The sequence below is a fragment of the Cygnus atratus genome, chromosome 8 (assembly GCF_013377495.2).
Source record: "Cygnus atratus isolate AKBS03 ecotype Queensland, Australia chromosome 8, CAtr_DNAZoo_HiC_assembly, whole genome shotgun sequence".
In the NCBI taxonomy this organism is placed as follows: Eukaryota; Metazoa; Chordata; class Aves; order Anseriformes; family Anatidae; genus Cygnus; species Cygnus atratus.
In genome coordinates, this window is record NC_066369.1 from 21,359,154 (window position 1) to 21,802,274 (window position 443,121).

A 443,121-nucleotide genomic window follows, 5' to 3' on the forward strand; every position below is an offset into this window, starting at 1 on the left:
GCAAGATTTCGCAGGAAATTAACGAGGAGGCCAAATTCTCCTCCAGCTCTTGGAGGAGGCCGGTGCAGGTGGTGCCTGGGCCTGCTGAGCTGGCAGATGTTGTTTAACATTCCCGGCAGTAATTAATAGACGGCTTCATCACTCTTGTATGATTCAAACATGTCGTCCCGCTTCTTTCCAAATACAGAGCAGAAATATTTGTTAAACGTGTCTGGCGTTTTTGCATGATCATTAGCGCTTGAACAATTCCAGTGGGCGCAGGATTTATAGCCTTGCCAGGATTTCTTTTGGCCTTATTATGCTTTAGACATTCCTCCCTCTTCTGCCGGTCCCTTCCTGGCGAGAGGCTCCCTTTATCAATTTCCCCCTGATTTATGCGCTGCCGCTTGTAACTTCTCCTTTACCACGATTATGAATTTCCCCATTTCCCACCCGTTTTACGCCAGTCACCCTCTGTCACCCACCACAGACACCAATTTTGGGCTCTGCCCCGGGCTTTGCCCCTCTTCAGGGCCGCCTGTGCTGGCGCCGCAGCTGCGCCCGCCTCCCTCGCCCCCGACACGCATGTTTGTCACAACTATTTTGTCAGCTTCGAGCGATTCCCCTGCACCCCTGTAATCTTGGTGCCAATCAGCCCCTTAACAGCCACCTCGGCGGGGAGTGATTTCCCTGCCAGCCCAGGGCTTTGTCGCTCCGCACAAATATTTAAGCAGACGCTTGCTATCACGCTGTTGGCGGCTGCCTGCACCCGGGGAGCGTGCCCAGCGTTGTCACCAGCCCCAAATCTGCTGCAGGGCACCTGCGGGCTTGTGCCATCACCCATCGGCTGGGGAGCAGCTGCGGGGTGCACAGCACCGATGGTCCTGGTGGTGGGACATGGGGAGGGATCCAGTACCACTATGGGCACCGCCAGGGCACGTCCCCAGCTCCCTGTCCCCTCCTGCAGCCCTGTGGGGATTTGGGGACGGGACCGGCTCTGCTGGCCCCCGGCACACTGCAGCCCCGTGGTCCTGCCTGAAGTGTCCCTCTGCAGCCCGGTCACCGTGTTAAGCCATCTCTTAATTAATCAGGCTGATTGTAATGTGTTTTTAGGGCATTAAAATTCAATTGTGGAATTCTCCGCTGGCTGGGCTCGCGATGAATACAGAAGTTTGCCTAATTAGAGCTGACACGCAGCCGGCGGGAGAGGCAGGCAAACAGCCCCAGCAGTGCCGCCCGCCTCGTGCCCAGCGCCCCAACCCCAGCTCCTGGCCCCCTGCTGATCCCCACCCCACAACCGGTGCCCATGCAGCCGCAGGTTCTGGGGGCATGGTGGGCTGCAGGATCAGGCCCCAGGGCAGAGGAGCAGACCCAGGCACCGAGAGCTCCCGGCTGGTGCCCGGTCCCGCACCCCAGGGTGCCAGGCACAGCCCAGCACCGCATGGGGCAGCAGCATCCCTGCCTCCGCTGGGACACGCTGCGGGTGCTGGGGAGCCGCACAGATGGACTCTGGGTGCCCAAGTGCTGTGTGGGGCTCCTGGGGCAAAGGTGGTGCTGGGGCAGCCCCGTGCCCCCGCAGCAGCAGCCTGGGAGGGGAGCGGTGCCCGGTCACAGCGCCCTGGGGACAGTCCCCACAGTGCCACCCGCACCAGCCCCGGGCCAGGCACCAGCCGAGAGCAGTGGAGATATTTCCTTATCCGCAGCATCAGGTCTTCTTCGCTGTCATTACCACGGCAATTATCATCTCATTTGGAGTCTTTAGCTGCCATAATCTGTCTCCTGCACTGATTTATTCTGCAGGCCTCTTCCGAGAGGGGAGCAGGAGGAACGGAGCCATCCATTAGGAGGCAACGAGGGCTGGGAGGCGGCCCCGGCCAGAGCAGAGCGGAGCAGAACAGAGCAGAGGTGCCCCTGCACCCCGATGCAGCTGCAGCATCCTCCCTGCAAGGCAGAGGCCCTGAACACGGGCAGCTCAGCCAGACCCTCCTGGCTCCATACAGGATGCGAGCTCCCCACTGCCCCCAGCTCCGGGGCATGCAGACTAGCGCAGGATGGTGCCCTTCCCTTTCACACCAAGGTGAACACATCGTCCTGCACTTCAGCACAACCTGGAGCAGAATTTCTGCCGAGCCATGGCTTTGTCACCTTTCCCTCACCTCCAGACCAGGCTGCTGCTGCCTGCAGTTGATTTTCTCTCTGTTTGCTTCCACAATTATCTCCTGCTCCCCGCGACTCCGCCAGCCGATGGCTTTCATTGATATTTTCAGCATCTGCATTTGCCGACTGCCAGCTTTCACTCGCTGCTCCCAGCTCTCCAGCTTCCACGTGCTACGTTCAGCTGCCATCTCTTCTCTCACATCTCATCTGGGGACAAAGTGGGAGCGCTGGGCTGCTCACAGGCCCCAGCTGTGCCAGCACCGTTTGTCCCCATGTCCCCCATCTCTGGGGTCCCGCAGGTCCCCTGGTGCTGCCCCTGGACATCCCCTCTTTGGTGGGGCTGCCCAAGAGGGGCTCCCTGGGTTTGTCACACAGGAGTGATCCCACACCCCAGAGGTGCTGGTGTCCCCTTTTGGTGGCAGCCCTGAGGACGACAGGAGGGAAGAGATGGTGACAGCCACCGGGCAGCACGGCTGTCCCAGAGGAGAGGCAGAGCCATGGCACAGGGACACCAGGACGGCGCCAGGTGACTGCCAGCCCCGAGCAGCATCACCCCTGCCCGGCACTAACCGTGTGCCGCCAGGTCTGTCCCACAAACAGCTGTGGCCGCAGCAGCCCTGGTGCCCGTCCTCGCTCCCACTGGGCTGCCAGGGGCTGGGGACAGGCAGGAGCCAGCAGCCGGGGACGGCCACCGAACTGGGGGCAGCTCCGTCCCAAAACAGCAGTGCTGCTGCCTTCCCACCCACTGAACCTGCCTAATGGAAGCCATTTATATGCAAAATCCCCAGAAAAAAAAGCGGTAATTAATGAAGTCCCTTTCATTACCATTATGCAAATGCGATTAATTTCAGCTGTTATGAATATGCAAATATTACAATTATGATCTAATTGCCAATGTGTGTAGGGGAGCGGGCAGAATATCAACTCTCAGACCGGGCTCCGGGAGCTTTGGGGTGCGGTGGGAGGGCAGGGGCAGGGGCAGGGGCAGGGAGCCTGGGCAGGGGGTGCCCCCCTGAGGGGTGCCCCCCTGAGGGGTGCCCACCTGAGGGGTGCCCACCTGGGGGGCTCTGCCCGCCCCTGCAGCACGGAGCCAGCAGCGGGGGCTCCCTTCCTCCCTGGCAGTCAGGGCCAACCCTGAGTGCCCGGGCTGCTGAGAGCAGCTCAGTTGTGCCTGGTGAGAGGGTCATGCCTGGGCTGCAAGGAGGAGGAGGAGGAGAGGAAGAGGAAGAGGAGGAAGAGGGTTACCAGGCAACTTGGTGCTGCAGCGCTGGAGGCACACAGCAGCGGCAGGCAGCACCCTGCCCTGACCCCTCCTGTGCCTGCAGACCCCCAGCCGGGTGTCACCGTCCCCCTGTGACCCACAAGTGGGTGCTATCCTCTGAGCCAGCTGGGCCCCCCCAGCCCCTCACACACCGCCCCATGGGGGCTTGGTGTCCACCAGGCCTCATACTTCTCTCACCTGGGCAGGAGGAAGCAGGGAGGGCGGCAGCAGAACGGGGTGCGCAGCCCCCACGTCCCCAAGCCCCCCGGCCCCTTCCTGCAGGCCCAGCTCGGAGGAGGAGGAGGAGGAGGAGGAGGAGGGGGAAGGCTTTGCAGTGCTGCTGCTCGGTTTCCAAGGCAATGAGACACGATGGCTGTTCATCCCGGCAGGGTCATCGCGCCGCGTTGAAGCCCCAGAGCTGGGGAAGAGCAGCAGCCCCCAGCCCCAGCCCTCCCAGCTCCCCACGCCGTCGGGACCCGCTGCGCTCTCCATCCCCTGGGGCTGGGGTACTCTGGGGCCAGCCCTGCTGCTTATGGGGTCAGAGCAGGCCGGGCGCCTTCCTGAAGTGCAGCCACACTTGGGGACATGCAGGCTGCTCCCGGTCACTCGCCATCCGCCCAGGGGATGTAGAGGGCACGTTTAATTCACTCACACAGCTGCTGCTGCTACCGGCGGGTGCCAGACCCGGGGCGACCTCCCCGGTACAGGAGAAACACCGGTGCTTGGTGAGGGCAATGCCTCCACCCCTCCAGGGCGCTGTGGGCACCCGTGGGTGCCATCACCCCGTGCCCGGTGGGTGCTCACAGAGGGCAGCCACCTCCCCGCGCCGCCCAACATGTTTTCCAAGCTAATTGAATTCAGAGAGATTTCTTCCTGGCAGTGACAATCGATGAGCTCTGTGTTATCAGCTCCCCCCCACACCCTCGGCACTGGAAATGGATATGGACGAGGGGAAAAATTGAATTTGCAGCCATTTTTATTGGGATTTAATTGGGCAGTCTCACCTCGTTGCCTTAATCCCAGGCTCTGATGCGTGCAGTTGAGCCGGCAGCTCCCCTTATTTATCACTTTTCAAATATTTGCCTCTTCGCAGCAGTGGGAAATCGATGCTCCTGCCTGGGGCATGCCGGGAGCACCCCGAGTGGGTGGCTGGGGATCCATCAGCCTCTGCCACCACTATCGACAGGGCGATTGGGGTTTAAGAGGCACTTTGATAGCAGAACTGGCACACATTAAGTGTTCGTCATCAGGGGATGATCATGACTTATTACCGCTAATTCTCCCTGCGCAGCGGCGGGGCCGCAGGGCTCGTCCTCGGCATCACTGCCCCGGCGCCATGCCCTCATCCCTGGGGACGGTGCTGCCTGTGTGCCCTTGTCCCCAGGGCCGGGGCACTGTTTCCAGCAGGGTGATGCTGGGGAACCTGGGGGCTCCCTCACTGCTCCTTTCATCCTCAGGCAGACAGGTTTGGGGGTTGATTATGGAAGGGATGAGTCCGTGCTCATCATCTCGGTCCTGTGCCCAGCCCTGGATCCCGTCCCCGGGGTGCTCCGGGGTCCCCGCGCTAGGAAGCCAGCTGGATTTGTGTCACCGAGCCGCCTCGCTTGGAAAGCGTCCAGCAGCGAGCAGCCAGGGAGCGGTGCCGGGTGGCAGCAAACAGACTCTGCTGCCGCGGCGCCCGCGGGCTGCCAGCTCGGCACGGGGAGCAGGACCCCCGGGCAGCGGGTGGCCCCCTCCTGTCCCCACTGCCTGGGGATGGGGGGGTCCTGGGCTCCCCGCCGCAGCACTGGGGCAGGTTTTGGGATGCTCCTGTGTTGCATGGGGTCCCCCAGATGTGGTGCAAAGGACAAAGGTCCCATCCCACCACCCTGGGCTGTGTGGGTCCCCTATGTGGGCAATGTGTCCCGTGCTCGTGCACACCAGAGCCCATTTCTGGAGATTAAAGATTCAGGGGAGGCTGAGCGGGGCCTGGGGTTTGCAGGATGGTAATTTGTTTCCTTGTTAAGCGCTACGTGTTGTTTTTTTTTTGGATTTTTTTTTTTTTTTAGCAACCTGTTTATGGGAACGGAACCGCCCCGGCGTGAATTATTCATGGCCCCTCGCAAGCTCATTCTCAAAATATCAATTTTTCCCAGTCACGTCAAGCAGCACTTAAGCTTGAAAGCCTTGTTAAAATGAAAGGCTGGCCCAGTGAGCTGGGGAGGGGACAGGGGACACCGAGGGGCTAAAAAGGGTGTGGAGGTCCTGCCCCATGCCCCTGCACCCCCCTTTCATCCAGCCCCACTGCTCCATGCAGCTGGTGGGTCCCAGAGCCATGGGGTGGGACACGGTGCGGGATGGAGGGTGGGTGTGGGGCTGAGGGGATGGGGGCATCACCCAGAGGAGAGCAAGGGGAGCAAGAGGGAGCAGGGACTCCCCATTTTGTCTGAGAGCTTGGGGACATGTTGTGGGGACATGGCATGGCCTGGTGGGGGGACAGCATGTGAGAGCTGGGGGCACAGGAATGCAACCCCAGCCACTCACACCTGCAGGGACAGACAGGGACAAGGGCGCCAGCCTCCCCATCCCGGGGGTGTCACAGCTGCGGTGGGAGGACAGTGACCTGTGGTGACAGGACAGCACTCCTTCCACGGGGGGCGGCCAGCATGGGCACAAGGGCAGGCAGGGCCAGGGCATCTCCTGAGCACCAGGGGCTCAGGGGGCACCGAGCAGCACCCAGGCCAGGGCACCACAGTGCCACCAGCCCTGGTGTCCTGCCCAGCACCTGCTGGGGACACCCCAAAGGGCACGGGCACAGCCCCACGGCCCTGACCCGGCCCCAGTGAGGGCAGCCCCAAGCAGCAGCGGGGACCCTGCAAGCGACAGCTGGGCCAGAGCAGCACTGCTGGTAATTGCTCATTAAAATGCAGATGCTCCCCAAACTGCAACTTTTAGTTTCTCTAGCAACTGCTAAATCAAAAGCGACGAGGCAGGGAAACGGAGCTGTGCAGCGGGTGCCACCGCGCCGCTGCCATGGGCGCAGCAGAGCCCGGCCTGGCCCCGCAGGCCCGCTCCGCTCCCAGCGGGCTGCTGTCACCTTTTGGGGGTGTGCACCGAGGTCTGGGCTTCAGGAGGGTGCCAAAATGCCTGCCGGTGCTCCAGCAGCTGCACTGATGCTGCAGAGGGCTGCACGGGGGTCCCAGCTGGCTGGGTGCCCCACGCTGGGCACGGACACCTTGCCCTCTCCCCTGCTGCGCCCCGGGGAGCAGCCACGCAGCCAGCTCCCTGCAGCCGGTGTGCCCGGCCAGGCCGGGCCTTCTGCTGCCCCCGGGCCCTCTGAGCCCACTGCCCGCTGCAGGAGTCCTCACCCTGCTGCCTTAACCCCGGCTGAGGCTGCTCCCTGCCCTCAGGGCCAGACCAGGCATCCAACACGACTAATGGGGGTGTTTTCCCCCCAGGGACATCCTCTCCATCCCCTCTGAGAGCAGCGTGTGTTAGGAAGGAGGACACCCCACTTCTTCCCATAAAGCCCCCTGCGGTGCCACCCCTTGCAGGTCACACCCCTTGCAGGTGTCACTCCCAACAGCAGCTCGCTCTGCTCTGCTCCCAGCTCAGGCAGTGATGCTGCAGCAGACGATCTCTGTGGTTATCATCTCACAAGCCTCTGTATCACCCGCACAAAGCCAAGCCAGCAAAGCTTTTGCATCCTTATCTTGCCTTTTGATGGAAACTACAAATAGTTTCGGTCCAGCCCCGGCTCCTGCCCAGGAGGCAGTGGGGCTGTGTGGCCGCACTGGGCTGGGATGCACCCCGCTGTCCCTCTGAGCCCTTTGCTGACACAATCCCAATGGATGCTCCACTGCTTGCCAGAGCTTAGCATCTCCCCAGTTGCCCTTTGCTGTTTGCACTGTCACTTTTCCATCACCATCCTTGTCCACATCGATGGGGATCTCATCTCCGTGCATTTTGCGCACAGAGGCGTGGGGACGGGGCCGCAGCAGGGAGCAGCAGCCACAGATGCTCATGGGTTGCCAGACCTGGACAGCCAGCGTGGGAGAGGCCCTGACCGTGTCCCAGACACGGCGAAACCTCCCTGGTGCCTCCAACTGCTCCCACGGGGAGCTCACCTGCTCCAAAACCTGGGGCCAGTCTGCAGGCTTTGGGCCCACCTCCATTTTTCCAGCATTTGTCCAAATCAGTGGTTCGTGCCTGGGGGGCTCACCAGCAGGCGATGGGGTGGGCCATCCGTACCCATGCACCTGCCCGTGCTGTGCCCACGCAGCCGCTGCTCCATCCCCTCCCGTTGGGGCAGGACGTCCCGCCGGCATCCCCAGGAGCCCCTGCCCCAGCTCCACATGCCAGCGGGGCCGCCAGACGCGTGGTACCCGGGTGCCCGGGGCTGGAGGATGGCTGCTTGTGACAGTGTCACCATTTCCATGGCAACCGCGTGTGACAGCGTGAGCACCGGCTGCCTTGTGGTGTTGGTGCCGGTGGCTGGCTCCCCGCTGCAGGCCGGGGTGATCCCCGAAGGCGTGCTTCGTCCTGACAGGGGATGTGAGGGGCCATCCACGTGCCCTTCAGCAGCCAGAGGGCACGGCAGCATCCCCACGTGCCCTGCACCCGTTCCCCAAATGGATGCACCACCACCAAGGCGGTACCGAGCTCAGCGTCCCCCCTCGGAGCAGAGCCACGGCGCACAGGAGCCCCACATCCCTTTTCCCCCATCCAGGCAACGCCTGCACCCATGGGTGCCCGCACAGTTTGGGGTCTCCTGGCGGGCCGGGGGGGGGGCGGCAGGGAGGGCTGGTGAGCAGCACGTGAGCGCTCGGCCGTGCTCCGGTCCCCTGCTCGCCTGTTGCTCGGAGAGAGCTGCCAGGGAGGATGGAGTGGGCACTTAATCTCCCCCTATAAGTTTAATTAATGGGCTGCAGCGCTCATTCTGTGCTGCCGCCTTAATTGGTACAAGCTGCAAACGCTGTGGAGCCTGGAAAAAAACATTTGGAAATGAAAAATATATTAAGCAGGAAACAGATCAATGGCTCTTAATGAAGCTGATTCGGGGCTGCCTGTCGTCCAGGGGCCGGGGCCGGGAGGCTCAGCCGCCGCGCAGTCTCCACTGCCGGGCACGGGCTGTGGCGGGCCAGGTGCCCCCGCTGCCTGGCTCCCCGCCTCGTTAGGGTTAAGGAGCAGCCCTGGGATGGGAGCAGCAGCCCCGCTCTGCTCTGCAGGAGAGCGGTCTGGGATTGTACCCATCTGTGCCGGGCCGTGGGGCTCCTTGGGGGCAGCTTGAGCCATCCCAGCACAGCTGGAGCGCCCCTCGCAAGCACAGCTGGGGGGCCAGCCCTGCACGGCTGGAGCCCCATCCCGTCCCCAACCAGCTGGAGGCTCCCCACGCGTAACGGGAAGCTCACCCCTCAACATCTGCGGCCCCCAGCACAGCTGGAAGGGAACCCAGCACCCAGCTGGCGGGGGCAGCCCGTGCATGGCTGCCAGCACCTCTGGCCGACGTGGGGGCCGGAGCAGGGCCAGGGAGGCAGAGGGGTGCGGGCAGCTCGGGGCTGGCTTTGTAGGGCTGATTCCATGGGAATTTCTCCCTGCACGCAGGGCGTGGGGGAAGCCGGGGCTGATTTGCATTGAGGGGGCCAGGGGGGCCGGGGGGGTGGCAGCGCTCTGATAAGGGCTGTAATTGCCTCGGCTGTGCACAGAACATTAGCTGCGCTTCCCAGATATTTACACAGGGGAAAACAAAGTCATAACTCACCGAATAAATAATCGCCTCGGTGCGGTGCTCGGGGAGCGGTGCCCCCCACACCTGCACGGCCGCCTCCGCTGTGCCGTGAGGCCGAGGGTGCAGCCGTGCGGGGGGCAAAGGGGGCACCCAGCGGGCTGGGGGTGCGGGGACAGAGCCCTGCCGTGGGGCAGAGAGGGGAGAGATCAGGGAGCGTGTGAAGGTGGGGAGTGGGGCAGCCCCTGCTCTCCCAAACCTGTGGGGCCGGGGGGGTCCTGTGGGTGCCCCCCTGCTGCTGACGCACATCCCAAGAGCAGCAGCAGCCAGGGCCATGGGACGTGGCCAGGGTGTGCGGGAGAGACCCGCAAATGGTCCCTGGCTCCAGGGGAAGCAGGGTCTCAGCGCTGGCCCCTTTCACACCACACCAACTTCATTTAATATTTGGCATTTAGTTTCAGCTACTTGACAGCCTGCTAACAAATTAGCGCGGCATGGTATCAATAGCTCCAGACTGCGTAGATTAAAATCTGTTTAACTGATAGATCCCAAGGAAAAAAAAAAAAAAGTGAATGAGGCCAGGCGGCAAGGGGGAGCTCCCTGCGACCTGGAGCTTTTGGGGCTTCAGAGCAGAGCATGGCTGGGTCCTGGCCACCATCCCTGGGGGGCCCAGAGCCGACGGGGCGACGGCAGCGGGTGGGCACAGCACATCCCGGCCCCCCTGCAGCCACGGGTGGACGAGCGGCTCCCCGGGTCCCTCAGCTGCCCAGCTATCGACTGGGGTCTGCAGGGAGCACTTTGATTTCCTGCTGCTAAATCCCAGGCCCACTAATGTGATTGCGAACAGCACGCGGCCCCTAATGGGGAAAGCACGCTGCAGCCTGCCTGCCTGGGACAAATTGCAAATCTCATTACGGCATCGTGTCCAGATTTTTAACATGGTAATAGCTCCCCGGCTCAATTACGTGGCTGGCGCGCTCCCGATGGTCCCCAGGAAGGGGCCAAGCAGCTGCACCCTGGTGTCCTGCCGGGGCGAGGGGATGTGGCTGGGTTGGGGACATCCCGGGGTGCAGCGGCCCTGCGGTGCCACCTGCTGTGCATGGTCCCAATGGTATTTCTGGAGGCTCCACTGAGCGCCAGCGCAGCCAGGCGACTCGTGGCTGGACACGCACGGCTGCTCCTCGTGGCATTGACTTAGAAAAAGAGGGGAAAAAAATAGATAACTAATTTAAAACACGAATTCCTTTGCACCTGTTCAGCGCTTTGCACTTTCAAAGCCCCGGCGCGCCCAGTAACTAATGAACCACATCAAACCTGCTCGCGCCTCGCATCTCGCCAGCCTCTCCGTTCGCCTCCCAGCCCCTCCTGTGCCACCATCCCCGCTGTCCCCAGCCCTCGGCGGTGGGGCAGGGGGCTCTGCGTGGCCGTGGCCCTGCCCGGGGCGGGGGCTCCCCGTGACTCACCCCGCCGTGGGCTCCTCTCCGCGCCGCTCGCGTTGTGAATCACCGGTGAGTGCTGTAGCGGTGGGACTGCGCCTGTCACCGCAGCTGTCATCACGCATTCATTTTCTCAGCATCTTTTGCAAGGTTTAGCGCGCATTGTGGAGTTAGGACCACGTAAGTACAGGGATTATTTTCCTTCTCCCACCTCCGAAAAGCAGCCGCCCCGGAGCGGGCTGCGGTGGTGTTTAGCAACACACGGCGATGTGATGTTACTCAGCAGGGACGGGCTGGGGTGAGGGATCCCACCGCCGCCCGAAGGTGAGGGATGCGTATATTGAAATTCCTCAGAGCAGGTGCTCAACCGCTCCTGGCACAAGCAGAAACTGTGGGATGGGGCCTGCGATCAGGGCTCTGGGCCCCACCTGGCCATCCCAAAAGCAAGGGGTCAGTGTCACAGCCCTGCACAGGGACACGGGGGGACCCCAGCCTCCGCGGGCAGCACCGGTGGGACAGGCAGCAGGAGACAGGGGGGGGGTCACTCCAAACAAAGGGGTGTTTTCCGAGGTCTGAAATTAATAACACAAACCCTAATTTAAAATTATATTAGGCTATCAATTACTCCCTGAGCGTCCAAGAGCTTTGCTGGCAGCATCAAATTGCCAGCTGTGATAAATTGTTTTATTGGAATTTCATAAGGTCTGAGTTATTTGCAGATAGGACATTTCCGTGGATTAATTAAACTTTTGTAACGAGACGGAGCAGTTAGCTGCAGCCCCCTCTCTCTGCTGGCCCACAATGGGGCTGGTGCTGTCCTGAACCAGGGGGCTCAGGAGCAAGGGGCTGTGCAGGGGTGGCCGTGCCGAATTTGTGGGTTGGTTGGGGCAAGCAGAGCGGCTGGAAGACTGCAACGTGCTCGGCGTCAGCCAGCACAGCTTCCGCACAGGAGCATCCAGCCTCATTTGTTGTATTAGAGTTCTTCTAATACTCCAGTAAAGAGTGGGTAGAAGAAAAGCTACTCGACATAGTTTATTCAGATTTTCAAAAGGCCTTTCGACAAGCTCCAGCACAGGAGGTTACTATAGAAATTAAGTTGTCGTGGAGCGAGAGGCAAAGTATTGCCACGGATCAAAGGCTCACGGAGAGCCAGAAAGCAGAGGAGGAATCAACGGGCAGTTGTCATCCCAGCACAGGGCGGCAGCGGGGCCGGCAGGCTCTCCGCAGGCCCCGTGTCTCTCAGTGTACCCATGGGGAGCCCGGGGAGCAGGAGGCAGCAGCACCTGGGCCGTGGTCCCCGGGGGGCGATGCTGCAGGGGTGTCCCCGGGGCTCCCCATGGGGTGAATGCAGACCTTCAGGGCATTCCTGGGGTAACAAGGGGCAGGGGTGGGGAGCAGGGATGGGGCTGCTGGGTGGCTGGGGGTCCTTGTCCCTGGCCCCATCCCTGGCCCCGTACCTGGCCCCACAGGTGTCTGTGGCCACCGACGTGGGTGCGGGGCCGCACCACAGCGCTGGCGCCTGGATCCCCGCTCCCCCACCCCCAGAACCTGCCCTGTGGCTGAAGGGGCCCCACGGGGCAGCAGATAAGGGAGGGAATGCAAACACCCTCCTCGGCCCAGGCATCCCAACTATCTGAAGCCTCAAGTGCCTCACGAGCAAATTCCTCCCCTCCGACGCAGCCTGAGTCAACTGCAGGGCCCCTGCCCTCGGCTGGGGACGTGGCCTCCCCTCACCATCCTGCAGCTCTCCCAGGTCTCTGTTAACCCCACATACACATTCTCCTCCTTTCCCTCTCTTCCCCCAGCATCCTGGGTGGCTCCTGGGGCACCCCATGCCCTGGGCGGATTGGGGTGACCACCCCTTGCTCCCCCAGCCTCCTGCTCAGACAAGACCCCGCAGTGCAACCGTGTGAGTGTTCAAGGGGCAGCTGGATACAAACGCCTCTCCCCACCCCGAAATCAGAACAGGCAGCACCCTGCTGCCCTCCTGATGTGGATGCTAAGGGCACCAGCCATGGGCTCAGCATCCCACAGCCCACCCAGGTGGCAATGGCACCCGAGGGGGATGTGGGGCTGGGGGGGAGCCCGCAGCAGCCTGGGGGCTTGGTGCCAGCCAGGCAGGCTCACATCAGGGCTCCCACGCCTTCCAAAAATGCTGCATCTGCAGCGAGGGTCTCCGCTGGGGAACCTGTTGATATGGCAACCCCGTGCGGGGGGAGCGCCCGCCCCCGCGTCCCCCCGGCGTCCCCCCGGTGCCTGGAGTCCCCTGGAGCCCCCACGGAGTGGCTCTGGGACACAGCCAGGTCACAACATGGGTGGTGGCAGGGCAGGGGAGATGCAGCAAAACGCCACACGCGGTGAAAAAATAACCCTGGCGTTTCCATGCGCTGCAAGGCTTTACATTTCCATTCAGATACGAGACCTCCGAGTCCCTGCGGGTTCCTCGCTGAAGCGCTAGCGATGCTCGAAAAGGCAAACAGGAGAGGGATTTAAGGATGCTGAAAGGAAAAAAAAAATAAACACGCTTCGGCAGTGTATGCACAGCAAAGCCACAGCAGGAGCCGTGCCCCCAGCCTGGGGGGGCTGAGCATCGCTGGCACTGCTATGGCAAGGTCTGTGGTGAATGCAAAGTGGCACCGTCCCCACCACAGAGCTTCAGCCCAATGCTGGGAGAGCTCGGGGAGAGACAGGAGCCCCCAACACTGGGGAGCAGCCACTGCATTTGTAATACATCGGAGAAATGGCTGGCAGACGTCACTGCAGGGCTGGAGGGGCTGGGGGTGCAGGGCAGCGCAGGGGCACCGCCAGCTTTGGGAAGGGTGCGTTTGTACCCCCTCGGGAGTGGCTGGTGGAGGCAGACTCCAGCTCTTTAAAATCAAACAGAGCTTAAAATGGATTCTCGTTGCTGATGGGCGAAGTCTGATGGACAAATTGCATTCCTCTGTGTTTCCAAGTGAACTTTTGCTCACTTTGACCTTGGTGCACAGGGACAGCAGGGTGGCCTCTTCAGAGGGACCCCCCGAGGCATGGTGCCTCCTGCACCAGTTGGCATTGGCCGTGTACTGGGTGTTGGTGGGTGCCAACGCCCCGTGTCACAGCCCAGACACTGGGGACAGGACACAGAAGTGACCTTCATGAGCAGCTCCTCCGGGCAGCATCAGCCAGCAGCCCTGTGCCGGAGGGGACTGCTGGGGGTGTCAGATGTCCGCGCTGCTCTGGCAGTGCGCTGCCTGGCTCCACAGCCATCCATTATTGATGGGGTCGGTGCTGCTGAGGGGGGCGCAGCCAGGCCAACCCCCACCCTTTGCAGCAAGCACTGCGAGAAGCAGATTGTGCACTGGCACTAAGCCCATGCCCCGCTCTGCAAAGCAGCACCACAGACATCGGAGCAGGGAATACCGCGTCTCACGTCCGACGATGGCACACCTTCATAGGAACGCCTCCCTTCTCCCCTGCAGGCTTTGTGCCTTTTTTTTCCTTTTTTTTTTTTCCCCCTTTTTTTTTTTTCTTCACTCTTCACCCTCTCTCCTCCTGGCTTCGCCATATGTAATAAAAAGTAAATAAAGAGCACTGAAAGAAAAGAAGGAAAAGGCTGGGTTCCCTCTGCTGGGCTCTCACTCGCAGCAGCCCGGGGCTGTGGCCACCTGCACTGTGTGCCCTTTCTGCAGGTGGGCAGCCCAGCTGGTGCCTGCGTGTGTGATGGCACTGGGTGCCACTTGGCGCCCTGGTGGTGGGGAATCCAGCAAGGCAGCCCCTTGGAGAGATATAAGAGGTGACTCGCACTGCAAACATATTTAAGTCACTGTTTGGGTGTTTCTCGCAGTATTTTCCCCCAGCAGGTTTCATGCGAGACTATTTGGCTTTAATCTGTTCTTTGAGTAGCCAGAGAAAGAAGAAAAGAAGATTTCTGAATTTCAATCAGAACACCCTTATCTCAGCCTCCCCCATCAGGCAGCTCCCCTCTCCCTGCCCTCCGGTCCCCCTCACGCAGTTATTTACATGGTAATGGGGCCTTTGGCTAGGGGTTGAATCAGGAATCGGTGCTATTGCCAGGCTGCAAGCTTGCCCTTGGGGCAGGGGGCTGGGGCCGGGGGTCTGCCCCTGCTTACTGCAGAGGGCAGAGGAGCGGGGAGAGCCCCGGGCAAGGCGCTACGCCGTGCCCCACGCGTGTGCGGGTGGTGGGGACAGCACGAGCATCCCCGCGGGAGCACTCGAGCTTGGCGCTCAGCACGGCTCCTTGCCTGCTCTTGCCAGATGGTGACTGGTGCAGAAAGGCAGAAATGTTTAGTAGATATTTCTGTTCTGTATTTGGAATGAAGCAGGAGGATATATTCATCTCCAGATGATACTGTGGATGGAATATAAATCCTGCCATCTGTAACAATGGGGGATGTGAGGCATGATCTCCTCGAATTCAGCATTTGCAGATCATCCGGACAGCTGATGCTCAAGAGTCTAGAAGGAACTAGCTCAAGCCAATGCTTTGGTTTAACAGATCTTAGAAAAGTGGGCAAATTCCAAAAGATTGGTGAAATGTCAGTGTAGTTCCAGTATTTAGAAAAATTTAAAGGCGCAGCCCAGGGACTTGCGTTTCAACCCTGCTACTTATGCGTTTTTGTGGGGTCTCTTTTTGGACAGAATTATAGGTCTGGCTGATAAAGAGAAGTGTACCAGTAGAGCAAACTTGGATTTCCTCAGAACATTTTGCTTATTATCACGTGCCAATTGAATTAAAAAACCCACACTAGTAAGGAACTACCAGGGCACACACTAGAAGGACTCACATCTGTCTCACCCAGACCTCATGGTGCGGAGGTTACTGAGGGATTTCAGGGTTTTGGTGCTGGGGTCCCTGGGGGAACCTACTCCTGCAGTAACACTGCGTGTGCTTCTGTCGGGTGGTCACCGTGAGCAGGAGGGGCTGTGGTGGTTGTGAAGGGGCTGTAAGGTCTGCAGGTGACGCAGAGACTGGCAGGGATGTTAATAACGAGCAGGCCAGGCTGCAGCTCTAGTATCTTCTAAATTGCCTGGTAAAATGGCTGTAATCCAACTAAATGCATTTTAATACAGCTGCGTGCAAGGCAAGGCACCTGGGAGGGAGGCATGCTGCCCTCATCTCCAGGATGGGGCTTGGAAAGCCACGATGCAGAAGTCTCAGGAATGATTGCAGGTACCTGCCTCTACATGAGCTCGTTTCAACAGCACGCTGAAAAGCAGCCGACACCTTCCTGGAATATATAATGGGAGAATATCAAAGAAAAGTAGGGGAGCAATCTTGCCTCTATTCACTTTACTGCTGAAAGCATTGCTATGGATGTTATTTCCAGCTCGGGTGTCCAGAATTAAGAAGGACACAGAAATTCTGCAAAGGAAGGCCATGCATGCAGTCCAGGTATCAGAAAACAAGCTCCAGTACAAGACTGGGGGTGCACAAACAGCTCAGCTTGCAGGAGAGAAGACTGAGGGATGCCCTGATCTCAGCGAGAACAGTTCTTGACAGTTCAGCAGCCTCAGTCTTGCAGAGAAGTGCACAACAAGATCTGAAAGCTGAAGCAGAAGTTGGAAAAACTCAGCTTGGAAACAATACGGAAGATCCTAGCAGGAGATGCTGGAAGAACTGACTACAGGAGGCAGCATGTTTATTGATTTCACAGCAAATTCATGTATGGGAAACATGTAATGCAGTTTCTGGGAGAGGCCCCATAGTTATGGTGTGCACAAGAGGCGCAGGTGACCCCTTTGCACCCAGGGGTGCTTCTCCCACCCCTGGGGACACCAGGACTGCCCGTGCTGGCCTCGAGATGTTCATGGCATTTCCACCTCTGCACTGCAGGGAAGTTAAGTGACTCCTGCCCCTACCAGGCTGGGGGCTGTGACGGTGTGACACCCAAGTCCCCTGCCAGCGTGCTGGGCAGCAGGGCACCCAGCCCACATGGCATCCTCTGGACACATCTCACCAAGCATTTGTGTGAAAAAATGCCCTGGATCAAAAGCAATGTTTTCTCCTTGTGCATTTTCTTTTAATTTATTAATAAGAAAATATATCTGTTTTGTTGAAATGAAAAAGTTTGGAAGTTTGGTGTGTTATTTCCCTGCCTCGTCTCCCATCTCTTCCCGTGACTTGTTCCTGCTCCGAAGCGGAGCAGACGGCTGGTGGGTGGGGGCAGCCTTCTGACTTTTCCCTTTCAATCTGGAATGGGGCCAAACTTCCTCAACTTTGGAAAAGTGACAAGAGGGAAAAAAAGAAGTACTAATTTTGGTGATCTGGAATGTCAGAATAAGAAAAACAGTGGTTTTTTTTCTTGGTTTATTTTTTTCAAAGAAGCAAATGAGGGGAGCAAAAGGAAAATCCGTGAACGATTAGACGGACAAAAGGTGGATGGGCAAAAGAGAGAGAGGGTGGGTGGAAAGACCTCAGGCTCAGGTTTTGAAAACTGAAACAAGTTGAGGAAAAGCTTTCATTGGAACCAAGCAAAATGGGGACAAGACTGGGATTTTTGATTTTTTTTTTTTATTTGTCTCCTGTTTGGGCGCCAGCTAGAGCCTCAGTGGGGGCACGTCACTGGGGTGGTGCTGCTGCTTCTTTTTGGGAAATTCTTCACTAGGGAGGTCCAGGACCTGCTCAAGGTAGCTGTGGGTGAGAGGAAGGCCCGGGCAGCCTGAAGGAGGTGGCTCACCACAACTGGGCTCTGCACAAGGGTTTCTGGGTCTGCGCAGGCAGGGAAATGAGTCTGTGATGAGAAGAGGAAACTTTGAAAAAGAATTAGAGAGGGAATAAGCAGAGTATGTCAGAGCTGACTCTGAAAGCGAGGGAATAAGCAGGAGGAAGGAGAGGTTCTCGTGCGTGACGGCAGTTGTGATGTGGCTGGCAGAGCAGGGGCCTGGTGGGATGCTGTGCCACGGAAATACCGTCGGGGAACCGCGCGGAAGCACCGCGGCAGGGGCACCGCGGGGAGGAGCGGCGTGCCAGCCACCCCTATGCAGGAGTGCCGAGGTGAGAAGCGAGAAGTGTTCTGGAGATGATAGCAAAGGAACGAGGTCGTCTGAGGGGAAGGGTGCCCTGGAGCAAAGCCAGGGCTGATCCAAATGCCCGCTTGTGGCTGGGAATCATGAGAATATCACCAAAAGAGATGGGGAGTGAGGAGCAGTTGCAGATATTTACCATTGCTCCTGGTTCTGCAGGTCCTGGGTCTATGTCCCCCGGTGCAAGAGCCACCGTGGCTGCCATGAAGAGCTTTCACGTGGGGACGAGGACCTGGTGCCCATCTCAGGGTGTGTGAGGTTCCACAGCAGCAGGAAAAAAAAAAAACACTGAACAAGTTTAGAAGCAGAGCTCATTTCTATTCATCATTAATTGCAATGCAGATCAGTGGATGCACACGTGATGGGCTTAAACCTTAAAGCTCAAACACAGGGTTTTTGAAAACTTAGTGACTCATTAATAACAGACAGGCTTGTATGTGGAATATCATTAGGTAAATGAGTTACGGAGTGCCAGGAGGAGCTGCCACGACCTGTGCCTTGGCCAGAGGCCCCCGGGCTGCAGCTCGCCCTGGGCAGAGGGGCGGCCGAGCAGCTGCAGGTGCGCGCAGGCTCCAAATCCCCCGCCGCAGGACAAGCAGCTACTTACACTGCGTTGTTCCGAGCACAAAATGCTGAAAGATGGGGAAAAGCAAGTAGAAATAAGACATTTTCTGACAGGTGGAAATCCCTATTTGCTAAGTTTTTTTGAAGACACAAGGCGAGAATCATTATGTATTTAGTCAAACATACCACAAATGAAGCAGAAAATAATTGTCTCTGTGGGCACACACCCATGCCACGGTGCCTTCTGCAGAGAGGGCAGAGAGGGCTGCCCATGCCCTGTATATCAGTGGGGTGAACCCTTCTAGGGGGGCAAACATGCTCAAATGAGCAGTGAAGCTTCCAAGGGCAAAAACTGAGAAATGTGTGTACATCCATTAGAAGTCAGCAATATTGCCTAAAACCCACTCCTTAACCCACCCGGAACTACACGTGTGTGGGGTTACTTGCCTTCAGGCACTGAAGAAGGCAGTTGCAATGTGTTTTAATGCCTTTCTCCAAAACCTAGTGGGATGTGAGCAGCGGGCGATGGGTGTTTGGGCAAGGGGCTGCCTTCTGCACTGGAGGGGAAGCATCAAGCAGTCGCCTGGGGCTGGGAAAAGGCAAAAAACATCTCCAAAATCACCATTCCAAGGCAACGCATGGTGCTACAGCTGAAGGAATTAATCAGGAGCCTATAGCAAACACTGCTTCACATTTAGGATATAAAAAAGAATAATAACACACAACACCGTTTGTCTTTAAACAAACACCAGGTAATACATTCCCAACAATTATATCCAGATGCACCACTTGAGAACCTCTCCTAATTGTGAAATTAGAAATATTTTTACTGCAAATGCCAAGGGATGACATGTAGGGAGATATTCGCCCGGTGCCATTCCACGCTCTTTGCCACAGTTGAGTTCCACTTTCCTTTAAAGGTTGTCATTTACATTAAAAAAAAATAAATAAATCAGCTGGCAAGTAGGCAAAGCATTCCCTGTAACAGACCCAGCCTGGGGGGGTTCTCAGGTATCTGGTTGGGCTGGGGCTGGCTGGAAAGGGAACACGGCACTGAACTCAAACAATGGGTTACTTTGATGAACTCTCCACAGGAAAAAAATCCCACTTCTACAGGGTACAGTAAAAATGTAGCATAACACAGAAAATCTGGGAGTTACTGAAAGGATAAGGAATTTCAGATGGAGCTAATTCTGTGTCTGTCATTGAAAAGCCAGCTTAAGGAGGGAGATGCTTTGGTTTACATTATTTAAATGCAGCTGCAACACGTGAGCACTGCTCTGTGAAAGCCCCGCATGACAGGCGCGTTCTCAGGAAAAGGAAGAAAAATCACTGTGAAATGAAGGGCATTTTCTTCAGCGAATAAACTGTGAAGAGACGAGCTTAAATCTAACTTCAACAAGATCTTTAATATGCTGTTTGGGTGTTTTAAGGGGATGAGAATGCCCTTTGATATTAGTCCTGCTCCTGAGATATTTCACACAGTAATTGCCTACGTCTTTAAGGTACGATGTATTGAAACTATGGTGACTGCTGTTTTAAATTGGGCAATGGCTCCAGGAAAGCAGAACAGGAGACCCAGGCAAGAGCTGCAGCGAGTGCAGCAGGCACTTCAGAATGAACTTTAAAAGGTCAAAATTTGGTCTAGCAGAATTACCTGTACCGGCTCCGAGCTGAGCTAAGACGGCTTTGTTGCCAATTTAGATAAAATAGAAGCAATAATTAGAATGTCTAGCCTCCAGGATATAAAGCAGATCTACAGAGATTTATGAAAACAATATACTGTTTGGCAATATCCATTCCAAAATCTATGGCCGGCGTTTCCTCAGGAGAGCAGCGCTGCAGTCCAAAATTGCCTGGCATCGTGCAGGCAGATGAGCGAGCGCCGAGGGCAGAGCCACGGTGACAGGGATGCTGCCAGCACGCTGGGGGACGCTGCCAGCGGGGCTGGGATGTCGGCCGGCGCTGGGAGAGCTCGGCACAGCCAAATGCAAAATACCAAGGGTCTGGCACATCCACAGTTGGCTTTGCAGAGCCTGCCTAGCACAAGCCCTGTCCTGTCGCCTGCACCGCAGCAAAAGGGATTAAAGCAGGCGGTGGAGTATTCCTTCCTTAGGAAATCTGCAGTTGCTTAAGCCAAGAGAGAAAGCACTGCGGGGTGTCCTTGGGGAGCAGCCCTGCTCCAGGCTGGGTGGGAGCACGGGGTGCTTGGGCTGGTCCTTCTGTAACCACAGTCACCTGCAGCTGCTTCTGTCAGCACCTGAACCTGGTCTCCCACACTCCACAGGTGAGCAGGCTGCACAGAGGGGTTCACTTAAAAGACTCGACTTCGGGAGGTGCTAGGCACTGTTTCCCACAGCAAAATGTGTGCAAGTGTCTGAAACGCTACTGGGGTCCTGACACTCCTGTGCTGGAGTTGTAGGCCAAGTGCTCTGCTGTGGTTCTGTCCTGCTGCTCAGCACCTCGCAGAACCAAGTCCACAGCAACCAGCAGAAAAGAACGAAGGCAGGAAGACAGCCCAAGCACCTAGCGATGGCATGGAGGTGGCCAGACCTTCACCCACACACTTCCACCGTGTGATCCAGGGCCCGCAGGTCAGTGCCAGCTCCTCAGTCTGTTCCTGCTCGGCTGCAAGCGGCTGTCAGGCCCTGCTGGCACTTGTGGGCTGTGACTATGGGACACCCTGTGGGAGTGCTGTGCTGAGAGCGGCTAGGCCCCGAGCGTGGCATCGCCTGAGCAACTCGCAGGTAGCCCACTGGTATACATGGCAGACAAGGAATGCATGGCTAGAAATCAAAGAAAAACCTGCATCAGAATTACAGGAGAGAGCTAAGATATGAGAAATAAGAAAACAGCCCATAAACGTGGGCAGAACCGTGACCTATTCATTTAATCTGTCAAAAATACAAACACGCCAGATCCACGTGAAGGTGAGCAGGTGACAAAGCGATGCATACCTGTAATATACAGTATATGCTTGAATTGTGCATTTTAAACATCTTCCATGGGGACAGCTTTGCTCTAGTCATGCCGCAGTGTTTGTGCATTAATATTTTTATTTAAAAACCGGAACAGAAGGGCAGAGAAATTGGGGAATAAATTCGAGTCCTGCAGCAATTGAAGGCTGAGCTGGGCCGACTCCAGGGTGGCTTGGGCTGGAGATATCTATTCTAGCTTAGTTTCAGTAATGATAATGAAGAAATTGGGGATTCTTGTGCAGGAAGCAGAGGATTTATGAGAGAGCAGCTGGAGAGGCCAAGAGCAAAGGATAAACACGGAGATGGTAAAAGAGTATCTGACAAAACTCAACCCACATACTGTAAATCTGCAGGTCCAGACACAGCACGCTGGAGAATTTAAAAAGAAATCTCTGAAGACCATCTTGAAAAATAATCTTCCCTTCATCATGAGAGTTATCTGGGGCCTGGGAAAGGCCAAATGTGCATCCCATTACAGGAAAGATTGAGAAGATGGAGCAGGAGTCTGCCGCCCACCTCCCCGCAGCTCTGGCAGGCAAGTTTCAAACTGATTTTTTTTTCTCATCCCTGGTCACCTCCTTCCCTGCTTCTCCTTGTTACTGTCTCACTGAGCTGGCAGCCTCTGCCCAGGGCTCCACACAGCTGCGGGGAGCTCAGGGATCAGGAAGCCTGCTTGCAGCAGGCACTTTTTTCCTGCATACACAAATATGCTTCAGATCTTCCAGTGTGTCAGGAGCAGGTATATCTGCACTCCACCTTTGCTTTTGCACATGGACCCTTTATTTTCCAAAATAAGAAGGCAGCTTGGTGCAAGTGGGGAATGGGGAAATAACCCAAATCCTTTTTAAGTGCACTCCCCTGGAAATAAGAATTTCAATAACCTCCATTCTCAGGTACCCCGCTGAGCTGCTGTGACTCTCGTTCCCTCTCTGGGAAGCAGATGCATAGCGCTCCCCAGCCCTTCCTTGTTTTGGGAAGGGAACAAGAGATGAGAGAGCTGCTGTGATCTGAGGAGCAAAAGCTGAGAGAGGTTTATATAGCACTGTAAAGCAGCATAAAGTTTAGTGAGGATGGGAAAGCTTCCCTTTGCCCAGCTCCTTCCTGCACACAGCTCACACGAGGGATGCATCCCAAAGAGCTTGTAAGTGGAGCGCACGAAAATTTGGTAATTAGGAAGACAATGCAGGATGCACCTTGAACCTTGCAAGCAGCTTGCATTTTTGGGATTTCTGTAGTAATGAGGGCTGCTTTGTAATCAGTGACTGCAAGGCACCCAACTGCACGCTCTAGGCAACCCAAAGGGTTACTCTGCGTCCTGTACAGGTGTGGATGAACTTTCTCTGAGCCACCCCACCTTCAGCTGTTAAAACAAAACCTCTTCCCTTCCTGAGAAGGCTGTCCCCTGTGTGCAGCCAGCTTATCAGCTGCCTGCGTGGCTGGTCTCCTTGGAGGAGTTCTTGTTGTTGTGTTATAACAAAGTTTTCTTAACAACTGGATGAAAACTCTATAGTTACACAGAATTTGGTGTGGGCTAGGAATTGGTTGATGAGTCACAGACTCAGATAGTAGCCAGAAAAATGGAACTTCAAAATTGGGAACAATTTTAGTGACACTACCACAGGAGACAGGACCAGCACCTGCATTTAAGGTTTCATTAAACGGAGAAAGATTTAACACCATTCATACCAGTGTCACCAGCGGGAACCCGGCACAGACTGGGATGCATCCAAAGCAGCCTGGAAATATTTCAGCCATGGGCTGAATGCAGCAAGACACAGCAGCCTGTGACCTCGGAGAGAGAAAAGAAATAGCTCAGATATCTGGAAAGCAGTGAGATGGAGGCTAACAGGTGAGAGTCAAGCTAATACCACATAATCTTGCAGTTTAACAGCTCTGAGCAGAGCTGACGCCATTCAGCAGCAAGAGCTTGGAAGAGTGCTGGTTGTGTGGCTGCTGGCGGTGCTGCTGGTGTGTTCCCCCTCCCCGTCCCTTACCCCCCTCTGTCCCCACCTGCCTGGGGTGCCAGCCGTGCCCCAGATGTGGGGACGGAGGCCTCTGGCTCGGGGCTCTTCCCTCCTGCCTCCTCGTGGGAGAAGGGCCCAGGCGGCAGAGGGGTGGGCAGCACGGTGCTGTGCGTGTCTGTGGGTAAAATACGAAAAATATCCCTCAAGGCTTTAGAGGAACAGAGGTATGCCATAGGAATGAGACCAGGATTAAAGCACATGCTGATGAAAGACTGAAGGAACCAACGTTTTATAAATTAGCAATGTTGAGAGTCAGAGGAGATGCGGTCTCAGTCTATAAATACCTTCAAGGTAACAATATAAATGAAGCAAGGGAATTCATCTGGAGCCTCGGAAGATGGCCTCAGCAAAAGGACCTGCATGCAGCCTGCAGCCGCGGCAGAGAGGAGGAGGCTGGGTGCAAGAAGCCCCCAGCAGCCAGCGCTGGCAGCAGGGTGCTCGGCTCCAGGCCAGAAGGCCGCGAGGAGCTGCCTGCATCATGCTGCTGCTGGCCCGCTCCTCACACGCTGCTGACTGCTAGCGGATGGAAGTCAGAGCGAAGTTTGGAGCTCCGGCTCACCAACTTTTGAGCCAAAAGTTGAACAACACCCAGTGCTGCGACCTGGCCACGTTGCCTGCTGTTCCCACGGCCAGGCCACAGCAGCTCCCTGGAGGTTTGAGTCCCACCATCCCGTCCATAAAACCAGAGCGTGTTCTGGCTAGTGTGTCCTCAAGGACAAATGCAGTATCTGGTGCTGCCACACAGTGGTGGAGAGGCAGTTCAGAAGGCAACATCTGCAACCGTGGAGGATCTTCGGAGCCTGAGACAACCCTAGGCTGACCCCAGGGGACACCCGGGGAAGGAGCTGTGGGGAGCTTGCAGGCACAGCCACAATTTAAAGGTCTCTGGTGACCAACCTGACTCTTCCCTTCTGGACACGATTCCCTGCGTGGTGCTCCCAAACGTATGCTCTCCTTTCCACTATTGGTGTTGGGGATGTGTCCCTCATTGTAGCAGTATCACCATGAGGAACACATCAGTATTATTCATTAAAGTATCTTCCCTTTGATTTCAGACCAGAATTTCTGTTTATATCCTCTCACGTCACCCAAACCAAGTAGCCTCCCATGCTGGGCTTCACAGGTTTCACAGACTCACAGGCTCTTCTCAAGGCTTTGGGGTTAATGCAGCTGCCTTGCTCTGGGCTACTTCACCCAACGAGACCCTTGGGACAGGAGCATGGATGCTTTACTATGAGTTACTGTGCAGATGGGGTGTGATCATGGCACTGATGGCAGCCTGGGTCCCCATAGCTGCCTTTGCCTCTCATCAGTGCCACCCTCTCCTTGCAAGGCTCAGAGGCCTCCAGCAGGGACCCTGATGAGATGCAGCCTTGACACGCGAGCTCCTGACCAGGCTGAACGCACTCATTTTGAGATCCCAGACAGGGACGAATGAAACACAGGACTCCATTTGCCCATGGTCTGAATGACTCCTCCTGAAATAATACTTGTCCTTCCAGGGTGTACTTACTGCGGTATTTCCTGCCCATTTTGCTGAGGTTCGCAGCCCTTTTGTATTATTTCTCTCTCCTCACTGGCGCTTACAACTCCCTGAGCTTTGGGATGAGCTGCATTCACAGTGTGCTATTAATACTCCATTGCAGATCATTACTATAGATGTTAATTAATACTCTGCCTAAGTATTAGCCCTGTGGCAACCTGCTGGAAACTCCATACAACTCAGCAGGCTGTAGCTCACTGGTGCTTGTTGCTCAGCCCGCCGGCATCCCACTTCCCCCCATCCACACCAATCTCAAGTAACTTCTGAGCTGAGGCAACAGCTGAGCTGTAGATGAGCCCACCATCCAGTGGCTAGGAGATGTGATCAAGAGAAATAATCCCATCAAAGGAAATAATAAAGCTTTACATAATATGGGCTTGAAAATAATAAATAAAACTTTATATCACATATCTAAACACACATTATTATGTATAATAATAAAAAAGCTGCACTAGAGCCAAGCACAGAGGCCAGCATTTGGGTTCTCCATTTCTACACCCTGAGTTTCTCCAGCTCTTGTGGCCCCGATCCAGGCTGGCAGATTCTGTGCAGGTGAACCTCCGCCAAGACCCGCGAGTTCTTCTCAGAGAGGCTGCTTCCAAAGTCCTCGTTCCCCGTTTGCAGCCATCCTTCTTTGCTTTCAGATAAATGAGTTTACTATTGCTCATACTAAAACAGATATTGTTTGCCTGCTCTTGTGTTATACACAGCAGTCTGGATTGCTGAGTAAATGACTCCTTGCTGTTTATCACCTGTGACGCCAGGAAGGGTGGCTGTGGGGTAACAGCCGCGGCTCCTGGCAGGCGGAGTGCTGGTGTGTGCCAGTTGGAGGGACCTTCTTCCACAGAGCAGGAAACTGGCAGCACAAGCACTCGCTTTCCTCCCTCACCACCCACTTACCCTCAGCAGGCTGGCAAATACCATTTGCTGGGTTCCCTAGCTCCATCACGGGTGCACAGGTTTCTCAAGACATCTTTACAAAAATCTGGAAGCACAGGGTGAGTAGTGAGATGACACAGTCTGAAGATGATATGAAATCATTCAAGTGACGGAAATGAAGCTAAACACAACTAAAGTTGATTGCAAAGAGAGGATGGTGATCGCATAATACCAAGCGAGTGAATCTTAAAATGGCAAATGAAATTCAGTGTTTGTAGCTGCAAGATAATACACGGGGAAAAATAACCTGAACTCTACACATAAAATCATGGACTCTGAGTGAGCTGCTACCACCAGGAAAGGGTTTGTGGACTCACTGCAGAAGGTTCCCTGGAAAAAGTACCTCACCACTCAGCATTGGTCTATGAAGTGAATCTAGTACTGCGAATTATTGAGAAACTTTGCCCTCTTAATCCACCCTCAGCCATGTCTTGAATACTGCAGCCTGTACTAGTTCCTTCCCTTTTCTTCATTTGCCTTCCCTCCTTACTTAAAAATCATGTCAATGTATTAGAAGAGGTATGAAAGCTGGCACTATCAGTGTAGTCACCAGAAATCTGGAAAAGAAAGAGGGTGAACAGTGAAGTGACAAAATTTGTTGATAGTATTATTCAAGGCTAAAGGACAAGAACTCACCGTGAAGAGATTAGAAGGACTTTACAATTCAGAATGACTGGACAATAAAATGTCATTAAAATCAAGGTAGATATCTGCAAAGGGATGTAATGGGAATACACAAATCTAATTTCAAACACATGTTGGTCTCTGAGTTGACTGTTACCACATAGAGAAAAGATCTCAAGGTTATCACAGAGAAACGTCTGGAAATGTCATGCCCGTGTTCAGCAGAGATCAGAAAAGCAAGGAGAATGGTTGTGGGAGTAATACAGACCAAAACAGAAAACAGCATGAGGTCACCATAAAACCCATGTGCCATGTGTGCTGGGTGCAACTCTGGTCTCCTGTCTGGAAAAGCAGAAAGAACTGGAATAGAGCGGAGCAGAGCACCACGGAGCACAAGTGCTCAGGCATACAGCAACAACTGAAAAGCTTAGGATGCCTAACCTGGACTGACACAGCTGTGCTGGAGGTTTATAAAATCCTGAGCAGTCTTGAAAAGACAAATTGGGATTTACTGCCAGTTGCCTCTTTCAATACAAGAAGCTGGGGCCATGAGCAAAGTAACCAGATGGAAGTTCAACACCAAGTGGAGGAGATACTCCTTTAGATGAGAAGCAAACGAGCCGAGGAACTTGCTGCCAGAGGATGCTGAGCACCCTGAAAGATGACAGGGTTCAAGAAGTGACTGAGCAGGTTAATCAAACAAAATTCTATCACAAACTGAAAACAAATTTACCTTTTCTGGCTTAGAAAAACCCTGGGTTGTGACTCATGGCAGCAGGGAGAAGAGGCCAGGAAGGCACCTACTGTTGTTCTCTGATTTTAGCACAATCCTCCATAACATTCTTGGGGTCTGCGAGGGCAGTAACTCATGGAACAGCCGTGCAAGGAAAGATTAGGATTATGTACTCTGTTAAAGACAGCGCTGAGGAGATACAGTAGAAGTCTGTAAAATCAGAAATGATATAAGGAAAGTAATCAAAGATAAACTATACACTATTTCCCACTATAGGAACTGGCAAGCTCCCAGCTGAAATGGGTTACAGGTGTAAAACCAACAATAGGAAATACTTTTCTGCACAACATATATAATATACATAAATATATATACTTTAAAAATTGTGCCACAAAATACTGCAGAGCATAAACGGGCTTAGAATGGGATTAGACAAATTCATGAAGGATAGGCACATTTGTGGCTATGAAGCACAATCTTGTGGTTGCAAATTTTCTTTTAGAAGCTGAGAAGTGCCATTGTGTTGCAGCTCCAGCTAATGCCTCCCTGGCCCGAGTGACTGAACACACATTCTTAGATTTCTATAAGCTGTATAATATTCTATATACATATTATAAAAAGTATTAAGTGTAAGCTTATGGTTTCTAGTATATTCTTAGCCTTTGATAGAGAATGCAAATGCTATTTTAGGGCATACTGTGAAGAAGGCACTTTGCCAACACAGCCTTTGGTGCAGGCTGTCTTCTTTCCTCTAGTATCAGGGCTTTCTGCATTCCAGTATTTCCACAATTTTTGTGTCATCTAGAGACGTAACGATTAACAATTTATACTTTCTTCTTCGTCACTGTTAAAACTTTTGACCTGTGCCTGGCCAGGAACTGATCCCTTAGGGCTCTCTAGTCACATCTCTTGTGAGCAATCCTCGTTTACCATTACGCTGCCAAACCTCTGTCAAAACTGTCAAGGAACCACCATCCAATTCACTTAATCTTTAGCATGTTTATATGTATGTTTCTAATTTGCTAAGGAGAATGTTTGGCATTAGTCAATTAGAAGCCATACTGTAGATGGTATTAATAGACTATTGCTTTTTTTAATTGAACTTGTTGGCTATTCAAAAAATATATCAAATTAGTTGGAATTTTCCATAAACTCAGTGGGGATGAGTTGTATTTTCCAGTTTTAATTCTTTACCAAAGTGCTGCTTTACTCACTTCATTCTTTTGCTGTGGCGAGTTGTCAGGGTGTGGACAACTACCATTGTGTATCTTCTTAAATACTCAAACAGTGTCAGTTTTGAAACAGATCCACGAACTTTTCTTAGTTCCCAAACTTCTTGAAAACCAACAGCAATCATCTGGATAATTTCCTGGCTGGCTCCTATGAAATTCTCGGATGCAAACTATCTAAGCTACAGATTTAAAAATGGTGCTATGCAATGCCTTCCATGATCAACGAGAGTTAATTATGTCTCACCATCATTTAACACGACAATGTCATCTATCTTTTCCTCTGAAGACGGAGGATGACGATTTATAAAAAATTATGCTTTCACAATTTCCTCATTTCTAGTAATAGAGCAATATTACCGCTAGGATTGTTTTCATTCCAAATACACTTACAAAAAAAAAGGTTTTAAAAATTAATTATGTTAGGCATGGCTTTCTAGTCTCATCCTGACTGATTCTCCTTTTAAAAAATGATGAAGATTAGTCAGGATTTTGGGTTCTTCTGTACTGATTCTTAAATTTGTTTGGCTTGCGGTTATCTTCCAGCATTGAAAAATACTGCTCAACCCAAGCTGAAATGATAATTTGAAATAAATATGAAATTGAGAAAAAGATGCAAATGAGTCAGTGCTGGCGAGAGCTTTCTCCCACTTCAGACCGTGGGTCTGATTTCCAATTCCTCTCTAAAATTCTCCCTATCATATTAAAAAATTGTGTATCTAGTTTAGTAAATTCATCAGTCAGTTCTGGAAATGGATTCAGGGAAGGGTGAATTTAGACATAGATAGGCATCCAAGTGTTGTCCCTACGGGAGATAAACAGCAGGGTCGAGGCAGATGGGCATGGCTGTGAAAGGGATCAGAAATGGAGCCAAGCAGGAGGCTGGACACCTCAAAGGCTGTGCTCTAAACTAGAAACACGAGGGTCTGTAGCAGTCAGAATGGCAAATGCAGAGCTGGGAGATGCTGGAGGATGTGGAGATGGGCCACGGCTCCCTGTGGAGGTGGGATCCGGGCAGCCAGGCAGCAGCTATCGTTCCCATCATCCCCAACATGCGGAGCCATCCATCACGCCACGACTGGAATGCATCTTACGTCTCATTCACCCTCTTTCGGTTGCTTGCAATTTCCTTACACAAATTCTTCTGGATCTCAAATCTTAGCCCAGATGACATTTTTAAGCCTCTCAGCAGATCTATCCTGCCATTTTGCATTTTGCCTTGGCATAAAAACCCCACAGACATGTCATACAGCTTTCCGTCATAAAATTTTGCAGAGGCATAACAAATTGTGTTAGAAGGAAATAGCTCAGTCAGTTTAAATTAAGGTGTTCTGTATTTTTAATACTGATGACCTAAAGATTTAAAATTTTCAGGTAACTTGAGTATTCAAGAAATGGAGTTTATTAGCCTCTATATAATATTGATGATAGATTTGGTTTTCCTCTCAGTCAAGTTAGTACATTAAATAATATTGATGCTTATCATTCTGAAGATAGTCTTAGAAATTCTCTCTATGAAATTAGTAGAAATTTTGCTATTGACTTCGATGGGCTGAAGGTTTTACCCATAGCAATTAGCAGTCATTCTACTGTATAACATGGCTCCCTGAAGGTCTGCAGAGCTCGCTGTAATTGTAACAGATTGTGTAATCAGGCTGGCAGGACATGCAACCAGAAAGGAGAGCCGTGGCTCCCCCACTTTTTTTTGAATTTTAAAATAAGATATTTCACTACAGGAAGAGTAAATGTAAATGATTGCATTTTAGTTACAAATGTCTAAAATGTAAGCTAATGATTAGGATGAGTTACAGAAAAGGAGTCAACAAAACATCATGTTTGAAAATATTTACAAGTAATATTTCCTCTCTAACGAGGGAGAAGTGATGTTCAGCTGAGGCTGCCAGGCCATTCTTTAGTATAAGTGAAGTATTCTCCTTAAAGACAGAAAAAAGAGGGAGAGAGGGTGGGGAGAGACAGAGCGAGCCCTGTGAGTATAAGATGAAGCCAGCCTGAAATCAGAATTTACTTTAGCTTTGCGAGCACTAGTCAGAAAGCCATTGCCAAGGTCGCCAAGCCCCAGATCCACTTCGCTTCCCCTTACGATTGTTTGCAAAGTTGCTAGAATTCTTAACACTTGTTTTTCTTTCTCTCAAATGCTTCAGTGCCCCAGGTTTAAAGTGAACGTGCACCCAGCCCTGGCCTGCCTCCGGCTCCCGCAGCCGCCAGCTGCCCTTGGGCAGACCACTGGAATTGGGCAGCATCCCCAAAAACCAGCAAACCCAGTGCATGCGCACCAGTGGGCGGTGAGAAGAGGCCTGGGGAAGGAGGGGAAGCAGATGGGACATTTAATTCAGGGAACTAACTAATTTAAATCTTTCAGGGAGTTTGTTATTATTGCCAGAGTGTTAAGAATGTGTTTTCTTTCCCCACGCGCATAAAACTCAACGTCCCTGCTCTGAAAATCTCTGAGAATAAAACATTTTGCAACGATCTAGAATGAAGAGAAAAAGAAGTCCAGAGTGCTTTGATGATATATTTTAAGAATAGTATTATTTATATATTTTGCAGATTTATATAAATAATCATAAATGTGCAGTTGGTGTAGGTCTCTTGGGTAAAGGCAAAAGCAGGCAGATTTATAAAATGGGTTTATGTGCCAGGGTGATTGTAATGGCTCCTTCTGTCAGGTAAACACATAATTAGGATGTTTTCAAATAAATGTATTATGCACATGATTGAAGCCAATCCTGGCTGCAGTATAAATATTATGCTTTTTTTTAAGTTGTATAATTACATATCTACCCATGGAGCTCCTCGCCTGATAGGCATCTATTTATGCAACACCACACTGTGGCGTTTCCACAGGTGCTGTAGCAGATACTTGCTGAACACGCAGACTGGCTGATTTTTAAACTGCAATATCTCAGCTTTCTCTCAAAATACCAGTTCTGCCTCAACCCCTTTTTGCCTAATTGCTTCTTAGATTTATTGTTTAATTAAAACCGTTCCTGGGTTATACAAACAACAAATCCCACTAATGCGTGTTTTTCCTACATACAAATTATTTTCAGAGGGGTGATGTATCTTCACGTTCTGAAAGGATTACTTCCTTCTTGGCTGGGCTGTCACAGCCCAGTGCAGCCTCGTGGTGGAGGCTGTAAGGTGAAGGTTTTGACGGCAGCATGACAGAGCTTCATCTATAGAGTCAGAATGACAACACTAAATGCCATTGGAAAGACTGATGCACTCTTCCAGCCGACGCCGAGCAAACTCTCAGAGCGTTTTCGTACAGTCTCACAGTATGTCTGGTCATGCACTAGGGGAAGCGTTAACAAGATGTGAGGGACATGCTGAACGAGGAGGCTCCCCGAGGGGACGCTGAGGGACCTCTAGCCCCTCTTGGTGGCATGCCTTTCCTCAAGGGGACATGCAGGGAGGACGGCAAGAGCCTGGGACAAGCCGTGACTCTGCTCGTGCTCCCTGCGGCCTGGTCTGAGCTCCTGCAGACAGCCTGAGCACTGCTCCTAGACGTCTCCCCCCCAGCCTGCACATCTGCAGCCTGGCTTCGGAGCTGAGTTTTTGGCTCCAATGCCTGCGTGCCTCGCTTGGACAATACGCAAAAGTCTGCTGAAGCCCCTGCACCTGCAGAGAGTCCCAGGCAGATGCTCGAGTTTCAGCAGCACAACTCTGCCCCTCTGAGAAAAATGGCATTTGGATACAAACTTGTGTTTGGATGCTTTTATAAAAGGCACACTGAAAGAAATAGAAAGCTTTCCTGCAAAGAGCATATGCTGCAGCTTCCTGAAACAAGAACCCAGCTCTTGGGAGGATTCTGGCAGTCTCTAGCCTTTCAATATTAAAGGGCTCTCTAGCAGATTAGAGCAGCATAATAAAAGCTAATAAAGATGAAACTGGACAAATGCAGACTAGAAATTAAGATGCACATTTTTAACAACAATAGAATTAAATCACTGAAACGGGCTCCAAAGGGATGGGGTAAATGTACCTGAAGCTGCAACCCGCTGAGCAGGCTGGCAGGTGGGACTGGGACGGCTGGGAGGGGACAGCTGGGTTTGGGGATGTGCCATGCTGGAGCTGGTGAGTGGGGAGGACAGTGGGACGTGGAGATGCTACAAGCAGCAGGCTGGAGGTGCCATGCAGTCACCTGCAGTAAGGTTTCTGCTTCCCATGAGCTCCTGCTGTTCCCTTGTCCATGTTCAGCTCACGTCCCTTGGTGTGGGACCTTACTCCAGCCTGGCTGCTCCCAGGCACTGTAGGAGTCCCTTTCCCTGCTCAGGGACAGGGAAAATGGAGGAGGGAGAGGAATCGCTCTCTGGCACAGAGATTCTCTCTGCTTATGTCTCTCTGATGCAATGGATAGAAAGATCAAGTATATCCCCAGCTAACCCTGGTACTGGCTGCATTGTGTCCCACTGGTAATGCAAGCAGCTACTTGAATTTACAGCTGTGTTACATGGCCAGTGCAGAACACAGCAACCAAGGCGAGCTTCGCATTTGGTCATACAGCTGGAAGTACTGACACACATTTTAACCTGTGGAAGCCTTTTAAATTTGAACTAGGCACAAAGCGACTCCGTTTAAGTTAGGCTCCTTGCTGCTGCAAGCATGTTCAAGGTGTGCACAAGGGAAAGCTCTTTGTGGTTAAACCTTGCCCCCCCCCTTTTTTTTTTTTTTTTTTTTTTTTTTCAGATTAGTTTTAATCCAGAAGTGTCACCTGGTTTGGTTTACGGTGCAGCCCCTTCTGTCAGTGCAATGGACAATAAATATCAGGTAAGAATAAGATGATGTGTCTGTTTCTTTTGGTGGATTTGGTGGAGTTACCCACTTTTTCTGGATTCAGCTGTATGCAAAGCTCAGGCCTTAAAATATCACATGTGCCTCTCTTTGGATGGAGACCCCCTTCGTCAGGCTTCTCTCAGTGGAAGCTGCAGGCCCCAGGTCCTGGGGAAGGTTGCGAGGGTGGGAGGAAACTGAGGAAGAGAAGGGTCTTCTTGCCCCACATTCACAGCAAACCAGAGCAGCTGAAGCTTGCTGGTCTGCCCTTCTTCACAGCACTGTTTTTATCTGTTCACATTGCTCTAAGCCAGCCCCTAAGCCAGCATGGGATGTATGGAGAGCCACAGGAATGCCCGAGGGAACTTACTTGTACAACTGTATTAAAGATCGCTTTGTATTTTATGAGATTTTGAGCAGAGGTTTTGTTTTCTGGATGCTAAGATGAACTGTTTAAGAATTTAGGGTTCTTTACTTGCTTTTTGAAAATCACCTGTTTTATTATGCCTCTCTTCCTGGAAAGCTTTTGCGTTCAGCTCAGAACTGGCTGGAGGATGGGGAGAGTCACCAGTGAAATCAAATGTGAATCTGATGACTGCACTGTTTTCCTTCAGTGTCTTCTCTAAAGAGGAGTTCTCACTGTAATTAAAATTACAAGGTAGAAATGAGAGAGAGAGAAAAAAAACAAACAGACAAAGCCAACTCTCCAAGTAGCTAGCTTCCTGCTAATATTCCGTGGAAGAAAAGTAGAAAAAGATACACAGACCTATAGTTTTTCTGGTTTTGTGAATCTTGGGGAGTACCTTGAATAGCATCGATTAAGATTTTGGGGAAGGAGGAGCACAGAACTGTTTAAAGCAGGCCAGACCAGGCATCCATGCAGCCCCACATCCTGCCGCCAGCCCTGGCCAGCAGTGTGTGATGCAGAGGAAGGTGTGCAAACTGGCAAGAGCCGTGCGGGCTGTGCTGCTCTCAGCCTGACCACTAAGAGTTAAGGACTGACTTGCACCCAAAAGCAGAAGAGGGAATACTGCTGGATGGCTTTAGTCCTTATACATGACAACACCAAATATCCTTGGTATCAGAGGAATGCGGTGCACTGATAACATAAAAATTGTGAAAGTCTTCAACGTGTCAACAGAGCACACTTAGGGGATAAAAGAATGAAGATTGTGGGTGACACCCCCAGCCTCTCAGCCACTGCCAAGTCTCACAAACTGAAACATCACCAAAACACAACAAAGCCGCGGCACAGCAGGGCCAACTCTCCTTCTTGAGGGAGAATGGAAAGGGAGAACAAATCACCAAGCCAGGCATCCGTCACATCACTTCATGCATGACTGAGAGGTGCTCAGATACGATAGTGGGGAGCCCAGGCCAGGAACCTGCACAGGGCAGATCTGCCAAGCGCTGGGCTTACGTTGTTAAAAAGACTTTCAGATGGGAAAATGCAGGGTAGAGAAATAGAGGCATGGGTGAGCTCAGTGCCTGTGTTTGGAAGTTTGGCTCTGAGGCGGCCTGAGCAAGGAGCGTGTGGGGCTGCTGAGGGTGGCGGGTCCCCAGGGGTGGCCCAGCTCCGAGCCCTTTTGGGGCACGGCCAGGAAGGCGCAGCACCTGATCACGTTTGCTGAGCACACCCAGCCCTTCAGCGTCGGAGAAGTGCCAGCTGAAGGTGCTTTTAAAAACAAAACCACTCTGTAATATTCGCAGAGTGGCTGCCGGAGCCAACTCTCCCCACTTTGAACAGCTCTGCAGGAACTCTTTATCCCCAAATTTGAACAAAGTCTGTACTGCGTTTATTGCCTGCTCCTCACCCACTTTATTACTCTGACTTAAACTTGTAGACGGTTGTCTTCAAAGTTGGGACGCACTTTCCAGGAACAGGTTTCCACATCCATTGCTCAGAACATAATAATTGGGAACAGTGTTTAGATAAAAACATTGGCATTATCACCACAAAAGTAATTGTTGGCTAATGGGCTGCATCTTTCTGTTGGAACCGTGCTGGAAAGGTTAGTTAAATTTAAGCAAAATTTATTCCTTGAAATTCTGACTACTTCTGATAGGAAAAGCTATAACCGCCCTGATACACAAAACAGCCCTTGCAGCTGATGTCTGAAGTGCTCAGAAGACTGCACCTGTTATTCTAACAGAGGTGACCTCTGAAACAAGAAAGCCATTCTATATAAACACCGAGCTAAGTGACTTTCCCCATGTCTCCTCAAATAACACCCAAATATCTTTTCTTGTCAAAATCTTGCACTTGTCCCATAGTATATACAGTAAATCATGACAACCAGTGACTTATTTGAAGGCTGGAGCCCAAAGCAAGAGGTGCTGGTGCTGAAAGAAGTTTAACCAGTCACCAGCCTCTAAAATATTAAGCCATAAAATACAACTCTATTTTTACAAAAGTGGTTTTAAATGACCTGTCAAAACAGCTGGTTCCTGCTGGCTGCTTTTTTTTTTTTTTTTTTTTTTTAAGGGGTGGCAGAAGGAGTGAATTAAAGGAAAACAAAATCATTAGGGGAGAGCTTCAGTTTACTTTTGTAATATATGCATGTTTTGTGTTAGAGTAGCAAAATTCTGGGAAGCATTTACCTCCTGTTGAAGCTTATGAGATTAAGTGTGGTATATCCCTTGTCCTGGCCTGTTCCTGGGCCGAGCCCTGCCCTGTGAGCACTGCGACGATTTGTCACGCAGAGCGGAGGAGGAAGGCTGCCCTGCGTGCATCCGCACCATCGCGGGTGTTCGTCGCAGCCCCGCCACGCTGTGCACTGCCGCAGCAGCTGTGGCATCCCCATGCTGGTTGTGTGTGCTGGGCACTAAAGCTGGGGCTTTGCACAGAGCTGGGGTGCTGAGCTTCACACGGAGAAAATGCGCTGCTGTCTGTAAGAGGCACTGGTACAGTGCAGCTGTGAAATTCGACTTCTGCCAAGTTCATGGCTGCCTGTAGCACTGGCCAACTCTGGCGCCTAAAATACTTAACCCAGGAAATCCCGGCTTTCACGTACATTGTTGGGCAGCCCCCAAAATCCCTCCTCTGTACCTTTGCTGTGGAGGACTGCAGTGCCCAAATACTTCTGCTCAATTTCTTTGTAGACCCCAGAGGTAGAGCAGACCCACAGCAACTGTGCTGTGCCTGGGGGGTTCCTACCACCTCTCAAATCCAGTCTGCCCATCCCAAAGTCCGAGGTTATCTGGCTGGAACAACGCTTGATTTCCATCGCCATTTCAGGGTTCCAGCCCTCACAGTCTGAGGTAGGAATACAGGACCTCCCATATGCTGTACCTCAAAAATTCCACACCTGGGCTTCTAAATTAAAAAGAAAAGTTGGTAAACAGCAATCACGTCAGCTCCTTTTGGGATATAGAAGTCAATCCAACGTATTTTTCCTGTTTACCTCTGTTCCCTATTGCAACAGAGCTGCGGTCAGGGTGATCCTTCCCTCAGTTACACTCACAGGCTCCTGTCTTCCAGTTGCCTCTCTATCTTATGTGGCTGCTGTCACAGGGTGCTCCTGCACACACGACCCAGGGCAGAATCCATCTTGCAATCAGACCTTAAGTTGATGATACATCCGAAGGAAAGCCCTAGCTTCGCAATCCGATAAAATATTAAAAGCTGGTAAGAGGCGGAGTGCTCTGCCTGAGGAAGCAGACATTTGGGCAGAATCGTTTTTTTTGGTGCAGAAGAGTATTTTGGGATACTTCCCTTGCTTTAATATGAAGCATTCTGTATTACTTATCTGCTCCTTGGTTGTGAGCTGAAAATTTGAGGTGGATTTTTATTGCAGCAAGAGGGTGTGGAAAAGCTTAGTCAGCACAAAAGTTTAACTTCGCTAACAAGGTCTATAAATTTGCTGCAAGGATAAGGCAATGCCACTCCCTTTCCTGTCTAAATGCTTATAAGGACAAACATTTAATCAAAACCCACTCTTGTACACGAGCTGTGTTATTGGTATTCTGCATCTCATGTTTAAAATCTGAAATTTTAAAACAGAATTGTTTTTAAGGTCTGAACATAGTTTCTACTATTTTCTTAATTGCCTCATGGCTCCTTTTAAAATGCTTTCAGCATGTTCTGAAAACTAAATATAAAAGAGTAGAATGGACTAAAAATTAATATTAAAAAAAAAAAAGACTTGGGCTGAAATTTAGTTCATTTGCATTTAGTGCTTTTACTAGTGTGAAAATGAGGATTTCCTGACAAGGCTGAAATTAAGCAAGAGTTTTGATCAAATGTCATGAATCACCTCCTGACATTGCTCAGGGAAAATACACTTCCTCCTCACAGCAGTCCCAAAAGCCCAGTCACTTTGCAGGTCTGCACCAGGCTGGTATTGCTGCCACTGAACAACTTGGAGCTGAATGAGAACCAGTCCCTTCCCTCCCAGGTTGCCATGCTCTGAAAGCTTCTGCTTTGAATTTGCATGGACCTGTAATTTTCCCTGGGCACTGACCGGGATCTTTAAAAAATGCTGGAGACGAACTGTCCTCTGGCACATGGCACTGGGGCAGGATGCTGATCTCATTTCTGTGCTCTGCCACAGACTCCGGTGTGACATTAGCTAAGTCAATTAGCTTCTGCCTTCATCTGGTTTTCATCTTTAAAAGGGGGGCAGTGGCAATTTCCTACCTCACAGCAATCCTGTGAGGATAAATATATCAGCTCAGGAAGTGCTCAGATACTCATGCGATCAGTGCTTGGACACCTCTTGTTCAGGCTGCGTTCTGCAGCGCCCGTGGCCTGCAGGCTGGTGAGGGGTCAGTGCTGAGGGCCACCGGAGCAGCCCTTGGACAGGCTGAGCACAGAGGCCATTGCAGCCGTGGCCAGAAAAACATGTTCTCTCACACACCTGACAAGAATGGAAAGAAACACACGAGAGACAAACTCTGTCAGGAAACAGAGGGGAGCAGAGACCATTCCAGTGGTGAGCTTACCGAATGTCCTGCACCGTTCTCTTTAACTCACATGCACATGATGTGTTTTAGTGATTTAAGCTGCTCTTTCCACTACCATTTATTTAGGGTTAGAGGAAGACTCAACTGTTATCTCTGGAGCATGGACACATGAAGACCATGCTGCAAAGAATTACTCATCTGTAAGTCTGCTTTTCTGAACAAGTGAGTGTACCTCTACTTTTGGGAAGTGTCTCCCGTAAGCTGGTTGCCATTTGCACTCCCAGGCTTTGGCCCTCAGCAGAAGCAGGAGGTCATCTCAATTCCTCCCTCAGTGGCAGGCATTCCCAGGGCCTTCCTCTACCATGTTTTATTTGGTCAGGGGCAGAATTTTTTGCCAGGAACCAGCTGTCAGGCTGCGTGCTTTTTTTCCTTCTTTTTCAATAAACTTACCTTTCTAGTTTATTATGATAAGGAGGAGGCAAATGAACTACAAGAGTTATTACTTATGCTATGTCTTGGCAGGATCTCTAAGGCATCCATCAAGAAGGGAGCTTCACTGGGCTAAGCACTATGCAACGCCATGGTAAGAGAGCGCACACATCCTATCCAGATCTCTGCAGACAGCTGGGACAAACGCTGAAGGAAGGGAAAGGCAATTGCACCGACTTTACAGCGAGGTAAATGAGGAACAGAAAACTCGCAGGGCTCGACCAGTCCCGCTGGCTGGTGGCTGAGCCAGGAAGCAGGAGTAACCACCACTTTGGCGTTGTGGCTGCACTTTTATTACTGTCTTTTATTTCTTCAACCAAGTGCAATCTGTAGTAAAGCAAAATTAAGGGTAAGTCGTTATCCCCAGCTGAAAGGCTTCACAGACCAGACACCTAGTGCTGCAGAAGAGAACGCATCAGCGTGCCCCTCCTAGGCTGCAGTTCCTTCAATCAGAGAAAAACGGAAATGGGCAAGACAGATTTTTTTTATTTGGAGCAAAACAGAGAATTCTAATAACCCTGTCTTACAAAGGAAATGAAGGAGTCTTGGGGGTAATATTGAAAAAATGGTGGGCAGTCAGAGTCAAGGCCATATGGTCCTCAAGCTGTGCTGTCAAGCCGATCTGCAGATGGAGATGTATTATCTTACACTAGCACAAAGTTGAGCATTGCAGTAGGCACTTGTGAAACAGACCAGAAGACCTGACAATACAATTGACAATTACTATAAAATCAGGTGAGAAAAAGTCATCAGCCAGAATTGTCCCCCTAAGAAAAAATAGTTGGAGAAAAGATGAGCTTCCACCAGGCTCTGCAACTTGTAGGTTCCATCCAAAATATTTAGCGAGTTTAGCAACACCTGAAATGAGAAGGGAAGTTGTTCTGACAAGCCTTAAAAAATTTAGAATCCTGGTCTTTTGATTTTATACTAATTTATTATGTTAAAGGTGAGCAAAACCCATCCCACAGTATCTACACACTAGCCTATTATCAAGTGGCACACATGACAAGAATATGGGTGTGTGCATTTGCTCTGTAGATCTGATCAAAGGGAAGGAAGAGCTGCTGAGAGCTTAGCCAAGAGCAGTGACCTCCAAGCCAGGTACTGTGAATGCACACCGGGACTTTGCCTTCCGAACAGCTTACCACTGGAACGGCTGGGTTGGCTGCAGTCACGGGAGATGAAATAACGGGGTGCTACCCATAAACTGGTGGACACCGTACACTGTACACCCCCATCAGCTCCGGTGGCAACATGCCAACATATCCTGTAGCAAGCAAACTGCTTAGGTAGGTGCCTTTGCTTTCAGCTACGGCACCTTGCCACCGCAAAATCCTTGAACAGGTAAAGGGATGACTGACTGGCAGCCCTGTGTTCGGCGGATCACCAGGCACCAGTGCCTCCTGGGCTTACATTATTAATTGTCTTTCAAGTTTTTACGTCATAGAGGCGTGAAGTGTGCAAAGGAATAATAAAGATTTTTGGGTGGTAGCCGTATGTGAAAACTCCGTTTCATGATGCTGATGATTAATGGCTTACACCCATGGGACAATCATTTATCTGCAAGTCTTGGCTAGAAGCTCCAGGGCACCAAAAGTTTATGAGGCAGCTCTGTGTCAGTCACATGAATCTAGATTTGTAAAGGTGCTTAGGAACCTGCATTTTAGGTGTCTAAAAGTATCTATATGTGTCCCATAAATTGGATCAACTTTTCAGTGTCTCCTCTCATAAGCTGCTAAACATCTGACAAGATTAGCAAAGGAGCATTAAATCCCAAATCTTCCATTTCTTAAGCAAACTTCAAAAACCTGTTGCTTCCACCTCAAACAGAGAGGGGCTGGGCTGACACGACCCCCTGTAAACTCGCCGATAGGGCTGCGGTGGGAGCCGAGGGACCAGACTCCCACTCGCAGCTCTGTGAACCGCTCGGCAGCGAGGATCTCCCAGCTTCCCCGTGGTCTTGTGCTCTGAAGCATCCTGAAGCACATCCAAATTTTAATACAGAGTCGAACCCATGGGCACTTTGGCAATGCTGCGTGGCGCCGTGCCAGCAACACTTACTCTAAGCTCCGCGGCCTCACGGTGGAATGCACAGAAGGGCCGTTCTGCAGCAACGTTTGGATACCGAGCAGGGAGGGAAGTGTCTCAGAACCAAAGGCTTTCTGTGTCAGGGCTGCTCGCCGTGCGGCAGAGGTGCAAGGCTGGCTCTGGGTGCTTAGGTTAGGGCAGAGCGGAGTGACGCACACCCCACTGAGCTCATGGTGTCGCGGTCAGGAACCTGAAGCCCTGTGCTGCTCCGAGCACTCGAGGGGACAACGCCAGGGCGCAGGAAGAGCCGCGTTAACTCCGCGAGCTGCTCCTCTGCTCCTGGCACCACCCTGGATGAGAGGACAAGGGCAAAACATCCCGGAGAAACACAGTTGCCGGGCATGGGAAGAAATCCTGGAGACCACAGAGGGAAAAAAATTAACATGCCGTGGGAAACGCCTGAGCGGTCCAAGTACGGCGTGCGGAGGAGAACGGCAGCGGCGGGGTGAAAACGCCGAGCCGGGCGGTGGTAGTGCCTGCTCTGATGCAACACCAGCACCTGGGAAGGGTTGGGCAAGGAGCCAAAGAGCACCAAAACACCCGGCGGCCGGCTGGTTAACCCTGCAGCCCTCGGACCAGGCCGCACAACGCCCACCTCGGCTCCACCAGGCCGGGGAGCGAGGTAGGGATCGAAAAAAAAAAAAAAAAAAAAAAGAGAAAAGGCCACGAGCAACGAGGGCGGCCGAGGGAAGCACGCTGCGAGCGTGCGGGCTGAAACAATTCTCAAGTCCCGGCTGCTGAACGAAACGCGGCCGAAATGAACCCAAATCGCAACAGGTCTCGGGCCGGCGTTCACCCGCTGCCGCTACGGAGGGGGGAGGTTTGTGGGGGGGTGGGTGCGAGGCTGGAAGGGCCCCGGGGGGAAAGAGGGGCCCCGAGGGGCCGCTGCTCCCCTCCGCCCACAGAGGGCAGCGGTGGCCGCCCGGGGCCGCGCAGAGCCCCCTCAGAGCCGACCCCGCTCGGGCCCCGAGCGATCGCCTCCCGCCCCCGGGGACCCCCCCCTCGGTCCCCCCGCCCGGCCCCGTCCCCGGCCCCGTCCCCCCCCCCGCTCCCAGGCGGCTCCTTCCTGAGGCGCCAGCCCCGGGCCGCGGCCGCTCCCTCCCCGTGCCCGTCCCCGCCCCGCCGCCCCCGCCCACACCTGGCCGGGGCGGGCCGTGCCGTGCCGTGCCGTGCCCGCCGGCTGCGGGGCCGACTCGGCGGGCGGGTGGGGACGAAGAGGAGGAGGAGGAGGAGGAGGAGGCGGCGGCAGCGCAGTGCAGGCCGTGAGGGGAGCGAGGCCGGCCGGGAGCAGCGCCTCTCGCCTCGCCGCGGGGCCGAGCGCGGTAGCGGGGCCCCGGCCCAGGTGAGCCGGCGGGCGGCAGGTGGCGGTGGTGGCGGCGGCGGTAGCGGGGCGGGCGCGGCGGCGGCGGCGGCGGCGGGGCGGGCGCGGTGCGCGGCCCCGGCGGGGGCGGGCTGGCGGCGGCGGCGCGCACGGAGCGCGGTCCCGCTGCTTGGCGGCGGAGGAGGGAGCGGAGCGGAGCGGGGCCGGCGGGGAGCGGGCGGCTTCTCGGAGGCAGCATGCGGGCGGCGGAGCCCCGGAGCCCCGGTAAGTGGTTCGGCCGCGGCGCCTTCCCCTACAGCCCCCCCCTCCCTAATCCTCCCTAAACTCCGCCGCCTGTTGAGCCCCGCGCCCCGGCACCCCCGAGCGGCGGGGCTGTCCCCGGGGGGGGCACCGGGCGGTACCGGACCCCCCCCCCCCCCCCCCATAACCCCCTCTCCCCACCCGCCGGGTACGGAGGGGGAAGCCCGGTTCCGCGGGGCGCAGCCGGGGGCACCTGCCGGGGGTGGGTGGGGGGGGGACACGTGGGGCTCGGTGTCCCGGTGGGTGCCCCCCGGGGGTGTCCCGGGGCCCTGAGCGGAAGGGGGGTGCCGGGGAGGGCTCGGCGGCGTTTCCCCGGTTGCCGTTTTGCGCTCGGAGGAGGGGGGGCGCTGCAGCGGGGGGCCGGTGGGGTTCGCCTCGTGTCCCCGGGGGGGGGCGAGCGGCCGCCGGGGAGAGCGCCCGGGCTGCGGCGTCCCGGGTGGCGAGAACAAAGGGCCCTCGGCGGGGAGCGGGCAGCGGGGGCTCCGCCGTGCGAGCCCCCAAAATGAGGCTGGGGGGGGCCCAGCCCTAGTGCTGACCCCCCCCTCCCCGCGTCCCCTCCGCTCCCCCGGGGGCTGCAGCCGGGCCCCGCAACCTGTTGGGCCGGGCGGCGGCAGCGCAGCGGGTGTGTGTGTGTGCGTGTGTGTGTGTGTGTGCGTGTGCTGGGGAAACTCGGCTCCAGACCCACCTGGAGGAGCTTTGGGAGCCCGGCACGAGTAAACCCAGTGGAAGGAAGGGTTTCCGCGCCCGCAGACAAAGATCTGTTGCTGCGGACCTCCGCGCTCGCAGAGATGTGCTCCTGTTTCCAGGAGACTGACTGGGGCAGCTGTCGGAGCGGTTCGGAGTTGGGTGGTTGTCGGGTGGTTGTTTCGGATGTCGCCGGACGAAGTTGCGTTGTCAGGGTCGAGTGAAAACGTTCTCGCGTCGAGCGCGGGATTGAGCTGTAAAAAGTGCTTTAGGCTGAGGGCGACCGGATAATCAGAGCTCCAGCTGTAAGTTACGCCGAGCGATTGCTGGTTTAGAGGTCTCTGAAGACGGCTAACTTGAGCAGGGGTGGTGAGCAAATACAGTTTCCTCATTCTGTGTGTATAACCACCTTTGTTCATTTTTCAAAGTAAATGTTAAGAGAAACGACAAATTTAATTTGAGATTACAAAGGTCCTCTGATGCAAATGACTTTATCTCTGTGTCTGGTTACTGCATGATTGTTCCTAGGCTGCCTCTGTGGCTTTAGAAAGAGCTTTGCTTTTTTATTTTTTTAAGCGTGCTGCTCTCCTTACAGTGATGCAGGAAATGCTCGGCTCACAACAATAGTTTTATGGAGGGAGCATGTGTACTTTAGTCCTGGCTTTATTATTTCTGCTGTGGTGGTTAGCCGTGGGGCTGAGGATGTAGGAGGACGGCCGCACGTCGAAGTGCGTGACCAGCAGCCTGCCCTTTGTGAGCAAGAAGTAAAATCTGCACGGTGAAACGGCCCGTTTGGGGTCTGGGAGGGGGAACACAGACACGTGGTGTGCAAATATCAAACTTCTCAGGTTGTGCCTTGAACCCAACATCTTAACGTGCACGTTTCCTCGCATACGTCACTGGCACGCGTCCTGCTCATTGCAATAGGATGCAGCGTGACCACACGCGTGAAGGGGTTAAAGCAGTTTGTGGCCAAAGAGTTAATGCGTCGCTTCAGCTCAAGAGATTTTTATAATTCAGCTTAGTTACAAATATTGCCATCTGCCCTTTTCTTTGCGTGTGCGTGTCCGTAAATATATCTTGGAGAAATACTGGTTGGGGCTGTTAGCAAAATAGTAGAAGCCATAGATAACGTTTTATTCTCACACATGTTGGCAATGGAAACGTTGGTGTCCAGAAAATCAAAGTAGAAACCTTCCACCCTGTGTCTGTATTTGGCTGTGGGCTGAGAGCTATGCAGGTATTTTTAATTTTTTCAGACTAAGCCCTGCTTTTGGGAGCATTAGCTAACTGTCATTGGCAAAACCAGAGAAGACAGTCAAAGCTTGTGATTATAAGGAGAAAGATCTAAGCTTGTGGGTAACAGAGAAGAAATGTTTTCCTCTTTGTGTCCACATAATGCAGGGCTGTGGGAAGATATGCTTAATGAGGATGATTATTGCTGTGGCTTTCCATAAATCCACTTGTAATGGAGGCTTTGTACAGTTACTTCTGAATCTGTACATTTAAAAACTGCAAATAGCGATAATGGAGTTGGCTAATAGCAGACTGTCAAGTAAGTGCAATCCTTGTGATAACGTTCAGCCATAGATCTCCATTTAAGTATTACTTTTAAGCAGAAAATGTTGCTTGTAGGTCATAGTATATGCAGTTTGGAAGGGGGGGGGAAAACAGTTGTTGCTGCAGGTACTTGAATCTTAACCAGCTACCTTTCATTGTCCAGAGGTATTTTTTCCTCTCCTTTTTTTTCATCAGATCAGAGGAGATCTACAATTCAGTGGGTCCATTTGATTTGAATTGAGATAGCAGAAAGGTTTAATAATAACCAGCTTTAAAGAAGAAAACCAAACCAAAACAGAAAAAACAAACTGACTGAAGAGGTCTACCAAAGTAGTAAACGTGTAGCTGTGTGCACATGAAAGTTGGGACCGATGCCTTCTGAAGTCGTAAACTTCCCTGTAAAGCATTAGAGTGAGCTGAGTGCTGCTAGGCAGGAGTCGGAGCTGATTTTGTTAGTAGTATTAAATGGGACAAGCCTTTCCATTTCAGTTCTAAGTACCTTTTTTTTCTTTTTTCAGTGCCTCTTAGAAGTCAGGGTTGAGTTAAATTACTCGTCTGTTATGCAACCTAAAAACAAAAGGTGAAACTAACACAGCGGGGAAGATCTTTCATGGATTATCTCACTGCACTACAGGAAGGTGTAAAGTAACATGTTCTCAAGTAAAACACTTGTAATAGATATCGGTTAATTTATATAGAGCCTTGAATGAATGCAGTTTTAACTTGTGTAGTGAAGAAACAGCTTTTGAAGAAGCCTGGCACGTGAGTTGCTTGTGTGTACCGTTTGGAGGAGCTTGTTGAAAAATATTTGCGATGCACACCATCATTGCTTACTCTTCTTTAAAAGAAGTGCCTTAACTTTAACCTTTAATACAGTTTGTGAGGGCTTCTCGCATGTAGTTACTTTTGCTCAAAATCTGGTCTTAAAAGCGAGCTGCATTTCTACAGACGATAGCGCTGTGTTCAAATCCAAAATGTATGCTTCCTTTCCAGTAAAAACTTATAATTACATGGGGTGGTAGCGAACTGGAAAGTATTGCAAAACATATGTAAGAATACTGTCGTACAAACTCTAAAACTGAAGAATGACTCACTGCGCCAGTGCTGTATCAAATTCTATCTATACGCAAGGTTTAAATGACAAGTTTACTTTAGGCAGGGAATATGCAATTTTCTTGTACTCTTTCTTCATCTAATGTCAAGTGAGCTTAATGAAATGGTACATGTGGGCATACAGGAGGCACCAGTTGTAGAGCTTTAACGAGCAAAGGGAACAAGCACTACTTGGCTGTATTTGTGAAGATGGTGGAGGCATGCTATATACATACACTGTGTATATTAAAAACCAAGTTCATGGTACCAACGCATGTCTTGAGACATCTTTTAATATACCTTATGGTTTGCTTGTGTGTGTTTACTAACGTTTGTTTTATTTTTGTTTTCTGTAGGAGAGGGTATTTGGGTTTTACTGGTGTAGGTGTTCATCTTTACGTGTTTCTCGTAGTTGAGCTTGTAACTGGCATTTCAGGGTTTTGGCAAACCTTCAGGTCACTACCAAAATAAAATAGGTTGATGTTCAGCATGGGAAGGGGGCCAAGGATTGTAGAGTGAGGAGGAAAAGACTGCTTTCCGCTGGAGCAACGTGTGCCGGTGACTTTGTTTCTGTGGTTGTGATTTATTACTAGAGCTTTGGGGAGCCCTACAAAGTGCAGGGTGTGTAATCAGGCAGTAACGTCCTGCAGCTGGGAGGCTTGTGAGGGCCTGGAGGAGGACAGGGTAGACTGTAGGGTGGCATCTGTCAGAGGTGCTCTCCTGGAAGCCCAGTGCATGGATGCCGGTACTGCGGTGCCTCACTGGTGGTTCTGCACATCCCAGGGTGCCGGACAAAACAGCCCTGCAAAGCTGGAGAACCCCATGTCTGCTCCAGCCTTGGTGGAAGATGTTAAACTCTTCACAACCTCTTTTAATTTCTGATGGGGCCATAAGCCGTTCTGCCCCAGAGCATGTCCATTCTGCTCTCTCTGCAGCTTGCCTTTATTAGCCGTGGGGGAGATGGAAGATGATGTGTCCTTGGTCTTCACTGTGCGTTATTCAAAAGGGCTGTGGTCACCAGCGCCTGCGAGTGCTTTCCCTTCCTGTAGGAGGGTTGAAGTCCCCTTGGTCTCTGAAAGGAGGCTAAGGAAGGGAAGCTGAAGTACTCGCTGTTTAATATTAGTGTGCACCCAGTGGATGTACATATCCGTGCCTTACTGAAAAAAATGGTGAAATAGGTCATGCTCCTTCAAGGAGTCCATTATCTGAGAACTTTTCTAGAGATCAAACATGCAAGAGAAGTTCTGGAGCAGAGGGTGGAATGTACATAAAAAGTCTGGTTGAGAGCAAAACTGATAAAGCATCTCCCAATACCTCAGCTGAGCACTAGGAGGGAGTAGCTTTGTCTAGATGCTTTTATTGAATGCAATCTGCTCTGAGGCTGAAATATGGAAATGCCATTAATCTGGGAAAGGATGGGGTCGTCCTGCTCTCACTCTTGCCCTTCAGCAGGAATAGAAGCTTCCAGTTTACAACCTGCCCCAAAGACGTTTATTTCTTGGCACAAAATTTCAGCTGCAGCTGGCAAGTGGGTAAGTACTTTCATGCAGCCTTACTGAGAGAGAGAGGAATTATTTAGGTTGGCACACGAAGTTTATAGTTAGGAGTTGTCAGATGAAATTGAACAGAGAAAAAATGTGAAGACTGGTCATGTGGTATCGCTTTCTCAAAAGCAGCGTTAGAAATCCCGTCATTGCTTATAATTAAACAAAGCATGCATGCATTTGACTGTGGAGAGGAATTATCTCTTGGGTTAATCAGCCTCTCTTCCTTATTTTTTCCCCCTGCAAATGGAGCGTTAGATACTGAGTTGCGTGTGTGTATGCAAAGGATAACATCTGTTCTATTTTATGGGACCCACATAGCGTAGTTGCTTTTTTATCCCTCCAGTGTATGGATTCTTTTTTCGTGTGTCATCCTAGCTGCTGAAGTCAGCCGGGCACTTAAGCTTTGTAATAACTCCTCTCTCTGCAGGAGCGGGAAGTTATTCATGAGATGGTACTCAATTCTTCAGTTAAATTTCCTCACAAACTTAGGTCTTGCAGTGTTTTGGAAAAGCCATTACTTTCCTAGAGGGTTTTATGAGTAGGGCTGGAATTGGGGTTATTGTATGGCAATTCCTCTGGGGGAGGTTTGGTAATTGTTCTAGCAACAGGTTAGATCGTCTGCATCAGCCTAGATCTATCGTCATGGGCTCATTAATTGGGAAGGTAAATTAGATATGCGAAGTATGAAAGGCTAGACTAGTGTTTGGATTTTATGGTGTGTATATAAAAAAATATAATTGTCTTATCTGGCAGGTGTTGTGCTTCTGATCTTTTATCTTGAAGGAGAACCACGGAAGTGGTTCCAAAGGACCCTTGGTCCTTTTGGACACTGACGGAGGCCTTGAGGTGTCATGTGCCTTGAAGACAAGACGGAGAGGAAGGAAAAAAAAAGAAGGGCCTCTTTTAGATGAAGTTGTAGTCTTTATGACATGGTATTTTTTCCACATATGAAGCAGTTACGTTTGTTTATATCTTGGTAGCATTTGTTTCATCGAATTTGATCAAAGGTTTAGTTGTTGCAGAATCGATAGTAATTCCCTTTTCTTAACAAAATCCCTGTAATTTATGAATGCACTCTCCATTGTGTTTTAACTACTTGTAATATAGAATTTGCAAAATGATACAAATTGACTAGAAGATAGGTGCGAAATCCAATAATACATTTTTCTATGTCAAAGTTAAATGAAATACAAAACAATTGAAATAAACAATGAAAATTAGCCTCTTAAGCCTATGAACTAGTAGGTGTGGAAATAATTTCATGATATATATTCTAATTGGTTTTGTTGACTGTTCTTGAGCACAGGCAAAATTCCTTTACAGTCTTATGCATTCTAATCTATGCATTATTATGTGGTGAAAAACATCCTCATAAAATCTTATTTAACCCGAGGTTGAAGTATGCATTTTTGAAGGCATGTTCTAGATGCTGACTCCGTCTCCTTGCTGCAGCCTTGCTCAAGGGTAGCTTCCATTAATAAAACACAGACCTGAAGAGTTACACCCAGGGAGACAAATATTTCAGCAGATTGCAGGGTTGCTGCTTTAATTCTGCCTCTCGATGTTAAGATAAAATTCTAAACTTCGGCACGAAGGTATTGTCTCCTTCAAAAACACTTGCAAGATTGAAATCTGTTGTAAAAAGTCTTGCTGCTCCCGTTGGTTTGAATTTTCCTTGGGTCCGGCTATATCTTCAGAGCTGGTAAAACTGTGCTTTGTGCTTTGGGTGTTGTGTTTTGATAGAGCACCTGTTGAGGTCTTTTATTTGGATTGTTGGAATAGTGCTTCATTAACCTCATTTCTGAAGTCTGTAGGTACCGGATCCTACTTCTTTGCCCAGCAGGTCAGTGCAAGGAGAGCTTGTGGAAGCCTGTGCTACAGACGTGATCTCAGCTCCTCTCCTCTTCTTGGTTGGTGCACGGCGAGCTTTTTGCTGTCCCTGCTTGGATTTCGGAGGAGATCCTTGTGGGTTCTTGCAGTCCCCGCATAGAGCAGGCAGGTCCCATCCCTTGCAGAGATGCACACCTCCCGGCGGCTAAATGCACGCTTTGCCCTGGTTTCCCTCGCTTGCTGCTCACTTCCCTGGTTCTTTGGGTCTGCGGAGGCCGTGTGGCTGCAAGGAGTGCTTCTCACCTGTGCGGGAGGAATGCACCGAAGTGTAACACGTGTGCCTTGGCGATAAAACTCGAGCAGCTTTATGGGAGCAAGCTGTTACTGCTGATAATTGCGCTCGGCTCTTACTCTGCTTCTTACCTGGAGCTTTTACTTTGTGAGCAACATAATAAAGTGTGCTGCTGTAATAACTCGGTGACAATCTTCTGCTTATGTCTGTGTAAGAAATAAGGAGCGTAATTAATGATGATAAGAAGGAGATCTGAAGGATTGTGGCAACAGGCTGTCACACTCCTCCAATGGTCCCCCCACTGTGGTGTCACACAATCTTAAAAGATGCTCAACTTTAAGTCTCTTCTTCTGAAGAGTGATCAAAAGTTTCTTCATTGGCCAAAACCATCTAGATAGATGGACAAATGTTTATTGTAAAAGGACTTGTACAGAATTATTGGGCTCAACAGCTTGGCTGCAGCGCGGAAAATGCCTTTTGTACACTGGAAGCCATGAGCTGTGTTTTGTTTGCTCGTATCATTGGGTGTGCAAGGTAGGCACCGTGGGTTGTGCAGTGTTAAAGAACACGTTGCATAGCAGTCATGTTGCTGGGAATTATTTGTAAATATGAGTTTGAATTAAAGATATGTATTTTTTTCTTATTAAACTTTGAAGAGCAGTGCTTGGAAGACTAGTGAATTTTTGATGCTCTTAAATGATGTCTGCAAGGAACAGGTGAGGAATCTGCTGACCTCCTGTTTTTTTCTTTTTTTTTTCTTGGAGCTATACCTCTCCTGTGCGTTAGTTTTGGATGTTAGGAGAAATGCAGACGTTATGTTTAGGAGTTTAGGTGGTGGGGTGGGCCGACACAACTGTGTAGGTTATAAAGGGAGGATGAGCGCTCAGATATTGGCTTTCTTTGTATCTGAAGTGAGTTAACAGCCTCTTGGATTCTTGTTGCACAGTGTAATTAAAATAAACACTATAATGCTAATCATTTATGTATTTTTGCCTGTGGGTGAAGTTTTAAATTAGAAGTAGCTATACTTCGGTGGAAGTGGATTTTTTTTATTATTATAATGTTCCCTGTTTCCAGTCTGGTAATATTTCTGTGAGAGTGCATAAAAAATATTGCTAGGCAGATTTGTTTTTGTTTTTTATTACCTAATTGTATATTCTGGTAACAATGTAATTATTGCTTTTAACAAAAACTGCCTGACTTGAGTATTTAATTCCATCAGACTCAAGCAGTCGCTGATGAGGTGATAAATGATAGGTTATACGTAGAAGTGGATTTGCAATTATTTGCTGCTTTGGGGAAAAAAAAAAAAAAGATGTTTTGTTTCTGTCCAATGACTAATGTTGAAAATCAAAGCAGTGCGCCAGATGTTTTTTCTAATGACTATGGTTCAAGGTCTCTTTTGTATGGAGGAGGGTTTCAACTGAGTTTGTCTCTTGGCTTTGAAGTTTCTCCTGCTCGTTAATGCAGCAGTCCTCCAAATCTTCTGTTCTGGCCTCCTCGGTCACCGGGCTGCATGGAGGAGCTGCTTTCCCAACCGGCTCCCCATTCATCGGGAGGCAGAGGGGCGAAGGAATTCGTGCAGCGCGGCCTGAGCGCTCCCATTCACTCGTGTTTATTTCATAGAATTAAAATAAGAATAAGTGTTTCGCTTTATTTGTTGATGTCTGATTAGGAATTAGGAGAGGAAACTGAATCGCTGGTGTGATTAACGTTAGGTTTTGTTTCTGATGCATGAAAGGACTCATTGTCTGAGCCTTTTCCCCCATAGCTCCCTGCCTAATCCTGCTGAAGTCATTCTAACGGCAGCAGCAGTTGAGGCTCTTCGTCTCGTTTTCCTGCGTACTTCGTGGCACAGTTGGAAACATTTCCCCTTCGAAGGAGCTCTTGCATCTCGTGCTGACGCTGCTGTCACAGCAGAGGGGACCGTGGTGGCTTGTAAGATGGGCATCGGTTTGTGCAGGGGCGGGAAGGAAGTTAATCTGAAATCCCCAAACTGACCTAATTTGTGCTACGTTTGGGTTTCAAGTCTGGGCCTGGTGGTTTTGGGAACCCGGTCTGTCTCCTGCCTTTCTGCAACCGCAGTTGAAGGAGGTGAGCTGCCTGGTTCTGATTAATTTCTTACAAGTTCTTGTTAGACCAACTTTCTCTAATTGCTGATGCAGTACTTCTGCAAGGAGGAAGTTTAAAATTGCTCGGTGTGTATTTTCAGAAGAAATGGTGCAAGTTTAAGGTTTGTAGAGATTATGGTATTTCTAAAATCCTTAGCAAGAAATTATAGTAGGCACAACTATTCCTCTTTCGAAAAAAAAACCCTGAAAGAACCGACCCCCCCACCCCACCCCCATGAGCACTGGCCTTTCTTTTCTTCTGAATCAGACTGTCATTGCAAGGTCTCAGTGATTTAAAAATATAAAATAAACTCCCTCGAGGAATCTATTTAAAGTTATTTGGTTCACTGAACATTCAGTGCACGTTCAGTCTTGGAATCCATTACATGCCTTTAGAAAGTCTTTAAAAATCCTCTCCGACAAAGTTGGTCTGAGTTTTGTCCCTTTGGCAGGTGGGCATGGGGGAATTTCATAGCTTTATTTTCATAACAGAAGCGTGCAGAATTAGTATTGATTTTAGTATAGCTGTCTGCTAGTGCCACTGTATTCAGGGGTCGTATGTCAGCTCTGCTTTTGTGGTGGCAGCTTTCCGTGTTTCCTTAGTTGAAGCCTCTAGTTGTGGGGCTCTGGAAATAATTGGGAAATGCTGTTTTTTTTTTCCCCTTTGAATTCAATTTGTAAAGCTTTATTACCTAGAATTAAATTCTTATCAGGCTGAAATGGTGCATAAATTCTTGTTGAATGGAGACAAATGCTATTAGAAACCTGTGAAAGTAAGCTATGTTTTAGTCCTAAATTTATTTTCATTGCCATTGTCATATTTTGAAAACACTTTGCATCTACTTCATCCGTGCACATTGGTGTTCTCTTGTTCTGGTAATTTTTAATGGTTAAGCCTGGGAGAAACATTGCGTGTCAGATTCCTGCGTACGGTCTGGTTACATCCTCTGGCATCACTTGGGTTTCCAGATACCTGGCGTGGGTGTTGCCAGCACCCATCAGGGCGTGCTGCCTGCACACGTGCTGAGGGTTGTCATGTGATTTGTATGCAGCAAAAATATTTCTTTTGGAAGAACTTTCCAATGTTTTCAGCTGATAATGTGGAAAAGTGACATCTGCTTCATCGTTTTTTGTACGCACGTATTAATAGTTGCTGAGGGCTCAGTAGTTCAACAGAGCCTGAAGTCAGGTAAGAACTTGAAGAAAACCTAAATAACGGACATTCCCTCAGGATGTGCAAGTGTGTTTGATTAACCCACCTGACCTGGAGAGCAGTTAAATATTTGGATGGTCGGCAGTCCCGCTAGCCATCCTTCATTAGTGGTGGCCTCCATTTGGAGCCCGCGCTCTGCCTCTTCCTCTGGAGGTTTGGGTGATGCTGAAATGGAGCTGGGATCCTTGGGTGCACGGGGACGTCTGGCTCTGCCACCAGCCAGGGGAGAGGACGGAGGCAGGGAGGAAATTGTTAATTGCGGGTTGTCAACGCCGTGCAGGTTAGCTGGTAGCTGAAGCTACTAGCCTGAGCAGAAATAGCGATGCTGTCCTGAGAGGTGTAAAAGACTTGTCAAAATCTAATCTAATCTCCTGCATTAAGTGTACATTGCAATAACGAATTAAATGGAATTCCGGCAAGTGGAGATGTTCCCTTTTTAATAACTTCTCAAAAAATCAAAATGAAGTATTGCGCTGGAAGAGGCATATCACTGTTAGCCAAATTTCTTTCTCTAGGATCATTTTTAATTTTATGTGAGCGTGTATTAATGGTTTAAAAACTCATTTGTCTCCTTGTCAGCAGCTTGACCAGTATTTTAGTACAAAAGACATGATTTCATCTTGAACCAGTTTTGTTTATCAGCGGGTGTTGCAGCCAGCTGGAAAATTGTTTGACTTTTTCACTGCTGTGGTTTTGACGTAAGATGCCTGCTGTAAGAAAGTAAAATTGATGTAAAAACAATGATTCTTTCAATTTTTGTATTTCTATTTTGATTCAAGGAAAGGGGGGAACAGGTGTTTATGCTAAAGAATTTGATCTTACCCTTTTTCTGAATATCTGCAGTAACTATTGTATTACAACTCGGGGAAAAAAATCCTACCCTTGCCCAAATCTGAGCAAAATGAGGAGAATAGTGGCTACAATTCTGACTTAGTTCAGTGCATTACTGGGTACATTGCTGCGGCTGTTGTGGTAGAAATACAGCTGGTAAGTTTAGTGGGAGAAAAAGCCTGTACAAAAAAAAAAACCCTCTTGGAATAAAAATGTGGTTTTAAAAATGCTCTTAGTAAGTTTTTTCCTATTCTGGCAATAAAACAGCATGATTATAATATGTTTTCATCATACAGGTTTTGTGAGTGACTAGACAGGATCCAGCTCTGAATTCCTGACTTTGGAGTGTCCAGATTTGTGCAAAATTAACTTAAAAGTCAGTTTTTGGAAACTCAAATGCTTCACCAGATAATGAGAAGTTTAATGTAATGTGCTACTCGGTATGCTTTTTTTCCCCTGAAATTACTGAGTTATAAATATTTTAAGTCGAAAACAATTCTTAAACTGAGATTCTGAAGTGAGCTATGAACAAGTGTTCTCCTGTATTTGTGGCCTGAAAGTGAAAAATGTTTTGATGAATAAAGCTACTACATTAGTTTTCATAATAGTTTGCTGTGACACAAATATATTTTGTAGGTGTGCTTAAAAGGTGTAAGTTTTTCAGCCGTTCTGCTGTATCTTTTCACCTAATTGCTTTATGGATTTGCATATAATGTTGTTAATTCAACTCTTTTTTTTTTTTTTGTGTGATCGCTGAGGCATCTCCAAACAGGTAAAAAGCCTTTTGTCTGGGTGTGAGATAAGTTGAAGTGTTCAGTTTTGCAGAGCTTCTTGCACGTGTGGGATGCCCGATGGCATGGTGAGGGGATGCTTGTTCTGCCCGCGGGTTGTCCCCGCTCGCTCTGGGCGAGGTGTGCAGGGGCCACTGGGAAAACAAACACCACGCTGGGTGTTTGTCGGGTTGTCTTGCTTCTTGCTGATGCTGCTAGATCTCCTCGAAAGGGCTGCCTTGCTGTAACTGTGTGGCTAACTGGAAACAAGCAACTTCAGAGGAGGTCCAGCATCAAGGCAAGTGTCACTGTGCAGGTAGCTCCAGGAGACAAACCCCACCTGGCAGCTGTGGGCTTGGTTTTCCAAGCACTCGCTGTGACCTTGGCTGTGTGCAGACAAGCTAAGAGACCTACTGTCAAGCTAAAGAAACCCTGTGTGAATGCACTGCTTGGTTTAATAGTGGATTTTTTTCCTTTTTTAAGGGGGGATGGGGAAGACACTGAGTGTTCCCAGCCACGATGTTTTTCAGATCCTTATTTGAAAATGTTTTAAACGAGGGACATCACATCAGAAGCTGAGATACAAAGCAACCTTTTGAAGTTAAAAGTGGGTCTGCATGAAAATGAACTGCTTGTCTGTGAAAAGAGTCAAGTGTGAAAGGATAGGATAGTTTCACTAAATGAATTTGATAGTCTGAATAAGTGTGGTGAGGCAGAGAGGAGAATCTGGAAAGGTCAGGGCTGAGCATGTGACTCCAGATGAGGCGGTGGAAAAACATGAAAGGGATTGAGTGGAAATGCCTCGGTTTACATTTTTTTGCTTAGAAGTGACTTATTTATTTTGGTGGAAGGTGATCATAAAAAGAGAACTTTAGAAGTTTGCCACAAAGAAGTGGGAATCTGAATCCTTTGGGATATTGTACCTCTTGCATTCAACTTCTGTGTGGTTTTGAATAGCTAAAAGATCAAAGCCCCAAAGAACTCCTTATTGCATGCTGCCCCGTTAGTAGGACTGCCCTGTCCTACGTGCTGTGCTCACTTGAGCACTTCAGCAGCTTTTTGTCCCAAATGTAGGTTTTCTTACTATTACTGGTTTGTTTTCAGTGATCCACATAACTTTAAGATTTTAACTGAAATAATTCATTAAATGCTTTCTGTGTCCCTGATCCTGCATTAAAAGGATAGTGTAGAGAGCGTGATATCTTTCACTTATCTACACTAGATGCAGCAGATTTGCACTGGAAGCAGGAAACAGCCTGAACTTTTCATAAAAAGTGATGCACTCCAGGTTGACTGTCACCACTCTGGGTGGGATCTTGAGACTGATGGATGAAGCCATAAAACCATCAGCTCTGTGCTTAGTAGTGATCAAAGAAAGCATACCAAATCTTAGGATCTTAGGAAATGCTATGAGAAGAGTGAAGAATAAGGTAAAGAACACTATTATGCCATGTCTAAATCTGTGGTTTGTCCATACATTAAACAGTGTTTCATCTCCCCTTCCTTTCATCTCAGAAGAATATAGTACAGCTAGAAGTGTGGAGAAATGCAGCACGGGTCATCAGAGATCTGTAATGGCCTCCACGTGACGAATGACTTGGAGCGGGCTGGCTGAAGAAAGATGTGACAGGTCTGTGAAATCACAGGTGGTTTGAAGAGGGCTTGACTGTTTTCATCTCCCAGCATAAGAGCGAGGAAAAGTCAAGTAAACTTGGTAGGAGCTGGGTTCAGGCCCCTGCAGGAGGAGGTGGTTCTTCACACTGGGGGTGGTTAACTTGCGGAACTCCTGGGAAAGGTCTTCTCGGGGCTACTCAATAGACAAATCACACCAGACCAAGAAAGTCCCTACCACTGGGAGTATTGCAGGCTACAGAGGTGCTTGGAGAAGTGCAGAGATGCTTGTCCTGTTCTTGCTCTTCTCTCGCTGTTTGCTAGCAGGCTACGCTGGAGACAATAGGGCTAGCAGGAGCTATGATGCGACCCAGTGCGTCTGTTTTTATGTTCGTGTCCAGTGCTTTGCCATGAACCCTATGAACTTTTTGTCCCCGGTTTGCTTGACGTCGGGCATGCCCTCTGCAGTTGAGCCTTATCCATGCAACTTACTTTCTTGAACAAGAGCAATGAATGGATAAACTGCAGTTGGCTAAAGCTGAAAGCAAAAGTAGGGGAGTTGCTGCTTTCCCACTCCTGTTCCCAGTTGCTGCGGCTCACCTGATGCTATTTCGGTGTTGGGCCACTTCACTGAAGCAGCAGAAAAAGAGCTTAAGGGGGAGGGGATGAGCTGAACAGCTTTCTGCTGGTGAATGGATTAAAGCAGTTCATAGGTGCAGCGAATGCCCAAGGGGACGGGACTGCGCAGCGGGGCGTTGTTGTTTTCACCAGCAGCGAGCCATTAGACAGCTTCCATGTCTCCCAGTTGCGTGGTCTTCGCTTGCTTACGCTGGCTTCAGTGATTGCTAAAGCAGCTCATGGAAGGTTCAGAAAACCGAGAGAACAGTCCAATTCTGCTGTTCTTTTAGCGATCTTTTTTAGCGAGCTCCAACAGGTCATAAATGGTGCTCAGACAGGGCTCGATGCCAGCATCAGGTAAATGGCAGCAGCGCCCAAACAGGCACAGGCAGTCCCTTGTGCAGTGGTGGCATCTCCCTTGCAAAACCAGCCTGCTGCTAATGGAAGTACAGAGATCCCTCCCAGCGTGGTAGAAACACCATGGAGTTACCTGTCAGAAGTGGATGGGCAGCATCGTTACCAGACGTAATTTGGAGTGAAGAGGGCACCAAGTGTGCAGGAAGGTAGACATTGACTTAATTTTGCATTGAGAGGAGGCTTAGAAGATGTGTTCTGACAGAAACTGGGGAGAGGGAAGGTGGAGTGAATTAGTGCTGGAGCAGAGTTTGTTTGTGAGGTTCTGTGGGTGAAGGCGTTGAGATGTTACTTGCCTCGGAAGCAGCAAAAGCTGAGTCTTCTGCTTTTGTGGAAGTTTTGTTTTCTGTTCTATTGGAGTGTTTTTGTATATGAAATGCTGATCAAGATTATAAAATATTATTACTGTGTGAGAAAGTGCAGTGTTTGCGAATGTGCCAGTTTGTTCACAAAACAGATTGTGTCTTGTGGCTCCTTTTGACATCCAACCCTCCAAAAGGCTATAAGAAGCAATGATCTTTGATGCTCTTTATTTTATTGGATCAGAAACAAAAAATGCCACTTCATAAAATGAAAAGATCTGCTTTTAGTTGAAAGGAGTTACCTTGTGAATGTTACAGACATCTATGAGAAATAACGGTAGAAGATTAAGATTTGTTTGAATTCATCTAAGAGAACTAATACTCAAGATTGATGGGGGGGAAAGATGTGTTTTCTTTTAAAAACCTAGTACAATATTAATGATTTCCAACTATTCTGTAAATATCTTCATCTGTCTGGGTAGATCTTTTTACCTTTCATATTTCAAAAGAGATTTGCTCTGCTGCTTCTGTCTAACACTTCATGTCAAAATAATTTTTCTTTCATGGACAGACCAGTAAAATGTCATGCAGATTTTTTTTCCCCATTTTTGTGCAGGCAGGTCAGTAGCACTTTATTCAGGATTAGAAAATTTTCCTGGTTTTGGAAGGCTGTGTAAATAGGCATATCTGTGGCCTACTTTTCAGTACTCCTTTGGTGTTTTGGATTCACACAAACTAATTTTTTTCCCCAAAAAATCTTTACAATTCATTTTTAAAACAGCGCTAATTCGGTGTGTCTAACTAGCTGAGGACCATTAATAGCTTCTCTATTCAGTAAGCTTATGCAGTAAAGCTCCTTCTGGAGTGCTGCTATTAAATAATTCACTTATTTTCCTCAACTTCTTTTTATAGTGGCCTAGCTTTTTAAATCTTTATAAAATGGTGTTTGAAATTCTAATCTTACTTCTTTAAGGATTAATTCAATTAATGTGTAGTTTATGGAGAAAAATGTTCTATTATGGGAGAAACATATGTAACTTTTATGATGAATGTTGAAAATGTCAGTATGAATATAGGCGTGACTGGTGATAGAAGGTGACTATAGAAAAAGAGCACATTTTGTTTAGCTCTTGGATGTGTGCTTTAGGATTGTGGATATTCAGGTAGGTAAAACAGGCTACACAAATGAAAGTGTGTTTATATCCTTGCTCACTTTTTAATTATTTTGGTTATAGTCACGAAAGCTATGCAAAATTTAAACTGTTCAATGAAAGGAATGGGTCGTACTGTGACAACTATTAAGGGCTTATTTTGAGGAGAAATTGCTCCCTAAACTTCTCCTACAGCCAACGTATCATGTTTGCAAAGGTGTTGGAAAATAACAATAATTTTATGGCAAAGCTATGATTTGCTTAGAAAAAATAGCATATGACAGAATGGTTGTTCTGAGAGTCCGTGCATCCTCTTGAGAAACTGCGTAACTGACTTGAGCTCACCATTGTGAGGTGTTGGACTCTTGTTTTGCGTAGAAATATCTTTTAGGGTGTACCATGTCCCCATACCTTTAGAGAAAGGATATTTAATCCAACTGTTGAAGGGTCTTTGTCAGGAGTGTGTAACCATGTACTTCTCAGTAGAGGAGACTAGCCCATTACCAAGCACAGGTTGACAAAATGTGAATGTAGATTTGTCTCCACAGCAGAGACACTGCTGTCCTCTGGAGGTATAGCTCGCAGTAGACTCAGACTTTCAAGTACTACGTTTTGTCGTGGATATGGCCTGGAGTTGTGGCATGCTTAGGCATCAGTCCTGGGTCTTCAACTTGATTTTTACCTGGGATTTGTGTTGACTTATTTCTTTGTCTGGGTAACTGGCTCATGATGAATGATTTGCAATACAGTCATTTCTTCCACGTTGCCTGATAGCTGTTATTATTTTATTCCTTGGTAGAATGCCAGAAATAACAATTAAATCCAAACCTTTACCTGTGCTTTGTTGAGGGCAAAATTGAACTGATTTCTGATGAAATCTTTGTTCTTTCAGGATCACTGTGGCGTTCTGGATGTTCTCCAAATCCGTTTAACAGCCTTCAGTCCCTTTTGTCCTGGGGTGCATGGAAGAAACTGGCTTTGTCTTCAGCTCGTTGACGGTTTGCCCCATGGTAGTTGTCAGACTGTCATGCAAGGAGACATTGTGTGTGTCTGTGCTTGCCCCGTTGTCCTTAGTTCCCACATGATATGGTTAAAGGTGTTCTTCCCTTTGCGCTGGTGGGGCATGACTTCGGGCACGCTGCACCTCCATGAGGTGTAGTGCCCAAGGTTACCCCATGCAGATCGTGGCCTCTGGTAGTGATCTCCTCAGCTGGGAGCTGGGGAGAGGTCCACACCCTCCTGGCTGGGAGTCAGTCTTTTCTCCAGAGTAGGAGTTGGCCTTGAGGAGAGCCCTGGGACAAGGCTGTGTCTTGCTGGAACAGACTGATGAACCCGTTTTCCTTTGTGCGCCTTGTGCTTCGGAGCAGAAGTCTCCTGGTGTACCTGAGACATTAGGAGGGCTTTGTCTGGACAACCAGACCCTGTGGGTGTCCCTCGAGGCTGTTTGTCCTCATGGTGTAGAGCCTTGGTGCAAAGATACCTGGTAGCTCTCACAGTGGACAACTGCGTGTGCTTGGGGCTGCGTTGGGAAGCAGTAACCCAAGTGGGCTAGCTGGGAGGATGTTCTCCGCCTGTGATGGAAAGAGACTTTACTTGCCTGTGAGGGGGGTCCTTGGAGATGTGCAGATCATGCGTGTTCACTTGTCCTCCTGTGACTGCCAGGGGAACCAGGGGAGTGAGGTGTGCTCCGGTCCCAGCCCCTCAACCGTGCCTCTGTGTGTGTGTGTGAGGGTAGGGCCGCCTCTGGTCAGTCCAGCGAGCTCCCCCCTCACCCCCAGCGCTTTGAGGTCACCAGCTTGTGATTATTGTGACCTGCACGTCTCATAGCTGGGGTGATGTCCTCACTCACCCTTTCTCCATCAGATGTGCTCCTTTCCCAAATCCGTGGAGCTGCGGTGGTCACACACAGGTTTTATGGCTGCCTGTTTTCACCTCTATTGCTAATGCCAGCTTGTAGCTGGTAATAATTTGCCACAAAGAATACTGCGGGAAGTGAAACGCTGCCTGATTGTATATTTCTTCATTTTTGCCTGGAAAACAGCATTTGACTCATTCACAGCATGATGCAAAATATTTATAGTGCTTCAAATGCCTGCAAATACATGTTGCAAACAATAATGTAAGCAATGTCTTAAGCCACGTGGAGCAATTTAATCTATCTGAAACTGCTCCCTAGGTAACTTCTTGATATTATCAACACAGAAGACTGACTTGGGGTAATTCAATCAATATCACAAATTTTTAAAGTAACAAAAATATCATTTGATTTACCTTCGAACTGGTCAAAATACTTCTGTTGAAAGAGAAGTTCTTCAGGTCTTAAACTCCAGTGATACTTTGTAAGTAAATAATAAAATTCTATTTGAATTTTATTTGGGGGCTTTACATAAGGAATTAAGAGATGCCAGGAAGGGTGGATGATGATAACCTGTGGCTGGGAATACTTTATATGAAGAGAAGCTGAACTGTTTTGCATCAGAAAAAGGCAAATCAGAAGGGGCATAATTCTAGAACCTAATAAATAATTTAGGAAATCTAGGTCAGGAGTCTGTCGTTGCATTGTGAGACAGAAAAGAAAGGTGAAAATTCAAAATTGGTCAATTCAAGATGAGTGAAAGGAAACTCCTTTTTACAGTGCATGCAGGAACACCTGGGCAGGCGTTTGCATGGGAGGTCAGTTGAGGGCAGCAGCTTTTAAAATTCATGAGAGGGCTAGGCATTTATGGATAGTGGGAGCTGTAAAAACATTTGAAGAAGAAACAGAATGCTGTTTCAGCTTTTTTTTTTTGTTAGCAATTCTTAGCTCTTAAAAGACAAGGAACGATGCTTGAACTGAACTAGGTGGTCTCCTCTGTTGGAAGTTCTCATCTTCTTCTAAGCCTCTCAATGTCTCTGTAACACACTGGTGGTGCTGGGTGAGCTTCTGGGCTGATTCTGCCTTGCTCGTAGCTTCCTCTGCGGCTGGGCATCTTGTGCACCTCTGAGATCAGCAAAGTACACTTAGAATATTATGCAAGTGAAATCTAGAGGACATAGGCTTTCTGTGGGAAACTGGCAGATTGTGCAGACTATTCAATAGACTTTTTATCTGGAGATATAAATGTAATGGATTTTAATATTTAGATTAATATTGGTATCTGTGATTCCTGCTGAGTCAGTGCGAAGATTCCTGTTGACTTCTGTGGACTTTAGGTCAGTTCTCTTAAAACCAATCCTATATCCTGTGTTAACTACTGTATCAAAAGGTCCATCTACCCTTGCTTGATGGTTTTTACTATTTAAAGAAAATATTTTAGATGGTAAGCGAGCAAGAATCTTGTATACTTTTACTCTGGGAGGAATTACCCAATTAACATGTTCCCAAAAGTCTGCCCAAAAGTCTCGCCCAGCAAGCTGTATTTTTAGCAGTCTTCGTCTCTAAAGCAGGTCACGTAGGTTCTTCTTAGCTACAATTTACTACTAAAATTTGCTTTGTTTTGGGAACGCTTCATTCATTTCTCAGAACTGGGGCAATTGGTGAAGGTCATCTCAGAGAGGAAAAAAATGTTTTTAAACCTTGAGGCTTAACCTTGGGAAATGTGATGGTGAAAATGTGATGTGCCAGGCAGAACTGAGGTTGCAGTCACCCTTACAAAAACTATCAGAGCAAGTGATGATTGAACAGAATGGACAGGAGAAAACAGAGGACTTGAAATGTGTGTGGTTCGTACATCCTTACATTAATCTTCAAAAACTGTGAATCAGATAATTAGTGTCCTTGGTCTACAAATGATAAAATGGAGTCATACAGATTTACTGTTCTTTGGAGCTGTCACTACGAAGTTCGGATTAATATATATGTATATATACATTTGTGTATATATATATAAAAATAAATAAATCCTGCCATTTTTTTGACGATTGCAGAACAGCAAATTTTGGACTTTGAATGGGCGTGTAGGTAGGGGAATATACGTTTTACTTCAAAAACTTTGGTCTAATCCTTGGTTCAAAATAATATACTTAGAATGAGTTTCTCAGTGGAAATTGGAATATTTCTGGCAGAGTTGTCGTGCTTATTTTCATTCATCTTCTCTTGTGCAGAAGTAACCTGAAAACCATCTTGTATTAGAGAAAATCACTGGGCACAAGATCAGTAGGTTGTGGCACCATTAGTGTCAAACCGATGGCAACAAAGCGTTGTAGATCCTCTACTGTATTGCATTAGGAGTGTTCAGTAATATCATTTAGCAAAGTTATGTAAAAGTTCTGGTATTAGTATTTATCTCTAGAGTTCTAAAAATCTCAGTTTCTAAATATGCTTGAATGTTGTTCTCTGAATAATGTATGCGAATGAAATGTTCATTAATGTGGAGAGACAAGCTGGTTCTGCACAGGCTGGCTTGTCAAACGCTGTAGATAGGAATGGGAAAACAAAGTGAACACAGCAGATGAAATGGTCTGGATTTCATTTACAGTCTAAAGTTTTGTTCTAAAAACTTGACTGAACTTGTTATGTTACAGCAACAAAAGAAAAAACAGAGTTCTTGCCCTGTAAAGTTTATAGCTAGGTAGGTAACATGCTGTGAGAAGCCTGTAACTAAATGGCAGGGCAGTATTCCTCGTTCTTGAGCAGTTTTTTTGGCAGTCGTGTCTATTGGTATGTATTAGTGCTTGAGCTCTGCAGAAAATAATAAGGATTTTGAACGGAGAGGATGGATCCTTGATGTTGCAGGAGGAGTTTTTGTGGCTGATTTTTTTTTTCAGCCTCTTCGTCCCAGTGATGGGTGAACTTCAAAGCCAGCCACCCACTGGGAAGCGCACTGCTACTGCACTTGTATTGCTTCGCTTTTGCTAAAGCTAGAGGTGCGTGCCACATTAAGATAAAACAATTAATTTAAAAATCAGAACAAAATCATTAATTTCATTTCAATGTGGATGTATGGTATTTATTTTTTGTTTGCTGCTCGCGGGGTCCACGAACCAGACAGATCAGGCTTACTTTCCTGAGAGTTGATGTGTTGCTGTTACGGAATTTGTTGTGCTTGGAAGAAAATAAATATTTACTTAATCTTTCACTGAGAAATTCATGACCTTCAGCCAATTTGAAGGCTACCCGGATTTGTTTGGCCCTGGTGTAGAATTGCTTTGGCCTATTTATATTCACGTCGCGCCCGGTCCAGGCAGAGGTGTTGTGCACCGCACGCCCGCAGTAGCTCCTGTGGGAGAGCAGTCAACACATTTTCAGCTTTCTGGTACTAATCTCATTTGTGTGAGCGAACTCTTCTTAAATGGTCATTTAAGTCTCTCTCCTGGGTCTGGTTGTAATATTGGGGCTTTAGAAAGGTTGTTACAAGGAAGCTTTAAGACACTTACACCTATTTTTTTTCTTTTTAAATGTGTCCACCTACTACCATGTCCTATTCTGAATAAGACCTGTCTCCTCCCAGTACTATTTGCATCCATTTTTAATACTAGCGACTTCTGTGATTTTTCTGTATTGTTTGCTGCCCAAAGTGGGCATGTTTTGCTGTTGCTTCTCTCCTTCTTGATGTGGCATTTTTTTTGCATGTATAGCTGAGGTTTCATTAATCCTTCTTGGTTCCAGATCACACTGCAAACTTTGTAAGAATTGCTTCACTTCTCAGTTTGTCACTCCCACTGAATATTTCTTTCAGATTATTTTCCCGTTGGATGTCTTCGGTGCACTTTTCCAAGGAGAGCCTTATTTTTAATTGCCTGTTTCTTGACTTTCTCTGTCCTCACTGGGGCTTGCATCTCCTAAATTTAGTATCTTCCACGGGTTTCAAGAACACACATTTTACTTCCTGTTGTGCATCATTAACTAAGATTTTAAAGTAAGAAAATATGTAAGAAGGCTTCCTGCATTCTTGATAGATACTTTCAAAGACTTGGTGTATGATTTTTCAGTTTGCTTTGTTTGTTTTCGTGGGTAGCATTTAAATCCCATTGAAACTTGTTTAAATAATTTTGATATAGTGTCATTTGATGCACTCAAATGGTTTACTAACACGCAAGTGTTTTATTTACTGTATGCTTGTTATCAACAAACTGCAATTCTCAAAAAAAGTGATCAGCTTCATTGGACTTTGTGTATGTTTTATAAACCCCTTCTCTCCTCATTGCTTTTGGTGGAAAGAAGATAATCATCTTCCAGAAGTCTTAAGGTTTAGTTTCTGCTATCTTGATGAAACTATTCTTTTAGGAGAAGTAAAATTTGTTGATACAACAACAGTTTCTGTATGTTTTCTTCCGTGAACTTGAGGTCTAAATGTCTTTAGTCTATAGATATATCCCCAGTATTCCATGTCTCAACATAATTATCGTCTGTATTTATTAAGCTTGTTTGCTAATTTGTCTTCACCGACTCAACTCCTTGGAATAAGTGATGTTATGGAGTGGTTCTGATATGTGTGTCTAAGGCTTTTACCTGCAATTATTAATGCCCATTTGTAATGGCTATCAATTTGTACTTTAATACAGATAAAAGCGTGGAGCTGCAGTAGTGTGTATTAGCAGGAGTGCTTGCTGGCAGTAGCTGTCTGTCGTCGCTCTGATTTCTGTACACTTGAGTGTTTGTTTCTCACTGTAGATCTCTGGCACCACAAAGAAAAAAACAAACTTTCATTCATACTTGTCAGCTGAGTATGTCTGTGTGTATATATATATATATAATGTTTTATAAGTTTGTAATTAAATTCTAATTGTTCTGCCTTTCCTTTATTTTCCCTTGTAGATTTTAAAAGGTGGTCAGTGTAGCAGGCTACTTGAGTTCTTAATTCTTCCTCCTCCATCATTTATTAATGGTCCGGCCTATCCTCGTAATGGCCACGAAGCATTAGCTCACTTGACTCTTACGCTGTGCTTCTCTCTCCCTGCAGGCTGTGACTGAGGGTATAGTTCAGGTGAGGGTGTCCTCCTGCCCTTGTCCCGTGCAGAGGCCCAGTGAGACACGAATCTTGTCCTGGCCTGGAGGCCACATCGATCTCTTCAGGCCTCTTGCATCCTTGCCTTTAAGAAGGCCTGGAATTGCTCAACTTTTGGGTTATTTTGTAGGTTTTGTGAGGTTGTTCCACACGCATAATCCTTTCTTCCACTCGACCTTATTTTGCTTTTAACACCACGCAGCTTCTGTTCCTGAAAAGAGACCTCAGGGCTCTCGTGGGCACTTGGAACAGTAGTTCCCTGTGTGCCAAATCCATACAGTTGCTATGCACAAACTTCTCTGCTCGTATCACCAGTAACTTGTGCTGGTAGGAAGCCACTTGACGATAGTTTCCCTTCTTGGGAGCTCTGTCAAAGGCCTATTAAGTGATGTGCTCCATGGCCCGATGCTGCCTGATTTCATTATTTTTGTTAATGAACAGGAAGCCAATCTAACCGAACCCCTGCTGAGTGTGGTGTCTGTGCTTCTGAGCATGCTGGTGTTTGATCTGAGAGTGTTTTGTCACCTCCATCACCTAGTCCTGGAGGCCTGTAATGAACGTCCGTACTCTTGTTTCCTTTTCTTTCCCTACCATTAATGCCCCCCCTAATTCTAGTCTTAAATTCTTTCCTTAAACATCCCAAACTTCTTCTGAGTATTCAATTTTTATTCCTCTGTACTTGGGCAAAACTGCTTTAGCCTTCTTCTTTTGTAGCACAGATTTCCTTTGATAGTTAAAAAGTGCTGTGGTCTCTCTTATTCATAATATATTTCATTGCAATTCTAATTTGTGTCATCTCTCTTGGTTCTGCTTCTTTCTGAGCTATTACTGCTCATTGAATGCATGTGTGGAATTCTGCCTTTTTTTTTCCAGGTGGAAACTGATATATATATTTTTTTTTTCCATGCCATAATATATTTGCTCATAGTCTCTGATGGTAGCTTCCCATTTCGTAGACTCTCTGAAAATGTAATTGCAAGGCTTATTCCCATCTTTATATTTAATAAGATACTTAATACAGCCAGACAAAATTCTAATCCCTGTGGCAATGTACTGAACGTATTTGTTGGTATGTAGCATAGCTAACTATTTTAGTCCTTCAGCCATTCTTCAAACCACATCATGGGGTTCGTAGTTACAGTCATGCTTGTTCGGAGCTGTTTTTTCAGTTTTTCTCCCTGTCTGTGTCAGTTGTTTCAGGACTAGGAGCACTTTAGAGGGTGATCTCTGCTTTTGCATTAAAACAAACCTATATATTCAAAATTTTCTTGCTGTGTGATTTTTTTGTATGAAGGTTTAGGTGCATAGCTTTGTAGCCAAAAATTAAAAACAAAACAAAAAAAGAAAACGCTTCTGGTCTGTTGCAGCTCAAAGGACAGCCCTGTGGGCTTTCTGGCTGACCTCACATGCTGAAAACGAACGTGAGCACTGTACAGTTCAGAGTTATCCTCTTTTGGCAGTGGTTTGGGTTTTTGCCTTTAAGACGAACAACCACCCAGTTATGAAAATATAAAAGCAACATAAGAAAAGCTTGTGACAAATAGGACAAGGCTGTATTGCCCCTCCCATGTGAGGGTGCATAAGTTGTAATGCCACCGACCTGCTGTGTTCCAGGGAAGCTTGGAAGCTGAACATTTTTCAAAAGTAAGTGAAAATCAGTGCATTTTTGTTAAAGTGGTGGTGGTGGGGTGATTTTTTTATTTTTTACACAAATATGCTTTGTGTTAAGGCCTGAAAATTATTTTTTTCAAGTACTTTATTTTTGCTTCCAGTACTTAAAAATAATCAAACTGCTGAACGTGGGAAAGTGTGTGTGTACCACCTGGATTTAGAATTAGTAGAAAAGTTAAATCAGCTGTAACTCATTCTACATTTGCAGACAAAATAGTATTGCCATAATTTATTCAGTGAATTCCATTCATGGTCTCATTCATACATGGTTAGACAACAGATTTATTTTTTTATGTAGTTTGGAATGTTCATTGTCTACTGTATAGGAATAAAAATTTCTTGAAAGATGAGAATGTTTTGATATATGGTAGGTGGATCTTTAGTTTAAACCTAATGGATTTAAATACAGAAATATATTCAGATAAACCTTTTACATTTCATGCGTACATTTTAAAAGACAAATCTGCTAAAGAGCTGCTGTTGTATACTGTTGAGCTCAGTTTCCATCCAAATTCAACCGGAACAAGTCAAAAGAAAAAAAAAATCCAGTAAAGAGGGGAAATTATGGGTCGTGGTTTGATGTAAAACTTAATGAAAATGAAAGGTGTTTGTGTGTGTATATAGGTATGCATATATATATATACACACAGCACAATTTATGTGTATACTTAAATCATATAACTTTTTTTAAAGTGCAAAGTCTAGATTTAGAAGCAAATTAATACTTGCTGGTATTAAGCAATCAATAAGAAACAGTATTTTTTAAGGAAAATGGCTTGAAAACACAAAAGCAGGCACAAATTAGAACTGGTTATTTGAATCATGGGAGGGAAATGCATTCTGCTTGACTCCTGCCTTTTTCTTTTTAAGAACCCCGTCACGTATGCAGTGTTGAAGTACATGGTGTAAATTTTTGCTTGGCTGTTTTTTGGGGGTTGTTGTTTGGTAGGGAGAGTCTGGTTGAAAGATGAATGGATTTGGTGTTGCACCTTAAATTCAGGTGAAGTTTTGTGGTTTGTCGCCAATGAAAATGTGTTCTCCATTACTTGCTTCCTAGTTAATCATTGCATTTCGGCTGTCATATGGTAGGGATCTATTTGTACAATGATTTTGACAGTTTACAGTAGGCAGCCTATACAGTGATATGAAGCCCAGGTGCTAAGGGCAACTTAGATAAGGCAGAAAAGTTTGTGTTACGAAGCCTAGTTGGTAGGGGTGATTTTGGTATGGAAGAGAGCTTTACATTACCTGCAAATGTTTAGCTCTCTGCTGGAACACAGTAAGTGTACTGCACGAAGGACTGTGCCCTGTAGGTATTCGAGGGGGAAGCTCTCAGTGTCGATTCCCTTAACGCTTACTGGGAGGTTCTGTGGAGGATGTGATCAGGAAAGCTCACAAAAGGAAACAATTTGGAAATTTTGTCTTTTTTTTAATGAACCAGAGCTCTTCCCCGAACTACAGCTGTTATTGAGGTGCACGTCCCAGGTCCAAGGCCTGGGAAGCAGCGTGGGTGCCAGCCCCATAGGAGCGAGGGGACACACGGCACAGACGTGCTGCCTGGTCTGGGGAGGTGGTCGCTCTCGTGATGCTTCCCGCGTCGAGTTTTGTGTGAATTTATGTAGTGTAGCCAGTTAGAACGTGAATTTACATAGTGTAGCCAGTTAGAGTGCGTGCCCACTTGGTGCTGTGAATGAAGGCCCTATCCCTGTTAAGTTACTTAGTGATGTTTAAAGTTTATGATTTATATTACCTAGGAAGGTGGCATAATTTCTAAAGTTTGAAATGTTGTGGGTTTGTTATACTCGTTAATGCACAGCTTGTGTTTTCAGATGTCCGCCTTTCACCTGTAAGCCCCAATGAAATACTTCAACCCTCCTCCCTTTCCAAGCCCCAGCGTTCTTTCTGTGACAGAAAGAAAATGCCTGACAAGGGAAGGCAGGGTTCAATTGTACCTTGGTTTTCTTGTTTATGCCCTTCATCTGCTTTATGGCTGCGGAGATCTGGTGACAAGACATTCTCAGGGAGAGTAAATGAGTAAATCTTGTTTTCTTTCTCAAAGCTGGAAAAAAATTATATTTTTGAGTATTTTTCCAGTCCAGTAAATCGGAAGGATTAACTTTGCACTATAATAAATAAAACAGCCAAGCAGATTTTGTCCAAATGTTTCTTCACCAGACTTAAATCCTAATCCTGGACTAAAATCTCATAGGCTTGTGGTAAAATCGTTCCAGACTAAAACTTGGCAAAGTGAAAAATCTGTGAAAGCAGGGTTCACAATGGAAATGCTGATGCAAGCATAACTAGAGCATTGCAAACGCGACGCCATAAGAACAGCTTTGCATATTGCTCATGAATAGCTCAGAGGTAAAAGGATTAACACTTCTTAATACTGCTTTGAATCTGCTAGACTTTTTGCTTGCTGGACTCAACACAGATATTCTGTAGTGTACATAGGCTCAGTATATTTGCCTTTTACTCTGATCCTTCCCCCCCCCCCCCCCCTCCCAGCTGAGAGTTCTGTATTGCTGCGAACAGAAGCCTTTGTTGCCTCGAATTTCCTGCATCACCTATCTGGGTTTGTCAGTAGACAGAAATTAATACCAGAAATAACAATTTGAGCTCAGCATGGAGCTATTTAATTTGCAGACCGAAGGAACTTATGCACGTGGTGCGAGGAGAGGAGGCTGTCTGTGAGGGGAGGAGGGTTGGTTGGATCTCCTCTCCAGGAGCCTGCAGTCTGGTGAGGCTGTGGGACCGTGGCTAAAAAGCCCCACTAAAAACACCCTGAAAATGAAGAGCCTCTTATTTTGGCAGCGGCGCTGAATCTGTATAGACATTTGGTTTTCTTTTGGTTGCAGGAAAAGCGTTCTGGAGTGAGCACGTGCTCGTGCACACGCTGCAAACGTTGATGGGTTTCTGGGCTTCTCTCTTGAAGGCTTTCACCATATAAAACTTGCTGCTGTCATCTCAGCCTCTTCGGTTGGAAACGCTTACCTGTTCCTGTGAAGATGAGAGCAAAGAACATCTTTTGGATCTTATAAACCAGTTCAGGGTCGTGTGTGTATGGACACCAGGCACACGCATATGTAGATATATAAATATCCCATTGCTGTTGCCATAGTCACTCTCTCGCTGGGCTTTATACCAGCAACTGCGCAGGGAGGTGTCAGCAAAACATGATGTATTTTAAATATAATTTGAAACACCATCCAGCAGCAAATCAGAGGTTTATTAAAGGAAACCTTTCCTCCACCAGGGTTTCACTTAATTTGCTTTTGCACAAAAGGGAACAAACATGAATTACTTCGATGTTTAAGCAAATAATATTTTATAAAAAGGGTAATATGTATTATTAAAGATAAAATACAAGGGCTCTAGCTGGTGATTATTTACAACAGGCATGGCCCTCAGACAGTAATGGTAGAAAAGTGAGTATATAGTAACTGTTAATCCACTTGACAACTGATATCAGTAGAAATTGTTGGCAAGAAAATACAGAGAGGTCTTGTACAAACATGACTATTATTTTCTTTGATTTCTTTTTTCTTTGATTTTTTTTATAAACTAAGATAAGTATATATAGATCAAAGTAATTTGAATTATATACAAAAAAACCCCATAGTCATTATTGCTGTAATTCACACTGTTGGTACACCTTGCTCCTTCAGAACTTATGGTCTTGGTCATTTATTACTTGTGGGTGTCAGATTTTGATGTTAATAATACATCTGTGTGTGCTACAGTATGTGCTGTGTGTGGTGCTGTAAATGTAAGAACTAAGGACATTGTGGTAGTCTCTAATTTCTTTAGCTTTGAAAATTACCAAATAAAAGAATAAGCAAGAAATGTACATAGTTAAAATTCACAATGGAAGGGAAGATCCTTCAGGAAGATTTGAGTTGGTCTGGATGGTTATTAAAGTTTCTGGTTAATATTTTTAATATAACTTCTGAAGCAGCTTTTATCGAAAGATCTAGGCGCATATTAGAGACTAGTTGAGACTTATAACATCCCTGTGGCGAGTTGGGCAAGTATTTTCAAGAAACTGATGTCCAGAGATGTTTGCCTGTGCTAATTTGGAAAGCTGGGTCTTGTTTATGCTTGAAACTAATGCAGATTAAGGTAGGGTGTAAGCACAGTAGTCGTTTCTGATTAATTAAATGTGCAGACACTTTTTTTTCTGGAACAAGAGCATCTTGTTTCTGCTTAGCATATCCTCTTTGAGATGGCACTCATTACAGAAAACTGCCCACTCGTGGCTTTAATAAAGAGCTGTTGTGTGAGCAGGAAGGCCCTTGTTGCTGCAGCTCGGGAACCAGCGTGGGTTTTCTTGCTCCTGGTCCCCTGTCCTGTCTGCCGGACCAGCCGGTTCACCGAGCGGCTGGGCAGCCTCAGGGCATGCGGGGCAGCTCTGGACGTGCCTGCTCGGAAGCGCTCATCCAGCAGCGTGTCCACCTGTGGTGGTACTCTCAGGTGGCTTTGAAGGCAGACGAACCGAAATACTGACCCACCGGCATTGTTTCTTATTCCCTTATTTTTGCAGTTGTCCTGTGGTGGTTGCACTGTCTGGAGGTGTTGCTTTCTGGGGAAGGGGAGCAATGGCAAGGAGCCATGCCAGCACTTACCAGCTGAGAGGCTTTGTTTCTGCTGCTAATAGCTGCAGCTGAGAAGCTCTTGCTTTTCCCTTGTCCAAAACCTGCAGCCATGAGTGGCTCTGGAAACTTTTGCTGATTGCTAACAGCTGTAAGTTGCTATGTGAGCAAACTCTTAACGAAAGCTAAAAGACTCCGTCTTGCTTTGGATGACGTCAGATATCACAAGGGAAAAAATCTGTATTTTGTAGTTGCTCTACGCCTCAGCCTTCTGAGAATTCTGAAAATTGAGCAGACTTTGTAGCTCTATGGCCACATACTCCTGCATACATACGTGGGTTAGTGAGGTCTCCTAAACCGAAAGCTAATGTTGTAGTTTGCTAGGAAATTATTTTCCTTTTTTTCCTGACTGGTTAATGCAGCCAAATGGATTATCTTGTTTTCTGAGTGGAGTTTCCCTGCCTTTAAAGATGTGCCGTGGTTGCTTTCACGTGAAGGCTTCTCCTCATCTGCTCAGGTGAAGCACAAACCTGGCTGTGTCCATCCAGGGACAAGGACAGCCCGTATTGCTGCAGTATCTATGAGGCTTGCAACTACTGATAGATTTGCATCCTTAGGAAATATCTGGAAACAGGAAGTAAAAGCCCCACTTCTTATACAAGGAGATGGAGGATCTGGTAGATCAGTACGTTTTCAGCTGAGGTGAGAATTAAACCAAGGTCTCCTAAATCTCTGCCTGGTACTAGATCTGTTAGCTTTCTTCTTGCTACAGGGTGAGGTGGCACACCGATGAATGCATTCCTTTTGTATTTATTTTGCCTTATTTGGAAAAGGTTTGACTTAGAATTTGGGGCATGGCTGATTTGCACAGAATTGGGTTATTTTAAAGGACTGTATGTAAGTCCTCTCCAAAATGTGTCTGCAGCTGCTGTATGGAGCAGAAACTTCTGTCTGCACAGTTGGTTGATCTGGTTTATTAAATGTCCGTTAGAAATAAAATCAAACACCAAGACTTACCATTTCTGTCTTGCCTTCACTTTTGCTGGCAGATCTGCTAATTTGAGTGTCGTGTCAGTCTGAACTGATGTGGGAGGATACCTGTGTAGGAACCTCTGGCATGTCACTTAAAGGAGCACCTCTCAGTGGTCTGTAATGCCTGGGATGGGATGAAGAGGAGGTAATGTCACCTCCTGGCACACCTGTTGGTGTGACATGGCCTCAAGCCATTGTTGTGGCAGCTGGAAGAAACTGGAAATGTAGAGCAGTGAAATATTTGGATGTCCAAAGATGATAAAACTCTTGAAAGTAAATTGAATGTACCGTATAGATTAGCATTTCCCAAGTTTCCTGAACCCTTTCAGTGACAGCTCAATCCTCTCTCTGGTGAAAGAGCTGTAAGACTTGCAGACCTGCAGGCAAGAAATGGAACATGAGTGATATCACGGGGTCCCACTGCACATCTGGTGAACTGTCTGGTGTTTCCCTGAGCAAAGCCGGGGTGTCAGCAGCTGCCACCCGCTGTTGTGGGTTTGGGTTCGTCAGCACGTTGGGTGCTCAGGATGATGGTGTGCCAGCACCGTGTTTCTGCCAGGCAAAAGCAGGCCCTGTGCCCATCGTGAGAGCAATGCTGTGTGATGCTAACCGTGGGCCGGACACGGTGGTTGTAGATCTGGGTCGTATAAGCTGCTAGGGTAATTGATCTAAGATGTTTTATTTGTGTCCAGCTATCTTTATAATGGGGATAATAAAACTGATGCGATGTATTTTAATATTTAAAAATTTACGAAGGTATTCTGCAAGTGTAAAGTAATTCATAATTCTTCATGGATAAGCGAATATCTTGCTTCTCTTTTCTGAAGTGGGTATTGCTTGCTCACGCTGCGGTCTGTTTGCTTGCAGTCTTTAGTACTTATTTGATCACTTCAGCAGTTCATAAGTTCATAAGAGTACCCTTATAATACAGGAAAAAAGGCCAGTTTGAGGAATCCTTGTATAATGTAAAATATTATGACTAAAAAACACTACATAGCTCTTTGTCCTCACAAAATCCTGCAAAAATACTTCCAAGGGTGTCCACACACCAGGAGCCGTGACAGCTTGTGTGTGAGTGGAAATGGCTTTTGGGCTTTTTGCTTTGCTTGAGTTCTGCTCAGAGCGCGTCGCGTCTGTCGGGCAGCGCTTGGTGCAGTGCTGGTGCCTCTGATAAATCTGGGTGGCTTACAGCCTCAAGTGTGGAACGGGGATTACATTTTGAAGGCTTTTCACAATATGTTTCGTGTGATTCCCAAGCACGGCTGAGGATTTCTACTTGGGTTGCTGGAAGCTTAGAGGGGGAAAAAAAAAAAAAGCGTGGCTGTTTTTATTTAAGGAACAAGCTACCTCTTTGCTCCTCAGGCAGATTAGTGTTCCTGGGTTTCCATTTAGGTTTTGAGGCTGGCGTGGGGCTGAGGCTTGTCTGTGCTGAGCAGGGAGCGTTGTGGCACAGCTCCTCGCGAGGAGCCGGCGGTGTCCTCATGGTGGGGTACTGCCCCAGCTCTCACTGTGCACCAGTGTGAGTGGGGGAGGAGCAGTCCCAGCTGGTTTTCACTGCGTTTCTTGTGTGAAAGCCTGTCCAGTGGCCTTATACGTTGTTGAGGTGGAGGTACAGTTTTGTTTTTTTTCCCCTGCAGTCTTCATCGCTGTGGGCTACTCTCTTTAATTGAATTCTCACTGCCACACATTGCTTAACAATATCTATAGGATATGTTGCTAATTGCGTGTTTTCGCTGTGGTAGTTAGCATAATTGAAAGTAAAAGTTTTCACCGTAATAGAGTACAGCTTCTCCTGTGTAACATTTTTCTTGCTGACATGACATTTTTAAGGAGTACAGTGAAGCCAACTTGGTACTTGGGAGAAGCTGGCAGTCCAAGTGGTGAGGCATTTCTAATGCTGTAACTTTACTTTCACAGAAGGCCTTAGGTATACAGGAGATATACATAAACAAATTCTGGAGAGGTGAGATGCTAAAGGTGTGTTGGTAATGTTCCTTTTGCAGAGCAGGTACCCCAGTTTTATTTGGTCACCAGGAGATAAGAGGGGATGGCACATCCATTGAAGAGTGAAGTCTGCTGGGCTTGGGGTCCTTCCAATACAGCAGTGACGGAGCCCGTCCAGACTGATGGGGAAGGGCAGCTTGGACTGGAAAGGTTAAATCGTGATCTCCCGTTTTTATTTCATTTTAAATGAGTGTCTGTTTCAACAGGTACTTTGGCATTGGTTTAGAAATCGGTAAGGTCAGAGCTGTAGTGAACTTCAGAGGATGGTTTTTGCTATCTTCCTCTGCCAAGCTGTAGTGAAAGAGCACAGTCTCTCCTTGTCTTTCATCCTGTGTTCGACTCTTTGAGAGCAAAGACCTCACCCAACGGGGTTCATCACATGGGCTATGGTTGCTGGGAGATGAGATCTGAGTAGATACCTTGAGTGTTGCAAGAAACGTAGGTATAGTCTCATGGTGTTGTGACCGATAACAGAGAATCAGATAGCAGCTGCTAAACTGAATCACAAGCAGGCTTAGCTGACTTTCACTTATGCATTCAAAAAAAAATAAAAATGAAGTGGAAGGGAAAGATTGATCCTATTCCTCTCCATTGCTCTCTGCATCCCACTTTCTTCTGTAGAACCTCTATAGACTTCTTGGGGCTGCGAGCCAGGCTGTGTCAACCTGATAAGTAACTCCAGGGTAGGGATTATTCCAGATTAGACTGAAGTTCAGGGGAAGTTCTTCAGTATTTCGGTCTCCAGCTACCTGGTTAATTTCTGCTGATCTTGTCCTTGCAGACTCAGACATGCTCTGTTCTGTTTGCCCTAGCATATATCTTCCCTTTCTCAGAAGATAGATACCCCCTTCCTGCCCCCCAAGCCTTTAAGACACGTGTTTGTGTGTATATGAATGATGCAGGTACGCACTAAGTGCTTCTGATAAGCCTAGGCAGAGCCATTGGTGCTGTACTTGGCTGATGGTGACTTTCCTTGTCTGTAAAAGGACCTCACTGTGTTAATCTTCTTGCATTGTAGCACCTGTCACCTACCAGGTAGGTGTTAAATACAGCATTCACAAGGGATTATCACCAGCTCCTCTGCTATGGCTGTAGAAAAAGGATGAAGATGAGAATTTTCTGCTGTTTTATAAGGGAGGAGTAAAGTGGAATCCACTAACGTAATTGTAAAGGTCAGGAAGAGCACTTCGGGAATCCTCTGGGATATATCATTAATCCCTACATTTGAGATTTCATATTTGAGATAGATTTTGATGTAGAACTCGCATGCTGGTGATGTGCAGTTCAATGTTGTATCACTTAAATCAATGCAGGCTGTTCGTCGCTGCTATCTAAAAAGCCAGTATGTTGACACATGACAGTGTTGTTATATCAACATGAATTGTTCTGACAGGCTGTGGGAGTTGTGTACTTTTTTAAGGTATGTAGCTGGACCGCTGGATGACACAGCTGAAATTCTGCTCTTGAGTGACTCTTACCTGATTGCTGTTGTTTCTATTGTGAACAGTAATTTCTTAAATTCCTTGAGATGCTCATTTTGTGGAGCACATGAAAGCAAAAAGTTGAGTGTTAGCAGAAGTCTGGAGTGCTGTTTGTGTGAATATGTGGAAATTGCTGCTACTGTAATATATTTCAAAGCTATGCTTTAAAAAAAAGAGAACACAAGCAGCAGAAAACATGTATTGCTACTATGGTTTATCCAACCTGAGACAACTCTCCAGCAAGCTTTGCCTGATCTAAGGCTGTTTATACAAAGCGAATATTTTTGTAGCTCTGTCAGCTCTTGAGTTATAGGCAGTACGAATTAAAAGTTACTTTCGGTGTTGTTCCAACATTAAACTGAGCTGGTGACTTACTGGAGAGCAGTGAGAAGTAAAAGGGCTAACTTGCCCAGAGCATCTCCTCTCCAACAGCATGGCCTGTGTTTATCCCCGAGAGCAGTCCTGGCCTCTGAAGTACTGTACTAGTAGACATGTGTTGCCTATGCAATGATGAGGAAAACAAGGGTAATGCGTGCTGCAGGGTGTTTCCTATGCATCTGCCCAGTTTTATTTTTATACGATATATTTATACACATGTGCTATCTTCCCAGTTTAGCTCTAATACCTTCTAATTCTGGGTATGCAGTTAAAAAGAAAACAAAATCAACGTAGAGGGAAGGTAAGAACAAGGACCCTTAGGGCTTTATAGAATATAAGAAATCCCCAAATCTTCAAATGTTTTGCGTGGTTAAATGAATTAGCGCTCCTTATAAAAGTGTTCCTGCTGATAAGTTGAAAATAAAACTCTGGCTTGAGAACTGTAGCAAAATACAAGGAGACTCAAGCTGTCTGATTGTAGGCTTTAAATATCCAGAATGATTCATCCTGCTTTTTTGTTGTCCAAACCTGTAGTTAAAAATTACTGTATACTTTAAGTAAATTGAAGAAGGGTTACCACAGAAATGTGAGAATAAACTTGAATGACAAAACATCAAATTATTTTCAATTCCTCCTTTTTAAAACTGCTCTTACAGTCAAAGAATAATTATTAGTGACCTGCAGTGCTATCCAGAAGGAGTTTGTAATTTTCAGTTGAGTCGACACTGAGGATTTAGCAGCTGTGTATGTAAGAAGAGTGGGCGACATAAGCAAATTGTGAGAGTTGGCAGAATGTGGCTTGGATGGCTACTTATTAGACGAAGACTGGAGTGCACAAGACAGTCTAAACAGAATGCTGATAAATTAGGATGTAGCTATTAAGTAGACTGCAAAGAGAAATGACAGTATAACAAGTCTAGGCACTTGTATCTCAGTTCTTCGTAACCAGTGATTAGTGATGAGCTTAGCCTTTTTATATCGTCTTCCCTGGCATAAGGCTTCTGCTGTCCTTCAGCCTTTGCTTGCTGAAAGTGGAGAACAGATGGGGGAAACAATAGCCCTTTGTATCTGTCTGGGGAAAGATAAGAGAATTGGGTCTGTCAGACCTAAATGTAATCTGGCCGTAGGGTTACGTTGTCTGTGGCATTCACACTGGTAGCAAAGCCCAAGCACCTTTAGTCAGTGTTTGGCGTGGTCGAATCCCTGGGGTGTATGGTCCAGATCCTAAAACGTGCCGCTTCTGGTGCAGCTGAGAATAGCACTTTCCTCTATGTGAACAGTCTGGAACGGGTGAAATTCGGAAGATCCCCTCCTGCTTTACATGCAGGATGGGAACTAACGGGTACTATGGGAGATGCTCTCTTAGGTGGAGTTACTTGAGCAATGTGACCTGTCCTGACCTCCCAAAAGCTTGGGAAGAGGGAAGGATGAGAAGTGCATGGCTAGTCGTGTTTTGGCCTCTGAAAGAAGGCATAGGTGCTGAGGAAGGAGAGGGTCGTGCAGGTGTATCTGCACGGTGTAAGAGGATGAGAGAAGCTGTGTGCTGCGGCCTGGCACCGGTCCCAGTGGAGAGCCTATGGTGGGCCTTAACACGCCTCGCATGAAAGTAGCTCTACCCTTGGCTGCTTTCGTAACTGGAGCAAGAGCTGAGCTGGGGCATCAGCTGTGCCTCTTAAAACTAGTTAGTTCTCCTTCCTGATTCAGCACCCTGTATGCCTTGGTAATGATCTCTCAGCCACAGGTCTAAGCGGTTTGGTAGGTCTGGGCACTGCGTGGGGCTACAGCCGCTTTCCTCTGCTTCCCCAGGTGAGCACGGGATGCCACAGAGCTGCCTGTCTCGTCTTTAGTTGGTCATCTCCCTCCCAAAGGAGGGAGTTCTGCTGTAAATCATATGAAATCCATGTTCATGAGTGTTGCTGTGTTAGTAAGCAAAAACTAATTTGAGACTTGTTCTGTCTTTCTGGGGATGGGGTGACTGGAATGAGGAAGCTTTGGAAGGCCGGTGCTGTGGTGTCTCGGGCAATGTTGCTGTGCTTGCGCTGCATTCAGCGTGAGCAGATGTCTGGGGAGCTGTGTGACCTTGCTTCTGGGTGGCTTATGAATAGGGAATGAGAATAAATCGTTTCTTCATTTGTCATTGTAAGGGAGAAATTAAACAGGGAGGCTGCAGTTTCTGAGAAAATCCAGTGATGGGAGGACAACAAAAGGAAAACCAGTGAGGGGAGAAGAGATTAGAAACTGAGAATGTTCCTCAGATAAGGGTTTTGGATCAAAGCAGCAAAATGTCAGAACCTGGCATACTTCTTAATGCAAAGAACCCTGTTTATGAAGACAGGATGACTAGGGAAGAAAATCCTCACAGTTCTGTGATCTGTGAGTCAGAAATGCCGGGCGTTGTTTGGCAAAGCACTGTCAGCTCAGCTCTTCCCCTCTTCTGCGGTGGCCTGGGGATGCAGGTTCCTGGTCAGGAGGGACCTCTGACCTCAAGGTGTGGGTTTTCCTGCTCTTTCTTAATGACCATGCTGCAGATTGTGAAATGAATTTGAGGAGACTTTGGTCCAGTTCTTAAACAGGGCACCTATCTGCGTTTCAGCTCTCCCGGTGAACATTCTCGTCTCCTGCTTTCAGAGCTTGCAGATGTAGTCATGACACAAAGAATTGAATAACCCTTGAAGAATGAACTCCTTTGTTGCCCACCGAGGCATAGCTGTGGCATTGTTTTCACCACTGGCAGGACAGTGAGTAATAGTGTTGCAGCTGCTTCGCTGAGCGCTGTGCTGGAGGATGCCTTAGTCTCCTTGGACTTTCATTCCAGAATCATTCACGTGAAGAAAAAGATGAAATATATTTGTAAGCAAGACTTCATTACTTTTTTTTTTTAAGTGAAGAAAATAGAGTTGTACTATGAAAAAAAAATGCTGTTAGACTTCACTTTGTAGAAATTTGAAGGTGTGTAGCAAGGTGTCAGCAGGAACTTTTTTCAGAATTTTCAAAATGCGTACACAGCTTTCTTTTCATCCTGTCTTCTGCATCAGGTATCACTAGTCTGGGCAAAACTTTATCTCCGTTGATCAAGGAGACTGCCCTTGCCTAAGCAGCATTAAGCACTGCTCCATCCTCACAGCCCAGCAAGGAGGAGGCAGCTCTTTGCATTGGCTCAAAGCATTTACCTTGCAGCATTCCACTTTTGTTTGATTTAGTAGCATGGACTACCTTTAAAAGTGTTTTTTTATATTGCTGTCAACTCAGTCTGCCAAGAACTTCTGTCCAGTAGAGTTTAAGCTACTTTTTAGTGCAATTTAGACGTAATTATCTCACCAAGATTGTATCTATTGAGAGCAAGACTGTATTCATCAAGTACTCCTTTTAAAGTATTTTCTGAAGTGGGTTCTTCGCTGCTTTGCCAGACCCAGTTTTAGATGATGAAAGCAGTAAGTCTTCAGTGTCTTTGCACAATAGTCCACTGATAATCTGTGTGGTCAGCAGTGATCAAACAAGAAAACAATTTTAGGAATTACTATGAGATGAATAGAAAATAGAGAAGGCTTAATTACATTGTCTAAGTCTGTGGCAGGTCTTATGCCTTGAACAGTAGTCACTTGTAGTCCTGTGTCTAGAAAATAATTTAGCAGAACATAAAAACTCAGAGAAAAGCAGCAAGGATGACCAGCTGTCTTCCAGGTCTTCAGCAGAGTACAACCTGTGGGTGAGGGAGATCAGTGTTAAGCTTTCTGAAGTCCTGACCAGAGTGGAGAAGGCTGAAGAGTGGAGATAGTTGTATACTCTTCCTCATGCAGGGACTGAAGGTCACCAGCAGGTTTAAGATGAAATGCTTCATCTTCTGTGTAGTTCAAGCTGTGAAATACATTGCTGCAGGATGCCTTTGCCCAAAGTTTATACAAGTTCGAAATGTAATTGGACAGACTTATGAGGAAAAGAAATTTGCAGTCACACAAAACCAAGTTCTAACTAGGAATTAATGTGGGTCTGCCAGTTGCTCAATGATGTAGTAAAAGGGTTAATTACTGTAGGTGTTCCATGATTCTCTGTCCAGCCAGGTCTGTGACCTCCTGTTTGATGACAGCTTTCAGGTGTGCACATCTTAGTAAAGCCACCTCATCTATTTAACTGAACATCTATGTTTTTTGATGAAATATGTTGACTTACTAGGTACTTGCAAGCAGCTGTTTTGTGTGTGTGACATAAGTGATGCCATGGATTCTCACCTGGAGTTCATGGATTTTGACTGCTCTGGCAGCTCAATGCAGAGAAAGAGATTTATAATGTAATGAGATGCATTGTTTTAGACACACTGGGCTCGTGAAACAGTCTGTCCAGACATTTTAGATACAAAAGTGGAGCCTAATATTAGAGAATGTATACTACTTTTATTTAATGGATGAGACTATTTTAAATTGTTCTACAAATCTAATAAGTAAAACACTATACTTTTGGAAAGCATCCTGTCAGGTATAAATTCTTACTGTTTGTGTTGTGTGGGTGGTGGTGTTTGTGTTTGTTTTGGTGTTATTCTAGTGGCGTCGCTTCTACCTGTCTTTGTTTTACCCTTCAAAAAAAGCCTAATATGAAAGGAGGTCATCAGAAGCGTATCTTTTTTGCTGTTAGTTAAAACTGAGCTGTTTTAACAAGACTTGAAGGCTACAGTGTGAATACCAGTTTTTTAACGTAAAACATTTAGCATCCACCAGTGTTATCACATCATGCCATTATCATTGCACCGAATTTGGAAGAGGAATTCTACTAGTAATTTGCAGAGCATCATTTAATCATCTTTGTCAAACAATGGATTTACTATTGATTTCAGGCTCCTAGTTAGAGAATTGTATCTTAACTTGTTTTGTCTTTCTTCTTCTCCAGAGGATATTGTACCATGCTGCAAATTTTGTAAAAAGTTTAAAAAAAAAAAAAAAAAAAAAAAAAAACGAACAAAAAAACAACAAACAGCACATCAAATTCAAGCATTTGATTCAAGTGTTAAGAATTTAGGCATGAGTGTCATCTGTTTTACTCACTGACTGGCATGATTTTGTGAAAGATGTGCTACCTAGAAGTGTATTCAGACTGTCTCAGGAAATCCAGAAAGAAGCTGGACCGTTCTATTTTGGAATGTACTCAATTTTTTTAATGCTTCCCTTTGAAATTTGGCTGCGGTTTTTATAGCTTTTCCATGTAATACAAGTAATAATGCTCTGAAGTCCTTGATTTACAGAGAAAGCAGGTTTCGGGGAAAAGTAATAACTCTACAGTAAGACGGTATACAAAACCCTATGCAGATTGTTATGAGGCTTGCATCAACAGCAGTGGTTTACCTGGTGAATGAAAAGTAACTAATAGCAGTGGTAGACTCCTATCCTTTATCCACATGCTTTAAGACATGAAGGGGTTGTTAGAAGCCTTTTCTGATTTTTCTGTGTATTGCAGACCAGTATCTTTCATCTAGTCCAAGGTGGTGAGACTCATTCTGCTAATGCACTGTTTCCTGAAAGACATCTACTCAAGGTGGAGGCGTTGAGAGGAAGAAAATCTTGTTCTATTAGCTATTCTACATCCAAGAACATTAGAAAGGCAAACCTTGTTTTCCCATTTTCGGTCTGCCTGGCTTCAGCTTCCAGAAGTAATTTCTGCTTAGTTTTCTAACTAAGCATTTCTGCTTAGCTTTCTAAGCAGAAAAATTCCGTGCAGCCCACTCATGCCTCTGTCTCCTCCCTGGTACGCTGTAGCTGAGTTGCCTTTGTTGACTCTTTGATGAACAGAAGTATTAGACTTCTTGCGCTTTCCCAATTTACATCTGCATTTTAGGGTCTCTTAATGAATTTGTAGACCAAATAGCAGGTGTTCTCCCAGTATTTTGTGGTGTTAATTTTTTAATCAGAATATCAAGTGATAGTAAGTCATGTCTCACTTCCACCAGTGGGATTCTCAGCTGTTTGCTAAGCAGTTGGGGAATATCGAGATTCATCAATCATAGATCTGTTTTTAGGGTTTTTAGTTACTTGGCCCTCACTACATTTTTCAGTTCTTCGGTTTGCTGTTCTCTTTCCCTCCTCCTGTTCCTGCTGTGATCTGTAGGCATCGCATACCTTTCCTTGGCTCTAGCATCTCCAATGAGCTCAGGTTGCCTTCTCTGCCCAGCTCCCCAGGAATGACCAAAGCTGCAGGTGTAGGGGACAGAAGTGACAGGGAGGGAGTATCTTTGCTCCTGGTGTCCACTGGACTTTCTGAGAGGTGGGAGAAGAAATGATCTAGAAGATCCTTTCCCCATAAGGCACTTCAGCGTGTTACGTGTTATCTGGATAACGTCTGCAGTCAGGCTGATGATGCATCGGTGGGAGAGATGGAGTAGTGGACGTGTGGGATGTGACTAGTGTCCTCTACAGGCTTGTTGCTGCCTCCAGCAAGGACGGAGCTTGTACATGCCCTGTGTTTTGTGGAGCCGTGCTGCTTGAGTACGTGCAGGTATTCTGGGTCCCTGTCCTCGGGAGTTTTAGAGAAGCAATTTGGGAGGCAAAAACAGAATAAAGCAGCTTCAACCGAACCTTAGTAGTGTGTCAATGTGCATGTTAAAAGGAAGTATATTTATTAAAGCAAGGGAATCAACTATTAGGTATTTACATGAATTTACAGGAAGTTTTATTTTACAGTGTGTCTGTTCCTTAAGTGCAAGTTATTCCTTAATGCTAAGCTGTGTAAAAATGCAGCTCAGTCTGGTCACAGTACTGACCTAGGAAGTAAAAATGCTGAAGAATTCAACTGAACTTTAAAGTATGAGTTGGTTTAAAGTTAAGAGAGGCCGCTTGTATTCTTTTATCTCTAAAAGCATTTTACTTTGTGTAGTTTAGGTAGGCTGCATCGAATCCAAGTAGCAGTCTATTTTTCTTCCAGATGAAAAGAATATTTCTGTAGATTTAGATTGTCCTTATTACTGAATTGCAAAATCACTAATAAAGAATTTCACCCAAATTATATGTTCAGTTTCCAAAGGAAGGACTTTTTTATTTTTTTTCATTTCTGGAAATGTTTAAGTTATACAGCTTGTTTCATGGTATCCTTTTAAGCATTCACACCTGAAAGCTTTTTATTACAATGAGAAGACAGTTGTTTACTCAGAAGTGTAGTGAAGTCTTCCATTGGTGTAAATCCTGCTCTAAATCCTGGTTTGGCAATAACTCTGTTTTCTCGGTGGAACAGCAGAAGTGATTGGAGAATCAACAGGTGTTTGTGCTTAGTTTTCTCCTTAGAACCACAGAGAAACTCTAGTTTCTGTAATGAATTGACATCCATTTTGTTAGAGAAAAAGGCAAGCTTTTAACATGGCGTTTTATTTTTTTTATATAAACTTAGTTTAAATGAAAATTGCATACAAGGCTGCCAAGCTTACGCACATTTGCCTTTGCAACTTCCAGAATATGCTTCCTTCAGAGACTACAGAAAATTACAAGTATGTATTGCTGTCTCAGTGTCTGCCTAAGGGGAGTTTTGCTCTCCAATAAATAAGAGTCTGCAGATCGTAAATCAGCATTTTATCGTCAGCCACCAGGTGACTCTCAAATGTCAAGAAGAGGTGCGTGAGAACTCCCAGATTTCTGTTAATGGTGGTAGCTGCCATTGTGCTGTGTTACACACAAATTTGCAAGACGTAAATGTGACCTTTCTTAAATCTTTTGACTGTATACTTTGTGCCTTTTCAATCGCTTGAATCTCTTTAAGTCCAAATCTAAAAAATCTAAACCATCCAAAATCAGGGTCAAAATCTTCACTCAAAACAAGTAGAAGTGTATGGTAGAAAGGATAAACTACAGAAATCTTGGTAATGTTGGAGGAGGTGCTCGGCTTGGATGGATGTCCAGTGGCAACGAATGTATGCGGTTAAGAGAAAGAAGAGATTTTTCCCTAGCCTAACAGCGATCAAATGGGTTGCTGAATCCTTTCCTCATGCTAATTTGTATCATCCTTTGGAAGTGCAATAAACAAGTCTGCGTAGCACCTTCTCAGTGATTTCCATTGTAGAAAGAATTGTGAAAAGCTATTTTAGAAACTGGAACTTGTGGGGCTCTATTTATTGCTGAGGTGAGAATCTTTTGTCTTTATTTAAAAACAAAGCAACTCTGTCCCCCACTCCCGCCAAGCTTCTTCCTTTTTCTTTTCCACTTCTGCCACTCACAGCATGTCACAGCAGTCACTAAATCATGAACTGAAACAGAGGAAAAGTAAGTTAATTGTGCATTGCTGGCTGATTAAATTCTCTCTTCTGTGTTTAGACTCTGGTGGATTTATGAAGATGAAGTAAAGGGAAAGAAATGACATGGCTACTGAGGGGAGAATGAGTATTAACGTCTTCTCAGCAACAGTCTGATGAAATGTTATATGTTTAAGCTACCTGGCTGTTTCAATTACTCATGAAACAGCATGGGTTGGATGTAATTCTGCTTGCTAAACGCTTCATAAGTGCTTCTAGATGACCCTGTTTTGGGATTGATATAAGGAACCTGTAATTGTTGAATTCATAAGAAACGCTCTGAAAGGGCCCAGGAAAACTCCTGAATTAGGCTATACTCACTAGGAAAGGGGTTGGCTGTTGTTTGAAATGCCAGGTGCCTTTTTACTTGTAAGGTGAAGAAGTTGATAGTATGTCGTTAATGAAGTGAGTAAATGGAGCAGATCAATAGATGAATATTTAAGAGGCTCTTAAAATGATTATGCTACAAAAAGTATGCAGGAGGAAGAAACACCAGGCTTCTGACAGCTAAATCAAGCATCAGTAATGCAGATAAGCTTGTCATTGAGATTCCTACCCACATATGAGGAAAGAACGAGGACAAAATTGTTAAAGATTAAAAAAAAATCTTCATCCTGAGTTTTTTCTAAATAATCAAATCTAATTTTGCTTTAACTTAACGAAGTAAAGATTGCTTCTAATTGTAGAGCAAATTAAAGAAATAGAAGTAATACTGGAAAGCTTCAGCCTGAATAAAGTGTGCTTTGGAAAGCATGAGCCTTTGACATCAGGGTTAGATCAGATACTGCCTTGCAAATGCAGTTGCTAGTTGTGACTGGCTTTATTGCTGTTTCTGCGTCCTCAGACTTTAATATACGCAGTTTCTGTGGAAGCATTTAGAAGGAATTTTCAGAAGTGCAAAAGTTCGCTTGGAACCTTATTTTCAGTGTGCCAAATCTCAATTATCATACCCATTACACATTTGGAGTGCATGAACAGTCTCATCCACTGCATCTTGCTTTATGAATTCTTAATAACACTTAAGTGGTTGATTGTTTTACAGATCCACACCTTTTCTGAGGGTATTTTGTTTTGTAATGCAAGTTCTGTCAGTTAAAGTGGATAATAGTTCACTAGTGGAGATCATGAGTGCTAGCTGGCACACTGAGACAATTTACTCCTTGGTCAGAGATGCAATAAAATAATCAGCGCTTTCTCTGTAGTCTAAATTTAGCTTACATCACCCACCTCTACAGAACAGTTTTTACTTAGGTATGAAGTTCAAGGAAACATATTTCATACCTATTTTGTCCAGCACAGTGCACAATGAGGTCAACCTCCTGATGTGTGATAGTTTCATTTTCTGGTTACACTCGAGCAGGCACAAATAGTCAGTGAACTTTGCTTCCTCTAGGTTTTTGTTAGCGTCCTTGGTCCCAGCAGCGTTGCACCCCACAGCTGGAGCAGTGAGCGCTGTCGTGTTTCGGCATTCACCCTAAATTTAGGGGCAGGCTTCTAGTTCCTGGTTCTTCTTTGTGCTGAGATAGTGCCTGAGTTAGTGTAGAAGGCAAAGAGGCAGAATAGAAAATACTTCTGCCTGGGTGACATTCACGTAGTGTGCTGTGATCCAGGACTCTGGCTTTCGTGCTGAACTTCCCAGCAGCTGTTGTGCAGTGGGGAAACTGCACCAGTGCTGTGTGTCCTGACTGAAGCTGGTAGGAGCTGTAAAAGTAAAGGCAAAAGTAAACTATTTGGTGGCTGGAGACACAAGTTTGCTACCTTTCCTATCCCTTAGCTATCCCTTAGCTAGCTTCTCAGAGAGTTCACTCCTGCGAAGCTCAGAACACACTCTGGCATCTATTTTATGACTTATGGTAGGATCCCCTCACGATAGAGAATAACTGGTCCTTTCCAGTTAAATACAACAGCTTTCCTCACCTTTCCCCATGTCTCTGCAGCGTAGAAGCTGAATTTTTTTTCAAAACTTCAACTTCTACTACTCCTCTGATACTCTGGTGCCACTCATGCTGCTGACATGTTTCCCTGTTCTCCTTCTCTGAAATGCATCCCCACTGGAGATACGGCAGGCAGTCTTTACTTAGGGGATTGAAGATTTTCTCTCCCTGTTGGTTTGAAGATCTGTTTTTACGGAAGTCATTCCAAATATTTAATTTCTCAATTTGTGGATGGACCCATTTATTGCAACTGTTGGGATTCTCATTAGCAGAAATTAACACAAGCTGTGACATTGCTTGGCTTGACTTTTCCACCACAGACCACAGTTGCATGAGCTGAAATAACTCATTACTGAAATCATCTGTAGTTAAGAGAAGCTTTCAGTCAAGTGGATTTGTAGAGAACAGCACGATTACAGCCTGGGGAGTGGTGTAATACGGAACAGCTACCCTACTGGGGCAGGGCGTATGGCGAACCCTCGGCTGAGCCTCTGTCTCCAGCTTGACGGCTGTGATTGACGTACCCATCTCCAGCGTGCTTTGTGAGATACGGTGGTGCTGCAGGCAGAAAGAAGAGATGGTGTTGCCTTGAAGGGAACTGATGTAAGAGCGCATTCTTTTAATGCTATGCATTTCTGGTACTTTTAGCAAACGTGTTAAAAATTTGAAAGGGTTTAAAAAAAGGTACGTTATGACATGAGGTCTAGAGAGCCTGCCTTGCCGGAGCTTCTGTACTCTGTCTCTGCGTGTGGCTTTTTTCCAAGAAGGTTTGTAGATGACAGCTACCGCCAGCTCACAAGTGCCAGCATGGGTGGAGAATTTCTGGTGGAGAGCTCTTTAATTTAGTGGCAGAAAGGAAGATGAAGTCAACTGGGGCAAAAGGAAAAATAAGTTGTGGTAGATAACGTCCTTTCCCAAGGCAGGGATACTGGCGGTGTGGTTGTCTCAACAAAGGAGGTTGAATGTAATATTACTCCATCTGGAGATAACTGAAGATGGGTTTGCCCCAGCTGTTGGGTCAGAGGTAGAGGTCTCATGACTGGGATCTATGCATAATGGTAAAAAGGACTCCCTGGCTGTAGGGAGGCAAGTGTCTGTTTGCTGAACATAAAGGAGGTTTACTATAGCCTTATTGACCGTGATGTTTCGTGTTTCAACCCTCCTTTTCCCGCTGGGCAAGACTCAAGAGAAAACACACGATGTCTGCTGGAGATCCTGTCTGTATTGTGATTCTTGTTTATTCCAGTTGCTTCTTTCCATCTCAGCACTGGCTGTTCACGTGCTTTTACTGGGAGCTGTGGGTCTGCCACTTGTTCAGCTCCTGGCAGTGAACTAACTGGTGAGTCTGGAAGGAAACGTGCCTCTGTGCGGTGTTCAGGAGGAATAAACTTGTGAAAACCGCTTGTTTCCTCTAAGTTTCTTACGATTTATATTTATGATGTAATGGTGGAAAGGCAGATATCATACTGTGACTTGACTTTTCTTACTTTATTCTATTTTTTAAATTTATGCTGAAGGTAATTTTTCTGGAGTAATGAGTGTTGTTTGTGGGTAAATCTACAGCTTTTTGTTGGGTAATGTAATATGGTTACAGGAAGTTAACTGTCAACCCTGAAATCTAGTGACGCAGTGTATCCATGAGTTCAGCTATTTGGATTTTGTTGTAAACCTCTTAGATATGATACAGTGGAATCCTCTTAAACACAAATTCCGTGTAGCAAGTGACAGAACATAATGAAAGCATAAACTGTTACACAAATAAAACTGTCAGATGCATAATGCTACAGCTATAAACAGCTGTGGATTTCAGTGTGTTCGACGGAGTTGAGCAAGATGGGTTAGGATGCACATTTTTTGGGTCAGTTTTGACTATGACAGAAGAGCTTTAAACAGCATTGAAACTTGTTAAAATGAAGCTTCCTTGCGTGTTTGCAAAGGAATCCTTTGCTGTCAGTATCTTAAAATATTTGTGCTGCTGACAAATTATTACTTACCTTCATATAATGAAGTGCATTTGAAAAACGCTGCATGGACATTAGGTGATGCTCATGGTGGGAGATACGACGTCTTTGATACAGCACAAGAGGGTTTCTCAGTCTGTTTGGAACAGTGCTGCTAAAGAATGCATGGATTAAGGCTGGCTTGCTGTTGTTTATGCTGTAGGTATTTTAAAGTGTGTAATGAGGTAAGTTGGCATTCATTCAAAGCAGCTTCCTCATCTGACCCCCGGAGGGGCCTGCGTTGTAGCTGTTGAACTGGGTGGCCAGCGGAGCCACTGGAGGAACACAAGTTTACCCAGGGCTTTGAGGCAGGGAGGAGCAAAGAAGGCCTCGAACGCCTTGCTGGTGCCTGGGGTCAGCCCTCAGCCCTGCATCTGTCCTGGCAGGAGGGCTGTGGGTGCCTTTCAGGAGCACGTGGGGTGTCCCCAGAGCTCAGGGCTGCCCCGGGAGCTGGGCCGCAGGCACCGTGGTGCGCAGGCTGAGGTGTGCCTGCAGGCCCCTCACCGGGTGCGCTGCTGTCCTTGGTTTGTCTTGAGACCGAAGGATCTGCCTCGTCATCATGAACTGTGGTCTATGTGGGGGTGAACCAGGAAGGCTTTAGCAAAAAAAAAAAAAAAAAAAAAAAATACACACAGACACCACCCAAGCCGCCTTCTCCTTGCGTCGCCCGTCTGGGCTCCGTAAGCTTTTCCATGATGCAGCAGTAAAAACATCCGAGTCCTGCCTATGCTGCCAGTCACTGCAGATGCTCCTTGTGTCTGCAGCCAGAGACAAACCGTGTGCCTGCCAGTGTTGCCGTGGCTTTGCAGTGCCTTCTTGCTCGGCCCCTCCTGCAGAGCAGACCTGAAGCAGACCTGTGTTTCGGGGACACTTGAAGCTTCCCAGTGGGGTGCTCAGTGTGTTACAGCTGGATGTTTGTTGTTTGGATGCTGTCAATAAAACATCCTCCTGTACTGTGTGGCCCACAGATATTTTGTACTAAGTCCAAGGCTTCCACTTAATTTAGTGAGACCTGAAATGGATTAAACAGTTTCTGAGTAGCCTGCATTATTTCAACTAGGTGATTGTTTTCCCCAGGGGAATTGTTCTGTGTAAAAGTTAAGTAATTTGGATGACTTTTGAAAGCATGCTGCTCATGTTTTGCATAACGCTGAGTTTTCAGGTGACCTGCTTTGTGACCCAATATCCAGATTCTCAGGCACATTTGTAAACGTTCATCATACAAATTTGCTATTCAAGACACACTTCTTTGTGGCTGCAGTTTCTGCTGGAAGGATGTTTGCTGCCGTCAGAACAGGATAGGCTTCAGTCACCCTTGTAACGTTACTGACAGCACTCTTACTTGGGCTTGTGCAGCCTGACAAACAGCGTGCTGAGAGCTCGGCGGTGGGAATCTGAGTGTTCCCGTGGTAGAAAACCCTGGTTGTTGGCTTGGTTCTGCTTAGTCGTTGATTCATGGACTTGGACCCAAAATCCTAAAGAGAAGCTCGCCACAAATCTCTCAGAACACCATAAAGGGAGAAATAAGGGTTGGTGCTGCACTGGCAGTCCTCTTGGTGGAAGAGCTGTGTTTTTAGGAAGCAGAGATATTCCCTTGTTGTGTAACTTATAGAGAAGGCTTGCTCAACAAAATGGCAAGGGTCTCCGCTGCACCCTTCCCGGTGGAGTGGACCTGGAGCCATGCTGGTTTCAGTGATGAAAATCAATCACTGGGACTTTGTTCAGCCAAACATTGGGTTTTGAAGTTTATAAAAGTCTCTATTAGCAGTCATAAAGAAAGATCTGTTTGTTTTTGTAGAGTATATTAAATGTAACATTGATTTTGACTTGAAAGTGTCCAAAAAGAGAATTTAAGGCAAATAAAATGGGCATGAAGGGACATTTTTTGCTTGCATTCATAAAGATGGTACTTCAGGGATTTATATGAAATAGAAAATCTTCTGCAAGTTGCATGAAATGTAATAAATTGTGCCTGAAAACACCCCCAGTTTGACTATAAAGGTCTTATCTCACCCATGTAAAATATTTATGCGTAAATGCATATTTTATATTTTGCCTTTACCATCCTTGGGTTGCTTTATACTTTCATAAATGGCATCTCTGGTGTTTGCTTGTAGTGGAGGCAGCAAAAAAAAAAAAAAGCTCATACATTTTATTTGATGTTATTACTTTGACTTTTCTTTTGGTTTATTTTGGGTATAAGGCGGAGCAAAAAGTCTGTTTAGAGTAGAGAGTACCAGGGAGATAAAAGCAGAAGTGGAGAGCTGGAAATTCTTCTTGAAGGTCTTTAATTGGAACTTATCCTTCAGACACATGAATCCAAAGTTGTTTTATGTTGTTTTACATATCACTGTTCTTTATCTGCCACTTCTACTCCACTTTGAATTGTATGTAGTGTTAGTCTAAGAGGATTTGACTTACTATACCTGATTTTTTTAAGGCATTTGTCACTGAGTCTGTGGTTAAAAGACCTAAAATGTTTTTGAGTTTTATAGCTGGGGAAAACCCTAATATGATGATGTCTTGGCATTTGGTAATGATGTGATCGCTGTGGGAATATTTGCGTCCTGTTCTGCTGTTCATGTTTCTAAAAACATTCAGTATTTTGAGTGTTTTCAATAAAATCTTCAAGAATGATTCAAGTTTGGGAGATGCTCCTGTGAGTGATTTAAGGCTCAAACTGTTCATTGAAGAGAAGGTGAAGAGGTGACATTGCTGTTGCTTAGAAATACTTAAATAAAAGAAAGATATCAATTTAGAAAGAACGGAAAGAAGAAAGCTACAGGAAAAGCCAAAATTGATAGCTGAAGCTAGACAATTTGCAGTGAGAACATAGAAGACACGTTTACAGGAGGTAATTAGCAGTTGATGCAATTCTTTAAGGGACTTAGTAGATCAAAGATGCAATGGTTTTAGCAGCTTTTCACCTTAAAATTTGTATTACCACTTTTATTATGGCACGCGTTGGACTTCCTGGAGCTGAAAGGCTTACAGGAAGGTGGTTCCCCCCTTTTCCTTGTGACCTCCCAGTGGTACTTCTGATTCAACACTTCACAGCCCCTCGGTGCTTTGATACGCTTGTTTTCTGTGGTACAGCCAAGCCAATGCTCAGCCTAGATGCCGATGCTAGGGAAGGTCTTGCTCTTGCCACCAGCCCTGCTTCTCTCATGCCACTGCTCACGCTAAATTAGTAGCCCCGCTAGTTTGGGGCTGGCAGCAAACACTGGCAGAGCCTTTAGCTCCTGCACCAACTAAGCAGGAGCATGGGATAAAAGAGGGGCCAAGTCAATGTCAAGTGAGCGCAGTGGGTCAGTGCACTTGTGGGGTGAGCTGGGGCTTGCATAGACCCCGCACAGCCCGCCAGATCCCCGGCGGGGAGGTTGCCTGCTGAGGTGGTGGTGCCCCCCACCAGTGCATGAATCCCGTGTTTTCAGCAGTTCCTGTGAAACAGATCAATTTAAGACTTTTGTAATGCGTTTTGCTTTCCAAATATCCCACTGAAGCGTTTGCTTAGTCATCTAAGGGGAGGGAGGGGGTGGGCAACTCCTACATGGTACGCTGAGTGGGAGATGCAGGATTGCATTTTTGTGATATCTTATTCTTAACCATTTTTCCAGGCAAGGCATTGCTGAAGAGGTGGAGTTTATTTTTTTTTTCCCCACATTATTCCACATCTGGTCTGTGTTTAGCTCTTTTTTGAAGAAACTGAATTTCATATCCCCAAATCATCAAACTTTTCAGACTATGCTGTTCATTTCTTGGTCGATTCTCCTTTCGGTGTTAAAAAGACTAATTTTTCAAGGTGTCGCAAGAAGAAAATTTAAGCACAGAGAAAATGAAATGTCAAGGTGTTGTGGTGTTCTGGTTAAGCTGCTATTTCACTGTGTGTTGGGACTGATCAATGCTACAGAATAAGGAGTTAAGCATAGGGGAAAGCTGCTGTGGCTGTAAGGCTCCTGGCTGCCTTCATCTGCATGCTTTCTGTGCTCCCTGGGCTGGCTGGGCCAGTGAAATTTTTCACTCTGTGCTGTAACTTGGTGCTCACACTTTTTTTTGGAAGTGGGCTTTGTATATGTCAAGTGAAATATTAAATTTCATCCCATTAGTATTAGTCACTCCAAATAAATAATAGCAGCTTGGGACTGGCTGTTGAGCTCTGATAGTGGCCAGTGGAGAAGGGTAATTACTTAGTTGAAATAATGATTTCCTGCAAAATTCAGATTTAAACTAGTTCATTCCCATCTCAAAGTAAAACCTTTTTTAAATTTACAGTAACTGAGAATTATCTAGTACTTCAAATTCTAAACCATTTCTTTTTGACTTTTTGCTTCTTCCAGGAAAGGGAAAAAAAAAAAACCAACCCACAACCTTATTTATATTAGCAGAAGAAGAAAAACTTGTGCTCAAGCCGGTCTGGATGGTCTCTTGGCTCTGAGTGAATCCAAATTCTTTATTGACATTCAGACTGCAAAACGCAGCAGATACCTAGAAAGTAGCTCATTTTAATATGTGAACGTAGCTGTTTGAATGCCGATTTACTTACCGGATGAGAAGGGAATACAGATTTATGCTATAGGATTTGTGCCCTGTGTTTGAGAGAGTTTCTGTGTCGATGTAAACAGCGTTTAGGAGAATGAACTTCGGATTGTGAAAGCACCTTGAGCTTAGAAAAGTTTTCACAAGAGTGTGACTTTAATTTTTGTAACCATTTAGGGTTGTGAAGCCCCACACGTATTGTTGTGATACCCGTGGCACTATGGTGATTGAATTATTGTAAATTAATTTTAGCTGTTTGTAAAGCAATTTTGCATGTACCTGCACTGCCATAGCCAGATCTGTCTCTCTGCTGGTGTGATTCATGTGAGCTGTGGGCTGGACGACGCGTGTGCTCAGAGTTGCCTGTTTCTGATCTTGGTTGGGAGATGCAAGCCCTTGGACCACGAGAGGACAGTGGGGGAGTGCTCAAGTCCGTGGGTGGTGGTGGTCGCTAGAGCGCTGCTGCCCCGTTGATGCTGCCGCGCATCACCACGTCCAAGCATGAGGGGCTTTCAGTTGTGAAGCAGTAACATCGTTCTGTGAAAGGCTGGTAGAATGGAAGACGTTAATGAAACTTCCCTGCTCTCTTCTCAGCACTGGGTTTAGGTTTTAATTAGTTTGGATTACAGTTTGATTTAAAGCTGGTGAAGGGCTGATGAGTTCCATGTGATCTGGAGGTTTGACCCTTACGCTGCTGTTGGTATATTTTTGGTTAATGATGTATCTTTTGCTAGAAGGAGGACTGGTAGGTTAATACTATTCCTTCCCATAAAACTTTCCTAAAGAAAAATAGACTTCTTGGGAAACTTTGTACCAGATTAGAGTTGCCATACAGCACTGCAGAATGAAGAAAAGAGTGGTTTATTGTAAAATCCACTTCGGCTTAAGAAAAAATAAATTCCATGCAACACCTTAGTGAGTGTTGCTATATCATTTTCCTTCTTCCTCTAAGCTGTAGAGGTACCATAATTTTATATACTTCATATTGAAAATTCATTTCAATGCAGTCTGGATTTATTTATTTTTACTATCTCATCAGCAGAATATACATTTTTACATGAATTTATTTTATAGATGTATAAAAAAGGCAGGTTAAGAAGAGTGTTCCCGAGAAATTGTTTTATCTGTTAGCACACTATATATGCTTTTAATGCAATTTAAATGGTATCTAGCGAAAATTTAGCTTGAAATTTTGAAGCTGGTGCTTGCTCTTGTAAATAATGCACGCTTTAAGTCAACACTTTGCATCATTATCTTGAGCAATGGTTTAACCTTGATATATTTCAAAACAAATGCATTAGATAATGTGTTGTATACTTATATGGTTATTTATGGCTATAAACTTTCTGATTAGATATTAATGTTGAAATAACATCATAATATTTGTTGAAGATGTCTTCCTTGTTCTGCCCTTTAATCAAGGCACGGTGTTAATACTGTATATAAGAAATTATATGCAGGTACTAGAAATTGTCAGCTTTTAGTGAATCGGAAAAATGCTCTGTTTATGGCAAAGCTGCTTTGCTTCAGAATGGTATATTAAATAATATGTAAGATAAATTTAAGAGGATATGTTTTCTAGCAAACAATTTAATGGGTTTGGATTATTGAGAAGACCAATCTTTTGTTGTTATTTTTAAAGGAAGCTGGTTCTGATAATGTCTTAGTTGAGGAAATTATCTGATGGAAGAAAATGTATTCGATGCTACTTATTTCAGAAGTGGAGCTGTTTGTGCAGTCATTTAGAAAGACTGAGCTAGCTGCGGTATCTGGAGAATATGTTCTTTGTCTAAATGAAAATCCCACCCCGAGAAAGGATTTTTATTGGGATATTTTGGGAGAGGGCTTAGACATCTGTTCTGCTATCTTTATTGTTATACATCCAGCTGAGTGTTTCCTTCTCTGTCCTTCATTGCTACGCATAGATAATGTTCTGTGACTTATATTGCCAAAGGACTTCCTGCTGATGTAAGATAGAGATAGGAAAAAACCCTCTTGCCAGCTTCTTTTGCTAGCCATCATCTGTTTCAGTTGTATGGAGCTTATGTGTAAATGCAAATATAGTAGTTACTGTTTCTTGGATTGTACTTGATTGTTAGTCGTTGCTGAGGTTCATAGCCGTGCCGTTTTGATAGTCATAGCATATAGATATCTTCATCTAGTTTGGTTCTTTATTAACTTAAGAACTCGTATTCTTTTGGAGTGTTTCGAGGACCTTTCTTAATTTAAAGTATTGTGTAAAAGGTTGCTGTGAAGCTAGTAATTTTGATTTCTTAATTTAAATCCATTCACAGCCTTAATTTCATTTCTTCTTAGAGTTTTAACAACTGGGTTACTGACTGATTACAGCTGTCGTGTTCTGGTACTGTATTTCTCCTGTGCTGGAGTTAAGATGTGTCTTCGTAGCATTTATCGAGAGGATCTTCAGTTGTCCTGGTAGGGCTCTGCACTTCTGCTGAAACTTCTCAGGATCTGGGATTTACTCTGTTGGCGGCTATGCAAGAAGTTGCCCCTTTGCAGTGTTGTTTTAGATATTGTCTGTCAGCAGTTTCTGGGTAGCTGCTCGGGAAAACAGGTATGTGAACGCCGAACTTGCGATCACCCACGAGTACTTGAGCTTGCTGATCCAGAGGTAAAAGTCTTTGCGAGGAGGTGCAATGTAATTGGAACCTTGCCTTGTAATTTCATATATTGATTGCTTGCATATGTTGACTAAGCCTGCAATATACCTTGACTCATCTTATCTGACTTTCATAACCCTTCATCCATGGTGAAGCTGTGCAGATACGCCATCCCTTGAGGGATGGTGAGCTGTAGGAGGACAGGGCTTGACATACAAGCTAATTGCCCCATGCTTTCCTGTTCTCCAGCTGCACTGGCATATCCAGGGTAGAGCAAAAACATTTTTAACTTTCCAAACCAGCACCTGCCTTAGTGATGTCGCACGTGCTTTTAAAACTTTTTAGCCAGTGTGCGTGCAGAGGTTTCAAGAACCACTGATGTTGCTGTGCATGCCCAGACTATTTTGGGTAGCTAAAGAAACGCAGCTCGTGCCGTTGGTCGGCTGTGATTCTCCAAGCAGTGCACTGTCTGTCGAGGTAACGTTGCAGGTGGTGGTGTCTGCAAAGAATATGAAGTGAAAGGAAGCTAAATTTAGTTACAAATTTGCTAAAATAAAAGTGATGATCTGAAGGAAGCATTTTGTTAATCTGTTATTTGGGCATTAATTATTCTTTTGAGCTCTGTGTGTCCTTGGTGTTTGCTGGGTGTACTGTGGGCTGAGCAAAGTGGGGCCAATCTGTTCACATCAAATATTTGTCTGCGCTCTTCCTGTACCTTTACTTTGCACGTATGTAGGTGTTGACCGATAGTAAAGAGAACAGCTGGTAAACAGTTCAGTCAAGAAAGCTTATTTATGATTTTAGTGTGCATCTAAGAAGGAACCCTTGGCGTGGAACAGAATAACGAAGTTTACACAGGCGTGGTTTCAATTACAATTTTGGATGAATGCTTATTGATGGTGAAAAGAGCTGAAGTGCTAGTGCTGCCTCTGCTAAGAGATGTGAAGTTTGCTGTTTTTTTTCCTCAGTGCAAAATAATCTACCTTAATAGAGATCTGTTTTCAGATTTTCCTTTTCTTTTTTTTTTTCCTCCTTTCCTGGAGCTTTGTAGGTGAGGAAACTGGGAGAATTATTATCAGTTCAGTGTTTCCAGCTTATCTCTACTTTTCCCAGCAAATCCCAGTATCCTGTTGTCACCTGGATGGTTATGAAGATGTATGAGACCCCAGCCTCAAAGTAACACAGCTCTGGGCAGTGGTGGATTTTCACTTGAGTGGCTCTGCGCACCAACACTGACATGTCAGATGCGGTTTACATTGTTTGAATGAACATCAGCCCTCTAGCAGGGACTTTTTAAAAACATTACTCAATGAAATTCAGTGCAGAGTTGAGATAGCAAGGATAATCCTCCATTTGCTTGTTGAGCGGGTATGTGTTATACAGACAGGATGGTGCTGGAAATGTTTTTTGTGACTTACGGTTCGGAGGGAAAGAAAGCTGCATGGTAGACGATCTGCCAGGTTTCATTGTCTTGGACTGGAATTTGAGCTGAAATTCCTGTGTGCTTTGTAGGGCTGGATCTCCTCAGCTCTGCGACTGAGCTGCCCGTTTTGCATTTCAAATACCAATTTTGGGTTCTTGCACGCCTTTTAACTTTATAAGCTTTGAAGCAACACAGTTTGTAAAAGTGCAACTTCTCCTCAAGCTGACCTGGTCCCCTGGTTAATTCACGGCGTGCTGCAGCGTTAAGCCTTGTAAAACTCGATACACCGAGCCTCAAACCTGGATTTACCACCAGCCCGGAAAGTCGAATCAATAATCGCAAGACCTGTAACTTATCCGGAAGGAGCTCCTGTGCCGGTGGAACAGCATGGCTGGGCGGCTTTGGCTCGTCCTCGCCTTCTGGTCTGCTTGTGGTGTGGCCGGGGGGCGGAAGAGGAGGATGAGCTCTGTCATGGGGAGGTGCCAAACCCGAAGCTCAGTGACATGTCCTCCTGAGCTGTGCGAGGTTCATGCAGGAAACTCAGAGGTTGAATTACACGGTCAGGACGTGCAGAAGTTGTGGAGCCCATTCTGAGGTGCTGCCAGTGCAGCAGAGGCTGAGCTGCCCTCATGCTGGGCTTGGGCACAGCCAAACCCTTCCGAGTGAAGCTGTCGGGCATCTTGCATCAGTCCCGGTGTGCTCAGATGTGCACAGCAGAGCCTGCCTGTGAGCAGTGGCGTGCAGAGAGCTCAAAGTTTAATGGATGGCGTGTGCGTGTGGATAATAGGGTTACGCTGGATGGTCTCTGAGTTCAGATCTCCTGCTCTTAGTCTTTTTTTATTTAGCTTGAAGCAGGTGTGCTGTGGCCAGGCAGCAGGACAGCGGGTGGTAACACGCCACCAGCTCGTGGGCCATCATTCAAAAAGGATGTCACTTACATCATTAGAGTGAGGTCATTACAGAACAAAATTGATAGAGCAAATTAATTATGCATTTTTTATATCCACCAAATATTTCTGACTGTGATGACTATACTAGCACACTTATAATTTTTTCAACATACAATCTCTTGCCTTGCTGATGAAAAAATGTCTTTTAGAATGTTTTAAAATTCTGTTGCCTCGAGCACTGAGGTCTGATAGCATGTCGGGCTGCCCATGAAGCTGCGTTTTGGGAGGCTTGTGGGTTTTGTCACTAAGACATTTGTTAACACTGCTATATCCCTGCCTCTTTCTGAGTTGTGTGATTCCTGGAGGCTTTTCATTAATCTTAATGCAGGGAAGTGAAGAAATGCTGAGGTATTTACCAGAAAAAATATTGATATATTTTTGATATTAAGTTATTTCTGTTTGAACTTCCTACAAAATCACAATGATGGTTAGAAGCACTGGAGCATGTAGACCAGCTTTTTATGGTGTCTTGGGAGAGCGTGAGCTTCAGCATCTTCAGGTTACACAGCGTTTGGCTGGCTGGTGAATGCAGTGAAGGTAATGTAGTGAGGTGGAAGGCTTGAGCAGCACAGATGGAATAGTCTGTGCTTTGGTGTCTTTAGTTTCCATATGTCTAACCACTTTATATATTTTTTTTTCATGTAACCAAGCACTGTAGAGATGTGGAAACCTCTGAGGTGCCCTGTTGCAGAAGCTGTGTTTAAGTCTCCTGTAGTATGAATGGGACTTGAGTACAGTTCAGAATTTGTCACAGCAAAATAGATCACAGGAGCTGTTAAGTGCATGAAGGAATGACACCTTGAGCAAGTGTCTGTAGTGCGTGCACAGTGTGCATGGAGGCAAAGGGGAAAAAATCCCCAGTTTTACGATGGTTTGGTTTCTGCTGTATCTAAAGAGGATACAGACTTAGCATTGTGTGAATAATAATGTATGTTTGTGTTCATTTTGAAATTTTATTTCTTCTCTCAACAGGCACATCCAGTCTTAGCATGTTTGCAGAAATTGGAAATGCAAGGGCACATTTTCATTAGGTGTGGAACATCACGGATTTATTGCGCTGTTTATACCTGTGTTGATAGACGCTGCAGAAACTTCAGCTGTGGGGGTGAAGTACTCCTTGTCCTGGGTCTCGGGGGTGTCCAGAATTAGACCTAATTTGATTAGAGACGTGGTTCTTTTTAAAGCAATGACATCTGAAATCTGTGATTTGCATACACACACAGCTTCTGTGCTGTTTGGAGACCCTAGACGAGGCTGTCCACTATTTCCCTGTATTTTAAAGCCTCTGGCAATAGCCATTAGGAAAAATGCATCACTAACAGGCATGACTGTGGGGAATGGATTATACAAAATGTCTTTCCATGCCGGTACTCTGGAGAACTGTTGATGGTACAGAAAACCCAGGCAGTTAACTGGTGCTAGCAGATACGTCTGAACTCCGTGCCAACAGAAGGAGCTATTTAAGGAGAAAAGTTGCTGCTCTTTGTTGTTTCAGGTGAATGCAAAAAGGAAAGCGCCTTAGGATAGCTGTGATGGAGTGATGGTTTGGACTGTGCTGAGGTTGATGTGGTTGCTCTGTTTGGAAGGGGAGCGTTTCCAGCATCCTGCTGCGGGAGGAGGCTGTTGCGGCTGGAGGAGGGTCCTGGTGTGTGGGAGCCCTGCAGCTCCTGCTGCTGTGTCTGTCCTGGGGAGCCAGCAGTGTCCTGCTGGCCACGCTTTGCTGCACATAGACGTGCAGAAGAAGGGCAGCATTCGGGCTGTGCTCCCCTCTGGGCGCATCCAAAGGAGTGCTGGGCATGCCTGGGAGACCTCCTTGTTCTCTGCAGGTAGGGCAGCCAGCAGAGCAAGGACACTTCCCCTGAAAAATTGTGATTTTTCCAGTCTTCAGCCAGCAAAGAGAGAGAAGCCCTTAGATCAGTGCCTGTGCAAGGAGGTGAAAGCAAGGAAATGCATTCTCTCCATCCTCTTGGGCTGGAACAAGAGGAAACCCCTGCATCGGATACTCGCACGTCTATTCAGAGGGTATGTGTGAAATGTATCTTAAAAAGAAATCCCAAACTCTAGTTCAGCCCTAGTGTCTTCTGCAAAAGGTTCCTGGCTTTTTCTTTAGTCTCCGGAACAGCTTCACATAAACTCAAAACCACATCTTATTTATTGCACGGCGCATGCTGTGCTATCACCATTTAGCGCACCTACCCTTCTCAGGCAGCACTTTTTCATTTAATTCAAAGGTTGAAAAAGGAAGAATAAAAGGCCTGTCGGTGCTGGGAGCATCGTGGGGCTGGTGCTGGGGGCGGCCGTGCAGCTGCAGGACCCGGGCAGCACACGCTGGGAGCTGCGGGAAGCCGACGTGCTGAGCGCGGGTCAGTCTGCCCTTCGCTCCAGCACTTTGAGGTCACAGGAATGAACGCAAGGGAAGAGGCGCTCCGAGTGAAAGTGACCTTGTGAACCTTAATTGCTGACTCATTTGCATCCGCTCTGATACTCCCTTCAGGGCTCTGGAGCCCAGTGGCTGTTAGCAGAGCATCCCATGGGAGCGTTTCGTAACCTTTGGTTCTGCAATTTGGGTGATAGGCACTTACATAACACAGTATTCCCGGCCATCTTGCAGGGCCGAACCTTTTCTTCTTTTTCTTTTGGACCGGCCTCGCTGCCGGTGCATAGTTCACTAGCAAAAGTTATGTCTGGGTGCTCTCATTAGGAAAATGATGATGGTTCAGTTGATAGAAAAATAAAATATCCCAGTGATCTGCATGAAATCAAGTAAATTTAGGCTTCGTTTTCTGTAGCAACCTGCAGCTTAACGCTACATCTCTGAGTTTGTTAATTTGAATATTCTGTATTTTGCTCATTATGTTCATTTTTGTGGGAAGAAGTCCTGTTATTGAAAGACAAAGTAAGTGAAGTAAGCGAGGTGGTAAAATGGTCATCACAAAATGTATCAGTTACATGTGCTAATGAGTATCAAAGCCTTGAATGGTGCAGAAATGTATTGCCCACTTTTTTATTGGTTGAAGAAGTGAAAATGGATCCTTCCTTCCCTCTTACACCCCGCTTTCCTTAAATAAAATTCAACGTGTGATGTGATTTCTTTTCCTATTGTGGCAGAGGGCTGGGTGGTAGCCTCTTTTTTTAGACAGCTTTGCCAGGCTCTATTTCCAGGGCGGATGTCCGCTGGGCTCTGGGCAGAAGCCGAGACCTTGACAGAGAGCAGAACCTCTTGGAAGAGGAGGTGCTAGCAGGCGGCGGCTGTTCCTCTGCCAGTGTTCGCAGCTGATCAATTCATTACTCTGCTGAGTGCTTAAAGAGAATACCCTTGTGGCCGTTCAACGTGGCTCCAAAACAAAAACATATTTTGCTCATTTAATAATTGAAATTATGTAAGGTTTCGTCGGTACTTCATGGTGCTAAAAGAGCTGTTGCCATCGGGCTTTAACCCCATGTGTAACTTTCTGCGCTTCTGCAATCTGATGGAAGAGGTTGCTTAAAATCCAGGCGATTTCAATGAGGATGACCAACTTCATTTCTTTTTAAAGAGTCAATTATGAATCTTGGTCAAAATATGTTCTGTGCTCCCTCTGCTGGCTCAGCGGCAAGGATTAACACTTTGTCTGCCCTTCCCGTGGGGAGCGGCGATGGACGCGTGCCCACGAAGTGTGAGCATGGGAGAGGAGCTTCACTGAGGTTGCAGCAGGAGTGTCCTTGGCACGGCAGAGAGGGGAAGGTGGTTTGGGCCAGAGAACCCATTTTGTTTGCAGTGCTCGCCTAAGGCTTTAGTAACAGTGACAGAGCTGCTGTCACTTGAAAATTATGTGTCAGTAGAAAGGTGGCATCTTTTAAAGGTACTTAGTTGGTGTGGTTTTCTTTTTGTGTGTTTTCTTTAAGTGGCAGATGATATTGACAGGAAAATAGCATTTTAGTAGTAAGCCCAGGGAAGCTGAAGTTTGTACCAGGGAAGAGTCATGCTCTTTACATACAATTAAAAGAGCAGAGAGAATTAAATGCATTTTAGATATAATTTGATGCCTACAGTTTCTTCTTCCTTAGAAACCAATGAATGTGTGTTAAATTTATCTTGGCATATGAAAAAGATGTAATGACTTGTGCTAACAAGATAAAGGAGAAGGCAGCACTTAATTTCCTAGGTAATACACAAAATAAAAATGATTTGCATGCCTTCAAATGATTATGCACAACCTCGGTAAATGCTGTACGACACAAGTGAAGAACAAATGAGCTATCTGGCCAGGATGTGTTTTTGTAGCTTCAGGCTGGTGTCCGCAGAGCTGCAGGGGGGGCACCGCGTGGTCCCCGCTCCCCGGTGGTCTCCATTTGTTGGTGATCATTGTTGGCAAGCGAACGCATTGAGCAACACGATAAAAGCAAGAATACAAATCAGGGATGAAGCGTCTGCATGATATTTCATGGTTACACCGTGGTGCCTTGGCTAAGGATGTGCCTGTACAGGGAATTAAATCCCCAGGGGCGGATGGAGTTGCTCTCTTGTATGCATCTGCCCCCCCATCGCTGCGTGACGTACAGCCCGTCGATGGTGCTTACAGCTCTGTTCCTGGGATTCTCCTAGAAACTTGACATTTTCTGCTGGTGTTTTATAGGCAAACTGCACTTTTTGAGGTTCCAGAGGGCATCTGGTCCCTCTGCAGGCTCCTGCAATGAGCAATGGGGCTGGTGACAACGGGCAGGCAGCACTGCGGGTATCACTGGCACAGCCCCATAGCGAGGCGTGGAGAGGAGCTTGGTGCCGAGCTCGCACTGCTGGACTTGTCAGTCACCGCTACATCACGGCCGGAGCAGTTTATTGGGTATGACTGCCAAATTTTACACAGGTGCCAGATTAATTTTGATATATTGTACTCGTAGCAGCGACTCCGGACAGTTTGCGATGTCCCTGCTGGAAGGCTGTCAATGGAAGTGTGTGAGCAGTTGGCCGACATCAGCGGTGCTGTAAATAACTTTCTCTCCTATTTTCAAAACATCTCAAACAGGAAATATATTAAACAGGAATGGTTCCTACTGTAAGCTAGACTTCCCTGCAGTTTCATGTTGCCTCTCAGATGGATAAGGGCTAGTGAAAGTGTTGCTTTTTCCTTGTTCCTTGGCCTTTTGTGCGAACGGTCCCCTCTCTGATCCTGTGTGAGAAGGGCATTCCTGCTGCTGCTTTGCTACAGTCTTTGTCTCTAGAAAGCTGTCTTTACAGTCCAGCGTTGAGATGCAGGTGCTTTTTTTTTGGGAGCTTTGAAATTTGCTATCGCTGCATTCTTCAGCTGTCTTCCATGTTCCCTTGATGCACAAAACACCTCCTGCCAAGGTCCCACCTGGCAAATATTCTTTCTGTGTCCAGTCTACTCACAAAGACCAGTGCGTGTGTGGCTCACAGGAGACTGGTACACAGTGGTGATGGATGGGGCAGTGCACATACGGGGCGGCTGTGTGACCTGCCCTGCGCTTGTGCTGAGCCGAGATGTGTGGCCGTGGCATTGCGATCGCCTCACGGAAAAGATGAAAGAATTGAAAGAATCCCACAAGCTGAATCGGAATTAAAGTGGAGTCATGCTAGCTAGCGAAACACAGGCAGGTTAATTTGAGGCAGAAGAGGTCTCATTGGAATTCAAAGGTGTTAGCGTTGGCAGTGTCAGTTACCTGTAATTCCTGGAAAAGCATGCACAGAGCAGCATGGGGCTCCAGTCCCGGTACCCATCTGAAGTACAGACAGCTTTCTTGCTTATGAAGCAATGCAGCAGATAATTCCAGTGCCCAATGTCACTTTTTTTTTTAATTGCTCAGACTTACATTCTCTCATCTGTTGCAATGAAGACAAACCTCTGCACCCACCTTCTCTAGACTTCCTTAGTGAGAGATGCTCTTTTCTCGTAAGAGCCTTATCTTGCTGTCTTCAACTGGTGCTTCACAATCAAACTTAATAACTAATTCAGAACTCTTTGGATTTCGAGTTACTCACGTGGTTTCTTTACTGTTGCTGTTGTCTAGCTTGGCATTCATGCACAATTGTGTTCCTTAATTATTAAGCTTTTGGTGTCCTTCTGCTGTAGAGATGTTTTTTCTTTGCATGAGTAATTTGACGGGGGGAGGAACAACCCTCGTTTGCCAGTGAGTTTTAGCTGTGCTCAGAAGCTGTTTTTTAAATGCAGATTTAAAAAATAGTTTCTGCTAACACAGTGAAGTATTTAAAAGCAATCTTCACTGACCATACAAATCAGTTTAATTGTCCTACCGGCTTACTTCTTGCCTGTTTTACCATGATTTTATAGCAAGGCATATCAATGAATCTTGCTTTCCAAGAATAAAAGTATTACTGAAAACTGATGCGGTTTTACGTTATTTTGTAGTTATATTCTGGTCCATAGCAGAAGATTTTTTTAATCTCATACCTTCCTGTTCTCCTTGATGAGATAGTCTCATGATAAATTCATGAATATCCTCATGATATTTCATTGAAATTACTTTTTTTCTTCCCTGTTTTGTTAACGCTTGCAAAGACTTCTAATAAACTTAAGAAGTATTTTACAGAAACTGTGCTTATTTTATTGGTAGTTAACTTCTGCACAGGTCTTTGTAACTCGGCAATAAGTAGCAGCGTTGGACATGTTATTAGGAAGTACAGGGTGGGAATGATCTGGGGCAGGGTAACCTTACAGGTTTCTTCTGCCTCTAGTTTCTGTGATTTCTTGGCAGTGCAAGCAGATTTCAAAGAAAATAAGAAAAAAATTATTTTCTGAAAGTAATGACTTTTTTATTACGAATGCTTTATGGTTTGCTTTTAGGCAAAAATAAGTGGAAGAATAGAGTACCTATCAAGTAATTCTCATGCAGCCCATCTTTGGGACGATGCAAGTAACACATCAGTATTACTCGTAGGCTTTTTTCACGGAAATATATGGATTGGGTATTGTTCTTCACTGCCTGCTTCTGAACTGTCTTTTTTTTTTTTTTTTTTTACTGCGGGCCCTGATGTCAGCTGGAGGTTTTGGTGGTGTTGCAGTACTGGACAGATTGTTCAGTCTGTGAAAGTGTTCTGTGGGAAACTAAGGATGGGACTGAGGGCTAGTCAACACAAGTGATTTGCATAGTATTCGTAGGGTCATCCAATCTCTCCAGGTGCAGTAGATGTAAAATGAAGGCTTTTTTCTTAATTTTGTGGGATTTGAGTATAGCCAATAGTGATCATTTTCAATACAGTGATTATAATTATTTTGCTGCATCAGTAGTGGCTACTACGCAGGTAAAAGGTTACAAAGGTGGTAAGAACAAAAAACCTCAGCATTTCTTACCCTTATGGGGGTGCCTTCATGCCATGACAAGTTTTATGCAGGGGTTGTGCCTGAAATGTCATAAACAACTTTTTTGAGGAGCAGCTCGCTGGAGAGTCCCCGAGATAAGAATCAAATCTTGGAGTAGGAGATTGGAGATGGAAGTAAAGTAAAGCCACTGCAATAGTTAGTGACTGTCTTGTCCTTGGTTTAAAAAAGAAAACTCACCATCCCTGTCATACTCACCTGAAAATTACGAAGATGAGAATTCCCTCTCTGTTCCTAAGCTCAAAGTATAACGTGGCTGGAGGATGCACAGTGACTGTAAAGACAGCATGTGAAGAGGCTCAGAGCACACTTACAACACACAAAAAAGTTTTTCTGAGAGGGGAAAAGTGAATATTGTCAAACGAAAGAAGATTGCTAGAAGTAAAAAGACATTTCTTGGAAGGAGGAAGTCATCCTAAAACAAGGAAACTAGAAAACGGAATAAATTCAATAAAGTTAAATGTAAGAGTGAAACAGGAGAGTCTACCTCAGGGACTGAAGATCAGCTTATTAACTCCTATAAGTAAAGCTACTAATAAAACCTTTTCCAAATAGATTGGCTTCCAGGTGTAAAAGGAGCGTTCAAGAAAGATAGGAATGTAAAAATGGAAGCTCAAGTATTTCTTTGCGTGTGAGAGGATGGTGGGGTAGGTTGTGTGTGTTGGAACCTTTTTCCTCCAGAAGACTTTTCTGAGGAACTGTCTCAAATTGAAGTGTCAGTAGAATAGGATTTATAATTAATTGGTGAAAGGAGCTGTAACAAATCATCAGGACCAGATGGTATTAAATCAAGATTTCTAAAAGCATTTGAATGTGAACTTGATGAGCCGCTGACTCTGGTGTGTAACCTATTACTTAAGTCGGCCTTGATGCTGAAGAATAGAGGATTACAAATGTGATGCCAGGATTTTTTTCCTTTCTTTTCTTCAGAGCTTGGTGAGTTGCAAGGAGCGGCAAACTGTAAATGTACAGGGCATATTGATAGAAACTGTAATAAAGAATAGACTTAATAAAAACGTGGGGAAGAGTCAATATTAGCTCTTGCCGAGGAAAGTTGTTTGAAGGAGCCAGTGAATACACGGATGGAGGCAAGCTGGCTGGCACGGTACGCATGGCTTTCTCTTTTTCTACAACACAGCCCAGTGCTGAAAGCCCTCGGCATTTCAGAAACCTTGGGTAAAACCTCTGCTTGCGCAGCCCCGGGTGGGATTTTGCAAAGGAGAGAGGTGGTAGCGAAATTGTGGTCTGACACACAGCCGCCGGGTGGGTAGTGTGACCCTGTGGGACCTGGGACAGGGGAGGAGGTGTAAAGACGAGGTTTGCTGAGGAATATGGGGTTGTTCAAGGTAAAACTAAACCCGCCTGAGGTGAGTGGCAGAAGGCTCCAACAATGCTGGGGTGATGAAATGGCAGGCGAGGTTCCGTGTTGGTATATGTACACAAGGAGGAAGAGCTCTATGGGTTATTACGTAGATCAATTATCACAACTAAATAATCTTTTACAGTACCTTTTTTTATCTGAATATACCAGCACAGTCTTTGGCAGCAGCCGAAATATAAATAATATGAAAAGGCAAACAGAAATACCGCCCAAAACAAAAAAGAACCAAACAACCAAAACCAACCTGTGTTGTGCCTTGCTATAAAGGTATAGTGTTTCTGTACCTTGAATAAGTTGGTGTAAAACTATTTATTTTTATCACAGAAAGGAGACGGTAGAGAGTAAAAAGAATAGTGTCAACAGCAGCCACTAGAGCTGTGTGGGTGGCCTCCATGCAAATGGAAATTGAGCAGAATGGGATTGTCCATCCAGGGAAAGAAGTGCTTAGGGATTTGGTAGCTGCTGTACAGTTGAGACTAATATGGAGTGTGGGTAAGAAAACCATTATTTGTGACTTCTTGTAATTTTATGAGGTCTTTACTGCTGCTAAGGTTCTCAGTGGGTTTGAATCTGACAGCAGGAATACTTTGAAACTCTGTAAGTGATCAAATCTTTGAACAGTAAACTGAAGAAGGATGGTTAGCATCTGCAAGATCCCAAGTTTTACATTATCACCTCCAACATGGAAAATCTGTAATTGCTACTTGATAAAATCTGATACAGTAAAGAGGGATTTTTGTTTTTCTCCCCACAATTCTCTTTACAGTTCTCAAAATATTTACACTAGGCCACTGCTAGAGCAGTGGGCTTAGCTGGATTTTTGGATCTGGTGTGGCCATCAGATACTTCCAGTTGGTTTACACTGACAGTAGCTGAGTTAATATAGCAGGGTTTTGGAAAACCATGGTGGGCTGTACTTCTGTGGCATGCATAGGTATAAACATATATTTTCTTCTTCAGGATGGAAAAGAGAACATATAGGTTCCCCTCTGGGTATTGTAGTCTAACTTCAGGTTCTACATCGTTTGAGGTTATTTGAATAAAAATATTTAAAGAAAAGAATAGAAGCCTTTCAGAACTGGTGAGTCTTGTGCATTATGACAAGATAATGAACATTCAGCTTGTTCAAATTATTCTTTGTTTCTGCCACCTTCATCATGTTGAAACTAAAAATGTTCAGAGCCTGCAGAGAGGAGAAGAAACAAAGATACTATATTCAAGATCAAGAATCCAGATTCTCAAGGTTACCTGCTCTCTTGATGTGAGGAAGGGGAGCTGAGTTTGAACCGCTTGTCCGAAACTTGTTCTGATGTTCAGGCAATAGCTGTCTGTTTAATGCTGCATTTTAGACACCTGATGTCCTGACTTCTCTCCCTTGCTTCCCATTATGGCTGAAATTTTGCTTTTGATAATCACTGCTTTGGCTGTGTAGCAGTTCCTTTGGAAGTGTGCTGCTGTTCATGCTGCATAGCAGGGATGTTACGCACGATGTTACTTCCTCTGTTGGTGTGTGGAAGAGGGACCATAAATGCAGGGATGTTTATTACCATTCAGCAGCACTTTCATTTGAGGTTTGTGATGGAATTTGCCAGTTCCTACAGGACCATTCCTACTTAGTATTTCTGGCAGCGTATATTTGCTTTTGTTACAAGAGAAATGCCAGGAAAGCAGTAGCGTGTTTACAAAATGAAAAGTGTTTCATCATGGTGTCTGCAGTTTATAGAAGGCTTCAGGGACTGAATGCGTGCAAGTCTGCGTATGAAGCAACCTTACCTTGAACAGCCTATATCAACAGAGGTTGTGTTTTTCTCCATTTTCTGCCTTCTGGCTCTACCTCAACTGTTCTTCATAGGGCTGGCTCAGGCTGGGATGGCTGCTGAATTAAAAAATGTTCAGAGGAATGTGTTGTTCAACAAATAGCAATTAATACAGATTATTCATTCTTTGTTTACATACAGTGTTTATATATAGGGACTTCACTAACTGTACTAGAAAGGCATCGTTTTGGGGCAGAGGAGATAATTATATGCATCTTTTGCTATCTCAGATTGAGATACAAAAGACTTAATAGCTCAATTTAAAGGGCTTGCTTTTCCTTTTCATCAGTGGATTCAAGTAGGGTTATTTCTGAAACGGAGGAGAGCTTGTGCTACTTACAATTAGAAATAGAGAAATGGGAGTCATCATTTTATATATATATATATATAGTATCTGTATTGTCTGTGGGTATACTGACACATTTTAGAATTAATACAGTGTTGTTTACATAGTAATCAATTTCTGGAATTTGGTGCTGGAAATACTCATTTTTTCCCTCCTGCCTTAAAAACAAAGCAAAACAAAAACCAGAACAAAATGATAATGATATGATTACCAACAGTAACAGATGCGGAGCGTAGAATAATTTTAACTAGCTCTCGTTTCTTTAGAGTATAGGGTTGCTTGTTTTCAGGGTCAGCAGCCTGTTTTTTCCCCACTGTACCAGACTCTAATATTTTGCTGCTCGCTGCTGTGCCTTGTCTTTGGTTGGAAGCGCGAGGTGTGCTGGTGGCTTGCCCCAGGCATCTTACCCGGTATGGCTGGGGCCGCTGCAGCAGGGTAGGTACACCTGCAGGAAGCCATCTTCCTGCTTCCCTTTAAGTGTGGCCGTACAGACTAGATTTTAGTCCTCTCTAAATCTTTGTAATCCATTTTAATTCCTGTTACGAGTTGTAGAGGCATGTAGGGGCTAAATAACTTGTGTTTTACTAGATGGTTGCCGTTAGGTTTATTATCTTTATGAACAGAAATAAACAAAAAAATCAACCTGCAAAGCAATGAGTTGTTTGGGATCCACAAATGCAAAATGCACCATCCCAGCTGCCCTGGCGATTTACATTTGTTGGTGTGTGAGCTTTCTTGTTTGAGGGAGATATCTGGCTGCATTATCTAGGAGTCATTAAAGGAACCTGGGTGAGGAGATGTGACCACTGTGGTTAGCTCTTGAGTCAGTTATCTGCTGGAGCGCTTGCCCTCTGGTGTTAGGTTAATCTGAGGGAAGTGTCTCCATTGGACCTAAAAATTTGTTTCTAAATTAAAACCAAAATAATTTAGCCATGAAGTAAAATGCGTCATTTCTTTTTCCCTCATCTTCGTGTTACTGGAGCGCTTGCAGTAAAGACAAGATTGGAAAATTGTGGCGAGATCTACATCAGGAGCTGGGTTAATAGCTGGAGAAAAGTGTTTTGGCAAAGCTTACTGGTGAATTAAGAAGTATTTCTGACCTTTTAGGTTTTTAGAAGGTATTAGGTGACACCAGTGGTCCATTTTTTCCTTTAAAGCAAAAAAAAAAAAAAAAAAAAAACCTATCACCCTCTTGCCCTTTGTATCACCCTGCTGTTTATTCTTTTTTTTTTTTTTTTTTGTCGTTAAAATGAAACCGGTGTCTGAACAGCAGCTTCAGGGATGTTTTATGAAGAGGAGAATGCAGTGAATAGTCTCCTTGCCTGCCTGCTCTCTGGCTCCTTCGCTAGTTGTGTACTGGTTCCAATTTTCTTTCACTCAGGTATGTGCTGAAGAATCTGCTTTTAAAGAGAAAAGTAATGCCAATACCAGTTCAAATTTTTGTCTGTTTTTTTCCGTGATATGAACGCACATGTTGCATCTAGTCCACAGCTATCACAGGGGATTGCATCAGAGTCCTTCTTGCAATCTGATCAACTACTGCTTCAGCAATAATTTTTGTGGTATTGCTTGTCGAATGGGCAAACCATTGTCCTACAGTGGTAAGAAATTTTCCAGTTTCTGGCTTAACCTTACTTGAGGTTTGTACCTGACTTACACTTGTGCTGACCTTGTCCTTTAGTTTAAAAACTTATCTTCGCTACTGAACGTGTTCTTGCTCTGTGACAGATGCCATCATCTACACTGACATGCAGTAAACTTCATTGGTATTTTCCTTTTGTCTTCAAGATGCTTTCATTTTTGTGTGCAACCCCCTCGTGTATATGCACACACACAGTTAAAAAAAAAAAAAAAAAAGTACATATCTCAGGAGAAACCCTTTAGAAATGCATTAGTAACACTACAGCCTCATTTTTCCCCTTTGTGTTTGACTTTTTGACTTTAGCCCCTTTCCTTATTTATCTGAGTTATCTTATATGAAGTTTTATTTTCTCCGACTGAATTTGTCATTTCCTACATAACATCAGTTGCGTTTTCTGATAGCCAGATAAATTAGATGTACCGCATTTTGTTTAGAGAAATCTTGTGTTTTATTTGCAAAACATACTGGGAAAATGTGGCACCAATTATTGGTGGTTAACCCAAGTTGTGTTTCATCCTGTTTTTTTCACTTTCTTTCAGGTCTCTAATTACCTGTCTTTTGAAATGTTTTAAAACATTTCATTACTCCTGAGATCAAATCAGCCAACATTTAGATAACAAAATTAGTTTTTCCTTTTCCTTAAACAGCCATTTGCATTTGCTATTCTGTAATCCTCTGGTACCAGTCTAACTTGATATATTTGCAATCAGACCCACAGTAATCACACCCCAAAAGAATTTTTGAAAGTTTTCTGGGTCCCTGGGCTGTAGTGCACTGAGTATTTTGGAGCTGCGCTTCCTCTTTGGTTGTAGCGTGTCCAATGTCCATCTTCACTTCCTGGGGCATGCTTCCATCATCCCACCCCTCTCAGTACTGTTGCCCTCGCTGAAGACTGAAGCAAACTATCTGCTTAGTTTTGGGTGATTTATTCATGCATTTAGCAGCCCCATTTCCCTCCTGTTTGCTCATAAGCTTGAGAACCATTTTTACCCAATTCCCATAGTGCAAAAGGAAATGAAACTTTGGCAATTGTCATCTTATTCTTACGCTGCTTATTCTCTACACATCAGCCTTTTTTTGCCATTTCTTTTGAGCTTATTTCTTTTGAGCTTGTTGCTTATACCCCCCCATCTGTGTGGAACAGCTCTATATGCAGCTAGGTGTGGACTCCTTCTTTCAACAGGTTTTGCTCTTGTGATTAGGATCTGCATTCCGGTTAGCTTTTACAGCTTTGTGTTAGGGAAATGCCAAGTTTTTCCTTAACAGAAAAACAAACGAGTAAATTTGCCTTTTGTGCGTGTGCATACATGTGTATCTGTACAAAACCATGCATACTGCAGAGGTCTAAAATAAAAACAGTTTAGTCCAAATGTGCTACAAATAAATAGAAATGATTTGGGAACAGAGGGCATTTGTGGTCCATGTAGTGTTGCATAGCTTGTCTGTTTAAAGTTACCTTTCTCGTGCTTGTGAAAATGCTAAACTGGCAGAAGGTCATCAACTTATTCTTAAGAATATGAACTGCAGGTTTAATTAGTTGGAAGCAATGAGCTTACATGGCAGAGGAGCAGTTCTCAGGATGTTCCTTGGTAAGTTAATACACTGCAGATTGCACCTTTGAAGCATGGATGTGCAGAAAGCCTCCAGTGAAAATGCGTTCCTAATTGCCACCAGCGCTAGTTAACAGGTTGTCTAAGCAATTTAATGGCCCAACTTCAGAATAGCTTTAATGTATTCTTGTCACCCCATGTGAATAAATTGATATACTGATTAAGATAAAGCTGCCTTGTTATTCAAATATTGATAGTAGCATTTTTGTATGTTATCTTTCTTCCTATTTTTATATCCTTTTGTACTGCTATGCATATTCATATCCATGTCCACTCAGTGGGAATAAAGGACCTCAAGAAGGTCTGCTTTTCCCTCACCAGGGAAGTAAATATTTGGTAACTTCAGATGAGTGAAAGATAACAGGTTACTTTATTTTCATAAAGAATGAAGACTCCATGATTTAGGATTATTTTGAAGCAATGCATACCTTGCCAGCAGGCTTTTGAGACAGTGGTGTAATCAGTAGTATTTGGCTGTGTTCCATAATGCATATATTTTGCTTAGAAACTTGGGTTCAGCGTATTACAAATGATCTGTTTTGGTGGTTTGAGCATTCAGTTAAAAACATGAGGACAGAATTTGTAATCAGCGCATAGTCTTCACAGCCACAGGCCTCGGTGGTTATTTACTAAATTGTGGGTTTTGTCTCTCCACCCATGATGTTGTAGTGTCAAGGCTGGTTGTCACTGGTGGTTGTTTTCATTTGGTGGTGACCTTCCTCGTCCTAGAGACAGAGGTTCTACACTGCAGAGTCAGCCTTGAACAGGCTTTCAGCTTGGATTTATAGGTTTTGGTTCCCTCCATCCCCCGTCATGACATGTGGCAAATGCCATTACTAGCCCTTAAACAGAATCTGTTTTACACAGGAAGGACAAATCAGTCACAGTGAAGCGTGGCTTTCAAGAAGATGAATGTGGTCGTAGAAAACTACTTGAACTCGTGGTTCAGTTTGTTTATTTTGGGGGGCGGGGAACAAGTTGTATGCTTTGTGTGTTGTACGTTATATATTGCTGAGTGCCTTATTTGCACCGAACATATGAAATTCAATATTTGTTACCTAAGTCTTATTGAGGTACTATCTGAAATGGAAGATGTTTTGTCCCCAGTGTTTTTCGAGTGCAGAAGAATCTCTAACTCAGCTTATAAAATGGTTGATGATGATAAAACAAAAAACAAGTGAGTATCGCAAATTAAATCTGCAAATTTAAGGAGCAATAATATGAGAGAGGGTAGTGTGTTCATAGAAACATGCAGTTCCTCAGATTGCCTTGGTAAAGATGCAAACAGCCTTTTGTTAAGTTAACTAGAAATCTTGGTGAATGTAGTTCTGGTTGACCATGCAGTGAAAATGAGTGGTCAAAATTTGTCCTTCCTAGGCTGGATGGACCTTACCTGTATGTAGCTGTGTGTTTTGGCCATGTGGCAATAGCTGAAAAAAACAAGAGGATTTCCAAGGGGTATGTGAGTTCTTCCTTCATGATTATTACAATAATTTCTTTTCTTGAAAAAAATGGCAATAATGTAGATGACTTCTTAATTCCTCTGCCACAACTTGATAATTTTTAAGATTATACATTACATTACATAGTACTAGTTAAGGCTCAGGTTTGGAAGCACTGTACTTACTTTTCCAAAGTACTGAAGTATTTGCTCCTTTAAAAGGACTCCTGCAGTAACTACCACCATTTATCTTTATTTGCTTTCTGCCTAAAGGGATTTTTCAGTAGTTAGAGAACTAACTAGCTGTACTTTTAAGTTGATGATTTCCCACTCTCCTCTTCCCTTGATTGCTTGTTGTATTTCTTTGTTGCATCTTGTCTGTATTAGATCATAATTTCTTCAAGACAGGAACTATATGGTGGAGAATCCACGATCATGGGGTGTGATCTTGGTTTAGGGCCTTCAGGCAGTATTAAAATACAAATAACTATGCTTGAAAGATTGTTAACATATGATCTAAGCTGTTACAGGGCAGCAGTTTACATTCTGTTCGAGCTTAGCAATATACAGTCAAGTTTAAACAAGTTGGAAGCTGACAGTCGTTAGTTTTAGTGCTTGCTCTGTGGCTTATCTGCTTCTTGAGTCTTAACCAAGCTCTGTTATCAGAAAATGGAGCATAAACAGGTATGCTAATACATTTATTTGGGGATTTTAGTTGCAGGAAAGCCAGATCATTGCAATGTTTCCAGTAGCAGTTTTGCACTGTAATACAGTTCTTCACAGCGTGATTTCATATGCAGAATATACAGTAGTGCACATTCACATGCTATAAAAGCACTAGCTCTTTATTTGGGGGAAGAAAATAAACCCAGAACACATTAATTTCTTCATAGGGGTAAGTATTTAAAAATTGGGCCACAACATTCCATTTTATGCACACGTTAAAATGTAGTATTCAGTTGCACTATTGCATTCTGTTTTTCAGATGATCAGATAATGTAATTTTAAATAACTTGTCAACTACCAGTAAGATATAGCTGTGTGCAATTTGAATAGGCTCCATGAAAGTCTGCAAAGTGGAAAAATGTACAATAAAATATCTGTGCAACATATGACGCATTATTTAACATCATAAAGTGTTGCAATGCTGAAAATTTACAGCTGTCTATAAGCCATGTTAATAGGATGCTAAGTTATCGTTGTAGTGAATGTACCTTACATGAGAGCCCCTTCATTGAGCTGCAGCAGTTTGAGCTTCCTCGCTTTGGTCTGTGGTGGATGCCAGGCTGAGCACACTGCTGAGCACCTGAGGAATCATGGCACACCAAGCTTCTTGCGCTTTAATTCATTTCTGTGTCCTCTGATGTCGCAGTGATTACAAGTACAATGAAAAAAACCTGAACAGAATTGAACAACCTCTGCTGGTGCAGCCAGTTGCCCTTAGTCAAAAGTCCATTTTCTGTTGGTTGAAAGGTTGTCTTATCAGGAATTAAATTTTCCAGCTGCAGAAACCATCTGACTAGAAATTGAAGAGAAATGGAGGGTTAGGGTTAATCGAACTGTTTAAAAATAATAAAAAACAGGCATAAAAGCACACTGTGGGCTTTCCTATGGAAGGAGGTGGGTCATCACCTGGTTTGCACTGGAAGTGTTTGGTACGCTGAACATTACCTAAGAAATTACTGTTTGACAAATTTTTATGCTGCGTAGGATTGTGTGAAATCATAAACAGGAGACCGATTAAGGGATATCTAAAGCTGGGTTTTTATGTGAAATTTAATTTAAAGTTCTGTAAAATGGACAACGCTACTAAAACGCGATTTTTTCGTGCAACACTAAATGTGTCTTTATGGTGAGCCTAATTGGTTTGGAGATAAGTGGCTGACTTTTAGTGTTGGTGAGAAGGTAGGATTGTTACCCAGCAAAGTTGCCGGAGCAGCAGTGAGCATAAAAACCGTGGGGCATAACCCTGGGGAGGGACAGGGTGTTTTGGGGTGAGAGTTTCAGGACAGAGGCCCCCTTGGCCTGCTGAGCAGCACCCCACCGTGGTAGGGCACCTGAGCCCTGTGATGCCAGCAAGCGTTAGCCCTGCTTTTTGTCCCTCTTTTGGTGGATTACTGGCCAGCAGAGTGTAAATGTGGTGGGAGAAATGAGTGCAAAATGAAAGAAACGGGACTGGCCAGGGAGAAAGTGACGGGTTGGACCAGATCCTAGGAGGATAAAGAGGGTTGGTGAAATGTGCAGGGGTCTTCTGAGGGACAAAGGCATCTGCCTCAGTTGGCTTTGTTGCATGGTGCCTCCCACATTGGTGGTTCACTTTTGGGTAAAAATAAGGTGCTTTGGGGGTATGGCTTTGTTTGGATCTATGGGAGCTGCTGCCATTGAACCCATGACCAGTGTCTTGGTCTCACTGGATTTTCTTGCTGTGGTCGGAAAGCTGACCTCTGGTGGTGGTGTTTGATTGTTGTTGTTGGTTGTTTTCTAGCATGATTGGAAACTTTTAAAATCGAGGGGCTTTTAGGGATGTGGTTTGGTTGTTTTTAAGATAAGCTTCCTACCCAGGGTTAATTTAGGGAGCCTGTGCTACAGAAGAGCACCAGTTACTTTCTGGCCTTCATGTGCACTTCACTCTGGGGGGTGAGGTGCACCTGGGACTGACTGACATCATTGACAGTCTGTGTTTTCTGTCTGTGCTAGTGGGATTTTAAAATTTATTTATTTTTTAATATGCCCTTTCATCTCCTGAAAGACTGGGAAGAGGTGAACGCAAGTTAGGTGATAATCAGCAGCCATGAAACAAGTCAGTAAATGGGTGACCTCTGAGCAAGGGCTGTACTTGAGGACAGACTGCTCCAAAATGAAGAATGGAGGAGGAGGGGTGGTTAGGCACAGATTGCTGATGTTTTGGGAGAGATCATCTTCTTCCCAGTGTCGTGGCAGGAGCCTGTCCTGCCCCAGTCCCAAAATACTAAGGAGGGGGGAATTACCTCCCCCTTGGAAACTCCTCCAGTGATTAGGGATGTTTCTCTGACACCTTTTAGACTTCTATCCCAGATGTAAATTTCCAAGTGCCTGTAGAAACTATTCGCTTTTATTTAAGGATGGAATTACATATTAAAAGATAACTTGATGGAATGTCACACCATATTTATATATAATATATATAATTTTCTAAATGTGATTCACATGGGGTCTGAATACAGCTGTAAAATTAACCAGGTAGATAGCTGAATAGGTTAGCATGAATTTATGTATTGTCACAATTAAAATGAATCAAATGTTGGGAAACTAGGTTGTTAAAGCTTGATTTTTGTTTCAAAACCCCGAGCAATCCTGGCTATTATTGGAAAAGCAAGAAGTAATAGGGCCCTGAGAGATCTTCAGTGTGAACATCAGCAGCATGTGTCTGGGTGAAATCCTCCCAGAATGTGAGCTGTGTCTTGGTGCTACTCTGTTATTGCCCCTTTGGCTATCAGAAAAAATTACAGGCAGTGTTCATGAGTAGTTTGAAGTGATCTGACAAAATCTATGGAGAGAGATCGTAGGGTTGAGAGTATTACTTTGGCCTTGCATTGTGCCTAGGTTGGGCTCTTCCATTGATGAATTCCCTTTTTAATAAGTAGTTCACTTCTGGAAATTATTTTTCCCAATTTGTGCAATTGGTAGTCCAAAAATTAGGTGAAACTAATATAAAATAGCACTGAAACTTAATATCCAGAAAGTCTCTTTGTTAGCAGAGAAGAAATAGAGTTAAAGTAAGTGTGACTTTAAGTGTCTAAAGGGGGAAAAATTACATGAGTTTCAGCAGCAATGCTATGATAGACTGTATTTGGTACGAGGGACCTGGTGTGTTATCTTCTTGCTCAATATTGATTACTGGTGGTGGATGTTTGGAGCCTCTTACCGTAATGTGAAATTTTTGAAAATTGGTATTGTCACTTATTGTCATTCTGTTGCACCTGTTGAGCAAGGAGTCCTGTCCGCCTGTGCTGGACTTTCGGGGTAATCCAGGAGTTTTGCTTGTGGAGTGTATGCACCATGTAGTTCTCTGCTTTATGTAAAGTAACGCGAGGTCACTGAGGATGATGAAAGCTGAGCAGGAGGCAAAAAGTATTCTACAACTTCCCGTAGTGCAGTGGTTAGTAACTTATATGTTACTCAATTCAGGCTTCCCTTGGATGAGAGTTTGAGTTTCAAGCTTGTTTAAAGTTTGAAAAAGAAGTGATTTTTAGTTTCCTACAGTCTCTGCTGAAGTAGACTACTTTCAGGTTATTTCCCAAAAGTACAGGGCAGTTTGTATGTTGTGAAATTGTTTATTTGCTACCATTGTTATTAGACATTGCCTATATTCAGTAACTAGATCTATGTACATGAACAGAAATAGGTTCCCTAAAATACCGCATTGCAATTTATTTTGAACTTGTATTGGTCTTTTAGATAAAATAGTGAGTTTGGTGAAAAACTTCTTGTCAGTGAGGTTATTAAAAAAAAATCTATTAAACACTGCTGTGCTGTAGTCTTTTTTGTATCTAGTGTATTATTATTATTATGAAATAACATTCTGAAGCAAATAGCACATATTTGGGGTGTTTTCTGCATTTGTCTATATTGAGTCCGTACGTTGTTAGAATGGTAGGCTGAAAGACCAGAAGTCTTGTTTTCTTCCCTCCATGTACAATTCCTGTGTGTTTATGCAGGATTTTAGAAAACACGCTCCAAGACGCATGCAAAGTGCTGTTAAGTCTGCTGCCCTAATGCAGTCTAAGGAGTTTTGTAACAAAAGGCTGCTTTTGAAGTAAAGAAATTGGTTGCAGTGAAAAGGCATAAATATTGAGGAGATATTTTTCTGGATAGGTACCGGGAGGAAGCCTTTCTGCCTTCTGCTGTTTTGAACTACACTGTTCTGATTGTAGGAGTAAATAACAGTAAGCAAATGTGAATGCAGAATGTAGAATTACCCTCTTGCAGACAAAAACAGAGATTAGCCCCATATGAGTAAGGTAGTGTGACCACAGCATTGAATGTAGTCTTAACAAAAAGTGGAAGAAGAAAAAAGCTGGTGAATAAAATGTAGGATTAATATGTGTATGCAGGCCAATTAGCAGAAGTTATTAATGAAAGGGAGTCGTGCTTTGCAAATGTGTTGGTGCCCATGAAGGTGGCTACCTGGTGGATGGTCTGGTTGGGTTTCCATGGGGTTGTGGTGTGGGAAGGGTCTTCGGCCACAATATGTTAATGTTCATCTTCCATTGAATAAAAGCAGATGCCCTCTTTTGTTTTCTTTACGTGCCTGAAGAGAAACAAAGGTAGGAACATGCAGCTGGAGCTTTGGTCTTCCCTGGGGTGGGTGTTCTTATGTGCCCATCACGGCTGGGGGGCAGAGCGTGTGCCTGATGGGCCCAAGGTGGGAGGTGCTGCCCTGGGCTTTGAATATTCACTCTGATCGGCGTGCTCTGTACAGTCACAACCTAAATATTAAATTACTTGTTTTTTTGCTGCTGTTGTTGAATGCTTCCCTTCACAATGCAGACAAATTGCTGTTGGCAGAGCTATTGTCTTTGGCTCGGTTACTCTGGGGATGTATCCTACAGATCTCTATTGTAGAGCATTGAGCAAAATTCTGAGTGGTCTTCTCTTTCAAACAATGCAAAAGCATTTTGTTTTGTTGTATTTAATTAATATAAATACACCCAGAGGCTTGAGCAATTCCTGTATATTTAAAATTTTAATTTATATAAAGATTAAACAATTGGAGGAAAAAAAAAACATTGTGGTGCACAAACTTATAATACAAAATGTATAAAGTTAAGTTAATAGGATGCTAAAAAATCAGGGGAAAAATTGCCTCAAATGTTTAAAAGTGTATCTTTAGATCCATTGTCCGTTAAATTCTGTGCCCTCAGGACAAAAATTGGCTTAAATATTTAAAAACTTGTCTTTAGATCCATTGCCCTTTAGATCCTATGCCCTCCATCTTCATTACTTTATCTTCATATTTGTATTTTGAAATATTTAGCTAATTATATTTTAATGTTGTCTCACTGAAAATTGAGTTGTATTGTGCACACAGGTCCTATTTTTTCTGTATATGTGGCTGTATAACTTGCATATGAGTTCTGCATGCCTTTTTGATGGAATATTACTATTTTTGTTTAACAGCTTTATTAGATTAGAGGGTGACGGTTATTTTGTTAACGTTTTTTTAAGCTGTTCATAAAAGACATGGTTGCTGTTCTGCACGGCTTTTAATATTACAGGTTACACAAATTATCAAACAAAGGCAAAACGAAAGGAAAAAGCCAAATCCATAAACTGTTTTCTGGGTGATTTGATTGCTTAATCTGTTTGCAAGCAAAAGCTTCCTACCCCCTGCTGCCGAGTCACATTTTCCACGCGTTTTGGCGAGCAGTGAGGATGATGTTGGCCTCTTACCATGCTAGCAATCTCAGGGCACAGTGGTTCTTCTTGTCAATGGGTTTTATTTAGTTTTGTCATAGAAAACAGTGAATTCAGTTCCCGTAGTCATCAGCTGCTCTGTGGAAGCAAGTGATGCTGGGGAGACGACGGTCGGCAGGCTCTGGGGCCTGGTCCCAGTTCTCCTGCCATGGCCTCGCAGAGGCCTCTCAGCCAAACCTCTGCTGGGGTGAGGAGGACGGGCGTTCTGGAAACTCTGAGTGAAATACTGGAGGTCTTCTCAGCATAAATATTGTCAGCAGAGATCAGAACATTTCACCCTTTGGTGTCAGGTAGCGGCACACGTTGAGATCTAAGTGGTGTATCTACATATTTCAACAAAATATGTTGCCTCTCCCGCCTTCACATTCACTTCCTACTTTCATTGGCAGACAGATTGCTTTTTATGTCCTTTCCGTGCACATTATGCCAGAAGGTTCCTTTGCAGAAAATAAATTTATAGTCGCTAGCTGATAAAGGTCTTCCTGCAGCGGTCTTGCAGAAACATTTTCAGAGCCATCCTTCCCACTGCCGTGTCATTGCTCGAACGTCTCTGAGCACGGGAGGTGACAGACAGCCTACCTGCCGGATTTTCCCTCTGTTTCCGTGGTAATTTTCCAGACCAAGTCAAGGAGAAACCGAAATTTGTAAACGGAGAATTCTTGATTAACTTGTTCCAAACTGTGCTGCTGACTTGAGCTATGTGGTCTCATAAAAATGCTTTTTCAGGTAGGAGCTCTCAGGTTTATTTGATTATGGGAGGCCTTTGTGTGTGTGTGCTTGAATGTGTATGCGTGTGTGTGCTCGTACATATTTGCTTTTCAAAACTGACGTTCAACCAAAGAACAAATTACTTGTGTTCACAATGGGTTTGGTGTGGTTGGATGCCAACGAGAGCTTTACCTGTTCTGCAGTTAGCAGTACTGAAGCGATCGCATGTTTTGATAACATTTCTTTTAGGTTTTGCAGAACCATAATCGGTTTTATGTATGTAAGCTGTTCAAGTTATTTAACAGTCTCTCAAATCTGCCATTTTACATGCTTCATTCTTTATGAATAGAGGTAGGCAAATGAAAAGTAGCCTAGCAATCAGAAATTGTTCTTCACAAAAGGTTAGTAGGGAAAGTAGAGATGTGAAAGTGCTTTTAAATAGCAGGTGTAGTCTTTGTCATGATTTAAAAAAAAAAAGGCAACATTTTAGTCTCATGTTCTATTAAATTAAAAAAAATCTTTGGAAATAATGAAAATTAAAACTGCTGTTGTCTCCTCTGTTGCAGCATTCTGAACAATACGAGCTGAGTTGTTGTATTTTTTTTTTGAATTCCACCTCTGTTTTGCAGGAACTGAACTTTATCTAATACTAAAGCAAGAGTTGCCTATGCAGTTATTGTGTTAATGTGGTTAGAAAAAAGGGCTTTAAGATTTTCTTGAAGCTTATCCAGTAGCAAGATGTATTGAGATGACTTGCATATCTTAATAGCAAATTTTTCATCTCGTTAATAAGGAGGAAATGTAAAGAATATTATCAAAATAGTCTGTCTGACATGCAGAAAATGTTAAACTTTATCACATTGCACCAAAAATAAACTAATTTATGGCCGCACAAAAAAGATTATGCCTTGTGTTTGCCTGCTATAAATTTGATATATTCCTGTAGTAATTACAGCCGTTGATTCGGTAAAAGTTGAAAACATTTTTTTCCCCAAGCAGAACAAGACTTTGTGTTCCCATTGCTACTGCATTGCAACACTTTGAACTTGCTTAGCAGACATGACAAAAGGTTTTAATTAAAATACTAGCAAGATAAAAAAAATAAAATCATTTGTCTGCATTAGCTTTGTGCATTTCTCGTAATTCTTTAATTCTTCTAATAAAGGAAGAATACCATGACTGAGATAAGAGGTTGTCCTCCCTCCTCACTCCCCTCATCTGCAAAAGGTTGTGCCAGAGTTCCAGGATGTTTTGCTAGTTCAGCAATGGGCTCTGGAGGACTGTGAGATGTTGCTTGTTGGTGCAGGGATGAGTAGGAGGTACTTGGGTGGCTTTGTTCACCAGCAGGAGCATGATCCGTGGGATGTTCTGGGGTACACTGAAATGCATCCAAGTACCCAAGCCTTTCCAGCTCCCAGGTGTAATTGTAAAATAACTCATTCTACCTCAGTGCTTGAGTGTTTGTCTTAAACTGTACAAAATCACAAAAATGTGGTGGCATAAATGCAAGAATTTCTCCTGGTTACTAAAAATGTGGTTACTTGTTAAAAAGTCAGCTCTGCGTGGAAGATGTCACCAGTTGTGGGTTGAATCCAACATCTGATAGAAGCTGAACAGTTATTTACTGACAAATAAGCGAGCGTCTTCTCACCCCTTTGTTCTTCTTGGTAATGGAGCACTGGCAGGTTGTTTTAACAGTGAAATATTTTGACTCTGGCATGACAGTGTCTTCCTACAGTACCATGGTGGCAGTAATGTGAGTGAAGGTTTTAATATGCTCACATGAAAATTTTCAGCTTTACCCCATCTGAACAGTCTGAAATTGAAGAACGCCAGTTACAAAATAGAGTAGCTAAAGGACTTTCAGGAATTTTTCTGTCAAATCCACGGTGAATTGTGGATTAAGAGCTCCCTAAACTCTTGGCTAAAAATAGAGATCATTGTCAGAGTTCAGTAAGTCTTTCAACTACTTTTTCTTTTCTGTTTTTTGTACTTTCTAATAAATATCTAATTCTCTGAAACATGATTTAAATAATGATGTAAATCAAGCAGAAACTTTGATGTAAATCAGTCACTTTGATCTTGCTTTGTTACATTTCTCAAAGGAGAGGTTAATTATTAGTAGTTTGGTAATTATTAGATTGCCTTGATTTCCTGCTAAGTACAGCTTTTACAGCAAGGTAACACCTTTTGTCAACAAATCTCCATTATAAGCATATGTTATAATTGTCTAAATATGCCAAATAAGCATTCAAATACTTCATGCTCATATTTTTGGTAGTCAAATGTTCACTTAATGTGCATTGAGTGCTGAATACATAGTTGCATTGATGTCAAATTCTTACCATTCAAAATTTGAATTCAGTTTAAATGTATGAAATGATATTAAATTGTTAACTTCGTTTTTCTTAAGTGTACTGGATACCTACATAAAAGCAAACTTGCTGCATTTTGCTTTTAGAATTGGTAACATAGTGCTTTCAAGGTTTAAAATTAACTCTGTTAATACTGAAAAATGTTGTTGGCCCTTGAAGTTTTTGTAAATAGTAGATCTCTTCCTCTTGTTCTTTGTTTACTCCTAGACTGGAAAATGAAAGCAAATCTTCATGCTATGTTGTTTCTTAATTGATTTCTTATTTTGAGCAAATCAAATCATTGAATTGAAGTAACTGAATAAGCTGAAATTATGAAAAAAGCTATTTCTACATTAGCCAAAAGGTCAATCAGTATTTAGAGTTGGTTTAGTGCATTACTTTTGGATGGCTAGGTGGGTGATTTGACTTTCTTGAAGGCACTGGAAACAAACATAGTTGGTTTTTTCATAGCATTTATTAAGTTTAAATGCTTTTAATATGCATAACACTAAAATGAATCTACGTTTATAAATAAATGTTTTAGTACTTTAGAAACAAACTTAATTTTATTAGGAAAGTACTTTATGATATGATATTTAAATATAAGTTAAAAGTAAACATTTATTCCACTTCTCAAGGAAAAACCCTCAACAATGTGGAAAGACACATTCATGCATATGAGTTTTTCATTCAGCGTCCCTTGTGCGAAAGCACATTCAAAGACTACAAGAAATTTCAATTTCTTATAATTGTGATTACAAGAAAAATTCTGAGTATCCAAAGTTGGTCATTGTGGTTACTGTACTATTTGGTACTGCTGATATACTTCTAAATACGTAATGGTATTAGAGCCTTTATAATTAAAGTGGAAATCTGTGTTGTAGTGTGTTGGTTATATTTTGTCAAGTTCTATTTTCTGCGAGTTTGAGAAGGCAAATATTTCAGTGCCTGATGTTACAAAGGTGGATTTGCAGAGCAAAATGGATATGTGATGTGTTTATTTTACTATTATCAATATATTCATTTTTTGGGTGCTTTATTCACATATATAAAATTGAAATAGAGGCAGTTCTGAGGCAGGATACATTTTGGCTTATTTTCCTGAGCAAAACATGGAGTATTTGTATTGTAAATAACTTTGGAGAGTGCTCTTTATTGTAATGGTTTCTGTTATAGCAAATCACTCATTGTGGGTTATAACTCATGATAATTCTGATACGGGAGTGGGGAAGGCTGTTTTTGCCTAAAAATATGCTTGTCTAGATTTTGTAAGTATATCCATCTCTGTTTAATATGCATCTACAATAGATGCTCCGTATTAATGGATGTGTGATATAATACGTTCATTTGTTTTCACTTTAAACACTTGAATGTTTTATTTTTAAACAGCAGCTTACCTTTAGTCAGTTGGCAGAGTTTGGATATTCCTCTGAAAGATTCTTGTTATTCCAGCTCTCGTCTGTGATGGTAGCATTGCTGCTACTGAAAGGAAGCCTTGTAGGTTCATACAGTTTATTTTACTTTTTTTTTCCCCTGCTTTTTTAAAAGAAAAAATTAGGTTTGTAGAGATGTTAACAAAGCTTGATCATATTTAGAATGAGGGTTTGCTGATGGTAATTGTTTATCAGTTTGGATGTTGCTGCTAATTCTCCAATGTTAATGCATTCTTACGGTTCTTTGGGCTTTGTGTCAAAAACCTTGTAGAGAGACAGATAAACATCAGCTCCTCAGTGTAATGGAGGACACGTTTCAGGCAACACTAATGTGAACCTAATCTAATAGTTCCTCTGAAATTTTCTTTCATGCTGTTTATTGCTTTTCTTGGATTTATGCTGTAGCAAGATTATAACACTAGCTACTTGAGGATTATCCTGTTGTGGTAGAGTGTGATATGAAAATTGCAATGGGTTGAAAAGGGAAAAAAAACAAACACCCACAAACAAAAAACAAAACCTGTCCATTCCATATTGTAGCGTTATTTTTTTAAATATTTGTTTCTCATAACGTAAAAGCCTTTTTTCCATTAGTCAGAATTTGTTGTCCTATGGAGTGAGCCATTGGGCAACCAAAGAAGGCTGGGAGCCAGTAACCTTCAAAGAGCAATCCTAGTCCAGACTTCCCCAGTTATTCAGTGGCACTCTTGCAGGTTCCAGTGTAGTTGTTCGGATGTTTTGTTACCTCATAGTCACACCAGAACACCTCTAGGAGAACTCCCATAGTCCTAGAGGTGTTCTGGTTTTCTGGTGTTGGCTATGTACTGGTGTGGCCTTCCGTTGTTCTAGAGGACATTAGTTCTCTAGACTCCCTTAGTGTCAGCTTTGTGCAGGAGTCTACTTGATGTTCAGTTAAAATCCTGCAAAAGAGGAGTTTGGGAACCTTAGAGCAGGGCTCGGAGAGTGCTTCTTTCTGATTCATCCTGAGTAAGCATGCTCTGTTCCTTTAAGTTTTTCCAAGCTAGCTGAGTATCAGCACAGATTTTTCTCAGACAACACTGTTACTATGTGCTTATAAAATGTGGAGAGCTCAGATTTTGAGATTGTGCGTAGAATGAAATATTCCTTTTGGTTTGTGCTTGGCAGACTCAAAGGTTGAGGTAGCTGTTTGAGGTATGGATGCTTTGGATGAGACTTGAGGCACATTGCTCAAGCACCCTATCCCCAACACTAGATATTGTAAGTACAAGTACAGGCACAGTAGGCTGATGTGTAATAATTTGCTTATTCTTACAAAGAATAACTCTAATTCGTAATAATTAGATACTCTTAGTTTCTAAGACATATATGTCTTTATCCCTTTGATTACTCATGAGCTAGTGGTATTTTGTATGTCTGTCATCGTTGTCTCCCAGTTCTTCAAACCTCAGTTAAGCTCCTGGAGGCTCCATTTGCATGATGTGTTTGTTTAAAAGCTCAGTACTCACGGAGGGGGGAGCAGAGGTGCTACATGGCAACGTGTATTAGAAGGATGGGTCCTAATTTGTCTCCTGATTATTTTAGCACTCTGAAGGTGGTAAGAGGGTGAGCCTGTGTATCGAAAATACTATAGTGTGTGTATGTATAGTGTATAGAAAACACTATAGGAATTACCTTGTTATAGTAAAAATGTAGCAAGTAAAACGCAGGCAGGGACCACATGGGCATCAGGACTAAAAGTCATGGTCAAACCTTCAATTTCCCAACGCAAAATAAAATGCTGAATATCCCAACTGGGTGGAAGAACCAAATTCAGCAGGCATCTTCAGTTGGTGAACTGGTAGAAGTTTTTATATCCTTTTGACCTTCTAGACATTTAGGGCACGATTTTTTTCCATTGCCAAGGGATCCTCAAAGATGGTAAAAACATATAAGCAATGTTCCTACATTTCATACAGTTAGGAGTCATAAAGATGTTATTTCTCCTTTGAAGCTTCATAACTTATTCATCAAAATTAGTCATGTTTAGCTTTACAGATAAGAGAGATTGTTCAGGATTGGGGCATCATAGGAAATGTTTTATGGTGAGTGGTATCTGTGCTTTGTGACCCAAACTTGTTTGACTTGCTGCTGAGAACCTATAGTAATATTTTTCTATAAAAGACTACCAAGAAACCTAATATCAGCTCCTTTCTTTTATATATATATATATATATATATATGCATATATTTTTTTTTCAGAATTTTTTTTCAGCTACAAAACATTAGGCAAATACATGTGTTCATTCCAGTAGTCCTGTTTTGGCCAAGGAAATCTTGCGTGTTGGTGATCTTTTAGTTGGTGCTGAGTGCTCATCTGCCTTCAATCTCAAAGGCATCTGCAACTAGAAGGGTCACCAGCACATCAAGATGCAGATACTTAGTGTACCTCCCTCGTTATACTGGGCCTTACTTACCTTAAGCCAAGCAGGAAATACTTAACTCCTCCAGCTCTGAAAATGCTCATATGACTCAGCGTGGTAAAGGGCCTTGTCCAGTGATGCCAAAAGAAAGGATATGTTGTTTCTGCCCTGGTGGCGTACATTTTCTAACTTCCCTTAACATGTGCTGATGCTGCATTATGGAGCTTGGAAACTCCAAAGTCCACGTAGTCTGTTAGTTGGCATTCTTGCTGCAGTAGGCAGGAGCAGTTTCTTCTCAGCCGCATGCCTGGGATTTTTTGAGTGCAGACCTTTTAAGCACTTTTGAAGCACATAGGATTCCTCTCTACAATCATGCCTTAGTTCTCCACGGCCTAACTAGCCCTTCATTTGTATCATGCATTTTGTTGTCTTTTGTGTTTTGTAGACATTGAAGACTGAAGTGATTGCTGAGCTGAGAGGTCCCTTGTGACCCAGAATTGCATTTTCCATAGAGATAAACTGGCACTTGAGATCATAAAAGATGGAGTTTTTTTGAATTGTTCTGTCCTTCTGCCCAGCTCCTTTTTTTTTTTTTTAACACTTTGGAGAAGCTAGGATATTCTTTAGATACCCACAAAGTTATTGAATAAATTAGTATACAGTGTGGAAAAGAAACTCACTTTGTACTTCAGTATCAAAGCAAAAAAAAAAAGCCTTAAAATTAACACTGTCTGCATAGCTAAGACTAGGATAGCTTGGTGCAAATCAAATGTTTCTTCATCTTCTTAAATAAATTTTCTCACTGATTTGCAGAATATCAACTTGGTTCTCCATTTTATTATACAATATAAAATTTTTGCAAGCCAGATACTCACCAAAGGTAACATTAGACACTGAGCAAATAATTATTTTCTGTCACACTGCATTAGTAACTGGGAAGAAAGTGTTTCCTGATTTGTATTTGTGCAAAACTAAATATAGCTCTGGCACAGCTTAACTTCAGCTTTAGCCATTCATGTCCCTGAGAAATTCAGCACCATGTTTGTCATTTACTGAGGAAATGATTTTAGACATTCTTATGTGCTTCTTGCACTCCCATTTGTGAATTTTATAGTCTTGGGAACTTGACTATGAGGCTAACCACATTCACAGAACATCCTGATAATCCTGGGTTATTGCTGTCTGCAGGGACTATTGCAGAGCATTTTTTTTCCTCGCAGGAGTCATACGATAGCAAGCCTTGGTCTCAACTCCCTCATTCAGCATTTAACAAGGAGCAGGTAGTATATAGATTTAATTTTCCAGCAAAAACTGCTCTCATTCTTCCACCTTAAATATGTTATTTATCACCTGTGCTACTCTGTAGCTGTTCTCGTGTCATGCCATCAGCTCTACTGATCATAAATAACCTGTTAAGAAGTATTCAGATTGGACGGTACTGGAGAAAATCACGCTGTTATCCTGTAAGGAAAATCTGATGATGTAGATGGGTGTGTTGAATAGATTGTGTCTTCCGCAGGGAAGTGTACTAGCTGATTTCTGTGCCTTGGGTTTGTAGAGAGACCAAGATGGTACTTAGTCATTTACCTGTGTCACTTCTTCAGCCATAAGTGTGCTGCCAGCTCATGCATGTCATGATCGCTCTGCCCAGCTTCTCATGTTATGGGTGATGCATGTAATTAGGAGGAGGAGGGAACAGGCCTGCTGTTGCTGGTGGGAAGGAGGAATCCTGTGTACCTGGCACTAGCTGTCTGCCTACACCTGTATCTCTTACCTTCAAAGAGATCACTTCCTCAAAGGATGCAGAAATCTAAAGAAAATTGCCTAGGTTTATAACAGTTTTCCTCTTGGCAGACTGAGATTTATTTATACTGCTGTTTGCTACGCCGTAGGATGTGACAGGCAATTCCTTGTGTCTGCGCTCTGTCTAAAACGTGAGTGATCGCTGGGAATACGAGCGATTGCATTAGAAACTTTCCTCCCTCCAGTGGGGAGAGTTTGAGCTTGAACTCTCCCCTTGTTGAGGTCTTTGAAGTTTGGGTCTTCAAAACTGTTCTCCACTCCCACCAGTGCAGTCATCATCCTTGCCTTCTGAGACGGGCTGGACCAGGCTCCCTTCAGAGGCCATTAAAGCTGTTTGTTTCATCCTCCGGAGAGGTCAGTGGAGAACGACACAAGTAAGTAATTATTCCCTGACTCTCCTCCAGCAGCTGAGCGAGCTGTGGAAGTTGTGTGACTTGAAACATCATTAAAGCTCTGGGCAGCGTGGAGTGGCTGCGAGCCTCAGCAGCGAGGAATCCTTGTGCACGCAGCGGAGGGGAGGGCTGAGGAGCAGGTGGTATTTAGGAGCTAATTAATATTTGTGAGTAACAATGTGCTATTGGTAAGAAAACAAATCACTCTGCGTCTGAATATTTATGGTGATGACTTTCAAAGCTGCTTGGATCGCGCAGTCTTCTTCCAGCTGTTGCATCTCCTCTTGTGCCACAACACTTCATGCCGGGGTGAAAGCCTTCTGTGCTGCACGTGGCTGGGCTGAGCAGAGCGTGCAAGTTGAGAAGAATATTCTCAACAGTTCAATATTAGTGGACCATGAGGTCCCACATGTTTTTAAGCATTCTTTGCTGGTAGAGCAAGGCATGCAATTTGTTTAGCCTGAGATTTCATCCCATTAAGAGCCAAGCCATGCACAGAGATAATGCTATGTTTGAAGAGAAAGCAGGTGTTAAAGGTTGTTCTCCCTCTTAATGTTGTGTGCGAGTGTTTTACAGTAGATCAAACTTGCCTAATGTAATCTTCATAGTGCTTTCATTTAAAATGCTCCCTGTGGTTTGTATTTGTGGAACCGAAAGAGCAGACTCGACTTTGTAGCTTGGTGGGGCGGGGTGTTCGATTGAACATATGTTCGCACTGCCATTTGGGAAAGATAATAGGTTTTTAACCTCTGTCAGTGTTAGACTGAGGTATTTATGGAGCTCTATTAAAGCTGTGCCTAGGCAGCTAACCTTGCCATACAGGCTTTTCGCAATTTGCCGTTTTCTTTTGATAAGTTGCGGATTTTCTTGGCCTCTGACTGCGCCTCTTGCTGTGTCAACCAGCACAGGAGCTTACGAAGGAGCAAGGAATTCCTTGCTGTTGTCAGCGCTGCGTAAAATGCTTGTGGCTACCGCTATTGTGTGTTCAGTAAACGTTGTCGTGTAGATTAAAAAAGCAGCTTTTCAGAGTTTCAGAAAATGTTGCGTGTTCCCTTCTGGGCTTGATGCACAGAAGAAGGGAAGCTGGCAGACTGGCAGCAGTGCTCATGCTTTCAGCTGCTGTGGTTCCTGGGTCCGGCTGCAGGTGTGGGGCATGTGCATCGGCTGCAGGGCACAGCCAATGGATGCTGGATGCACATGGGGAGGCTGCAGCCTGGCGGCTGCTGCTGCTGCAGGCCCCCAGTTTAACATGGGAGGGGGAAGCGCTGTGTGTTTTGGGAGATGAGTTTGTTTTAATGGGGGAAGGTGTAATTTAGCGTGCTAAAATTCTACTGGTACGCCATCTTTCCATCACTTCAGGCTTCTAACAATGTAAATTAGTATGGTGGAGACTGCAGTGTGTTCACAGAGGAGTTTATCTCCAGTGAACTGCCATTGCCACTTTCGTCACTGCTGATTAAATTTTTCTGTTAATGTTTAATCCTAAATAGCAAACGCCTAATGTTTATATGCCCTCTCCGGATAAGCAGAACATCCATTTTATAAAGTTGCCTATGACATCCAAAACTGAATCCATGTATGATTTTAAATATACGTGAGTCAGACAAACAGATGCAGAGAAATTTAGAACTTAAGTAATTACTTGAACATGAGCACACCCTGTTGTGGGAGGGTTTTCCGGGGATCTTAAAGTGCACATTCAGTGGTGTGTGACAGAGTATTTTCTGACCTTATCTTTGCTCTCTGTCTCTATCTTAATACTTCCAGTGTAGAGGAGGCTTTTGGTGGCATGTTTTCTCTGCCTTTTTTAGCAGTAGTGCCACTGGGGTGTAGCTGAGAATAGCTGACTTGAACTGCCCCATAGACATAAATGCAGAATCTACTTCAGCGTTTGGAAAAAGGAGTCTTGAGTGAAGTAAGTTCATGTATACCCTATGGACGATTGCAATTACATTTGTTAGAACTATAGAAAACTCCACAAGGTTTCCAAAGAGTAAGTACAATAGAAATACATAAAAAATGGTATTATAGTTAGCAGCAGAGACTGATGCTTGTAAGGGAGGAAATTAATATAAATTGTTGGCTTACAGAAATTTCAAGCATTTTTATGCATTTAACAAAGGGTTGCCATTTAAGTAGCTTAAGCATCCTTCTGTGTAGACAACGTGTCCTGGGATTTAACAAACCACTTACTGCTGGATGGATTCCACTCAGATGTGATTGCCATTCTTGCAACAAAGACTAGCTGATGAAGAGAGTGAAAAGAGCCAGTACTGAAATGGTCATCACGTTAGTATGAGGAAAGGGGGAGAACAGGTTTGTATCATCTTTCTTCTGTAAATGTAGTATGTTAGAGTCTTGGTCATGGGCAAGATGTGTTACATAAAACAGAATCAAAATATTTTTTCTACCCACAAAACTGCCTAGCCCAAGTTGTCTCAACTTGGAGGAGGTGTTAGCTGGATATAGACCATCTGGGCAGAGACAGGAGCTGGCAGGACAAACCCTGATGTGTTGGAGGGACCACACAGCAACAGTCCAGCTACAGCCAGGTTTTTGGTGAGCATGACTGGAAAGAAGAGCATCCAGGTAGATGTGTGAGTGCTTGAAAGAGAGGGCTTCCCTCAAATCCCAGGGAGCCTGGCAGAAGGTACCAGGATGCTTTTCTAAAACTCAGACCTGAGGGGTGGAGACTGAGCTGTCCCATGTTGCCAAGGTAGGAGTGGGTGACCTGATGCTGAATGAGAGTTGCTCAGGTATGAAAATGGGGACCATGTATGAGTGAGAGGTGGTGTGGGACGCCTTAAGACATTGTGTAGATGAGAGAGCTTGCTGGGACAGAAGAAAGAAGGGACACGGTCAAAGTTATGAAAAACATATTGAGGAGCATTGTGAATAGATACTGGCAGGGTAAGACCTCAGGGTTTAAAACAGGAACACGTTCTGAATGACTGCAGCGAATGCTGCGAATGTGTGCCAGAAGTAAATATAGTAGAGTAAGCACTGCTACAGAGTCATTGAAGTCAATGCTGCATAACATAAAATTGCATAATATATTTATTTGTGAAGGTTGTTTTAAATGGATCTGAGTCCTTGGAAAGGTGACTGCGTTCTGGCTCCCTAGTCTGAGGTTTCCGATGTGTCCATGTCCGACCAGGCGGCAGGCTGCCAGCAGAGGCCTGAGCTCGCCCTTCCCTTGTGCTGGCTCCCCACTTGCCTGACCTGCTCACAGGCTGCATGCGCCCCCAGAGAGCAAAAAAGGAAGAGTTTTTTGTTGTCCTTATCTGCTCAGGTTGTGAGGGGGATCAGAAAGGGTTTCTGTGCAGTGTGTGAGTGGGAGGATAGATGTGGGTGTACAAAAACGCGTGGGGCAGCGAGCTGGCAGGTCATCTCGGCCCCGCGTCAGGCCTTGGTGCCGGTGTTCCTCCTGGCTGGCACCAGCCATGTGGTGACACCACAGCTGCCAGAGGCCTGGACTTCAGGGTACTGTCATGCTCTGAAATCAGAGTGCTGAAAATGCTTACAAAATCAGTACTTTGTAATTGATAAAGATTAAATAACACATTTTACACACTTGCATAGTTTTGAATCGTTTATCCTTCTGAGGACTGTAGTCATTTGGCTCATTTTAAAGAACGCTTAACAACCAAGCCAAGCTGGAGCTGTCGCTTACAGAGCCAAGCTGGCACTGAAGAGAAAGGTGTGCTTTTGGGGAGACCACGTGTGTTCCTTGTAGCCTCCCTCGCACAGTGAGCCGGGCTCAGAGCATGGCGCTGAGGCAGGCGGGAGCCATGGTTGGTGCTGAGGGGAGTCGGGAGATCTTTGGCAAAGAGCTTAGGAGCCAGAGCAGTGGAAGTAAGCCATGTCTCCGTGCTGATAGCATGCAGGGTCATGACCGCAGGAGGACTGCTGGAGAGAAACTTTTCTTTAAGCTGGGTAGTGGAGGGGGTTACCAACTGGAAATGCTGGAGAAACACGCTTTTACTTGGCACAGTCACAAGGTGACAGTCAGCCAAAATCATGATGCCATATGTAAGACAGTGAGGTGGGCTAAACAAAGAAAGTGGATAACCTTAAGGTCGGAAGGGCCATCTGAGAGAAAACTGAAAGAACTTGCTTGGTCTGGGCAGTAAAACGAGTCCTGACAGGGAAGTGGCATAATTCAGTTTTATCGGCAGGGAAATAAAATTCAGGGATAGAGAAAAGCTGTTTAAGCTACAGGATCAATGTTGGCCTGAAAACAAATGGGTAAAAACTATTCAAGAATAAACGTTAAGCTCAAAATTAGCAGTTTTTCTGCCTGCGGGAGGAATTACGTCCCAGAGTGTGTATCAGACAGGGGAGGCGGGAGGAACTCCGTTTGTATGCTGGGGCTCAGTCGTGTTGATCGTGGTTCTTCAAGGTGGCCCTGGTCACAGAGCACTGAGCTAGTGATTTGTGACGGAAACCCCTGTCCCTGTGTCCCTCCGAATCCACATGTGGTGATGGGTCACCGTGATGGCGCCGTGTCAGGGTAGGAACAGGGCAATTGTCCCATGCTGTCACGGGTTTAAAACTCTCTGGGTGGGAATACGTGCTGAAACTAACTGCTTTTTCCCCAGGATGGAGAACTGTGTCATTAAGTGAAGTTTTAACCTTTACTGTTTAGTCTGTGAATTTCTCTGCTCTTACAATCATTTATGACACTTATTTTTGTTTGTTTTTTTCCTAGGTATTTTTATGGCCTCTGTCACAGTAGCGTCTCAGCGTCTCACAGGCATTTATGGATTTATTCTGAGAACGTTCCTGTGAGGTAGGGAAACGTTATTACCTGCGTTTTACAGACTGGGAGCTGAGGCACAGCGAGATAAAGGTTGCAGGAGGAGTTTCTAGCACAGCCAGCAGTCAAACTCTGATTGCTAGCAACTTGTTTATTGTCCTAATCACAAACCCAGCTACCTGTCTTTGGCTTTTTTCCTTTTCCTTTTTTTTTTTTTTCCTGTAGAAACAATCTGCAAGGGGCTTGGAGGACCTGTGGAAAATATGGTTAGGGCTCCTGGTGTCCTTTTTTAACTTTGTTACTTATGAGTTGACATGCCTTTCTAAAAATATCAGCAGATCTGTTTATGTTAAATGATTAACATGTTTAGACTTTCAACAGATAAGCTGTCATGCTTGTTTTTTTGAGTCAGTAACTCCTTTATCCTACCTGTCCAGGCTTGTTGAATTCTTACCCTGCCTAAGCTAATGCCATCCCAATCACCTAAAGCAATGCCAAGAATTTCATCATCCATACAAAGATCGGATTCATGTCAAGACAGGTGTAAAGTTTCTCAAGCACATTTATGTATAATTACTGTTCAACTTTATTTTTCAAAGGTCTTTCCAAGCCAGTTAAAATGTTCACCTTTGAGCTCCCAGATTCTCCCAGAAATTGGATTTCAGTGCCTGATTAGTGATGCTGATCCCTTTCAAAAGTATTGCAAAGTTCCTGACATGTGCGCGCACTGAATTGTAATGTACATCATAAAATCAAATATCATGAATAACAGCTTGAAAAATACCCTTTTTTTTGCTTCAAATAAGTAACTTTTAAGATAGGTCTTCCTCGAGCCCTTCTTTCACCTCAAGTTGGTATTTAAAGTGTGACTTTTACTGCCTAAGGAATTTTCTTAGTGCTACAGGAACACTACAAATTATGAAGACACCAGCAGGGGCTCTCACAATTAAATATTTTTATTGTCTATTAAAATAAGCAACATTATTAAAATGATAACATTTCAAAGAAATATTTAATGCCATCTTATAATTTTGCACTCTTTATTATACACACACTGAATTGTATTTATGCTCTGTATTAATGTATATTACATGTCTTTGTGTCCCCAAGAATGAAACCCTAATGACTCATGAACTGTCTCAAAGTGTACTAAATAAGATTAAAGAGCTGGCCAGTGACCTTAACAGTCAATTAGGCTATGCATTACTCAGCCCAGTATTTGTGGAGTGCAGAAGGGAAGCAAAAACTCATTAGCTGAGATGCTGATACTTGAAACAAACAAGATTTCTCTAAAACCAGGAAAAAGTCTTGTTGTTTACATGAAGATTGGAGCACTTTACAGTAGATGCATGTTTGTGTATGTGTTTCTGGAAGTACTACAGTGTGGTCCTGCGAGGGTGAAGAAAGCCCACTGGAAGAGTGCAAGGGAAGAGCTTCTGGGTTGGAAGAGATTTTGCTAGGCACAGGTGGCATTGGTCAGGCACTGGTGGGTGCTGTAGGAGATGGTGCTTAGGTGGTGGGATGTGCCACCTGAGTTGTTTCAGAAATCTGTTTCATGGAAACAACAGAGCAGAACTTGGCATGGCACACTGAATGTGTTTCCTCAGAGCTGAGCCCAGTTTTTTGGATGGGAGGGCGAGAAGAAAGGCTCGTGTATGCCCACTGCAGAGTAGTGTGTGAAGACTATGTCCCCATCTCATGCAGGTCAGGAGAAGGGGAAGTGGACAAAGAGCAGCAATGATGTTACATGGGAGCTGAGCTAGCAGCTGTGGTCATGCCAGCCAAACAGTGGTCCTCAAAGGCTGCTCAGTTTCCTAGCCTTTCTTTTCCAGTATGTTCAATTTTCAGCTGACCCTGAGAAGGTCTTCCATCATTCTTAATGTAAACTCAAGTTTTAGGAAATAAAAGATGACAGACTTGGCCCATACAAAGTGTGGCTGAAAGCACATTTTGAGTGGCATGCAATAACATCTTTTAAAGTAAATCATTTTTTTCAACATAAATTGGGCAGAATCTCACCGATCTAGGTCACAGTTTATCTGTAGGGGTTCTTTTCGAATAATTTCCTTAATAAAGTCCATCTCATTTGGGGGGAACGGGGGAACCTGGAAAAAAAACAGTGTATTTTTGCTGTTCAGATGAATGGTAGAAGAAAGAAAAGGAAGCCTTTTCAATCATGTCAGGCTGAATCTGAAGCATCAAGGAATGATTTTGTAGGAGAACCCCTGAAGATGAACTGTAACCTAGATTAGCAGAATTCAGATTAGGTTTTCGGGAGTTTGGAGACTGCGGTACATCCTGAAGCAGTCTTGACATTCACTTAAACTAAAATTGTAGTATGGTTGCTCTTTCAAGAACATACAGAAATATGTTAAGTTTCCATTTAAGTGTTATAGTTACAAAATTTATTAATTTCAATCTGCCTGAAAAGATGAAAAACAACAACAAAAAAACAACCACCCACAACTTAGTATTTTCCACTTGAACTAGCTATTGCTAGGAAAATATTATCTTTGTGATTATGGTTTGGGGAATTTTTTTTACATGCAACGTTACCATTGAAAGTTGGACATTGGGATTGCAGTTAAAACTGGGGCTTCTGCATGATTAGTGTTCTTCATTCTGACTTAAAAGTGTAAAGCACTTGTCATCAGGTAACCTTGTCCTCTTAGAATTGTTCAAATCTTTCTATTTTTGAACTTATTTGCAATTTGGAATATGTGATGCTATGTTCTAATTTAAAGGCTTTTCTGTAATATGGGTTATGTATTTCTGCAAAATGCTGGCACAAAATTCATATGATTCAAAGTGATTTGGTTGTGTGTTAGGCCACATCGGCAGGAGCTCAGTAGTGCTTAATGCAAAACAAGGAGGTGCCGTTACTTCTTGCTGCAGTGTATTTGCTGGCTGTACGTTAAATGACAGCCTCCAAAGGGCACTGGCTGAATCCATTGGCACGGGTCAGCATCCTTTATATTGGACTGTGTGTGTATAGTTTTTTGGACTTAGAGTCTTTACAAGGTCTTCTTATCTTACAAATGAGTGGAGTGCTTTAATAGATTGGTGCCCAAAGGGCATGCCAGTTGGCGATTTACCTGCCTTCACGCTGTGTCTTGGAGAATGCATATGGAGAGGGAAGGGTGTGGCTTAAAGCTACAAATTTGGATGAGTAAAACTCGTTTCTGCTTTGAAGTTGTATGCTTTAGGTGTTCTACATGGGTATATGTTTTCAGAAATGTATTTATGAAAAACAGTGTCAACAGATGCTGGAGATGTTACAAGATTTAGCCATATTTGCAAAATTGAACATGAGCATTAGCCCTCTGGTCTTTTTCATTTCCTTTTCTATTATATAATCAGCATATTGGTAGGTGGCTTTTGTTGTGTCACTTCACCTACTTAATTAATTTAGCTATCTGAGGGTTATGTAATAAAGGTAGAATCATCATAACTGCCAGCGTTAACTTTGTCATCCCCTGTAGTCAGCACTTGCTAGCGCTCTGGCGCAATGGGTTTGAATAGCTGCCACACCGTGTGTGTGTGTTTTTTAAACCCCAGACAAGTGCTGAACTCATTAAAAATACATGCTACCGAAGTTAATGTGCATAAGAAGTTTTGGTGTGGAGATCTCCTTTGAGGATATATTCAACTCTAATTAACTTGGTTTCGTTCCATCTGGTATCAGCATCGGCTTGGCTGAAACCACCTCGCATGGGTTAGACTTCTGTTTTGAAGTCGAGCTGGATGGGATGGCAGATGCAAAAGCGTGTGGAGGTGCCTGCCCAGCATTCCCGGTGCCTGTCCTGCCTTCCTCCGGCAGCAGCGGGGCCTGGCAGGGGCAGGAGCACCGGCTGCGCCTCCTGGGTGCGGGCATCGCTCACAATGGATGCGTGTCCGTTTGTTGTAGGTATTGTACTCTCAGGCAGAACTGTGGATTCCTAAAGATGCCCGAAATAATTAGGTTTGCTGTACTGTAATTGAACGATTGCATGATACCAAGCTGTCCTCTGACTGAAACAGATTCTGAATTTTTCCTCTTACGAAATAGGGAACAGCAGCCTAGAAGACTATCAGTATTTTATTGGCTTGGCTTTCTCTCTCCATTTATGCTTTCTATTCATCATTAGTTCAAGGCTAATTTCCTAAGATTCTGCTAATTATGATTTGTTTTTCAGTGGAGCCAGGCAGCAAGAAAGGGATTACTAATGGTTACATGCGTATTAAGAGCAAATACAAGTATGCAAGGGTATGAAGTACCAGTTCTTGGCTTTTTTGGCAGTGTTGGAAATCGGGCTCTGCTGTTATGTCCAATAAAACAGACTTCACTGAAAGAAGATTATAATATTTTATGAGGGAAGGTTTTTGCTGTATCACTCACTGTACATTGAAGACAGTACTCCGATTCATATTCAAGAGTAGGCCGCTGTGCTTTGTATAACTGGAAGAATGAATGGATTTGTTGCATTTTCATCGCAGCTAGTGATGGAAAACGTTTTGGTCTTTTTAACTAGTACTTGGGTTTTAGTCTTACACAAGGATTTTCTAGATAGAAACCTCAGATAAGATGGATACTAGATGTAAAAAACTAGGGGGGGGAACCGCTACTGGGCAATTTTTGAGTGTTCATTTCCTGAAAATTGGACCTTTTAAAGCATTTCAGGTTGAGTACACTAGAAATTGAGGCATTCAAATCACTAACTGCTTTTGAGAATGACAGCCAGAATCTCCATTAACGTTGCATCTTCTGCTTAGGAGATCACAGAGCAGAGACTGATGTGTCTTTGAGGGTGGAAATGGAGCAGTTTAAGAAGTTACAGTGCTTCACCTGAGATACGGTAACAGCATGCAACTGCGTCTAGTTCATTTCAGAGAAAAACACGGAAATCGGAGGATGATCTAAGGCTGTCTGGTTTACTTTGCATAGAAGTAGACTACATATGCTCCTGTAATAGGTTGGCATGTCTCAGCTGTGAGGATGATAATTTCCAGTTGATGAAAGGTAAATTATAGCTATAACAGGTGGGTGCATTAAAATGCTGATATGCTCCAAGATACCTGTCGGTGTTCAGACAGAAGCGGGACTTGCTGTGCTGGTTTGGACCAGTGGTCAGTCTAATTCGGTACCTTACCCCTGGCAATGATCAGTGCTAGATAACTAAGGGAATGGCACAGGAAATCGTGCATTTGGTTATCAAGTGTTTTATCTGCTGGGGAAGCGTCGTGTTTTTTTTCTTTAATGTATCAAGCCAAAGCAGGCTGGTTTAGTCACTGAAAAGTGTTCCTTCTAAAATGCGGTTAGCTTCTTCTTTCATCCTCTCTTTGCAGAAAAGGAGTTTACTGACAGTTCTTAATGTTTTCCCTTTAGACACCTCAGCTGAGGGTTGGTGTAAGCCGTATGCAAGTCTTTAATCTGGCTTGTTTTTTGTTTTTGAAAATGTTCTTCTGCATCTCCAAAAAAACAGTCATGATAGATGAATAGTCTGGGTTTTTTTGCTAACATTATAGCCGAAAGATAAAATACTAAGTGGGTTTCATGTAGTTATTGTATTGCTTGAGAGTGTCTTCATATTAATTAAAATTAATTTAAACAAGGTGATAGGAGTAAAGTGCAGAGTAGGAAAAGGATAGATCAGAAAAAGCAGATAAGATAGGTGTATTCAAATAGTCAGAGCCTGATGAAATTTGCCCTAGGGTACAGCAGCAACTAGCCAAGCAACCTTTGAACCATTTACAATTATCTTTTAGAAATTGTGAAGAGCAAGAGAGGTCTTGGAGGACTGAAAAGGGCAAATGCAGTACCTGCCTTTGAAAAAGGGAGGTCCGGGGAATTGCAGACTGGTTAGTCTAGCTGTGGTGCTTAGAGAACTGGAACAAAATTTTTAATCAGTTTCTGGGAATCTGGAGGATAAAAAAGAAGATAAGGGGTTGGGGGGAGTGGTAGCTGTGATGTATCTTGACTTCAGTAGCTTTTGACGTAACCTCTTGTAGCATTTCTGTGGAATAGGGACACACACATTTAATCATACGATAAACAAGTAACAGTTTAAAAACTGTGTTTGAAGAACAGTTACCTACAACTTGCTGTGAAAATCAGGGGACCAAGGGGGTGGCATGAACACACCCCTGTTTGTCTTGGGCTGAGCTTTGTTTGCTGTTCTCTTCACTGATGTGGGCAGGGGAGTACTTACAAGATCTGCAAGCCTGAGAGGGGCTGCGAAGTGTTGGGAAGCATAGTTCAGAGGTGGATGGTTGTGGTAGACTGAAAAAGCGTTTGGAAGCCTGCAACATGCAACTTACCGAGCTGAAATGAGGAAATACAAAGCAGTGAGGACGTGGTTAGGCTGCACAGCCCCAGAAGAGTGCTTTGGTACATGCACTGGATCACCACCTACACAGGAGCTAACAGTTGCAGAGAGGACAAACTCCATCTGGAGTGTATTAGCAGGGCTATAATTCGATTTGAGGTAATGATTCTGCTGTGCTCAGTGCTGCTCAGCCCCAGACATGGAGCCATGTTGGTACCTCGGTGAGCGTGGGCTGGCTGAGGGCAGCTCCTAGAGGTGGCTGGGGTTTGGAAGATGGGCGAGACGTGGAGGCTGGAGCCAGTGGGTGAGGGGACCGAGCGGCCGGTTGCCGTCTGTCTTGGCTGAGGGATGGACAAAAGCTTTAACTCAGCTTCTGCCAACCACCACAAAGTACGAGAAAGATATCGGCGAGTCAAGAAAGGTGCTGAAAGAGGGAGCAAGTTGGGCAGAGGAGTGTGTGGCTGGCCCGGGGCTGGAGCAGGAGCTCCCTGACCGTGGTCTCCCACCCCAGGCGGCTGGCTGAGGTGAAGCAGTGCCTGACTTCTGGGGAGCATGGACAGGACACAATACAATGTGCACAGAGTGCAGCAAGGGAAGCCCCAGACAGATAAAAGGTGAAAAGAGAAGCTCAAAGTGGGCATAGAAGAGTGCTGGAGAAAGGGCCCCAAGGGGTTGTGGCACTTCCATCCTTTGAGGTGCTTGAAAATGAACTGGAGAAGGATGTGGGCTACCTGGTCTGACTTCAGCAGTTGGCCCTGCTTTGTTTGGACTAGGGACCTTTCCAATCTGCCTAATTTTTGTGGTTCAGTAAACTACTTTCATCCTCCTTTTCTTGAGAGGATGAAGTTTTCCAATGATAGATCTGAGGTCGGTGGCGGTGCTCCTGCTGATAACGCTAATCAGTGGCTGAAAAGGGCCAGGTATTACCGAGGATGCTTCCCTTCGAGTTGTGTCTCTTAACATAGAGATGTTTGTTTTCTCAATCAAGCTTCAAGAGGAAATACTGTAATCAGCTGTTTAAATTTCTTCACTACTTCAGCATTTTCTTTTGTTAGAAGCACCAGAATGTTTTCTAGGATGCTGGTGTTTAACTTCATAGCCTGTAAGGAACCTTTGTATCAAGCGCATGGATAGGGAGCTCGAAGGAGATTGTAGCCATGTGATACAATAAACATCTACCTAATCAGAGAAACGTATTGTTTCCCATTATAATAAACAGAAAACATGTGATGAGTGACTTAAGCATCTATTTGTTCTCAATGTTTTGCAAAAGTAATAACTATGAGCTTGTAATAGTGATACACAGTCTGTAACATGCAATGGTTAAATATTAATACACGCTGGCTGTGTTTAAAGATCAGGAATGGCTCTTATGTAATGAAATGTTAACTCTGTTTTAAACTCCATCAGATTTTGTAAGGTATCTTCCAGAGGCGTAGTGTATTGCCGTTTAGAGGGATAGTCTGTTTGATGAACCTCATCAACAATTTAATGCAGTTGTTTCTCTTGAAAGGCTTTTCTGGGTTAGGATGCTGAGAAATTGACACTCAGGTTTTTGCTAAGGTCTGATTTAATCACTTAAAAACATAGCCAGGCTGCTTGACAGGTGACCACACAAAGCATTCACAAATGGTCTGTCTTGCTCATCTGTCTCCTTTTTCTTAATCACACTGATGGTGCTCTTCTCTTTTGGTGGCTGTTTCGAAACTAATTCCATTAAGCTGGCAGACGAGCATTGTTCGGAGGAGCAGCGGTGGAGGGGTTGTGTCCCATGATAGCTGTGACAGTCTGTAGGGTCTGCTTAGCGGAAGGGCTGCCCCATCCCGCAGCTGGGACAGGCTTTCCTGGCTCCTACAAAGTGACACCGGAGACTTTAGACCATACGTGTAATCCCGGTTAATTGTGTTAGGTATTTGTTCTCCCAGTTTAATGTTTGTCCAAGTCTTGTAAATGAAGTTGCTACAGTGAGAAATTTTATGGTGTCCAAGTTCGAGATGATCCAGCTTATCTTGTTGACTTTCTCTCGAGCTGTTTCTTGTGGCTCTGCTTCGCTGGCCAGCGTGCGGAGGTGACGAGTGGGGCTTTTTCCCGAGTTTTGCTTTATGGTTATTATTTGCAGGTGACAAGTAACATTTTATGCTGCTGCAAAAGTTATGCTGTTCAAATGAAGTTCCGTTTTACATGCAACACAGTTGGGTTTGGGGAAGTTTCAATCTATCTGTTTATCTTGGGAGTACAAATTATTGGCGTTGCAGGAATCGGAGACCCTAACTGATGTGGTACACAAGGAAGAAGGGCTGATAAAACGTATGCTACAGATGTTATGACAAGTACGTCATATTTTTTTTGCTGGATAGCAGAGTGACTGATTGGCTGTAGACATTCCTGACACTGCCTGACAGAAAGGGTTATTTTATCTGAAAACAGTGCAGTTACAGATGAGAGAGCTCCTGAAAAACATCACTCACTTTTACTAGCGACATCCATCACTTCCTAATTATGGCTGCTCTCAGGTGGAGAAACAAGTTCTTTCCATTGTTCCTCCAGAGCTCCTCTTGTCACTGCCGCAGCAGCGCGGGTTTAAAGTTGGTCCTTTATCCGGGGTCCAGGCACCTGTGGACTAAATTAATGCACAGAGGTGTCTGTCTGTGTTAGCTGGGATCCCACCGGCACAGGAATGGCCATGGCTGGCCGCTGTGGAAAACGAGCGGCTTTGTAGTCCAGCCACCCGCTTTGCAGCACAGAAGATCTGTGAAGCTCCGGTTTGCAAGTCGCAGTTTTCATTGTCCTTTGAAAAGCTGAATCAAGTCAGAGCAAGCCAGGAGTGAAGTGAAAAGAGAAACCCTTGGTACCGTTCCGAAACAGGAGAGGAGCTTTGGATCTCACTTTTCCATTGCGTGCACTTAAGTGTGATGGCAGGAGCGTGGCTGTCCAGGCGCCCCGTGAGCTCCCCTCCGTGTGTCCCTGCACCCCAAGGCACGTGTCCCGCTGCCTCCCGGCCAGGCGGAGCTGCTGGAAGGGGTTTTCCACAATGCTAGCTCAGCTTAGCTTTTTCCTCCTGAATTTGTTGGTTCTGGTGCCATGCTAATGCACTCTGGAAAAGCCATAGACTTCTGCCTGTGTTTTAAATGCCCAAGTGGTCGGAAAGCTTCGTGTCTGGGAGCCCCTTGCCTTGCTGGGTATCTCCTCCTGCGATTTGCTCGAGCCCACCTGCTGCGTGTAGCTCAGATTTTCTGCTAGGCTCTTAAGAAATTTATTTTCTCTTGCCATGTTAAATAATTCTTTTCTAGTAGTCTGATAGCAAGAGCAGTGCAGGAGATTTACTTTTTCTGTGTGCTACTGTTTACATACGGATAAAAATAACAGTTGGTTGAAGTATTGTTTGCTTTTATGTATATGTGCGCCATGTGTTCCGCCCTCTCTGCCTGGAATTCTTTTTATTTACTTTGTGTGGCTCATCGATCAGAGCGCAGGCATGGAGACGCCGAGGATGCCATGGTGATGGGGTCAGCGTTAGGTGCCTGCGTATGTGGTGTGGTCAGGGAGGAATAAATGAGCATTTTCAAAATTGTAGTTTAATTCCAGTGACTTTGCAGATGGTGAAGTATTTACAGTTGCTGAAATGGTCTGTGCTGCCCTGTGCTGCCTTTTCCCTTTGAAGAGTAGGTGCCTTGCAGCCCTTTCCCGGCTGCTGGTAATTGCAGTAATTAAACGCACCTGGTAATGACAACAGCCCTGATGCACCCTCTGCTCCTGAGGACACCGATGTCCTGAGGACAGGAGCACCCGCTGCTGTCTCGCACAGCCCTCTATTTGAATGCAGGCTCAAGGTTAGAGCTGCACTCCATAGGGCAGGCGGGAGGGGATAGCTCTGCTCCCCGCGTGCTCCCGGCTTCCTCCTGCAAAGTGGAAGTAAGGACGGCCAAGGTCCTGCTGAACCGAGCTGGTGTTTTATTGTTTCACATTTACGCTTCATTTTGTACCGCTAAAGGAGGGCTTGTTCTTTGGAAGATGACCCCAAGGTATTGTCTCTTCTGGTAGAAAGAGGGGAGTGCAGAAGAGATTAAAGTAACTTAAAAAGAATAATAGGCTTAGTGATGCTGTGGTCCCAGACTTGCCAAAGCTTTGGTGGCCAAACGCCCTGAACGCTGGTTATGGATGAGCATTGCCCGTGGATTTCAGCGGCAGCCGTGGAACTTCAGAGTCCTGAGAACTGCTGTGTAGTTTAACAAATTGAGTAAAAACTCCCAATGCTGTTGAAGTTCTAGAGGAAGAAATGATTTGCACTAACGGCTGTGTTTTCATTTTTTCCCCCAAAAAAAGTCTGATAATGGGTGGAAAAAATCGACCAACCAACCATACAACGACAAAACAACCACCACCAAAAATGTGGAATCCCCCCTACCCAATTTCTGAGGACTGAAATGCTTCATTATCCATCAACTCCCCAAAGGCTAATTTGTGGGGATGGTGGTGCCAGAGCAGAGGCTTTTGCAGGGAAAGTGTGGGAGAGGCCATCTGTCAATATTGTTCTTGCTGCTTTTCCAATGCTTTTACAAATTGATAGTCTGGGAGTTGTCTCTGCTGCAGGTAAAGCCTGTTTCGAGCCCTTGTGTGTTGATATTTTATTGAAGTGAGACATGAACGCTCTGGGGAAAATGGCATTGTGAGATAAAGCACTCTGATAACGTGCATATAGCTTAAATGTCATCTTACCCAAAAAAAAGATGAAGCAGATGTTAATTGTAAAACTGTACTTCATGTACATTTAAAGTATTTCATCTAATTCAGCATATCTGAGCACATGACTGCTGTGTTTATCCATCCTAAAAATGTTTCTTTGAAACAGTTCTGTGATTATGCAAATACATAGTTTTAATAGAAGGGAGAGTAGATTTAGGAGTCTCTGATTAGAGAGAATATTTCCTTCCAAGATTAAGAGTCTGAAGTAACAGTCGATGTTATCATTTGTTTTGAAGGAGAGAATTGCAGGTCCACGTTTTCTTCTACCATTAGATAAGCAGTTTGACTGGAATAGCAGTTTTAATCTGTTTTAATGATGTTTTTCCAATATGAAAGGGGCCAAGAGATGCATAAGTCTAAAGGTCTGCTGGTAATTGTCGAAGTGATGGGAGTTGTTTACCGAACATACAGTGACTGGATTGTTGCCTCTCGCTGCGAGTGCGCGCGTGACCTTTGTTCGTGGCTTAAAGTATAATTAAGGAATACGTGCCTCTGTGTATTTAGAAACAATAAAACCATCCCACTTGCAGATGTCGAGGTATTTAGGGATGGCAGATACAAATGAAGCGTTTTGGTGAGTGCTGGCGTTAACTGTTAAGTTATTTACTGATGTTCCCATGCCTTTCTCCAATGCAGCTGAAATGGCGTCAAATGAAATCTTTCTGTAAGCGTTGCCTCACACTGGTGAGGTCATGGCTGCTTATCTTGCCTACGGAGGTACAGCTCCGTCATCTTTTCCAGGTGATCCTGAAGAAAAGGAACTAAGAAATCCCGACCTGTCACGCCTTTTGCCGACAGCGCGTGCCAAGCCTTTTGCAAGCTATTTGCAGAGATATTAAATAGGCTTTGCTTTTAGTCTTTCTCTGCTGGCATGGTCCTGCACCTGCGACGTGTATCCAGTTGTAGGAACCTCAGTGAGAGGGAGAGAGAGGCAATTGTAGGCAATTCTTTGCTGAAATCCTTCAAGGCCGACTTTTTAAACTCGTGTTGTTCCCTGATGCCCAATATTTCTGGGGCTGTCAAGGTTAACAGTGGTCGCTTTGCAGCGGGTGGTCTTTCTTAATATGTTGGTTTGACATGCTGCAGTGCAAGCTTCTGGTTGCTCCAGCATGTGATGCCTTGTGCCTGGGCAAAGGAGAAAATGTGTGCGTGGCTCACGACAGCAGCAGATTTTAAAAGGAGTGGTTTGAAGCTGCTTTGAAGCTTTTCTGAATGTGAAAAACTCCCGTGCTAGATGTCCCCTCACAAAGCTGGAGAAGTGCTTCCACAGACCTGGAAGCTGCCGGCAGGATGCTGGGGCCAGCACATCCCTGGTGCTCCCCATCCTGCCCAGCTGCCCCCATCCCTCAGCACCATCCCCCTTTGTCCCTCTTCATCCCGGGCAGAGTTGTGTGGCTTTGAGGGAGAAGCGCGTCACCACTGCTCCAGCACCATGGTGCTCAGGTGGGGTGGGCACAGGCAGGGGCATTGCGGCTGAGACGTCCCTGGCCACAGCCCAGGGCTCTGCAGCACGTGGCCACCGCCATCTAGTTGAGGCAGGATTTCTTTGGGGCAAATGAAGTGTCTGTCACAACTGAATTAATGTAAATATTTCTAATAACGCGCGCGTGTGTGGAGAAATACATATTTAGCAGCTGCAGTATTTGCACCACAAACTGCGAAGAGGATAATGTAACACCTTTTAAATAAAGGAGGCAAGTAAGGGAAATCCCCAAATTTAGCCTCTTTGCTGGATTGTGAAACTTGATAATCAGCTGTCTTGCAGTATGGGAGGAAAAGGGCATCACTAAATAGAGGGGGGGGAAAGACCTGAAAACAAACACCCTCTCTCAATCCTCTTACAGCAGAATATTAGACTGGTTGGAAAGAAACCTAAGATCTCTGTAAGAAGTTAAGCAATAAAATTATGGAGAGTGGGTGTTGTTTCTTACCCCATCCATACAACCACGGTTAGCTGACTACATGAGAAAAGGCCCCTGGTATGTAAATGTTTTTCTGTTTTTTTTTTTTTCCCTTCCGAGGAAGGAATTCAAGATCTGCTGTCAGTGCTGTGCATTGTCTGTGTTGCAAGCTTTCCTTTCTAAGGGTTGTTAATAAATAGAAAATTGACAACTTCAAGAGAATTGATTGAAGAGAGAGAATTTTTTTCGTCAAATTTTTTTCTCCACCCACTTGGAGCGATGAAAATCTAGCCAGGAATCTTTCTCATCCCTCTTGTTACTGCCTGAGCCTAATGCCTGGACCACTTTAAAGGCCATTAGTACAAGGAACAAAAGTTAAAAGAAAACAAAGTCTCATTTTCAGTCGCTTTCCCTGTTATTCATTTTGGATTCAGCGCATGAACGACTTGTAGTTCACTGTGTGGCTGAGTCGCGGGATCAAGGCTACAATGGAGGCATTGCCATCACCTTTCTCTCCCTGCTCCTCTGTGCAATGAAGTTGAAATCCTGCTTTTGGCATCCAAGCTGTTGCTTTGGTGACCAATTATGACTCCAGAAGTATACATTGTGGTCTTGTTGAATAGTTGAAAGAGCGTAAGGAAAAAGATAAATGTGTTCAAACACAAGTCTGTTTTGCAAGCCTTCAAGGTGATGCAGAATAGAGTTGTTTGCGTATTTTATTTAACCTGATATGTAAGCATAGTGTTGGGAATTCAAATGTCAGTGTTACAAATCCAGAAAATATAATTAAAGGTGATTTAACACTCAGAATGCTGTGCCCTTTCCGTACACATTATAATTACCTTTAATTTTTGATAGTATAGAGTTCTCAGTTTCACTGAGCAGCAGTTTGTCTGCAGTTATTTAATTTTAGAAATAATTATGCTAGTCACTTAAAACTTTTTTTTTCTAGAATTCAAAAACAGAATCTGTAATTCAGAGTTTAGTAGATGCATCTTGGTCTTACTGATGTTCCTGAAAGTCTTTCTGTGAATCTAACAAGTCTATGTGAGGTATTTTTAGATTGAAGAGGGAGCTTTATGCTAGTGACATTGCAGAGGTGAAAGAACGAGAAAAATTCCACAAACACTTGATATAGCAGCTCCTTCACAGGGAAAGCCCAAAATTCAGCCAAATTGGAGTGTGCAAATAGGAGAAAAATGGGTGTTCTCAGGGAGAAGAATCACATGTGATGCTCCAGCAGAATTTTCTTATTTTCTTTGAACACTTTCAGCAGTGGTATTTTCAGGATCGTTCATTGCTTCCAATTGCATTTAATCTCCTCTGCTGTGCTTCGTGTGGTTCATGAGGTCCTTGGGTCAGCGACGTCTCCATGCGCAGACACCCCGGCCGTGCCACTCACACGCAGTAAGTGACAACCCCGATGATTTAATGACAGTCTCTCCCGTAACGTGCTGATGCCGCAAGTTACTAATGCTCTCCGTGGGCTAACGAGTACGTCCATTCGCCATGCTGGGTAGACTGCTTTGTTTGTCCTCCCCAAAGATTAGTGTTTATACTCCCTTGATAAAAGAAAAAGTACTCCAAGCATGTGTTCAAAGGGAAAACTCTCCTAGATCTGGCAGGCAATACAATTTCACTAATAGCTGCAGATACTTAAGTAGCCTATTTTCATAATCCCATAGGTAGTTGTTAAGAGCATTTTCTCCTACTGGGAGAATATCTATCCTTCTCTTCAACTTCTTGTCAGCTCTCACTGTATTTATGACCTTAATGGAGTTTCCAGCAATCATACTAAGATATAGTGGGCCCTAAGTATATCCATATATCTGTACTTGATTTTACGCCTAGTAGCACCTCACATTGGTGTAGATGGACAGTTTGGGTCACGTCTGTACTAGTAACACAGACCTGTCCCATGACCTCATAAATGTTCCTTCCTTGGTGGTTGAACTGTACTAAATTTAGACCAGCTTTGTAGTTGCATTTTGCTCATTTAAATGAGACTATTCTCTTGGGCTAGATTGCATCTGCTACTGAAATAGTACCTAGGGCAGAATTAGTAAATCAGCCACTTTAGTGCATTTTTTCCCAAAATCTGGTGTGTGGAAGAGAATAGATTGACAACCCAATAACTTCTCACTGGGGTTTATGGAAATTATGAAGTCAATTGTATCGTGCAGGAAAGCTGCACAGTGCAGCTTGTTTTCTTTTCCTTGTGTAGTTTTTAAGTACACTGCGACGGTTTCGGGCTGGGAATAGTGTTTTAGGAGGAGACGCTTTGGTGCCGCTCTGAGCTTTGGAGCTGAAGTCACGCGGAGCTGAAGAACCAGATTGTATAAAGAGGATTTCAGAAGCTGATAATAAAGGCCTTACTCATTGGTGATATAAGAATAACAAGTATGTTGCAAGGAAAGATTATGATCTCTGTTTCAAAACAGAAGAAGTTACCTGGGATACATATTCTTATTTTGATCGATAAGCCAATATGTAGAAATGTCAAAGTTTTGGCCAGGAAGGACTTAAGCCTTCAGAATTAAAAAACATCTGTTCCTGAAATCTGAGGCTCTGATCCCTCTAATCACTAAATAAAGGAAGAAAGAGAGAAAGTAGTCTCCATTTTTACTTTTTTTTTTTTTTTACCAAATATCCTTTCCTACAATAACATCATTAGTTTTTGCATGTTGATCTGTAATTTGTAGGCATTTGGGGGTTTGTGGGGGGGAACCTAATTTTGGTGACTTTGTAAGATTATATTAGAGCTAAATAAAAATAAGTATTTTGGTAAATGAGTACAGCCTTACTGTCTTGAGCATCTGGAGGCTTTCCAGTTGTCCAGGAAGAATTATCTAAGGGTTGGTTGCAAAGGATGTGCAGCCTGGTCTTGTTCTTGTCAGGCTGCTGGTGACCACCTCACTCTGAACCTTTACCCAAAATAAATGGGCAAGTGCTTAAAGAAGTTTCACGAATATAATGCACTGTCCAGGGGCTGTTCTCCGTTGTTTTCATCAATTTATAAGGAATTACAGGTCCTATCTTGTCTCTGCACTGCAATCAGCTGTGATTCCCAGATCAAATTGCAAGGCAGAGACACGATCCTTGGTCTGGCTGAGGAAGGAGACAAATCCTTGAAGGCATCTTTTCAAAGAGGGGCCATCCTCATTAACAGGTCATTATCAGGTGTAGCTGTGCTGCTGAAAGGAACTTAGTCTAGATGAGTTGTAAATCTTGAAATCTTCGGGCTTCTTGTTCAGTAAATCTCATAAAAGGTGAGGAAGCCTGTGGCAGTTGCTCTCATCGAAAATAGGAGTGGAAATGTGTGAATGCAGTGCTGAAACACAGCATTTACCAGAAGATTCTCCTTCTGAAGGGTTTGCAAAGGGTTTAACATCCTGAAAATTTTGAAAATAAAGGAGGAGTGCTGTTCTGGCTCTGGAAGCATGCTGGTCCTTTCCTTTAGAGATTGTTTACTGCAGAAGACATAGGCTTTAGCAAATTTTTCTGATGTTGTTGAAATGTAACCATAGTCCCTGGGTAGGAGATTATTTTGCAAAAGAAAATCAATCTAAAACTGCCTTGAAATCTCTTTTAGAGGCTGGTAAGTACTTCGCGTTATCCAGTAATTGGGTCACCGTGTGTAGTTAGACTGCTGCTTCTAGAGGCAGTCCGGGCATCTCCAGTCTCTACCCACTTACTTCTGCTTGCTCCAAATCTACTTTATCATTAGCAGCCACACAATGCATCAGATCAGGAATCTGCTTCAGGTTGAAAAAAATTGTATTTCTCCCCCCACCCAGTTTACTTTTAACTTGTGCTTGGGGTTCCCTGATCCAACTCACTGCACAAAACTGAATCCATGTATCTGAGGGGGTGACTAGACTTGGACTCTGTGACTACTTAACCCATCGCAGTTGCTCAAAGAGGTGATTTTCAAATTACAGCCTCGGTTACAAGAGATGGATGTATTACAATACACTGAACACTGCTGTGAAAACTCAGGCTGTGAACCCGGGGTAGTGGTGATTCCTGTTGATACGCCAGATTCTTCCTCTTTTAAAAGAACCTGCTATGGTTTTCAAAGGATTAAAGTCAAAGTTAAAAGTTCTCTACTGTCTTAGAGCATATGATTTCGCTATTAGATGTGAATCCTAGTTGTGTCCTATTTTACTTAGAAGTTTTGAGACTATGAAAATCAGGTATTAAAAAAAGTTGATCCTCATTTTCTTCTGGTTTGTACTTACTGGGCGGTTGGCTTTCAGTTGGATTCATAATGACTTGCCAGTGCTGTTATCACTTAAACCTTTAGGAATAAACACTAGATTTATGTGGATACAAAACAGATTAACTGGTCCTGCAAAGGAGACTTGTGATGGGTAACATTTTCAACTTAAAGTCTTAGTTCCTTTTTCCAGAAAATGCATTCACCAATGTCCATTTCTGGATTTTATCAACAGCGTTATCCTAGGATACAACTGGTCATTCCAAGAACAATGGTACATCGTTTTAAGGCAGCCTGTGAAGAGTCTGTTCTCCTCCATTAAATCTTTTGGAGGACATCAACTTAATTTCTTCTAGTGGGCTGGCAGATGAAGGGAGGTAAATTTTCAAACCTTTTAGTCTGAGGAATACTCTTTGTTTCATTATTGAAGTTGGAGTGATGGGTAGTGCTGAAATCATGTATTTGTCCATGTTAAATGAAAGCTGGCTGATCACTCCCTACTCCTGAAGAGGAAGCAGGGGCCATGCTTTCTTAACTTCAAGAGCGGATGTATGCTGAATCTCAAATGGCTAGACGCATAAACACAAAAAGCCCTTGGATATAGAAATAGCAAGCATTTTATTCTGAAGTTTTCCTAGCAGAAAGAAATTTAGTCTCGTAACTACATTTTTATTAAAAATTTCAAGAGAGAAAAACACCTTATCTTCACCAAGTCTGCATTCCTGGTGCTTGATGCTCCAATGGTGACATTTATCATTAAAAGGTGATTTTAAAGTTGTTTATACCAGCAATATCCTGCTGTATTCTGTAATATTACTTTGCTTTTTACTTACCATCTCCTATCCACAGATCTCAGCGTGCGTTGGAAAGTACTCAACATTGGCCTTGTATGCTGATGCATTGTCCACAGAGGTCAGTCCTGACTCCTGCTTACAGACAGTGCAGGTGGAGGAGGCTGTTCAGTGCTAAGGCATGTCTTAAAAGAATGCAAAAAAGAATCCTGTCTTGTTGGAGGCTGAAGGATCAAGAGGGTGCCTGGTACAAAGGTGTGAAGCCCCTCACACTTGGAGGGGACTGTGGAGCAAGGGTGTCACCACCATTACTCATCCATTATCTTCACGGTATCGCTCCATCGTCCCGGAGAAGTGCTTGGGCAGTAGTGTTTGCAAGGTATTAGTTAAAATATTATTGTTTTTCTTTTTCATTAGATATTGGGTATTGTGATATTGCTGTTGTGAGATGTTAGGAACCTATGTTCATACCACCACAATCGCATCAGCCAAAAGTTAGGGTCACAAATCAGGTACGTGGCATGGGAATGCCAGTGAATTGCTCAGGGGAACATAAGGGGGCTGCAGCCATCGCATCGCTGCCTGCCCTGGGAGCCGGGGCTCTGCTGCACTCCCAGCACTAGCACGGGGCGTGGAGGCGCCTTGCCTTCGAGAGGGACAGCAGGAGGCTGTTTCTTTGGCTTGGTCCACGTGGCAGCAGCTGGACGCTGAGCTCCAGTGTCCAGGCAGTGCCGGTGTTGTTCAAACTGGAGAGCGTGCAGGATGATGATAAAGGTATGCGATTTTCTCCTTACACCGAAGAGGCTGTAGCGATTCCACGTGAGATGCGTGGGAGGGTGAGGGGGGGAATCAACATTTGCCAAATAACAAGGGATAAAATCTGGTGGAATAACAAAGTTTCTGTCAAAATTTGAGAACGACGACAAATAAAAAATGAGTACCTGTACTCCAAAGAAATTGCTGGAGCGGGGAGAGGGAGGAGAGGAAAGAGGATACCACAGTGTCATGTTGCACATCGAGTCAGTTCACCTGGATCAAGAAGTGCGCTCCCGGAGGCCCCATAGGTGTCCGTGAATAATGTCTCTAAATATTCTGCTTATTAGATTGCTCTTTTGTGCATGTGCATGTATGATGGGAATTTTCCAAAAGCACCTGGCCACAGAGGCGTGCAGGTTGTGCAGCCGCTCAGTGGGACGTGCGTCAGTAAAGCAGTGGGCGAGTGCTGTGCTGGCAGGCAAGTTTTTCTTCTCCCTAAGCCCTGAATAAAAAAGTGAACTTGTTTGTGGTGCACAAGCTGTAAGAAGGTGTCTGCAAAGCGTTACGTAAACTGTCTTCACTTATGGCGTAGTTGGTCTCTGTTCATTTTGGTGCATGTCAGAATACGTTCATTCCTGTAGGACGATGTGACTTCACCCACTTTGAGGTGTAAGACGGCGAAATAGCAAACGGGGCTGGCTCCAGCTGTCTGAGGGATGCATTTTGCTGAGCGAAAATGGAACAAAACCAGCTTTAAGGGTGGTGGTTCTCTTATGTTTCACTGGAGGAGTTCTTAATGTAAATTTCAGTTTTCCTGGTGGCCGTTTGAGCCAGGGCGGCAGTGGCAGGGCTGCACGCGTGTGTCAGTGGCTGCGAGCAGGGGTGCGCCTGCAGGAGCTCACGGGGCTTTTTCATTCTGCTCTTCTGCCATTAGCCAACAAAGCAAAACGAGTGGGAGGTCTGTGAAGCCAGATCGGTGTTGATGAGGGAAAGCACAGTTCCCGTTGCAAAGATATAAAAATACACTTTAATAAGGCAGGGAAAGGCAGAGCAGGAAGGTGTGACTAGATGCTGAAGCCATAAATACTCAAGCTGGAGACAAGGCACGCATCTCTCGGGGTGCTGAGAGGAGAAGCAGCACGTCCCCTCCCTGTCTCCATGCCTGCCCCTGGCATCAGCCCCGACTCCTCCCATCCTGAATCAAGGAGAGGTGCATCAGTCAAGCAGAATTCGGGCTCAGGATAGCAGCAGCTCGATGAAATGTATTGTCTCTGGGGTTGCGAGAGACCAGGCTGATAATGTAAACTCATCCTCTGACCTGGGGTGTTGTAAATCTGAATCTGAGGGCTTGGCACTAAGTGCAGCTGCATGTGGCTGTGTGGATCGCAGCATCGCTTCCCCAGGCATCCCCATTACGAAACGGGCAGCTCCTGTGAGCACAGGTTTTCGTCTCAGTATGTCTGGCTGAGATTGGGAGCAGTTACTTATGGGATGTGGATGTCCTTGGCCTTGGAGGGTTGCTAGAAGAATTGCCTGATGTTTCTGAAGAGGCAGGAGCCGTGCGGTGACGATCTTGCTGGCGCGTGGCTCGGCGTGCCGTTTGTCTCCTCTCCGAGGTATCCTCGGTGCTGCTTAGCATTCAGTGCGCCGTGTGGAGACCTGGGTCTTGTTTAATCAGTTTGGTTCTGATTGCTTCCATGTATCCGTGGGTCGCATCTTGAATTCAGCGTTTTGCATTACAAATCTGCTCTCTAGAGAAGGGCAGGATATATAGCTCCATCTGCCACGCTTAGTTTTAGCCCTTTTTCACGGGGCCCTCTTACCAGGTGAAAAGCACAGCCCACCAAGATTCCTGCTAATTGTTGGTGCGTAACTAAGAAGATGAGTGCTGAGTGGATCCTATCTGCAAAGTAGTGTGAGGGCTGTGGATAGAAGGGAGGCATTTGCCCGGCCTGCCAGTGCAGGCCCCCTGCTCGCTCAGTCTTTGCAGTGAGCTGGGTGACAAGAGCCGGGTTATTCTCCTTGTGTGCTGGCTCCTAAATGCCGGAGGAGATGCGGGGAGGTAGATCTCTCACAGGAGTATCATTTGTTCTCTTTTGTTTCGTGACATTTGGATGACAGCATTTGTGAAATGGCCATTTCTGCTATTACTATTATGAGAAAGAGGTTAGTCTGAAATCAGTATTTGAAAGTGCTGGTAAATACAGTGTTTCTGCACCATCAGCAGATAGATGACCATTTTGATTTCTTATCTCATTGTTCTTCTGCTAGAGCTTGAACCTCTGTTGTCACAGGGTTAAGAGAGATAACCCGTGTATTTGTAGGCTTTTCTTAAGGTGGGAAAACTAGAATTCAAATGTTCTGCAGCCTTTTTCCAGCATGGCATTATAAATGGTCATACCTAAAACTAAAGGTTTAGTAGAATTTAAAGAAACCGAGGAATAAATTTGTCCAGAAAACTTTTGCAAAGTAAATTTTTGTGTGTTTTTGTAGAAGTCTAGTAAGTGGAGTAAGCTGATGATGTTTATGAGATAGCGGTATTTACTCTTTCCCATTTCATAGCTTTTAAAAATCTGTTCTCACAAAATAGTGTCAAGGAGGCGGATGAGTGCGATTGCTGATTTTAGAATTGGGGAGTAAAAGGTGCCAAAGTGGAGTCACTCTGCAAGGCCACCGGAGTCCTTGTGTTGGGAGGCAGGAGTGGAGTTGTGGACCTGTCCTGCTGCTGAAAACACAGCCATCTTCTGCTCTGCTGCTTCCAGTGTAAAAGCAAAGCACAGTGGTGTGGTGGTGGAGCCGTTCAAAAGAAAATTACAACGGATTGATGGTGAAATACGTCCACGGTATCACTTTTACATAAATATATGGACATAAATATAAAATGCACAAATAATGCATAAATATGATGTATATACAGCATGCATAAAAGTCTTTTGGAAAGAAAACTCTTAGCAGGTCTACCCCAAAGTCAAGTAAAACCAGTGAGATCTGCTTGCTAAGTGAAAAAATCTGGAGAGGCAGAGCAGCTGAGGCTGGCGGTGGTTGCACGGTGCAGGGAGGAAGATGTCCAACAAGGCCTCCAACTTTGGCCCGTCCCTACCTTCAGGGAACCTTTTCTTGGAGTTTTTCACCTGCGATGCTGTCTGTTCGATGCATGCACAAAATCTGGTCTTGCGGGCTGGGAAGGCGCCAGAGAAGCCTGAACTGTGTATTGTGCATGCAGCGGGTAGGCTTGTATCATCCCCCATCAAGTATGCGTTTTCTTTTGTGTATGTGATGACTTGGACAGCTGAGTCTAAAAGCTGCTCTTGAAAACAATACATTGAGAGATTAAAGTTTTGAACAAGGGCTCTGGCAGGTAGCTCTGAAATATGACTGTAGTTTAAAACTGTTCTGAAACAGCTGTAATGACAGTAACATCATCTATTGCTGTCAGAGAGAAACACAATTTCTTCCTCTGTGGGGAGAAGGAAGTAGCTGGTTAATGGCTAGAGACTTACCTCTTGAGATCTACCTTTTAGATGATGTGCTAAGAAAAGAGGTATGGCTTTCTTACCATATAGATATATTTATATATTTTGTGAGCTTTATTTATGTTAGTTGCTTTCCTGGTGGGGTTAATGAGGTGGTGACTGGCAGCACAAGTAAATTTAACGTATTCATAGGTAATGGTATTAGAAATGAAGTCTGAAAAGGCTGGCTGGCTGGCAGCCAGTCTGGGGTCCTCATTTCTCACTGTTCAGCTGGGAGATAAGCTGCAAAGAGGAGCATCTGTGAAAGATGGAAGATGAGAGAAAAATGTTTAAAGTTGTAGCTCGGTATTTACCTCCCAAACGCCACCAGAAGTGCTGACACCCACTTGGATGTTCATCAGAGAAGGTGCTGCCTGCGGAGGTTGTCGCAGCACGGGCAGCTGCAGGTATCGGCGCTGCGCTTCCCTGGCTCGATGGAAGCTGGTCTCTGTCCTGACCCTGTATTTCTGCTAATCCTAAAAATTGTTCATAACACTTTTCAGAAAAAAAAATAAAAAATCTATCATAAAATTGGATATGGATTGCTATATGAAGGCCTGATTGGGGGGAAAAAATAGTCAAGATGAATTTTGTTAGTGTTTGTACTCATAAAAGTTCATTTTGGAGACTGTAAAGGATGAGAAGCACACTTGCAGGTTTATGGTGTTTCATGAAAAAGGTGCCTGCCTCTCTATTTCTGGAAAGACTGATGTTAAAGTGTGTGGTTTTTAAATTATTACTGAGCCTACATTGCCACCCCCCTCCTTTCTGAGGTGATGTTTTGTGTTTCTAATGTATGTTTTCATTTTGATTCATTCTAGTTTCACAGCTATGGCCTTAAGTAATCATTGCAAATAAAGCAAATCTGTTTTGGTTACATCAGCAGGGCATTTAATGTCCACACAACTGCTAATCATTCTTCAATTTGTGCAATTAGAATAAAGCTCAGGTCATAAGCGGGAGAAATATGAGAGAGTCTGAAGCTGCTGTGTTGTCGTCTGCTCTTGGCTTGTGCGCTACAGAGGTGATTTTTGTCTGCTCCTGAGCTGGGGCGTATTTACCTCGGCTTAATTAAGCTCCAGCCCTCTCGGTGCTTCTCCTTGCAGCGCAGTCGGCGGTCTCGATTCGTTGCTTGGTCTGGAAGAAGATACAGCCGTGGCATAAAGGACCGGCGTTTGTTTCTTGCCGGTACGTACTCATCGCTGCTAAGTGCTCCCATTGATTACAGCCGTGCGCACACAGCTGAAAACAACACGGTTGGTGGTTTCGAGGAATGCTCACTCTACTGCTTAGGAAGCCCTCGCTGTGCTGCTTGAGGACTTTATTTTGAAACAGAAGTGGAAATGTCAGGCAAACATGTGCAGGCGTTGCAGCGCGGGCTGGCTGGAGGGGCTACCTGCTGGCTCCCACCTGCTGGCCGTGGCCCGAAGTGGGGCGAGGGGGGCACCGGCTGCTGTGCCTGCGTTTTATCCCCGACTTTTAAATGGCAGGTGAAAAGCTTCAGCTAATGCTCCCTTAATAATTAATTGGTGTGTACAGGCACATCTTGGAGCCATTTTCATTTTATATGGTATGATAGACTTTTGATTAATTACCCTGGCTTGTAGAGTTGTAATAGATTAGTGTCTTACCTAAGGGGAGGAAAGGCTGTACTTTTCTTGTCATTGACCAATACTAATGGATCCGTTAGGTGATGCAGTCGGCTGTGGTGCGTGCTTCCTTGCTAACACAGCTCCTCCACCACGCAGCACGAAAAGCGCGTGCCTGTTTTGAATGCATGTTTCTCCCACCTTATTTTGGGCTGGGGCTGGACACTGCTGTAGGCACTGCTGGAACAGGAACGAATTAGCCTTGCAGAGGTACAATAAACCTCAAAGTTAGGCACCTTCTTGCTGAACCATCTTGGCTACTTAGCGTTGTGCTGAATTGAGATTGCAGGTGACGTCCTTTCAGCTGTCTTGAAACACACTTGAGCACTGGGAAGTGTGTGAGGAAAGATAGCAAAGGGGGGAGAAATGCAGCCATAGGCAGTGATGGATGGCGCCCCCGGGGCTAGACTTCCTGCCAGTCAAATTGCCCGTGTCAGCTTTATGAGTGTGCTCGTTGCCTGGATTACGGCAAGGGCAGGGCATGCTGTAACAAGGTCTGGTGCTGTAACAAGGCCTGGGACCGTCCCAAACGCTGCAGCAAGGCCTTTAATGCTGCAGCTGTTTAATCTGAATAACAGGTATATGTTTTTATTGAATTTGGTAGGAAAATGAACAGTGATAGGGTGGCCTGTAAGGCACTCTTTTGATACAATTTTATGTATAACAAGAGCTTTTCTCCTTTTTTGTGTGAATGGGCCAGAGTATAGATGGCCCTTTTCGAAGTAATGTTGAGCAGGGACTGTTTGTATCTTCCTTTTGTTATGCCATCCATCTCCTCTCGGTATTATTTATCTGAGACAACTTCGGCGCTGCTTGGCATCCATTAATCTATAGCGTGTGTAGAGCCTGTCCTGACATACTTGCATCCTCTGAAAATACAGCAGAGCTGGAAGAAGGCCTAAAACTTCGCTTTAAATTGGTTCTTTGATTGTTTTGTGAACGGTGCCTTGCACAAGCAGCCAGAGAGAGCCTGATCCATGTGCTGTGTCAGTGATGGTTGGGGTGCACCACCACGAAAGCGCTCTGCAGTGGTGTGAAGAGTTTGGGGGCAGGAGGAGGAGGAGGGGAGCTGAAAAGTAATGCTGAAAAAAAAAAGTCCCAGTTGTCCCTGCTATAAAATGCTTGGGGGCATTTTGGCTGAAGACAGCGAGCAAAGAACAGGCCTGCCCGGTGGTCAGCGGCTGTTTAGCAGTGAAATACTGCATAACGGTTGGTCGTGCACTCCCTGCTTCCTCTCGGCTGTTGAATGGGTGAAGGAAGGGACCCCACCGCATCTGTGAGCAAGTCTGCTGGCCTCCGGGAGACCTCCCTGGCTGTGACACCACTTCAGAGAGGGAATTCTTTGAAATAAAGCAGCTAATGGGCACGGAGACATCAATAACTTCACCGGCAGCATGTGAGCTTGTCCACACCCTGATGTCAACCACATAAAGCCTTGGTATTCCCAGTTCTGCAGGAGGTGGTATTTATAGAAGCAAATGCATTAGAAGAGCCTTGTGTCCAGGAACACTTTTCACAAGGGCTGTATCATGCACCCGAAGTGTCTGATAGCAGTCGCACCGTGCTGGCGTGGGCCTGCTTCTGGTCACCGTCGCTCTCGCTGTTCTTAGCCTGCGCGAGTTGAGATGAAAGGGTTCGCTTTCTGATGCTTTCTCTGCAAGTTAATAAAGTTAAGGGACGTTTTTGATTCTCTCTGCCCCCCATTATCGATTGCTGAGTGTGGAGTGGCTCAGAAGACTTTGTATAGCTCAGGATTCATAGCCGCTTGAATAAACTTGGGGTTTAATAAACAAAAGAGTGATGAGATGGTTTGCTGTTGTTCTCTGCATATCTGCCTAAGGCTTTCAGCTGTCCAGGAAAATGACATACTGCATCAAACAAAAGCAGTTATTGGTGGCAGGGTTTTTTTAATATTTCATTTCAAGAAAGCTGCTACGAAGGTTTTTTTTCTAGCTTCTGATATACTCAAGTGGCACAAAAACAGCTTAAAAGGTCTGTGATGGTAATCAGGAATTTACAAACTCCTCCTCTCCATAATACTAACTGGAAATGTTTTAAAGGTAACATTTAATATTATTTCGGCACTCCCTCCCGTAGAAGGATTTTGACCTTTTCATTGTCCCCACGAGCCTGGGATGCTAATGGAGGAAATTGCACATGAGACATGTGGAATGTCTGAGGTAATTTACCATATTCTGCAGGCCCTTTCTTGTGGACAAAAATACCTAAAACTTGGACTTCTTCAATGTGTAGAGGAGCTCAGATTACACTAGTTATACATGTTGTGTGACTTAACTCTCAGCTTGCTAACATTTCAGAGATTTCCTGTTCTGAAAACTTTGGAGGATATGGGTATGTGCATTTACAAACTCGGAGGGGTTAAGAAGGCTTGTAGTTAATCCAAAATACAAAAATGCTGCAGCAGCAGAATTGCTTCAAGCTCTTTTAAAAGTCCTTTCAAGTTAAGATGACATTGCTTTTGGTTTAATATAATGAATTCAGTAAAGCAAGAAGGCACTAGCTGTTCTACTTGTTCCCACTCTGCTGTGAGGAAAGAGGGGCTTATAGGATTCTCGTTCGGCTGAAGTAAGTTTGGCTTGCGTGTAGGGGGATAAATCCAAGTAGAATGATTTCAAAAATAAAGGGCCAAGCATCCGTAGTTTTCTGTCGCCAGTAAGTTGCTAGAAACTCTCTTGTACAGTTGATGGAAAAGGGTTTGGTGATGGTGGGATTTCTCAGGGCAGTTGGCTTGTTCAAAAAGAAAGAATTGACTTTTGCAGGTTCACACAGCTGTCTGTTAGTGGCTGGTTTGGTCTTCACGGCAGTCACTACCTGTGAGTCTGCTGTGCCAGTACCTTTGGATGTCCTTCCCTATGTATCCTTGCTGCAGGCGGGATTGATCGTTTTTCTGTGCACAGACAAGAAAGGAAGAAAGCGAGCCCTGCCGGCTCCTCTGGTAGCCCCGGCACTGCTCAGTGGCTAATGCTCTCCAGGGGGTTGCCTGCTTGGCACTCGTAGGGGCAGACAGCCATGCTTGCTGGCCTGCTGAGATGCTGCCTCCTCCGGGTGTTTTGTGGAGGAAGGGTTCGAGCTTGCAGCTGCTCTGCACCTAAGGCCAAGGCAAGGCTTAGCACAGCGGGGCTGCCTGTGGCACTGCTGGGGAAGGGCGCAAGAGCTGCGTGCGGTGAGCCTTGGTCACCTTCTGGTGAGTAAAAGGAATTGCAGCACGTCCCGCAGCCTTGCCCTGTGACCAGGCGGTATGGATTTCAGTGTTTGCTGGCAGAGAGGGGTGCAGAGGGATGTTGTCTGTTGTGTGAAGTGCTGACTCTCCGTTTCAGCCCTTGCAGCGTTCTCCTGTTCCTTTTGCTCAGGAAGGATCTCACTGTTCCAGAGGTGACCAGTTAGGTTCAGCTGGCTGAGTCGTGCTGGTTTTTGACAAACACCATCAAGGAGGATGCATGCTATTGTTAAACTTATTTTGCATTTGTAGAAAATGTATCAGACAGTGCTGACTTCCTTAGGAGGCCCAGGTCGCAGGCACAGGATGCTCTAGTCTGAGCAAAGCCGGGCTGGCTGGACCGCCAAGTCTTCTAAAGCTGTTCTCAACTGAAATCGGGTGTTTATTGCAGTGCCCCTCTGTGCCATGAAGGATGGGTGAGGAGAGGGGAGGGACAGGTGCCTGTAACTCAGCCTCAGCTGTGAAGCAAGCCCGGGATGTTTCTGCACCGCTGGGGCCCATCTGGTGTGAGGCTTCTGCAGGCGGGCAGGAGTGCGACGGGAGCTGCGGTGCCTTGAGCAGCCCTTCGCTGTGCCCTCGGCGTGGCACAGAGGTTAGTCCATCGGGAACCCTGTCTTCAAGCTCGGAGGGCAAGAGTAAGCGTTGTTATGAACAGCAGTGCTTCCTGAGGAACTGCTAGTCAAATTCCTTCATGTGCTCTTTTTAAAAGGGCTGTAAACAAATTGTCTCTCATAAACCACCTGCATGCATAAAGCACATTTTCTATTGCCAGCATCTCCCAGAGTTGGATTGCTGATTTAGCCCTGACAGTGCCCTGGGTACTTCGTTCTTCCATTTAAAAAGCTGATCATTGATACTTTTCCAAATGTTTCTGTGTATTTAATGTCAGCGTAAGATATCACTGCGCTGCTCCTGCAGGCAGAGAGGATACCAGCTGCATCAGGCAAGTTCCTAAGCTGCTGCTGCTGCCGCCTCCTGCAGTAGGGAATGGCCTGTGTTCTTCCAGTTGTGTTTCCTGGTATTTTGGAGAGTCATGTACACTGAAAGAAGGAAAAAACAGAAGACAGATGCACGAGTCTGTCACAAAGCCCTTTTCAGAAGACTTCTGAGAAAATTGCTTTGTACGCTGCATATTATCTATATTTATTTTTTCCTCACTTTTCAACTCAAAGAACTTTACTTTTTAAATAATAAAATGTAAAAATAAAATTTAAGCCTGACCTGTCACCAGTAGGTAATGAATTCTAAAGCAAAGTCTCTGGGCATTGGACTTCTGCCAGCTGACCCCTACAATGCTGTTGGCGTGGTAGGTTTCTGCTATAGCTACTTTTAAAACTGTCAGTGGATGCTCACCAGGCAGAACAACTTAATTTGGTAGCCAAGGAGTGAGAGGAAGCAGGATTCTTCCAAGAAATTTCTGGGACAGCATCCAAGTCAGTGGGAAATGTCCTGGGATTTCTGACCTGAGATCTGTGGTGCTCTCTGCAGCCCAGCCTTCCTCCTGCTTCTAAGTGTTGGGGGAATTTGAAATACTCCCCATGCCAAGACGAACTAATCTTTTCAGACAATAGGTGCGCTGGCTTCTGCATGGAGGAGAGACTCCTTCATTGCTCTGTCCTCAACCCATCCCGTTTTGGGGTCTCTGCTTCCTGCTGGGTATTTGCTCCCACCAGGTCTGCCCCTACCTTCCCCTGCAGCAATGTAGTGTTGGCACATGTCACTTCCAATGATGCTGTGACAGGAGCAGAGCTGTCTGTTTCTGGACAAGGGGCTTGCGGTACTGCAGGATCTGTACTTGATATTCTCTGTGCTTTCTGAAGTGTGATGCTCTGGTGCAGAAAGAGGGGAGAGAGTGAGTCCCAAAGGTACGCTGGCCTCCCAGCAGGGTGCACAGGAGCAGCTCCTTTTGCAGGGCTGTCCTGACCTTGTTTATTTTGGACTTAGGCACCATAAAATAGCTTGTTAATTGCTGCTCATTTAGAATTATAATTAGGTGTTACCAGATGAGTTCTGTAATATTACAATTAAAATGTTATAAAAAAAAATTGTGGTTTTTAATATTTCATAAATCGGTTAAAATTTAATTCAAAGTACACTGATTGCAAGCTCTTTGCGTATGCGCGTAATTATTAAAAGCCACAAGGATAAAAGCAAAGATCTCTCGTACAGCGTCCCTTGCATCGTATTGCTGGGGAAGGTTTTTGTGACGCAGAATCCATGCTCCGGCCAAAGGTCAACAAGGAGGGCGGCGAGCTCCAGCGCCAGGTCCCCTCTGTAAGGAGGGGATGCCAGGGCTCTGCTGACTGGGCTGGGACAGAAAGAAGGGGGTCTTCGGGAGCAAGATGCACCTGAAACCATTTGGGTCCGATTATTGGCTCTTGTAAGTGTAGGGTGCCTTGCATTGAGGAAAGCTCTTAAGCTAGTGGGCAGCTGATGTCTTGGGCCTCAGAAAATCTATTCTGTTTTGGATGATGTTGTTATTGGATCATAACTACCTTAGTTAATGCAGTGCAAAGTGCTGTGCGAGTGCGAGCGCAGGCTGGCAATTCAAGTTGATTCAAAACATTTCGAGGATGTCTTTGTCCTGCCTTCCAGTAGCCAGACTAAAACACAGACCTGGCGCAGGAACTGTATTACGTGCTCCAGCTAATTCGGTAAAACCGCCCCTATGGTCATGCCTGGCTCAGGTCCAGCGTAACTAATGGACTGGGCAGTGTACATAGAGCCGTGGTCTCCGAGCAGATGAACCTTCAGAGGGAACATCATCAGAACCACTTTGATGCATTAGTCTGCAGGTAAGAAAAGGCCTGGACATCCGGCGACATCGCGAATCCCAAAGTAAATGCCGAAAACTTGGAGCACGTTCCTCGAACGTCGCTAAGGGCCTCAGAGCCCTCGCATGCTGGCAGCTGAGGAGCTGCTCTGTGCCGCTGTTAATTCGGTGTGTTTGGATGTGATGAGCAAGGTGCTGCCTCTCGTGCCGTCAGCCCCCTCAGCCGTGTGCAGGAGCTGCTTCCTTTCCTTGGAGTCCTGCTTAACCAGGTCCTGCTTAACCTTTCCTTTGTTTTTCATCAAGCTAGGTAACATCGTTCCCCTTTAAGATCTGTTCTGTTTTTGCCTTCGGGATTTTATGTTCTGGCAACTAACAAAATTAAAATAGCTTTCCTCGTAAGTACTGTAAAACGTACATTGAATCAGATTTCAGGGGCTCCAAGCATGCACTTCAGTATGAATGGATTGAGAAAACAAGTAGCAGTAATTTTCTTTCCTTAGGTTTTACTGAATGGTTTTCCAAGAAGCTGCACGTTATGTATATCTTCTTTCTGAAGGTCGTGTACAGACGAGGGCCTGGAAGGAAAGAGTGGATAATTTCAAAAGTAAAGCCGAGAAGTTCCTGCAGGCGGCATATGGGTTGTCTTACCTTTGCAAAGGTCTTTCCATCTGCTGTTGGCAGAAGTCTCCATTACAAAAGGGCAGGCTTTTGGAGGTACATTTTTTTTTTTCCAGGTTGTTTTTTTTTTTATTAGAATTCAGGTTTATCTCAACTCAGACTGTTTGCATGGGACCACTCCCCTGGTGAAGAGTATGAAGGGGAACTGGAAGATCTAATTGGGATACAGAGGAGGTGCTCTCAAAATTTGGGGAAGATGAAACTTTCAAAATGAAATTACTTAAAAACAACAGCAACAAAAAAAAAATGACCAAAAAAACAAAACAAAAAAACAAACTCAAAAAAAAAAAAACCCACAACCTTCTCCTGGAAGCAGAGGTGTTTCTTTTTGTTGTTTGTTTGCTTTTTTGTTTGTTTCTTTTGGATACCCAAGTTAAGGTTGAAATGTGAAAGTGTGGATTTGCTGCAGTGTTGATGCAGCTGTTGCTCAGGTCCCTGTAGCCATTAAGGAACTTGAAAGCCTGTTGCCATGATCTGCCAAACAAAGATGACTTGTAAAATGTATTAATTGATTTGCTTCCATCACACTCTTTACAACACACAGTGGCAAATCTGAGTGATGCAAAATCTGATGTGGAGATATTTTGTGTGCATTACTGTGCAGAATGGGATTCAAGAAATCTGAATTTTAATTTCCAGCTCAAACTGGTGCTGAAGGAGAGAAATTGTACTTTTGGACTGAGTCAGAGTTAAGACCCGCTTCTCACCATTAATTCAGGATTTCTTAATTTACAGACCTTCGGTTTCTTCATCTTAAACATTATATTACACCTAGGACTTGATTTTTATTTACATCCATTAAGCATGGCTTGAGCATATATGCTACCTCAGAGGGTGTTTTCTTTTGCCAGAGCAAAGCAAGGGGGCCTGGGTGGTGGGGGAAGAATAATCATAAATTTAGCATCTTACTGTAATAAGCTTGATTGCATCTCTGTTTCTTTATAGGTTACAAAAACAGCTTTCATTTTTCATACTGAACACAATTGCATGAAACTTGTGCTTTCATAGTTGCTGCTTATTAGTTGCAAAGGGAATTTCTGGGTGCTGTCTTCCATGGTAACACACAGATGCCTCCAGAGCCAGAGGACTGCAGGATGCTGGGGGCGTTCTGCACAGAGAGAATTCAGTTTAATAAATCTAATAAGCCCATTTACCCTACTGGGCTATGTTAACTACCTGCATATAAACTGAGCACATATAACGTTTGGGCAAAGGTTAGAGAAGCAGTTTCTTGGAAAGACTAGCTCTAGAGCACACCAAAGCAGCAGCTATTCTTATTTTAGCCTTCAGTAATACACACAATAATGGGGTTCAAGCAGTATCTGTGGTGGAGACAGTAATAGCAACTAAGATATAATTAACTTCAAAACCCTTTAGGAGAGAATAACTCCAAAATCTAGCGTTGGAAATGTTCGTAGTTTCACAAGATGAGAATTACAGAAAGTTTAATTGGGTATATAAAGCCTCCAGTAGGGCATAGGTTGGCTACTGAGTGATGGCGTTAGGAAGACACACGCCTGCCCTGTGGCAGCCCGCTGCTCTCTCCTGCACTGTCCTAGGAGCTGCTGGACGAGGCTGCAGCAGCAGGTGGAATTTGGGGCTGGCTGGATGTGGGTCTGGTCTGATGCAGCAGTGCTGGTGGTAGCCGCGGCTAGCGAGGCTGCTTTGTGGGAGCTTGGTGGACCTGGGGAGGAGGATTGTCCTCTCTGTTAGCAGGATCAGAGCAGTAAGGCCTTTCTGCATTGCCACAATATGGCAGTGGCTGAGGGGTGGAGGTTTCAGTGCCAGCGCACGCACGCTTCCCGCAGCCTGGCTTGAAATAGCCCTGGACACAGGTAGTCACTTGACATTATCTAACCACCCATGCGTTTGTCAAGCTGCTGTTAATCCGAGTCAGCGAGGTTAGATGTGGGGGGGATCCTTGTGTACATCTTCATGAGTGACCATGACCAGTGCACGTAGTGTATGAGTACTCAGTGGGCTTGGAGGGGCTGAGCAGAGGATCAAAACGTGAGAGTGACGCTGAACTTCAGAAGAAGAACTTTAAAGAAGGTGAACGAATTACTCAAAGCATCCCTGAAATTAAAATGGGAGAAGGTAAGAGCAGAGAAGAAGTGGAGAAAATAGTGCAATGGTTCCTTGATGTGGTTTGAAAGCAATAATGGAGTATTAGAAAGCAAGCTGGAAAAAGCAGTTAAATTAGCAAGGCTGGGAATAATTCACACTAGCTCGATGGCAGGTTTGAGGAGCTGTTTGAGCTGGAACACTTCAAAATTTGGAAATCCAACCCCCCACGTATTGGTAGTAGAGAGTATAAAGCATAACGAGCATAAAAGGAAAACTGAAAGATCCAAGGTACGCTTTGAAGAACTACAACATCTATACATAGAAGATAAATTATTTAGGCAAATCAGTGTCCATTGTCTTGTGTGAAAATTGGGCTTACCGGATGATGGGAGGTTAAAGACAGCAATTAAGGAAGAAAAGGTACTGCTAAAAAGGGAGTTCTGTGCATCAATTTTTAACTGCTAAAAATGTAATGGAGGACTTAATACAAGTACCATGCCCAGTCTTTCTAAATATAAAAGATAAGCAAATTTCAGAAATTGAGGTCTTGGCAAAAGCAGTTTTGGAATAAGCTATTAATCTGAAAGTATTAACTGAGCATACCCAGGTAGTATGCTACATTATATAAAAACGTAACTGAATTTACAGCAAATGTAAGGGATTTTTCATTAAAAAGAGCCACTCTTTCAGATAAAAGTTCTTTGTATACCTTCTTCTGTGGCTGAAGCAAAAATTGAGGAAATAAAATACATGAAGGCTCATGTGCTCCTAAGGTCTGACTTTCATGGATTCTGCAAATGACAACTGTTCTTGTAGCTGCTTGAAATGTAAATTCCTGAGAAGCAAAGAGAGAATGGGCTACAGTTTGTTCACAATCCAGAAGGGCCCTGAAAAATTTCTACACTGAGGCCTCAAAAGAGGCTGAGTAGATGTGTGGATAGAGTAAAAGCGTTGTTACAAATAAGAAAACGATTTTGTCTGAATTAGGATTGATTTAGAGGTTAGTTTGGTCTGAAGACAGCAGGCACCATGCAAATGCTCGAAGGACAGCTTATCCCTCATCTGAGCCATCGCTTGCATTCTTGCTGTTTTGGGTAGAGCAGTGTTGGTGCTCCCAGGACCTTCTGTCCGATCAGCGTTGCCTGTTCCTGGCAGTCTGAGAGACGCGGAGCTGGTGGGCTCAGCATTGCAGGAATGTAACAGAGCCACAGCTGTACAGTAAACAGCGATCAACTGCAGTGTCTTACAAGCAGCAAGCCCAGAAGGGCAGTGGTTCTCAGCTCTCTTCTCTTTAGTTTAAAACCTTGTTTGTACGTCCTGGGTGTGCGAAACTGGATGCCAAGGAGCTGGGGTTTAGAGGAGAGGACTTGGTACCTTGTGATTTTAATCATTGCGCTGTTTTCCATTGTGCTGAACATAAGCCTGTAATTATGTGGTCATTTGTATTAAGCGTATGTTGTTGTCGTGTGTGTAGTCTTTTGTAGAGCAAATGCAGGAATTCTCGCTTTGGGGGAGTGGCTGATACAGGAGTACATTCCTCCACCTTAGTGGATTTGGCAATAGCTAAGGAGTAGCTGATTTTTTGTTTATAATTTCTGCAGGATTTCCACTGCTCTGGATCTTTGGTCCGTGCCTCTGGTTGTGCAGTTGGGTCTGTTCCATAACACAGTAAGGGCCCTGCTGAAAGGGTGATATGCGTGCAGCAGTTACCTGCTTTTAAGGAGACTTTACAGCAGGCATTAGGAACCTCTACACTTGGGTAGGGTGATCTACAGCGATCTGTATTTAGTGCTCAGCGTGAGTGATGGCTGGGCTCCTGAGACTCAAGGCTGATCTATCTTTTAAGCGGACGTTTTGACTTATCGCTCTAGTTCTTTAACAGGGCCCTTCATAATCCTTGTTTCAGTGGAAAAAACAACACAACCTTTTAATCTGGGATTGTCTGCAGGCAGTGACACCTTCAGAAATTAATAACTTCAGAAGCAAATGTAGCTAATGAGGTGGCCAGGAGTGTCCAAGCTTTGTGTGAATCCTGGCGTTGTCGTTCCCTCTGCTCCTCTCGGGGGGGTCAGGTTTGTGTTTGTGCGTTCAGCATCGCAGAGGTCTGTAGCTGGGCCAGCTCGTTGCTGAAGTCTTCACACTTTCTTTAATACTTTGCCAAGATAAGGAAGGAGAACCTTTTCAAAGTATTACTGAGTTGTTTATTGCTGTTGGGTGTATTCCCCCCCCACTGATCTGTCAGTGCTCAGGATATTTTTTCCTGCGTTGTGGGGTATTTTGTGTGTGTGGTTTTTTGTTTGTTTTGGTTTGTGTTTTTTCCACCCCATTTTTAATTTCCATTGAAACAAATGATGAAAGATTTTCCTCCTGGGGTTTATTCTCTTCTATTTTTTTTTCTTTGGAGAGTTTACTGAGAATATTCAACATACACTTTCTTTTGCTCTGTCTCATTCCATTACTCACAGTTGTATGCCCGTGGCTAATTATACTCCTCCACTCCTTTCTTGGTGTTTGTATCCTTCATGTACTTACAGATGGTTATCAAATCCCCATCTTGCTTAGCCAGTCTGTCTAGCGCTTGTGACTTGACAGAGATTTTTATCCTTCCCAGTTCTTGAATTGCTTTGCTCATCCATTCTCTCCAGGTGGTTTGAGAGCCTGCAACCTGATGCTCCAGGCCTGCCCTCACCTGGGTCCTGGAGGTGCGATACCTTTGCTCGTGTGGTGGTTGCTTTAACTTTTGGCCATTTTGCTGTATTGCAAGTTCATACGAAGTTCTTCCCCAAACCTATGTTAGTGTTGCCATCTTCCATATATCTCCCCTCTGTATTTCTCTAATACTTTCCCTGCATGTGGGAGTTTGGAGTGAAATGAGACTCATTTTGTCTTTTTCGGCCATATTGCTGTACTCCCCAAGTCTCTTTATATTATATTTCTTGCAGAAAAGCACAAAGAAATCTATGCTAAAGGAATACTAATGTAGTGAAGTGAAACATTCAGAAGTCATTAACTCATGTGTAACTGCGCTTCTACAACTTCTAATGTGTGCAATATGATCTTGAATTATATGGTGTCTCATGGCTTTCCTCCTCCTCATTCAGAGCACAGCTGAGACGTTGGATACAGAATGAAGCAGCTGAGCTGTAGCCAATTATTGTGCTCGTTTTTAATGGAATAAATAGCTGCCTCATTGCTCTGTGTGGCACGTGGCCCCTCCTTGCTCGGTCAGGTCCTGATTAGCCTCCTTTGGGTGACACCTCGGAGTAGTGCGGTGATCGGGTCCCCCTGAAGCACGGATTGCCCTTCAGGGTATTTGTGTAAAACAGAGTTGCAGCTAGGTGTCCAGAAAGACAACTAGGTTTGGCTTTTATTTTGTACCTGTGGTATAGTTGGGAGAAGCTGATACAGTTTTAGCCCTTCCTTCACTAGCACCTGGCTGGCATCCAGTTGGTATCTTCTGATGTTTCATCCTTGGGCTCAAGCTGAGAACACTTAAGAAGTTCCCAACTTGAAAAGCAAATGCAATTGATTCATGCTCCTTTATGAGAAGATGTTTCTCTGTCTCCAGGTCAGACAAGGTCGTTGCTTGTGCACTGGGCTTACCTTCCTGTCCTGTGAGTTTCTGGAGACTCTTACATGTTTCCAGCAAATGCAGCGTCAGTAGTCAGACACGAAATGGAACCTGGCAGTCCCCTGGATGTGCAGGGATTCCTGCAGGGAACGTTTTTTGGGCTGACTCATTAGATACTTAGGGTTGCAAAGTAGCTTAAAATAAAAAGCCATTTTAATACAATGTTTTCGTCCCTCTTTTGGAGCAGGCTTGCTTGCTTTGGGGATGCTTTTCTTCACCATGCCATTCACAGCCAGTGACCCACGTGACACTTGCTTCAGTTCAGTTTATTTTCCAGAAGAGTTCATAGAGGACACGAGCTATTCAGTGCTGGTTTGAAACTCCTCTTGACTCTTTAAAGTTGACTGCTTTTTCTAATCTCTTTGCAGTCTCCTATGGGACGTGCTCATTGCCAGAATTTCCTAGTACCATATGAGCTGTTGGTATTCTTGGCTCTGTTTTAAATGAGTCCAGCTTTTTCTGCTTGTCTGAAAGAATCAAACCATATAGGTTTCAAAAATGTTCTCAGGACCTCCTCTTTTCCATCCACCTGCCCCACAGCAAAATCAGCTATATTTAAATCAGATTTGCTTTTTTTGTTGTTGTTGTTTTGCTTTCCAGCTTTCTAGTTTTCTGCCAGACTAGCGCTTGGTAGTGCTAACTTTGAGTTGGGAGCAGAGGACAGAGTTTAGCTTGCTAAACTCAGATGTTTTTACAAAACCATCTGGAATGCTTAACTGCAGCCTCCTTTTGGGTTGCGTGGTCTAGGGCTTATAATATTGCCAGGACCAGATGCAGAAGTAGCAGTGAGAATGTACGTGTATTTTTTGAAAGATCTTTTTCTACAGTGTCTGGGCTCGGATGCAATATTAGTTGCGGGATGCTAGTCAAAGCAGTGAGATTAAAGGAGGCCTTCAAAGGAAGAGACTTGAGGTCACCTGGTGCACAGGAGATAATTCCAGATGCAGAGGAGAGCAGCTTGAAGGGCATGAGGTTGTCAGGGCAAAAGAAATAGAGTCTTAAGAACATTGGCTGATTGATTGCTATTGGACCTCATTCTGCTGAAGCAATACTGATTCTGTATCATCTGGTTAGCTGATTACCAAAACCTACCAACATTACTTGGTTTACAGCTATTTTCCTTCTCACACTGCCTTTCTGCCCCAGGGGAGGGAAACCTACAGCTTTGTTCGAGGTGACTGTTCAGAGCTGTCAGAGCACCGCCGGCCTTCTCAGGGTTAATTGGACTTCAGCTAGCGCCCTGTCACCTTGCTTTGAGTGTGGGGTCGTCCTGCTGGGGGAGAGCACCTCGCTGCTGACCCACTTGGAGAGACGTTTTTTCATATTTTCAATTTCAAAAGAGAATGACAGCTACTCAGATTTATAAAATTTTAAAACATTCCAATTTAAAGGGCTTTAAATATTGTATGTGGACAACTTTTCCATAGACAGAGCAGCCGTGGAAAGAGGAAATGGAGAAGATTGTTCCCGTTAAGGGCCAAAGGTGCTGTATTCACTTTGGAGGGACAGACAGCAGCCTTGCATAGGGAAATCTGGCTTTTCCACCAGATGGTAAATTATTGTAGCAACTAAACAGTTGCAAAAAGATGAAGTCTATAAAGCATCTGGTAGAGTAACTGCCAATTGATCAGCTTTGCATGATGCACGTTGTATGCATCTCATGGGCTTGAGAGGAAAGTTATGAATCTGTCAAGCTGGAGATGGGAGTGAACTTGATGTTGTTTGCTGAAAGACGACAGAAATCAAGAGACCTATTCTTCAGCTGAGGTTTTTGTGTTCCCGAGAGTTGCTCCTGAATGAGGGCTGTGGAGGTGCCATTCACATGACTTCTGAGCAATCTGCACTCGAGATACACCATTAGATCAGGCACTTTTGTTGTTAATGGAAGTGAATGAAAGAGGAAAAGCTCTCTGAAAGCTATTCATCCCCAATGTGGTCCGATACATACCTAAGATGTTTCCAGCACCACCTGTAAAACTCGTTCTCTGTCCTAACCTGAGAGTGTGACACACAACGTTAGTTTTGACACAATAATTTCAACCCTCAGTGTTTTTTTCCCCAAGAACAGTAACCTCTTAAGATTCTGGCTGCTGTTGGGTGTTCCCAGATGTAATGCTGCTCAAAGTGTGCTTCAGCGGGTTTCCTTCTCCAAACCGTACAAATTAGCACCGCACATAGAGAATGTAGAGAGAGAATCTTCACTCTTAGTCCGGGCACTTCTTCCCATTCCCCTGTGTGCCGTATCTGGAGAGCTGGCTGACACTGGGCAAACTGCTTGGGGACTGAACCGAATTTCCTGTTGGAAATTGAGCTGATGTAGTTACAGAGACACAGCTCTCTCTCTCTGCAGCCTAAGACATATTAATGGTGCTTTTAGTAATTCTTTGGCAAGGGACAAAGGAGAATATGGAGGCTGGAGACGAACAGAGAACCCAGTGTGGCTGATCCGAAGAGCCTCTTCTTCAGTATTCAAAGTCTTGCTGCTGAGCTCACTTGGATTTATTTTGTTCATTGAGATAATAAAAGCAGGATAAGATGATCAGTATTCTCCCTGCATCTAGGTTAGAACTAGGTTATTTTGTAAAGTATTTTCAGATGTCTTGGCTGTAGAAGACATTGCATAAATAAAGATTTCTTTGTATTGTGTGATATTATAATGTGTGAAAAGATTTACTGTGCAAATACAGTAACAGAATGGAGAAGAATCATGATCTGCTGTTTGTTAGTATGGTGCAATGTAAATATTTGCCTAGGTAGATTCTCTTGAGATTTCGTGTGGATTTCCCTGAACACTGGCATTGCTGGCTTTCTTTGAACGCTATGCTTCTGTCAGAAGTAAACATGTTCATAACATGTGATACTTGCCTCCATCAAAAGTTCTGTGGTTCTCAGGGAAAATAAAAAAAAAAATTCATCCTCTTCCAAAAAAAAAATGAGGAAAATATGCAAATATCTTTGTTAGAGCAATCTTAAATATACTTCTGAAATCTCAGCCAATGCTAAGAGAGTGGTGGGTCATGCTATGTACGGTTTGTGCACGCATGGACATACACTTGAAATACATTTCAAGGTGAAATATATTTCAGGGTGAGATTTCTCACTATTAGTGCTCTATTAGTAACTTTTGATAATTCTTGCAGCTTAGCAAAGGAGAAACTCACTGACTTTTGAATGACTCTTGAGCTTGCGTTGAGATGCCAACACTGAGTGAGCCACAGTCCCTGTTGTCACTTTGAGTGAATGGGGCTTGCTGGCTCCTTTAAAATCTGTCTTAACTGGCAAGCCTTGGATTCTTATCCTCGAGGTAAATAGAGTATATTCCCATGAAAAGATAAAGGACACAGATACCCAGAAATTGCATTCTTCTTAAATACCTGTCTTTCTGGTTGGGTTTCACGGAATGTCCTGTGTTTCTATATCCAGGCAGATGTACAAGTTGAGCCAATTGCAAAGATTATTAGCATGGTTTTGGAGAAGGGGCGTTTGGTCCTTTTAAGTCAGTCCTCTCCCTTCTAGGGAGGACAAAGTTTAGCTCTTTGCTTTGGGTAAACCTTCTCTTCAAAGGCATTTTTCTCAATTACTTTCTCCTGGCATTCCCAGTAGCCCTGTGAACTGAGAAACGACTCAGTTCAGCTCCTGTTTGGACCCATCTGAGATGCAGATACAGCTGCTGCTACAAAAGGATGCTCTGGTACACCAGCCTAGCTGAATGGGCCCAGCTAAGTTTAACGTAGTTGACTGCTGTTGTGGTTTAGCCCGGCTGGCAGCCAAACACCACACAGCCGTTCGCTCACCCTCCCCCCTCCCTCTCCGGGATGGGGGAGAGAAACGGGAAAGTGAAGCCTGTGAGTTGAGATAAGGACAGTTTATTAAGACAGGGAAAATAATAACAATAATAATAATAATAATAATAATAATAGTAATAATGTGTACAAAGTGATGCACAATGCAATTGCTCACCACCCGCTGACCGATGCCCAGCCTATCCCCGAGCAGCCGGCCCCCCCACCCCGGCTAGCCACCCCTATATATTGTTCAGCATGACGTCAGATGGTATGGAATACCCCTTTGGCCAGTTTGGGTCAGCTGTCCTGGGTCTGTCCCCTCCCAGCTCCTGCTGCACCCCCAGCCTGCTCGCTAGCAGGACAGAGCGGGAAGCTGAAAAGTCCTTGGCTTGGTGTAAGCATTGCTCTACAACAATTAAAACATCAGCATGTTATCAGCGCTCTTCTCATCCTAATCCAAAACATAGCACCCTGCCAGCTACTAGGAGGAAAATTAACTCTGTCCTACCTGAAACCAGGACAACTGCAAACCACCCTACATATGCAATCAAGCACTTTTCTCTTGGGCAGATGAATGAAGAAGAGTTACATGAGCTTAAGACGCTGTTTCTTGTAACGTGCACCTTCAGAACTATTTGTACAAACATGGATAACAACAACTAAAGGATTTTTTTTAATAGGCCGTAATAGAGCCTGGACTTGAAGACAGACTTGAAGATGGTGATGCTTTTATGGCTCATGACCCTTAAACAAACAACTTCCTGGACTGTGGGGTACCATTGTCCTGCTATGCTGCTCAAGCAGGAAAGATAGTTAAATTTCACTTAACAGCTCTATTAGTATATTTATTGTGACCTTACAATTTAGTCTGGAATATCAGTGGTTAATCTGTGCATCATATTTGATCACTTTCCTTTTTTTCCTCTCTTGTTTTGCAGGAGTAAGTCTGTGTCTGTAACACTGGGTGTGCTGACCACTTGCCTCAGACTGAAGAGGACTTGCTCTACTTTGGAATATGGTGCCTAACTTCTGCGTCTCAGTACTCACAGTGCCAGCAGTCATCCTGTGCTGCTTGATGCTGCCTTTAGCAGGAGCTGACAGTAAGTAACGCTCATTATCGAAAGGCCTGAATGCATTGCAAATTTTCTTTCAACAAATACTGATTCTTCTGGGTGTGTACTGGAAACACTGAGGAATAAGGAACAACCCTCCTAATTTCTTATTTTCCAATATGTGCAATGCAGGTAGATTGTGTGCGAAAGGGCACAAGTAGAACTAAAAAGGCTGACAGCATTTATTCAAGTGCTGGATGAGCTTTTGTAGTAGCTGCAAGATAAAAACCTGACAATTTGATTTCTAATATGTACAGAAGAGTAAAGAAAGTTGGGGGGTGAAGGAAGAGAGAAGTATTGGGGTTGCAGTAATTCCCGTTACTTTTTGTTCTTTTACCAGCTCTTAATTTGTATGGTACTGAGACATCTCTCCTAAGTCAGTGGGTGACTGAGAGGTGCTGGGAAAGGATGCGGATTTTTACCTTCTGGTGTAGCTCTCCTACACCTGTATTTTGGTAGAATTGGAGTCAAATGTTTCTTCTGGTGATGCTTTAAGTTGCTGTGCCTATGCCTGGTACTCTGAGAGTCTTAATAGAGCTGCTCTCGCAGGCTTGGGTTTGCTCTGTCCAGAGCAAGGAGAAAGCTGTGCATAAAAGGCTGCTGTGGACAGACAAGAGGAGAAAGCTGGCTAATAGTGGACTACTGAAAATAACTCAGTAGGATTTGCCCATCCTGATGGACAGCCCATCATGAGCTGCTGTGGTGCTTTGGTTAATTCTGCCCATGCCTGCGCGTTGTTGAGTGCTTCTGTGCATTAGCATACAATGGTTTTGGAGGATTCATTTTTTTCAGAGTGCCAAATGTTCACACATTCATTGCAGGCTCTGTGGCAGCTGTGAATACTCAGTGCCTTTGAAAGCATCCAGGGCCCATGGGATGCTTCAGTTGGAGCCGGGAGGTGACCATGATGCACCTCCTGAGCTGCCACCAACCATCTGCTTCTCCCTCTGGCTTTTCTTTGTCACCAGGCTTATAATTAAGATGTGATTTCATGAAAGTTGAAGAAGGTCTCCATGCCAGTAGGAGCATGGCCGAACGTAAAAACAGCAATGGACTGGGGTTCTTCAACGTCCTTGACTAAAAGGGGAGGAGTAAATTTAGAGAAATTGGAGAAGAAATGGAAGATTGATGTGAAGAAAGATACAAATTCACTATTTTTGCCACCACCAGGGGTGTTTTGTACAGGCAGCAGATTACTGTGTAATCTGTGTAAGTCTGAGATGCCTAATTAAACTGGGGGCAGCAGCTGTCTCCTCCTTCAGCTTTCTCCCCTGGCTGCTGATGCTGCTGGAAGACATTTATTCAGATTATTTTATGTCTACACATTGTAGCCCATTTTGGAGTCTGGCACAGAAAATTATGTGTTTAATGTTCTGGAGTGCGAAAAAAATTCTCCAAGGTTCATAATCTTTATCCTGGCCCCTGCAAAGAATAAAAACATCATTCCGTCAGCTATGCACAAGCTGGTGGAGTTTGAGGTGTCCTAGGATGGTTCTTGGCCTAAGGATAATCTGCAGTAGAATGGTTTGCCAGTTTTGTGGAATACTTTCAATGTGCTTAAATTGAAGAAAATTGGCTCTGTTTCACAGGCCCAGATCCAAATATTGGTGTCTCAGATGTGCAACACTTCTGTCTCGAGAAGCAAACATATCAGTATGTATGCTTTTTTCCCTAGCGCAGACCAGCTCTGAATTACTTCTACCTAATCTGCAAGGCAAATCTGGAGGACAGTGACCTTTTAACCATTGCAGTCACTGCAGGTTAACTGAGGGTTTCCTGGATGGCAAGTCTTGCTCTGTGTATTTTGGCAATTAATAGCTTCTCTTGCCCCACTGACTCTTGCCACCGACTCTCTCAGTGTCTGGGAGTGTGTGAAGCACCTGCTCTGCATCTCTGTAAGGGGAGGAAAGAAAAATCATCCCCAAACCCTGCGTGTTTCATGTCCTGCCATCAATGATGGAGGTGGGCAAAATATGGTAGCGAATATGGCACTGTGGAGAAATGAAGGGCGAGGGGGAGCTGTGGTAAAATCCTGCACGCTGGAGCTTACTGCAAAAGCTAGAAAGAGAGGTTGAGAAAGAAGCACGCCCATATGCACCTTCTTCATTTTTGTTGTCCCCATAGCATCTTGTTGGCCCCAGTCAAAGACAGTTTACTTGTCTGGATAGATCCCTGATGTAATATGGTTGTTCTTGGGATTTCGCTGTGATTCTGCCTCATCCCCGTTGCGGCGCTGCTAGGAAGCAGCAGAAGGATGGCTGGGCTCCCGATCTGCAAAGCACTCCTACATTTCTCCTATTAAAAGTAATGTGATAATGGGAGCAGGGTTATCTCTGCGTCTGCATTCCTGGGGTCAGTCTGCAACATCCCTTTTGTAGGGATGGCGAGGGCTGAGGGCAGGGAGCCGCCTCTGAGAGCAGTCTGCCGCGCTGCTCGGGTGCTTCCAGGCAGAACCTGGGCTTCCCTACCTTCCCGGCCTGTGCTTTGTCGCTGTTGTTGTCACAACACATTTCAGCCTTGCTGCCGGAGCTTCCTGACAATTAGGCAGCTGGCAGATAGCAAGACGTTAACGCCTGAGATAAAACAGATTGAATATGTATTGCGTAGCGGAATTAGGGCCGGGCGTGCGCTGCAACGCCTCTCCTGGAATTGAGTTCACGGGAGCTGTGAGTAATGTCGGCACTGAGGAATCGAAGGGGCACCCGAAGGTTAGACGCACGGCACCGTGTCAGGAAAGAGGTGCTCTCTGGGTTCCTCCCCGTGAGCAGGACGGGACCGGTGGTCTCAGGGCCTCTCCGGTGAGGTGCCCGGAGGAGAAGGTGAGCAGGAAGGGGCACGTGTGCGTGAGCGGTCGATACAGAAGTGCTAATTTGGTAGAAAGCACTTTCAAATCCTCTCCTGCTTTTACAGACTGCAGTAAGAAATTATTAAATTTTCTCTGTGATCTGACTGTGGTTCTGTCAGGGTGACCCTAATTCCATTAGAGCAGCTCAGAGCTGATTCAGGATGACTGTTTTACACTTTCTCCCTCAGCTTGCTTGTGTGTTTTTTTTGTGCACTCTGTGCTTCCCTGTCTGTCAGCTTTTGATTGTGCATGGGAAAAATGGCTTTGCAGATTTCATTTAATGTTCAGTTCAATTGTCAGCTAAAAGATGCTCTTTTCAAGCCTTTGGAAATATGTCATTTACTCTAATAAAATAAATAAAGCAGCAACAACAACAAAAAAATCCCCTCTCAAAATGCAGAGAAACTAGAAAAAAATCAATACTGTCATCAGAAATCACCAGCGATGTGTTTTGTTGTTGGTTTGTTTTCTTAAAATTAGGCTTTGTATTTGATGTACTGGGCAAGGCTTCCATTAGCCCAAGGAAGAGACCAAGTGTCCCATCCAAAGTCTTTCTAACTAAAATCTATCTCGGTGTGTCTTGCACGGAATTTCAAAGGGCTTAAGGAAGAAAACCACTTCAAAAGTGACCTTGTAGAAGGAAAGAACTAAGGCAGCACTTAGGCCAACTAGGTGTGAAGTGAGACGTGGTAAACAAAGAATTTGTACCTTCTGATTTCTAAAGATGGAGCAAGCCTGGCTTTTCTTTGGGAGGATGGCAGGAGCTTGCAGCAGTGAGCTGATGTCTGTAAAGACAGGTCCCTGGCCTCTCACCACCTCCTGTGAGCAAGGACTCTAAAGCATCTCAAAGCTGCCCTGCCCTTGGAAGGGATAGTCCCATTCTATCAGATAGGTATGTGTGTCATACAGGTTCTTTCCATTAACCATGTTTCTTGGAAGCTAATTGGGTTAAGGAGACACATTAAAAAAAAAAAAAAAAGGAAGATGAGGTAGTGATATTTGTGAAGGCTGAGAAGTGGAAGAGTACTGAATGCCCTTCCTAGACACGTGATTCCAGGTGAGCTCTGTTTTGCCAGGGATTTTGCACTGCACTGTGAAGTGCTGTTGGGAGGTTTTGGGTGGAAGAGCACTGGAGCTCTTGCTGTTGCTCTCAGCTCCCCTTGTGCCCTGTCTCTGTGTCTGCTGTTGCTCTTCTGTGCTCCTGGGACCCAGGCCCAGCGTAGCAGGGCGTTGATGCCCCAATTCAGCTCTGCCCCCTTTGCTTCATAGCCTGGGTGATGGCGCAGTGACAGACCAGCTCCAAGGACAGCTGGCCTGGGTCATCCCCTGGGACAGGCTTGCCGTGGTGCTCTGCAGAACAGCCCCTTTGCAGAGCTGGCCATCCAGAAAGTTGGGCCTGACGTTTCTCCATTGCTGCCTTGGATCTGTTTCTGCTTCCTAGTTTTTGTTTGCGTGCCCATCCCCAAACACTGCATGTGGTGATTATGTGTAATTGATATGATCACATCCAGGTATTGCAACACAGGTAAATACTAATTTTCTGCAATTCTGCTTTGACTAGCTTTGACAAATTCCATCAGTGAAAAAAACAGGTGAAAAATTGTTTAGGAAAGCCCCTGTACCTGGGGCATTGGGGTTGCATCATTAAGGGGCAGGCTGAAATATTAACCACAGTTATTGTGCAGCTTTATTGTTGGTGTCCTTGCTCATCATATGTATTTTTAGGTATAAATGGATTCTGTGCCTTTCCTTAAAATATCTGAATGCTGCCTGCTTGCAACTGAATGTTGCAGACATAAAGATAGGAAGGATGCTGTAAAAGCAAACACCATGTTGGGAGCAGACAAACGGATCTTTCTGCATTTACGGCCTTGCCCCTTTTTCCTCTGGCACTTGCAGGACTCCTGTGAATTTGTTTGGATAGCTACCTACACCAGGTCACAGCATTGCAATTTGTCTTTTTTCTTTATTCTTTAAGTCAACATCACTCATCAATCAACATCAGCTGCTGGGTCAAAGGTCTGCCTAGCTCCAAATTTCTTATCCAGCAATGGCCAGTGCAAAGACCTATGGAGGGTGTAAGAAGAGCATAAATATTTAGCAATCCCTTCCTGGTGTCACCTTCCAGCCTTCAGAGACCGGTGGCTCCTGAGCCCAGAGAGGTGGTACAGTAGCTCTGGGGCAGGATCACTGGGTTGTGCTCTCAGGCAGCTCTGAGCATGTTGTCAGTCACCAGGGGTGTCCTGGGGCTGCTGGTTTGCATGAAGACCACGTGTGGGCTCTGACTTCTGCCTCTGCATCGCGGCTCCTCGTGTTACCCTCTTCCTGCTGCTCTGCTCTGCCAGTCTCGCTTGCCATCCGCAGCACTCAGACGGAACCGAGTGGCCAGAGCTACTCTCCTGCCCTCGCAAGGGAGTTCCTGTGTTTAAACGTCTCTGCGAGTTATCCGGCACACTGACAGGTGCTGAGGGGCAGATATACTGAATACTTCTTTTTTTTTTGAGTGTGTGCAGTAGAAATGTGCTTATTTGCTATGTGATAAAGAAAAACAGTAAAACTACCTTCTTAAAATTTTATCTCCAATGTGGATTCATAGATTTTTAAGGCTAAAAATCAGATTAGTGTAGTATACTCTGACCTGCACAGCAGAGGCTGTATAATTTCAGCCAGTAATTTTTGCATCTACTTTTAACAGCTGGGGATGAGCTAGCACGTAGCTTTTAAGAGGCTATCAAATCACAGTTTGAAGACTGAATGGTAGGGAATTTACCTATCTCCTATGTGATCCATAAAAATGGCAAGTACTTATTACTTCTACAAATTTGTACTTATTTCAAGCTTGGTTTGTGCATTTTTGGGTTCAGACACTGGATGTTGTAACCTGTGTCAGCCAGGCTAGAAACTCCTGCTCTTCTATGCTGTTAGAGTGCAGAAGTTAGCCAAGCTGAAAGTTTGTCCTTTCCATTGTAGAAAAATGAGTTGGTCTTGATTTTTTTTTTTTTTTGTTCAGAGATTATTCTTAAAGTGTTTCATTAATCTTCCAGATTTTAAAATGTGTTTTTTAAAGTCAAAGGAGCAGCACTGAGAAAAGAAGCAAACCCCTCTTACCGCACAACAGCAGCAGTTTTGCCCCTTGGCCCATAGCATTGAGCTGGGACCATGGTCCTCTATGATGGCCTTTGAATCCTTTCCTAAGTCTCTGATTCCCAGGACACAAAATCCCATTTTATTAGTGTGACTTGGGTTCCTTTTCCTGAGTATCTGCCCTGAACTACGTAGAAGTTCATTCTGCTGGATCCCAGCACATCAACTTATCCAAGTAATTCTGTACTAGTAATCTACCCTTGTTTTTATTTACGGACTACCAATCTTGGTGAAGTTCATTCTTTAGTTTCCAAACCTAGTTGCAAGTTGGTTGCCTTTATTCACAGATGTTAGTCAGTTGTGACTGTCTGCACAAGCTTCTGTGAATATTTTAGGGAGATATTTTAAATATCCGATAGTAGGGATGGTGGCATTCTTTGCAGGTGAGCAGGAGCATTGGGAAATGATGATGAAATAATACAATTGGTCATGCTGCTGCTTGCTACTAGTAGTACTGACCTCAGGTGGGCAAAAAGCATGAGGTCTGCTGGAGCTTTCAGTGTTTTAGCTGAGCATTTGTAAAAAGTAATAAAGTAGTAATACGGATGCTTTTTTTGATTCTTTGATTATCTGTTCGTTATGGTGGTACTTCAGAATGATGCTGTAATACAAGATGATCAAGCTCGTTTTAGTGAACAACTGCGAGTGTGAAATTTGCTCAAAATATTATTCAGTCTTTTTTTGATGGTGAATGCATTTGTGTTGTTTTGTTTTTAAAGCATCTGTTCATGGATGTTTTTTTCTCTGATAAGATGTCTGTCTTTATGTATCAGTAGCAGAAAAAGCAGTGGTGTACTTTTAATTGAATGCTATATTTAGCCCCTTGTGTGAATCAGTGCTTTGTCTGGGCTGAAGAGAAATCTCATTTATTTTGTTGGTGTGAAAACACCGTAGGGTGCTTGCTGGAAGTCTTAAGTCATAGAAATGCCTCTTGCCTCACGTGCTTCATTGACATATCATTACTGGATTAAGCCAAAGTGCATCTTATGGATGATTGCTTTACATTTGTATATGAATTGTAGGTTGCAATGCTAGACTTTGCCCTGAATGTCAGTTAAGCCATATATATGGCTTAACTTTACTCAAATACATATATATATATATATATATATATATATATATATATATTCATTTATTTCCCTCTAAATAATGTCTACATGTGAGGATTTTGCTGGTTCAACTCAAAGGTGAATGGTAAAAGCCCTTCCGAGTTAATTGCAACGCAGGGAGGAGGAGACAATGACTCTTGAGCCTCTGTACTTAGATATCAGAGTGCAGAACACCTATGTGTTTTCCTTTGGTTTATTTTTAGACAAATTCACTTCAGCTGTTAGTGTAACCGTGGTGTTACTTCTGTTAAAAGTTCCTTTGAAAAAAGGGCTCCAGAAAAGGCCAGGAAATATGGGGCAGCTTTATTCACCTAGGTTTCCTGCCCCGAAACACTCCATCTGAAATAACCATTCTGAGTCTTGGCACCAGCACAAATGTGCCTGGCAGATAGGATGGTACATTTCCACCAGCTTGTCAAATCCAGCTCGTGGCTCGTGAGGGTGTTAGACGTGCACGCGTTGCCAAGTTGTTGCTTTCAGCGTGGAGCTGCGCATAAGGTACAGAGAGCACTTTACTGGGTTTTGAACAAGAAACTGAGGTTACCTGCTTTGAGGTGAATGTGAGAGTTGCCATGAGCCAGTTTCAGAAGGGATTTCGATCCTTGTATTTGACAAAAACTAGCTTGGAAGCAAGAAGACTATAAGTACGTTTTACTTGTGTTTAATTTACGTGAGGGAAGATTCACTGGAAGAAATGAGCGATGAAAAGTGAAAATCTTTTGACATGCTGAAGATAATTAAAATACTGATAAAGTGAAGCTGGCTATGTATTTTAATCTTATTTAGCATCCAATAAATAAACTTTCTATAGTTTCAAAATGCAAGAAAATCCTTACACAAGTGAACTTCTCTCACTCATTCACCACATTTGATTTACAGAGGATTTAATAAATGGTGGGGTTATGGTATCAGGGATAGGGAAGTGAGCATCAGTGAAATTCAGAGAGGATAAAAGAGAAACTACTTTCCTGTTTCCATGTAGAGCTCTGGAATGCCTTGTCCTGGCATGGCATGATCACTCTTGGCATGCTGACTACAAAGAATTTAGCGGGGCTCTTGGGAGGGTGATGAGGGTAGTCCAAGACATGGAAGGGCTCCCTTTGCTTCTGTTGACTGTGAGAGGAGGTAGTGGTCTTGGCTGTTGACTTGTCATTTATGCGTGCTGTGTACAGACTTCCAACATCTGTATGCTCTATTGAACACATTTTTTCAGGGGTTATGCAAAGTTCTTTAGTTATAACCTGTTGTTTTCAGCTTTCTGAGAGTTTCTTTCATGGCTGAAATGTGCCATGCTTGGTCTTCAGCCAGAGTTGGGGGGCCGTATTTTATGAGTTGGGCACTTGCTTTATGGATCTTCCTGCAGAAATTGTATTTGGACGCTTTTAAAAACAAGCAGAGTGGAAAAATACTTCTGTACCCTGTAAAAACAAGCTGTGGTGTTATTCATAGGTCTCAGGTCTAAAATGTCTGTGAAAATGTTTGACGTTACTACAGATGCGCTTCGGCTGTTGAGGGGAAATGTAACTTGGCTTGTGGAAGGGAGTGACCCTTAGAAAAATATGCTGTTGAATTATATAAAGGGGACTTTGTGCAAATCATTAAGTGCATGCAACTAAATAATGCTGTCTGAGCTTGTATGCAACTGAATCACCTGTATATTCGTTCTGTGAATGAAGCCAGAGCTACTCTCATCTCAGTGTTTTGAAGACCCAGAAGAGCACAGCAGAGGTGGTCCTCCAGATCCTGCAGCACATAGGGTGACGTGGACAGAGAGGGTTCACAGAGACACCATGAACTTTGTTTCCTAGTGCGTTCCTCTACTTCTTGAGGCAATTCAATAAATACAGTTTTCTTTGTTGCAGTTGTGCTGTGGTTGTACTGTAGGCCACAAGGGTTTGGACTTTCCTTAATTGAGGATGCCTGTAGAACCTCAATTCTGCTGTAGTTTAGAAAAGTATTTAACATAGTTATCTGCATACCTTCAGTTTTTTCTCAGATGTTAAGATATGTCTCTCTTACTGTGGCTGCAGAGTTGCATGCCTAGGAGCGGACTATGATTTTGTGTTTTTTTTACATGTTAAGATAGAGTCCCTTGGAATATGTAGTGTTCAGTCAGCGTGAGTACAGCTCATCTTTTCCGTTAGGCACTCAGCCTTCTGTTGCATATGAAGCTTTTTTCTTCCCTGAGTCAAATTTAGCTAAAATTTCTGGCGTTAATGTAGTATGTTGTGTGAGAACAGTTTCTTTTGTGATTTTGAGGAATTTAAGAAAATCCAACATGTAAGAGTAATATGGCAGTATTTCACATAGTGTTTTCCAGGTTTATGTCAAATGGCAGAAGAATGTATTATTTTGTGATAGAATCATTGGTGGACCACATCAAACAAGGTCCATTTAGCCCAGCGTTGCCCCGAGATAGCCTCCCACAATGGCCAACAAATGGGACATCTTTAAGGGAGGTGTGAAAAGAAAGATCCCATACTCTTGGCTCTTCTCATCCCACCCAAACTAGCTCCCGTTTTATATCTAAAATTAGATATTGTTGTAAGAAGCTGGACTCTTACTGTTGCTTCTCTAAAGCATTATTAATTGCAATAACTTTAAATATTGTTATATCCCCATGGGTAAAGGAATAATATCCAATGTAAATTTGTCAAGGTCAGATCAATCTAATTTCCTTTAATGACAGGATAACAGGCCTTGTGAATGGAGAAGCTGTAGATGTCATTTATCTTTAGTAAAGCTTTCAGTAGTCCCTCATGAGACTTTTTCTCATGAAACATCTGCTCATAGGGTGGGTATTTGGCAGTTCGGTAGCATTCAGCATTTGCAGTAATGATCTCTCTGATAGAATAGAGAACATGCTTATTAAATTTGCAGGCAGCAACAAGCTGGGAAGAGCAGCAAGCATGTTGGAGGACACCATTAGAATTCAAAATGATCTTTACAAATTAGAGAAACTGTCTGAAAGGATGCACGTCAATAAGGAGAAATGCGGATAGATGTTTGAAAATAGGGGTAATCAGCTATATAAATACAGAATGAGACACAACTGCCTAAACAGCTGGTAGACGACAAAGGTCTCGCAGCTCTAGTGGATCAGAAACCGTACAGGAGTCAACGGAGTCAAGAATGCCATGCTGCTTTGAGAGGCAACATCCGTGTTACGAAGAAGTGAGGAGTGCCATCCCAAAGACACATTAGATAGTCTTTCTACTCTGCTCCCGTTGGTAAGGTCTCCAATGAAACGATGTCTAATCTTGAGCACCACATTTCTAGAATGAGTGGGCTAATTGAGGAGAATCCAGCCCAGTGCTAGGAGGAGAAATGGTCTTCTTAAACTGGGAAGTTCAGGTCAGGTACTGAGCAAAGCTTGCTAACATAAGGGATTGCTGAGCACTGAATTGAATTTCTAGAAGAATTTGTGGAATCTCATAAATAAACATGCAGAAAGTGTTCCCTCGTATAGGCTTCGAATTGCTAATGTTATTTCTTGAATGCTTCTTTGTCTTCATTTACTAACCGGGAAGGTACAGGTTACCAGTCTGTCTTCTCTGGGTCACCTGATACTCTGGTATTTTTGTCCTGTCCTTTTTCATCCTTCATTCAAGTGACAATCGCTCTTTTCCATTTGACTTTGTAACTTCATGTGAAAGTGTCTTCAAGGCCCACAGTCCTCCTCAATGCCCTTCTCTGTCCCTCTGGCTCTCCTTGAAAGGAGCTGATGAGAAGAATCCAGGGGAGACCATGATGCTAACAAAATAAGACTCAAAGACAACCTCTGCATGTCATTTCCTCATGAACTGTCATAGGTTTGCTATCTTTTTGCACGCATCTGGGTTGACGAAAGGCTTTTCAGCTATCCGTTAGTGAACAAAATTTCAGGGGACAATTGCAGCGGGTGCTGTACATCTTGGAAGTCCTGGTGACCAAAATTTCTTTCTGCCTATTTGTGTGTATGAAAGGGAAGAACGGGTCAACAGCAGTGGAAAGGAAGATATGTATGTTTTTATTCCTTTTAATAACTGCACATCAACCCCATGGACTTTCGCCTGGTGAGGGGAGTCCCAAGATTCTGTGGGAGGGGAGCGCCTTGTGTTAGAAGATGATAGTTAATTTGTCGCATAGTTGTTTTGGGAAAGAAGACATTTGCCCACTGGAGCTTCTTCTTTGCCATGTTTCACATTAAGAGCCATGTACTTCTTGGAAAGCTTTCTCCAAAAAACAGATCAGAGGAAACTTTTCTTTTTCTTTTTTTTCATTTTTTCAAATAACTGATTTAAATCAAGATGCAGGCTTTTATAGAACTCCTGAATTCTGGAAACTCTGACCATTATGTTGGGATGTTTTTTTTTGCAGTCAGACTTTGGCTTCAAACAGCAATTATTTTTCACAAGATGAAAATGAAGTCTGTTGCCTGTTATGAATAATAGAGTATGGTAATATTACAGCTATATATGCAAACTCTGCAGACTGGCAGCACAGCTGCTAAGCGTTACGTTTTTAAAATGTGTACAATCTTTTGTCAACAGAATTAAAAACAGGAACATTACATGGTTTGTTTCTGCATGAGGGTGTTTTGTAAGGAAATCTAATGATGAACTGTTCTACATTTTGACCTTTAAAAATATTTCTGAGCCTTTGCACCTTCTAGTGAATGGAGGAGATTCTCAAATTAAGACGTGGAATCCTAATAGTGCCTCTGACATTTCCTAGGCCTGGCTGCATACCTGTGCTTGATTAGTTTTGTAATGTGCCTGCTCTGCCAAGCTGGAGCCCCTCACATGCTCTGCAGCTGAGCTTTCTTTAATGCAGTTGCACTGTAAACCTGGTTCCAATTAAAAGGTGATGCAGTTCTGGTAATGGAAAGTTGTTTTATTGTTCCTCTCCCCAATATGCATGCAAGTGGAAGTGTTGTAGGAGAGCGTTATCGCTGTTGTTTTTGTAGTTCTTCCTTATCTTCTATCAGTCTTCGTATACCAAAAAAAAAAAAAAAAGTGAGAAATGCAGCATGCCCAGCTGTCTGAGGGCGAATGTGAATCAGCGAGATAAACCTTCAGAGGCTGAAATGGGCCTGACTACAGATGATCCTTCAGTTCTTTGCTACCATTCTGTAGCCTTTATACCGTGTGTTGAACTACAGGCAGCAGGAGAAAATGTTTGGAAATACAGCAAGGAGCACAAAGCCCATCACGTTGGTGCTGAGAAGGAAATGATGCTCACTCAGGCAATCTCCTTCTTCTGCTCTCCTCCTCCTACCCACGGAGCAGGGAAATCAGGGGAAACGACCATGAAAGTGAGAACACAAGAAATAATGAATAAATGCGAAGCACAGAGTACGTTTAAGTTTTCTGTCCCTCACAAGGAAAGAGCTAGAATGGGCTTTGGCATCCTGCTGCTCAAGAGAAGCTGCAGACAAACACTCTCCAGGCGCTGCCGAGCGGCTCCTCGGGTGCCTCTGCGCTCTTCTCACCTGCGGAAAGGAACACCAACGTTAGCAGATCGCCGATTGTGTCTGAGCTGGCAGAGGGTCCCAGAACTGATTTATAGCACTTGTTCAGCTTTCAGCGAGCAGCAAATGCGTTGCTTAATTATTCATGGCAGATGTATTATTGCAGGAAATTAAGACATCAAGGAAACAAGTAAAAACTATTACTGAATGGAGCTATAAACAAGGTAAGGTGGAAGGAGAGGCAGGGGGACAGTGCTGAGCCGTTAGAAGATTGTGCTCAGGAGCGTTTCATGCTTTCTGAAAATAATCAGTTAAATTCCCACATCTTCAAGTGATAATTCATTGCCCGTAATTAAATATTCTGTTAGCTAACAAGCTGGATTTAATTTGTTACATTTGTCATTTAAATTATCACATTTGTGAATGTGTGAAACCTTCCTATTGCTCCTTTCAGCATGTCCACGTGCGCACAGTTCTCTTTACATCTGCAGCCTTCCTCGGGAGATTTGCCGTTTACCTTGTGCGGCAGTGAGGTGAGGGCAGCCTTTGGCTTTCTGTACCAAGCACACCGGCTGCAGGTCCCCGGGCAGCTGTCTGCCTGCAGCAGTGGGGACGGATGGTGCTGCTGCAGAGCACGGGACCCCAGCATCAGAGCTGCTGGTGCTGGATTTCCTCTGCCTGAAACAACATGCTAACGGTTACGCATGCGCCCAGCCCTCTTGCAGGTGGTGCTGGGGATTTATTCAAAGGTTTATGTGTTAGTTTTGGGGGTTACTGCCTTGAACCAGTCCCTAATCTCTGCCTAATAGCCCATGTTCCTATGGAGGCTGGAGCTGTTGACTTTGGAAAGCACCAGCACCTTTTGGCTCATCAGGTGGCACTAGAAGGGGTCTGGTGGCTCTTTCATGTGTGGAGGGAGTTTTCTGTTCATATTTGAACCAGGTTCCTGTCAGCTCTAACCCTTGGACATTTCATGACGGTTTTCCAAATATGTATTCGATACTGCTGGTCCCCCTGCCACCTCCCAGAAAAAAGTTATTGAGAAGAAAGTGGCTTAAAGTATAACCTTTCAACTTCTCTTGCTATAGTAGAATTTTTAACTTTATTGAAAAAAATATGTACAGGGAGCACCTCTGAATTTGTGTGTGACGTCAGGCTTCCAAGACTTTCCATTTCATTACTATTCATGAGTTGGTCATTTTGGTACACCAGTTTTACTTTTTGAGCCCTTTATCTTGTAACTTCAATTATGTGGCTGAAAATAGGACTTTTAATATTAAAACTTACAGAGGACTGGGAGCAATTTTAAGGCAAGCAAAGGGTGGTTCAGGGCCGTATCACAGAGAGCATCTCTATAGGCTGGGTTGCTCTTTGAAATGTCTTTTCTGTGGTGCAAGTGTACAAACTGGCAAAAGTTCAAAAGTTGTCATTATTCATAGTCTTTCAAAGCAGTGACAAAGTAGCCTTGTGTGGTTGCATTCCTGTGATGGGAGTTGTTGGAGTCTACTTGCAAACTGAGACTGTTTGGAGACTGAGAAAATGGGAGATGAAAGGGAAGCATTCTCTTGCTTGTCCTATAGGGTTAATTTTCTTGATTCTTGCAAGCCGCGGTGCACGCACAGCCTACGTACAAGTGATATGTGTATATGCAGAGTACGTATACAAACGATACGATAACACGATAGGAGTTGAGCAAAAAAGAGATCTTACAGGAATCCGATACTAAGTCATAAACATTCAGGAGCGTGTTGCTAACTGGATTTTTGTGAGAGTTGGCTGTTCTGTACACGTGCATCTCAGTATCGCCCAAACAGAGCTTGCAGACCTAATCAATTGGTTCCCGAGCCGTTTAGCTTTTTTAATTACTCTTGTCAAAGTGAAAATTATGTGAAAGGACTCGACTGTGCAATTAGCTGCTAAACGTTTTCTGCAGCATAGTGGAAAAACAATATGAAGTCCCAGAATAGCAGTAGATACAACCAAAGAAAAAAATCTGTTTTAATGAAGAAAGAGATATCCTAGTAAGTGATCTGAATGAAGGTGATTTCCCTGATTGTTTATTTTTTAAACATGCCTATGTTGACAGATGTGAGCAGAGAAGTCCGAGTTAGAAGTTTGGGCCAGGTGCAAGGTTCGTTATGCCCTGATGACTTCCCCTGGGCTGAAGGCCCTGCCCTTTGGTGAAAGGGGCTGTGGTACATCCCGTAGCCGTATTCTCAGTGCGGTGCTGCTGGGGGCTTCAGGGGGAAAGGTTTGCTCGTCCCTGCACCACGGCACGGGGAGCGTGCAGGGGGTTTCTTCTGTGGGCTGCGAGAGCCTGATTAGCGCTCGTTCAATGATCTATAGATCATCTCCTCAGACAAATTATATCTCTCAACAGCTTCACACTAAACTAATCTAGGCATTTAAAAAATAAATAAATGAGGCAGTGTCTATAAAGAGTTCCCGTCTAGTGAAGTGAAGCAGTTGGAGTCTGATTAATGAATCCCATTTAGCAGCCCGCATGTGTGCTCACCGCTCCCCTCCGCGCAGCTTTGTCATCCAGGATGGCCCCTGTCACACCACGCCGGTGTGTCACACCGCGGTGGGGTCTGTCCTGGGGCTGAGCCCGTCCCGGGGCTGAGCGAGCCCTGGGCAGGTGGTGGCCTGTGCTGGGGAGGCGTGTGGTCCCGTCGTCGGTTGGGTGCGTGTGCCCCTAGTTGTAGGTAAAGGGCTTGGTCTTCACCAGGCTAATACACGCAGTGTTTTTATGAGCACTGAAAACAATGAAGTGTGAATTTCCTGAGTGTTTTATAAATGGCTGAGCTGGTGGAAGGGACTGGTGGGGGCTGGCCAAGCAGGCTCACTTCTCCCCAGACCAGCACGGCGAGGGCAGCTCGGCAAACCCTGACGCTCCATCTTCTGTGTTTGGAAACGCTTAATAGATTCGACGGCTCAGAATTTTAATGCGGCTTTTTTCTGTATTGATAGAGGTCTTTGAAGTCACTTGAACATTTTACTAAGCGTACATGCCAGGTTTTAAGTTATTTGTAGCAGGGGCTTGATGATTTCTGATCTTCATTAGGCTGTGTACTGGAAGGTCAGTCGACACGCACACGCCTCCAGTCATTTATTCTGCTGCCTCTTAGCGCCTGCTGAACCAGGACGTGCTGCTGGAAAAGGAAATTGCTTCTTTAGGATAGTGAGTAATTTTTCCCAAGATACAACATTTTTACTAGGACTCAAGTTCCAGCATCGCACATGGGTGGGATTTTTTTTCCCTAGGAGATGAGGCCAGACCCAGCAGCACTGAGACATCCCTTCACTGGGGAGGGGTTGGAAGCAGGTGTGATAGGGCTCGGAAACCAGAAAATTCTTCTGTTGGGGCTGAAACAGCAGATTGACTTCTGATTTGGGGTTATACCTAGAGGCAGTGAGATACCGTGAGCATAGAAAGTATGTGATAGCTCCGCTTTGTCTGTAATACCTGTTGGGTTCAGCACATGAGCCGCAAGGGCTCTGGGAGCCAGTGGTCTGCGTGCAGTGCAGGAAAGCGATAGGGCGAGCTGCCCCTTTTGCTGAAGCAAGGGAGTGCAATGAAAGGGACACCAGACTGCAGGACGGACAAGTCTCATGGTTACAGCACTTCTTGGTGTCCCAGAGGTTTGAGTTCCAGAAGCCCTGGAGATGCTCCTCATTTTGAACATCTATAGAGGGAGTAGCTTTCTAAAGGAAAGCGATAAAATGCACCCTGAACACAGAAGATGGTGCCACTCCAGTTATGCTCTGAGAGCATTTCCTGTTGGGACAAAGCCAGGTAACTTTTCAGGCAGTGAAAAGTTTCAGATCGTTTCTGGTGTGTGCCATGTTTGAATGTTCATGGTGAGGCAGGTGTGACACGTCCCTAGGAAGAGCAGTGAAGAACTGCTTTCTGTTCTGAGGCTCACTTGATAAAAAAAAAATTGAGACCGGGCTGTGAGCACAAAGTTTTTAAGCTGCAGAAACAGAGAATAGGAAGGAAAAGGTGCTTCTGCCTGGGGGAATTTAAATACCTTTTCTCAAAATGTTTGCAGGTGGATCGCCTTACAGGTATGTGAGAAATGTTTGCATTTTTAAGATGCAAGAGGTGCTGCAGATGTGCTGGTCTCTCATCTCCACCTCCCTCCTCCCCCTTTGCTGCTTGTGATTTAACATTTTGGAAGTTCTTCGGGGAGTTAAATTTTGTCCCTGCAATCCTTTTTAAATTATAAATGATTTTATAAGCAAGTCCTCTTGACTGTGGATTGGCAATCTCAGTAAATTATTTGGTGGGATACTTAATTTGAAGTTTCTTCATTGCTTATGACAAGATGTTTCTGCTGCTGTCACTGTTGATGATTCATAGCTCAAGTGAAGTGCTTAGCACTTCACAAAACATGTAACAGAGGCAGTCCTGCTCATAAAGCGCTTCCACCCTAAAAATAATAATAATAAAAAGCCCCGGGAGAGCTGTGGTGGACTCTGCTGAAACTGCAGGTGGGGTGGACTCCAGGAACGGTGTTAAAAACAGTCAGGGGGAGGCCGGGGGCCCTTCCTAAAACCAAATCAGAGGAGAATCTGAGATAACACCTGGTACTAATTCCCATATTTTGTCCAGAGCTACATGTATGAGCAGTCAGGGGAGTTTGGGATTTGTTACTATCAGTGCTCACACACGGGGACGGGGTGCTCGTCACAGTCCCTCATGATTCGGGGTGTTCTGCTTTAGTGGCTGGGTTCCCCGTGCTGCACTGCACGCCCTTGCCTGGGCTGTGGGGTATCTGGTGGATGATTAGAAGGAAGTGGGAAAATTAAGAGGCCTTGCACTGGTTAGAGAAAAAACATAAAATGAAGTATTGAAGTACTGGCACCATCTGGATGCGACTGATACTGTGCTCAGTGTCTGTGTGTTAGACCAAAAAGTGATCCCTATTAAAATTATGCAGACGAGCCTTTTAAGGGCAGAAGGAAGGAGTGGCTGTCTGCCTAAATTCCTGCTGTTTTGCCATTACTGATGTTTTCTCTGTAAGAAGCTTCAATGAGGAAGCCTGACAGATGGCAACAAAAGGAGCAGTGCAAACAAGGGCACTCCTATAAAATAAACACTGAGCTTTAACCGTTTCTGCGAAGTGTTCAAAATACGTTTAAGAATTTGGGCAGAACTACACAGACATTGTACGGCGGTTACGTGAAATTTCAGAAAAAGCAGCGGAGGCTGTTTTTTCCCCCGCCAAGCCAAATTCCAGGGATACCACCGAGAGCTGCTTTCCTTTCCCCGCGAGCAGCTGCGCGCCCTGAATGCTGATGGGCAGCTGGTGCTGGCCGTGCTCTGCCAGCAGCCTCCTCCATTTTTCTTCCTTTTTTTTTTTTTTTAAAAAAAAAAAAAAAAAAAGAAAATTCTCATGTTCTTGGTTCAGGCTTCGCATTATAGGAGTGCATTTACAGCTCTACAAATTCAGTGAAAAGGAACAAAATCATGAATGGGCCGGAAGGATTTAAGGGGGGGAAGTCCGCCCAGTTTGGGCAAGTGGTGTTTGAGGATTCTGTGCTGGCAGCCAGTTGGGGGTAGAGGAAATTCACTTGCCTCAGAGAGTTATTCCAGGTTTTGGTTGGGGTTTAGCCCTTTGAGTGCTCTTGGTCTGATGGGAGGGTGGAGGAGACTGGGGAATTGAAGGGCTCCTTGCTGGAGCTGAATGAGGTGTAAATATAGGAGGAGGAAATTTTAGCTAACTTGGGAAGGTCGTGATGTGGGCTGTTTATAAATAGGCTTGCATCTTTTAAATCTAAAGCAGTGTCAGAGCTACTGTGTGTTTAAAAGCACTTAAGGTTTGAGTGGACCATAAAAATACGTGCAGATGTTCTTCCTTCTTGACTCTCAGCTTTCAGAATATTCAAACCACTGCGGTGGTTTTCTTCACAAAGTGTTTTATGGGATCTCCGCAGCGTTTTAAAATCAAACCAGGACTTTCTCTCCAATATTTAACCTTGACTAGAGAAACACGTAAAAGAACATTCCAGTGTGTGTTTCTGCAGGTATAATTTACATCATTTACATTTTAAAGGGAGAGCCTTTTAAAGTTGAAAGCAAAAGGAGGTGGAGTTGAAAGGTGAGCTTCTGAACCTGCGCCTCATTACCTGATCTCTGAATGCTGGGCTTCTTACCCCAGCTTTGTGCTGGTGCTGTGACAGGCCTGAGTTCAAGCTGAATATATGCTGGGTCTGACTGATTTTTTCTGTTAGGAATTCACCGATGTACTAATGAATGCGAACTCAATTTAGTCCCTCATAGGACTTTGTTTTGCCCGTTGCATGTCCATCGGAAATGCTGACAGAGAAACCAATCTTTCCTTTTTTAATATTAAAGCACAATAACAGCTTATTTAACACTGTATAAGAAAGAGAGGTTTCAGCAGCAGTGCACTTCAGTGGAATAGCGAAGATATTTCTGTGCGCTGCTCTACATCAAAGCTCTGGAGCAAGATTTCCCTGCCACGAGGTGACCTCCGCAGGGCTTCAAAGTGCTGGTGCGTTGCCCATCAGCCAGCTCCATGCGTTTCCTTTGACTAGTGGTGCTCTTGCTTAAACCACAGAAAAGGACTTCTATGTAAGCACTTTCTTGGGAAAACTTTAAGTATATGGACTTTTGAAATCAAATGCCAGGATTTTTTTTTCAGTTGCCATTAAAAAAAAAACAAACACACATACTTGGCAGAAATAGGAGAAACTTAAGTATAGGGGAGCTTCCTGGGAAAGATCTGGTGGTTTCTGAGAAGCCAACTGCGTGGTCTGTCAGTGATACTCATTTTGGCCCCTTGGTAGTTGTGTTGCATGTGAGCTTGCATATTTTTTGATATATTGCAAATGCTTTAGCACTCCTGCTTATTAAGGAGAACTGTCTCAGATGTTCCTCTGAGTTGTATTTCTGTGTGTTGTGTCGTGGAAAGTAAGAGTAATTTATTGTCTCTGTTAATTGGACGTGTGATCTGGATCAAAGTTCTCTTGAAACCTCCAAGAATAGCCAGCCTGTTATCAGTTAATGTTAGCCAATATCAGTCATTTGCCTTGCAGGAAATAAAAATCTCCAAGCATCAGGCCGGGGCCTAATCCCATTGCCTTGCCGTTCCTTCCCTATCTCCCTAGTTGGGTCATGTGTCGCTTTATAGCGGGGACAGTTTGCATGTGGTGTACATTGGGTCTCAACCTGAACTTCAAACCTGTTTGTTTCCTGTGAATTTTTTACGCTTTGGTGAATTTCCTGGCAGAAGAGCTTTGTTCAGCTCATCAGCCTTGGGAGCTGCTCCAGCTTTAGTGGGATTCCCTTTGCGGGGGCTGCGCTGGTGCAGTGCCCTTGGCCATGTCCCATTGGGGACGTCTTCCCTCTTTGCCCTTTCCCTGGGCAGGGCTCCAGGCATGTGTCCACGGCACGTTATCCATGTCTCAAAGACAAGTGAAACCATTGCTAGCCCGTCTGTTTTCTTCCTTGAAGCCAGTCAGATCCATTGTACAGATCCATTTTGTTGCTGGAAGCCAAGATGAGCCTGTGGTGGAGCTCTGGTGACACTGCTCCAGCTGGGTGAGCGGGGAGGTTTGGGTTCTGCTTACCACTCCTTTGGTTCACAGGGAGGAGGAAGGACCTGGCAAGCACGCTCAGCATGGCACAGACCTTATGTATCCTTCCGGGCGTGGGAGTTAAGATGCCTAAACGTTTGGAGACAAAGGTAGTGACCATGGCTAGTAATAGTTGGTCTCCTTATGCTCATTTACTATTTTTTTCATACATTTTCAGCTATTGCTAATGAAATTAAGAAACAGTTGAGTAATTTTTGATTTAATTAAGACTAATCTTGCAATTTGAAGTAATACGTTACTTTCTACTCTGCTTTTTCTCTTTTAAAGGCTCATAAGGAGAAAAACCCGCTCAATAGACCATTTAATGAAGGATAAAAATGATCAGGTCGTGCATTTTCTCCTTGTATTGTTCGACCATAGCATAATATATATCCTGTCATTATTCCCACCCCATCCATTAGCCATCACAGTTCAGAAATAAACAAAATCCCTGCTCCCGTCTCCATTAAATGTAATTTTACAAACTGCATTATAACAAAGCTAACTGAGCTATAAGTAGGGAAAAAAGACCTTAGTTTTCAATGTAAATGGCATAAATCTGATTGTACAGAGAGGATGTGTGGGAAGGTATTGTTGCTGTAAGGATATTAGATGAATAAATTTAAAAAAAATTAAATCAAAGAACTGTTTTAGAATTCAGTGGTTGCAATCAAGAAGTAAAAGTCTTTTGGGGGAAACTGCTAGGCTTCTCCTCCTGGAAGTGCACACTGAAAAACAAGAGTCAAAAGTCACGGGTTGCAACCACAGGATTTATGATTGGTTTATGGGGAAATTTTTTGTGAGTGTGGTGCCGAGCTGGAACAGGGGACAGGAGAGGTCTGGGGATCTTCTTTGTGGAGGTTTTCAAAGCTCAGCAGGACAGGGTCGTGAGCTTACTGCTCTAACTTCAGTGTTTCACTGAGCTGGAGGTTGGAGTAGATGACCTGCACATGTCCCTTGCAGCTTAAATTATTCAATCCTTTGTGGAGTGGACTAAGACGTTTGATGTAAGAAATTTGGGAAACAATTTTCTTGATGCCGCAAGACTGTATGGCATCTACTCAGAGCACTTTGCAGCTTGTATTGGAGTGGGGTGAGGGGTGGTGTGTTTCCCTAACACCTTGTTTGCAGGTTCTGGAAGTTGAGAATAGCAGGTGAATTGGAAATGCAGAAATAAAGCTTTCGATCCATAAAAGAAGTACAAAGTAGAACTACCTTAAATTTGACCATGGTTTAGATGACTTTTTTTTCCCTTTAGGGAATGGAGGTTGGGGAGGATTGTTCTCTTTCTCAGCTTTTGGATTATATTTCCTTTTTATGGGGATGGCAAAAGCTGGTGCATAACATTATTCAGTACATGCAGTATGCTGTAAATGAGTATTGATCTCCCCTTTCTGGGCTTTGCATTATTTATAGATCAGCCTCTACATAATTGCATTTGAATACTAGTAACTAGTCATGTTTCCCATAAAAATAGAAAATGCATATTTTAAACAGTTTCTTTGGAACTGCTTTATCTTCTCCCTTTGGTGTCTCTGTCGTTCAGAGCTCCACTAGACCCCAGAGATCCTCCTTGGACTTTATTCACATGATGACCACTTAGCAGAGCTAGTCTCCAACCAACACAGTTGTGATATCCTGAGACAGCCTCGAACACAGTTGTTTCCTGTCCCCCACTCAAAAAAAAAAAAAAAAAAAAGAAGGCTAGAAATGGGCTGAATGTTGAATTCCTGGTACCTGCTTGGGCATCTTTGTGTTTGGTCATCCTGCACCCGTGGGGCTGTTGGAGATGTTTGGTGGCAGTGCCACTGGGGTCACCTCCTCTATGAGAGTGGGGAGAGTCACCTGGCCCTGGTTCGTTTTTGCTCTCGTTTGGGTGAGCCTGAAATTAGGGTTTCTCTCCTCCCTGGTGAGCAGAGGGAGTTGAGCTGATTCTCTCAGCACAGTTGAAGGCTAACCTTGGAGAGTCTTGGTGGGAACTGAGGGAGGGGAATATTTGACGTGATAGTCAAAAGCTCAAACATGAGAGCAGTGGAAAAGGTTGAGGTTGCTGTTTTTATACTGCAGAGTGTTTGCTAATTAGGAAGGGAGGGCAGTGCGTCACCACAGAGTAGCTGGAGAGCTCTAGACCTGCTTCTCTGTATTCATAAAGTCTGTTGGTCTGCAGGGACTCCTGAAGGGGTTCCACTTGTGTCCTCCTGACTGATCAGTTTGGTTTCTGTCACTGACAGGCAGTGATGTATGCAGTCCTGAGCAAGTTTCTCTTGTTTTTCCTGTGTGTGTGGAAGTGGACGCATGAAATAATGCCCTTGCCTTCCGTACCACGCTTGCAGAAGTAGCAGCCAGTGCTTGGCGAGTGGCACGGGTGGCTTTTGTCTCTCTCATTTCATCAGCCTGCTCCCTGTGAGCAGAGCACAGTGGTTTTTCTGCAAATTCTGGTATTATCTTTAATTATTTCTGTTTAAATCCCTCTTCCCCATGTCCACCCCCCAGCCCAAACCCTCAGCCCTGCGTGTGTCCCCTGTGCTGACAAGGGGCTGGGTGCGGAGGCTGCGGGGACGTCAGCACCGAGCTCCGGCAGCTGCCGCCATTCGATGTGGGAGCTGACTATCATTTCAGGGGCAGAAGGCGATCAACATTACGCCCAATTATAAATGTGTTTATTTAATCTCTTAACGTTTCTTGTTTGCCCTGTGTCATGCCCGATCCTTCGAGCCCATGTAAATGGCGTGGAGGATTGGCGTCTCCTGTTTGCTGCCAGGGTGTCTTGGCTGTATATTGCTGTCGATCCTCTCTCGCTCAGATCGAGGTTAAATCCATTTAAGGTAAACAGATTAACACATTTTCCCATGTCTAACGTGAGAGCAGCGAGTCTGTCATTTCCCTAAAAGCATTGCATGCGACAGGTCCCAGATGCTGAGCTTTTCTGGGCAGCTGTGTTATTTACTTGACTGGATGGGTTTTACAGCTGGTGTCCGGCTGTTCTTTGTTATGTTTATCTCCAGTCTCTGGGGCTAACCAGATTAGCAGATAGCATAATCTTGCTAAATATCTGATTCCATTCTGAGCCCCAGGGTGTCAGCTTTGCCGGTCTTTGTGGTTTGGGGGGGGCTGTGCTCGGGGACGTGGCAGAGGTCACTCCGAAGCTGCAGCTGCGTCTCCCTGGGATCCCCGGTCCTGTGCAGGACTCCAGCACCAGCTTCTTCTGGCAGCTCTGCTGCAGCTTTGTGCAGCAAGTGCGTACGTGAGGGTAAGTCAGCTGAAAGGAATCAAGTTTGGATAGTAGGCCTTACATTCTGTCATTTCCAGAGGAATTGTCTCTGGTCCGTGTTCTTTAAATTTTCTACCAGTGCTTCTTCAACCCCGTCACTGTGACTTCTCTGACCTTGAGAGCTCTGATGTGGGCTGCAGGCTTTGTGGGGCACGGCCATGAAGATGCTGCAGAGCGCAGGAGTGGGACGAGTCAGGTGGTGGCGTGTGATGGAGCTCAGCTGTACGGCGTGCTTGTGTGTGGGGAGCAGCGGAGATGGGAAAGGGAAGCTCTACCCTTGCAGCCCTATGCAAATCGCGGGGTTCAGCATGTCGGTGACCTGTCTGTAAACTGCGCACCTTGTGTCTCAGCCTGAAACAAATTTAGTGGTTGCAAAAATAATCGGTATGGCAGAATTATACTTTTAAAGCACATCCAGCACGTATGATCAGGTGCAGCCTAGGGTTTTGTACAGTTTGAAACTTCTGTTGTTTCAAAAAAAAAAACCAACAAAACAACAACAAAAAAACAACAAACAAAAAAAAATAATAAAAAAAACACCACCACAGTTGGGCTACCAGGGTCCAAAGTTGCGAAATCAGTGTTTGTACTGCTGGAGATGAAGGGTTTTTATTGGAAAGTCTCATTGAATATGCTGCCTGCTAACTACTTCTGCCCTCTCTGTAAACCAAGACACATCTGTTGCCCCTTCGAACCAGCAAACAGTCTCCTGGCAGGGCAGAGTGCTGCTGCCTGCCCCTTCCCCTGGCATACACGAGGGGTGAAGTGTCTGCTCTGTATATTCGGCCCCTCTGAACAGAGCCCTCGGTTACTGCGGACTTATCCAAGGTGGCAGAGGGCTCGCCGAGCTCAGTAATACCCTGGTAGTCCGTGCAGAGGTGAAATGCTCTGTGGATGTTGGTGTTAGGAGTGGTATTGAACAGGCTCTGCCTGCTGGGTTTTCCCTTTAAAGCGCTGTCAGCTTTCCTGCTGGCTGACGTAACCGCGCAGGAAGCTGAGGTGACTCGCTGCTCTCCTACAGCCCTGGTGCTTTCTCAGGAGGGAGGAAGGAGCAGTGCCAGGCTCCAGCCGAGGTGTCCCAGGCTCGTGCTGGCTCTGTCGGAGCAGCGATGTCCTTCCTGTCCATGCTCACTCCTGCCAGCGCTGAAGAAACCACTCGGGGTCTGTCAAGGAGCCTGTTGTTATTTCCTGTAGCCTTGCGAGGGGCTGCATGGAGCTGAAACAGAGAAGTGAAGATCCAGAGATTAAACATCAATTCTTATTTTTATTTTTTTTAAACTATGATAAATGTAACAAAGTGAAAGGAGAAGGTATCAGAAGACCCTGGCTCACAAAAGTGTAAGATTTTTAGACTTCCTAATGCTGTCAAAGGGTTCTGCCCTCGCTGCCTCCAGTACCGAAGCTTTTCCTTCTCATACTGATAAACTCCTTCACTGCACAACAGCAGCAGGAGGAAAGCCAGCAAGCCCAGCTGAGATCTCCTGAACGGGGACACAGATTTCATACTCTACGTCTCTCCATGTAGGGCACAAGTCCCCCTTCCTGATGCACGTAGCCTACACGTATTTATTTAAATCCTCCAGTTAGTCCAGCCTGCAGCTCCTACAAAACCTTACTGTTTGGTGTTGCTGCTGTTTGCTCCTTTTTCCCTCCACGCCAGTGTCACGACAGGTCACCTCCGCATCAGCAACTTCTGACCTAAGCGGCTGCCCTTTAACTTGAGCTGCACTTCTGGGCATCTGTAATTCTGGGGCAGGTGGTTGTTGCTTGTTATGATAGACTCCAGAACTGATAACGTATTCCTGAGCTGGCAGCATGTGCTGCAGCCCTTTTCCTTACAACGTTGTTTAATAGGCTGGAAAGTTCAGCACTGGAGCAGCAGCAGGGTGAAGAGGAGGGGGCTTTCCCTGTGCCCTGGATCCTGATGAGCAGAGCTCCGTGCGCTGGTGAGATGGGGTGTGATCCGCTCCAGGCTGCTCTGAACCAAATTGTGCCTGTGCTTTTTGAAACTCAGTCTTGTCATTGGCAAGGCTGTTGTTTAGGGAAGCAAGTGCAGTGGTGCAGTAACTTGGTCGTACGTCATGGTCACTGAGAGTTTCTACGGGGCTTGTGTCCCATCTGAGCCCAGCAGGACTCCCTCACTGGTGTACCTCAGGATGCAGTTTCTGCTGCCCTGGCCCTAACTGGATGTGTGGCTGCTTTTGTTCCTGGCTGGAGGTGTGGAAGTGCTGGGCTGCCAAGTGTGGGATTCCCACTGCCACTGGGCTCTCCGCAGCTCTGGGGTGGGATGCAGGAAGGCCTGCCGCTGTCCTCCTGGCCTCCCCGGCCCTGCTGGAGCTTCTTGAGCTGCCACTTAGCTCTTAAACAGGGAAACGGACTTTGGGTTTTGAACAGCTTCTGCTGAAGGGGTATCAGTCTGAAGGAAAGCACATCAGATAGGAATTGTTGCTTTTCACTTCTGTAAAACCCCATAATGAGTGAAATGGTTGGAAACTAGATACTTCTTAAAAATAAAATGCTAAGTTTTAGGTTCTTGTTTTAAGAAAGAATCCTTCTTGGTTGGATGGCGATGCTTGCCTTGAGCTTTACTCAAGCTATGCAATGAGTGAGAATTAACCATTTCCAGGAAGGGGTCTCCCAAAAGATGATCGGCGTTAAAATTAGGAATAGAAATCCTCCTTTTCCTCTTTGTCAGAGGTGAGAACATCTATTTTATTTTTTAAAAGGTCTTTGCTTCAACTTTTTTGTCCAGAATTGATTAAAAATAAATAAATAAAAGCAACCACCACAACAAACCGTATCACAGCTTGAATGCTCTGCCGGTCCAGAAGCAGTAGCTGTGGGAGAGTGGTGTTAGGGAAGGCAGTGGTGTTGCACATGGGGAACAGACCTGGGAAACGTGTAATTATAATTAGGGCATGCTGCGTGGGGCCCGACGTGTGGGGCGGAGGTGGTTACACCGCAGGAGCGGCCCCGGTTCTCCCCGCAGCCTCTCTTTGACCTCAGAAACGCCAGTTTCTGCTTTGTAGTGTGATTCCATCATCTGTACCATAAAAATGTTGCTGACTTGCATTATGGAAGGCCCCACTCTTCATTTGTGGGTGGCCTCATAAAAGTACAATGACAGCCTGAAAGAAGGGGTCTGGAGAGGGACCGGGAATTTGATTTCCTGACCCGCTGCTGGTTCTCTGAAAGCTTTTTCCATTTCCTGCCTTGTGGATTATTTAACGCAACTGAAGAGTTTATTTCATTCCTGACACTCAGATCTCAGCCCAGTACTTTATCACCAGATCTCGCTGAGCCAAAATTTGAATTGCACCCTCCTTACAGTCTGTGTTGCAGTGGAGAGCTGGTTCACATAAAGGAGCCTTTTTAACGCAGCAGAGAAAAACCTAGCAAGGACCAGAGGCTGGAGGAGCTGGCTAAAACACCCCCTGTGTTAGAAAGGAGGTCGTGCTGGATGATAGAGTGGACCATTCAGTCCTAAAAACCTATGAATATTAATATGCATCTATTATGGTATAGAGTACAGTGAGGTCATTGATTAATGCCACTTCTGCCCTAAGCTGTTGTCCTGCGAGGGGATTCTCCAAGCACAGCGCTGCCACTGCTGCTTTGGGGCACTTCACTGACGAGAGGTTAATTATCTGTTGTATGGCTATTAAAACAAAAGACTTGCTGGTGTGCATTTATCACCTTTACATTCAGATGAACTTCTGCTTCTCTTGCAAGTGCGGAATAGGAGCACCCAGCTCAACCTCTTCTTGTAGACGGTTCTCCGGAGTTTTGAGAACCCCTTGGTACAAGGGCCAAGTCATGGTTGTTGCAGGCATTACATTACTTTGCCTTATGAATTCTCTTGCCTTATTTTAACAGTGTATTCTTCTATTGTTCCATATCCTCTTCTCTGCACTTCCTAATGTTTAGGTTCCTTTTATGACTGTGCCTGCACCGAGCAGCTCACTGAAAACATCTACTTAGGTAGTTATGTCCAGTGCCTTCCCGAGTGGTTACAGTCAATTTGGAATCCAGAAAAGTGTATGATTGGCTCAAATTATTCCCTCCAAAATGCATTACCTTAAATTAGACACCGCTGACTTTTCATCTGCCTTCGCTTACCATTTTATGCAGGTTTGTTACCATGGATTCTTAAACAGAAAAAAAAACCACCCTTATTTTGTTATAATTCTGATTTAGTTCCATCTTACAGAGCTGACTATCCTAATGTTCACCCTCTTTTCCTGATTGAATAATAAGCACTAGTCTCAAGTCGGAACTCCGGGGCACTACAGTGTTGGTCCTTTTGCTGTGCTAAAATTTAAATAGATCCAGCTCATATTGGGAGCTTCACTGAGGAGGGAATAGGACCTGAGTTAGCCTCATCAAAATACTGCTTGGACAAAATGGCTATTCTCACAAAAGCACAGAGAGCAGATGCTGCTGCACCTTTTGTGGCAGACTCAGAGTGGTGAGGGCTGTGGGAAGGGGTCCTGGGCACCTGCAGGGTCTGTCATCTCTGGCAGGTGAGCAAGCCTTTGCTGCTCACTGCCCTTGATTCATCCAGGTCAATGTGCCTGAGTTTGGGGCAAACGCAAATTGATGCAGACGCTGACATTATGCCTCAAAACAAGCAGCGTAGCGTGTGGGCAGCATTCGTTCCTATAGACAGTGTTCTTCACGTGCTGATGACCACTGTTATGGTCAAGAAGACTTACTCAAAGTGCTTTTTTTTTTTTTTTTTCTACAGCAGTTTTCCATGGTGTCACAAGTGCCATGTCAGGCAGCGGTGTTGGAGGCCAGTAGGGTTTTGTGTAGCATGTCACCTTGACTGGGTAGGAAATAATACTGCTGAAGCTCAAACAGAAGGAATTGCTCGGAGAGTCAAGCTTTTCTGTTTTTATGTTCTTTTTTTTTTTTTAAACTGCCATCTAATTTAAAGCAGAGATTAGTTAAACAAGCTGCCTTTCAGAAATGCATTTGTTTCAAGCAGTTTTCCATGATTGTTTTGAAGAATAGTCCACGTACTATTTAACCAACAAACCAACCAGCCAAACAAAAAAAATCTTCAGAGACCTGCAGTGCTCTGAATCTCTTTCAAATGTGTAACGTGTACTTAAAGTCTGTCTGTGCCAAAATTTGATTCTAAATGTCTTGAAAGCAGGAGCTTTTTTTCCTTTTCAGTAGCTCCTCTGTCGAACACATGAGTATTGAAAAACAGCAGTGGTGGTAAGTTTGTGGAAAATCCAGTCACTAGACCTAAAAAGGTTAAGCAATGGCTGGTTTTGAGCTAAAAATGATAAATACTCTAAGATCCTTAGTAAATGAGTAGTCCAAAGCATTAGAGTTTTAAATGCTTATGTTTAAAATGCAGGGAAGCCTTAATGATTCCCTGCATTAGAAATTTCTTCCCTCTAGCCCCATAATCTCTTATGCTGCTCAGGAGTTTTACCTGCACAGTTCATAGATTTAGTAGTCTGATACAGTGTTATGAATTCATAAGATGCTCCTATAATCTAGTATAAATCTGAGGCTGTTTTGGCTGCAGACTGCTTTAAATACACAGCAGGGCACCTGTGGCAGCGGCAGGCTGCATGCGGACGTGCGGCACTGCCCTCTGCAAGTGGCACCGCCGAGCGTGGTCACCTTGCGGGGCCCCTGGGACCAGGGTGGTGTGCTGTGTGGCTGTCTGGGGCAGGCAGAGCATGGGCCCATTCAGAGAACGCTTCACGACACGAGGACACCATCAGCTGCAAATATTTTCATCCCTTTAGAGCAAGGGGGCATGGAGTACCTGGCAGCGTCATACCTGCAAGAGCCTGGCTTTGCTCGTGTTTAGCCATCCTCCTGCACAGGTGCGTCACAGCCCAGCTGTGGCTGTCATTAAACTTCTCTGCAAAATTTTAAATAAGAGTAGACTTCTTGCACTTTAATGAAAGAGAAGAGATGGAAGACATCCAGTCTGTATTTATACATAAGTTCTTAAGTGGTTTTGCCTTCTCGTGTGGTTGATTGCTAATGCTGAGCAGCAAATCAGTAATTAATCTATCACAGAACTGTAGAAAACAATGGCCGAAGGGAATTTTGTCCCTCCTGTCTCAATCCAGACAGGATTGCTCTAAGCTGTTCACAACATATGTTTGCCTAGCAGGTTCTTAAAAGCTTCTGGAGAGAGAAGAGCCCACCCTATCCTTAGCAAGCTATTTCAGTCTTTAACTGTCAGTGCATTTATACCATGGCAGTTTGGCATAGAAGTTTACTCCAAATATCTGAACCTTAAACTCCCTTTCAGGTGTTTCAGGGCTATAAATTCTTGTGCATTTACATGGCATGAAGAAAATCATGTTCTTTTTTGTCTTGTCATTTCTTTCCAGATCCTGGAAGGCTGTTCTCATGTTCTCCCCCTCCCTCCTGCCACTGCTCCTCCTTTCCTTCCTAAGCGACATAAGCTTTGTTTGATGATCACTGTCACCTCGTTTCCTCCGCTCTCACCCAGCCTTCCCTGGCTGCTTAGGCTCCTGGTGAAAGTCTTCCCTCCTGTAGTTTCACCCACGGTTCACATGAGCTGCCTCCCACGTAGCTGGAGAAGTTGTTGGGTGTTTTTTATTCTGTTCGTTTGCTTTCTCAGGGTAGGTGAGGTTTCCAACACTAAGCAATGCTCATGACGGTTCCTAGCAGTGTTCCTGAAAGCAGTGTGTGCTCTTGTGGTCCAATATGATATAATTCACTGTTTGGGACACCGAATCCCATTAGAAACGGTGAGGAAATAGGGAGAGATAATCACCGTCTTGCTGGGAAATAATTCAGAGCATTATATAAGCAGTGCACTTTGGCTGTTGCACCTTGAGCTCTCCACCTTGGTGTATATGCAGGTAACGTACTGGTCGGTGCTACCTGCCTGGGGCTGCTGCCGCACCACGCACGCCGCCTGCTCCTGCCCTGGCAGCGATGCAGCAGGGAGCACGGGGCCGAGCTGCCCTCTGCTCCCTGCAGAGCCTGCTGCTGCGCTTCTGCGTGCTGCCCGGCTCGTGGGTGTTAGCTGCTGCGCTCAGCGGCGTGCTCGGGGTACGTTTTCTGTCTCTAGTGGCTGCTCTTAGGAACTAGATGGTGACTTGTCAGGATAGGAGCTTCCCCTGTGCAGGGAGTGAATTGCCGTGGCTAGAAGTGTTGCTGGGTGCAGGGTTCATCATTTCCCTGCCTCCCAGCTTTAGTGAAGCTATTATGCTTGTTCTGTGGTTAGGTGTTTTTTTTTCTTTTGAGAGGCTGTATTTCTTGACAGTTGCTTGTTCTTCCTCCAGGAGGATGCAGGTGATAGAGGCCCTCTTTATGTCATGTCCTAGGTGTTTAAGTACCAGAGTAAAAGGATTTGCCCAGCCTGGACACATTGCTCAGTTCCCTGTAGCCAGCAGGTTCTTAGCTCTGAGCTCCTAGGTTTGACTTCAAAGAGACGGAAACCTTTGCTGCTCTGCTACTCTCAGTAACATTTCTCTCCTCCTGAAAGATTTAATAACCCCTTTACTTGCACCACAAAAACAGGTTGTCTTAGGGACCTGGACAAGCAAGATACATATGTCGTTGTGCAGCAGGTAGGCTATTACCTACAGATTGCAGATGGGCACTTCTGCTGTCTCTGCAAAGCCTCTTCCATCTTTCAAGGAGTGAGTAGTTAGCCATTGTGAGAGGGCAGCAGATACCGACGTCTGTGCACCCTGATGGATGGCTAATCAAGGAGGAGCCTTCCAGCAAATGATTGATTTCATTAATTCTGCCTCTCGTTGCCATTTGGGGATCTCAGAACTATCGGGAGAAAATCAGTGTGGTGAGAGTGGTGAGGGTTACACATTGACAATTTCTCTTGTCAGTACTCAGACTCCAGACTCAGCCTAATCATTATCTGCTGACTTGTACACAAACCTCCTTAAAGGTTTCATTGTTCCTGGTGCTCCATGCTACGTGAAGTGCTAAGCTTTTCCTTTATGCCTTGCAAAGTACAATCAAAGTGGGTTTATCAAGCTGATAAGTGGTAATAGCCAGCCTCTCCAGGGAGAGGCTTACAGCCCCGACAATTAAACGCAGATTCTCTGTAGGCAGGGAGAAAAAACAGATGTTTTGTTCATGTGTCATATGTTTTTATTCAGGTAAGTTCCGTTTTGTTGGTGTTATGTTAACACTTCTGTCAGTGTATCCTCCTCCAGATGTTCCTCTAAAAACTCCCCCACACTGACACTGCTAGCAACACTGTTGGCCAGCAACACTGATACTCCGCGACACGGCAAGAACAAGGATGTCGCATACCTTGTACAGAACGAGTGAGAAGGCAATAACTGCTTCTCATTTCTCACCTGCTTTGTTGACACCAAGAGATCTGATGGTAACAAATATGTTTTTGAAAGTTCACTCCTCAGTGTCCATGAATTGGTTCTTGAACGCGTGCGTGAGTGGGAATTACAAATGTCTGTAAGAGCTGGATACAACGGAAAGTGAAAGGGCACTGGGGGAATCAAGAAGAAAGATCTGTTTATATAAAATACATAGAATATATATTTCCCATGGCACTAAATTCTTGTGATGGTGCCAGAGTCTAAATAGTTTAGTTTCTATTGGACAAAGTCAAAGTAATTCAGGGATTATAGAAAAAGACTGTCTTACTGCTCCGATTGCCGCTGCCAGCAGAACTGACTCTTCCTGCCTCCCTGGTTGTGCTCAGTGGACTGGGGAATGGATCAAGGTGATTTCCCTAAAACGGAGGTTTGATAACAGCAGGCTCTATGTGCTTCTGCTGCTCTTGTTATTTACCTCAGGACTATTGCTAGTGTGTGAACAGTCAAGAATAAATAGAAATATAGTAATGCAAGGAGTTAATGGAATCACCAGTCCAGGATAGTGGTCTCCTGCTCTCATTTTGCCATGTCAGGATTGATAAAGTTTGTTGCAGTCATCATTCTCCTTTGATTAACTGCTACAGCCTTCTTTTGAGCACTTTATATCTCAGATGTCAAGCTCTCTTTTTGCAGTGCCAAAAGGACTGCTTTAGAAATCCAAAAATGGCATTTTTTTCTGTTTGTTTGCGGCTCTAAAATGCTCAATTGCTTCATTATTTAGTGGAAGGTGCAACTGGGATTCATTTGGTACACAGACTAGCATAATAACTGAACTTAAATGGAGGTGATGTGTTGAAACAGAAGTGGGAAGTGTCTTTGGAAGTGTTTTAATGTTAGTAGTGTGCGTATCAATCCAGTGTAGCAGGAGCTGCATTGAACTGCTTTTGTTTTAGAGTGCCTGCATATGATGATTCAGAAATGATAATGAGACCCCATATTTCATGGTGCCCTTCATTAGGGCCAGTAAGCACAGCAGAAGAGCTATTTGACTCACAACCGATAGGGTGGGGGAAGTGAATAGTGGAAATCTGAAAGTTTAACTGGAGACAGGCTCTCTAGCAGGTCTGCGAGGAAGATGACAACCACCAGGTTTACGGGAATAACAGCGCTCAGGAGCTTGCCATTCTCTGTGCTGGTGTTGCAAGATGTGAAAACATTTGAAATAATTGTAAGTGAAGTTAATTTGGAAGGGCAATGGCTGCTAGTCAAGTAATATTTCTGTGTAAGGGAGATAAATTTGCAGGGTGATTTCCTGCACAGTTCATATGGTCTTGGAGGTATTGTAAGAAGTCATCTTTCATTAGTGATAGTCATACTTTATGCTTACAGCAGATAGCTTGTAGAAGCTTGTGAACACAGAGCCTCAAACTGAAAGATGGGAGAGGGAGACTGACTCCTAAGCATAGCCACTCCTGTTTAAGGCAGGTATCAAAACACACCAACTTGTGATGAAGTAATGGGGAAAGGATTGCAGCATCAGGGACTGGTGTGTGGGCACGCAGTGCATGAGTATGGAGCTGGTGAGGGGGCTCCAGAGCACAAGATGTGCCAGAAGAAGCTGGGGGAGCTGCGTTCCTTCAGCCTTAGGAAGAGGTGGCTAATGGGAACTTTACTGCTGTCTTCACCTGCCTGAAAGGAGCAAGTAGGACAGGAGGAATCAGGGTCTTCGGACAGGTTTTTGGAGCTGAGAGCTGACACGTGTAAGGTGCACCATGGGGAATACGGATAGCATATAATTTTTTAATTTATTTTTTTCTTCACCATGAAGATGGTTAAACATTGGACCAGGACCACAGGGAGGCTGTGGGACGTCCATCCTTGGAAACATTCAAAGCTTGACTTGTCAAGGCCCTGGGCAACCTGATCCAGCTTCAGAGTTGGATCCAACCTTGAAGCTGGTGCTGCTTTAAATGGGTATTCATAACAGATGACCTCCAGAAGTCCCTTCCAATCTTGATTATTCTATGATTCATAAACTCTTGACATGCCCAGAACTGTGGCAGGGTGTGTGTGTGTATGCACAGTGCATATGATGAAACAAAGTCATTGTCCATTTGTTTTATTTCTTTTGTTATTTAATCCATTGCATTCGATTACACTCCAATTTTTCTTTTATCTTTGAGACATGCGGTTGGAATGGAGCTCTGTGTTTATTGAAGCCAGTCCCTGCTGCTGCAACATGCATTCAGCCCTGTCCTGGAATCCCATCAATAAATCTTTTTATGTGGTGATTAGCCATGTTTGAAAATAATGTTTTTGTTTATTTAAACACGGGCTCTGATGCATACATACAGTCATAGTATCTGCCATCTTTAGTCATCCAGTTGCTCAATAGCTGTCATAATAGATAAAGAAGTTTAGCGGAGATGAGATGCAGAGATGGAGGAGACTGTGTTGAAGTTCACTTAATAATTGTGATAGAGGATCAGATGGTGCTAGGAACACCTCCACTTGGAGGGCAGAGCAGCACTGGAGCAGGCTGCTCAGCGAGGCTGTCAGTTCTCTGTTCCCAGACCTTCCCGAGCCTCAGGAGACAGTACCAGTGCTGATAAGGTGTTGGTGAGGGTCCTGCTTCAAGTGGAGGTTGGACTGGAGACTTTTAGAGGTCCCTTTCCAACCATACTTTTGTGATCTGTGGACTCTTTTCCATAAACAGTTAAAAGCAGAAAATCGGTTCCTTTCTGTCTCTTCCTTACCTATATTGCCGAAGTGGTCTGAGGCTCCATAAAGACAGTTACGCCTGCCCCAGCTTTTTGTTTGTATCATGTTTTTCCATCCTTTGCAGGTGTACTAGTAGAAGATAGCAGAAAACATTTGCTTTCCTCAAGTAACTAGGACAAGAATATTTTAGCAAGCTGTCACTGTGTAGATTGGAGGAGATAGAAGCAAGCTTGTTGCAGTGTTTGCTCTGGTTTTCAGCCTGGCCTGTTGCACTTGAAATCAGGCTTCGATATGTCATGTTTGGCAAGCAGAGCATTTTCTGGACACTCAGTGGCGGGTGGGAAGAGCTGAGTTGCCTTTGGAGCAGTGGGCATATTGCCCTTTCAGAGAGCAATTATCTAGGATGTGTGGTTGTGACTGTTCGTCACCAATAATTAATGAAAGACCATAAAAGCAAAAACAATTGTTTCCTTCTCTTAAATTCCTAAATGACATCCAGAGTTAAAGAACTTGAAAATCCAGTTGCAAGCACATAGTTACTTAGAATATACTTGCTGAGAAGTTAATAATGTATTTTTCTCTGATTTTATATTGAAGATTAATAGAAGGATGTGAGCTCTAGGAAGTGAGTGACACTATTACTGCTTTGCTAAAGCTTCCTGTAGATAATGGCCCTTTTAAAACTCCTAATGTAGTGTTTTCCTCGTTTCTTTCATAAATGGAATGGTCTTCTCAATGTTTAAGAAAAAAAAAATAGAGGTTTTGCATAAGTAGATGTTTGCGGTACTTCTGAGTCATTTAGATCCAGTCACTCTTTAAATCATGCCAAAATGGCAACAAACCTGGATTTTAAGGAAACTTCAGAATTCTGAAAAAAGAATTATGGAGCAGATGTACCAAGCAGCCAACGTCTGTTTCTTCAATAAAATGATGAGCGAAGAATCGAAGGAGAGAAGGGTTGTAAAATAATATACGTTCTTCCCTGAACCTGCCTGTCAGCTCCTAAATTCAGACTTCTATTTCCCATGCAACCACCAACTTGCATTTGGACAGCAGCAATGAAGTTGTTTCTGTACTCCTTGCTTTCTGTAGCACATTTGACAACGTGTGACAGAGTCCTGCGTTCGAGTTAAGCTGCTTTAATTTTAGCAATGAGCGTTTTGACTGATTTGTTCAAGAATTCCAAGAAAGAAAAATGACCCCAAATCAACTCATCCATGAAGGAGATAAGAACTGAAAAGGCACCTCTGGAATTCCTCAGTCCGTGTCAGAGGACAGGTGTCCTCCTGCGCTGCTTTTCCTCCCAAGTTCACTTGTGCTGCCATCCAGAAGGGAGTCCATAAAGTGTGAGCTTGGTTGCGAGCCAGCCCATCGATGCCTAATGGCATTACGTGCAGCGTGGATGCGCTCAGAAACCGCAGTGGACGAATTACATACATGGGTGCCTGTTAATACAGTAAGAACAACACTAATATTGTTCTATATAATTTATTTCGTGAAGTTCACTTATTCATAGGTGAAGCACCAAATTAGCAAAACAAAAGTGGCTGGTAATATTATTAATAACGATCGCAGTAGTCTGAAAGATAAATCCCTGTCTGCTGCACTGCCACTGCTGAATTTATAATACTTTGAATGGGGCTTTCTAATACTTGGAATTTTAAACACTAGCCTCTGAAATGCAATTTGATGCAACTCAGTGAAAACATTTAATAGCTTTCAAGGCTCAGTCACCTGGAATAGGAGGCAGTATTTCCTTGTGGTGCTGGACCAGCGTGTCGCTTCCCTCCGGGATGTGGCAGTGCGATGACTTCAGAGTGCAAAGAGTTGGAAGTTTTAAATTAATGCGTGATTAATTTCTGTACTGTCATCATCTTTTCTCAAACCTTTAATTCATATGCCAGCTTTATCACCAGTAATAGTGGGAAAAAGCTTGGCTGAAGGAAATGTGAATCTAAGATTATGACTGGTGCTGCTGGGTGATTTCAGCACTTTGCAAATCGTGTTGTCAGCCGTCTCCGTACGATCTCAGCACTGAGAATGCAGACAGCTGCTCTTGTGCTGGTGGGCTCGTTTTCCTAGTTTAAGGTTCATCCTCTGCTTTTTTTTTTTTAACCTTTATCTCACTTTTAATTATCTGTTGTTATATTAACAACAGCTGAATTGCATGTTTTGCATGACTTTACAGCATAGCTCCTAATTTACACAATAAATGTACCTTTCAGGCTTCTGGCTAGTTAAAAGTAAACATTTTCTTCATTCCATGACCATAGTTAAAATGGAGGGAGATCTGGACATACACTTGTTTGTGAAGGTGCAAGTGGAGGTATCCAAGCAGCTGTGTTAATAGACACTTTCTGCATGTGAAATGCAAGTTTTTTCAAATGTGGAAGTGGTAAGTCGGGAAGACGTTGTAGATGTGATCATACAAATTAAGCTACGACTTAAAATTTTCTTGTTTCAGTTTATTAAGAACAACGAAAAGTCATATCCAAATATTACTACAGTCCTTGACTTTTCTTAAGGGCAAATTAAGGGGAACTAGCTAGTAAAACCTACTCAGAAATGGGTGAAGCCGGTAGTTTCTGCACTCAATATTAACAACAAGAAAAAAAAAAGCCAGAGGAGGAGCTCAAAACCTAAGCAGATGAGCAGCCTCAGAAAGGTTTTGACGAGTAAGCAAAGAGACCACAAGCAATGTGAGGAAAAGACTGGGAAGTCTGATCAGTAAAGACAGCTATGTTTGGAGAGGAACAAATAGGGACGATGGAGAATTGCCAAACGTTGAGCTGTTTGGAGACCTTGTGAAGTATAACAGTTTTTTCAGCTGCCTAACTTAAAAAAAAAAAAAAAAAGTGTGTGGGGAGAAAAGATGTTGATGAGATTATGACAAGTACTCTCAAGATGCCCAAACCCAAATGTATGCTTTTTCCTGGTTTTCTATAAAATGGTGCTGATACCGGGATTTTAAGCGTTGTGGGATCTACTAGGAGATCATGAAGCAGAATTAAAGAAACCTCATAAGAATCAACATGCAGTATCTTTTTCCAATAGAGGAGATAATTATTCTGACGGGTCTCATAGGGGAATATATTAGCAAACATTTTACTACTAGAAAGAAGGGGGGGGGGGTAAAAGTAATCCAAAGTATAAACTGGGGCAAAGAGAGGAAAGGGACAGAGAAGGAATGGAAACCTTTTCCACTAAAGGGTCATATAAGCATAGGGTCATACAAACAAGTGGGTATAACCTGCAACAAATAACTTTAGAAACCACAGTCCACTTCCCAGCTGATGTTTCTGTGACCAGCAGTTTGGAACAGCTTTCCAGGAAGAGATGTGGCTGAAGCTCAAACCTCACTTAAGAGGAGGTGTGATCCATTTATGAAGGATGCGGTGCACTGCAGCCCTGTGCGGCCGAGGGACAGGACAGCCCCGCGCAGCCCTCTGCTCCTCTGTGTTTTGGCTGTCCCAAATTACACTTGCTCTGTTGGGCTCAGTGCTTGGGTGTTGCTGCTTACTGTTCCTATTTCAAATTCCTCTTTGATGATGATGACAGGCACATCCCGTTTGACGTGCTGTTGGTGTAACTCATTGCAGCTCAGCAAACGGGGAACCCCCTTTGATAAACATTTATTCCTGGAGAACATGAGCGGAGTTGGCAGGCACCCACCTTCAAAACATAAAATGAAAACCAAAGATTGGTGATAGGCAGGGCATTATTCCTGCATGGGTAATTCTTAAGTGAGAGCTACTTGGCTATGTGCAGGGATACCATCCCCACTGCTAATACAGCTGAGCGACTAATAAAATTCACTTGAGGCAGGCATAATTGGACAGGCTCTTTGTCTCATCTCCCTGTTCTTTCCAGACTGTTATGATTTAGCAATGTGCTGACTTGCGGTAGGTGAGGAAGGCTGCCGTTCTTTCAAGCTTCAGATTTTATCTTGTATAGATTTGTTTCACCCTGGTGTATGTCCTTCACAAAATATTCTGGGGTGCTACATCCCTGAGGTAGGAACAGCTCCTTCTCTCTCGTGCATGTAAAACCTGAGACACGTACTTAGCTCGAACTGCGGTGGCTTGTCATTCTCTGTGCTGGTATGGATTTTAGTTGAGCAAATCAAATGTGAAGCCAGGAACCTTGGGACTTGGTCAACAGAGCGGGGATGGGTGAAGGAGACTTAGATACAGCAATTCTGAAAAGCAAATTTGTTTTCTATTATAAATAGCTCTTGTGTAGTCTCCACAAAGAGCTTAAAAGCAAACCTTACAGGTTCGTCATCTGTGTGCACGGTGCATGTCCCTTAAGCTTGTAGCGAATGATAGCTTTTTCTAGCACTGAGAATAAAAGTAAGTGATGCAGGCAAACAACAAGTACAGCACATCTCTGCGAGCAGCGTTCTTGTTTAAAGCTCTCCTGTGGCACATGCAGCCTTCTGTGAGTTTGGGCATCTCAGCACTGGTGATAAACATATTTCTGGGCCCAAAAGTCCGCGTGAATGCTGGTATGGCTGGTTCTGGGTTCTCCCAACAGGCTTATCCAGGTGCCCACATGGCGAGGATTCAGCGGTGAAGCAGCCACTTGCAATTCCCAGCTGCCCTCTGAGAGCCTGTGGATCTTGCTCACCGCTGGGACTTCTGCTGACGGGAGGAGAAATGTAGCTGATGATGCTGGAGGCTGGGTTCGGGGGCAACCCAGAGCTGTTTCTGAGGAGGTCCTGGCTAATACATGAAAAACATACTTGAGTACACAAGAAGAAGAAGAGCTTTGGAGCTACTGAGGATTGTTCACAGACATTCCTGGTCTTTGTACTGAGCTCCTGCTTGCTGCTGGCTCAGTAACCCTAGCTCCTCAGGCACTGCTGCAGCCCGTGGGGATCATGGCTCCAAGTGTGACCTGAGCAGTAAGGTCTTCACAGGGAGGCACAGGCTGAGAGCCCACGTCAAGGATTCCTGCTGCTATGGTTTTGGTTGTGCACTGTAACTCCCTGCCACCTATTCCCGTTGCAGTTTGGTCTGTTTGTGTCCCACCAGGAGCTGCAGGAGTTGATGTTGCAGCAAGATCAGTGACCGGCAGCTGAGGTCAGCATGTGGTGGGCTGGGATTCAACTCCCAGCACATCCTTCTAAACCACTATGGATCCCTCCATGGTCCCACGGCATTCTTTTGGGCTCCTTGGGGCTGCAGCAGCTTTGCATGGCATGGCAAGCAGCGACTTCAGTGTAGACCGCAGCTTTCTGCATTTCTTGGAGCTCTGTGCATAAATAGGTGAAATAGATAAAAGCAGAAAAGTAAAAGGCCACAAAAAATTCAAATCTGGAAACGTGCCTGGTAGCCAGAGATTTAAAGAGCTTAGTCTGGAAAGAGAGGCTGACCTGATCATCTATACAGAGAAAAGTTATTAAAATGAAAAGAGCTTTTCGTTTCTATCAGGTAAATTCATAACACAGCGAGGAGTAGATGCTAGAAAAATTAGATGAAGAATGCAGCAACCATGAAGGTGATTAGTTTTGAAGCCTTTTTCTAAAAGTCAGCCCTCTGAACCAGAAAGTGCTGTGTGGAGGATGGGACCGGCTGCCTCCTGGACAGAGCCCCTGCCCTGCGCCGAAGAGGGGCCGGATTGCGGCCGCTGTAAAGCCATGACTCCCTGGCACGAGTCACTCGTGTGCTTCACCATGGGGCTCACGTTGGATGGAGTCAGGAGGTGTTTTCCACGTGTGCAGAACCATCTGGGGAAGGCTCAGGGGCAGTGCACGGACAGGAGGCAGCAGCTCCTGGAGCCTTCCCAGCTCCACCACTGCTTGCGCCAAGGTCAGCGTGCAGCAGGCGCTGAGCAGTGTGGCCTCAGCAGTCCCTTCTGGTTCATACCTTTGTCCTGCGGAGTGTCCAAGCTGTTCAGCAGCCCTGCTGCCAGTCGCGTGGGGAAGCCCTGGCATCAAAACTCTGCTTGAGTGGCTTTCGAGCTGCATGTCACGCTGTGCCTTCAGTCAGCCACCACTGACATAGAGCGTTGTGGGGAGATCTCAGCGAAGCGTCTCCCAGAAGCATCGAGCCTCAGCATCGAGGCTTCACAAGGAGTCAGACGTGGAGGAAGTCTTTTAATGGGGAAATAGTCCTGGTTTGGGGGGTATTTCATGTAAGCTTGAGCAAAAATCAATAATTTTTTTAAACACTTGAGAGTGTTTTGCCTGGGTGCCCAGCCACCTGCTGAAACTCCTTTCACTCTGGTAAACATTTAAATGTGGAAATGATTTTTCTTGTTTTTTTTTTTTTTTTTTTACAGACTGTACTATGCTTGCTGAATAATAAAAAATGTTTGTACAAACAAGAAAAAATCACTGGTGTAATGGAAATACCGGAATGCCCTCGTTATCATTAAGCAGGACATTTTCCTCCTCACCAGGTAGATGAAGCAGAAATTCAGTTCATTACTAGGAGGAGGACAGAACAATGTACAGGAGCATTAAAATGAAATGCAGTTCTCTTGCCAAAGGCCTTGCTGAGAGCCCAGGAATGCCTTTGCTTTAGTAAAGGATGTTGTGAAGAAGTTGCTTACTCTGGCTCCTGGTTCTATTAAAGCCCTTGTACTACACTCTCTGTTTACAAAATAAGGTTTATATTCGCTTTTAATTTGTAAAACCAGAGGAAAAACGTGAGCTTGGCAAAGCCTTTTGAACTGCTGAATCAAGGACTAGCTGCTTGCAAAGAGGGATTAAAACCTTTTAATCCCTTTGTGTAAAAGAATATGGTGTTTAATGTGGTAGGCATGCTGGCAAAATTAATTTTCATGTTTTCTCAAGCACAAGATTTTAGTTCTTTGTTTTCTGCTTCTGCATATCTTACGGGTCCTTTACGTTATGCAATGCACTTTACGTTAACTTTGAAGTTTTGGAGAAATTTGCAAAAACCAAAATGCAGATGTGGAAGGACGAGTCAGAAGGAGCAGGCACGGCTGTTAGGGACGGCCTCGGGCGCGTAGGGGGGCTGCTTGGGGAGCCCATGGGCTGGCGGTACAGGCTGGAGCACGGCATGCGTTTGTGCAGGAGAGAGAAGGCCTAAATAAATTCCTGGATAAAGGGAAACTCGGGTGCTGTGCCTTGTGTATGATTAAACAGATGCTCTCTAGGTGTGCATTTGAAAGCCCTTAAGTGGATGTTGTGTAAATGGTGATAATTGGAGGCAGTCTCTTTGCAATCCTTTGTCAAGCTAAGTAAGGTCTAAGGCCAAAGGCCCAAATGTTTAATTGTATTAAACACAGAGGGTGAAAAATTTATTAACTCAGAAAGTGTGTATTACCAAGTTAATTGGAAGTGCCTTTAAGCTATTACCAGGTGGAAATTTGACTTCAGGTTTCAATTTTAAATTCAAGCAAAGTAGAAAGCCGTTCTGTCAGGCTGCTGGAAGCACTACAGCGAGAGCAGCGTCCCCGCTCGCCCTTGTTGTTCTGCTCCATGTAATGCTTGGGGTAAAAGCTGGGGAGCTGCAATTCAAAGCGAAACCCACGTACGGGGGTCTGGCTTTTCCCCAGGATACGTGGCAATCTGGATGCACAGATTGCAGCAGTTCTGGGAAAGCTCTAAACAGAGGAGGGGAAATGAAGAAGGCCTCAGGATCTGGAAGGGTGCTTTTCTGGGCTGTTTTTCTGTTTTATTTTTAATCAGCATTCTTCAGTCAGATGCAGGGTTGCTCGGTGCTTCTTGGCATATTTTGCTTTTTCTAGCAATGTGTTGTTTCAGGTATTGGAAGCAATTGTAATAACGGTGTCAGAGTAAACCTACCTCCACCCCTTCCCTAGCGTGTGCACACAAAAATAAAAAAACATGGAAAAAAGTCAGTCATAGCACAGGGATTAGCCAGAGTTGAGGATTTTCTTACTGAGATGTAAAGCAGCTCACACTGATAGCCAGCCAGGCACTTTGAGAAAGACATTGCAATTACAACAGCCGTGAAAAATAATGGAGAAAATTTGCCACCCTGTGCGCAAAATCTGGAGGCACCCTGCAGACATGCTACGGAGAGAAACCACCTCCCCGTTGCGATAAGGGCTAAGTCGTCTGCCTGAAACTCCCTCCACAAATAAATCAGCACCCAGAATGTGCAGCACTGCTGAGTGACTTGCACGGCATCCGTGTGTGATGGATGACTGAGACAATTCTGTTTCAGTATCATGTCAGCTAATTTTAGGTGTTTAAACTCTTTCAACAATTTCCATGATTCATAAAGAGACAGAATTAGAAATTTGCTGAAGTGCAGCGCTATAATGGCAGGCTGTTGCTGCAGTTTATTAATACCCAGTAATCGCGGCCTTAACATTTGAGTGAACTAACTGCTGTTAGTCAGGATTTCTGTGGAATAAGCAGGTTTCTCCAAACATCAACGTTTAAGAGTGGGCACAGTTTCTAGTGGTGTGGGGCTGGTTTATGTATAACCAGGTCAGACGCCTGGCCAGAAGTGGATTTTTGTTGACAGGACACACAAGTTATTAACACGTCGTTTTAAGAAGGAATTTTAAAATGGTCACTTTTCCCTTAAATATTACTTAATGATTTATGTTGGATTTACTAAGTATAAATCCTGTATTAGGAAAAGAGCAAAGAGTGCTTGCAAATGGCAGTTTGCACATGAAGATGCACACAGGCACATCATCCCCTTTGGAAAAGGTTCTGCATTTAGGCTGGGCTTACGGTGGGGAAAGAGGCTGCAGCAATTGTAAGCAGCACCCTGTTAGCTGAGAAGGGAGGAGCCAGAGAGATGGCAAGAGTTTGTGAATTTAGGTCATTGTAGATACTGATAAAATTACACATTTGGTCTGGCGTGTGCCCTTGCATTCTCCTCAATTAAACTTATTTACAGATAAACAAAGCGCAGCGGGTCTCGCCCTGAAACGAGTACCTGGCGTCTTGGTTCACTGCGTTTAGGGGAAATCACAGCCTCTGCTGGATGACTGCTTTTATTATTTTTAATTTAATTTTTCTGCTGAAAGTTATGGAGGTCGCTGAGCACGTTAAACGATCTACTACTTAGAGAGTTATGTATTAATCATTCACTTTATTTGGTTTCATTCTGTATGAACTCAGGAGGTATCTGTGAGAAGCTTTATGGAAGCCAGGTAATGAAGGTGAGGAGTAATGCAACTGGCTTTGAGATAATCTTTGTAGATTTGATTGTTATGGACAAACACACTTAAAGCTGGAAAATTCAACCACCAAAATGGGATTGAAATAGCAGAATCATTTGTCCTAGCTGTTGGACATCTCTTAAGCATTAAAACCTAACAAGATGATAAAACTAGAGAGTAGGGTGTGCAAGTAACATTAGGTAGCCTTCTGTATTTCAGAGCAGTCTGAGGAATGTGTGGATTTGGAATGCCATCTTCTGTGGCTGGGATGTGTTTTGTAAGTGTTCTTTAAAGTGGATGGGGAAAAGTTAATGATCCATTGGATAAAGGGAAATTTATGTACCTGTGCATGCAACACCCAAGCATATATATTTGTATTTTTTTTTATTAAGTACCTTACACCAGGCAAAAAGAAGGATAAATTTTTCAGTTACAGAGTGCTGTAGCAGAGTAAACTTACAACAAAAAATAGGAGGAATTAAAGAATGAATTAGCATTGTGGTCAGCAAGACCCATTGATGCTGGTAAGCTGTTGTTAAAGAGATGTTATTACAAGGCTCAAACAGGTTCTTCACACTTGTAAATTATCCAAAAATGCAAAGTGCAAGCTTGAAAAATTACATCTTGCCAACCAGTATTCGTAACGACCACAAAGGGACAGGAATCACAGTGAAATAATGGTGGGTATATTGCAAGGAAAATACAAGGATATTACACATTAGGATAGGGAGAGAGCCTGGTGGCTTGCCTCCTGCTCTGCAGCAGGTGCTTAGGAGAAAAATCATAGAGTGATTTTCACCGGCATATCTTTCTAGCAGGCATCCATCCGTGCACAGCTATCAATCGCCCAAGGTCATAAAGGAAACAGATTAAGAGGGAAGTTCTTGCTGTATGTATAAGAACGGGCCACCTCTGTCTTCTAAACCACTTTATTTCCCGTTCAAAGTCAGCCGTGAGCATGAGGAAGCCTGTGTCGTTCTTGGTTTCTTCCTGGTGGTGTAACAGCGGAGCCACATCATCATTTTCATTGTACTCATCCTGACAGCAGCTGTGTGGAGCAGCAGGCACATTTCACAGTGGAAGCCAAAGCACAGTTGTACATCAGCATAGGTGATGGGGAAGGTTAAAGACAGGGATTTAAACCTGAATTTCACAATTTCCAGATGAAAGAACTATTCCCACTATGATCTTTTCCTGCTTGTGTCAGTAACTTCTTTTAATTCATGTAGCCTGCGCACCTAAATAAGGTTACCCACGTATTCCTATTGCATGTGCTCATCTAGTTCATCTCATATCACAACTGTAACTATTTTTTCTTTCACAAAATAGACTACTTTCAGACTTAATTTAGCCCAAGACATAAAAGCTTTCTGATAAAAATGGAAGCTCCCCTCTCCTACAAAGCCAGTCTTATTTTTGGCTGCCCTTCTGTTCTGCTGAGAACAGTGGGCACTTGTAGCGGGAGGACAGAGTTATTTTTCTTTAAAATCTCTCGCAGCAGGTGAGTGTTCACAGAACACTTAATTGCAGAGATGTGTTTAATAATTCATTTTTCTCAAACCTGTGTGTGACTCTGTGGAAAAACAGCATCCACGAGAACAGGAGGAGCACTATGATTGCTGGTTTCTGAATTAGAATTTTTGGATGAGGTACATTTGATGTGGGTGCTAAATACTTGAAAAAGCATCAGAATTCAATTTCATTTTCTCACTTATTTTAAGAAACCATCTGATGATGTGTTTTTGAAATAAACAAGTTAATATTTGTGTATAAGTGCCATATTTATGTTGGCATATATTACATTTTAGCCACTTTAAATTCTTTGGCTATTACAAAATTACAACAAAACATCTTTCATGTGACTGCTGCATGCTTAACGTGTAGCAAAAGATGAGAATCAGTGCTAAATATACATGACCCAACATCATTTTCAAGGCTCTGCCAGTCGGGCAATGCGGATCATATGTAATATGGCTCACGTAAAGGACACGTTGCGATGTTAGAGGGAGAAAGGCTCCATCCCTCTGTGCTTTGGCCTTGAAGGTTATCTGGCAAGAGGGATTTTTCTCCTTGGGAAAGTCCTCTGTTTTGAGGAGAGGCTGTATAGTGTGTGGAAACAGCCTGGGCGATGTTGAAGTCACTCTGGACTGGTTTGTTTGTTTTTGTTGTTAGTTATTTTTTAAGGGAAAAAAATGAAAAAAGGAGAATTGAAATGTTACTACTCTTGGTAGGGCAAATTTTAAGATAGCAGCTGAGATGGTTTTCTGATTTATAAGTGTTGTTTCAAAACAAGCAAATTGTCTAGAATAGCGGAGAACAACAGTGATTTTTTATATATAATAGGAGTGAGAGAGATGCATCTTCATGGTTGGCTGTCTCTTGCTCTCGGTTGCCCTGCAGGAAGGCTGTGTCACCAGTTCTGCCGCAGACCACAGATTGTGCTTTTGAGGCTTCAGGGTCCCCTCCGAGGCCACCCCATGTCCTTTTGCTGGGTAGGGCAGCCAGCAGCCTTACTGGCTAGTGCATGCCTGACTTGGCCGCCGGTATTTCTCTCTCTGGCTGTCTGTACCCATGTTCTTGTGGACCTGTTCAAACATAACTCAGGGGAGCATTGCCTTTGAAAGCTTCACGCACCCTAGCTCAGCCCAGGTCTCTGCATGAGCCTGCTGCTGTCCTCTGGTGTACTGAAGCAGACTTGAGTGTGCGTAAATCTTGGCTAGCATGGTTTCCCCACCGTGAGACCCTACTTGTGATTCAGCTGATAGGATTATCCAGAAATCTCTGTTTGCTCAGCAAGTGACTTTTTCAGCAGTATTAGCTGTGAAAGGAAAGTCCCTTTCTTTGAAACGTTTTAAAAAAAAAAGTTTCTTAATGGAGGGATGTGTCTGAGCTAGTTATCTTTCAGCTCCCTGTCAAATAAGACAGAGCCCATTTCTTAAAACACAAAACACTCCATTTTTTGCTGTCTTTCACTTCAGAACTGTTGCTCCAATAAATTCTATAGAATAATGCAGTTCTGAGCAAAGACCAAGCAGGAAAAAATGTAAACCAAGAAGGTGAAATTTTTTCCTTTGCTCCTGCTTGAGGCTTACGAGTAAATAGAAACGATGATACCAGTAATTTCCACTCCTAGTGTCATGGGAACTTGGTTATGAAGTGAGGAGCAAGAATTCATTTTGAGGGCAAGGACCGAGCGTGCTCTGGGGATCTGGCCCTGAGCAGAGAGGCCAGGGGGAGAGAGGCTGCAGTCGTTTGGACTTGGAGTTATCAAATGACAAATATACAAGTCTGGAGTTGTTACTCTGTGTGATGTAGTAAGCAGAGGTGGGTGTGATGGGCACCCAGCCCCCTGACACCTCTCCCTGCTGTCACCCAGGACTTGCTCAGTAGGTTCTCTCTTGCTTTGTCTTCAGGATATGAACAGTCTTCTTGTTGAAAGTTTGAAAAAGAATATATATATATATATATATACACACATATATACACATATATACACATATATATATATATACACACACACATATATATATATATATATTCAGCTCTGCCTGGTCCTAACTTCATTATGGAAATGACAGGATTTCACTACAAAAGACACTTCAGATCCATGTATTTATTTGTAGTTTGTTTGAACAACTAATGTTAAACTTCAGACTTGGCACGAAGGTAATCATCTGTGGAGACTTGGGTCATGTTTTTTTTAAGAAGAGAGGAACAGGCGAATGACTTCGTAACTGATTAAATATTGTATTTTCAGTACACCATTATTTTTTCTGATTGTGTTTCCAAGGCTACCCCAAGAGTGCAAACTTTCAAAACAGGTTAAAAAAAGACTGTTCACACCATTACGTGGCTCTGTCCCTGGTGGTTACTGCTGTCCTTCGAGGTGACCGTACTGTTGTGTCCCACAGCAGTTAGAGATGGTGACGGGAGGGCAGCTGGGGAGGTCATCTAGTCCACCAAACGTGTTTTCCTTGGAATCCAAGAATCTCCTGGATGAAATCTCATATTTTTGTTAGCTCTCACTGAGAGAAAGTTTGGGAGTTTCTGTAAAAGTTACCAATAGGTTTAAAAATATGTATGCCCATGCCCAACTATTGTCCTGGGGCCAGAACTCAGGATTTTAGGTTTGCTTAATTAGTACTTCCATTTAAAACTTTAGGGCATACAAACATTTCAAATTGCTTTGTAGAAATTTTTCTCAGACTGTGTGAGAATTTGCTTTATATACAGGCATACTTTCGTGACCAGTCTCGGTGGATTTAGATGGTTTCCAGAAATCAGTGTTGCTCAATTAAATGTGTAGGGGGAAAAAGATTCATTACAACAATGTAAATTCAAGTTTGAACAAGGCAGCAGGTTTTTTTAGATTTTACTGCCTGTGAACATTCAGTTTCCTTTTGTTCTGGTTTTTAATAGTATTGATTTTTTTAAATGTACGAAAGTAAAGTAAGTCCTTAGTGTACAAGGTGGGGAGTTGGTGTACAGTGAGAGATATAATTGCATTGTATCCTTCAAGGACAAAAGTTTTGGATTCTGCTGCATTTGTCATTTGAAAAATTTAGACTATTTTACTAAGATCACAGAGTAAATAACAAAAACATAAAAAGAACAAATCAACTGCAGAAATGCAATACAAGACATCAGCTCAGCACACTGCATAGCAAAACAGTCAATCACGCTGCAATCACCAGCTGCCTGAACAGTAAATTAACATTTCACTGGGATAGATGAGGGGTGAATAAACACAGATATATGTAAATATAAACTAAGTAGAAATAGACATGATTATAGATGAGTAAATACGTGAAATCAGCATCAGTTAAGCAAGCACACTTAATAATTGCTTGCTGTTAATGTCAGGACAATGTGCCAAAGACTGCAGATGGTGGCTATTATGTTTTAAAAAGGCTTTTTCTGGGTTTTGAGCTATTTTCTTTGCCCAGTGCTCGAGGCTTCCTTCACCAAGCATGGGCCCATTTCAGTACACCTCTGTAAATGTCTGTGGTCAGATCAGCTCTGTGATTTTCCTCCAGCAGCTTGCCAAGGACAGACAGTGTGTCCCCACATCTGTGTGAATGGTGCTAACCCCATTGCATTCCCAGTCTGTAAAGGCCTTTTGGAAATAAAGCTGAGCAAGCTGCAGAAATAGAGGCCCAGACTTGCAGCTTAGAGTCTCAGCTGTCACCTCCGGCTGGGGCTGGCATGTTCCCTGGTATCTGTGGCCTGTGTCAGTGGTTCGTGGGCTCCCTAGCACACAGCTGCAGTCTGTGTCGAGCCTCTCGGCCTTGTAAAACGTAGTGGTTGGAGCAGGTCACTTGGTTGAGCTGCCCCAAGTGTTGAGTTGCCCCGTGTTACCCTGTGGGGATGTATGGGTCCTGCATAAGCAGCTGGTGTGTGCTCAACGAGAAGGTGAAGATAGGCTTAAGGAAGTCCCGCAGTTTTAGCAAAGCCTTAAAATATTGCTGTGTAAGGGCAAAGTTGCACTTCCGAGCTTTGGGCAATGGGTGGCTGCTGCTGAAGGAGGGGCCCCATCTTCTGGTGCCCCCCTTATGCTTGTCTGATCCTGCCCCAAGCCCCTGCGTTCCCCAGCCTGCTTTAAAAAATGGCAAAAAAAAGCAGCTTGCTGCCAGGTTAGGGGCTCCATCTGCTCCAGAGAAGCTCTGGTGCAGAGGCTCTGGACCCTGGAGCTGCATGTAGGGTTTGGTTGCTGGTGGTTGGAGGCCGGGAAGGGCAGCGAGTAGGATGAGGAGCGGGCAGAGCAAGCACCCTTTTCACTAACTGCAAGGTCAGCGCAGCTGTAACGAGCAATGATCATTTTAATCTCTTACACATTAGGAAAATACATTTAAATGTTGCTTCCTCTTGGGGTTGCAGAATCCATATCCCTTCTGGACCATGGAAACTCAGCTCTCAGTTCATCAAAAGCTTAATGTTAAAACCACCTTGGTTTACAGATGTTCCCAAGCTTCCCTGAAAAAGACACCTTCGTGGACGTGTCAAGAACATGAAGGTGAGGAACTGCAGCCAGCTCCGATGGGGACAGCAGTTGAGGGGGTCTCTCCTCCTCTCGCTGGCTGCAGGCATTTCCTCCTTTTTGTCTCTGTGCCGTTTCTAGGCCAGGCTCATCTCTGATGTGATTAATCAGAACTGTATGCTACGTTCAAAATGTGGCCTCATGGTGACCTGTGTGCAGAGTGACATCATGGGTGGACTCCATTAACTCCCTGCATGGGGTTAAATGTTTTAGTGCTGCATGGGGATAAGAGATCATCATATGCTTCTTACTTGGGCAAAGCAGTGTTTCAAAACTGCCCTGGGGTCAAATGTTGCCAACATTTCTTGTACAGTGGATGCACAAGAAAGATGAAGAACTTTCAACCTAGATACCTAATTTTATTGATCCAAAAGACACAACTGTATTTTCATGAAACTTTTTATTGATTATTAAAATATTACATGTTTTTTTTGTCATTTCTGCTGAGTCTTTCAGGCCTGAAAGTCACTTTGATTTCCTTGCTTTCCTTGCTGACTTTCAGTTTTAGTGATTAGTTTCTTACGAAGCATAGGCCAGCCTGTGCAGGTTTCCAGATACTTAGCCAGTAGAATTTTTATGTCAACCCACATCTAAAATGAACTTAAAGCTTCTTAGCTGTGCACATAAAACTGTATCTGTTAATTTTGACAAATGTCTTAACAGCTTTCGGGAAAACTAATGTCAACGTATGGTACATTTTGTAGATTTGGTGTGTCAGCTGTTCTGTAATTTCCAGTGCTGTGACCATGTTATAAACCTGCAAAAATCCATTTATTAAAAAAATAAGCTGTAAAAATGGTTTCAAATTGTCATATACCTGAATGAATGCCCAGGGGGCTGGGGGGGAGCCCTCTGTTGCCCTCATTTACAGGCAAACCAGATGGACTTTATTCATTTCAGGAAAAAGGGTACTCAAGCAGAAACTGTGCTTGTCATGTTGCAGTCTGTACTGAATTTGTGTGGCCGAGGCCATTCAACCTGGATTTGTAGTGGGAGCACCAATTATCTTTTAATTTAGATTTACATGACGCATTCCTTGCTTATCTGATGTTGTGTCCTCATGGGAGTGATCTGGTTGTTTTTCCAGGCAAGCCAACGTTTATGAAAGCTCCTGAAGATCAGATTGGGATTTCTGGAGGAGTGGCCTCTTTTGTGTGTCAGGCAACAGGAGAACCCAAACCTCGTATCACATGGATGAAGAAGGGGAAGAAAGTCAGTTCTCAGCGGTTTGAGGTAATAAAAATAAATAAAATTGGAAAACAGTCTAATTCCTGCAGGTCTTAGGTACACAGTACTCATTACTGCAGCCCAGGTATTTCTGCATCACAGCAATACAGAGTCTAGGGCTTTAAAGTTAAGTTTCTTCCCTGCAGCAATGCAATCTGTAGAGCTGGTGTTATTTGTGAGCATGATGCTGGTTGCACACACGGGAGATCCTTCTTCAGATGAGAGGCAGGCTAGCACTGAATGGGATGGCAGATAAAAGTTGCATCTAGCAGTAGTTTTCTGTTTTCATTGTGAAAGTTGATATGGCACCTCCTTGGCCTGCTATCCCTAGTGAAATTAAAAAGTGGGATGTCAAAATCCTACTGGAAGGCTTTCTAAGCGAAGGCTGCTGTCACCCCTCCCACAAATGCACTTGAAAAGAGAATGGTGAAGCCATCTGACAGGGTAATTTGAATTCCCTAGAATTGTAGAATATCCCGAGTTGGAAGGGACCCAACAAGGATCATCAAGCCCAATTCCTGGCTCCACACAGGACCACCCAAGAAAACCAAACTGTATGTCTGAGAGAGTTGTCCAAATGCTTCTTGAATTCCAGCAGGCCCAGTGCCATGATCACTGCCCTGGGGAGCCTGTTCCAGTGCCCAACCACCCTCTGGGTGCAGAATCTTTTCCTAACACCCAGCCTGACCCTCCCCTGTTCCAGCTCCAAGCCGTTCCCTCGGGTCCTGTCACTGTCCCCAGAGAGCAGAGCTCAGCACCTGCCCTTCCGCTCCCCTCGTGAGGGAGCTGCAGGCCGCCATGAGGCCTCCCCTCAGCCTCCTCTGCTCTGGGCTGAACAAACCAAGAGACCTCAACCAGTCCTCATACGTCTTCCTCTCTAGACCCTTCACCACCTTTGCAGCCCTCCTTTGGACTCTAAAAGTTTTATGTCCTTATACTGTGGTGCCCCAGGCTGCATACAGCACTTGAGGCGAGGCCTCACCAGCACAGAGTAGAGCAGGACAATCACTTCCCTCAGCCGGCTAGCAGACTGAGAGAAGGGAAGAAGGAAGAACAGGTATCAGAAATATTTATAAAAGATGTCTAATTGGGTTTATATTTTAAATATCAAATATACTATCACTGACTTTCTCCACCTTTTTCTCCGCTTTCTTTTTTTTTGGAGTTGGGTTCTTCTGTCTAAAACTGCCCTTGAAAATGTGGCCCTGCCCACCATTCTGCTGTCTTTCCTCTAATCCTTGTCTTTGTTGCTTTTTGCTTTTCTGACAAAACCACAGATGACTTCATTGCCCAGAGTAGATTGATTCAAGTCACCAGTTTTTTAATCATGATTTTGTATGTGATCAGGAAACCTTTATTAAAGTAATCAATTGCAAACTTTTTTGTATAAAGGTTTGTTTTGTTGTATAGTACTGTACTGTTTAAACATTCTTATTTGTAAGTGAATATAAACTTTGTAGTGAATTTGGTGACTGTTGTGGCTTACCAGAAGGATACACATTATTATATGCATTTACATGAGCAGTTTCATACCTTCATTCACTTCAGTTTTGATACATAGTTAAAGCATTTTTAATGTGTAAGGAGATAATGAATAATGTCTGTATTTTTTGCCAGGTAACTGTTAATTCTACCTCATTCCTAAGCTAGTCTTTATTTAGAAGAAAACCGGAATTCAGTTAAAATTATTAAAAAAAAAAAAAAAAAAAAAACTCAAATCTGATGTACACATGCTGAGTAGAGGTATCCATAGTTAGCAAATTGAACAGTGTTTCTGGTCTTGGTGTCTGTCAGGTCTCTAGTGGTTGTAGCTCCCTTCCTCTCACACACAGCATTTATTCAAGGGATATTAAGGGAAAAAAGGACTTTTCTGCTCTTTCACCTCATAGCTTTTCAGTCCTTATCACTGAACTGAATTAGTCTCTGCATCTGACTGTTGCTTTGAAATTTGGCAGTAGCTCTACACTGTGGAAGGATTATAGTAAGTTTAGCATTTTGTTACAGTTCTGTATTTAATTTAAAATCCAATTTAAAAAAAAGTAATTTAAAAAAATATATTGCTGCAGTGTTCACCTTCCAATGTCCTGTCTGCTGCTACTTGACCCCAAATTAGGGTTTATTTGCAAGCTGTTTCTATTATTTCAAGCAAAATGTTTATTCCTTCCAGTGTGAGGAATAACAGATTTTCAGTGGTCTTGGTTACCTTTTCATTTCTTCCTATTTTTCCTGTTGCTGCAGAGTCTTGGGGTGCACGTTATTTTCTCATTCCTGTTTTCACTCCTTTGGTCTTGGTGCTGTGAGAAGCACACTTAAGTAGGGCTCTTGAAATCAGGTACAAGTTTTACACAGAGGTGATACAGGTCCCAGGCTGACGCATGTGTCTGGAGCAGTGTACAGCTTAGTCTCTCCATCTGCCCCTGCATTCCCCAGTGACAGGAGGGGTCTTGTGCCTTTCCCTCATGTTGTCACCATCTGCGGTTCAGTTAATATTTCCAAGTTTTACAGTGCTCAGTAATAGGAGAAGGACGAGTTTGGCATTAACAGTGGCCCAAGGCTGTGCCTTCACTGACTTGCCATTAAGGAATAACTTATAGTGATCCAGCAGTAAACTAACAAATACCTTTCTTCCCTGTAGAAGTTCGAGTAATGTATGTTACAGCTTAGCAGGATGGAATGGCAATGATTTATTAAGGACTTTATTTATTATGCTGGGGAAGGAGCTATAATTATAGCATTGATGATCATGCCAGAATTGCAAAGTACCTGATGCTGAAGGACGTTGAAAACAATCACTTTCTGCTGAAGTTAGCATGCGCTGTAGGTGCTCAAGGTGTTGCTCTGGTTTTGTTACTATTTCCTGGTGATCCCACAGGAGTATATCATTCTGCTCTTCCATCAAGGTGAAAGTTGGCACTAAATTGCGATCAGTATGATTAGTAAAACCATTAGTGCAAATATGACTCAGATGTTTTAAATCATCAGATCCACTTCTTTATTACCAGGTTGATAATTTTTCAACTTTAATTGATCCATAAAGAACCTCATTGGATCTTCATTTGTTTTAGCCTTCTCAGAGGGCAGATACGTTCTTGACTCTGAGATTTTTTGATTTCTAGACATGGAACACTTGCTTAGTTGCATGATATTTTCTAGTTTACAGATCTTTCTGATTTGTTTTTAACCCCTGGATTGTTTTGACCTTGTTTTCGTTGCACTAGATAGCACTTAAGAGCTGCTTTCTTTTCATTGTTAAAGGTTATTGAGTTTGATGATGGGTCAGGATCAGTTCTGCGGATACAGCCCCTGCGTGTTCATCGAGACGAAGCCATCTACGAGTGCACAGCCACCAATAGTGTTGGGGAGATAAACACGAGTGCCAAATTAACAGTGTTAGAAGGTAAGTGGAAGGTGTTTTTTCATGTCCTTAGGTGGCTGGAAACATGGCCTTGGCTTTGGTAGCTACATGTTGTAGTGCTCTTAAGTGACATGGTGATACTCTAGCTCAGTTTGGAAAAGCTGTGTTGTTCCTGTACCATTTGCTGTAATTTCTCTTAGTGATAGAAGCCGTTATTTTTCAGACAATCATGAGCAGAAAGGATGGCAGATTCTGAACTTTCTTTAAAGTGTATTAGTTGAATTGTCTGATTGAGGTATGTTATTTCTAGCTTGGAGGCCTAGCTAAAGAGACATTTGTATACTTTTCTGATCTGCCTGCCTTGATGTAATACCCATCTTCAGGGTATCTGAGAATTGTATCTGACAATCAGAAACTTAATCTATGTTGCTGTACCTTCTGGATTAAATCAGCACAGTTCTTTTTGAATGGATTTTCAGGTTCCTCTTCAGATTTTGAGCTTGATGTGGAATTTAGCTGGGTTTTCTTTTCACTGTAGTCACAACTTGTTAGTCTTTTTCTCTTCTCTTCTGCTTGCTATGTTGTTTCTTCTAAACTGAATGTTTTGTGGAAGAGCTGTGTGTTAGATGTAAAAGGCTTGTGATCAGTTGATTTTTTTTATATTAGATTCTCAGAATTATTGTCTGCTTTTAAGGCAATGGGGATTTCTTCAGCCCATCAATGTGTTAAAGTATTTGTTTATATATAGGATTTTGTAAGTGCATTGGATTGTTGCAAATTTAGGACATTTGGCTGAATGGACTTTTAAATTTGCATTTACTAAGACAAGCAAGAAAAAGGCTTAAGCAAATTGCTTGCTGTGTATGGATTCATGAAGAAACTATTGAGTAATGAAAAAACCAGTCTGGAAAGTGTCTGGATGATTTGGAATCATCAAATTCAGATGAACTTTTTCTGTTCAGTCTGGCCATGAAGGCAGAGGAGACTGGTTATCCCAGTCGCGAGTGTGCCAGCCATGCACAAGTGAAGCGTTTTTCCCTTGCTCTGCCACAGATATGGTACCGTTGTCCCTTGTTCTCCCTTCCCATTTATAGCATAGAGGTAATCATATTTTCCTCTCTGCTCTGTGACAAAGAATACATCAAACAACTGTAATGTGCTCAGACACTCTGGTGATGGGAGTCATAGAAATCATTCAATACTTGATGTGATTGTGTATCTTGTTTCTGGAGGTGGGGCACCTTAAAGGATCGGCTTGCTCTTCAGTAGTAGTATTAAGAGATGGATAACAGGTGCTATAGACTTGAAAATTGTTGAGTGAAAAAAGCAGGTCCCTTTTGTTACTTCTTGCCTTTGCAGCCATGTACGTGAGTACATAAAGCTCGATGGAGCTCTTTCAGCATTTTTCTTGCAGATCTGCATTTAAATGATTCTTACAACTGGATTTTTGTGATGCTCAATACTTGACTAAACGAATGTTCCACACACATTCCTGTTTCCTTTGGTTGCAGTTGCCTTTATGTATCTTAGATATGTATGCACATGCACACACGCTAATAATTTATTTGCTCTGTGTTAAATGTTCAAAGGCCCACAGAGACATGCGTTGCATAAAGGAGCACAACTGTATTTCTCAGCTCCGTAGAGCTCCTGCTGGGTTCCTGATGAGGTAAAACTTTCAGACCACCACATAAATAGGGAATGGTAGGAAACACCAGGGACAGGAAAAGACATGCTTGCACTGTTTAAGAGCCACAGAAGCAAAAGTCACTACCAGTCAGGCACAGAGCCTGCTTTTCTGTTTGAAAACTGCCTTTAATCAGGGGTAATGCTGGTTTAACACGATCCCATAAGGTCAAAAACCATCTGCAGGCTGGGGGCTGCGTTTTCCTCTCCAGCTGAAGAGTATCGACCCCTTGCCAAGTACTCTCATAATGGGTGAAATTAAGAAGTATTTGCTGTATAGCGGTTTGTATGTGCTCATGCACAGAGAGTTGTGAGCTTGCTTACAGAGGAGGAAGAGGTACCTCTCACGTTGGCTTAACCTGATGAAGCAGATAAGCGCTGTTATGATGTATCTGCATTAAGAAAACACATTTTATATCTTTCCTTTCTGATTTTCTGGGGACAAAAATGTATTTTTTTTCCAGCCATGCTGTCTCATTGTTCTGTGTTGTCTGCCTTAAATTACACTGCTGCATTTTGGGAGTGTGAAATTTTTTTGATTATTCTTTTACGTATGGGTTTGCAGGGTGGGTGTCGCAAGTCAGTGCCCTGGTCATGGTTATGTTCAAACAGCCTCAGCGGTCCCCGAAAAAACTAACGTGAAGTGCCCCACCTCTCTGTTCTGCCACTGCTTTCCTGACACAAATTTCATAGAGCTATTTGGAAATGACACATTTCACATGGAGCAATTGATACCCTCAAGGCTGTCAACTAGGATTGGATTTTCCCTCTGCTTCTGGGGTTAAAATAATTTCTGTAATTGCTCTCAGGTGGCATTTTGAATGATGCAGACATTCTGCACTTCCTTTCAAGAATTTGACTAATGCAGTGGTCCCTGATGCATGACAAAGCTCTATCACAGACGTCCTCATGGTTACATGCTGCTAAATACACAGTACATATTGATTTTTACATTAAAAATCCTTTATAACAATAAGTTTAATGCTTCTTCACAATTTGCTTTTTAGAACACAGACCTTACCATTAAATCCTGAAGTCACAGTCAGGGTTTAGCAGGCTCTTATTAGATGTCTTTGTAGCTAACTAATCTGGAGCTTTATTTTATTTAGATTTCCACGATGTTTTACAGATCAGAGGCAGATAATCCTTTCTAATTGCCAACTTATTCCATTCTGAATATCAAGAGAGAAGCCTGAGTCCAGTCTCCTGGAGGAACTGGGAATCCTCACAGATGTGAATCTTTGAACAGTTTGGTTCCCTACTGCCCTTTCATTCTCAGCTCCCGTGTCTCTTATTTTTTCCTCTAAGCGCAAATCCTGTTGTGACCAAACTACGTATATATATACTTGGTGTAACTGGAAATTATTTCTCCTGTTGATAGCGGGAGAAATAGACGTGCATATACCTTCTCTTCTCATTTCTCCTGGGTAGCTGATAAGCTGAATTATGTATGAGTCATATTGAACATTTCTATCTTTTTTCCAATTATGACCTGAAGCAGCACAGAAGTACATTCCTGCCTGCCTGGCAGAAGAGGAAACCAGTGCAAGGAGGGGAGAGCTAGAATCAATAAGCTGACACACGTTCCCACGAAGAGCCTCAGGGACAGTTAGTGGCTCTAACAAATTAATAAATATATCTTTCAGTTGTAACGTTGAGAATTACCAAGCGTTTTAAATAGGGAGATTATATGAAATGTGAGTAGGAAGGATGCCAGTACGGAGGAACGTGGCAGCAGGATGCCAGCAGGACTGTCGACAGAGTGTCCTTCCACGGAACTCCTGCGTTCGGCATTGCGGCAGTGCTTGGAGAGGTGACGCTATTGTTTGTCTCCGGTCACCTGTAGACCAGAGCATGCCTTCTCCGTGGTTTCCAGCAGTCTCCACCCAGCAGGAAGACAAGGAAAAGCAGTGCAAAAAGAGTCTTCAGGGGGCAGGGAGGAGAATATTGATTCTTTGGGAAAGAAAAGAGGCTCAAATACAAACCATTGTGCCAGTCCCTTCTCTCGCAGAGCTTTCCAACTTGGACATTTGGTTACAAACTGATTTCCAGAACTGGAACGCTATTTCACTATAACTGGATCTTCGGAGCACCGTGAGCAGTCTTGTTTTTTTTCTTTTTTTTCCCAACTCTGCTGTAACCCAGAGCATACCTTCACATCCAGGTGACACTGAATATATTCAGTGTGTCGTTTCCCTTTGTTTTTAAGTAGGTTAAATGAAAATGAAACTATGATCTCCACTTGCCATTTCCAGCACAGATCTATGCAGATCCCTGATGCCTCTTTCCCAGAGTACTTAATCATATGACATGGAGCTGTCTGCCTGGAGAGCGCGGCCAGGCTCCGGAGGAGAGCAGCTCCTGGTAGAGGACAGGCAGAAGAGCTGGGGAACGGTTGCTCACACACCAGGTTTCAGTCTCAAGGTAACCTGGCAAGTTAAGTTTCACTGGCCAGCCTCACGCTGTCGGAAGTCGGAGAAGTTTTGGTGCGTGTCTGTGGAGCCCTGGAAAGTGTAGCAGGTGTCCCAGGGTGGGAAACACCTCCACCTCGCCGTGATTTGCCGATTACTGAACCATGTCATGAGTTTAATTCCTTTCACCAGCTGCCAGCTGCATTCCAGTTCCTGGAGTTACTCTGTTTAAAATGCTGTAAATGATAAACATTTGACTGTTACAAATGATTTCTGCAGAGCTAGATCTTGCAAGGCCTGAAACAATATGCCCTTCTTGTAAACACGCTTCTAAAACTGATTTTGTCATTTCGATGGTAAACAGAAGTTAGCTATGTTTAATCCTTGTTTACGTTTGGTTAGTTACAAAAGGATCAGTAGGATCACTGGGCTTTGACTCATGTTTGTGTTCATTGCTTTTGCATCTTTTTGCCAAGAAGAATTTTTAGCAATGTGTTATAGAATTGGAGCAATTATGAAAGGGAAATTGAATCCACTGGGTGTACTCATTCTGATTGTGTAAATGAATTAAGATTCCCTGTACCCTCCTGCTCCTGAGATTGGCAGTACTCTCCCCACGTGTCCAGTCAGGAGATGACATCTCTTTCCTCTACATGCCTTGTGGTCATTGACTGTTCTGGCTGATTTGGTCCCTCTGTGGGAGGGCTGCTCTGATAGCAGAGATCTTACCCCTGTTCTTTGATCTCCACCCAGGTAATCCAAAGTAGCCTCCACGTGCTTCACCACTTAGGGAAATGTCCTGAAATACGGTGATGCGCAAACAAAGAAACCTGGCAGCGTTTGCTTTGTGCTGCATGGTGACATGTCTCATGCTTGTTAAAAAGGGAAACATTAAGCCAATTACTACTCGCGGTGGCACAATTGAGAAGTTTAGGTTGTCACCTCAAGGAGTATAAATCCCAGCTCACGTGGACTTAAGCTATTAAGGTATAAGCAGTGTTCACAAGGAAAGAGAGTATTAGGCTGCTCAACAGCAGGTTGCCTAGTAGTTCTCTGGTAAGTCAATTTGGGAGCCCTGTCATTCTGCTAAGAAGCCTAGCCATTTCTCAGGTGCTGCACAGTGGCTGAAAGAATCCTGCAAGCTGCAGGGGAAATAGGTGGTCTCTTGGTCCCCCAGAGCACACGGAAGGTTGAGCAGAATTAGCAATCTGTTAAAATTAGACCAAGAAAATGTATGGACTGTTATGTCTCATGCCACTAGAATGTCTGAAGATGGTTTAGCTATTTAATCTTTGATATCTAAAGAGCACCTATCATCTCAATCCAATTTTATCTATTCATTTTAAAGATTGGATTCAACGAGAACGGTACTGTCACTATCATAGCTTACTTTTCGTAACGTTTAACAAGAGAGGCTTTCTTGGCTGTGAATGAGAGACAAGGAATTCTCAGCTGCAGAAAAGTTTTAAGTGTTGTTGGTCTCTCCTACAAACAGGAGTCAGCAAATCTTTAGAACTTATCAGACCCAAATGCCCTAATTTCCATTTCTTATTTCTCTTTAAATGATTAACTAATAGCACATAACCATATAATGTGTCCATGATAGCAAGTTCCATCAGAACACTGCCATGCTCTAAGGTTAACATCCAGGTTCATTCCACAAGTTTATGAAGCAAGTAATACAACCTTTGAAAAGTTTTATATGAAATATCACATAGTTAATGCCAAGCTGAACCCTTTGGAATTGTGCACTCTCATAAAATGCTGTGTCTGAAAAGGTACTGACCTCTTAATCTTGAGAACATTTGTCTTTTACAGCAAGTGGCTGTTTCTGCATATTGCCTCTCAAATGAGATCCTGTGAGATTACATCTGTAGCAGGAGGGGATGCTGTCACGTTCTTATAAGCAAGCTCATGGCGTCAGTGATATTGCAACACCCAAAACAACACTTGTGATTCAGGAAGAACTTCCCAGACAGAAACAAGTGAAGTTGAGTGGCAAACAAACCAGAAGGAAGTGTACTCTACAGAATTCAACAACAGTTCAAACGCAGGGTGTGCTTTGCAACTGCTAGGTGTCTTGAAATAGTAAGTGTGCAGTTGTGTCCTGTAAAAAAAAGACTTCATGTTGGCTTTTTTAATCATTTTTTATTTGTTTTGTTTTGAAGAGAATCTCTGGTTACCTCTGTGAAACAAGTTTAATTAAGAGCACATAAAGTTATTGCACTGTGCCTTGGGCAAAGGTGCTGCTTAAATTCTGTACCAAGGAGCATCAGGATTTTTGTTAGGTTAGGATGTGGAGTCCTTTTAGTTTCAACTGCCTCCATTCTGTTATGAACGTTGTCTTCTAGAACTCTTTACTCTTCGTAAACTGCTGATGTTGATATCGTCTTCAGGAAATGAAGACTGAAGGCCAAGATACATAATTTGGAAGAATAAAAAAATAAATCCTTTAATTAGTTTTAAATATTTTGCTTTCCAGTTTCATTGGTTGTGATCCCATTCATGTTTTATGGGAAAGATGAGGTATACTTAATGAAAGCAAGATCTCAATCATTAATAATTCCATATTCCTTCACATCATTTCTAAAGGCAGCAGTCAAGGCCTTTTCAGTCCCTATCACTGTGGGATGTTTCTTCTAGGCCGGTTTGCATGTTCCTTTTCTTCCAAGCACATTAATCTGTTTTATGCAAAATCCTTTTGGATATTGTAATCCAGTGGAATTATTATCCCATGCTGATGATATTCTGTTGATTATAACATGTAGTAGTACAATATTTTCAGTATATTGGCATGTTTAGTGGCTCAAGTTAAATTCAGCGACTGCCTTCTTGAGCCAGCCAGTGAGACATTTCACCTGCCATCATGTTCACCACTCATCAGCTTGTGTTGGCCAAACCCTTTGATGCTTCTGATATGCCCAGCTCTTGAAGGGAAAAAAAAAGCACCTAAGAACTTGTCACCAGTAACAGTTGTCTCCTTCCTGCTTGCTCCGTTTCTCAAAACCCTCACGAAGATGCTCAGAAACGCAGATGCTCATTCAGAGTATTGTGGCAACCTCCTGCTAACTTCTGTCTGGTAGGAAAATTGATAATTGAGCCCTGGGGATTCTTTTCTCTCTTCTTCTGGGCTCAGGGTCCGGAGCCAGGTTGCTTCTCGCTCTGTGCTATCCTACAGCTTCCTTAGAGATTGCTATGGAAAGTGTGTCAGGCTGTTCTACTTCTGCTCTGCTGTCAAATCGTTCGGCCTATTCCAATAGGTAAATGAGGCACAAACAGACCAGTTTAACTCTGGCAGAGATGCACGCATGGAGGCAGATTCCTTTCCTGTTGGGGAGGAGGTGCTGTGGGTTGCCATGTCCCAGCTGACACCGGGGATGGCCAGATGACTGCTTCTGCGTCTCTGTTCCGGTCTGAAACCAGACAGGTTAGATTAAATTGTCTGTGGTTTAAACTAATCTGGTTTGACTTGCCATTGGAACAGATCATCAGTCCCAGCTGGGAGGCTGCAACCACCAGTGCTGCCTTCGATCTCGCTGCTGAAAGGCTGGCGCTCCATCTGCCCCGACCCCATGGCCACAGCAGTGTCTGAATGGTTACACGGGGCTGGGATTTTAAGGGATTCGGAGGCAGTAAACCAGGACAGAAACCTTGGCTAAAAGGAGTGGTAGTCTAAAAAGGCCAAGAGAGCAGAGCAGCAAAGAGAAGGCTACTAAGGAGGTGATATGTGTCCCATAAGCTTTTTGGCATAGATGCTATAGAGGCAGAAAAGGTGTAACACAATGTGGATGTAACAAATCGTAAATCTTGAAGTAAATACATTTGTTAGAAAATTGAGGATGTTTAGGTTAAGATAGATGCTAGCTGATGTGCTAACCTGTACCAGAAAGTAGCCAGGCAAGCCCTCTTGCTGCACTAAAATCCCCATTGCACTTTCATAGACCATCCACCAATCTTAATTTCTGGTCCTATTCTGTACCTGTTCCTGTTTGATTTGGGGGATTTTTTTAACATACCCAACTAAAGATGGGCACACAAAGAACCTTGCGGGTGTCTTTCTGAAAGCACAGGTGGCTCCATGGATTTTTGGGGATAAACTATCAGATGTATGCTAGGACTATAGCTGCTTTTTTCATTTAGTTGATCATTGGCTAGCCTTCTGTGTTTCTCTAATCCACCTGCATTTGTCATGTCTATTCTTGTTTCCTAGCAATGTGCACCCAGCATATAGCAAAAATTCACAATATTTCTTAAGTTTGTTCCTATTATCCCTGTCACTTAAGGTGATTTGGCTCTTCTTGCTTGATTTTTTGCCTGTCCTCTTTGTTTACAACATCTCCCCAGCACTGTCAATATAATACCTGCCTTCCTTGCAGAGATCGTTGATGCATCTAGTCATTTCAGAACTGATATTTAAGGAACTTGTTGGTAGAGACCGTTGTTGTACTACCAATAAAAAATAATAGTGAACAAGAGAGCGGAGTTGATTAGGTGTCAGTGAGCTCTGATTTGGCTCTCAAAATGTCTGCCTGGTAATAACTAGGCTGACGCTGGACCCAGTGACTCTCGGTTAACGAACTGAGTTTGGAGGACTGGCAGCCAGGAGAAAATACTTGTTAATGAGTTGTCTATACATGGATCTAGAAGTCTTTCAGAGAAGAAGAAAAAATAAAAGCACACAATTATAAATAAATCATTTTATTTTAAAAGTCGCTTTAATTGATGTGTATTTAATTCAACCGGAAAAGACAGAAAGTTAGTTCCTGTAGATAATTTGAGTAACTGTAGCTTTAAAACTTGTCAGAGTAAAAATAAACACATTTCTCATCAGATTTTACATCTACCAGTGCCCATCAGAAGCTAAAATAATAGATCTTTATCATCAGATGTTTCAAAAGACCTTTCTTATTGCTGGATCTCTTTCAAGATGCCTCGTTCTGAGACCGTCTGTGGAGAACTATGGCAACCTGTTATTGACAGATGTGCTCTCTGTAGTTTGTATGTCAGCCCTGCTGCTATCTCCTGCTGACTAATAAAGTTAGTTGCTGGTATATATTTGTAGAGTCTTTGAAATCTGTTAGGTTGTGGAATAGCCTTCTGAGAGAGTTAGTACTTCATTGTTTGAACTATTGGAAATTAATGGGAAACACTGCTTGATAATGCCATGCGGATCGTCTGATTTGGTTCCAAGGAAGAAGGGAAGGACAAGCGCAAGGTGTCCTTAAAAGCCTTTCTGAGTCCTACTTTGGCAAAATTGCCTTCTGTACATGCTTGTAACAGAGAGACTCCAAGCTTGGTGACCTGTTGTCATTACTGGCATTCCCTGACTTACACAGGCACTTGAGAAGACGTAGCACCAGAGTGATCTTCTGGAACTTCTTCTGCAGAAGTGGGAGAATATATCCACTTAATAGAACCGGAGAGTAAGTTCTTAAATGGAAAATGGAGCATGGAGAGAACAGAATGTGATAACCATGACTGTAGGGAATGCAGTGCTCACCGTTCCAAAAGCATAAATCTCTGTATGTACGGGCATTTCTATACAGTCACCCTGGACTTACGTTCTGTGCCTTATCTTCTTCCTCTCTCTAAAAATCACAGCAACAATTAAATCATTCTTGGATAAATCGCTATTTTATAAGGTGAATGCCAGGAAAACTTGGGACTGGAATCTCAACTCATGCTAATAAATCTATAGCCACAGCTCTGGAGACGTGAGGATCTCCATGGAGGGAGTAGTATACTTCAGGTGTCACTTACTGTATCTGTGGAGGAGAACATTTCACAAGTACTTTAACATCTTTTCCTGCAGAAAAAGGAAAATCTCAGAATTGCTATTGATGGGACACATTTTGGTCTTGGTCTGAGAAGCTGACTGTACAAAACAAAGCTGGCTTTGTATTAAAGACCTTTATTATTGATTATCCTGACAGCTGGTTTCTGTGTGTCGTGCTTAGTCACAGTCTCACATTTACTTGTCCTTAGTATCTCTTGTTGATCATGTGTTTTTTTAATACAGTTTAGTCAGGAAGGCTCTACATTTGTGATGCCTATTAAAATGCAGTGCCTGGATAATGAGCAAAAGGAGTAATTGGTCCTAATTTGGGATGCAAGGAAGTAATTATGATGACCCTTCATTGTTAATTTGTCATTTGAACTATTAGTGACTAAAATATTTTTGGTATAAAGATGATCTAAAGTATATGCATTCCACTTGCTGTCTTAGAAGCCCAGAGAATCTTTACAAAAGTATTAATCTTGTAGTGCTAAAACAACACCTTCCCCATAGAGTTTCCTGACTGCTGTTTATGCTTGTGGGTATTTCAGTTGGATAATAAAGTAGTGACTCCTCCTGGCCTTCTCACCTGCTCAAATTCTTTCTGCTCAGAGCTCCAGAATTGCTCTTTAAAATCCTTTATCCTAAGGAAAACCAGTGGGTGTGAGGTATAATAAGATCTGTCTTTCCAAGATCATCGAGCTCCTTGATGAGGCAGGTTGGATGATGCCATGGGAAAACACTGCAGTGAAGTCATTCATCTGCCTTGCTAATCCTGTGCTTTGTTGTTTCAATCCTTTTATCACAAGGGTCCTGCCTGGATGAAACCTTTCCAAATTCCTGGTGTATGAGTTGAGTGGGGAAGTCCAAATACCAATCAGAGCTATAATTGTATCCAGCTATAGTGTTCACCGTTGTGCTGTTATGCAAGATAGGACTGGGGGAAATTTCCCTATGGTAGGAGTGCTTTCAGCACATGATGCAGAGTGCTTAAAATAAAGCTAGATGCACAAAGAACTAAGGCGCACAACAGAATTAAGATTGTGACCTTTTAGCCTCTTTGAGACCACTGGAAATGCACTGCAAACACTAACCTGTTGAAGACCTTAAAAGCCCACAATCTTGCTTTTGGTACTACAGCTCCAAAATGGCATTTTGTTTACAAGCAAGGCAATATGAATTTATTTTTCTGTGTCTCTTTGATTTAGACAGTCCCCGTGAGGAAAAAGTCCTTAGAGAGAAAACAGAAAACATAAAAATACTGATGAAAAATGCATGAACCAAACACAGGGTGGTATTAGCAAAAGCTTTTGCAGAGGAAGGTAATGAATTGGGGAACGCATAGTCCACCATTACAGGATATACAGTATGAAGAAGGGCAGACACAGGAGGTCAGGAGGAGGAACAGGACGGGGTCTGTAAGAGTGAAGGAGGAACTTTTAAGTCCTGCCTGCATCTACTTCGCTTTGAGTCCCAGCAGGGAAGAGCAGCGTGTGCCAGCAGTGCTGCGGCTACAGGCAGCACCTTCCAGACGGAGCACCATGCCTCGCGTGTGGAAAGCAGGCCAGGCAGAGCAGGGAGCTTGTGGTCCCGTGGAGCCTGTCTGGAAGGAAGACGAGACCCCTGGCAAGTACCAATAAGCTGAAAGCCTGCATATGGTGGAGGTCAAAATGGGTCACCTGGGAGAGGGAACAGATCAAAAGGGAGTGCTCGTGCTTGCATGGGCCATGCTCTGTAAGAAGATTGGGTGTTGCTTCTGCTTTCTGAAGGGAGGCTTTTTTTTTGGTAAGAATATCACTGATTGACATGAGACCTAGCTCGGGGGGAAACTCTGTGTGTGTTTTTACAAATAAATGGTTCGGGTGCTTCATTTTGGTATGAGGTTGTTCCTTCAAAAAAAGTCATATTACAGAGAACCTTAGCTAAAGCTTTGCCTGCAGGAATAATGTGGCCTCATGGAAAAAAAATAGGGGTTGTTTTGCCTAGAGGTGGGAGGCTTAATGAGAGTCCACCTGATTGGCATGTAGCACATGTCCTAATATAACTTCTGCCTGACATGTGCTTGTGGTCCTGAGGAAGACGTTGCTGATCAGATGAATAGTATCTAGACTTTAAACTAGCAAAAATAAATAAAATCTTTATCTTTTTCAGTAGGATTTCAAAGCGTGTGTGTTGGGGGGGGGGTTGTTTGAATTCTGAACGTTTCATGTTTTTACTAATTAGACACTAAAAATGGTAGAAGTGTTTAAAAAATAGTACTAATAAAGCCTTAGCTCTTGCCCTGGGCATGAATTTACTAGCTTTAGTTTGTTGTTCTGTTCGGTTCATTGATCTTGTCACAATTGATGATTTATTAAGTTGTGACTACTGTAGAAATTACAATGCACAGATGTGGCTGTGCTGCACATCTGTGTGTTCCCAATGTGCTAATGATCTAAAAACGCACTTTCTGTCTGGCCATCCACTGTGCTTCGAGTGCCAGCTGACATTTTGTATTATTGAGCCATTTGTTGTGGTTGGCAGAGAGAAAGAGTTTTTGGTTCTCCTTGTGCTTTTTTGTTGCTTTTATCCATATTTCAAATAGCTGGATTTGACTGTCCCAGCAACCTTGGCCTTGCAGAACGGCAGTCGTGACCATAAGTTTTTCTGCAGGCTGCCACCTTTTTCAATGTCGTGTGCCTTCTCCTGGTCTTTGGTTATAGTAGATGGGCTTATTTTCTGCACTAAGTCACAAGGAACAAACGTGTCAGATTCAAAAGCAGGGTTTGCAGGTTTCCCGACTTTCTCAGGGTTCTAAATTTTTAATTTTTCAAGTTAGACTGAGATGTCATTGACTTAGTTTCTAGCTTCCTGCTAACAACTCAGTTTGTCCAAAGCTGCTTATCCTGGCAGATCCAGGAGACCTCAGAACTTTCCAGCATATTGACCTACAGGCTGATGGGCACCAGCAATTCAGTAGTGTGTGGGAACACTGTAAAACAACCGAATTGTTAAACTAACTTCTGGCTTCTTCACCTAACTCAGACCGCTGTTCAGAGTGGTCCTCATTAGAGACTTGTGTTTGATCAAAGCATGAATCTGAGGGGCTGACTGTCTGATGCAGAATGACTTTGCATTAATGTGGTGAGCTGTGCCCGCTGTTATATCATGGTAAGGTCATGCCCGTGTTGGGTAGTTAGCACATTGCCTTGTGACTGTGTTCTAACCCCACTTCCTAGTGCAGACAAAACCCGTAAGACTCCTCCTCTTGCTACAGGCCTTCCAGGGAGTGCACAGGGTGAGCAGACTGCACCCGTTCAAGCACGTAGCTCTCCTCTCTTACCCAAATTGTCTTTGTTTAGGCCATGTAAGTCTTTCTGAAAGCCAGATTACAGGATGTCCCTAAGAAAAATACACCGTCTTGTTTAAAAAAAAAAAAAAGTGCAAAGCAACAGTGAGTCCAGAACTAACTTTGATCAATTTGTTCAAAAAATTAATGTTTAATTCCACAGATGAAAGTGCCTAATCCAAGTTTTAATCCAAGCCATTTGGTCTTGAATCTCAGAAAGAGCCCTTTTTTCTGCCCTGTCTCTGAGATCCCTTTTCCACCTGAGTGTCTGTCAATTCTCTTCAAAGAAGCTCAACAGTTTGAGCTCTGTAAGCCCCTGTTATACGTGCGGCCGGTTTTCTAGCTCTTGGCTTGCTTTTTTGTAGCTCATCTTGGAATTCTCCATGCTATTTCTATGCTCCTCTGGAAGTGTATGCATTGCAATTCACACTGTATGTTACCAACTTCAGAAACAGCCACAGCGATTTAAACCAAAGGTCAGTCCGTCTGTGTCCTGTGTCTTTTCCAGGAGCCAGTGCAGGATGCCAGGGAAGTGTGTGAGGACAGAGCATGCCTATAACGACGCCTCCCCGAACACTTGCTTCTCTGGTCCCTACTGATGTGCACCAGGGGGATTTTTGAGCCAGAGGTGGTGGTTTTACTCAAACTATTGAAAGAAGAATCTTGTTATTTTTTGAACTTAACCTTTTTTAGCATGCATAACATCCCAAAGCAAGGCACTTCCCAGCTTAGCCGTGGGTTCTGTGAGAAAAGACCTGTTAATTGCTAGTACCATTTAATGCCCCATAGGCTTTGTATTAGAAGGGACAGTGAAGAGTTCTTCCATCTTCCAGGTTCAAGATTCACTCTGGATTTAATAGCTCCTTGTTGCACCCATCATTGTATCTTCCACACTAAATAGTTAAGGTCTATTTAACATGTTTGACATGCATCCCGATCCAGTAGAAGCAGGGATGTGGAACAACAGAGAGTTGCTTTACCATTTCTGTCACGGTACTGCATGAGTGTTGTGAGCCTGTAGAGTCGTCATTTTCCAGGACTGTCTCCCATCTTGCAGGCTGAGCATGTGTTTTTACTGACTCCTTTCACAACCAAGAATGCACCTGGAAAGCTCTAGAACATCTGTTTGTCCAGGTGAGTGGGGGCACAGGGTCAGATTACGTAAGAGGAAGCCTCAGGAGGGGTTTTGTGATGTGCTCTCGGTAGGAACTGGCCTCAGTGACGCAAAAGGGTTTTGTTTTTTTTTTTCTAATTCCTTGGAATTGGAAAAAATATACAGTCTGTTAGATGTTGCCTTTTTAATTCCGCACAGTTTGTAGCAGTAGCCAGTCTTCCTTATTTGTCACCCCTCTAAGATCTTTAGTGCTCATGAAGCAGGTCTGTCGTGGGGTGTGCTCTGCAGCTTGACTCAGTAGCTCTGATGGGGGGAAAAGCTCTCAGATAGATCTGTGGAAGGATGCACCCAGCTCTTCCTCATGTAGGTTTTGGCAGAAGAGGCGTGCAAGTCCTTCATCTCCAGACTTTACACGGGACTTTTGCCCAGCAAAGGGAAATCTCAAAAGCTGCTGAGCTCCAAGGCAGTTTTTTACTGCCTGTAATGGCTCCTTGCTAAAATTAAGCCCTAAATCAGCAGACTTGCCCTAATATTCATCTTCTTCATCTCAAAATTTCGAGGTACTTGATGCAACTGAAAGATGGTGAAAGTAAAAAGATGGACAGTAACGCATCAAGACTTGGTTGAATCCAACTTGCCATTTTTTCATAGAACATTTAGTCTTAATACAAGTGAGATGTTACTTGTCAGTTATACAAGTCATAAGCAATGCTGGAGTAAATTGAGAAGTGAGTGGAGCTGAGCCAGACAGAGCTGGCACTTTTGATCTTTCATTGCTCTTTTATATACAGAAAGGCAAGACACCTCAGGGGTGTGCCATCTAGTCCTGTACTGCCATATGGTTCCTTCGTTGGACCGACAGTAAATACATAAAAGGTGACCATAAAAAAAAATAAATCGGTGTGTTTAACAAAACTATCTGAAACATAAGTTAAGGCACAAAACTTGACAGCTCATCTTCTCCACCGTCCTAACAACTGTGTCACTAACATTCATTGAGGCATAGAATTGAAATGCCTTCCCTTATCACTTAACCCGTGCTTTTTATGGTATACATTTTTTTAAAAAATTGCAGTGCTGCTGTCCTTTAGATCAGTGCTGCTATTCTAAGCCTAGCAAGTGTTGTTCTTCCGTGGCTGAAAAATGAATCTGCAGAATCTGAATTTAACCTAGTGATTCATTACCTTATGCACTTTTCAGTTTATTGAGACATGAAGTGCTGGATTTCATGGAAACTGGACCTCACTGCCAAATAACAAAGTTTGAACCTGTGCTCCTTGTCACATTAATTGCTAATTTACAGCTGCTGTGGAAGAGCAGGTAGAGTGGTGCAGGCAAAAGATTCACCAGCAGGAATTACCCAAACTCCATAGTTACGCTGCTAGCAATGCCTCCCTACTACTACGGTTAGCGTGACCCTTTCAGCATCTTTTAAGCTATCGTGGCATTTATTGTAGTAGGCCATTCTATCTTCAAGACACTCCTGACAGATACTTATTGAATACACTGATCTTTAGAGAAGTGGCTGCGTAGTTGCATACATTTCAGCAGAGTTATGGCCAAACCACATGAAACTTGGTTGGTGTTTGTCCCCATCACCAGCACGTCTCCCTGGCTGTTTTTCAGTCCCAGGCAGGAAGGGGAAGTGGATGCTGCGTCTAGTTGAAATGCTCCTGCCCTTCCAGTGGGCACCATTTAAGAGAGTAAATATGCAGAAGTCCAGGTTTTGTTTAAAACAGAAGTAAAAAAAAAAAAAAAAAAAAAAAAACAGAAGTAAAACAGTTTAAAACAGAAGTCTTAGGTTGACAGTGCTTCTCTTCAGTCCAGTTGCCAGGTGTCTTAAATAATTCCCTTCTACTTCAACAAAATAATAGCAGCTTTTTGATTATTAAAATACCACAACATTTTTATAAAAAGAAGTCTTCCCGTGATCTGCTGATGTTTTGTAGGGAAGGGGGTGTAGTGCCATTTCTCAGGACGTGTTTGTATGCTGTCACGTCAGCCGCTCTGTGCAGCGGTGCAGGGTAGGCGTACCGTTTGCTGCTTTCCCAACAGAGCTGTTGATTTTCATAAAGATATTTTGCAAGTGCCTTACCCATTTGGCTTTATTAAGTAATGTTTAGCAGGTTCCCTCTATGAGCTCTGAGGATTTTCCAAACTGACTAGTTTGGAAATTGCATTTGGCAAACCCTAAATTCTGAGCAAAACAGGTGCAACAAACAATTTTAACGTGTTGCCTTTAACTAGATCTTAATTTCTTAGTGCTGAGTATCTCTGCCAGTCAGACCAGTGCTCCTGTTTTACACCAGAAATATAATCTGCTATTCTGGTCCTATGCTAAGTGGGAAAGTCCTGGGAGAAAAAGTGAGTCTTGTGTTGTCTTACAGGTGGTGAAACCGAGGTTGGTTTCCTGAATGGCTGTGGAGGAGGAAGGCTCAGCTTGCAGGGAGGGCAGGGCAACCTCATGGGCTGCTGTTGATTGCCTCATTAGATTAATGAAGGCTGTGAGCCCAGATTCTCGTGGAAGACCCCAGAAAACAACGTGCCGTGCAGGCACACCACGCTGCGGTGGGCACTGCCTCAGCGGTCTGAAAGGCCGGGTAGGAAACAGGGCAGTAGGTGGATACAGACAAACCTCTATGCACAGCACAAGATAACGAAGAGCAAAAATGATCGCCAGGAACATCACCGATTACAGCATAATCATTGCTTGACTGCTGAAGAGATCGGCCTGGAAAAGAAGGATTTGGAGGCTGGTGTCTTGGGGAAGAGCCTCTACCTTAGCCTGGGGGACTGCCAGGGAAAAATGTGAAGTTGCTTGTGTGAAAATACAATGTGTGGGTGATGAAACATTGGCGGTGCCTGGAAAGAGTCAGCACCTCACTAGAACATCGTATATCAGGGAGAAGCGTGAGTCTTTCAAACAGAAAAATAGCACTGTCTGTTGTCTGGGAGAGCGCGGGGTAATAACTGGGCAGCCCTGGCTGCGTGGTCTGGCTCCGGCAATTTAATATTGCGTGGCTTTGCAGCCCTGCCTGACAAGGGTATGCTCCTCTTCTGTCGTGCGTTAGTATAAAACAAAGAGTATTTCCAAGGGGCTTCTCAAATCTTGGTATGATACCTGCTGGTGGTGCTCCACAGCCTTCAGAGTGTTAAATGCTGGAAGAAGCTCAAAGGAGCAAGGAGCTTTATCATGTCCATGTCGCTGTTTAGTAAAATAAAATAGCTGCTACTGGAAGGAAAGGAAAAAAGGGCAGCAAATTCTTGGGCAATTACTGGTACACGTTCACTAGTTAAAAGTAGGGAAGGTCCTGAAGCATAATGGAGTGAATCACTTATGACCAGCTTTATGATGGTGTAATCTGACATTTCCTTTCAATGGTAAATACAGAAAATGATAGTGAAATGTTGAAAATGTGATGTGTCATAAAAGTTACAGCCTCCTCGTCAAGTTTATTATGCTTTGGGAGACACGGGGAGTTGGTTGCTTCCTGGCATTTGAAATTTAGACGCTGACATGCAAACCAGTCTTTTGCTATCCGTGGGTTTGAGCTGGTCAAATATCAGCATAATTACGCAGCCGACCAGTTCTGCTCGAGTGCCCATTGCCCGCAGTTGGCTGCGCATCAGTTGGTCGGGAGCTGCAGGTTTCCACGGAAACTGCATGTACCACTACCTGTGAATAATTGAGAATGGCAGCTGTAATGAGAGAATTTGGGGCAAATCGTGTAAATATTCGTAACTAGATTACAGTGGTAAAATATTTTCACTCTAGATAAAGATAACTTCCAGGCTTAAGGAGATTAAACTGAAGAGGTCCAGGAAAGAATCCACCCTTGTGAAATCCAGGGATGAGTGCTGTAAAACCTGTTACAGATTCCCAGCGTTTCAGAAACCAGATTTGGGAAAGTTTATTCCCTGCACTGCCTTGAGGGTCTGATATCCTTTGTATTCTTGATCTAGGGGGCGGGTAATTGAAAGGCAAAAGCTCTCAGTTTGTAGCAGCTGTGTTGGCTGGGAAGCGGCTGCTCAGACCCCTCTGCTTCGGGGCAGGTACCTTGCTCTTGTCCTGCTTGTAGAGGCAGGTGAGGATACACCAGAAGTTTGGAATAAAATAGCTGGGTAACGTCTGCCAAGTCTCCCCTGTTTTTCATCTTCAGCTTATTTATTTATTTCAGAAAAAGTTAGATGCAGTAGCTTAATATTCAGAGCACTCTTGTGCTCTGCAGTGTGATCTGCATAAACCGAAGGAGAGATGTTACCAGCGAGCGCTTTCTGTAAAGACAGCTTTGTGTGTGATAGAGAGGAAAAGCCAGCTGGATGTAACAGGATTCGCTGTGATTGCTGCTCAGATACTGTAGGCATGTCTTTCTGTTGGGTTGAAGTGACCTGAAGAATTTTCACTGCCCATCTCTGGCCATACTGTCTCTCGCACTGAGCTTGCAGAAGAAATGAGTGCAATAGTGCCAGCAGGAGATCTGTGTGGTTTCTGTTAGCCTAAGGTTAAAAAGAAGTGGTGACTGTTTTGTGTGCTGCAGCTAATGAAAAGGTTTGGGCTAAGACATCATAGTTAATTTTATACGAAATTAACTTTTCTTTGAAACCTGTTTTGTTTTATTTTTTGCCAGCAACAGTTTCTCACCGCTGGTAAAGCAGGAATGCGTGCCTATTTTCGTGTGAGCCCAGAGCAAGCCAGGGAGTTGGCATTACCTGCAAGAGTGTCATCTTCATCTGGGAAGCTTAAAAACCTTGTGCCGGACTCCTGGTTGTGCTCCCTGCGTCTCTAACCTCAGAAAGATCTGGGAAGTAGCTGCTTGTGCGGTTTAGAGAGAGAATGTTAATTGGTGTAACTGAGCTTTCCTCCTTGAAAGTAGCAAAGTCTGAAAACCCTCGAATCATGAATGTTGCTAGGTTAATTGGGTGGTTAAATTTAGCAAAGCTTCGACTGTGCCTCACTGAATACAATAAAGCTACCATTTATTATTTACATGTCTGTTGTGACATGAGGTGGTAGCTCAGGTGGGCTACCTTGCAAACCAGGCAATCTAGTGAGCAGTTACTGACTTGAGAGATGGAGCTTGTCATGAATTGCATCTTCACTGATGCCGTCAGTTAATTTTGAGCCAGATAGCTGTAACCGGCTTTCATTCCACCTAACAAATACCTGGGGATATATGGAGCTGTGTACTGGCAGTGCTTGGCTGAAGAGGAATTAGTTTTGGCTTCCTGCAGTCAGTGATACACAGCATCCGGCAGCCCTATTTGTTAATTAAAAGCAGAGCGTGTCACAAGGCTCTGATCTGAGTATGTAAAATAAGGTCTTATAAACGATGTATTTTGCTTTAAAAAGACTCTCGCAGAAGGAGTGTGCTGCTGATGACTGAAGGATTTAATAATAAGGAAGGTTTAAATGGGAGGAAGTGCTCCTGCTCAAGTTTGCCTCTGCTCCTGATGCCAGAGCCTTGTCAGAGTGAAATATGTAGCCCGGGCTGAATGGCTGAGCAGCTTCCATCTGCTTCAGGATCTCTCAAAGATAATCAAGAATGATGAAAATTGTTTCTTCATTTTTGACCTCTAACCAACCTGTTAGCCTTATGTCTATAAAACAAGGGATGTCTCCAGACTGGACATAAATTGTAATGCCGCTGTAGATCACAACTCTTTTATCAATATTTGAACTGGAAAGAGCTTATATCAGTACAGCAGCAGTTTGTTGTATTCATGAGAAGAACTCCGTACCCTTAAGACTCATTAATTTGACAGAACCCTAATAGCAGCTTGCAAATCTTACTGCCACTTCTCGCAGGAAGCGAGGTCCTTCCAGGTATGCTGCCCCAAGACTAGAGGAGCCATCAGCACGTTCACTCCCCGTACCTGCCACCTCGTGCAGAGCAGGTTTATTCTTCACTACCCACAGCCTGGTGCCACGCAGGCAGCAGTAACGTGGTGTCGGCGCATCCTCCCTCATCTCCGTGCCTCTCAAGTGCCCTCTCCCAGCGTTCTCCGCCTCCTCTGTGTAATACCAGGCATTGTGCTGCTACTGTCAGTTTCCATACGACTTCTGTATTCTTATAGCCTGGTTTTTCCTGCGTGCTGTCTCCTTGCTTGCACCTTCGCTGCCTTGGCAATGGGCTCCCCGCGCTCCACGGTTGCTCCTCGCTCCCCAGTGCCTCGTTCTTCCTTTCCCCTCTCGCGCTGCACTGATAGCAGAACGCTGATGCTTAACTGGCCATATAAAATGATGCATTATCTCGCAACCCTCCTTTCCCCAAGCTCGAGTTTTAATTTCTTTGCAGGATCCGTGTGCTGGCTTCAGGCTGCAAGCACCTGGAGGAGAGGGAGGGCTTCGTGCTGAGCCCCGTGAAGCCCTGGCAAGGGGTCTAACAGCACGGGCTGTCACTCTGCAGCAGCACATCTGTGCAGAAACGCTTGCTCACAGCCAAACAACGCTTGTACTAACTTCCCATTTCTCCAAGGAGGAGTGTCATAGCCTTCTGGAGATTTATATCCTCTCGCAGAAGTTTTGTTGCCCTGTTGAGCAAGCTCTGCCCTCCCACCGCTGGTTGGCACAGGCAAGGCAGCCGGACTGCCTGGTGCTGCCGAGCCCCTTGCACAGGCATCTGGGCAGAGCTGCCAGCTCTGCCCAAATGCCATTCACCTGTCATTCTGGTTGCCATCCTCTGTCAGCCTCATTTGCTTACACGCCTTAAGCTCTCACTGCAGCCACTCTCAAGGGGCACTAAAAAGAAGGTGGTTGGGTCTAAATATCGTTGGGAAAATGTTAAAGATTGGCAACCTACTGAGAGAGGCTGTTGGCTTAAGAAAGATTTAGAGGGCCTTAAATAGCAGAGGTCAGGCTGGTTATGGGAAAAAAAAAAAAAAGGAAGAAAAAGAAAAACATTAAGTATATTTGCACTAGATGGAGAAGTCCCTGGAAAACTGAATGTTTCTGCACAGCAGAGTCATTGAACTGCAGATGAACCTGAAAAAGCAGAACTGGAATACACAAGCATCGTCCTGTCGGTGTTTCTTCACAGCTAACACATTCGTCTGGGCCTCGTTTTTAGTGAGACATGAGCGAGTGTGTTGCTTTAGCTTCAGACTCTGTCTTTGACAGGGACCCGGGTAGGCAGGGCACAGGTCCCCCACCCCAAACATCCAATTTGTTACAGAATTTTACAGGCGAGATTTGAGACAACTGGCTGTGTCTTTGGAGATCTTCTACCATCCCATAAACCTTCAGGAGACTCCAGAACGAGGTTGTAAAGTCTTGATTTAAACCAGTGTGTCTATACACAGGCAGATTGCTCTGTCGCACATTGCCCCATCAGTAATATCCAGAAGAAGGCTCGAATCTTGGAGGAGCTGCAGAGCCTCACTGATCGGGAGAGGAAAGGATGGATGAGGCGCAGGCTGGTGTTAGGATTCACCTTTAATGTTGTGTTTTATTTCCTGTGTAGCATGGGACAGATGAATTACCCTCAGCTCTCTGCGTTTGTGGCTGGGTTTCAGAAGGGGCCCCTGTCCAGAAGGTCTGTGATTTGGAGATCTCACTGTTGGAACGTTTTTTTTCAGGGAAACGTCAAGTGAGCGGATCATCTGAACAGCCTGTTTGTTTGGTGGTCCATCTGGGGTAATTATTTGTGCTGATAACACAGCTGCTGGCTGGAGCAGCCCGCATGCTGCAGGCTGGGCTGTCGACTGTAGTGCCGCTGGACCCCTCTCAAAGCCGTGTTTTCATGGCTTTGTTCAACGAAGTGCAATTGTGTTTATAATCCTCGCCATGTCCCCGCAGAGCTGTCTTGCCCGTGCACCTTCAGGGCTCCTGTTAAGACAGGCTGCTGCTCCCGTCCCAGCACCAGGCACCATGGTTTCCGGACCGTGTTCCTCTCCCTCCTTGCACTGCAGCCCCCAGGAGCATCCCTCGTCACACCCGGGGCAGCCTCTGCTCCTCCAAACAGAGCAGTCTGGTGGGCTGTGTGCCCCGGCACGAGGAATGTGCCCGTAACAAGGCGATTAGCGAGGATTTGCTGACCGGTGGGGATAGAGGCTGAGCGTGCCTGTTCCCGTGCTCGTCCTAATGGGGTTGTTCCTGTAGGGGAAGAAGCGACGAGCGCTTCCCTGCCACGTCCCCAGGATGTGTGCTAGTCCAGCCCCTAGGAGCTCGTGTTCTTTGATCTGCTGCAACACATCTGCTCAAAAGGATTAGCAGAAAACTCCCTTCTCAGCAGCTTACGGCTGTCGTATACTGACACCTGTATTTTGGTATTTGCAAGCTAAGCCTGTGCACTTAAATAAGCAAGCTCAGTTCTACATGGGTAAAATTGTAGGATGAGCCTGCTTTAATTAGAGCTGGTGAGACTCCTCAACACTCCTGCTGTTTGCTATCATAAACATCTTGCATATGTTTGCAGCACAGTGAAAAAGAAAGGCTTTTGGGGCAGGTGCCTCTTTTAAAGCAACAAATCAACTTCCAGATAATGGAAAAAGCCACAGTTGCTTTCAGAACAGGTAACGAATACAGAAGGAAATGCAGCTGCCAAGTGTCTGGAACATGGTCCGTAAACATCCCAAGAGGAGAGTGGGGAACACCTACAGCAGCAGGTCCTACAGCAGCACGTCTCCCGGGCTGATCGTCTCCCGAGTCCAGGCTGTTCCCTAGGGGATGCGTGGAAGCAGCTTTCCTGGCAGGCTTCGAAGCAGGCAGGGCTCACTCAGTGCCTGGAAGTTTCTTTCAGGATCAGCTTCAACTTTTCCTGTGGATAAATCTGGGTACTTAATGTTTTTCAGATCCGTTGGTTCATAAATCAGACTGGGCAACTCTCGCACAATGATATAAAGAATATTTAAAATAAGGAATGAGCAGCACAGTAGTGGTGGCCAAAGCCACAGTCCTGTGCTTGTCCCACCTCGCCCCCTGGATTCAGTCTCTCCTGGCAGGATCCACTGGTACCTGCTAGTCAGAACAGCAAAGTTGTGCTGTGGGTTGTGTGTTTTTGTTTTTGTTTTTTTGCTTTTCAGGGTGTTTGTTTATTTGCTTTTTTGTTTGTTTGTTTTTAACCTCTGTGCAAAACCCGTGCTCTAATAACCGCTTTGTTTTCCCTCCTGTTTTGCTTGGTCCACGTGGAAGCTCTGTTGGCTTCTTGCTCCAGACGTCATCTTTTTCTGCAAATGAATCAACCTACTGTATCTTAATTTTGTTAGGGAGTAGCTTTCTTCAGTCTTCCTTTCTGTGCCTGTTGCCTTTACTAAGCCCCTCTGGTGCATGTTGCTCGATGTGAGCAGTCCTGCTCACACAATTATTCCTGCTGATATTGGTGAGCTATTCCCGTGCTCCTTCCCAAACTGACTTAGGAATGCTCTCCTGAAATCCAGAACTGCTGCATTCAGAGATTATAGAAATCAGAAAGCTGTGATCTCTCATACAGGCTTTCTCTGGATTAATTCCTGTTTAAACTCAAAAAGATGTTTCAGAAAAGCAACCCATCTTCACCTGAAAATTGTCAGCTCTGTGCAGTCCCCCCCAGTTCATGGTATATTGTTTCAGTTGTTAATTAACCTCTGTTAAAAGCTCTGCCTTCCAGCCTTCGCTTTTTATCTATTAGGATTCTCTAGACTCTTATCAAATTTCAGTTTCTGTGATGGCTTTTAGTTACTTTGATGCAGTTACCTCTCAGTCTTCTGTTTGGTAAGGTGGACAGACTGAGACCCCAGCGCCTTCCTTTAAAGCAGTATCGTTCTCTGTGCTTAAACCACTCCTGCAGCCCTGGACAGAGCCGGTGTCACCGGCGTCCCCCCAGTAGCAGTACCGGACCCAGAGGCGGCGCCGGCTGCCTGCTCCTCTCCCGTGTCTCCATGCAGCCCAGGGCTGGCCTTTCCCCTTCTGGCTGTGGTCCTTCTTGGCCCTTTTGTGCATCTGCTGTCCATGAGACCCCGTGCCCTCTCCAGTCTCTGCCTTGCATTCGTCGTTTACTTGTGCGATGGGAAGTTGGGGTGTTTTAGGGCAGCGCTGGCTGTTTGTGCCTACGTGCTTGGCGCCTGAGCAGCTACAATCCTCGGGGCCGAGTTGGGGCGGCTGCCTTGTTACTTGTGGGCTGTGGTCGCCCTGCTGTCTCCGATGGTTTTCTGTCTTGCAGACCTGCCCACGAGAACTGGTTACAGCATCAGGCGCCGGGGTAAGGACGCAGCTCCCTTGCACGCGGAGGCTGTTCAGACACAAGGTCTGTAGGAAGAGATAACATTTGTATTAGGCTAGATAACACAGATGGAAAAAATGAATGAGAAGCCCTTCATCAAACAAGATCCTCCTCCACCCCTGCAAACTTGGCTTTCCTTGCATCTTGTGAGCTGCCTGGCTGTATCAAGGCTGTTGCCAAATACTTTGACCTTCATTTGCAGTCTTTATCCTTTCCTTCCTCTGGCTGTGGGATCCTCCTGGCCTTGCCTTTAGCCTGAGAGGGAGTCTCATCGTGTCCGGTTTCCACTTTATTGAACGGATCACAATATTCCTTCTGCAGGGTGTCGGTGCTCCCCGCCTGGAGAATTTTATAGTTGACATTTACGCCAGGCACTGCAAAAGTAGATTCAAGGTCTCCTTTTAAAACGGGAGCTAAGCATGCATAGCACAGCCACACAAAAGACCCTTATCTCTTAGTTGGTTTTTCATTACCTCCTGTGGCTGTAATCTGATTGCTTTGCATATATTAATGAAGAGGGAAATAAAATATTTGTAATAATAGGTGCATGGCAGTCTGGGATTTATTTATTTCTTTACTTTCCAGAAAGGCATGCTGCAGTATTTATTCCTTTAGGCTGCCTTGGGATGCTGGCAGAGGCTGTTCGGTTGTTCTTGGGGCCACGGCGACGATGCCATGAGATGATGTAGTGAACTCCATTCCTTGCTGGCCGTTCTTTTTCCAGGAGTACCCGAGTTTGCGCTCTGACTTTGTTTTGGGGTTTTGTTCAGGGCTTTGTGGTTTGCACAGGTACTTCAGACACATTCATTGCAGAAACTGCTTGTGGAACAGGCTGAAATGAAGGGTTGCAACCCAAGCACCCCTCCACGGCACCCTGCCAACTCTCCTCTGACTTTATTATGATACCAGAACGTAAATACTTGAAAAATCTTTATGTTGCTTGCTTATTTATATAGAAGGGAAGAAAAAAAAGCATGTGGTGTTCTAGCAGACGCGATGAGAGAAGGAACCAGGCCTGCCGTTTCTGCTCTCCTTCAGGAACACCAGGATCTGTTTTTCACACGGTTGAAGGGAAAGTCTAGATAATGTAAAAAAAGCAGATTTACTTTAGGGAAGAACAGATGCTTGCGCTGAAAATGTGACTGGTTTTCACGTTATCCAGGGCTGTCAGTGGGTGTTGAATATTTATATACTATAGGGAAAAGGTGATGAACTAGATTGCTTCATACTAGCTTTTTCCTGCAGGAGTGAAAAAGCCAAGAATTCTCAGATGAAGCTTCCTGTTAGTTGTTTTCAGTGTGTGAATAGCAGGGATTGCGTGGAAGAGTTTGTGGGTGATGAGAGAAAGCTCCCCCGGGTTATCTAGCGAGAGGTTGGGGCGATTCTTACCTCTCAGCGTGTTCTTGGTTTGACAGTGAAAATAAATAAGAGGGACTTAGGAATAAGAGTCCTTCTGTTTCCGAAAGGAAGCCTATGGAAATGCTTTACATCGTATTTTCTTTACCGTCTGTAGAAGCTGACAGCTTCTGATTTTTAACCTCTCCCCAACTGCAGATGCCACAACGTATTCGGAAGACGTGCTGATCATTAGGTCACTGATTGCCTATGGAGATGTGCCTATTTCAGCCACCTTGCTGCTGTCCTGAAAAATCAGAATCCAGCTACCCCACACTTAAAATGTTGTTGATTTCTCTGTCCTTTCTCTCGCGATGGTGATACGTGTAGAGATACTGAAGTGCAAACATCCACGACACCCCTCTCAACTAGGTGAGAGCCTGAGCAGATGGAGCGCTTTACCAGGGGCTGGGGCAGGACAGTCTTGTCACCGTAGCCGTCTACTTGAACAGGTCCCTGCTGATGTGATTTTATGTTCCCTTGGAGGCAGTTCCTCTGCTGAGCAGGTTTGTCGTAAGCCTTCCCTCCTCTGGAGGAAGGACGTGAGAACGTTTGTGCAGGTGTGTGCTCCTTCTCCAGAGGCTGCCTCTGTTCCACGGTGGCACTACTCACCCGTCTCCTTGTGATTGCTCCCTTGCTTACTGGAAGAGTTATCCACAAGCAGTCTGAGGTTTTTCTAGGAAGAAAAACTCATGGAGGTGGAAGGTATTGTAATGCCTCTAAGCTCTTCCAGCAGTGCAGAAAAGAAACTGCCTGTGAGAAGGTGCACACCCCGTGAGTGTGTGTGCACATTTGAGAGGTACGGTAGGACATTTAACAAGGGCAGAAGTAAAGCAGTCTGCTTCTGTTTCCTAACTTGTTTTAGAGCTTGAGTTGCTCTAAACTAGATGTTCTGGTAAGGACCATGTTGCTGGCAGCCATTGTACATTAACTGCACGTTAACACAGCTCTGTTCATCAGCCTGGTGTTTGAAGCAGAAGGCTGCTCTCCGGAGGTGCCGCCGGCTCCGTGGCACAGGGCCGATGGGACAAGCTCCCGGGGCCTTGCCCAGCGCTGCTCTGCCAGGTAGCTCGAGCTCCGCGGCTTCGGGAGGGATTTGATCTGCAAATGAAAAGGAAGGCTGCTGTGTGCTTCCCTCTCATGATCTCCACTGCAGCGAGAGGGGCATCATGGCTCTGCTATCAGATGTCTGAGAGTTGTTGACAGGGACAGTGAGAAAATTCAGATGCAATCTGTATTCCCCAATCTCGGTTGTTTTATTCAGTTCTAGCTACAATAAATTTCAAGGAGGAGAGGAAATACAGCATGTCTATTCCTTCTGCTCCGTTTCAGCACCTTTTGGCCAGCTCGCTGCCCTTCGCAGTCCATTAAGCCATTAGCATTTTTCACTGCTTGGCTTTTGGAGAGCAAGGGGAAAGAAGAGTTGGCCAGAAGCCTCGGTGCTGTGTGCCTGTCGTGGGGGAGGCCCATGTGCAGCTGTATTTCATGCTTCCCCTTGCAGGGGTGGAAGTTGAGTTTGCTCCCCTCCACCTCTATGGGAAGCAGAAAGGAATTCAGCCCTGCTGTGGGGCAGGGGGCTCTGTGACACCCTGAAGGACAGGGACCTGTGGGACCCTCCTGATGTCCTCAGTCCCCTGAATAAACTCCCTGTGCATCAGGGAGTGTTGCCTTCTCTGTAAGTGTTTGCCTGAAGGAGCTGGAGGTTCGTGAAATAGATGGGCTGAACTGGGAGCAACGGGTGCTGTTTGAGTAAGAGCTGTGATCACGTTCCCAGGTCCTTGACAGCCTCCCGGTACTTCTGTGAAACCTTGACAAAAGCCATTTTGGGAGGTTCTGTCTTGGGAATCCTTTGCCTGAAGGGCACCAGATTTGGACTCTAAATCTTAATCCTCATTTCATGAGGCACCTGCTCGTTTTGAGGCCATCTGACTACTTTAGAGCGCTCAGAGCTCACCTTTAAGCCATGATCCTTCTAAGAAAGATTTTAAAGTCTGGCAGAAGCTGTACGCGGGTGTAATATTTTTCCTTCAGGAAAATTGGGACTGATCATTTATGTTCTGAGAAAAGGCTGGTTTTCACTTTACAAAAGAAAGGGAATTAAACCCCAGGTTAGGAAGAGCGAGAATAAAGAATTCCCCTGCTTTTATTTGCACAGGCCGCGTGCTGCCTTCCACAGCCCCAGCAACACGGAAACCCCCCGGTGACCCTGTCATTGTGCGGCCCCGAATTGAGATTAATCTGGAGAGCAGTAGGTAATGAAATGAGGAATTTTAGCTTTTCTCATGGTGTTAGCGGTGAGGATATTAAGGGCTCTAAGAGAGAGAAATACACGTACTGCTGTTTTGGGGAGTGTTTATCTGAAGAACGAGTTCAAAACATCATTATACCGAAGTCTCCAACCTCTTCTATTTGTGTTTGTATTTTTGGTCAAAGACCAAGAAGAAGGGAATAATGTTTATCAGAAGGAGCTGCAGGTGTTGAAGGCTGTGGTATTAACTCCAGGCATTAAAACGGTAAAAGAGAGAAAGGAAGGGGGTTTTCCAGTACATTTTACTACTCTGCATCCTTTTACCTGCTTTTTTGTTCCTTAATCTCTTTGTACCTGAGTTTCCTACCTTGTAAATGGGAGTGAAGATTCCTGCTAAATGCATCTGGAGTCCTGCTGTGACAGTAAGAACAGACAAGTTAGGGCTGGCCAGAAGCAAGCTGCAGACCGTAACTCGCAAAGAAAAATACTCACCTATTGTGTTAGCAATGCAGGCACGCCGGCCTCGCTGAGTATCTAAAAAAAGAGAGAGAGATCTCTGGCCCTGACATCGGGGCACACACTGTCACTTTGCACCTTTTGGAGCAGGTACTTCCCTGGCCTGTAGCAAAGCTCCTGCTGCTGGTTTAAGGCAAGGCTGGAGGCCCCTCGGGAAGTTCCCCTGCTCTGCCCCGGGAGCAGTGGCCCCTGCAAAAAGACGGCTCCTGCTGGGGGCCGTGGACACCGGGCAGGCTGTGCTGGGGCTTGGGGCACAGTGAGGTCCTGCCTTTTGGACCAGATCCCAAGTGTCTCAGATGCATGTGCCAGAAAAATCTGTGTAGAGGTGTTTAACATCTTGATAACTTATTTTTTTAAATCCTACTGAGATCTAAATGTAAGAGCGATGGCTGTGTTATTCCTGTGCTGGCAGCTCCGGTGTGACTTTCATGTCATTCGCGGAGGTGATGCTTTGAAGCTGGTCTCTTCACTACTTGTTGTCTCTTATAATCTTCCTGTTCTCCCTCAAGCATCTCACACCAACCTCCTTTCTCTGCTTCGCTTCCCTTGTAACCGCATGGTTCTGCATCCTTCCCATCCTCAAAACTACCCAAATATATACGGGGGAAAGGATCTCCCCCTCTCAAAATTGATTAATTTGTCTTTCACAAGAAAAAGCTGGAGGAGGGTAGGAGGAACAAAGCTGAGACTCTGCCCAGCCCTGTGTGGGCATGTTTTCCTCAGTCCCTGGCCCAAGAAGGTGGCTTCCCATCTGATCACGGACACAGCAACACCTCTGCAATCCTGAGCTCTGATAATCACAGCAGGCAGGCGCTTGGCACAGCAATCTCTCCTCGGCTTGGTCGCTCAGCTGGCCTTTCTTTCAGACCCGTTGTGCTCCACAGGCGAGGTGGAGCTGGTGCTGCCTGCTCCGGGTATCGTCCCTCTCCCAGCCCTCTAAACCCCGGCCAAGCCTGGCAGCGCCGCGCAGTCGGGTCGCTCCCACCTCGCGGGGCTGTTGGCGAGGCCGGTACCTGCTGCTCCTTACAAGAGGGCTGGGAGCAGCGAATGCCAGACCTACAGGAAATTGTTCCTGGACTGGAAACAAAAGCAGAGAAGCCTGCCGCAGCCAGACAGAAGAGTTATTGAATTAAAGGCACCTGCTGTCCCCAGCCAAGCGCTGGATACCAGTGCAGTGTGTCATTTGCTGGGCAGACCGGTACCCACTTCTGTTTTCAGAAGATTTTGGCCTCTGCAGCTTTTTCTCTGCTGTCTTGAAGAGCCAATTTATAAGCTTAGAGCCCCAGGGCGAGTGGGTAGGAGGTGTTTTGGAGAGAAAGTGGGAGTGTCGTTTGTGAGAAACAGCAATCCCACCTTTTCCAGGCCTCTCTGAATTTTTGTGTCATCAGGTGGATGGGCCCAGGTGTGCTTTCTGCTCTCCACATCCCTTCAGGGCTTTTATTTTGAGAATCTATTGCATTCCTTCTGTCAGTGGCTTGTGGGAAAAACAAGACAATCATGGTACAAAGGAACCGGAGGAAGGAACTGGGATTTATATTACCTTAAAAAGAATAATACCCTCTTTTATTTTTCATGTTGCCCTGCTTATTGAGGCTGCTTGCTTGCTCCCTGGTGGCGCCTCTGAACAAAATGAATTGTGCACATGGCTCTGCACGTCTCATCCTGAGCTGGCTCGTGGCAGCCATCCCCGTCTGGGGGTTTCCATGAGTGCCCACCGCTTTCCTGTCTGCTTCCAGCATGCGAACAAGAGGTGACAACGCGAAAGCGGCGTGCTGGGGCCGGGCTCGTCACCAGCAGGAGAAGAGAGCCGCCCGGCCAGGAGTGCGCGTCCTCGCCCCGCGGGCGATAGCCTCGAGCTCGTGCTCAAACGTTTGCTCTTTTTGTCTTTGAAAGGTGTTGCTGGTGGAGGAGGACGTGTCTGAACAAAAATGCTCGCTTCTGAAATGGAGTGCTTGCAAAAATGACGCGTTTACAGGGAAATGCCTCCGTGGCCTTCATTTTATACAGCCCCCCCTGCAGTTAAACAAGTTGTTAGTGGAGGATTATAAACGCGCTGTATTCACACTCTTCATGCTCCACATAAAGCCAACAGCGTTTAACCTCTCTTACTCCCAGAGAGACTGGGCAATGAAAACCTGATGCAAACTCAGCTGGGAGGCTGGAGGTAAGGCCGATGAGATGGTTGAGCAGGCTGTTGGTGCCTCGGTGTGATGAGGTCCCGGAAGAGCCTGCGGATGTTTACCCAGATCCAGAAGAGGACCTGTGCTGCCCTGCAGACCCTTTCCTGGGAGGAAAGTGTCAGGGCTGCTGTCCTGATCACTTGCTTCTTGTCCTAGAACCACGTGGAGGAAAAAGAGGTTAGAGGAGGCCTTTGGAGGTCACCTACCCAGGCCCTGCTCACACCGGGACCAGCTTCAGCTCATTTGTGTCACGACCTGCTGCAAACTGCGCAGTGCATGCAGAGTACCAGGGCATGGGCCTCAGCCAGGACGGGGGACACGGGTTCACCTTGGGAAGCCAAGTGACTCTTCAGCCTTTTGGCAGTTAAGTGCTCGTGCCTGCCCCAGCCGTGCAGACTCTAAAGAGGTCTGGAGAGCTGACGGGGTTAAGGAGACGAATACTGAAGAAAGGAAGGTTAAGAGTGCAGGACTGGATTTTATTTTTCCAAAACTTTTGGTGAAAAGAGTGCAGTAAGTTGGGAGTTAGGAATTCTTCACGTGCGTGATGTGTGCAGGGCACGCCCAGGGCTGCAGGTGAGGAGTGCTCGTGCAGGTGCTGGGTGCCTGCGGTGCTGTAGGTTGGCCCCAGGGAAGAGGAAGCCCACGAGCCACGGGGCCAGCGCATCTGGCAAAGCTGAAGGCCGGACCTGGCTGGCCTGACTCTGTGCAGGGAGAACAGACTTTGGGGTGCTGGCTGCAGGATATAAGAAAAAGGGTAGCCCCAACTTTTTCCTCTGTTGCAAATCACTTCTTAAATTCCGTAGGTAAAAATCTTGCAGAAACTGACTCTTGCCACGGTTGTGCTTGGTGCTAGTTAGGAGTGTTTCTCTAATACTCATTGTAGATTTGTCCCCGTGTGTAGTATCTGAACCCTGAGCCTTAATTTCTCAACGTTGTTCCTTGGTATCTTTCCCCTACACCCCACACCGAGGAAGCTGCAGGCACGCACACTCGGATTTCGGAGGGTCAAGGAGCTCGTGCTTCGGGAGACAGCAGGCAAGAAGCAGGTTTGGGTGACTGCATAAACAAGTACATTAATACCAGATTTCTTAGACTTTTCTGCTGGTCTGTGGTGCTCTAAGAACAGGCTTGGGATGTTAAGCCAGGGCTGATTACCTTGACACATCCGGGACTGCAGATGAAGCCGTCCCATTTGAGTCTTTGGCCTTAAAAGTGGTGTTCCGCATAATGCTGCTGGAGAAAAGACCAGCCAGCTTTGGGGTGAAGAGCAGAATGCGTTTTTCTTGAACTAAACATTTATTTAAGGTAAGGTGGTGATTTTTTTCTCAGTGAACAAAGCAGAGTAGGAAAGGCAATGCTACAGCTCATCTTGTCTTCACACACCTCTTCCTTATGGGCAATCAGTGGGAAATGTGACTGCAAAATTCCGCAAATTTGCATCGCTGTGGGAATATGCATGAGTGTGATGCACAGGAAGGAAAGGAGAATTCAAAGACAAATACTCAGTACGATGATAAATCAGAGGTCCACATACTGTAATTACCAGTAGTACTTCTAGATTTTTTTCATGGGGCGTTAATTTCTTCATAATCTAAAACAGTTGAGTCCAATGATTTATTTTTATTTTCTTCCTTAGGGGAAATGGGAAGGGCTGCCGAGCTTGGTGGGCCCTTCCTTTCTTGTTCTGCAATCTGTTAACAGCCTCTGCAGAGGGCAGGGAAGGAGGGAGGCCTTGGAGAAACACCAGGGCTTAGCCCTGTTTGTTTTGCATTTCAAGCCCTGGCCTTACCCCCTTTCTTGCTCAGCTGCCCCGGGAGTACCTGAAGCCTTTTAGCTTTGGCAAACAGGCGAGCACATCTCTCGCCGCCTGTCCTATAAATAAAAGATGCGCGTTGTTAACTCCGCGTTATTACAGAGTGGCGGCCCCTCAATATTCATGAAGCTGTCACCTGTGGTTGGGTGCTGGCCCTGTCTCCATGCCGTGGCAGTGGGCGCATGTAGCAGGCACTCGGGGCTCCCGTGGGCTCCGCGTGGGGCGGTGGGGAGAGGAGGAGCGGGCACAGGCTGCAGCTCTCACGTTGGTGTGCTGAAGAGAGATAAATGGAATTGCCAGAGGGTTACTAATACCCTTTAAAAGAAGAAATATTCACTCTCCCAAAAGGACACGGAAAAAATTAGAGCAATTACACTTGTATCATAAACCCTGCACCGAGGGGAGCAGGAAGTGCGCTGGGAGGAACAGGACGCAGAGTTCCCGTCTGCGCTGCAGAGTAAATACTGGGCTGAAACTGGGCCAGGAGAAAACAGTTGTTAGTGCTTTCCCTTAATATGTTTGCTCACAAACACGGGGCTGGGCCGTGTCCCAGCGTTGCTGTGATGTAGAGCACGTTGGTGCTGCGTGCTGTGATGCGATGTGGAGCTGCTCCTGCGCAGCTCGGTTCGTGTGCACGGCCAGCGGGCCCTCTCCAGCACCCGGGTCAGCAAAGCAGCGCTTCTCCGAGTGAGGACAAAAGTAGAGGTAGCTTTGTTTCGTTAGCGCCAATTGATTTTTCCTCATTAAACCAAGTTCTCTCTGCTGCAGCCTCTGCCACGGTGTAACTGGAGATGCTCTGCTTGCAAATGCCTGTGAAGTCAGTCTATTTTCCATCTGTAAGTAATGTTTTAGTGTTTAATGCAATTTATCTTCACTCAAATTGCAGAAGATGTCAACACTAAAACATTTGCTACAGACATCATAAACTCGAGACATTGGCAGGCACTGCCGAGCAGAGCCCAAACAGTGGCAGAGAATGCATATTTTTAAACCATCTGGTATGCAAGTGCGATTGGATCAAGAATTGACACGGTGTAAAAAACTCACCGCCATTTGTCAGATGACCTTTGGGCCGTCAGCAGCGAAGCCGGTACTGCATGTAAATGCACTCGCAGTGGTGTGTCCTGTCTCGCTTCGCACTCCCGGGCCTTGTTCCCTCGCTTGCCAGGCCTCACAAACTAATAGGCTTATTTAGGAATGTTTAGGGGAATCTCAGCTAAACCAGTGCTTTCGGGGCTTTGCTCGGCGGCTCTGCCTCCGCGCTGCCTTCCCCCCGTGCCGTGCAGGGAAGCGGAGCTGCGAGAGCCGTGGGTGGCGCAGCGCCCTGCTCTTTTCTCTCCTCGTGTGTTGCTGTTTTGGTTTCTCTCCGGTTTTCCCTTTGTCAGGAGGGGTTGCACGAGTAGCGCATACACATGCATGTGCGTGCACACAAGCACAGGCCCTGCTGTTTATTTTCTCACTGTGGCGTGCTTCTGTAGTGGGAAGAGGACTCACGAGGCTCTTGGTGTCTGGAAGGAGCCCCCTGAAACCACGTAGCCTGCTTATTGCCGCTCTTCGGCTGGGGGTGGCATAGGCTTCTGCAGGGCCGTCTCTGCAGACAGCTGTTCCTGAAATCAGTGTTGCAAAGTCTCCAGAATTTTGTCCTCTCCTTCCCTGCGGATTCCTGGCTCGCTCCTCACCACGTGTTGGAGTGATGTGCATTTACTGCCGCCTCTAACCAGCACCCGACGTGGGGAAGGGCAGCGCTGCTCGGCCAGCCCCTCTGGCATGACGGGTGGCTGGGGCTGTGTGAGCGAGGACTCTGGAGGCTGTGTTGTGTGCAGGCTCCTCCAGTTCCGGGTGGCTCGAAACCACCCCAAGAGCGCAGCAGCTGGCAGCTCCTGGGGTTGGCAGCCCCAGGCCAGGCTGCCCCCGTACACCGCAGCCACTGCTCGGCCTTGCTTGGGTCAGTCGTGCTCAGAGCGCGCCGTCTGACGGAGTGCTGCGGTTCCAGACACAGCAAAAACAGCGAAAGGAAAATGCAGGTACCCGCTTTGTGCAGCACAGCATCTCCCTGTCTCAAACCCACGTAAACTATTGTATCCACGGCAGGCTTTTCGAACTCCCCATTACTGCATACCTATATGAAGCCATCTTCAGCAGCCCCATGTTTCCCTTTGCTTCAGCTTTTCCTATTCTCCCTCTTTGGAGAATGAGGCGTTTCCAGATTAATGCGGTCTCTCTGTGAACAAACTTAACTAGGTTGCTATAGATCTCTTTGTCTTGGAGGATGAATAATACACAGGTGATAGAAATATGAGTCACTTGCTCGCTTAAAACCAGCCGATACTATGTTTTCATTAGGCAAAAAATTACGAGGCTCAGGATGGATTAAGTGCCAGGTTATACAGTCTCTGCCCAGTAGGTTTATGTGCATGGGAAAGAGCCACATCTCCTGGAAGGCACAGACGCTCTGAAAGAATTCACTGTCATCATCGGCAAGCTCTTCTGTAGGTGGACATTTCCTGCTGGAGGAGCAGTGCTCAGCTGCAGGCCACGTCCTCTCGGAGGAGGAACAGGATGCCCAGGAGTCCTTGAGATTAGGAGGTGGATATGTTTAAATGAGACTTCTTCCAGTGCTCGCTGCACTGAGTGAACAGGGAAATGAGCAAACAGACCACGGAGTGGCCTTCCTCCCGCAGGCGCTAGCAGGCAGCTCCTGGATTTCCGAAGTCCCGCTGGCAGCAAGGCGTGCACACTCCACGCTCTGCCTCCTGGGTCCGCCGAGTAAATGGGGAGGTGATGCAGGACGCGCGGTGAGGCCGTAGGTACTGTTCTCCTTATTCCCACAAGAAAGGTATTGATATCGCAGAGGCCTTTAGCGCAGAATTTAAATAAGCTAGAGCCAAAGTACGGAACTATTTTTAGGTGATTTTAAAATATCCTGACATGTTTACCAAGCTGGCTTCAGACCAGCTAAAATGTGTAAACAGTTAATACAATTTATTGCTGAGACAGAATTTTTCCTTTCATCCGGTGTAGGTTAGTAAGTGCTTTTCTTCACAACGCGAGCACTAAAAAGTAAGGAAAATATAAATGTGAGCACCAGTGACACCTGACACAGTGTCAGTCTCCGAGCATCCTCTGGATACGTACTTGTACCACAGCGCCTTCTCCAAAGTCACATTTTCTATTCAGGCACGCATTAAAAAAAAAAATAAAAGGAAAACAAAACTGCAATGCACAGCCTTCAGTGTAGCTTTCTAATGGTATATTGCTTAATAATTTAAGGACAGTGATAGCCTAAAAATTGCAGTCTTAGCAGCTTCGCCTAACCTACATTAGACAGAGGGTGAATATGATATTTATTACGTGCTCGAGCTGTCTGACTTTATCGAGATGCAGCCTTCGATGTATTTGGCACTACATCACTTAGAGGAGCTCAGCTCTGCGTTACGTATCACTAACAAAGCGTTCTGCAATCAGCTGAAGGGGCTGCTGCTCGTGGTCTGGGCATCTCCCGGGGCTACTCGTGGGGCCTCACGGAGAAACAGCAGCTCTGCCGTACAGCGCCGTGGGGTGCTGCGGGGCCAGACGGGAGCCCACTCGAGCGGTGTCACAGCACTGTCGTGGTGTCCTGCTCCCCATGAAGGTCCTTGTCCCTGGCGGGTCGCCGTGGTACCAGCGGGAGGGCAGCAGTGCTCCCAGCAGCCCTGCTCGCTCTGCTGGTTGGGTGCTGCGGCTTGCAGGCGAAGTTGATGTTTCTGGTGCGATGCTTTGGGAAATTGTTTTTTTCCAGTTACGAGGCTGCTTGTGCGTAGGGAAGTGTGACATCAGTGCAGGGCTCAGAGGTCACAGGGATCGCTCTTGAGAAGAGGAATTTTCTGATTTCAGGGAACTTTGAATTCAAGCGATAATATATCTTAATGTTATTTTTTTACACTGCTGAGATTTTTTCGGAGTACTAAACCAAAAAAATACATTCATCTCTCAAGAGCGCACATGCTTCATGGGGCCTGCTATTGACTGTGGCAGAGAAAGGATGTGATTTCAGGGCTTCAAATATCTGTTGAGAGCGCCGATTTCCTCGGGAGATTACAGTATTTCCATAAACGTGGCAGGGAATATTGTGGCAATGGCAACGATAAAAATACAAATAAAGATCTGTTCTTCCTCACGCTGGTTTCTTCTTGCAGGCTGTGTGACTGTAGCTAGATTCTGGTGGTTTGGCTGGCAGTCCTTCGACAATCTCCAGCTCAGCTGGAGTTACTTGTGTGGATTCCCCTTGATTTTCTCAAAGCACTCCCGGTCTTCTGGACTTCGGCATTACCGGGAGCTGTTTGCCACCGATCCCTCTGAGCTCGGGATCACGCTGCCGGCTGGCTGAGCTGCAAGGCTCTGCTCCCCTTGGTACGAGCCGGGGCTGGCCGTGCGTACAGGTGCACCGCATCGTCTCCGGGTGCCTGCTTTGAAAGGGCTTCTGCTTTTCACCAAGAATCGGGATGAAGTGTTGCATCTCGGCTGCTCAGTGTTGCGGGGGGGGGGGCGGCAGCCTTATTTCCACCCGGCTGGCGCGAGAGCTGGCTGTCGCCGTGCAGTCGCAACACCCTGCGATGCAGTCGCCAGCCCCAGTAGATCAGCACAGCCGGTGCTTGCCGGGTCGCTGTCTTCGTCAGTATATAACCCTCTGCACCAAGGCGACACTCGTTCGTGAAATGTGGTGTTGGTCAGCTGAATTTGCAGGACCGGAGATCAGCTAAAAGTCACCGTGTCACGATAGCTCACATTCCCCCGTGATGTGGCAGCGGTGACAGGTTATTAATGGGCGCAGGTACCCGTTCTGGGTGCTTTATGGGAGCACCGTGAGCATAAATGGCAGTGAAGGGATTTGTTTGTGGGCTGAGTGACTTCGTGGGATAACAAATGTTACCGGCTGCCACGCTGGCAAGGACACGATGAATGTGGGTTGTGCAGCACAGTTAATTTGCTATGCATCTCAAATGTTTTCAGTGAGCTTCGCATGCAGATCCAGCGGACCGTAAGAAAAGTTTCTCTTTAGCCCTCAAATCTGCCTCATCTATTTTAACGTGATCCTAAAGGGACCTGACAGTGTCCCTTTATGCAAAGCAGAGCTGCTGGTGGAAGTCGGAGGCTCTCCGCTCTCCCTGGGGGCTCGAGGCTGGCTCTCTCTGCCCCAGACTCCGACCTCTGCCCCGGCAGCCTCCTGATGGGCTCCGGGTGGCCCAGGGGGGGCACCCACAGGTGGGCACCCACAGGTGGATTCCTGCCCCGGGGAGCTCAGGCCCCAGGCTTCTGCTGGAAATGAAGGCATGGTTTAACCATTCATTTCAAGTCTTTCTCAGGTATTTCTAGGGCATCAATTTTAAAGCTGAAGTGCCTGACACAAGGACCCAGCTTTGCAAGGTCCTGTCTACGCTGGAAAATTGTGCTTCCCCCCGCCCGCTCCTTTTTAATTTAACTGATAATAAGGACACAGTAACGCACAGAGTAACAGGTTTTTAATTACCATTTTTCCTAGCCACCCTCTGTGTCTTCCGTTTTCTACTTAGGTTGGTGAAAGTCAAGTTTGTTGTTGGAACAGCAAACTTGGTAATAATGGGAGCAAAGAAACAATGAACTCTTTGTTTAGGAGCTCACTTGAGTGTTGGGAGGAAAATCTCCTCCAAAAAAAAAAAAAAAAAGAGAAGGGGCAGTAACTTAAATGCAGCTATTAAGCCATATTATTGGGACCCTGGGTTTGTGCTTAATAGAGGAAAATTAGCAATGCAAATATTTCTAGTCACCAATTATCCGTGATATAAATAGGTCGGAAATTTGCACTGTTAATACCAACCGTGTTGAAACCTTTTCTCAGCAGTTCATCAGCAGAGAGATTCGGGGTATTTTTTTCTGATTTGTATTCCTGTGGCTTGTTAAAGGCTTGAAGAGGGGGAGGAGAATGAGAGTAGGAGAAAAACAGGTTTAATGGGCTGTAAGGAGGTAAAACTCTTTTCTGTTACTTCTACTGTAAACAAAACGATCAGCTGAAGCCTGACTTTGTTTAAAAAGGAAGAAAAAAAAGTAAATAGCAGTGATTCTCCTGTGCTGCTGCTCTTCCATACTTATACTTTATGTGCCTTCCTTACAGGGTTTCATCCTTTAAATACAAAGAGGCACTAAAGGCAGCTAACTACCAGAATCACGCTCTGCAGCTGGTATTTCTGCAGAAAACATCAATAATCCAGGGCTGTGAACAGGAGAGGTGGGGAGACCAGGGTGCCGTGCTGGGGGGTGCTCTGTGTGCATTGGTCACCCCAACGCTTCCTTGGGGGGTCTTCAGAGCTTTTCAAGGCACCAAAACAGCTTAGAAGCTTCTTTCAGCCAACGTATTTTATTGAATGAAATATCTTGGTCAGGGACCAGAAGTTTCTATTGAAAACCGAATACAAATGCAGACAGCACAGGGAGGAGGTGCGCCTGCTTTCTTGTCAGCTGTTTAATTTTTAATTACATGAATTGAGTGATTGTGGGTTGCATGTTTTGCTCCTGTTCGCTCTTTCATCGTGTAGCCCCACTAAAAACCAGCAGCTTTTCTGGTGCAGAAAACCATGGGGATAACCCCATTGGTTGTACTCATGGAAAATGGCGTTTTGCAAATTTGGCATTGGCATTAATGGGGTGCCATAGCTCAGGCTGTGGATTAGCTGTGCCATCCTACTACATACTTGCTACCTCTCAAAGAGGAAAGGTACTCAGCCTGGGGCAATGCTTTGGAGTATCCATAAGTTTCAGATTTAAAACCAGAGAAATAAAAGAGAAGGTAAAGGAACTTTTAGGCTCGCATTCACCATCCTCCTCATTTCAGTCCAGCAACCAGGCCAACTCCCTTGCTGTTGAACCTGGGCTGACAAACTCTTACTACAGGTAGTAGTAGTAGCAAAGTACTACTGACAGTAGCAAAGTACTACTGACAAAGCCTACTTGCGGGTTGCTCGGTGAGCGGTTGGTGTGTTCGCAGAGGTGTTCCAGGGGAGGCACTGGCTGCACCGGCCCTACAGGCTGCACCAGACCTACAGGCTGCCAGCCCAGGGTTCAAAAGCTCCCATTGCTCTGTATCAGCCGGGATCTCCCTGCAGGGCCAGGCGGTGCTATTCCCTCGGCAATCCTTAGCCCCTCGGCTCGTGTGGAGTTACCAGTGGCACTCGCGGCGGTTCGGCGGTGAAGCTGGCCCTGGGAAGTCGAGGAGCAAGGCGCTGCGTGAGACCCATTGTGGGAGGGTCTGGGCCGTGCCTGCTTGGCTTTCAGAGCTCACCCACTCCCGCACTTAGCTCAATAACTGGCAGCAAGCATGCTCAAGGAAGAGGCGTTTCTCCTGGCTTTTCCTTCCCACGTCCTGGCATCAGCTCGTGCCTCAGGGTGTTTGCTTTCCAGTAGAAATGGACACAAGGAGCCACGCTACCACGCTGCTGCTGAGGGGGTCCCAAGAGACTCAGGTGTGGTCCTGCCATCTCTCTCTGAATTCCTGGTGTGGTCTGTGTGCGCCCGGGAGCGCTGCGTTTCAGGAGGGAGCATTATCGTCACCTGTCAGAAAGGCGTTGTGAAAGAAAGGCAGCTTGCCTCTGCGTGCTCAACCCAGTGAGGAACGGCAGCTCTCAAGGGAGAGCAGTTCCTATTTAAGCACTAAAGAATGGTAATTTCCTTTCAAATATCCTCCGAGATTTGCATGTCATTAGCCCATCCTCTCAAATCTGGTGGACCCCAAAACACCGAAAAGCAGACCAGAGTGCTAATCCTCTCCTGAAAACAAAGGTGACAGAAGTCCTTCCTCACGAGGCTCAGAGGTTAGCAAAAGGCACGAGGTCGCTTGCAAAAAGCCAAGCAGTTGCAGCCCCGTTGTGTTCCCAGGAAGGCCAGCTTTCCTCTCGTTGGCTTTAGAGCCAGGCATGCAGCTCAAGGGATGACCTGTATCAAAACAGTGAGTAATTTCTTGGATGCTTAATGGAAAAATGAAAGAGTGCTGCAAGACAAGTGACAGCAGGAGTTGGGAAGCGCACCCCGCTTGGGATGTCTCGGCTCTGGAGTGAGTGGTTGCAAGCAATAAGAACATGAAGAAAGAAGCCAAATGCTAACACAGAAGCAAACTTCTTGTTAAGCTCTCCAGCTCTTGTCTTTTCAGTGATTCAGTGTTTGTTTGGGCTTTTTTTCTCCCACGAGTAGATTTTCCTGCCTGCTTGTGTGCTGGGGTGCAGATGACAGGCAGGTGAATGCGAAATGGTGGCAGTGCAGCTTGCTGATGGTATCATCAAAATGTTCGAGTGATGTACTTCTGCAGAACAAAGGTGATACTGCTGTGATAGTTCACTTTGTTTGAGGGGCCGAGGAAGTCTTGATAGCCTCCAGGCCAGGAGAGCTTTTTGTGCAAAGCGCTGCCAAGCGAAGCTTTCTGAACCCTTCCTTGGCACGGCAGCATGGCAGACTTCTGGAAAGGGCAGAAGTGAAGAAGATGGAAATTGCCAAGCCCAAATGGATTGGGAAAAGCATGTGTGTGTTAGCTCACACGCAGAATATTGATAGCAGCATCTTTTTTCCAGCATGCTGAGCCAGTTGTCACCGTGTGCCAGTCCCTGAATTTCATATGTTACTGTCTTTGCCTAGCAAGCTTAAATTCCTCATCCTTCCCTTCAAGGCTTTCATGCTTGCATCTCGGTGCTTTTGTCTATCCGTCATTGCTTCCTCCTGTCTCCTTAAAGCTGCCTTTGTTGTCTTTTTTCACCCACAATTTCACCTTTTTCATATCACTCTTGGTACTCGTGAGGCTGGAGCAGCCTGCCTGCAATGCCACCGAGCCCCCGGCGGGAAAGGCCGGCTGCAGTACGAAGTGGCGATGCAGAAAATGCCTGCAGCATGGTCAGTCGCTGGTTCAGATCCTGTGGGTAGAGGTACAGGATCACCTGGTTTTGTGCTGTGTGGAATTATGGTATGTGCTGGTCTCTTAAAATTAAGGGTGTCAGACATCATGTGCAAAGGCTGTGCGCTTTTAAATCAAAAGGTCTGAAAATTGGATGCTCCTATTTAATAAAATCTGAAATACCAGAGAAGTCCTAGATCAGAAATATCCTACTCTCTTGCTAATATTTTAAAAAAGCAAGTGGTTGACCTGATTAATAAGCCTAATATTTGTGTTAGATAAAAATAATAAAAAAAAATGTAATGGGATTTTGTCTATAAAGACCTAGGGTGTTACTAAGCCAATTCCAGTCGGTGTGGACTTACGGAAAATGCTTTCATCTTTTGTCATTGCAAGTTTAATTGATAAAGATAACTGTGCAGTAGTGATACACTGAATTTTGTAAGGCATTTGACTTGATGCTCCGATTGCAATGCGCAGTGCTGAATGGTAGCGTGTCAGATTGATCAATGACCAGAAAGCAAGGGCAGTTCTCGTTGCGCAGGCATCAAACGGGGATGTTTCCAGTGGGGCTGAGCGGGGACCGGCGCTGGCTCCAGTGCTTGTCACCACCTCCATCAGTGGCACAGGAAATAAATCTTCTGGCACTCGTGGATGACAAATGAAGGGAGGTGATTGGTGCGGAGGGTGAGGATTTTACACGGCTTGGCAAGCTCAGCTCTACAAACCGAGTGCTTTTCCAGGGCCCTGGGAAAGGCTGCACAGTCTTTGGGTATTGTAGCCCAGCTTTCCACCGTGCAGACGCAGCCCTTGGTGCGGTGCATGCAGCTGGGGGTTGGTGGCGGCTCGCCCAGCCTTTCAGCATGGTGAAGGGGCCAGCGTGGTCCGTGGCCTAGGCAGGGAACCTACAGAAAAAGTCCCCCACACGGGTGTTGGTAAGAGCATCCAGCTCTCTCCTCCACGTTTTAAGAGGAGTGCTAAATTGGAGGTAAGAAAAGCGCAAGCATAATCTTATGTTGGAGAAAAATGTGATTTAATGGTAGACTGGAGGAGATCAATTTGCTTTCCTTATTAATATGAAGATAAGGAGGAATTTGATTATGGTATATAAATAATCTCATGGGGAGAAGAAAGGTTTTTTTAAGGGCTTCTTAATCAAGTGAAGAAACGTATCAGAAGGACTTAATAGCTCGAAATTTTAAATCATGGTGAATTCAAATGGAAACAAGGTGCAGGTTTCAAGCAGAGAAGATGGGCAGCTATAAGAACGATCCACCACTGGGAGTGGCGTGTTCTCCATCTTCAGCTGACTTTAATGAAGCCTGGGCGATGGTCTTGGAGATCTTTTAAAGCATACATTTTCTGTGTGAAAAGTTAGGGTGCTGCTTTACTTGCTGTGATGCCACAAGGCAGCAGACTGATGATCTCATATTCGCTCAAGACCTTAAGTTCTCTGCATATCTCTTGCTGTGTATCTGGGTACGTGGCTTCTCTTTGTATTCCTTGGCTGGTATATCGAACAGACTTGGGGGATAGCTGTGAACCTGGCACGGTTCCCAATTCAAGGGGATCCGGCAAGGCCCTGCAGAAGCACCCAGGTGACAGCCTTAGGCAGAGCGTTGGAGGAAAGCACGGAGATGTTCGACAGGTGAGGGCAGGAGGTGGTGGAGTCCTTCCTGCGGGAAGGGGCTGGGGCACAACTGATGTGGCACCAGCTGAGCAGCAGGTACAGAAGTTTGTTGGCTCCTGGTTTCTTGGGGGCATGTAGAAGGTCAAGGCAAGAAGGGAGATGCTGTTCTAATCGGGAGGCAAACAGTGTACTGACTTCACAGGGTGAGGGTGAGAGGGATTTTAATGTAAGATGGGGGACGTGTCGCAGGCTGGAGGGGCAGGGCAGCAAGGCCGGTGGTGAGACGGGCAGCAGCCAAGGAGCCAGGAGAGCTGGGGGAGATGAGTTGCTCAGCCTTTCATCGTGGTGACGCTGAGTGACAGCAAGGCAAAACGTTGCAAGGAAGGCTTTGAGGGACCCTGGCCAAGAAGCTCGTGTTGTGATGCAGAAGGAAGTTCGAGATCTCTGTCTTCCCTGCTATCGCAGAAGATATATGGGATACATTCAGTGCAGCATAATGCCCTGATGGGGGCTGTCAGTCAGTAGGAATTTCACACTATTGTAGTGTGTTTACACCAGTTATCAGAAACTAAATGGCCAGGGATGAAAAGAGTGCTGTGCCAGTAATCTTGGCTGCTACTTCAGCTGAATGACAGATACAAATCCTCAGCCTGAAAAAGGAAAAGCAAGTTAGGCAAACAGCAGTAATCTGTCTGTAGATTCATTTTACAGCTAATCAAAGTTGGATATAACAAGCATGTAGCATCTGGCAGCCCATAAATGATATGATGAAACCTTTAACTCTTTGACTTTCTGACAATGCTGCTATGATTTAAACAACTCTTCCTATGTTAAACACTGGTGGAGTGGGAGGGAGGACAGAAAAGAGGAGATTGTTGAATTTGTAGCACTTTGCATCTCATGAAGAAGAGGCTGTTGTCTTCTTTGTCCACATGGGATTCAGCAGAGTGGAGCCCTGATCTTCCGCAAAAGCTGTACGTTCACCACAACCCTGTGTCCAGAGTTGTTGTCAGCACTTGTTGCCTACGCGAAGCTCACTGAGGCAGAAAATATCTTGGAAACCGGCTTTCATCTTTAGTAAGTTGGTTTGTATCATGTGATTGTAAACGTAGGAAGACATGCAATTGTATGACATACTAAGACTTGGTGCTTTGTAGCTTCTCCAAAAAGTAAAAGTCCTTGACCCAAAGGATTACCTTTCAGTGTCATCCCCAGCCACCAGAAAGCTCCCGTGCAGAAACCCAAGTAGTGAAGTTCAAATGGGTTTTGTTCCTTCTGAGGGATTTCTGCTGAGCAAGTCGTGGGTGGCCTGCGTGCAGTATGTGTGCCAGGGAACGGCAAAAGCGTTGGGAGCTGTGTCTTTTCTTTGTCTCTTAATGCAGAAGTCGGAACAGAAAAAAAGCACAACCTCTGAGAAGTGGTTGCCGAAATTAGAAACAATATTTTAAGGCTAAACAATGTTTTGCTTAGAGCAGTAGATTGAGGCTTTTGGTACACATTATGCCTGTGCAAATTTGCATCTAACCTGATAGCAGGAGAGATTCAGGGGGATATACAGTGCTCGTTCTTATCCATTTTTGATTAATTCTCTTCTTGTGTATCCCTGTTTGTCTTTAATGGATGCAGACCTTTCCAATACAGGTTTCCGTGATGGTTTCTGCAGTTGCTCTTCGCCACCGTTCTTAATCCTGAGCTCTTTTCAGATGAAGTTCTCTGAAATTCTGATGCTGTTTTAATGTGGCTCTTAATCTCAACTTTGCCTTGTCCATGTGTAGTCGTCAATCATTGTTATAGCTTGTTATGCACCCGTAATGTGCTTGGCCTTGTACATGGCACAAAATGAGAATGACTGCTGAGAAGATGAACTAATAGACTAGGGATGTGCTAGGAAACCTCAGAGGAGGGAGAAATGTGGAGGTCTTGCATTTTATACGTTTCTGCTATTGGCTCCCTTCTTCTGAGCATTATATGTGAGGTTTGTGGACATGCATTGTCTTTTCTCACCCGTCCATCTGTTTTCCTTCTGTTCTGTGTTTTTTATGGCAAGCTGAGATGGGGGGGAGACTCCGTGCTGTGTTTCTGCAGCCTTTTCTGATTCATCCCTGTTTTTGTTGGAAGTATGGCTCTGCCCCAGCCACCTGTGTGTGCAGGGAACTTGGAAGCTGCTCACGGAGGCTTTCCAGTTGCCCTCTCCTCCTGTCCACCTGGGGAGCAGCGTCGGTGCAGCTGCGAGCAGAGCAGACCGTGTCTCAGGGGAGGAATGAGGACGCATGCTCGTGCGCAGGCTGATTGGCAGGGAGCCTCATTCTTAGAAATACCGTAGGAATGTCACACTGGAGCACTTGGGGAGGCACGGCTAAAAACAGAGCTCCACTTCATTCAACTGTTGTCTAATGGAGTTTTTGCCTATTATCTGAAATTAGGGAGTGTATGCAGTACCTAGTGCCTAATGCGGTTGATGGCAGGCTTGAAAGGGAACAAGGGTGTTTATAAATCACCAAAAGTTGATCAGAATTAAAGATGAAGTGTCAGTAAAAAAGGTAATCAGCGATTAAGAGTAGTTTTAACATCAATCTTTAGTTAGCTTCCCCTAAAACAAGGCATGTAATCTGCTGGTAATAATGATGAATGTCCTCGGAGACGCAGTGAATCAGACCTCAATACCGGCTTTCAGTAGTACTTATGATAACGCTCCGTGACCTGCTCAGCATCCCCTTGCACGCTGCTTATCTTGTGTTGCTCTTTGTATCTGAGATCTGCTGTGAGGCTTTGCAGAATGTTTGCTTCAGACGCATTTTTGAAAGGGAACATGACATCCGTTCTCTCCTTTGAGTCCCGTGAATGAGCGTTTTATCAGGGAATCTGCCTTAAAATGTTACAGTGCTATTTTAGTATTCGTCAACCTTTTTCTGAAAACGTGCGCAGAGCAAACCATAAAATCCTCAGCATTTAAACAAAGGGAAGTAAGCATCTTAATTGCCCTGAGAGCTTGAGAGATTACTAGAGCTCCAAAGATTACCACGGACATTTGTTTCGCTGCCTTTTCCTGGCTCTTGGTGTGGTTTGCACCTTTGCTTCTAGGCTGGAAGCCAGTGCCCCTCCGTCGGGGTAGCCCAGAAGCGTGTTACTGGGGGCTGCGTTGTTTTCTGGTCACACAATAATACCCTGCAATGGTAAAACACTGCTAAATGCAAGGCTGGACTATCTTAGCTAGCAGTAGTTTTTCCGATGGAGCGATTGATTCTGATCCTGTTGAGTTGATGCCCTTTTCTGGCCTCTGTTAAAAGTAGAGGATAGAGTGGATGTCATTTTGTGCGGCTGAAATACAGAGCTTTACTCCCACCTCCATTTCATCTAGCTTTAAGCTTGCTTCCAGCTGGAACAAAGCACTCCTTGGGTTTGGGCAGTGATATCTTGAGCCACTGGAAAGGGGCCAGTCCAAAGCACTTGATTTCAAGGAGATTTAATATAAAGTTTCTCCTCTGAAGAATGTGAACCTGATGCCAAAGGCCTTGATTAAGACCATTTCTAAGCCTGTTGGACATTGTCAGATGCCTTTCCTGGTGATTTAATTAGCTTTGTAGGAAGGTTTAGTGTCAGCTCAGCAAACAAATGGGGAGAGAGGGTATTGCTGGCTGTCAACAGTACATTAGTGTTATGTGAGAATTCAGCTTTAAAAGCATTTTTCTCAAGTACTAACCACAGTTCTCATAAATCAAGGAATAACGGTTTCAAAATTATCCTATACAGGCCGTGCTGAAGAAATCTTCGTGGTCTGAACATTTACAAGGAACGGTGACTTGAGGTTTGCCCCAGCTGGAGGGACTCTGACCGATGCGTCCAGGGGCATGGCACAGCAGGGTATAGAGGATTTCCTGTGAAAGTGGAAATGAATAGGAAAGACAAGGAAGCTGGTTGATGCTCAGAAATGCAGGAACCGAACCCTCAGCTCTGCTTAGCAGGAGGTAGGGCAGGGTGATGTGCGCTCGTGTGTCCCCTTGCAACAGGAGCACCCTGTGCCTGCTGCAGGAATGGCATGCGGGATGCCTTAATGGGCCTGTGTGCCATTTTTAGAGGAGATCATGGGCTGTAAAACAGTGTTTGCAGGGCTGAGGCACAGACAGCTTTGTCATTACGCCAAGTCCGGTTTCTAAGCAGAAAACCTAGATTTCAGCAGCACAGGAGCTGTCTCGCTCTCTCACCCCTATCCGGCTGTAGCCAGCACAGAGGTGGCCAGCGCCGGCTGCTTGCTCTGCTGTTGGGATGCTCTCACACCCCGCACCCTGCTTCCAGCACACGTGTCTGCCACAGGTGGAAGCACCATGGGGTGCTCTCAGGTGGTACAGAGCACAAAACGGGGTGCTGTGCTCTGCAGGGTGAGGGGAAACCAGACCAAAGCATAGGTGTAGGCTGGAAAGCCGAGGTTGCTGCATCTACTGCTGTGCCTCCATGGAGCAGTTGTGTGCTCCACCGCGGCGTGGGCTGCATGTGGCTCTTGTAGGGTTGGTCCATAACCAGCACCCGGGGAGCAATATCCTCTAGATCCCCTAAAATCTGGAAGGCTTTCAGTGCTTTCGAGTCAGGACTTTTCTCACTTCGAGGGTTGAAATCCATGCTGTCGTTTTGAATATGTAGATACCGCTGATGATGTTCTCTTCGTCATCTGAAATGTGCCGTTTTCAAGCATAACAGCTTGGCTTGGAGGAGACAGCAGAGAGGATCCCACCTGCAGCATGTGTCTGCACACTTGCGCGCTCTTTACCAAACACTGCCTCGGTCCATCTGTCATGACAGAGTAAAAATAATTCCCCAGCACCGAGCGCTCCGCGGTTGCGCTACTACAGAGCCACGCTTAGTAATAAATCAAACGCCTAGGTACCGTGTCTCATCCTGAGCAATTACATTTTGGGGCGGTTTTACAGAGTTTATGTAACGTAAGTAGCAGTTCCCCGTGAGAACCTCTAATGTGCGTTTGTCACGGTCGATTCAGAGATGCGTGTGATGCTCCGAGTGTGACAGTGATTAGGGGCTCATCGTTTCAGCATTCAGGCACCTCCGCGATTATTTAACAAAGTTCCACATTAGCTACCCAGCAAAATATTCATCCAGGCTATTTGGTATGGAAAGTAAATATACAATTAAGCCCTTGCTGGCTCAGCTGGGGTCAGCAAGCACTCGCTCCAGTTTTCCTGTGACGTTTCTGGTAGCAGGCAGCAGTGCCTAAGCCCTTCCTGAGGCTTCCTGAATTCAAGCCTTCGCCCAGCGGTGTGCGTGCCAGGAGGCAGGGTGGCCTCTCTTCGCAGCGCTGCTTAAGCTCCTTCCTTAAAAACCAGCTGGTGGGATCTGTCTGTCTGAGCCAGTCTGTCCCCACCAAATTCTAGACGGCTTTCTCTGTGCTCTCCTCTGCCTCTGTGATTTTTGACATTCCTGAGGCGGAGCGCTAAGTGGTATAAATTTGAGGTCGTGAGAGGAAACAAAAATAAAATCTGCATGCAATTCAAGGTTGTTTTCATAGCTGGTGAATAAACCCTGGCATTAGGCTGCAGTTATGATTCACTCAATTAGAAGGTCATCAGCAGATCAAAATGAGAGCTAAATACCTTGACAAAAATATCTACCGTGGCTAATTTTTTATTTTTATTTTTGCACTTAGCCGTGAGCTTTACTTCAGGAAAGTGTTATAATATTGTCTGGTAATGTTTCAGGAACTCTCCTTCCAAGGCTGTAAGAACTAGCTTACAGCTGAACCCTTCTGTAAGAGGCAGAACCCCAACGGTGTGTATTTTCTTAACAAAATAGAAAGAGAATATGTAAGAAAATGAAATACAAGCGCTTGAAGGACTTTTCTAATGATTACTTTTGTACAGCCGTATCAAAAAAATAAGGTTTTACTGTAAAATTGGGTGCAGCTTATGGAGTTGCTACGTCTGCCATTCTGTAAATAAAATATTTTGACACGGTTGCGTTGTGGAGTGTCGAAGCTGGCTGCCTCACATGGGCACTCAGTAATTACCCATCCTAATTGCAATTCCGTAATCTAGCGGGTTGTTTCGAGATTAGGGTATCTTTGTCTGGCTGAATCCCTGAAACGTTCAAAGCAGCGAAAACTTTGGTGGGGAAAAGAGGAAACGTAAACATCTGGAAATGACACTTAGGAGAGGCTGTCGGGGTCAGAAGACGCTGCCAAAATGCAGGAGGTGGGTGATGGATGGGATGCGCAGCGGGCCCACACAGGTGCACCGTCTGCCCCAAGCATCCTGGTGGCTTTTCCTTGGGGCCCCGAAGCTGCCAAACTGGAGGGGCTGGGGGCGGACGGGGGGCTCGGAGGCTGCTCCTGCCTCCCTGCCTGCCTCGTCAGGGGAGGCTGTTCGCTCCGGGTCGGAGCTTGATGCCACTTCCAAATTCAAGTCCATTGTGAGAGGCTCGAGGCCGAGCCCTGTACTTCCATGGCAGCTTTCCAGCCGGCGGTGAGTTATTCTTTGGCTGCTTCCCTTGCCAGCTGGAGATCGAGAGGGGTACCCGGGGCTCGGCCCCTGTGCTGAGAGCAGAGGCTTCTCGCTCAGGAGGAGCCCGGTCACTGTGTGCTTGAGGAGCCACAGTGTGCGGAGGAGACGGACAGGGAGGATTCAGCAAGGCAAAATGCTTTGTGCTTTGGGGAGGGAGCCCCATAGCAGGCAGGGAGAAGAAGCAAAACAATTATTCACAGTGCTTGTAACTGGAAAGGCCTCGGAAGAATAGAAGTCTTAGACCGGCAGCTTTCATCAGGAGCGTGGATTTGAAAACAAGGCGATGTTTTTGACCTACCTTAAGCAAGGCGCCCAGGAAAGATACCCTTGCAGAAGTGGTTAATGCAAGCAGAGGGGATGATTAAGCGAGCTAGACCTTGTAAAAGGATCCGTTTATCAAGGCTGTGCACCGGGGGAGCTGCTGTCCCCAGGAGGCTGGCAGGGGGATTTGCAGAGCCTTTCTTTGTAGGTCATGGCTTCCAATTTGCCTTAACTTGCTACTGATTAAAAGTTACCCGCGGATCTCTCTGCATTAGCGCTCTGAAGCGAGCGTTACCGCGATGCTGCTCGAGCGGTGCCTGCCTTCTGCAGCACTCAGGGTTGCCGTCGCGGTGGCCTCTTCCCAGCAGGCTCCGCAGAGCCGAAGGCACGAGGCCCCGCTCGTCACTGCCCCACAGGCTCTGGTCGAGTCTCAGGAGACCTTTAAGGCAGCTTGTGGCTCTGCAAGAGATCTCCGGGGTGACCGTAGCCAAATCTTTCTTTCGCAGGGCGCCAGGTCTGTGTGGCAAAGGGGGCCGGTGCCGCACCCTCTTTGCAAAAGCAGCGAGCTCCGCTGCCGGCTGCTGCCGGGGAGAAACGTGGTGGTGGTGGTGCTGCTCCCTGGGGTGCAGGGGCAGCGCACAGGCCAGGCCGCACAGCGTGCCCTGTCTGTGCATCTTCTGCCAGCTTTGTATGTCCGCATCGTTGATAAAAAATACAAATCTGAAATACCCAACTCCTCCTGAAGCCAGCAGAAGACCACAGCCCTTTGCACCCAGGGTGAAAAGGGCTCCTTGGAAACATCAGCACAAGAGCAGAGACTAAGGAAGGGCACAGGAGGAAACGAAGAGTGATACTGGCAATGGAAGCTCTCTTAGCCAGAGCTGCCTTGTTCTTTGATGGCCTCCACGCTCTTAAATATTATGTACACAACATCTCACCTCTAAACCAAACGCGAGCATTCATTAATGCCAGTTGGGGCTTGCCATGGAGTGTTTAAATGAGCCTGCTGTGCTGAGTCAGACGGATGGATGACACATCCACCTTCTCACGTTACGTTGCCTAAAATAGACCTTTTTAAAGGCAGAGTTGGAGTGCATCTTGTCTCACTTCACTCTGCGGGCTTGCACGGGGTTGCCAAAAAGATACTTCTCAGTCCACAAAGTGATTTCTCTGCAGCTTCAAACATCTCTCGTTTTAATACCGTGTAAATTAGATCAGCGACTTGTTACAGGTGTTGAGAAGGGGGAAAGCAGTGGTTTAGAGGACGACTTCTTTCCCAAAGGTTCCGGTAGCAGCTTGGTACTTCTCCCCAGTGGCTTTTAATGGGAATTAAGCACCTACAAGCTATTTTTTGCCTTAGAAAATCTCCCCTGCAGGCTGTAGAAGGAGATTGGTAGCATTAAAAATGATGACATTTATCCAAGAAATGGCAAAAGGGAGCACAATAACCCTGTGCTTTACAGATGCCTTTCATCAAAAAAGAAGCCCCACATCTTTGCAAATTCGAGATACAAATGTGGCCGCGGCCTGACGTTTGACCACTTCGGTGAACTGTTGCAGCTCTTTAAGAGCCCGTCTCAACGCTGCGCGCCAGCTGAAGACACAAAGTGAAATCTATGTGCTGCCTGGCTTCTCGCTGCAGTATATTCTGATAGTTGAAGTCAGAGCTATGGTCAGAGAGAGAGCAGGGTGGAAATACGGTCTTTTCAGAAGCATCCTAAGGACGACGTGAGTGATGCGTGGGCTGCCAGGATGTAAGACTCAGGATACTGCCTCCTGCCATCAGTCTCTGGGTGGGTAGTGGTTAATTATAACCTGCCACTTGGGCTTTCCCCATGTGACTAGCAGCGATTCCCCTACTCCTGGATTAATTAAAATGTTAAATAAGATCTGTCCCTAACGCCAGTCCCAGGGGTAGCATGTTATCATTTATCCTTACCCTTTAGTTATGGACTTCAGTAAGTTTTCAGACATCCCCACCAGGATTTAATCCCAGTTGGCTTCAGTTTGGGAATGGGTTTTTACGGAGTGCCGTAGCACACTTTTATTGATTCTCTGATCCAAGCAGAAGGAAAAGCTTGGGTTTGCTTGTTCTGACCTGCTCTTTTTGTGTCTCTGATGAGCCCTGGGTTCCTGCTAGCACTTAAGCAGAGGCAGGTCTGTCGCTGCTGTTTGGTCTGTTAGGGTTTAGGATTACAGGGCAGTGGTTGCCAGATCGCCCTTTTTGCTTCTTCCTGCATCAGGCTCTGCTGCTTTTCTGATTCTCTGGTGGCTTAGCTCTCTACAGACTTCAAAATAATTGCGATTGATATAGTAAATTTGTTAGCTAATCCCCATAACACGTTTGCATTAAAACTAAAAGCTGGGTGGCTTTTTTTTTTTATACTCCTTTCTGAAAAAGTGCTCGGCAGCTCAAGCACTTGAGTCACAAATGGCGCTCCATCCTCCCATATTTATCAGCCCTACTTTTCCATTATTTAGTCCTGGTGCCTCCTCATTTCCCAGAACGTTCGTGGCAGCATTAGCTCAGCTCTGGGTTTTCCACTTTCTTGAGTCCACGATGCTGCTTTTTTTTTGTGTTTTCATCCCGTGTTGCTCTGCCGTGCCTTTCTGCTTTTGCATACCGGCTTTATTTATTTATTTTTTAAAACCACTTGCCTCACAGTGGAGCCAGGCTGCCCTCCTCTTTCCCACAGACCAGGCTGGCTGAGTTGGTGGGAGAGTCTGTCTGCAGACAGCAGATGTATAACAAATTTAGTGATTAATAAATGACTCTGTGACGGCTGCTATTTCTGTACCCCTTCCTTTTGGAGGGCTGCATGTCAAAATCTGCACATTAATGGAACTCTCTGTTACTTCACTTTTCTTCTGACTCATGGCAATAGCATTTGCTCTTTTATTTGGCCATCGCAAGGGAATAGTAATAGATTTTCTTTGAAATCATTTTCCTTCATCATTTCCCATTACAGCAGTATACTTTGGCTTGTAAGGATCTCCTCAGCCCCTTCTGCTGAAATAGTTTCTTGTACAGCAAAAGCGGTGTAATAGAGCTATGGTTGCCTTGAAACGGTCTGGAGATTTTTTTTAAGTCTAAAGTCCATTTTAACAGATATAAAGGAAAAACCTGGGAGGAGGCAGGGGAAGGCAGTTTATTTCCCGTGATTCCAACTGGACATTGCTGTGTTCTCTCGCACACCAATGTTTTGGATGCTATAAAACGTGTTGACTTGAAATGCAGCAGGAATGTGGACACGCATTTAAGCTGGTTTCCCCTGAGAACTGTAGCAATCATGTACTGGTTGTTTTGGAAATGGAGGATTGCAGTAAAAACGAATTCCCCCCTGTGATGCTTTAACAGTGTTCCTGGATTCTGCTTGTGTAGCGAATGATGGGCTGGTGTAGCTGGAAATCAGAAAGCACCTGGGAATGGAAATAGAAGCATTTCTGACCTCACCTTAATAATTGTGATCAAAAATATATCCTGACATTGATAACTAAAGCGAAAGAGCAGCTGACAGAAGTCAGCTGGAAAGCGCAAGGATTAGCTGGTGACATTCTGATCTGTACAATTAGGTGGATGCTATTAACATTTAAGTAGTTTAAAAATCAGCTCCCTGAAATACAGAACTGTGTGCTTGAACTGTAAAAATGCCGTCATTCTACCTGACTCAGTGATAATTGCCTAGTAAGTGCTAAACGTAGTGAAAATGCAGCAAAGGCTCAGAAATGCAGGCTAGGAACCGGTGATGGGAATGAAAGCAACATTCATCTTAAAACAAATTCAAAACAACACTCAGTTTAAAGGAAAAAAGAGAGAAAAAAAACCACCAACAACAGGCTTTTAAAATGCCAAGTTTGATGTAACCAAAGGAGAGAATAAGTGGTGGTGGTTTTCAACTGGAGAAATTGGGGATAAAAGCTTTGCTGTGAGTACAACAGTTTTCTCAGGCACACACACATGCGTGCACGCGTGTCTGCTCGTACACACGCTGGAGCCTGAAGGTCTTTTTTTTCCCCATTTCCTCAGCCAGAGTCTGCACAGATAGTTGAGTTTGCCTATACGAAAGCCAACTTGCTGGATAAATCAGTTCTGTTTGGCAACAAGCTGCTGCTGCTGTTAGCACATCTGAAACCTCGCTTCTTGCTGCTGCATCATGTGCTCCTCGAGTTTTGTCTCGCCGTGCTGGCAGGAGACTGCTCTCCCTCGCCGGGACCATCCCACACGGTGGAGCTGCCCTCTCTGTACACTTGGACCATGGTCCAAAGTGCTGTGCCTGTCTCTGATTCAGAGCTACGAGACCGTCAGCTTCAGCGCCTGGTGCATTCCTCACACAGTTAATGCAGCAGCACCTGGGAGAAAATATGGTCGAAGTCACCCACAAGCTGAGCCAAAATAAGCTGAATCAAGAACCAGGTTGCTGTCACCCCTGGCAGCCTCCTCAGTGTGCAAACACCTCGGTAGGAAGCTGCTTCAGGGAAACTGTAATGTCAGCATGTGTGGAGATGTCTGGATTTGGAGTGCATCTCCCTAAATCCATCAACAATCACTTGATTGCCTCTATTTAAAGCATTTCACTTGAACATACATGTCAACTGTTTGGCAAAAGCTTGATTTTATTTTTTTTTTAATGCTGTGTTTCTATGGAGCTCACCTTATTCAGAAGGTCTGTGTGTGTGTTATTTCCATCTCTCACTCCCAACGATAGAGAAGAAAGTCTTTCCTCTCCAGAATCAGGGAGGTGCTGGTGGTGCTCTGCCTGCTACCACCGCTACAGGTGCAGTGGAAAACAGGGAGTAAACCTGAAATATTGGTTCTGCGATACAGTAATTCAAATTTTTGCATATAATTCTATTAATCATATATGAGCCAGAATAGATGCCAGCTTCCTATCCTAGAGCTACATTTATTTTGCAAAACAATAGGATAAGAACATGTTTAGCTTCGTTTTTGTTAATTTAGTGAGCAGACATGACTGATTACACGCAGGGAACAGAACTGTTATGTTAAAAAAAATAAATGATGCAGTCATTTTTCTGCCTATAGCCGTGTTTCAAAAACAAAGGATTATTTGTAGATCACTGGGAAGTGTTAAATGAGTTCATTGAATATCCTGTTAATATGCAGAGACGCAAAAAGAAAAGCTGCAAACGTAAGAATTCTTTTGTATCTGCACTTTCTCAGAGATACATCAGAGAATATCAAAGACCAAAAACAAATTTTGAAAAACTCTCTCTTGCAGGTTTGGATAAGGGAGGAATTAGGCCTGTTCCAAAGGAGGTGGGGGGAGAGAAAATGTAGGTAAGATAGAATTTTCTTCTTGTTGCTTATAGTAATAGGCATCGACTACTCTTAGCAGGCTGTGAGGGCCAAGGGGGCACCGCTCCTGAGAGTCAGTCGCCTTGAGGGCATGTCCTCAGGCAGGGAAGGTCCTTGGTGCGGGTCCGATGGAGGTGTTCCTGCTGTGGACCATCTCTCACCCAGTGGAGATGTGAGGAATCCTCTGATATGCTGTCTGGCACAGATGGGAAGGTCCAGTGATCCTCACACACACGTCCTGTATTTCTGCACGTCTGGAAAGGCTGAACCGTGCCACTGGTTTTGTCAAGAGATTTTGTAGTGATTAATATTTGAGCAGCTCTTAGACGGTAATGGAGGCTTGTTTTAGGATCTTTCCTATTCAACTCCTGCCACACACATCTGAATTTATTTTCTTCCTGATCGGCTTTAAAGGTGTATAATCATGCGAGACTTCGACTGTTGACAGCACAATTTTAATTCTTACCAGCCACTCAACAGACAATTGATGCAGCAGGAACAGAGTGCAGGTTCCCACTGTCCCCTCGCTTTAATAGATGCATTGCTATCTCAGTTTCATTAATTGTCTCACCTCTGAACGCAGTATTGAAATGTTATCAGCTTCCCTCTTGGTCTTTCATATTCTTGCCATGCTCGTGTGACTGGAAGCAAGCTGGCTGTAGCCCCGTAAAGGTGAGGATACACCCACACCGCATGACACGCTTAGCTCTATGTGAACGCTCACGCTGGCTCTCGAAAAGGATCTTGTTTTGATAGTGTGGAGATAAGCATGGGCTAATTTACCTTGCTTGTGAGTTAATTCAGTTCAGCAGGGTTGTACCCGCGCTATCTGTCATCTCTTCAGGCCAAGGGTTCGACTTTGATAGGCTCGAGGTGTGCTGCTCCAGTACAAATAGGAGATGTTGCAGGGGACAGATTTTGCATCACTGGCATTTACATCTGTAGCAGGAACAGCTTGATGCTTTCTCCTGGCAGTAAATAGTCAGTGTTTCACTGCTTAGCAGAATAAAAGAAAGGACAGAAGTTCAATGCTAAGGTTGCTGTTGTAACTGAAGACCACCTACCTGGTACCCTGAAGCTTCTTTTTACTGCTTGCATTAAGTACTATTTCTTGATTTTCTTCAATAATTTTTCCACCGCAAAATACCAACAATGTCATTTTTTTTATTTTATTTCCTTTTATAGCACTTTTAAGTGCCTCTAGCTCTTTGACTTTAGCCATATATCTATCATCAGGAAGGTTGTTTTAGATCTGCCTACATTTAGCCCGGTGCATAAAGAGAAGTATTACTGCTGATCTCATTTTGAAATGTTACTGAGAGGGAAAATGAAATTACTGCAGGTTGTTTTGAAGCAGGAGCAGGGTTTGTAGTCGGAAGCAATGTTTCAGCAATATTGGGAAAGAAAAAGTGAAGCAATGACAACACCACCGGTGAGAAGAAGGGGATGTCCTGGCTGTTTCGGGCAGCACCCTGAGCCACCTACCTGGTCTGCCCAGCCTCCCCGGTGGCAGGAGTCGCTGTGCTCATAAGGCATTCCGGGCAGACGGAGCTTGGTTTCGAAGGATCATCTTCTGAAATATGTTGATTATCAATATTTAAAAGGGCTCAATTAGGAGTTCAGGCATATTACACAGTGCAGCTAATAAGAGCCCTGGTGTGAAATACAATAGCACTCTGGTGACACTGTTACGGCATCGTGGTTAATGACCAAAATATTAAAGAACTTATTGAAGTTCAATCATCAATCAAGGTAAATTGATTCTTCTGGCAAAGAATGCAAATGTGTTTCTTTGATTCTGCATGAATACCAACTACCCAGGCTTGGCTCACACTCGTTTCTATGGTTATCAATTTGTGAACAGCTGGGTGAGACATGGGGAAAGGAAGGGGGAAGCAGCAATAATTAACTTTCCGTTTACTAATTACTGGCTGAAATTATCATGGTAATCCTGATTACTAGGTTTCTGCTCAAAGTTTTCCTCCCCCCGTTTTGCGTGTTGTCTCCATTGTCATCGCTGTTGGTCCTGAGAGTACTCCAAAGAGAAGGTGGAGAGGGGATGAGCAGTTTAAGCCTTTCTGCAATCAGAGTTTCCTTCAGACGCTAAATGTGTGTGAGAGTATCTCAGTGTGTCTTGGTCAAAGTTGCCATTATAATCAAGATATCACTGGAGCGGAGACTTGCTCCCCCGCTGACAGGAGGCCATCGGTGCCTCTTCAGATCCTGCACTGGTTCTTTTTCACCTTTCTCATCCAATTTACTCTGTTGGCCCCTGCACTCAGAGGTCTTGCACAGCTTCTGCAGGAGTTTGTTCCTTTCCCTTTACTTCCTTGGCTGTGCTGGTACCGGCGGCCTTTGCTTTGTCCCCTGGTGGAGTTCCTGCCTGCAGGACTTGCCTGTCATCCCTAGACCCTGCACACCTGGGGTGCTCTTCCATCTCTCTGAAACCTGTAAACACAAGCACAAAGCCTGCTAGTTTAGCCCCGTCCCTCCTTTCCCCAAGCACACCGTTACTGCCACATGGGTAAGTTCTTGAGGCTCAGCCCGTTCCACCGGGGGCAGGCATTAGGTCAAGATCAAAGTCATCTTCAGAGGCTGCAGCCGCTTTCCAGTGGTGTGACACTGCAGGTAAAAGGCTTCCAAGCACACACTTTGCTCGGGTGTCCCTTCTCACCGGCACAGTCCAGTGGTCTTCAAGCCATGCCACCTCTCGGCTGCACTTGGCTCCACGCGAGGTTGCTCCCACAGGCGCTGTCTTGGTTTCCAGCGTGGGCAGCGTGGGCTGTCCTCTCACCTGAGCCGTGGCAGGAGCAGCAGAGACCTAACGTGCACTAATGATAACACTGATCTCCTGTCATGCTGCTTATACAGATGTCACATTATGCTCTTATAATGAAAAGTGAGAACAAGCCATTCCTTCCCTCAAGGACAAAGAGCTGGCACCATAACCATGGCTAGCAACTCCTGAAATCTTGCCAGGGCTGATAATATACAAACCAAAATTGCTGTAGTAAGAATTGCATTTGTTATATTTCATAAAAATACCCTCATTAAACATTTTCTGTGAAAGACCAACTGTCAGAAATAGATCTAGGTTTATAATTGATTTTTCCTACATGGACTGCTCTCCATCCCAGCCTTCGAGTGAGCTTCATTTATATGTGAAGAGTGTGTCAAGTAAGTGTAGGAGCTGTGGAAGACAGGGATAGAAGAGCTAAGTTGTTGCTGGGAAGGAAGGAAGTATAAATGTGAGAGGGAGAAAGAGATCAGCCTTTCTTCCTAGGAATACTGATTTTTTTTGAGAGAGAGATGGTTCTTGTCTTCTATTGCTCTGCCCAAAGTTACCCTGAGGACAAGTGCAGTAACAAAGGTTTTACATGCCCATATTTTTTCTGGCAGCGAGGAATAAAGGCCCTAACTGCAATATGGGGTACATAAAAGGCTGCAAGAAGTAATCTACAAATGGAAAAATATTCCATACAGCAGAAGACTTGGAGCTCTGTGTGCTGCACTTACCAGACAGAAGAGCAAGAGGTGAAGTATTTGTGGAGTATGAGTACCCAAAGTGAGAGAAGGCGCTAGCTGCAAAGCCTGGCTGTTTAATCCATCAGACAGAGCCAGAACAAGAATCAATAACTGGAAGCTGAAACCAGAGAAATTCAAGCAGAAATAAGGCTCAGATCTCCAGCAGTGGGGCTGATTTGCCACTGAAAGTGTCGGCTTCTCTATCTCTTGATGTTATCAAACACAGGACACCTTTCTGCAAGACCTTTCAGCCCAGCGTAGGTGGAAATAGAGCGCGAGGTGGGTGTGAAGGGCTGCTGCATGGAATTTGTCTCAGGGTGGGGCGAGCGAGGTGACCAAATGCTCCTTCTGGTCTTACACTTTTTAACTGGAAATGTAACAGGTAATTTCTGGATTATCTCAGCTTTGTGATTCTGGGTAGATCTTTTCCATGAAAGCTGCAGAGAACTGATTTTCACTCAGGTTATTTTGAAGTGTGAGGGAAATGAAATTCGTGCTTATCAGCAAGCAATGTCCGATGGGGTGGCACGGAGAAAAACCCAGAAAGCAATCATATGAATTAGCAGCTAATCTTCCTCTCCATCTTTGCAGCCACGCTGCTTCCATCGCGAGGTTAACTGGGTCCTTCCGCCTTGCAATTTCATCTGTGGATCAGATGGCAGCTTGAATTCCTCTACAGGGAAGTGCAGGTCTCTGCTCTGGGGTCACAGGAAGATGCTAGCTGGAGCAGAAGTCCCGCTGCTGGATCAGAGTGCCCTGAGTCCCACGGGGACGTCCCGGGTGGATGTGTCTCTTCCATGTGAGAGCACCGCTGGCTCAGCAGCGGTCCTGGGAAGTCGCTGTAAAACCAGACTCAGCAACTGAGGCTGAGATTTTTGTGTAGTCTTCATCTGAGACTTTCCAGTAAAAAATTCCCTTTTTCAGAGGAAAAGGGAAGGGATGAGTTTCGAGACTGTGCTCTGCTAGTGATTGACTGGCCACTAGCAACAACCCCCGATTCTCACCCCATTGACACAGTGCAGGACTGAAAACAGCTCTTTCAGGAAACAAGAGCGAGGATGAAAGGGCTGCGTGCAGGCAGGGCTCACATGTCATCGGCTTCCCAGAAAATGAATTTTTTTCAAGGTTGCTGGAAAGAAATTGGCAGCCCTGAGAGTGGAAGAGGATGTAGCTGCAACGCAGCAGCTGATAGAAAATGCTGTCAAGTTTCCTCTACTGTCAGTTAGGAGGAAAAGACAATGTAGCACAGAGCTGCCAGCACATCTGGCACGAACTAAAGGTTTAACTAAACTAAAGCAGCCGTCCTCCAGCTTGGCCAGTTACACGCTACCCAAGAACAAACTCAGTGGAAAAGCTGACAGGTAGCAGATGGTGCAAGCAACCTAACTTTGTTCCTGGGCTCCTGCTGCCAGTCGTGCTCCGATGGCAGAAGCACATCTTCCCACCTGGGCAGGTGGCCCCCGGGAGCAGCGCTGTGGCCTGAGCAAGGCCTGCGCCAGCGGGGTCGCTCGCGGCTTGTTGGATGCTGCCTTGGTGGCCGTGCCAGTAACCACAGTTGTCAGGTATGGATTTTGCTATCTCCTTTTCTTTTTTTTCCCCACTGGAAATGTTTCATAATTAATCATGTCACTGTTCCGTTTTGAGGAGAAGACACAAAGCTCGTCCTTTTTTCCTGTGGTCATTATTCATTAGCAAGCTATTTTTACTGAATTATTGTAACTATAGCTAGAAAGCACAGAAAGACATGAGGGTCATTTGCACACTTGGTGGAACCAAGACCCAGACCCCAATAGTCCTAGAATATAAAGATGCCACAACGTTTAGGGTTGGCTCTGCTTGGGGAGGACCAATATCTGCTGCAGTGGAGCAGGAAACAGCTAGTTAAGAATAAATGGAGCACTCAGAGATGGGAAGCACAAATACTCGTCTTCTTATCATTGCCATCTGCTTTCCTCCCATCGAGGCATGTGGCATACTTTACTTCATTCTAATGCCAGCTCTGCCCAGAGGGTTTTAGATGAAACAACTCAAATTCCTTTCTTCCTTATAGCACCTTCATAACGTTGCCTGACCACGAGTCTTTGTCCCTTTTTCCTAAGGTTAAAAACAAAACCAACAAACCCAGTGGTAGAGACTCTTACTTCTTGCATCTGCCTACGTTTCCTTAATGACTTAATGCTTTCTTCTATTCCTGTGTGATGCACATAATTGTTGGGGGGCATTTTTATCTGGACCCCTTCCCCCATTCCTGACATCATTACATCCTCGAGCATTACACGCTTGTCTGTGCGTAGTCACTGGGATGATGCAGCCGCTGTGCTACCTCAGCTTGATGCCTAGTTAGGCTCTTCCTCTCCAGAGAAATGTTTTAAGACTTGCCAAATTGGTCCAGTCAATTCTGCTCCCATCCAGTTCATTCCCACTGTGAAGAGCCTGTGGAGCAAACTGGCAGCTATGGCTGTTTTCATCTTCGGAGCTGAAGAGCATCTTCGAGACTCCTGGGGGCTTTAAGCCCCCGGGAGCCCACCTGGCCCAGCCCACTCATCCTTACAAGTTTTCCCTTCAATCGCTGCCTCGCCTAGACCTTCTGTGTCTTTATTTACTGCTCCTCCCCCTCCTGCTCCCGTGCAAAATGATACAGTACGCTGGCACATTTCCTCATTAGCACAAATTTCTGTAGTCACTGAATTGTTTGAAATGTTAAAATCTGGACTGTGGTTGTCAAAGCCAGCATGCTTTGGAAAGAATGGCTCTTCGCAGAGCCATATGCAGCTCAAGGGAAATTTGAAAAGGAAAATCTGTCTGCAAAAGCAGCACAGTTGACTGATTTTTTTTTATTTTTTATTTTATTTTTAACAGAACACTTGCAAATATCTACTGTAGCCTCAGCCAGAGCTCCGTTACGAGCACGCGTAGCAGGCAGTTGTTTTCCCTGGGCAGGCGGAGGAAGATGTGCTGCGGGGGGAGCAGGCGCCGCCTTGCTGGAGGTGCCCAGCAGTGATGGGTGGGAGCTGCGCCAGGCAGCAGAGCATCCTAAAACCCTGCTCACATGGGGTGGGCACTGCTCGGGAGCAGCAACCCTGCCTGCTCTCCTTGGACCTGCAGGGTTTAATAAGCTGCTTAGGCTGCCTCGGCACAGCAGCTTGCCTTCCCCTGCGCCACGCGCTCTGAGAGCTTTCTCGGTGTCCCTGCTGCAGTTTATAAGCTCTGTCTGCCAGGGATCCTCTGGAGCTCCTTCAGCTTCAAATAAAGGATTGTCCTGAATATTTTGAAATACAGCCAGCGAGGCTCTAAGAACTGCTCTTGTACAGATTAATAAACGGAGAATCCAACTAGAACGCTTTGAGAGTTTTCTTGGAAAGCTGCGAGAGTTTACAACCTTCTCTCTGCTATCTCAAACACATATTTATTTGACTTCTGATTCCCTTCAGAATTTCTCCCGAGTCCATGCCCTGCACAAGGTGGTTCCTCCACTTGCAGTTAGTTTGAGTCATAAATGCGCAGTCACTGGCCAGTCTTCCCGGGTAGATGCATACCACTGAAATACAGCTTGTGGAATTTGGTTCTGCTCTCAGGGTCAAAATGAAGGTCCCCAGATGGTTGTCTCATAGGTTACAGTGATGCTGGCATCCTCCTGATGCTCAGAACTGTTGAAAACGTACATGGAAACAGGTAGTGGGATCGGGGGAGGAAGTAGTTGGTGTAAGACTTTGTATAACCGTCTATGAAAAGTTAAACATGGATTAGCAAGAATTGGTTGCTCTAAGAGACGGAAGTTTAATGATCCAGAGAGCTGCAATAGCGGTACGATTCTGCAGAAAGAATTACCGTGGTGCAGTACGACAGGAATGCTAGAAAATCCAGTGCAATTGTTAAAAACTCCCATTTAAAAAGATTTTTTTATTATTATGAAATGAATTGCACAACCTTTCTGTTAGTGTGAAAAGTGCCTCTGTAGTACAATAAGTGGAACCGTGTGAACCGTGAAGCCTTAGGATTATATAGTTTGATATAAAGAGGTGCATAGCATGCCTTCGACTACATAATGTACTCCCCCCTGGAGTACTTCCTTCTCGTGGAGTTTCAGGTATGGAAAAGATGAACTGTTCCATTAGCAAAAATCATTGCCTGCAATCAGGTATCATTCCAGAGAGCTAAGGCTTTGTAATTAGCAAAGGGAGCAAAGCTCTCGCTGTGTTGCTGTAGTACAAAACTGGTCTTAGGCAAACTGAAGCAGGGAGGGCAGTGTGATTTTTGTGAGTGTATATAAAGGACAGCTGCAGGTAGCATCTCCATTAAATGCGTCTGTTACTGCATGGTATCCCTCCCTACCCTTTAAAGTGTTCTGTGCTAGGTTTTTGGGGGTGTTGCTGTCTCTGGCTCAGTGTGTGCAAGTGTTTCTTGTCGCTGCAGCTGCCGATCCTGCACGAAGGCAGTCGGCTAACGCGGAGCCTCCCGCTTTTTGTTTTCAGTACCAGCACGCAGCTCCAGCACAGCCAGGATGGGGCAGCGGCCAGCTCGCAGCGGCTGGGCTCTGTCTGCAGCGGGCAGCAGCCGTCTGGTGGCAGCGCCGGGAGACGTGCTGCTGGCCTGGGGTTTGCCAACGCTGCCTCTTGCTCCGAGGCCCCCAGCGAGCTGCTTCTGCGCAGGAGAGCTTGTTTAGGTGACGTGTCCATCAAAGAGACATTCAGTGGGGACATCTCCTTTCCTCCCTCCAGGCGAGCTTAATTCACAGACTACCTCCTACGGAGAGGGTATCGTTCGGAGTGAAATTACAGACAACTGACAGGATCCCTGTCCTCGTAAATCCCCAATAATTGTGACAAATGTCTGGAGCGCCGCAGGCTTGCAGCGCTCTGCCAGCTGCCCAGCCAGCCCGGCGGCAGCCACGGCAGCAAGGCTGCACCCCGCCAGGCTGCAGCAGCGTGGGGACTCGCTGCCGTCACCGGGCTGGGCCTTCGAACTGCTTTCTGGCAGGGACGTGCCATCAGACCTGGTTAAAGCAGCTGAAATGGCAGCAGTCGCTTCCTGCCACCTGATGTGCTCATATTGATCCCGGGCTGTGGCAGAAACCCACAGCTGAAGCAGCCGAGTTTGCCGTGAGTTTTGCTGTGTCAGCAGAACCCTGACACTGCCGGCGCGCGAGGCCAGAGGGGAGAGGAGGCTCCATGTCCCGGTGTCCTCGCGTGGCAGGCAGGCACTGTACAGACAGTACCGTGGGGTACGAGCCAAAACTCCCTTTTCTGCACACGTGCACTAACAGTGCAGCTTCTCCTGCAGACTGAGGGAAGACTTCTTATCATTTCTTAATCCCCCCGAAAGATGACGTGCCCCAGTTTTATCTCAGCCTCACAGTGACAAGACGAGGCCTGTCCCTTGTGTGGCGTGCGGCTCCAGGGGAGGAGGGCAGAGCCGCGCTGCACCAGCGTCCGTGGAGCCATCGGGCTGGTGACAGGGTGGCCGTGGCCACATCGTAGAAGGAGGTGCGGCCTCTGCCATAAGTTTTCCTTTCAGGCACTCAGAATTGACTCTGATGTTAGCACCTGGCAAACTGCGCTAAAAGAACCTGTTGTGTTGTTTTTTTCCTGGTGTATTACACTGCTGTTCCTCCCCTTTTTATGTTGCGTTGAACTTGCTTACTCAGCAAACTGATTTGTTTTTATTTCTGAATTAAGGATGTGAAATTTCTTTCGCTTTATGATTTTTTTAAAAAAACACAAATAGCTGTAGAGTTGCCACATAGAGATTGATTCTTCTGGAAAGTGGGGTATTTAAAGCTAATCTTGCCTGAGTTCGTAAACTGCTTATTATGTTTGGTGCTTGGGACTTGAATCGCTTTTCTTGGCCAGGGTACTCCAAGCTCTAGGGGAAGAAGAGCGTGAAAGGTGCAGCTGCATTTAAAACTGAAGTGCTGGTTTTGAAATATCTGCCTGTAGCAATGGGAATTTTTCTTCCTGAAACGAGTGTTTGGTTTCAGGCTGGTTGGAGACACATCCTTAAGGAAAGAAAAGGAAAAAAAAAAAAAAAAAAAAAGGACTGTCTGCAGATTCATTTTTCCATTACTTGGAAGTCATCTTGTATATAATTTAGATAGGTCTTAACGAGGCATAAAGTCACTTTCAGGAAATTGATGACTCCTTGTTCGCTCCTCTGTGAAATGAGGGCCTGGAGCCTCCCTTTGTTCCATCGGAGGTGTCATCAGATCTGATTGCAGCAACCCGATGAAGCTCTTAATCCGAGCACCGGAGCAACCACAGCCCTGGCCTTCTCCTCTCTATTGATCTCGCTGCAGGGCCACGTTTCTATTTCACCTTAGTGTGCTCCAAGTTTCCTTATCTCTAGCAAAGCTCATCCCTGGCCCTGTTGGGTTGATTAACTCTTCGGTCACCCCCTGGTTCTGGCCAGGTGCAGCAATTCTGTAGCTGTCTGGAGAGGACTTGGGCCAGCTCTGGGCCTGCGTTGGCAGCCGAGGGGCCAGCTCAGCCACGTGAACGGAGCAGGACACAAGGCACTGAGATTTGTGCTGACCACGACCTGCTCACAGCCTTCAGTTCCACCTCTTTTTGTCTCTGTTCGCCCTCTCTGCAGAGCAGGGTGCTGGCACAGCCCTTGTTCCGCATCGCGGTGGGCCCCTTGGCCACTCGCCTCAGCTCTGGGCGCTGGAGAGGAGGCTGAGCCCCAAGGACAGCCAGGGCTCACCAGGGTAATGGCATGCCATTAGCTCCCCGGTTCTCGATCTGCAGGCACAAGCTCTAAGGAGAAGCCAACGGGCACGAATTTTCCATCGCTCCTTCCCCCAGCGCCACAGCACGCCGGCTCTCCCCGCTTCAGAGCAGGAAAGGTCAGGAACCTCGTAAACAAGGTGAGCAGCGGCGCGGCCGCCCGGGCTGCCTCTCCTGGCATTAGAGCGCTAATGAATGTTCTGTCATGGTCCCGTGCATATTGCAGGAGGCCTTCGCCTCCCCTGCCTCCTCGGGGCCTCCCAGTTACCAAGGTTACTGACGTGACTTTCCCTGGGGAGCCACGCAGCAGCAGGGCAGGCCGCTGGCTCCACAGCATCCCACCTCCATGACCAGCATGGCGGCGCCTTCCTCCTGCTCCCTCAGGTCCCTCCTGCTCCCTTGCTCCTGCCCCACACTGCCTAGGGTGTCATTGGTCTCTTTTTTCTTTTTGGAGTAAGGATCATATTAATTTTGTTTTGCTTGCATAACCCGGACTGTTATCATCTGACTAATTACTCGCACATTTTCCTTCAGACAGCAAATGGGAGAGATAAAACTGCAGCAGGTTTATGTGATTTCTGCTTATCAAATTACTGTAATTATTTGAAGAATGGCTTAAAATTGTATGGAGTAATGAATTTAATTACGAGTTTGCAGCGATGCCTCGCGCTGCACGCGGCTTGCAAATGGGCGAGTTCACAAGCAGCTCCTCGCACAGCGGCAGCGGGCAGGACTGCAGCAGGCGCCTTGTGATGGGGACGGGGCTCACCCCGCGGGGCAGCCGGGCACATGGTGCTCATAGCTCAGCCCACCAGCAAACCCAGCACAGACCCACACAGGACAAGGTGGCGGCAGCCCCCTGCTTGTGGCATGCAGTGGCTACTTGGCTCTGTCCGACCTCAGCCGCAGGGCACGCAGGGCCTGGTCCTGTTCACGTGGGACTGCGGGCAGCCCGGGCAGGGCAGGCGGTGCTGACAGGCCTGTCCCACAGGAGCCGCAGCCTGTTGCAGCCTGCCCAAAACACTCGGAGCAGCGTTCACCATGTCCCCACTTCACCCTAGGATGAACACGGTTTTTCACGGCGACTGAGAGATGCCCGGGGATGGGCCTGGCCCCTGTGAGCAGTGAGGAGGACACGCTCTGTGGCTGGACATCCCCAAGCCTTTACCTGCAATAAATTTCTCCCCGTATGCTTATACCTGAGGAGACCCCTCTTGTGCATAGCTGTGGGAGCTTTATGTTTCCCACTGGTTCAGCTAGCGGTTATACCTGAGATTTCAGACTTTTTCTTTTGTTGACTAAGATATAGATGGTAACAGGACAGGTAATTGTAGGAATACTGACTTCTGGGGTCAGATGGTTGGGACTGGACAGCATTTTTTGTTTTCCTGCCTTAAGCGCTACCACTGGTATTTGATGTAGGTGGGTTATGTGAGTGGACAAGTGCACTAGAAAGATGGGTGGGAAGGAGGCAAAGCCAGATGTAATGCCGTCCTTCAGAGCAGGAGAGTTTCTGAAAGCAGGAGCATGCTCCCGAGGACAGGCAGGCAAACAGAGTGGCCTCCGTTCCCAGCAAAACTGGATTGTGGAAAGAGGCACTGGGCCAGTGGAGGGAAGAGGTTTGGGCTGGATGCATTTAGGCAGTGGAATAAAAGTGCAGCCAAGTGAGAATTGAAAGTGGTTGTATTAGAAGTGGAAAAACTGCTGGAACTTCTGGTCCTCTGCACTGTGACGTTCTCAGCTTCGCAAAGGAGCGCTGGATCATCTGTACAACCCGCCTGCCGCCTCACACTTTGCAGCATCCCTTGTGACACAGAAGTTAGTGCAGTTTCAGCTACTTAAAATACCAGATACGAAAGGCACGGGAGTAAGTAGCCAAGGGCCTTCCAACCGACGTTGGAAACCTTTGCAGTGATGAAATGTCGTAGAAGATGATACTGACAGATGGTCTGTGGGCCACCCTTCAGTGATTACAATGTGGCACTGTATTTAAAAAAAAAAAAGCTACCATAAGAGGTTACCAAATTTTGGAAGTGTGAGTCTGCCCTGATTTGGGCTTCAGGCAAATCAGCCTGGCATACCGAGAAAAAGCATTGGCAGCCAGGAGCCTTGTGTTGATGCAGGCACAAGGGAACGTGTGCAGGATGGAGTGGCACATGGCACTGTGTCTGTCTGAATGCGAGGTCAAAGCAGATTCCAAAAGGTATGGACTTTTAAAAGAGCTTGTCACAATGCAGACATGAATTCTGCATGACCTCTGCAGTTTTATGTGAGTGAGAAAGCAGCAAGATATGATGAGAGTGGCGAAGGACCATGTGGTTGCTGAAGCTATAAAGTAGGTGTAATTTTTGGTAGTCTTCCCGTAACCCTGTTTAAGCCAGGAGGAAAGCAAAGCCCACTTTCATTGGGGAAACTCATAAGGATTAGTGCAACAAATGCTGCACTTGTTCGTATGTTGGTGCAGTCACCCGTGAGCACAGTTGACCGAGAAGAGATGGCAGGGCAGAGCGGTCTGCTGTCCGTCTGCCTGGCCGCGGCTCTGCCCTCGGGCAGCAGCCAGCCCCTGTGGGTCTCTGAAGGGAGCCGTGCTCTTCCTTCTCATCCCCACGTGAACGATGTTCACCCTTCAGCATGTGGGACAAGAAGAAGAGAGTACCTTAAGCGCCAGAGCGTAAGATTTCATTACCCTTAACCGTTTTTAGCTTTTATAGCTACAAACCTTATTAAACATCATAAAATTGTCCTGTTCTTTTAAGTCCAGCTACGCGGCTTTTCCCAGTTTGTGCCTATAGGAAGAAAGAAGATAGCAAAGCCGATCTATGAAAAAAGAAGAACATAGGAGTCATCTTACATTCTTAACAGCATCTTGAAAATGCAAAATAAAATTAGCAATAATATTTTGCACACGAAGCTGCCTTCAGGAGGGATGTGTGTCAGAGGAAATAACAGTGGCTAATGTTTTCTTTTCTCAATCATTTTTAAAGGTCACTTCATGATCAAAATCTACTTGCTAATTTAATTTCTATTCTCAGTGTAAATGTAAGATGATGCTGTTTATTCTGTTTGCAGGTGGTTTGCTGGGAAGAATCAACCTTTTGCCTTTGTTCTCAGCATGTCACGGTCTGGGCACAAAGCTTGTGCTCGTGGCAACCCAGCTTCACGTGCTGCTGGGGCCATACCCCCCAGTCCAGGGCTTCTCAGGTGTTTTAATCCAAGGGCTCTCTGAAGAGACACGTAGGCTATCCATTGTATGTTGTCTCAAAGTATTCGCTCACAAGCAAATGAAATTGTGGTTTTGCTTGCTTCATTTGTTTTGATGTTCTGCTTGCTGCTTGCATGTGTGGGAAGGTGAACCTGTGTTTATTTGCTGCTCTGTAGCACACCGGGGTTGTTTGTGAGCCACAAGTTGAGGGGATGCTTTCTTGCTCAACCTGCCTCATGTGATCTTAGAGGTCTTGCATCTCCCAAACACTTTACTTCCACTATTTCCATTGGCTTAGGATGCCACTTTCTGTCTCTAGGCGGTTGGAAACCAAGTGTGTCAGGGATGTCAGCAAAGAGAGAGAAGAAGGAACTAGGGAGTAAACTGCTTTGGAGAGCCGTGTTAGCCTTAGCTCAAGGACTCATCAGTATGAAACCTGGATTTTCAGCTCTCACATGGCAACATTCAACGATCTTCCTAGATCATCTGCTGTGGGGGGGATGTGAAATGCACAGCGGGTTGCTGCCTGCTGTAGAGCCCCGGCCATGGTGTGTAAGCCTCAGGAGCAGGCGGCTCAGCTTGTGTGGGTCTTTGGTTTCCTTGCTGTTTCTGCCTCCTAGGGAAAACCCCAAGATCCCTCTCCAGCTGCTGAGACACGGGGCCAGTCACGAGGAGGCTGCACTCTGTCTGGAGAAGACTGGGGCTGTATTGATTTTCCACAGATAGGGTCAGGCCCCACTTTGTCTTCCCTCAGGCAGGTCATGGGTCTTAAAAACCCCTCTCTGGAAGGAAGAACAACGTTTTCCTAAGGAGTCTGAGGCCCCCGTGATTGTCTCCAGCATCAGGGTCTCACTGTGCAGGGTGTCCCCTGGCATTTTGTGGTGGTTGTCAGCTCAGCACAGTGAGCAGCTGAGCTTCAGCCAGTTCCCCTTCTGTCCTTGGCAAGTGTGCTCTTGTGTCCCAAGCGAGCTTGTGGTCAGATTCCCTATAAGCCCTGAAGATCACAGCCATGTCTTCAGGCCTCAGCGGGGCCTTGCTGCAGGGTTTGCTGTTGCCTCTCTGAAAAGGGATGGGAAGTCTTGTTCACTTTGCATGTGAGGGATGCCTGGGACAGGAGTGCCAGCAGTTACGTTACTTTAACCACACACGTGTTCTTACTTTCTCTAGCTGAATCGTCCTGACAGCAGTGGCCTGAATGCTCTGAGCTGGGGAAACACAGATTCACAGCACTCATATCTGCAAGGAGATAGCCGCCTCTTGCATCCTCTAGGAAAGACGCGCAGCGACCTCTGCTTAGCAGAAAGTTTTCTTTCCTGTTAGTGGTTGCAGCTGGGAGAGCCGTGCCTCATCTCCTGCTTGTAATTACATCAGGGGAGTACCTTGGGAGAAGGTTAAATAGTCTTTTGTATATCAAATAAAGCCAGTGAACTTCACTGAAATCATTTAATGAAAACAATCCTGATTATCTGTATATTCTGCCATGTGATATTTTAAAAGAACATCTTAAAGGGAAATGTGGAATTGTTTAAGGCCTCTAAAGACTGGAGTGCAGAGGCTATGCGGCAAATGCCTTTATAATCTAGGATCTGAAGTAGGCTTTGAATCCAATTGTTTTTTCCACTGTTGTAAAACATGAGAGATTTTGATACGGTAACTCGGATTTGATTCAGAACTTTCTTATTAACTGTTCCTCATGCACATCAAATTTTAGAGACTGAGCTGAAGGGCTCTGCGCATGAAGGATGGAACTGACTCAAGGACAGAGCTATTAAGGTGTGTAATAATCAGGAGAGGAAAATTAATTGTCTCTAATTTGGCATAAATCCCAGAGACGATAACTTTGGTTATTAGGAATTCAGGGCCTATTTCCAATTAGTTATACCCAAGCATGCTCTCATCTCCAGCTCCGGCGGTCTAATCTGGGAGCGCGTTAGCGCAGCCGCCGCTGACATGCCGAAATAGAGGACGGCGCTGCCTGACCTCTCCTCGCGTGGGCACCGCCAGCACCCGGTGCTCGCCTGGCAGTAAATCAAACCACGGCCTTGCGCTGTCGCTCCCAATGCCTTGCCCTGAGCACTCGGCGTGTCAGCTGCTCGGCTGGGCAGCGAAAGCACCTGGGCCGTGGTGGAGCAGGTCGGGGAGGCTGCTGCGGCTTTAAAATGGGCTTTTTAGCCTCCGAACTTCCTGCTGAGACATCTGCTCCAGCAGAGCCGGGGTCTCTTCCCCTCGGGTGTATGAATGTAAATAGTGCAATTGTAATCTCTACCGGAAATTCTGGTCTAACCTGAGCTCGGTGAAAGAAAGAGGCGGCGGTTTCCTGAGGTTTCCTGAGCTGGCAGCGGCAGTGGAAGCAGCCACCAAGCACGCACCGTGCCTGCGCCGCTCCAAGGGCAACTCCTCCGTGCTGGCAACGTGGGTGAGCGTGTGGCACTGCTCCACGTACGTGCAACGGGGCCGGTGAGCACAAGGACATTCCCTGTGGTGCAGTGGGAACACCTGAGTTCCCAGGGAGTCGATAGGGACAGCTCCATCTGCAAGCCGGGCTGTGGATCTGGCACAGAAACACCAAAAGGGACAGGCAGGAGCACCTCTGGCTGCCTGCGTACGGAAGGGGCAGGAGGGGAGATGGTTGTCAGTAAGGGAGGCGAACCAATTCCTGCACTCAATTCCCCTGTAATCATTTTCTGAGACTTGCAGCCTTGTTGTGCTTAGCCCTTGTCTGTTGAATTCTGTCTGCCGTCAGTCAGGAACGAAAGAAAACTTGTCTGGGGGGATGTGGGTGACATCCCCCAGTAGCTGCGCTCAGTTCTGCTAATCCTGAATCTTGGCTTTAGTGCACGAGAAGCTCCTGGGAAGCCCCCACTGCCTACCTTTTTTCCTTCTCTGTGACTTCCCATGAAAAAAAAAAGAAGAGGAAACCTCAACAGCTGCTGTGGGGGCTGCTCTTCCAGCCACTGGTGTGGAGATGATGCAGGGATTTTCCTATATAAAAGTGGAATTAGCTGCAGTGGAAAAATAGCAGCTTGCCTTCAGAAGAAGGCCAAGTATTCGGCATTTTGAAGAGGGAAACACCCTTTTAAAGTTTTCATTAAGTTAATTTCTTAGCACAGTGAGGCTGAAGCTTGCCAAATCCAGGTATCTGTTCAGCTTTCTTGGTCTGTGCCTGGTAATGTTTTGGGGAAAGGGAAAGGACCGACTTCGAGGACAACCCATCCCGCCCAGCTGGGAAGTAGGAGGCCCATGCCACCGAGCTCTGCAGCCCTCCTCGCCTGCCAGGGAGCGGGGGCAAAGCCACAGTTTCTCTAGTGCTCATTGGTAAAATTGGGCCTTTGCCTAACAGCAAATACATTTAACGTTAGGGAATGTGCTTTTCTTGAAAAGCAAAGGAATTGTAGCTGATCTCCCGCGTGCGGTTTATGTTAAGATGCGTACCACGGGAGCCAAGAGGTGCCTTTCTTTTTTTTTTTATCCACTTGGCCTTGATGTGGTTTCACTGCCAGCTTTCCATTTATCTGTTGCGTGCTCTTTAATTCATGAGGGCTTGCACTGGGGATTTGTTTAAAGCCTTGGCTGAATTTGTCAGCCACTCCTTCTGTGGTGCATCTTTCAGAAAAGATGGGCGTTGTGGCAAAGCAGTAAATAGGATGTTGAACCTCTGTAACTCTAGCTATCTGGGTAAGAAGTGTGTGTCCTCTCTTAAACTCTGATCAATTACATCATCCCAGCATTAAGACCACCACTTGTCTGGGAATAATGTCTTATTTGTGGTGGTGTGCAGTCACGGGCGTGCTGCTGGTCTTTCGCTGAGGGCTTTTCTCCTTCATATGGTCTCTGAAAGACTGTTAAGGTAACCAGAGTCTCCATCTAAAGTGCTGTTGGAGCCAGGGCAATTAACGGAGCTTCTAGAAAGTGGTGTGTTACATGAAGATATAAAACTCACAGTAAGGCAGTATTTCTCTCCCTGACTCTGGTCAAGTCTTGTTGTGTTCTTCCCCTTTATAAGAAGTCATTTCCCCACCACGTAAATAAAGTTACTTACCGAGTATCTCAAGATGTTTTATGTGGTAGAATATTTTAAAACTTCTGAATAGAAAGCAGTGATTTGCTATATCACTGATCTGTCTGGAGTTCAGATTAGATTAAAGCCCTTCTTACGTTTTAGGAACGATTTCTGTGCCTGCAGACTTTCTATGCCTGAGTTGGCTGCAACAGAACAAATGCACTGAAACTTCACGTTTATTGTTTCGTTTGAAGACAGAATTTCTCTGAGAAAAGATACGTGAGAAATTTTCAGACTCACAGAGGTACCTGATCTCAAGATAGGAACATTTTCTTGAAGTAATTTTCTCTTTCTTCTTTAAAGAAATAAAACCTCAGACTAGAAATTTCATTTGTGTTTTACTGGATTGGCCTTTGCTGGGGCTGGTTCTGTGTACTAGTTTTGCTAACTTATTAATAACATTTTGATATATTTTCTGAGCACTTGCTCAGCACACAGATCACTACAGCTAAGGAAATGGCAAATGTAGCTACGTGCATGAGAACTTACTGAGAGTGGGAGGAAAGGATGGCACTGGAGAAAAAGCACAGGGTCGGGGAAGAGGCGATACAGGGAGGTGGGAAGCAAAATAGGCGGTTGAGCATCAGGGCTGGTGCTTTCCAGCCCTTTTGCTGCAAAGGAGCCTTGCTTTTTGTAAGAATCTGTGCTTGTCCTCCTTTCCCACACCCACACGCCTTGATTGCTGGCTTTGGGATTCCAACTCTCACGGTATTACAGAGCAGCTCCATCCCATAACTGGGCAACTTTGGAGGTTGCCTTCAAGTTGCAGTTCAGTCCTGAAGATCAGAGAGCAAAGAGGTGTTCCGGGAGGGCATTTGTCTTGGGGGGCAATTCTTTGTTGTCCTTTTGAAGCCCTGGCAGTTTGTGAATCCCAGAACTGGAGCATATTTGTGTGTTCTCTAATGACTCTCTGGCTCCTCCCCAGTACAAACTTAAATTTCAATTTCCAAGCTAATATTTCCAGAACATTTAAAACGTTCTCAGGAGTTTTTGATTGGGGGTTTCGGGGAGGGTGAAAGACAGACAAAAGGGGGTTATTTTTCTCTTTCAAGTAATATCACAGCGATTTCCTTAAAAAGTCAGCAATTGCTGCTCTACCATGGTGTCTGAATGCCTTCCTCTTCAGTAGTTTAAATGCAAGGAAAGGCTTTCTCTTGTAGGAACTCTTTCCCATGTTGGAACAACTATTAGGAAATTAGAAATTTTCAGCAGGATATTTTATCAAAACATACAACTTCTTCCTGTCCCTGATCCTAAAGTTTTTTCATTTAGACTTGCTGGCCGTTGCTTTGGTAGGCTGCGATGTTCCCCCAGAAGAGAAGAAGCCACTGGATTGGCGGTGATGCAGCCAGGCTGCAGGAGCTAAATGGAAATGAGATTTTAGCACGATCCGGCCCTTTCAGTAGGAGTTAAGTGACCAAAAATCTTGCATTCTGGCCTGTGAAGTGGAAATGAACAGATTTAGTATTCCAGCTGAGCGGCAGCAGGAATGCTTCACATTAATCTGAAACTCTGTGTTAGAAAGCGTGGGAGAGCTCTGCTGTCAGATTAACTCAGTTCTCATGCATTTTTTCCTGCACTGGGCTGCAACCAAACATAAATGGATCAAAAGTCAAATGCCCCATTAATTTAACCACACGTTGTATTTAATGACATATGGAAATGCATTATTGATTGCACATCTTAAAAATGAAAATCTCTATGCTAATGACATATCACATCAGTGCAGGTGAAGTGGTATGGAAAATGCAGGGAATTCATAAATGACTTAGAGCACCAGAAAGAGCCATTTACAAGCTTTTCTCTGAAAGGATTGAAGTTTTGGGTATGTTTTAGTGGGAGTATGTTTATATATTCTGTCACAAGGAAACGTGCAGTGACAGTACTTGGGCTCTATTTCTCGGTATAAAGTATTAAAAAGAAACAATGCTTTGAAAATAAGTCCACGGGCAGTTTTATTCAACAGTTGGTACTAACAAATGGCACAGTCCTGCCTGAAAGCACAGCTTGGGTGTCTTTTACTGTTCCTTTACTGTGGAGTCTTAATAGCTGGCTGCAAAACCTTTTTGAATTCATTGTGCTTGAAGAACTTTTGTGAGCGTTTTAAAGGCGTGCTTCCAACTGCTGGTTTTAGGTTTTGTTTGTATTTATTTTTTTTGTAAGTAATAGTTGTTGAAAGAATCTAATCTTATCCCACAAAACTCTATTTTTACCTATTTGAAATTATACTTTTTTTTTTTTTTTGTGGGGAAGGAATAAACAAAATTTCTACCCAAGCAAGGGTTAAGGAAGGGGCACTTGCTCAGTCAGGGAACTTTGCAGATGTGATCAGTTTTACTTGTGTGTAAGCTCTTCCTCACCCACATTCTTGACATTTCTTGCTGTAGTTTCTGCTGTGCTATACTTTGAACCCTTAAATGGCTCTCAGCACCTTACAGCCTAAGCCATTTTTTGTACTTCGTTAACACGAGTGTCTGGTTTCTCCGGTCTCTCATGAAAAACTACTTGTTTGGATGTTTCTTTGCATTTTGATGGGTTTGAGATGACTTGTCTATGGACGTTGCTCTACATCTGTGGCATAATCCCGGGCTTGGATTTGGAGCAGGAGCTTTAGGGTGGCCACCACCTCCCAAGGGGCTTTGTGCCACGCTTCCCACCAGCCTACAAGGTTCTGCCGTCAGCTTGGGCAGGCTCTGCCCTGTGCATGGAGCTTGTTTAGGCCAAGGGCAGATAAGCTGCTGCTATAGTCTTCCTTCTCATTATTTTTTTCCACTTTTTTTTATATACCAGGCCTAAGTCTTGCAAAAAAATTGAGTTTAGGACTAAGACTGCATGTGTGACTGTCACAGAAAGGAAGCCAGAACGGAAAGCAAGGAGAGGTGGCCAGGGCTGGCTGAAGGACAGAGTGGTAGTAGGGATTTCGTTAACGCTGTCTCACTGTTGCAGTCTAAGCTGATAAAGGTGTAAATAATTGTTTTCTTCGAGGATAGGTTGAGGTCTCCTAGCTGATAGCAGACCCCACAGCTAAAACATCCTGAGCAGATGTTGTCATAGCTTAGGAAGATCCCTAAACTATGGGCTGAAACAGTGGGTTGTATGTGCAAACCTTTAATTTGCCGAAGTATGTGACTGACTGCTCACTCCTGGTCGGCTCTGAGTCAGCTTCAGCAGCTGTTAATCATCTTGCCGCTGCCCTCTGTGAAGCACAGGTCACAAGTCGTTATCTGGGAAGAAGAGAGAGGAATTGCCTGTCCCTGCCTGGAGCTGAGGCTGCACCTGGCCATTGCAGCCGATGTCGCAGTGTTTCTGAAGACCCCAGACCGTAGGAGTGCAAGGCCGTGGCAGTGGCTGGGTGCTCCCCAGGGGGACCTTTCTCCTGCGTTTCCTTGGGCCATGCCTGGGGATGCAGTGTTGGAGGGTGGCACCTCTCAGCTGTGGCTCTTTTCTTTGTCCAGGCCTGAATCCAGACTGGATTAGCTACCCTATAGAAAAACCTTCAGGCCGCTGCTGGTTGGTGTGTGGCTATGTCTGGTGTACCAGGAGGGCTTTGGCAGCGGCGTGCTGCGGTGCTTCTCAACGGGAAGGAGGCTGTGCTCTAATGGAGGGCTGGCAGTGCGTCTGTGGCACCACCTCTCGTCTCAGCCGCTTCCTTGGGGCAGGCTGGGAGGAATCGTGAGGCAGGCAGGAAGGTTGGGTGGGTGGTAACACCATCTTTAGGGCTGGGAGAAACAACTTCTTTCATCCCATGGGGATGCGGTCCCCTCTCACGCCTGGCAAACCAAGGCTAGTCCCCGGGCAGGAGAGAGTGCTCGGGGCCAGTGTGTGGCTAACGGAGGGCTTGTGCCAGCCCTGGCACCGCTGCTATGGCCCTGCATTCCCCGACCACCACATTCATGGGAGCAGGGTGAGAAGCAGTGCCAGGACATGGCCTGAAACCACGGTGGGGCCGGTCAGGAGGCACTGCCATGCCTTGCTCCCAGGAGCACCCACATCTGCAAAGCCACCCTGTGCCCCTCCATGACACGCAGGAGGTCAGGACAGCCCTACCCGAGAGGTAACAGCCATCCAGCCGTAAAGGGACGTTGTTAGCAGCACCCTTCTGGCAGCTGAAGGTTAGCCCTGTCTCCAGTGGGTGTTTTATGGGCTCATAACCTCCAGGATGAGCAGGACCAGCGAGCTCCCACGCCGCCAGCCCCCGAGGCAAGAATCATCAGCCTGACAGTTTATCCTCTTCTGCCGTGTCTAGTCTCGTATTTTCTTGAATTTTCCTTACAGTACTTTCTTTGTTTTGAACTGACTCAGATTCTTTCTTTTGTGAACTGTTTTGTTGCTGCTGCTGCTGTGATCTTTCTGAGAGATAGCAAATACTTTGTTTACTGTAAGCTCTTGTGCAGTAATTCATGTGGTTACACCGTGACACAGAAAAGTCCTTCTGGAGCTAATTTCCACACCCACCCATTCATCTGCACCCTTCTCCTCGTTTTCAGCAGGCGGCTTCAGCGTGTCACGTTGGCGTGATGTCATATAAAGCTGGCAGATTTGTCATTAAGAGCCTTGTCATCAATAGATGACTGTTTGTGTTTTCTGCCTGCCTGAAACTGTTTTATACTTGCTAACCCAGTAATTAATACTTTGCTGCCTTTGAAACAGGTTGGTTTCACTGCCCCACCTTTTCCTTAGGCAATTACAAGGCGGTGCCAATGTCGACGAGGCATTAATTAGCCTGCATGAGACTTGGCTCCGGCAGCGAGCACGCACAGCCGCACTCGCTCCTTCCTTCTCCATGTGCAGGCACAGCCTGGAACCAGGCAGCCTTCGGAGGCCACAAATTTGGATAATGTTGTCAGTGAGCCTCTCAGGGAGCTTTTGTAAGAAGAGGGATGCAGGAAGAGAGCGTCGCCTCAAAATGGCTGATAAACTGCTCTTTGTGCAGCATCAGTTGAACCTGAGCAGCGCCGTGTCAGGGTTTTCTTATCATGGAAAATGATGCCGTTCTTCTGGGCCGCTGGATTGCTCGAGTGCTTTTGATTGGTTTGCAGTAATTGAATAGCTGTGCTGTGTAACCTGTGCTGAAGGAATTAGGGCTGTTTATTCAGCAAACAGATGTCCTGGATTGTGGTGTGCTTACGATCTTCCTAGCTTGCATCTTTCATTAGTTAATATCACCAACTACCCAGGCTATCTTTCTTGCACTGATAATTTAGCATTTGCTAATGTGTTTCAGTGCCTCAAAGGGAGCTTTGGAAGCTTGTAAAATGCGTCGAGTAATTCCGTTGATCCATCAAATGGGAGTCCAGTAGGCAAGGGTTACCCGCGCAGACCCCTCCAGCATCCCGTTATATTGCTCCAGACCTCTGCCTCTTACCAGGATTGCTTCAGCGCTGGTGGCTTTAACTGGGTGAGATCCCAGCCTAGCTCACTGAGCGGGTAGGGAAGAAGTGAAATAGCTTTCTATATGTGCCTTCTGCTCCTGTGCAATGCTGACTGCAGTCAAATGCATTTATCAGAGATCTCCCTCTGCCCTCAATCCATTTCCTGCCTTGTCCCGAGCACTGCATACTCCTGTGTGGCTTCAGATAGCTGGCAGAACTGAAAACAAAGCAGCTTTGTGTTTTAGTCATTCCTACCCTAAAACCAATGTTGGTCTCGAAGTTCCTCAGCTGATGCATGCTGTCAGAAGCCAGTGGGCTAGATAAGCTATTTTCAGCCCTGAGAGCGGATAAGGCCCAATCTCTCTCCAGAAATGAGTTGAGAACACCCCTTCCAGTGGGGCAGTGGTTTTTGATAGATTGTAAGAGATTTAACCTTATAGCTAGGGCTGTAACATATAGAAAAGCTACTTTTTGCTATTTACAAATTATATTGAATATCATTTTTTTTCCTCTCCCTCAGCAGTCTGAACAATTGGACTCATGATACTAAGCAGGCCTGGCTTTTATAGGAAGAGGAATATGACAAATAACACCCATAAATGTGTTTACAGTTTTCACTGTCTTCTCTAAAATACTGTTTCTGAGAATTATGTTGACACAAAGGAAATTCACAGTGGTAGGGGGAAGATTTTGCAGGTGCCAGGTCATGATATGACCTGCAAAGCACAGCTGCATGGCTGCAAGACCACTGGGTGCCATCTGGGGTTTGCGCCAGCAGGAACCTGATATCCAGCCCTCCAGTTTTTCACTTCTGTGAGAGATTACAAGTTTTGAGCAAGATCCTGAGGCTAATCCTGCAGGATTCAGCCATCAACAGCTGTGCTCACCATGGGCTCTTCTGCAGGCCTTCCGGTAAGCAGCTGTTACACAGCTCCACACTGGGGCTGATCCATGCTTCTCAAAAGACAGAAGTTGCAATTGCCTCGGTGTTCTTATCCTCAGTTGATACTTGGAGCGGTGTAGAAAATAAGGGCGCCCCAATGGTAGCGTGTCTCACGGCAGCAGCCTCAAGAAAGGTGTTTTTCTGGTGAGCCTGTGAACGAGCTCGCTGTGTAACTGCAGCAGCTGTAAAGGAGGCCTCAGCTCCAGTCCGGGGCTGTAAGAAAGGTTCCTTACCTTCGCTTCCCCCTTAAAGATGGGAAATCTGCGGCACAAAAGAACCGCAGGAGCAGGGGGGTTAGATTTCTGTCACCTCGGAAAGGGGATTAGCAAGGCGAGCTGTCAAGTGAGCACGATGAGATGTCCTCGGCACATGCTGTCATGCTAGATGCCAGAGGGACATTCCTGGCTCCTCAGTGACTGCTGCTAGCAAGACCTCAGCCTGGCTGGGGCTTTTCCACGTTTCGGTTTGCAGTTGCAAAATCCACTTCTTTATTTCTCTTTCTCAGTCTCCCTCTCTTCTCTTCTTGTTTTCCTCTCTGTCATTCCTGCTTTCACTGCTTTTCTCCAAGGAGGGAATTAGAGTTTGCAGCGCCTGAAAAACTCCTGCTTGTGGCTGGATTTTGCTGCTCTAATCTAAGGCCTACCTGGGCTACACCCCATGACAGTATCTGAATCCCAGAAAGAGCTGGTGTCTAGATAGTTTGCACTTGGAAGTAAGTCCGGAGCCTGTTCTAATGTGTATTCAAAGCATACTAACTGTCCTTGAATAAAACCAAGTGCTGACAAGCTCATTTTCTAGAATTAGAGTATCCACGTATTGGCACGAACAGGAGGATAGCTATTACTGACGAGCTCCGTGTGCGGACAAGTTAGTACAGCTAGAGAGGGCTGAAGGGAGCCAAGGCATGACTGAGCCTCATAATTAGACCTAGATTAGACTTTTGCCAGAGGGGAAGGCAAGGCAAGAACAGCTCTGAACTCCTATCGTTGCCTGTAGTGGTTGGACGCGGAGACATCCCTTGCTGTCCCGGTGAGCCAGTGCCGCCCAGCCGGGCTGGAGCGGAGCCCCCTGGTCTCCACAGGAGCGCTGCTGACATGAGGCATGGCCTTGTGCCGACCCCAAAAGGGTTTCTCCACACCCAGGAGGGCTCGGGCAGCAGCTGAAGTCCCCGCTTCCAGATGGCACAGGTACTGGAGGCCACCTCCAGACAAGGGGCTCATCCTCCCCTTGAGTTCAAGGCCCGGACAGCATGGCCTAGGCCCTGTGCAGGACCCTGGGGGCAGCCCAGAGCTAGCAGCAGGTGAACCCGGCACTGGGCTCCTCTTTGGAGCCCAGAACAGGCCTCATTTGGGATTCTTAGAAGGGCAGAAGTAGCTTTGCTCCATGGTCTTTGTAGTCAGCATTTCCCTGTTGCACCCAGTGAAGTCAAGGTTAGCTCCTACCACTTCTGCTGGTTCGTGGCTCATCGCAACCTGCTCGGGGTCGCGTACCTGTGAAAGGTTTTCTGCCCTCTCTCCTTTCTGTGGAAGAAGGATCATTGCGGATGGGAAGAGATTTCTTGCACAAGTGCTGGTTTCGGATTTGCTTTTAGCTTTTGCTAAGCCTCCACACAGACTTTGGACGAAGATAACGAGGTGATACTTCACTTAGTGTGTTCTGTGTAAAATCTTAAACAAACCGGGAAAGACTGCAAATACTAAGTGTGGTGATTAGATTAGATCACGTCAGGGTTTCAGCCTTCCCAGAATAAACATCTGTGCCTCCAATATCATAAATAGCAAGGTGCTGCACTTTAGGCAAACGTGGCCTTGATCCAAGGGCATGTCATCGTTTTCCACTTCTCTTAAGTATCTTCCTTTGCTTTTCAATCTATACCATGTTGTACATCTGTGTGTGCCCTGCTTTTGTTTCTTTTCAGCCATGCAGGAGTATGCATTGTGGTTGCTCAGTATTGAGTGCTTCTGTTGCTTGTTATTGAATGCTAGCTCTGGTGTCATTCTAGTTAAGCTCTATGTACCTTTTGTCTTTGAAAATCAATGGAGAGCAAATTAAAAAAAGAACTGGTTTCCACTGGTACCTTTCATTTAATAAATAAATAAATAAATATATTTTTTAAATATTCCTTTTATGTTTGCTCATGATGAGAGAAGCTTCTAGGGAGGCCTGGGAGACACAGTAAGGTTTGTGCTCTTAATAAGCATCAGGAACCTTTTTTTCCTTTAGAAAACCTTGGATGTCTCATAGCCACTGTCATCCACCTAGCAAAAAAATATTCCAGGGCAATGTTTTGTTTACAGCAGATGTTACCTTCTGCTGCAGTCTGGATGTACAAACAAGTCATGGGTCTTGGGAACTCTCCTGAGATCATCTTAGGGAAGAATTATCTAAGATTAGCTACCGAAGGCTGTGTTTGTGCTGCAGGTATGGCAGAACAGGCAGAAGGGAAGTACCTGAGGTGGCCTGTTGCTAGCACTGTCCTGTCAAGAGTTAAGGGATACAGGTCCAGATGTGTGACATAACAGGAAAAATCAGGCTGCAGCAAGTTCAGACTCCTCCAGGACTTTGGAAAATGCTGAGATCTTGCTTGTTTAAACACTGCATTGAGCTGGGAGCCTTGCAGAATTGGATTTGCCAGAGAAGATGGTTTGCTTAAGTTCCCTTAAAACAGGGGGGGAGAAAAAAAGAAAGAAACATACTGAAAATAATTGAGTTTCTGGTGCTTTAAAAGCTTCTTAATGTTCTTCAAGTTCTTTTTTTTTTCTGTGAAAACATGTCCTTTTGATTGCAGTTCAGGCTTAGCAGAGTACAGTACATCTTGCTACAGAATGAGTAAATGAGCTCTGTTCCGCAGCTGCTATTGAATGACAATGTTGGAGCATGCCTTGGCTTATCAGTGAAGGCTGCCTAATGTATTCAACCCAGCCTACCTGAGCATGCTCTGCAGCAGCAAACCCAATTAACTATTTTTGTACCCGCTGTATGAATGGCTTCAGCAGTTCTGGTGGTGCTTCGTTTTATGGTATTTCAGTGAGACATGCCAGAGTGTGCACTGGCCATTTGTCGCACACCTCCGTTGCTCTCTGCAGCCCAGAAAATGCACCAGGAGCTTGCCACGGCACAGCCTGGCAAGGCAGCTCATGAGCAGAGTGTGGCTCATTAGCTTTACATTCATTAGTTTCTAAAAGCCTTCTGAATCAGATCTGGGGGCATGAGGAAGAGATTTACAATCTATCCTACCAGTGTGACAGAATGTTCCTAGTCAAAAAAGAGCAAATGGGCCTCTCTGGACCATTCTAAGGGTTTTTATTGTTTAGCTGTTGTTTCTCAAGATGCCTCAAACTATTTGGCATTGTGTTTGTCTGTTTTCTTCAACTCAGTCCTCCGACAAAAAGGCAAATACCTGCTTTTACTGAATTATTAACAACAATAGAAGAAGCTTACGTATCAATGAAAATTATGGACGTTTCCCAAGGCAATTGATTTAAACGGAGTTAAATTTAGTGGAAGCTTCTATTGGTATAATGAATGCTCATTATAGAGCCTAATGTGCTTTAAGGGCTTGAAAACCTTCTCAGTAGGAAAGTCTGGATGCTGTTTTCCAGCAGAGGCACAGATGCTGTACCATGTTACTGCTGTCCCTACAACTGTATCCCATCTCTATGCTGGAACCTTTCTCTTTAACCTTGTGGTGTTTTTTTTTTTCTCTTGCAGAAGACCATCTCCCAGCTGGCTTCCCAACCATTGATATGGGCCCGCAGCTGAAGGTGGTGGAAAAGGCCCGCACAGCCACAATGCTCTGTGCTGCCAGCGGTAACCCTGATCCTGAAATCTCCTGGTTCAAGGACTTCCTGCCTGTCGACACTGCAACTAGCAATGGGAGAATCAAGCAGCTCCGCTCGGGTAAGGTAGCAAAGCAAGTAAGCCTCCCTTACCCCCTAATCCTTCCTCCCTTTTCTCTTTACTTGATACTGTTATTTTTTCTCATGTTGCTGAAATGCAGTTCTAAATTCAAATATCACTTTGATTTGAGCTTGTTTCTTCTGCAAAGTAAAAACTGTTTTTGGAGCTGATCCTATCTACCAGGTTATCATGATTTATTATATGGATAGATTGGCACGGACATTCCTTTTGGAACATCGCCTGGATTCCTTATTCTGTAGAGCGTCTTGACATTGCCCCAAATCCCTGGTAGGCTTAGGCATTTCTCTACCAACTCAGCAGGTCTTGGCTATTTTTAATGGGAGCACAGTACAAATCGGTATAATGAGATACTGGTTGAAGTTTTACAGTCAGTGGTCATGTACTACTTCACTCCTTACATAGATGCTGCAAGACAGTGCTCTGCTTGCTGTTGAGACCTTTATCACCCTTGCTGTGTGACACCACAAGAATAAAGAAAAATTCAAGAAGCAGCGATCCTATGGATTTCAAAGGAAGGTGGACACAGTTTTGATATTACCATTTCTTTGTGATTATTCGATAAGCTGAATACTAGGTTTAGAAATGCAGACAGTTTGTGTTTGTCGGTGTCTTAAGACTTCACTCATTTTGGTGAGGAACTCTTGTTCTTCTGCTGCACTGTTCACTCTCTCAGGACTGTAAGGCCCATTACAGAATTAAAGAAAATAAAACATCTCTCTTTTCACTTGATGAAATGCAGCTCCGCAGCATGAATTGCAGTGGATATTTAACAATGCACGGCATCACTACATCGCAGCTTTAGCCTGGGGGAAAAAAGTCCATGGATACCTTCTGAAAGCACAGAAGGACCGGAGCTGGAGTGGCTTCAGTCTGGAAAGGTCTCATGCTTAACTAAGAGGCAGAATGCCTTGCCTGGCCGTGATGTGGCTCCGGGTACTCAAAAAACATTTGTTATGAGTGCTGCTGCCAGGGCAACACCATCTTCCTCCTAGCAAGGTGAACGTCTTGACACATTTCCCCATAGCAGGAGCCCTCTGCATAAATCTGATGATGCTTGGATGATAAGAAGTAGGCTTTTACTTGGGGGAGTGGGTAATGAGACATCACTCTCGTCAAAAATAGAACCCAGCCTGACACTCCTGATCCCACCTTGATGTACCAGTGAGCGCTAATTATACTAATGCATTTATAGCTTATGAAATTTCCCAGTGACCTTTAGCTTATCTCCCCCACAACATGGTTTAATCTTGATCTGTTTGTGCTGAAAGAAAATATCACGCTTGTTAATTATTCTGAGAAGCTTTAGGAAGCAGCAATAGGAAGGTGCACATGGATGTGTTTCACTTCATAGCTGACTAAATCAGCATCAGAAATTACCATAAATGAGCAGCAAGACAGCTCCTGATGCACTTGCTGTGTGTTCTCCATCCTCCTTTTTGCAGGCACTTGGCTGCCTCTCTACCAGCTGCTTCACAAGTTTAGTGAGATAGAAAGTTTAAAAACAAACCAGTAAACTCTGTCACTGTGTCCAAGTTTTGCTTCCTATTCGCTGTTCTTCAGCAACATCTCAATTGAATATTTCACCGGGGATTCAAACTCTAGAGCTGGCTGCTTGCTGAAGACACAGTAATTACCAAGGGAGGTGTCAAGGGAACTTTTTAGAAATCAATGAGCAGCACACATCCTCAAACTTGCGAGAGAAATTGATTAGCTCTCTAATGTAGTAAGGGAGGCTTCCACAGTTCAGTGCAAGAGACTTCCAGATATGAGTGGTTGTTTTATTTTTAGGGACCTGCTGATACGATGCCAAGATTCACCAGGGCTCTGGCTCCACCCTGACATGAGTGGGGAACAAGAAGTTTACCACTTCTCATAGGTCAGAACTTGGATCCCTGCTAGCATGTGTGGCTTTTTCCTATATTTGTGATAGATACAGAGTAGGACCTACCCTTTGAATCATAGAATCATTAAGGTTGGAAAAGACCTCCAAGATCATCTGGTCCAACCGTCCCCCTGCCACCAGTATTACCCGCTAAACCGTGTCCCTAAATGCCCTTGAAGTACGTGGGCCACACTTACCTGACTGCAGTCACCCTGTGTGAGCAATGTGGTGGGTTGGGCAGCCTCTGATCCATTCTTCAAGGTGCTAATTGAGCTCTCCAGCATTACACCTCGTGGGGCAGAGTTGTTTTTCAAAGAAAAGAATATTTAAATAGATACCTCATTATATGAGAGTTTAATAGTTTGCAAAGTCTCTGCTCCATTAAGATAATATCTTGCAGCCAGCCTGGCATATCTGCATGAATGTCAGTTTATACTGTCTCAATCTAAATATACGCTCATTTAATTTCATTTAATTAAAACCCAATAAAACCTAGACAGATGCAATATAGTTAAAATAGTTACAGCACAGTGTCAGCCCAATATTGCATATATAGAGTGTCCGACCTTCACCCAGTACATAATATATTATTATTCAGATGTCCTAAATATAGGTTATAAAGGTGAAAGCAGCTCTGGAGTCTAACTGGAGAGTTGAGGAATGATTTCATTTCCTCAGGCTCCTAGTGTGGAATAAATAGCTAAAGAAAACACATGCTAGGGAGAGATGCTCTCTCCTGACACTCACAGTTATGTGGGCTGGCAGTGCTCTGCGGGCTGCAGGCAGGTCTTGGAACTCGCATGCAGTCGGATCACGTGCCCAAGTGGGCTCTGAACATCAGTTTCTAGAGGTGTGTTTGTCTTCTGTGAAGGTATTACAATTTGTGGTTTAAGACAACCAAGCTGTCGTGTTAGGCTTTTTTAACCCTGGAATAATGGTGTCTGTCAGCAGCAAACACACAATTTATAAGTCTGCCCTGTGTCCTGCCTTTTTTCATTTACTAATTACGTCTATATTTGTGTTTATGCATTTTTCTTGTTAAGCCTCCCCTTCACATTTAGAGGGCTTTTTTCTCCCTTCCCCCACAACACATAAATCTTTCCTCCAGAATAATGCTTAATTCTTTTTTAAGCCCAGCTCTTGGGTAGTTCGGCCAGTATGTTTTGGGGTAATTGCTCTAGAGATGAGAACACAAATAAATACAGGGTTTCATCTCCATTATCGCAGATCAAGGTGAAGGCAGGGTCTCTGACTCATTCTGGTTATAGCAAAACTCTCCCTTGCTCATCTTGCTAGTACTTCGCACCTCTTGTTGAGAGGCTGCTTTTCTGCAAAGGCAGTGACTCAGGACAACTCCCTGTTCTCTCCCAGGGTGCATGGCTTTGGTCACTGCTTCTCAGTCGCTGACACAGAATCTTAGGCTGGTTCTGGGCTGGGAAACCTCCCTTTCATGCTAGCTCTTTGTAAAACCTGTTTGGCTGAACTGATTTTAAAACTGTCTGGAGATTGTAGTAGCAGATGATGCACATATGAGAGTCAGGGTCAGTGCTATACCTCCAACCATGTTTTAAAATTAGTTGATGATGTGGCAGAAACTTCCTCAATATAGATCAGACTGTCCTGATGCTTCACAGCTATTCCATAAAGATTCTTGGATCACAAGCTCCTGAAGACTTCAAAGCAACTGTGGTGGTATTCATACTCTCAAAGTTCTTGAGTGCTTCCAGCGAGTTTCATATTTGAAGAATTGCTCTTCCACCTTGCTCTTCAGAAAGGTCCTGAACAAAATGTCAAATTAGAATAAATAAATATCCTGAACGGTAGCATACAGATATCTTTGCCACATCAGGAAATTCCAGAAATTAAGAGAGCATTGTCATCTTGTGTCTATTAAAGAACTTGGTGCTACGACAAGTATCATTCTTTTTTAATCACTGTCAATTAACTGAGCTACAGGACTGCGCCCTAGACCCTCGTGTAGCTTTCAGGCAATTAACTGCAAGTGAAGTATCAGAAAGGGCTCTGCAGGTGACTTCAGTCGCTCTCTGGAAGAGTGTAGGTGCCTCTAACAAAGAAGCAGTGGGAAGCTTCTCAGCGTATCATCTCACTGCATTTATGCTCTGTTACTAGGAAGCATTTTCATTTTAGTCTTGATCCTAGAGATAGGAGCACTACTTACATGGAAAAAAAAAAACAAAAAACATACACAGTACAAACTTGCAGAAAGAGGCAGGGGCTGTGGGATGGCAGTGTGGCCGATGGCTGCTCTATTCTGCTTCACTGGTCATAGCCGGCACTCAGTACCCAGCAGAAGACATTCAACTCCTGGCGAGCCACAGCTTCAAGTCCAGACATCAGATAGGCATGGACTTGGAACAAAGTGTAAGAGCAGCCAAAAGGTTGGGGAGTATTATTCCAAAGGCTCAGGAAACCCACAAAAGGATGGATGCTCTCTCACAGGAGGGACTGACTAGACAAAGGTTGAAGCCGTATCATGGCCAACCAATTGACAGTTGAAATTTTATGTCCTAGAGGAACCTATACTGCACATCTGGGTCTTGCTGTGTGAAGCACACTCATGGTTGCAACTGGTGGCAAATAGCCAGGCTGTAGGATTCAGGTTTGCACTACTATAATGCCTGGTTGTGGCCAGCAAGAGCCTTGGTTTCTCTCTTTGACATTGCTTTGGAGTGTTTTTTTGTTTTGTTTTGTTTTGGGGGGTTTTGTTGATAAGTCTGAGATGAGTTTGTGGCAGCAGAGTGAAGTCCCTTCTCCAACAAAGCCTCTCCTCCTGGTGCAAATAATCCCAGGAGTTTTTACAACATCATCCTACGTTTTGCCTTGCTTTCAGTGCCTGGCTGTGCGCTTCCAGTTACACAGAGGATGTCAGGGTCGGCATTCATTTCTGCAGAAGTGAACGTATGGGGTGTTAATCAGTGCCACTTATCATAGAAGGGAAATAAAATCTCCTTACTTAAGAGTTTTTCAAACCTTTCAAACCACACACAAGCAATTGAGCTTAAAATTTGATCTTGGAGAGCCCTTTGTGTAAAGCAGCCTGGTGATCACAGGGCACGAGTTGGCCTCAGTAACGGTTCAAGTGATGGCACCTCCATCACTCGATGGACTCGTCACTCTGTGGCCTATATGCTGGGATTCAGGCCCCTTGAGAGACACCCTGAAAGGACAGTAGTCAGAGATGAATTATCTTACGATGCGAAGGGAAAGCAGGAACTTTCATTCCTTCTAGAGGAGGAAATCTGGGGACCAACAGGGAAACCTTGTGCGCTCTGCCTAATGTTGTCCTCTGAGCGTCTTAACTTTGCAAAGGTGAGAGAGACCCAGAACAAACAGCGTGCTAAATACGGAGTGCCTCTCTGCTGCTCCCGCAAGGGTTGGCTTACATTCAGAGGCCAGAAGGATTGGGACTTAATGCAGGAAAAAATGGGCTGGTCGCACTTATGTTTTAGGGAATCTGCTTCAAGTATGCAGTTGCTCCTGGAGCTCTGTGTAGACAGCTGCGTGTTAGAGGAAGGGTTTAGCCTCTACAGGGAGTAGATTTAAAGATTTGCTGTGAATCTTTCAGTTCTAGGACAGAACAACAAACCCCATTTAAGCCAGACAAGAGAGAAGGAAGTCCTGTTTTCTGCCCCTTGGGCTTGTGCTCAAAGTCAACGCACCGTTCCTGTGGGAAGTGACACACTGTGGCGATGCTTTCCTTAACTCTGAGAATTGTGGAAGGGGGGCTGGGGGAGGCCCTAGACCAAACAGAACGAAAATATCCCTTGGCAAACTTTCCAAACAGGCAAAGAGAAATAACTCCATTTTCCATGGCTGTGCTGTTCCATGCAAGTTATCTCTGGGTATAACTGTTCTGTCAAGGGCAGCGGTCGTTACTAAGATAGATAAATAAGCAGCAGATTTGTTATCGCAAGGGAAAGATTACCCACAACTCAGTGACTGCAGGATCTTTCCTGATGCTTCAGTCATCTGTGGATAGAATGTGTCAAAAAATATATCCGGACATAAAGTTAAAATGGGGTAATGTCATCTTGGCAGAGGAAAATGCTAAAATGAGTGGTTTGAATTGCTGCTCCTGCTTAGAAAAAGGACTCTGCCTAAAGGAAGGGTAGTTAGGAAAGAAAGGGAATAAGTATAAATACTGTAATTACTTTTTAAGAGGCGAGTTAAACATGCTTAAAATATGCCTTCTTTGTATTTACAGAAATTCTTTTCTGTCTTTCTTTCCCATTGGGTGATCATTGTTGTGGATAATGGAATGAGCTGTAAATCTGAGATACACGACACTCTTGTATGCGTGCTGGTATTTATTAATCAATACACTGAACATGATTTGACACACTGTGTCCTGTTTAACCCTGTTTTTCTGTCTGTTTAAACTCCTCAGTTTTCTTTGGTAAGTGCTTGGTATTCAGATCCTACAAATCTGCATAAAACCAACACATACCATGAACTGCCTACAGATTGGATCTGCATGAATCTCTCCCTTATACTAACAGCCTCCATGTGTGCAAAATAAGACCAAGGGGACAAAAGTAGTGGGGATTAGAAGGGTTCCCTGCCAATTTGCCCAGCTGGAGCGTCTCCCCTCGAATCATGCATTGTTATCGGTTGTGCTCTGAACTCAAGACGTTGACCAGTGGATCCTCCACTTGCTAACACGTTGACCTCATAAAACAAACCTTTACGGATCGTTGCAACAGAATAACTGAACCTCACTCCCAGAGAAGCCCTCCTTATAAGATACCATTCATTATAGCATGTCAAATTATCGTCAGTGCCTTATAAAGAGGGTAGGGATTCCTTCCTCCAGCTAACATCCAAATTAGGCAGGAATGACAGAGGTCTGGCTAGAGTGCCATTGTTACATTACCAGAAACGACTTCGTTTTGAAATATTTCTCTATGTAAAGTTAATTCTGCATGACACCAATTTCTTTGCCGGAGGGAACCTGGTGCAGGGTTTACGTGAATGTGGAGAATGGCTCAAAACTGATTTGTTAAGCTCTCCCCTTAGTTTAATTTCTTTAAGTGAGCAGATTTTGTCCCACTGGTCATTCTAACCTCAAAGCCAAACCGCACCTAGTGCCCGCAACCATGTGCTTTCCACCCCTCCTGCCCAGCACACTCACGGTCACTCAGCCCCCGGGGCACGCACCCCCTCCGTGTTCTGGAAGGAATGAAGGGGCACTGCACCATCTTCCAACGTGTCCTCCATCTCAACTGCTTGACCAGTGGCGTGGGTGAATGCAAGCGGTGAGGCCAGCCAGCAACGCCACCTCGGCAGCTTAGTTCGGCCCCCGGTCCTGAGGATGGTGGCTGTGATGGTGAGATGCAAGGCTGGGTGCTGCACTCCTGGAAGCGATGAGCTTTACTAACCTCCTGAGAGTGTCACTCTGACTTTTACTGCACATCAGTTTCTTTTTGTTTATTCCTGTCGCGCTAATACAAATTCTAGCTTTTAAAAAAAAAAACTTTCTGCTTTTTAGTTATAATTTTCTTCCTTTCCTCTTTGTACTAATGCTTCTCTCTAATCTTATTTGCATTCAAATTACCTCACCAGGTGGTACACCGATCAGAGGTAAGAATGCTGAAATGTGCCTCCAGTTGTCACGTCACTCCATCTCCTGTCTGCCTTGTCCCTTCTCCTCCGGTGTTTCTCATCTCCAGCTTTTACTCTCAGCCCTAACTCTGCCAGTGCTCTCGCTCATCTGCACTCTCCCACTAGTGTGTTTATTTTGGTTGGTTTTTAGCGTGACTTCTTGTAGACTCATCCATTGCGATTTTGCACTGTTGAAAGGGGGTTATTCAATGGAAAGTTTGCAACTGGGACGGTGGTCCCCAGCCTCCGCCACGGGAGGGTTGACGTCTCCTGCAGCTCCTGCAAGTCTCTGAGCTTCCTGCACAGTTTTGGCCTCCGGGGTTTTGTGTCTGGCGGGGGGAGGTTAGATGGATTGCTTTGGTGTAAGTAGGTAACATTTTCACAAGAGAACAGTCAAATTCCTCTCCGCTGCTGCTGACAGGCATGAAGCTCTAATCAGAAGGAGATAAATTCTTGAAAGTTTGAGCAAATCTGGCTCTGGGATAAAGAGCGCCTTTGTTTGCCTTGCTCGTGTTTGCCTTTCAAGAGTGCTAACGCTCCAGTGTGGCAGCAGAGTGGAGAACTGCCGCCCCCAGACCCCCCTTTCTGAGCCAGACGTGCCGGTGTTGCTTTGTAGCACAAAGATTTGTTTAAGCAGATGAATCAGAAACACATATGGTTGCTTTAAGCCTTCATTAATTAAACCCACCTATGGTCTGACAGCCCAGTGTGCACAGTCCCTGGCTAGTTTTCACAGCCTGTATGCACCAGTAATGATTTTCCAGTTGGAGTGTTGTCTTTACTAGCCTAAACACTCAAAGCTGTCCCTTTAGATTAAGTTTAGTGTGTTAATCAGCACTACGTGCCAAGGCCCTCCCGAGTTCTCTTGTGATTTTGGTTACCCCTGTTGACTGACCCCTGGGTGTCTCGACAGAATGACTGCCACCTACAAACCGACACAACCTCATTCGTTCAGTTTTCCCCCTTTCCCCTTTCCTATCCCTTTTCCCTGAATCACTGCTGGAAGTTAATGATCTGACTCTCTGGAACTGGTTCTGTTGCTGGGGGTTAATGTTTTCAGCTCCCGTTAAGTGATTTTAGAGCAAATGTGAATTGCTGTTTGATGTGTATTTGCATTAAGTTGCCTCTATAGCAAATCTGGGTCAGGGAAAAAGACTGCAAACCTTATTTCGCTATGAATGGGCTTATATATCTGTCATTCCTCCCTTTGGAACGCTCGAGATTGACAGCTGTGATGTTACAAGCTCCTTAAACTATTTCTTCATCTCCTATTCCTATTGCAAATCCTAAAACGAAACGACAGACCGAATGCTAACTAGCCGAGCGCTCCGAGCTCCCAGCCTCGCGCGCAGTGCAGCCGTCCCGGGGCCTCCCCACGCCCTCGCCCTGTCTGATGACATTAGTGACTCAGCACCAGAACCGCCTGGATGCTCCATCCGTCCTGCTTGGGAACCGAGCACATCTCTGTGAAACAGAACCATCCATCTCATAAAGCATAAGTTCCCCGCACCCCCACCCCCAACCCCTTCCCACCTCCGTTTGAGTCCTGATGAGGTATTTTAAGAATGTTCTTGACATTATTTAAAATATATGTGTCCTGTCTGAATGTCAAAGATGACATTTCTGTGAGAGCAAACAGAAGCCACGTGCTGCTCTCTGGCTTCTCCCAGAGGATTTCTGTCAGCCTAATGCCTTTTATTTAAAACGGAGGTCATTGAATTTCTAAAGATAACGACAGATTAGATGAAAGTGCTTTTGTGATGGTGAGGTTGTGTCCATGTAGAAGTGACTGTTCTGCCATGTTCTATACCCAGCTGCACTCTTGTTCCTCATTAAGGTAAGTTGGATGCTTTGGAATCCATTAATTTGGTCTGAAAGGAAGGGTGAACTAATGACTCTTAACAAACCCTTTTGGTAATAATGCTGGGGGGAGGAGGGTGGATTTAGTTTGATTTAATTGCTGCTGTGACTGTGTCGCTAGGAGCTGCGTGTGCAGAGTCCTCGGGCGGTTCGAGCATTCCCCAAGGCCCTTGCGCTGGACCCAGCGTGGGATTAGCAAGGGGATGACCTGAGAACTTCCACATGTACCCCACCAAACAGGAGGAGATATTTCCAAGCACCTTGTTTGATCTTAGCCCCTCTTATTTGGTCCTTTCTGTCCAAGACATCTCTGGCTTCAGTGAAACGGGAGGAGCTCCCATCTATAATTCATAAATCTCGGTTCGTAGCTTAACTCTTCACCACTCGGGGACTGCCCCGGGTAGTAATTAAATCTCAAAATCCCTATTTGTTCATCAGAAAGACACGGAGCTGGCAGACGCCCATCACATTAGGCAATAGCTGGCTGCTTAAGGGGACCCACAGATGCTATCAGCAACTCCATGTTTAAGCAAGTTATGCCCGATTCTGATTTTCAAAGTAGAAAATTAGGTGCTCATTTCTAGCATTTCTCTGGAATTGAACTCATTCAACCTTGTGTGAAACCTGGCTGCATTTTCCTGCCCCAGGCGTTGAGAGACAGCAAAGCACAGTCGTGTTTCAGGTGGGTGCTGGATTGAACAGGCATTAGATCAGATGCACATGAGGAGGTAAAGAAATACCATCTCAGGCATTATCCCTCTGCAGTCAGATTTATTTGTTACTTTTCTGTCACCGCAGGAAATATCTGAGGTTCCTATACATAAGAGTATTTCTTCCCGGTAGACATCAGCGTTACAGAGGTCTGTCTGAATTAACTTTAGATCAGCTCACTTGGGTGTCAGGAGCTGTCTGTCTGAGCAGCCAGGTAAACACCCGCACCAACTTCTGTGGAGCTGCACCTAAACCTTTCCCAGTCCCCGGTGAACTGGTTTAAATATAGCTCCAGTATATCTCTGCTGCCCTGCGAGCTGGAGCGGAAAGCTATCCAGAGAGATTAGAGGGAGCCAAAAGAATTTTGCTGTCTTTTTGAGCATATGTTTGTACGTTTGATTGCACTTGGTATGTGATAGAATTTTTCCTGTTTCCTGAGCTTTTTCAGACACATGCACACAAAAAAAGGGAAACAATTTAAAACAAGAAGAGATGTTTGAAGGAGCAGACAGTGTCATGGGGGTGGTTGGGTGGGGTGTAGTGCCTGGAAGTGTTTGTAATGCCATGTTTCTTGTTTTCTGAATTCAGATTGACTCGTGTCCCTTTAGAAGCGCACACAGAGGTGATACTGTGCGTTTGACAGTGCTGTAGTTTTGCTTCTGACACAGAGTCCCCTGAGATCTCCTCTACCTGCTGGTGAGAGATCAGAGCATCCTGAAGCTCCGCTGTCTAACAGGAGACCTCGTGCTGCCGAGCACGTTGGATCTCCTCTCCTCCCTCTCTGCCCCAGTCCTGCACAGTGGCAGTGGTCGAGTGCCATCAGCAGCTGCCCCTGGTGCACAGGAGAGCAATTTCTCAACAGCCCTGCCAGCCACAACATGCCCCTCGCATGCCAATCACCGGCCTCTCAGGCGTAATCAGCATAATGAACACTAACAATGAAAATATATTTGTGGTTGTCTTGTTTGCATAATTGGCACTGCCGATGGCTGGTGGAGGCTAGGCGCGGTCCTCGCTAACAGCTGGGGGGTGCTTCTGTTACAAATTACAAAAATAGTGAATATGGGAAATGCTTAGTTTCATTACCAGTGACTCTTACGTGGTCTTGGTGTCTTGTAGCTTTTCACAGTTCCCAAACCCCTTGGTGTCAGGGCTCTCACATCGTTCCTTTCTCCACTATGTTCACACTTCCAGATCTCTTCTGGTCTGTCCTTGGCTCTGGCCCTGCTCCCCAGCTCCCTGGATTGTATCAGGAGGATTCTTCTTCTCTGGGAGGGAATTTTTAGCAGAGGAGGGATCTGGACCCTGAGCTGTGGCTGAAGGGGAGGCTAAAAATGCTGCTTCAGGGGAAGCCAGACAGAGTTTCTGTGGAGGAAGCTGATGGGAGTCTGGAGGAGGGAGACAGGAGGGGTTTAGGGTAGCCACGTGCTCTAGCACATAGGGTGGACAAAATGTACCTGTTCCCGGCTGCCTGGGAGGAAGGGTCCTGGTCACGTAGCTCGGTTCATTAACGCCTGCATCACAAGTGCTCCCTTTAAATGAGCACTGCGGCTGCAGCCTGCTTCCTCTGACTCCTGGGCACTTGTGGGAGCATTTCTTCACATGTCTAATTTTATAACCAGGGCAAAAGGTCACTGCCTCTGTGAGCTGCGGGCCTCCAGTTGCGAGTACCCTGCCAGAGAAACGGAGCTGCTCCCGCTGCAACGGGTCCTGAGCGGCGGTGCCCCACAGGCACCGTGTGTGTGTTCTCTTCTCCCGAGGAGCTGTGGAGCAGCATTTCAGAGAGATCAATTTGTATGGCAGCTCAGAGCTTTTCCGTTTGGTTTGTCACCTAGAGGAGGGAGTGACAAGCCCTCAGTGGTGCAACAGTCCCCAGTGCTGCCAAGAAGTGGCCCTTATCAGGATCTGCCTTCCCCCTGCTCTGCACAGGGCACTTTTTAAATGCTCCTTTTAAACACTGTCACTGCAGCTAATGGTTCTGCCCGAGCACAAGTATATTTGAATAGATAAGTATCTTGCAGAGCCGCTAACGGGGATGCTGTCTGTGCCCAAGTCTAAAGAGCAAAAAAGAAAAAAAAAGTAGGAGAGGAGGGAAGGGACTGGTGGAGAGATAGCAGCACAGAGCGAAGGACCTACAAGGGATGCCTGTCAGTCAGCAGAGCCTCCTCCAGCCCTCAGCCCCCAAAAGCTCTGCCTTGTCACCATGCTCCCTGGCACTGGAGAGCAGCCAGGGGTTTTTCTCAGGAGCTGGCAGCAATCTGATAAGCTGAGATGTGTTATCGGGAACAGATCTGAGCCGCAGGCGAGATGGACGTGACATGGCAGCACGGTGCGGAGCGGCTGCCCCTCTTCTGCCAGAGCCCCGCTGCGGTTCGGGCGCTTCGGAGGCAGCGGAGGTCGGGTGCTGCTCCGCAGGGAGAGGTTTTGCTCTGATGTGCAAGTACCGCTGCACAGCCCCACAAGTTCCTGAACAAGCTGCCTGCTGCTCCTTCCTATACGCCTGTGCGTGTCCTCGTGGTAGCTGGTCCTCATGCGCCTGCCGAAGCTGCGCTATCTGATCGCACGTCAGGATTCGGCTGGGTAAATGAGAAGGGACCTGGCACAGGAGCACTCGCGGAGTCCAGATGAGAAGTCTGCTGTGACATCCTGTGTGAACAAGACCGTACTCAGCAACTTGCACAACATAAATCCCAAGTAATGAATAAAAATAAATCAGCCTGCCTAGCCCTGGTTTGCAGAGGCACAGAAGATTATAAGATGAGATATTGGCAGGGCTAGGAATAGAAATCAGGTCTCCACATTCCCAATCCTTTGCAGTTGTCAAAGCAGATTTCCCCGTGCTGTTGAGGGTCTTTGGATGCAGCTTCCATGAATTTCAGAGATAGGAGTTGCTCAGGACTTCGTTCTTTTTTGTCTGTGGGTCCTCTTGTCCTGTCCAGCCTAGGCTTGAATTCTCCGGGAGGTGAAGCTATTGCCTTTCTTCAGGATGACCAAACCAGAGCCTGGAGCATTTTACACTTGTGGAGTTATTCCCAAGGCTCAGATGCATTTAATGTCTCCAGTTAATGCCTGCAGTGCCTGAGTTTCTTACCTTTGTTCATAAATCTTGGTACCCCAAGACATGCTGTACTTCCCTGTATCCATCACTTGGATGTAGGCTGTCCTTCAAGAAGACAACCCCGTTAGTCCCACTGACTGCCATCAGCGTGCTGTGGTGCTTCCCCTTTGTGCTAGCTGTTAGCTACACTATGGGCTTTTTGTGTTCGTCTAATGGTAATTTATTGTATTGACTGTTTTCTTTCCGGTTCAGTTGAGGGGTTTGCTTTTAACTTCCTTCCTGCTTTCTGGGTTCTCTCCTGCTCCTGCCATGCCACAGTTTGAAGAGTTGTGCCAGCCCAAACAAAACCAGAATCCCCTGCCCCTTGTCCCTGAGCATTTGTAGAGAGTTGCTGACATACATTACATGTTTGTAGTATGATTCCAGAAAGCAGTCAGCTCTGGCTGCACAACTGATAGGCAACGATAACGTCACTCCTCTCTGCCTTCATTTTCTTCATCCTCTTATGTTTTGCTCTTCTCCCTCCAGCGCTGATGTTGAGGTCCCTAGAGACAAAGAATGATATGACTAACTGGCATTTAAGAGGTATGGTGATCACAAGATTGCATATGTATAAAGGATATAAATACCAGGGATGTCTATTAAATGGCTAAAAGGAGCGTATCAGAAGGTGTATCTGCACAGCACGCTCACCCGGGGGTCTTGCTCTTTTCGAGGCAGACGCCTCTGCCTGTCACCTGGGGCTGGCCCTGCTCTCAGCCCAGGCAGCTGACGTGGGCTGCAGGCTAAAGCTGAGAGAGGCTTCTGGTCAGGGTGATGACGTCCACCTTTTATTTTTAAAGTTTGGGTATGTCTTGCAGCAAACAACTTTAGCCAGCCTGATGCAGTCGCGGAAAATGAACTCTGCAGCACACGTGTACCCACAGAGTAATGAACAGGAATTAGGGAGGGGATAATACGTGGTGAGCTCTGGGAAAACCATCCTGCCAGAGAGCATAACCGGGCTGTGGCATAAATTCCTTGAGGAAGTGGTGAAAGACCTATCACTCGGCACATTTAAAATGGGATTGGACAGAGCACAAGTACATTTACAACAGGGAGCAATGCCGCCCTGGCCCCCAGGGATGCACGAGATAACCTAATAGGCTTTTCCATTTCTAGATTCTCTGATTGTCTGTATCTTGTCAGTGCTGGGAAGCTTCCTCCTGCTCCACTGCCTGTCATGCTGCTGCCTGCTTGAAGATGTTTTTCCCAGGCAGCATGTAGAAATTCGATGTTCTCCCTGAATTAAGCAGCAGTGCTCTGTTGGCTTTGGGCTGTGGGTGTCCAGAGAGCACCAGGGCTGGGGAAAGCTGGCAGCTTCCTTTGTTAGGAGGTGGAAGGATTTCTGCAAACAAGCTCTCTCTGTCTAGCTGAAGCCTCGTTCCCAGCACTAATGCAACGACAGGGAGGGCTCTGTACATCTTTTTATTATATGGCAGAACCTGGGGAAGTTCATTTTTCCCCATGACATATAGACTTATGCGACAGTCTCAATTTATCCTTCTAAATAATGTAGGTGGCAGTGGTTGATTCACATTAGTTTTTCTTCTGTTCTGATGATATGAAAAACTCAGTTTGACCTCTACAGCTTGAACCAGCAAGAAGGGGGAAGGCAATTTCACCAGCTATTCTCAGTGCCGCTCTCAGTGGTCGTTTTGAACCGTGGCAGGCAGAAATGAGTTCAAATCCTTACAAGCAAAGGGGTTAATGTTCTCTTTTAGTTCGGTATATGGTTTGTGAGCAGAGTTCCCTTCTTACAGGCGATCCTAACCAGCACAGTCTGGGCACTTGGAGGCACTTTAAAAATTGCTGCCACACTGCCTGGGGGAAGCAGGCTGAGCAGCAGCCGCTTCGGTGTCTGGTCGGCGGCCGTCTGCTCCTGCCGTGCCAGCGTGCTGTCACGGGCATCCTGCCTCTCTTCACCTCCATCTTTCCTTCTACATACGGGGCCCCGTTAGGGGAGTTCAGCTGTGAGCAGATTTGCAGTCATCTGCGCTAGGCAAGAAGCAGAGGTGGTGCTGGGCACCGGTGGACTAGGCTGAGCAAATGAGACAAGCCCCTTAGACCAGTGCTCGCTTGGAGCACTGCACAGGTTCCCCATGTAAATCGCTATTCTGTGTGCTTTGGCAATTATTGCAGTTATTTCATGTGCCCCTGGTGCATCTGGCGTTTCAGGGATGGGATCAGGTCATGTCCTGTGGTCTGGACCAAGCAAACGTTCCTGCCCCAAGGCTGGAGGAGCATTGCTGCTGGGACGCAGGGAGGGTGGCTTTCCCGCGAGCACCATGCTGCCAGATGGGTGTATTGCATCGGTGTGTTTATCTGGTGTCTCAGACTGAGTGCCTAATTACTTTATATCAAGTGTAATCCACTCTGAAAAGACAAGGAGATCCCTGACATGGAGAAAGCTGATGAAAGGCAAACTGTTTTTTCTCAGAAGGAGATGTCTGCTGGGAGGAGGGGTGGCGAGGTGGGAGAGATGGGACTCTGCCAGTTTCTGCAGGAAGGTCGCAATTTGTTGAGCATTTGCTAGGCTTTGTGTGCATCAGATAAGAAACAAACAGCTACAGTTAGCGGCCTTTGTGTTTAGCTGTTTTGATTAAAGGCTTATTAAAGGTCCTTTTATTAGACAGGAGTCCTATACCGAGCTGTAATTAATACGTATGTATGTGTATGGTTTTTGCCTTTATTGAAGCAATGAATATAAGTGGTTGGGGTGGTTGGAAATGCATCAGTAACTGGTTCCCTGTGCTTTAAAAAAATAACAATAATCAATTTCACAAGCTTCTAACAGCAGACCGGGTACCTTGTGGCTGCATGCTGGTACCCTGTGGGTCCAGGGAACAACATCACAATATATTTATCCAGGAAGATACTTTAAAAGCGTGGGGCATGGCCTTCCTTTTCTGAGGCTGTCTGTTCAATTACCAGATTTGCCATAATCTGAATTGTCTGTGTCATCTTGTTTGTGCACAGGAGCTCTGCAAATAGAGAACAGCGAGGAGTCGGACCAAGGCAAATATGAATGTGTTGCTACCAACAGCGCAGGAACCCGCTACTCTGCCCCAGCTAACCTGTATGTTCGAGGTAAGAGCAGCTTCCACCCAAGGGGGTGACCCTCCTCCCACCCAAAGAGCTCCATGGCTTTCAGCAAAGGAGTGTGTTCCCTCTTAGTTCCCTGGTCACACTTCATGGATTGTGTGATGTGGCCATTTGCTCAAAAAATGGCAAATGAAGTTCAAGGATATCATTGATCCACGCTGGGTTTGACTCATGTTTGCTGGAAATCTGTTTTTGCTGTTTACATGGTGTTCTGTAAAATGCTGAAACATGAGCGGAATTGGAACTCCTTTCTTCCTTGAACTCTTTAGCTTTGTGTCACAGCTATTTTAATTGGGATCGAGGGGTGCTTAATCCTCTTAGTATAAACTAACCTTTGGTGGAGTTGTATAAAACTGGTCTTGCTCTGATGAACCAGCTGTAGGTGAGCTGGTATTTAGGCCTCTGCTTTGGAATGCGTATCTTTAAAAACTGAACAGCTTTTTGGAGTTGTCCTAATCCATTTTACATGCATCAGTGATTGAGCCCCTGGGTATTAATGGCTCACACTGGGAACATGCTGGAAATTAGCTGCAATTCATTTAAAGTGATTTTCTAATGGTTATGCTATGTTGCCAATTTAAAACTATTTTCAACATACCAGAAAAACTAGGTTTTACATCAAGAAGGTCTCTTGCCAGTTTTCTTTTTCTACATTAAAGGTGTTTGAGTTAGTCTGGAGAAAAGCAAGGGCTAAATCCACTGTACCCTTTCTATTAATTTCAGCAAGAAAAAATTGTGCTGCTTCACATGAAACTCTGCATAACCAGAGCCACTGGTAAGGAACCCCTGGGAAATGTAGCTGTGGGTTTTCCCAGGAAGAGAAAGAAGATTCTTGTGCTAGTGCAATCGTTGTTTGTTAGGAAGTTAGAACCAGATTTTATTTCCACGTAGTAAATCAACTGTCTAATAATAAAATCTCATCTTCATTTCTTCCTTCCTCTGTTTTGAAGAAAGAAAATAGAATCTTAAAGCTGTATATGCATTAGTTAGTATGGAAAGAGGACATGATCATGATTAATTCTTCACATGCTGTGTGTTTGCTTCTAGAGGTGGCTTCTGGCATCGTCGTCTTTGCTTGTTCTGGGGGACTGCTTTTTTATTTTGCAGACTAATTTGGATTATGAGAGTCTTTGGAAGACTGAAGTATCCAATTAAGCATATTCAGAAGATGAAGCTGTGTCTGTGCAGTGGAATCACTCATTTCACTCTCACAGTGTAATTACGGATGATTTTAAACTCCATGTATTCTTCCAAGTTCATTTTTCAGGCAAGCTGTACTAAAACTCATCTTAGATTGTCCCTTTGCACTCAGAGGGAAAGGATCCTAGCTACCAAGTTGGCTGTTGTTGCATAGGTTTGTGTGGATACCGAGCCATTTTGCTGCGGCATTTGGGGATGACTTGCTTCCTGTGACATGCTCAGACTCTCAATGCTCTGTTTTCTAGAGAGGTGTGGCTGAAAATAGGCGCAGCAACTTCAAGAGGTAGAAAAACCTCCTCTTACAATGTTCTGGCTTCTTTCTAATGAATGCTCTTTATTTAGCGAGTCTGAGGAATGTACTGAATTTTACGCTTGACTTGCTGCTCAACAAGGTTCATCTGTCCTGTTTGGGCTAGGCATGGGCCTTGGGTGGTTTGCACATGCGAGAGGATCCTGACGATCACTGAAGAAAGCATGTTCTTAGACATATGCCTTGCTGCTAACCATCATTTTCTTACACATAAATTTTTGGAACAAGCTTTTTTATTGAACATAATCTTTACAATGTCAGTCTCTAGCCTGTGTGATCCTGATAAAGCTCTGCTTTATATTTAAGACAGGATACCCCATAAATTACCATCGCATGAAGTTCGCTGTGGATGCTAGGTCCAAGATAGTATTTATGCTTATAACTTATGCTTACAGTTTCAGATAGCTAATGTTGTATGAAAAAAATACTACTGCTGTATTAGCTAATGACTTGAAAAAGTTAGTCAAAACAAGAATAGTATTTTATTTCTTAAACAAGTAAGAGAAAAAATGGAAATATCTTAATTTCTCACATCTAGGATGCAGAATAAAAATCCCCGGTGTCTTTTTTTCTGGGGATTGTTCTGTGGTGTTGTCATTAGAAGGATCAGTGACTTCCAGTTGGGCCTTTAGTAAGTGCCTGCCTCTTTGCTACAGAAGACGTTAATTAATGCTAAATTACAGTTGAAATTAAGTGTGTCGGCTGCACCACCACTGCTGCATAATGGTTTCGTAATGATTGACCTCAGTGTGGGGAATACCCAGGAACTTAGCTGCTTTGGGGGAAAGCATGGCTGAGCGCTGCTGCTCCTGTAGCTCTGTGAGCAGCAGTACTAATTTCCACCCCGTGTAATTCTCAGGAGCGCTTGTACCTGCTCTCATTCACAGCCTATTGTTTTTTTAACAGTTCAAATGTTTGTCTTCTTGACTCTGGGGGCTTGTGTTTTTGATCATGTCCTCCCCTTTCCTAGCCTCCCAGGTAATCCTTTGTGGGTGTGCTGTGTTAGAAGGTACAGGCTCATTAGCATCTTTATCATACTTTTCTCACTAACAAAGGAAGATACCAGTGGCTGAGAAGGAGCATGCAGGCACTGCTCAGGGCTCCCTATATCAATGAAAGAACAGGAGGAGGAAGGAGCAGGATACGCCAGTGCCTTGTCTCTGCGAATCCTTCAGAGCCAGCACTTCTGCACAGATGGACTTCATTAAAAGTTAAAACATTTCCACACCAGGGATTTGTAAAGGAAAATGGATGCATTTTCCTTGAAGCTATTATTTTCATCTTCCTAAGTGTGCTGGAAAGCAACCCTCGTAAGCCTTCTGCTCCTGGACTGACAGGTCTATCTGCCTGCTGCTGCAGAGCTGGGATGGGGCTGGGGAGCAGCGCGGGGAGCGGGCTGCCTGCTGCTGCCGCTCTTCAGCCCTCCGTGCACGCAGGGCTGCAGGAAACATCCGTACCACTGGAGGAGCAAGAACAGAGCAAAACCAAGAGCAGAGAGCCTGCCGGGATGTGGTGGCTGTCTGGGGCACAGCGGATTTCAGGAGGGCACAGTGGCGTGTTCCCATCCCACCCTGTCAGCACAAGCACGCTTGCCAGTGCTGCTGCGGATGTTGTCGTTCCCACTACAAAGGAGCACTCATCCAGTTGCGGTCCATGGTCGCATGTACCCCGGTATCTTTCTTGTAACAGTGATTAGATTTGGGACCTGATGGTGCTGCAGGGGGAAGGGAAGGGAATAGAAACGTATGGAAGGTATGATTCCTCTAATCCAGAGAGCTTACTGTCTAATTTAGCAGCAAAAATCCAAGAAGTTGATTCAAGACATACAAGAAATTGATTTAAGAGTAGAAAAGAGATTGGACCTAGCATGAAAAAAAAGGTAGTTTCATTTCGTCGTGCTCACTGGGAGTAAAGTATAATGCCACTGATTCACCTAGGCCATTGGGTTTTTTATGAATGCATTTCACTCTTCATTTGCCTACAGCTTCAGGGACATCTGCACAAAGATGAACATTTTCAGCTCGTAGTCTGGTCCTGTGACATACCTGTGAAGACAGTGACCTGTGTGGTACTGCCCTCAGTAGAGGCACTGTTATTTGACTCTTTCCCTGTATGAAAGGTTTTTCCTGCCCTTCTCTTTCTCTACACATGGCATTATTTTTTCAGTAAAGGAGATGAACTGGAGGACTGTGCAAGCATATCCTTATAAAAACACTGTGGAGTTCACTGGCTGTGTTCCCCAGCGCTGCTTATGGCAGTCAGCAGTACCAATGTTATTAGAATAGTCATTTTTGGAGTAGTAACTGCATACTTCTGTTAAATGCTGCCCAGTTTTCACTTCTTAGGTGCTGCTTTTCAAGCCTCCAAGGCATGGCCCCACGGGGCAAATGCAGCGAATTCCCTGGCCCAAAAGGCTGCTTGGGCTGCATATGCACAGCTGCTTTAAAGAAAGACAATTTAAAACCGAAGTGTCTCCTCTGTGCCTAAATCACAGACAAGTAAATCAGACTGCAGTAAATAGAAATGGTTTTACTGCAAAAATCTGCTTTTTCGGTCTGCCCTTTGAAAGGCCAGGCTAGCATTTCTTGTGGCAGCAAGGAAACTTGCTTGGAGTCTGTAGTTTCATTTGCCAAGTTTCACTAAGGAGCCGTCACCCAAAATGAAACGAGGACTGTAGCTCTGTCTCCAGCAGCGATTCTCTGGCCTCCGCAGGGTTTTACACCAGGGGTCTCGGTGTCAGCCTGGGCTCAGACGTGGAGGGAACTCGCTGAGATGGCCACTCGCAGCTGTACGACACTTGCTGCAGTGAGGACCTTGTGCAAATAATAATTCTGAATGACTGACACAGGCCTGGAGCAACAAGACTTGAAGCCTTTAAAAAGGACATTTTGTGCTTATGTAATATTAAAACAGCTAAAATAGCAACAGCAGTCAAAGCTTGAGGGTGTTGCCAGAAGAACAAAAACTGAGAGTGGTGGTCAGACACTCAGCGACCAGAGCTGGAGATGCCTGAGAAGCAGCTAGATAATGGGGAGCGCGTTTCTTAACAACCCTGCTCACTTCTGGCGGTGTGCTCCGGCAAACCTGCCTTTCCTCAGGGCTGAGGGGTGACAATTCTCGTCCAGAGAGGGGCACTGCTGGTGCTCGAGGGCTGGCAGCCAGCAACGGGGAGCAGGGACTGCGGAGGCTGGCGAGGGAGACGCCTGGATGACAGGAAGCACGAACGGGCACTTGAATCAGAGCAGATGACCCAGACTGCTGCTTCAGACAGATGTCTGCCCCGCACCATCAGAAGAAGCAAAAACAGTCCGTGATAGAGGTCACGGAACAACTACCCCTCAGCTGCTGGTATGTGGCTGGGAAGGGCTATGGGTCTGCGGGGCCGTGATCTCCTTATACACACTCGGTGCAGTCCTGACCTCAAGCTAATGCTACAATAGAGCGATGCAGCGCAGAGCAGTGACCCCTTGGTGAAGCAAGTACATTCCTTTTTATGGGATTTCAGTATTTTTAACTCCAGTTCTTTTGCCCCAGGGCACTGCTCCATGCTGCAGCTATTGCTATGACCCAAGCCAGAGCAGCTGTAGTTTGGTCAGATGCACATTAGCTAGCTGTAAGCAGCCTCGTGGGGAATGCAGCCAGCTGTGCAGCCAGAGCAGCTCAGCACTCAGCACCAGCAGACGTTTGCTGCTGGGACTCTGTGCCCCCTTGGGCTGGAGCTGGCTGGCTTCAGAGCAGGAGAGCCAGGCAGAGGCTTCTGCCACTTTTCCTTTTCCCCACCTATTACAGTGGATATTTTTGTCGTGTTGTTATTCCAGGGGAGAAACGTGTGCACCGTCGGTGTTTTCTATGAGCACTTTGCTGTGCCATGATAATTATAATGATCACTGTTTAATAAATAATAGTTCTCTGCCCTTCTCCTAGCACTTTTCATCTGAAGATTTCAGTGTGCTTTATAGAACTCAGCTAAATAAGCTTAACAGTTTTATTCCCTGCAAAGTCCTTCGGCAGTTAAAAGTACAATGCAAGGCTCAAGCCTGATTATTTGTAAAATGACCTTTATGGAAAACAGAACGAGGTTGGCTGGTGGCTCAGTGCACGACAACGCAACAAAGAAGTGGACTTGGAAACCTATTTCCCCCTCCTCCCCACACGACCTGCAGAGACATCTGCGGAACAATTAGGCCTGCGTATCTGTGCCGACTAAGTGTCCATTCCCTCCCCTTTCCTATCCCCTTGCACAAAGGGTTAGGAAATCCATCTCTGGAGCTCTGAGATTTTCTGCTCTTAATTGAATTCATGCGTGCATGTGTGCGCGCTCTGAATGGGAAGCGATGGCTGGGCAGCCCGAGCATCCTGTCTGTCTCGAGGATGGAATATACTCATCACTGTGGCGTGAGCACATTGTTCAGCGCCTATAATGGGAGGTTGTCTTATTCTCATGTAATCTGGCATAAAAAAGACAATCTGTCCTTTTGTTCCACTGTACCTCTAAAAGCTGTAAAAAAATAAAATTTGATTTATGTGGAGTCCTTGAGACGCAAGATGTGCTTTTGGAGATAAGCAGGAACAGGTTCGTCCCCCTCTGGGTTTTTGTTAACCTCTGTGTCTTTTGGATTCCAAAATGTCTGGGTCTGCCTTTATATTAGTGCCGTGCATAACACCCGCGGGTTTTCAGCGCGGGACAGATGCTGACAGTTCCCAGCAGAATTGCAGAGCCAATTGGGATAATGAACTTTCTCGTTGCTTTCAGGAAAGTATTAGCTTCCCACTCTGAAAAGCTTTAGAAATCTGTTCCTTTGTTTGGCCTCGTGATCTAAACTCTGACTTGTGCATTCACATCCCAGCCACAGCCCCCTGCCTTGTCTCAGGGAGCCAATGCCCAACAATACACAAAAGCAGCGCCTCCCATAAGCCCAAGCTCATTCTTTCTGCAACAAGCTGCTGGGGTTAGAGCATTGCTGCTGCTGCAGGAGACGAGCATGTCTGCGGCAGGGTAAAAGCCAAACTCGATCAGCATGGGAATTTCTGTCTGCAGAGCTGGAGCCATCCGACACTCAGGCCTGGCAGACACGTCTCTGATACAGCTTCGCTCTTTTCTCCTTTGCTGTTTCAACCTGGCTCTCAAAAGGGAGGCCTGGTTTTGCCTTCTGGGCTTGGCTGTCCTCTGCTGGCATTTCGGCTGTGACTTTGCGTTGTCTTGCACGTAGGTGTGTTTAAGCTATGGGACAGGCAGCCCAGGTTCATGGGGACAGGGCGGTGTGTGCCATGAGCTGTGGTGTTCTGCAAGGGGGCACGGGGGTAACACCAGCCTTAAAGCCCCCTGGGGGGACAGGTGTCACTCGCTGTCACTGCTCAGGGTTCTTTGTTATGAAAAAAAAATAATGGTAAAGCATGCCTCTCAGCTTAGTAGTGACATGCATAGAGAACTGGAGATAAGGGAGAATGTGAATGGGATCTGTAAGGAGATGAAACTTTCAATTTACCATTTATCAGGTTTATCTGAGATAAAGCAGCAGCTGTTTAAGCATTAAATCAAGGGAAAAGACCAAGAACTTTCTGCCCAGGTGTTCCCTCTCTCGTTAAAGCTGTTCCAAAATGCCCTGCTACTACTGGGTTTTATTCCCCATAAACCACTAATATAATTAGAGATTAAGAGATAATCCAGCAATTAGTGACAAATAGTAGGCCCCAAACTTGTTCCTGTTTGACAGACCAGAAAGTAATCTGTTTGAATTAGCGTGTTTCACATGTGCCTCCTCACCTTTCCAGCTCTAATCTGAAGTGTCAACACGCCGGGAAAGCCAACGCTGCCTCCTGACGCAGGGCAGTCCCCAGCAGGCTCCCCAGAGCCGTGCCGCTGCCCGTCCCGCAGCTGCAGCGGCACCCTTGGCATGCCTGGGGTCTATCAACCCTTCCCTGGCTTCTGCAGTGGAGCCAGGTGCTCCTGTAGCTGTTTGGGCATCGTTCCCCAGGCTCAAGCCCTCGGCCGGGCTCTTGCCCTTCAGTTGCGCAGCCCCGGTTTGCGGGAGCTGGGGTTTGTGTTGCCCTGTTCAAATGCTCCCCAGAAATGCAGCCACTCGGGGTTGCTCCTGGTTTCCAGGAGCATGGCCCTTCCCGGGCAGGGGCAGGAAGCAAATCCTCCCTGCTGGGAAGGGCTGAGCAGAAGTCCAAAGCTCCTGGCTGTCTGCTGAGGCCACGCAGATGCGATACGCTCCGGGAGCTTAAGGGATACAGGGGTGGCTTGGGAGCAGCAATGCAGAGGTTCCCTCCCACCACAGGGTCACAGGATTAAAAGTTGCCTTACGTTGATGTTTTGTGGACCAGGAGGTGATTCCTCTGTCCCAGAGGAAACCCAGGCCTTAATCTCGGACTGTGTATTAATCTAGGACTGTGTGTTTCAAGGACACCCAAGTGGGGACCTCAGTGGCGTTGGCCCTCGCTCGCGCGCCGGTTAAGCTCCACGTTGGCTGGTGCAGGTCCCCTGGCGTCAGGTGAAGTGAAGAAATGAAAACAACTGTTTTGCTGTTCTCTTCCAAGCTCCGTTACACTTCATAGGCCGTAGTTGTAGCTGTTATTGGCAGTTTGTTGCCGGGTCTGTACAATGTCAGTGTTGGTTAAAATCCTGTCCTCTAATCACTGGAAATGGCTGACTGTACGGTGCACTGCATAATGCCACACGCTGTTCTCTAATTCACAGTGTTTCTGATGGAAAGCAAATTCCTCCCCCCACCTCTCCCTCTCCCATCAAAAATGTGACTCATAAGCAGCCTTTGACTATCAGATCCACTTCGGTATTCTCTCGGCGAGGGTTCGATTACAGCTGATACGCCACAGATCTGTAGCTGGAGTGAGGTCACTCCCGCTAGAGAAATGAGATCTCCTTTGTCTATAAGGAAAATGCAACTAACCTTCTACTGTCTCTCCCGCAGGAACAAAAACTGGGACCTGCTCAATTCCCTCTGGGTGTTTTTGTCCTTCTGATTTCTTGTCCATCTCTCGCTCGCAGCACAGGGTACCAATAAGGCTCTCCCAAAACTGAGCCCAGCTGAGACTGCGCATGTCTGTCACTTGCCTAATACCTCTCTGCTACGTTTAGCTCTTTGTTTGGAGAGGGGGAGCCGCTCTTCATGCTAGAAGACTTTCCATCCGCCACTTGGAGCATTTCTTTCATACTTGCTAAAATTCGGATCTACGTGTATATGCTCTTCCCAGTGTGTGGTCAATGGGTTTAAAGTGCCTTTGCCATCACCTTTATAGCCGGAGTGGGTGCGTGGGAGCGTGTCCGTCCGTGTGATGGCTGCTGTCCTTTGCTGTGTGTGTTTTGCACGTGTCTATGCTCCCAGCATCTGGCCCGGCGCGGGGCCGCCCCGAAGCTCCCTCCATGTGAGTACGCGTGGGTCCCCTCTGCCCGGCCTCGGGGTGCAGGGGCCGGCCCTGCACCGGGCCAGAGCGGTGCGAGAGTGGCGTGCTCCTGTCCACGGCACGGAGCGGTGTGCGTGCACGGTGGGGAGTCCTGGCTGACCTCTGTAGTCTTGTCTTGTCGTTTCAGTGGTGTGCGGACAGATGAAGCTTGGCCTGTTTTTACTCTCTGTGTTTTTCCTTGTCTTTTTTTATTCCCTCCTCATCTTCATCGCACTCTGCCATCAAACCAAACAAACTTTCATCTCTCAGATCAGCGAGAAGGTTGGTCCTTTTCACTTCTTATCCATCTACAGTACGCCACGTCAGATGGGACTTTTCCAGTAGGGAGAGGAGAGCCATCCCCCAAAGGGGAGGGGGCCCTGCAGACTCTGGCTCCCTTCCAGGCACGGCCAAAGTGTGCCTGATGAAATCTGCTTACTGTTTGCTGTGACTCTGCTGATGGCATTGATACTTTGCTTGCATGTCTGTGTTGCTTGAGGTATGAAATGTTCAGAATGTATTTTGCATGCAAATACCAGCCAAGATGGTTTTATTCAATGGTGGGGTGGGAAGGAGTGCATGCTGCTGTACGTGGGGTCCTCCTGCAGCCCGTTACCTGTGCTAGGTGCCAATCCAATACCTCTGAACTGCTGCTGCTGCTTGCTGGCCAGAGCTCAAGGGTGGTCTTGGGAAGCAAGAATCAGAGATCTCCAGCCCCCAGCGAGCTGCTAGGGAGAGCGTGTACCTCAGTTCCTCCTGTAGCTTTAATACTTTTGACTTTCTCTAGAGGGATTAAAGTTTGGGGCAGCCGACCGTGCTGATGGCACCTTTCCTGCTCCTCAGCTGTCCCCACGCTGGTGGCGGCCACTTCTCTGTGCTGGACAAGGGCCCTTTGCATGAGCAGGGTGCAGGCAGGGTTGCCTCTCCTCTCTTCCTTGGTGTTGGACCTTGATTTCGCTGGCAGGAGAGCAGGGAGCACTGGTGGTGGCCTCCGCTTTTCTTAGGATGGCCCAGGGAGGCCCACGGTGGCATGCGCAGGAGCTCCGCAAAACCCAGGTCACCCTTTGCCCTGCTTAGAGCGAGCCAGAGGTGACTGAAGGACAGTAGCGAAAGGCGAGTGCCGCTTTTAAATTAAATCTAGCTCCAGACCTCGCTGGAGGCTGGTGTTTTTGGCAGAAGCCCCGAGCTGGTTTCCAGAGCTGACCCTCGCCGAGCAGCGCTGCCTGTGCCGGAGGAGAGGGATGCTCGCAGCGCCTCCGGGGCCCGGGGCTGCTCCCGGGTGGCACGGGGAAGAGACCCCGGCTCCTCCGCTCGTGCCATCAGGCAGCTGCGTGAGTTGATCTTACAATCATCGCTGGAACAAGTTTTAACAAGTTGTCATAGCAGTTGTTCCAGTACACTGACTTCGCTCCCGTTTCTCTCCCCGGAACGTGCTCTCATTTAGATTGTACTGAGACACGGGGCCCTTGTTGTTTACCCTCTAAAAATAGATTTCATAGAGGATAAAATTACCTGAGCCCAAGACAATGATGGAAAATGAGAACAGGGAAGAAAAGAGATGAAATTAAAGCCAAGGCCCAAAGCTTCCCAGATTTCAGTGAATTTGGAGCACCGCTGTGATGGCTCGGGCACCTCTGGAGAGCAAACCTTTGACAGGGCACTTAAACGTTTTAGCCGCATGGCTTAGCTGAGGGGAGGCAGCCGAGAATGGATGTAAGCCAGCGGGAGCAGATAATTTCTCATTCTTTCTGCCAACCCCTCCTCCCCACCCCACCAAAAATACCCACGTATACAAATATTTAATGTGAAGCCAGAAATTAGTTTCTAAATATTCCAGTGGGATTTGCCGTGCTTATAATTTGTTTGGCACTGATAATTACATCTTACGTTTTTCCAGCTTTACTTAAAACTGTGTACTGCTCACCCATGCATTTAATTATTGCTTTGTGACTGCTACAAGGTTATTTATTAACGAGTTATTTTATCTTGATACAGTGGATCTTTTCTCTTATTCTCCTCCTTAATGTTGTGTTATTTTCATCAGAGAAATTTCAGAGAGTGAATGCAAATTGCATAGCTCCACAGTCTTGCTCTTCCTTACTTTGCTATTAGTATGTCAGTATGCTGAATGCTGATGTGTCTCCAGTGCTGCACCACTGTAATGATATATCCTCTTTTATATGTGGTTGTCAGCGCAAATAATTAGACCTAAAAGTTATAGCTGAAATATAATCCAAAAATGGCAAGGCCCTGTTTTGGAAATTGTCTATAAAATGTCAGCACTCAAGGATGCATTGGAAGCATAAATAGTACAGCATTGTTTGAGCACAAGATTAGACTGTAAATGCATTTTTTCTGGTTCCAATTTTTCCTCTCCTGCTGTTGATTCTGTCAATAGATTGTGAGACACCAGCAACTGACTTTCCATTTGAAGTCCTTCCTTGAAATGATAGCACTAGGGAGAGATGAAAGGTGTCTACAGATGAGTAAACCGTGCAGACTGATGATCACGTTCGAGGAGAGCTCCTGAACGCGCCCCTTCCCAGCTTGGAGGAGGCGGTGCTGAGGAGGGCAGCGAGTTTGGGGCAAGGCAGAAGTGTGCCTCGGGTGAGAAAAGAAGAGGTCCCCGCATCGCTGCCAGCTGGAGGGAGGGGTGGTAGCACTGCCAGCAGGGAGAAGCAGCCGAGTTTCCCCTGCCCTAGCAGCACCGCACCGTCTCAGAAGCACGGGCATGTCCCCCTGGTGCTGTTGTGTTGCCAGCAGAGCCTCGCTGTACGCCAGCAGTGTCTCAGCATGCAAAAGAGGGGCTGACAGCACGGGCATGTGAGCCTTGAAAGCTTTTACGCCCAGAGCTTAGAGCCGACACCCCTTGCGGAGAGCAGCAGGGAGGGGGTTCCCGGTTCCCCGGGGGTAACGTCACCCTCAGAGGGAACCTGAGACCTGAGGAAGCAGCCGCTCCTGGTGGAAGGAGCCGGGCAATCGATTCTCGCTCGTTGCTCTCGAGGCAAGGAATGCACATGTTAATGCATGCTGAATTATTAACGTTATTCAATCTCAACCTGTGTGGCTGTCCTGTTGCCTGCTCCCCTCCCTCCTCCCGGCCATGCCCCCATCTCCCCACCGTCCTTCCTCCCGGTCCTGTGGGATCGGGGCGCAGGCTCGGGCTGCGCGGTGCCGCTCACGCCCCAGGGTTGCACTTCACTTCCCAGGGCGCGCTCTCTGAGCAGTGCACAGCACAGAGCCCTTACGCTGCCTGGTCTTGGGGTGAACGGCGATGAATCTCATCTTTGACAGTCTGCTGGTTTAACTAAACCTCTGAATTATGCTATTGTCCATCGGAACCATTTTAATATTCACAGTAATTTTCCCTGTGCTGTTCTTGCAAAACCTCCCAACCACCTCCTCAGATCTTTATCCAAAAAGAAGATTAAAAAAAAATAAAATTGCAAATTCTTGTCAAGAAAATTATAATAAAAAGGGAAATTTCATTGCTGCAATAAATGAAGAACAACAAAATTTTCTGAAGCAGTTAATGTAGCATCATGGGCTGTGCTAGCCCATAGATTTGACTTGTAAATTGGACAGATATTCTGAAGAATGCTGCTGTTTGAGGGGTTACACTGATTTAAATTATTAAAAGGCTCCTATGGTAGAAAAGCAAGAGACTTAAAGCGCTGGCTTGAGCCCGAGGAATGTGTTGATGGTGCTCTGCAAGCTGCTGTGAGATCTCTGCCAGCTCTCGCTAATGCTAACTGACAGCATCTCCCCTTCTCCCTCCGTGCTGGCTGGGACGAGAAGCTGCCATTCATCCCCCCATGAGGACGGGAGGCTGGTGGAGCCCATCCTTTCCTCTGCACACGCTCCTGCCAGGGCTCGTCCAGGCCAGATTGCTCAACAAAAGCATTACCCTGACCCTCTTCCACCTCCCGAGGTGAGAGCTTGCCCCAGCTCGGTGCCAGCTCCCTGGGCAGGCACCGCTTCTGCAGGACACATTGAGGGGGACACGGCACCGACGGGGCTCAGCGTGTCCCCAGGAGGGTCCTGAGAGTCAGCGTGGGGTGTGCTGCCTCTGGTCTCACAGGTTTGGGTGCATGCTGGGCTCCGACCCTCCTGCATGGCCTCCGTCCTCTGACCTCAGCTCGCACCGAGTCAGTGTGCGCCGTCCCTCTCGCTGCTCAGCCCCAGCACTGCTTGCTCCCTGACTCTCGTGGCCTCCTGCACCTGCTGGCCCGATTGCCTAGTGCATGTGCATGAGTACTCTGTGCACACCTATGGCTTTGTCCTCCAAGTTTTGCTCTTTTTTTTAATTTTATTTTAATACGATGTGGGTGGGTAGTTTTGGTCCTTGGATGGGGATGGAATTTGAACACCTGAAATAATTCGACGCCATGTACATGGGAAGACGAAAGCTGACGTTTAATGAACGGTGCTGGGATGCTTTGGTTGGAAGTACACGCCATCACGTTAAACCATTGCCATGTCCATCAGGTTAACTCCGTATTCTCATGACCGCGTAGCGCTTGAGTACACTTTGAGTTCTGTCTCGTTGGGGGAGCGCTGCCCCGTCAGTCAGGTAACGCCTCACTGGCGATCGCTCATGTAGCTATTGATTTCAGATTTAATAATTGATTAAAAGAAACAACCAGCAAGACTTTGGATATAGACATTAAAAAAAAGAAAAGAAAAGCAAGTATCCTTCCCCTGACTGGTAAGGAGCTAATGAGCCCTGTTTTGTCACCGACACGATGTGTAGTACACACGCGATGTTGACAGTATTGTCTAATTTATCACGAAGCCTCAGCGCTGTTGTACATGCTAGCGTGGGGGCTTCCGTCTTCAGTCTATTTCTGCAAGCCTGTTGGTTTGGGGATGAATCATCAAAGGGAGCGCTAGCGAGGTTTGCTTTGGGGACAGTCAGCTCGGCGAGCAGCACCGCCACCTCCGCGGCTCCCTGGGCTGGCAGCGCCCGCGCCGTCCGTGGGGAAGCGGCGGGGCCGGCGCAGAGCCCGGGGCGGTGGTGCCCACGGCGCCTTGCGAGCAGGCCCCGCTCAGGCTCCTGCCCCATATCCGCCTTTGCCAGAGCTCCACCAGCCCCGTTGGAGGGGTGTCAGGGCAGGGAAGGGCTCCTTGGGCACCAGCCAGGTGGGAACCATCAATGCTGTGGGCCGCCTTTCCAGTGGAGGAGGCTAGAGCAGAGCAGGGCTGCTGGGCAGGGCACGTTTGGGCAGTTTCCCTTTTTAACTACAGGCTAAAATGAGCTCGCCCAGAGGAGACAAAGATTTACCGAGCACAGTTGTTTCTCTACCCTTGCTTAAATAGGCCCATAACAGTAACCCTGAAGAAGGGGCCTCATTTCTCAGTGTCATTTTCCTGACGGGAATGCATATGGCAGGTAGCTTTAGAGCTTTATGGTAGCTGAGAGTTGCTTACAAATAAGTCTTGAATGAAATACCTAGCAAGGGATTGATATGAAGAGAAGCTGTGCAATGAAATAAGGATGAATACATCTCCCAAAGTGCTGCCACGAAGGTGGGGAGGGTTCTGCCAGCCCCGCTCTCTTCTGTCAAAATGGATATGATCTCACATCTGTCAGGATTAGTTCTCTCCTGCCCAGCAAGGTGATCTGTTCAGGCCCTGACAATGTCATGCAGCTCTGGTGACTATTTTTTCTGAGCCAATGTAGAACCTGAGTTACATTTTGAAAGGAATTATATTTTATTTAGCAGCACACGTGTGCTAATTCAGAAAGAAAGCCTTCTGCTGCCCCTGCCCAAACCCTGTGAGGTTTAGGGGACAGGTTGCTTTACTCTAGAGCTAATAAATTGAGCAGGTAATTCTGTTTTGCAGAGCTTCAGTAGGCCCTGCACAGAGAGATTGTGTGACTGGCATTTGTGCATGCTGTCTAATTAGAGAGATGTAATTTAAATGGAGAAACGTTTCATGTTAGTAATATGATTTTAAAAGACTATGTTTGGAGGGAATGGACTGAGCCATTCCTTAATGAGTTCTTCTAATAAGATGCCAGTGGCTAAGGAAGGAGAGAAAAGTGTGCACAATTTGGCAAAGCAGCGAACAGCTTTTGCGCTTCGTTTTATCTGTCCCAAGGGGTAGACAGGCAAAACTGTCGAAGCCCCCTCGCGTCCCCCTGCAGTGCAACTGAGTGCTCGCTGCTGGTTCTGTCACCCTACTAGCTGTCTCCTCCTTGTTTCAGTGCGGCGTGTTGCTCCTCGATTCTCAATCCCTCCGAGCAACCACGAGGTGATGCCAGGGGGGAGCGTGAACCTGACGTGCGTGGCAGTAGGTGCTCCAATGCCCTACGTGAAGTGGATGGCTGGCGTGGAGGAGCTGACCAAAGAAGATGAGATGCCCGTCGGCAGGAACGTCCTGGAGCTCAACAACATCGTGCAGTCCGCCAACTACACCTGCGTGGCCATCTCCTCCCTTGGCATGATTGAAGCCACGGCCCAGATCACTGTCAAAGGTAAGGAGTTATTCTTCATGGTCCTCATGCTTGGGTTTCAAAGGCGTAGCCCTACCCCAGAGTGTTTTGGGTGCAGCCAACTGACTGCAGTCTCCTGTGACTTATCCAGCTTGCAAGGGAAGTTCCCAAAGCCACAACTTCGTTGGTTTTTTTTTCTGCTCACAGTGTAGTGTTTGCCTTGGAGGCCATTTCTCCTCCCCCTACATGTGGTTTGTGTCAGCTGGGTCCCTGCTGTTGCAGGAGGGAAGCTCACTGGGACCATGCTCATCCCAGTGGTTTCTGGGCACAGCTGCAGGCCATGGGGCTGTCCTGGGCCAGGGGACTGTGGACGTCTGCATTCAGAGAGCTGTGTGCACATGCATTTCCTTTCCCTGCTGCAGTAAGGGCAGGACAAGGAGCTTAACCCCACAATGTGCCCTGCCTGTGGGCCTAGCCAGAGGGAGCATCCTACCACCCTGCAGGGAGGAGCTGTACGCACTCTTAAAATCGTTGTATATTCCTGACAATTTTCTTTCTTCCCTTACTGCTCTGCCTCTCCCTCTCCCTTCCTCTTCTGTTGCTGTCCTTAAGACATGCTTCCTGCCGCTGTTTCACAGGTAGCCTTGCCCAAAAGGGAACGTTACTGCTGATTGCTGACCGCTGGGGACGGGGCAGCCTGCCCGCACAGCTCTGTGCTGGGAGGCTGAAGTACGTGCCCTGCCTTTCCCATCTAGGGCCAAGCAGGTTCACGCTGTCCCTCTCCTCTTCTTGCAGTTGATTTGTAGCTCGGATTTCCACAGATGTGTCATCCTTTGAGTCTGCCTGGTCCCGCAGGCCCCCTCGTGCACTGTGGCCACCTTTAGCACTAAGTCCCTGCTTGAACAAATCACAGAACTGAGACTTAGCTCCCTCTGACCTGGTGATTAACAGCAAATTCTCCTTTCCCTGGCGCTAGTCAGAGGCTGCTTTTAACCTCAGCCACACACCGCTCCCTTCACTCACAGTGCCTGCTACGTGGTACCTGTTTTCTTACAGAGGAAAGGGGTTGCCTTGGTTGTAGTACCTACCCGAGGGTGTGCAGGAGAAAGGGGCAGGATGGGGAGGTGGTTTGGGTGTGGAGAGAGGAAGCGGGGGCTGCTCCACTGCACTGATGGTTCCTGGTATTTACCCCTGTGGACCTGGGAAGGCTCTGCCTCGCTCCCCCTCGTGCTGGTGTCGTGTCCACTGCCACCCCAGGACTTCAGTCCCTTGCCTTCCTCCTGGTTTCTCTATCTTGTCTGCACCTTCGCTCTGCATAGCTCAGAAGAACGAAGTACTTGGGAACCTTGATTTGGGCTGAGCATTTTTCCTATTCTACCTCATGCACAGCTGCATTACAAGTCACTAATGACTTTAACTAGAGTGGTTCGTAGGAGGTTTAAACTTACTTTAGACTTAAATTCACTCATTGTCTTAACGTATTTGTGTACTCTGCAGATCTCTCTCATGCGTACTCTCTTTCTTTGTTCTTTTGGTAAAATGGCAAATCTGGAAGTGTTTGCTTGCAGTAGCTACGTTCTCATTAACACTTCAGAGATGTCAGTGTCACAGAGTTCTTGTGTAACAGTTTGTCGTCTGGTTGCAGTTTGACACACCACCCAGTGAAATAGTCGATGTGAAAGTTGGTAATTTCTCTGGCTGCATCCCTCCTGCATGCACTGTAATACTCGCAAGGCATTCCCCCATCAACCCATCTAACAGCACTGTCCATGAACTCCCCGGGGCCTAGGGTGCTGTCTCTTTGGAAGCAGGGGCATAGCAGATGACTTGCAGTGCTCTGATTGCTTTACTGTATCCCTTCGTAAATCAGCTGTAAACCTGGCTACTGGGGCCGGGCCAGCCCAGCCCAGCAAGCACCTTCCCACTGCCAGCTGAACCCCCATGACAGAAACATTCCTGCATCCCCGTTGAATTACCTTTATTTAGCCTGCTGCTGGTAAGTGCGTCAAGCACGTCTAATAACATGATTGCTCTGTTTATCCTTCCATTAAGAACCACTTCAAGCAGTATATGGTAATATAAAAATGCATGTTCTAGAGTATGAAGTGATTTCTTCCTTTTAAAGAAGAATGTTAATGGGAGGTGGCAGCTCCATTTTTATCCCCGTGCACATTGCAGGGTTTGAGCTGACTGAATTATTTAAATCGCACCTCTCTGCCTTCCAATTGCAGCACTGCCAAAACCTCCAACGGAGCCATTAGTGACTGAAACGACAGCTACCAGCGTGACCCTCACCTGGGATTCGGGCAACTCCGACCCCATTTCGTATTACGTCATCCAGTACAATTCCAAGTCCTTGGAGGGTCAGTTCCAGGAGGTGGACGGTGTGGCAACGACCCGCTATAGCATAGGTGGGCTCAGCCCCTTCTCGGAGTACGAGTTCCGGGTCATTGCAGTCAATAACATTGGCAGGGGTCCCCCCAGCGAGCTGGTCGAGGCCCGGACAGGAGAGCAAGCTCCTTCAAGTCCCCCCCTCAAAGTCCAGGCACGGATGCTGAGCGCCAGCACCATGCTGGTCCAGTGGGAGCAGCCGGAGGAGCCAAACGGACAGATCCGAGGGTACCGCGTTTACTACACCACCGACCCACATCTGCCTTTGAGCATGTGGCAGAAGCACAACACCGACGACAGCCATCTCACCACCGTGGGGAGCCTCATCACAGGGACCACATACAGCATCCGTGTCCTGGCCTTCACTTCGGTGGGCGACGGGCCCCCCTCGGACATCATCCAGGTCAAAACGCAGCAAGGCGGTACGTATGGAGTGAGGTGCCTCCGTGCCCTGCCCTAGGGTGTGCGGCTCAGCTGTGTGTCTGGTCTGCACCAGGTGTCACAGCTGCACTCAGTGCTCAAATGATGGAGTGTCCAAGTGGCATCCCCACCCCACAGCCAGCAGATTTAAGCTGTCAGCTTGCACCGGGGAACTAGGATTGATCTCTGTGCAAGTAACACAGCCCACTGTTTTGTCTGGGCTATGGTGGCTAAAAATGTGACACAATGCCCTGGATTTGTATGTTGGCACCTATGCAGCCGTGCCAGGGTTTGAGTACACACATGGAAGTAAGGAGCTGTGATGTAGAGCTGGGGGCTGGAAGTAAGCATGGGTCCCATAGTCACCTGCTGGGTCCCAGAGGTGCTTGCTTGCTGGCCAGGATATTCCAAGAGCCCCATACTGGCGAGAGGGAAGAAGTGGGGAGGGTCCAGAAGGAAAGAGTGAGGATCCTCCCAAGATAAAGCACGGACTCTGCAAAGCCATGGGACTCCTTTGCCTGCATCTGCCTCCTGGCACTAACCATGTGTTTGGTCCTCAGTTCCTGCCCAGCCAGCTGACTTCCAGGCAGAGGCAGAGTCTGACACCCGCATCCTGCTGACCTGGCTGCCCGCCTCTCAGGAACGCATTACCAAATACGAGCTGCTCTACTGGGAAGGAGAGGATGGCGTTCAGGTGAGTATCTCTGCTTCAGCAGCACTCAGAGCCAGACATTCAGCGGCTTGAGAAGGGGCTCTGCTTGAGCTGGGCTGACAACAGGACTCTTTCTTCACCATGTTTCTTCTGTCCCACGGGCGTGTGACGAGGTACAGCAATCTCTGTCTGGCTCCTGTGTAAGTGACCTCAGCAGTAAGTGTTGATCCCAGCAAGGTAGCTAGTAGTAGCTTAGGACTGGAAAGGCTCTAGAATGCAATGGCACCATCCCTGATGTATCGATACTGCTGGTGTCTTTAAGTGCTTGGACAGGCCAGTAGGGCATCCACATGGGTCTGAAATGACCTTCAAAATCTGTCTGTAGCTCCTAGACTCTCTGGAGCACTTCAAGAACAGATTGAGGATGGCCTAGAGAGAGCCCTTCCACATTTACTGACACATCACTAGAAGAAGTTCAGCTCTGCGCATATCAAAATTAGCACTGGCATCAGGGCAGCACAGTAAGAATTGTGCCATGGCAGCATCACAGTGTGCCGTGGTCCTCTCCTTCCCCTGCGTTTCTAGTGGCATGAAAGCTAACAAAAATAAGTGTCCACCAGGTGAAGTGTCAGCAAAACCAGCCTTCAGTCAGCACTGTTCAGGTGCATTGGAGGTCCTGACTGCTTGGGGACAAGGGCTTCACTATTTCACAGGCAGACACCACGTGTTGGGAGGAGTGTTGGAGCTGAGCACCAGCTTTTCTCTCTTCTCCAACTACGCCAAGTAACCTGTGTTTCCCTTCATTTGCCAGCAAAAGGTGGAGTTTGACCCAACCTCGTCGTACGCTGTGGAAGGTCTCAAACCAGACACGCTGTATAAGTTCCGGCTGGGTGCCCGCTCTGAGCTGGGTGTAGGAGTCTACACCCCCACCATCGAAGCCAGAACTGCCCAATCCAGTAAGTGTTTGACATTGCACTGCTGAAGACAAAGCAAAAGCGGTCCAGTTCCCATCACCTGGGCACAGAGCAGCTCGGTGCCTCTGCCCTTGGGTGACCGCAGGGATGCCGGCGTGTAGTTTGCTAAAGGGCGTAATGGGGAAAGTCAGCTGAGATTTTGGATCAGGGCTCTTTGGCAGAGGGGGTGCACCCAAGTGGTAAGTTCTTTCTTTATGTCCCTTTGATCATGCTGTCTTTCCCTAAGGGTAGGTTCATAAAAACTGATGAAGGAGTGAAACAGACTGGGAAATTGCTTTGGAGAGATTGATTTGAGTGGGTTTGTGCATCTCTATGAATATACTCCCATGCAGACAAGCTGTCCGGACGGGCAGCATATGGGTGTTTGGCTGGCTCTAAATGTGACTGTCTCCAAACCATTGGATTTTCACCCCTTCACTCCCCATTCCAGCAGCCGTGCATCTCCAGGAGTCCTTCCCTGGTCCATACACTTGATTGCAAGGTGAGGCATCTTTTGAGGCCAGATGTGCCCGTGGCTGTCAGGTAGCTGGAGGAGTGAGCTTGGGAGAATGGATGTTGTCTGGGTTGTGTGAGCAAGCAAGGCTGCTGCTTCTGAGGCTGCAGCGCTGGGGGAAACCAGCACAAGCTGCAGCAGAGTTAATAGGGAGGCTAGATAATGAAGTGACCCAGGCAATATCACTTTCATCCTCACTCTGCCCCATGTGATCACAGAGCTGGAGTTCGCATTGCTCTGGTTGGCAGCTCAAAGAGCTGCGCATAAGCAGATTAGGGCTATCAAAGGGCCCTGCGATAAGCTCGTTTTCACTAACGATTTTTGGGCTTGCTATTATGCAAAGAGCATTAAAAAGGGGAAAAAAGACATTTCCGTTTTCACCGTCTGTCTGGGATTTACTAGCCATGTGGGGTGAGCAGTTGGCAAAGGCAGCCAGCCTTCCCTGCAGGGAGGGCGCTGGCATGCACAGCAGCAGCAAGCCTGAGACAGCCATTAGGAAGGGAGCTCGGGCAGGGAAGAGCAGCTCTGCTCACTACTGGAACGACCTTCTCTTTGAGGGAAACTCAGCTTCATTACCATATCAGTCGCAAGGATTCCTGCACCCTGTTAAGTGAGCTAATGGTGCCTTGGTGCTGCGAGATAGGCAGGTGTGAAAAAGGAGAGCGGTTCGGATCAAGCGGTTATAAATGCTTGAACACTGAGAACGAGTTCTGAGTAGGGGGATTTGTATACCTATTTCAGATAGCTTTTGTATTGATAGGCAAAGGCTGAAGCAACTCTTCTGCCTCTCAGTTTCATCAGTGGATGCTCATATCCTTGAACACAGTTAATCAAAGACAGCCTTGTGTGTAAATGAGTCCTCCAGTCTCACAACAGTCCAAGTAAAAGAAACCTTTACTTTGTGGACATCTTCCCATGACCTGCTCCATGTGCTGTCTGCTCACAGGAGATCTCATACTGGTCCGCTTTTAAGGTTGTCACTTCACTGGACAGTGGAGCAGTAGCTGACTGCTTCTGACATCTGTTCAGGAAGAGAAATGGGGACAGGCTGGAAAAGATTCAGCCCAAAGCCACAAGAATAATTTGGTTTGGCCAGTAAAACCTTCCTCACATTGATGTACCTCAGAGTTCTTCAGTTTATCCAAAAAGCGACTGGGTCATGGCTTATGGTCCCCTACTTGAGAAGATTTCTAATGGCACTCTTTATTCTCCAAGAAAAGCACTTGACAGTTACTCCTGGGCTATTCAGTGAGGCTGACACACCGCAGGTTGAGGAGTCCCAGGGCAGGGTGGATTCTTACGTCCTGGGGGTCTCAAAGTCAAACAGGTCTTTCGGAAAGCTTCGCTGTAGCTCAGCAGAAGCTGTGTGCACAGCAAATGACTTCCAGGCAGAAATTCTTTGGTCTGCACTTAACACCACCTCGTGTTAGATGGTTGGATTGGTCCCCTGTGTCCTTAAAACTTATTAATCTGGGAAGACCGTTGCTCCCAGCTACAAACTGGCCTCCTTCCTGCGCTCTTCCATCTGGCTGCGCTGAGAAGGGCTGTTAGATCTCAGAGGATGACATGTTCAGGTGGGGCACAAACCGCAGGAGCAGACAGACTCCTGCTTTCCAAAGAGCCTGTCTTCAGGCTCTGTTCCTGGCCCTGACAAGCCAGTCAAGGGTAAGGCAGGAGGCACATCATTGATAATGAGTCACTAATGGGCTGGAGAGGGGTGTCTGCATTGCCGCTGCTGGCTCTTCCCATGGCATCCCTGCTTAGGAGCAGTGGGGATGTTTGTCCAGGAAGGCCACAGGGGTGCAGTGCCCCTTCACACCCTCCCACCTGAGAAGAGAGCTGCCTCCTGGGCTGTCTTTCCTGCTAAGCTGCTTGCTTAGCTGCTGGGCACCCTGCAAAAAGTACGAGCACGGCTGCTCCGAGGGGCTGAAGAGCACGGGGGAGTTCTCCAGGAGCCTGCAGCGCCTCAGGCAGTCAGCGTGCTGCAGGAGAGGAGCGGCAGCTCCGTGCCCGTCAGGCCTCACCATTAACATGCTGTTCTCGCTTCAAGTGTGAAGGTGGATTTGAGGCTGCCTGTTCCCCAGCACGAGCAGTAGGTGGGCTGGGTGGGTGCACAGGGCTGCTGCGGGCCAGCGGGGGAGGCCGGATGGAGCAGCTCGGAGACGGCAGTGCTTGCACCGTGTGCCTGTGGGTGCGTGCTGGCCACCCAGCCTGCTCTCTGCTGACCCCAGCAGGGACACTTTCACTCCTTATGCATTTTAAGTTGATCCTGCTTACGTTACCAAGTTTTATTTTGCTTTCTTTAAGTGTTTATCTGAGTTTGTGCCTTGTACATCATGTGTGTGACTCTTACCCAGTCAACAGCCAGCGTTTGTCCTGCCCGTGCTGCCAGCCAAAATTTTGGAGAAGGAGCTCACTGCCGCATCCTGAAGGGTGCTGCGGAGGCCCAAAGCCAGAGCAAGTCTCTGCAGTGAGAGGCTTCTCCGTAGACAGCAGCAAATGAAAGGTTTGCCAAGCTCCTTACATCTCACCTGTCCCCTCTGAGGGATGCCACCAGGCTCTGTGTCTTACACTTTCCCTGAATTCACTCTTGCTGTTGCTTTGGTGTTGTATCTTCCTACTCTCTTCCCTGCCACTTCTCTACTTGATTAAGCAAAGGTGTGTGAAGATTCATTTTCTACCCCTCCTCCCTTCCAGTACACCAGATGGCGGGGCCGTTTCCACTCTGCCTGCCTCAGGAAGGCAACTGCTTGCTTCCACGCATTGCTTTGGCTTCTCTTTCCTCCAGTGCAGCCCATAGCAGCAGCCCAGCTCTGCCCAGGCACTCCACTTCATCTTTCCTCTTCCCAGGCAGCAGGGATGGGTCCCACTCCTGGAGCACAAAAGTGGACACTGAGGGTTATGAGCAGCCTGCAGCTGCCTCTGCAAGCGAGCAGCTCTTGTTCCCAGCAAGCAGAGGTCACTGGTGGCATTGGAGGTCCGGTTGTCTCCAGCTTTCCCAGATCTTCTTCCACTGCCATCCCGTGCTCAGCACGGTTGAGGCACAATTGTTGGGTGTTTGAATTAGCTAAGCTCCCTGCTGCCGTCTGGGGTGATGCAGGTTGTGGTCTCCTGTGACTGGGCAGGCCAGACTGTCCCTGTGCCCCCAAAAGGCAAGCTCAGGTGCACTGATGGCTTCAAGGACTGCAGCATGGGGAGAAGCACCAGCTTCTCTTCCTGCATTTCTGGGTTTCTGGGTGCAGTGAAGAGGGGAAGCAGCCTTTCACCCACCACAGCAAAGCAAGATGCCTTATACTCCCTCATTGCTTGGCCAGATGTCTTCCTAGCCTTACAGCAACTGTGTGTGCTTTTTTGGTGGTGGTACCCTGCCCTCTCTGCCTGGGGCTCTTGCTTTCCATGCAAGCACCCAGGGATGCACCCATCTCCCTTGTCCCTTCCACAACCACATGGGCTCCTTCCCTTCTCCGGGCTTCTGCCCTCGTGAAAAACACCTGAGCACAGCTCCCCTGCCCTTGTGTGCCGCCTGCGGCAGCAAGGCACAGCCTGGACAACACAAACCCCTCTGCAGGGGGCTGTGCTGTTTTGTTACTAGAGGCCCCTGACATCTCCGTAGCATCCCAGGCCCAATGAGAGGGGGCTGCTGCTCCTGTGACAGGGCTGCCATGCTGCCAGGGCACTGGGGGGAGCAGAGCATCTCTAGGGCACTTGCCCAGTTTGCTGCCTTTTCCAGCCTTGCAGAACTATTGCCCTGTTGCAAGATTGCCCCAACCCTCGGTCATCTCTCCCTTTCCTGGTCCCTCTCGTCCCCCAGATTTGTTTCACTTCCCTTTCCCAGCAATGCTGCGAGGACAGGACTGGTCCTCATCCACCGCCCAAACGCTCTTCCTCCCCCTGTGGTCAGTTAGCGCTGCTGGGGCTTATAAGCTGCCTCGAACTGCAGGTGGTGTTTCACCTGGGAGGGATCAAGACCTGCCTACCTTCTCCAGCAAGCTGCTGAGGCAGGTATCCAGTTTGGGAGGCACGAAGCAGTCAGTCCCAGGTACGAGGCAGCTGTGCAGAGCAGCACACCCGTGCTACCTGCTGGTCGTGCACGGCGCCTGGCTCCCACCTGGGTGAGATGCTGCTCACTGCTGACGGCCGGGATTTCAAACTCTGCCCGGACGCACTCCAGCCGGCCTCAGTCACCTGCCTTCCCTGCCCTCTGTTGTTTCCTTCACTTGTCTAGGAGCGGGCTTTTGCAAGCCTTCGTGCAGTCTGGTGTGTGAGCTTCTCCTTCTGCCACTCTTGCCTTCTGTAGCTTCCTGCCTCTTCTGCTTTCCATCTGCTTCTGATCCTCACTGAGAGCATCTTCCTTCTCCTTACCAGTCTCTCTCTCTCCCTTTACTCCCATTTGCTGTGTTTGGTAAAGTCAGTGTCCAGAACTGCACCGGGAGGAGCTGTTCTCTGCTGCAGAAGAGCCCTTCTGTCCCCATGCTGTTCATCAGGCTTTCAAATACAAATTGCCCCAGTGCCATCTTTGGTGACCCGCAAGGAAGGCAGGCAGACGCCCAGGAAGCTACTGGCTGCATTTTGTGCATCCGTTCGGTGCTCAGTTGGCTGGGTAAAAGTTCCCTGTGCATTTTGGTTTGTCCTTCCACTCATTTCCCTTCATCTCCCCACTTCCTTCATTTATTTATCCCCAGCCCCCTCCGCCCCACCCCAAGAAGTCGAGTGTGTAAGCACCAGCTCCACCACCATCCGGGTAAGTTGGGTGCCGCCGCCTGCCCAGAGCCGCAATGGGGTCATCACCCAGTACTCCATTGCCTACCAGGCAGTGGAAGGAGATGACAGCACCAAGCATGTGGTGGATGGCATTGGACGGGAGCACTCCAGCTGGGAGATCAAGGACCTGGAGAAATGGACCGAGTACAAGGTGTGGGTAAGGGCTCACACCGATGTGGGGCCAGGACCGGAGAGCATCCCCGTGCACGTGCGCACTGATGAGGATGGTAGGTGTTACCGAACTGCTCCCTCAGCTACCCCGGGGTGACCAGTGCTCCCCTAGATGAGTTGTTTGCAAGGAGGGGAGAGGGAGTGGGGATGCAGGCCCTGGGAGTGCTGCCTCGAGCAGGACTGGTTGCTGGCAGGAGCGGTGCTTTGGTCGGCTGCTTCAGGCAGCAGGTGAGGGCGTCACGGTGCTTCGGCTTTCCGGTGTTGTATGGTGGTGAGTTCCCTTTTCCTGAAGGCAACGTGGGCTCTGCCAGCCAAAGGCTTCTCACATTGCGAGACCGGGGCTTAAAGTTTACTTGTTGACCTGAAATCCAGCAAACTAAGAAGGAGAAATGAAATCCATTTGAAAATTGTAGATATCGCAGGAAAGCTGCTTCCCGCCCCGGCTTCCAGGCAAGCCACAGCTTATATAAATCTGCTCTTCCGCTCAAGAGTCAGAATATCGCACGTACAGAGCACTTTACTGGAAACGACAGCTTTAAAGAGAAATTGCTTTGTATTAGCAGGGCTGTCAGTTATGTCATCATGACTTAAGCCATTTCCTTTGCAAGTGCCAGAGCTCAGGGTGACAGTAGGAACTTCCATGGCTTCGTGCTGACCCCAGAAGCTGCAGATTTAATGGGAGGAGAAAGAGACGCACCATCCGGGCAAAGAAAGGATGATCTCTGCATTGCCCAGGCAGTAGCAAATTGAAACCAGACGTGTTACGGTTCCCCTAAATGGACTGCCGCTGTCCCGCTCATCTCGGTGGCTCTGGAAGCGGTGTCCGGGAATGCTCGCTGACGGCATGCCTGGGCTGGCAAACACATCTGTGTGTCTCCTGCTGCCTGTATTGTTTGCTTCAGTTCTCCTTCTGCAGACTTGTAGCCCAGGGGAAGCTGCTACCCCAGAAATGTCGCAGCGTGCTCTCTCAGTTTTTGGGCACTGGGGTTGGACGTTCCAGCTCAGCTGTCAGGAGTGATTTCACATCTCTCCGACACGCTGATGCTCAATAGATAGCCACGCTAAAGGAATGAGAAATGCTAAACTGCCGTCTGAAAACAAATTGAACTTTCCCTCTTGGGTCTGGGATGCAGCATACGCCTCCCATAACAGGGTAACTTCCCCTCCTGCAGTAGGATGGTGTGCCCTGAAACGCTGGGCTGCTCACACGCACAACTTTGCGTGTCCCCACAATGTCCCTGGACTGTGTCCCGCCACGGCCTCTCACCTTCTCTTGGCAGCAGAGCTTGACACACAGCTTCCCTGTGGTTCTCAGGGAGGATCTTGCTTTTTGCTTGGACTCCTGGCTGTGTTTGGGGGCAGGTACCTTGCGAGGACAGGAAAACCCTGCGACTTGTCCAAGGTCACTGCGCTAAGTGAGCTGGATTACAGCGTAGGCTGCTCCAGCCAGGAGGTGGTAACTACTCAAGCACAGCCCCCTCCATTCCCATATCTTGGGCTAGCCTCATAGCACTAAAATGCTCCATTCCTCCTTTCTCTATTTTATTTAATTACGTACAATTAAGAAGGACATCTGGGGAAAATAATGAATTGCCCTGCGGCTTAAAAACTGCGCGTACCTGCTGGGTAGCTGTTTCTTCCCCATCTAGTTGGTCGAAATAGCAGCATTCATTATGTCTGCTTGTCAGCTATCCATCCCTAATTATCTAATACTGATTGTTTCTTGCTGTGTTGAGAATTGGGGCGTAGGGGGTTCCAAACCCCTGGATTTTCCTGGGCACTGGAAGGTGGAAGGAGACACGCAGCAGAGGTGCGAGGATGGAGCCCAGGTCCCTCGCTGGGGTGCTGGGCACTCCCCTAGCAGCCGTACCCTCTGCAGGGAGCGCACACCTCCGCTCCCAGCTGCTTCGGGAGGCGGGAGCTCTCAGGAGCAGCCAAGAGGCTAATTTTTTGGCATTGACATTTTTGTCACAGTCGATGCAAGAGCAAAAAGTAATAAGGAGGTAATTTTTCCAAATGGTAAATACGGTATAAATATATTTTTAAACGGGCCTCACCTTGCAAGAAAATTGATATTTTCTGGGCAGTGTAATTTTTCATTTTATTATCAAAAAGCATTCAGCTAGCCGTGCATGAAATACAGTCCCTAGAGCTGTCACAATCCCCAGAGGCCCCTTTATCTGTCTGAGTTCAGTGACTGCTGTCTCTGAGCTCTGGGTTATTGTTTTAGGATGGTGCTTTTCCCCCTCATTAACCTCTTGCTGTCGCAGGGGATGAGCGTGCACACGCTCTGGCTGGTGGCAGGTACCAGGGCTCCCCGCGAGGCAGGCTCAGCACCCAGTCGTGCTACCTGGGGCTGCTGGACTGCGTTTAGATGTACGCAAGGGGATCTGAGAGGAGGAGGTGTGCAGTGACAGGCAGGATGCAAAAAGGGCTTCCAAACCCCTGCCTCCGCTGCAGGGCACCCTGAGCTGCAAGTGGTTACCATACTCTTTATATTCCTGTATTGCTCTTTGCTTCTGGCCACTGCTGGGGGACAAGAAATGAATCTGATCCGGCACAGCTGCTCTTACAGGGGCACTAGTGCATATCGCAGCCCTGCTGTTTCCCACTGAGAGCAGCAGAAGCACTGGGATAGGGTCAGGGTTATGGCCACATTGGAAAACCTCAGTACGACCTCCCGGGCAGGTGCAGGGGACTTGTGCCAGCAGGGTCATCCTTGCAATGAGGCGGAGGGAAGGTAGCGAAGGAGTAAGAGCTGGCTGACAGCGGTTGCGTGGTGCCTGCTAAGTGTCCGTCCCGTGTGTGTTACAGTGCCCAGTGCCCCACCGCGAAAGGTGGAGGTAGAGTCTGTGAATTCGACCGCCATCCGGGTGAGCTGGAAGCTGCCCATCTCCAACAAGCAGCACGGGCAGATCCGGGGGTACCAGGTCACGTACGTGAAGCTGGAAAACAACGAGCCCCGAGGGCAGCCGGTGATCAAGGACGTCATGCTGTCGGAGGCACAGGTATGGCACGGGGACCGCAGGCTGGTGGGCATGGCACCTTCCCTCTCTGCGGAGGGCTGGGCTGGCTGGGTCCAAGCATTTCTCGGCTGCCCCTTGCGGCTCTGCAGCGTGGGACACAGCCCTGCCTGAGCAGGGTGAACAGTTTATCCACAGACCGTGGCTTGCAAACTGGTAAAAAGTTTTATCAGGAAAAAGCTGCCGTAGGAAAGATGATGTATCGGATGATGCTCCTCTCTTCCCCCTTCTCCCACGTGTACCTCTCTCTGCCTGCCTCATCCTGTGCAGACTCGAGCTGGAGCAATTTGTGTGTTGCTGGTCAGGTTATAACCCTTTGGAGAGCTGTAAATAAGCCTCGAGTCTGCTGCTTTCGTTCTGCTGACTGCGTGCAGAGCAAAGCCCGTCTCTGGGCAGAGCCCGTAGGGTGCTGCCTGTCCATGGGACGCGTGGGGTAGTTGGGCACCCTTGGGTGGGGACAGCTGCCAGGCTGGGCAGCCCTGGCATGGCTGAGCAGAGCCTCCCTTCCCTCCTGCTGGTGCAAGGCAGGGACTTGACCTTGCATTGCTTCTTGAAACCAAACTGAAGAGAAGCCACCTGAGTCTGGGAAGGGCTGGAAGAAAAAGTGGTGAGGTGCAGGCCCACATCACCTGTAGACAACTTCACCTTCTGCCATCCCGATACCACATTCTGCTCGTATTTATGCAGTCTCCTGGGTACCTCACTGGCAGTTAGCCAAGGCCCCATTCCCACCCAGAGCTACAGGCATGGTTATGGGCTCTGTTCAGCCTCCAAAAAAGGTACTAGCCTCTTTCCTGGGGTCCCAGCAAGTTTTTGGTGCCCTGTGATGATACACAACTCCTCTTTGGAGCAAGGGTCCTTCGTCGTGGATGACCCGTGCTGTTCTCAACAAAGATAATCGTATAAATGAAGTACAGGATCTGCTGCTGTTGGAAGCGACGAGTAATCGATTCAGAGCTGGCTTGCTTGAATGATGCCCAATATAAATACTGGAGAGCTGCAACGATTAATTGATGTATCTCCTGAACGCAGCTGTGAATCATTTATACGTTTGTCTGTGGGGAGTGCAGTGCACAGAGGCGGCTTTGCTCCCCATTCATACTGTGAAGGGTAAAACTCGGTAATAATGTGGAAGGGGAAAACTTTAAAGAGCAAATGTTGTAAGGGTCCTCACAGTGTTATCCGGGGCACATCTCTGTTTGTTTCAGATGTTGCTTTATTTTAATCATTAGAAAAGCTATTTGCTGCCCTTTGCTTATTCCAGGAGGATATAATCTTCCATGTTGTTTGAAGAATTGGTGCTTTGTTGTTCAGCTGGAGTTTGGAGTTAATGGGTTGGTCTCAAGCGTAGGTGGGTAAAGCTGGCAGTGTTCTTGTTGGTGTTTTCACATAGTTTATGCTTGCCCGGCCAGTTCTGCTTTCATTCCTTACTCATATACATTTTGGAGAGAGGAAGGAACCCCATACTAATGTGCAGAGCCACTAACGTACCAGAGCCAGGAACTTTCCAAGGACTGCTGGATTTTGCATGACTTTGAATGTGTGCAGTTGTCATCGAGGAGGCGAGTTGCTTAAAGTTTCCTGTCCTGTCAAACCACTTACCAGTCTTTCATATTTGGTGAATTTATGTGGGAAAGTCCTTGATTGCTGCAATATTTATTTGCTGGCATGCATTGTGCTGAGTTCATCTGCTGAAATTCCTGAATGGAAGTGAAGGCCATGAGACAGTTGCACAGAAGTGACTGCTGTGAAGGAGTCACGTCACTCGTGGGATAAACTAATGATGACCCTGCAGGGAAGAGGTTTCACTGGCTTGGCAGAAGAGCTCTTTATTTCCTGAAAGAGTGAGGAGCCAGGCATGACCTGTGCTTGTGATGAAATGCATCTGCTCCAGAAGTTGAAGAACCCTCTGAGAGCTGCCATCTTTTAGTACAGCAGCACGTGTCTTTGCCAACGGCCAGAGGTATTTTCAATGGAAGAAAACAAAGATTGACTGGTACACCTGTCCCTGAAGGTCATGGGATGTAGATGGAGTCCTGTTCAGTACTCATAAACATTCATAACATTTAAATTGATGTACAAGTTGACAATTAAACTGAAAATCTGGGGTCAGAGCAGAAATTCTCAGGACATGTAGGCAGAACCCCTCCTCCTGCCCAGGCAGGCTGTCTGCTGATTCTGAGTAGGTATGTGTACCACATAATCTGCTTCCTGCAGATGGTACGAAGACACTGGTATTAAAGCTGACTCATGATTTTTGATGATTGAAGATGAGAAATAGAGAGAGAGTAAACGAAGATGAAAGGAAGAAGAAAAAGGGAATGGAGATGTTAGCTATGCAGATAATACAGATTCTGTTTTCAAAACGATTGGAGCAGAAAGGATTCAACCATCAGCAGCGAAGTGGGGGCCCTGGTGCTGGAGAGATCAGATTTATTTTGCAGCCTCCTGCCTAGGGAGAATAATCAGCTGTCTGGAAGGTCCTGTGATGGAGCTGAGGCTTTTCACTCCTCTCTATGGCTGTGACTGATGACCTCCATCAGGCTTCTTTGTGCCTTCAAGTCTGAGCTCTCACTCCTACGGACAGACTCATGGACCAGCAAAAGTGGCTGTTTCCTGGGGAGAAGCACCCAGTGACAGCGAGTATCCCACCCACACCACCTCCTGCAGCCCCTGCCATGGTGGCTCAGCCAGGTCCCACGACAGGCAATGGCAGAAGGTTCGTTTCTGTGCCCTGGGTCTCCTTCACGTCTCGTCTTGCCACTGGGGGTGCAGGTTCCTGGCTGTGATCATCCTGGCACAGAGAGCGCCTCTGAAAGGAGCAGGGGCACCAGTGGGGGGTCTTGACTGAGCCCTGCCACTCTTGTTTGCACCCTCCAAGACAAGCAGCTGGACCTGGTGTGAATCTAGGTGTTTGATCGTTGTGTCCTGCTCCCAGCCTGCTTGTCCTCATCCCAGACTGGAACATCTTTGGGGCGTGCTTTCTCCCCTACCCTCGACTTTGTGGCATTTGCTGCTTCTGCTGGGAGCTGGCTGGATACAGCTGGAGGTCTGGTTTTGTGGAGAGACTCCTGCCACCTCCTCCTCCTGCTCTGCAGAGTCATAGCAGGGGAGATGTATGCAGCCCACAAGAAGGACTGCAGGCTTATGGGAAGACTGTGTGGTCTTCGCAGGTGGCACTTCTCCATCCAGCATGGAGACTGAATGCACGTCCCACCAGAAGAGCAGGAAGAGGTAACGGCAAGCACTTCAAGCTGCTGGAATGAGATCAAAGAAGATGGGAAGCAGAGACTCCTGTTCTCCCTGGGCAGTGCCCACCCGAGGCGTAACAGAGAGGAATTTACAGCCTCCCCCTTTTGCTGGGTGCTAGTCAGGGATCCTTATCTGGATCTACTTGGAACAACTCCTCCTGCTTGCGCGCACCTAGGTGCGGAGGTGAGATTGCTTCGTGAGTGGAGCAAAACTGAACGGCACAATCCAGAAGGCTTTGCAGTAATGGACAAAGAAGTTCTGGAGCCCACAGACTTCTTATCCAACAGGCTCAGCGCCCTGAGCATGCATCTGGAGTTGCACTGTTGCACCACGGTCGCTGAAGCAGAGAGAAGGATCTGCAGGAAACCCCCAATATCCGCTTCCCTTAGCTGGGGCTGGAGTCTGTCTTTTGTAAGAGCCATGGTCAGGGAAAACAGCCGTTCCCTGGTGAGACATGACTGTACTGTGTGGTGTTGAAGTGTAAAATGAAACGTTAAGGCATTGCAGCTGCCATAAATACAGACTGTTAGCTTTAGCACTTCCCTGAGCCATCCTGCCTCATGCGCACAGCACTGTCTGAATTCTTTTTATGACAGCTCCTGGGCCTTTCAGATCAATTTGTCTTACTGACCAATCTTAAGCATTTAAGAAGCAATTGAGCAAGTTTAGGAAGGAAATGTTTTGATCCGCAGATGATATTTTCATAATGAAACTGAATTTATATCAGGCTATTTATGCAGGCCTGGCTTTTCACTGTTACTCCTCCAACACAGACCTCAAGGTGTTTCTTTGCACTCTGATCTGATACAAGATTAAAGGCCACTGAAACATGGGAGCAAACAGAGTCTGAACGTTAAACATTGGCCTAATATCCTAGTGGATGATAATCCCCCCGCTCTGGTGTGAGAGCTGCAAGATGCGGTGGCCTTGCTCTTCCTTGCAGTGGGGCATCAGCGTCTGCTCCTGGAGCTGCACGTGGACAGCACTGGGACAGCTCGGGGTGCTACCACCCACATGGCCGCCATCCACCAGGAACAGTGTTGGAGCAGCAGTGTGCTTCTGGGAGAAAGAGCTGCAAGGCCTCACGTCCCTCCTGTAGCAAGATTTTTGTCAGGCTTTAGATCAGCAGGGCAGAGCACGTGGCTGTTGGCCGTGGTGTGGGATGGCCGGTGCAGGTAGGACATCAGCAGTGGCTTGGGTTCAGCTGAGCACACAACACTGGAAATAACACCAAGGTGCTAAAAAGGGGACCTTTGGGGACAACAGTGGTTAGTCAGGGCTTTGACTTTTGACTTTATAGGAAGTCTTTAGGGACAGCTTGACCTCTTTGCTGAAATTAAATTTTAAGATGGCTTAGCGGGACAATTCTGTTGCAGTCTTATGGCATGAAATAAGTGAACTGTAATAAAATCTTAGAGGAGCATTTCTCCCATAGCTGCTTCTTTGTGAATTCAGAAAATAAAATAGCAAATATTTTGAAGGCATACCATATATTTTACTTCTGAGGAGAGTTCTCTACCACTGTGATAAGCTCCAGCCTTTGAAAGCCACCTCAAATAGCCTGAGTACAAAAGACAACTTGTAGCTTTAATACCATTTAGTACTTCCGCAGCATCAGCAGGTTCCCAGGCACTTCACCAGCATTAGCTGGGCTTCCCGGTGTCCTGAGAAAGTCAGGATCTGAGCGCCATTTCACAGCTGGCGGTTCAGGCTCAGTGCAGGGCTTGCCAAGGCTCACGCTGTGAGTCAGGGGCAATAATACCTATCTTCCACTTTCATCTCCGTGCTTGAACCCATCGACCGGTGCTTCCTCCAGGCAGATTGAGTAACCTGAGATGTAACGCATCACCTTGGCTGAGAGAGCTCTCTGTGATCTCTGCAAACCTCCCTTTGGTGCATCAACCACAAAGAACCATGCTGCTGGCATGCCTCTTAGTTTTGATGCCTTATAACCCCCAATCCCATCAGAAACCTGCATGGTCTCTCTCCAGAGCCATAACTGAGCTGCCATGGCTGAGATCCCATGTGATCTTTTACTGGGTAATGTTTTGTGTAGAAGTCTTACCTGCAGGGCTACTCTTGCCAAATGAGTGTTTGCCGTTTGCTGCTGTGGTGCTGTGTAATTGGGAGCGAGGAGCTGTCCCCTTGGTACAGGCACCAGTTGTAGCCTTGCTCCAAGCCATGCGGCACTGTTGGAGAGGAACAGCTTAGTGTGGAGCTCTGGGTAAGACCTCAGCCTCACTCTGTTTCCAAAAGATGACCCTTCTCAGTTTTCTGAGGTCCCCAGAGCACTTTCTTGAAGGTCTGTAAAGGTCATCTTGGTACATCCCAGCAGACAGTCCCTGACGGGATTTGTGTGTTGAAGTCTTCAGTTCTCAACAAGAGATGGTGGCTGGAGGATCACTGGGACAGGAACTGGGGATCAGCCCACAAAACTGTGAGTGCTGCCACTTGTGGGGCAACCCTGATCCCCAGAGTCATGTCCTTTCTTTCTCCTGCTGGTGGAAGAGGCAGAAACGTGCAAACAAGGTCAGAAAGGGAAACAACTGCAAAGTTAGGAAGTGGTGATCTCTCCATCGATACGGGAAGGAAGCTCCTTGCCCCCATTTGTGTGAATGATCTCAGACCTGCCGCACAGGCTAGCAGCATGTAGAAAATTGCTCTGTCCCATTTCTTCCCTTGGCACAGCCTGTGCCGAGTGACCCTCTGCGTATAAGTGTTATAATCCCCCGCCCCCAGTCCTGCTAACCCCTGCTGTTGTCATCGTCGTTGTCATCCCCTTCCTACACGTTGCCCCTTAAAATTCTGTGTCTCCATTTTTCTCTCCTCCTTCCTTTCTCCCCCATCAGTGGAGAGCTGAGGACTCCGTCGACCATGTAAGTACCACTTGTGTGTATTCCAGGTTCGAAAAGAGGGGTTTGGTAAATCGATTTGTGAATTTTGTAGACACAGTGCTGTCAAAACATCCCTTTCACTCCCTTAATGAGGCTGGAGAGTTACATTGTGAAACCTTCCACAACCAGCAAATCCAGAGAAAATTGGCATTTAGATTGCTACTAAATGCAGAAAAGCAATTGACATTTCCCATAATCTGTATTTCCAGCTTGTTGCAGTGCAGTTTTAGGCAGGCTCAAGTGATCGACTCAGGAGGTGCATCCGACTTTCTGCAGCAGTTGGCCCACCAAGTTACACAGTAAAATTAGATATGTAATCTTTAAAGCACATTGATTGTAGTCATGAAAAATAACCTACACTCTCAACCATGACCTTTTGGCTGAAACACAGATTGTAATAAGAAAACAATCACATTTAAACAGTTAAATCCAATTTTTCCCACATAATTTTGAAATACAAAATTGGAGGAACAAACTCGGAAATGACCTTTTTAGAGTCAGCAATTCAATTACGTGCCCTACTGTGAGCTTCCCCGGCACGAAGCATTTCTCCTCCTGCTTTACAGGGGAGAGTCGCACTTGGAGTGGCTTTGTCATGCCAGCACTGTGTTTACACGATGCGATCAGACCTTCTTTCATCCATCCCTCGTCTCTCTTCCCCTCCTCCCAGCTCGCTTGCTTTGCTCCCGGTGGCATGCTTTTGCGTGTGAATTCCTCTTTGCATGGATTTGGGAGGAGCGAATTCTCTTGGGATGTTCAGAGTCTGCAGGTTTTGTGTGAGTGCTTCCCCCGCGGGCCCGTTGGCACCGATCGGGCTGGGTGTCCACTCACCCGCACACACGATCTGCTGCAGGGGCGGAGTTGGGACGGGACTCTGGTTCACACGGTGATTTTGGCGGGGTTCTTGTTGGTGCTTGTTGATTTTTTTTCTCTGGGCTGGCTGGTTCCGCGATGGTAACAGGGTGATTTTGATGAGTAAGCCTGGGCAGGGAAACCTGAACCAGCAGCACCGACTGGAAATCAACAGCTTTAACGGCGTGGGTGTCTGTGCGAGTGAGTGCTGGGAGACTGGCTGTGCTCTGGGAGCCACCGCAGGGCCCTTGTGCTTAGTTTTAATGGTCCCAGTCCCTTTCACAGCACCCCCAGCTGAAGGCCCTTCAAGGGTAGCTGCCCTGGGCTGCGGATTGCTGCTGTGCTCGCACCTTTGCGGGCCTGGCCAGCCGAGCTTGGCACAAGTCACGTTGCCGCTGGAGGCCAGGAGGGAGGAGCGGGGCTCCGCGCTTTGATCTCGCATTGAAGTGCGGAGCCGTGCCCTCCTCCTGCCCAGAGGAAGCCAGAGCATGCAAGGATGCTAGCGCCCTGCCTCCTCCTCTCAGACCTCCCACGGCGCAGGGTTTTCCCTCGGGTCCTGCCAGTGCCTTGTGCTGACCCCGTCTGTCCCTGCCATGCCCCGCGGGGAGGGCGAACGTGGTGCTGCGGCACTGCAGGTGCTCCTTCCCCGGGCTCACTGCTGCCTGCCTTGCCCCCCTGCTCTCCCCGCGGCTCTGCTGCAAGAGACAACCTTAAAAATCCCCAAACGAGCCCCCACGAGGTTTCCACAGCTGGCTGAACTAGCTTCTGCTCTGGTTCACAGCTCCACGGTCCTCTTACTCTCTGTGTGGGGTGGCTGCATCCCTGGGCCGGTCTGCCTTCATGGGGGGCTCTCTCCAGAGCAAGTCTCCCTCTCAGCAGGGGCTGTGGGGATGGGGCACGGGGGTTAGGCCATTCCCTTTTCTGGTGCACAGGTTGCTCGTGGGTCCCCAGGAGGGCCAAGTTAGAGACAGGGTGAAATGAGGCAGGTGAGTGGTGGAGCGGTGGCAGTTACCGATTGTTGGCTCCATGGGGGTGCCAGCTGGGCGAGACGTGTGTGCTTGGGTGTCATGCATGAGTGTGTGCCGGCGAGCATGCCGGTGTGTTGCTGTTGGAGACACTGACCCCAGCGCCCTCCTTCTGCTCACTCTGGTAATGGGTATTTGCTCTTCTCATTTGCCTCTTCGCCGCCTCGTGGACACGCTCCCAGGAGACGGTCATTGGAGGCCTGCTGCCAGAAACCACCTACTCCGTCACGGTCGCTGCCTACACCACCAAAGGAGACGGCGCCCGCAGCAAGCCGAAAGTCATCACCACCACGGGGGCAGGTGAGCGTGGGGAGCAGGGACCGCAGCCTTGCAGGGGTGGTGGGGAAACCTCCCGGGAGGTGCCCAGGGAGTACGGCCACGGCACCTGTGCAGGAGGAAGCAAGAGGGCTGGAGGTGCTGCAGAGGTGCATACTCCTGGGATCTCCAGCCCTTCCTTACAGGCTTTGCCAATGGATCACCTGAGCAAAGTGCAGCAAAGAGATGGACACTGCCAGGGCCCGCAAGAGAGCAGTGAAGCTTGTGGGTCTGAGCTCATCTGCATAGTCCAGAGACCTGGGAAGAGGAAATCTAAAAGTCCAGGCCCTCCCTCAGCTTTGGAGTCACAGCCTGTCCTCATTTTGTCCCTGCTGCAGCAGGAGTTAGGCGAGTGCCATTTCTTGCTTCCTGTGGTGACTGCAGCGCTGCCTGGGATGGCCGCTGGCACGGAGGGCTCCTCAGAGGCGCTTCTCAGCTCCCCCCAGCCATTGCTACCACTGCCTTCCCTGCCGTATATAGCTCAGCCAACTTGCTCCTAGAGCCATGGTAAAATCTGGAACGCAACAAACCCCGCTGTAGGAGTGCTGTGGACACAACTTCTAGGTCTGGTGATCGCAGCCAGTTCAGTTCTGCTGTCTCAGTAGAAACTTGTACCCTGTGCCTAGTGCAACACAGGAGCCTCAGCCAGGAGCAGGGGCACCCAGGATTTCATCAGGTGCTTTCCTCCGGATGCTGTCAAGCTTGACTTTGGCGGTGGCACCAGCTAGTTCTCATTGTCTTGGCCTCGATTTCCCACTCACTAGACCTGTCCTACAAATGATAATCCTGCTGTTTGTCACACCGGCCACAGGAACGGTATTTACCACTTGTTATTATGGGAATGCAGCTTGTGCAAACAGAGAGCGTTTGTTCCTGGTGCTTTTAAACAAGGAACAGCTTGCCATCTCCTCCGTGCTGCATACGGGGAGCTCCAGAGGTAGTTTCCAATGTCACTGTCTCAAATGCTGTCTCCCTTGTGCCTCACCATTATGTATGCTCTGTTCATCAAATTGCTACAGCTGTCCTATGAACAGGAAAAGCTTCCTAAACATCCCAGTGTTGCACTGTAAACCACGGTGAGTCTTCCAATGTTATGATGTACATTTAAAGTTAATATTTTGAATCAACTTTGAAAATAATGTGTCCCATAGCACTAGCTGCTGTTAGACATTGTATTATGAGTGCAAGGAGGATGGCACTGGCAGTGGAAATTTAATTGTATGTCTTAAATACCTACAAAACCACCCCCAGAGCTGCCTTTGTACTGGCTCATCTGCAGGCTTGACCTCAAAGGGGAGTGTTGGTATCGCCCTCTGATGGCAGAATTGAGGCATAATTCCATCAAATACGTGTTTCTCTTGTGCTCATCTCTGGGCTTAAATGTTTCAAAACTGTGCAAGGGTATTTAGCCAGGTTTGGCTACAATCCCATTTTCATTTTCATATCCGTGGCCCCATCCCTTTGATTCTGAATATCTTCCCGATCAGTTGATTTGTTTACAAATCTGAGCTGATGTGGAGTGAAGACGCATCCTTTTTTTAACTGAAGGAGATCAAGGTATTAAACCATCAATTTAAAGCCATCAGTTCCTAACCCATGACGGCAACACCCCTTGACTTGCTCAGCATAAACAAAAATCCCATGGAACGCTTGTGCTCACCTCTCACATCGGCACTGACATCACGAATCTGTTCATCAGCTAAACCAAAATGTGTTCTGATGGCAAACAGCCCGCCCAGCTCCGCTTGCTGCCTCTGCAGATGGTAAAACTGCAAGGTTTCAGGATGAAATTAGTCTTCCTCCAGACAGACCAGGGCGCTGGACTTGGGCTTCTGTGTGTCTGTTGTCGAACTGCGCTGGGGTCAGCATGGCCTGGTGCTGTGCACTAGCTGGAGTGTCTGAAGATCACTGAGTAGGAGCACACGATTCAGATCTTCTGTGAGATAAATGTGATGCTTTGAGGTACCTTAAACCTTTCCTGTAAAAGGGGATGATTTTGGGGGCTGGACATGGCTGAATTTATTGCCTGTTTAGATGGCAGCACTTGGGAAAATGGCAGCCAAGAGCTGGCTGGCTCCAGCTTCCCTCGGCACCGGATTAGGGTCAGTCTGCCTCTATCCGTGTGAATTGTCTGTCGTCCTCTTCACCCTGTTGTCTGAACTTTCCCACTTTCCTCAATCCTCACGGACTGAGCAGCACGGAAGCTGTCCTTCCTCCCCCTCCTCCCAGGCTACAGATGGTCATTGTGTGTTTATGTTGCAGTCCCGGGGAAGCCCACCATGATGATTAGCACGACAGCCATGAACACAGCCCTCATCCAGTGGCACCCACCCAAGGAGATGGTAGGGGAGCTGCTGGGTTACCGGCTGCAATACAGACGTCTTGATGAGGAAAAGATGAACACGATAGACTTCGGGAAGAGAGACCATCACTACACTGTGACCAATCTGCACAAGGGGGCCACGTACCTCTTCAAGCTGTCCGCCAAGAACAGAGCCGGTCCGGGAGAGGAGTTTGAGAAGGAGATCACTACCGCAGAAGACGTGCCGAGTGGCTTCCCGCAGAACCTGCGCGTGGTGGGCCTCACCACTTCCACCACAGAGGTTGCATGGGACCCCCCGGTCTTGGCAGAAAGAAACGGCAAGATTGTCAACTACACAGTGGTATACCGAGACATAAATAGCCAGCAGGACGTTGTTAACATCACCAAGGACACAAGTATCACTTTGACGAATTTGAAGCCCGATACCACTTACGACATCAAAGTGAGGGCCCGCACCAATAAGGGGGTTGGGCCGCTCAGCCCCAGCATCCAGTCCCGGACCATGCCTGTCGAGCAAGGTAAGTGCCCTTCTAACAAGCCCTAACAGCAAACTCTGGCTCCAGGACAGGGACCTTTGCTTTCATTCATGAGGCTGCACTTCCCTTGGCTCTGCCTAATGAGATCAGGTACCGTGTGACTCCCTCACGTAGAAGTAGTTCAGCAAGGGGAGGCTCAGTGAAGGTTTCCTTAAAGTTGTCGTTTTGGGGGGGAGTTGGTGGTAGCTTAATTGCCTTCATCGCTCCACAGGCACACTTTGCTGTTTTATCTGTACATGAAAGGCTCTTGCTCGAACTGGCGCAGACAGCTGGGTAGGATCATCTGCAGATCCAGTACCTGAGCACCACTGCTTTTTGATCATGGCAAAGGGCCAGCAGAGTGCGAGCAGAGGGGGGAAGAGAAGGCTACAGTTCAGCCGACGGCTCCCTTTCTGTGATGATGGAAAGTATAGTCAAAAACGGAAACTCCACTGGAGACTGGGACTTGGTAAAAGGCTGCTGCTCTTTTCTCCTCATATCTCACTTCTCTGCTGTAGCTGAACTCTCCGACCTCTGCTGCTAAGTTAGACAAAGAGAGACTTGGAGCTGAGCTGCTGCGTGGCTCCCTCCTGACTTGGCCTTACAGTGCTCAAAGATCTTGTTTTTCATTTCAGTGTTTGCTAAGAACTTCCGCGTCAACGCCGTCATGAAAACGTCTGTGCTGCTGAGCTGGGAAGTGCCTGACTCCTATAAATCTGCAGTGCCTTTTAAGGTAAGGGTGGGATGCAGAGGACAGGGAGCTCCTCCTGTGGCAGTGAGCAGGGCAGTGGAAAGCAGCACCTTGACCTGCTGCATGGTGTTTTCAGGCCATCAGGCAAGAGACCAGCAGAGTAAGGTCACGTTGCTTGCTGGTCTGGGGTCTTGCGGAGCCCAGATCTCCAAGCCCAGGTTAGGTACCTGCTCATGCTTTTGAGCACCCGCATGGGAGCCATGGCACAAAGCAGGGCACACTGCTGCTTACTTTTCCTCCTTTCACCCTTCTTAAGGAATTAGAAGGTATTACAATCCTCTTGATTTCTTTCTCTTTTGATCAGTTACAGAATAGCCAGGAAGCACTTGCTGCTCATGTTAGTAAAGAAGAGTGAACAATGTTGGCTGAAGTGCACCAACAGAAAATGTCAAGGAGGGAAGGCTTGTGCTGGGCAGGGGGCAGTCTGAGAACTGGGCTGCCTCGGGAATCATAATATGTATTTCTTGCTTCTCACCATCCAGCTAGAAACCTGTCTTGTCCATGGGTACTTTTGTTAAGTGTGCGCTCTCCCCTTCATAGCGTCCCTGAAACTTGCAGTGTGCATTTTCTAAGAGGAGTGGTCTCCTCTGGTCCACAACCAATGTGTAGCTGGTGAACAGTTGCACTGGTTGTTCACAAAGTTCCAGTCTGGAACCCCACAGGTCTGGATGTAGCGTCATCCACCAGACTGCAGACAAGACCAGTGACCCAGTGTCTTCCTGCTCTCGTTTGTCCCGCAGTTTGAATCACTGATGTGGGTAAAAGACACAGACAGGGTGGAAATTTCTGCAGATCCCAGTACAGCTTCTCTCCCTTAGGAGAAGAGACCAACATGTCACATTGCTAAACTTCCACCCAGTCTCAGCAGCTGTCTGCTGCCTCTGCTGAGGTGGCCTGGGCTGGCAGCAGCATGCTTTCCCTTCCTCCTTCACATGAACTCTGCCATGCTGTGCCTAAAATGCAAATTCAAGGCCTGCATGAGCCGTGGAGGAGCCATGGCCCAGGGAAAGGGAGGAAGATCTGGTGCTACATCCGTATCAATGTGTGTGAGCACCTCCCCTTCCTTATTGCTAATTCTCCTTGTCTAAATCCTAAAGCTAAATTACCGTGATCAATAGCAGACACTTGTTAATATGTAGAGTTTAGCTGGAGCAGATAAGGCTTTTGTGAAGACCTCATGGCATTCAAAGCTTTCCCAGGTCTAGGCTGCATTAGGATCAGCACTCAGATATATGGCCGCAACGAACTTCACCGGTCCTTGTTACTTTGCACTCTGCTGAAGAACCAGTCTGCTCCACCTTCCCTTATTCTTGTGGTACAAAGCCCACAGCTCTGTCTGACAGCTCGCTGCGAGGAAGGAACAGGGTGACCTTTGGAGCGTTACTAATGCGTAAGGATGGTGGGTTGGTTGGAGGTAGCCAGGATCAGGCATGACACGGATTTCTTGTCTCGGCCTCATAGCTGCAGCTGCTGACACAGACAGTGAGTCAGGGTCTGCCCCTGCGGTGGGTTAACCCTCGGATGACACGGGAGCAGATGGCATTAGCACTTGCTGGTTGAAGAGCAGTCATGCAAACAAGAGTGTTACAAGGATATTTCTCTAATAGTGTCTTCTTTCTGTTAGTATTCCCCGGCTTGCAGATGCACACGAGCGGAGGCCAGGAGCTAAGAGGGTCAGCTCCAAGTCACTGACTGTGCCACTCGAAAGAAATCCTTAACTTTCAGGACTTGGTATTTTTATAAACAAGGTTCACCTCTCTCCTCTAATTCAGGCACATGGGATGCTGAGGCCAGAGCCTAATACTGTAACTAGCATAGCATTTAAATCTCCATGGGAACAATTAGTATTATCTACACTTGATAAACAGTCTCACGCTAAATCTATGTCCCAAAGGGTGTCATATTCTACTTTAACAGATTTAATTAAAGTAGATATTGTTCTGACAATGAATAGTGAGGCACAAGCAGGACTGGTGCTGTTTTTTTATAGAGGGTGAGCTGAGACCTTAGGAAATGTTACTGCTAGCAAATCAATAATGAACCTTTTCGTTCTCTTCAGGGAATTTTCACAGCTTCTTCTGGTCCAGGAGATAAATTCCTTGTAAAATGTTGCCCAGCCTTTGTGGTGGAGCAGAGGCACCATTCCTTTTTTGTTTCAGCATGCTTGTAGAAAGGCATTCTGGAGCTTTCATGGAAAGTGTAAGACAGATGTGACCTTCTCCTTGGGGAAACTGCACTTCCCTGAGACATTCTTCAGCTGAAGAGCAGGATGGAGGATATATTGGTTGAAAGCAGCATCACAAGGTGTTGTACAAATGGGGAGTAGCACATTTTCCAAATGGTTATGGTGCAGGTTCAGAAATAAGCCCCAAGAATCCTGGGCAGTGCTTTCTGGCATTGTGTCCTGTGGAATGCAGCAAGTACTCCTGCCCCCCATAAAGTCGACTTTGTCTGCTTCTCCATCCAGTAGTTATTTTTCTGCAGTATTGCACACTACATGTCTTTTCACCTTTTAGTTCAATACATTCTTTGCTACCTTGAAATGAAGCAGCAGACCTTCAGCAGTGACATTTGGACCCACCTAGCTTCTAGCTTTGCAAATTCTCTCTTGTGAGTAAGAGCAACACAAATGACATTTTACAGCAATCCATGGGCTAGTCAGCAATGTTTGGCAGTTCAGAGCCCTTGGGCCAAATTTGCTGCTGACTTAAGTAGTTACCAGTGGGCCATGATACAACCTCTAAATAGTGTTCCTGCTTGAGCTCCCAGGCATCTTCTGCTGCACGCGAATGACTGTTTCTGAGCCCTTACATTATTGTAAGGTTTGTGTAGAGGCCTTACCTAATGGTGCATAACATTTGAGAAGACAATGTGTTATGGCAGGTGAAGGAATGTGGAACTGCTACAGCAACAGTGAAGAAAGGGGAGGGCAGAGAATGGTTCGGGAAAGCATTGCAAATGCTAATTTCACTGTCCTTAGACACAAACTTCTGTGCATGGCAGTGGAAATCATCTGGTGTTGGAGCTGAATCAGGGACTGTGTCCTGGCTGGTTCCAATGCAGAGCAAGCAGGGAAACACTGAACTGAAGTGCCTGACCATCTTTTTGGCCTCCGCTTGCCCCAGGAGAACAGCTGTGTCCCCAGCAGATGCCTCATGCACAGGCAGTTGGTGAGCAAGTGTCTTCCCTAGAGCACAAGCAGAAGCAGTTGGTGATGCCTTTATTAGGGAAAGCTCCATAATGAGAATTCTCTCATCTGAGAGGCAACGGAACTCATCGTGGACTTCGTATCATTCCAGCGTAGTTATTAATGTTGGAATTCTGGTTTTGCTCGTCTGTGTTGGAGCAAATGAGGTGAGGTCCCGCTGCTCCCCAGGACAGCTTAGGACCTGCTCTTGTCTGGACTATCTGGACCTGCACTGCAGCAGTATCGTTGCACGGGGTCGTGCTGGGACAGACAGCAAAGCTGCTAAGGTAACGTGAGGTCTACTACTCCTGTCTTGGTTGTGCTGACTCGTGTGGCAGAGCAGGGCGAAACCTGCCAAATAACTACCTGATATCCCAGTGCTACAAGAGACATTTCTTCATTTTACCTTTTTGCATTTGCTTTAGCACCCCTCTGACGCGCATGTCTCTAGACAAAGGGATTTAAAGCCCAGGAGAAAATATCTGGAAGGGGAGTCAGAGCAGAGCAAACTCCTCCAGCCATCCTACTTCTGACAGCCTTTACTGCACGTGGGGCATCTAGCAGGGGCTTTGTCCCTGCAAACCTCTACATTATTTTAGTACTTAGGACTTAGTTTTGCAGTTCATCCCTGAAGATTGAAACATGTCAACAAACAAGGGGGATTCTCTCCCCTCCATTTCTGGCTCCTCAGTGCCACTCTGCTGGGAATCCCTTCTCAGATTGCGGCACCCTCAGGAGCCAGTAGCACAAGAAATGGGGCTCCTTTTCTATCCCAGCCTCTATGCAAAGTGATCAGAAGAGGATCTGAAGCATGTTATGGCTAGCTGTTCGGATAATACAGAAGGAGAGGTGCACATCCCAGGCCTAGCCTGCTCCCTGTGCTCTGCTTGCTTTCCAGAGCCTCCCCCCGCCTCCCAGCCCCAGCACTAAATACTAGAGCAGCGCTAATCAGCTGCCCTTGTCCCAGGGAGCCAGCAGCTTTCTGCAGATTGCTGCCACGTGCTAAAAAGGTGACTTGGAAAGAAAGTTCAGTCCCTCCCTTGCTGCCTGCATCAGCCTGAGCAGCAGGCTCAGCTGGCAAGAGATCTGTTTGACTTCAAGTAATTTTTCTTCCACGGAGCTGTCTTCTCTCTCTCAAGGCCCCCGTTGGAGAGAGCACGTTTTACTGTGTGGTCTCTGCCTGTGGCATGTAATAGCTGCCATGGTTTAACATGCTCCAGCTCTGCCCTTGCCCGTTTTTGGCACATCGTGGCTCTGCGCCTCCGTCAGGCATCCAGTGCTCCCCTGCCACGCTGGAAGGTTGCCCGGTGGAAGGAAGCAAGCTGGTTTGTTGCTGCTGGGGCACAACCTCTGCTCCCGCCAGTTCTCTACATGCCATTCGTCTCTGTCTCTGGGATCTGTCTGAGTTTCTGGCTTTGCAGAGCCAGCACCTGGGGTTTTGGGGTATGGGGGTTGTTCTAGCAAGAGCAGGATGGAGCTTCCCGAGGCAGACAGCGCCCACAGCTGCCATGCCTTGGGCAGGGGTAGGTGTATTTGAAGCAGGATGAGGACAAAACGTCATTAGCTGAGGGGCTGGCAGCCTGGGCTGCAGGGGGGCTACGCATGGGGGGGCCACCCGCTGCCCCGGGCCACCGGTGGCCCTGCTCTGTCCTGCCCACAGCCCCTCGCTGCAAGCGCGGCAGCGAAAAGCAGCGCGGGTCCCCTGCGTGGCACCAGCATCTGTTGTCATGGTGACGGGTGTCACACCTGCGGAGCCGCCATTTGTTTCGGGTACCAATTTGCGAGCCCAGCGCAGGATTTGTCAGCTCGTCGGCGAGGCACGAGGCACGTAACCCCCCCCCGCCCCCCCCCCCGGTCACCTTGCTGGGAGGGGGAAGCTCTAAGCTGTGCACTAACCGCTCCATCAGCTGGGAGGCACGGGAGCAGCACCGATTTAAAGCAGATGGGATTTTACACCAAAAGCATATTGTGTGTTGTAGCCTCGTGAGACGAGGAACAAAAGACCCGTTCAAATCCGCGCGGGGGCAAAACACAGCCATCTGCAGCCCTTCCCCGAACCGGTGCCGAAAGCAGCGCGCGTGGCACCGCCGGGCTCCCCGCTGGCCACCCGGGCTCTGCCCAGGTGCCCCCTCGCCGCCCTGCGGAGAGCGCGGCTCAGCCCTCTGCCAGGGGCTGCTCTTCTTTAAGGCAAGATTTATGGCTGTTTACGAAGCACAGGGTAGCTGAACCACCTGAGGGAGGGCCCGGAGCCAAACTGTCGGCTCCGCCGCTGCTATTTTGAGCGTGAGTTTTCATCAGCAGCTGTCGGCTGCATGAGCGTGTCCTCTTCCCCATTTCAGATTCTGTACAACAGCCAGAGCGTGGAGGTGGACGGCCACTCGATGAAGAAACTCATAAGTGACCTCCAGCCAGACACGGACTATTCTTTCGTGCTAATGAACCGCGGGAGCAGCGCTGGGGGGCTCCAGCACCTCGTCTCAATCCGCACTGCGCCTGATGTCCTGCAAAGCAAACCCATCGCCACAGACAAGTACATCCAGGAGGGGAAATTCACGCTCAGCCTTCCCAAAGTCCAGACCACCGTGCCCGTTAGGTAGGTGCTGTCCCCAGGTGGAGAAGGCAGGCTGCGGGGGCTGGAGATAGGGAAGAGCACAGGGCGAGTCTCTGCCAACCGATCGGGATTGTAACCTGGGAGGGAATTTCAGAGCAGGCTGCAGTACAGAGCCAGGCGTCTGCCCATAACGTGGAATCACACTGCTGGCTCTTCCTGAGCAAATATTTATGTGCAATAAAATTAAGACAATTCTCTGACAGTTTGCCCTTGCCCTGGTGGGTATACTCCAGATGCTACCAGCAAAAACACAGTTGAGGATCAGGAGGGACTTTCTCTGACACTGTATAATATCCTTTAAATAAATAATGCCTAAAGCCTCAAGGAGATTAAAAAAGCGAGTTTGTAGAAGTCTTATTCGTTACTGTGGTATCCTTGTGCTGAAGCACAATTCCCCCAGGGTTCTTGCTACAATCCGATTATATAAATGTCCTTCTCGCAGCTCCTACACCACCCTCCGGAGCACAGTCTGTAGATCTTCATTAACCTAATGAGCGCTAACAGGAGTGTTCTCTTCTCTGGTGCAGCTGGAAAGCTGGCCTCTTCCTCACTGAGCCCTTCCACTGCTTAGAGGGCAGGGAGTGCAGCAGGTCATCTCGGGGAGGGATATGGCACGTGTTACTCGGTGACCTGCTGGAGAGATGACTTAGGGTCCAGTGCTTATGCTGTCCTTCCTTCCCAGGTGGTACTACATCGTGGTCGTGCCCGCGGATCAGAGCACCAGCGGCCTGACTGCTCGCTGGCGGACACCTGATGAGATGGAGCTGGACCAGGTAGGCGTCCATAGCAGCTGCTGTAGTGGAAGGGGCTCCCAGGTCGCCTGGCATGCTTTGCCCAGGCCTCCTGGGAGAGGCACAGTTGCACCCCAAAATGCACACTCACCCCAAGATGCAGCTTGCCCTGTGCAGGAGTCCTGCGACACAAATGGCACGGTACATGTGCAGGTGTCAGGAGAATCTCATGCAAGGGGTTTGTGGGCTCTTTCTTCCTCACACACACCATCCACCCAAAGTAATTAGGAAAAATTCCAAGAAATCACACGCACAAATTCACAGAAGTCACACACAGGTCCATTAAGAAAAAAAAAAAAAGTTGTAAGCTTTAAGCACTGAGAAATTAGAAAGTGTTAGAAGATGCAAGTCAGCCCTTGCTTATCATTAATCTTTAATTACATGATTGCACAGCCTTTTCCATGGGGTCCCAGCTCATTCCACGTACGGGTGGATCTGTTCTGCATGTGAAGCAGAATTGTGTGATGAAGAACCACCATCCATAGGCCTCCTGCATCATTTCTTTGCAGAAGCTGGAAGTTGTTACAAGAAAGAGAAGACTGGGATGAGAAAGGATGGTTTGATTTTGTGCTTTAGATAGTTACAAAGCTATCCAGAGAACTGTTTTCTATCTCTTATTGTTTTACTTAGACCTGGGCAAATGATTTAAAACAACTTTTGTATTAGCAGCCACTGTTTTGCTTCTTTTTGGAGTGCTCAGTTTGAGATCCTGGAGCCTTAGTTGGAAAGCCCAAGCATCCCCAGCTGCAGAGAAAGTCGATAGGAGCTCTGCTGGATACAGTCAGTGAAGTAAAAATGCTGAGTTTTCTTTAAAAACAAAACAAGCTTTTCAATTCGACATTCAAAATTAGTGGACATTTTTTTCATTAACGTCCCTGTGCCTCTGTTCTCCATCTGTAAAATGAGGATAATCGCTTTCATCTCACCTCATATGGGTGTTTGGAAGATAAGATCGTTAATGTTTGTGAAGCACTTGTAATATTACAGTGATCAGCACCATAGAAAAGCCCACGAGGAAATTATTAATTTTGTCTTCAGAGCTGGGTTTGAATAGTAAGCAATAAACAAGGCCTCAGGCTGCATAATGCAAAGAAGAAAGCAAAATATGGAATAGCTGCTCTTTGATTAAGCACTGTCTGTCCTGTGTATTGAGCAAAGCAGGGGAGTTACAGAGAAGACAGTATGTGACCGTGTAGTCAAGGATCGTAACATGGTGCCCATATATCAGGCAGCTGAATTATTTTTGCATGGGTGCTATTAGTTCTGACATTTTCTACTTTTTGAGGGTCTGAACTGTGCAAGCCTAGCATTCCTTTGGTGCAGACTTTTGGTGTGTTACGTGTAGAGGAGGCAGCAACATCCAGCAGCCTCAAGCACAGCTGGAGCCCCGTGGTGTCATACACATACTGCTGTGCTTTCTGCCCCCAAAAACTCAGCTGTAATTTCAGCCAAGGCACAAGAGGGGAGCAAACGCCACCATCCAAAGGCTATCTTTCTGCCTTTTCCCTCATGCTTTCTCTAACGTGACTGTTCATAAGAGGGCAAGGATGGACTGATGAGAGGGAAGAGGAGGGGGTGCCTTGCCTAGCTCTCACGTCAGAGGGAGTGAGCTCAGCAGCACAGCTTTGTGTGCACGTCACTGTCCCCAGCCCCACCGTAGCACTGACATTCCCTGCCTGCCCTGACAATGCTGCACTGATACATTCGTGTGTGAAATGTATTTCATGCCTCTTTCTTCATTTTAAATTAGAATTTCTGTTCCAAGCCTGGTATTCATTTTTATTCATTAGAAAAACATTTTTAAACATCTGAGAGTCTTTCTTAGCAGTGTAATTGAATTTTTGTGTGTTTATATCCGTTTTCATGAATTTGTGGCTGACTATGAAATTTGCCATTTTTACTCCGAACATCCCATGAAATCTGTTATCACTCTGTGATTTACACAAAGTTCTGCCTGCAACCCAGCAGCAGGTGAAATATCGAAGCACCGACAGAAGGGAAAGACACAGCAAATGTCACTTTTTCCCTCTACATCAGCATCAGCTGTAATTCACATCCAGTGGCCATAGAGAATGTGAGTTGCTGTCCATGCCAGTATTTGGGCCACAAAATACGGCCCGGTTCCCTTGCAGCCCACTGGGATGCACTAACTCTGGGTGACAGCCGGGCTGCCACTCACTGTCAGCATCCCAGGGCTCAGGGCTCGCCCAGAACCAAGAGGTGCTTGCAGTGAGGGGCTGCAGATGGGTGCCCCAGCAACGCCGAAACAGACACACATCCCTCTGGCTTCTTTGTACCATGTCCAGATCAAACCCAGTGTCTTTTTCTGCCTTCCCTTCCTCCCTGCTGAGTCCTACAACTGGTAAGGGAGCAGCGCCAGGCGGTGTCACGCTGGGCGAAGCAGTAGCGATGCACCTTGTTTGTCCCCAGCTGCTGGAGGCCATCAGCCAGGGGAGTCAGAGCAGGCGCCAGCGCCGCCAGGCAGACAGGCTGAAGCCTTACATTGCTGCTCAAGTGGATGTGCTGCCTGAGACCTTCACCCTGGGGGATGAGAAGAACTACAAAGGTTTCTACAACAAGCCCCTCTCTCAAGACCTGAGCTATCGCTGCTTCGTGCTGGCCTCGCTGGAGGACGGAGACACGGTAAGGGCTTCCTGCTGGGGAGGGAGGCTCTGCCTTTCCTAGCGGAGCTGAGGGGGCTCAGTGCAGGTGGGAGCCTGACACGTGGTTGGCATGGGAGAGTTCCTAATTCTGCTTCGGTTCAAGTAAATGCCTGGGGAAAACAGCCCCTTGAGACCCTGTCCTACAGAGTGGTTGCCGAGGCTCTGGAGGGAGCAGGATGTTCCCCCTGGTCCTTCTCTGGCCAGAATCTCGCTCCCAGCTGGAAAAGCAAACCTGCCTCCTATCGCAGGGCTGGCAGCAGGGTGAGCTGCACACGTGCCTGCTGTGTAGAGATTCTCACTCCCGTGCCTCTCCTCGCTGGAGGCAAATGGGCCATGCCTTCGTCGGGAATATGTCACCGGGCACGCGGGGCCTGGGCATGTGATGGGGAAGGGAGCAGCTGGTGCAATAAGCAGGGAGCAGCACGCTGAGACCTTGCATCAGTGTCCAGCTGTAAACAGGGAGGGCAGGAGTGGCGGTGGCAGTGGCTAGTGTGTAAATAATGGGAATAATAGAGATGTACAGAGTCCTTTGGTTGGCTTCCAAGCTGCGGCTTCCTTCCTCAGCCTCATTTGCTTGTAATGGCTCATTAGGGCTGGTCAAGTTCTTCATTACTCATCCAGCTCACGTGTTCTTGTGGCAAGATGTGCACACTGGTGAGGGGAGGAGAGTCACAGATTAACAATAAGGTAAAGCAGAGGCCTCGGGGTATGCTGTCCTGGCAATCCCTGTCAAGAAGAGATGACCGTAACCAGATGATCCCAGACTAACATCGTCTCCTCCCTAGCACAGATCTGCCACAGCCCTCCGGTGAGCCACCAGCAAGCAGGGTTTTCACGCTCTGCTCCTAGCTACCACCTTTCTGCATTCCCTGCTGCTTCACACACATTTTCATTTGAAGCATGAGACACTCTCTGCAGGGCTGTGCACCATCTCCCCTGCTCAGCTCCTCTGAAATTGCTTGCTGTGTCTCTAGTGTCAGCAGGCAAGTGTAGCACTGGACTTTTTTAAAGCAGAGGCGGGGTGGGTGAGGCGTTGAAATACCACCTGTGAGATCGGGGGCACCTGCACCTCACAGTCGGCCTTTGGAAATGCCACCGAGATAGTCCCTCTGATCTCTTCGGCTTGGGCCTTCTCTTGGAAGGAGCCATTTTTAATGTGTGCCTGCAGAAATGTGAATCTCGGCCTCCTGCACAAAGCTTTTGAGATGGATGCACGTTACCTGGCTGCACAGAGTGGCATCCCCATACCCATTCCCCTACCTTTTGCAGCTTGGCCTTTCTGGGCAGCGATGGGTAAAGCCATTGTGCCTTCCTTTCTAAGCAGCCCCCTGCCCCTACAAAGAGAAGCCCCAGGCCTTCTGCCCTGACCTCTCACCTCTGCTGGGGCATCTTCTTGTCTCTGCCATGCTCAGAGCTGTAGCTGGCCCCAGTTGAGCCAGGCAGGTAGGAGAAGGCTGATGTGTTGCAGTGGTCCCAAGCAGATTTGCTGTAAGAACAGAGCTGAAGCAGGAGCCATCAGCTATGTCATGGTCATTGAAACAGGCTGGTAGGGCTGAGAAGTCTCACAGACAAAGCAGTAGCCTCTCACTTGGCCCTGCAAGCCAGTGGCATCTCTGACCACTGATAAATCTGAGAGCAGCTACGATGCTGCACCTGTGCTTGCTGCCAGAAGGATGTTACAGAGAAGATCATTTTCTGTGCTGCACACGTGTGTGAAGCCAGCCTGGCTGGGATCAAGGGCACCTCTGAGAAGAGACCGAGACGTGCATTTGTGTGACACCAGCATGCTTGATTTTTCTCTTTCATCCCCTCACATGCATGCAGACATGGAGCACATGTTTAAACTTCGACCTTAAAGCAGGTGATTTATAGATCCCCGGTCACCTCTTCAGCGACCAAAACTTTTGATGGCAAGAGCAGAGCATTTCTAGGTCCCTAATGCAGGGCAGCAGGTGCTGCTCAGAAGCCACAGGCACTGAACTGATGCAGCTCTGGCCCTCTCTAATAGGGGCAAAGGATTTCTTTTTGCAGCGTTTAACCCTTCTGACCCAGCGAGACTGAGCTGCGAAGGGACAACACAGCTATGTGAGCCTTAGCAACAGCAGCAGAACAAGCGAGGTGCAGGGTCATTTTTCTGCAGGAATGGTTTGGGTCTCTGCTAATCCTGTCTTGCTGGTGGGGCTGGAAAGCTGTCCCTTCAGGTTATAAATCACCGGGCTGCCAGAACGCAGAAATCTCTGGAAAGGGGCCTGTGAGCGTGAGCCCCTTTCCAAGGTCTGTTTATCAGAGCAGAGACACCAGGAAGAAAATGTTCCTGTCATTTCATTCCTTGAAGAAAACCGCCTAGCCCAGCAGGGGTTTTCCTAATATAGCCCTGTCCTGGAGAGATGTGTTGATATCAGCACAGCAGGTATTATGAACCACTTAGGAATCATCAGCCAGCCCCACTGTGCAATTGGTTGGGATTCAAAAGCCTGTGATTTGGCTCCAAGAGAATCTAGGGCTGGCAAGTGGCTCTTAGCTGTGCTGCTCCAGTTTGGCACCTCAGGGCCGAGTCTGCTAGCCAGAAAGTTGCTGGCACGGGGATGTTTCACACCAGGAAGAGGCTGTTCCTGCAGTGTGACCTCTGCTGATGCTGAGGGAGGGAGGATCGTACGGTGTGCTGCCGGGGTTTGAGAAGCATCGCCGTTCCCTGCTAGCCAGAGGCAAGGGAAAACCTCTGTTTCAGGGATGTGGCTGCTGCTTTAGGCTAACGGATGCTTGCTATTCTCTCCCTCTCCTGCCGGTGCTGTTCAGAAGAGATACGCAGCGAGCCCCTACTCTGATGAGATTGTGATGGAAGTGGCTTCAGCAAAGCAGCAGGACGAGCCAGAGATGCTGTGGGTGATGGGACCTGTCCTGGCTGTGATACTAATCATCATCATTGTCATCGCTATACTCCTCTTCAAAAGGTGAGATCTAGGCCAGGGCATTGCAGTTACAGCATGAGCATGACAGGAGGTGGCACCTTCGAGACTCCTTCCAGCCTTCAGATGGGGGGTGCCTTGGTAGACAGTCCCTGGTGGTCGCAGGGAGGAGGAAAGTCTCTACCAGCACAGCAGAAGGCTGCTTTATAAAGATTGCAGAAGGACTGGCTGTGCAGAAGGTAATTAATACCAGCCCCAGGACGCAGAGCTGCTTGTGGATTTTGGAAACCTCTGAGCAGTGGGACAGGGGAGAGCAGCAGCTTTGTCCCTAAAGCCAGTCTGACCACTCTCTCGTCTCACAGCTTGGATTTGCAGCACCAGGAACATCTGTAGTACCACTTACCTGCTGAAGTTGCCTGCTAGATGTCTGGCAGGTGCCCCCACTGCTGCGAATTTTGACAGGGGAACATGGTCTTAGTGAGAACAGGGCGTGGATGTGACAGGCTGAAATCAGAGCAGGAGCACTCCTCTTGAGGCCCCTGGGTCTTGGCTGCTGCGTCCTGCTGAAGCAGCCTCCTGCTCACACGTAGCAGAACAATCCTGCCAGAGCTGTAACTGTGGCACGAGGCAATTGTTAGTCCTTGCAAGGAGCCGCAGGTTGCATTTGCATGTATCTGCGTAGCCTGTTCAATTACACTCGGTCATATTGTCTGTCAGCTCAGCTCCAAGGTTCTGCTCCTCCTGGACTCTCTATTTACTATTTATGTGTATCTGTAGCTTGGCGAAGGGAGCTGCTTTTGTTGTCTGATTAAATGGAGCTCTGCTGTGCATGTGCAGTCAGTGCCTTTCTGTGTCAGTGATCATCTCCTTTCTTCTGTTTCTGCTCTTCCCTGGATCTAGTAAACAAGAAAGGTACGGATCCATTTTATCTTCTTGTTTTGCTAAAATTTCAAATCTATTTCCCAGTTTAAATATCAAGCCTGGCACAAGTAAGGGGCATCTTTGTTTTTGGGAGCACGGGGCTTGCCAACACTGGGGGTTTACAGAGATTTTGTTTCCTCAAAGGCATCAGCCTCCTAGTAATTGTTAGCCCCTCACAGGCTGATGCAGGGAGATGGTTCCAGCCTAAAGACTTCCTAGATTGTTTTTGCAATTAAATTAAAAATCCAGAAACAACAACAGCAGCAGTTATAGGTGCTTCTTTGTATTCTCAGTCACTTCAGACTGAGAGCTGTTCCAGCAAGAGTGCAGGTGCATTCTTGCATTCTGTAATGAGGAAGCTTTAAGCAAATACCAGGCAATTGTAAGAAACAAAGTGTTGGCTGATCTTTAAGGTGGGAAAATGGCCCCCGCCCCCCTCTGCCCAGGGAGTCTGTACTTGGGCCCCACAGATGCTGCGTCCACCTTGTCTTAGCTCTGCTTTAACCCAGACTGGTGCAGGTCGAGCACCAGGAAGCAGCCCCAGCCCTCTGTGCTCACCCTCAGCATTCGTGTCCCTGCTGCGTCCTAGCCCACGCAGCAGCACCTCCGTGTCCAGCAGCACCTGCGTGCTCGGAAGGATGCTCTGTTATCCTCCCGCTTTTCTCCCAGCGGTATCTGTGCAGCATATTCACAATTTCAGATCTACAATGGGAATGAACAGAACCTGAGTAGCAGTAGCTAGCTTGGGATCTGGAGGTTTGTTTAGCGGTGGCCCCGACTAGGCTAATGAGAGAGACAAACATTAATTATATGCCGTGCCCATTCCCCAGCAAAGCTAGGCCACCTTGCTCAAGGGCTCAGGGACTGGCACACAGTAGCACATGGCACATCCTGCTATGCTCCTGAGAGGAAGAACAGCGCTTTATTTGTTTGCCATGTATTTTTCTTGCCTTCTATCAATGCTCTTAGTCTGTCGGCTCTTTTGTCTCAGTCCAGGCAGCTAGAAGGCTTCTGAGGTGTTGAGACACCTCTGAGGTGTTGAGAGCATTGTAAGACTCAAAAGCTGGTCCTCCCCACTGAACCACCCCAGTGTCTGATGCAGCCACGGGCTACAGATGGAGCTTGCTCGCAGTCTGTGCATCAGAGGAAAAGCAGTTTTCACTCGTGATTTATGCACGAAATTTTAATTTATTGCCACTAGTGCCAGCCCAGCACGGGCAGGGGAAGTGATAGTGCCCTGTGCCTACTCAGAGCATTTCTGATCATGGGTGGTTCAGGGTCACCACCGTCCAGAGCTGCAGCTGCCTGTGTGCAGAGCATGGCAACCCTCAGGGTGCTTTGAAATGCCTCACAAAGAAGGAGAAAGCAGACACCGACTGTTGCGATTTACAGGATGGTAAACGTGCTAGCGTTTGTGCAGGCTAGCAGCGGTGCAGTTCCCTCTTTCGCAGAAAGCATCAGGTCAGCAGAGGGGTTCACCATCAGGCAAAATCCAGTTTCAGGCTGTAGCCAGGAGACAAAATCTCTGCGTATTACTGCTGCACGCTCAGCACCTTGGCAAAGCACCAGGATCAGCACAGGCTCAGAAGAGCGTCCCTGTCCTGCTCCTGCCCAGCACCCTTCTGTACTGCACGGGAATATCCAGTGCACTTGTAACATAGAGCAAGAAGTGGGACTGAGAGAATTGCTAGAAAGCCTCTTTGCAGTATTAGATTTTCCTTAGTATTCACTTGTCCGCTTCTTGATTGGATCTGTCCCTGCCTTGCCTGTGAATTCCACCAAGAGCCTGAGGTGGTGGCATTGCTTTAGGCATAAATACAGCATGAAGAGACAACAGTGTATTTTATTGTTCCATTAATACACGCCTTGGGTGCCTTCAGCCATTCAAGACGTATATTAATGGCCCAATAAAACACACCCTGAAGAGCCTTTACACTATTATATTACAGTGTTCTATATTTAAATATGTCTAATACGTGAGAAAAAAAAAATTGGCTTGTATCCTTCCACTACAGGAAATAGTTCCTAGAGGGAGTACAAGGGAAGAAGATCTTGCATTTATCTGCTTTTTCTCTAGTAAAAGTTATGCAGAATATCACATTTCAAAGTGTCTCACTAATCGAACCTCTGCCATCTCTGAAATACAGTGATTCCTGTTTTATAGATGGGAAACGGGCGGCACAGAAAAGGATGTGACTTGCCCAGAGCCCCAGGGAGCCTGGGATGGAGCTGGGTATCCGGGACATGGGCACCCAGACTCCTTTCCAGGGTGGTTTGTGCCAGTCTGTGCCAGAGCTCACCTGCTTGTCTCCATCCTCCATCTACAGGAAAAGGGCACACTCCCCCTCTTCCAAGGATGAACACTCCATCGGCCTGAAGGACTCACTCTTGGCCCATTCCTCTGACCCGGTTGAGATGAGGCGACTCAACTACCAGACTCCAGGTAGGAGCAGCAAACCCCCTCATGTCCCACCTGCCCCAGTTCCCCTTCACCAGGTCACCATGACAGAGGAGGAGTCGTGGTCCTTCCCGCAGCAGCTCTGCACCTTCGTGGTCACAGGAGCACAGATGGGGCTTAGACCGGGGTTATCCAGGTAGCCACCCTGCCTGCAAATCCTCCTCCCCAGCCCTGCAGGCACACAGGGCTGGGAACCCAGATGGGGACAGCCCGTGTCTGTTGTGTGTCGGGTCCTACGTGAGGCTCACACACAGCCAGAGCGACTGTGATCATTGTGAGCCAGGAGGAGTCCCCATGCAGTGCTGGGAGAGCTCGCAAGCACCCACACCCACATTGATCCCAGGTGCTGTGCTGGCTTGGTCCAGGCTGGGGCTCAGCGCTGAGCACTGCTGGTGTGGTGCTGGCCACAGGGCCCGCATCCAGGAGGGTTGGGGAGGTGGTGAGCTCTTACGCTGCAAGGGTGTCCCAGCAGCTTCATCCTGGGATGTTCAGTGTGCTAACTCTCCTGCTCTGCTCAGCTAAGGGTGAAAAGCTCCCTGCAGCCCGCGCTGCTCCCTGGGCAGTGCTGCTGCCCAGTGAAGGGCACTGCTGGTTTCGGTGGCCTCAGTCCAGATGATGGCTCAGTAACAGCTGTTGCTTTCCGAAGCTGACTGTTCACTGCAGAGCATCTCCAGTCATGCCTGCGCTGGCCTCTGGTGCCTCAGGCTCTAGCTGTTTGCCAGCCTGCAGAGGCAGCTGTACTTCCCACTGCAGAAAGGTCTCATGCTGCTGCTTTGTGTCTACCTGTCTCTGATGGCACTGAAAGCACAGTGCCTGTCATTGTAGCGATCAGAGGCGGGCTCGCCCCAGCTCATTCAGAGCCTTTCAGAGAGCCTGAGTCCTAGACGAAGTGGAGGAGGGCTTGAGTTTTGTGATGGAGGGAGCAGTTCAGCAATAAATGAGGCACAGCGCTCTTCTAACTTGCAGCTCCTCCTGGTCTGTAACCTACTTTCCTTTTCCTCCCGCTGCTCATTCATCTAAGAGCTTTCGTCTAACAGGAGAGTTTTGAAGGGGCCGTTTCCTGATGTAAACATGCTACCTCTGGGAGGGAGGGCAAGCGGAGCCTTTCCTCTTGCCACTCACAGCGGTCTGGCTCAGACCCGACTGCGGTGGCGTGGGTTTCACCAGCACATCTCCCTCTGTGCCAGAGCAGCTGCCAGAGGAATTACATCTCCCAGGCAGGACCGATGGCAGCTTTTGTGGGTAGGATGAAGCAACAGCCTGGCAGTTGTCAGCCAACCTGGCACGTTAATTGGCCACAACAGACCAACACAGGAGGAAAACACTGTAGGAAGCAAGGGAGGCACCTGCAGTGGAGAGAGAAGATCTCAACAGGCAGATGACAGCAAGCAGCAAGAGATGTGGGGATCGCACACAGTCAGCAACAGCTCGCAGCTCCGTGGGAGGAGCGAGGTGTTGAACAGGGCACCTGGTCAATGGCCAGGGTGCCTGTGCGTGGGGACGGGTCTCTGTGACATGTCCCACAGCCCAGGGACACAGGGGACATCTTGCTGTATGCTTGTGGTTCACGTTGCGTGGAGGAGAGTGAGAGGTCGGGCACCTGCTCCCTCTCCAACAAAGAGATTAGGTGTTTGCAGCAAGGGCATCCCTTGCTAGAGCTGTAGGAAGGGTCAAGAGCTGCCATCAGAGAGAGGAGAGGTCCAGAAGAGTTTCCTTTCCCACCTGTACCGGCTCATTTGTTAATTTCGCAGATCTCTCTGGAGAGATAAAAACAACCCCAGGAGCCAGGTTCGCTGGAGGCAGCAGTGCCCTGCGATGGTGCCAACCAGTGCTCCCCACCCGGTGACAGCACCACGTCCCCCCCATCGCTAATGAGGCTCCGTGGGGCAGAAGCAGGTGTCCTGTGGCTAGAAATGACTGTTCCAGCTCCTGACAGGCTTGTACTCGTTAACGAGGAGGCACAAAAGCCAGTGAGCCCAGCAGGCCCCTGCTGCTGCCCCTGTCACCCGCCGGCAGCTGAGGCGGTGCTGCGGGGGTGCGCTGACAAGAGGTGCTGGCCACTGGCCCTGCACGCCTCAGTAGCCGGCCTCCCTGCCGGAGTGTGCTGAGCAGGGAAAACCTTGTTTAATGCATAATTAATTGGGCTACTGTTATTAAATATTAAGCTTTCTCATTTTTGTGGTTCTTACTTCAGACAGGGGTTATTTCCCCTCTCTGCACTAACGCACTGCTTTGCTAAGTGGCTGGCAGGATACGGGACCGGGCAGTGTCCCAGTGTGCCATGAAAGGAGGCAGAATTGTGCTGCTGAGGAGCTGCAAGCGAGCTGGAGGCTCTGGGGCACCAAGCAGAGGTTGCTGGGGCTGCGGGCAGTCCTGGCCGCCAAGCAGCACAAACCTCCCTGTACCCAACATATACCCACCCTTACTGCCTCCCCTTGGGCATGAGGCCCCGGCCAGCAGCGTGCAGTGAGAATTGGGGCTCTCAACATCGGCTGGAGGCCTCTGTGCCCACTCCCTGCTCATACCCGCACTGCCACTTGGCTGGCAGCATCAGAGTTAAAAGCCCTGCGCAGGAGGGAGGCTTCTGGTGCTGTGCAGGTGGTGCTTTCCTTTGCGTCTTCACCTCTCTGTCTTTCCATTTCTGAACCTCTGCAATGATGACTAAAGGCTAATGGGATTTCTGTTCTTGCCCCGTTTCTTTTCTTTGCAGGTGCCAGTGTCCCCAGTTGCCCGAATATCTCAAGTTAGTTTTAACTCCTGTATTTATCTTTTGACACCTTTTGCTTTTTCTTTCCCTTTCTCTCTCGTCTCTGTAATTTCTGTTTCAATGTCATGAAGGTCACCCTCACTCACAGCAGACTGTAGATCAGCAGTGATCCCACTTTGGGCCACGACGCGCAGGCCTCGCGGGTACTGCGTGCACAGCAGCGCAGAGACTCCCACAGCACAGCACGGTGTGGCAGAAGGGGAGGTACTGGGTGCCGGGCTGCCAGGAGGCTCCTGCGGCAGCCCTTCGCCTGCCAAGGGATGCAGTAATATCAGGACTATGGGTGTAACTGCCCCTTTGTCTCTTCTTTGCCTTGTGAGCTTCAAGTTCGCTCTCAAACAACCATAAAAGTGTCTCCTCCCTGCTGAGTCTGGGCATCCACACTCAGGAATGGGAGAGGTAGCACAGGTGCTTCCCCCAGAGGCAAAGCCAAGGGCTTTGCAGGCTGCAGTCCTGCAGGCACTGTGAGACCTCGCAGCCCTCTTAGCCTGGCAGAGAGCTCGACCTTCTCTTGCCAGAATCCTTAGAAGAGCATGTAGAAGTCTGGTAGTGTGCACAAATCCCAGGCAAATTCCCTCTGCCTTACCCTGCACCACATGTGGCTGTGTTCCACGTTCACCATAAGAGGATACCGACTGCCTCTTCATCCCCTTCTGCTCCTGCAGCTCCTTTGGCGCTACAACACTCCTTTGACTAGCAAAGCTGAATTTTGGAGAGATACCCTTGAATTTCTCAGCGGAGATGAATGTCTGCAGCTCTGCTGTGGTCCATGGCTCTGCTGTGCTTCATACACGACCACACTGGGATAACCACATGCTGTGGTTATGTTTCAGCCTTTCTTCCTCCAGCCCCACACTTCTGCCTTGGTCCCATGCTGTTCTCCTCATTTACTTGCTCATCCATAACTGCTCGGCGCTACAAAGGCTGCTCCTGAGCTGCAGCCTCTGGAGCTCTGGCACCAGTGAGCGGAGTTTGCAGAAACCGAAGCATCATCTTTGTGGGCCCTGCTCAGCCACCTCGGGCATCCTGGTGGCAAACAGGGAACCACCTGCAGGAGGACCTCAGCACAAGGCAGAAGAGGGATCCCTCCTTCCCCACCTGTCCGTGTGCTGTCCGGCCACCCGTGGATAGCCCTGCACTGTCAAGTGCTGGAAGGCTGAGCGCGTGGTGGATCAGGGCTCGCCTTTGTGCAGCAGTGGCAGGTGCTTTGGGCAGAGGTGTTAGGAGCCCTGCTGGGCAGCAGCTGCAGTGTAGCGTGCAGTGACACTTCCCTGTTATCACCTAATGACTTGTCACCGCTGTGTAAAATGCACGTACCCAGCCTGGGGACTGCTCCATCACCTCGGCGGCCCACCACTGCCATCTGCGGCAGCGTTCAAGCTCCAGAGCCATCGAGAAGCTCCTGGCCATGCTCCAGCCCGTCTCCCTGGGTGTGAATCAACAGCTTCAGCCTATTAATAATCATTATTTCCCACGTGGGGGCTCTGGGAAACCCACAGAGCAGCCGATGGAGTCACGAGCCTTGGGATTTGGATGAGCCAGGCTTTGGATGAGGTGTTTCACAGCCGCGTTCCTGCCAATTCGCCGTCTCAGCTTCAGGGAAGGAGGTTGCGATGGCTGAGCCCTGAATCCCAGTGCTCGGTGGTTTGCACGTCCCAGCCCGGCAGAGCGGGGCTTTGGGCCCTGGAGCTGGCACTGCCCCAGCCACTGGAAGGCCCTGAGCTGCGTGGCAGTGAGCAGAGCCACTCCTCAGCTCTCAGACTCATGCCATCCCCGACCAGGGGAGCAGCAGTTCCTCCATCGGGTCATGCCCACCTTTGCCCAGCTCCCCAGAGGACAGGGCGATGCCCACCCACCCGTAACGCTGTGCTCATACGCTTGCAGGGGCTTCCCCTGCCACAGGTCCAGGCAAGTTTCTTTTTGGCTAATGCCGTAGTTAGGGCTAAGCAGGAGGATCAGCCTCAACCCTTGGTGATGAGAGTGCCAGAGAACCCCCGTGTTCAACCCCAGCCCGTGTGGGAGCCTGGGAATCACCCCGACAGCATCCCCTCGGCCCGTTCCCGTCGGGGGCTTGCCCGAGCCCCTGCCCGCTGTGTGGCCTGCTCTGGGTGCCCGGTGGCTGTACTGTCTGAGCATGCTCACCCGGTCATGCCCATTCTGCACATCACTTTTCTTTTTGTTCCACTGAACCGTGTGCTCTGAGAGCGCGTGCCGCATGCCGCGTGGTCTCGCCGACTTCCTATCCATCCCGCCCGGCGCTTCACATCGTCCGTCCCACGTGTCCGCCTCGCGCCCACCTCTTGGTTTTGCTGTGCACATGCTGCTGTCGAGCCTCCCCCGGGCGCGCAGAGCTGTGACCTGTTCCCTCTCCTCCCTCCCTCTTTGTCGCACCCGCAGGCATGCGCGACCACCCCCCCATCCCCGTGACGGACCTCGCCGACAACATCGACAGGCTGAAGGCCAACGACGGGCTGAAGTTCTCCCAGGAGTACGAGGTGAGCGTGGGAGCGTGCCGGGCACTGGGGCAGAGCGGTGCCAGCCGGGGCTTTGGTCGGACCCCCAGCGGAGAGGGCTGGGGAGCAGCGAGCGATGCCTCCCCCGCAGCGTGGGCCCCGAGCCAGGCTGGGAGCCTGCCAGCTCTCCCTGCCAGCCCCGAGCGGTGGGAACGCGCCGTGAGCGGTCGGAGCATGGCTCGTGCAGGGAAAAGGCCGAATGCGCAGCAGCACGCCGTGCTCCCACCATGGTTACAGCCGTAGGAGTGAATGGGAGCTTGTGTCCACCCACCTGGGCTTTGCTTCTCCGCTCTCCTGGGCAGCCCGCCCCTCGAAAACAAGCAGGCAGTTGGGTGTCCTTCCCTGCTTTCCGCACCTGTTCCCCCCTGCATGCCGCTGGACCCTGCTGGCATTAGCCCCTGCAGCTCAGCTCTGCTGATGTCCTGCTGCCCCCGAGGAGGCTCAGCCCCCTCTTGCAGAGCTCTGTCTGCGCCCTGCAGTCCTGAGCTGCAAACTCCCCCAGGGGCATGCCTCCAGGGCTGGGTTCTGTCCCCACCCGCACCGACGCTGCCTTGGTGCTCACACACGGGCACGCAGTACACATTTGGTGACACCCCCTCCACCCTGCACTGCACCTCCAGCCCGAGCCCCTCAGTTCCTGTCCTCCCCTGAGGGTCACTTGCCAAGGGCGTGCATGTGTGCAGGGGATGGGGCTGAGCAGCACAAGGGCTGCCTTGCTTTTCTCACTGCTCTGCAGGCTGGATGATTAGGTTGGAAACTTGAAAATTTAGGGAAAATTCCTCTGCCAGCCGCGGGAGCAGCACTGGCAGGCTCTGTTTTCCTGTGCTTGCATGCAGGACCCTCTTGAGCCGTAGGGGACTTAGAAATAACCCCCCACTCGTATTAAAGAGGGAATAAATTTGGGATGTGTCCTTTGCATGTGTTATCACTTCTGTTTGAATTGTTATCTGTTGGTGCCTGTGGCCTCCCCTTCCTGCAGCATACTGGTACTGATTCATGAGATGAGATTAGAACATTTCCCCACGAGGTAAAATTACATACGCCAGGAAAGGGAAAGCAGATCTCTGCGCTGAGAAGGTAAGGGACGAATTCCAGCTAGTTCAAAGGGTGAGCTGCGTGTATCTAAGGGAGGCACGGAGCTCCTGTTTGCTTCAAGATGCTAAGTGGAGGCTTTGCTGTCCCTCCGCACACCGCCGCCCGGGCTGGAGAAGAGCTGAGTTCACTGGCTACAGCCCTACGTTGCGGCTTGGGAAACGTTTGGAGGAATAATGTGCTTCTCTTGCAGTTGCTTGTGCTTTTGTGTCAGTCCTGTGAGTGCAGTGTCGAGGTACGCAGTCATATCTGTCTGCCTTGGGCCTTTCGTGATGAGTCCAGCTGAAATGTTAAGCGCGGATGGCTGCTGAGCTGCGTGCGGGCTGCGCCTCTGCTGCGCCGCGGGGCTGCGGCAGGATCCGGCGCCCGGGCGCTGCCGTCCTCACGCAAGGTCTGCACCGCTCGGAGCCTGCAGCGTGATGCCGAGCTGTGGGAGCTGCTTCGGAAAAAAACGAGCACTAAGTAAATTCTCTTAGCTGTTTTCATGAGCCGCTCTCTTCTCATTTCTCTTTCTTTGGAGTATCACGGCTGGTTGAGAGCACCAATCAGTTGTGCTGAGTCGAAGCAGCTGTTAAGTAGGTGATTGTTGCATGTAATCTTTTACCCCTGGAGTCTGCTGCATTGGACTCCTCATCAGATAGAAATTACCAAACATGACAGGTTCATAAGGTGTTTGACACTAGGACGGGCCCCAGAGCAGAAATGGTTGCCCTTTCCTGGCATGTGGGGATCATTACAGCGATTTCCCAGTTGAGATACTGGGGGGAAAAAAAAAACAACTGGACTGAGTTTGCAGAGAACGGCAGCTGCCTGCACAGCAGTGCTGGTGCGATGGGTCTGCTCTCATCCCGCTCCCTGGGTTTGGCATGGTGACAGCTCCCCTTGGGGCTGTGCTGAGAGGGCCGGAGGGCAGGACGGGGCAGGGCACGCCTGCCGGGCACTGCTGAGTAAGGGAATCTGCAGAGTGGATGGGGAAATGGCAGGGGTGGGAGGGAGCGGGCTGTGCAGCCCCAGCGGGAGCCCCAGCTGCGAGCAGTGACCCAGCACTTGAAAAGTCCTCGTGTCCCCACGGCACGGTCGTGCTGCCACACTGGGCATAGCAGAGCTGAGCAGGGAGAGCCGAGGGAGGCAGGTTTCCCCGCTGAACCCCTGCAGCCCGCTCGCCGTTGGGCTGTGCCGTGGAAGGGTTGCGTGTTGAGTGGTTCTGCAGAGCAGCCTGACGTCTCGGCGGGGTGCAGGGCTGTGAATAGACGGCTCCTGTTCCAGCAGCAGCGGCACCCCAGGCAGAGAGCAAATATTTAACAGCACTTCAACCACCGAGGCCAGCTGCCTAGAGCCATCAGTCTGGCGCTTGCCTCGCTCGTGCCGGCGGTAGCGGGGTAACCCAGACACGGGTGACACGAAACAAGACCTGTCGGCACTTCCTCGCACGCCTGCGAAGGAAGCAGGGAGGGTGGCAGAAATCTCTCAGCACGCCCTGGCCTCCATTCCCACAGGTCAGGGAACAAATAACATTGCTCACACCTGCTTGGCAGCCCGCGCGGCCGAGCAGCCGGGGCGACAAAGCCAGCGCAGAGCGAGCTGTGTGCCGGCTGCCGCAAGAGCAGGCTCCCGTGCCGAGGGTCTGCCCTCACCCCAAGGGTCCCATCCGGACCCCCCGCTCGCACTGGTGCTGCTGGAGAGGCTCAGCTGCAGGCCGGGAGCTGCAGTAGGGCTGGTGGGAGCACAGGGCAAGGGCCTGGCATGCGTCCTGGCCTGGCTGTGCCAGGAGGGTATTTCATTTTTAGCATACAGCGAGAGCTACAGTGAATTTACAGTGTGGGATTAATGGAATTAAGTAAGTAGAAGGGAGGCCAAGGCCCTTAATTATTTATCGGCAGGCTGTGGCGGGTGCTGTGGCTGTGTTGGAGCTCCTCCTGCGGGCCGCCTTCCCACGCTGCAGCCTGTGGATACGGCAGGATCTCGCCTTGAGGATCTTGCCCTGAGCTGTGGGATGCGTGCAGTGGTGCAAATGAGTGTGCAAACGAGTGTGCACACACGAATGGCATCTTGACCGCGGGATCCAGCCAGCCAAGCGCTGCTGTCCCCTTCTTCACCATTAGCAAACACAGACATGGGGCTGCCTCTTCCTCCCTTGGGGGTGCTGCCGTTGACCTGCACCACCTGCCCAGGAGAGAACTTTTTCCCTGTGTCCAAACTGCGACGTGGGGAGGATGCCCCTTGTGCCCAGTCCCTTTGGCATGCCCCTCCAGGGCAACCTGCCAGCCTGCCCAAACCCCCTGTTTGCTTGCATTTCCCCCAAAGCCCCCAAGGACATCATGTTACCAGTGCCTGCAGCCCTGGCAAGGAGCAGTAGGCCCCCGCTCAGGCAGCAGGAGCAGCGCTGGGGTCCCCGGGGCCGCTGAGCCCCAGGGTGCTGCTCCAGGGGTCCGGAGAGCCCCCGGGGAGCTGCATGTTGCGAGTTTAATGGGCTAATCGGGAAGTGGCCTGGCAGGCACACAGCGCTCACGTTCCGGTAACAGGAATAATAAGGCTGAAGCAGTGCCAGCGATTGATTCGGGAGCGCATTATGTCCTCATTTGAGACGTGGCGCAGATTGACAGCGGTCAATGCCTGTGCTAATGTGCTTGATTTCACAGGAGGCTGGGAAGCGCTAACAGCCCGAGCGCCTTCCCCTCGCCGTGCCCTTGTGCAGCAGCCGGGGCCGCAGAGCAGCACGGGGCTGTGGCCACGCAGCCCATGGTGGCCGAGCTGTCTCTGCCCCACCACAGAGCAGGGACACCGCCTGCAGACAGGTCTTGGAGCTGCGCTGAGGAAGAGGGGGCAGCATGCCCAAGGCGGATGGCATCCGAGAGACGAACTGGCACCCAGGGATGTTTTCAAGGCATTTGGAAAGTGCTCTCGAGTCTGTCGAGGAAAGAGCCTTTTTCCAATCCCGTCTCAATGGCCTGGCTCCATCTTTATGTTGATGGCAGTAGCAGCAGGGATCCCTGAGCCGCTTCAGAGAGATTGCTCCTTGCACTTCCACGCTGGGAAGGAGGAGTTTTACTAATTGGGCTTTTTTCTTAATTTGCACTTGCTGTCTTACAACATCTCCCCTGTCACTTTAAAGCAAAGCAAAACTAAAAGTCACGGTGCTTTTAAGTTTGCTCCCGGCTCATTTCCTTCCAGTTTCCCAGCCCTTCTGCTTTCTAGGAAGGCTGAGTTGAAAGTGTTACTCTCATTGTGTTTGGGGACGAAGCGGTGATTCCTGCGAGCCCCAGAGAGGAGCTAGAGAAGCCTCCCAGTGCCAGGCAATTGTGGTACAAAGTCAGGAAACGAGGCAGTGCTGCCGTAGACCGGGGTTGCAGAGCATCAAGTGGAGATGGCACAAGAGTTGCCAACTGCTGCTCCACGTAATGGGCTTCAACTGCTCTCCAAGCAGCCCATCAGCCTCTCGTTTATTTACTCATTTGTTTGCCTTAAAGGGGGGAACAGGTGTACATTAATTCATCACCAGAGTTTAAATTAAATCATTTTACTTCTAAATGAGTCACTAATTTGCAGGAGTATTTAATTAGACCCTCTTTGCACTCAGGTGCTGTATTACTTCTGACTTTCTCACCTGTTTGCCCTCTTAAGAGGCTGATGATGATTAGGCCATTTCTGCACATCCTCGTTGCACATCAAAGCAATTAACCCTAATGGCAGCACCTTGATGCCGCTCCTCGGTTTTGGGGGCTCTTGGCAGCCTCCTCTCCCTAAGGAAAAAACCCTTTCCACCGCCGTGGCAGGACTCAGGCTTGCCGGGCAAAAGCTCGCTGCACCCCGCAGCGTGGGCAGCCCTGCAGCCTTTTGGCAGAGATTTGCAGCTCAGGTTGAGCACCAACAAGTGTGCTGAGCCCCGCCAGCACCCACCTGTGCCCAGCGCTGAGCGAGTGCTCCCAGGGTGCAGGTAAGGCTGCTGCTTTCTTCTGTTGCTCCTCAGCAGCCGAAGCATCGTCCCAGGAGGTTTGGCCCCGAGTGCCCCAAAGAGGCACTGGGGCTCCTGTGCCCATGCAGAGAGGGCAGAGTGTGGGGCCGTGGCAGCCAGGCCGTGGGCTCCCAGCCAGGGGCAGCACTCGCAGTCTCGCTCCTCCCGTCCCTGCCGCAGCGCCTCCGAGCACTGCTGCTGCCTGCTTATTACACTAATAACAGAAAATTACAGGTTTTCTGTGGGAAATGTCTATTTACATCCTACATTTCCCAAACTACCTATTAGCATCGCTGTGATGTCACATCCTCCCGTGCATTTCCGTCAGCGCTGGCCCCTCCGCCTGCGGACGACGTGCTGCTGCAGGACAGGACGGTGGCCTAGGGAACAGGCAACTGCCACCTGGCATGGTGCTGGACCGTGCCCTGCACATGCAGCAGTGCCCTCGGGGCTGGCACAGCCATCAGAGCGGTGCCCGAGCTCCGTACCCAAGCTGGGTACCTGCAGCCAGTGTGGGAAGTGCCTGCCCGGTGGCACAGGAGAGCAGGGGACGGCGATGGTGTCACCCCGTGCATGGGCGGTGGCTGACGGTGCTGAGCAGAGGGACAGAGGGGGCCATCCAGGTCAGCCCTGTCAGGGAGCTGTGCTTCCCAGCTCGGCCTTGTGCTCACGGCCGAGCCGGAGCTGGCTGACTCGCGGGTGTTTTATTGCTCGAGAACCCTCCTGCTGTGGCTCTCTGCCAGGCGACGGACGTGGATTTCTGCAGAGAGAAGCGCGCGCGGTGCTTCCCCAGCCTGCTTGCTCAATGCCTGTGGGCTGCCAGAGCTTCAGGGGCCCCGAGCTGGAGTGTGGGTTTTAAAGAGGCTTTGCCTGTGCTGGTAACGCTGGGGGGGGATTAATGGGATGACTGGTTCCTGCTGTAGGTGCCTGCCCCGGGCCTGCCCCGGGCTGCGTGAGCAGAGCAAGTCCCTGCACGAGGCAGCTGCCTCAGCGGGGTGCCTCACCTGCCTCTCACCAAAGAGGCAGTCCCGTCTCGGAGGTGCTTCTGGGACAGGCCGTTTTCCCCTGCCTTTGTGCACCAGCCATGACGCCAAGAAGCTTTGGGACGAGGCCGCCTGGCCATGCAGGAGCCAGGGCAGACGCCCAGGTGTAGGCACCAGCCCGTGGCCTGAGGCAGAAGCGCTGGGTGTGCGAGGCCAGGGCGTGGAATCAGGATCTGTGCTTTTCAGGCAGATGCACAGCGTGCAGGCCTTAGGCCAAGATTTATAACCACGTCTCTTCTCCAGGTTTATAGCTCCTTGTCACTCTATTAACTCAAACGAGAGATGTTTACATTGCATAAGTAGCTGGAGCAGTGGATAGTAACCTATCAATTTTCATGACTATTCCCTGGCAGAAGCTCCTCAGCTGTGTTGCAGGACACTAATACCCAAAGCTCCTGGGGCACGAGATACCCAGGGCTTGCTATATTTCAGGAGACTGCAGTTCAACATCTAATAAAACCTCTAGGTCAAGAACTGCGCCGTCAGGTCTCTGTGGAGCCCTGGCATAAGACCAAGCTTTGGCTGATGGGTAGCTCCTGAGGAAAGGATGAGCACACAGAAAGAGCAGAGGGCTTCCCCAGCGAGGGGCTGCTTTGCATGCAGGTCGCTGGAGGCAGGTTCCACCGGGGACGGGGTTTTGGTGTGGTCTGGCTTGACAACGTGGCCCGGGACAGCCAAGGCAGGTGTGTCTGGCCTGGGGAAAGGCGCCCAGGGAAATGCAGATGCCCTGGCTGAAATGCGTGTGTGCTGCAGCATCCTGCTCGGCTCTAACCACTCCTGCCTCCCTCTTCTCTCCGCAGTCCATCGATCCCGGGCAGCAGTTCACCTGGGAGAACTCCAACCTGGAAGTGAACAAACCCAAAAACCGCTATGCAAATGTGATCGCGTATGACCACTCGCGTGTCATCCTAACCTCCATCGATGGTAAGTGACGCCAGGGTGGGAACCCCAGCAAATGGCTGGACACGGCTGTGGCAGGGGACCATCCCTTTTCCTGTTTTCAGTCAAGCAGGGGCAAATGCTGAGAAACACAGAGCACCAAGAGGTGCTTGAAAGCAGGTCAAGGGCCTGCTAGCCCCACTGCCCCCACCCCAGCATGGCTGCAGGGCCAGCATCTTCCCCTAGGACCTGCCGGTGTTTGTGCCCAAGTAACACCCAGAGCTGAGGGTGTCCCTTCCCCTGGGACATCAGGCTCACACGTCCCCCTGCTTGGTGGGAGATGCTTCGGGCCCTGGTGTTCATAGCACCGATGGCTCTGAGAACCAGCACCACACTTCAGCTAAGGACACTGCGCATCTGTGGGGCCGGGGCTAACACCTGCTTTCAGTGCCTGCTTTCATTCCCTGTGCATACAGAGGAGCTGGAGTGCAGATACCGAAACCCAGGCTCACCCATCCTCATTGTAAGTCAGCACCCAGCCCTGCGCATCACACCTAAATCTGCTCCTGGGTGCTGAGGAAGATGCAGCTGATTCAGTGCACCCCCTGCCTGGGGAAGAGACTGGCTTTGCATACAGGTGGTCCTGCAGCCACTGGCATCCTTTTTCTTGGGATGGAAGTGTCTTTTCTAATGCTAATGCACCACTGATCCTTTAGGGGAGGAGGGGGAGGTCTAGGTGGTCCCTCACAGCAGGACCTGTTCACAGCAGCAGTGATGCAAAGCCTTGGGGTGCAGGATCACGGGCGAACCCCCTTAGTTAGGCGCTGTGGGGTGAGCACAAGGGGGAGAGTCCCTCTTTTCCAGCATGACTCGGTTGCTGTTAGTGGCGTCTGTGTCTTCCTGGGAGCCGTTCCGCAAGCGCCCTGCCAGGCCTGGCTGCTGCTGCTCCCCCAGAGCTGTGCTTTGTTGCTGCTGGAGGCTGCTGAGACCTGCAGGAAAAAAAATTAATGCCCAGGACAAAAGGGCGAGGGGGAGCCCCCCAGCTTTGTTTCCTTCCTCTAATGAAATGCAGATGCTCTCTCCTTGGGGGACAAGGAGATTCCTGCTGCTTTCCCCCCTGGCAGCCAGGCAGCCCGTGCTGAATTGGGGTTTGGAAACACAGCCCCAGGCCCACGCTTTGCCGCATTCATTTTAGTAACTGTGTGTTTGCATTTTAAAGGCCTTTACAAGAAAATCCTTTCCTCAAGGTGCTGGAGGCAGGGCAAGAGCTGGAGCAGCCTCTGCCAGCAGGCTGCAGTGAGGGTCTTACCCTGAGGAGGGTCTGGGGGGTGGTGGGAGGAAGGTCTCTGGCTCTTCCAGGGTGCTGGTCCCTGCAGGAGGGGCGGGAGGACATCCCTTGCCTGACATCCCCTGCTAACAGAGACAAACAAATGAAGCAGCCTCATTCTGAAAGGTGCTCTAGGACCATAACAAATAGCTGGTGAATTTAAGACAATTATTTCAATCAGTTGCTTGGGGCCAAATGAGTTCCTTAATATTCCTGCCTGTGAACTTCCCTTTGTGTGCGGGTGGCAGCTGTCTCTCCGCTTTGGTTCTGCCTGATTGTTGCATTAATGTGGTAGCTACAAAGGGTTCTTCTTTGTTCAGGCACCATCCCTGTCCTCTGCAGGGACCCTGTGAGAGATGCTGGCCACACCTTGTAAAGGAGACATGTTAAGAGCCCTGTGAACATATCAGCCGCTGCCGCTGCCTGCAGGACCCAGCAGAGCGATAGGCGCAGGGTCGTGGGGTGTCCCCAGAGTAACACTTTGTCCTCGTTCTCCTCAGGAGTCCCAGGCAGTGATTACATCAATGCCAATTACATCGACGGCTATCGGAAGCAGAACGCCTACATCGCAACGCAGGGACCCCTGCCAGAAACCCTCAGCGACTTCTGGAGGATGGTGTGGGAGCAGAGGACAGCAACGATAGTCATGATGACCAGGCTGGAGGAGAAGTCCAGGGTACAGTGTGTGCTTCCTCTCTGTTCTGGAGCTGGCAGCGTGAGCAGGAGAGAGGGGTGGGAGCAGCGTGTGGCGTGAAGGAGCCCAGGGAGAGGCAGGTCCGGTGGCGCAGCTCGCTGCTGCGGGCACCCCAGCGACAAGTGCCTTGGGAGCATCTCCCTGTGGGGCAAAAGGGTGGCAAAGCCTCCTGTCGCTCTGCTACCCGACAGCCTCTGCCTTGCCCAAATGTCTGTGCACACCCATCCATCCTTTCCCTGCCCACATCACTCGTGCCAAAGGAGGAGAGCTCTGTGAGGGGAGTGCTGACAGCCTCTGAAAGCCTGGGGGCTGCATCCCTGAGAGCTGCAGCGGGTGGGTGGTACCGGCAGCATCCCGCAGCCTGACAGCGCTCTGGCGATGCAGGGAACGGCTGACGGGGTCTCACTGCACTGAGAAGGCTAATTTGTGCCTTGTCCAATGACAACATGTATAAACGATGGGCTCGTGCTGCCAAGATTAGATATTCTGATGTAATAAATGCAAAGCTGCCTGCAAGCCGTGGGAAGGGCGCGAGGTGGAGAGGAAGGAGCAGAGCAGGAGCCCTCGCCGCGGGTGGTGGCTCGTGACAGAGGGCCTTGCTCAGCCCCTGAGGCAAGAGTTCCTGTGCTGTGACCAACGTGCTCCCGTGCCCAGATGCACCCTTTGGGCAAAGGCTGCCCAAGCAGGAGGCGGCGTCTGCCTCTTGCGTTCCTAAAAGTAAAATTTTAGTGGTGAGCATTTGTGCTTGCAGAATATTTTAGCGTTGCCATGCCAACAGCAGGAGAAGGGGCTGTGCGCTCAAGCTGTGAAGCACTGGTTATTTTTAGCCCAATAAGATCGTTCTTTAGAAGCAGAAACTGTCAAGTTTGGGTTCAGCTGAAACTTTTGCCCGCACGCTTTCCCTCCGTTTCAAAGCTTCGGCACCAAAATGCTCGTAGGGGTGTCCCAGCCCACGTTGGCTGCAAGGAAGCAACTGGAGCAACAGATCACCATGGCAAAAAAGATCCGCTTTTCCTGCCTGCGTGAAAATAGGCTTTGTTCACGGGCTTCCCCGGCTCTGCAAATGCCCTGCAGCCTGCAGGGAAACCAGTGCTCCTCGGAGAGGAGCTGCCTCTAGAGATGCAGCCCAGCCCAGATGCTGTGCTTCCCAACCTCCTGTGCCCAATAGCTGTCACCCACCCCAACCCAAAGAGGGACGTAGAAATGCCCGGCACAGCCTGCCCAGCACGTGGGCTGAGCAAGACCAGAAGGTGCTGATCGGCCGCTCTCTTCAGTGGGGAATCATTCAGGGGCTTTCTCTGTGACTCCACATTTCAGTCGTGGAGCATGTGTTTGAAGTGCAAGGAAAAGCCCTTTTAGGTTGCCAAGCAAATCCATGCCCGGAGTCCTGACTCACTCAACTTCTGGGCTGCTCGGCTATGGGAAGGCACTCCAAGGTGCGTGTTTCTCCAAGATAACAAGCTGCCTTCGACCCCCCCAGGCACTTGTCTTTGCCTGACATGTCTGTGCTGCTGAGCCGAGCATTATCTCCCCCCAGCACACTCCCGTCGTGTCATCCCCTAATTACCTCTGCAGTACTGGTTTCTGTCCCAAACACGGTGCGTGTGGCAGGGCTGGGTCCAGTCTTCTGGTGACAGGACAGGCTGGGAGTCCCTGCCACAGGCAGGGGGTGACCAGAGCCCTGAGGAAAGCTGCAGGCTTTACCATGGGTGACCTTGGAAAGTCCCCTTGTCCAGGGGCTTCAGAGCAGGCACAGGGTTGTGTCTGCAGCTGCAGGCGGGCAGCGGGGCCGCGTGGTGAGGTGCCCAGCACAGGGCAGGCTCTGCCTCCTTCCCAGGTGAGCTCTCCGGTCCCTCTCAGCAGTGCTGCCTGCAGATAAGCCGACCAGGACCAGCAGAAGCTTTGCAGCCCTGTGGGGGTGACACTGCTTTAAAGGGCTCCTGAGCTGCAGGGGGAAAAAATCTTTAAAGAGCATCAGCTTTTATGGTCTGCAATTTCAGCTGGCTTGATGGTCCAAATCATCCTCCCTTTTTCATGTTTTCACAAAGCGAGAGGCACATAAAGGATAGAAATGGCTGGATTGTGCAATTTAGCTGCCTTCAAAGCTTTACAATCAGTTTCAGAATCATTCGGTGGCAGTTCAGAAACACACATTGTAGATTAGCTTTCCCAGAGCTGCGAGCGTGGCGTGTCCCAGCTGGGGCGCATTGCACGACAGAGGCATTAAAGCAGGATTTCTCCCTCCCTGGGCTATCCTCAAGAGCCCGGCGGAGCAGGGTGGAGAAGGGAGGTCTCCCCAAGCAGTGCCGGGCTCCTTCTGTCCCAGCCCCAAGCCCCGAGCAGCCATCCCTGGCTTGTAACATCTCGTGGAGCTCCGTGTCTCCAGACAGGGGTGCAGCGGGGTGCTCAGCCAGGGGATCTGGGGCAAGAGGGCACTGGCAGCCGGGTCCTGCTCCAGCCCTCGATGCCAGCTGGAGCTTGCGAGTTAGGCCAGGAGCAGAGCACAGCTCTCGAGCCGAGGAGGGGTGCCCGGCTGCTCTTGGGCACGGGGCACCAAAGGGGAGGGACAGGAAGCACTCAGCAGAGCTGCTGTAAGTGGCTGTTGAGGACATTACTGTGCTCCTTAAGTTAATGAGAAGCAAGCACCGCCAGAAGAAAACATCTCTTATCTGCTTTAGTGCCACAGTGCATCGGCTTCAGCATAAAATTTACAGAGCTTGAAAATGGGGCATAAACATTATGGGTAAATTTGGCAGAAAATGTGACTGACTCTTATCTGGTCATGAATAAATAATTTTCAATTACCAGCCCAGGCGCTGCTATTATCCCTCACAGGGAACTCCTCTGAAGTTTGTTTTGTGCTCGAGCACACACGGCGCCGTGGCGCGTGGGTGGCAGGAGGGGACCGCTGTCCCCGTGGTGTGGGTCAGCCTCGGGGACGTGCTGTGCCACTTGTCAGCGACATTCCCTGCGAGCTGCAGCGAGGGGCAGGCCAGCACGGGGGGGACGAGGCAAGTGGCTGCCCCTCTGTCCCCCCACCACCTCTAGAGAGGGGTCACGTCAGCCCCAAACCGGGAGAGGCAAGCTCAGGTGGCCGGGGATGCGGCTGCAGCTGCCACCCGCTCACGAGGACAGGATGAGTTTAGCTGTGAAATAAGGTCTGTGACCTCGAGTTGTTGGCTCTGCAGCTAGTCAGTGTAAAATAATGTGCTGCTCTGTGCCAGGCGAGGAGGAGAACCCTCCAGAGATGCGCGCGGGGCCGGGCACGCCATGAGCACAGACCTGAGGCAGCAGAGCAGATGGAGGGCAGGACGCGCCAGACACCCAGCGGGCAGCCCCGCTCCGGGCACTTGTGCCAGGGCAGGGCTTCCCGAGAGCAGACCCCAAAAAGCAGGGGCAGATGCATCCGTCTGACCCCAGGCTACGGTGCTCTGGCAACCAGGCAGAGTGCAGGATGTGGCTTCTTCGCTCTCAAAAGCCCCACAGCGCCTAAAGTGCCTTCAATTAAAAGGCAGAAGTTCATTGATTTCTAATTAAGCCTGTTGTTTCCCTTCCCACACGTTCCCCTGTAAACACGCTCAGCTAATAATTAAGTTTACTATTCCTTGACAAGCACAGATGATCTTCCATTCACTCCTCTCTCCTAGGGCGGGAAACCATTTTCGGTGCAGTGCACAGGGGTGGGAATGAAGTCCTCCTGCTGTCAGCCGGGCGCTGCGGCTCCGCGGGGTGGGAGCCAGGTGCCAGATGAAACTGGGAGCTCAGGGTGCCAAATTAAATGAGGGAGCTTAGGGCTGGAGACGACAAAGCCGGAGGAGTCGGTTGCAAATAATGAGCTGTGAATAGTGGAGGAGGAGGAGGGCATCAGCAGGTGAGCAGGGAGGGAGTCACAGGGAGAGGAAGGAGCAGGAGGGCTGGGGCCCTGGGGTTGTGTTAGGGCTCTCTGCCAAGCGGGCTTACAGCAGGAGCTGTGAAGGTCAGGAGGGGGAGAGAAGGGGTGTTTGGGACCCGGTGCACAGTGACTCTTTTCCACATCCATCCTTTTCTCACCCCAAAGGCCCCAGCCAAGCACTGACCCTTTCTCCTCTCCTCCCTGCAGGTGAAGTGTGACCAGTACTGGCCGAGCCGGGGTACGGAAACCTACGGGATGATCCAGGTCACGCTGCTGGACACAGTCGAGCTGGCGACCTACACCGTCAGGACCTTTGCCCTGTACAAGGTATGGCACGGGCTGGGCTGCTCCTGGGGCTGCAGCGTGGCCCCAGGCAGAGGCAGCTGCTTGTTCCTCATGTGGCCAGGCGTGGGGCAGCCCGCACGGGGGCTGTCTGTCAGAGCTGGGCTGCAGGCTGTGCATCTGGTCGCTGTCGGATTTTGGCCAGGACACCTGATGCTCCTCTGTAGGCGCTCAGACCCTGTGAAGGGCCCCAGAGCAGAGGCCACGCTTGCCTCTGGCGAGTGTGCGTGTAACAGCTGTCCTCCCATTAGATGGACAACACGGGAAGCAGGGAATTTTTAGCGCTGCTGTCACTAATAATGCAAATGGAGGAGCCGTGCTGACGTTGGTGTGTGCCCTTCTCTCCTGCCTGCTGCGTACCTCATTAGTGTTGGGCAATCCCCGGAGGCAGCGCTAGCAGCAGCATGGCACAGCAATGCAAACAGGCTGTGCACGGGCTCAGAGCGCAGCCCTGCCGTGCTGGGGACCTGCTCACACCCCGGGAAGGCATCTTGTCCCCAGCGCTCGCCCAGCCAGTCCTCCCACATTGCTGCACAGATCCCTCACCCCGTGAGGCAGGAGCCGGGCAGCCTCTGGAGGCACGGTGCTGATCGGCCATCCCGGGGAGCCGTGGTGCAGAGGGGCAGTGAGACAGCTTGCTGCAGCTCATCCGTGCCCAGCGCCCATTTTATTGCGAACGTGCAGTGAGTGTAGTGGCCCCGTGCTGTGCAGGAGTCATGCACCTTCCTGTCCGTCTGCTCCGCTCCCTCGGAGCCGCTCTGCTGCTTTCCCCAGAGCATCCATGCAGAGGCCTTGCAAGGAACCTGTATTTTGCCTCCTAATTTTCAGTGGCAAAACCCCAATAAATGTATGATCACACACAGCCTTAAATGCCTGCTGTTACCCAGCCAGCTGGATACCTCGTTACCCCAGCAGGGGGTTCCCCTTCCAGGATGAGACTGTCCTCACACAGAAACTTTTCTTTGTCCTCTACAGAATGGCTCCAGCGAGAAGCGAGAGCTGCGACAGTTCCAGTTCATGGCGTGGCCCGATCACGGGGTACCAGAATACCCTACCCCGATCTTAGCTTTCCTGCGACGGGTCAAGGCCTGTAACCCACCCGATGCCGGGCCCATGGTTGTCCACTGCAGGTAGGACGACGTGTTCACAAAGCTGCACCTGGGCTCCTGCCTTCTGGCTGCAGGAGCTCTGCCCTGTCCCCCTGAAAGCGGCACCTCCTGGTCCTGCGGGAAGGTTTCACGGCAGTGTAACCAGCACCACGTGCTTGGGCTGGGAACAGATTGGCAATTAGCAATGGCAATCCAGCAGTGAATGTTGTGTTGCTTCTGCTATGTCAGGTTAAACAGCACTGCTGTACAGAGAGTCTCAGAACACAGGTTTTCTTGCAAAAATGCAAGCGCAGTTTGAAGATGAAGTGATCTGAGCCCTGTATGAGTAGGTGGTACCTTTCAGAGGCACATCGTTGACAGACACGTGTGCAGTGACTTGTACCAACATTTATACACAGTATTTACAGTAGAACTCTTTAGCGGGGTAGAAAGGGAGCTCTTTAAGCAAAAATATTAGTCTGCTAAGGCTCAGCATCTTATCCAGGCAAGATTTATCTCCACCAGCCGAGTGGGGACTATTACTGAACAAACCACTCCATCATTGCTGTTCCGGCATACGCCTTACCAGCAGTGCTTAATGCTCTTCTTTCATGCTCTGTTTCAGATGGGAGTGGGATATAATTAACACACAAACAAGCTATATTAAGGCCCTGTTAAGGATCTGACTTGCACCATAAATGAGGAAATGTCTAGCTCCGTATCTCTGCCTGTGTTTACATGTCATAACAGCGTGTCTGTTGTTTTCGGGGCGCTCTCCTGGTGAAAAGTTCGGGGATTGCTGCTGCCCTTCCAACAGATGCAGGGAGGCTTCCAGTACTTCAGTGAAGGGCTCGCCATAGAAATGCATGACCTCACCTTTCTGCTTTCCCCTCTGGGGCTGGCTGGCCTCGTTTTATGGGTTAGGGAACAGTGACCCAGGTTAGGGGACAACCAGACATGAAATTTATGGGTTTCATTGGTGCTGGAGCCCAGCCTGGACTTCACGTCTTCCAGCTCCACATGTATGCTGTCACTCTCCTGGCTGTTAAACTCGTTTCTCCTTCCCTGTCACTGCACCAGCAGAGCGACACCGTGTCCTTTCTGCTCCTTCAGGGAGAGGGGGACAGCAGAAGGGCTGAGTAGCCTCCCATGCTCTCCCTTGCTACTCTCCCTCGCTCCTCCTGTCACCTCCTGTTTGGGGCTCAGCTCGTTAGCCTGCAGCATGGGGAGCAGCCTTCTCTCTGCTCTAGATCCGGGTGCTCTTTTACACAACAGCAGAGCTTGCCTGGTGCCCGTGAGGGATGGCATCCTCTCAGGCCTCGTGCTTTGTTCCCGCAGCGCCGGCGTGGGCCGAACTGGTTGCTTCATTGTCATCGACGCCATGCTGGAGCGGATGAAGCACGAGAAGACCGTGGACATCTACGGCCACGTGACGTGCATGCGCTCGCAGCGCAACTACATGGTGCAGACGGAGGACCAGTACATCTTCATCCACGAGGCCTTGCTGGAAGCAGCCACATGCGGCAATACCGAGGTGCCTGCACGCAACCTCTTCGCTCACATCCAGAAGCTGACCCAGGTGCCACCAGGCGAGAGCGTTACTGCGATGGAGCTGGAATTCAAGGTTGGTGACCGAGCCCCAGCAGCCCCCCTCCCTGGGGCCCTGTCTCTGCCCACACAGCCCCACTGACACGCTCGTCCAGGGGCTGGGAGAGGAGAGGGACGGCTCATTACAGGCAGTTACTCTTTTGCGTGTTTCCAAACCAGGTAGGCAGTGATTTAAAGTACATTTGAATTGTAAAGCTTGTGTCAGCCGTGGTCCCCCCCTGGATTGGCAGCTTCTGGGGAGAATATAAAAGGCAGATGGATGCGCAGTTCTCAGCAGCATGTTCTGCTCTACGTTCACTGTGCAGCAGGAGCTGCATCCGAAATCAGATGCAGATCGTGTTAGTGATAATTGATGTTACTGTGAACAACTTGTCTGGAAACGGCTCCAATTTAAATATGTGAGACGTTTATAGTCTCATTTCTTCAATGCTGAGCTCTGTTATCTTTTAACCACCTAGACACCAAGCCTCAGTGGCTAGAATTGGTGAAAGCAGTGTTGTAAGACATACTGTTTTTAAGAAGCCGTGCCCTCATTTTGCTATCCATAGCTGAGACTGCCTGCTGCAAATATTTATTACAGCCTTGGAGATGGAAACGAGCTCTGGTAACCGCCCGTGTTCTCAGGTGAGGTGCATTAGTCCAGTGAACTCATGCAGGGGAATATAGCTCATGCAGGGAGCTAGCAGACCATGCAGGCTGTGAAATGAACTGCAGCAATACAGCTTCACCCCGGGAATTCCCACCAAATGGCAAAGGAGCAGGTGAGGCAAAATATTGACTTTCTGCATAAACCAGGAAAAGCTGAGCAGCTCTGTCCTGTGGTCAGCACAGCTGCCGGTGCCCTGGATGTGAGACAGGAGAGGTGCCTCTGCAGAGCAAGGAAGGTTTCACCTCCTCGTGGTGATGCCTGCCCTGAAAGTCCCCCCAAGGCCGCCACAGAATTAGGCTCAGCTCTGGTAACTCTGTTCTAAAAAAGCAATAACACTTGCCCCCACTCTGTGCCCTGGCAGCATCGACTGCTTGGAAAACGTTAGGGAGCAGGATATGGGAGGGTCTCGTGTAGCTGCATCACTTCCCAAAGAGACCCCTGTCCTCCTGTAGCCAAGGACCAGCTGCCACACACAGCAGGAAAGGTGGCTCAGGGGATGCTGGGAGGGTCTTGGAGAGAAAAAAAGAAAAGAAAAAAAAAGGATACTTCTGTTTGAATGTCTCTGCCAGCAGATCTAAGTAACACATTTACCATGACTCCAATTTACAGGGCTCAAAGGGAACCATAAAATCATAAAATGTCTCGCAGTAACCCAGAATAGATCTTTGCCTAAATATGTCACAGTTCTCACATTTTTCTTGGGTTCTCCTGGGGTGAGAAGTAAATAGCAAGACACCGTTGGAAGATGGAAAGCCTTCCTTCTCTGGTGCCACCAAGCATGTGTCTCTGGTTCAGCGAGGGGCACGGCATCATGTGCTGGCCTTTGTGGGTCAGAGAGCGCCTGTGGGTCTCTGCTCCCCTACGTGCAGCTTTGGGGCTGCGTCGGTGGTTTCCCCGTGCTGCTTCCTGGAGGGGAACTGCTGTCACCTGCAGCCATGCACCGAAAGCCAGCAGAAGGCTGTGCCATAGCTAGGTGTGCAGAAAGCAGACACGGCACTGAAAAGCGGACTGACCTAGTGTGAAACAGAGCAGCCAGGTGCAGCCTGCCTGCTCATAGAGGCAGAGCCCCCCGTCTGGCCCAGAAGGATCTGGTCCCCAGGGGATGTCCCTCGGTGAGAGGAGGGAACGTGGATTCATGCCAGGGGGCCCCTGTCAGCCCTGCTACCGGGGTCCCAATTTCACCCCAGACTATGGTGTCCCCAGCGGGGTCTGACGTCTCTCTTCCTCTTGCAGCTGCTGGCCAACTCTAAAGCACATACCTCACGTTTCATCAGTGCCAACCTCCCATGCAACAAATTCAAGAACCGCCTCGTGAACATCATGCCATACGAGCTGACAAGAGTCTGTCTGCAGCCCATCCGGGGTGTCGAGGGCTCCGATTACATCAACGCCAGCTTCATAGACGGGTACAGGTAAGGGCCAACGCAGGGAACCAGGGCACGGCTGCTTTCTCCCTTTTGCCAAGGATTGGTCCTGGCTGCCTGGAAGCAGGCTGGGGATCATCGTGCTGCATTTTGTCCGTCTCCGTCCTCTCAGAAGCTTCAGTTGTGATGTGTGAAGACTGCTTGTGAGTGAGAGCTGCCAGGCTTGCTTGTGTTGCTGTAGACAGATGCCCACGTGGCTGGGGCAGGATGCTGTGCTGGCTGGCTCCTGCGGTGTTTTATAGGACCTTCTGGTAGGCATCCCTTGGCATCTATTTTACATCTGCAGCATCTAACGCAAACCCATCCCCTTCGCTAGCTGCAGCAACCAGAGGTAGCAGCATGCTCGCACTGCGTGGTTGATCCAGGCAGGACATGCCCAAGGTTCATTCACCCATATCTTGATTTTGGGGAGTCTCTGAATCCTCAGACAGGGCTGGTGCTGGATACTGGAGAGCCCATCACTGAGTTCTGCTCTCCAGGATACCTTTTAGAAAGCACAAATTGAGATCTAGAAGGGCAATAATACTTAGGGTTTCCATATCTAACTGCTGGCAGCGTATTCTCTAATGCTAAGTGCCAGGAGAGAAGAACGCAGGAAAACAGCCCGGTGGCCACGTTTCCTTCCCAGCCAGTCCCTGGCCAATAATCCAGACCAAATCCCAGTGACGCACGTACAGGACTCGCGCCTGCGTCTCTCTGTGCACCAGTGCAGTCGGGTCACCCAGCGCAGGAGCAGGGGATGCAGCGATGGATGCAGCAGGGTCCCCCTCCGATGTGTCACTGCCCAAATGCTGCTGACGGGCTGCTGGCCTCTTGCCCAAATGCTGGTGGCCTCCCAGGAGCAATGAGCGGTGCCAGAGGGAGCAGGTGTCAGCGCTGCCTGCCCAGCGGCTCTTTGCCTCCTTCCCTGCTCCAGCAGCTGAGCCCAGGAAGGGCTCCCGGGGGAGTCCTGTGCAGGGACGAGAGGAGGCGGGGAGCAGACAGGGAGCAACTTGGGGAGCATCTCAGCACAGCCAGACCCCAGCGAGCCAGGCTCCCTCAGGGTGGGACAGAGTAATGGGGTGGGAGGAAGGGGCTGGAGAACAGCTGTCACAGCAGCCTCGTCTCCCTCCTGCCCGTGTGGCTGTGAGCTGTGCAGCCCGATGTCTGGCTGCCGTGTCGCAGCTCTGGAGCTGACTGATGCTGGTTTTGCCACTCGCTGATGCTACAGAGAGGGGGGTGCCAGCGCAGCAGGTGGTACCATTTCATTTGCTGCCTACCCCATCCCCAAGGAGCAGTTATCTCTTCCTGTCCTTCCCTTTGAACGGAGCGATCTTCCTCTGGTGTTATCTGCAGAGATCAGTTGGCCCGAGGTCCTGCAGGCATCACGGTTGCTGCATCTTTATTAGCTCTTTTGTTCCGTTGTGCACACCCACTCCCTGCTTTTTACGATGTCTTATAAATCCACCTTGAAGCAGCCCCTGTCTTCATCCTGCACATTACAGCTGTCCTGCAGCACGTTCATTAATTTTTAGCACCGGCGGAGAGCCGAAGTGTGGTGGGAGGGAGGATGCAGCCCCTCGTCCTGCGGGCTCCGGCGCCCCGCAGTGGTGGAGCGAGCCCCAGGATCCGCACACGGATCGTGCCGGGCTGGGTGCTCCCAAACCAAGAACGAGAACACAGGAGCTGGCCCTTCCCAGAGTCAGCAGAGCCTTTAAGCCGCCCCAGTCGTGCCCCACTCACCTCGTGCCCCACCAGGCGAACGAGGGCGATGCTCTGGCATCCCCTGGGGCTGCCGTGGCCGTGCCATGCCCTGCGCGGGGCGCAGCTGGGGCACGGAGCTGGGAAGCGCCCAGATCTCGCTGTGGTAGGTGCTGCTGCCCCGTCCTTAGGGCGGGATGGAAAGCGACCGGTGGTGCTTTGTTCATCAACGCAGAGTGCGTGACACTGATAGGTAGCTACAGGAGTGAGTCAGGAGGCTTGGGAGAGCGGGGCAGAGCGTGCTCAGCCCGAGGGTGCTGTCGTCAGGGATGGGGCAGGGCGACGCAGGACACGGGAACTGCTCTCACACCGGACGCTCTGCGACATGCTCCGGTGGAACAGAACAAATTCGGAAGGCTCAGAAACGTTTGCACTATGGTGTTAGTGGTTTCCTCACCGCCCTACTTACGAGGTGGTACACGTGATTGAGGTGACCTGACTGAGTTGCTCTGTGCCTCCCCGTGCAGTGGGAGGGGAGGTGGGTGCTGCAGGGAGCAAACATGCAGGGAGTAAATGTGCAGGAGGTGCAGCTGGGACCGCCCCCAAGCACAGGCTGAGCTTTCAGCCCCCTGGGGCAGGCCTGAGTGCTGAGAGAGCTCGGTGCACCAGCACTGGGGACGAGCAGCAGGGAGGGGCTGGAATGGGGACGCTCACGCAGGAAGGACTAGCAGCCTTTCTGGATCCCGTGCCCACCACGTGAGCTCTCAGAAGACACGTGCTGGGCAGCCTCATCCCTCCCACAGTGTCTGGGGCTAGCCCTGGAGCCCTATCTCCTGCAGCACGGGGTGCTGCCTCCAGCTCTCACGGCCCCCCAGCTTGCGGGAGCGAATCTGAGCTCCGACTTGTTTGCCGCAGGCAGCAGAAGGCCTACATCGCCACGCAGGGACCGCTGGCCGAGACCACGGAGGATTTCTGGCGGATGCTCTGGGAGCACAACTCCACCATCGTGGTGATGCTGACGAAGCTGCGCGAGATGGGCCGGGTACGAGTCCTGCACGGGGGAGGAGGGGGCTGCGGGGCTGCTCTCTGCGGGCAGCACCTCCCAGCCCACCCCACCCCACCCCAGCCTTGGGGTGTCCCATGGCTGGCCCTGTGGTCCCACAGCCCAGGGAGCGGGAGGGAGGAGCGGCAGCGTGTCGGTGCTAACTTCTCACCGTGCTCCTCATCCGCAGGAGAAGTGCCATCAGTACTGGCCCGCGGAGCGCTCTGCCCGCTACCAGTACTTCGTGGTGGACCCCATGGCGGAGTACAACATGCCGCAGTACATCCTCCGGGAGTTCAAGGTCACAGATGCCAGGGTGAGTGCTACCTCTGGCTTCCTGGCTCCAGTGCCTCTGCCCAGCCCTGGGCAGCAAGGGGAGCACACAGCAGCTCCTGGAGGGACCAAAAAGCAAGTTGCTGCCTAACGCTGCAGGCAGGAGGGGCTGCTGCCCCACTCCTGCTGCTGCTCTCACCGCAAGTTCCTTCCTTGGCAGCTGTGTCGGCCCAGCGAGCAGCTCTCTGATCGCTATCAGCACATGGCCGTGCCTTGCCTGCGCTGTGCACGTGGGGCAGGTTTAATAACACGGGCTCCCCTGCAGCGAGAGTCGGTGTGCAGCATTCGGGCAGGCACAGGACCTCCGTGTGGCAGCAGACAGGGTCCTGAGCTGGAGCTGGGCCCCACACCAGAGCAGGACACTGACCCACCAGACCCCCAGGGGCCAGGAGCGGGTCAGCAGCACCAAGGGGTGTGAGATGAGTCCCTCTCGCTGTCCCCTCACCCACGGTTCCCGTGTAACACCCCTGTCCCCGCAGGACGGCCAGTCACGGACCATCCGCCAGTTCCAGTTCACGGACTGGCCTGAGCAGGGCGTGCCAAAGACGGGAGAGGGCTTCATCGACTTCATCGGGCAGGTGCACAAGACCAAGGAGCAGTTCGGGCAGGATGGGCCCATCACGGTGCACTGCAGGTGAGTGGGGACGGGTCAGCACCCACCTCTGCCTTCAGCAGAGAGCCCGTGGAGATGCCCCCTACTAAGCCCAGCACCTCTCCTACGCTTCACATCCCCCCTGCAAGAGGCAAGCAGGGGACGAGGAGAGGGCAATATCCATGGATGGATATTTATCATCGGCAGCATTTCTGCCGGGTGATGAGAGGAACCCAGTGCCTGCTCGTTCTGCTGTGTAGCTCCATGGAAGAATCTTTGGGCAGGACGTGGTGCCACAGCAGCTGGACTCAGGCAGAATCAGTGGGTGCCATGGGGCTGAGAGGGCGCCTCTGTGCGGCAGTGTCCCTTCAGCCTCTCCTGACCCCACCGAGCAGCTCCCCGTGGTCCATGAGCTGGGGACATGGGCACCGCTCCAAGGAGCGGGGCAGGGAGGGCAGCTCTCGCTGAGGCCGGCGGGTCTCTAACTGCCCCTCTTGCTCCCCCTGCGCAGCGCTGGGGTCGGGCGCACAGGCGTGTTCATCACGCTCAGCATCGTGCTGGAGAGGATGCGCTACGAGGGGGTGGTGGACATGTTCCAGACGGTGAAGACCTTGCGGACGCAGCGGCCGGCCATGGTGCAGACAGAGGTGAGTGCCCCTTCCTGCCCGCAGCGCTGGGAGGAGGGAGGGGAGCCGGCGTCTCCGGACATGCAGCGCTGCTGCCCGATGTCCTCGCGTCCCCATTTCTCACGCTCCCCCCCCGCCCTCGGTGCCTTGCAGGACCAGTACCAGCTGTGCTACAGAGCGGCGCTGGAGTATCTCGGCAGCTTCGACCACTATGCAACGTAACTAGTGCTTTCCTCCAGTCGCGGTGGGGATGTCTAGGAGTGGAGACGGGTCCCTCTGAGCCAGAGCCGCCCATTCCTCAGTCCTTCTGTACAGACCGAGGCGCTGCCCAGGCAGCTGACCTCCACGCCAACCAGTTCTGACCACGGCATTTAGGAACTTCGCCCCAGCGCCAAACGAGGGAATCTGACTCCAAAAGCATTTCCAGTCTCTGGCTGCATTTCTGCTCATGTGCATCTCTCGCCCTCTCTCACGCGACTGCATTTCACAGCGAGGCTTTAGGTGGGTGGAATGGGATCTTTTTTTTAAACATGTAAAATAGTTACTAGTGGTTTTTATAATCTCCTCTCTCTTTATTTTTTATTTTTTTGCAAGTCTTAATGTTTTGCCGAGGCAGAACTGGACCCGCCAAACCTTTGGGAGTTGGGTGTTTTTTTTTTTTAATTTCCTTTTGCTTTTACATTTTTTACCGCCCTGTGTTTATTTCAGCCCAGTCACTGCTGGTTCTGCCCATTTTAGTGCAGCTTCCTTGGTAATTTGCAGCAGCTGGCTTGTGGTTCCTGCCCGGCTCCATTCCCTGTAGGCTGCTTTTTAAATCCTCTGTAGAATATGAAATTTCATGGAACTGGACCTAAGCTACCGATTATTTTTTTAGCCTTTCCCTTCCCCCATTTTTTCCTGAGTAGGTTTGGGAGGGCATGCGGGGTCACTGGAGAAGCGGTCCCGTTTGTCAGCTGGAAACTGTTCAGTCCTATTACGACGCGTGTTAAACCGACCCAGTGACCGTGCGTATTGGCAGATCCCGATACGACGTGAGTTGTCATCGCCTTGTTCATGAGAGACCCGAAACCCCGGGCTCCTGGCTTTGGAGCCCCTTTTTGTGTGTCTCGCTGGGAAGGGGGCAGGAGGAGCGAGCGGGCCCCACACTTCCCCAGGGCTGGGATAGAAGAAGCGAGACACGGCCCCTTTTGTTAGCCCCACGGTTCTGTCCGTGCAAGCGCCACCCTGTCACCTCTCAGCGACGAGGTGCATTGGAGCATTTGACAAAGGCAAGGAGCACAGCCCCGGCTGCTCCCTGTGGGAAGCAGGGTACTGCAGGGAAGGGGAGGGGGAGTACACATGGCTTCAGAGGTTGGGTGTATCTATAATTTCTGCTATCCTGCAAATGTTAAAAGTCATTAGAATATTGTACTTTCTGCTACTTCAGAACGTTCTAATGAACCAATGTGGCAAGACTACTGGACTTAATTTAATGGTACTATATATTAATACTCCTTATTATATCATGCTTGCACTAAAGACAGAGTGAGCAGCCCTCTTTCAAGTGCATTGAGTTATGAATAAAGGTGGTGGAAGGGTATCTAATTGTATTATCACATGTATTCCGAATGTTAAGAATCCAAGCTATGTTGAAATCAGCAATCCAGGGTTGGTAATGTTGGAGGACACATTCATTTTTACCTTGTGGATGCATAGTGCTGTAGGGGTCACTGTTGTATACAGTCTGTTTTCTATTTGTTAATAAAAAAAAAAATCTACAGCATCATTGCATAATTCTTGATGTTAATAAATTTGAATAATCGGGTTTCATACAAGCTGGCTTTGCTGTCTGTTTGTTCAGAAATAAGCGGAGGCTCTAGAGTCCGTCGGTGATGGGCATGCTCCCCAGCCTGCTGGCAGAGGTCCTTTCCTGCGGGCGCACCCCAGCCACAGGTGCCCTACCCCTCCCACGGGGTCCCCATGGCGTGAGACCTGCCCTGCCCAGCTGCTCTCCTGCCTCTTATTAAACCTTCTCTTATTAAAAGAGAAATCCAGGATGCGGCAGGATGCGGTCCTGCAAATCTCCCGGGGTGATGGTGAGCTTTGCTGGAAGAGCGTTTACCTGCATCCCCTCCCCTGCCAGCGTGCTGGCTGCAGGACTGCGCTGGGGTAGCGACAGACTGCTGGTGGGTTTGTAGAAAAGAGAGGGGTTGGTGGGGTGGGTTGTGGTGGCAATACGAGTCCTGGAGGAGGCTGAGATGTTACCGGCCTCCTGGGGTGCTGCAGTAATGGCGTTCTGTGGCAGTGAGTGCAGGTGCATGTACAAAGTTAAAGCTGAGCAGTGAAACCATTGCCCAGCCCCTAGGTGCAGAGCAGCGCTGGAGGATGTGCAGGTGTGAGACCCACTTCAGGCACACCCTGCATGGCTGCGCCTGCTCTGCGTATGTGCCCTAGCCCTGCCTGCGTATGTCCAGCAGTCCCACAGGGCAGTGCTGGCTGCTAGGCAGCAGCGCTTGCAAACAGCACAAGCGTGCAGAGGAAAGGCCACTGCAAGGGGCAGAGCCACGCGGGACGGGGCCCCACCACCTGTCCGTCCTTCACGAGCCTTTTCCTGATGCGATCACGGGCATCTTACGTGCTGCTCGCTGCCTTTGCTAGAGCTGTTACATGTCACGCTTCCTGCCAGGTCAGACTGACTTCTGAGCAGGCGCCAGATGCAAAGCAGCATTTCCCCCTCGCCCAACTGGTTCAAACCCAGCGCTTCCACCTGGGGTGACCCGAGGCTGGCCGAGCCTTTCTCTCGCTCTGCTGTGGGGCAGCTCCACACGAGGCTGCAGGTCCTAGGGCACAGCAAGCTCCTGCCCCTGTGAGGCAGAGCACGTGCGCAGGCGTGTGTGTGTGCACAGGCACATGCCAGCACCGCTGGCACTGAGGAGCTCGGCTCTGCAGTGCTGCCGGGGCCCACGATGGCAAGGCTACGTGGCCGAGCACGCAGCTGCTCGTACGTGGGCGCGTTTGGGGAGGAAAGAGGCTGTGCTATAACCGTTGTGCTGTAGGAAGCCAGCCAGCTGGGAAGCAGGTAGCAAGCACCTGCCTGTGCAGCAGCAAGAATGCTTTGGCTCTGCCGCTAAGCTGCAGCTGCTGGCGATGCTTTCACCACGCAGTTGTGCTCGCTGAGCACTGACCAGGCAGTGCCAAGCGCACGGCACGAGCCGTTCATCCCTGGGTGGCTTCCAGTGCGGTGCCTTGCTCTCACTGGAAACACCAGTTGTCAGGACACATCCACATCTGCACGCACATCCTGCAAGAACACTTTGGGCTTCCCTCCCTTTGTGGTAACTTGTTCTTAGCCCAAACCTTCTACAGTCAACCCAGGGAAAACACGGGGACAGAATGCTCCCAATTCACCTCCTCTGCAGGCTCCACTTCTCTGCTTGCCACGAGGCACCTTTCTGGCAGGCAGTACCTACAGGCTGGGTAGAAAGAGGAGAGGCAGAGGGGGAGAACCAAAAGCCTCGTGCCAGCCTCACAAAGCCAATAAAGGCTCCGCGCGCAGAGAGGCCCAGGAGGCTCCCAAAGAGCGAGGGCGGGCCTTCTTGGCAAGGGGATGGTCCCCAAGAGGACAGCGAGGTCAGAGAGCCGCGACACAGCTGCTGTCTGTGGGGGAAGTCCCACTGCACCAGCCTCCTCTCACAAAGTCCGCACTGCTCTCCTAAAGCCCAAGGGGGTTGGAGTCATACCAGCTTGAAAGCACTTGTTCCTTTAACATTTATTTCCATTTACTCGTTCCTTTAATGTTTATTTCCATTTACCTCTGCAGATCTCACAAAAGAGGAGGAAAAAAGCCCAAACACGTAGACTTCTGCTGTCCTCCAGGCAGATGAGCCACACTGCCTGTGCCCAGAGCCTGGCACTGCTGTGCCTGGCACTGCTGTGCCTGGTCTGCATTTCTCAGCTTTCCCTGGCCAAAAAGAATTTAGTCTGGCTGGCGTTCTTTGCCCCATTTTCTTTGGTACCAGTTTGAGGTCACTCCCTCCCTCTGACAGCAGCCTGAATTCACAGCGCTACCGTGCGCCAAACCTTGAGTGAGTGGTCCCAAGGTGATGCACAAAGGAGGAATTTGGCCTCTTTCTTTTGGAACCTCTCTTTCAGACCGATCACATTCACACTGAGCAGTGCAGCTGGGTAGGTAGTGCTGTAGCGTTGTGTTGTGCTTTTTCCCAGCAAATACCTTCCATGCCTTCATTTTCTGAGGTAGCCCCAATGCACAGTCAGATAAGCAGCTCTGTAAAGGGCAAGGTCTGCAGAAAGTGAGCAGTTTGGCAGGTGGGACAGCAGGTAAATGGCAGCTAGTCAAAGGTAAATTAATGGGCATTGAGGTGCCCTTGTGCTCTTATTATTTTTTTATGCATGCCATTGGTACCTATAGCAAGAGAGCTGTGTAAGCCCCATCTAGGCTTGACTTGCTTCCTAGCGATGCTAAATAACACACTGCCCCAGACTTCGCCTTTTGGGACGCCAATTTTATTTTTTTCTGTTTTCAAAGGCAAAACAGTTATTAAATAAAGAAAAGAAACAGCAGCACCACCGAACAAATCTGGGCTTATTTTGCACAGTAGCTTGGAAACTTCTTCCCCCGCAGTCCTGGCTTTTATTGTTCTCAGCAACGCTGCCATTTTGATTTGTAAAGTTTCCCAGTGAGTGACCTTTTTTTAAAAAAATAATTTATTTTACTTTTTCTTTTTTTTTTTTCCCTCCTGTTCTGACCTGGTTCGTGTCTGAGATCAGGGAAAATTCTGATCCCACCAATTAAAGCTGATTGTTGCCCTTTTGCCAGTTCTAATAAACAATCTCAGTCCACAGCAGCAATTATATGTCACCAAGCTTTCCTGCCTACGCGCTCGTGGCAACGTTTTGCCACTTGTCAGCATGAAAAGAATGTCTCATGTCTGCTGATATTAAAAAGTTGGGGTTTTTTGAATAATGGTTAGCAAGCGTGGCTGCGAGGCCAACAGAAGGGCCAGGACCACACAGCGTGCTTCTCAGAATGTTACCTTACAGTTGCACCTGCATGCGGCCAAGTGCTGTGCCTGCTGTGGTTTTAATCACCTCAAGGTTCTGGACTGTAATAATTTGGTGTCTGAGATGGCCAGAGAAGCAGCAGCACACAGAGCTTTCGGGGTTCTGTAGCGTGACACCAAAGGAAATGTGTCTGAGGAGAAACACACAGGGAAATTAAGGCTTTGCTTAGGCATGACAGGCGTGAAGGGATGAGTGCATGACAGTTAGGAGTCCTTTTGTGTGGGTTATGCTTACTTTCGAGGCTGCCTACTGCAGACATTTAAGAGCCATTTAGCACAAGACATTTAAGAGGCATTTAGCACGCCGTGACCTGTGAAAATCCCAGCCACTTCCAGCCACGGGAGCCAGCAGCCCCAGGCCGGCTGCCAAGCGTTCGGGCCTTGTCTACACCTAAACACCTTTGCTGCTGGGGCCGCACGGCCAGCCCCCGGCCCTCCCCAGGGCAGCGATGGGTTATGGAGGGCTGTGGACGTGTGCTGGCCACGGGGACACTTCTCCCCGTCCCTGCCCGCCTGGCAAGGCTCCCGTGTGAGGGGCAGCACGCCTGGGGCGGGTGTGTTAACGCCCGGTGCCCGCTGACACACCCACTGGCACCCAGGTGAGCACTGCAAGGGGCAAACAGCCCCGGGGCGAGGGGCTCGGCCCGGCTCGGCCCCGTTCGGCCCCGGCCCGGCCCCGCTCGGCCCCGCGGTGCCCGGGCAGGGCCCGGCCCGGCCCCGAGTAGGCCGCGGGCTCCCCTAGCAACCGCCCCCTAGCGACGGCCTCCGGGCCTGCCCCCGCCCGCCTAGCAACCGCCCCGCTCCCGGCCTCCTGATTCGCTGGCCGGCCCCGACGGGACGTCGAATTCCTATTGGCCGCGGAAGGAGAGCGGGGCGGCGATTGGCTGCGGCGGCGAGGGCGGGGCGGGGCGGCGGGGAGCGGCCGACGGTGGCGTCGGCGGCGTCGTGCTGCGGGGCCTCATTGGGCGCGTGGTGCGGAGGGATACAGCGGCGGCGGAGGGGGGGGGGGGGAGCCGCGAGAGGACCGCCGCGAGAGGACCGCCGCGAGGGGGGCCGGGATCCCTCCGCGCCGGGCCGGGCCGGGGGGGGGGGGCCGCTCGCTTGACGGGCAGTCGCCCTCCTCCAATGGGCGGGCGGGGCCGGCGCGGACCCCGCGGCGATTGGCTGGGCGGCGGGGCAGGGAGGGGGGAGGAGCCGCGGGGCTGACCCGCCCCCTGCCCGCCTCCCTTCCCCCCCCCCCCCCGCCTCCCCGCTCCCCTCCGTGCAGCGGCCGCCCGGCACCATGGCCTCGGAGCTGGAGGGCCCCAACCCCGGCGCGCGGATCATGACCTTCCGGCCCAGCATGGAGCAGTTCCGCGACTTCAGCCGCTACATCGCCTACGTGGAGGCGCAGGGAGCGCACCGCGCCGGGCTGGCCAAGGTGGGGCCGCTCCCGTCCCCCTCAGCCTCCCCCCGGGGCCTGCGGGCCCTGCCCCCCCCCCCCCCCCCCCCCGGCCCCTTTGTGCGCCTCACGGTGCCCCTGACGGTGCCCTCTCCCCCCTCAGATCGTGCCCCCCAAGGAGTGGAGGCCGCGGCGGTGCTACGACGACATCGACGAGCTGGTGATCCCGGCGCCCATCCAGCAGGTGGTGACGGGGCAGTCCGGCCTCTTCACGCAGTACAACATCCAGAAGAAGGCCATGACGGTGCGCGAGTTCCGCAGGATCGCCAACAGCGACAAGTAGGTCCCGGCGCCCGCCGCCACCGGCCGGACCCGGAACGCGGCCCCGAGGTGGGGGGGGGGGGGGGGCGAGGCGGTGGGCGGCGTCGGGGGGGGCGCTCCCTGCCTGCCACCGAGCCCCCCCTGCCTGCCCCGGGCTGTGAGGGAGCCGGTGTCGGCACCCGGCAGCGCAGAGAGGCGTGTAGCGGCCGTGAGAAGGGAGGGGAAAGCGCTCTTAAGAAGAAACAGCCTTTGAAATAACTCTTGAGAAGCGGCATTGACATGGCTAGCTGCAGTCTGCCTGCTGCAGCTTATTCCGTCTTGCAAGGGCACACCGCATCGATAGGTTTAAGGTTCTGCTTCTCTAATAGAGCAATTCTCTGAAAGTTAGCTTAATGCTGCGTGTGTAATTGTCTGGAAGATACGTATGCGTTTCCTATGTGTCAGAGTGTAAGTTTGGTTGTGCACAAAGAGGCCGGTACATAGTAAGCAGGAATGAACATAGCAAACAAGGCCGGTACATACTAAGGAGGAGTGGACATAGCAAACAAATACTTCGTTGGTAAACTGAGTGTGCTTGACCAGTCTACGAGCAGGTGGGAATTAGGGATTTTGCTTTCACGCTTTTTTGTTGTTTTTTTCGAGTTAGCCTCTGTATCATTTCCGGTTTCAAATGCATCCTTCTTCGCTAAGTAGCAACAAGTAGAAAGTGGAATTGTTCTGAGCTGAGAAAAGTGCACTAGGCAAAAATGAAAGTAAACTAGGAAACGGAGAAGGTTATTTTCTTTGTCTTCCTTGGTTTCCAAGTCTCAGCTGTGGTTGCTGTTCTGGGAGGGGCAGGGGTCTGGCTGATGACATGCATTAGGTATCTTTGCTGTAGCTTTTGATTCCTTCAGTGGTGGAAAATGTTGTTTTAAACTCCTCAAGTATCAAACTGCAAAGTCTTTTTCTGTTGTTTGGTTGATATTTTAGGTACTGCACACCCCGCTACACGGACTTCGAAGACCTTGAACGAAAGTACTGGAAGAACCTTACGTTCAATGCCCCCATCTACGGTGCTGATGTTAATGGCACGCTTTATGAGAAGGTAAGACGGGTTTGATTTTCCGGTAACAGTTATCTCTATATGCGTTGCGTTGCATTCCGTAAATGCTCATGCAGCATTTGACTCTAACTTTCAGAAAGAATTAACGATAGCCTTTGCAGAGTTCCAGCTTCTTGAGTAAGAAGGAGCACAATAAGCTGTATTTTTGTGATACACTTCCCGTTTAAACCGGATAGTTTAAAAAGGCTACTAGAGGTAGTGCTCTAGGGAACCTCTGTGAGTATTCAGCTATTAACACTTACTAAGAGTAACACTTACTTAGTAAATGTTAGCGTTAACACTTACGCTTACTAAGTGTAGTACAGTTGACTTCTAAAATGAAAGAACCACTGTCACGTAAGTCTTTGATTTACGGTGCTTTGTCCTGAACAGTGTTAATCAGTGAACGTGCACTGCTTTGGTACCCGTTAGTGCATTTACTTTCGTGTCCTGGCTCTGTAGCCACTGCGTGTTAGGATGATAAACATATGAAAAGGGCATGTATTTTGGTGGCTAGTGTCCTAAATTCTAATTCACTTTAAAAAACAGAGTTTGGGATGAAAATTGTTTCTGTTCAAGAAGGTTCAGTCTGCCGTCTCTTAGAACATCGGCTCAAGCTTGCACTGTTGTTCTCTGCTGTGTGAAGTCTGTAGCTTCATGACTGTTTCTCTTTCCTAATCCTTACTGTGTCAGCTGGTAAGTTCTTCTTCTCCATAAAAGCGTCTGGTAAACAATCAGTATGCAAGGTAACACCATGGGAAGCTTGTTTTAGGTGAGCTAGCTGTGATTTGAACTATGCCAGTAAATGGCTTGTCTTGAGGTGCTGTTTGATCACAAGCATCTGATAACTTTTTGCGACTGTTGTCGTAGTTGTGTGGCCCTGTTCTGTGTAATGCCCGTTTAACAGGAGATTTCTGCTTTGCAGCACGTAGATGCGTGGAATATTGGCAGATTGAACACAATCCTGGATATTGTGGAGAATGAAAGTGGCATAACCATCGAAGGAGTGAATACTCCTTACCTCTATTTTGGCATGTGGAAAACTTCATTTGCGTGGCATACTGAAGACATGGATCTCTACAGTATTAATTACTTGCATTTTGGGGAACCCAAGTCATGGTAAGGTTTTCAAGGGGAGCTTCTAGATGTAGGAAAAGAATACCATAAAATATCGGAGTCAAAGTGGGTGAAGTTACCAGAGTTGAGTAAAGGAATTACTATCCCTCCTATCTTGCAGTGCAGTTGGATCTGATGAAAGGAGCATTAGAAAGCTGTAAGGAATTTGAAACCAGTACATGGCCTCAGTAGAATTTGTTTGGTTACCTTTAGAAAACCTCTTTGCTGTTGTGATGCAAAGAGTTCTCCAGAATTATAATGTCAGGCGGACAGTATCTGGTGTGATAGGGCCAGAACCTGGAAAACTTACTTAAGATTTCCTGAGCTCTAAAATGGCCATACAGGGGTATTAAGCCTGTCATCGTGCAGTCACAATTTTTGACGGGCTTTGAAATGTAGCTGTTTATCATAGATATAAAAGCAGGCTGGTGGATTTTGCTGGATGGTTTGCCCAGTGTCAAGGCTTTCATGATTCTTTTTAGGGGAGATTTCTGAATTTTTCTGTAGTATGGGTTGCATTTTAGAGTGAATCATTCCCTTCTGTTCACAAATGAATTTCTCAAGCAACTTCAACAATTGTTTCCATGGCAATTTTGTTGGAAACTAGTATTTTTGGCTGCCTTTTAATGCAACTTTGAAGTCAGAAATAATAGCTAGCACCATGTGACCAGCGAACAACCCCATGCAGTGGCAATAGCATGGGAATGAGCGGAATAACTGAGTCAGTTTTAAACCTTTTGGCTATTGCTTCTTTTACAGTAGTAAGTAGAAAAAGTTAACTTTGCTGATGCTTTAGTCTGCTTCACTCAACAAGGAACTCCATCAAGGTTGTAGCACACTGTCCCAGATCAAAAGAAATCCTAAGTAGTTGGTTTGGCTAGAGTAACTGAAACCAACTACGAGTTTTGTGGCACTCGTACAAAGGTTGTACAGAGAGAGACATAATGCTAACAAGCATGCTGCAAGTTGTGCCCATTGAGGATGCGGCATCACACCTGATCTAGTGCATCCTTGGACTGAGCTGCTGAAAGATACGATTCCATTTTCTGTCTTGCTCTGTGTTTCTTCTTGTACTGGGTATATTGCGGGCCTGCGAACTCAGGTTAGGAAGTGCTCTTCCCTTTCTTCTTGCAGCTTACGCTTTGATGCACAGATCTGCTAACTACATGCATTAGACTTCTTATTTCCTTGGCTGCTTAAGTAAAAGGCCCTAGAGGAGATGGTCAGCTTTTGGCTTTTGATTTTCTTAAGGACGGGGGGTGAAAGTCCTCGATAAAGATTTTTAGCTTTGTATCATCAAACTCTGAAAGAGATAGTGTGGAGATGGAGGAATTTTTAAAAGAAAAAAAAACAGTAATTCATGCCTTGATGCCCTGTTATGGTTTCCAGTCAAACTTTGAGATTCTGTCATGTCACTTGAACTTAACAGAGTTGTTCTTATGACTTGCAGGTACTCTATCCCTCCAGAGCATGGGAAGCGGCTGGAGAGACTTGCCAAAGGTAATCGTGCAATTCTTACTACTGGTTGTTAGATCTGGAAGGTTATAGCTGAGGGAAGATCCATCTGTGTGTGGTCTTACTCTCTTTCAAATGGGCATCTCTTAAGGACGTCTGCAGGAGTTGTTCTTTTTCTTCAGAATGCAAGCTAGTGCACTTCTATCAAGATGGCCAGAACTTCTAGGCCTAGGGAAAAATATTGTTCAGACAATAACTTTTAGTAAAAGTTACTGAAAAAATAATTCAATTCACAGCAGAGCAATAATATCATTCCTTGCTTTTATTTTAAACAGGATTCTTTCCGGGAAGTGCCCAGAGCTGTGAAGCGTTTCTCCGTCACAAGATGACCCTGATCTCTCCATCAATACTGAAGAAATATGGCATCCCTTTTGATAAGGTGTAGAAAAGTAGTCACAGTCACACAGTCAAAAGGTTCATGCAGCCCAGTCTCATCTCAACCAGCAGCCAATAGCAGGTGCTTAGAGAGGAAATAGGAGCAGGGAGGGCATATGGCAATCCTTTCCCACTGTACCTCCATTCATACAGCAGTATAAATGTAGTCTAGTCTTTGAGTCCTTATTCAGAAGTACTGTTACATCTGCAGGGGCAGCTGAAGGGTTGCATGAACCTTTGCTAGGCAGTGGGGATGTGTTGAAGAGGAGCTGACCGAGAGTTGTACTTGAGTGAGAACAGCAATAAGTTTCCGAGGTGTGTGTGGATAGAAATTTTAGTTGACGTTGGATACTCTTCAGCCAAATAGCAGCAAATACACGAGGGTCTTTACGAATTCCAAGTGCCTTATCGCAGAGTATTTCACATGTATAGCTACTTCTGTGCTATTTTGATCAGTTCGGTCATGTTTTAGTAAAAACTGTTGAGTGTTGCCTTCTAGTAAACAAATATTTAAGAGAATAATGGAGACATGTATGAATTTTATCTATTGCAGCAAGTAACTCCAATTACTGTGTGTGGGTAGGGGTTTCAGATACATTGCACATGTGGATTACAGAAGCTGCTTTTATTCAGACCCACAGAGTTGACTCTTAAGCTGTGAATAACAGTGCGGTGTCTCAATTGCCTTCTAGGTGACGCAGGAAGCTGGAGAGTTCATGATAACCTTTCCTTATAGTTATCATGCTGGCTTTAATCATGGATTTAACTGTGCTGAATCTACCAACTTTGCTACTCTTCGGTGGATTGAGTATGGGAAGCAGTCTGTACTGGTAAGTGGTCTGTTGCATACAGATAAGCTGAATGCAGTGCCTGATGCTCTGCTCCTCTTTAAGCCCCTGATGTTTGTTCTAAGGAAGTGAATTCAGCGCTTTGTCCAATTTAAGATGTGATGTTCACTTCCTGAGACGGTAACGTTGCCCAGTCAGCCTCATATCTTTCTTTAGCAGAAAGCATGTTTTCTCACCTTGCGTAGATCAAGTGAGGCTTCAGAGAAGAGCAGGAGACTGACTAGCATCTTTCCAAAGATCAAAGGGTGTGCTTAGTGGTCAGGACTCGTCAGTATTTTGTCTGATATTTTACCCATTGTTTATTGACTGTTTAGCTTCGGGTATGGCTTCAGTAATTTAAGTCATTTATCAATGAACCTTTAGACTGGATAATGTTATATCCCTGTAGGAGGTGCCTTACAAACATAGATTACGTTTTCAGAAGTTACATTGAAGTGAATGCTTTCAAACACTGGTTTTACCTATAACCAGATAAGGGGAGCCTCCACTGCTCTGGGTAGGCCCAGAGTATGTATGGCTCCAGCTTCCTCGTTACAGTCTCTGGTTTTGCTGGCTGTTCTTGCCTGAGCCCATGGATTTTTAAGGCAGTCAGCTTCTACCAGCAACTGTGTTCATAAGTTGGTGAGCTTTCTTTCGCAGTTACTGTGGTAGCACCTTTTCTGTTTCGTTGTTGCTGACTTTTCTGCCCAGTTTTTAATGAGTAGCTTAATACATGCTGTTTTAATTTCGTGAGAGAGTGTTCTGAGGCTTAAATACATAAAACTGGGATAATTTTTTTTCTTCATTTAAGCTCCTGAAAGCAAAGTGATGTGGGAGTGCAGAGTAAAGCTGTGGAGTATGTAGCCTTACTTGAATTTTTTCTGTGACTCCAGTGCTCGTGCCGGAAGGACATGGTGAAGATCTCCATGGATGTGTTTGTGAGGAAGTACCAGCCGGACCGTTACAAGCTCTGGAAGGCCGGGAAGGACGTGACTGTCATTGACCATACTCTTCCAACACCCGAAGCAGCGGAGTTCCTTAAAGGGGATCTTATGCAAAAAGTCAAGAGTGGGAAGCAGTATGCTGAGGAAATGGAAACAGGAGAAACGTGTAAAGAGGAGGAGGATGGGGATGAGGCAAAAAGGTAGTGCTGTACATAGTTCTCTGCTTTTCTGTTATGGTTATTAGCAATTGGATCCTGCTGCGATTTAATTGTTTGCTCTTCCCATAAAACAATAGCAGTTGGAGTTAGCAATAGACTTTTTTTCCGTGGGAAAAGGGTTTATTCTTTATTTTTACTCTTTTAACTGTTTTAATCCAAGTTATGTTATCCTGTTGTAGATGAGAAATGCACTAGCTTTGAAGATAGTTCTTCATCTTTGCGCAGGTGTCCAAAGCCTGTATTGGAAGTGTTTACCATACATTTGGAGGTCAGAAGAAAAAGGCAGCGTATTGGGATCATGAGATGGTACTTGCTAGTGAAGTCCAGTAGTATCAGTACTCCAAGTTGCAACATTGGTGTGTGACAGGCTAATCGCCTTAGGTTTTTCAACCAGCGTCAGCAAGTACTCCTAAATCTTTGTTCGTTTATTTTGTTTCTAAGGTAAAAAAGGTCTGGCTAGAACATACTACGCAGTTACCAGGTGCCTACTACACAGTTACCAGGTGCTGAGGAATACTGGTTCTGCTTCTATAAAGGAAAAGGAAACACTTCAGAATAACTTGGAAACTGTTTAGCTTGCCAGATGCTGTATCATAAAACAACGTGACCCAGACCAGGCTGTATTTTGTGTGTCCAGACATAAGTTCAGCAAACTCATGATGTGTTTGGTAACCTGGTGTGAATTTCTCTTCTGCAGTGTGCCCAAGCATCGCATAGGAACCAAAAGGCACCGAGTCTGCCTGGAAGTACCTCAGGAAGTGAGTGAGAGCGAGGCCTTCCCCAAGGAGGAGCTGAGCTCTGCGCAGGATGAAGCAGACACGGCACAGCCTTGTGAGATACCCACAAGTGAACACGGGCAGCAGGGTGAACAAGGGTGCAAGCTTCCAGGTAACTGTGTCAAGCTTTATCCTGGTACTGGAGGACAGGGTATTAGTCTTCAGAGAAAAAGCTGCTAGACCTGAGTCTGCAGTGCTGTCTCATGGATGGTAAGAATAGATGTGCCGTAGATGGTAGAATGTCATCATGTCAAAAAAAAAAAAAAAAAAGCAGACACTAATTTGTCAGAGCCATGGAAAGCATGTCAGAAACTTACTGTCATGAGACTTGAGATATTGGCATCTAATTTTTGAGACCAGAGGGTAGAGCTAGAACAGTTTTAGGTTGTGCCCTTTAGTTAGATGTGGCTGACGCTTTTGAGTAGTCACCACTTTGAGTAAATGAGATAAACACAGTTTGAGTTGCAAGCTTTTGTAGCCTGTATATGGATAACAGCCCAGTGAGAATTACATGTTAAAAATATTTATATGTAGGGGAAGAGCACGTGTAGGCAGCCATCCTGTATCTGCTTGAATGCAGGTAGTTCATGCGGATGTTGGTTTTCAGCTGAACTAAAAGGAAGTATTACAAGAGGCTTGCTTAAGAAATGGGTGTTTCTGGCTTTTGACTTCTGATTTTGTTTTGTCTGCTGGCATACCGAAGTTTATTCGATACCTTAGTAGCGTAAGGTCCTCTGTATAGCACTGTTGTACAGGGTGACCTGTTTACTAAGCAATTGTACAATTTCTATAAAACATATGCACACTGCCTGGTAGTGCGGCTCTGCTGTGCTGTGTGGATGTTTTCTTAGTAATTTTGTAATCAGTATGCAAGAGGAAGTTAACGTGGCTTGTACGGGGCCAATTATCCTTGCTTTTAAGGGAAGATTGAGGTACTTACTGGAACAATATAAGAAGAGGACAAATACGTACGTGATGCCTCTCTTTTGTATTCTGTTTTCCAGACATTTGCAACTTGTAATTAATAATCCTCTATTGGTTTGTGTTTTTTTTCCTCCTCCTGTTAACTCTGCATTGAACCCTTGTAAGCTCTTACCCACAGCCTCATGTAGCCAGGAGGTGCGCTGTCTAGCTACACCGTATAAGGGACCATCTCCTGTTTGTTCTGAACCCACCTTCTGCTAGTTTTGTTTGATGTACCCTGGTTCCTGTAATGTAAGATGCAATGAGCAGATGCTTCTATTCTCTCTCTCCAAGGCAACCATGATTTTATAGGTGTTTGAATTAATGATCTCCTGTTTACATGACTTAGTGTCACATTTCTATCTTGTCTAGTAGTCTGCTTTCCTGTTTGACTTTGTGCAAGTGGTTACAGGCTGTTCTCTCTGCTGCCCAGACTTTAGAAGGAGTCAGTCTATCCTTTCTTCTAGATTGTGGGGGCTTGGCCAAATTTGAAGAACTGAAAGCTGTGAAGCTTGAGGAGGAAGAAGAGGAAGAGCAAGAAGCAGCTGCGTTGGACCTCTCCATTTCGCATGCTTCAAATTCCACTTCAGTTTTGCCGACTTCGAAGCAGAGTGCAACTTGCAGCATTCAGCCCAGCTCGCCAGCGTATTCTGGTTCTTCAGACTCTGAATCGACTGATCTGTTGCCAAAAAGAACTGTACCTGGGCCAGCTGGGGTGCTTACAGTCCATAGCTACGCTAAAGGGGATGCAAGTGGATCTGACAGTGAACAGACTTCAGGAAAGAAAACCAGTGCTACTGCCAGCATGAATGAACAAGAACTGGCAGAGGTACGAATGGCATGAGTACGGCAAGCTTAAGGGCTGTGTTACGTGGTCAGGGATTTACTGTGACACAACTTCTCTCTGTGCAGATTACGTTTCATTTCATTGCTGTTCTGGTAGCACGTTGCTTAGTCAATAATCTGTTTTTAACACCTATAGGATTTGCTGAACAGCAACAGAAAATTAAGACGAACGTCTTACTCTCTTTCCTGTTCTAGAAAACAAGGAGATTTCTTGTTTTGAGAACTTCTCTAAATTATTCAGGTGCTTTAAGCGAAAGTTGTAGCTTGGTGGTTTTGAGATGGTAGTGTTACAGGCTCATCCAGGTCCTTTTGTGGCTACAGACGCCTGTTTGTACCTAAAGTAAATCTAATTCAATCCAGCCCTTTATTATGAATACATTAATTTGTTTGATGTTTTTATAAAATAACATACATGTGCACATCTCTGTACTTTTTTTAGAAAGAAATAATGGAACAAAAAATTACTGGTTGGGGAAAACATAAATTTGAATGTTTAATGAATCCTTGGTTAGACAAACCAAAACAAGGTTGTAATTAACATCTTACCTGTTGTTGTTTTCTCAAATAACTTTGTCTCCCTCTGCAAGCCTGTGCTGAAGTAGCGGGAGGCTGATAATGGTTGGATCTTCAAAACTGAAGAATTGCAGAAATGGAGCAGCAGCTGGACAAATCTGTTGATAAAGCTGAAAATGAGCTAGAGTTCTCATGTATATTTAAACTGAAGATACTGTGCTGCTGATGTTGATGTCTCCATTGCATACTCGTTACAGGGAAAAGAAGAAATTCTAAATGGGTGTTGATGGCCTTCCCCAGTCTGGTGTATTTCAAAACAAATTTTCCATTAGGTGGTAACTGGGAATGCTAATTTCCATTTGAACAAAAGCATATTTGTTTCTGAGAATTTTAGTGGCCAATTCTATGTAGGGGATCAGAGATGATGTGCTCTCTTCTGTCTTGTATATATATAAAAAAAAAAAAAAAGATTTACAAAGATGAAAGACACTTTTAATCTAAGGTATACTTCTGCTTTTAAAGGAATGAGAGATTCAGAGAAAGGGTGTTTTTTATCCTACTGAGAGACTTACTGGGCTGTTTAAATCATTGCCTTTATCGCTTTGCTTGTCAGGTTAGTAGTAACTTTGTCAGTGTGTATCACTTGTTTTTACATTAGGCTAAGGGTAGAGGAAGTAACAATTGTTGTAGTCTCCTCCTTCCAGTCTGTCTGGGAAGACACCAAGGCAAGTAATAAGAAGATGAGGTGAAAGTTTCCTTCCGTTTAAAATAAGCCTGTTTGTTTGAGATGCCAGTGAGCTTTAACTTTTTTTTTACCTTGGAATGTCAAAGTTGACATACCAACTCATTATTTTTCCAGAATGCTTGAGACTTATTGTGGCCCCTCTAAGTTGAACCATTCAATTTGTCTTTTGTTTTTTGTTTTTATCTTTTATGCCATTCTTATATAAGTAGACTTGCATAAAAAGCTACGCTGGGACCTGTGCTAAGTCTCTAAATGGCTCAACAGAGCTCTTACAGAATAAAACAATCAACATGAACTGAGTTTTGCTATGTAGTTTTTCTTAGCAGAAGTGCTGCAAGAAGTTCCTTTTTTAAGAGGTTGGCTCAGTTCACATCTCAAGTTTGTTTGTTAGAAATAAAATCATTTAAGTTCAAAATATATTTTTTTTAAAAGGTCAAAAGTACACGTGCTAACTTGACTGCTGAATTGCTTCTCCTTGTCCAGGCAGCAAAGGAGTACATAAGATCAATGAAGGAGAGTAAGAAGTCCAAGGGTCGTCGCCAGCCATTGAGCAAGCTCCCCCGCCATCACCCGCTCTTGGTTAAAGACTGCATTAGTGATGACGGTAAGCCTTGTGCTCTTTGGGAAACTTTAGAATGGGCCACAGCTTGTGTGGGCAGCGTACGGTGTTCTTCACTGCAGTCAGAAAGCTGCACCTTTGCATCCCAGACAAGGTGCTTGTCGCCTTCTTGTGTTTGCATCGTTAAAACTTCCTCTCGAATGGTGTCTTCCTTCCTGTTCCATTCTCTGGAAATTCACAACTCTGGAAGGACGATTAAAGTAGTACCAGAGTCTGTTGCATAACAGAGTCAGTCTTGGAGCATTTCAGTAATTGCTGTAAATATTTATATTTTTTTTCTTTAAATACAGTCTTTGGCTGACAGCCTTAGTCTTGATGCGCTTTGGAGCTGATGCTGTTCTTGCCCAGTGAGCCTGTCTTGTATCTGATGCACGGTTGCTTGGTCAGTAGAAGCTGCTTAAAAATGAGGCTAGGTTACTGCCTCCCATCACTCTTCTGTAAACTTAATTTGTGGCAGTCTTTGTCATCTCCATTCATAACATCATGCCTTATTTAGTTTTATTTGCAAGAAGGAATCTATGAAAGGGTACATAATCACTGAGTAATGATCTCTTGTTGCAGAGGCATCGGAGCAACTGACTCCTGAAGAAGAAGCTGAAGAGACAGAAGCTTGGGCCAAGCCACTTAGCCAGCTGTGGCAGAATCGGCCACCAAATTTTGAGGCTGAAAAGGAATACAACCGGACCATGGCCCAGCAGTCTCCTTACTGTGCTGTTTGTATGCTCTTCCAGACGTATCAGGTATGTAGTCCAGGTCTGTTAGTGTTATACAGTAGAGGTGCCTGAATAAGTTGTCGCCATTACTCAGTTTGGGCATTGCTACTTAATAAAAGCTATATCAGTGTTGCAGTCGTTCCACGGAATTGTTCCAGGAGAGCACAATCTGGTGAACCTCACCACACCTCTGATGGACTGTCTGTGGGTTCCCAGAGACTCACTCTTGTGTTCAACAGAAGCTTTTATGTTCTGTGGTTTTTGCTAGACCCACAGAATGGAGCTTGAATGTTGTTGGAATCGATTACAAAATCCATTTATTTTTTTTCCAGAGTGACACTTTCACTTCTGTGCTTTTTAAAAAAAAACATTTTAAGTCGCTTCTATATAGCACGTGGTCTTCGGGGAGCTAGCAAGGAGAACTTTTCTTTTAAAGTAAAATGAGCTAAGATTGTGTTTGTGGATGGTACAGATAGAAAATTGTCTTTTTTTTTTGAGTATATCCACATCAACAGTAGCTATGACATGTAAATGTGCTTTAGCAAAGTGCAGCTGTAGCAATGCACAGATTGAGAAGAGGTTGCAAACCCCATTAGCACGTTGGCTAAATGCTTAGGTGGAAATCCCACGCTGAGCTGCTTATGTCTGAGCATAGTAGTAGCTCAGTAGTTGTCTGCTAGCATGTTCCACCTGCAACTTAGTGATAGCTCATCCCTCCCCATTTTATGAGCTAAGATTATCTGATTTATTTGAGATCACTGTACAATTACAGTGGCTCTAGAAACATTTTTACTATAATTTTGGAAATAAAGACCTCAAATTTTTTCCAGGATTTATATTGCATGTAGTTCCTAATTTCCATGAAAACCCAAGACCATCCTTTCTGTTTGACCTTGCTATTTCTGCCTGATAGGAGGTTCTTGTTAGGACTGGAAATTCTACATGGAAGCTGTATAATACACACTAGTGCTGGCGATGTATAAATTTAACAATTTGAGATAACTTAAGTTCTGTTAGCTGCTTCTTTGAGTTCTAAACGCTATTAAGCAGAAAACTCCAGCTGCAGTTTTCAGGTGTCTGTCTACATCAGGCAGCAAGGAGGGACTGCTCCAAGAATTGAGCTGTGGTTATGGTTTTTGTTCAAATTTATTTTGTAGCAAGTTTGGGAACTCGCTTCCCTTACCCATTCACATGAAAAATTGGAGCAAAATGCCAGACAAATATTCTTCCTTCCTTTGTGAAGAAGAAAAATACCTGTGTTACAGGCAGAGTGTGGAGGCAACAGTCAAAGCTCTGGAGTAACTCCAGGTGCTGCGGATGGGAAGATCCGAACCAAACCCCTGATTCCTGAAATGTGCTTCACTACAACTGGCTGCAGCACTGATCTCAATCTTTCAACCCCCTACTTAGAGGAAGATGGAACCAGTGTACTCATCACCTGCAGGAACTGCCAAGTCTGCGTTCATGCAAGTGAGTGCGTCCCAGCGTAACCCTAAATGTAGTGTTCTGTGCTAAGTCTGTACATCCTCGTAAGCCTGTTCATCTACAAACAGACCAAGTTCAGCCATTATCTGAATGGTGTATATTTGCAGTGGCTGTTGAAATACAGAGCTGACTGCATGAACAACTTGCAGTATAAACCATTATCTCTAGGCTTATTGATTTTTAACTGCTGCTTTACTTCAGGACCCTAGGGGAATGAGTCTGATCGTAGGTAAGCTCTTAACTGAAATGTGTCTGTTCCAGGTTGTTATGGTGTACCCCCTGACAAGGCCACTGAAGACTGGATGTGCTCCAGGTGCACAGAAAACGCCTTAGAAGAGGTAAAGTTCCTCATAAGATTCCCAGGGATCAAGTGTGGTATATCTGGAAACTTGCTAGAAAGTTCATTTCCATAGTGTGAAATGTTTTTTCATTCTCTCTTGTGAAAAGGCAATTGTAGAGAATGTTTAGGAGCCACCCTGTCATATTTTGGCTCTTTTTTTTTTAGACTGTTACTTTTAAAGCAGAAAGAAACTTCTGTCAACAGCTAGGAAGGCACCCGTGTGCAGAAGGCAAGAAGAAAAGCTTTTCTTTGAAAAGCTGCATAGGCTCTGGATGAGCAGAATGCTCAACCTTTTGAATTTTATTTGCTCAATTTGTTCCTGATCTTTTTAAACGTCCTCAAAAAATATGGGGTATTGCATTTGCAGAAGGCAACTATAGCAAACAAGTTGAACAAGTCTTCAGTGGTAGTTGTGTTTGCCTTTGACAGGTTTGGAGTCTGTATGTGTTGTCCTCAGGGCAGCAGCTTTTGAGAGCTAAAGGGCTGAATTGTTCGAGGCATTTAGTTCTCTTCTGACAGTGAAACTTTTTTTTTCCTCTGGATGCGCATTTTGAGGAGGAAGTTGTGATCAAGTGCATTGCTCTGGACTTCACTCTTTCAGCTAACGGTTTCTTCCTTGTGACAGGACTGCTGTTTGTGTTCATTACGAGGAGGAGCTCTGCAGAGAGCCAATGATGACAAGTGAGTGTTCCAGCCTTTTTTTTTTCTTGTCTTCAGGGAGCAGCTCAATTCCTAAGTAGATGAGGCTAGGCTAGTAAAGCAAATGTTGGCCTTTGGTGTAATGGAGTGACCAGCAACACTTTTCACACTTCGTGTTACTGGGGCAGGTTGGAACCTATGCTGAAGCGTGTTTATTGTGTCCACATTGCCTGCAGGCAATCGTCACCTCTTCAGGTAATATGCTACTATCATTCTGTTGACAGCAGCTGTTAATTGCTTTGTGTTTTATAAGCACAAGGTGCAGAGGTGTAACACACCACATGGAAATAAGGTTCCTGATGAGATAACATCTCTCAGTACCTTCTCAAAGAAGATTTCGATTTCTCGATTTTTCGATTTCGAAATGTGTTGTGGTGATGGAGCATAAATCACACTAAATTGCTCTTCTGTTAAATCTGATTGAAAGTATGAAGAAGTCTTGTGTTTTGCCCCATACATGCCCTTTTGCTAGTAATAGGAAGGCAGATGACGCTGCTATTTCTCAGCCTTTGTGATCAAGCAGGAACTAGGTTTATGCTAGCGTAATCAGAACTATATTTACTTAAACTCCAAAGCATCATATGTTGGCCTAGTGTGTGTTCACCTTTTTTCACCCCTCTTCTGTCCCGACAGGTGGGTTCACGTAATGTGTGCTGTAGCTGTACTGGAGGCAAAATTTGTGAACATCGCAGAGCGCAGTCCTGTAGATGTTGGCAAAATCCCCCTGCAACGTTTCAGACTGGTAAGGAGCACCGGCGCTTCACTACTGGGGTTTCCTTTGCTGTTGTTCATCTTGTTAATTCTGAAAGTATTGGTCTGGAAGGAGGGAATATACAGCTGTTAGTGTACAACAGAGATCAGAGGAAATACAGACTCTTATTAGAAAGATATTTGCTTGATCTGGTGGTTAATGATGCTCCCCGAAGGCTCACTTTACTTTTTAGCATCTAACATGAGTAGTATACTCATTGCAGATTTAAACAACTCCTGAAGTCAGTATCATGTCTTACTGCAATGGGGCTATCCGCTAGAAAAGTCTACAGCAGTAACTCTTCTGTGTCCTAAGCATGTAATGTCCAAAAGTATTTTCCAAAAAATGTACCGGAACTCAGTCATGATTCTGAATTCGGTGAAGCTGCTCCTCTACTGTAATTAACTACTTGTTCAGCTTACCTTCTGTTAACCAGTTCAAGTGCAGCCTTAGTAGCTAAAAGACGACATTCTTACAGTGTTTTCCCCAAGATTCATTCAGTGCTGTGTATTCTAGCTGCTAATTTCTTGTGCTTGTTTTTATGTAAACTTAATATCCAGGTGCTGAAAGACCCTGTTGACTTAGGAGTATTATAAAAAAAAAATATATATATAAATGATAAATCCATCATCTCCTGGTGCTTGACTCTTTAGGTCACATGTCTTGTGTATGGTGAGATAGTAGATATTTAATGTATATTTTTACCTGCGGAATTACCTAAATGTATGAATTCTTGCCTTGTCATGAACTAGAGCTGTTAGCCTTCCATTTCTTTTCATCAAAGATTAGCAGTGCTCTCTCAGAGTAAATGGCACAGCATCAGATACTTAGACCAGACCTTTTTTTGTGTGAGTGAAAACTATTGCCAACCAGTGACCTTTAGTTTCCTATCCACAGAAATGCATCTTCTGCAAAAAACGAAGAAAGAGAATTGCAGGTTGCTGTGTACAGTGCTCCCACGGTCGGTGTCCCACGTCCTTTCATGTCAGCTGTGCCCAAGCAGCAGGAGTCATGATGCAGCCTGATGACTGGCCGTTTGTTGTCTTCATTACCTGCTTCAGGCATAAGATCCCATCTCAGGCAGAGGTGAGTAGGCGTGGGACTCCCAAGATTTGAACAGCAGTATCTTGGAGGGAATGAGAAGTTTTAGATTGTATAATTCTGTTAAAACTTCACTGAAGGCTTGACTCTTTTAAAACATTCTAATGATACTGGTCTTGGATTCTGATCTCGGTCTTGCTGCTGTTCTCAGTGATCTTAGGTCCTTTATTGTATTTTGGTTTGCAGCCCAGAAGGACAGAGAGTACTACATTCCTCCTGTGGCTGTTGTAATGAGGAATAATAGTGTTTTCGTGCCATGATATTTAATATGCAGGCATTAGTTCTGGGTCTCCAGAAGGCTGCGTGAGTTGTCATAGAATTTCATGCTTAAGTGATTGATTAGTTTACAAAGTTCCCATGTAGCCCTTTTAGCCATCAAAACCACTGCAGTCTATTAGAGAATATTTACTGTAAAGGCCTTGCATTGCTCTGAAAAATGAGACTTTAATTTACTAAGTAGCTTGCATTCGGATTGGACAGCTGTAGCTAACAGATGAGGTTTCAAGCATTTGAAATACGAGAGGTAGAACTTTCCCAAAAATGCTGCTGGTGGTGTCTTGAGTATAGTTACTCACCTGAGCTAAAATATTTTGCTTCCTTGTTTGCCAGCACCAGGGCTGTGTGCCTCAACGCATTCTTTGTGTCATTGTGTTTAAAACGTGCTTTTCTCTTCTCAGCGAGCTAAGGCCGCGCTCCAAGATCTGTCACCTGGACAGATAGTCATCAGCAAGCACAAGAATGGTCGCTTCTATCAGTGCGAAGTGGTCAGCCTTGCGAAGGAGACTTTCTATGAGGTCAACTTTGATGATGGCTCCTTCAGCGACAACCTGTATCCAGAAGACATTGTGGTATGTTATGCAGTAGGAGTCTGGCTCCAATAGAGGGCACATGATGAGAGTCAATTCCTGCTGCTGCAGAGCAGGTTCATGATGGAATTTATTAGGTGTCCCATTCCTAGGGCATGTTATGGCTGAGATGTGCTGCGAGACAGTGTTAAGGGTGTTACATGAGGCTGATTTAGGTTAACTGAGACTAGCTGAAGAACAGGTGTAATGGAGTGCAGCTAATCTTTAGTTGCTTAACAGTGGTAAGTCTGAACGAAAACTTGCTCATACTTTCATGCTATTCCTGCATGAAGTACTTCGAAATTGGGCACTTCGAAATTGGGCACACGGTCAGGATTCAAATACAGGTGACATAGATGTTTCTCAATCCCTAAAATGGAGTTAATAATGGAGTGCTGTGGAATGTCCCTAATGTGAGTGGGATGGATTCCCCTGTTGCTTGAGTCTTCACATAAGGAAGCTGCTTACCCTTACGCTTCTCTCCTAATTTCCTCCTTTATGCTGCAGAGTCGAGACTGCCTTCAGTTAGGTCCTCCTGCTGAAGGTGAAGTTGTGCAGGTCAGATGGACAGATGGACAGGTTTATGGAGCCAAGTTTGTCGCATCACATGCCATCCAGATGTACCAGGTACAGAATTGTCTGAAAATTTACTGTTCACAACAACGTGATGATTCAAATAGGGCTGTTTGCAAAGCTGGCAGAGTTATAGTACGGTCGTGCTTAAATGCTTGAGAGGAAGTTGCTTGGTATTTTCAACAATGACAGTTGCTGGAGTTAACAGCAAAACAGTGATTGCCTGCAGCTCTGCTTGTATCTGGCTACCTACCTGAAAGTCTCAGCTTCTGAAAAGCACTGGTCTTTTCTTCAGCTGACTCAGTTCCTGAAACTTAATCTATTTCTAAAAGAAGTTTGGTTTTGTTCTTGCTGCTTAGTGCATCTTGCCTTCACATTTCCAAAGGAGTGAATATTAAGGCAATATAGTAAAGCGACTGGTCAGACTGTCTTGTCAGGTGTTACAACAATATCCCAAAATGTACTCGGCTACTTTTGCTGTCATGGGATTGGGTGAGGTTCAAGTCTGTTCTCGTGTGCATACCTGCATATGTATCATGTAAAATCCAATTAGTAGAAGGTTATTTCATGAGAAGGCTTCTGCAGGGAAGAGAAAGCAAGGGTAGCTGTGGAAGTCTTCTAATTTCTGAGACTGCAGACAGAACAACTTCCCGTTTTCTTTTAGGTGGAATTTGAAGATGGATCACAGCTGATGGTGAAAAGGGATGATGTGTACACTCTGGATGAGGAGCTTCCTAAGAGAGTCAAGTCAAGGCTGGTAGGTAAACAGGGTGTAAATATCTTCTAAATAAGTTAATGCTTACTTGATTTGTCCTTGAACAGCAAGCTGAGTGCACAGCAGCAAAGGTTTACAATTTGATATTCTCCTCGATTGTTAGGAAGCTTGGTGGTTTGATCAGGCTACAAAAGGAGGGAGGGAGGGAGAGGGTCTCATTCTTCTTCTCCTTCTGCAAATAATGGGAATTTGTAGCACAGAGTCACTGTTTGAGACAGCACGTGTTACTGCCCACTCAGTGCATGTCTTTGTAAGCTTCATCAGGCAATTCTGTTGCAAAGAGCAGCAAAGTTCCTCCTCTCCTTTGTCCTGGAAACCTCTTTGTATAGTGGCATTAAGAGAGCTGGCCATATTTATTTATTTATTTTTAATTACAAAATAATTCTGGTGGAAAAGGACCCCTGCAGGTCTTTGCTCCAATCACCTGTTCAAAACAGGTTGAATTTTGAAGTGGGGCAGACTTACTCAGGGCTCCCTCCAGGCAAGCTTTGATTATCTCCAAGGATGGAGAGTCCACAACCTCTCTGGGTCCCTGTTTCGTTGCTTTATGCTTCCAGCTATGAAAATTGCAACTCAGGACAGTGTGATAGGTGTCTTGCTTTACAGCATGGTCCTGCACACCTAATGCAGGCACACAGGATTTTGGAGGTTTAACAAAGAGCATGTAATAGCTGACTCCTGTCACCAGCTGTTTAAACCTGCCCGCTGCATAAGGCACAAAGTGTACTAGATTGCTTGCAAGTTGAAACAGATGAGTGTTTATTAGTAAGAAAGTGACTGAATTTAAATTAGCTACTCAGTTAAACTTGAAAGCTGTGTTACAGCTCACTTTAACTTACCCCCAGACTTTTAAATCCAATTTCCTAAATATTTTTCTTGTACAGAAACCCAAGAGGTCAGTTTTCGAAGAAGTCTGAACGTTCCCAGGTGTCCCATCTTGGTCCTTACATGCAAAAAGAGGACGTGTAGGCAGGGATTTGATCTGTGTTCTGGTGGCTAATTCTGCTTTTCTTTTAGTCAATAGCTTCCGATATGCGCTTCACAGAGATCTTTGCAGAGAAGGAGGTCAGACAAGAGAGGAAGAGACAAAGAGTGATCAATTCACGCTACCGGGAAGATTACATTGAACCCGCATTGTACCGGGCCATCATGGAGTAAGCGCTGCCTGTGGCAGAGGAAGAAGATGCCCACTTTCCCCAAGGATTTAAACGCTCCAGTACAACAGGCCATATTTGGATGCTTCAAATCCAGGGTTTTTTGTTTTGTTTTGTTTTTTTCTAAGGAAGCTAAAAAGCTGATGCTCTGCAGTCGCTGAAAGGCAGCTGTTCAGTAGTGAAACAGATCCCATTTGCTGAAGCTGATGCCTGCAGACTCCTGGTCTGAAGTTGGGTCCTTACTGAATAAGCCAGCTTGAAGGGGGTGCTGCTTTCATCTCGTCGAGCAGTCTTGCTTTTTCTATTAGAGACAATATGACAGGTGGCAAACTCTTCTGGGAGTTCTAGCCAGGAATCTTGGCAGCTGCAGAATATTATAAAGTCTATTGTTTTATCTGAATAATGTTCCTGATCTGGGGAGTCTCCCTGGTGGCCACACCTGGGCTTGAGCAGGCAGTATTACTGGTGCTTGACATTGAACCTCTTTATATTTATATCCATCTTTTTTTTGTTGCAAGCAGCTTCAGGCTCTTGTTTCTCAGCACCTCCTTTCTGAGGGTTGAGCTGTAGGCTGCTCAGATCCGAGCAGACAGGAGGTGCTTGTGTGAACAGGTGAAATGTGAAATCGAACCCTGTTGGACAAATTATTTAACCCTCCACTTAATATTTTTGTTCTGATGCTTGTTTTGACTTACTTACTCATGAGTTTAACTGTATGTGCCTCAGTATCAAAAAAAAAAAAAATCTGTCTGGAGCCCTGCACAGTGCAGCCTTCTAACAAGAATAAGCATTCAGCTCCCAATAGACATTCAGTTCCCAAAGAGTTTCTTTTGAGTTTCTTCCCACTCCCACTAAGGCAATAATGACCAACAGGACGGAGTTCTAATTCTCCCTTCTTGAAATCCAAGCATCGCAGTATTGGGTATGGCAGGGCAGCGGTACCTGAAGCAGGGCAGTACCTCTTCTGTGGCAGCACTGCCCTTCGTGTGGCCACGGGCTTTTGCTTACAACAGCTAAATTTGGGTCTGCGACAGATCAAGCATGCACTGAACTGGATGTATTACTGAAGAGCTGCGCAGTGCTCTTCTGAGGTAGGAGTGCTGCCACGTTGCTGTCGAGCAAACGTTACCGCAGCATTTTTATAGAGCGTAACTAGGGCACGTCCCGGTTGCGTTGGAGAGGACTTGCTACCTCAGCAATAGGAAGTTGAGTTAAGCTGGGTAGTAGGTGTACCTCAAAGACGTGCCAACTTGCTCCTAGTAACTTAAGCATTAACACACCACAGCAGGAGCCATGTAAATACACGTTCCTTTCCCGTTCTGTAGGAAAGGGATTTTAGGCTGTGGAGCAGATTGGCCACCTTCCTTTTGCATGGGATGATGGGGTGACTTTCCTGCTGGAGAGAACTAAGGTAATGTTCTCCAGAAACAGTTCGAGAGAAGTTTCTAGTGAAACAGACCTAATGCATCCCTGCTTCTATAGGGACATAGCAATGTGTCTGCAAAGTCTGGATTTGTAACTTTTTTCCTTTTGTTACATAGGAACGCTACAAACCAAACTATTCTGAAACCCCGGTGCATCAATTTGTGATTAGCAATAAAATGTAGTATTGTGTAGTGATACAACTCTTGACCAGAAAAGAAATAAACTACAACTTTTATAAAGAAAATCTTCCTCATCCCTACATTTTTATAGGGTCAGGAGGCTGATATGAGTAGCAAAGATTTGCACAACCACAATTTTTCATGGAGTTCCTCTGTCTCGTTTTTGTGGTGGAATATCTTGTTCATCAGTATTGGAAGGCTTAAACAGATTCTGAAAGGAGACAGTGGCTTTCCTTTGTGTATTTTTTTTGTTAATGTCCAAAACTCCTGATCTCAGGGTATTAAATCGTTTTCTGATGAATGGGGGATAGTTGATAAACTAGGATCTATGAAGGCCAGAGTGAAGTAGCTGTGGGTACTCTGGTCTATGCAATGGAAGCAGAATTGCACTTCAGCATCGTAGCCTATACCTAAGCCTCTCTGAAGCGATGTGCTATTAGCAAATGTGGAGAAGAGCTGGCAGGTTCTTAACAGACTTGCCTCTGTTCTTTCAGCATATCTTAAGATATGGTATTAACTTCACGTAGGCTGAACACTACCTGCATATTACTGAGAAATGTATTCCTTTTACCGTCTGCCATTCTCCCTCCAGGGAAAAAGATGCCTGTGTTCAGGCGTTCTCCTCAAACCGCCATATAACTCAGCCGCACCTTTTAGGTGCCACGTGCTACCTGTGCTACAAACACCTGGCTCTAAACAGCTTCATCCTAAACTGAATACCTAGTACAAAACCGCTGGAGTTGTTTGGAGTGTTGCTGTAAAACTGCAGCAGGTTTTGCTACCCACCTCTAGGAGTATTCAGCCAAGAGCTTCTATGCCTGGTACTTGTTCTGGAGCAGGAGCTTTGTTCTGCTGCGTTTTCTGCGGGCTCCAGACGTTGCTCTTGTCAGCTGGCTGCACTGTGCTGGAGACCGCTGCCATCCTGCACTCCGAGACAAAGGGCCTTTCCGAGTTTCCTGTCAGTTCTTGTGCTGCATCGTTCAAATGTGAACATACTTCATCCTAGTGCAGTGGTTGAACTGCGTTTTGGCTCCTGTCTGTGAACTTCAAATTGGTGATCCTGATGTTCGGGGGTGGGGATCTGTATTATTTGACTTGTCCAAAAAAAAAAACATTGGGTTTATGGCTTGAAGTATAACAGGTAGCAATAAAAGCTCTTTATAGAGCAGCTGTCTCACAGGTACATTTGCTTTTAGTTACCTGGAGTTTGATCTTGACTGATAACATTTTTTTCAGTGGCTTGTTTTTAGGTGTGTGTTTATCCATGTTACAGCATCATTCCAGTAAGGGCAAGGTGCTGCCGGAGTATCTGCTAGTCAGGGGCTTCTTCGAAGTGTTCAGTAGGAAGTCCTGCTCGGTATGCCCCCTGGGAGCTCTCACGGCCCTTCGTTGGGTCCATTACACGTGATGCTGCAGGCAGTAGACCTCCTCACTTCACTTTTCATGAAGCTTCCATCTGTGACTGGTTCAGGTTGGACCCATAAAAAGCATTTTTAGTATAAACAAATCATGGCTTTCCCTTGTTCAGGATGAGCTTGGCAAGCCAGTGGTAATTTTTTATAAGGTTTAAAAAGGTGACTGTATTCTTTCTAAAGCACCCGATCGCAGTAATGTTTCTTCTGCCTGTGGCTGGCCTTCCAGGAGGCCTTTCTCCATCAGAAGACCTCTCAGGTGACCAGAGACAGTACAGTCAGAAGCAGAATCTGGTCTGCTTGCTCCTGCTCTCTTCCCAGTGTTTTGAGCTGGGGTTGGACCGATTCTGCACTGTTTGAGGAGTGTAGCCCTCTGACTGATCGTGTATTGGAAGGCTTCCACGCATCTCTGTTCTTCCATTCTCTAACTGGGCTCCTGTTGTCTGACATGTCTGCAGTTGTGCTTGTTTGTTTTTTTTTTTAAATGCAAACATGGGATGAAAACAAGACTCTGGTAGCCTGTATTTTGTTTTCAATTTGAACGAGTAATAAATCTAATCTCAAAATGGATGATCTCTAGACTAATTCAAAATCTTAAAGCAATGTAACTTGGAAATTCTGATCGTGTTTCTAATTGTTCTGTTAGCGTTACTCTTTTCCGATACTCATCTCCTTAATGCTTATCCAGTAATTTCTCAGGTGCCTTTCAGAGATGAGCGGAGTTCTTTTACTTAAGGACTGAGTGGAGCACGGCCCTTAAACCAGAGCAGGGATAGAACCGCGGATCCTTCCTGACTGAAGTATAGACCTGAGACAGCTGCATTAAGAGCTGAGTTGCCTTAGGTTCGCTCTGTAGCCAAGAGAGTGGCAGTGCCAGAATAGCAGTCATCAGAAAATCTTACGTGGATGCAGAGTCAGGTAGCTCTGTTCTTTGCTTAGTGTTGACTCTTGAATTTCACTTGCTAAACTGTCAGTCAGGGAAAGGGGATTCTTCTACTTTAGGTCAGGGATTTTTGTTACTGACACACTGAGTGACCTTGAATAAATTGCTTATTCATTGTATTATTACCTCAGCCCCTATCTCTGAAGTCTAAAATGCCAGATATTCCTGGAGGCAGCTTTTCTAGTTGGGGAAAATGTTAAAATCTTTTCCCTGACAATTTGTAGACATTGCGTGAAACCTTTAAGTCTGCCTTACTCCACACTTTACACTAACCTAAGTATTTTAGGTTTGACATGAACAACATGAGGTATTGCTAAAAGTGAAAACAAGCCTTTTTTCTCTTTCCCATGATCGTTCTTCATTTCTTTGCGTTGCTGTTAGAGCTGTTCAGCAGCTTCAGGTTTTTCACTCAGATGAGTAAAGAGTGCTATGCTTGAGGGGGGACAAATGTGTTGTTGTTTGGTTCCAGTAATGAGCATAGCTGAGGTAGGTGTATCAGTAGGTTTCCTTTGACCACACCAGCCTGGTCTGCAGAGGAATGGGAAACATTCACCCGATTGCTATCTTTGAGGCAGATCCGTGCACAAATATTGCCACAGCCTCCTTGCTGCAGCATGAGTAATGTGACCATGCTGAAGTCAAAACTGTTCTGACAGCACCTAGGGAAGGAAGGAAATGCATGGGAGGGTACTGGAAAAGGATTAAAATGGTACAGAATGTGTGTAGACAAAAATGAGGAGGTAGGAGAGCCTGAAAAGAGGTCTCCTTAATCTGCAATTCTGTTTTTAAGAAAAATTCTCACTTCTGCATAGCTCTGTGAACACCTTCAGTACACAATGCAAGTGAGGAATGAAGTAGGCCTGCTGTCTGCGCTCTTCCCCCTGAGCTGCTGGCAGAGAGTCGCTGTCCTGCATACTCCTCACGCTGCAGGAGGACCCACTATCCCAGTAATTCATCTGTGGATAAAGATAACTTGCAGCTGGCTGAGGGAGGAGCTGCCTCCTTGCTGACTAGGCAAGGCAGATGGTTTGTGTCCTTGGATGTCTTCATACCCCTGCTGAAGTCCTCAGTGTACAGTAGGCGAAAGCTGTCTTTGCAGCTAGAGAATTTCTGCCAGGTAGTCTCATGTCCAAACAGCACCCCTGGCTGCACCGTGATGTGTTCTACACAAGTACCCGTTAGACAAAGCAAGCTCCTTCCAGATGGATAGTGAATCAAGTCCATGATCTTTCTGAGTTAGGTACACATGGACCTCCAGCAAAGCCTGAGACGTGGGGATCAGGTGGGTGGGAGCGCATGCTGAAGCTGGTTCATCTGCCAGGGCTGTCATTTTCAGCCAGTACAAAAAATGCTGCTGCTCTTGAATACAATATCCCTGCCCCTTTTGCATTCATTTTAGCACTTAACCTCACAGCTGGGTTTAACTCAAACTTCGTTACTGATACCCACAAGCAGTTACGCGCACACAGAAAAATAAATAAAAACTGGGGAGTGAGGATAAGGAACAAAGCATCTGGTGCCTTTGGCTTGGGTGCTGGCTGCAGGTTGCATGCAGAGGGGCCGTTAATTTGCAGCTAGCTCTGTGGAAAATGGGGAGTGGGCCGTGGCACTGCCTGGCTGCTGCTGCTGGGGAGATGGGGGAGACGAGGAGCACCTACACCCCATGGCTTAGCAGTGTGGCTGCTCGGCCCCGCAGCAGGGACATGAGGTTTGCTTGTCCAGCCCAGCAGAGCCTGGGGATGAAGAAAG

General features: G+C 47.0%; 2 protein-coding genes across 2 annotated transcripts; both read left to right on the forward strand.

Annotated features, from left to right (window-relative positions):
- Window positions 1–41,949: 41,949 nt before the first annotated feature.
- On the forward strand, window positions 41,950–413,489 carry PTPRF (protein tyrosine phosphatase receptor type F). Its single transcript, XM_050712309.1, has 34 exons — window positions 41,950–42,055; window positions 133,735–133,815; window positions 174,769–174,930; window positions 225,652–225,797; window positions 229,047–229,188; window positions 311,946–312,134; window positions 328,307–328,417; window positions 343,558–343,827; window positions 346,017–346,598; window positions 347,157–347,290; window positions 348,060–348,204; window positions 353,398–353,703; window positions 356,462–356,655; window positions 362,772–362,798; window positions 364,876–364,993; window positions 367,271–367,849; window positions 368,482–368,579; window positions 374,124–374,377; window positions 375,078–375,168; window positions 377,617–377,829; window positions 380,646–380,800; window positions 384,004–384,119; window positions 389,299–389,396; window positions 396,302–396,425; window positions 398,208–398,383; window positions 402,501–402,620; window positions 403,611–403,765; window positions 405,062–405,347; window positions 407,214–407,392; window positions 410,000–410,126; window positions 410,317–410,442; window positions 410,939–411,093; window positions 411,563–411,698; window positions 411,831–413,489. The coding sequence occupies exons 3-34, from the start codon at window positions 174,846–174,848 to the stop codon at window positions 411,897–411,899; spliced, it is 5,706 nt and encodes a 1,901-aa protein (XP_050568266.1). The 5' UTR covers window positions 41,950–42,055; window positions 133,735–133,815; window positions 174,769–174,845; the 3' UTR covers window positions 411,900–413,489.
- Window positions 413,490–417,637: 4,148 nt separating this feature from the next.
- Window positions 417,638–440,998, forward strand: KDM4A (lysine demethylase 4A). The gene is made up of 22 exons (XM_050712160.1): window positions 417,638–417,709; window positions 418,005–418,157; window positions 418,282–418,457; window positions 419,409–419,523; window positions 420,446–420,639; window positions 422,087–422,136; window positions 422,427–422,530; window positions 423,219–423,356; window positions 424,247–424,497; window positions 425,213–425,403; window positions 426,722–427,083; window positions 428,842–428,962; window positions 429,539–429,717; window positions 430,956–431,160; window positions 431,437–431,513; window positions 432,141–432,196; window positions 432,848–432,956; window positions 433,863–434,051; window positions 434,744–434,914; window positions 435,419–435,538; window positions 436,149–436,241; window positions 437,277–440,998. Exons 2-22 carry the CDS (start codon window positions 418,020–418,022, stop codon window positions 437,415–437,417), a joined length of 3,180 nt encoding a protein of 1,059 aa, XP_050568117.1. The 5' UTR covers window positions 417,638–417,709; window positions 418,005–418,019; the 3' UTR covers window positions 437,418–440,998.
- The last annotated feature ends 2,123 nt before the right edge of the window (window positions 440,999–443,121 follow it).

Bases quoted from the DNA above. Each gene is read 5' to 3' on its own strand.
- PTPRF (XM_050712309.1), top strand. From the start codon at position 174,846: ATGGTGCCTAACTTCTGCGTCTCAGTACTCACAGTGCCAGCAGTCATC. The intron at 174,931-225,651 runs GTAAGTAACGCT...TTGTTTTTCCAG, and splicing joins GCCTTTAGCAGGAGCTGACA to GCAAGCCAACGTTTATGAAA. The intron at 353,704-356,461 runs GTAGGTGTTACC...TGTGTGTTACAG, and splicing joins CGTGCGCACTGATGAGGATG to TGCCCAGTGCCCCACCGCGA.
- KDM4A (XM_050712160.1), top strand. From the start codon at position 418,020: ATGGCCTCGGAGCTGGAGGGCCCCAACCCCGGCGCGCGGATCATGACC. The intron at 423,357-424,246 runs GTAAGTGGTCTG...CTGTGACTCCAG, and splicing joins ATGGGAAGCAGTCTGTACTG to TGCTCGTGCCGGAAGGACAT. The intron at 425,404-426,721 runs GTAACTGTGTCA...CCTTTCTTCTAG, and splicing joins ACAAGGGTGCAAGCTTCCAG to ATTGTGGGGGCTTGGCCAAA.